The following is a 485,129-nucleotide window of genomic DNA, read 5'->3' as shown; positions in this document are numbered from 1 at the left end:
GCTTTCCTAGTCGTTTGCATAAGCACAGTCCTTCACCAGCAATTTTAACTCCATTACAGCAATTTTAACTCTGTTACAAAGTGATCAAAAGTCTCGTTTATACCCTATGTCTTCTCATTAAACTTGTATCTCGCGAATATCGTATTCGCCTTAGGCATGACAAACGCCAGAGGCAGCGTGTCTATGAACTTAATTTAAACTTAAGCTTTACACCATGCTTTCCTATTGATATGTCCACAAAGGCTTGTTCAGCTTCATAGGGTTGTTCCTCTCTTACTGCATCAATAAACAGCTCATCTTCCTCTTTATCTGAGACATCACACACTGTATGCACAGGTTTACCTTTCCCAGTCCTGCAAACTATAGCGAATTGGTTCAATTTACCACATTTTTTATACTGTCTTCTTCTAGCTGGACATTGACTTTTTCCACGGTGTGCTTTGTTTCCCCAGTTGCTGCACTTATGAATATGCTTGTATACATCACCGCTTCATATTCTTTTGCTGCCTTCTCAATCGTGTAATGCGTTTTTTGTTCAGCGCTGTTTGGAGCTCTTGCTTGTTCTCTGCGTACTGCGTTCACAGTCAGTTCACGTGAGCGCTCGGAGTATATGCATCTAAGGTTCTCAGCTGTGCTTGTGCTATCTCATGTGATCTTGTGATGTCCACGGCTTTATTTAATGTTAACTAAGACCCGGCACTTAAAAGTTTCTCTCGCACTTTCGCTGAGGTTGTGCCAAATGCTAGTCTATCCCTGACCATCTCATATTCGTTTGCATTAGCACAATCCTTCACCAGTGAATATTTAGCGGCAGTGTGTCTATTGGATTGCTGCTGACGGACGGCCTTATATGGGCAGGCACTCAATTACGTGGGAGGCGTGATGATGCGGGACGCAACTCCGCATCACATGGCGAACGAGCTGCAGGCTATGGCCGTATATATGTACGTAAGTAGGTTCCAGTTATGATCGTTACTCGCAGAATTTCAAAATGAAACCTGCCTAACTTTTGTAACTAAGCTGTAAGGAATGAGCGTGCCAAATTTCAGCCTTCTACCTACACGGGAAGTTGGAGAATTAGTGATGAGTCAGTCAGTCAGTGAGTCAGTCAGGCAGTCAGTGAGGGCTTTGCCTTTTATTAGTATAGATTACTGTGTAAAGATTTTCCACTTGAATATTTTATTCATCAGGATTCAACGTGTGATTTAAGCTTCACCTTAATTATTTTGAGCATTATATATACAGTATGATGGGCACTATATATATATATATATATATACAGTGGTGTGAAAAACTATTTGCCCCCTTCCTGATTTCTTATTCTTTTGCATGTTTGTCACACAAAATGTTACTGATCATCAAACACATTTAACCATTAGTCAAATATAACACAAGTAAACACAAAATGCAGTTTTTAAATGATGGTTTTTAATATTTAGGGAGAAAAAAAATCCAAACCTACATGGCCCTGTGTGAAAAAGTAATTGCCCCCTGAACCTAATAACTGGTTCGGCCACCCTAAGCAGCAATAACTGCAATCAAGCATTTGCGATAACTTGCAATGAGTCTTTTACAGCGCTCTGGAGGAATTTTAGCCCACTCATCTTTGTAGAATTGTTGTAATTCAGCTTTATTTGAGGGTTTTCTAGCATGAACCGCCTTTTTAAGGTCATGCCATAGCATCTCAATTGGATTCAGGTCAGGACTTTGACTAGGCCACTCCAAAGTCTTCATTTTGCTTTTCTTCAGCCATTCAGAGGAGGATTTGCTGGTGTGTTTTGGGTCATTGTCCTGTTGCAGCACCCAAGATCGCTTCAGCTTGAGTTGATGAACAGATGGCCAGACATTCTCCTTCAGGATTTTTTGGTAGACAGTAGAATTCATGGTTCCATCTATCACAGAAAGCCTTCCAGGTCCTGAAGCAGCAAAACAACCCCAGACCATCACACTACCACCACCATATTTTACTGTTGGTATGATGTTCTTTTTCTGAAATGCTGTATTCCTTTTACGCCAGATGTAACGGGACATTTGCCTTCCAAAAGTTCAACTTTTGTCTCATCAGTCCACAAGGTATTTTCCCAAAAGTCTTGGCAATCATTGAGATGTTTCTTAGCAAAACTGAGACGAGCCCTAATGTTCTTTTTGCTTAACAGTGGTTTGCGTCTTGGAAATCTGCCATGCAGGCCGTTTTGCCCAGTCTCTTTCTTATGGTGGAGTCATGAACACTGACCTTAATTGAGGCAAGTGAGGCCTGCAGTTCTTTAGACGTTGTCCTGGGGTCTTTTGTGACCTCTCGGATGAGTCGTCTCTGCGCTCTTGGGGTAATTTTGGTCGGCCGGCCACTCCTGGGAAGGTTCACCACGGTTCCATGTTTTTGCCATTTGTGGATAATCGCTCTCACTGTGGTTCGCTGGAGTCCCAAAGCTTTAGAAATGGCTTTATAACCTTTACCAGACTGATAGATCTCAATTACTTCTGTTCTCATTTGTTCCTGAATTTCTTTGGATCTTGGCATGATGTCTAGCTTTTGAGGTGCTTTTAGTCTACTTCTCTGTGTCAGGCAGCTCCTATTTAAGTGATTTCTTGATTGAAACAGGTGTGGCAGTAATCAGGCCTGGGGTGGCTACGGAAATTGAACTCAGGTGTGATACACCACAGTTAGGTTATTTTTTAACAAGGGGCCATTACTTTTTCACACAGGGCCATGTAGGTTTGGATTTTTTTCCCTAAATAATAAAAACCATCATTTAAAAACTGCATTTTGTGTTTACTTGTGTTATATTTGGCTAATGGTTAAATGTGTTTGATGATCAGAAACATTTTGTTTGACAAACATGCAAAAGAATAAGAAATCAGGAAGGGGGCAAATAGTTTTTCACACCACTGTATATATATATATATATATATATACAGTTGTGCTTGAAAGTTTGTTTTCTATATTTCTGCATAAATATGACCTAAAACATCATCAGATTTTCACTCAATTCCTAAAAGTAGATAAAGAGAAACCAGTTAAACAAATGAGACAAAAATATTGTACTTGGTCATTTATTTATTAAGGAAAATGATCGAATATTACATATTTGTGAGCGGCAAAAGTATGTGAACCTTTGCTTTCAGCATCTGGTGTGACCCCCCCATTTGCAACAATAACTGCAACTAAACGTTTCCAGGAAGCTTTTGATCATTCCGGCACACTGGCTTGGAGGAATTTTAGCCCATTCCTCTGTACAGAAAGGGGTCCACTCTGGGATGTTGGTGGGTTTCCTCCCATTAACTGCTCGCTTCAAGTCCTTCCACAACATTTCAATTGGATTAAGGTCAGGACTTTGACTTGGCCATTCCAAAACATTAACTTTATTCTTCTTTAATCATTCTTTGGTAGAACGAGTTGTGTGCTTAGGGTCTTTGTCTTCCTGCATGACCCACCTTCTCTTGAGATTCAGTTCATGGATATATGTCCTGACATTTTCCTTTCAAATTTTCTGATATAATTCAGAATTCATTGTTCCATCAATGAAGGCAAGTTGTCCTGGCCCAAATGCAACAAAACAGGCCCAAACCATGATACTATCACCACAATGTTTCATAGATTGGATAAGGTTCTTATGCTGGAATGCAGTGTTTTCATTTCTCCAAACATAACGCTTTTCATTTAAACCGAAAAGTATTATTTTGGTCTCATCCGCCCACAAAACATTCTTCCAGTAGCCTTCTGGTTTGTCCACGTGATCTTTAGAAAACTGCAGACGAGCAGCAATGTTTTTATTGGAGAGCAGTGGCTTTCTCCTTGCAACCCTGCCTTGCACACCATTGTTGTTCAGTGTTCTCCTGATGGTGGACTCATGAACATGAACATTAGCCAATGTGAGAGAGGCCTTGAGGTGCTTAGAAGTTACGCTGGGACCCTTTGTGACCTCGTCGACTGTTACACGCCTTGCTCTTGGAGTGATCTTTGTTGGTCGACCACTCCTGGGGAGGGTAATAATGGTCTTGAATTTCCTCCATTTGTACACAATCTGTCTGACTGTGGATTGGTGGAGTCCAAACTCTTTAGAGATGGTTTTGTTACATTTTCCAGCCTGATGAGCATCAACAACTCTAATTCAAGGCAAGTCGTAGCCCACCATCTGAGTGTCATATGAAAGCTTATTAGGGTACAGGGAAAAAAAAATGCACACAGTTGGGAAAAAGCACGAAATGTCAACTTTAATCTCAAACTTTCCACTTTAATCACGTAGTTTATTTCGTCATTAAAATAGAACATCATAAACTTAATCTTAAAATCATTTAATTTACTAGTTTCTCAAATCCCATCGTAACTAAAGTAGTATGTTAATGCTTTGTTTTGTATTTGATCTTCTATGTGTTCTATATGTGTGAATCACTACGTGCTTCTTAAACCGGCTTTGTCTTCCTCCGACAGGACACAGAATCCATTACATGCGTGATATTACAGCTCTCTGAATAACTAAAATACTGAGATGTATACGTGATATCACTTTCATGATGATAGGAGTTAAAACATGTTATTAAACATGGGAACATGGTGGCGTAGTGATTGTGCACGACCTTCGATGAAGTAATTTATTGTAGCAGTACTGTCTCTTTCAAACGTACTAACCTCCAATTCCTGTCCTTCCTTTTCTTTCTCCAAATACCCAATAGCTACACAATCAGCTCTGTAATAGACATTACGCCATCTGTAGTCTTAAAACGGCGATTCTTCAAAACTATTAAGGAACATTGAAATATCTTCGTAGTACATGTTTAATTATTCTGTCCTTCACGCCAGTCCCAGTGAAGCAGACAGTGCGAGGCAGGAACAATCTGTGAACGGAGCGCCAGATCCTTGCTAGCATAGCAACATCGTCTCCTATAATTATTAACAATATAGATATAACAATACAACTGGAGACACGTCACATGGCAGCAATTAATCAGCAGCAATAGAGAAATGAATAACGCTCTCGGATTGGCTACTTTCACCACCCCAAACCGCGTTTCCCTCAGCAGTGGTAAACCCACTCACCAGGAGATGCATCACATGGCATTAGTCATTAAGCAGCAAGGAGAAATGAATACTGCTCTCGGATTGGCTACTTTTACCATCCCAAACTGTGTTTCCCTCAGCGGTTGCTTCCTGCCATAAAAAATTGTGAAGGATATTTGCACTTTCCGCTAACAATTAATAGTTAGGTTCTAATAAAAAAATCCACGAACGACTGAGTCCGCGAACCCTGAACTGCGACTTTGCGGGGGTCTACTATATATACCTGTATACATATAGCGACCACCAGTTTGATCCATAGGCACAGTACACAACACTCTCTATCATAGCCTCTCCCTCTCGACTCTGTCTCCTCAAGTGAAGTGAGGCTGCTCTTTTTATACTGCACCTTGGAGTACTCCAGGTGGCTCATTAGGGAGGTCTGGAATCACTCCCAGGTGTGGTAAAAGCATAAAGTAGGGCTCTGCAGCTCTCCCTGGCAAATGCCACAGAACCCAGCAGGGCTTTGCCATACACCAGTACCCATGGAGCCCTGCAGAGATCCAAAGTATCACTACAATTCAGTGAGGCTGCCTAGTGCTCCAGGGGAGGCAGTGTCCTGTGTCCATCTGCTGCCCTGGTTTTAGCACTATGAAGGCCTCCTGTCCGGGCATGGGCACTGGCCATTCATAACAATAAATACTTACATATATATGTTTGAGGAATCACATAAATGTATGAAATTAATTGTGATTAATCATATCTAACACTAAAACATCCATCCATCCATTATTCAACCCGCTATATCCTAACTACAGGGTTACGGGGTTCTGCTGGAGCCAATACCAGCCAACACAGGGCGCAAGGCAGGAAACAAACCCCGGGCAGGGCACCAGCCTACCGCAGACACTAAAACATGTACTTATAAAATTAATACATAAATCAAGAAATGAATACAGAATAAATCATAATTTTAATGTAAAATGAACACAAAGGAATTGAAATGAAAATTAATGGCATAATTTAAACTTAAACATGAACTTTTAACAAAATACTACTTTTGCAAGTAGGCCTACAACCTGAATTTGAATGCCTTCAAAGAAGGCAACAAGAAAATTAGGCCAAGGTATTAATTCTTAGATTGGCATAGCACATGAGACAAAGACTTGTCAAAGTTAAAATTAAATGATCCAAGCAACTGTTGACTTTGAATGCACTGCTGAAGACTGATTTAATTGTCCTACCCCATTGGGCAGTTTAGCACATGTATAGATTTAATGCTTTAGTGATTGATAGAGTCGTAGTGTTCCTTTGGATTTTGTGAGGTTATAAAAAGTGTACCTCCACAGAAAAACGGTTGGAAAACACTGCTCTACCTACACCTTTCTTTAGGTACACACTTATTTGTACTATTGTTTCGTAATGTTAAAAAATAAAAATCAGGAAAATGCTGCCCTGACCAAAGCACTGCCAGAGGCATTAAATGCTTTAAACAGACCACATTAATTGCAAAAATTAATGTGTTAACTTTCGCAGGCCCTATATATATATATAGGTATTTACAGATACACAGTGTATGTGTATATTTTGTAATACATTTCTTACGCCTGATGTGTGGCCGGGGTCGAACTTCTACAACTCACTACCAACTGTTGCAAACAAGTACTTTCAGCGGATTTGGGCATCTTCAGGGCTAAACCACTGATGGATGATATACAGTCGCTTTTGTCCTCAGCACTCAAAGAACCCATTCCAGGCAACCAAAACTTGTTCTCATTTAGCTACACTGTAACATGATCACTGATGACAGGGCAGCCAACTACTCTCGATGATGCTACTACTGGACAATAGTTGAGCCCAACATCTGCAAACCTACCATATCTGCAGATAAGCAATGATACTGATTTTACTTAGGCCATGTACTTTGTTGTGTTTGTTGAGAAATAATTTTAATCTCATGCTTTCATGCAGAATGGAGAGAAAATAGATTGTATATAATAGAGGCCAGTAGTTCCCAGTTATCTTCAGTTATCCAGTCTCTAAAATCTTGATTAATGCACGAGGGGGAGATGTGGATCCTAAATTTAAAATGTCAGTTCTATAAGGCTTTAGCTTCCAGACTATGATGAGTAAGTTTTTATCCCAACCACATTCACAATTGGCGAGTCATTTTACCTGTAATTGATCTCATTGTTTAATTAGTTGGTCTTTTACCTTTTTTCTCTCATGAAAAAAAGAACTAGTGTAAGATTTACATTTAAAATAAATTTAGAAATATTTGTATTTTTGCCATCATGCTTAACTACGTCTTAACACCTTTTCTGCTCATTTAATTGTATTCTGATGACAATTAACAATAAACAGAGCTGAGATGAGGGTAAACAAAACTGAATGCTGGAAAGCTGCAGCATCTTCAGTTTTTTTCCTGCTAACATGCTCAATAGTAAATAACATCTTAAATAACCAGAACACCTGGAAAATTGGAATGAACATGATGATGATGATGATGATAACCATCTTCATGTATCCTGCTGACATGCTTGCTACATGCCAATACAATTTGAGAAAACTAAGTTTTATAAGTTATATATTGCCACCAAAACATAGAAACTGAAAAGCAGCAATTTGCCTAATTATAGTTGAAATCCATTTCAAAGCAGTAGTTGGATGAGGCAAAAAGCTGTAGCCACAGGGGTCCTAAAGGACATAGCAAGGTAAAATTAATATAATGCAGAACACTGCAGTATAGCAATATATGTATTAAGATCTCTTGTTAACAAACGTAAAATAGAAATAACAATACCCTTTTGCTTCCTAGGTGTTGTCAGCTTTTGAGTTTTACAGCAAAATCTTCCTTTTGGATCTCACATTGATAGATTGCAATGACTTCTTCTTTGTTAATAGTGCTTTCTTTCTCAGTTGACAGAAGCAAAATACAGTGGCACATTCTTGTTCACATAGGTTCCTGAATTTGGATAACCAAATTGAGCTTCGGAAAATGTTGATCTGCATTTGTTGTTGATATGGGCAATGTACCATAGATTTTCAGCAATTTAAACAGTGCTGATAACACTCTGTTAGCAGCAAGCTCTTAAAGTAGATGCATTACTTGGGCATTATTCTTTGGGCAAGTGTACGCAGAATGTAATAATTTCTGTCAGTAGATCTAATCTGAATGTGCTCAAATGGTACTGTCAAAGCTGAAACCCAAATCAAAATCAGTTCCTCTCTCTTCCTTATATAATGAGCACATACACACGCCTACAGTTTTACAATGCTTTGTTTGGTTGCGTTGCACTTGATAGGTAGAAAATGCTAGTGTTTTAAAAAACAGTTATTATATAAGTCTCTAATATTTTTTAAAAGAGAGCAGTGGCTGATAATTGTAACAAATTGACTAGAAAATCTGGCATTATAAAGAACGTGAATACTGCATGTGTGCCTAGCGAGCAGATGTTACAGCTACCTGCTGCATTACCATGTCAACAAACCAGCAAGACTAGCATATTTAGTATTCTTTTTTGTGTGGAATTAAAAGTAATTATTTTTATAGACACTATATTTCTTTATGGGATAGTTAAAAGTAGCCTGACAACTTTAACAACATATAGTGCTTATTGTGCATGCACTTGTGCTCGCTCTGAAGTAGTCAGGTAGGTTGTAACATTAGAAAACAGCACTAGGGCTAACAAAGGGAAAGGGTCAGGGGACTGAGCCACTGAAGCCACACCCCTTTTGTGCACTCCCTTGGTTCAGTGGTTAGTGTTGCCAACTCAGACCAACTACGAGACTAGATTCTTTCTCTGCCTAGAATTTGAATGTTCATGACAAGTATGTATAGGTTTTTTCTTGGTTACTTTTTTCATTGTAAATATGTGTAAGGTATACGCATTGTCAACCATAAGCTGACACAGTGTGTGTGTTTGTTGGTTTAATTGTGTTGTAGTATGTAATGGTGCTTAGTTCTGGTTTTGTTCCTACCCTTTCTTTGATTCTGCCAGGACAGCTTGCTGGTCACCATGATCCTGTATTGGAGAGATGATGAAATGTTTAAATGCAGATGGGAAAGTAAATATGTACTTACTATACGAAGAGACCACAAGTGATACAAGTTTAAGAGTTTTGTTAAGGAATCACGACTTTAAAAGTCACTTGAATAATTACACACAAATTGAATTAACATTTGGTAAAACTACCAATTATCATTTTGAAAAAACAGCCCCACTTTCTCCCATATTTAAAATACGACATATAAATAAAAAGAAATAGTCACCCACAAACAAGAAAAATATTTATTTGTACCATTGCAATTGAGTACTACTGCATCCTCTGGAAAACAAATGAATAGAAAACAGCAATCATTCTGTATAATAAAGCATGCAGATGTTAACATATTCCTCACACGACACCTATGTCACCACATACTCACATTATTGTTTTTTATCTGCAAGTTTGAAAGTTAATCTCATTAATATTTTCAAGTAAGACAACAGAAAAAGTCATTGAATGCATGAATAATTCTGGTCTTATTGTGCAGAGTAAATGAAGATTGGAAGTACTGTATATTCTTTGTAATATCCAGAAAGTAATGTTTATAATAAATAATTAAAATATTTATTAATAATAGAAAATATGTACCTACTATATGCACAAACAATTGGATAGCAGATATGGTTTACACTGCAATCTCAAAATTAAAACTTTAAAAAGCGTTCTGTGTACTCAGTTACTAATAAAATAATCGGTATTGAAAGAAATTAATGTGCAGATAGTGTAGTCAGGATTAGGTAGTTTAGATGACAGGGTGCTATATTTTTCATGAAAATGACAGAATTTTCCTGTATATGAAATGAAGCATAATGTGTTTTTTTTTTCCCTGTCAATCATGAGCCATGGAATTTTTATTAGTTTCTTGTACTAGCTGTATGATTGGGCCGGATAGAAAGTGTTTTTAATGATGCAGGGCCCATTAACACCACTTCACCATAGAGAGAGAAGGAAGTAAAGATTTTCTAGCCAATTGAGGTCTCACAATTTAAGAACAAAGACCAGAATGCCCCTTTTCAATAGAAATTGGCTTTTTTTCATGGCTCAAGGCCCAACAGAGGGAAGTGAGTTCCGGTTTTGTAAGAATTGATTGTGGGATGGAGTTTTAACTTTGCATTGTACTTGAAGGCTTCTCAAGTCTAAAGGTGGCCAAGGGTTCAATTGGTGAGATGAGATAAAGGTATTAGTACTGAATAAAGTTATTCCTTTTTTGCTTAAACCTCAACATCTAATTGAAAGATTGTATAACTATATAGTCACAATTTTAGATCATATTGGACTCCAGTTAAGTTTAGAGCCAATTTTAAAACCCTAATTTTATATATTGAATGCTAAGTCAATTACCGCTTTACTCGCATTCCTTACATTGCAGACATCAGCAATACCTTTACTACAGAATTCACACAATAATCACAAAAGACTTAAATTTTGCCCTTTAAATTTATCTAATTGAAGCAGTTATTTTGAAGGTCTTTCTTTCTTTCCAGTCTATACTGGAACACATTTTTGGAGTTACTATATTTGTTTTCCCCATTGATAGTTCGAGAAAAATAATTTGACATATTCTTCAGAAATTGTTGCTATTTGCATGCAGCTAAGTGTAGTGTGGGATGCCTCTTGTGAGACCTGCTGGCCTTGACTACTTTAAATCTGGGACAAGAATTCTTTGTGCCTAAAGGAAAAATATGTAGCTAAAAAACAGGCACAAACTGGCTTCTGAACTTGAAATAATATAATTAGTAACTGAATTATCATGCTATTACCTTCAACTCAATAAGTTCTCATCATACTCTGCCTGGCATAAACCTATATCAGATTATCAAAAGATCTAAAATTTGAGATGGTAAATCTTGAGATTTCTTTGAAAAAGTAAGACCTGAAATTTGGAAACCATTTCACAGAAAGCAAAGGAGAAAATAAATTAGTAGGTACACTGGCCAAAGTATATCCTGTAGTTAAAAACATTCAGTGACCAATGGCGTTGCTGTATTAAGAGCCAGCAGTTTGCAGCTCCCTCAGCTGTTGTGCAAAATAAGTAAGACTTCCCTCAGTAATTTAAATTCTTATTATTATGCTTAGAACAACCCTTAATTTTGTTTTGAAAGCAAAAGCTTCTTATTCTTGACTGAAGATATATGAAAAGCGCAGTACTGCTTGCTACCTTAAAGGTAGCCACTGTAATTAGAAAAAAAGAAATCGGAGTGATATAAGAAATGCATTGCGCTGAAGACATTACCCTGATCAGAATCAGTATCTTGATCTTCCCCTTGATGAGACAATCTGAAAAAGCAACCTATTGAGATTTCATCCACTGTGTGGAAAAGAAACTAGGAGTATAATTCCCCTGTAACAAATAATTTTTTTTCAGTTATTTGTAGGCCTCACACTGTCCACCAAATATATGACTGCATGTGTTTAAGTCATGCAGCCTGTATATGTCTTTTTTCATCTCTGAGTCATTTGATTCTAAACTTTGATGTAGTGCTGATTTAATTTAGGGAGTTAATAGCCAATACATTTTGCTGGGCTGTTGGTGGTTATGATGCCCTTAGTTTATTTAATGTTTCAATCTATTTTGCTGTACTGTATTTTGTCAGATTATAATGATGTGAAAGGGTATCACAATGATCTGATGCTGTTTGAGACAGACCAGGCACATAGTTTGATTTTTTTTTTGTGTGACGTAAAGAGTACATGCACTTGCTAGTCATAAGAAAAATATGCACAGATATTATTAGTCAGATAAGTTAATGTTAACACTAGAGGAGTCTGCACACTATGTTATGGCCCTTCTAGAATTTTTCAGTATCACCCCCTCCCTCCATTTACCAGCTCATTATAGTTTTTATCAAAGAACAATCTTGAGAGCAAGTTCTCCTAATGGCAGTGTTTGTACAACACATTTGCTTACTGGGGCACCTTTACCAAAGGAAAGTTATATATATATTTTTTGTGGAGGATTATGCTAAAGAAAATCAGATTAATAGTGTAACAAAGGCACTATATAGGCGCCTGACCCGACATAGATGGACACGGAGGCATGTATAAAAACACAAAGACTTTATTTTTCTTCACCCGTGGGCGCACATCTTCCCCGTGACCCACAGGCAATACACAGCCCAACACACAGCAACACCACGTTTCTTCCTTTACCACCACTCCTTCCCAACCTTCATCTCCTTCCTCTCAATTCTGGCTCCTTGAGTGGTGGTGGCTGGCCCTTTTTATAACCCACCTGGAAGTGTTCCAGGTGCTTGACCACGTGGTCCTAATTGCATCTCTGGGTGGGGCTGAAGACTCATCCAGCCAGGCTGCTGAGTCCATGCAGCTCCCCCTAGCGGCCATCCGAGCCCCCAGCCAGGCTGTGGAGGACTCCATCTCCCATGGAGCCCAGTGGGTGGTAGGGGAATCACCGTCAGCCATGGAGGCTGCCACCAAGCGTCCCGGGGGAGGTACTGGACTGCCCATGGTGGCTCCCCCGGAACATAAGCAGCAGGGGCGTTCCTGCTGGCCATGGGACCCCGGCTGTCCTTCACAATAGTTTCTGTTGCCCATCTGCTGTTCCATTGGAGTCAGATTTTGTATGTGTTCATTACTAAGATTTAAATACAATCATAATTAAAAATAATTATCCTCTATTTCTGCAGGGTATTCACTATATGAAAGTACTTAATCAATGCCATTGTAATACTTAGTGTTAATCAATGCTTTTTTATGTAATTTGTGGTTTAAAGGTCATAAGAACCTGAAGAGTCTGGTGGCAAAATGAAAGCTTATGCTGACTATCTTTATCTCTGTCATCCTAACTATCGGACCAGTCAAAGATTTTGCTTTTCATATATCTTCTGTATCATGGAAATCAGTCCCATGTTTTTTTAATTTACAAAATCAATATAAAACAATATAAAACCCATTACATATTCACTTGTTCTCAACATATTATTCTTGCATATATCCTACATTTCATGTTTCACAGTTGAAATCTGTTTACTATTATACTCTGATACTTCTTGTTGTAGATAGCTTCCCAAAATATGAACTCAGCTATATAGAGAAGACATAGAGGTTTGAATCTGAAGAATGATAAGAGATTTGTTTTATAAACCTTTATGCACCTGCTCTATTATGACAGGTTTCAATTAAAGCATCTTTTAAGGTGACTAGACACTCTTTTTCTTGCATATCTCTTCTTTTTAGGGCCTAAACTATTAGTCCGATCAAGAAAATTCCTAAATTAAAATTCCTACAATTGTTCAGAATTTTATTTTTACTCATTACTATGTGAACACACATAAGACAGACATATTTTCATATATTTCAAGCATGTAGTGTAGATATTTTGAACTAGCACCCAGCATAACTTGATACTGTGTATACTACACAGCAGACATTGCATTTTTATTAAAAATGTAATGAACATTCATTACTTTGTAAGCATGTGTGCTGCTATTATTTTATTTTACTAGTAAATTATTACTCTTTCCTGTAATTTGCACTCCAGTTAATGGACATTGTTGCCATGAACTACAATGTGGTTACTTCCCCTGAAAAGAATATAGAAAATGACATTGCTCTACATCAAAACAATACCATGATGACATTACAAAAATAACAAAAATGTACAACAGATAAACAGTAGTAATGCATTCAAAAGTTCAAGAAAATTAATCAGGACACTTTTGGCATTATTTGCCAAAAAATTTTACAAAAAAGGGAGGGAAGGTGTTTAAAATGAAAAAAAGAGCAAATTGTAATAATAAAGCAGGAAAAATCTGGAGCAAAAAAGTTTTAAAATTCAAAATCCAAAATAAAAGGATGCAAACCAAAATTAGAAAATCCGAAAATAAAGAAAAGGTTACAGTAATTAACAAACTAGGCCAAAAATCTTAATCCTAATTTTAATCCAAGCAAAGCCAAAATTCCAAAACATATGTCAAAAATTGCAAAATAAAGGCACAAAGGTGAGTAGAAGAACACAGGTAGAAACTAATGCCATTGCTAAGTTGCACGATGAAGGATGCTTAAATTGTCCTCAGGTGCTAAAAAGAGATTAATTAAAACCTGTTTCATAAATGTGGATCTTGCTTCTCCAACATCAAAAATAAAAATACAATTTAAAAGACACAGGGAAAAAAACTAATAAAAAGAGATAAAAGATGATCATTAGCAATTACAGAACAATTAACAGAGATGGATTTTAAACAGAAAAGCTTAGACAAAAAATTAAAAAAATAATAAAAAAGTGCAAGAAAAATACCGAAGACAAGACCGGCAACAAACCATCACAAGCACTACCTTGGTAGATCCTTACTTTTTTAATTCAACAAAACTTCAAGACAATCCTTTGTTTTGAAAGTGCACCAATTAGATAGATATGAACAGTTTTGCCTCTCTCAGCTTGGTTTTTTATGTAACCTCACCCCTCTCAAACATGTCATTAAAAAAATGTTCAGGAAAATTCTCTATCTTACATCCTTGAAAAGCCTGTTTCATTTTCCCTTATTTTAAACATCATTTTACCTTCAGCATCTGGCTTAATCTAATATGCTTTTATTTCCATATATAACTGTAGCAAACAATATAAAGTATTAAACAGATACAATAAATGTGTTGGTCCTCCAGGGCTAATGCACAACTCTTGCTCCTGTGGAAGACGAATGTTCTCTTCGTTCCCTTGTACTAATTCATGCCTGAGAAGTAAGCTTTACGAAACCATGTAAAAGCATGCTTTGTTTTAGCAAACAGAAAAATATTTGTGCAAAGGACTCAAGGTCTGAGCATTCCACACATGAGTCTGCCTTATCACATTTTCCCTTAGCTTACATCTGAACGCCATAACAAAAGGGGTCAAGAAATCAAGTTGCATAAGGGGTGTTGAAGGGGCTCAAGAATTGTGTATAATAAAGTGTTGACTGTTACATTTTATAATCATATTAAATCACGCATTCTAGGGGTATAAAAACTTGCCCCACCCAACAGACGGGGTTCAGAAGAGCCCTGACACTGTCATGTATATTTGATTGTCTGCTTTTCTGAAACTCTTCTCACTGTGACTCTGCAAAATAAAACTGCTTTATAACCACACCTGCTGTCTAGTCTAAAGTCTTCATCCACAGTCTTTGGCGCCCAACGTGGGGCAGGAGACGGGCAGACGACTCCTCGAGCAGGATCGTCCAGAGGACCGTAGTGGAGCCGATTCCGTCCGTATCGGGTCCAGCTCCGGTAAAAGTTAGGACTGGCCTGCCTTGGCCGTTTCATGCGTGGGGAGTCCCTGACCTCCTCCTAGCCGATACGAGGCACGACTTGACGGGCATTTCCAGGCATGTGGATGGAGTCACAGTGAGTAGATCGGGGGATTCCTGTTAGTTTGACTGGTGTGCTGGAAGTAATATGAATTTAGAAAGAAAAAGAATAAAAAGCATATGCAAAATAAAGAATAAGAGAGCATACTGTATGGGAAACCATGGGAGGGTTCTAGGGACTCGCAAAACGTGGCTTTGGGACCCTACGGAAAACAGCACAGTGTGAATGTTAGCTAGTCACCCTTGTCAACTGGTATAGAAAGGGGCGAGTGGCACGCTCCTATAATAATTAGAGGAATGGGGGTGAAAGGGCGTATTTAGAGAATGTGTGTCTAAATAAACGGGAGGTCGAGTTTTTCATCCGTTGTCTAGTCATACTCTTGTCTAAACTGGTTGCTAAGGTGACGGAGACAATACCCTGGCAGATTGGCGCATACAAACCGTCTGATGAAGGGATCGGGGTTAAAACCTCCATATCCCGGACTCCACGGGGCGTATTGATGTAGGATTCTGCTGATGCGAATAAATGGACTCAAAATCACCTGAAGCTGTAATCCGGGGATAGGAGCGGACGGCAGGTGGAACGGGGTTTATCGCGGGCTGAGTCACTTTCTCTGATATCCTGCCGCTCACTATGGAAAAAACAATCAGCAAGCCAGTCAAACAGTCCCCCCAGAGTCCTAAAAAACCTAATGTTAGAAGGATTATTTTCGGGGGATCACCGGGCTCCTAGTGCGCTGTCGGGATTGAAAGGCGGGTCCCATAGAAAGCTCATTGAAATGACGACAGGATTAGATTTTAATAAAGACATGTAGGAAGTGGAATAAGGACAGTGGAGGTAGATGGCATAGTGGAAGGAACCGGAGATATGAATGAGATACAGTACATTAGAAAAATACTGTGCAGAAATACACAGGGTTGTAATGGAGGTCTTTATCGGATGGATATGTATGACAGATGGGAATTGGTTATTAAAGACTGTACGTTGGAAGCAGCACAGAAACTGAATGAGCTTTTAGCTGCCGAAGTTAATACTAGAAAGAAAAAGGAAGAGCTGCTTATAGCTTTACAGAAAGTGCAGGCTGATACGGGACCCCAGTCTGAAGGAAGGAGGAAAAGGAGTGATAAAAAAGACCCTTTATATCCCGTGCTCTCTTCCCCAACACTTTACCCACAACTCCTTCCACCGCCTCTTTCACCCCTTGCCCCAACGGCTCCTGTGGTAACCGATGCCCCAGCTGCTGATGATTTCTTTGATGAACAATATCAGTGCGACCCCTCCTCACTTACAGATCCGGATGATGAGACTGACGGTCACTTGTTAGGGGCTATGGGAGGCTCTTCTAACTTACACAAAAAGCCCTCCATTTCACAAAGTACTAGAAGCAAGATCCTCAGAGATAAGTCCCCTGAATACCTTACCCCGTTTAAGTCCCCAAAACCTTTAGCACCCACATTTTCATACCCTTTAATTGAGGTCCCTAACCCCCAACACGATCCCACACTACCCCCAGGAAATGATAACCCCACTACTGTAATGATACATTGTAACTGGGATATTCAAGAGCTGAAAGACGTAGTGTCCAAATTACCTGATCCTAAGGTAATCGGTGGGTTGAAGTTTGTGGAACAGGTGCAGCAACTGACGACATATACAAACCCAGTGTGGACCCAGGTGCTACGCAGAAAGTTGGGCACCATTTGGGCTACTGTCAATCATGGGCAGAATAATGGAGTACAGTGGCAGTGGAATGAGGCATTGCCTTGTGGACAGAATAATGAGGGTCCTTTCCTTGCCCAATGGGAACCAGCGAAAACGGCAAAATATAAAAAGGGCACCAACTGGTCCCTTATTTCAGCTGCCAAACAAAAAAAAGATGAGACGGTAGATGAATGGGCACACCGCATTCAGGACTTGATGACAAACCATTCTGGCTTAGACAGCCCAGACGACCGTGCCAAGGCAGCAGTTCCTCCTTTTGTGTCAGGACTCAGAAGTGATATCCAAAATAAGGTACGCATGTCCTGTATTTGGATGGGAAAGTGCTACTTTTGATGAAGTTTAAAGCATGCTGAACGACAGACTAAACAAAAAGAGTCAGATACTCAGACCAAGTTAATCGCGGCACAAATGAATTATTATGCAGGTGGAGCCGCCTCAGGCAGGGGCCGAGGACGTGGATTTTTCCGAGAACAGGGGCGAAGCCGGGGGAGAGGTCGCGGATTTTTGGTTCCTAATCCAAATTCTTCATCTGCTCAGCCGCCTCTCCCCTCAGATCAAGCATCTACATCTTTTGCCTGTTACGGGTGCGGTGAGACGGTACACTTCTGCCGTAATTGCCCACCATCAGCTTCCTCTCCCACCTCCCTTACCTGAACCTGAGGATATTTCTTTCCACAGGGACCCCAGCCACTCTCTTCAGTTGCCTTTGCTCACTCGCCATGCGGACACAGATCCTTTATTGACTTTGCTGGTGAATGGCACTGAAACTGCTTTTCTAGTCTGCCTCGAACGATACAGTGACTGTACTTACTGCTTCTGGACAACCACATGTTTTGCTGGTGTCTAAACCTCTTCGGGTTCAGCTTCATTCCAGTGGTTCCACTTTGATGCACCGTTTTTTGTTAAATCAGCTCTGCCCTGTTAATCTGTTAGGAAGGGATCTGATGACTAAGCTCTCCCTCTCTATTTCTCTAACTGAACGAGGGTTTTACTGTTCTATTCCTAAATTCCTGTGCCAAACCTCCCCCACACTAAGCCCTCTTTTGCAGCCTGGACCCTGAACATCTCCTCACATACCATTCTCCTAAAGCCCTACACTCTTTTCCTTTATGTCTTTTTCCCCACTTGCAAGTCCCCAACACCCTCCACTGCACTGCCCAGTACTTCCCTGCTGAAGTGGACACACCTTGGTTAGAATCTTTTCTCTCTTCAGGTATTAGCCCAGAGACCCTTCATATCCCTTGCATTTTTTCTCATCCAACAACAGCTGCTGCTGTCAGTGCACCCCACATATTCACAAAGCGTTTTCTATTTAGGAGGTTCGGTTCCCCATGTTTCTTACCCAAATCTAGCACTGTTCACTGAGTCGAAATTGGGGAATGGGTGGAACAATGTCTCAATAGGACGGACTGGCTACATGTTGCTTCGGTATCTTTGATACCTCAGATCATTTGATAACTAAAGTTGTGCTTCAAAATGATTTTTTAGTACATCGTGCATTGTGCCGTCCTTTCCTTTCTGCTTTTTCATTGCAAAACACCTCTCCCTCTTGGCTTTCCTCACTTCCCGATGCACTTTGGTCCCAGGGGAAAAATGATTATGGAAGGATAGCGCACTGTGAGCCACTGGTGATTTACCCAAAATCCTCCTTCCGCCGCGCGCCCAGTATCCTCTGTCTCCAGAAGCAGAGGCTGGCATCTCCGCTGTACATTCCGATCTCGTGAAACGTGGAGCAGTCATTCAAATTAAATACTCTCCAGTCAACTCCTCCATTTTACCTGTTTAAAAGGCTGACGGTTCATGTCGTTTTGTTCAAGATCTTCGACAAGTTAATTCTGCAGTTTTTCCTAGGGCACCTATTGTTACTAATCCTTCCACTATTCTTTCTACGATACCCCGTCCACCCGTTATTTCTCTGTTATTGACCTTGCTAACGCTTACTTTTCTATTCCTGTGCACCCTGACTCTCAATTCTGGTTTGCCTTTACTTTCCAAAACCCGCCGTTGGACATGGACCGTTATGCCTCAGGGATATACTGAAGCCCTTGTGTATTGGACAAGCTCTTGCTCAAAATTTAAAAGGCTTTTGGCCAGAAAAGACAGTGTATTGATACAGTATGTGATGATATAATGTTGTGTAGTACTACGGAAGCAGATTGTGCACGGGATACTCAGCAATTGTTATTATTTAGCAGAAAATGGCCACAAAGTTTCTAAAACAAAACTGCAGTTAATTCAAACAACTGTGAAATATTCAGGTCATGACATTTCTTGTGAAACAAGAGCTCTCTCTCTCTAGCGACCGTATAAACACCATTCAAAATCTTCCTAGACCTGTTACAAAGCAACAGGTTGTGTCTGTATTAGGCATTATAGGATACTGCCGGCAATGGATTTTAAACTTCAATGAAAGAGCACAGCTTTTTAGCGAACACCCTGATCTCCCCCTTTCTGGTCAGGTGGCATGGAATGATCAAGCTGGGAAGGCTCTATGTGACTTAAAAAAAAAAAAAAAAGTGCCCTACTGTTTGCGCATGCGTTGGGACTGTTGACTATTTTCGCCCATTCACTCTGTTTGTGGACGAAAAGGGGGGATATATGAATGCATTTTTTACACAACTCCATGGAGAAAAAACAAAGGCTTAGCCTATTTTTTGAAAAAATTGGATCCAGTGGCTGCGGGACTTCCAACCTGTCTCAGAGCTGTAGCAGCCACAACAGAGGCCGTGCTAGCCAGTACAGATATAGTGCTCATGAGCCCCTAGTGGTAAAAGTGCCTCACGCGTACACTCCATTTTAGTACAGGCTAAAACCTCACATCTCACTACTGCTAGGGCAATACACTATCAAAATGTACTCTGTACATTGTCAAACGTTACCATAGAAAGGTGCTCCACCTTAAATCCAGCTACTCTTCTTCCAACTGAAAATCAAGGGGACCCACAACTGTCATGATAAAATAACTAAGGTTATAAAACCTAGACCAGACCTACAGGAAACACCCTTAGGAACAGGAGAGATAATTTTTGTGGATGGATGTTCTTTATGATTGGAAAATGGAACACCTTCAACCAGCTATGCAGTGGTCAAAGGTGACCACCTGCTGGAAGCAAACCGAATTTCTTCAAGTTTAAGCGCAGGCAGCTGAGTTGATAGCTCTCACCGAGCTTGTCAGTTGTCAGAGGGAAAAATTGTAACTATCTATACTGATTCTAGATATGCTTTTGGAGTCTGCCATGATCATGGGGCATTATGGAAACTCAGGGGATTCAAGACCAGTACTGGCAAGCCCATTCAGCATCAAAAACTAAAAGAATCCCTCTTAGAGGCCATAACGAAACCATCAAAGCTAGCGATCGTTAAATGTCAAGCTCACACAGGAAAACAGGATCCTGTCAGCAAAGGAAACAAATTAGCTGATCATTTTGCTAAACGGGCTGCGTATAATAACACACCAATCTCTTTATTCCAACAGAGAAATGACCAGGACACTGATAATCAAATTATTTCTTTACAGAATGCAGCCACGGACACAGAGAAGAGAAAATGGTCCAAAGAAGGGTCCCTCTCTGATGGAGTCTGGACCCATAAGCAAACTCAAAGGCTTTTTTGCCATACCTGGGAAAAAGTGGCCTGGATCATGCTGGAAAAGACGCCATGGTTCAAGATGTTGAAAAACATTGGGAAGCTGTAGGTTTCTCTACATATGCAGAGCAGTTCTGCAGGTGCTGTGCATTATGTCAAAAGTTTAATGTAGGAAAGGGAACCCAGGTAAGTCCGCCATTACACCTAACCTAATGGGTCCATTCGAACACCTTCAAATGGACTTCATTGAATTAACACCATCAAAGGGGTACCGATACTGTTTAGTAATTGTTGATGTGTTCTCCCGATGGGTGGAAGCTTTCCCTTCCAAACATGCAGATGCCAAAACTGTGGCAAAAGCTTTGATAAAGGAAATCATTCCTAGATGGGGAATACCACAGAAATTACAAACTGATAATGGCACACACTTTCTAAATTCCGTTATAAATGAATTAACCACCTGGCTCCAGATAAATGTGCATCATTATTGCAAATACTACCCCAGAGTGGAGGTATTGTGGAACGATGCAATGGTACCTTGCAATCTAAATTGGCTAAAATCTGTGAGCAAACAAATTTAACTTGGCCTGATGCTCTGCCTCTGGCCTTGATGGGATTAAGGGGAAGAACACATTGGCAGTTAGGGCTGTCGCCATTCGAAATTCTGACCGGATGGACCCATGCCAGTCGGCATGGTCATAGGTAATGTTACACTGCATACTGTGGACAATGATCTTCTTTCCAGTCTTACAGGTCTCCGAGCTTCTCTGAAGGAAGTCCACGAGCAGGTGAATCAGGCCCTGAGAACTAGTCCTCCATCAAAGGACTCCCCGATTCCGTTAGGAACCTGGATTCTGGTTAGAGATACTCGAAGGAAACATTGGCATCACCCTCGGTGGAGAGGACCGTTCAAGTTCTGCTGTAGACACCACATGCTGTTAAAGTTGAGGGACTGCCAGCTTGGATTCACATTTCACATTTTAAAAGATGGCACCCTTGATTGTGGTATCCTTGTTTGCTGCCAGATCCTGAAGATGTAAAAACTGGGTTAACTGGATAATTTACTTTTGCCTGGTGTTTCTTATGGACATGTGAACGAGTGTGCCCTGTGATAGGATGGCATCCAGTTCAAAGGTTTCAGTGCCCACAACTTTGATAGGTGCCAGATGACCATGACCCTGAACTGAAGTGGGCTAGAAAATGGATGGACTGATAAATGTATGAAAGACGCTATATATTGCACGGCTTGAAAGAAAGCTGGATTTTTGTTCTTCATACAGATTATTTTCTAGAACATAATAGTAAAAATTGTATGCACTTTCAGCTATAAGAACAGCAATATTTGGACATTTTAGGGTGATTTATTTTCAAGTCGCTGGGGACTTCTTGTGCTTTGTTCCTGTTTGCAGGTTTCTGGTGGCTCATTTAGCTTAGCTTTAGCCACTGTTGTGGATCCTGAATCAGAACACACCTCCACTCAACCTGGTTAAATGGCTTAAGTCAGTTTTCATCTCTCTTATGGTTGCTTTAATCGTTTTCCTGCTTGTAGCTTGCTGTATTGTTCCCTCGATAAGATACATAAGTCTAGAGATTCTGGCCGAGGAGGAGGCCTTGGAATAATTCATTGTAACAAAATGCAAATCACTCCTAAAAATTTAGGCAACTTTACATCCTTTGAGGCATTAATTTTAAATATTAAAACAGATTCCAACACAATTATAGTGCTAGTCTACAGACCACCAGGGCCATATTCATTGTTCATGACTGAAATTAGCAACCTTCTGTCTGATTTGGCTATAAATTATGATCACGTAGTTCTGATGGGGGATTTTAATGTACACATTGATGTGGAAACTGATACCTTTAGCAAATGTTTTACTTGTTTGTTAAATTCAGTAGGATTTTGTCAGATTGTCAAAGGTCCAACTCATAATCATAACCACATATTAGATTTAATTATAACTTACAAAGTTGAAATTCAAAATTTAAATATTACTCCATTAAATGTAGTTATTTCCGATCACTTCTTAATTACATTTGATTTAGTTCTGCCCATGCCAACGCACTCACAGATTAAAACAAAGACAGTGCGACATCTAGATTGTAATTCTGCTTCAAAATTTATAGATACCTTGAGTAAGTCGAGTGTAATTGTGGAAAACCATTTAGATCAGTTAACATCAGATGTAAACATGGAAAACAATTTAGATCAGCTAATATCACATTATAATGTGACCTTGAGAGATGCTCTGGACACAGTGGCTCCCCTTAAAACAAAAGTGATCAAAGCACATAGAAACTCTCCCTGGTTTAATGAAAATACTTGAGCTCTTAAATTAGAGTGTCGAAAACTGGAGCGCAGATGGAGAACAACAAAGCTACATGTCTTCAAATTGCATGGACAGAGAGTGTTAATAAATATAAAAAAGCCCTCTTTAAAGCTCGCTCAGAATACTATTCTACATTAATAGATAGCAATAATAAGAATCCTCGGGTACTGTTTAGAACAGTGGCTAAATTAACAAATGGCAATTCAGATCAACAGTGCAAAATACCATCAGATATTAGCAGTACAGACTTTATGAACTTCTTCAATGAGAAAATTAAAAATATAAGATCCCAGATCTCAGCATCACAGTACAAGCCAAATACTAGCTTAGCAGACCCTGCCGCACATTGCATTCAGCACTTTAGTAATTTTAATCCTGTAACTCACCAGGAAGTCTTAACTTTAATTACTAAAATGAAGCCCACTACTTGTTCCCTAGATCCAGTGCCAACAAAACTAGTAAAAAGTGCAATGGATGTTCTTGCAGCGCCTATTCTAACTGTTATCAATAGTTCATTACTGCATGGCACAGTACCTGATGCACTAAAAGTGTCAGTCATTAAACCTTTACTTAAAAAGTCAGACCTAGACCCACACATACTAAATAACCATAGGCCTATTTCAAATTTACCATTTCTCTCTAAAATACTAGAAAAAGTAGTCGCCAGTCAGCTTCAGTCACACCAAAGCATTACAATTTATTTGAGAAATTCCAGTCTGGCTTTCGTACTGGTCATAGTACAGAAACGGCACTAACACGGGTTGTAAATGACATTCTGATATCCTCTGATGAAGGAAACTCCACTGTAATTATGTTGTTGGACTTAAGTGCAGCATTTGACACCATTGACCATTCTATTTTACTGCACAGGCTAGAAAACGATGTTGGGCTTACAGGCCCCGTGCTCGCTTGGTTCAGTTCTTATTTATCAAATCGATTCCAGTATGTACAGAAATGTGCAGACAGTACTTCATCATTATACACAGAAGTTCAATATGGTGTCCCGCAGGGCTTAGTACTGGGACCTTTACTGTTTTCACTTTACATGCTTCCACTGGGATCTCTCATTAGGAAACATAATGTTAATTTTCAGTCATATGCAGATGACACCCAGTTATACCTTTCATTTAAATCAAACGAAGTTTCTCCGATGTTGTCTTTAATTAGTTGTGTTAGTGAATTAACACTAGAATTACCAGAGCCTACGAAAAAACTCGTAATTCCGTCCCACCTTAAATTGCTTCTTAAATCCCTTCACACCTCTCCGCCAGCATCCTTTGTCCTCTAAATGTGCTGATAAAGAGAAGCTAGGAGCAGCCGGCTATTCCATCCCCCCACCAATTTAGAACGTGCACGAACTTCAGCTCATGCCTTGATTGAGTATCTGGGAGTGAAGTGGAGTTTTAGAGTGGAAATAATAGATTTTTATTTGGAACACACACATTTCATGTCTGTTCCGTTTCTACAGTAATCTGTGTCAACACATTGTTAAAACAGAAACGTTTTTTATATTCTAGTAGTAGATGACAAAATGTAGGCATAAACTATATAATGTATGAAGCCTGAAGTCCAAATAACAGAAACATTTTCACAAAAGTTTTCAAATATAACACAATTGCACGTTTATTCAAAAATATAACTGCAGAAACAAAAAGCCGCCTTAACAAGCGACATTGACAGCTGTTTATTATAACTGCCTCTGTGGTGCAATAGAATCAGTTCTTGCCTTGGAATCAAAAGGTCGTGAGTTCGATCCTGCACTCTCCATTTTGAAGTAAACTGCTCTTAGTCGTATTATTTTAGAATAAAAGCATACATTTGATTTCAGTCTGTAACAGCCGGTGCAATTTATGATCCTTGTAAAGGTTAGCTTTTTTTAATTCACTTTTATTCTCTCAGTCACATTCAGAATCAATCCATACAACCCCATCTGACACGGCTGTTTTCACTAAAGACATGCTATAGCTCTGCAGTGTACCACGATGCATACCCTAACCCCAACCCCCCACCGCCCGCAACCACCCCTACCCAACCAGGTTCAGACACACAAACGTTGGCGAAGCTGCTTTCTTCGTATCTCACCGTCACTTGTATTTTCTTTTTATTCAGTTTTATTGAGTGTTCCTGCCAGTCCCCGCATGTTGCTGTATGCTGTTTCTTTTGTACTCCAGGACATGCAGAGGAAAGAATGGTAAAGAGCAGTAACTTCGGCGCTATATGCAATAATCAGACACTCCCCATCTGCCCGTGTCGCTCAGACACAGGAACATATATTGGTGTAAAAGTATAACAAAAGTGCACTTTTATTCAAGTGCACTTTTTCCATCGCCTTTTCCTGTAAGAAGCAATGTACACACTTCTCTCTATGCCGTGGTTTCTATTACACACCTGAAAGAAAGAGACAATATATGTGAAAATATCATTGCACTAATGCAATATTATTTGAAAATGAACAGCGTCAGATCGGGTGTGAATTTATGCAGGAACTGGAAATTCTCTGACGCGGGACCTTCCCCCAGGGAAGAAAATACAGTGTCAGGTGCTCATTCAGTGTAATAGGAACCATAGCACAGAGAGTTGTGTGCACGGCAACAAGTACACGTGTTGTAAATGTAGGAAGGACGGTCTTTGGGTGTGTGGGAACTGTTAATATTTGAATGTGATGATTTTATATAGCACGAAATGAAAATCAGTACTTCTTAGCATTGCACCATGCATGCTGTCGTATCAATCGCCCACTGTAACTTGCTTTCTTTTTTCTTCGGTTATACAGGTAGTCTTGAATAAAAGTGCACTTGTTTTGTTTGCGAAATGAAGTGTCTGCATGCACTTTTCGTGGCATTACATGTGTATTTTTTGAGCATGCCCGTTTGAGCATGCTCAAACACAGGAACATAAGTTGGTGTAAAAGTATAACAAAACAACGGGCAGATGGGGAGTGTCTGATGATTGCATATAGCGCCGAAGTTACTGCTCTTTACCATTCTCTCCTCTATTCAAAAGTTATATTTTTGAATAAACATGCAATTGTGTTATATTTAAAACCTTTTGTGAAAATGTTTCTTTGTTATTTGGACTTCAGGCTTCATACATTATATAGTTTATGCCTACATTTTGTCATCTACTACTAGAATATAAAAAACGTTTCTGTTTTAACAATGTCTTGACACAGATTACTGTAGAAACGGAACAGACATGAAATGCGTGTGTTCCAAATAACGATCTATTATTTCCACTCTAAAACTCCACTTCACTCCCAGATACTCAATCAAGACATGAGCTGAGAGAAGTTCGTGCACGTTCTAAATTGGTGGGGGGATGAAATAGCCGGCTGCTCCTAGCTTCTCTTTATCAGCACATTTAGAGGACAAAGGACGCTGGCGGAGAGGTGTGAAGGGATTTAAGAAGCAATTTAAGGTGGGACGGAATTACGAGTTTTTTTGTAGGCTCTGGTAATTCTAGTGTTAAAGGAATGGATGAATAAGAATTACTTGTCTTTAAATACAGATAAAACAGAGATGTTAATTGTTGGAGGGAATGACGCTGATCACAGCAATATTTTGTCGTCATTTAACTCAGTTGGAATCCCAATTAATTTTACTGAATCAGCCCGCAATCTAGGAGTTATCTTTGATTCTAGCATGTCATTTAAAGCACATATTACAAAGTCATCCAAAACATGTTTTTTCCATCTTAAAAATGTTAGGAAATTAAGGCGCTTTCTAAATAAACAGGATTGTGAGAAATTAATTCATGCATTTATCTCTAGTAGGATTGACTACTGCAATGCGGTGTTCACTGGCTGTTCAAACTGTTCTCTATACAGCCTCCAGTTAATCCAAAATGCGGCTGCAAGAATTATTACAAGAACAAGAAAATATGAACACATAACACCAGTTCTTAAATCTTAACACTGGCTCCCAGTTAAGTTTAGGGCAGATTTCAAAATCCTCCTTTTAACATATAAAGCATTAAATGGCCAAGGTCCGGCTTACTTGTCTGAACTTATCATGACTTACAAACCTGAGCGCACATTAAGATTTCAAGATGCCGGTCTGCTTAGGATTCCAAGGATTAATAAAGTAACAGTGGGAGGTCGAGCTTTTAGTTACAGGGCCCCTGAACTGTGGAATGGTCTTCCTGCTTCCATAAGAGATGCCCCTTCAGTCTCAGCCTTTAAATCCCGGCTGAAGACTCACTACTTCAGTTTAGCATATCCTGACTAGAGCTGCTGATTAACTGTACATACTGCATCTCTGTTGTCAGTCATTAGCACTAAAACATAAGTAACACGATAATTATAATTGAATACTAACCCTCACCTATTCTGTTTCTTTTCTCGGTACCCAAATGTGGCAATTGGTGCCACGGCCCACCTGCCAAGTTGTTTGCCTGCCTATGGTAAAGTCATCCCTGATGGAGGATCACAGGAATCATGGGAAAGAGGGTCCTTTCATCGGAGCAACGTTTCAGCCGTGGCATGGCCAAATGGGGAGGCAGCTAGATGGATGAGGTCTCCAGGACTCTAAAAATATCCAAACCTAATTATGTCATATCATCTACTGTTAAACCGTACTTCTAAAATTTTTATTATTATGCTGTATTAAGGAATTGTTCTGTTCTGTGTATTGTATTGTATTGACCCCCTACTTTTGACACCCACTGCACGCCCAACCTACCTGGAAAGGGGTCTCTTTGAACTGCCTTTCCCGAGGTTTCTTCCATTTTTCCCTACAAGGTTTTTTTTGGGAGTTTTTCCTTGTCTTCTCAGAGAGTCAAGGCTGGGGGGCTGTCAAAAGGCAGGGCCTGTTAAAGCCCATTGCAGCACTTCCTGTGTGATTTTGGGCTATACAAAAATAAACTGTATTGTATTGTATTGTATACATTGTATCCAAGTATTTTACTGCCTCTATGGCAAAGGCTTACTTTTTACACAAAGAAAAAATGCTTCAGATCAGCACAGCCACCCCACACTCCTCCGCCCGCTCCACTCCATCCCCCTCTCCTTTCCCACTCTCCTTTCCCACTCAACTCTCCCCATATCAAATATTTTTTGTTTGCTAAAAAAGAGGGGAATGTGGAAGACGAATGTTCTCTTCGTTCCCTTGTACTAATTCATGTCTGAGAAGTAAGCTTTACGAAACCATGTAAAAGCATGCTTTGTTTTAGCAAACAGAAAAATATTTGTGCAAAGGACTCAAGGTCTGAGCATTCCACACATGAGTTTGCCTTATCATGTTTTCCCTTAGCTTACATCTGAATGCCATAACAAAAGGGGCCAAGAAATCGAGTTGCATAAGGGGCGTTGAAGGGGCTCAAGGATTGTGTATAATAAAGTGTTGACTGCTACATTTTATAATGATATTAAATCACGCATTCTAGGGGTATAAAAACTTGCCCCACCCAACAGACGGGGTTCAGAAGAGCCCTGACGCTGTCATGTATATTTGATTGTCTGCTTTTCTGAAACTCCTCTCACTGTGACTCTGCAAAATAAAGCTGCTTTATAACCACACCTGCTGTCTAGTCTGAGGTCTTCGTCCACACTCCCTGTGTATCTGGGGGGTTGACTTTTTCTAAATACTACACTGAACCTTTTCCTTTTTCATCCCCTGTCTCTCCTTCTCTTTCTCTCCAGATCCTGGAGTCTCTTTCGTCTTTTGAGTATGGCTGCAAACCCATTTAGACATGGAGAAAACATTCAAACTATGTGCAGCTAAGGGCCCATTGGAGGACACCAAAAATATTACATTTAAAGTTTACAAAATGCAACTTGTGACAAAATGACAAAATATGAGATCCTGGAAGTCAATAGCAAACAGCAAGTATAAATGAACTTAAATATGCCCGTTTCATTGTATAAAGAAAGTAAAATAAGGAATCTGAGCGGTGCCAGTCATCTTAAGACTTCCTGATGTTTATGGAACAACTCCAAATGAAGACCCTCTAATCCAAAACCATTCAATGCCTATGTGTATTTTTCATATTCTCCAGTTATCTGCATGGGTTTTTCTTTTCAAAACCTTGGAAATTTAGGTTGACTGTTGACTCTCAAATGACATTGTATAAATGAATGTGAGTCTGTGCTTTAAGTGTGAAGTGTGAACTGCGAACTGGTGCTCTCCCCAGGATTTGCATCTAATGAGTACCCAGTAAGCTGAGATTAGTGCATTAACAGGTCAAAAGCTATACACTGATTTTGGAAACATGCTGGATAAATTCAGATATCGTCTTGTAGTTTAGGTTTTTTAAAAAAGTTTGTGAATCATTTTTCGCACATGGAAGCTGAAGGAGCAGATTTCTGACTTTGTGCAGGTGAAGATGGGGAAAGATGATTGTGAAACAAAAATCACTAACTGCCTCTGTGTTGTTTCCTTTAGAGTTGAGGAATAAAACAATGATGTCATTTATGCGTCATTGAGAGAAGACCCGTCCTTTTAACTCTGTACCCTATACAAACCACAAAGGCACCAGAAGGGTGTGTTCACTCTGGAATCTGATCCCGTAGGAGAGGATCTGCCAAATTTAAAGGCATCCCAACTGTATGGTTTAAGCACCACTGATCCGTCTATTTTTGTTGCATTTCATTCCCGTTCAAGAAACTTTCAGTTTATTAAACAGGACTTCTGTTTTGGCTCCCCAACACTTTGATGGTCCTTTTGATCTCTTCCATATACATTATATAATGTAATATAGTTCTCTTGAATTCTATGAGATGTAGAACAATAGCTGGTAAGCAATATTTACATGTACACATAGCTTACGTAATTCACATGGAAAATAGCCTACATGACCTAAATTACAAACATTAAAGATCATTAAAAACATTTTTTGTACATCAATCAAATTATGTCCAAACTTGTTCATTTGAGTTTGTATAGAGGCAGAACCAATGCCATATTCATTGATCAAAAGGCAAAAGCAAACCTCAACATGATGCAAACTATTTCAGATGTTGGTAATTACAGTACATGTACCTGTATACTGCATATCTGTATGTAAAAATGTATTTTGTTTTTGTTTTGTTGCACTGTGGTAATAATGTTACTTAAAAATGAAGTGAAATTGCATTTCTACAATGCCATTCGAAAGCCAAGCACTGGTGGTAACAGCAGCTTGGCATGTGGAAAAAGACAAGGGCCTTTTGGGAAAAGCTTTAAACAGAATAAAAAAAATCTTGCTTTTGGCTACTGATTATTGGATTTCAACTGGCCTGTACCCATTAATGACTTTTAGTTTTCTCAATAATTCAGAATCATCAGTGATTGGTTTTGACTTCAACCTTCCTCTGATAATGAGTTCAGCTTCTGGCTTCCATAAATGATCATCTGGTATTCTATAAGATACTAGTTATGTGTCAAGTAATTTATTTTATGGCCTATGGACTGCTCTACTACAGGTGGATAGTAACAGAGCTTTTATTGTACATTATCTGTGCTGAAAAAAGAAAACTGTTTCAAAGTAAACCTAATTTAAACCTATGAAGAGTAGGTACAAGTGATCCAAATATTTTTAGAGGTTTTTTAATCCATGTAAAGTCATTTTTGAATTACAGCCTGGTTGATTTGCTGATAACAAAGAAAAACAATATTACTGGGAAATCCACAGTGTTTTTTCAAGTTTGTTTCAATTGATACGAGTCTAGCATAGGTACTTGGTAATTTTTCTCAGCAGTTTACCTAGGAAAATATTTTTACCATTTTGTTAGTGGTAGTGTATTGTCCCATTCTGATGTTTGTAAGGTTAAATTATATGAATGTGGTCTTTGCCTGCTGAATCTCTTCATTTTATACTTGCATAGTCAGTGATGCATGCTACAAACGTTGCACACATAGCCATTTTAGCAGAAAGAAATTAATTAATATCAAAATAGATAACCACATAAAATAGGGTTCCTGGGAAAATAAGGCCAGGATCCTTAAGGATATACCCATTTTTATAGACATGCCATTTGAAGCTGATCATCTAATGTGTATTCTTCCTTACAAATAGGAGTGATGTAGAAGTCAAATCAACCATATATTGTTGAAGATTACTCCTGGTTTAAATTTACACAGTGTATGACTAGTGCCTTCAAGCAGCAATTGGATTATTGGATCAAATTTCAGAGGTGTCTTTTCAAATTAGAAAAAGAGTTCAGCCGAGCAAAAGCTTTATTGACTAGTAAAGTTTTCGTTAACTCGTAAAATACCAGTAAGTGACATAAAACTTAGTTCAAAAACAAATGAAAGATTGTTCTTTTTTTTTTTTTAAATCAAACATGAGAAAGCAGTCAGTCTTATTATAAATTTCCATGATTGTTGTTAACATGAACAGAACAAGCAATAAAATCAAGACTTAAAATCACTTTGGTTCCTACAGTTGATTAAATGTGCAAGGTCAACTAGATCAAGCTGTTTGGGTTACACTTGTCCTTACCTCTTTAAACTTTTTTACCCATGTATAAACTTTTTGTGAGTCATGCTGTTTTGACGTCCATACTGAGTGTACATCCTTTAGTGAATTTCAATAGGTTTCACTTCCTCTTCCCACAGAAATCTCATTCTAGCACATTTTTCAATAATGATGCAGTCCTGCAGCAGAGCATCCATGTTCATTTGACCTTGGCTTCAACTGGACTAATAGCAGAGAGCTGTGCAGTGCATGTATGAACTAGCCATAAGCCATCATAAACATGTTGTAATGTGTCAGCTTTTATTTTTTTTTATAAAGTGCCTTTATTTTTTATTTACCATTGTAATTCCAGGAAGAAAACAATATGACATTAAAAAAAGGAGCTTTTTCTAAGATTTTGATATGTTTGTATCTAACTTGTTTCAGCTAGCATTTTCCCCTTTTCTGTTGTTCACAGTTGTGTTTCATGTCTGTCTTGTTTAATTTTGTATTATTTAATTGTATTAATGTTTACTGTATTTATTATGTATATTTTTCTGCAATCATGTTAGAAAAGGGTAAGGGCCTTAGTTATGTCCCTTGTGCTTTACGGGCTGTCCCACAAGATGCAAAGCCATCTGTCCGTCACCACAAGGAACAGCCCTCCACCCTATTTAAGTGAGGGCCTCCCCATTATTCCTGACAGTTCTTTTAATGTGCTCGGAGCGGAGAATTATTGTGATTTTGTTGTGCTTTGTGATGGCTTTTTGATTTTCTGATATTTTGAACCCCTTCTCTGTTTTTGACTTTGTTTTTTGGATTTCGTATTGGGGCTGTGTTGATTGATATTTTTGAACCTCTGCTCTGCTTTCGACTTCGATATTTGGATTCTGTATTAGGACTTTGTTTACTGTGTTAAGCCTTGTCTTTTCAGGCTTCTCCTTGTGCTCTTCGGAGCTTTGGGGCTTCCATAGACTTTGTGAAAATAAACCTTTTTTATATAATGGTCTTTTCTCTGACCTGTTTTAGTTCTAGTCTGGGTATTTTGACAGTGTTTTCCCACTCTAGTGGGTATTTTTGAAAGTGTTTGTGGCAGCTGTGCTTTTGAGCCCAAGCAACATCATGACAGTATCTCATTTTAATGGAAGCCTGAGGAGAAGGAAGGAAAGGGGAGGTAATTGAGGAAAACTGATGTATCTGTGCCTTCTAACACATGGCTGGTTCTATATTCATATTTAACAATTTGTGTCAGTTTTTAGTCAGCAATATGAGACTATCAAGCATATCATTGCATTTCATTGAGTATGCAATTGAGGTTGAGTTATATTCATTTTAAACTACTATGTTTGTATGAAGAAAATGCAGCCTAATTACTTGCAAAGAAAGCTTACTTTATCTTAGTTTCTTATTTGCAATTGACTTGCTTGATCTGAAAATGTTAGATTGAAACAAAGACCCTGAGACAAAACAACTGTTCTCAAGTAACCAAATTAAATGCAAAATGAAATAACCTACAACAGCAAGTTGATGGATTCATGATAACTCTACAGCAATTATGTTACTACTAGACATTAAGCCCGTTACAATAACGGGCACTAGAACAGTAGTGCATAAACATTAGTAGGAACAGTCTATATTAAATGGCAAGGGACCCTGACCTCATTCTGTTTATTGTCTTAAATTTTTTTTTTGTCAAAAATATTTTTGCAAGAAGCCTAAAGTAAAATAATAATAAAAATAAAATAGAAATGTATATGACAATACAATAAGTATAATTAATATTGCCTTAGTGTAAAACTTTGTAACAATATCTGAAGAAGAAATTTAGGTAAAATTTTCTAATTTTTTACCTCATGAAATTTTTCTATACAATTTCATTATAGACAACATTTCTTGTAAATATTCTGTATGAGTTTGGCAACAGTTTGCCTTGTTCAAGACCATCTACAACCTTGACAACAACATCTGGAAAACTTCTTACTCTTGATAATGCAACATATAACTGACCGTGGCTGAATACTGGTTCTGGCACGTAAATGCCAACTTTTTCTAAGGTTTGCTCTTCTGAGTCTTTCTCTTTTAACGTTTTTCTGATGGTCATTTTCATTTTCTTCAACCGATCTATTTGCTCGTATTTTTCCTCGTCTTTCAGCCTTTCATTTGTTGATGTTTACTTGTTGAGCTGATCGTTCTTCCAGATGTTGTTTATATAGGATTTGATTGTCTGTGTCTTTTGTCCTACTTGACGTGTCCTTTTTTTTTGGGTGGCATGTTGTTAGTAGATACGTCCGTAATATTTTCTTTTACAGTAATACTGGCTTGTATGTGGCTGTAATATGCGTCACTGTATTGTGTGTCATTAATTTTCTCTCGCAGTAATACTGGTTTGTATTTACGTAAAATGCCTGTAATTTTCTCTGACAGTAATACTGGCTTTGATGTCCGTAATATTACTTTAATTTTCTGTTACAACAGTGGCCAATCAGCAGAGTGTCCCCAGCAACTGATGTAATGTGTGTGTAGCTGATAATCATTCCCGTGGCATCTCCCCAGCCAGTACTGTTTAGTTACCCACCAAGTATTTTAATCTGTGCTGGCGTGCAACTGATTATTGTATGTTTAGTGTCTCCCCAGCAACGGATTTTATGTGCGTGGCCACGCCACTGTCCCCAGCAATGGTGTTCTTTATTTCTTATCATGCGCAGCCGTGGCAAGGCCATTCAAGGTGTGTCCAGCTTCCAGTGTGTGAGCTTTATTTGCTTATCGTGCGCGGCAGCGGCTAGGCCATTCACTGTGTGTGCGTCCACGGTGCCGTGCGCATGGGTGGGGCACAGTGCGATGCGATGCGCGGCACAGCCCACGCATGCGCACTTCACCAGAAGACACACACACACGGACACCTGGACGCACACAGGGGTTTTATTAAAGAGGATGAGTGTGTTACCAAAGAAAAACAAGTTCAAGGGGCATTAGCAAAAGTATTTCAACTATCAAAATCCTTTGTTTTGAGTAATACATGAGGGATCCAAACATTTCTAGATATTTTTTAATCCATGCAAAATAATCTCTGAATTACTACCTGATTGAAATGCTGATAGCAAAAAAAAAATATTCCTTGTCAGGAACCTTTTAGAATGGGCATCTGTAATTTTTGACAGTGCCCATTTTAATTGTGATAATTTAGAGAAAGTTTTGAAAGAAATCATGTCCCTGTTTGAGGTATCTGAAACAAAGGCTAAAGTTACAAACAGACTTCTCTGTAAGATGTAGAGCAGTAGGTCTGTTAGATTTTACTGTATATTTCAAATCACTGTCATAATGATGAAGCAGTAGTTTCTACCTTTCATACCAGCTTGTCTAATAAATTGAAATATACAAAAGTGAGACATGATGTGTGAGATTTTTTAAATGGAGAAATTTAGGCAACAAACAGAAACACCTGGGGGAATGAGGAACTCTGAAATTAGGTTATCAGGACAAAGAAGACATATTAGGACAGAGTGTTTAAAAAACACAAAAAGATACAGATAAAGATACTAATAATAATACATGAAAACATAAACAAAAATGCCTAAATAGGCACACAAGTTCTTAAAAGACATTCGCTATTTCAAGGCTTATCTGCCATCAGCTAAACTTAAGTTTTTTTGAAATAGTTCTATATTTTCTTTCCATTTCAACACGACAATTATAAATGCATATTTTTTAAAGAAAAACTCTTAAATCACCTCCATTCTTACATTACAGTGCATCCAGAAAGTATTCATAGCGCATCACTTTTTCCACAATTTTTTATGTTACAGCCTTATTCCAAAATAGATTAAATTCATTTTTTTCCTCAGAATTCTACACACAACACCCCATAATGACAATGTGAAAAAAGTTTACTTGAGGTTTTTGCAAATTTATTAAAAAAAAAATTGAGACAGCACATGTACATAAGTATTCACAGCCTTTGCCATGAAGCTCAAAATTGAGTTCAGGTGCATCCTGTTTCCCCTGATCATGTTTCTGCACCTTAATTGGAGTCCACCTCTGGTAAATTCAGTTGATTGTACATGATTTGGAAAGGCACACACCTGTCTATATAAGGTCCCACAGTTGACAGTTCATGTCAGAGCACAAACCAAGCATGAAGTCAAAGGAATTGTCTGTAGACCTCTGAGACAGGATTGTCTTCAGGTACAAATCTGGGGAAGGTTACAGAAAAATTTCTGCTGTTTTGAAGGTCCCAATGAGCACAGTGGCCTCCATCATCCGTAAGTGGAAGAAGTTCGAAACCACCAGGACTCTTCCTAGAGCTGGCCGGCCATCTAAACTGAGCGATCGAGGGAGAAGGGCCTTAGTCTGGGAGGTGACCAAGAACCTGATGGTCACTCTGTCAGAGCTCCAGAGGTCCTCTATGGAGAGAAGAGAACCTTCCAGAAAGACAACCATCTCTGCAGAATGCCACCAATCAGGCCTGTATGGTAGAGTGGCCAGAAGGAAGCCTTAGTATGGCAGCATGCCCGGAGTTTGCCAAAAGGCACCTGAAGGACTCTCAGACCATGAGAAACAAAATTCTTTGGTCTGATGAGACAAAGATTGAACTTTTTGGTGTGAATGCCAGGCATCACGTTTGGAGGAAACCAGGCAACGCTCATCACCAAGCCAATACCATCCCTACAGTGAAGCATGGTGCTGGCAGCATCATGTGGTGGGGATGTTTTAAAGTGGCAGGAACTGGGAGACTAGTCAGGATAAAGGGAAAGATGACTACAGCAATGTACAGTGACATCCTGGATGAAAACCTGCTCCAGAGCGCTCTTGACCTCAGACATGTGCGACGGTTCATCTTTCAGCAGGACAACGACCCTAAGCACACAGCCAAGATATCAAAGGAGTGGCTTCAGGACAACTCTGTGAATGTCTTTGAGTTGCCCAGTCAGAGCCCAGACTTGAATCCGATTGAACATCTCTGGAGAGATCTTAAAATGGCTGTGTACCGATGCTTCCCATCCAACCTGATGGAGCTTGAGAGGTGCTGCGAAGAGGAATGGGTGAAACTGGACAAGGATAGGTGTGCCAAGCTAGTGGCATCGTATTCAAAAAAGACATAAGGCCGTAATTGCTGCCAAATGTGCATCGACAAAGTATTGAGCAAGGGCTGTGAATACTTATGTACATGTGATTTCTGAGTTTTTTTATTTTTAATAAATTTGCAAAAACCTCAAGTGAACTTTTTTCACGTTGATATTATGGGGTGTTGTGTGTAGAATTCTGAGGAAAAAAATTAATTTAATCCATTTTGCAATTAGGCTGTAACATAACAAAATGTGGAAAAAGTGATGCGCTGTGAATACTTTCCGGATGCACTGTATGTGCCAGAGATGTGGTTGCCAAAGGATCCTTTACCCAATGGACTCTTTACTTGATTGTATTAATTGAGTGAACTAAAATCTTTATAATATAATTATCCTGTAATTATCTATATATACATATATATATATGTGTCTGTGTGTGTGTGTGTGTATGTATGTATGTATGTATGTGTGTGTGTGTGTGTGTGTGTATATATATATATATATACACATACATACAAACATACACACAGGTATATATATATGTGTATATATATATGTATGTGTCTATATGTGTGTGTATAGCTTTGGTTACTGAGTGCAAGGGAAAAATAATAAAATGTAGTCTATAAGTTATTAAACAGTAAAACATTAACGTTTTAAGAAGTAAAGGTACATTGAGCACTACTGGAGTGGTTGCGGGTAAACTACATTTTAAAGACGGTGTAACAGAACAGGTACAGTAAGTAGTACTAACAGCAGCTAAAATGTATATGGATCATCTGTCGGTAGTAGATCCCTTTTGAAAGGCGCTACACAACGGCTGTGGTATAGAAATTACATTTTCTATGTGAACGTCCAAATTTCTGCCTCTGGTAATGTGCCTTACCGGCATTACCAGCAATTAAAGAAAATGAGTTTTGTGTCCTCTGCAGTGTTAAGAGAGAAAGGCTTTAGTTTGGGATAAAAGGAAAAAAGGTGTAAAGAAAGGAAAGTTGCCTTTTTCTTTTATATAGTGTAGAGAGATGTCCTCGCTGACGATATGAGCGCCGTTTGGGGACAGTCGTGGTGGGTCTTGTGTAGACTAGTGAGATGTCCCTGCCATTAATCGGCTGTGATGGCACTGTTGGTCCTCCACTCCTGTGCGTGTCTTCATAATCCGAGCTGACGACCTCATAATCGTATACGTGCAAAAGAAACTGCGAATCGCCTTAATATTAGTTTGCCGCGGTGTAGAAAAGGGGTCATGTGTTTGCACTTGTCTGGACTATAGCTCAGGGGGAGGATGAAAAAAATTTAAAGTGCTCACTTTGACATAATGCAGAAGCGCAGTCAGCGTCTCAAAGGCCGGCACAGCTATGCGCGCGCGCTGGCTGCTCGACTTTTGCAGGGCAGGAGACGCCACTTTTTGCAGACACATTCACGTGATCAAAAGTCTCCGCGCTCTTTGGAGGTCATTCATATATATATATATATATATATATATATATATATATATATATATATATAGCAAAATACCCACGCTTCACAGCGGAGAAGTAGTGTGTTAAAGAAGTAATGAAAAAGAAAAGAAAACATTTTAATAATAACGCAACATGATTGAAATTGTCATGAGTGTTGCTGTCATATACAGTATATATATATATAAATACATATATATACACACACACACATAAACATATATATATACATATACACACATATATACAGTATATATACATATACATCCACATATATATATACATAAATATATATGTGCACAAAACCACACTTTTATCAAGGCTTCCGTCTGGTAGTCTTTTGAAATGAAATTTTTCTCCAATCAGTTGTAGCAATGCGCTTTCTTCCGGCTGTTACATTTTTGTAGCTCTGATGTGTGCATCAATGTAATCGGTGTACCACGAAATCATGCATTGACAGAAGTTTCTCAGCTGTGCTTGTGCTAAAAAAAGGAAACATTTTAAAAATAACATAACACGATTGTCAATGTAACCATTTGTAAGTGGTGCCTGGAGGATTCAGAGTGTGGAGAAACTGTAGAGACAGCATGTGTATTAACTTGTGGATTTTTCTGTGAGTATTTGGTGGCAACGTCACAAAGTTAGTTCCATAAGATTGCGTTAGCTGCGGAGCTCAGCTCACAGCGAAATGAGGTGAATGGGAGGGGAGATGATGACGTGACTCTCCCACCCGCCTTAACTGTCAATCCCCCCACAAAGACAGTCTCTCGGAATTTGCATATATCCCGCATTAGCCGTGGGCATGACAAATGCCAGCAGCAGCCTGTCTATGAACTTAATTTAAACTTTAGGTTTACACCGTGCTTTGTTTCCGAAGTAGCTGCACTCATGAATATGGTTCTATATGTGACTCGCTCGCTTCTTATTGTTTCGCTGCCTTCTCAATTGTATAATGCATGTTTTCTTCAGCGTTTTTGGAGCTCTTCCTTGTTTTCTACGTATTGCGTTGACAGTCAGTTCACGTGATTACATGGGAGGTGTGATGAAACTCCGCCCCCCACTGCCATCGAGCTCAACTCCATTACATTATATGGAGAAAAATAGGTTCCAGTTATGACCATTACGCGTAGAATTTCGAAATGAAACCTGCCCAACTTTTGTAAGTAAGCTGTAAGGAATGAGCCTGCCAAATTTCAGCCTTCTACCTACACGGGAAGTTGGAGAATTTGTGATGAGTGAGTGAGTGAGTGAGTGAGTGAGGGCTTTGCCTTTTATTAGTATAGATATATACATACATATATATATATATATTTCTTAAATCAAGTTATTGAATTCACTTTATTTTTTGCTAAATGAGATCTATGAATATGTATAATTTAATTTATATCAGAGTTGTTATGCCTAAGGTGGAAATGTCAAGCCCAAAGGCAGGAATACATAGGACTAGTTGATGGAAGAAGAATGGATCAAGGTCAAAAAAACTGACTGAAGATAATTTCCAAAATAAGTCAAAAATAATCAAAAAATCTTCAGAGCCCAAAACATCATCCAAACATCGAAAAGTCACAAAAAAAGACAAATATTGTAAATATTTAAAGCTTGTATACCCTCACTTAGCAACCCAATTGATACATTTTACCTTTTTCTCCTCTCACTTGGATGCCTGTATTAGCACTCCATTATCCTAAAAATCTAACTGCCACTTGATGACAATGGAGAGCTGTTCAAACTAAAAAAACACAAAATTGCAGTTATCATGAGAAAAAACGTCAACAAAGTAGTGACATGATTATGTCACCAAAACAACATTAAAAAATCATACTGGAGGTAATAAAAAAAACAAAAAAACAATACAAATGTAAAATTCCAATGTCAGAAGATTCTGTGTAAATCACAACCTTAAAATCATAATAATAGTTATTAATGAATGGAAAACACATTACATTTGTTATTGTTTTGTTATGCAGTTACATATTATAACATCTTAAATGACCATTATAAAAATTTTTAATTCCAAACTGCTTTTCAATCATTTGTGAAGGACACTCTTGGCGGGAAGTATTCTGGTCTTAAAATATATTTATGTATATGTAATTCAGTGGCGATTGTTTTAAAAATGCACAAAGTAATGCACAGTAAAATAAGCTAAATATGTTATCTGCTGTCTTATATGTTAACCAAAACCATTTACACAACTTGTCATTCACCAAGTAGAATAAATAATGATTATTATCAGAAACCTTTAAGTGTGTATTTTTTTTAGAAACCATTATATGCTGGACTGAGGAAATTCCTAACAGACTGGTAGGTTGTAAATTTTGTGCCACCAAAGAACATCAAATTAAACCTATACAGCAGTTTGCTGGACCTGTATCACCAGCAAATTATCTGAAGCAATTATCTATACTAATAAAAGGCAAAGCCCTCACTGACTGACTGACTGATTGACTCACTCACTCACTCACTCATTCATCACTAATTCTCCAACTTCCCGTGTGGGTAGAAGGCTGACCCCATCTTCACGAAATTTGGTAGGTGGCTTCTCTGCGGTAACCGAAACCGATGTACGTACTTATTTTGGTTGTAAGACACCACTGTCGGGCGCCATATTGAACTTTCCAACGTCACTAATTCTCCAACTTCCCATATAAGTAGAAGGCTGAAATTTGGCAGGCTCATTCCTTACAGCTTACTTACAAAAATTAATCAGGTTTCATTTCGAAATTCTACGCGTAACGGTCATAACAGTCGACAATGTCCGCCATGTTGAACTTTCTTATTTATAGCCCCATCTTCACAAAATTTGGTAGGCGGTTTACCTGTGGTAACCGAAACCAATGTACGTACTTATTTCGGTGGTGAGATGCCACTGTCGGCCACCATATTGAACTTTTCAACAGTCTTTGTTACTTATGGGCCCATCTTCAAAAAATTTGGTATGCGGGTTCCCAACGATAACTGAATCCTACTTATGTACATATATACGTCCATAGCCTGCAGCTCGGTCACCGTGTGAGGCGACGTTTTGTCCTCCATCCCAATGCCTCCCACATTGTTGGCTGCCTGCCTATATAAGGCGATCCGTCGCTCCGGTCTCTACATTCCCTTCCTTGCTTCACCACGGGATTCATGTCTCCCTGCTGATACAGTAACTACAGCCTTTTTATTTAATCCACGGCTTCTCCGCTGTTTTATTGTTCGTTTATTACGATTATAGTTATTGTGTAGGTATTTTAGACTTACTTTACATTGTTCAGGTACCCATTTCCTTTATCATTCCAACCGTACCCCCATTGACATGTCTATTGAGGTGATTACCATCGATCAAAGAACTGTCACTTATCGAGTCGTTTCCATGCCCGGAGATGGCACCTGCCTTTTCCATTCTCTTTGTTACATATTGCAGGCTCACTCTTGATATCCGGAGGAACATTGTGTCTTATGTATTGAATTACTGGGACAGGTTCAAGGTCAGACTGATGACGGTACAGGAGATAATTATAATACACCGGAGCACTATGAAATGCTTAAGCCCTTCACCTATGGTTCTGCATGTGTCTTGATGGCTGCCGCTGAATTGTTTGGTTGCCACTTTCAAGTGTACCGAAATGGCCAAATATTTTACATCTTTCGACAACCGCCAATGCCTCTTAAACATCTTACATTCACAGGTGACGATTTCAGTAGTGGATACTTTGATGTTTATGAATGTTTAAACTCTCAAAAGCTATGAAAAGATGTGAAGTTATCGATGAAACCGGTTGTATGCTTACAACGCTTGACAGATGCCGAATGTCACTTCAACACAAGTCCTGCAAATACTGTCGTAATTGAAATAAACCATGAAACTCAAACCGATTATGACAGCAGCAATCCAAGCTGTGAGATTTCAGACAAGATTACTTTTCACATGGCCAACTGTACGTTGCATGCTCAAGAGTAAGCTCAGCGCACAGCTTGGTCATATTACAAACGGAGGGCCGAACTAACAATGTGGTATACAAAGAGATCCTTAACAAATAATTATTGGTATATTTTCCCTCAGTTTAAAAAGGTTTAATTTTGTTCTTGATAAAAATTTTAAGGCAGTACTTCGCCGCTGCAAAGCGCGGGTATTTTGCTAGTAGAAGATAAGATGGAAAAACATTTATCCAGGGCAGCTAGTGAATGTCTAAAATGCATTTTGGCAGTGACACCTTCTTTCACTAATATATTGTAGTTTTTGATTGATAGACACAGTAGGTGGTATTTTTTTAACCTCACGGAAGATTAAATGCACCAGCAACAAAACAGAGCATGAAGTACACACACAGGTAGTTATAATGCAAAACAGTAAGCAAAAAGTAAAACTCAATATTCATGTGTAAGACACAGTATAAAAAGTATTTATATAATGTACATAAGAGGGTTGATTGAAAAGTAATTAAACTAATTTTTTAATTAGAACTGAATGACTCCACAGGCTTGGAACAAATTTATTTTTCGAAGTAATATCCTTCATATTGATATACATTTTTTAAAACATTTCCAAAAACAATTCAAAGACAAGTACAGACTTTTGTTACACTTTTAGCAATGCAGCCATCCCATTTTTCACTTCATCAACAAAGGAGATGTGTAGTGTGTAGTTGGTCTTTCAGCGTTGGGAATACCCACAAATCACATGACACTAAATCTGGGCTTTATGGAGGGTGCTTTTCCATCAATTTCAATCAGTTCTGCCAACGCAACAGCAGCAACATGTGGCCTGATGTTGTCATGAAGCAAAAAAACACTGTTTCTTGAGCATGTTGACATCTTTAACCATGGTGGATGGCCTCCCTGAACACACTTCACCATTCACTTGTGTGTTGATGACCTTAAAGTACTTCCACCCCCTAAATATAGCAGCATGGCTAATTGTTTCATCACTGTATGGTTGCTGTAACATTACAAGAGTTTCATTTTTGCTCTTCCGAAGCTTAAAATAAAATTCAATTACATTCCTTTGCCATACTGTGAGTGCTTCCACTCGCTGTGACAGAACGCTGAAGAATATGGTGGGCCAACTGCAGGTTCATACACATCAATGTATACCATTCACAAACACATGTACAGTATTCCCATGTCAACCTTCATAAAAGACTAACAGAGACAGGCTCATTACTTTTCAATCAGCTCTTGCATTCATTAGTGCCTTAACTAATTACATCCGCAGTATAATGCTGTTATGGCAATGTGTCCTATATAAATAGCTAGGGTGAAAATGAGCATATGGGTGGAGGCATTATACAGTGTAATTGCTGCAGTTGAAACAAACTTCAAGTAGCACTTCTATGCACACCATTGTGAAATAAGCTGGTAGCTAAAAAATGCTTCAGGTCAACCCATCACAGAGAATATGGACAACATTAGTTATTATAGCCTGTAATGTGCATCATCCTCTTTCCTCATTCCAGTGAGTCTAGGGGTCAGTGTTGTTATACAGCGTCCGATATCTCTTGAGTTGGAGTTATCCATCCATCCATTATCCAACCCGCTATATCCTAACTACAGGGTCACGGGGGTCTGCTGGAGCCAATCCCAGCCAACACAGGGTGCAAGGCAGGAAACAAACCCTGGGCAGTGTGCCAGTCCACCGCAGGGCGCGCGCGGACACACACACACACACACCCAAACACCAAGCATGCACTAGGGACAATTTAGAATTGCCAATGCACCTAACCTGCATGTCTTTGGACTGTGGGAGGAAACCAGAGTACCTATAGGAAACCCACGCAGACACGGGAAGAACATGCAAACTCCACGTAGGGAGGACCCGGGAAGCGAACCCGGGTCTCCTAACTGCGAGGCAGAGTTGGAGTTATTCTCCCAGTAAATCAACGTATAGAACAGTACACTAGACATTATGTACTGGTGGAATATATACTGAGCAGGTTATCACACACGTTGAAAGATTGGCACCTCCACAAAAAGAAGAACTTGTTCCAGCCCTTACGGTACAGATGGTCTGTGTGATTATAGTTAGTTATACAATGTTACACAGCTCTGCTTTTCATAAAGTACTCAATGAGAGATCATAAACTAAACGCTAGACATTGGAGTTCAGTGAGTAGTTTATAAATAAGAGCAGAATTAAGTTAAGCACAGAAACAATTGTTTATGATAAGAACATTTTTCTAGAATTAGTTCTAGAATTCCATATTATCAATGGTATAACTGCTGTTTTTCTGTTGTAAATGATTTCAACATAATTTCAGCACTACCCATTCTTGATCCATGAGCCAGTGTTCACTAATAAGATGAATAAAAAGAAACTCATATTTAAGAACAACATCTACAACATTATTCATTCACTTCAACTGGACTAATTTAGAGATGTCAAATCAACAAATGCCGTTAAAAGAAAACTGGAGTAGCAATAGAAACAAAGACAAATTTGATATATTGTTTAGAGCAGGATTTAAATCCTATAGGGCATTGTGAGGCAAAGACTCTGTTGTATATGCATAATGTCTACTAGTATTATTACAACTAGCTGTGCAAGCCCGTACTGTAAAAAGCTTGGGTCTTAGAAACTACTGAAATCGTCAGGAAAAAAAAAGCAATGTAGAGATGTGAGGTAATTCAAAGGAACTACTCTGGGGGTCTCCTAGAAGGTTTCATTTTTCCAATATGCTCACCTCGCTTGTGCGTTAGTGGCTAACAATTTTGTCTTTCTTCGAAGGTTTCGTTTTGCTGACGTGCTGGCCTCGCTTGTGTTATTAGCGGCTAAGCGAGATTCTGTTTCCTTGGAGGTGGAGCCTTTACCCCGACTCCACCTCTCACTTCCAGGCCACACAGACAGATGCACACACATCCATGCGTAGACATTTATATATAAGAAAACTGAAATACCTTCAATACATATGTGTTTGTAACAACAGTACACATTTGAAATAAAAATCCTCTGTAGGACTAGTTAACAAATTGGTAGAATTTAATTTAAAAAGTTCTAAAGTTGTTAGAAGACTATGAAAATCAAAATGTTCACACACTTCAGGGTTGTGTGAAGAAGTGAGCCTTTAAATGATACCTTTAGGTCAGATCTGTGGAAACAATTTGGATGGTAAGTGGAAGCTTCTTTTAGAGTTTAGAATCAAAACTTCAATTATATTTATAGTACTTTCAGTAAAGAAACGGGCAGTAAACAAGGCAGAGCTGAATGGTGAAATCAAAGAGAACCTTACCTAAGGAAGTCAAAAATGGAGACATGGAGAGGCTGAAGTGCAGTTGCTGGTAGCTCCATCCGAGAAATGCTGACTGAGAGAGAATGAGACTGTGATGAAGAAGCTCAGTAGCATAAACAGTAAGCAACGGACTTAGTGTAAACTGGCAGGCAAATGGTACTTTAATGTTTTTCAAATTTAAGCAAAATAGGGAGAAAGTTGTAGAAAAAATTATGTGTGTGAATTGCCCTTGGTATATGGTGTGCAGCTGCTGCAGTTAGACAATTAACATAAACCACCCAGAAAGGTTAAAAAAGAAAAATACTTTTGACTGATTTAATAAATATTACATTTTGAACTGTAATATTTTAATAGGTTAATTTCAAAATTAACATTAGTTATATTTTAATTTGATATATAACATTTATTTTTATGTGCGAATAGGAGGCAGCCAATGGGCCCGACACTGCAGGAAAATAACAATCGAAGGGAATGGACAAGGAATGCTTGTGTCTCTCTCTCTTCTTCTCCAGGTGAAAGGAAGATGATTAAACATTTGGAACTCAAACACAGTTACACACATCCACAACACATAATCCACTTCCGACTTTCGAAGACACAACGCCACTGGATGACTTAATTTCCCATACACCCCCAATGAACTAATTTCCACCTCTCATCTGCATCCTCATCTCTGGTCCTCTACCTCTATTACGAATGTTATTTCCTGTCCATCTGCTATAAAAGTCCCCCTGGTTCACTCAATCATATCTACTGAAGTCTGTTATGTACTAATTTTGTGTTACAAAGAGATGAATCAAAGTGACTTACAGTATATGGGATGGCATCCCAAACATTTATACGAGTCTTTGTGCTTTTTATTTCGCAATAGATAGATATAGATTATTTGCATATTCTGTCAACCAGGATGGGTGATATTTTAATTTGAGATCGGTCAAGTTAAACAGAAATGCAGGGTTTCAAAACAAAGTGGGATTTCAGAGTATTTTGAATACCGTAGTTTAGGTTATAGATATTCCCACTGAAACAACCTTAAGCTGGGCATGGGAAGAATTTTATGCTTATGAGCCTAGTGATAATGATGGCTGTAACATTTTCTGTATTTTATTTTTGTGCATACTTTCACTATGCTTTGAGAAACTGTAAGGTATCAGTATGCTCTTCTAGCAGTGATCAGAACATTCTTTTAAGTAAGACATGGTGTCCTATTTTACATGCTCATTGGGCAAGAAGAAGAGGGAGCTACTGTCTTTTAAAGAAACAGATACTTTTGAGAGCCTTATCTCTCTCTCTCATTCTATTCTAAGGAAAGAAATTTTTATCTTAATTTTGTTTGGAAAGACATCTTCAACTAAGCAAAGGAGCCATTTATTATTGTTCACCAGTGTCTTGCTGTTGCAAATGGGACTGCATGAAGACTTAACCCACCCAGGTTGTTTAATTCTATATATTACTTGGCATTTAATGCTATTGCTTTTCATGCAGATAAACATACTTTGTCGGTGAAATCTTAAAACTGCTTCTAATAGGCCGTGGAGTTAGAGTATTCATTCCTTGTTTAAATTCTAAATGATGTCCCTTAAGAGCACAAGAAGAGCCTCTGTGAAGTCTTCTACTGATGGTAGACTGGCTTGAAATAAAGATTTAAAAAATACAAAAAGCAAGGAAAATTTTTAAGTAAGTAAGTTATGACATTTCTTCCTATTATTAATCTAAAAAAAGTAACAGGTTAGTAGGTACCTTTCTTGTTTAATGTATATCACAAGTGATCTGATAACACTGTAAAACACACGCCCTAACACTTTGGAGAAGATCATACCATGTCACAGATAGTAGGATCATTTTGAAGAAAGCAAGTGAAATCACTCAATCAAGAAATACCAAAGGAAACTAGTTTGTATTCCTACAAAAAGAACCTATCTTCTGCATACAGATGAGCTTGCAAGAACTTCACCTAATCAGCCCTACTTACCTTGAATATCTTGGTCCTGTGAGCAAAAGAAAGTAATAACACCTTTAGCAAATACTAAGTTAATTTGCCCTTGGGATTAATAACGTATCTATTAAGGCATGAACAAAAGTCCAAAACAATTACACCACCAACAAGGAGGATAAACAAAAGCATTTGACTAATAGAGCCAAATAAAAAAGTCCTACAGAACCTAAAAATGTGTTTTGTAAATCCATTTTGAAATAATATATGTATTTTCAAAAAAAATAAAATGAGAAATGTATTTTTGACAGGAATTCTAATAGACTGTTGCGGATCAGTTTCACTGCCAAGATCTGGATTTCAACTCTGGCATAAGCACGTTTGAGAATGTTGTGAATTTTTATTTTGGGAACAGTAAAGCATGCCAGTGTGTGAAGGCTTTTGGGAAATGGGAGCAGAAATACCTGTAAGGTACTCTTCCCCAAGTGGTGCCTAAGGGTATGTAAACATGTGCTGTGGGTGCGTGAGTCTATGCTTAGAATAAGAAAGTTGAAATGAAGGCTAACGAGAGATTTTCAGACCACCTATTTGCTAGATGCAGAAAAGGGGTTACTGTTTGCAAAAGGAGAAATCAAGTTGTCTCCTTAGAATAGAAAGGCCCTTGCCCATTGCATACCCTATGATGTCATGCCCAAAATAGTATAACACCCTCTGTTGGAAGATTAAATGGGAGGGAATTTACTTTGCACTGTGTTCTTGTGGTGGAGGTAGTCATCTTGCCTACTTCTAAGTAGTGTACCATTAAACGATATATTGATATTAATTTTGTGGCAACCCCTAAACTAGTATATACAAATTTTCAGTTGGAGAAAGTAGTATCACATCTTCATCTTTACTGTATGCTTAATTGTTATATTTTTCACTTTGGAAAGTAAATGCATCAGTGCAGACTGTGGCAGTGTCAGCCTATAGGAGTCAAACCTGACCAACAATCTATAGACCAGACCTGTTTAACTGGAAAGGAAGATTTTTTTAAGCAATGCAGGTTCAATTTTAAAGGAATATCCATATTGAACAGCAATAATTACAAATGCAAACTCACCCCACCAAACTGATAGCTCACAGTATTCAGCACAAGAGAAAGATAATAGTCTTCTGCCAGGAAGAGTTTTACAGTCACTATATTTATTATTGAGATCATCATAAGAACAGAAAGAAATGTTTCAAAGACACTGCTCAGCCTATTTTATTTAAAAAAGTAAACCCCACATTCCTCCAGTCACTGGTCACTGTGATCTACAGGTGAAAAGCAAATTGGAAGTGCATAAAAGAATATGACAAAGTAAAGCGTATGTTTGTAGCTGTTTGGCATAACATTGTCTTACAGAAAATGTTGTAGAAAAGAACCTACCTGGGTTATAGTTTTTATGAGATCCCATACAACAGTGTAAGATTGGATCTGAACATGTCATTTGAAGACATTTTGCAAGCTGAACTATCAATGTGCACCTGCACACAGTTACTTGGAGCTTTGCCTGTTTATTTCACCCAACTTCCTTAATTTTGGAATATCAAAAAATATCTTTCGAACTACATAATTCATGATAGCTAATACATCATCCTCAACCATAAAATAAACAACAACTAAACAGAATTAAGCAGGCTTATTCCCAGGCATGCCTTTGTTTTTCAGCAGCAGTAACAGTAAATTCTACACTAAAGCAAAATGATTTATGCCTAATAGCAATTTTGTACATTTAATTCACATATGCACCACTATTTGCCAGTTGTTCTGATCCTTGCCAATGGGTGTGCACTTACCTTCTGTCACGACAATCCTGCCTTTTTTTCTCTCAACTTTAATTAGAACACTAGAACAATTTTCACAAGAATGGGCCATTAAGCTCAATAACTGCATCAATCCAATTCACCTCATTTCTTCAAAATAACATTGAGTTGAGATTTGAAGGTCCCTAAAGTGCAACTATCTCCCACACTGCTTGGCAACTTATTCCTTGCATCTGTGGGTTTCTGTCTGAAGACAAACATTACAACATTTGTGTGAAATATGCCCTTAACAGATCTCATTCTGTGTCTCTGTATTCTTGTTGAAGAATACCTTTTAAAATAATTGCTGGGTTCCATTGTACTAATTCCTTTCATAATAATTTTATACTCTCGTCACCACTTAATCATAATTAATACATTTGCTTAAATTGAAAAGCATCAACTCTGTCACTGTTTCCAGAGCTCATACTTCTCTGTCCGATAATGAGCCTAGTTGTTCTCCTCTGTTCTTTCTCCAATACAGCAATAATATGGAGACCAACACTGCACACAGTACTCCAGGGGAAGCCTCACTAGTGATTTATATAACTTAAGTATAACCTCCTTTGACGCTCCTTATCAGTATACAGTGGTGTGAAAAACTATTTGCCCCCTTCCTGATTTCTTATTCTTTTGCATGTTTGTCACACAAAATGTTTCTGATCATCAAACACATTTAACCATTAGTCAAATATAACACAAGTAAACACAAAATGCAGTTTTTAAATGATGGTTTTTATTATTTAGGGAAAAAAAATCCAAACCTACATGGCCCTGTGTGAAAAAGTAATTGCCCCCTTGTTAAAAATAACCTAACTGTGGTGTATCACACCTGAGTTCAATTTCCGTAGCCATCCCCAGGCCTGATTACTGCCATACCTGTTTCAATCAAGAAATCACTTAAATAGGAGCTGCCTGACACAGAGAAGTAGACCAAAAGCACCTCAAAAGCTAGACATCATGCCAAGATCCAAAGAAATTCAGGAACAAATGAGAACAGAAGTAATTGAGATCTATCAGTCTGGTAAAGGTTATAAAGCCATTTCTAAAGCTTTGGGACTCCAGCGAATCACAGTGAGAGCCATTATCCACAAATGGCAAAAACACGGAACAGTGGTGAACCTTCCCAAGAGTGGCTGGCCGACCAAAATTACCCCAAGAGCGCAGAGACGACTCATCCGAGAGGTCACAAAAGACCCCAGGACAACGTCTAAAGAACTGCAGGCCTCACTTGCCTCAATTAAGGTAAATGTTCACGACTCCACCATAAGAAAGAGACTGGGCAAAAACGGCCTGCATGGCAGATTTCCAAGACACAAACCACTGTTAAGCAAAAAGAACATTAGGGCTCGTCTCAATTTTGCTAAGAAACATCTCAATGATTGCCAAGACTTTTGGGAAATACCTTGTGGACTGATGAGACAAAAGTCGAACTTTTTGGAAGGCAAATGTCCCGTTACATCTGGCGTAAAAGGAACTCAGCATTTCAGAAAATGAACATCATACCAACAGTAAAATATGGTGGTGGTAGTGTGATGGTCTGGGGTTGTTTTGCTGCTTCAGGACCTGGAAGGCTTGCTGTGATAGATGGAACCATGAATTCTACTGTCTACCAAAAAATCCTGAAGGAGAATGTGCGGCCATCTGTTCGTCAACTCAAGCTGAAGCGATCTTGGGTGCTGCAACAGGACAATGACCCAAAACACACCAGCAAATCCACCTCTGAATGGCTGAAGAAAAATGAAGTCTTTGGAGTGGCCTAGTCAAAGTCCTGACCAGAATCCAATTGAGATGCTATGGCATGACCTAAAAAAGGCGGTTCATGCTAGAAAACCCTCAAATAAAGCTGAATTACAACAATTCTGCAATGATAAGTGGGCCAAAATTCCTCCAGAGCGCTGTAAAAGACTCATTGCAAGTTATCGCAAACGCTTGATTGCAGTTATTGCTGCTAAGGGTGGCCCAACCAGTTATTAGGTTCAGGGGGCAATTACTTTTTCACACAGGGCCATGTAGGTTTTGATTTTTTTTCTCCCTAAATAATAAAAAACCATCATTTAAAAACTGCATTTTGTGTTTACTTGTGTTATATTTGACTAATGGTTAAATGTGTTTGATGATCAGAAACATTTTGTGTGACAAACATGCAAAAGAATAAGAAATCAGGAAGGGGGCAAATAGTTTTTCACACCACTGTATTATGGGCTCACACAGGTTAAGTTCAGCAGCAAGGCAAACATTGAGAATAACAATGGTGTGAGAGCTTGTTTATATAAATCCTTGGACAAATGTAAATTACAATTTGAAAAAATTCAGCCTGAGCGCTTGAATTACCATCAAAGTAGGACTGCAGTTGAAGAATTACCAAATAAAATGAAGTGAACAGGAGAACTATCCATCCATTTTCTAACCCGCTGAATCCGAATACAGGGTCACGGGGGTCTGCTGGAGCCAATCCCAGCCAACACGGGGCACAAGGCAGGAACCAATCCTGGGCAGGGTGCCAACCCACCGCAGGACACACACAAACACACCCACACACCAAGCACACACTAGGGCCAATTTAGAATCGCCAATCCACCTAACCTGCATGCCTTTGGATTGTGGGAGGAAACCCACGCAGACACGGGGAGAACATGCAAACTCCACGCAGGGAGGACCCGGGAAGCGAACCCAGGTCTCCCAACTGCGAGGCAGCAGCGCTACCACTGCACCACCGTGCCGCCCACAGGAGAACTAGACCTCTTTAAAAATCATAGTTTCTTAGAAATAACCGATCATTTTGTCATATACTTTTCCAATATGTTCAGCATCTCAAACCATGAATTATATTCAGGAACATTCACTGCTCCAAAGTAAACATATTTGATAGATTGCAAATCTTATTTTCATGTTTGTTATGGTGCCCCATATACCACCATTATAAGTCGCTGTGTCTACATGAGTTTGTCTTTGGATTTTCTGGTTTTCCTAAAGAAGCAGCTGTTAGACTAACTGGTTACTTTAAATTGGTCACACCTGAATGGAGTGTATGTGTGTAAGAGTGTCCTACAAGGCAGTAGCACCCTAGCTAGGACTGGTTTTTGGCTTGCACTAGTGCTGTTGGGATAGGCTCTGCTCCCAGATGCCTAGATTAAGTGTGCTCAATGAAACATAGATGAAAAATAAATGCTTACTTAGAATACAAAATATTAGGAAATAAAGAACATTAACATATGGAGACAGCAAGATTATCACACTGAATGAGTAAAGATCACATTGGTAGTTATTGGGTGCACTGTTTTTGTACAAAGCACACACAAACAACAATAGTAAGGTGAAAATGTTATTATTGGTAATAGTTTCACATTTTATTTGTACTATAATAATGCCAGTATAGGTAATTCCTGTCCTTTTTGTTTACATTGTGAAATGCTTTAGGTTTAAAATGATATTAATGTATTTATAAAATGGTACTTATTTATTTTATGTCAAACATCAAAGGTTTTTAATTATCAAGCCAGTGGTTTTCACATCTCAATCAAACAGTTTTTACTTATGTGATTTTTCTCCTCATTGATAATTACTACAGTAAATTAGAAAAAAAAACACTCACAGATTGGTTACCTGTGTATGTAAGAATTCATCGTATTTCAAATATGCACAATTTTCTCTACAAAGTGTGACATTTGCCAGTATGAAGGTTTGTGTGAACACTGACATTCACTAATTTCCTAGAGGTAGAATAATGTAACAGTTAGTAGGTACAAATGACAAGGATGTGTTTGAAGGACACAGTCAGCAACGGCACTACAGGTAGACAGCTCCAGGGTAATTGGCTCTGGTGCCTGAAATATGTCACTAGATGGCCCTGCAACATCTTTTTAGCAGAAACAAAAAGTAAAGATCGCAGAAATGGGGGCTCTATCATGCAGTTAAACATTTTATAATTTCAGGAAGTTAAAGTTACTAACATACCACTTTCACAAATAAGCCATTGGCTGTAAGAGCTGTCATGATGAATCCTCTTTCCTGATAACTCCACAAAGAAACATACTGCTTTCTTACTTTGTCTCCTGCCCTTACTCGCCTTTCTCATTCTGCTGAATAATACTTGTAGAGAGATCTGCAAGTGAAATCAGCACTATCATTTGTGTAGTATGGCAGTGACAAATAGATTGACCATTAGAAAAGAGGTTTTTTCATTTATTAACATATATTCTGTAAATGTAAAAAATAAACATCATCCTTTCATTTATACAGCATATTTCTGTAGTAAACACCATCCCAAGAACAACACTCTTTCAATACTTTGTCATGCATTTCTTTATGATTTTAGTTTCATAATAGTTTACCTTTTACACAAAAGTAATAAGTTGCAAAAGTTCATATAACAGTTGACCAAAAGACATTAAGAAGGTTTGGGGCAGCCACCCGTATAATTTTTCCCGGCTTCAAAATTGATGAAAGAGAACAGACATGTTCACATGGCAGAGTCCAAAACAGAACTGATTCACTAGAATCAAGATGGCGGCTTTAAAGGCCAGTATGGGAAGTGATGTCACCAGGACCTCAACCAGAAGTGACGTCGTTGGCTGCCCCAGAGCCAGGCAGGATTTCCCTAGAATGGTCTGCAAGGAATCGAGAGAGAGAATTAGTGCACTTCACCACCCCCGGTCCGGCGTGGAATTACATCTATCCAGGCCTTTTAGTTGTCCCCTAAAGACGCGTGTGTGACATAGGTTTACAGGGTCATTATTGTCATGTATATAGAGTTCTACTTGTATAACATGCACACATTTATTAACATGCAAATGCATAGAAAAAATACACAAAATAGTAATAGGCTGTGTGAAAATTCACAGTAACCATAGTAATAAAGGAAGTAAAATGCAGCTGTTTTGAGCCATATCCACAAAATACAGTTGTTTGTCCACTTGCCCATTGTTTAAATACTGTAGCACAAACAATATAACAATATCCCACTCACTGCCAAAGCTCTCCTACTCTCTTAAGATAACTCTTTTTAACACCTCCCTGCTAGATGAATTTTAGCTATCTGATATGAACAACAAGGAGAAATGGATATGGAATGGCTTCATACTGGACCTTATTTGGGGCTATTCATAGATTAATCTTGAAACATTTTCTAGGGTCAAGAATATCCCAAGAAGGGTCTAAGGCTATCTCCTCCAAGAGGTTCCTCTGCTGGCCCCAGATCTCATTGTACTCCTGTGCTCATATAACTGTATATATCTAAAAAACTGACAACCTTCATTTTCTTGGCATTGGCCTTTTTGCCATAACAGCAAATAGAACTCTATACGTACCACATGTCAGTAACTTCGCTGTCTACTCAGAGCTGTGGTGAATCTGTGTTTTGGCATTATTTGTGGTTTATCTAATTTGTGGAATTTCTGAACATGCTTATTTTTCTGTTTATATTTTTTTATTATTCATCATGGGTGTCAGTATTGCAGATCATATTACTGGGCACTGTCACAACACACTATCAAGACGCAGACATAATTAAAGATGGTGGCATGTGAAATTCAATATCTAATCATGTTTTACTTTAAAAAAAATCACAAAGATCACTATAGTGAAGAGCAAATGGAACAACCTATATGAAGAGCTTTGCAACATCTGTTTTGACTTTCATTTTGTTTTTGCAAGTTGGTTTTGGTTATTTAATTCAGGCAGATTCTTGGTTACTGATTTCTTGTTGTGCTTAGGTTATGTGACTGTCACCCTTATTTTTGTATCTTCTATCTCACATTCTGTTTCTGTGTACTGTAGTCAGATTCTCCTGGCCCTCTGTCAGGAGTTTATAACAAGCCCTCACGGTTATTACTTTTATCAACCCCTTTACATCTAATTGGAGCAAAGCCCCCTTGTCATTGATAGCCTGAAATGACATCAGCAAGTGCTGCCCTCTCAAAGAATGCACCTTGTAACCTTTCTGCTTGATTTTTTTGTCCCTAGTACTTTGTTGCAAGCCTGGCCACTTGTCACTTACCAAGGTCAGGATTTGTATCAGTAGTTGTTAGATAACATCCCAAAAGGGAGACAGGGACAATATCAAGACAGTCCCTTGAAATATTATGCCATGCATGTAAAGATAATGGGAGGATGGAGGGGAATACTCCATTAAAGTTTATACAGTACTTTCTCCAATCTTGTAACTGGTTACAGCAGGAGATTGCTATTGAGGCCATGTCAGTCGGGTGGCACTTTAGGTTAAAATGGGCCAACAGTCTGTCAGGGGTACCTGAAACCTATCTGGGAATATGACACAACAGGGCTATGTCTGGTTCAGTAGGGGCCTCAGAAGTACTCCGGGGATAAGACTTAAAAGAGGCCTCTAGCCATTGCTGCAGTGAGCAAAGAGTCAAGAGGAGTGGTGTTGGCAAGAGTTCACATGTAAATGGAGAGAATCACTAAAGAAAGAGGGGTGGGGGGCTGATAGAGGAAACAGGAGGTACAAAAAGGTAAGCAAGTGCTCCAGCCACCCTACCAGGCAGATGCAGAAAGGGCAACACCTGTGTAGTTGGGCCCATTACGCAGCAGATACAGTGTTTTTGCTTTTTCCTAATCATTTATGCTTTGTCACACCATAATCTTCTGTGTTTATTGTGAAAATCTTATATATATATATATATATATATATATATATATATATATATATATATATATATATATATATATATATATATATACACGTACTGTATATATATTTATTTTGATGGACACAGATGGACTGGTATTCCCAGTCAGAATGGAAGGCGTTGCTTTACCCAGCTGGGAAGCCACTGTTATAGATGGACAGCCAGGATGCATCAGCATTCTGATCAGGGTGGTTACCTCTACCTGCCTCATTTGGGAGACAGACAGATATAGGGGGACCACTTCTAGAGAGAGACTGTAATCCCAATGTACTATGTAGCAGTGCCTCTTTGGACTGCCACAGGGCTACATGGAAACTGTAGCTCTAAAAGGCAGCCCTGTTGGGTTCTTTGGGGACTGCCAAAGGGTTCTGTCGGAAGGGTACACCCTTGTTTAATGTCTGTTCCCCCTAATTTGAAAGTGCTTCCTGGATGCAATAATTTGGCAATAGAAGTACCCCCTGGCCCAGCATAAAAACAGCTGTTCTGCCTTAGTCAGGGAATTTAAGTCGGATGTGGAGGAATCACAAAACTCTCCTGGGATGATTGAAGGAAGAAATAAGAAATAATTGGTGTTGATTTGGATAAAGCTTGTATAACGGTGCTTTGTTAAATAAAAACAAAAATGTTTATATGAACTCTGTACTGGTGTGAAGTAATTGTGTCTGGGGCTTGGGCTCTGTGATGCAAGCTAATGGCCACTGAATAAAATATATATATATATACTAGTTGATTACCCAGTGGCTTTGCTCACTGACTGCAAGGGAAAAAAATAAAATGTAGTCTATAAGTTATTAAACAGTAAAACATTAACATTTAAGAAGTAAAGATACATTGAGCACTACTGGAGTGGTTTCGGGTAAACTACATTTTAAAGGTGCTATAACACAACAGGTAAGTAGTAGATCCCTTGTGAAAGGCGCTACACGACCGCTGTGGTATAGAAATTACATTTTCTATGTGATTGTGCAAATTTTTGCCTGACAACCTTGCACTACATGCCTGTGATTTACTTGTTAAAATAATTAATCACAAAAGCATCCTTGAATGTTGTGTACTTTTAGTGACCCGAACTTACCTTAAGGGACAGTAAGTAGTTGTGCAGGGCAATTTACAAACAGAGTCCTGCTTCAATGGCGCCGATTACACTCATTCGCAAAGATTTCCACTCTCCTAGGAGCCGACGGGGGACTTGAAGTGTCACAAACAGTGTCAGAAGAGAGGACGCTGCCCAAAACTGCGAAGCTCTCGACTCGGCGGAGCAGCCCAACATTCCGCACCTCCCAGCGTCCACTTTGTTCTCACGACCCCTCGCAGCTGAAGGCGGTCTCGTCTTCACATTGTTTACAGCTCAGTGCAGTTAAAAAGTAGAAAGACGCCAAGCTGTTTTCCTCATCTCTTCTACTATTAAGTACTGCCAACTAAAAAAAAAGTTACAATGTGGCATTTTCAGCGACAGTCACGTGGACAAATAAATAAAACTTCTCTGTCAGAACGTGCCTGGTGGCGGACGGCTCAGGACTGTAGTCCAGACAAGAGGGCTGGGAGAGGCCGACGCGGGGCACACTTCTATGGGATAGATCGGCGTGTTTGTGTTTACTTCTTTTCAATATCAGTAAAATAACTCTCACACAAATAATAACAATTCGTAAAGACTATAAAAATGGCGTCCACAAATGAAGTGATTAGTTCCTGTATTATAATATGTTCTATAAATAATTTCCATATCGTGTGGTCATACGTAATTTCTGTCTCAAATGCGAAAAGAATTTTATATATATAGATACTAGCAAAATAGCCGCGCTTCGCAGTGGAGAAGTAATGTGTTAAGTTATGAAAAAGAAAAGGAAACATTTTAAAAATAATGTAACATGATTGTCAATGTAGTTGTTTTGTCACTTTTATGAGTATTGCTGTCATCAAGGATTTGATTATCATTATTTCTTTCAATCAGTTTCGTATTTGGAGGACGTTTTGTGTTTCCGTGTTTGTCAACCGTTGCAAAGATAACAGGTTTCATTCATCGAAGTGTTCACCACCGAAATCGGTACTCGTGAATCTAAGATGTTTAACAGCCATTCCCGGTATTAAGTTGGGGATTTGCCTGCGAATCTTCAACGGCAGCGTGTCTATGAACTTGTGGATCTGCCTGCGAGTATTTAGCGACAGCGTGTCTATGAACTTGCGGATTTGCCTGTGAGTATTTAGCGGCAGCATGTCTATTAACTTGTGGATTTTTCTGTAAGTATTTGGCGGCAGCGTCACAAAGTTGTTTGCGTCTAGCTGCATCAGAAAATGTACCACGACGTCTGACACGCCTCCTTTTTACTGTTTTCTCACAGCTTGGATTGCTGCTGTCATAATCGGTTTGAGTTTCATGGTTTGTTTCAATTACGTTAGTATTTGCTGGACTTGTGTTGAAGTGACATTCGGCATCTGTCAAGTGTTGTAAGCATACAACCGGCTTCATCGATAACTTCACATCCAGCTTTTGAGAGTTGAAACATTCATAAACATCAAAGTGTCCACCACTCAAATCGTTACCTGTGAACCTAAGATGTTTAAGAGGCATTGGCGATTCTCCAAAGATGTAAAATATTTGGCCATTTTGGTACATTTGAAAGTGACAACTGAACAATTCAGCTGCAGCCATCAACTCACATGCAGAACCATAGGTGAAGGGCTTAAGCATTTTACTCTTATAGTGCTCCTGTGTAGTATAATTATCTCCTGTCCCATCATCAGTGCATACTTTGAACCTGTCCCAGTCATTCAATATATAAGACACAATGTTCCTTCGGATATCAAGAGTGAGCCTAATATGGCCGTGCAATATGCAAGACAGAGAATGTAAAAGGTAGGCGGCGTCTCCGGCATGGAAACCACTCGGTAAGTGACAGTTCTTTGATCGATGGTGATCACCTCGATAGACATGTTAATGGGGGTACGGTTGGAACGGTAAAAGAAATGGGTACCTGAACAATGTAAGGTAAGTCTAAAATATCTACACAATAATTATAAGCGTAATAAACTAACAATAAAACAGCGGAGAAGCCGTGGATTAAATAAAAAGGCTGCAGTTATCAGCAAGGAGACATGAATACCGCGGAGAAGCAAGGAAGGGAATGAAGAGACCAGAGCGACAGACGGCCTTATATGGGCAAGCAGCCAATTACGTTGGAGGCGTGGGGATGGGGACGCAATATTGGCAGGCAGCCACCTATGTGGGAGGTGTGGGGATGGGTGACGCAACTCAGCCTCACATAGCGACCAAGCTGTAGGCTATGGACGTATATACAGTGGTGTGAAAAACTATTTGCCCCCTTCCTGATTTCTTATTCTTTTGCATGTTTGTCACACAAAATGTTTCTGATCATCAAGTAAACACAAAATGCAGTTTTTAAATTATGGTTTTTATTATTTAGGGAGAAAAAAAATCCAAACCTACATGACCCTGTGTGAAAAAGTAATTGCCCCCTGAACCTAATAACTGGTTGGGCCACCCTTAGCAGCAAGGGTTGTCTTGAGCTTGGTCTCGGACATAAGTCTTGAAATACTACAAAACATTTTGTCTGAATCAATATGCAGATATACTTCTTTCCCTTCACTAAGCGGAAATTAATTTTCCTGCAATGTCCTTAGATGACACATATAAAACATAAGATGGGAAGACAGCAGCAAGGTAAGTAAAAGCAGGAACACAGAAATATGGCAGAATGTGGATAAAGGCAGGAAAGCAGACACATGGCAGTTAGGTAAAGTTAGCATGGCAGATAACAGCTGGAAAATGGGGAGCTGAAATGTTGGCTTTGTCTGTCATAATCCGATTTGGATATACAAATCATGAAGAATTTTCAAAACAGAACAAAAGAGAAACACAGGACTGTGTGCCAATTTGTAACAAGGAAATAACAGAAACTGTTAGAACAACATCAAGTTTCTACAGGCACTTCAAAAGGAACCACAAAAACAGGTAATATAAAGCTTTTACGAAATAATGCATATGCCATATTTCTTCTATTTATCAAGTCAGTGCTAGCTTGTTACTCTTGTTTCCAGCTTTGTAAAATAAGATTGGCTTCTAGAACATACTAAATAATTGCAGACCAGTTACATAACTCCCTTGTAGTATTTAATGAATGTTATGGCTGTGAATCTAGTTGGGTTTAACATTAACTTTAGCCACCCTTGCCTATTCACCCGAATTTAAAAATGTAATTGACAAGATAATCTAAAATTACATCTGTTTTTGTTAACAATATTGTCATTTCTTTCTGTTATATTTCATAGGTTCAGGGAGAAAAGAATGGAAAAATGGCAGTGTCTAATGATATTTCTGAGCTATCTGTCTCATCATATGTCCAGCCATAACTGCAAATGTACAGCCAAGGCTCATTAAGGCAGAAAGCAATCAGCAATACTATTGACTTGACTTGATTATTGGTTTCAGTCTTCCATTGTCTCTCTTAGAATATCACAGGTTTAGAAACTTTTTAAAAGTTATGGATGATCATTACACTGTATTACAACTGAACATCATATCACAAGTTTGTTAATGAAGTGAAAGATGAAACAAATGTTACAACTGATATTTGGTCAGACCATACCATTCATGCCTTTTTGGGAGGAAACACATTTTTGCAGCAATACTGATGGAAGATCCCAACTGAAGGGCTTTTGGCATGTAAGTGGTTTACTGGCTGACATTGTGCTGAACACAATGTTTCTGCCTTTGATGAAATTGCAGAAGATTTACAAATTAGGGAAAAGACACACTATATAATTACAGATAATGCATCTAATATGTGATGTGCATTTAAAGTAAAAATACCAAAAGATGTTCTAAATGATGAGAACAATGAAGATGAAGCTGAGGACTTCGATGATGAGGAGTTGTGGCAAGATTTGGACACAAATGTGGATCTCACAAAGACAACAAAGCAGTGCCTTTTCTGCATTGCCCATTCCTTGCAGCTTGTGATAGGGGATGGATTCAAGTAGAGTCAGTGCCTCTCAGGAGCTCTAGCCAAAGTCTCAAAATTTTCTTCACTTGTGCACAGCAACACAACCTTCAAGGTCAGATATGAAGTCACATTTGGCAATGGGAACTCAATTCTAGTGTCCACCCATACCTGCTGGAGTTCAAACTTCAAATATATTAAAGCTATCACAATTTTGCAACACAACAAGATCATAGTTTGTATGTGTTCTTGTTTTATTCTTCTTGTGAGTGGGCACAACTGAAAGATCTTTGTGCTAATTTTGAGCCATTTGCAGAGGTTACAGATGTTATACAAGGAGAAGGATGAGTTACAAGCACCCTTGTGGTCAACAATTCTGCTGGATCCTCAGTCACCTTGGGAGAATGGTAAAAGCAAAGAGTCTTTGCAGAAGAGTTTGTTTGGAGTATTTGTTCACACAAGAAGGGATCAGAGTAGACAGCATGTTGAACCATTTGAGGAGGATGTGTACTTCCTTTCTGCCATTTTTGACTCACAGTTTGGGCTAAACTGGGTGGACTTGGATGTTCTCCAACCCAAGTGTGATGCCTTCTTATGCTAGAGAAGAACTGAAAAGATCACTCACAGGTTAGTACAACATGCATGTGCATATGCATACAGAGTTATACTGTAAATGAAGAAAATATTTTTAAAAAATGTTTAACTGTGTTTCAGGGATGCTGATTACTGAAACTTAGACTATTGGACAGGGATTTTCAGAAGAAAAGCAATCTGTGCAACAGCTGTCAGAAGAGTCACCTCCACGCAAGTGCTGGCTAGATATCAAACCTATAAAAGGAAGTAAATGAACGAGCAAGAATCCTCAGTAGCATTGCAAGTGCAGAAATACTTTGAGAAAACTGAAACCATTGGGATGAAGATGCTCTCAACTTTTGGGCGTACGTAACATAATGCTTTTTAAAAACACATTACTACTTAGATGTAGGCTGAAAAGTTTTAAAAGCGTTCAACAGACTTTTTTTCTTTTAAATGCAAATGCACTTAAATGTTATTGATAAACTGAATAAACAATGATAAATGAAAAAATTATAATAAAAATTAATCAAGAAAGAAAACCATTTTCTTTTATATCATATACTTTAAATATGTGCATTATTGTTTAGAGTATGTGAACCTTAAAGGTTTTTAATAACAGGGTTTTTTGGAATTGCAGAAATGAAAATATAACCATAATATGGGTGCATTCTAAAAATATCTAAATTCTGATTGTAACTTTTCAAGTCATGGTCTTGTTTTGGTCTTGATTAAAACCCTTGGTCTTAGTTGGGATGAGTCTTGATCTTGTCTTGATCTCGAAACACATGGTCTTGAATGCATTACTGGTGCCTACCACTACATGGTCTCCAGTCCTCACTCTAACTTTCCTTCATTTTTGTACTGCACTTTTGCTTACTAGTTGATTTACTCTAAGTCAGAATCAACTGAACTAATTTAATCTGTACTTTTTTTCTTTTACACTATAACAAGACCCGTAAAGCCCAATTTTAATGCTCAAACTATTTAACAAATAACCTGAAGGCAACAACAGAAATAAAATTACATTGCTCATAAAGCAAGCCCCTCCTCCAAACAACACTAAGCCAATATGGTACATATGAGAAATGAACTATGGGTAGCATGTTGATGCAGTTATGGGGATTTCTATCTCCCAGCTCCAGGAGACAGGATTTTTGTTCCAGGTGTGTCACAGTCTGTATCGATCGTGTAAGCTCTTCCCATGACTGTATACATTTCCTTTCTAGCTATTCTGATTTTTGTCTCACCTCCCAAAGATGTGAGAGGTAGCTTTATAGGGTTGTTATTGTCACATGTACACAGTACAGTGAAATTCTTACTTGCATGTGCTAATCAACATGCAATACACTGCCATTTTTTAGCATCTTAATTAGTGAATATGACTATCTTGCCTCAATACCTTTGTCCTCCTTACCTGAAAAATATCCAAATACAGTTTATAAAACTATCTGCCATTTTTATGTAATAAAATTTTTGATTTCATTTACCTCTAAAAATAAACACAGAGGTCAGTGCACCACAAGTCATAGAATGAACCAATTTAAGTAGATGGATAAATGTATGAGACTCATAGATACAATGTTTTGCTGTCTTTTGTTATTTTTATTATGATTTAGAAATTATGTCAGTCAATATAATATGATTATGATTTGGTAGGTAAGTTAATTGGTTACTAGAAATTGGCTCTAAATGCATGGGTATGCCCTGTAATAGACAGGTGTCATCTCAATAAATAGAATTTAGTCTTCTAAGCCTAATATGCATGAATTTATGTCTATCTATCTACATTTATATATATATATATATATATATATATATATATATATATATATATATATATACACACTGTATACTGTATACTGTGTATATATATATAGTGGCAGATGGTCAGTGCTCTTGTCTGGCTTGGACACCTTCTTAATGGAATGGCTGGAGGAGAAAATGTGCTCAGGGCATAATCTCCCCTGGATCCCTAGAAGGCAGGCCCCTGGGTTGGTACAGTGCCATGGATTCCCACAGGGCACACTGGGAGTTGGAGTTTGGTGGCTCAGCTCAGTTGGGTTCCAGGGGTGCTGCCAAGGGAGTGTTGTAGGCACAGCTAAGCCCTACTTTGTCAGGCTTACTTCCCACCCAGAAGTGCTTTCATATCAGGTGTACGGGACACAGGTAATACTCCTGGGTCCAGCATAAAAGAAACCAGCTGCTGCAGCTCCAAGAGCCAAAGTCAGGAGGAAGAGGGACGAAGCTTGCTGGGAGGAGTGGAGGTTGAGAGAGAGAGAGGGGAAGATGAAGAGAAGACAGAGGGAGAAGACAAAATGCTGTGGGGTGTTTTCTCTTGTACTTGGTTGGTGTTGTGGGAAACTCTTTGCAAAAAGCTTTTAACAAATAAAGAGCCTTGTGTGTTACTGGACTTGTGCCTGTGTGTGTCTATGTCAGTGTGTTGGGGAACTGGAGTGCCCCCTGGTGTCCACTACATATATAAAAATGCAAAGTTCACTCACTCTCTTACTCACTCACTTACTCAATCATCAATAAAACTGCTATTTCTTGTTTAATTAAAAGGCTGAAATTTGGCAGGATAGTACATCTGGGCCAGTGTGTATTTGCTAAGAAAGGACATACTGTATTTCAATATACAAAGTATAAAACAGAAGAAAAACTAAATAACCCCAAAAACTCAGAAATACTGATTTGATTGAAATTTGGTGACATTATAGAAAAAGAAAATAAGACAATCCCTGGTTTATTTTTATTGTGGATCACTTTTTTATTTGTCAATATGTGTTATTATTCAAACTGTACCTTCTCAGTACAGCACAGAGCTTTATACAAATGAATCACAGACCAGAAGTGATTGTCAGCACCACTAACCAACAGGGTGGACAGATGACTGAAGAAGAGGTGGACTCCTGGGTAGGAAAAAAGACGTGATCACATGTGACATGTACAGTCAGAAGTGAAATGGAAGGAGAGAGTCTGATGAAGCTCAAAGAAGATATGAAAGGTAATGGTTAGCACTATAAACCTTGAGTGCCAGTTCTTATGTGCTGTGACTGTTTCATTGCTAGAATCCTGAAGGGAGAGAGGAAGAAGTAGAGACGGAAGTAGTGTTCAAGATTCAAGATTGTACAAATGGTGTCAGTCTAAACCTAATGGTTCCCCTAGAAGCTATTCCATTTTAATATACATTCACATGTGCAGACTTTGAAAGGGGATCAATACCCCACCCTGTGAATGAACATCAACAAAATCCAAGTTACTTGAAAAAGCAGGAATTGATCAAATGCAGGAATGTTTTACTCATGGATATGTATATAGCATGTTCAAGAATAAACAGCTCCAGTGACCTAATAATGCTGTTATTACTTATTATTTGACTGGTGCATTTATCCAAGGTGTCTTACAACATATGGCGGCATGGTGGTGCAGTGGTAGCGCTGCTGCCTCGCAGTTAGGAGACCCAGGTTCGCTTCCCAGGTCCTCCCTGCGTGGAGTTTGCATGTTCTCCCCGTGTCTGCGTGGGTTTCCTCCCACAATCCAAAGACATGCTGGTTAGGTGGATTGGCGATTCTAAATTGGCCCTAGTGTGTGCTTGGTGTGTGGGTGTGTTTGTGTGTGTCCTGCGGTGGGTTGGCACCCTACCCAGGATTGGTTCCTGCCTTGTGCCCTGTGTTGGCTGGGATTGGCTCCAGCAGACCCCTGTGACCCTGTATTCGGATTCAGCGAGTTAGAAAATGGATGGATGGATAGTCTTACAACATTTGAGAGACAATTGGTTACATTTCATTTGTTTTTGCAGTTGGAGTTCAAGCAGGTGAAGTGACTTTCTCATGGTCACATAGTATCAGTAGCTAGTAACACAGTATTTCTGATACATCCAGTTAAGCAATAACATTATAGCTGTCTTACAGTTTTTTTCTGGGCAAATCCAATTAACACAGCTAGTGACAGGATAATATATAAAATTACAAGAATCTGATTAACAATAAGGAATAGCAATACAGTATCCTCATGCATGGCATGACAATGATTAGCAACCATGAGAGAAAAGGATTGTGACATCAGAGCTGGCCCCTTTAGGAGCACTAACCAGTGCTCTGTTGCCCAAATCACTTTGCGAATGCATTTTCCACTCACAGATATGCCTCATGCTGTAATCTTATTTCATACAGCTAATATTGTATGTTGTGGTCTAGAATATGCTGGAGGCAGATGGCAAGATAAACCAAACAAAGTTGTATTTCATAAGAAAGCATTGAAAACTCTTCTTAAGTTCTGCTACTTTTGCAGACTCTCAGTATTTCAATAAATAAAAATAATTTTCATGCAAATGTTTCATTAGCCATCTAGTCCTGAAAGTACCTGTATACAGAAAAAAAGCACAAAGCAAAAAGTGCAGAATCTATAAATGAGTGCTTAAGCTGCTTTACAGTTTTTCCACTTTCTTTTATTCTGATTCTAAAGGCTTCTTCATTCCTAAATATTGTAAATTGACAGGAAATTGCAGAAAGCCAAATCCTTAAATGCTCAGTATTGTTGCTTAGTAAGAAGCCTGGGATGGATCAGTAAAGTTGAATGTATTTAAAAAAAATTGTGTGTACTGAATTTAGCAATGATAGCCTGGTATTTTTAGTTTTCAAATTAAACCTAAATATAAAATTAAACGGAAAAACGAAAAATAAAAATAAAAAACATATTAGTATCTGGCCCCTCACTGGGATACTTAGGCACAGAAAAGAAATGGATATGTTTAGAACATCAGTGGGCAAACTCTGTCCTAGAAGGCTGCAATGGTTCTAGGGTTTTATTGGAGCTCGACTGATTCATGAGTAACTTTAAATCTATAAAGGGGTCTCTGCTCTAGTATTACTACTTATTTACTTACAGAAATCTTCTATCCATCTATGAATTCATTAATTGTATTAACCCACTTGGTTTGACGCATGTTCAAAATAAATAAAAAACCTGACAGAAAGAATATGTGCTTTCTCCAAAATGTAATATTTTGGAAAATGCAAGACTAAATGTATTGGGCTTAGTTTTAGTTAGACTACTTATTTGTTAAAAGATGTCTCACATCATAAGCCTTTTCCACCATGAATGAAAGGTGCTAGAACTTGCTTCTTACAGTCCTGCTGCTTTACAGGGACCGTTTATAAAGTAGCTGCTCCACAATTCTTTATATATGTCATTTGTTTTTTTAAGTTTGGACAATGGTTGGTTGGTTGACCTGCTTAGTGTAACATTTTTTGATAAGGGTAATTCCAAAAATGATCTTGAAATTAACCTACAATGGCAAAACATTGTGGTATTAAAGAGACTAATCTAAAGAATGCTCAAAATGCAAGCAAAAGCCATTTCACAAAGAACAAGGGTATTAAACACAAACCTAAAATGGAAACTAAAATCTGAAGTAAGAGGTTTTTGGTTTACTATGATTCATGCATGTACATTTTTATATATAATTGAATTTTCTGCTATAGTGATTGAAAACTAAAGGCATTATAATACTTTCACTTTAAAACTGCTTGCATATACAATATGATGGCTCCAAAGAACTGGAAGGAAGTTCTGCATAGCCAATCAGTTCTTATGTGAAACATTATTAGAAGATATCAAATTAAATTAAAAAGAGACACACCACCTCACAGAATGGAAGTACTAACCACCAAATAAAGCTTTATATCAAAACCAGTGATCAATATTAAGACAAATGTTACCGCTAACTGCATGATAAATTAAAAAATAATAATAAGTTTTATTTTTAGGCATGCTTGCAGTTCTCTACTAGAGGACTGCATTTTCCACTTGAAGTCAACATTTACAAGGTGCATATATATGTTTATATCATATTAAAGCAAGCTATTTAAACAGTAAGCACACTGACAATCATGGAGCATCTGCTTAGTCAAATCTTGTCTATTTTGAATGACACTTGCGTGACGGGTGATTAAACACGCTAGAATTGATGATTAAACACAGATATACCTAGCAGGTGATGCGTGTGTCAATGCTGCACGTACATCCCTGATACCTCTTTAGACCTTAAAGATAATCTTCAAGCATATTAGACAAGCCACAGAAATTAATTTTATTATTATCTACTTTTATAAGTTTACCTGTTTTTAGGAGTATCAGATAACCACCTAGTAGCTGCCAATCAGGCACATCACCTTGCAATGGGGCTTATTTGCTGTGGTGGGCTGAAATTATAAACCAGGAATAAACTGTTATTGCTTTGTAAGGCGTTCCCACACCCCTATAAGGTGTGAGATGGCATTTCACGGGGTGCAACAAAAAGGAAGGTTGTGTTGCGATTCAACAATATTGAACGAGGTGCATTGTCCAACTTTATTGTGGTGCTACTGGTGTTTTGAAGCGTGAACCATCGTTTGCATCATTTGTAGGTCATTCATTAGTTAGTGCTCTTGTTCTATGATATGAATAGAATCAAGCATTGTGTGCACAATTGTCAACTGTGAATGAGCTGCAGAAATGCTTGTTATCTTGTGTTCCTTGTTGAGGTCAGAGCATTTGTAAAGGTGAATAAGTTTTTTAAAAGAATGGAATTTGGACCTTGCAATGGGTCATAGAGAGGGGCAATGTCTAGAATTGATTTCAGTGTAAGACCTGGTTATGACATGTCACTGATTTTGAGGTTTGGTTGACATTTTTACCAGAGGAGAAAAGGGATGCAACACCTACTGCTTAGTCTCAGTGAGTCTCTCTTGATGGCAGGCCTGGCAATAGTGCAGCAAGTTTAACTGTGCGGCATATCTATTTTTGAACTTCAATGCAGGTGATATCAGGGGACAAAGTTTGTTGGCTATGTTTCATTGCTTAGCAACGCGTCAGTACCTGTTGCTTCACTGAGGTCTCCAATCCTCCTAACCCCTTGATCGTTAATTGTGCATCATTTTGTGTGTATTCGCAGGCAACCTCAACCCCTAGATTGTGAAGCAAGTGTCTAAGCTTCAAGGAAGACACATAAAAGATTGTTGAGATTTATAAAAGGTAAATTACTCAACTTATATTCAAAATTTATGCACTGAATGAACAGCTTATTTTTTTAGTTCAATTTGTTCACACGTAGTACTGTATGTGGTTCAATTTGTGTTTCAAAAATTTGGAATTCGACTTCTTCATCTTCAAATGTGATATTACTTTTGTAGGGGGTGCAAATATAAATCAAACATCTTCTAGGACTGTGGGGCATCGAAAAAGGTTGGGTATCACAGCCTTGTTTACTTGCCAGTAAATAAAAAGAAACCTGTTTCTCCAAATCAAAGAATAAGGAAATGACACCTGTTGTGTGCTTTGCTTCTTCTTTGTAGCGATGTGTGGGTTATTTGAAATATTTGCTTACGAGAAGGAACAATAGAGAAGAATAAATATTAACAGATCCATTATGAAACTTTGAATCTGAACTTCTCCACAACACATGCATAGTGCAGTATTTACTGTATATATCTAAAACATAGACCAAATAAAGCTTTTTTCTCTTTGGTTAGAAAAACATCAGACATGTAAATCCCTGCTAATATGCAGCCAGTCCAAAGAAATAAGGGCACCTGTATACTTTAGCTATGTTTCTATTTTGTTTTCTTGTTCTGTTTTTGCTTTTTGTCGGCTGTTTTCAGCCTTTCACCTGATTCTACTAGGATATGCTTTGGCCTTCCCAACTATAAAATGGAAATTGGTGGATGGATGGAAGGATGTTATCTTGAACACTCAAGAGCATCTGCTCCTATTCTGTCAAGCCCTCTATTTTGATAATGTCCTTCTTAAATATATATGATGTCAATATTTAACTGAATTTAATCTAAAACAAACATATTTATCAGTTTTAGCATTTATGTAATGCAAAATAATTTCCTCGATCCTCACAGTTTCAAATCATATTGCTCAATGTGCAAACAAGGATCTTATAAAGTGGAGGAATATTTAAAGTTTATCTATCACTGTGGTTAGGGTAAAGTATGATATAGTAAAATCATTACTGAATTGTGCAAAATACCTTCATTTGAATTTTTTTTTTAATTTCAGGACTTTTTGCTGTGGTTTTAGCATATCATGGGATGACTTAACAAGCAGTGCAATATTTTGGTTGAATGTAAGAGTTGCACAAATGGTTAGAAACAGCTTTGTCTGGGCTTACAAAAACTATCCAACTGTCACTAATGAATTCTCCTTAATCGAGTCAACAGCAAGAACTCCTAAAAACGTGTTGTAAATACCACATTATTCAACATCAGAAGAATTGTTTGTAAATGGGGCTCCCTAACTGCAAAGTAATTTGCAGTGCTCAAAGTTGTGAATGATCATTGGTGAAAATATATCAAATTATTTATTTAAATGTGACAGTATGTTCTGTTGCTTAATGGCACCTGACATAAGTTCTGTTTAATTCACAGTCTAAGTAGGAATTGTAACTTATTCCCATATCTGTATGGATTTACTTTGTAATAATAATAACCAGCAGCAGTACATTGATAATGAGTGAATGTGGATGTGTATGTCACTTATTCTTGCAATAGCACTGGTGCTCTTTTTCACATTGACTGTGATACAGCTGGGGTAGGGTATAGCGCCCTTCAACCTCATAATAAAAAAATGGAATCAGTCAATGTTTAATTTAAATAAGGCACCCTTCACAGAGCAAACCCGCAAACCACATTTTACAAAGCTTAGGAAAGGTAAAATTTAGAAGACCAAACACTATTTTTGTCACTTTACAAATGTCCATAGATGAAGAAAGCAAAAGACAACAAGAAGTGTAACTATGGAAACTCGAAGGATGGATAGAAAAGCAAATTTCATTTTCATACTAGGCACTGAAACTATATTGTAGTTTCTAGAACTTTCTATTTTAGAATATGCAGTTACATCTTTTTCAGTGTACTCACTTCTCAACAGCCTGTGGTGCTTTGCAAAAGTCTATTCTTGGGTTTTAATTATATAGAACACATGCATCCAGCATGTTGACTTTTAATTTCTATTGATATACTAATGAAATTAATTTTAACAGGAAGATCTCTTAAATTAATTGGGTACAGCCTGAACATATAATCTTCTTCTTCTAAAGTTTTAACAGATTTTACTAAGATCACCGTCAGAGTCTCGGCAAAATACAAACATCTTATTTCCTTTCACCTAGATCAACTACTTTGCCTTTCCTCCCACTACAGTATTATCTTTAAAAGTGTAATACTAATTACAGTACAAATCTCCAAATTCCAGCACTCTTGATACCCTGTGCTACTTACCTTGTAAAATTCCTATTAGATGAAGGACTGCTGTCTCCAACTCTCGCTAGGACTATCAATGACTGTCTGTCATTCCTGATGTTCAGATTGTGGCAGTTTAATGATTGTTTAGTGTTATTCACTTATTATTAATATGAAAGTTGTTATCATAAAAGAACTATCTGAAAATTTGTCTACAAATATTCTGAAATACTTATAATGATCTGTCACCCAAGGAAGGAATTTTAAAGTACGTAATATAAATCTATTATACTTTATATATTATAAAGCACAGGATAATCATTTTGTGCAATTCCTAAGATTAAATGTACTTACATTACTTGCTAATATATAACCTGATTTTGCCCTGAATATGACTTTCTCGTCTTCATCATGCTTATAAACCTGAAATAGGCAATTGTAAAATGTTCATAAGTAAGTAAAATTGCTTGTAGTTTTCTTTCAGAATGGAAGAAACATATTTTAAAAGTCAAGTTTTAAAAATGCATTCCCTTTAATGGTTCTGCAGACAGTAGCTTGATTGTCAGGCTTGAGTGTGTACCTCTTACTCAGGGATTCCTCTTTGCTAGAGCTTTCATATTCTTTCTATGCTTGATTCACTTTGCCAGTCTAGTCGTTTCATTCTGCCACACTTAACTATGGCACTACTTTGAATTTGAGTGCTGTGAACTCTGAATACACTCTACAATGTTATGGCATCCCAAGAGACTCTCTGCCTTGTATTTCTTATTGCGGAAACAAGCTTTTGCTCCCAAGGTTTCCAACATGGTTTAAGCGTGAGACATAAATGGATGATTGTGTCTAGATATCTATCTGGCACTTGTGCTAATTGCTGGAGACTTTAACCATGTGACGCTGGACAAAACATTACCTGCCTTCTCCCAGTATGTGGATTGAAATGGGACTATTGACCTACCGTATGCAAATGTTAAAGACGCATACAGCGTCACCCCGCTGCCTGCGCTTGGGAAAGCAGATCATAACCTGGTTCTGCTTCAGTCTCACTACAAACCAAGAGTGAGGGAGCTACCTACAACCACACATTCATTCAGGAAGTGGTCCCCTGTGGCAGAGCAGGTTCTGAGAGACTGCTATGGAACTAGGGACTGGGATATCCTGCAGGGATCTTACAGTGAGAACATTGAGGAGGTTGTTGACTGCACTGCTGACTACATCAACTTCTGTATGGACATTGTAGTTCCAGTAAGAAAAGTATACAGCTATGCTAACAACAAGCCATGGATTACAAGTGACATCAAGGGCCTTTTGAACAAAAGGGCTTTTAAAGGCGGTGATCAACATGAGCTCAAGCGCATGCAGAAGGAACTCCGAGTCCAGCTCAGCGCGGCGAAAGAGCAGTACAGGAGAAAGCTGGAGCAGAAGTTGCAGAATAACAGCCTTCATGTTGGGAAGGCAGCATAAAGAACAGGGACACCTCACTCCTGGGCAAAATGGTGAGGAAGGCAGGCTCTTTTTGTAGGCACAGAGCTGGGCAGTTTGACCTCTGTGGTAGAGTGACGGGCGCTGAGCAGGCTCCTGTCACTCATGAAGAATCCAATGTATCCACTGAACAGTATCATCTCCAGACAGAGGAGGAGCTTCAGTGACAGACTACTGTCTCTGTCCTGCTCCAACTGACAGAGTGAGGAGATCGTTCCTCCCCCACACTATGCGACTCTTCAATTCCACCCGGTTGTATACATTAACATTATATAAAGTATTGTCTGTTATACCTGCATTTTTATCACTCTTTAATTTAATATTGTTCTTTATCAGTATGCTACTGCTGGAGTATGTGAATTTTCCCTTGGGATTAATAAAGTATCTATCTATCTATCTATCTATCTATCTATCTATCTATCTATCTATCTATCTATCTATCTACAGTGGGATGCAAAAGTTTGGGCAACCTTGTTAATAGTCATTATTTTCCTGTATAAATCGTTGGTTGTTACGATAAAAAATGACAGTTAAATATATCATATAGGAGACACACACAGTGATATTTGAGAAGTGAAATGAAGTTTATTGGATTTACAGAAAGTGTGCAATAATTATTCAAACAAAATCAGGCAGGTGCATAAATTTGGGCACCACAAAAAAGAAATGAAATCAATATTTAGTAGATCCGCCTTTTGCAGAAATTACAGCCTCTAAACGCTTCCTGTAGGTTCCAATGAGAGTCTGGATTGTGGTTGAAGGTATTTTGGACCATTCCTCTTTACAAAACATCTCTAGTTCATTCAGGTTTGATGGCTTCCGAGCATGGACAGCTCTCTTTAACTCACACCACAGATTTTCAATTATATTCAGGTCTGGGGACTGAGATGGCCATTCCAGAACGTTGTACTTGTTCCTCTGCATGAATGACAGTGGATTTTGAGCAGTGTTTCGGGTCGTTGTCTTGTTGAAAGATCCATCCCCAGCGCAGCTTCAGCTTTGTCACTGATTCCTGGACATTGGTCTCCAGAATCTGCTGATACTGAGTGGAATCCATGCGTCCCTCAACTTTGACAAGATTCCCAGTCCCTGCACTGGCCACACAGCCTCACAGCATGATGGAACCACCACCATATTTTACTGTAGGTAGCAGGTGTTTTTCTTGGAATGCTGTGTTCTTTTTCCTCCATGCATAACGCCCTTGTTATGCCCAAATAACTCAATTTTAGTTTCATCAGTCCACAGCACCTTATTCCAAAATGAAGCTGGCTTGTCCAAATGTGCTTGAGCATACCTCAAGCGGCTCTGTTTGTGCTGTGGGCAGAGAACAGGCTTCCTCTGCATCACTCTTGCATACAGCATCTCCTTGTGTAAAGTCGCGAATGGTTGAACGATGCACAGTGACTCCATCTGCTGCAAGATGATGTTGTAGGTCTTTGGTGCTGGTCTGTGGGTTGACTCTGACTGTTCTCACCATTCGTCGCTTCTGTCTATCCGAAATCTTTCTTGGTCTGCCACTTCGAGCCTTAACTTGAACTGAGCCTGTGGTCTTCCATTTCCTCACTATGTTCCTAACTGTGGAAACAGACAGCTTAAATCTCTGGGACAGCTTTCTGTATCCTTCCCCTAAACCATGATGGTGAACAATCTTTGTCTTCAGGTCATTTGAAAGTTGTTTTGTGACCCCCATGTTGCTACTCTTAAGAGAAAATTAAAGGAGGAGGGAAACCTACAATTGACCCCCTTAAATACTCTTTCTCATTATAGGATTCACTTGTGTATGTAGGTCAGGGGTCACTGAGCTTACCAAGCCAATTTGAGTTCCAATAATTAGTTCTAAAAGTTTTGGAATCAATAAAATGACAACGGTGCCCAAATTTATGCACCTGCCTGATTTTGTTTGAACAATTATTGCACACTTTCTGTAAATCCAATAAACTTCATTTCACTTCTCAAATATCACTGTGTGTGTCTCCTATATGATATATTTAACTGACATTTTTTATCGTAACAACCAACGATTTATACAGGAAAACAATGACTATTAACAAGGTTGCCCAAACTTTTGCATCCCACTCTATCTATCTATCTATCTATCTATCTATCTATCTATCTATCTGTCTAATTATTTTTTAGTTTTAAAATTCACCAAATGCTTTATTAACATGCATGACATAACATTCTCGATTCTATCTATTTTCTGTTTTCAAACTTGCAGAAGCAGTAGCCTATACCGGTAGAAACGGGTCCCAGAATATGAATCAACCATGGTTAAGGTGCCAGTCTATCATACTGTATGTCTCCGTCAGAAACACGCGCGCACACACGCACACACGCAAACACACACCAGAGCAATTTAGATAACCTAAGACACATGCCTTTGGAATGTGAGAGAAAGGCTGCAGAATTCAGAAAAAATACACACTAAAATACACACGCGAAAGGAGAATGTGTTTTATAGCATGCTTAAAATATTAATTATGCTACATTATAAGGAGAATATTTTAGAAAACCAAAAATGTACACCAGTTAGAAAGGGAATACACGATTTAACATAAAATTGTACAATTTGTAAAAAATTAATTATTTACACAAGCTTATACAAAAGCAAGATATATTAAAAAGGTCAGTCATGTAAATATTAAAAGTGAGTCAAATGCTGTTACTGCCAGGAAGGATCTCACTCCTTTGGGCCCTTGAGCAAGGCCCTTAATCTGAAATTTTCACTGTGGTGCTATACAATGGATGATCCCAAAAAGTATATTAAAAAAATCAAAATCTGAGTTTCAGTCCATAATTAAACCCTCACCCCTCCAACCATACCTCAAAATTGTATGTGTGGGTTTGGGCAGAAATAACATATAAAATGAGAGCTCTAAGCAAAGGAGATAAACATGTTGACTGAGCTTTATCTGTCATGAGTTCCTACTCTACCACCCTTTCCTTTTCTGGCATTTAACGCTTTTAGAGCTCCAATGATGTTGAAGAGGAAACAATGTGAAATTCCAAAACAATATTTTGTAATTTTACTGAACTAGAGAATCTAGACTACAGAAGATATGAGTACTCCAAAAATTTTGCTAGAACACATAGCTAAACTAAATGACAAAACAATGCTATAATTCTTCCTCTTGAGTCCTTAAGACCAAAAGTTTCATATGCCATTCCAATGGCGAACACAGGCTATGGCTCTGATGGTGGCCGCGGTGAGATCCTCCATGGTGCATGGTTCGTCCAGGAGTCAGTAGATCAGGAGGTGTTCCATGGTCTGACTTTCCCTGCAGTCGCACAGGTCACTGTCATCAGAGCATCCCCACTTGGTCATGTTAACTTTGGATCTGCCTGTTCTGGTACACAGGTGGTTAAGACTTTTCCATATTGGCCAGTCTAGGTCACCGCCAGCGGATAGATGTTCTCCTGTGCTAATGCAGTCCATTGTGTTAATGTTTCTGATGTGTTTGTGCCATAAGTCCAACCTTGTTGCTGTGGCCATTGTGTCTAGAGGTCTCTTGAGCATGAAGCTTTTATGAAATTTGAGGCATTTGGCAACATCAATATGGCCATACAGTGAGTGTCTGGGGTCCTCTAGTTGCTTTAGTCTACTACATTTTTTCTAATTTCTGGGGGAGCAATGCCGGCCAAGAAGTAGAGGACATTGACGGGTGTCGGTTTTAGGTATCCTGTGATGTAGCAACAGCTCTCATAGAGCAGAGGGTCGTGTTTTTTGGCATTTGATGGCCGCTCCCAAACTGGACATGCATATTCTGCTGTGGGGTAGCAGAATGCAAGTGCAGTGGAGTGCAGGGTTGTAGGGTTGGCACCCCATCTGATTTGGGCTAGTTTTCTGGGGATGATGTTATGAGTGGCAACTTTCGCTTTTGTTTTTTCCACATGAGCTCTATAGGTCAAGGTGCGGTCGAGGGTGACTCCGAGATACATAGGGTTCAAATGGTGTTCAATTGCCATATCATTCCAGATAATTTATAGTTTCTTGTTTGCTTCCCAGTAGTGCAGATGGAAAGCAGTTTTCTGTATTTTGGTTGGATTTGCTCTCAGATATTTCTTACTGTAGTAGAGTTGAGAGATTCGATAGAGCAGATATACTGACATTCTTGATGGTAGTGAAATCTTTCTCCTGTGCTGTTACACAAAGATCACCAGCATATAAGAAGCGCCTGCATTTGGGGTGAATGGGCTGATTGTTGGTGTAGATGTTGAATAGGGTCAGTGACAGCACACTACTCTGCGGGAGGCCATTCTGTTGGTACCTCCAGCAGCTCTTCTTCTTGCAGAGTTCTACATAGCATCACCTGTTTTCCATTAGCGATTGGATGACTTGCACTAGATGCATCTTATGATTCACAGTGTCGTATGCAGCTGAGAGGTCTAAAAATACTACCCCTGTGATTACTCCTTTTTTAGAACCATCTTCTACAGTATGTGGTTGAGTATCTGTCCCATGCAAGATTTACCCAGACAGAAGCTGGCTTGCTCTGGTATTAGTTGTTCTTCAATCAGAGGAGAAAGGTGATTGAGGATGAGGCGTTCATAGAGGTTTGTAGAGGTGGCAGTCGCCAAAGCTTTCGGATATTGTATGAAGTAGAGCATTTCTTGAACAAATCTAGTATCCACTCTCTTACCCTTAGTCTGAAGTGTTTTATTTGTTCTGAGTGGATATCGTCCATCCCAGCTGCTTTATCATTTTTCATGTTCTTAATACAGGTGTTGAGTTCTTCCATGGTGAAAGCAGTGTTGAAGCAGTTGTTTACTTTATCATATTGTCATGTGATCCACATATTGGGTTGTTTTGTTGGTGGCTTCCTGTTTCGGAGTAGTTGGCTTGCAATCTAGTTTGCTGTGACATGTGGTGTTGTTCTCTCATTTTGGGATCGTTGCTCAGCTTTTTGATGGTGAGCCAGGCTTTCCTACTGTTGTAGGTCATGTTCACGATTTTAATCATGTTTTTCCATGATTTCTGCCTTGCTTTCTGTATCTTTAGTGCTAATTCTGTTCCAGCTGCAATGATACTATCTGAGAATGGGTTTGCTTGGAACAGCTGTTGATACTTCTGATACTCGTCTACCATCTCATGGGAGAGACCTGGTACATAGCTGGTTCTGCATCCTCATGGTATGTTCTTCCTGGATGCAGTTCAAATGGCGACAATGAACAAGTTGTAGTTGGTCTGTAATGGTTCAAAGGTTGCCACTTTCACATCCAGATCCTCTGCAAAGCCTATCCAGTCTGCTTTCTTAAAGTTGAAACGGCGGTGAAATGGGACCATGTTTGGTGTAACTGCTGATGTTGCATTCTTGGATATCGGCCCATGCTCTATATGTGGTATAGGTTCTAGCATGGCTTTACTGCATAGATCAGAGATGTTATTGCTTACAAAGGCAAGGTCTGGTTGTAACCCCGTTTCCATTTAGAACTATTAAAGGATTTTGGGAGTTTAGGGTGATAAATTAGGTTGAGGTGGTTGACATCGCTCCATGTCTCAACCAGGTCACCATTTTCATCTGTCTTGTCATAGTCCCAGTTGACGTGGTAGCTGTTGAAATCACAAATGATGATGTGACTCTTATTCTGGTCAAAATGTAGCCATTCGATGAAATCAAACCGCTCCCCGGGTGGTTTATAGACCAATCTGATGGAGATGTTATCTATTTCTACAGTAAGGATTTCGAAGTTGTTAACTTGAGATATGTTAGCAGTCTTGACGATGAGGTCCTTTTGCATGATGATGGTCCTGCCGTATTTCTCATGCTGGTGCTCTAGTGTTAGCTTTATAACAGGGATCTGTGGGTGGTTCTTCTTTGAGCATCGGTGAATCTCTTGCAGACAGAGAACATGACAGTTGTAGTCTGCGCAGATTTTCATTTTAGAATTGATTTTCATTTACCTGGTTCATTACTAACTCCTATCTTAAGTTCAGGGGCAAATGGGCACAGAGTTAGGAACCAGCCTGTAATGAATGCTTTCTTATGAAACCAGATGCGTGATATTTAAGAGAAAACTTGTGTCCTGCATCTTCGTCTCTGGGTACATACAGTACATATAGATGTTTATTCATCACAGTGATCTCTGTATTCTGCAAGCAAATTAAATGTTTGTCTAACAAATTTACAAAAAACTTGATTCAGAGTTGTCTTAGTTAAAATGTACCTACCATAATATGATTGTATTCTTACAGGTGAACCTCTTAAAGCATGAGAACTATGCATTATCTAGACAATTGCCCATTCATATGCTTTCCAGCTTTTGCTTTTCCATTATAGTGTATAACAAGGAAGTCATCCCAGCACAACTACTTGCAAAGCTACGCTGGGCAAGCACAAGCCCACTTTTTCTCTGATTTCAACAATTTATAGTTGCCAATCACTTTAAGATGTATGTTTTTTTAGGATGTAAAAGAAAATGGTAATACATAAAGTCAACCTGCGTGAAAACCGGGAGAATGCAACTTTCATATCAACACTTACAAGAACTGGACTTGAAAACTTGTCCCTTGACTTATGGGTCAACTGCAACTAACACTTGACAGAAGTGTGGTGAATAACGTTTTTTTTTTTGTTTTTTTTTTTAATAGGAAATATAAATAAGATATTTCTCATTTTTTACAAAAATCTCTGCATTATTTCCTATACAGTAGATATTTTTTTCAATTATTCCAGTTAGGTGATGCTTACTTTACAGATTTACGGTGTAATGGCCATCCAGCCCATTAGGTTTGTCAGAAGTTAATGCAACCAACTGTTCATGCAGCTGGTCCTCTGTTTTCAAAATATATTATGTGCTTAAAAAGAAATTTCTTTCTTATCAGTAAAACAGGTCAGTTCTTTATTATCTTTATTCTTTATTATCTACTTTATTCTATATTTTGTTCATTCTTTAATATCTACCAAAACTCTGACGCTTCCCCACTTCTTCCACAATGTCCAGATAGAACATCACTTCAGGAATTGTGGGTGTTAACATAAAAGTAATTAAATTACCTAACAAACCTTGCTTCAAGATGATAAAGATTGTAGCTCATGTGGAACAGTGAAGTTATTATTTAGTATCTCTTTGTTCTTTACATCAATTTTGGTATTTTAAATTTGACAGTCTTGTGATTTCAGCCTGAAACAACAAACAACTGTTAAGCCATTGCTCCTAAAATATAAATGTTCTTAACTTTGTCCTTTTAAAATTGTAAGAAAATTATAAATTAATTGCATTGTCTTTCACTTTGATGCATTTGATTTAAACAAAATGGTGCTCTTAATTGATGCTACAGATATAAAAAAAAAAAATTCTGAGTACTTTGGTTTTTCTCTCACATTCTAATAACTGGGCAAATGGAAGTGACTGTGGGTGAAATGAGTAACGGGCTGGTTCCCTGGCCAATATCTGAAATAGACTGGATGGATGGAAACTTTTTTTTTTTTAAATCCCCTGTGAAATTAATAAAGTGTGCAATGAATCATTTATCGTAGGCTACAACACACCAAGGAAACCTTAAATTTCAATACAGTTATACCTGTTGGTACTGTATTAGTGATATCTTAAACATGAGATAAAATCGTTTTTAGGTTAGACAGACTTTACCATCTCAATCAAATAACTCGTATAAATGTATAATAATGACAGGTACTCCAGTTGGTCAACAAATTAAGATTTTTGACCAAAAGTTAATGATCAACAAATGGTCAGTCCTGATAACCGTTGTCAGTCCAGTTACAACACGCAAGGATTAACCTGGGGTATACTGGTGTCAAAATGACTTCGTAATTTTCGATTTGGAAATCAAAATGTTGTCTTTAACAACGAAAAAGTTTGTTGTTTAAATACATAACAGCGTTGAACTCTCTGTCAGAAGTTTAATTAGATCTATTTGTTTTAATGCAAATTGTCCCTTCTCATTATAAGAACTAAGACCTACGGGAAGAACACATTAAAAGGTGCGAGTGTCCCTGGCTGTGATGGGGTTAGCGCTTACGCTTCGTGTATATTCGATTGACCTTGGCTCTGGTAGGCAAATACTGCAAAGGACCGCTTTTTGTAAAATAACCGCCGCGCCTTCAAAGAATATCACAGGCTGAGTGCCTCTTATGCGGTGATTCTGCTTTATTAGGATAGACTGGATTTGAAAAATGACAGAACACTATTATTATTATTATTATTATTATTATTATTATTATTATTATTATTATTATTATTGTGGTTGTTGTTACTACTGTTATCTATTAAAAGATGCAATACAAGAGAAACTGAATAAGAACAGCAAATGCCTAATGTCACCTTCCGTATGTTGATCATTCAAGTAACACGATCATGTGGGAAAAAAGGTTATTTTTGGGTAATCGCCACCAGCAGAGTTACTGACTGGGGCAGACTTGTCTGGCGACAGCTAGGAAGAAAACTGTAAGTCGGGTCCTCCGCTAAGTCAAGAGCTCTGGCTCTCGCTCGTTTCTCTCTCTCTCTATCTCTATCTCTCTCACCCTCACCCTCTCTCTGTGTCGCCGTATCTCTCCTTTCCCCTCTCTCTCCATCTCCTTATCTTTTCTCCTTTCCAAATAGATTGCGGGAAAGAAGAAAAATGCGGGCATTCGGTTTGCACAGCGGCTTTCATTCATTTCGGGCAATAATCTTTCCTCGGGACATCGCATTTGGTGTAGGGAAATGTGAACAGGCTTAAAGTATGGAATGCAAAGATGGTTTCTGCCAAGAAGGAGATGGTGATTGCGATGTCCTCCAGTTACATTTCCATTCTGATTTACTTTCTCTGCGTGACAGCATGGTGAGTACGACACCTAAATGTCATATGTAATTCCGCCTTAAAAATAAAACTAAATAGTAGCGGATATGTTAGCTCGTTGTGAAAGAAGACCGCATCAGTGATGAACAAATGCGGTGTGAGGTGCGTGGTGAATGACATACTTTACGTCTGATTATTTTATGTGCTTTAACAATTCTCTAGCATAAGAAAATGTTCAGGACACATCAAAAAGGATGAAAAGCTATACCCCGAAAATTTCACGCGCATATTAGACCGACTTCTGGATGGCTATGACAACAGACTGCGACCTGGATTCGGAGGTACGTTCTATAAACCTGTAACACTTGTACAGCTCTTACCTGTAGACACGTTTCTTTTTCTGCTTAAAGTCACGCACGCGACTTTTTATGAATGTGATAAAGACAAAAAAGAGTGAAACCTAGCGAACGCTACGTTAAGATAGCAATCGGCATGGGTTTGCGCTGAAGTGGAGGGCAACTTCCAGCGGGTCTTGGGCTGATTTTAGACGGCGCCGGGGCGCTAGCTGCCACTCAGCATACCCATACATGTTGCATGTGAAATCCTAGCAGCAAAGCGTGACCCATACGTCAAGCAAGGCGCACCCGAGGTTTTGCCTTTAAAAATCTTTTTTTTTTTCTTTTTGTTTTCCGTTTTGCACTATATGATGATTTACATGCCGTTTCTTTGCTTATTTTAATCCACCCCCCACGAGGCAGTCGTAACAGTAAACAAACTACGGTTTAAGGGTAAATTGTTCAAATAGTATAAGGTGACAGGAAGACAGTGTGACATTTATTAAATAAATCGATGAAACAAAGAACAGAAGTTAACGATTTATAGTTAGATCTGAATGAAATACTTTCTCCGCTGTAATTCAGAAATGCGAAGACATTCGTATTTAGATCTTTCACAGTCAGTGTTCCAATATCCAGCACATAACTCGCAGTGTCCTGGCTTTGAAAGCGTCTTATAGTATTTTACTGTTTTAAGTCCGCAAATATCTTATTTAAAGAAAACCTTTTAAAAATAATTTGTGTTTTCACTTTCAGCTTAAGACCCCCAAGTACTGCATATAAACATTTGCTCCTTAGAAATGTGGTTGCATATTTTTTTTTTGACGAATTTATTATATTTCCAATACTTTACATTTGAAAAAAAACAACAAAGCAATTTCATTATTTTTCATTGTTTATTAAACTCTGTACCAACAATTATGTCATCTTGTGAGTAAGGCCCCATTAATTATGACAGATCCTCTAGTTACAGAAGAATGCCGTACTTTAAAAATTAATTAATAAATAAGGCGTTGTAACCAGAGAGCATACATTTATAATAATTTGATCAATGTAGAACTTTACGAAGAGTGATCTAGCATTTCCGTATTTTCATGGAACAGTCCTTATATTGTGATCTTACTTTCCTATATAAAAATAACTTTTTTCAATTTTCAATTGCATATAAAACATGTAAATTATCATAACATTAATCTAAACTACTGAAAATATGTACGAAGTCAGCTTGATATCTATTTTATTATCATGAATAACTCTTACAGGAATGATTAAATGACCTCAGTAAATTTCATTTACTGTAAGAGCATGTTTTTTAAAGAAAATGCATAATATATAACTAATAACAATACAATGTCCATAGTAGCTGTAGGAGAAGCATATTGACATCTTTATAAATGCATCCCCATTATGCTTCATTTAATTATGATGAACTGAGCAGTTGTATTTAAATAGTTAAAAATATGGTTTGGTCTTTTTAAAAGATAACCCTTTGTAGTATCAAGTCTCTCAATTCCCTAATTAAGAATGATCTTGTATTGCTTTAGTGATTCTATATTTCAGCTGGTTGACAGAATGTAAAAAATATGAAAAAAGTGACTTCTTTTCTAAAACTAAGGTTTTTTGAAATGCCGATGTCCAGGTCTCAGTGAAATGCATACATAACATGTCTGACTGAGAAGCATTAAAAATATACAATCCAAAACTGGTCTGTTTGCTTATAATATCAATACAGACACAAAACATTTAGTATATGTTTCCTTTGTGAAGCAGGATAATTAATTAGAAAAAAAAAACAAACCTCAAAACACTTTAAGTGTAAAAACAAGATTTTTAATGATCTTTCATATATTCATTATTAGTTTTAACTTTAATATCAAAGTATATATGCTAAATGTGGTTTTAGAACCATATGTCTCTAAGAAATACAGGATGAAATTATTTACAATTATTAAATTTACAATTCACAATATAATATTCCATATCTATTGGCATGCATATTGATCTTTAGTTTAAGCATTGGTGCTTGCATGCAGTTGCAAGATGAAAATAGTAAAATATTTAAAGCATTTATTGTACTTTTTTCATGGTGGGTATACAGAACTAAAAATGATGACAACTAGTGCATCTTTCCTAGTCAAATTTGCAACTTATTGATTTACAGGAAGAGATAACAACCAGCATTAATGTGTTACAGTAGTGCTATGGAAGAGTTATTTACTGCTGAATAATTAAATAAGTAAAAGTTAGGCAATTAAGCCTTTATGGTAATTTATACTCTAGTATCCATTAGTAGGAAGATAGTCTGTTTTATTTATTGGTGTGTCAAGATTCTAAATTAAAAAAAAAAAAAACATTTTCATGTCCTTTATTAACTTGCTTGTATGATAGTGACGTAATTTTAATTTAATTTTCATAGGTCCAGTTACAGAAGTCAAAACCGACATATATGTGACAAGCTTTGGGCCAGTATCTGATGTTGAAATGGTAGGGATTTTATTTACATTTGGCTTCTGTGAGTTAATCAGATTTGATGCAATCTGGGAGATTGTTCAAAGACTTTAGATTTTAAGAAGCCAAAGATCTTAAAATATTAAAAAGACATCTTGCAATTTCTCCCCTTACTGTATACTGACATCTCAGTGAATGACAGAAACACAACTTATTTTTCCTTCTTTTTATACTACTGATTTAGTAGGTCTACTAGGCAGTGATTTACCTTATTGTTGAATGAAATTACTCACTGTTAATCTTAAAATCAGACAAAAAGATTAGAAGATGAATAATGTTTTTTTCTTCTACAAATGAAGGATTATAGTAATAAATTTAAATTTCTCTACAATAACTGTTTTAAAGATGAATTCTGAAAATGTTATCATGTAACAGGATACATAGATTAAATTTATGGGCTATAACTTTAACAATGAACATTATTCAATAGCTTTCCCTGTTCATTGAATCAAATTAATTTCTTCTGTGCTGGTACTGTATAAAGTAAAATCTGAAATATAAATCATTATGGTTATTTTCATGATATAGGAATATACAATGGATGTTTTCTTTCGTCAAACATGGGTAGACAAGAGACTGAAATATGATGGCCCCATTGAAATCCTCCGGCTAAATAACCTCATGGTCACCAAAGTTTGGACACCTGACACTTTCTTTAGAAATGGAAAAAAATCAGTTTCACATAACATGACAGCTCCAAACAAGTTATTCAGGATAATGAGAAATGGTACTATTCTGTACACAATGAGGTAAGTATCTGGCTTCACAATCGATCATTGCTTGAGACTTGATTTTTGGCCACAAGCAGGGACTTTACTTTTTTATCTGGTTTCAGGCTTACAATAAGTGCAGAGTGTCCAATGAGACTTGTGGATTTCCCTATGGATGGACATGCTTGCCCTCTTAAGTTTGGAAGCTGTAAGTTGAAGAGCTGCTGCACATAAAGATGCATTAAAATGAAGTGGTTCCATACTAATGCAGTAAGAACAAATAATGTAACCAAAGAAGCTTTGGTTATATTTCTAATGACAAGCTAATGGTGGTTATCTTACTTTTGCTATACAGGAATTTCTTAGGTGATAAAATTTGCCAAATGTGATAGTTTAAAACAGATACAATTTAATTTCACAGTAATAAAACAGGAATCAGTTTACTTCTGTTATAATAGTCTACTTTTGAATGGGTTTATGCTTTGCTCTATTAAATAGTTAACCTGTTGCAGATTGAGATTTTTGCATATATTCACTTCAGTACATTTTCCAGTGTTCAGTTTTAGTTTTAAAATTGTAACTGCAGATGATAACTGCTGTGCCTAATCATTAGTGACAGGCTGAAGTGTAATAATTACAGTGGCTTTTTATTTCTAGTATAGTATCCTTAAATGTCACAAACTCATTCTAAGCTTAGGGTTAACTCCTAGAAATTTTTTTCTGAATAACTATGTATTGATAAGTAACTTATCATTCATATGGAAAAGGCTGTGAATTGTAGCTTGTGGTAATAATTGCTCATGTTGTGTGTGTACTTATTATGCTGTAATGTATGTGTGTGCATATATGCATATATGTATGTGTGTGTATATATTGTTTTGTATTGTATTGTAGTGACGTGCTTATGTATATTCAAGACATTAATTTATTGCTAAATCTAAATGCTAAATCTAAAAGGCTTATATTAGACCAATATAAAAGACTAAGTTATTCATATGTGGACATAAGCGGATGAGCGTATGCATAGATAGAGTGAGGCTGCTTTCCTTGTTAGTGCTGTGTAAGGTTATGCATGGTTCCCATGATGTTTCCAAGCAGTATATATGGCCTTAGAAAACTATCAATGTATTAATGAGTATATATGTAATTAGTAAAATCATTTTATTTTAAATTTTCACTAACTTTGGTTCTTACAGAAAATACATTTTAGCCAAGTTCCCTTACACTTTATTTATATTTTCTCTTTCCAATCTGACTGGCCAGTATATCCAGTCAATCCAGTCCATCACTGTTATATACTCACAAGCTTTCTAAAACCAGTTATTACAGTTTCCCATTTTGTTTTCACTATTTCTACATATCTAGTATTCATACATTTATACGTTTATTCTTTGCCCACTATATTGCTTCTTTGAAAGGATTTATCACCTTTTTTCCCTATTGTCTCAAAGCATTTTTGTTTTTCCATCCCATACTTTCTATGTTATGTTTTGATTCTCAAAAACATTCTTCATTTTTCCAGTCCCATTGACTATACCATTTGGTGTAACCCCACACTATCATAGTGCATGCAATGCGGATACAACATCCTTTGGATGTTTAGGATTATTAGATGGTTGGTTTCCTTGTGTACAATGTCAAATGTGGTGGCCATAATTCTTATATACTCCACCAAATTATATCTTTGAGTTTCTTTAAAAGCCTTTTTTACTTTTTTATGCAATTGTCTTGTGTAGTTCCCCTGATTCTTCCCCTAAAAAGATCTCTCTCTTTTTCTGTATGTTTTACTAAGTGTTTCTTTTTACTCTATAGCTCTTACTTGTTTATAGATTTTTTTAACCTTGTCATAATGATGTGGAATTTCAGAGTATAGGCTAATTCTCCCAACTCTGATTTTCATTCTCCATAAGAAGCATGTTTGCTGCTGTAACCTTATATTTTATTAACAAATTCTATTGCTTTGTTTTTCATTATTATGTTTCTTTTTTAATTTTTCTCACATTTTCACATTTATATCTCCAGAAAAACAGAAAATAAGTCTTCACAATTTGATTGATTACACTTCTGGGCAATAAGATTCCTGTAATGTAATATTAGCACAATTACTGTGCTTAACAGGAACATTTATCCTGGTGATGTTATTCTTGATAAATTCAAGTAAATATTATGCATACGATTAATTTTTGTATTTCATCTTAGCTTGCTTTCTCTACTTGTTTTTTTCTGTTTTTTTTTCCCAATAACTATATTTTATAGTCCCAGAATCTCTACATATATTTTAAAAACACAACTGATAGTGGAAGTTTCTGTCTCTCTCTTTGCCACTAATGAAGTCATATGTAGTTAGTACTCATTGCGGCCTGAGTGACACGATTCCTCAATAAAACTGTCATCTAACTAGTTTACATCATAACACTTTAAATATCGTGGAGCTTGTAGTTGTTTTTTATGTTTTTTTGTTTGTTTTTTTACTGCTTGATGGTTGGGGCAATAAGAAAAAGATTAGTATGAAAACAAAGTTATGAGCTACATAGGACAACATTAAACATAGGCTAATACAATGATTAAACATCATTCCTCTTTAAAATAAAAGGTTAATTTCACAGAAATTACTGCAAATTAACAGTAATTAACAGGTCTATCCATGTATGTTGATACTTAAATTAATATCTCTTAACAGCACATGAATAATCTTTTGGAAATTAAGGTGATCATATTATTATTAATATTAGCTATAAATACAGTGAAGCTGAAGGGAGCATGTGAGATCAGCAATAGGATAGTAATATGTATTTTCTTATACAGGTTAAAAGTTTACTCACTCACTCATCAAGTGAAACACTTTAGTTAAAAAACAAAAATTGGTCAGGATTGTACAGCTAAGTCAGTAGGTATCCACTAAGAAAGGATACTGTATTTCAGTATATCAATATTTAGGGGTAAACTCCCCTACAATAGAAAAAGTTAATACCCCAAAATCTCAAAGATGCCTAGGCAGAGTTTATTGCAATTTGGTGATGTTAGAGAAAAAAGAGAATTTGACAACACATTCTTTTTATTTGTCAATAAATTTTTTATTTGATATTTTTTATTATACTCATGGGCTCTGCTCAGTGAGCATGCTTTATGCAAATGAAGGACGAGGCAGAAGTAATTGACATGCTACGCGAATAGCACCACTAACCACTAGGGTGGATGGATGACTGAAGATGGAGTGGTGTCCTGTACAGAAAAAAAGAAACATGATCATATTGTGGATGGTAAGGGAAACGTTCAGCAAAGCTCAAAGGCAGCACAAAGCTCAGTGGTTAGCATCCATTGATTTTTGCTGTTGACTACTGGCACTTGTACTGGCTCTCATCTTGGTTATCCATTCCGCTCCATCCCACCCACCCCTCTTCGACTGCAGCACTTAAAACATTAAGGGAGAACCACAATAATCCCCTTCCTCACCCTTTGATTGTGGTGCTACAAAATCCAATGGACATTCTTGAATTTCAGATGGGGAAATGCTTTGTGCTGCTCACTCTTCAAGTAAACACATCAGTGTTACATATAGGGTACTGGCACTATGTATATATTCACTTCAAACACTGCTTTGCATAAACATTTACCTTTGTGGACTTTAAAGAGGGCATACAACTTATAAAAAAACATGATAAGAAATACTGTACTTGAGTGAATGGTGTAAACAAATGAAAATCGTAAACATGTAATAATGATAATAATATATACTCAGAATTCACATATTTCCTACTGATAACCAGTTTCAGTTCAATAGAATACACTTTCCTGTAAAACTGTGTTTTGCAATGACCATCAACAAAAGCAAAGTCATTAGGAAAAGCAGAAACTGATTTTATGCAGGAATATTTTCCTCATGGACAATTGTATATAGCATGTTGAAGAGTAAGCAGCTCCAGTGACCTAATAATATTATTACTTATTATTTGAACAATGCCCTTATTCAAGGCAACTTACAACATCTGATATATACAGTACTGTAATTGGTTAATTTTCTTTTATTTTTCTAATTGTAGCACAGGCAGGAAAAGTGACTTGCTCATGGCTTCACACTGTCAGTAGCAGGGTGCATAGCCTTAAACCACTACGCAACACTCTTGCCAATAATATTAGCCATTGGTTAAAAAAATACAAATATTGTATACAGGAAAGCACTTTGTTAGTTGCATAGATACACCCGATTAACCGATGGCACTATCACTGACACCTATTGCCTTACGAAATTTCCCAGGTGAAGCCAGGTAACACAGCTAGAGTATTTTTTTTCCTAGTTTCTTTGCCTAGTCAGAATGGCTCAAGTAGAATAAAGACTTCACTTGCTCTGCAGTTGATCTTTCAGTAAATAAATGTACAGTATATATACACTGAACCCTTTGCAGAGTGACTTTGGAACATTTATTTAAAAGAAATCCACAACAGTGCATATATAGACGTGTAATCCAAAATAGATAAAAGCTGACATGACTTGTACAGCGTAAAATAAGTCAATATATGGCCTTGTACCACAGAGGTACTGAAAGAGTTATATCAGAATTCTTATCAGTTTCCTGTCACAGATATATGAGGAAAATAATTGGAAAAATATTGGTTACTGGAGGCTTGTAAAAATGTCTGCAGAAATTAATTCCAATTCTTCTTGAATGAAGTAGGTGGGTGAACTTGTATATATTGGCAACAGTCACAAATCAGTCAATATATTCTGCTATATGGCAATAAGGTTTTTTTATGGAACATAGTGGGTTTCTTTATGTACTATGTAGAGCAACATTTGACTGCCAGAGACTGTAAGAACATCAGGGCTAATCCCTTGATCACGTAAGTGTAAGCATCTGTGAATTCCCTTTTTCAGGAAGATAGTGCATCATGACACAAGGCTTCATGAACATGATGTTACATTCAGTTTAATGCAAGGGCTAATCGCCCCAGCAGGTTTCAATCCAATTGAGTATCTGTTTGATGAGAAGAAGTGAGCTATTCTGTGTATAAAGCCATTACCAGGCAATATGCAACATGTTTTGGACATATTGAACCATTTAAATTATGTTCTTTTAAGACCCTTTGAATACAAATCGATGAGCAGGTTCATCTAAAAAGTTCATGCAAGGTAATTTTACAATAAATTTTGTGTGGCTATTCTCTGACAATCCCTTCATATTATTTCATCTTTAAAAAATTGTAAATTACAAGACAACATATATGCATAGTGTGAGTGTTTTCTCTATGTTTGCATTGGTTTATTATTTTCATTCTATATCTCAAAAGCGCAATTGGTAACTCCAAATTCTCATTAGGTCAGTGTGTGTCATGAGTGACAACTAGTCTCTTATGTAAACAGAACTCTTAAAAAGTTAATTAATGGATTGATGGCTAAAATAATGGGCATTCAACCAATCTACAAGCAAATCACCCTGATTAGACTTAGAAATGCTTACTACTTCCCTATACAATACTGGTGCAGCTTGATTAGGAAACGAATGACATAGTATGCAAGTTCATTTGCATCCTTAAAAAACTTTGATCAATAGAAGAAGCAATAAAGGCTATCATTGGAATCCTTTAGCTATGAGATGGTGCCATTAAGGAAAAGATCATTTTGTACAGCTAGATTAGGCAAACCACTATGTCTTGAAGCATCACAGTGGCAGAAAGTTTCTATTTCAGAAAATTTGCTTTATATGACATTATCTTATGTAAGGCATCCAATGAAAGTCTTTGCTGATTTGTTTTAGTGAAATAAGTATGGCCATACCCTACTTGTTTTCGATTTTGTAAAAATTTACTTTGGTTCAATTACAATCAAAAAGTTAACTTGAAAGAATTGCCTCATGTCTCCTTGACCTACTTGCAAAGAGTTTTCCTTTATACAACTGCAGTAAAAAAAATGTAGAGAATTCTGAAGAGCAAACAAAACAGCAATGAAGGACATGAGAAGTAGTTATGTGGCTAATTCATTATATTTTCACATTGCTTAAAATAATCAAAATATAATAGAAAAATAAGTTATAAAGTGAATGTGACACCATACCCTAAAACTGAAGCATATAATTTTCATCCAAAATGTCCATTTTAAAATTAATAGTGTAGAGCAGGGGTGCCCAAGACATCGATCACAATCGACCAGTAGATCTCAAAGGTAGTGCAAGTAGATCGTATTGCATTCAAAAAAATTTTTTAAACGTTAGTCTATATATCCTCCCTATGGCATTTGTCACTTGATTGACATACAGTCTGAAATCTCTTTTCTTCTGACACACTGGTCATCCTGCACGCACGATCAAACGCGCGAGCTACTGCAAAACACCGCCTGTGATCTAGTTAGAGAAGGGATTTTAAAAAAAAAATTGTTTGGGGAGGGTATGGGATGTATATGGAACTGGAAGAGGATTTTTTCTCTCATAATGTCACAATCGAAGTGCGTTTGTCTGATCTGTCAATCTATCATTGCTATTCCAAAGAAGGAAAATGTGCAAAGGCACTTTCGAACTGTTCATACAAACTACGAAACTGACTTCCTTCCGAAAAGCGATCTGAGAAAGAGAAAGGAGAGGGAACTAAAATAGCAGTTAATCGGACAGCCGTCATTTTTCACTCGGCTGAATTTAAAAGCAAAGGCAGACACACCAAAACATCGTTCTGGGTGAGCTACTCGATCATTAAGCATAAGAAGTCCTTCCAAGAGCCACCTTCTTGACTGCATTATTCGGCTCTACTTATTTATGTGAGTCAGCCTTTTCCCAGATGAAGATTATTAAATCCAAATACTGTAGTGACCAAAAATGTATTGAATTGTTATTGTGCCATAAAGGTTATTCAGTTATGCAAGGTACGACAACATATATTTTATGTATAAAGTATACTTTAAATTTTAAAGTAAGCATATCTAAATATATATCACAGATTTTTTGCTGGTTCGTGGATTTCTGCGGACAATGGGTCTTTTAATTCATGGTACATGCTTCTTCAGTTTGTTTGCCCTGTTGATTTCATACAAGGGACGCTACTGGTGGATGGCTGAGAAGCTACCCAATCAGAGCACGTATTATGTATTAAATAGAACTCCTCATGGGGTGCTTAGCACACTTAAAAGCTCTAACAGCCTGTATCGATTTTTGATTGTTTGCTTTTCTCTGTCTCTCTCACTCTCTCTGACATCCTCTGCTCCTGACGGAGAGGGTGTGAGCAGAGGGACTGTTTGCACAGTGGCTGTTTGTTTAGAAGATACGGATGCTCCTCTAAAAAATGCTGAAAGACTACCTTCACAGTGATCCCTCATAGGAAGTGACGGGCTTCCAGGTTGAAGAAAAGAACTTTTACCACAGTATTTAGAAGGTCGTAAAGACGTTTTCTATGCTCTAACTGCGAAAATATTAGATTTATAAATAAAGAATCCTACTTCGTGGAAATTCATTTATCTGTCTGGAGCGGATTAACTGCGATAAACGAGGGCTTACTGTATAACTATGCGGAGAATATTTATAAACAGTGTGGGAGAGTTTCTAAGAGCTTAAAATTTATAAAAATAACCATACAAACATATGGTTTCACCTATTTTCACCTATCGCGGGGGGTTCTGGAACGCAACCCGTGCGATCGAGGAGGGATTACTGTATATATATATATATATATATATATATATATACAGTGGAACCTCGGTTTACGAGTAACTTGGTTTACGAGTGTTTTGCAAGACGAGCAAAATTTTTTAATAAATTTTAACTTGATAAACGAGCGATGTCTTGCAATACGAGCAGTATGGATACTCTTTGTCTGCTGAGTGTCATGTGATCACAACTGAGCTGATGGTTCTTCACTCTCTCTCTCCTTATCTCTCTTGCTCGCACAGCGCGTCTCTCTCTCTCTCTCCTTATCTCGCTCGCTTGCTCGCACAGCGCGTCTCTCTCTCTCTCTCCGTATCTCTCTTGCTCGCACAGCGCATCTCTCTCTCTCTCTCCTTATCTCTCTTGCTCGCACAGCATGTCTCTCTCTCTCTCGCATCTCTTGAGGGCAATTGTCTCCTATTCTCCGTCTGAGTCTGTGTGCCTCACTCATATAGTCAACATCCGTCTGCAGTATACTGTTTACTACAGCATTGTGACTGTGTGTGTGTGTGTGCGCGCACACGTGTGTGCTGTGAAGTGCGAGTCCCCATCTTGTGCCCCAAAACACAAAGCTGAGTCTCAGTACTTTAACAACACCAGCCGCCTTTAGCTTGAAACAGCAACAGCGCTGTTATTTATTGTAGCGGGATCGTTATAATGTTCCTTGTATCACCCATTGACGGCAGGTGCTTATAGCATGTCTGTGATCTTTTTAAATGCGCTTATAGGGCGAACTGCTACAGCGCTGGGAGACTGCGATTGCTTTGGGGCGCTCTTCCGCGTGTCGTCCCGTTGGGTGGAATCCCACATGAGTTTTGAAACTCACTCACACCAGCCATGATTCTTTTTAAAGGTAAAGTGCAGGTTAATTTGTTTTATGTATTTTTACTTTATATTTTGTATTAATCATTTTTATATGAATAGTTTTGGGTTGTGGAACGAATCATCTGAGTTTCCATTATTTCTTATGGGGAAATTCGCTTTGATATATGAGTGCTTTGGATTGCGAGCACGTTTCCGGAACAAATTATGCTCGCAAACCGAGGTTCCACTGCCATTTTTAATGTAGGTAGATCATTTCGAACTGGTCATTTTAAAAGTAGCTCACAAGCCGAAAAAGTGTGGGCACCCCTGGTGTTGAACATGCTATGATTTTTTAATAACATACTGTATATATAGTATACTACTATATATATACAGTGGAACCTCGGTTTGCGAGTAACTTGGTTTACGAGTGGTTTGCAAGACAAGCTAAAATTTATACTAATAAAAGGCAAAGCCCTCACTGACTGACTGACTCACTGACTCACTGACTCATCACTAATTCTCCAAGTTCCCGTGTGCGTAGAAGGCTGAAATTTGGCAGGATCATTCCTTACAGTTTACTTACAAAAGTTGGGCAGGTTTCATTTCGAAATTCTACACGTAATGGTCATAACTGGAAGGTATTTTTCTCCATTTACTGTAATAGAGTTGAGCTCGAAAGCCGTGGGGGGCGGAGTTTCGTGTGACATCATCACGCCTCCCACGTAATCACGTGAACTGACTGTCAACGCAGTGCGTAGAAAACCAGGCAGACCTCCAAAAAGCGCTGAAGAAAACATGCATTATATAATTGAGAAGGCAGCGAAACAATAAGAAGCGAGCGAGTGACATATACTACCATATTCATAAGTGCAGCTACTTCGGAAAGAAAGCAAGGTGTAAACCTAAACTTTAAATTAAGTTCATAGACAGGCTGCCGCTGGTGTTTCTCATGCCCACGGGTAATGCGGGATACAAGTTTAATGAGAGGGCGAGGATATAAACGAGAGTTTTGATCACTTTGTAACTAAGTTAAAATTGCAGGTGAAGGGGTGTGCTTATGCAAATTCTGAGAGACTGTGTTTGTGGGGGATTGACAGTTAAGGCGGGTGGGGGAGTCACATCATCATCTGCCCTCCCATTTACTTCATTTCGCTCTGAGCTGAGCTCTGCAGCTAACGCCGTCTTCCGAAGCAACTTCGTCACACTGCCACCAAATACTCACAGAAAAATCCACAAGTTAATACACACGCTGTCTCTTAGAGTTTCTCCACACTGAATCCTCCAGACACTACTTACAAAAGGTTACATTGACAATTGTGTTACGTTATTTTTAAAATGTTTCCTTTTCTTAGCACAAGCACAGCTGAGAAGCTTCGATGCATGTGCTCCACAACGCGTTAAAAAATAATGCATTTAATCACACTTTGCATTACAAGCAAAGGGGAGCTTTTGTCAATGCATGATTTCCTGGTACACCGATTACATTGATCAGCGCATCCCGATTCATTTTACCCTCGCACCCTCTTGGTTTGAGAAGACGTATGAAAAAATATGAGGTTAACACAGAAAAACAGATCACCAATTCAAGCTTTATGAATAATCGATTCGCCATCAATAATTGTTTATGTTAAAGCCATACTCAGTGTAATCCTCCTTCTATTTTATAATTTTTCTGCCACTATCCATCATTAAATGAACGGTAAAAAAGTAAGAGCGAAGCGAGGGTGACTTATTTAGGCAGGCATATATATGACAGCAACACTAATGACAATGTCAATCATGTTACGTTATTATTAAAATGTTTCATTTTCTTTTTCATTACTTCTTTAACACACTATTTCTTCGCTGCGAGGCGCGGGTATTTTGCTATATATATATATACTAGCAAAATACCCTCGCTTCGCAGCGGTGAAGTACTGCATTCAAATTTTTATTAAGAAGAAAATTAAACCTTTTTAAACTGTGGGACAATATGCCAATAATTATTTATTAAGGATCTCTTTGTATACCATGTTGTCAGTTCGGCCCTCCGGTTGTAACATGACCAAGCTGTGTGCTGAGCTTACTCTTGAGCATGTAACTTACAGTTGGCCATGTGAACAGTAATCTTGTCTCAAATCTCACAGCTTGGATTGCTGCTGTCATAATCGGTTTGAGTTTCATGGTTTGTTTCAATTACGACAGTATTTGCAGGATTTGTTGTGTTGAAGTGACATTTGGCATCTGTCAAGCGTTGTAAGCACACAACCGGTTTCATCGATAAAATCACATCCAACTTTTGAGAGTTTAAACATTCATAAACATCAAAGTGTCCACTACTGAAATCGTCACCTGTGAATCTAAGATGTTTAAGAGGCATTGGCAGTTGTCCAAAGGTGTAAAATATTTTGCCATTTCAGTACACTTGAAAGCGACAACCGAACAATTCAGCGGCAGCCATCAACTTACATGCAGAACCATAGGTGAAGGGCTTAAGCATTTAACTCTTCTAGTGCTCCTGTGTAGTATAATTATCTCCTGTACCGTCATCAGTCCACACCTTGAACCTTTCCCAGTCATTCAATACATAAGACAGAATGTTCCTCCGGATATCAAGAGTGAGCCTGATATGGCCGTGCAATATGTAACAAAGAGATTGGAAAAGGTAGGTCGTATCTCCGGGCATGGAAACCACTCGGTAAGTGACAGTTCTTTGATCGATAGAATTTCTTGAAGATGGGCCCATAAGTAACAAAGACTGTTGAAAAGTTCAATATGGCGGCCGACAGTGGCATCATACTACCGAAATAGAAATAAGTACGTACATTAGTTTCAGTTAGTGGAGGGAAGCCGCCTACCAAATTTCGAGAAGATGGGGCCATAAATAAGAAAGTTCAACATGGCGGACGTTGTTGACTGTTATGACCATTACGCGTAGAATTTCCGATTTGTTGTGTTGAAGTGACATTTGGCATCTGTCAAGCGTTGTAAGCACACAACCGGTTTCATTGATAAAATCACATCCAGCTTTTGAAAGTTTAAACATTCATAAACATCAAAGTGTCCACTACTGAAATCGTCACCCATAAGTAACAAAGACTGTTGAAAAGTTCAATATGGCGGCCGATAGTGGCATCATACTACCGAAATAAGTATGTACATTGGTTTCAGTTAGTGGAGGCAAGCCGCCTACCAAATTTCGAGACCGTTGACCGTTATGACCATTACGCATAGAATTTCGAAATGAAACCTGCTTAACTTTTGTAAGTAAGCTGTAAGGAATGAGCCTTGCAAATTTCAGCCTTCTACCTATACGGGAAGTTGGAGAATTAGTGATGTTTGGAAAATTCAATATGGCGGCTGACAGTGGCGTCATACCACCAAAATAAGCACGTACATTGGTTTCGGTTAGCTAAGGGAAGCCACCTACCAAATTTCGTGAAGATGGGGCCGTAAATAAGAAAGTTCAACATGGCGGACGTTGTTGACCGTTATGACCGTTACGCGGACAATTTCGAAATGAAACCTGCTTAATTGTTTTAAGTAAGCTGTAAGGAATGAGCCTGCCAAATTTCAGCCTTCTACTTATATGGGAAGTTGGAGAATTAGTGATGTTTGGAAAGTTCAATATGGCGGCTGACAGTGGCGTCATACCACCGAAATAAGTATGTACATTGGTTTCAGTTAGCGCAGGGAAGCCGCCTACCAAATTTCGTGAAGATAGGGCCATGAATAAGAAAGTTCAATATGGCGGACGTTGTCGACCGTTATGACCGTTACACGTAGAATTTCGAAATGAAACCTGCTTAACTTTTTTAAGTAAGCTGTAAGGAATGGGCCTGCCAAATTTCAGCCTTCTACCTACACGGGAAGTTGGAGAATTAGTGATGTGTGGAAAATTCAATATGGCGGCCGACAATGGCGTCATACCACCGAAATAAGTATGTACATCGGTTTTGGCTAGCGCCGGGAAGCCACCTACCAAATTTCGTGAAGATGGGGCCATAAATAAGAAAGTTCAACATGGCGGACGTTGTCGACCGTTATGACCGTTACGTGTAGAATTTCGAAATGAAACCTGCTTAACTTTTGTAAGTAAGCTGTAAGGAATGAGCCTGCCAAATTTCAGCCTTCTACCTACACGTGAACTAGGAGAATTAGTGATAAGTGAGTCAGTGAGTGAGTGAGTCAGTCAGTCAGTGAGTCAGTGAGGGCTTTGCCTTTTACTACACCACGGCAAACTAATATTAAGGCGATTCGCACTTTCTTTTGCACGTATACGATTATGAGGTCGTCAGCTCGGATTACGCACACGAGTGGAGGACTGACAGTGCCATCACAGCCAATTAATGGCAGGGACGTCTCACCAGTCTACACAAAACCCACCGCGACTGTCCCCAAAAGGCGATCATATCATCAGCGAACAGATCTCTCTATACTATATAAAAGAAAAAGGCAACTTTCCTTTCTTTACACCTTTTTTCCTTTTATCCCAAACCAAAGCCTTTCTCTCTTAACACTGCAGAGGACACAAAACTAATTTTCTTTAATTGCTGGTAATGCCGGTAAGGCACATTACCAGAGGCAGAAATTTGAACGTTCACATAGAAAATGTAATTTCTATACCACAGACATCGCGTAGCGCCTTTCAAAAGGGATCTACTACCGAGAGATGATCCATATACATTTTAGCTGCTGTTAGTACTACTTACCTGTTGTGTTACACAGTCTTTAAAATGTAGTTTACCCGCAACCACTCCAGTAGTGATCAGTGTACCTGTACTTCTTAAAACGTTAATGTTTTACTGTTTAATAACTTATAGACTATATTTTATTATTTTTCCCTTGCACTCAGTGACCAAAGCTATACACACACATATAGACACATACATATATATACCTGTGTGTATGTTTGTATGTATGTGTATATATATATATATATATATACACACACACACACACCTATCTACATTATATATATATATACACACACACACACATTCATACATACATACATACATACACACACATATATATAATTTGTGTGTGTGTATGTATGTATGTGTGTGTATATATGATGTAGATAGGTATGTATATATATATATGTGTATATGTAGATATGTATATAGATATGAAGATATGCATGTGTATATATATGTATATATGTTTGTATGTATATATATATATCTATACTAATAAAAGGCAAAGCCCTCATTCACTCACTGACTCACTGACTCACTGACTCATCACTAATTCTCCAACTTCCCGTGTGGGTGAAAGGCTGAAATTTGGCAGGTCCATTCCTTACAGCTTCCTTATAAAAGTTGGGCAGGTTTTATATCGAAATTCTACGCGTAATGGTCATAACTGGAAGCTGTTTTTCTCCATTTACTGTAATGGAGATGAGCTTGAACGCCGTGGGGGAGGAGTTTCGTGTGACATCATCACGCCTCCCACGTAATCACGCAGTACATAGAAAACCAGGAAGACCTCCAAAAAGCGCTGAAGAAAACATGCATTATATAATTGAGAAGGCAGCGAAACAATAAGAAGCGGCGAGTGACATATACAACCATATTCATGAGTTCTGCTACTTGAAACAAAGCACGATGTAAACCTACACTTTAAATTAAGTTCATAGACAGGCTGCCGCTGGCGTTTGTAATTTAGTGCCTGCCCATATAAGGCCGTCCGTCAGCGGCAATCCAATAGCAAACTCCACTAAATATTCACGGGTGAAGGACTGTGCTTATGGAGAGGAAGATGAGATGGTCAGGGTGGTGTTTGACACAAACTCAGCGAAACTGCGAGAGAAAGTTTTAAGTGCCAGGACTAAGGTAACATTAAATACAGCCATGGACATAGCACGAGATGGCACCAGCACAGCTGGGAACCTTCGATGCATGTACACCGAGTGGCTCACGTGAACTGACGCAGTGCACAGATAAAAGCAACAGTTCCAAAAGCTGAACAAAACCGAATTACACAATTGAAAAGGCAGCAAAAATATGAAGCGTCTGATAAGCATATTCATAAATCCAGCTACTGCGGAAACAAAGCACACGTGGAAAAAGTCAATGTCCGCTAAAGGAAGACAGTGTAAAAAAACCCGTGCATGCAGTGTGTCAGGTCTCAGATAAAGAAGAAGACGAGCTGTTTATTGATGCAGTAAGAAACGAATCGATGAAAGAAACCTGTCATCTTTACAGCGATTGACAAACACGGAATGTAACTTGAACACAACACATCCTACAAATACGAACCTGATTGAAAGAAATAATGATAATCAAATCCTTGATGACAGCAACACTCAGTAACACTCACAAAACAAATACTGTATATTGACAGTCATGTTACGTTATTTTTAAAATGTTCCCTTTTCTTTTCTAGCTTTTTAACACACTACTTCTCGCTGCGATACGCGGGTATATATATATGTATATATATATATCCCGATCTACATACTCGAATAATGGATACTTTATTAGCCATCAATGATTGTTTTGGTAAAGCCATACTCAGTGTATTCATTAGATGAGCGGTAAAAAGTAAGAGCGAGGGAGGATGCAGGCTGTAGTGCGCGTCAACTCTATCTGAATTGCGATCACATTTGAAAAATATATCTTTTCAAGTTCTATTTAGTCCATATGTGTCAAACTCAAGGGCCACGGGCCACATCCGCCCGGCGTGTAATTATATCCGCCCGAGATCATTTTATATACTGTATTATTGTTATTAATGGCCCAGGTATATGAAGCGCTGGTAACACAATAAACTACAGATCCCATAATGCAGCGCTTCAGCTGCCTTGCGAACACTTACCGTTAATCAAGTCTAGCTTATGATGCTGCAAGTTATTGCGAAGCTAGCTCACACGATGCTGAGAGAAAAGTTGATTCTGAAAATAGAGCCTTTAAAACCGATGGGAGGCTGAGTATATGTTTACTGAACCCGTGTGTCTCATTTGTGGAGCTAATGTGGCTGTAATTACAGAATTTAATCTAAGACGGCACTATGAGACAAAACATCAGGGTAACCTGAATGCAATGCAGAAGATACAGAAAGCAGAATAATTAAATAAGAATCTGACACTTCAGCGGACGTTTTACCCGTGCACAATCACAAAGTGATTTCAAGTGAAGCTGCTTTTATGGGAGACACAAATGCACCTTGCCCCACTTTCCCTGTTGCCAAGTAATGTTAAACCAAGTCGTCACTACGGTGTTCCCAAATCGCACTTTGCTGATAAACTGGCGCACTGAGTTTGCACGGCGCTTTGGTGACTTTGAAGAACAAAAAGTCCGTCTACATGCGGCTCGAACCTTGTGCATGTTTGGTAGCACATATCTGTGTGAGAAGCTCTTCTCAGTGATAAAGACTAACAAAACAGCACACAGGAGTCGCCTCACTGATGAGCACCTGCAATCCATCCTGAGAATCTCCACAACACAGAACCTCACACCAAACAGAAACGAACCTGTGGCCAAAAAGATGCCAGGCGTCCAGCTCTAAAATGACATATGAGCAAAGACAACTGAATGATTTGATTTGTTATTGCTGAAAGGAACACATTTTATTTATATTTCCAGGTTTTGTTATGCAGCATGTTCATATTTGAATTTGTATAATTTTGACAGGATATATTTTTATGGAGAGCAAAATCTTTTGGGATATTTAAAATCTAAGTTTATTTTTTATATAAAATTACATAAGAGTAAAGAAATTTGAATGTTTGTTCTTTTAACGTTTACTTTATTTCTAACTTGTATAATTTAGACAGGATATATTTTTATGGAGAGCAAAATATTATAAGTTGTTTAAGGTTTGAGTTGATTTATTCAGGAATAATATTCCTGTCTGTTTTACCATTCCTACCAAAGATATTTCTGTCGACTAAATAAAAATTCCTTCTATTTAAAATTTAAATAGAACTTGAACAAATACGATAGTTCATAATATCCACGCAGACTTGCACGTAAGAGCGGGAGTCATCCGTTTTAACAAGCAGCGTATTGCACTGATACGAAATAGCTGTGTGTGTATATATGTAGATATGTATGTATATGTATATATATGTTTATATATGTGTGTGTGTATGTATGTGTGTATGTATTTATGTGTGTGTGTATATGTATGTGTATATATGTAGATATATATATGTATATATTATATGTATATATGTATATGTATATATGTTTATATGTGTGTGTATATATATATATATATATATATATATATATATATATATATATGACAACAACACTCATCACTCACAACAGTGACAAAACAATTACATTGACAATCATGTTACGTTATTTTCAAAATGTTTCCTTTTCCTTTTCATTGCTTCTTTAACACACTACTTCTCCGCTGCGAAGCGCGGTATTTTGCTAGTATACTAATAAAAGGCAAAGCCCTCACTGACTCACTCACTCACTGACTGACTCACTGACTCACTAATTCTCCAACTTCCCGTGTAGGTGGAAGGCTGAAATTTGGCAGGCTTATTCCTTACAGCTTACTTACAAAAGTTAAGCAGGTTTCATTTCGAAATTCTACACGTAACGGTCATAACGGTCGACAACATCCGCCATGTTGAACTTTCTTATTTATGGCCCCATCTTCACGAAATTTGGTAGGCGGCTTCCCTGCGCTAACCGAAACCGATTTACGTACTTATTTTGGTGATATGACGCCACTGTCAGCCGCCATATTGAACTTTCCAATGGTCTTTGTTACTTATGGGCCCATCTTCAAGAAATTTGGTACGTGGGTTCCCAACGCTAACTGAATCCTACTTGCGGCCGCCATATTGAACTTTCCAATGTCACTAATTTTCCAACTTCCTGTGTAGGTAGAAGGCTGACCCCATCTTCACGAAATTTGGTAGGTGGCTTCCCTGCGCTAACCAAAACCGATGTACGCACTTATTTCGGTGGTATCACGCCACTGTTGGCCGCCATATTGAATTTTCCAAACGTCACTAATTCTCCAACTTCCCGTGTAGATAGAAGGCTGAAATTTGGCAGGCTCATTCCTTACAACTTACTTACAAAAGTTAAGCGCGTTTCATTTCGAAATTCTACGTGTAATGATCATAACGGTTGACAACATTCCCCATGTTGAACTTTCTTATTTATGGCCCCATCTTCACAAAATTTGGTAGGCGGCTTACCTGCGCTAACCGAAACCAATGTACGTACTTATTTTGGTGATATGACGCCACTGTCGGACGCCATATTGAACTTTCCAACGGTCTTTGTTACTTATGGGCCCATCTTCAAGAAATTTGGTACGTGGGTTCCCAACGCTAACTGAATCCTACTTACGTACATATATACGTCCATAGCCTGCAGCTCGGTCACCATGTGAGGCGGCATTGGGTTCCCCATCCCAATGCCTCCCACGTTGTTGGCTGCCTGCCTATATAAGGCCATCCGTCTATCCGGTCTCTACATTCCCTTCCTTGCTTTGCCACGGAATTCACGTCTCCCTGTTGATAACTGCAGGCTTTTTATTAAATCCACAGCTTCTCCGCTGTTTTATTCTTCGTTTATTACGATTATAGTTATTGTGTAGGTATTTTAGACTTACTTTACATTATTCAGGTATCCATTTTCTTTACCGTTCCAAGCGTACCCCCATTAAAATGTCTATCGAGGTGATCACCATCGATCAAAGAACTGTCACTTACCGAGTGGTTTCCATGCCCGGAGATGGCACCTGCCTTTTCCATTCTCTTTGTTACATATCGCACGGCCATATCAGGCTCACTCTTGATATCTGGAGAAACATTGTGTCTTATGTATTGAATGACTGGGACAGGTTCAAGGTGTGGACTGATGATGGTACAGGAGATAATTATACTACACAGGAGCACTATAAGAATGAAATGCTTAAGCCCATCACCTATGGTTCTGCATGTGAGTTGATGGCTGGCGCTGAATTGTTCGGTTGTCACTTTCAAGTGTACCAAAATGGCCAAATATTTTACACCTTTCGACAACCGCCAATGCCTCTTAAACATCTTAGATTCACAGGTGACGATTTCAGTAGTGGACACTTTGATGTTTATGAATGTTTAAACTCTCAAAAGCTGGATGTGAAGTTATTGATGAAACCGGTTGTATGCTTACAACGCTTGACAGATGCCGAATGTCAGTTCAACACAACAAGTCCTGCAAATACTGTCGTAATTGAAACAAATCATGAAACTCAAACCAATTATGACAGCAGCAATCCAAGCTGTGAGATTTGAACCAAGATTACTGTTAACATGGCCAACTGTACGTTGCATGCTCAAGAGTAAGCTCGGCGCACAGCTTGGTCATATTACAACCGAAGGGCCGAACTGACAATGTGGTATACAAACAGATCCTTAACAAATAATTATTGGTATATTTTCCCTCAGTTTAAAAGGTTTAATTTTCTTCTTAATAAAATTTTAAGGCAGTACTTCGCGCTGCGAACGCGGGTATTTTACTAGTACTGTATATACTGTATATATATATATATATATATATATATATGTAGACTCAAACCCATTATGACAGCAGCAATCCAAGCTGTGAGAAAGGAGGAGGCGTGTCAGACGTCGTGGTACATTTTTTGATGCAGCTAGATGAAAACAACTTCGTGACGCTGCCGCCAAATACACAAAACAATTACTTTGACAATCATGTTACATTATTTTTAAAATGTTTCCTTTTTTTTTTCATAACCTCTTTAACACACGACATCGCTGCGAAGCGCGGGTATTTTGCTATATACTGTATATATATCACAGCGACACTCATAACAGTGACAGAACAGTTACATTGACAATCATGTTACGTTATTTTCAAAATGTTTCCTTTTGTTTCTCTTTCCTTCTTTAACACACTACTTCTCCGCTGCCAAGCGCGGGTATTTTGCTATATATATAGATATATAGATATATATATATAGATATATATATATAGATATGAGAACAACACTCATATCAATGACAAAACAATTACATTAACAATCATGTTACGTTATTTTTAAAATTTTTCCTTTTCTTTTTCATACCTTCTTTAACACACTACTTCTCCGCTGCGAAGCGCGGGTATTCTGCTTGTGTTTAATAAATTTTGACTTGATAAACCAACGTCTTGCAATACGAGTAGTATGTATATGCTTTGTCTGCTGAGCGTCATGTAATCACAACTGAGCTGATGGTTCTTCTCTCTCTCTCTCTCTCTTGCTCCGGGATTGTGGGCAATCGTCTCCTATTTTCTGTCTGAGTCGGCGTGCCTCACTCATATAGTCAACATTCGTACAAGCGTATACTGTTTACTACAGCACAGTGACTGTGTGTGTGTGTGCTGTGACGTGCGAGTCCCCATCTTGCACCACCAGCTTTATTCAGCTTGAAACAGCAACAGCGCGGTTATTTATTGTAGTGGGATATGCCACTCTCCTATACACAGACACTGCAGTCAGGCAGGGTCGTGGCCAAGCATTACTGTGCCCAGTGCATTTATAATGTTCCTTGTTCCTTGTATTACCCATCAACGGCAGGCGCTTATAGCATGTCCGCAATTTATTCGGATTCTCTTTTACAGCGAACTGCTACAGTGCTGGGAGACTGCGATTGCTTTGGGGCACTCTTCCATGTGTTGTCCTGTTGGGTGGAATTCCACAAGAGTTTAGAAACTCACTCACACCAGCCATGGTTCTTTTTAAATGTAAAGTGCAGGTTAATTTGTTTTATGTATTTTTACTTTATATTTTGTATTAATCATTTTTATATAAATAGTTTTGGGTTGTGGAACGAATTATCTGAGTTTCCATTATTTCTTATCGTTTCCAGAACGAATTATGCTCGCAAACCGAGGTTCCACTGTATGTATAAATACAACACCTACAACATATATAGTAAAAGAACGAGTCTCAAAACTCTTAAAAAGGTTTGGGGCAGCCACCCATATATTGTTCCTAGCTGCAAAAGGATTATATTTGATACAGCAATGTTGCTTGTTTGAGTTCCACACTGAACTGATTGAGTTAGCCAAGATGGAGGACTTTATATCTTGTAACCCGGAAGTGACGTCAGTGTGGGTGCCGGAACAGGAAGTGACGTCAGGTCAGGCAGATTTTCCCGTATTTGATCTGCAGAAATAACAGACAAAGGTTTAGAGCACCCCGCCACCCCCTGGCCTGGTGGGTAATCACCTCCACTTGGTCCCTTCAGCTTGCTCCTAGTCACACGTGTGTGACAATATATATATATATATATATATATATATATATATATATATACAGTTTATTCTTTTAAGTCTGAATCATAATATGATTATTAGGTGGTTACCTACCAGGTGACACTTGTGGTTGGTCAGCCAGTCGGCAAACAACCTCTACGACCTCAGCTCATAGGTATGTATCAAATAAACAAACCAGCTGAAGCAAAGCAAAGGTTTGTGATACCGTTTGCATATTTGTAGCTGGAAATCCACAAAAGAAAAAAAAATGAATCACATATCTTAAAAGAGTTTTTTATTCCTACGCTTTCGATTCCTACCAGGAATCATCATCAGAGGAACATGATTAGATTTACAGGAATCCAAGGCAATATATATTAAATAATGGGGGTTTGTGGTGGGGGTGGGGATTGATGAGGTGGAGTTCAAAAGGTGTTGGTAATAAAGTCTTATTTATTATTTGCATGATCTTCTTTTCAGCCCTGCATATGCTGGGTTTATGTCCAAATGTCTGTTAATGGCATTTTCGTTGGATAGCCATGTTTCAGCCAGTTCCTTGGCACTTTTAGTATTCGCATTGAATTTTACTTGCACTGAGTCCCATTTAAAGTTGTGTCTGGTTGAACTTGTATGTGTGTATATCAGAGACCATGGGTCCTTTCTTCTGATTGCATTGCAATGTCCCTGTATACATGTGGCGTACACCTGACATAGTGTATAGCTGGACATGAATCACGTGGTATGCTGTAAACTGTGTTCCATGTCTCTGCTGCCAATTTCATGCGTTAAGCATTAAAAATGAATGTGCACGTAGTGTTTGTAGGCTTGTGTGCTATTTTGATGCCTGATCTGGACAGGACATGTCTTTGGGTAGCTATTTCATGTGAAAAGTTGGAAAATATGGCACCTTTCTTTCAAGTCTCTTTAGTATTACAATGTTTGTTAACTCTTCTGAAAAGAGTCTTAACACAGCTCCAATTATGCGATGACAGGTGATTGCTAGGAAAGTGAAATATTTTGTCAGCATAACATTCCTAATGATAAACATTTGTAATCAGGGTGGTGTTGTTGCCTCTTTCAATAGATATGTCGAGGAAATTGATGTGTTTTTTTTTTCTTTTTCCATAGTAAATTGGATCTCAGGGAATATTGCATTGATGTGATTATGGAAAACAGCTAGTCACTTTTTAATATGACAACTGCATCATCAATGTAGCATATCCAAAGTTTCGGTGTGTACTGAATTGGAGCTATGCTTTCAAATCGCTGCATTAATAGTTCTGCTAAGAGTCTTGATAGTGGAGACCCCATTGGCATGACTTCTTTTTGTTTGTAGTATTTCCCATTAAAATGGAAGATAGTTTTCAGGCAAAGTGAAACTAGATGCATTATATTGTTTGTGTCGTTATGGTGGGGTCATTATTTAGCATTGTTTGTAGAGTTTCTGATGTCAAATGAATTGGAATTATGGCATACAGTGATACAATATCAAACAAGACCATGATCTCATCCTCAGTAATGGATACATTTTTCAAGCTCTGCAATGTCATTGTGGCACTTTTAACAGAATACTCTGAATCACATGTTAACTGTTAGCATATGAAAAACTCTTTTAGATAAATTTAGATGAATTTTTAAGGGGTTTTATGTATATTTTGGGAGGCCATAGAACTCAGGGCAGCACACATCATTGGATTTCATTCTAGAATATTTCTGTGAGTTATATGGTTGTTGTTCCAGAGATAATTCAGAGTGGTGTTGACTCTGTTAAAGGTGGTTTTAGTTGGGTCACTGGTTAGTTGTTCGTAAGTGGTAGTGTCAGAGAGCATTTCTTCTATTGCTGTGACATACTGTTCTTTGTCTAATACAGCCTCTGTACCTCCTTTGTCAACTGGTATGAAAGCAATGTATCATGTACACACTGTTATCTTGCATTAGGACTGATACATGGACTGTCTAGCACTGTAACTAACCATGAAACATTTTTTCCATTAAATGAAGAAATTAAAGTGCCAAAAAAAGAGCACAAGGACCCAGTCACACCTACAAGTACATTCACTCCAGGGTCACCTTATAGGGTTATTATTGGCATATGGTGCTGTGGCTCTGCAGTTGGATATTATTGCACACAAACGTGTCAAGTATAAACAAGGCTTTTAAGTGTGATGTGCAGCAGTAATAATTGCTAATGATGCCTGCAAAACACAGTGAGCTCACTGATCTGTAGTTATTTGGATAAAATAAAACTTTGCATCAATGATTTGTAGTAGTCGAGTTTCTCTAGGAATTGTTTTAGCCCTATACCTCTGTAAACTTTGGAAACAAAAGCTCTGCTTTGGTCATATCTGAGTTCAGAACCTTTTCCTATATTGCAATTGGAAAAGTCTTTGGTAAACTACAGATATGCTTTCTCTTGTGGCTACTTTTTTTACCACCCTCGCATACAAGCCAGTGTTTTGCAGTGCTCTTAATATAGTTGACTATAGAGAGAGAGATGTTGGGAGCTTGGACTGATATAGCACATTGCTGTACCTACCACACGAAAAAACCATCTCAGGACCTAATTGCAGCTGTGAAATTGGTGACACCTCAGCACCACACTAGTTTGAATGGAGTGGAACAATGTGAGGTTTTTTATAGTGGCTGGAGTTCCAATCCTGACAAAAATCCCCAAGTTTTCCCTGCAGGTTGGAGGACCTGCTTACAGGATGGGATGCAAGTTAATGTCATACTCAGGATGGAGCAATTATAGGTTGGAGCCTTGCTCAAGCTACTAAACTGTGTACTTATTTTTAAAGTGGGTGTTGACCTTTTCTCAACTTTTATAACAAATCTCCTTATTAAATAAGAGAGATTAGCATCTGTAGTTCCACAAACCAGTAACCACTGGGACATTCAAACATTTGGATATTGTTTTTTACTCTTTAACTAATGTAGACACTTATATTATTTACCTGTAACTTCTTTGAAATGTTCTTTAGTCTTCATTTCAGTGTTGCCTAGATTCACAACCTGAAAAATTAGATACTTAGCCAATGTTTTCATTCAGAAAATATGGCAGTTAATTTTATAATTCGCTGATGCAGGCCAGTTGTAAGGCAACTGTGTTCATGTTAGTCATTTTTTCCCTATCTGCGTAACCTTATGCCTTCCACAACATAGGGATTGAATATGTAATTATGTAAACAGCACAATTCCATTTTCTTTCTTAAGATTTTTTATATCACGTTTAAAAAGTAATTTTCGTCATCAGTGCTTTGTAGTAAAAATGTCACAGAAAACAAAATTTCATTGTACGATTTGCTATGGATGGTATTTTTTCACGTTTTCCTTCAGCTGAGTTCTAAGAATTTTGCTCACTGACTTTGGAAATTCAGTAAGAATGATGATCTTGAATATTAGTAATAATACAGCAATTGCTTCTCCAAGCATGGCATCTATTTCAGTTTGAAGTGAAGGCTCAGGGAATCAGATATATATTTTTGCACGGTCAAAACCCATAGTAAAGGACAAACTGCCAGGTAATTGGTGGCTGAAGTACGTGAAGAAGCAAAATATTTCTCCATTTTTCCTCACTTTACAGGCTACACTGAAATATGTTATCAACAAGTATTATTAATTATTTTTACTGTAGTGGTAATTAATGTTGATTATCTAACTACAACTGTCATTAAAAAAAATGATTGGAATATGTAATTAAACCTTTACTCTGGATTTGTAATTTTTTTTTTAATTTTCTTGAATTTATTAAAAGCATATAACATTCCATACAATCAAGTCAAAACTAACAAAACTAAATACAAACCAACCCTTACCCATGAGAAAAAGAGGAAGGCCAACAACCGGAGCAAAACTGTTGAGAGTAGTAAAGAGAGAAAGGAGTCTTTTGATTTTTTCCAATTTCAAATAGTATATAACATCATTTACCCACTGACTTAAAAGAGGTGGGTTAGGATTCTTCCAATTCAGCAAGACAAGTCTATGCGCCACTAGTGAAGTAGAGGCGCTTTCTAGACTCCAACTGGCTCAAAATGCGGCTGCAAGGCTTCTAACTGGAAGTAGCAGAATCCAACACATTTCACCGATTTTGAAAACCCTACACTGGCTGCCGGTTAGATTCAGAATCGATTTTAAGATTCTCCTCCTAACCTATAAGGCATTAAACGGTCCAGCCCCCGCCTATTTGAGTGTCTTGCTCCATTGTCATAATCCCCCTCGTGTTCTTAGATCCGCAGATCAGCTGCTCCTAACCGTTCCCAAGGCACGTTTTAAAGCTTGTGGTGAAAGGGCTTTCTCCGTCTGTGCACCCAGGCTCTGGAACTCCCTGCCCTTAGTGGTTAGGCAAGCCGCTTCAGTCGCCACATTTAAATCTCGCCTAAAAACGCGCTTCTTCACATTGGCTTTTAATTCTTAACCTGTTTCATTTTCCACTTGCCTTTTGCTATTTTCTCTATTTTATTTGGTCCCCTGACCTGTTTTTAGTGTCTGTGTTTTAATTTCTCTCTTAATGTTTGTTTTTAATATTTTGCTTTTAGTCCTGCTTGTTGTAACTGTACAGCGCTTTGGTCAGTTGTAATGCTGTGTTTTTAAGCGCTCAACAAATAAATATGGTATGGTATGGTATGGTAAAGTTTGTTTGTCCTTCTCCACTTAAGCCCATCTGGGAGTACACCAAACAAAGCTGTTCATGGATTAGGAGGGATTGTGACACCAAGGCTGTCTGATAGGCATTTAAAAATGTTTGTCAAGAATGATGTTAATTTGGTACATGCCTAAAACATGTGGCCCAGTGAAGCTGGGGCTTAATTGCAACGTCCACAGGTTGGATCTTGCACTGGAAACACTTTGGACAATTTCAAATGAGATGTGCTTGATAAAAGATTTTAAGTTGAATAATTGAATGTTTTGCACATATGGAGCTAGAGTGAATTCTGCGCATGACTGCCTCCCACTCCATTTCTGAAATGTTGAGTAAGAGATCCTTTTCCCACTGTGATCTGGGATCTTTAAAAGGAAGGGACTTTAAAATTTTTTCAGTCCCCAAGACTGATCTTCTTCTGGAATAAAAATATGTGAGAGGAAAACTGGGCAGATTGCATTTAGCAAAGTTTCTAATTTGGAGATAATGGAAAAATTGTATTTATGGGAGATTAAATTTAGAGTGTAATTGTTCATAGGACAAATGCAAAAACAATCATTATATAATCATTATAAAAATGATATAATCCTATACGTTTTCGAAACATTAAAAACTGTGTAAGTTCGAGAGGGTGGAAAAAAGTGGTACCACAGACAAAATATTCTCTAACTTAAAGTGCTTCCTACATTGGTTCCATATTCTGAGTGAATGAAGGACAATTGGGTTGTTAGTATATTGATGATACCTTGTATTTACTGGTGTACAAAGCAAGGAATATAAAGAACTGCTGCAGGATTTTATTTCTATTGCAGATCAAGCTAGTGTGTGTTCATTTATTTGTGTCAATATTGTGGTTTTTATAGTTTGTACAGTATATTTAACACCCAGTAATACAACTGAAAATTACGTAGAGCAATGCCGCCTTCTGATTTAGGTCATTGTAGGTTCGCCTTTTGAATGCGTGGATTTTTCGAATTCCAAATAAGTGACATTATGATTGAATCTAATTTTTTAAAAAAGATTTGTTAATATATATGGGTGATGTTTTGAAATAGCAACAAAAGCTTAGGGAGGATATTCATCTTCACAATGTTAATTCTTCCTGCTAGTAAGATGGAGGGTGGAACATCTATGCATGTATTGTTTAATTTTATTCATGCAAACAGCAAACTTTTGTTGAAAAAGAGCTTTATATTTACTTGCGATGCTGACCCCTAGGTATTTCATCTGCAATGATAAAAGGGACAGTGTTCAATCTAATGTTTTTTCCTAGAGAATTCACTAGAAAAAGCACACTTTTGTTCAAATTAATTTTAAGTCCAGATATGTTTTGAAATTCTGCTAGTGCTGTTAGGGCTTTAGGCACAGAATGTTGTGGGTCTGATATAGTGCTGGGGAGGTATACTGGTTCATACCAAAATACGAGCCATCAAAGAGCTTGTTGCCGCACATTCAGAGGAACTGACGACAGAGGAGTTGACAGAACTACAGACGCGACAACATACGAAGGTTCTGCAGGAGATCGGTATCACGGAGGAGGCAGAGGCGGAGGAGGTTACCTCATAAAGTGAGATAAAGGAAGTGCTTACAATGTGGGAAAAAGTTTCCACTTTAAAGAAAAGAAACACCCTGAAAAAGTTGCAACTGATAGTGCAGCGGCGCTATTTAATGACACTTGCCTTACACTTGACTTTACTGAAAAGAAACATCTTGAAAAAGTTGCAACTGATCGCGCAGCGGCTCTATTTAATGGCACTTGCGTAACGCTTGAGTTTATTTAAAAGATAACCCTGAAAAAAATTGCAACAGATAGTGCAGCCGTGCTATTTAATGACAGTTGCCTAACAATTGACTTTATTGAAAAGAAACATCCTGAAAAAGTTACAACTGATAATGCAGCGGAGCTATTTAATGACACTTGCCTAACGCTTGACTTTATTGAAAAGAACCATCCTGAAAAAGTTACAAATGATCGTGTAGCAGCTGTATTTAATGACACTTGCCTAACGCATTTTAGAAACATTCTGAAAGAGAGGATGAAACAGACCTAATTGGACAGGTTTTTATCAAAAACCCCTGCAGATGAAAGTGAGGAAGGTGCATCGAAAAGGGCAAAAATCAGTGAATAACATTCAGTTATTCAGTTCAGCCTTTCTCCACCACCTCCGTCAGCATCTTCAACTTGCGTAATCTCCAAGGTAAATGCTGTACATTATACTGTACTGTACTTAATAAAACCAGTTTATTGCAGTACATTCTATTGTACAGTGTTTTTATACAATATTCATTATTTATAAGTACATTTTTCTTATTTAAATACATGTAACAAAACAATTGCAGTGTTTTTTGGGGGTCTGGAATGGATTAATGGCATTTCAGTTCATTCAATGGGGAAAATTGATTTGAGATAAGAGCATTTTGACTTAAGAGCTCGGTCATGGAACGAATTAAATTCGTATCTCAAGGTATCACTGTAGTTCCATTTAGTACTGTGGAGAAAGGCAGATTCAGGGATATGATCAAGACACTGGATCCCAGACATGTGATCCCAAGTCGCAAGTACTTTAGCCAAACGACGATCCCCAACTTGTGCCAAGAACACAGAGGGAAGTTACAAGCAGAGGTGGCTGCAGTCCTACAACATATTCAACAACAGCAGATATGTGGTCAAGTCGCACTATGGAGCCCTATCTGAGCCTGATGATTCATTTTATAAATGATGACTGGCTATTGAAATGTTATTGCCTCCAAACAAACAATTTTCCAAATGACCACACTGACGAATTACTTGCTGCAGGCTTGCTGGAAGCACTTGATTCCTGGGGGCTTACAGAGCAGAGGCAAGTGGCCATCACAACGGACAGTGGGGCCAACATCAAGAAGGCTGTCAAGATTAACAATTGGACAAGACTCCAGTGCTTTGGACACAGGCTTCACACAGCCATAGGTATGTAATAGTTATTAAAATAATGAACTATTTTAAGTAATCGTAGTAAAAACATACCATAATAATAAGACGTGTACAATGAATGTGTGTATAATCAGTTTTCTGTTATCTCTATTATCAGTCAGTACAGGAAGTCCCCTACTTACGATGGTTCAGATTAGATTTGTGTGCACATTAAAATTTTTTTTGTACAATGTACAATTCTCACGACAGTGAAATAGGTTATTCTTAGCCATTCTACTGTAATTGCAGTGGAAAATGTGGTAAACATCCACTCATGCTTGGGAAAGAAATACCGTTTGAATACTGTGAAACCGGTATAATTTTGAGAAATACCATGATATAGAATTTTGGTCATACCACCCAGCACTAGTCTGATATATACATTACCATATCATCTGCATATAGTGATATTTTCTGTTCAAATCCTTCTCTGAAAATCCCCTTTATCTCTGATGCATTTCAAAAGTAAACAGCCAATGGCTTAATGGCAGTTACAAATAACAGTAATGACAAAGGGCATCCTTATCTAGTACCACATTCTAGTTTCAATTAGCCTGAAATAATGTTAATACAAACTAAAGCTTCTGGACTGATATACGGTAGTTTGATCCATGCACATATGTTACCAACCATATCAAATGCTTTGTCTGCATCCAAAGATATGATCTCCGGAGTGTTAGTGTTTATGAGTGAATATCTTACATTAAATAGGCATCGAAGACTGGAAGCCAAATGTCTACCTTTAATAAATCTGATTTGGGCTTGTGATATTATTGAAGGGAGCACTTTCTCAATCCTTCTAGTTAGTGCTTTGGAGAATATCTTAACATCATTATTCAAAAGTGAAATTGGTCTGTATGATGCACATTGTAATAAGTCCTTATTTGTTTTAGGAAAAACGGTAATTAATTCTTGGCGAAAAGCATTAATATATAAATGTTGCTAATAACAAGGGGAGCTAACTTAACTGAAAATGTTTTAGAAAATTCAGCATTGTAGCCATCAGGACCTGCTGCTTTCCACCTCTGAAATGAGTTTATAGCATCTTGTAATTCTGATAACGTCAGAGGTTTATCCAATTCCTCTACTCTTAAAGTATCTAGCTGTGGTATTCATAATGTGCCAACATGCAAATTAGATTGTGTCTTGTGTTCTTTAAACCGAGTAGAATATAAGGACTTATAGCAGTCTCTAAATGTATGCATTATATTTTCATGGCCAATGATTCTTTCTCTGTCTGTGTGGATTTGTTGTACTAAGATCTTGTTAGCCTTCTCTCTGTGTTCATAGTAATGATGTTGCGATTTAAAAATGAGTTATTCTGTTTCTTTTGTTGTCAAGAGATTGAGTTCTGATTGCAAAACCTGTCTTTTCCTAAACATTGCCTCATCAGACCTGGCATCTTCTTCATCTATTCTGGTAATTTCACTGATTAACTCTGATGCTATTATTTTGGTGGAAAAGACATGAGATAATCTGTCCTCTTAAAAAAAGCCGTAAGAGTTTCCAGAGTATTCCTGCAGAAACCTCAGACGATGCATTTTTCTCTAAAAAAATCAATGTGCTTGAATATAAATTCTGTACAGTTCTCATCAGCTCATGAAAGGGGGTTAAGATGCCAGCTGTGAGATGAGTATGTAGGGCATAGTTATGTGAGCTCCATGATCAGAGAGGCATGGTCAAAGATAACAATAAAATCATATTTGCAAGAATTGATCATGGGTAAGAAATTACTATCTATAAAGAAATAATCAATTCTTGAGTAACGATGATGTACTGGTTAGAAGAAGGAATATTTTCTTAAGTATGGATTTAGAAATCTCCATTGATCTGATACGTTATGATCAATTAAAAACTGATTTCTGAATTTTTATAAACTGGATGAATAAATTACACAAAAACATGAACATTGTGATGTAGGGTATAGTTTTGATTTAAAACACAGTTATGGAGAGCAAGTCAGTTTTTTCATGATTATTGTTAAAACTGGAAAACTGCTTTGCCTGAGGGTTTTCATTCTAACCATTTTCTTAATTAGTGACATGATTTTGCTGTTAATTAACTTTTTTTCTCTTCTTTTTAATTGACTTGACTTTTAAGATTCAGTCTTATGAATTGCTCGATTTTTTCCTTAAATGGCACCCAAACAGAAATGAGATGTGAAGTGAGTGAGCCAACAGATGGCCAGCTAAGTCCGGGTCTAGAACTCCAACCCGTTTCCTAATTACAATACAATAATACAATGCAATTTATTTTTGTATAGCCCAAAATAACACAAGGAGTGCAGCAATGGGCTTTAACAGGCCCTGCCTCTTGACAGCCCCCCAGCCTTGACTCTCTAAGAAAACAAGGAAAAACTCCCTAAAAACCCCAGTAGGGAAAAAAATGGAAGAAACTTCGGGAAAGGCAGTTCAAAGAGAGACCCCTTTCCAGGTAGGTTGGGCGTGCAGTGGGTGTCAAAAAGAAGGGGGTCAATACAATACAATACACAGAACAGAACAAAACCTCAATACAGTACAGTATTGAAATAAACATTTTAGAAGTACGTAGCAGAATTTAACAATGGATGACATCACATAATATGATTTGGATTTGTTTATAATCCTGGAGACCTCATCCATCAAGCTGCCGCCCCCATTTGGCCATTGCACAGCTGAAACAGTGCTGGGCCAGCCAATCCGATGAAAGGACCTCTCTTTCCCATGATTCCAGCAATCCTCCATCAGGGATGACTTTACCATAAGCGGGCACAACAACTTGGCAGGTGGGCCATGGCACCAAGTGCCACATTTGAGTACCAAGAAGAGAAACAGAATGGGTGAGGTTTAGTATCAAATTATAACTATCATGTTACTTATGTTTTAGTGCTAATGACTGACAACAGAAATGCAGTATGTACAGTAAATCAGCAGCTCTAGTCAGGATATGCTAAACTGAAGTAGTGAGTCTTCAGCTGGGATTTAAAGGCTGAGACCAAAGGGGAATCTCTTATAGAAGCAGGCAGACCATTTCACAGCTTAGGGGCCCTGTAACTAAAAGCTCGACCTCCCACTGTTATTTTATTAATCCTTGGAATCATAAGCAGACCGGCATCTTAATGTGCGCTCTGGTTTGCAAGTCATGATAAGTTCAGATAAGTAAGCCAGACCTTGGCCATTTAATGCTTTATATGTTAAAAGGAGGATTTTGAAATCTTCCCTAAACTTAACCAGGAGCCAGTGTAAGGATTTAAGAACTGGAGTTATGTGTTTGTATTTTCTTGTTCTTGTGATAATTCTTGTAGCAGCATTTTGGATTAACTGGAGGCTGTATAGAGAACAGTTTGAACAGCCAGTGAACACCGCATTGCAGTAGTCAATCCTACTAGAGATAAATGCATGAATTAATTTCTCAGAATGTTGTTTATTTAGAAAGCGCCTTAATTTCCTAACATTTTTAAGATGGAAAAAACATGTTTTGGACGACTTTGTAATATGTGCTTTAAATATCATGCTAGAGTAAAAGAGAAGTCCAAGATTTCGGGCTGATTCAGTAAAATTAATGGTGATTCCAACTGAGGTAAATGATGACAGAATAATTAGAAGCCAATTCTTGTTGTTAATTAAAAATTTTATATATTTCTGTGGCTTGTGGATTACCTCATTTTGCCACAGCAGACATTTCCAAAACTTTTTTTTTTCTTTTCTAAGAACACCATCAAAATATTTTGTGATCCTGAGCAGATCAAAATTACTGAGACCTTCCCATTTCTTTATTTTCAGATATTGCATGATGGACACAGGTTGTTGGACATGCATATGATCATTTTGTATCTCATTATTGTTTGGCATCTAATTAAGGAAAAAAAATAATTAGAAACAAAAACTGGTCACTAATAAAGAAAAGGATGAGAATGAAAACCTGTAGGACTCCATGACTTGAGTTGAAGATCCCTGGTTTATAGTATTATTAATATTTTATGACATTAAAATTATTTGCACACCAAAAAAGTTTATTTGAATTTGAATTGTATTTAATTATAAAAATCCAAGAAAATATGAGCTACTATGTTAGTATGTACTTAATAGTACATATAGAGAAATAGTACATGAGGTATATTATGCTATTAAGTTATATGATTAAAAGTTTATTTTACTCTAATTCTACATTTAAAATTTAAACTTAAATTTACATTTTAATTTACACATAGCCATTAGCCAGCAGGCCATCATCTTAAATAATGGCAACTTAGTGACGTCAAGTACAACACTACTAACAATCATGTGGTGCCAACTGAATGTTGTTTTTGCCACAGCCATGAAGAAACTAAGCAAAAATGTACACAAAATGTAAATCCCACATGAAAACAATTACATGCACAAATTACAAGATTATGACTGGGGCAGTCCAAAGCATTTTCAGAATTTGTCAAGAATTAATTGATGAATAAACAGAAAAAAAACTATAACAATCTAAAATAAACAAGCCACTGTATACCTCTGCTAAGCTTTTTAAAGTCTCTTTATATTGGTGAAACTACAGTATATAGTCTGTATAGAAGGAAGTACTGTATAGTGGGTTTTTTGTTCACATAGCTCTTTAAATTTGGTGGGGGATTTGTGCTGATTTTGACTTAATAGATTTGAATTATTGGGAAGTAGTAGTGATATAGTAATAGTAGGTGTAGAAGTAGTATATATATGAGGGTAAAACAAAAAGTCAAGAAAATTACACAGTACCTGCAAAAGATAGAAATTGATGCAGTACCACTTGTTTATGATGGCTCATGGATAATTCGAACCTGCAAAGTGAAACCTGCTGAAATTCACTGAAGGATATTGGCTTATGCATATCAGGATGTTGTTTGTATACCCATCTTGCAAAAATTTCATGGCACCCTAAGTTGTCATGTACTAGGGCATGTGCAGATCCATAGCTGATGTCCAAATGTTCAGTTACAGCGGACAATGTAATCCGCCAGTCTTCTCTGATGACATTTGCCATGTTATTGTGGGCTTGTGTATGAAATGTTGATGGATGACCAGATCAGTCTTTGTTGGTTACACTTGTTCTTACTACTTTAAACCTTTTTATCTATTTATAAACTTTTCATTGAGTCATAGTGATTCCGGTTCCATACACTGCACAAAGAATTTTCACTATGACACGTTGTTCAAAAATGGTGCAATCCCACTGCAGATTGTCCATGTTCATTTCACCTTGGCTTCAACTACACTAATGGCAGAGAACTGCTCTGTTTGTGTTAGAACAACTCATAATTCATTCAGAATGTGCTGCATTGCATCAGCTTCTACCTGTTACAGTTATTGCATAATTTTCAGATTGTCTTTACTCTTTCATTTACCCTTGTGTATATATTTGCAAATTAGAACCAAGGTTTCTGAAGTAGATATGTATTTCCATTTTAAATACCATTGGAAGTTTATTAAAACTTAAATTTAAAAATATGCTTTAACATTCAAACAATTTCCTGTGATTGCTGAACTAGAAGATGCTGGAACTCCAGAGCCAGACTAAACAGTTGGCAGTATTTTTCCCATTTGTGCATTTTTGAGCTCAGATTTCAAAAAAGTCGAAACTTCTTCTCTGTCGTAGTTCTCGTATTTATGTCAGACATATTGCAGTACATAGTATTTTTATGCTGGTGCAGCTAAATTGTTCCTTTAAAGTAACGCTGTAAAAAAGAAAAGTCTACCATCATGCAACAAAGTCAAACAATTGAACTCAGCTTTTAAATCCTTCTCTTTTCTGCTTGAGATTTACATAATCCATCCTTCAAATATCTGTAGTATTTCTCCTATTAGCATTCGGGGGGGTGGGGATAAGGGGTGGATTAGGAAGGTTTGCTGCAAACAACATTTTCCCCTTTACCTTTCGAAAAGATGTTTCCACTAATTAAACACATTCCATCACCCCATTTTGTGTTCTTTATTTTTATCATAAGAAAAATGAACATGCAAAAGTGTATCCTTTTGGTTCGTAAATTGGATGCAATACATTGTTGAAATTTTTCCTGTAAATTCATCATTTGTTAATATAACCACATCAATCATTAGGGCATATTCGATGTACTGTATATTGTAGTTTAATTAAAACATCATCCAGCAAATCTCTTAATTATAAAAGAAAATCTTGAGATGAAATGAAACTATTGCCAAGAGATTTTTTCAAGTTGGTAGAGGGGGTCCCAGCTTCTTCTCAACCATTTCTGGTTAACGTACCACGCCCACGGTCCTCCCACCTTTCATTTGTGTAAATGCTTTTCTCTGACACATTTCCTGCGCTCTCAACTCTTATACATTTTTACGTTTTCCTCATTTTAAGTTCCCAGTAAAAGAACACCTATTTCCAAAGAAGAATTTCATCCTGAAAAGTTATCAATAGAAGTACAGTGATCCCTCGCTATATCGCGCTTCAACTTTTGTGGCTTCACTCCATCGTGGATTTTAAATGTAAGGATATCTAAATATATATCACGGATTTTTCGCTGGTTCGTGGATTTCTGCGGACAATGGGTCTTTTAATTTATGCTACATGCTTCCTCAGTTGGTTTTCCCAGTTGATTTCATACAAGGGACGCTATTGGCAAATGGCTGAGAAGCTACCCAGTTAGAGCACGTATTAGATATTAAATAAAACTCCTCAATGATATACGATGTGCTTCCCGCGTGGTGCTTGATTGTTTGCTTTTCTTTGTCTCTCACTCTCACTGCCTGACGGAGGGGGTGTGAGCAGAGGGGCTGTTTGCCTAGGGGATACGGACTCTCCTCTAAAAAATGCCGCTTTATCGTGGTGCTTCGACATACTTAAAAGCATGTATTGATTTTTTGATTGTTTGCTTTTCTCTCGCTCTCTCTCTGACATTCTATGCTCATGACATGCATTCTTTGAAGAGGAAGATATGTTTGCATTCTTTTAATTGTGAGAAAGAACTGTCATCTCTGTCTTGTCATGGAGCACAGTTTAAACTTTTGACTAAAGGGTGTTATTTCATGTTTAGATGGCTCTAATAATGTTAACAGTGTGGGAGAGTTTATAAGGGCTTAAAATATATAAAAATAATCATACAAACATATGGTTTCTACTTTGCGGATTTTCATCTATCGTGCAGGGTTCTGGAACGCAACCCCCGCGATCGAGGAGGGATTACTGTAATGAGTACATGGACAATCCTAGCCCAGAGAAACGATGAAGTCAAGCGAATTAACAAGAAAATTGTTGATCGGTTACATGGCAGATTGGTTAAATGCGTATCAATAGACTATGCTGAAACAGTTGGTGGTGATGGTGCGGAAGATGAAAACATCAACTTACAATATCCCGTAGAATATCTACAACCATTAACACCTTCCAGTCTTCCACCTGCCAATTTACTGTTAAACGAAGGATGTATCATAATGTTATTGTGTAATTTATGTATGAGTGATGGGCTATGCAATTGGACAAGATTAGTTGTATTCGAAATTGGACGAACAATTCTTATTCTAACTAATTTTAACAGGCGACAAGAAAGGTAATGTAGTATATCTTCCGCGAGTAACATTAGACATTAAAGGAGATCTTGATACGCCATTCGTATTAAAACGTTTATAGTTTCCCGTTAGAATAACTTTTGCTATGACAATTAACAAATCACAGGGACAAACATTCGAAAAATTTGGTTTATTTATTAGAGAGAAAGAAACAATATTCACTCACAGGCAGTTATATGTTGTGTTGTCACAATGTAAGTCCAAACACGGAATCAAAATTCAATGCAATATTGATGAAAAGTTAATTACAAATATTGTTTTTACTGAAGATTTACAGTAAAAGAGTAAGTTTAAAAAGTATTTGTGTGTTAATTTCAAAGCCAAAAAGAACAAAAACATATAACGCAATGAATACCTCTAACACAACATAAAATATAATTTTCTTTCAATATACAGTGGAACCTCGGATCATGACCGTAATTCTTTCCAAAACTCTGGTCGCTTACCCGATTTGGTCGTGACCCAAAGTAATTTCCCCCATAGGATTGTATGTAAATACAATTAATCCGTTTCGGACCATACGAGCTGTATGTAAATAGATTTTTTTAAAGATTTTTAAGCACAAAAATAGTTAATTATACCACAGAATGTACAGTGTAATAGTAAACTAAATGTCAAAACACTAAATAACACTGAGAAAACCTTGAACAGAGAAAACTAACATTGCAAGAGTTCACGCTATAGCCTTACAAACCGCTCGCTATAAACACTTTTTTTAATGAGTTTTAAGCACAGGATTTGAAAAATCCGTAATTTATACAAAAACTAACCATAAACAACCAAGAAAACTAACCTTGCAGGAGTTCACACATAGCCTTGCGAACCAATCGCTGTAAACACTTTTTTTTTAATGAGTTTTAAGCAGAGGGAAAAAATGAACATTTGAAAAATCCGTAATTTATGCAAAAACTAATCATAAACAACCAAGAAAACTAACCTTGCATGAGTCAAGTTCTGGCATGAAGGAAGTGAGGAGGAACTGGGTGGAGAGTATATTACAGTTTTGAGGTAAAGTCTGTGACGATGCATATTCACTGCATGCTCCCATCTCGCTTCCGGGAGCCCTTTAAACCCCATCACCGCCGGTAATGTTACCGATGAGCACGACAGTGAGGCACTACAATGGAGCAATCGGATGGTGCAAAAAGTGCCAAGTGCTTTTATTAAAATCAACAAAACAACAATCAAAAACAAAATCCAAATTAAATAAAGTTCAGTGCTTTCAGAATCCTTCAATAAATAAATACAGTAATCCCATAATAACAGAAGTGGTGGAGGTTAGAATCCAATAGAAAAAAGTCTTCATTAAATACAACATAGTTAAAACTATGCTGAAAGCAGTCTCTTTAAAAACAAGCCCAGTGCATTCTTTAACTGCCTTCTCTGCCTTACGTGGCCAGCCGTCCTTCTTCTGGTCACTCCAGCTCCTTGATCGCTTAGCTGGAGCGACCGCTTCCTTCTGCTCCACTGAGTGTCAGCCAAACACGGCTTGGGCTCACTGTCCAGCTGCCTGCCTGCGAGCATGCGCTCTGTCGCTCTCTCTCTCTCGCTCACTCGCTCTCTCTCTTGCTTGCTCTCTCTCTCTCACTTGCTCACACCGGTTCTTTCCACATTGCTTCCTGCTTACTTCCTCACTCCGCAACCTCTGTCTTTCATTTTCCTCCCATTAGCCGCCTAGTGCTTCTAGTTATGAAGAGGACGTGGCAGCTGTAGCAATCGCCACCACGTACCCTCACTAAGCTGCAAGCACGGCAATTATTTTTTTAAAACTGGCCTCTTGATGTGAGCTTTGGACCCGCTATACCACAAAGTCCCTCTGTGCGATGCACGTCTGACCGAGAACAATGTACTGTACAGGGAGAGACTGAACACGTGCGTAAATCACCAGTGCGTATGAACCGGAAGAGGAAACGAAATAGAGCACAAAGAGTTCACAGCGAATGCACAGGGAGAGACTGAACATTTCCAGAAATCATCGGCGCGTACAAACCAGAAGGGAAACTGGCTTGTTCGTCACCCAAGTGTGTGGTCGTGAACAGATGCAAAAGTTTGGTGAACTTTTTGGTCATAACCCGATTTGTACGTGTTCAGAGACATTCGTGACCAGAGGTTCCACTGTATTACTTACTATTAACTATTAATTACTTTTAACTATGGTTAATTTTTTTACTATGGTTAATTAAGGTAAAATAGTTCTCTTATGTATATGTAACAATTCCTATGAAAATAACAATCTGCTTAAATTGTACATCCGCTTTCCCCATATGCGAGCGCCAGAGCCGCGAAGTGGCTAGTGTGTAGCACCCACCTGAGGGTTGGCGAGCGAGCAACTCATATTAAATTTACTAAACTTGAAATTTTCTTTTTTTTTATTACCAAATTAGTGTTTATGTATTTTTGAACCAAACATAAATTATCCAAGGAGTTTTCTCAGGAATTCACTTCACTCTTCAGTGTTTTTTCCAATGTGTTTTACCTTATTTTTGTTTTCATCAGAGAGTACCAGGATGCCATCTGCATATTTGCAAGCTGTAAACCCAGGCTGGATGGGGTGCCAGTCAATTTTATGGCGCAGTTACATAATCAACACTTAATATCAGGCCTCTTCAATGTTGGTAGTGTTCACATAAATGTACATCCCTAAAAATATAGAGAGATCTAATTGCTTCTATTATTAATGTAGTGTTCATTAAATATACTGCATGAACTGGATACAAAATAGATTAGTAACCAGAAATTAATATCTATTGAACTATTAATAGTTTAAGCCAAAGTCACTTTAGTTAATACAAGGTTGTGGAGAGATGACTCCAATCCTGGAAGTATTCTGCACAAAACAACAACCAACACTGGTCAGTTGATTACATTGCATACATGCAGCTATCTTTGATTTATCTGGGATCAATGAGGAATTCCAAACTAATTAACATACACATGCACATATTCAGCTATACTTGACCAATTAAGAATTGCAAATTTATATAATATGCAGAAATGATTGGGAAAAAAAGCAGTGGTAGTGCTGCCTTGCAATAAGGAGACCTGGGTTCACTTCACGGGTCCTCCCTGCGTGGAGTTTGCATGCTCTCCCTGTGTCTGCGTGGGTTTCTTCCGGGTGCTCCAGTTTCCTCCCACAGTCCAAAGACATGCAGGTTAGGTGCACTGGCAATCCGAAATTGTCCCTAGGGTGTGCTTGGTGTGTAGGTGTGTGTGCCCTCCCCGGGATTTGTTTTCTGCCTTGCGCCCTGTGATCCAGCAAACCCCGTGACCCTGTAGTTAGGATATAGCGGGTTGCATAATGGATGGATGGATATATATATGATTGGAAACTATTTTATGCAAAGCTTTGGACTACAAACCCTAAGGTTATGGGTTTCAAAACCCTCTAATGACACTGTGTGACCACAAGCAAGTTACTTCACCTGTCTGTGCTCCAATCAGAGAAAAAATTAACCAGTTGTATCTAAAATGTTGAAAATTACCTTGTATAAAGGTATCAGCCAAATAAGTAAATGTAATGTAATTTTTTATCCACATACACTAAAAAAAGATAAGCAAAATAGGAATACAAAGACCAAAAGAATAAGTGATGTGGACCTAATGGCTGTGATTTATAGATCAAAGGAATTCCAAATGATACACATGAGAGGTATCTACAGTACTGCAGGTTCTGATGGGCAGTATTTGCTGATGGATTTTGTTCCAGCTACCTTCTTAATTCAATGTCAATTTATGACGTTCAATTTCAAGTTCATGTTTGCGTTTATGTGTGCAAAGTAAAATTTAATCTTACCTGGGTGTCTCCCACAGATTAATGGCAGTAGTTTAATATCATCAGACTAAAAAAAATAATTCATATCACATCATACATTAAAAGCAACACTCACTATTTATACTAGTTGCCAGAGCTGTTTCCAATCTCATAAACAAGTTAATAATGCATTTTTGATTTCTAATCTGAAATTCAGAATGATGCTCATTAGTACAACTAGATAAGTGTGTATTCATAATCTAAATTTATTTTTTTCTTGTGGTTTGTTTGACTTCACTTGCTTCTTACAAAGTAATTAATTTAAAAAAAAAATCAAAACAGCAAGACAACCAGTGACATTAAGGTTTAGTATCATTTTCATCTGTTTGTGTTTCCATTAAAAAAAAAAAAAGTTTAAGAGAATATTTTGAAAAGTTAAGCAACTGAGGAATTCAGACCCCCATCAATACACCAAGTATTCTTTAAATGTGTACTGAGAGGGATTTTTGACACTGGAGACTACTAACAGAATCATGTCTAAATGTCAGGTCAGGTTGGGCAGCAGACACCGGTATAGCACGTTGCCGCACCCACCACACAACGAAACAGCTCAGAATCCTGGTTGGCATCCGCCCAAGGTAGATAAGCACTCCAGTCCCACTCCTCAGAAATAGCCATCTATTTGCCGTAGCCAGGTGTTACGTGGACATCCCCTTGGCCTGGTCCAGCCACTCGAGTCCTCAACAATGAGGATCCTGCGAGCCGGATCACCCAGGGGAATCGTGCCACATGGCCATAGTGCCGTAACTGACGCTCCCTCACAATTCAGGCAATATGCCTCATTCAGGACTCCGTGAGCAACTGCTCATTTGACACAAAGTCAAACTAGAGGTATCTAAGGATTCCCAGAAGAGACACAGTACTGAAGTAGTACAGTCTTTGTCTCAGGTCACTGGATAGTGTCTATGTCTCACAACCATACAGCAAGACACGAAGCACCAGCACTCTAAAGACTTGGTCCTTCGTCATTCTGTAAAGATATCGGGAGTGCTACACACCTCTTTCCAGTGACCTGAGCCCCCATGCTCTCCCAATGCGTCTTCTGACTTCATAGGAAGAGTCACTAGAGACATGAATGTTGCTGCCAAAGTAAGTAAACCTCTTGATAAGGTTAACACTCAGCTCTGCAGACAGACACACAGCTCTGATGGCTGTGCCCAAGAGATCATTAAAGGCCTAGATTTTGTTTTTTTATCTAGGACACTCGCAAGCCCAGGCACTCTGAGTGTCTAAATGTTCCATTGGCTGGTGGGCTGAATGAAAAGGACATCAGTAGTGCTGTTAAAATTCAAGAAGGTCATTTTAGTATAGCACAGAGAATAAAATTAAGTGAATTCAAGCATAATGCTAGTCATGGCCTCAGTGAACAGGTTTTACGTAATTTTTAACTATGTAAAAAAAATGAATTCTTTCTTTTTTTACAATGATATTTATGGTGATGAAAACCGTTAACTGTGGCTCCAGTAAACTTAATGCATTTGCTTAAAGGTAGCCAAGCTTTTCCAGTCTTCTTACTTTTAGGCAGTTTGTGCAGTTCATATTTATAAGTGCATTTTCCTGCTTACATGCACTTGTACACCATTTATACTAAATTGTTTCCCTCAGTGTTCCTGTATTCACATACTCTGTTTTTTAATACATTTAAAGCATTCTATGTACCATATTTCTTTATTTTTCTGTATTTCACTAGACTCTGCAAATTATTTTAATGGTTATGGCTTCATATGTATTCTCAGACATTTAAGAAAGGTGTGTACTGTTACTGATCATTCTTTATCCCTGCTTTCATTCTGGACTGGGTGGCAAAGGGTAGGAGTAGCCTCCTCAAACTCTAGTTCTATATTACTATCAGATATATAAAACACTGTCATCCTTGCCTTTAGTAAAGTCACCATGTCATTGGTAATAACCCTATGCTCAGAAAAACTGTATTGTGCCTTGATTTGGGGCTTTAAAGGCCGTGGAACTGAATAAAATGTGCCCCTTCAGAGTTCTCTGTCTTCCTGACTAAAATGGGGGTAATTCATATAACAGTGCACATGCAGTGGAGCTCGTAGAGTGAGGTGCTTAAACCACTACATTGTGTTGTGATTTACTGTATAAGGTCTGCACTGGCTTTAATGAAACCTGAACTCCAAATAGGTTTTTAAAAAATGGATGAATAAATTAGCACCTTTTTATGTCTGTTTCTTGGTCTTCTCATCTAAATTGCATTGATACTGTTAAAGAATTGACAAAATTATGTGATGGCATTCCGTTATATTCACATGGCTATGAATTTTTCAAATGTCTTTTGGCAGAATCTGCTGTCAATAATGCTTTATTTTATACAGCATGTGGCATCATATATAGCATCCCAAGGCACTTTATAAATATAGATTTATAATATTTCACAGTTATAGTGAAGAGGCAGGAATAGGAGCTTGCTCATGATCACATAGTGAACTTGAGGCAGGGACTGAACATGCAGTCGTCTGGTTTAAAGTTTACTCCTTGGCCACACTGTCTAAAATCGGTTTTTAATATTGAAACAGTAGATCATCAAGTACAACAAATCTTCAGCGTTATTGAGAAACAATCAGACAGTGACACTTAGATACCATGAAAGATACCCTGAGGCAACGGTATGCTAATGCTAAAACATAACAAATGTTTATGATTTGGGAAATTGCTATAGCTGCAGGCTTGTGTCTGTCTCTTTTAAATCTTTCAACCTTGAAATGTGCTTAGAGAGCAATCACTAAAAAGTCAGAATGAGACTCTTGAGTACAGCTGTAGGCAGAAATACCTGGTGCAAGGTCTTTGTGTAACTTCATGTACCATCACAGAGTTTGGAAAATCCTAAGAGACTACTGGTCACAAGTAAAGTAAGGTTAAATAAGGCTTTAATTGTCTGTGAAGAATCTATTTATAGGGAAATAAATTCCATTTTGCACTATATACACAGTAGCATATAAATATAATTGTTGCATAAGTTTCATTATTTATTTTTATTATCAGTACATTAACTTGAATGATGTGAAATAAAAAATGTAACTGCCTACTGTAATTTGTACTCCAGATGCATACCCAAAAACTGAGATGATTTACACATGGACTAAAGGACCCCAAAACTCAGTAGAAGTTCCAGAAGAATCTTCTAGTTTGGTTCAGTATGATCTGATTGGACAGACGGTGTCAAGTGAAACTGTTAAATCCATTACAGGCGAGTGATTACTTTCAGTTGGTTGCTTTATTACATGTATGCACTATTTCTTTCATTACCTCCTTTTAAGTGCAGGCTCTACCCATGTTAACAAGTATAATGTCTATTCTTATTGTTGTATTTTTTTAATTGTATAAATGGTGTGTTTACTAAATGGATTTTAGGTGATACCCATAAGCAGTTTCTATTTATAACTGGTAGTTTTTCATTTTCTTTTTCAATATTTTACAGGTGAATATATTGTGATGACAGTGTATTTCCATTTGAAACGAAAAATGGGCTACTTTATGATTCAGACATATATACCATGCATTATGACAGTGATCTTATCTCAAGTGTCATTTTGGATAAATAAAGAGTCTGTTCCTGCTAGAACAGTTTTTGGTATGTACTGGCTTTCCTCCTAAGTATATCAATCTATGTCAGTGTATATACAACTTCGTATATTTTTCTTCATTGAATATATTCATGTTTTTCAGTTTTTAATCATTAATACATATTCTGCACATAGAGTGTCTAAAATATTCACATTTTTGGAAATAAAATGTATTCATGCTGGCAGTAAAATGGCTTGAAGTTAATAACATTAGTTGTATTAAAACTAATGACACTCTAGAAATTTAAATATATAACTGGACAGAGCAGAGCTGTACAAGTGGATAGCATGATCAATGTTTCACTGTTTTGTTCAGCCTGTTTACCATTACCTAAAAGTTAATGATATTCATTTGCAAAAAATCACCATACTCTGTGTGTTATTCCTGTATATTATAATGCAGAAGTGAACTTTCCTAAATGATTTATTAATGATATTGTCTTGTTTAAAATCTCTATACATTTTATGGCACACTGCATAGAAAATGAATACCATGAAATAATTGCATTTTAGTATAAAAAAATTGAATATGCTGAACATTATTTTGGCTGATAGATTTTGCCTAATATTTTGCTCAAGCTAATAATAAATATTCAAAAAGTTGTTAAAAACTAATTCAATAAGAAATAAATTACTTACAAGAACAAAATGCATGAAAGTTTACTCACATGCTTTTTTATTGTATGTTATAAAAATCTAAGCACTGTTAAGTCCAATAGTGTAGCACAGAAACTTAAAAGCATTTTGTTAATTCTCTAGATTTTTTTCCCTATTTCCCCATCAAGGAAAGAAAATAGTAATAAAAAAATACCCAACAAGAAGGATTTCCTATAGTGGAATTATTTGTATATATCGTTCTGCTTCTGATTGCTGAAATGTTTTATTTTTGATAGAGTAGTCTTCAAATTTCCATATGACAAACTACTGAATGTGATAAAATCTAAAAAATATTATCAAGTTATTATTTATTATGTGAGAATTACATGCAAGTGGTTTAACTTTGTACATCTTGCTTTATTTTGTTAGCTAGCAGTCAGTCTAATTATTTTATCTGTACATGGACCAAAAGGCATAACATTTTTCAACAGCGGTAATGGGAAAGATATTACAAATTCCTACCACCCCTGTGTAATCTTATTTGTCTCTTTCTTTTAAATTCAATTCAAATCAATAAAAGTAGTGGTCTGACAACTCCCCAACACACCCTTCAAAACAAGCCTTTGGCTTATTTGTTCTCACATTCATTTCTGCTGTATATTGTTAAATGTACAGTATATAAATATTTATACAACTAACACATAGTGTATATGGGTTATCTAGTCATGATTATACCTGTACTGAATATTTATAAAGTGGTTTTTCAAGTAGACACAGTATATTAAAATGTAACCAACAGAGAAACATAACTTTCATCATTCATAACAGTTTAAGATGTATTATCTCTATAAATAAACTGTAAAAAACACTTCAATTTGTGGTTGATTTGAGTCTATTCTGTTTACATGGACTAAACATTCATAAAGACACTGTATGTTTAAATAATTAAAAGAAGAACAAGAGAGACTGATTAGTCTATGTATCTTCTTTGGTTAGTTAACAGCTAAGTTATCATTTTGTATAGTATATTCTTTAATAAATGTGCAGACACTGAGCAACAGGGACTTCTTGTCTCTTACTTCCTGTAATGCATCTGTAAGGTGGCTTTCACAATAATGTATTTTTATTCCATTTAAAGATACTGATTGGTATAATGAAAAACTGAACATGTCATTAAGTTTAAGTGACAAATATTTCTAAAAAACAAAAACCAATAAAATACCTAGACGGTAACTGATTAATATGTAAGAAACATACATTTTACATTATGTCAGAGTTTGCGAATTGCTAGCCTAAATAATACATAATAATCTAAATGAGTGATACATGACTAAATACTTTAAGTTCCTGAAAATACACAATTTATAACATGCTCAATATCAGATACTTTATTTGTAACAAATAAGATAAGTAAAACCTCTAATATATTATAAGGTATTTATGTTGTCCCTTTATGGCCTTGTAGTTTCTTGTTATATTAGCTGTTTTAAGTTTTGCTTTATATTTAAATTCATTTGTATCTTTAGTTAGAGGGATAGTTATTATTTTATTTGGATCAGCATTACAAACAATTTCTGTAAGACTTTGTTCATTATTAGGTCAAAAAAGTGATGCCCAGAGAAGCTTATTTTATGAGACATTTGATTTAGGAAAGTAAGCATACAACCTTGAGGATACAGGTCCTTCCTATGTTGCTGTAAGGTTGGTTGTAAATGATATCTTTATTGCTAAGTTTATTAAATTGATAAAATAATTTCTTCTTTGTTTTGCAAATTACATAATGGAGATTTGTTGGTTTTATTAATAACACGTTTCATGACTTCAGTTTTCAAACCCTTATAACAAATGAGGAGGATCAACAGTTCAAATAATTTTAGTAAATCTATAGTATTCTTAGGCAGTATGCTTGCTTTTGGTATATAACATACACAAATACTAATAATGCAAGATCTAAAAAACTTAGAAAGTAGGTTGAGACGTAGATAATGTCATTGTGGCCTGTGACTAATGGATAAAGGATTTATTCTATGCTGGTGTTGCCATGGGCAACTGCTTTGCTCAGTGACTGTCCGTTTCTAAAATGAAAGATTACATAAACACTGACAAATATAGTTAAATACATTATAACCAACCAAAATATACACCTTTGAGATATAAAGTGTTTAAGTCAAGTCATGTCAAGTTGCTTTATTGCTATACCATTCATACACAGTATTGCAGCATAAATTGGCATGAAACATTTCCCAGGACCACAGGACAACAAGACAGGTAAAGAACTATACTATAAATAAATGAATAAATAAATAGTGAGTAAATATTAATAATTTGAAAAACACAGTAATTAGTAAATTATAAGAACAAGTAACATTTAAAAAACAACATAAGTAATAGTGTAACAAATGAACTACATACAAATAAGCTACTAGGAGCAGATATGAGGGCAGGAGGGAAGCACAGAGTTCCGAGTCTGCATAGTCAAGGGGTACCTTCTTCCAGATGACAGTGGGACAAAGTGACTCTGGGAGGGGTGGGAGTGGCCCTTCTAAATGTTATAGCCTTTGTGAATGCATCACTTTATAAAGAAGTGTTTAATGGAGGGCAGAAAAGTCCCAATGATTTTTTTCTGCTGTATGTACTGTTTAGTACCTTACAGTCAGAGACACTGCAGTTCCCAAACCAAATAATGATATAGCTGGTCAGAACATTTTCAGTGGTGCCCCTGTTGGATGTGGTGAGAATATGGGTAGATATGCATGCCTTCTTAAACCATCAAATGAAGTGGAGATGCTGCTGTGCTTTCTGGGCTATAGAGGTGGTATTAACTGACCAGACAAGGGCAGTTACCAGGTGCACAGTAAGAACTTTGAAGCTCTTGACCAATTCCATTCCAGCACCCTTAATGTGCAGGGGTTATGGACAGCATGGACTTTCATAAAATCAACTATTATCTTTTTTGTCTTTTCCAAATTAAGAGACAAAAATTGCATTTCCCACACCGATTATCATAATTCCATTCTGCAAGCTGACATATCCCCATTGTTGATGAAACCCACCACCATTGTGTCACTCACAAACTTAATAATGGTATTAGAGCTGTACACAGCTATACAATCATGAGTTAGAAGAGGGAATAGAAGAGGACTTAGTACACAGCCCTGGAGGGGTACCAGCGCTCAGCAGGATGGCACTAGAGGTGGAGTTTGAGACATGGACTGTCTGGGGTCTCTCTGTCAGGAAGTTCATCATCGAGTTGCCTAGGGAAGTGTTGTACCCTAGCAGACCTAACTTCCTATTTAGCCTCTGAGGGATGATAATGTTGGAATGAACAAAAGATAATATTGCATCTTCAGTGAAATGGTTAGGGCGATAGGCAAACTGGAGAGTGTCATGTGATCTGCGAAGTCTGGATTTCAAGGGAGCCCAAGACTAGACTCTTAAAGCACTTCACAATGAGAAAAAAGTATTAAATTATTTATAGAGAAAAAAAATATTCTGTAGTAAGTATCAAAAAACGTAATTCATAATCAAAACCTTAACTTTCAAAGAATTATGTCTCGCAATAAGGTAATGATGGTTGTGGAGAATTAAAGTTTTGCTTTCGCTTTTCTTCGTCAGTCTTAGCCAAGTGTACATATGTAAAAATTAATTCAGCATGTCCAAAAATGTACTGTAAATACAAGATTACATGTGTTGCTGTTGCCCACAATACAAAGTTTGTAATAACTTTTTGTTATTATCAAACAGGAGACCAGGAATAAAATGCTTTAGGGCTTTTTACCTTGAATTTTTCTTAAGACTCTTGAATCTTAATTAATTGTAGGCAGAATTTATAAACCATGCCATTCAAACTCAATTCTTATGTAATGCTATGGGCATTTCTAAATACTCTTAAACAAAGATTGCTAGTTGAGAGACTGGCCTGCATTCTTTATGTCAAGCCAAGTCACCAAATCATGCATTGTTTCCAGGAAGTTATACTATATGAAATGATGTTGCTGAGCAGGGGATGTTGATCATTTTAAGATAAGCACAATTTGAAACATTTAGTGGAGGGGTTCTCAACCTGAAGAGTGCACCACTTGATCACACAAGCTCTTGTATGTTACCAACACATAACCACGCGTCATTTGGATTTGTCATTCCTTTCCTCATTTATAAGCATTTAACAGATTTTACCTCTTCATTATGTATATAAAGGCTAATAATACTTTCCTAATCTGTTCATCTGTCAAATCAATTTTCCTAGAAAATTTTAAGGCGAGAGCTTCTAATTGTATTAGTTCCCCTAGCAAACAGCAGACATTCAGGAGGTGGGATACACAAATGAGTGATAGAAATCAAGAGGCAGTATGTTCTAAATCTGAGAGTCAGAAAATTAAATAATTAAGTAAGTTGTGCATGTAACTGTTAGTGGTATGAAGATGGCATTTCAATTTGCTGTTACTGCATTTCCTGTTCCTGGTACACACAATCCTTGTTATATATTAGTGCAGTTTTTCTGCAATATTCCTAATTATGTCATGTTTTCAGGCACATCTCACATGCATTCAAAACTTTATTGTGCCGTCATTCACCTGTGTTCTGACTATAAAGAATTAATCTCCCAAAATCAGCATCAAAAAGCTCACTAATATAAGCATTTATTATTTATGAAAAGTAAATAAACAATTTTATTTAGAAAGCTGTTGCAGTAAGTGGTAGAGGGTATTTTTAATTATTAACTAAACAAATAGGGTTTGGGGTTTAGATTTACTTTTCTAACTTTGTTATAGTTTCTCTTTGTTGTGTTGTCTTTTTCATTTGTGTTTTTTATAAAGTTTTCTCTTAAAAATTATGAAACAAATATTAATGACATTGCAAGTTAGACATATGCATTCTGGTTTATGTGTAATCCTAAACTGTACTGTCTTTTCCGAGTAAAAATGTTAATTTCTGATTGTGTGGCCATCTTAGCTTGTCGGCCTTTCTGAATTACTGCAATGATGTGAAACCAACAGTTCCAGACCAACACAATACATAGAGTGCAAAGGCATTTCCCATTGTTATTTTTTAACAGGCAAGAAGATAGTGTGAAAGTTACACACTTAATGAATCATGCATGTTCAGGATAGCTACATATTTATAAAGACATGTATACCTCTTTACATTGTGCGTTTATTGAATACACAGATAAGAAAATAGATTATTTTGATACTTAGCATGTAATGTACTTTTTCTTATTTACAATGTGATTTGAGTTGTACATGTGGGATCAGGCTGTTGTGTCTGTTATACATTTAGCACTAGAATTACTAGATCCTATGAAAAAACTCATAGATCCGGCCCACCTTAAATCCCATCGCACCTCTCTGTCAGCATCTTTTGTCCTGTAAATGTGCCGATAAAGACAAGCAGCAAGCAGCCTGCTATTCCATCCCCCCACTGCCGCAGAACGTGCATAAGGTTCTCCCAGCTCATGCCTTGATTATCTGGGAGTGAAGCGCTGGAGTTTTAGAGTGGAAATAATAAATTGTTATTTGGAATACATGCATTTCATGTGTGTTCTGTTTCTACAATAATCTGTGTAAACACATTGTTAAAACAGAAACATTTTCATATTTTTGTAGTAAATGCCAAAATGTTGGCATAAACTATATAATGTGTGAAGCCTGAAGTCCAAAGATCAAATAAACACTTTCACAAAAGGTTCAAGGATGATACAACAGCTTCCATGGCGTAGCGGTAAGATTTTTTACGAGTTCTTTGGTAGGCTCTGTTAATTCTAGTGTTAAAAAGGTGATTGTTAAAATACAGTTTATGCATTATATTTGTATCTTACTTATCTGGGCTATATTTTTGTGTGGACTTTACATACATTGAGAACAATCTCTCTAAATAATAGTTTAGCATCTTTGATCATTGAGAATCATAGTGGCTACAGGTTTTTTTACAATTCAATCAATCAATCAATCAACATTTATTTATATAGCCCAGAAACATATACAAAAAACTATAGCTCAAAGTGCACATTATATTGCATTAACTTTTTTTAACTAAGTTACTTTTGGTTTTTGTAGCATTATAATTATAGATTTATCTGAATTATTTTCTGTAATATAGCTTGAATCAGTCAGTTCAATTTATAGATGATTTTTGGTTTTAAGTATTTACTGCTTAAAGCCGTAAGTGGGCAATTTTTAAAATAAAAGAAAGTGAGAATGTCAGTGCTGACGCATCTACTATTCTTTAAAGTAGTTTTGATCAAAATGTATATGAAACATATTTATAGTTGGCCTCTCCCCCTTTGTCAGAGTATGTGGACTTTGAATATGAAACAATAAGTGATTGAAAATTAAAATTAATATAACATTAGTTCCTTGTATTGTAAAAGAAGTAGTTACAGTATATGAAAGAGAAAATGTTCATTTCTCAGTTCAGCAATATTGTATTCTGCAAAGATAAGATGATTTCACCAGTAGTTCTGTCTTGTTGATACCACTACATGATTTTTTGATTATTGTTGTATAGATTCATGGTTCAATAGAGTAAAGGTGACCTAGAGCAGTAACGTTATTTAGGTTTGAAATGGTAATCCAAACAACTTAAAGCCATAATTAACTTTGTCTCATTGCTCCAATGAGGCGTCAGATTAGAGATGGTCATTAGTAAGCTGTGGCATGACTCTTAAAACATTATGTAAATGAGTTCAATGAGATTTGCAAACTAGTGAGTTGTGAAAAAATTTAAAACACAGAGCATACATTTAAAGGAGACCATGACTTGGTAATGAAAAAAACAGCTTTAAAAATGGCAACAACAAAATTAAATTAGAAATATTCCTTGTTTGTTAAATATGCAATCTAGTCCATTTCACATGATGTGACATATTTGTATTGTTTCTGCCCCAGTCAAAAAAGAAAAATAACTCATTTTGTGTTTGTATTACTAAATTAATTAAACTAGTATTGTACAGATAAGATATGATCAAGCTAAATAAAAAAATCAGCTGTTTTATTTTGCTCTTTTACAATATTACTCACACATGCCAGCATCTGCCAAGGGAAGAGGACAAATACCTAAGTGATTTATTATTGGGTACGGATGGTGTCTCAATTGGGGTTCTCAATTTGAGCAGAAAAGAAAATGAAAAACACATGAACGTTTCTCTTCTGGGCTATCTTCTGTGACTGCAGTGGTGATTTCAAAGAAGATCCTTGCAGAATTAAATGTTCAGGTTCCATTATTTCACTTGTTCCGAGAAAATAAGCAACTCTCCTTCACAAACTGTACCATATACAAAAGAACTTATTTTCTCATTTTTGATTTTCTGTATTATTACATGTTTTTCACAGATGTACTGCTTAGATATTTTTATGGATTGTGGTTAGACAAGTTGAAATTCTTAGATTAACACATGCAACCAAAGTTTTGCACTTGTTTCATCAGTTTAATGTGTAATGTAAAGAAATAGGTTTGGTTGTTTATTAAGCAGTAATGATCAGGCCACATATTGTTTTACTCAATAAATTTGACCCTTACGATCAGAGTTAGGTAGTCAACCTGCAGGTTGTAGATTATTTGTAAATAATATTCCTAAAAACCTATTTAAATACAGTTGTGGTTGTTTATTAGTTCAGGAGGAATTTAAAGGACAATTTCTAGGGGTATGAGACTCTGATAAAATGCAGTCAGAATGTTTAGAAAGACAGAGAGTCTTGCCAGAAGTGCCCACAATGTCTCAAAAAATCTTATAACAACATTTGGCAAAGTCACTATCAGAAAGGCACTGGGGTCAAAATACTGTAAAATCCATGAAAGAGAGTCAAGACAAAGCGTTCTGCTCATGAATAAGATAAATGACTTCTCTCCTCATGTTTCTTAAAATGCACCCTGGCCATTCTTACTAGTTTCAGGAACAGTACTGTACAGACAGGTGAGGAAACACTAGAACATTCTAGCCAACATTTGATCTGTTTTATGTGTAGCTCATAAGAGAGGGAAGGCACAAAAGTAATAGTGTCATCATATGGAGATATTAGAAATCAATGCTATCACTGATGAAATCATTAATTCTGCTATTGTGTATTGAAGAAATCTTGAAGAGAACATCAGGACATTGGTTTATGAGCAGCAGCTGAAACATAGCTGGTTTATACAGAAGCACATTGACCTAAAATACACAAGCAAGCCTATGTCAGAATAACTAAAGTAAAATCTTTTTTTATATTCAGTATGGTATAATCATAACCTAAACAACTTTGAGGTATTGTGGTTTGATAAGAAATGAGGTGCTTGTGTTTGCAATGTTCAAATTTCACTGAACATGAGGATGGTGTCAAAATTCCTCCAAGGCATACTTGACATAGACTTATATCTTCAGATGATCTCTGCATTTTTGCAAAAGGCAGCAAAATAATTTTTGAGTCCAAAGAGGCAAGCGTTGGATTTTGTTTAATGTTGATTTTTAAATTAAATAAGCACCAAAAGGTGTTATTTGTTTGATCTGCTTCCCTTTTAACTAGCATCAAATGTGATCAAAGATCAGATGGTGGGCAAATATTTTTTTCTTAGCTCTGTTGGGATAAAATAAAATCAGACATCTGCCATGGCTGTTTGAGAGTGTGTTAAAGTCTGTGGTGCATCAGAAAACCTGGCACATACTATAGTAGCTGCAATGTGACTTAATATGAGGTTGTCTGAAAGTTAATTCCTTTACTGGAACATCTGCAGGAGAAATGTGAAAACAGATCTGACAAGGGTAGAGATCTGGCCAAGAAAGAGACGAAATTATAGAGGGAAGTAAAATTTTAGGCAGGAGGTCTAAACCAAGAGTCAGAGTAAGGAAGTAAAAGTGACAAAGCTATGTTTATATAATAAGGCAGATGGAACATTAATGGAACATTCTTTTACCAAACCCTAACTAAATATTGCATTTTTATCATTTTTATAATTTACAAAGCAAAATGAATTACATCCTTAAAGGGAGCAACTTTAATTTAAATGAATGAAGGTTTTTTTTTAAGTAATTCTTTGCATTTATATTGTGCATGCAGTCACTTTTTGGGTTGTACATTTTCATTTTGGACATACTGTACCTTTAGCACAATGAAGTAACTCATTTCCTCAGTTCCACAGGAGGACTGCAAATTTCAAGATCAAGGCTTTGAGTCCACTAAGTGAACAACCTTTGTTGTAATAATGCTTCCGTATTCTTCTGTTTTTAGCAAATACCTTGGGTGTTTTTCATAGACCATATGGCATATTTTGATTCTATTAACCTCAATTTGATAGTAAAGCTATCTCCTTAATTACAGTGGTTATCATTGTGCAGTCAAAAAAACCATTAATCGTATTACTTTTTTAGTTAACCTTTTTAGTTCAGTCATTTTGATCTATTAACACATGAGAGCAGACAGTACGATTTTGTAATGGACAATGACAGGCAAAGGTTAAATGTGTGGCCTAGCCATGTCTGATTTGAGTTTTTCCTGTTACTCCAATTTCTTCCCACATGTAAAGTGCATGTGTACAAAGCTAATTAGGATTTCTATACTGGTCAGGAATGAATATATATTCATGATTATGTCTTCTGATGAAAAAGCTTCCCTTTCAAAGTTGATTCTGTGCTGACCAGTCAGGTTATGGCTCTTTATGACAATCTTTTGAAGGAATCAGATGGAAAAAATGTCTCACTGGATTGCGAGTGCACTGTTCAATTTTTATTCTGCTTCATAGAATTAAATTTGTATGAAGCAGCATAAAATGAATGGGAAAAGAGCCTTCCTTGAAGCATAACTGTTTATTAAAAAGTGTAGGTATAATTTCAAAATGGGTTTGCCAGGTACCTTGTAATGAGTTTTGAAATAATATTGTGTGCTAACATTCTTAAAATATCATTATATTTGAAGTCTTTATTTTACTAAAATATATTGATGCAATGTAATGTTGCAGGTAAAAGCTATAGTATATCATAATTTGATTTACGATTATTTCACATGGCAACAATTATTTGAGACAAAAAAAATATATATAATAATATCAAGAACACAACACAAATGCAAAGGTCCCTTACCTGCAGTTTGTTACCAGGGGTTGACTGGAAACCTAAACTATAGAAGGAAAAAAAGACTAGATTCTTCACAAACTCTTGTGTAATTGTTGGAGTGGTGAGCCAGCTAATAAACACCACTAAAAGTTAAGTTTCTGAAGCACATACTAGGTTTGGAAATGCTAACTAGTTGGTCTGCTGTCATACACTTCATACCAATTGACGATTCCAGTGTCAATCATGCAGGTGAGTGGCTGAAATGGATAAGTTGCTTTAATTTTTTCAGTACTGTGTTAGGACCTCATATAAAGACAGTCTAAGTATAGCCACTAAATTTGCTGCTTTATTGGATAGGAAACAATGCTGGTGATATATTGTGTGTCTTACTTTTCAAAGCAGAATAACAAAGACATTATGAGGCAGTAATAAAGGAGCATTGTGATCATAAATTGTGTCATCTATGCAACAGAACACTTCAATATCAGTTTGTCGGTGAGATAAGGGTGTGGAAGTGTTTATAACAGATGTCCATACGGCTGCCAAGTAGTTTAAGAAAAGTCAATTAAAAAAAGAATGTGATTGGATTAGAAACATTAAATTGCCAGAGCAGCTACATCAAGTTTGTAGTATCATTTTAACTAAGTCAGTTCCTAGAGCAAGATAGGGTTAAACAATGAGAAAACAGAAACTTCTTCCGCAAGTTGGCTCACATGGCTCTGTACCAACAGTGTTGATGCTGCTGGTTAAATTAGGTATACAAAATTAAAATAAGGAAAATAACAAAAGGTTGAAAATAGGGAAAAGGAAGAATGTCGCCATATGTCAAAATAATTACCAGGTGGTAACTCAAAACAGAAGAAAAAGCTGAATGTAGGTTATATGAAAAAAGGCGGGATCATCTGTCAATATGTCCTATCCTTCTGAAGCAATATGAGTGACACCAATAATGATGGTGACTTTAGATTCCTAGGTGGGTTTGTAGTGCATGGCTTAAATAAATGTTCAAAGATCATTATTCTGAATGGAGAAGACATGAATCTCTCTATATAGTATACACATGCAAAAGCAACACCCAACATGAATGAAAAGCCTAACACTAAAAAAGTTCTGTGTTTTGACAAGCTAATAATATACTAAATTATCTAAGGTATGTCAATGCAAGTTTGAAGAAGGACTATGGTTATCGGGTTTAGTGGTATTACAGATGATTCAGGCTATAAAGTTGTCAAGCCAGACATTATTTTGTTTGGAACAGTATCTTTCTCCAGTCAAGCACCTCAGGAAAGTTTAAAAAAAAATGATGTTCACATTTGGATACGCTGTCAAAGCCAATGTACAGTAGTTTTGTGTGGACTTGAAGCGGTATGTAGGTTAACTTGCAAACACAATCATATGTTAGAAGCCTTTAACCAAACCTGCAATTAAAGTATGAATGTGTGCAAATGAAATGATCTTGGAGTCAAGAAGAGAGCTGGGCAAATGTCTTACTGGAAAGAGGAAGAGAGAGAAGAGGGGTGAGAGAAAGGTAAGGTGTTAAAAAGACATCTGTGGGGTTAACAATTGTATTTTTTAATATTTTTATCCACCCCATCTAATAGACTGGAGAAGATACCCTGGCTAGAAGCAGTATATATTTGTACTTCCCTGGCCTTCTTGGCTTTATAGATGCAAACTAAGGAACAGTCAGTTATTTATTAAAAAAATTCACCTTACAAACTACAGGTTCACAAATACCCAATCTCCACTTCAACACATTTTTTTGTTTACTTTAGTACAAAGACTTCCAACATGCTAAATGTTTTTCAAAAAAGAAAGGTAGGTCAGGCAAATAATCCTTAATTACATGTTGTAAGTAATATAATCCATAAGGTCAATATACTAATAGTATCCAGGATTTAAACATCATATTTATTATATTTTATTTTATTACAATACAAAAAACATTCCATACATGCAAGTCAAGTTTAACAAAACTGGTTTGAAACATCTCCTAACGAATATCCACACCGTTCTCCTTCAGGCTGTTTTGGAACACTATTTCTTCAACAGGACCAGACAAACTAGAAACTAAAAATAAAAAAATTTTGCATCTCATTTAGATATTACACAATTCATATGAATTCATGAATACTGTTTTTCTTTCAAACAGATTAACTCTGAAATTTGTTGGCATCATGACAAATTTCACTTTAATGAATAAATAGTGGTCGAGTTGGAATGTAATGTGTCACTTTGGCTGACTACAAAGTGGTTGGTATTTGTGCTTAGAACACAAGTCATGCAGGTTTAAAGTCAACATTATCACTAGTGTTCTTCTCAAAGTCTGCGCACATTCACCTTCTTCAGATTTCTCATTGTCCCATATTTTTACACATTATATTCATTCAAGCATGTTTTCCTTAGATCAGTTGATAGCATTATCTTGCCAGCCTTCTTGTTTTTTCTTTGCTATTTATCTTTGATTGTCATTATTTTGGTTTATAATAGCAGTCCCACCCTTACCTTCTGTTTTCTTGACTTGCCATATTCATTCATATTATAAGGTTTTCACTTGATTCCCTAAATGCTTTGTCACATGCTTATCCAACAAAACGTTAAACTGCTTCCTGTCTTTTGTCCAGCATTAATGTCTGTTTTTCTCATATTACAGTCAGGCAGTAATAAAGGAGTTAATATTTTTTTTCATGATATACTTTAACATTTCAATTCTTCCAACTTACATTTATTGGGATAAATTAAATACAGCTGGTAACATTGCCTACTAAAAAGTTACTGGTCTCTGCTTCTATTTTATTTCATGTAGCGTCTACTTTGTGCCTTAGTAAGTCTCCCTTGTATTTTGTCAAATAAATTCCAAATTACTAATGGATGTTTTGCATGTCAAAGTTTCTATGCTGGTGAATTAGATAAACATATCAGAAAAGTGATGGATGGTTAATTTCAAAATTGAACATTAATGGTGTACCAATCTGTTGATTAGTAATTGGACAATCAGCTTATAAATAGCCAATCATTTTCCAATTTTCTGACATAAAAATGTGAACCCTATAAATGCTTTCATTTTCACTGTAGGGATATGATGGCTTGTATCTTTTTATGAGAGGAGTTTTTCAGAAAATACTAAAATTTAGTTTATATTATTTTGATACTCCAATTAATTGGATGAAATCTATTCAACTCAGTGATTTTGTATTATGGAGGGGTGCAGTTTCAGAGCTTTCCTTCAGAGAAATGATATGACACCAAAGTATATGGAGTAGATGGGTATTTACTTTACTGAGGCTGCAGCAGCTTTGAAAATTGCTTGCTTTGAGAAGTGGAGGGTCTTATTCGGCTTGCAAGCTACTTTTAAAATGACCAGGTCAAAATGATCTACCTACATTAAAAATGATATATATATATTGTCACACAAGTGTGAATAGGGGGATGTTGTGTGGACCAAGTAAAGGTAATTCCACGCCAGGCCAGGGGAGGGCGGGGTGCATTAAAATTTCTCCTGCTATCTCTACAGACCAGCCGCGGGAAAACCTGTCTGAATCAAGAACGTCACTTCCAGTTCCGGTGCCTAGAAGAACGTCACTTCCAGTACTGGCGCCTAGAAGAGCGTCACTTCCAGTTCCGGCACCCAGAAGATTTTCACTTCCTGTCCCGGCTCTCAGGCTGATGTCAGAGAAACACCACTTCCGGTCAACCTACATCACTTCCAGTTAACATACATCACTTCCTGTCTGACCATTTAAAACCGCCATCTTTTCCAACCTTCACCAGTTCTGTTTTGGACTCTCTGCAATCAACTACTCTATTGAATGGAAAACCAAACCTTTCCAGCTAGGAATAATATATGGGTGGCTGCCCCAAACCTTTTCACGTGTGTCGAGTCTCTTCCTTTTTACAATATATATATATATACTAGTAAAATACCAGCTTCAGCTGTAAGTACTGCATTAAAATTTTTATTAAGAAGAAAATTAAACCTTTTTAAACTGAGGGAAAATATACCAATAATTATTTGTTAAGGATCTGTTTGTATACCACATTGTCAGTTCGGCCCTTCGGTTGTAATATGACCAAGCTGTGCGCCGAGCTTACTCTTGAGCATGCAATGTACAGTTGGCCATGTGAACAGTAATCTTGGTTCAAATCTCACAGCTTGGATTGCTGCTGTCATAATTGGTTTGAGTTTCATGATTTGTTTCAATTACGACAGTATTTGCAGGACTTGTTGTGTTGAACTGACATTCGGCATCTGTCAAGTGTTGTAAGCATACAACTGGTTTCATCAATAACTTCACATCCAGCTTTTGAGAGTTTAAACATTCATAAACATCAAAGTGTCCACTACTGAAATCGTCACCTGTGAATCTAAGATGTTTAAGAGGCATTGGCGGTTGTCGAAAGGTGTAAAATATTTGGCCATTTTGGTACACTTGAAAGTGACAACCGAACAATTCAACTCACATGCAGAACCATAGGTGATGGGCTTAAGCATTTCATTCTTATAGTGCTCCTGTGTAGTTTAATTATCTCCTGTACCATCATCAGTCCACACCTTGAACCTGTCCCAGTCATTCAATACATAAGACACAATGTTCCTCCAGATATCAAGAGTGAGCCTGATATGGCCGTGCAATATGTAACAAAGAGAATGGAAAAGGCAGGTGCCATCTCCGGGCATGGAAACCACTCGGTAAGTGACAGTTCTTTGATCGATGGTGATCACCTCGATAGACATTTTAATGGGGGTACGGTTGGAACGGTAAAGAAAATGGATACCTGAATAATGTAAAGTAAGTCTAAAATACCTACACAATAACTATAATCATAATAAACGAAGAATAAAACAGCGGAGAAGCTGTGGATTTAATAAAAAGCCTGCAGTTATCAACAGGGAGACGTGAATTCCGTGGCAAAGCAAGGAAGGGAATGTAGAGACCGGATAGACGGATGGCCTTATATAGGCAGGCAGCCAACAACGTGGGAGGCATTGGGATGGGGAACCCAATGCCGCCTCACATGGTGACCGAGCTGCAGGCTATGGACATATATATGTACGTAAGTAGGATTCAGTTAGCGTTGGGAACCCACGTACCAAATTTCTTGAAGATGGGCCCATAAGTAACAAAGACCATTGGAAAGTTCAATATGGCGTCTGACAGTGGCGTCATATCACCAAAATAAGTACGTACATTGGTTTCGGTTAGCGCAGGTAAGCTGCCTACCAAATTTTGTGAAGATGGGGCCATAAATAAGAAAGTTCAACATGGGGAATGTTGTCAACCGTTATGATCATTACACGTAGAATTTCGAAATGAAACGCGCTTAACTTTTGTAAGTAAGCTGTAAGGAATGAGCCTGCCAAATTTCAGCCTTCTATCTACACGGGAAGTTGGAGAATTAGTGACGTTTGGAAAATTCAATATGGCGGCCAACAGTGGCGTGATACCACCGAAATAAGTGCGTACATCGGTTTTGGTTAGCGCAGGGAAGCCACCAACCAAATTTCGTGAAGATGGGGTCAGCCTTCTACCTACACAGGAAGTTGGAAAATTAGTGATGTTGGAAAGTTCAATATGGCGGCCGTAAGTAGGATTCAGTTAGCGTTGGGAACCCACGTACCAAATTTCTTGAAGATGGGCCCATAAGTAACAAAGACCGTTGGAAAGTTCAATATGGCGGCTGACAGTGGCGTCATATCACCAAAATAAGTACGTAAATCGGTTTCGGTTAGCGCAGGGAAGCCGCCTACCAAATTTCGTGAAGATGGGGCCATAAATAAGAAAGTTCAACATTGCGGACGTTGTCGACTGTTATGACCGTTACGTGTAGAATTTCGAAATGAAACCTGCTTAACTTTTGTAAGTAAGCTGTAAGGAATAAGCCTGCCAAATTTCAGCCTTCCACCTACACGGGAAGTTGGAGAATTAGTGAGTCAGTGAGTCAGTCAGTGAGTGAGTGAGTCAGTGAGGGCTTTGCCTTTTATTAGTATACTAGCAGAATACCCGCGCTTCGCAGCGGAGAAGTAGTGTGTTAAAGAAGTTATGAAAAGAAAAGCAAACATTTTAAAAATAATGTAAGATGATTGTTAATGTAATTGTTTTGTCATTGATATTAGTGTTGTTGTCATATCTATCTATTATACATATATATATATATATATATATATATATATATACACTGTGTGCACAATTATTAGGCAAGTGAGTATTTTGACCATATCATCATTTTTAATGCGTATATTCCAACTCCAAGCTGTATTAACTTGAATGCTTATTGGATTTAAGCACGTCAGGTGATGTGTATTTGTGTAATGAGGGAGGGTGTGGCCTAAGGAGATCAACACCCTATATCAAGGTGTGCAGAATTATTAGGCAGCTAGTTTTCCTCAGGCAAAACGGGCCAAAAAAGAGATTTAACTGACTCTGAAAAGTCAAAAATTGTAAAAGTCTTTCAGAGGGATGCAGCACTTTTGGAATTGCTAAAATATTGGTGTGTGATCACAGAACCATCAAACATTTTGTTGCAAATAGTCAACAGGGTCGTAAGAAACGTGTTGAGAACAAAAGATGCAAATTAGCTGCCAAAGATTTGAGAAGAATCAAACGTGAAGCTACCAGGAACCCATTATCCTCCAGTACTTTCATATTTCAGAGCTGCAACCTACCTGGAGTGCCCAGAAGTACAAGGTGTTCAGTGCTCAAAGACATGGCCAAGGTAAGGAGGGCTGAAACCCAACCACCACTGAACAAGAAACATAAGTTGAAACGTCAAAACTGGGCCAAGAAATATCTGAAGACAGATTTTTTCAAAGGTTTTATGGACCGATGAGATGAGAGTGACTCTTGATGGACCAGATGGATGGACCTGTGGATCAGTAATGGGCACAGAGCTCCACTCCAACGTGGAGGTGGGGTACTGGTATGAGCTGGTATTTTTAAAGATGAGCTAGTTGGACCTTTTTGCATTTAAGATGAACTCAAAATCAACTCCCAAACCTACTGCCAGTTTTTCGAAGACACTTTCTTCAAACAGTGATACAGGAAAAAGACCATGATTTTATGCAGGCCAATGCTCCATCACTTGCATCGAAGTTCTCCACTGCGTGGCCAGCCAGTAAAGGCCTTAAAGATGAAGGAATAATGACATGGCCCCCTTCCTCATCTGACCTAAACCCTATCGAGAACTTGTGGGCACTTCTTAAACGCTAGATTTACGGGGGAGAAAAACAATACACCTCTCTGAAGAGTGTCTGGGAGGCTGTAGTCACTGCTCGACAAAAAGCTGATCGTCAACAGATCAAGAAACTGACAGACTCCATGAATGGAAAGGCTTATGACTGTTATTGGAAAGAAGGGTGGCTATATTGGTCATTGATTGATTTATTTTTTTTGAAATGTCAGAGATGTTTATTTGCAAATTTTGAGGTGTTTGTTTATTATTCTCACTATAACAGATGAAAATAAACAAGTGAGATGGGAAAATTTTCATTTTCCTTTAGTTGCATAATAAATCTGCACACTAATAGTTGCCTAATAATTGTCACATATGTATTCCCCTGATGATGTTCACACTCACATTTCCGTTGTGAAACATTCAGGTTTCAGGTTTATTAACATTTTGGATTGACTGATAGCACTGTGTTTGTTCCATATTAAAATTAATCCTCAAAAATACAACTTGCCTAATAATTCTGCACTCCCTGTATATATATATATATATATATATATATATATATAGCGAAATACCTGCGCTTGGCAGCAGAGAAGTAAAAAGAAAAGGAAACATTTTAATAATAACATAACATGATTGACAATGTAATTGTTTTGTCATTGTCATGAGTGTTGCTGGCATATATATATATATATATATATATATATATATATATATATATATATATACACACAGACACATATATAAACATATATATACATATACATACATATATACATATACACATATACAAATATAGATATACAGTATATATATATACATTGTGGCACCGCCCGGCCCCACTTCCAGACCATCATCTGCCACATCCGCCAGGGAGGACGCCCGGAGGAGGGCCTGTTCCTCCACCAGACCACGAGGGGGTGTCCGTCCTGGTTATGTTGGTGGCCTCGGGTAGGGGCATGGAAGCCCAGCCCTGTAGGGGCCCGTGGCCACCCGCTGCCTGAACAGCCCTGGAGCCCAGCACTTCCGCCACACCAGGAAGTGCTGGGGGGAAGACAACAGGGGACACCCGGACTGCTTCCGGTGCGCAGCCAGCACTTCCGCCACACTGGGGTGTGGCTAGGACTGATTGCCGGGAAGCAGCTGGAGCCCATCCGGGTTCCTATATAAGGGACCGCCTCCCTCCAATCAGAGGAGAGGAAGAGGACGGAGCTGGAGTGAGGACTGGAGGCGGCCAGGAGAAAGAGAGGCACAGGACTGTGTGGCCTGGACTTGGGGGAATCGGTGCTGGAGGCACTGGGCTTTGTGAGTGCACGTAATTTGTGTAAATAACTTGTAAATAAACAGTGTGTTGGGTGGAACTATGTTGTCCGTCTGTGTGTGTCCGGGCCAGCGTCCACAACATCTATACACATATATATACACAGTTATATATATGTATATATATATATATATACACACACATATATATACATATATACATATATATATATATCTACATATATACTGTATATACACATATATATACAAATCTACATATATATATATTAGGGTGGGACTCGATTAAAAAATTAATCCAATTAATTAGAGGCTGTGTAAGAATTAATCTTGATTAATCGTATGTAATCGCACGTAAATTTGCCCCAAATCGCAAAATGTTTTTTAATTTAAAAGGGTTTTAGTGGGCGACAGAATCAAATAATAGACATGGACATGAATATTGTAAACTGAAGCTGTTTTAATTTCTGAAAAAAAAGCTTTTAAACTGCATTTGAATTCAAAACAGAAACAAAAATATCATCCCTGGTTAAAATTGGGCAGACTTAAAAATAAAGTGGTAGTTTAAGTACTTTAAGTACATTTTCAGAATAGTATTGTCTTTAAATAATAATAACCAAAATTTCAACATAAAGTGCAGTTTTTCTTCTTAAAAAATAAGTCAGAAACATAAAAGGTAATTTGACCAACTTAATCTTTAAACTCTGAGTAACATTAGCCAAAATTATTTTGTACATTAGGCTAAAACAGTGTGATCATTGAACATTTTGTAATTAGAATTACTAACGGTCACGGAAGTCCAATGATCCCCAGTAAGAGCCACAAAGTCCGCTTTCTGTAATGCATCTAATTTTGCTTGCTTTTCAGTGTGCACAAAACCATGCTTTTATCAAGGCTTCGCTTGGGTAGTCGAAATGATCAGTCGTAGGAACGGCTTTATTCCGACTCTAACATTTTTGTAGCTGTGATGTGTGCATCAGTGTAATGGATGTACCAGGAAATCATGCATTGACAAAAGTTCCCGTTTGCTTGGAATTGAAAGTGTGATTAAATGCGTTATTTTTAACAGCGTTATGGAGTACATGCATCGAAGCTTCTCAGCTGTGCTTGTGCTAAGAAAGGGAAACATTTTAAAAATAACGTAACATGATTCTGCGTTAACCTAATATTTTTTCATACGTCCCAAACCAAGGAGATGCGAAGGTAAAATGAATCGGTAGCGTGGACATACTCAGTGCATCCCCTCTCGGGAATCGAACCTCGAAGTTAGAGGCGAAGACTCTACAATTGCGCCACAGTGTGTGGCTTGTTTATGTGAGAGTATGTAGATCGGGGTATATATATACATATATATATATACCCGCGTATCGCAGTGGAGAAGTAGAAGTTATGAAAAAGAAAAGGGAACATTTTAAAAATAACGTAACATGATTGTCAATATACAGTAATTGTTTTGTGAGTGTTATTGAATGTTGCTGTCATCAAGGATTTGATTATCATTATTTGTTTCAATCAGGGTCATATTTGTACGATGTGTTGTGTTCAAGTTACATTCCGTGTTTGTCAATCGTTGTAAAGATAAGAGGTTTCATTCATCGATTAGTTTCTTACTGCATCAATAAACAGCTCGTCTTCCTCTTTATCTGAGATGTGACAAACTGCATGCACGGGTTTTTTTACACTGTCTTCCTTTAGCAGGACATTCACTTTTTCCACCGTGTGCTTTGTTTCCGCAGTAGCTGCACTTATGAATATGATTGTATGTATCACGCTTCATATTTTTTGCTGCCTTCTCAATTGTGTAATTTGGTTTTTGTTCAGCACTCTTTGGAACTGTTGCTTTTTGTCTGTGCACTGCGTCAGTTCACGTGAGCCGCTTGGTGTTCTTGCATCGAAGGTTCCCAGCTGTGCTGGTGCCATCTCGTGTAATGTCAGCTAAGACCCGGCACTTAAAACTTTCTCTCGCAGTTTCAATGAGTTTGTGCCAAACACCACCCTGACCATCTCATCTTCCTCTGCATAAGCACAGTCCTTCACCCGTGAATATTTACCGGCAGTGTTTGTATTGGATTGCCGCTGATGGACGGCCTTATATGGGCAGGCACTAAATTACAAACGCTAGTGGCAGCCTGTCTATGAACTTAATTTAATATAAACTTACGGTTCACGCCGTGCTTTGTTTCCGCAGTAGCTGTACTTATGAATATGCTTGTATGCATCATTTGCTTCATAATGTTTTTCTGCCTTCTCAATTGTGAAATGGCGTTTTGTGCTCATCGCTGTTTGGAGGTCTTCCTTGTTTTCTACATACTTACGTAGGAGGCGTGATGATGTCACACGAAACACCGCCCCACAGCCATCTCCAGCCCAACTCCATTACATTATATGGAGAAAAAATAGCTTCCAGTTATGACCATTACGCGTAGAATTTCGAAATGAAACCTGCCCAACTTTTGTAAGTAAGCTGTAAGGAATAAGCCTGCCAAATTTCAGCCTTCTACCTACACGGGAAGTTGGAGAATTAGTGATGAGTCAGTGAGTGAGTGAGTGAGTGAGTGAGTGAGTGAGGGGGCTTTTATTAGTATATATATATATATATTTATTATATATATATATATATATATATATATATATATATATATATATATATATATACTGAGTATCAGAGGTGGGTAGTAATGAGTTACATTTGAGGACAGATGTTGCATTTTTCATTTGAACGCATTAACTGAGCTAATCATATTGACCAGGGTTTTCTCTTTTCCTTGCAGCTGTAAATTAAGCTCATTCAACATGTTGGTCAGATCAGAAAAAAATGCCAAGTCTAGCGCCATAGATCATTATTAAGTTGCTTGTATTCTGCATGTTTAATGACAAGTAGAAACTCCTTTCTCTCCGGCCAGGGGTCTTAAAAATCTCAGCAGGAATTTCTCCCTAGCCATCTGCCTCAACGAAGCCATCTTTTATCATCTCTCCATCTTGGAATGACTTCTTATGCTTAATTATTGAGTGACTCGCCCGGAATGATGCTTCGGTGTGTCTGCCTTTGCTTTTGAATTCAGCCGAGTGAAAAATGAAGGCTGTCTGATTAACTGCGATTTTAGTCCCCTCTCCTTTCTCTTTCTCAGATTGCTTTTTGGAAGGAAGTCAGTTTCATAGTTTTTATGAACAGTTCGAATGTGTCTTTCCACACTTTCCTTCTTTGGAATAGCAATGATAGATTGACACATCAGACAAACGCACTTTGATTGTGACATTGTGAGAGAAAAAAAATCCTCTTCCAATTCCACATTCAGCCTATAACCAACAATTTTTTTTTAAATACCTTCTTTAGTCGATGTAAATTGGAAGGCTATCTAGATAACTTAGTTAACCAGAGTTTTGCAGTAGCTTGCGTGTTTGATCGTGCGTGCAGAATGACCAGTGTGTTAGAAGAAAAGAGATCTCAGACTGGCCGCCCTGTATGTCAATCAAGTGACAAATGCCATAGGGAGGATGTATGATAGACTAACATTTAAAAAATATTTTGTTTGAATGCAACGTGATCTACCTGCACTACCTTTCCGATCTACCAGATGATCGCGATCGACGTATTGGGTACCCCTGTTCTAGACACATAAATGTATATTTTTTCTAATCTATGTGTTGTTACTACAATAAGATTCTGTCAAATTAAAATGTGAAAGTCCATACCTGTTTTAATCTTCTTTTGTACACATCTGTTATTATTGTTGAACAATATTTCATGGTTATATTTCATTTCTTTATTTTTGTTTATTTTTATTGCTCTGACACTGAGTTCATCCAATGCCATTGTTTCCTTTTATGTAATAACAGTAATAGCAGCAGTCGTTTTGTTTATTGGCACCTTTGCTACCACATGATTATGTCATTATTACATGTGGCATCATCGCCTACCATAATAAGATGATGTTATAAAATCACTGTGTACTTCACATCTTTTGGTTGGGCCTGTTTTAATATGTTTGGCTAAGATCATTGAATTTTGTGATTAAAAAACCTTTCACCTCTTTTGATATGTGATTGTTTGTATTCCTGTGTAACACTCTTGCTTGTATAAAAAATGATGGTTTGCCTACCTCTATAATAAACCTCTGAATTTCCAGGTCCCATTTCACTCCCAATAAAGTGAAAAACCTCACTGTGTATTAATAGAATACTACAACACTTATCCATAATGATAATTGGCAAGTAGTATAGCACACTACAGAGCAAACTTTGAAGTAGAAATATTCCCCAAACATCTACAGACTAATAAAGGACAGTTTGCCCTTCATAACACTGAACTGAATAAATAAGGTGGCTTTAAGCTTGTAATGTTACAATATGTTCTTTATATTGCTATAGGCTGGCCCTAACCCCCCTTCTTATTGAATAAAGCTCACAAAAGCTCAAATCGAATATTTAACATAATTATCTTTGCTAGGCATCCTAAAACTTTCTGATCTAGATCTATGAATTTCTTAAATGCATTAGTTGTCCATTTAGAGAGAAATGGACTTTGGAAATTAAGAACTGAGAACCTGTCATGCCTTTTTAAAATGTTTCTGTGTACCCTGTACGAATGCTTTAGTTTGTGGGAGTTTTATATTTTAAAAGTATAAATTTCAAACTTTAATTTCTTGTATTAGTTTGACTCTTAAATGTTTGTTTGGAAGAGATTTTAATTTTATTTCTAACTAAATTACATCTTTCAAGAAGTTAATGAGTTTGCTATAGGACCTTACCTGGTTGCAAGGAGCAACCAGCCTCCTGATAGGAGCTGATAAATTACAAAACAGTAGAAATACAAATTCAGCCAGAGGAAACTAGTGTTTGTGGAAAATTTAATATTTGACATTCTGTTTTTGACTCTTGGTGTTTTGTCCCAAATTGTTTTTTGTCTTAATTGTTTGGCTACATTTGTTAAATGGGATTTTCTTGGTGAATGCGGTCACAGTTAAACACTCTGGTTAGAAAAACTACTTTTAGTACTCTGAAAAGTTTATATTTTGTTACAAAGTTTGTTTGTCAGTCTTCTAGAAAAATAAATATTTAAGTAAACATGCACTTTCTGGTCAGAGTCATAAAACACCGTGCCAGCAAATGGTTTGGGAAAGAAGATGGTTGGCAAGTGTGGAAAAGACGAGACTGTTTTGTGACTTTTGTGACTCGTATAAAAGGATCGACCCACTTAACTTTGTCCGCAGTGATCATTTCTAAAAGTAAGGCACAACAGAAACTTATAATGTACCTTTTTCAGAAAGAAAAAGGAAAAAAATTGGTAAATCTAAAAAATAGACATGAAAGGTAAAGAACATTTCATCTGTGAAGCATTTATCAGGTGTGTATTTTACATCATTCAGGCCTTTGCTGAGTAGTGATCTTCATGCTGTGAAAGAAGAAAGTCCTATTCTATTTTAACCACAAGATTGCCATTTGAAAAAAGTTGGGGATGCGACTATCTCTGACTTGTTTTTCATTAAGGAGCTAAGTTTGCTCCCCTTGTTTTGTTAAAGAAGTTATAAACCCTGAAATATAAAGGTCTGACAAAGTTAAAGGAAATGTGTTGTGCAGCAATGCAATGCCGAAGGCTTTCGGCTTCCTTGATGGCGTCATCCATTACAATAAGACGTTCTTTCAGAAAATGTATAGAGAACAGCATCAACCTTCGGGAAGACAAATAAACAAAAATATTAATGATATGTAGCTCCCACAGATGCTGTGTTAAAATGTGAAGAAGAATCCTTTGAGAAGTATCTTTTAACAGCAGCACCTATACAAAAAAACTAGATGATTTAAGAGGTTGAATTTTGAAATAAACAGCAGTAAAAAGATGGAATGCAGGTTTGATAAGGAAGGATGTCATAAGAGAGGAAGAAAGAAAGAAATAGAGTCTCGGAAAAGGTTTAAAAGAAGGTGTGGTGGTTTGCAGCAGGGTAAATCTGGTGAAGTCTGCATGACTCTACAAAAAGGAAACACATACTGTAGATAAGCGTAATTCTCATTAAAAAGATAGTAAAGAAAGTTAAGATACATAAATATATAATTTGAGCCTTTCTTAAAGACCTTTTCTACTCTGTGTTTATTGAGTCAGTCATTTTAAAATAACTTAGCAATGTTTGGCATTCTACAAAATGTAGAGACATATTTGAAATGAGTTTAAAAATAATGGGATTACATTTGCTCTATTTCAATTTCCATTAGGTTTGGAATTCACTAAAAAATGTCACTTCTGTTGAGCAGGCACTAGTATGAATGACAGGTACTAATGAACACTTAAGCATCTACACCGATTCCTGTTCAAAAAGAAAATTGTTATTTATGAACCTTTTTTGAATTTCAACTGAATAGGCTAAAAAGAGGCTAATGATTTTCACAACACAATATTTTCTTAGAAATCTCAAAATAAGATCAAACTCTTGCTTAACGGGAGGTCTTGATGAGTAAGGGTTTTGTTTATAAACATAATGCACTCTGTAAAAATTGCATTAGTTGAAATTAGAAACTTTAGATATGAGGATGAAGTGTTTTTGTATGTTTTGTTTTGGTATTCCTTTTGTGTTAGTGAAACAGTCACTTGTTTGGAAACTCATTAGTTGTTATCATATTGACTGTCTGCTGCTTCATGGCAATGGGACATTTTCCAAAATCTTCAGGTCAAAGAGAATCTATAATAATAAAAGGCAAAGCCCTCACTCACTCACTCACTCACTCACTCACTCACTCACTCACTCACTCACTCACTCACTCACTCACTCACTCACTCACTCACTCACTCACTCACTAATTCTCCAACTTCCCATGTAGGTAGAAAGCTGAAATTTGGCAGGCTCATTCCTTACAGCTTACTTACAAAAGTTGGGCAGGTTTCATTTCGAAATTCTACGCGTAACGGTCATAACGTTCGACAACGTCCGCCATGTTGAACTTTCTTATTTATGGCCCCATCTTCACGAAATTTGGTAGGCGTCTTCCCTGCGCTAACTGAAACCGATGTACTTACTTATTTCGATGGTATGATGCCACTGTCGGCCGCCATATTGAACTTTCCAAACGTCACTAATTCTCCAACTTCCCGTGTAGGTAGAAGGCTGAAATTTGGCAGGCCCATTCCTTACAGCTTACTTACAAAAGTTAAGCAGGTTTCATTTTGAAATTCTACGCGTAATGGTCATAATGGTCAACAACGTCCGCCATATTGAACTTTCTTATTCATGGCCCCATCTTCACGAAATTTGGTAGGCGGCTTCCTGCGCTAACCGAAACCAATGTACATACTTATTTCGGTGGTATGACGCCACTGTCAGCCACCATATTAAACTTTCCAACGTCACTAATTCTCCAACTTCCCGTGTAGGTAGAAGGCTGAAATTTGGTACTTATTTTGGTGGTATGATGCCACTGTCGGCCGCCATATTGAACTTTTAACGGAAACCGATGTCCGTACTTATTTCGTTAGTATAACACCACTGTCGGCCGCCATATTGAACTTTCCAACGTCACTAATTCTCCAACTTCCCATGTAGGTAGAAGGCTGAAATTTGGCAGGCTCATTCCTTACAGCTTACTTACAAAAGTTAAGCAGGTTTCATTTCGAAATTCTATGCATAATGGTCATAACGGTCAACAACATCTGCCATGTTGAACTTTCTTATTTACGGCCCCATCTTCACGAAATTTGGTAGGTGGCTTCCCTGAGCTAACCAAAACCAATGCACATACAGTACTTATTTCGGTGGTATGATGCCACTGTCAGCCGCCATATTGAACTTTCCAACATCACTAATTCTCCAACTTCCCATGTAGGTAGAAGGCTGAAATTTGGCAGGCTCATTCCTTACAGCTTACTTACAAAAGTTAAGCAGGTTTCATTTCGAAATTCTATGCATAATGGTCATAACGGTCAACAACATCTGCCATGTTGAACTTTCTTATTTATGGCCCCATCTTCTCGAAATTTGGTAGGCGGCTTCCCTGCACTAACCAAAACCAATGTATGTACTTATTTCGGTGGTATGATGCCACTGTCGGCCGCCATATTGAACTTTTCAACAGTCTTTGTTACTTATGGGCCCATCTTCAAGAAATTTGGTACACGGGTTCCCAACGCTAACTGAATCCTACTTACGTACATATATACGTCCATAGCCTGCACCTCGGTCACCGCGTGAGGTGGCGTTGTGTCCCCCATCTCAACGCCTCCCACGTTGTTGGCTGGCTGCCTGCCTATATAAGACTGTCCGTCGCTCCGGTCTCTACATTCCCTTCCTTGCTTCGCCACGGGATTCACGTCTCCCTACTGATAACTACAGCCCTAATTTGTTTAATCCACGGCTTCTCCGCTGTTTTATTGTTTGTTTATTACAATTATAGGTATTGTATAGGTATTTTACAATTACTTTACATTGCTCAGGTACCCATTTCCTTTATCATTCCAACCCCCATTACCATGTCTATCGAGATGATCACTATCGATCATAGAACTGTCACTTACCGAGTGGTTTCCTGCCGGAGATACCACCTACCTTTTCCATTCTCTTTGTTACATATTGCACGGCCATATCAGGCTCACTCTTGATATCCGGAGGAAGATTCTGTCTTATGTATTGAATGACTGGGACAGGTTCAAGGTGTGGACTGATTACGGTACAGGAGATAATTATACTACACAGGAGCACTATAAGAGTGAAATGCTTAAGCCCGTCACCTATGGTTCTGCATGTGAGTTGATGGCTGCCACTGAATTGTTCGGTTGTCGCTTTCAAGTGTACCGAAATGGCCAAATAGTGTACACCTTTCGACAATCGGCAATGCCTCTTAAACATCTTAGATTCACAGGTGACGATTTCAGTAGTGGACACTTTGATGTTTATGAATGTTTAAACTCTCAAAAGCTGGATGTGATTTTATCAATGAAACCGGTTGTATGCTTACAACGCTTGACAGATGCCAAATGTCACTTCAACACAACAAATCCTGCAAATACTGTCGTAATTGAAACAAACCATGAAACTCAAACCGATTATGACAGGAGCAATCCAAGCTGTGAGATTTGAGACAAGATTACTGTTCGCATGGCCAACTGTAAGTTACATGCTCAAGAGTAAGCTCAGCGCACAGCTTGGTCATGTTACAACCGGAGGGCCGAACTGACAACATGGTATACAAAGAGATCCTTAACAAATAATTATTGGCATATTTTCCCTCAGTTTAAAAAGGTTTAATTTTCTTCTTAATAAAAATTTTAAGGCAGTACTTCGCCGCTGCGAAGCGCGGGTATTTTGCTAGTTTTAGCATAAACTCAAAGGATATAAAAGGTACTGCTTCTGTTAATACAGAGTCAGTCAATCCTTTAGGGCAACATAGGTGGCTGCCCAGGGCACTGTCATCTGAGGGGAAGCATTTATGAAAGTTAAGGGGCGTTCACTGTAGATACAAAGGGGCTCCCCCATCTGTCTTCAAACTCTGATGATCCATCTGTCTCCCTGCCTAGGGCTCCAAATGGCCTTCAACCGGCACTGTGTCAGTATGTCTACAGTATGTTTGATTAAAAATGGTGGTAGCTGGAAGACACTCCCAGAGCTCAGCATAATAGTTAATGCTTGGAACTGAACTGACAGTCTTGTGAAATACATTATAATAATACCTTAATAGTTGAGCAAGCCTACTTTCCAGATAATGTGAAAAGGTCAAACTATGAATTTAATACACGGTAACATGGTGTGGTTCAAATCCTGTCCATTTATCTATTTTCTTAACTATCATACAGGCATCACGCATAAGGTAGCAACCTATGCTGCAAAAGATGCCCAGCTATTACAGGGCTGATACAAGCACAGAATAACAGTAATGGGCATGGAGCCTATTTCAAGTTGCCAGTTAAGTTTTATTGTGTGCTTAAGAATTACTTATAAATACTTTGAAATCACTTCAGTTTTATTTGTTCAGTGCCTCCTTTCTTACCAATACAAGAAATCCCAAACATATATATTATGTTCAACTCGTCTTGAGGTCTAGTTGTGCAAAATGTCAAGCTTTTTGAGGTTCACCGCTATTTTTGGCCCTCTAGAGCTAAAAAAAAACAACTTTATAGGCCGTTTTTGGACTATATTTTGTGCAGGAAAATACACCCTTATGAGAAAAAGTAAACCAATAATTGTCTAATTCTAATGATTACTAGAAGGACTTAAAAGTTGTGCATGCCATATCAACCAACCCCAAGGGTTCACCCACTAATAGGATATAAGGAGTTACATTTACTCCTTTTCACCAAAATTCAAAAAGTGAAGATCAGTAATATAGGTGTGTGGAGTATCATTTTATGCTGTTTTGATGTACTGGTCATGGGTATGTTAATATTTTTGATATTTGATTCTTTAGCAGTTGTCCTAGCCGCTCACATAAAGTTATAAAAATGACAAATTTCAAACATAACCCTGGGTGTATCATTTTTTGAAGGTTAGTGATTATGATTATGATGTTATTTTTGACTTTTGATCCTTTAACAGGGATCTAGCCCTCTAGGAGACAAATGACACATTTCTATTACAATCAAGAATATTAGATTTTAAACATTTAAATGAAGCACACATTTTAAAATTTCAATTATTTATATATTTAATATATTTGTTTATTATGTAATTCATTATTATGAAGTAAATCATTCAGACTTTCTAACATTTGCAGTACTATACTCGATATTTTATATAAAGGTTGTGTTAGATCGGGGTGCCCAAAATGTTGATTGCGATCAACTGGTAGATCGGAAAGGTAGTGCAGGTAGATAGCGTTGCATTCAAAAAAATGTTAGTCTATCCTATATCCTCCCTATGGCATTTGCCACTTGATTGACATACAGGGAGGCCAGTCTGAGATCTCTTTTCTTCTAACACACTGGTCATCCCGCACACATGATCAAATGCGCGAGCTATTACAAAACTCCGGCTATCTAAGTGATCTAGTTAGCCTTCCAATTTATATCGACTAAAGAAAGGATTTAAAAAAAAATTGTTGGCTATGGACTGGATGTAGAATTGGAAGAGGATTTTTTTCTCTCGCAATGTCACAATCGAAGTGCGTTTGTCTGATCTGTCAATCTATCATTGCTATTCCAAAGAAGGAAAATGTGGAAAGGCACTTTCGAACTGTTCATAAAAACTATGAAACTGACTTCCTTCCGAAAAGTGATCTAAGAAAGTGAAAGGAATCGAAGTTAATCAGACAGCCGTCATTTTTCACTCGGCTGAATTCAAAAGCAAAGGCAGACACACTGAAGCATCGTTCCGGGTGAGTCACTTGATCATTAAGCATAAGAAGTCCTTCCAAGATGGAGAGATGATAAAAGATGCCTTCTTTGAGGCAGATGGCTAGGGAGAAATTCCTGCTGAAATTTCAAGACCCCTGGCCGGAGAAAAAGGAGTTTCTCCTTGTCATTAAACATGCAGAATACAAGCAACTTAATAACGATTAATGGCCGCTAGACTTGGCATTTTTTTTCCGATCTGACCAACATGTTGAATGAGCTTAATTTACAGCTGCAAGGAAAAGAGAAAACCCTGGTCAATATGATTAGCTCAGTTAATGCTTTCAAATGAAAAATGCAACATCTGTCCTTAAAGCTGCAGCGCCTTGATTTGGGGAACATCCAAAACCTCGCGTCAGAGCTGGAGACGCAATGGAAGGCGTGTGTACAACTTGACAGCATCCGCTACACAGAGCAGATTGAAAATTGTCTGTCAGACTTTATCTAATTGAAAAAAAGTAATGATTCGAGTGTTGCCCAATGTAGTGGAGTAAGAGTAGTGTTTCTTCTTCACAAATGTACTCAAGTACTGTAAAAGTAAAAAGTATGGTGCACTAAAACTACTCTTAGAAGTAAAAATTTTGAAAAAAGTTACTCAAGTAAATATAATGGAGTAACTACTACTACTACTACCAACCTCTGATACTCAGTATATATATATTGCATTGGTAGTCTGAGTCCCGACCTGAATTGTGTGGGTGGTTACCTACCAGGTAACGCTTGTGGTTGGTCTGCCATTCGGCAAACATATGCCACGGTGCCCTCTTCAGTTGCAAGAAGCAGATCATGGAATGTTGCATAGTTTACTGTTAAATAATGCAAAGAGTACCTGACACGTGTTTCGCCCTCATTTGGGCTCATCAGGCGTACACACTCTACTGCTCCCCTCTCGGACCTCGGATGTCAGCGTCAGAGACGAAGCCCATCTATGCTGCACCACGGCCACGGTTTGCTGACGAACAAAAAAATGTGCAGCCAATGAGAAATACATCAAACTGACACCCCTTCAAAATCAGAAGAAGTGTAGCACTGCTATCATGTCCAAGTAGAAAGAAACCACAGGAAACAAAAACATCTCTGCTACTGTGTGTGACTGCTCTTTAATACATTGAGATCCCATCCAGGGTTTGTAGCTGCTTTGCACCATTGTAACCTCATAGGTCAGATGAAGGCCATCTGACCAGAAAACTAAATTAAGTGGGTGTAGTAATGGATGGACAAAACATGGGTAAAAGGACATTGATTTAAACTAGATAACATGAGTAAAATATTAAAAATAACACAAATTAAATTTTTAAAGAAATTATGGATGATTTTGTAAGGTTAAATATGAAAGCACATAATAAATATTAGGAATGGAGATTTCAACATTAAAAAGTAACCTGTGTTTTTATTAAAAAGTGTTTTGACTGTGCACTTTTTCAGACAATTCATAGCGTGTGATATTTAAAGATGTTCTTTATTAAATTTAGCTGTGGCATTACCTAAACTAATTTGCCTTTTTTCCCCATTATGACTCACATTTATATTCCCCTCTCAAGTTAATATCACCTAATGAGAATAAGCATTGTAATTTAGTTATTTAAAGAATGATGCATCTTGGCAAAGCACTTGCTTCTGCAATCAAGCTATTATTATTATTATTTTTAAATTTTGTTTTATGTATTAATCAAAATGCGCTTTATATGTTCAGGAACATTAGGAAATGGAATTGTCCGTAAATATTGTAATTATTATACATATTAATTTAGCCCTTTGAAGTTATACATTTATGTATGAATATTCTTAACTGCAGTTATATATTCATCTTTCTTCCTACATACATTTGATTCAGCTTTATCAAAAATGCTGATTAGAAAAAATAGTAGTAAATATAAACAGGACATAAATGTAATATAATATTTGTGAGTGAATTATTGAATATGTACTATTACCAGTACATAACTTTGCTTAGACATAAGTAAGGTGTGTAATCGATGGGATGGTGGCAACATTTCAAGGTACACTTGTTGGCTTGTTAATGCTGTAAATATTCCCCTGGTCACTAAGGGACAGTGTGGTTTAGACTTGCCAGTGTACTGGGAACAACAGCCAGTGTGATACCCCCGGTCTCATTCAAATTACTGCTAAGCCGTTTGAGCTAAGTAATCTTTATTAATACAAAATATCATAGATGCAGTTGCTTTACTATTCATATTATTATGTTTTGAAGTTTTATTTAACATACTTCCATCCATTTTGCAAACTAGCTTATCCTGATCAGGATTTTGGGGAAGCCAGAGCCTACCCTAAAATCAGTTGAGCAAATATTCACTTAATAAGAAAAGAAAGTAAAGTTTGCTATGCTTAAATTTCATCATTACAAGCATGTCTTATTTGCAGGTTAACGTATGAATATATATCATGTATAGTAGCACACACAAATTTGTGTATTATCAATTTATATCCCTCATTTGTAGCATATTTACTGTACATACAGAATGGCTTAGAGATTTGTTAATGTGCTTATATATCGTGTACTATGTCTCAGCATATAGTTAGTGTATACAATGGATTCAGAATGTATTCAGATCCCTTTAGTCAAATGGGTAAAATTGCCATTTTTGCCCATCAGTCCACACTCAATATCACATAATCACAATGTGATGTTTTTAAGAAGATCTGCAAAATTAACAAAAATCAAAAACTGAAATATACTTTAATATGTATACACTGTATTGTAAGTATTCAGACCCTTTGATCTCCAATTATCCTTGGGATGTTTTTATAAATTGATTGGAGTCCACATGTGACAAACTGAATTGATTGGACATTGTTTAGAAAGGCACACATCTGTGTATTTAAAGTCCCCCCCAATTCACATTGCCTGCCAGGGCAAATGCTGAGCCATGAAGGCCAATGAGCTCTGTAGACATCTGCAATAAAACTGAGGTGTGACATAGATCAGGGCAAGGATTTAGAACCATTCCTAAAGTTTTGACTTTTCCCAGGAACATAGTACCCTCAATAATTGCGAAATGGAAGAAGTTTGGAGCCACCAGGATTCTTACTAGAGTTAGCTATTTGGCCAAGCTGAGTAACCAGGTCAGAAAGGCCTTGGTCAGGTAAGTGACCAAGAACCTGGTGATCACTATAACAGAACTTCCTCTGCTGAGATGGGACACCCATCTCTGTAGTACTCCATCAATCCAATGTTTATGGTAGACTGCCTAACTCCTGCTTGGCCCAGACTTAAAACCCAAGAAATATTTGAGCGGAAAACTGAAGATGATAATTTACAGATGACTCCTGCCCAATCTAATCTAATTGAATTTGTGATGATCTGCCAGGAAGAATTGGATAAACTGCCTAAATTCAGGTACGCAAAGCCTGTAGATACTAAATGACTCAAAGCTATAATTACTATCAAAAGGGATTTTTTAAAGTACTGGATTCAGAGACTATTTATATGAAAGAGATTTCAGTTTTTGATTGTTATAAATTTACAAACCTGTCTGAAAACACTTTGTCATTAGTTATTGAGTGCAGATTGGTGGATAAAAATGGCCAATTTATCCATTTTAAATTAAATCTACATCACAATGAAGTGGTCATAATGTGAATGCATCTGAATGCTTTCTGAATCCAATATATAGAGCCTTATGTGCTGCAGAATTTTTCGAGGAGCTACTAAACTGATCCTGGTTGTCCTCAATTTTAAAGTCATCTTAATTTTAAATATTTTATTTTGTGCTGCTTGGCAATGGTATACAGTACTATTATATTTTATTTTTAATTAAAATTAAATTTTAATTAAATTATTTCTGACACTTTGTCTAGGTGGTGCAAGATGCCTATGAGACAAAAATCACTGTAAAAAATTCACTTTCTCCATTACAATGTCATGAAGAGCTGAAGCCTAACACCAGCATGCAAGACAAGATCCAGTTCTACAGTAGATAAGATTACAGCAGGGCACTCGCACTCTTACTACACCAATGTAGGTTTCTCAAAAATTGGAGCATAGTCATCTTTGGAATTAGGGAGGGAAATGGAGCACTGCAGTGTCCACACAGTCAATGTCCAGGGTGGGAAACAAACCAAGGTGTTATAATTTCATGAGGTTTTATTTTTTCCTTTTCCTTTAATTTTGCATCTAGATATAGTTTTTCCTGGTATTCTACACCTTTCTGATTTTAAATATTTATTTTTTTATAGTCAGTTTTTTTAACATTCTAATTTTGTTATTAAATTCTGTTATTTTGATTTTTGGTGCCACCATTTTGAAGTTTAGTGAAGCATATTGTTGTTAGTAGTGATTGTAGTTGCTACAAAATATTATTCAGAGGTTTTGAGCTGTGATGTCATTACAGTGGCGGTGTAAAGATCTATGTTACCGATTTCTGTTTAAAATTGTGGATGCTCTAATAAAAAACATTGAGTGTGTTTTTCAATATAGTCTTTAGAGTTAAAGGGGCCTTTGTAATAAAATATGACATTGGGTTTTGGCTAATGGTGGCTCTGTAGCTAAAGATCTGCACTGGCAATCGAAAGGTTGCCGATTTGAATCCCGTAAATGCCAATAGGAACTCTGCTCTGTTGGGCCCTTGAGCAAGGCCCTTAACCTGCAATTGCTGAGCGCTTTGAGTAGTGAGAAAAGCACTATATAAATGCAAAGAATTATTAATTATTATTATTATTAATATTTTGGGTTACATGCTACGCTTTCTAGGTTCCTGTTTTTACCCTAAACCTGAAATTTCACTTTCAATTTCTTCACTTTATTCTGTTACTCTTTGGCCTTCTGACAGAATATGAGGTAACAGGAGCTGTGATGTAATTGCACTAACCACTGCATCACTTCCCCATACTAATTACAAAACACTCATGGAAATTATACAGGATAATGAGATGAACAAAGATGTCAAAACCATTTCTATTTATCTGTTAGTTTAATTCCAGGTCAGAATTGTAGAGAGGCAAAGGATCAGGCATAAAGCAGGAATCGACTAAGTACTGAGTAATTTATAATTACCAGTTATCTCAAGTTGAGTGTGAAAGAGTATTAAGACTACATATACTGTAGATCGAGAGGGGGCCAGGGTTTAAGTACAGTTACATGTAGCAAAGCCTGTTTATACTCGGGCTCTGGCACAGAGGATACGTACCCTTGTCTTTTTATAAACTAGCTCCAAATATTCAGGGCACGGCCCTGTAACACTTTGTGGTTACAGAATCACCTGGCTTTTTCCAAAAGATTTTCTTTGCCTTTACATATCGATCTAGCAAATATTTCCATTTCTACCTGCATAAAATTTGATCTTTTCCCAGGGTTTGGCCGATTTCTTGGCGTGAATCTACAATATGGACATTTGGCCACTGCTGTGTGCTTTTAATGTTGGATTGTGTACAGGTGCATGTAGCAACAGAAAAGAAGTTAGCATAAATAGTAGGGGAAGGATGGAAATAAAGTCAGGTAGATGAGTAGGTGCAAAAAGTTCCCATTAGAAAAGATGAAGGGAGAGATTAAAAAGCTACAATGAGCGCATATTTACTTCTATAGTGAGACAACAGCTGTAAAAACCGTGGCATTGTGGTGCCCCAAAAATATCTTCTGTATAATTTCATATACAACAATTTCATGTAATACTTTGAGTTGCATTATATAAAAACACTGATATGTACTCACTGAGCTAATTATTAGGAACACTATACTATACTCTCAAAATAACCTTAGTTCTTTGTGAGATGGATTCCACAAGATATTGAGTTTTTTGAGATTTGGGTCCATGTTAACATGGCTTTTTAGAGAATCACTGCAGTATTCTGTTATGTCGTGGATCCCAAACAATTCAAAGAACGTCTTTGTTTTATTAGTAACGAAATAGCTCAGGTCTTTTCCTTCAAAAACTAGGTTTTTACCCTCTAATCATTTCATTTCCTTTTTCTTTGCAGGTTTGATTTCTACATTTTTAGTCATATTTTCCTTTTCAGCCTGAGTAATACGTTTGTCCAAAAAAGCCAATCCTACGTTTGTTTCCGACAGATACCAAAGGTGTCTCTTAGCAACTGTGAGAGCACTTTTTTTGACGTTTGCATCTGGGTAAGTGCTCAGAAGTTGTAGCATATCCAAATCATTCTTTGGAGCCCATCGACTTACAATTGCCTCATGCCAAAAGCGAACATATATGAGGCTGACAAAATGTGCAATACGTTTCATTCTTTTCAATTCTTGTTAAGGAATATTAAACTGTTTAGTGAAGAGGACAATTTTAAGTACATATACTGCCTTTGCCATCCACCTTGCTTGATGCAGAGCCCCTGGGATCCTGAAACTGAAGTCGTTTTTAGACCAGCCTCCTAGGTACACTGTAATAAAAGTGATCAATGTGTGCAACCCCTAAATATTATCCAATCTTCTTGAAATTTGGCATATATATCTTTTACATCACTGAGTCTCGGGGCATAAGCAAATTCATATGAAAATCACATCTTTGGAAAAATGAGACACCCTACAGAGCATGCTATTTCAGTCAAGATAAAATCAATATCGAATTGGAGTTTTGTGAATCAGAATCAAATTGAATCAGTGCATCATACCCAGCCCTATATACAGTGTATTATATACACTGTATATGCACATAAATATATACTTACACTGTACTGTAGATTTATATCCTTCGCACATGCTATAGATTGAGCTCATAGCCACCTGCTGTAAACAAACTAATTAAATGTGTAACTTTCTCATGTTATTTTATTTTTCCTCATATCACAGTGCTTACCATAGATGCCTATTAGCTATGACAGGATTGCAAAGTTAAGAAAGATCCTTTAAGGTTTTCTAGCATTTCTTTGGTTTTGGATTTTATTTTTTTGACCTCCCCTCCATCTTAGGGTTTTTATTTCTATTTAACTAAAAATGTTGTTGCTGTAATACAACAATATATTCCATTGCATTAGTATTACAGACATTTTTCTTTCATAATGTGTCATCCTGACTAAATCATCCTTTTTCAAAGATGTTCAGAATTTGTTCTGTACATTTTGAATCATCATGTTTTGTCTGATATTTAATAAAATACACATGAAATTGAAAATGACACTTACTGTAATTTTGAAATATCCTAGGTTTCACCAAGCTAAACTTAAGAAATACGCATATTTAAATTTTGTTGTTTATGTGGATTCTTATGGTTTATTTGCAAACTATTAAAAAATATATAATGCGTTGGAATAATAGTTAACATTCTAAATTCAGATTGTGGAGGTAGGTCATCATCCATTTGACATCTGCATATTCTCCAAAAATTTGTGTTTTCCTCCAAGTACTTAGGTTTTCCTCCAGCATTCTTTAAGTTTTATGAGTTAGGTTAATTATCAATTCCATGTGGCCCTATGTGACTATGAGTGGGTGTGTGCACATACAGTAACTGGACTTTATGGCGGACTGGTGAACTGTCCTGGGCTGTTTCCTGCCTTGTTCCCACAATTACTTGAATAGTCTCCAGCCCCTTGTGATCCTACAGTAAAATGAACTAAGCAAGTTTCACATAGTTTTTTTAAGTCTTAAACAGAATAATTATTAAAATGAGCGGAACGCAAACAAGGTTTCCCTACAGTTTAAAATATGTAGATAAGCATACAGCATTTGACAAAGGTAGGATAGTGTTTTTTCTGGTGCTTCTTGAATTCATTTCAGCTCACTGTTTCTGGCTTTTTTGGTCAAGTTGGTGGGTGGTTTATTGCTAACCTACAAGGATACACAACTTCAATAACTTAATGTGCACCAAGGTTTTAGTAGCTCTGTAATGAATGTGAAAAACATTAAAACAACAGCAGGAGGCAGTGTCTTGGATTCAAGTGAGGAACAGAGTCATGGGTTCAAATTCCTGTCCTTGTCAGTGTCTGAATGATTTTTAAGACATTTACCCCATTCTTCCTATCATTATGTCGGTTTCTGTCTATTCTCCATACTTACAACATACATGGTGACTGTGCAGCAGTTCTGTTTACAGTGGATCCTCGGTTCACAACCAAATTCGTTCCAAAACTCTGGTCGTAAACCGATTTGGTTGTGACCTGAAAACTAACACTGCAATAGTTCGCGCTATAGCGCTAAGAACCGCTTGCTAAAAACATTTTTTTTAATGAGTTTTATGCACAGGGAAAAATGAACATTTGAAAAGTCCGTAATTCAATAAACTACCAAGAAAAGTAACATTGCAATAATGCATGCTACGAACCGATCGCTGTAAACAGAAATGAAAACAAAAACAAGCCCAGTGCATTCTTTAACTGCATTCTGTACCTTATGCATCCAGCTCTCTCTCTTGTGTGTGCATGTCTCTCGCGTGCGCCTCTGTGTGTGTGTGTGTGTGAGTGTCTCTCTCTCGCGCGCCTCTGTGTGTGTGTGTCTCTCTCGTGCACCTGCGTGCCTGTGTGTGTGTGTGTGTCGCGCTCTCTCTCTCGCTGTCTCGCTCGCTCGCTGCACAGGAAATGCACAGGGAGAGACTGAACACGTACAAACCGAAAGGGAAACTGGCTTGTTTTATATACCAAGTGTGTGGTCGCGAATAGAGGCAAAAGTTTGGCAGACTTTTTGGTCATAAACCGATTTGTACATGAACCGAGATGTTCGTGAACCGAGGTTCCACTGTATTTGTGTGTGTGAATTTGTTCTGCGTTGTATTGGCTCCCTGCCCAGGGTTGATTTGTGTGACTTTATATTGGATAGGTGGGATCAGAAAAGCAATAAATTAGCTGTTAATTAAATAGCTATTAGCTAATTATTGTATTACCACGTGCAGTGCATATACTGTACCTTGATACAAAGCAGTTTACAGATTGCAAAATTAGCTTATAAATGAAAAAACGACTCTCACCCTGACAAGCAAAGTGTGACAGGTGGTTGCTGTGACATCAGAATAATGGGAATGAAGATGTGAATGTTGAAGGCATGCTTCATGAATGGAGTTTACAAAAGCCATATTTGAGGCCGAAATGCATGGGAGAAATGAGAATGTGTCAGAAAATAGCAATTATTGTAGGAAGATACCAGCATTAAACAAAATGTGCAATCTTGGAAGTGATTTCAAGGATATGAAATTGGAATGAAGCCAACACTACTCTCTCTTATCTTGTAGCTCATCTGGAGACCAAGACGGAAGACATCACAATCTGTAGCATGTTCATTTCAGTTATTGAATGTAATACTTTATTCTGGTCACTTGCTTTTCCACTTGAGCAATAGTAAAATCTTCCACATACTGTATGTGTTTGAAAAGGCTATATAAGTGATACAAGACAGTACTGTTACATCTCGGGGTTAAGACAATATTAATCACCAGTAGTGAGAGATTTTGGCCAGTTAGCAAGGAGAATATGTGACAGTAAAGAAAATACAGGAAAGAAGATTTCCACACTGAAAAGAAAACAAAGTAAAAATGTTTCTGCTGCAAAGCCTTTCTCAGGTGTGTAACTGTAAAGGAAATAGAAGTTAGCATAAATAGTAGGGGAAGGATGGAACAAAGTCAGGGTAGATGAGTAGGTGCAAAAAGCTCCTATTAGAGAAGATGAAGGGAGAGATTAAAAAGTTAGTCAGTCATTAGGACCTTGAAGATGTGATCCCAGGGTGAAAATGAGTTTAGCTTCTTATATGTTTCTTTGGAAACTGTTTTAGAAGCCCTGTGAAAGAACACAAACAGAATCTATGTGGCTATGACCAAGGGATGTGTAGTGTTCTACAATAGGCTTTGTAAGGTCTTTGATCTTAATGGCTCAAACCTGTTTTCTGAGATGGTCTCCTAGCCATCTTCCTGTTTCACCTATGTAGATGGGTGGACACTTCCTACAAGAAATGTAGTAAATAAGATTTTTACACTGGCATGAGACCTGTTATTTAAAACTGAATTTAAAACCGAGACCAGGTACAATGTTGTCTGGATGCTGTTCTACAAAAGTTTAGAGAAGTACACAAGAGATGGCGGCTATGGCTAGTCAATCGGCTCTATAAGCAAGTAGTCAGAATTCAAACTGATAAATGACCGACTCTAACCTGTGACGCGGTAGATAAACAGAGTGAAGAATGGCTGCCAAGGAACTTATCTTAGCCAGTTAAAATGTAATTTAAAATAATGATTTCTAACAATGTGAATTGTATGCATCAGGAACTTACAGGATGTGCAATATGTCTTGTTTAAAAGTGGAGACTTTGCATAAAATCTTTAGGAGAAAACAAAAATTGTGACAACAATAGGAGTGAAGGCAGAGTCTAACAGGGAAGAATAATTACTGAAGTTTTATACGAAAATTAAATTGGTGACAAAGACATATTTTCATTAAGAAAAGAGAAGAAACAAATTTGACAGAATCCCATTGTTAGCTAGGATACATTTTGGATTAGAAAACAAAATCATAAATAGTCTATAATTTTATGGATCTATCTAGGGACAATTTTCTGAGTATAATCTAGAAAAGAAAAAAGATTGGAGCAGTGGAACACATGTTTAAAAACATTAGAAGGAAATTTGGAAAATAATTAGAAAAACCCATGGAGCAGCTACACAGCTAGAAGCATTGCAGATGCAGAATGAATTATGTTTGGAGTTCATAATGTAAAACAGTGCTATGAATACAGAAACTTTGCAATGATAAAGTAAGAGAAATACTCAAGAACTTAACAAAGAAAGGAAAGATGAAAAAAGTTAAAATGAGTAGAATTCAAGAGGATATACTATACCATTTACTACTTGGGCAGAATATAATGGTAGAGGCATTTAATATTTTTTGGGAAGCAGATTACTTTAACACATAGCTTCTTAAACTAGGGATGACCCAAATTCAGTCACAGGCAGACACCGCTTTACTCAATTGGAAGGGGTTGCGTACATTTTGTGAAGTGTCTTGCGTTGGGTCATTTGGGCAGTTTAAGCAACCAACATTGCTGTGCTGTGATTGTCAGCGACAATTGTCCAATTTACTCTTCCCACACTATAACTGTCTGTGGCAATTCCCCCATCTGATGGTGATCATGGGTTTCGAAGACACTAAAAAGGGCAAAATTGGGTTATGAAAAAAAAGTTTAAGGAACACTGCTCCCAACATTAAGTTATCAGGGAAATGGTAACATACAATCATAATACGTGCTTGCATAAGAGAACATACACATAAATCAAAATCACTAATCAAAAATCATTTTTATCTAAAGGCTTAGATTACATGAGTAACGTACTGCCATGTTAAATGGTGTCTCCAAAGTGTTCTTGATCTCCAAATCTGTGACCTCAACAGCATGCTGTACCAACACCAAAACAGTCATTGGAAGAAACACAAAATGGAAGCAACTACAATCCAAAACAGAAAATAAAATGGAAACATAAAAACTTTATACACATTAGGATCAAATATTTTCACCACAATGATGTGTGTAGACCTTTTGCTGGAAAATGGCCCAAAAATGGAAAAGGACAGTTAATGGGGCAAGCATTGGCAAAAAATGTTTATGTATTATAGTTAATTATGTTAGATTATCAGAAAAAACACTATGCCACTTTATTTTCACATACAAAATGAAAGAGCAAATAAAAGGATTTATACTTAGTTTACATGAAATACCAAATGCAGTTTCTTCCCATATTAACCTTAAGACTTTACATCATAACACATCAAATAAAAGATTATAGACGCTGCACTGAAGGAAAAATAATCTTCTGGAAGCTAATAGAGCTGATCTGGTAGTATAGATCACCACTGTGTTCTGAGCAAGAAAAACAAAATCTTTTTTGATTTAGAACTATGAAGTATAATATAGCATCATTTTATATTATACAATAAGTATTAAGATTTCTTAGCAATGAAAAACATGATAAAAGTAATAATAAGTTTAACTGCTAAGGGTAACTTATCACCTATTGTCTCAATATGTGTTCCCACTGGTCCTTAATGCAGAAATGCCACAGTTTAATAGATAGTGAATATACCATATACTAATTTTCAGTGTGTAGGCAAAGATATGCAAAAATAACATTTAACAGCATAATAATTTTGACCATAAATATAATTTGTATTTAAAAAGTAGTTATTATTGTAATAAAGTATTATTTTAGAAAAGTTAAAATTATAAGAAATCCCCTTTTATATTAATAATAATATTATTTTGAATTGATTATGGATGTTAATTTATTTTACTGTTTATGCGTAGCATTTACTTAGTGGTGCTTTGCTTCCAAACTGCTTTTTAGGTTATTCTTTGTAAACATCCTATTTTTAAAGTTTGTATATGGTGGCATAATATATTGTTTCTCACACAGTATTTCAGTTATTATTGTTACATTACAATTTCCAAAGGATGACACAGTGTTACCGTATAGCTTTGCAATATTGCACCTAATGTTCCTGTATGTGTAATAATCATATATTAAATATAGCAAATAAAAAACATTAGTGTCAGAATTGCCATGTTCTTGAAAACTACTCATAACCTCTTGCTAAATTAGAATTATTCCCAGATAATAATAGACTTCAGAACTCATTTCGTTTGTTTTCATTTTTTGAGAATTTTCAGACAAACATTGAACATAATGATTCTGATTAGTTTGAATGAATAAGAGTTAAAAAATTTCTTAACAGTTAAATCATGGAATATTTATAAAAGGTGTAATGGTTTTCTGTTTAATGAACAAAAATTACATTTTAGTAGTACTTTAGCAATATGACTATAAACTGTTGGAATTTGTTTTGCTATATTATTAAGGACACAGAAATTCATGAAATTTATTAACAAACTTTATTTCTTCTTCTGTTGTATTGGCTATAAAATGTATAAATGTCCGACTTCCTACATTCTGCTATTGCTTTGAAACAGTTACCTGTGTTTTTCTTTCTTCCTTTCTTTCTTGTAAAACTGATCCTAATAGCACCACTTTTCACATTGTTGGAGATCTAACAATGTTCTGGTGGTGCCCTGGTGGCATTGCTGTGTTCTGCAATGGTATACAACATCCCACGTCAATTCTGCTCTCCTATTTATGCAAAATGAAGTAAATACGTATATGATAGTGTTACTTTGATTCAGAAATGATTTTAATAATTTCATTGTGTTTCTACCACTTGCTTTATTAAAAAGTATTAAATCAATAATATTTTAAAGTTTGTGAATGTGCCAGCCTTTCATAAAGATTTGTATTCTATCCTTTGATCCGCAAATATTTTGCATATTCCATCAGTTTTTCTGTATACTGATGCTGTTTTTATTTATAGTTTTTCTGACTGTGTTGAGTTTTTTTTTATGTAGGTATATTGTTTTTATTTTGAGGATATGACAATTTATCATTCTTAATTTTTATTATTTTGTCTTGCCTCACCATTTTGTGTATTTTCTTTGTGGCCACAGCCATATTATTTATGTGACCAGATGTCATCATAGCATGAGGTCACAGGTCTTTTCCTATTAAAGATGGTTCATTCCTAATGGTTTAACTCAGAAACGTTGTGGAGCATTTCACTAGATCAGAAACTAACTTTGCCAGTTATTTAGACTATGAATTCTGGCTTGGTTACTTTGCTTCACGATTTTTTATATAGCACATTTTCATACAAACAGTAGCTCAAAGTGCTTTACATAATAAAGAATAGAAAAAAAAAGACACAATAAGAAAAACAAAATAAATCAACAATAATTAACATCGAATAAGAGTAAGGTTCAATGGCCAGGGGGAGCAGAAAGAACAAAAAAAAACTCCAGACGGCTGGAGAAAAAAATAAAATCTGTAGGGATTCCAGACCATGAGACCTCCCAGTCCCCTCTGGGCATTCTACCTAACATAAATGAAACAGTCCTCTTTGGATTTAGGGTTCTCACGGAAGGACTTGAAAGGACTTGACTTAAAATGCATAGACTCTATTTCTTAATTTATTTTGTAAATACTTGTGTTCTTCAAGCAGTTTTATAAATTTATTATAAATGTATTATTTTTTTCACTGACATTACTACAATGGCATTTTGCATGTTGTTTTAAGTCATGGCCGTTCTTAGTTATGCAAATTACTATGACTGTTTTATTGTTGGTTGCTATTATGTGACTGTAGAACTTCTGACATGTGATGTCGCTGTCTTGCCCCCTATATAAGATGGTGATTTCATTGTTTAAGTTTGTGGATAATTCTCAAAGCACTACACATCTTTGCATCTGTAGTTATTTAGGGAAAACATTTTTTGGACATAGGACTTCTTGATTTGAGTTTCAACCACTTCTCAGGACAATCCCACATATCAGACATGAGGAATATCCATTTTGTACTGAACTGCATTGCATGGCAGCAGTTAATAAATGAAACTGTAGATAGATCATGGTTAGGATTAAACTATCCAAGCTCGTAATCAAAGACTTAAGAAGCAGATAAACAAAATAACAACAACAACATTTATTTATCTAGCACATTTTCATACAAAAAAATGTAGCTCAAAGTGCTTTACAAAATGAAGACAATAAATAAGGAGATCCACTAGAGTCCTGGGTCTCTAAAATCCCCAAAAGAATGGTTCAAAAATTGTAACCATGGAAAAACTGTAAAAAAAATCAAACTAGAGTCAGACCATGACAGGCATATTAACATTAAGTGATGAAAATATGGTGAATTTCTTATAAAAATTTGTCACATTAATTTTTTGATTCATGACATTACTGTAATGAACTGCATTATTTAACCATTACTGCTTTAAGACTTTAGGATTTGTTTTTGCAATTCCTAGAAGAACAATTTTCACTTTTCTCAAATTTTTATAATCAGAACGTTTGGTTACTGTTCAGGTTGTTAACAACTTGTAAGTAATGCAGAAAACTATAATAAGTTGTATTTTTTTACTTTTACAGGTATAACAACTGTCTTGACAATGACAACACTAAGCATCAGTGCTCGGCATTCCCTACCAAAGGTTTCATATGCTACAGCAATGGACTGGTTCATCGCTGTCTGCTTTGCTTTTGTATTCTCTGCTCTCATTGAATTTGCAGCTGTCAACTACTTTACAAATGCTCAAATAGAAAAGGCTAAAAAGAAGACAGTAAAAAATCCACCTGCATCTAAGCCTACACCCTCAAAGAAATCTAATGAAAATGAAGAAGTGCAACAGGTAATGATTTCCATGTCTATGTATTAACTGTTAAAATAAGGAAAACAGCTGACATTATCTATATGAGGTCTATGAACTCCCTGACTGGGATGTCTACAAATAAAGGGCACACTTATGTACTAAAAACAGCATCAGAAAAATGCAAGGACATATATTTGAAAAAGAAAGTAGCTGTAAACTGTGCCCATTTTAAGGTGACACCACAAGGTCCATTCCTCCATTTTAGATGTGAATGCTACTATTTTAAAGCACTGTGGTGTAAGCCACCCACATTTTGCTCTCAAATTTCCTGTAACAATACTGAGACACAGAAAAGAATGAATCAACAGCAGTATCTTATCAACCCCCGTAATGTGTACATGTGCCAAACTTTAATAGCGCTGCTATATAATGTAGTTACATTTCATTCTAAATTTTAAGGGCAGCACACTATTTTTGGTAAAACCCCAGGGACATAATGTTACTTTCAAACATGTTTGTTTATTCAAAGTTATTCAGCACTGTGGCAGTCCAGTTCTTTCAAATGAGACAGTGCTTGTTTTGTGTAGAGATGTATTTATCATGGCAATCAAACTGTTTTAAATGGCACTGTTATTATACTGTAGCAGAATCAGTATCATGTAAACTCACTCAGCTCTGTTCCAGGCCTGCTACTTTTCACATCCTGTTATTAGGTGCAGTGATCCATTTATCATTGTTAAATATATGATGCAGTATCCCCGCACCCAATTGGTACAATTTTACTTTTTAGAGAGATGCATTCTGGTTTTCTTACTGTAAATATATACAGCCAAAAATAGATTAATGTCAGGACTGGCTTTTCTTTTAATAAAAGCATATTGTACATACCTAGTAGACACCACTCAAAAAAGTAAATTAAAAATTACAAATTAATTTACAATGCTGTTGTAAAAGAAAAATGGAAAGAATTATCTAAAATAATGCTTGTTCATTATCATAAATATATTTTTTTTAATTTCTGATGTAGTCAGAAGCAATTGTATTTTCAAGTGTAATGTAGTTGTAATATGAGCAAAATTATTTACAGAGCATTTACTACGTATATTATTAGCCCCCTCACTGAGGCTAGGTAGGAATCACATGTATTGTATATACATAAAAAGACATTTTGCCTAAACAGAACCCTGGTCCCTTGTCAAATTTCCTCTTACCTGTAATATCAATTGAATAATTAGGTTTCATGTACTGCAAGTCCACATGTGAATCATCGGCTTCTGATCTTAAAGCTAGAGACGATAAGGAATGGCTCACTGTAAGCTGTGGGAGATAAGCAATTTCTTCCTGCTAGTTTCTTATCAAACTCTTTCATCTCTTTAGAATTCTTAAGAGAAGAGTATTAATTGGTTGGGAAACAAACAGTGGTGCTCTAAAATAATGTTATTTGTATTAACATGTAAATTAGTATTGCAATAAATGATACGTTATTTAACAAAGAGCAAATGTAAGAAATACAAAATCTTAAATCTAGACATATTCCACATGACAGAATAGATGCACAAAAAAAAGAAATTAACAAAAAATATAAACACTTGAAGAGTATGCTATTACTGCATTGGTGACAGAAAAGGAAAAAATTAACAATCCATTTGAAATCTAAGTTCATGCTTATTGTCATGTGACATTTGCTCAATATTCATGTTATATTTAACAATTTCAATTTCCATTAAATTCAGTTCATCCATTTTTAACATCAGTTTCTTCTGTTGAGTATTAGCTCCAGTTGAAATGCTACTGCAGCGTACTGCACGGCACAATTATGTAAACACCCACATCCATGGTGTTTTGGAGAGAAAAGTCATAAACAAATTTTGTGGTTTAGATTAATAAAGAAGATGGTCACCTTTTTAAATTGGACCTTGAACAGATTTCCTCTTTATTCTTTCTTCTTCTTTAATATATTTTGGATGTTTCTGACATTCCAGTTACTTCTAAACTTATTCTTTGTATGGAACTCAGACAATCACTGGTTTTTCATGATTTAAAAAAGGCGACACAGACTATTCACGAATAATTATCATTCAAGGAGATTGATGTTTTCAGACATTTACTCGCAGTTGCAACTTTTTGTAAAGTTGAAAAGTCTTAAAAAAGTGTTCATTAACAATTAAATAATAACATAAAATGATTTTAAAAAACAGAATTTGGTGTTGGTACAATACCATTTTCTCTTACACTTTAATTATTTATTTTACTGCAAATATGTTTAAGATGAGAAGCAAATTATTACGCACTCACCCATCCAGGAGATGGAGAATACTAATGATATATTGTTTGATTACTTGCTCAGTCTATGATGATTCACATCTGTCCTCAATGAGAGCCCTGACGGACCATGTACAGAAGGGCATTTTGCACTCTTCATAGACTAAAATTATATGAACTCTTTAAACTTGAGCAGAGAAGGTTGAGTGGGGAATTAATTCTGGCCTTCAGAACTACCAAAGGCATTATGGCGACCACAAGACAAGTGGTTGATGGATGCATACTAGGCTAGCTCTCTGGGGCCAGTCATTTTTTTCTGATACTTTCCTCCAATTCGTAGACTTTAATTGACATGCCTTTTCATCAGAGATTTCAGTTTTACTGACTTCACAGGGTGGCAGCAGTTCTGAAAAGAAATAGAATCAGGAGCAAATGAAAAGTATAAACAAGCCAAGGTCAACTACTGGGAGAGTGAGAATCTAGGAAACAAGCTCAGTGCGTTAAACCAAAATGATAGTGTGGGGCATAGCAAGACAGTTAAAAATCAGAATATACACAAAAACTGAGCCAAAACATAAAGCCGACAGACATAGTGAAAAAGACAGAAAGGAACTTGTAGCCAGGGATGAAATTAGGAGATTTTTTAGATTGAGTCCAAACAAACTTGCACAAACCGGCCTAGTCACGCATCACACACTCCTGGCCATCTGTGAATTGGATGGCATCACGATGTTTCCCTCGAAAGTTAAAGCATAGTGTACCGAAATCATTGTCTGCATGGCCAACAAAATGATTGATAATAAATACTACTGCTACAATCAATATTGTTGCACCCACAAAGATGTCCATTAAATGATGGAAATTTTAATTTACAAGCAATAGGAGGTTAAAGAAAACATAAAAAAAATATAGAATGAAAATTCAAATCATGTCACCACTTTAATGAAATACCTCTGGCCTAGCTATATTTCCCAGTCTGTGCAATTTCTCATTTGTAGTTAAAACATGTCATAAAATATACTCTTCCCAAACAGAAGTCTGTCCCTCATGAGGAGATTTCTAAACTATGCCAATCTGAGAAAGAATGAAGCCTGTAATTAAGAGCTGGTGAAGCCACTTTTTTGGACCTGGTTTCTCCCAGTCTTTCTCATGCATCTGGTTTGTGATTGAAGGCAAACCAAGATTATCCACTGAGGCCATTGATAATTTTCAAGCTACAGTCACATTCTTTTAATAGTGGCTCATTGGTCTTTATTTCCCAAAAAGGTTTTCCTCCTCTTTGTTTCCCACCTCTGTGTTGCAAGGTATTATTAAAGGTGTTTTTGGACTTGCCTGTTTATATTCACTATGCTGTAACTCCATTGCTGTTGAACTTTCTACTTCTTAAGCTTCTGAAGCTACTGTTGTTCCCGCACAATATCTTAGGCAGACTGGATATTACAGGTGACCTTTGTATTGGTGTTATGTGCAGTATAGCTACTATACTCCTCTGTGCTACTCACCTCTGTTTTTTTCTTTATTATTCTCTTTTTTTAATATTTTATTCAAGTCATCTGATTTGGAATCAATTTTCCATAGTTCATCTTAAGGTTGTTTTAGATCAGCATTTTTAAATTCCATACTATTTTTACGTCTTTCATTTTTAGTTTAGTTTCAGTTTTTTTTTTATGAACCTTTGATTGTCTCAATTTTAGTTTTTATTAATAAGTGACATACATTTATTAGTTTTAATTTTGACCAAATCATTCCAGTTTAGTTTTTGTTTTAGTTTAAGAGCTATATATTAAAAATTAAGAAATACATGGTTTGCCTCTCGCACAACCACTGAAGAAACATGTAGAAATGCTTATAAAAATTACAGTGTGGCTCATTTTGCTCCAGCCATCTTCCAAACATTTTGTAAAATGTGTCTTACTTGTGCTGTAGCAGTATTCATCTATTTAATGAGAAGGCTGTTTACTTTGTCAGCGTGGATCAAGTACTTCACAGTACATTATGAATACAATACAATACAATACAGTTTATTTTTGTATAGCCCAAAATCACACAGGATGTGCTGCAATGGGCTTTAACAGGCCCTGCCTCTTGACAGCCCTCCAGCCTTGACTCTCTGAGAAGACAAGGAAAAACTCCCAAAAAAAAACCTTGTAGGGAAAAATGGAAGAAACCTTGAGAAAGGCAGTTCAAAGACCCCTTTCCAGGTAGGTTGGATGTGCAGTGAGTGTCAAAAGAAGGGGGTCAATACAATCCAATACACAGAACAGAACAAATCCTCAATACAGCATAAAAATAAAAATTTTAGAAGTACGGAGCAGAATTTAACAGTAGATGATATCATATAATAAGATTTGGATATTTTTAGAGTCCTGGAGACCTCATCCATCAAGCTGCCGCCCCCATTTGGCCATTCCATAGCTGAAACATTGCTGGGCCGGCCAATCTGATGAAAGGACCCCTCTTTCCCATGATTCCTGTGATCCTCCATCAGGGATGACTTTACCACAGGCAGGCAAGCAACTTGGCAGCTGGACCGTGGCACCAATTGCCACATTTGAGTACCGAGAACAGATGAGGGTTAGTATTCAATTATAACTATCATGTTACTTATGTTAAAGTGCTAATGACTGACAACAGTGATGCAGTATGTACAGTAAATCAGCAGCTCTAGTCAGGATATGCTAAACTGAAGTAGTGAGTCTTCAGCTGGGATTTAAAGGCTGAAACCGAAGGGGCATCTCTTATAGAAGCAGGCAGACCATTCCACAGTTTAGGGGCCCTGTAACTAAAAGCTCGACCTCCCACTGTTATTTTATTAATCCTTGCAATCCTAACCAGACTGGCATCTTGAGATCTTAATGTGCGCTCAGGTTTGTAAGTCATGATAAGTTCAGACAAATAAGCCGGACCTTGGCCATTTAATGCTTTATATGTTAAAAGGAGGATTTGAAATCTGCCCTAAACTTAACCAGGAGCCAGTGTAAGGATTTAAGAACTGGAGTTATGTGTTCATATTTTCTTGTTCTTGTAATTATTCTTGCAGCCGCATTTTGGATTAACTAGAGGCTGTATAGAGAACAGTTTGAACAGCCAGTGAACACAGCATTGCAGTAGTCAATCCTACTAGAGATAAATGCCCGAATTAATTTCTTAGAATCCTGTTTATTTAGAAAGCACCTTAATTTCCTAACATTTTTAAGATGGAATAAACATGTTTTGGACAACTTTGTAATATGCTCTTTAAATGGGACTCCAACTGAGTTAAATGATGACAAAATATTGTTGTGATCAGCGTCATTCCCTCCAACAATAACCATCTCTGTTTTCATCTGTATTTAAAGACAAGTAGTTCTCATTCATCCACTTCTTTAATTCACTAACACAACTAATTAAAGACAACATCTGAGAAACTTTATTTGATTTAAATGAAAGGTATAACTGGGTGTCATCTGCATTCGAGTGAAAATTAACATTATGTTTCCTAATGAGAGATCCCAGTGGAAGCATATAAAGTGAAAACAGTAAAGGTCCCAATACTGAGCCCTGCGGGACACCATATTGAACTTCTGTGTATAATGTTGGAGTACTGTCAGCACATTTCTGTACATATTGTAATCGATTTGATAAATAAGAACTAAACCAAGCAAGCACGGGGCCTGTAAGCCCAACATCATTTTCTAGCCTGTGCAGTAAAATAGAATGGTCAATGGTGTCAAATGCTGCACTTAAGTCTAACAACATAATTACAGTGGAGTTTCCTTCATCAGAGGATATCAGAATGTCATTTACAACCCGTGTTAGTGCCGTTTCTGTACTATGACCAGTGCGAAAACCAGACTGGAATTTCTCAAATAAATTGTAATGCGTAAGGTGTGACTGAAGCTGACTGGCGACTACTTTTTCTAGTATTTTAGAGAGAAATGGTAAATTTGAAATAGGCCTGTAATTATTTAGTATGTGTGGGTCTAGGTCTGACTTTTTAAGTAATGGTTTAATGACTGACACTTTTAGTGCATCAGGTATTGTGCCATGCAATAATGAACTATTGATAATGTTTAGAATAGGCGCTGCAAGAACATCCATTGCACTTTTTACTAGTTTTGTTGGCACTGGATCTAGGGAACAAGTAGTGGGCTTCATTTTAGAAATTAAAGTTAAGACTTCCTGCTCAGTTACAGGATTAAAATTATTAAAGTGCTGAATGCAATGTGAGACAGGGTCTGCTAAGCTAGTATTTGGTTTGTACTGTGATGCTGAGATCTGGGATCTTATATTTTTAATTTTCTCATTGAAGAAGTTCATAAAGTCTGTACTGCTAATATCTGTTGGTATTTTGCACTGTTGATCTGAATTCCCATTTGTTAATTTAGCCACTGTTCTAAACAGTACCCGTGGATTTTTATTATTGCTATCTATTAATGTAGAATAGTATTCTGAGCAAGCTTTAAAGAGGGCTTTTTTATATTTATTTACACTCTCTGTCCATGCAATTTGAAAGACATGTAGCTTTGTTGTTCTCCATCTGTGCTCCAGTTTTCAACACTCTAATTTAAGAGCTCGAGTATTTTCATTAAACCAGGGAGAGTTTCTATGTGCTTTGATCACTTTTGTTTTAAGGGGAGCCACTGTGTCCAGAGCATCTCTCAAGGTCACATTATAATGTGATGTTAGCTGATCTAAATTGTTTTCCACGTTTACATTTGATGTTAACTGATCTAAATGGTTTTCCACAATTACACTCAACTTACTCAAGGTATCTATAAATTTTGAAGCAGAATTACAATCTAGATGTCGCACTGTCTTTGTTTTAATCTGTGAGTGCGTTGGCAAGGGCAGGACTAAATCAAATGTAATTAAGTAGTAATCGGAAATAACTTAATTTAATGGAGTAATATTTAAATTTTGAATTTCAACTTTGTAAGTTATAATTAAATCTAATATGTGGTTATGATTATGAGTTGGACCTTTGACAATCTGACAAAATCCTACTGAATTTAACAAATAAGTAAAACATTTGCTAAAAGTGTCAGTTTCCACATCAATGTGTACATTAAAATCCCCCATCAGTACTACGTGATCATAATTTATAGCCAAATCAGATAGAAGGTTGCTAAATTCAGTCATGAACAATGAATATGGCCCTGGTGGTCTGTAGACTAGCACTATAATTGTGTTGGAATCTGTTTTAATATTTAAAATGAATGCCTCAAAGGATGTAAAGTTGCCTACATTTTTAGAAGAGATTTGCATCCTGTTACAATGAATTAGTCCAAGGCCTCCTCCTCGACCAGAATCTCTAGACTTATGAAGGAACGAGTATCCATCTTGTGACGCCTCAGCTAGGGGAACAGTGTCATATTTATGAAGGAAGATAATTAGCAGAACCACCTAAATTCTTTTCCGAAACAATACATAGCTGTACCAGGGCGCTCTGTTTCTCACTGTACACAAACACCTGAGCGTACAGGTGCAGTTTTTCTCAGAAAATGGCGTTTATTTCCGAACCACCAATCCCGCCAGACACTCAACCTCTAACCCCAAACACTTTACGGCCAACAAGAACACACTGTCGTAAAATGTACATATTGCAGACATAACATTTCCCCCCTCCCCCACCAAGTACACTGACTCCCAGAAAAACATAACATAAGGCTCGAACTTTCAGAAGTAATTGAAATTGTACAGAAGTATTTTTTTTTCTTTTTGTGCGCTTCTTCCAAAACCCAAAGGTCATTCTAAAGTCTGCTTAACTGTGAAAACAGTAAGGAAATCTTTGAATCTGGCTGGCCGAGTTCTGAAGCGTTCAGGTCTGGAGATGGTTTCAGTCAGAGGTTGCAACACCTCAGGATACCCCTTCCTCCATAGGGACCAATGATCCTGCAGTTGAATCGAGCCACTCTGGTGTAAAACCTGAAGAGTCACAGCTTGGCACTGGTGGTGCAGGGATCTTGCGGAGGCGGCTTGCATGCCATCGGGAACCATCAGCCAGACAAAATGTGGCAGGTCCTAGTTGGCTTATTACTTGTAAAGGAGAAGACCAAAAAGATTTCAACTTATGTTCTCGATGTGGCCTCCACACCCTGACCCAATCTGATACAATTATGTCTGGCATTTTAACCCTGCGTGACCTGTCAAAATGTTGCTTCATTTTATTCTGGCTTTTGTACACCCTGTTGTGTGTATGCATCGCAGTGGGCAAAGCTGGTTGGGCACGCAGACGATCCAGTGGAAGCTGAAGTTCCTGACCAATCATAAGAGCTGCAGGTGAACTGCCTGTAGTTGAGTGCTGTGTAGCTCTGTATTAGGGATGGGTACCGGTGTCCGGTGCCATTGTGGAACCGGTGCTGACATGAACGGTAGTAACCAGACCGAAAAGCAGCGCACAATTCGGTGCTTCATTTCGGTGCTTTTTTCCCTGAGAAATCTAGCCAATCACTTCCTTTCCAAGGATAGTAGGCGGGCCCAGGTATGTACGGGTTTTTTTTTAGAGCAGAGCTAAAATGCCGAAGCTGAAGCGCTCGAGAGTGTGGCTGTACTTCACAGCAAAAGATATAAACTCAGCAGCCTGCAACAAATGCTTAAAGGTAATAATGTGCAAAGGAGGTAACACCTCAAATCTAATGAAACACATGGCGTTTTTTTAAAAGCCGAAAAATGCACCGCATTTGATAACTTGCAGCAAGACATCACACCGAGCACATCTACTGCGGGTGTGGTGCCTGTTCTCGGAGTTAGCAACATCCAAGAACCGAGGAGGAGAGTCCGGCCCCTAGCCCTGCCAGTGTAGCAGAAATGATAACTGATGATGATGATGGCAGCAGCACCCGTTCTTCTCTGCGTGAGTAGCTTAATGTTGTTTGTGCAATTTACATTGAGTAGACTAACCACGTTATTACATTAATGCATGTAAGGTGAACTAGCAAACACCGTCGTGGTTACATGCGGCTGTCTTCTTGTTTGATGGCAGATACTCCCTTCACCCTGGCCAAAAAGGCTAAAATGACGAAAGAAAAAGTGGACAAAATTCATAGGGCAGTGACAAAATTTATAGTCAAAGATCTCCATCCATTTTCAACGGTGGAGTCACCATCATTCAGGTGAAAAATGTTGTATTACTCTTACATAAAAAAAAAATAGACTGTATAATACTGTAAAGGTTAATATGTCCATAGCTGCTTAGCTTTGTAAGTCTTCTCTAAATATTATAAGTAAACTATATTTGAATAAAAGGTATATGAGCTATATGTTTTTATTTTTTATCTGGAAGAAAAAAATTAATGAAAATTCAAATGTATTTTCTGTTTATTCTGGGAACTGGTTTATATGTTTTATTTATGTGTCCCAGCGTCATCAACGCCTTCTGAAAGAGTTTTCTCTTGTGCTGGGCATGCCATCAGCCAAGAACGATGCCGTATAGCTCCAGAAAAGGCTAATATGATTATCTTCTTGCAAAAAAACTGCTAAACATCACAGGTTTCATGACAAAGTTTGTGTTTTCAATTGTTTAAGCACTGGTTCCAACCAAAGAAGTTATGTTTTATTGACAGAAAGGGCTAGGTTTGTTATAATTTTGTTTAAAAAAAATTACTGGGAAAAATAAAAACGCAAGAGGTTTTTGGACGAAGTTTGTGTTCTTTATTTTTAAGCACCGGTTCGAGCACCGTTTAAGCACCGGCACCGTTTCAAAAGTACCGTTTTGGCACCGGTATCGGATAAAAACTAAACGATACCCATCCCTACTCTGTAGTGAAGAAGTGTCTGGAGAAGTGCAGAGAGAAATGTGCATCCATCTGCCAAATGTGCTCTAATGCCATTTTTTAAAGTTTTATTTAGACGCTCTACCCCCCCATTGGCCTGAGGGTGGTAGAATGCTGTGCGGTGGTGGCGAATTCCTTTACTCATCAAAAAGCTTGTAAATTCAACAGAAGTGAATTTTGGACCATTATCTGTTGAAACAGCCACTGGCAACCCCCAGCGAGCAAAATGGACTCCAAAAACTCAATCACAGCTCTGGTTGTAACTGATCCAACTGAGGCTACTTCTGGCCACTTAGAGTGTAGGTCATATGCCACAATAAGAAAACGCTGATGATGTGGAACACCATGTAACTCACCGCAGATGTCTAGCTGTAGGTGTTCCCAAGGCTTAACAGGCCACTGAACTGGCTGCAATGGGGGTGTGGATGGAGGACCCATTTTACCGCTAAGAAGGCTAGCAGGGCATTCCTTGACCAGAGCTTCAATATCAGCATCAATCCCTGGCCACCACACAAGGTTGCGACATCGTTGCTTATCACGGACAATACCCAAATGGCCCTCATGTGCCATAGCCAGGACTCGTGCCTGGAGAGACCTTGGAACTACTGTGCAGAGACCACGAGCAACACAGCTTTCATTCCAGCAAGTGAGTTCATCCTTGACACGATGGAATGGCGTCACCTCAGCCAGTACTTGAGTAGGCCACCCCTGCCTGATAAAAGTACGAAGCTAAGTGAGCACAGGGTCTTGCTCTGAGGCCTGCTGCAGCTCCTGGAGTGACACCATGGCCTCTAGAGGTGTGTGAAGAAGCTGAACAAGTTCAGGCTCAGCAGAATTAGGGCAGGGAGTCATGACTGGAGGAGCTGAGAACCGAGACAGTAGGTCAGCCACCACATTGTGGCGCCCGGGAGTATACTGGAGTTTAAAATTGTACTGCTGGAGACGCTCTGACCAGCGGTGCAGTCTTAGTGGCCTGTGACCAGAACCAGATATAGAAAGCAGTGCAGTGAGAGCTTGGTGGTCAGTTCTGAGTGTAAATGCACGGCCATACAGATACATGTGCCACCGTTCACAAGCCCAGATACATGCCAGTGCTTCTCGCTCACTAACTGAGTATTTCTGTTCACCTGGGCTAAGAGCTCTAGAAGCAAATGCCACAGGTTTCTCAGTCCCCTAATGAATCTGAGACAGTACAGCCCCAAGAGCAGCTCCAGATGCATCACATGTGACTAAGGTGGGACTATTGAGGTCAAAGTGTGCCAGCACAGGCGGTGAAACAAGCTGAGCCTTTAGTAACTGAAAAGCCTCTGTGCAGGCTGGAGTCCATGCCCAGGGAGCATCTTTCTTCAAAAGTTGACGTAAGGGTACAGTAGTGGAGGAGTATTGCGGCAGAAAACGTAGATAGTATGCAGTCATACCCAAAAATGAAGCAACCTGTGCTACTGACGTGGGCTCTGGAATTCTCTGAATTGCCTCTGTGTTAGACTGGAGTGGGGTTAAACCATCTGCAGATAGTCGGAAACCCACAAATTCAATTGAAGGTGCAGAAAACACACATTTATCACCATTAAGAGTGAGATTATGCCTGGCCAGAGCTGAAAACACTCTTTTGAGACGCTCATCATGGGTAGAGGTTGTGGGACCATGCACAACTATATCATCAAGATAAATGACAACCCCTGGAATCCCAGCCAAGATGGTTGACATTATCTTCTGAAAGCAACTCGGGCCTGAACTGAGTCCAAATGGCATTCTAGTATATCGGAAAACCCCAATGTGAGTGACAAATGCAGTCAGGTCTCGACTGCTGGGGTGGAGTGGCACCTGCAGATATCCTTGACGGAGATCTAACTTTGTAAAGAAACAAGATCCATAAAATTGTGTAGTTAGCTCCTCTGAAGTTGGCAGAGGGTATTTGTCAGGAATGACTGCCTTGTTTACTGCTCTTAGATCGACACAGACTCGTAGTTCCCCTGACTTTTTTTTTGCAACAACCAAATTGGAAATCCATGGGGCAGCATTAACAGGTTCTATAATTCCAGCCTCTAGGAGGCGTTGCAGTTCAGCAGATACCCCGTCACGAAAAGCCAGTGGGATGTGGCATGGTGGCTGGATGACAGGAGGCACAGTGAGATCTAGCAAAGGCTGGTGATGAAAGGCAGAGAGACAACCAAGTCCATCAAAAAGTGATGGCCACTTCTGTTGCCAAGTGGAGCAGACATTAAGAATTACAGATCCACTAGTGTCAACAAGGGTAAAACCAAGGCTGTTAAAAAGATCCAGGCCTAAGAGGTTGGCACCATGGCGGGAGACATGAAATGTGAATTGCGGAAGAAACTTAGAACCATAGCGTACTGACAGCTCAACTGAACCCACAATGTCAATCTTAGAGCTGGCATAGCCACAAAGAGTGGTGACTGGAGCAGATAGCTGGAGATCTGGGAAAAACTTCTTCTTAGTCTTTAGATTTAACAGAGACATTGTTGCCCCAGTATCTAGCAAAAGCGGAAGACATACGTTGTCTAGTTCTACTGTGCAGGTTTTAAAAAATGTATGCCTAGATGCCACATTATGAATTGTCACAGGCTTTGACGATGCCGGAGCGGAACGGCAAACTTTCGCGAAGTGATTGGCCTTATTGCAGCGCTGGCATATCTGACCCCTGGCAGGGCAGCTCTGCGCTCTCGTGGAGTGTGATTTAGAGCCACAGTTTCCACAAAAACGCTGGGGTCTTGGAGGAAGCTGTCGCGTAAGCTGCACACCGGGATCCTCGTTGCAGTTGTCTGAGTCTTCTGTGCATTGCAGTGCTTGAGCTGCGTCTCCTGTCACTGCTGAGGAAGCAGGAGATGTGTCGAGTTTGGCGGCGAACTCCGCGGCAGACTCGATCTGAAATGCAATGTGGATTGCCCTTGATTGACTTAAATCATCTGATTCTAGCAAGAGCTTTTCCCGGACTTTTGGATTGTTTGTGTGCTCAGCCAACTGATCCCTAATAAATTCATCTTGCATGTCTCCGAACTTGCATAAACTGGCTAAACCCCTTAAGTTGGCCACGTATTGGTGAACCGATTCGCCTGCCTGCTGTCGTCGTTTACGAAAAAGGATTCGGCGGAGAATAACACTTTGCGAGCAGGAGAAGTGCGTCTCCAGGAGAGTCACAGCAGCTGAGTATGTGGCTGCGTTCCCCAAAGTCTTAAACACGCGCTGTCCCTCCGTTCCCAGACAGTGTAGGAGCAAAGCTCTTTTGCGCGCATCACTTACATTTTGCAAGTCAAGAGCCAGGAGGTACGTTTCGAAAGACTCCAGCCATCAGGACCAAGGCACTGAAGGCTCTCCAGGCAGGGAAAGAAAGGGAGATGGTGGTGGAAGTGAAAATTCAGCCATCCTTGTCGCCAAAATGTTGCATACGATACGAGAGCGTACAGGTGCAGTTTTTCTCAGAAAGGCGTTTATTTCCGAACCACCAATCCCGCCAGACACTCAACCTCTAACCCCAAACACTTTACGGCCAACAAGAACACACTGTTGTAAAATGTACATATTGCAGACATAACACAACCATCTGCAGGCATGAAGTTTTAAGTTTGTTGACCAACTTAGCCTGTCATTTTACCTTCTTTGGTAGGTTTCTGTTTTAATGATTGGGTGTGTGCTCTGTATTGATGGTTGACTTTGAAATTTTATATGGATCTATCAATCGTCTATCTCTGTTTTTCCTCTGTCCACCCTCATAGTCAACTTAATGGTCACTTCCTGAAACATTCTAGACCTCAGTTTAATTGTTAAAGGATCTTTTGAAAAATAAAACACACATTCCATTCCTCCAATGATATATGTCCTGATTTGGTGCAGCAACATTGTACTTTTCAAGCTCTCAAATGGTGTGGCCATTATAGTGTGCCATAAGTTCCAACTTAAGTTTGGACAATAATGGAAGGTCCTCTTATTTGTTATAAATAGAAGTGGTAGGAAGATTGCATTCTGTTCTACTTACTTTCCAACCCCATACCAGCCTTTATTGTGGTCATTCTTAGCTAGTCATATTTTACATTTCAAGGACTATGACATCATCCTTGGGGCAGATGCAAATACTTTCGATAAATTTCCCATTCCTATCTGCCATGTCAGCCCTCAAATCACATAAGTTCTTTGTAAGTTTACCTCTGATGTAGATTTGGCTTACTTCTTCCTTTCTGTTGCCCCACCATTCCTTTCCAGAGTCTAGTCTCAATTACACTGAAGTAATTGTCTTAATTTACAGTATCACTGTGCTTTGCGTTTCCTCCAATTTTTCCTGCCTCTCTGGTACCCATTTAGTTTGCAAACATCCTAATGTGTTTTGAGAATTTTTTTGTCCTCCAAGTTCTAATTTTAAATTTCTGCAATTTAACGAACACGATTGTGACCGCAACCATATTGATTGTGGCAGCAGCATTCATTATGAATCATTTCAAGCTGTGCCAATGCAGCCTGTGATGTCAGCACACTAATGCTTTTAATTTTGAGGGCAGCATCGTGCTGTTATCCGATTCACAGATCTTGCATGCACAACAAAAACAAAATAAATAAATTGATGAAAGAAAACAAAACAAGGCCAGAAAAGGAACAAAGGTGCAAGACATTTTAAAATCTTTGTAAAAGTTTTGAAAGTTCAGAAATAGAAAAAAACAAAGAATATTAAGGTATAAAGGGCTTTAGTACTCTTGATAGAATGATATGACCTTTAAAAAGTTAAAGGAAAGAATTCCCAACTTCAGATCTGCTTGTATATCAATTACTTCTGTGTTTGCCCCTCAAACAAGGTGTTTTATGTGTGTGTGTGCGCGCGCATGTGTTTTTTTATCTACACATTGTCACAACAAATTCTTCAATATTCAATACACAGACTGTCTGCTCTGACAAGAAATTTGCTTCCAAATTAAATAATATTAAGCAGTTCTTACTCCATAGATGATCCTGCATTTGTTTGATTTGCTATACAATATTCAATATTTGCAATTTCACAGTCTGTTTTGGCAGTGTTTTGGCATATTCTAAATGACAGAAAATAGCTGAGTTAGAATTGAGCCTGTCATTTTTAGTGCTTGCTGACCCCAGGCACAAATCCCTAATAAGCTATGCTAGACATGAACAAAAGTCTCTGCCTCTACAAAGGGCTGAATTTGAAGTCCATGATACACAGGATTTTATGCATACTGGGCCAAACCTAGTAAATTAATAGAACCTAGTCTTTCATTGAGGCCACCAAAAATAAATCTGGGTTTACTGCCAGCAATCTTGCTTATACCAGTAAATATTTACTTAAATTCTATTCAGAATTATTTTCAGTAAATTCAGACTGTTCCCCATCTAATATTAGGTCTCTTCTATAATGCCTGGTGTGCTGTAGGCTTGTTCCAGAGGAGATTTAACTTACAGACTCTCTTCTTTCAATGACAGAACAAACAAAAGCTCTGGACTCTGTGAGTAAAAGAAGATCACCAGACCATGCTAATCTTTTGCAAACAAAACTCAATTTTCCTGAAGTGAAATTTTGCCATGTCTGATAAAAAATTAATCCATCTACTCTTATAAAAAAGGTTAAGAAACCTCCTGATTGTTCAAATTGCACCCCAAAACCTTTGTTGAACTCCAGTGTCAAGCTGTTTCCAAAATGCCTTCCCCAATAGTTATAAACTGCTATCCACAAGTTAGTACACCTGAATCAGACAGCTTTTTATTTAGGCCCATCATGCTGCAAACATCTTTGGCCACCTTCTTTATGTAACTGATGCAGCTCATGTCTTTAACACCTCCAACTTCCCTTTTCTCTTTAAACACTAAAAAGGCATTTAAACCAATGTACTGAAATTTTTGTACTATAATTTATCAATAGGGTCAAGACCCTGTATTTCTTCATCTTAGCAGTCATTTTTACTAATTCGGACATCATCTAACCCATTTATATTATGCAGAAGTGCTAGACAAGGCTGTCGACCATCCTCTCTTCTTTTTTAATCTTTCTATTTACATTTCTCTGCCTAACTTGGCTCTGATCATTCGATCAGTATACATGGTCTCCTCAATGCCCCCTAATGCATCCTCAGTTCTCCCTCACATCCTTATTTGTTCAGTTCTTAAAAAGATGCATGAGTATAAAATTAATAATTTCCAAGTCCCCCCTGCTTTGCTTTCTGTGATCCTTTTTGGTGAAATTCCTCTCTCTCTCTCTTACACATTACTTCCCATTCATCTCTTTGGTCTCTCATTTAGTTCCATTCAGCAGAGGATTTTATTCTTCTTTGTTGTCAGGTTGGAACTGTCCTTTTGTTGGGGAATTTCTAATTCCTTTTTTGCTTATTTCTGGAAGTTTTCTTTTTAGAATTTGATAATTTTTCAGGCTGCGGTGGGCTGGCGCCCTGCCCAAGGTTTGTTTCTTGCTTTGTGCCCTGTGTTGGCTAGGATTGGCTCAAGCAGACCCCTGTGACCCTGTAGTTAGGATATAGCGGGTTGGATAATGGATGGATGGATAATTCTTCAGGCATCTTACGGAGTCTTGTGCTTCTAATATTAAAAAACTAAATGTCTTTTCAGCTAGTGAATAGCTTGACGGCTGGCAGTTGGTAACACAGAGGACTGATTTTTCTTGATGACTTTCTCTTGATAACACTTTGTACTCAGGTGGTGGGCAGCTGCTTTCTCTTGAATCTGTTCACAATTTTTATATATCTTTTTATCTCCTTTGACATCTTCCTTACTGAATGTGAGTGTGTGCAATGACTGCCTGGTGGCTTGCTGAAAAAAGTGATCACCAATAACTCTCAAACTTAAATTGACCCATAAGATTAGTTTCAGTTACATAGTAACCGTAATTGAGAAAGCAGAATACAGGACATACTTCATACTTCTTGACATAAAGGGGTTGGGAACCTGGAAAATCTGCCAAGACATATGGGTAAAGAGGAAATATTGACAACTTTTAAGAGCATCTGATTGAGATATATAGACTGCTTAGCTTTTAGATATCAAGGCAAGCTTGATGGACTAAGTGGTCTCTTGTCATTAATACATCTTCCAGTGTAAATCAGTTGACAACTACCATTACACATTCTTGTATTAAACATAATAATGCTGGCTTGAACAATCTCTTTATATGGTATAATACATATTTAAATGCTGTGTGCATGCTACCAAGATAAGATATTGACAAATCAGATACTATGTACATGTTAATCTATACTAATAAAAGGCAAAGCCCTCACTGACTCACTCACTCACTCACTCACTCACTCACTCACTCACTCACTCACTCACTCACTCATCACTAATTCTCCAACTTCCCGTGTAGGTAGAAGGCTGAAATTTGGCAGGCTCATTCCTTACAGCTTACTTACAAAAGTTGGGCAGGTTTCATTTCGAAATTCTGTGCGTAATGGTCATAACTGGAACCTATTTTTTTGTCCATATACTGTAATAGACTTCTGCTCGATGCCCATGGGAGGCAGAGTTACGCCTCCCACGTAATTTAGTGCCTGCCCATATAAGGCTGTGAGTCAGCAGCAATCCAATAGAAACACTGCCGCTAAATATTCACGGGTGAAGGACTGTGCTTATGCAGAGGAAGATGAGATGGTCAGGGTGGTGTTTGGCACAAACTCGGCGAAACTGCGAGAGAAACTTTTAAGTGCCGGGTCTTAGCTAACATTACATACAGCCGTGGACATCGCACGAGATGGCACCAGCACAGCTGGGAACCTTCCATGCATGTACACCGAGCGGCTCACGTGAAATGACGCAGTGCACAAACAAAAAGTAACAGTTCCAAAGAGTGCTGAACAAAAACCGAATTACACAATTGAGAAGGCAGCAAAAAAATATGAAGCGTGTGATACATACAAGCATATTCATATGTGCAGCTACTGCGGAAACAAAGCACACGATGGAAAAAGTCAATGTCCCGCTAAAGGAAGACAGTGTAAAAAAAAACCTGTGCATGCAGTGTGTCACGTCTCAGATAAAGAGGAAGACGAGCTGTTTATTGATGCAGTAAGAAACGAATCGATGAATGAAACCTCTTATCTTTACAGCGATTGACTAACACGGAATGTAACTTGAACACAACACATCCTACAAATACGAACCTGATTGAAAGAAATAATGGTAAACAAATCCTTGATGACAGCAACACTCATAACACTCACAAAACAATTACTGTATATTGACAATCATGTTACGTTATTTTTAAAATGTTCCCTTTTCTTTTTCATAACTTCTTTAACACACTACGTCTCCGCTGCGAAGCGCGGGTATATATTGTCACAAAACGAGACAAAGACAGAAAAAGGTTTGGGGCAGCCACCCATGTAATTCGGTATCCCGGCTGCAACTTCGTTTTTCTTTTAAATATCAGCACTGAAGTGCTTACAACAGAGTCCAAAACAAGACTGACACAGAAGGGAAAAGGGAAGGCTTTTAAAGGGGGAGACAGGAAGTGAGGTCATAAGGGTCGGGCACGTGTTCATCGTTCATTGGTTCAGTCCCGGATGTGACATCAGGGGGGCCGGAGCTGGCAAGGTCTGTCTCCATTGGCTCGGTCCCAGAAGTGACGTCCAGAGAGACAGGTGGAACCTCCCGGGTTAGGTCTACAGGGAAGTGAGAAAGAGAGTTAGTGCGCTCTGCCACATCCCGGCATGGCTCAGAACTGCCTTCACTCGAGCCCTTTAGCTGCCTCCCATGCGCGCGTGTGTGACAATATATATATGTATATATATACCCTGATCTACATAATCTCAAATAGACAAACCACACGCTGTGGCGCAATGGTAGAGGCTTCGCCTCTAGCGCTGACGTCCGTGGTTTGATTCCTGAGAGGGGGTGCACTGAGTATGTACGCGTGCTTCCCGATTTATTTTACCCTCGCATCCCCTTGGTTGGAGACGTATGAAAAAATATGCAGTTAACGCAGAAAGACAGATCACCAATTGAAGCTTTATGAATAATGGATACTTTATTCGCCATCAATGATTGTTTTGGTAAAGCCATACTCAGTGTATTCATTAGATGAACGGTAAAAAAGTAAGAGCGAGGGGAGGGAGACTTATTGAGGCACGCAGGCGAAACCACAATAGCACGCGGGCTCGATGCGTCGGTGTGCATCAACTTGATCTGAATAGCGCGATTACATTCGAAAAAATATATCTTTTCAAGTTCTATTTAGTCGACACAAATATCTTTGGTTGGAATGTAAGGCGAATTTACTCTTTACATTTGTATGGTGAAGAAAAATTTATGCAATGATGCCTACATTTAACTGACATTCCTACCAAAGCTATTTCTGTCGACTAAATAAAAATTCCTTCTATTTAAAATTTAAATAGAACTTGAACAGATACGATAGTTCATAATATCCACGCAGACTTGCACGTAAGAGTGGGAGTCATCTGTTTTAACAAACAGCGTATTGCACTGATATGAAATAGCCTGCCCATTTAATTATTTAGGAATGGATAAATAAATGAAGATTTTGTACAAATAATGTTTTTCATTTTCTTCCTTGATGAATTCTCGCACCCCCAGCAACAGTTGCTCACACCCCAAAGAGTGTATGTATATATATATATATATATATTGTATATGTGTGTGTGTATATGTATATATGTAGATATGTATGTATATGTATACATATGTTTATATATGTGTGTGTGTATGTATATATATATATGTATTTGTGTTTATATGTGTGTGTATGTATGTGTGTATGTATATGTATGTGTGTATATGTAGATATGTATATGTATATATGTGGATGTATGTGTATATGTGTATATGTTGTCACGCATGCGCGAGTAGGAGGCCGCAGACGGACCTTAAACCGCTTCGAAAGACGTTCGCCGGCAGGGAGTGGCGGGATACTAACCTTTCTCCTTTGTCTTCCAGGAAAAGAGACGCTCCGCCATCATAGCCTTTCTGCAGTACGTCCACTTCCACCCTTCCTCCACCATCTTTCCTGACGTCAGCAGTCCCATCCTCTCTCACGGTTCCTTCCCAGCATTCCTCCACTTCCGGCTCCTCCCTCATAAAATGGCCGCCGACGCCATGTTTTGGCATCGCGCTTATGAACCAATTTTGTGTTTATAATTTTGACAATTTATTTGCTTTTTATTGTGGATTGTCTACAATATACGGGGCCGGAAAACCCCAAACCTTTACGCTCTTTGCTTCTACTCTTTTACAATGTGTATATGTATATATGTATGGATATGTATATATACTCAGCAAAAAAAGAAATGTCCCTTTTTTAGGACTGTGTATTTCAACAATAATGTTTTAAAAATCCAAATAACTTTACAGATCTTCATTGTAAAGGGTTCAAACAATGTTTTCCATGCATGTTCAATTAACCATAATCAATTAATTAACATGCACCTGTGGAATGGTCGTTAAGACCTTAACAGCTTACAGAAAGTAGGCATTTAAGGTCACAGTTCTAAAAACGCAGGACACTAAAGAGACTTGTCTACCGACTGTGAAAAACACCCAAAGAAAGATGCCCAGGGTCCCTGCTCATCTGCGTGAACGTGCATTAGGCATGCTGCAGGGAGGCATGAGGACTGCTGATGTGGCTAGGGCAATAAATTGCCATGTCCAAGACTGTGAGACGCCTAAGACAGCTACAGGGAGACAGGAAGGACAGCTGATCATCCTCGCAGTGGAAGACCACGCGGTAACAACACCTGCACAGGATCGGTACATCCGAATATCACACCTGCGTGACAGGTACAGGATGGCCACAACAACTGCCCGAGTCACACCAGGAACACACAATCCCTCCATCAGTGCTCAGACTGTCCGCAATAGGCTGAGAGAGGCTGGACTGAGGGCTTGTAGGCCTGTTGTAAGGCAGGTCCTTACCAGACATCACCAGCATTAATGCCGCCTATGGGCACAAACCCACCTTCGCTGGACCAGACAGGAGTGGCAAAAAGTGCTCTTCACTGATGAGTCACGGTTTTGTCTCACCAGGGGTGATGGACGGATTCGTGTTTATCGTCGAAGGAATGAGATTTACACCGAGGCCTGTACCCTGGAGCGGGATCGATTTGGATCGATGGCTAAGGCCATTCCCCCCAGAAATGTCCAGAAACTTGCAGGTGCCTTGGTGGAAGAGTGGGGTAACATCTCACAGCAAGAACTGACAAATCTGGTCCAGTCCATGAGGAGGAGATGCACTGCGGTACTTCAAGCAGCTGGTGGCCACACCAGATACTGACTGGTACTTTTGATTTTGAGCCTCCCTTCATTCAGGGACACATTGTGAAACATTTTTAGTTTATGTCTTATGGTGTTGACTCTTTTAGTGGTTATACAAATATTTACACATTAAGTTTACTAAAAGTAAAAACAGTTGAAAGTCAGAGGACGTTTCTTTTTTTGCTGAGTATATATATATGTTTATATATGTGTGTGTATATCCATCCATCCAGTTTCTAACCCGCTGAATCCGAATACAGGGTCACGGGGTTCTGCTGGAGCCAATCCCAGCCAACACAGGGCACAAGGCAGGAACCAAACCTTGGCAGGGTGCCAACCCACGGCAGGACACACACAAACACACCCACACACCAAGCACACACTAGGGCCATGTTAGAATTGCCAATCCACCTAACCTGCATGTCTTTGGATTGTGGGAGGAAACCCACGCAAACACGGGGAGAACATGCAAACTCCACGCAGGGTCTCCTAACTGCGAGGCAGCAGCGCTACCACTGCGCCACCATGCCGCCCGTGTGTGTGTGTGTGTGTGTGTGTGTGTATACATATACAGTACAGGCCAAAAGTTTGGACACACCTCCTCATTCAATGTGTTTTCTTTATTTTCATGACCATTTACAGCACTCCATCACTCTCCTTCTTGGTCAAATAGCCCTTACACTGCCTGGAGGTGTGTTTGGGGTCATTGTCCTGTTGAAAAATAAATGATCGTCCAACTAACCTGACTTCTGCACAACACAACTGCTGGTTGTGGTATAGCGGGTCCACACACTGAGCAAAAGCCATTCATTTTAAATAAATGATCGCGGCTTAGCGAGGGGACGTTAGGCCATAGTGGGCCGCGGGGCGATCCGTAGGGTGGGCATTTCTCACCTAGTGCACAGGTGAGGAACTGCCCACATTCGTGATTGTCCCGTGGCTAATGCTGCAGCTGCTGTGGCCCTCATCATTTTAAAAGAAGCGAAGTGGTTGTGGGGGATTGAGAAAGGAACGAGAGAGAGGAGAGAGAAGGAAATGGAGGTTGGAAGCAGGAAGGAGAGAAAAGAGAAAGAGCGCTAGCAAATCGGTGCAGCAGAAAGGAGGCGAGCAAACGCTCGCAGGCAGCTGAAGGCTGCATGGGTGTTTGGCCAACACCTGGGAGAAGTGGTTGTGGTCATGCCCGCAGAAGTTTGTTGCAGGGCGGGAGTGACCGGGAAGGTGCAGGACTCTCCGCAGTCGGTAGCGGGAGTCGGGACTTGGGACGCAGTGTCCCGAATGTGAGAGCCTTGGCCATTATGGGATTCCCAAGTCACTGTCAGGTGGGAGCCGACCGGAGCCAAGGATCGGGAAGGCGACTGGCAGTAGCAGAGGCATAGAGAAGGTCAGCTGCAGAGTGAGCATCTCCCTTGTTGCGTGGCCCTGATGGGTGAAGCAAGAGGGACGCTAGTTTTAAAAGAAGGCACCGGGTTTGTTCTTGTTGTTTTTAAAGATTGCTTCCTTAAACATTTTACCTCTTGTTTTAAAGGATTGTTTTTTCTATTGGTTTTAACCTCCACATGTTTTATTGGATTATTTATTTATTGACTCTTTTTGAATGAACTGCACTTTATTTATGTGAACACCTGTTTTGATGGACAGTTTTTAAATAAATGCACTGTTGCACTTTCAACCATCCCCTTGCTTAGATGTTTATTGCCTTCACTGACTAGCTCACTCGGTTACGTTATCGACGGTGTAGGGTTCAAGTGCTTCCAAAAATCAGATGGGAGTGTGGAGCCAGAACCCACATCGTCACACTGGTCCCAACCCCATTGATAAAGCAAGAAATTCCACTAAATAACCCTGATAAGGCACACCTGTGAAGTGAAAACCATTTCAGGTGACTATCTGTTGAAGCTCATCGAGAGAATGCCAAGAGTGTGCAAAGCAGTAATCAGAGCAAAGGGTGGCTATTTTGAAGAAACTAGAATATAAAACATGTTTTCAGTTATTTCACCTTTTTTGTTAAGTACATAACTCCACATGTGTTCATTCATAGTTTTGATGCCTTCAGTGAGAATCTACCAATGTAAATGGTCATGAAAATAAAGAAAACACATTGAATGAGGAGGTGTGTCCAAACTTTTGGCCTGTGCTGTATGTATGTATATATATATATGACAGCAACACTCATCACTCACAACAGTGACAAAACAATTAGATTTACAATCATGTTACGTTATTTTCAAAATGTTTCCTTTTCTTTTTCATTACTTCTTTAACATACTACTTCTCCGCTGCGAAGCTCAGGTATTTTGCTAGTGTATATATATATATATATATATGTATATACAGTATGTGTATATGTAGATATGTATATATATGTTTATATGTGTGTGTGTATATATATATATATATATATATACACAGTAATCCCTCGCTATATCGCGCTTTGACTTTTTGGGTTTCGCTTCTATCGGATTTTATATGGAAAGCATAACTAAATATATAACGCGGATTTTTCGCTGCTTGCGGGTTCTGCGGACAATGTGTCTTTTTACTTCCTGTACATGCTTCCTCAGTTGGTTTACCCAGTTGATTTCATACAAGGGACGCTATTGGCGGATGACTGAGAAGCTAACCAATCAGAGCATGCAGTTAAGTTCCTGCGTGCTGAATGCAGTGTTAACCTGGAAATCTCGTCTCGCTTATTCAGCATCAGCGTGTTTCGCTGTGTAAAGAGTTGTGCTCTTTTGTGTTTATCTTTGTGCATAGTCAAGCCCTTCATTATGGCTCCAAAACGATCAGCTACTGCTTCAGGGGCCGTGCCCAAGCGCAAACGGAAGATGTTAACGATTGCCGAAAAGGTAAACGCTTTGGATTTGTTGAAGGCTACGATTCTTTTATTTAAAAGTAGGAAAGGAATATAAGATCTACGGCCGCAGTGTCCTTTTAACCAGGGTGCAAAACAAGTTGTAAGTGGATGTAATAAGGCAGTAGTCTGGATGGAATCTGCTTTAGGGATTTGGATTGAAGACTGCCAGAAGAAGAACAACGGCAGTGCTACACAATCGCCTGAAGTGACTCCTTTAAGGGCTGTAATGCTCTCCTTTGTTATGTAGTAAAATAAAACTCATTGTTATAGGACAAGTCATCGTGTCATTGTTGGTGAGTAACCATAATTAATTTTCTACTTACAGTACTTAGTACATGTAACGACGCTTAGTGTCACTGTACACACACATTTACTGTATACTATTTTTGTTGCATTGTACGTATTTATTGCTGGTGGCATGTCTATCATAATGGCTGTAACATGTGATATCGGAGACACTCAATATCTTTAAAATAATATTTAGGTTTTACTGTATATAAACAGTGTGTTTATGTACATAATTTCAATGAATCTTACCTAATATCTAAGAGAATACAAAGGGATTATGCTGTATAACTCTGGGGGAATATTTATAAACAGTGTGGGAGAGTTTATAAGGGCTTAAAATATATAAAAATAACCATACAAACATATGGTTTCTACTTCGTGGATTTTCACCTATCGCGGGGGGGTCTGGAACGCAACCCCCGCGATCGAGGAGGGATTACTGTATATATTGTAAAAGACTCAAGAGGAGACAGCACAAAGGTTTGAGGTTTTCCGGCCCCGTATATTGTAGACGATCCACAATAAAAAGCAAATAAATTGTCAAAATTATAAACACAAAATTGGTTCATAAGCGCGATGCCAAACATGGCGTCGGCGGCCATTTTATGAGGGAGGAGCCGGAAGTGGAGGAATGCTGGGAAGGAACCGTGAGGGATGCTGGGATCGATGACGTCAGGACAAGATGGCGGAGGAAGGGCGGAAGTAACGTAATGCGGGCAAAGCTGGCTTATGGCGGCGGAGCATCTTTTTTTCTGAAAGAAAGCACAGGGAGAAAGTTAGTACCCCGCCATTTCCTGCCGGCGAATGTCTTTCCCAGGTGTGTTAAAATCCGTCTGCGGTCTTCTATTCAAGTGCAGTGTTATCAGTCACCAGAGTGAATTCGCGACCCAGCAGGTAATAACGGAGATGGGTCACCACCCACTTTATGGCCAAGGCCTCCCTCTCCACTGCCGCGTACCGGGTCTCCCGGTCCATCAGTTTCCGGCTGAGGTACATCACGGGGTGTTCGACACCGTCGACGCTTTGGCTCAACACGGTGCCTAGGCCTGTGTCCGAAGCGTCGGTCTGGAGAACAAAAGGGAGCCCAAAATCAGGCTTCCTTAATACAGGTGTCGACGTAAGGGCCTTCTTTAGGTCACTGAATGCGTGTTCTGCCTTGTCATTCCACATCACGTATATGGGAGCACCCTTCTTTGTTAAATTGGTCAAGGGTGCGGCCCTTTCGGAGAAACGGGGCACGAACCGGCGGTAGTACCCCGCTAACCCCAAGAAAGCTTGCACCTGCCTCTTGGTATTCGGACGGGGCCATTCCAAGATGTCTTTAATTTTTGAACACTGGGGTCTCACCTGTCCTCGTCCCACAAGGTAGCCTAAATAACTGGCCTCCTTCAAGCCAAAAAAACACTTTTGAGGATTTATGCGGAGGCCGGCTTTAGCTAGTGTCGTGAGGACAGCAGAGACCTGCAATAGATGTTCTTCCCAGGTGTCATCCAGGTAGGCGGCACTATAGGACTGGTGGGGTTTCAGCACTCTATCCTCCAGACGTTGAAAGGTTGCGGGGGCCAAGTTCAGCCCAAATGGGAGGACCTTGTATTGCCAGTGTCCACTAGGGGTGCTAAAGGCCGTTTTTTCTTTGGCGGATGCCGTTAAGGGAATTTGCCAGTACCCTTTCGTCATATCAAGCGTAGTCAAGTATCGAGCCGTACCCAGCCGCTCTAGGAGGTCATCAATGCGGGGCATCGGGTAGGCATCGAATTTGGAGACCTGGTTCAGACGTCTAAAGTCGTTACAGAATCTCCAGGAGCCGTCTGACTTGGAAACGAGGACGATAGAGCTGGACCAAGGGCTATGGCTCTCCTCAATAATGCCCATATCTAACATTCGTTGCACCTCTAATTCCACTTCAGCGCGTTTTGCCTCCGGGAGTCTATAGGGCCTCTCCCGGACGATTATGCCGGGGTCTGTGACTATGTCGCGAGCAATCAGCGAGGTCCGACCAGGCGACTCGCTCACTACTTCGGGGATGGCTCGAATCACATACGTTAACTCCTGCCGTTGTTTGGGGTTTAGCTCATCACCGAGGTTAAGGGCAGTCGTGCATGAGAAAAGGGAGAGGGACCTAGGGGCGTCGGGAAGCTCCTTCCGATCTTTCCAGGGTTTCAACAAGTTTACATGGTAGATCCTCTCAGTTGGTCGACAATTGGGTTGTTTCACCAAATAGTCGACCAGTCCTTTTCGCTCCTTAACCTCGTATGGCCCTTGCCAGTGAGCGAGCAACTTGGAGTGGGAGGTAGGAACGAGCACCATAACTCGGTCCCCCGGGCGGAACTCCTGAAGGACGGAGTTGCGGTTGTAACACCGGGCCTGCGCTGCCTGCGCACGAGTCACGTGGTCTTTTAGGAGGGGTCTGATTTTTGTGAGCCTGTCACGCAGTTGCGCCACATACTCCAATATGTTAGAGGAGGGAAGGGCCTCGGCTTCATAGGGCTCTTTTAGTATATCCAAACTGCCTCTGGGTTGTCGTCCATACAACAACTCAAAAGGGGAGAAGCCCATAGAGGCCTGAGGTACCTCCCGGTAGGCAAAAAGCACCAGCGGGAGGAGCTGATCCCAGTTCCTATCGTCTGCGCTGACTACTTTGCGAAGCATCTGCTTAAGCATCTGGTTAAACCTCTCTACCAACCCGTCTGTCTGAGGGTGATAGACAGACACTTTCAGGTGCTTTATTCTGAGTAATCTGGCCACCTCCCTGAACGTATCCGAGGTAAAGGGTGTACCCTGGTCCGTGAGGACTTCTTTGGGTATACCCACTCTAGAAAACAAATTAACTAATTCCCGTGCAATGTTTTTTGTGTTAGCGGAGAGCAGGGGAACCGCCTCTGGGTATCGGGTGGCGTAATCCACCATAACCAATATGTATTTATAGCCACGGCTTGAGGGCTCCAAGGGTCCTAACTAAGTCGACCCCTATTCTGTCGAAGGGGATGTCGATCGGGGTATAGGGACGAGAGGAGCATGGTCCCTCCTGGGAATCTGGCTGGTCTGACACTCCGGATGGGACTGACAGAAGCGCCGGGCCTCCTCGTTAATCCCAGGCCAGTAAAAACGGAGCTTGATCCTCTCCAAGGTCTTTTCAACACCGAGATGGGCGCCAAGGAGGTGAGCATGAGCTAATTCGCGTACCTCCCACCGGAAGGTACGCGGAATTAGCAGCAACTTCCGCACCTCGCCCTCGTGGGTTGTCACCCGATACAGCAGATCATTTTCAAGCACAAAGAAGGGTTCGCGTGGTGTGGAACCGTTGGCTTGTGAGCTATTAGGCAGAACTACCGCATTCCAGGCAAACCGCAGGGAATCATCATTCCACTGCTCCCTCTTAAATGAGGCCGGCGTGAACTGAAATTGGTGATCCAAGCTACCCAGAGGGTCCTGTGGCCTGGACCCCGGAAGAGTTCCCTGGCTAGTCCCTTCCCCGGCGGAGTCTTCCGGGTCAGGGTCCGTCACCGCGGAAACGTCCCCTGAGGCACCAGCGCCACTAGGGCCTGCCCAAGAGCACGGCGTGGAGACCGCAGGAGGGGCGCCTTGCCCCCTCATAACCAGATCCAACGAGGCCCCGGGAGCGGTGTGTGTCTTAACCGCAATTTTTCTCTGACCAGTCATGTCCCAAAATCACCGGATAGGGGGGTTCGGGCAACACAGTGACCATCAATTTAGTTAACTCCCCCTTCCAGGTGATATAACATTGTGCAGAATGATATGACTTGGTCCCTCCATGCACACAAGTGACTTGTAGGTGTTGTTTCAGCCACTGTCGTGGTAACACATAACGGCGAGCCACAATGGTTATGTTGTTGCCGGAATCAAACAAAGCCACCACCGCGTGCCCATTCAATAACACCACTCCCGTGTTCGGACTCGCCAAGGGATGCGACGGGGTACAGTACCTCTCTGTAGATGCCCAGGTGCAGTCCATTGGCTCGGTCGTGATGTCCAGGGAACAGGTTGGCAGCAGATGACCGGTCTCGCCGCACTTGTAACAGCGCGGAGAGGCCGGCTTTTCTCTAGGCCTTGACAGCGCTTCCGCAGCGCGTCGAGGGGGCTCAGGGTTGGCCACCCGTCCCTGTCGGTTCCCACGAGCAGACATTTCTGACTCCCCGACTCGGAGAACCGCAAGCTGACGCTCCAGGACTTCCAGGAGACCCGGCATATCCTTGTATGGATGTCGCTGGAACTGCTGGGCGAGGGAACTGGGCATGGCGTTCACCAGGCCCTCACAGGCCACCTGCTCCACGACTCTCCGGGCCTGGGGTCCCTCTGGCCGTAGCCAGCGCCCCATCTTGCCCCAGAACTCGAAAGCCTGGGCACGGGCAGGTTTTCCAGGGTTGAACTGCCAGTTCCGCCACTCTGCCGCCTGCTGGCCCGGCATAATGCCGTAGCGGGCCAGGATCTCCGGTTTGAGGAGGTCGTAATTCGCCGCCTCCTCTTTGGGAAGGTCATAATAGGCCCGCTGCGCGGGTCCCTTCATGTAAGGCGCCAGAATGGACACCCACTCGGACCGCTGCCACTCGTTTCGGTGGCCGTCCATTCAAAAATGCCCAAATACGACTCTACGTCGTCTGCGTCGGTCATAGGTACCAGAGGGGGAGGCGTCGGTCTGGGCGGGTCTGGCCTTGCTCGTTGGGCCTCTGCCAGCCTGGCCTTCGTAGCCTCCAACTCCCGGGTGGTAGCGGCTTGCGCTTGCTGCAGGGCTTGGAGTTGGGCATTCATCCCTTGCAGCACGGTATTCAGGTCCTGTCCCTCGGTCATCCCTGGGGATCTTCTATCCTGCCGGCTAAGCCAATGTAAAAGACTCAAGAGGAGAGAGCACAAAGGTTTGGGGTTTTCCGGCCCCGTATATTGTAGACGATCCACAATAAAAAGCAAATAAATGGTCAAAATTATAAACACAAAATTGGTTTATAAGCGCAACGCCGAAACATGGCGTCGGTGGCCATTTTATGAGGGAGGAGCCGGAAGTGGAGGATTGCTGGGAAGGAACTGTGAGGGATGCTGGGATCGATGACGTCAGGACAAGATGGCGGAGGAAGGGCGGAAGTAATGTACTGCGGGCAAAGCTGGCTTATGGCGGCAGAGCGTCTTTTTTTCTGAAAGAAAGCACAGGGAGAAAGTTAGTACCCCGCCATTCCCTGCCGGCGAATGTCTTCCCAGGTGTGTTAAAATCCGTCTGTGGTCTCCTACTCGCGCGTGCGTGACAATAGAGCAAAAATTCCCACATGGAGGAGGAGGAGGACAACTATTAGCCCTTGACTTGTAAACAAAAGGGCAAGAACAGTGTTTTTAATTAGGAATTGTTTAACAAAATTTCAAAAATATAGCAAAATTTTGAGTAAAATGCAATTCTAAGTGAACAAGTACTAAAAAAAAAACACAAAAAATCCAAAAGCAACAAAGTCAGAAAAAAACAGTTAATCCACAAGAAATAACAATACTTCCAAATACAACTCAATACTCCACAACTGGATCTCTCCTGTTCTTAGCCATTTATAGTAAAAGGGTGGACCCAATAGCAGAGATGTCAAGGTGGAAACCCGCCAAGGATTCAAACCATCAGAACATTTAAGGGACAGTACATAATTACAAACAAAGAGCATGGAGTACCATGTATGGTAACTGAATATGTATATTTTTTTACATTTTTATAAATCCTTTTTAAAATCTGAAACTCCTACAGAGATCTATCAAAAAGAGTTATATCATTACAAAAAATTCATTAAAAGAGGAAGAGAGGAAGACTAGATTTAATAGTTTATTGGTAAGTGGACAAGCCATCAAATCCTGATTTTTGACTTCTGCTACAAGCAGGCCAAGGGGAACGCTGGAGTTTGTTTCATTCAATCATCGTTTGATTTTTGCTTAGCATTAAATATGTTTTGGTAATTTTTAACTTAGTGGTTATATTCTGGTTGTTTAGAGAATCCAAGGATTGTGCTCTCTTACTGTGCAATATGTTGTTTTAAAAAAAGCCTCTCATTCACCCATAAATCCAGATTTATATGACAGTACCCTTTCAAACGATATACCTTCAGCTACAAAGATGCTATAAATAAATACAATATAATTCAAAGAGTTATTGATCTTTGCATTGCGGAAGGTCATGTTCAGTGTTTAGCATTCTTATGGTCCAGTACATAGTTGCTTATTCTGTGCTTTATGTTTTCCATCCCCAGTTACCCTTTTAGCTTGGAGAATAATCATACTTTCATTCAATGCTGTTTTCTGTACCCTCTCTCTCTTACAGTATACAGTTTTGAATACAGTGTGCAAGTTTTTGTACTTTATTTCACTGTTACTTTTTTAGTAGAAGTATATCACCATTTGACTGTGAATAGGATGCTTACTTTTTAAAATGACCAGGTATGTCAAAAATGTTCTCTGGAAAAGCTGAATGCCAATTCTGTTTACTATGGTGAAAGCATTTTAAACCAAAGCAATATTTTCCCAAATATTATTTTTATTTCTCATTAATTTTTTTTCTAATTAGTTTATCTTCTATTATTTCTAATAAATAAGGTTTACTTTGTTCTTTCGTAGACCTAGATATTTCTTATTTCTTTTTTTTTACCAGATTAGACTTTATTCTTTTTTTCTAACCTTTAACTTTAGTTTTCCACAGACAGGGAAGGTTTCCCACTGCATGTACAGAGATATGACAAAATGCTGCACTCATCTGATTAATATTAAAAATGACTCCAGGGATGTGACATGTTGATGTGAGCATGCAATTATGGCACTCAAGGAATAATAGTGCAGTCTTTGCATGTGTCTAACATCATCACCATCGGAAGGATAAAAGCTGTCTTTATTTACTGAACTGTATTCTCTACTGCACTTTTTCTAATATGTAATTAGTTTCTGTCAACTTTTATTGTACTTAATGTCTTTCTATAGTCCTTTTCTAATGAAGCTCACTTTGAAATTAGTGTGTGAAATAAGTTCTCTTTTTCATTATTCTTTGGACAGAGGGAATATAGTTTTATGAAACTGAAATAGGATTCATTTAACATACAGTACATGTATAAAAAAGCAACATTAAACAGAATACATGTCAATCGGAAGTTATTAGCTTTTGATGATCTTCATGGGTAACCCCTTGAATAATCAGAAATTATAAATTGCAACATAATACTTAAATTCTACTAAATACAAAAGATTTTGGTCTGTTGATTGTGTTATACAAATGAGTGCAGAAATTGACTAATCGTTCTATATGAAGTAGTATTTTGTGGTAATGTAGACTTATATTTATTTGTCTGTTAGTTTTCTAAATGCCTTTTTTGCAATTTATATTTAGAGCAGTGCCTCAAGCATTTATTTTATTTGTTGTTAATACCTAGAGAATGTTTATAGTGTTTAAGTACTTGACAAAAACTGGGCCAAAAAATGTCATCATGTTCTACGACCTACTGTATTGCCACTAACTGAATTTTATAATAGCTAAAATAAATTTTCAGTGACAATTCCACAGCAGGGTTATTCAGGCTGTAAAATGGGAAGTGTGATTTATAGTTTTAAAGCTTATGCTAAATGCAGTATGGATTTCTCATAGTTTATTTCAGGCTAAATTGGATTTCATGATATCTGTATATTTTTATTGCACTTTTCAACATTTTTAAAGGATAGAGATGTTATTTACAAAGATAACAATAAATCTGCCTTATGACATTAATCAATTCTCTAAGAGAATGCACACACATTTTCTTTCACAAAGTCATACATTTAGAGGCTTGGTATTGATAGCGATGTTATGATTGCAATCCAGTAGGTAATTTCTACTGATATTACATTGTAGCAGAAGACTAAGCTCATCGTGTTTTGTTTTTCGTTTTTTTTAGTTTATTGTTTCTAATTGGAAAGGTTAGAAGACTTAATATGACACCATCACAGAAAAGTATGAAATCCTTTCATTTGAAAACTAACTGAAAGTGTGTTGTTGTGGCACAGTGTTTACTGCTTTTGCCTCACAGCTTCAGACGTTATTCTAGTCACTCCAAGTTTGGAGTTTGCATGTTCAACCTATACAAATCACACATATTTATGCCTGGTGCTCCAGAGAAATCTTAAAGAATATTCACATTAGATTACCTGGCCCATTGCAGATGAGTTTGTGTATATACGTATATGTAATGGACTGCATTGTCTATGATCGATTCCTGCATTGCACCGTGTGCTGTTGGGAATACACAACCCCAAACCTGACATTAGCAGGTTTAGAAATGGATGGATGTTCGAAAGACACTATTTTATCTTCTCAGGCATTTACTATCTAAAACAGATATTGATTAAATAACTATTGTGGCAGGGATAAGAGATAAATTTGTGCTTTCTGGAAAAGTGTAGCAAAAATGCATTTTATTATATAAGCACAGCATTTTTCAATGATTTTAGCATCATTTTTAAAATATACCTTGAGACAGTAAAATCAGAGGTGTCTCCTCACCATTGTCTACTATACACTCACTATAACCAGAATCAATATTTGACCAAAAAAAAAAAACAATAACACAAGACAGTGCATAGGATGAGCGGCAAAGTGCTCTTGTATGTCTATTCATTCACCCTATTTTGACTAAACTCAAATTTGTGCCAAATATTTTATATTTAACATAGTGTAATATCCTATAATAGTGTTTCCCGACCTTTTTTCTATCACAGCACAATTGTTGTAACCAAAAGCATCCCAAGGCACATCACTATTTTACTAACCTCAAACACATTATATGTCATATACATGCTCAATCGTCTAAAGTGGTGGGATTACAAAGGAATCCATTAAAAAACAGCTCCACAATCAGCATTCACAGTCACAGCACTTAGTGAGCACTTTACTGGCATCTCCCAGTTGCTTCATCCCTCTGCCTGCCCTTCTCTGCCTCAGAGGCAACTCGTACGCCCATTGTCCACCGGCTCTGTGAGGTTCACTGGCTAACTCACACCCAGGATGGACTCCAGCAACCAGGAGATATGTCTGTGTCTGCTCACTGGACAATTGTGGAACTGCTTTTATTCTACCTTCTCCAGGTAATCCTGTCCTCCTCACACTGGTCTCGATCACTTGTGGAGCTTGTCCCTCTAAGGTTCAGACCCTGGTGTGCTACACTATTGTTTCCACTGCACACCTGGGTAGCTCTCACAGTGTTCCACTGTACCGCGGCACACTAGTTTAAAAACACTGTCCTATAATTAATTGCAGTATAATAAATGGAGGGTGTCATAGTGGTACCATGGTTAGCCCTGCTGTCTCATGACAATAACTCCATGTGTTCCTCCACTAGCTGGTTGGAATTTGCATATTAGGTTAATTGTCGACTCATAATGTCCTGTTTGGATAAAAGTGTCCTATAGTTGGGGACTGAAATTGAAGGCGTCTTCTTTTTGGGTGCATACACTGTTAGCAAGGTGCTGTTGGATCTAAACACTTGCTTGGCAAATTGCTCGCATACTGAAGTGACTTTGGCTGCAGGTGGAATTACCATTTTACTTGCCAAGCAGAGTGTAGCAGTCCATTAGCCAGCGAAAGCACTGTGAAGAATCTGTCTGTTGCTACAGTCCTGCCTTTATCCAGTCTGGTAGCGGTCACAGGACATTGTATCTTTGATTGCCAGTACAACAAATAGTTCTGAGCAGGAATCAGCCACATTGCTGCTCTTGTGAAAAGAATGAAGATAAATGCCATCAACTCAGAGAGGGAGAGGCAAGTTCGTTGTACCATGTGAACATCACTGAGAGAATAAAACTGAATAATAAAAAAAAACAAGTGTTAACTTTTACAAGTTACAGACTCAAATCAAATGTATGTTTTTATTTTATTGCAGAAATAATAATAATAATAATAATAATAATAATAGCAGTTCACTACTCAAAATGCGGTGCACCCGGTCTCAAACCTGGGCCCTTTGGGTTATAAGGCTGCAGTTCTTACTTCAGCACCATTCAAGAACACATGCAAACTCCCTGTGCTATATAAATAAATATTGTTGCTGTTGTTGTCGATTGACATTTGAGCTTGAGTTTTTAACTCATTGACAGTCACATGTAAATCAAATGCTTTTTTTTTCTTTGGTTATATTCTTGAATAAAAGCGCACATGTTTATTTGATATTTGAACTAAACTTTTCTTCACACATTACTACACTTCTCGTCATCATTAGTATAACATGGAAAAAGTTTTTACTTTAGGTATGTGTTCAGCATTTCTTGCATTTCACCCATTTCCTTTCATCCTACACTTACCCAGATCTTTGTACACACGGAACACACATGAAATGCTTGTATTCCAAATAATGATATACTGTATTATTTGCCCTATACAACTCCAGGCACATCACACACAGATAAGGAGCTTTGGCTTAAGCTGGGAGAACTTTTTCACAGAGCTGAGCTCTGTCAAGGCAGGAGATGGGACAGTAGGCTGCTTGCTGCTTGTGCTGATCAACACATTTACAACACAAAAGTCGCTGATGGAAAGGTGCGAAAGGATTTAAGGTGGGCCGGGATTACAAGTTTTTTGTAGGCTTCAGGAATTCTAGTGTTAAGAGGGATAATAAAGGGATTATACAGACACTCTCAAACATGGATTCTGTTGGCAATCCATTTCACGTGTTTGGTTTGTGGGAGGAAACGTGGAGTAAAACACACACAAACATGGAGGAGATATGTAAAGTCCATAGAGATAACAACCAGCAGTTGGATTTGAAGCTGTTGCATTGGATTCAAGAGAGAGTAGTGTTGTGAAAAACTGCAAATTTTAGATGTGGTCAAAAAATGCCTATTTTTATAGTGTAAACCCTAAATATGCCCCCAAAACACTTTAATTTCATTTCAAACTCAGCTTAATACATTACCCTAAAAAAAAGAATGTAAAAGTAATCCCATATACTGTACAGTACTGAACTGCTATGTCTCCCACAGTGCTAAAATGTAAAATACTGCTGTTACCCCTATATGTACTGTAATTAATGCAAGTGTGTTTTCTTTGGTGTGCGCTGTCATTTTCTTTGGTATAAGTAGGGTAAATACGTAATAATTTCATAAAAATACAGTAAAATGCTGTGCAGTACGATGATGGTATGTAATGAAGATAATGACTGTACAGCAACACAGAGGATTTACAGCTCCTCGGGTGGCTACAGCGGCATAACTTTTTAGTTCCGGGAGCAAATCCAGTAGTTCAACCTTCTCCTGGACTGTCTTAAATTTTTTCTGGCGCTTAGGTTCTTTGCCAGAAGCCTTAGAAGGTGTAAGGCAATTGGGCGGCATCTTAGGGCTTTAAGAAGAACAAAACGAAAAACACAAGAATGCTAAGCGAAACACTCAAGATAGCTATACGCGGTAAACTGTTATGATATGGGAATGCTGGGCTGCATCTGCCAGAGATGCGTCACAGAGCAGCAGCCAATCAGCAGCAAGGAGAAATGAATAACGCTTGCAGATTGGCTACTTTCACCATCACAAGTCGCCTTTTCCTCAACGGTTGCTTTGTGTTCTCTCTACAATATAGTATTGCCATAAAAGCCATAAACAAATTGCAGAGGATCTTTGCAGTTTCCGCTAACAATTATTAGTTAGATTCTAAGAAAAAATCTGCGAAACGACTGAGGCCGCAAACTCTAAACCGTGACTTCACGGGGGTCTACTGTATACATAAATATGAGCCACCCTGTACTTCTGCGCTGTCTATCTTGGCCAGGGTGAAGTATTTGGATGAGATTACAAATTTTAACAAATTATTTTGAAAATATTGACAAACAAAAATGAAAATGACTTAATGATAACAGTATAAGAATGTCATTTGTTGTAAGTTTTTTATTATTCTTTTTTTTGACATTATACTGCTATTTTCTTGTGTTTTTTTTAACAGATGTCACGATTTTCTCCATTATTTTCTTTGTTAATGCTATTTTTATTGTTTGTAATGATGGTCATCACTATACTGTGATACTGTGGCAACTCTACGTTTGGCTCTGTCATGTCACTATTTTTATAACTCCACAGTGCACATGGTTCTATGTCTGAATTTTGGACACAATATTCAAATGAATATAAGCTGAAAACTAAAAATATCGAAAATATCTGAAAAAATAGTATTTAGAAAAAGAAGATTACTTGGTTTGTGTTTTGGTTTAGGTGGTTTGGTTAATTCATTTTTGTCCATGCTTAGATATCAGCCAGTGTTTTGATTTTTATGTTTTCCTCTTTAAAAGATTTTCACTTACCACCAAAAACCAGAACAAAAACTTCAAGAAGCGTCTGTTTGGATTCCTCTCCTTTCCATTTTGTTAAAATGCAATATATTCAAATCTGGTTTTGTGCTACCTACTCTTGCCCTGCCCCCAACCCCTCTCCTCCACCCCCCTCAGAATGTGAATGCAATTGTTAAGCATCATGGCTGTTGCCCAATAAATGGAATATATGACCGTGCTCCAGGAATTGTGAAGCAATCCTCAAGAACATACAGTAGCACACCTGCTGGGTGCAACTGTATCCCCTACATGGATGGCAAACTTCACGATTCCCTGCTTAACACCAACCCTAAGTCATCACCCATGTTGCAACAATTCTGTTCCTGAAATTGGTTTTCAAGACACAGTGAACTGACATGAACCTCACCTTTTTCCTTGGTTCATATTGGTTATGCTCTACTTCTTCCTGCAAAAAAGCCTTGTAAAGTCATTGACTCTTATAGATCTCAGTGCCTGAATGTGGTTTCCGTCTGCTTTGATTCATGTGTGTTAGTTCTGCCTTGGATTTTTGTCATGCATTACTAGTTCTCAATTGATTTTTTCACTAATATAAAGTACAGTTGAATGATTACATATTCTTGGATGTATGCTTCTTTATTATGCTGCAAAGGTCAAAACACTAGATCTTAATCAGTGTTTATTAAGGAATTTGTCCAATTTTCTTTTTTGTTATAGTTGATTTAATTTATAACACGGTGGGCTAAATCAACTAGAATTTTTTTTTAAATATTTTGCTGTCAATTTTTACAAGTTTCTTAACTACACTATTAATTACAAAATACTTTTTATTTGTAGATTTTATTTTATTCTCTCCACCCTTTGCCTAGTTAACTGCAGCTCTGACTTTCCTTCTATACAAACTGCTACATAAAAATTATGTCAGTGAAAAAAAATTAATCCTACAGCACAGCGCTTATGTGTCGGCTAAATTATATTCTGCCTACCAGTCCCAATAAATCCATTAAAGAGGACTTGTAAAAAATGTTGTTATATTCTCTAGACTGCTTAGAATAATATTAAAGATAACAACACCTTCTGGAAGAGCATTGCTTCAGTGCCATAAACATACACTCGGAATCCAAAATCCTACCATATCAGTGTGTTAGGCCTTTGTTTTAATATATCTGAACTGGCTAAAGAATTTACAATAGTAACAAATTGGTTTATTCCTGAACACATTTAGTTACTTAAGCATGGTTTTCTCTGCATGCTTCTTTACAATATGCAGTACTCTCACCTGTGTCTGCACCTGGGAAGTACAAAATGACACCAAGTAATAAGGAAATGAAGAAGCCTAAGGCCTCTGTGAGCCTATACATATACATATATATAGCATATACAGGTCAAATTCCGTTACAACAAAGTGCCAGGAGCCTAAAGATTATTTTGTTGTAATGAAAATTTAATTGTAATGAGATTCTGTATTTATTGCTTTAGTGCTTTCTTTAACTTGCATTCAGGCATTTGCAATTATTTCACAGCATTTCCTTTGAAATAATACATTTTCAGGGTGCGAATGATGCCCAAATCCAATTGCTGTGTGGGAGGAGCTCAAGTCAAACATTATCTAAATGTAGAAGCATGCTGTGAGCAGCACAGTTATCAATCAGAAGCAGAATTTTCCTTATCTCCTGATTATATATAATGAGGTTTCTGAACTCATTTGTGGTTGAAAGAGACCATGGGACAACTCGCATCAACATCCCAAAGCATGATTGCCGCATCTGTTGAAGATTGCTTGTCACAGTGCTTCAGCAGAGCGCCACAGAAGCAAATCTGTGGTCGCGGTATCATTGATGAGTGATGCAAGGAACATTATAAATGCAGGGAACAGTATTACTTGGCCACTAACCCGGCCACAACCCTGCATGACTGCTGTGTCTGTGTGTATAGAAGAATGGTAGATCCCGCTACAATAAATAACCGTGCTGTTCCTGTTTCAAGCTGAATAAAGCTAGTTTTGCTAAAATAACAAGACTCAGCCTCATGTTTTCGGGTGCAAGACAATGACTCACACATCACAATATCCTTGCTGTTGCAGCCATTTTCCCAAAATGTCTTGAGTCATCCAAGCTCGCTGGTTTACTTTATCCTCACAGGGAAGGAATGTAACACCAAGGACAGGTCAACTTGCCAATGATGAGAGGAATAACTGCTTTTCGACATCTTCAAATGCAGCAGTTCACATATGTTTGCGCTGAGGCCCAAGGTTTGCAACCTGAGATTTTTCTTCTATTTTTGCTCGGCCTTTCAAGACAGTTGATAATGTCGATGGCGAAATTCCAAATTCACTGGCAACGTTTTTTTTCATTTTGCCTGAATGGAGAGCCGCAAAAATGTCAAGTTTTTTTCTAATTTGAACTAATGTCGTTTTTTGTATCTGCCTTTTCTATATGAGGGTGACAATGAGTTATATTCCAACGGATGTTTTTCAAATGTTGATGAGCAATAATCAAAAGGTATCACTGAAAATCACAGAAAACAAACAGCAAAAAACAGTATGAGGAAAGTTCGAAGAAAGAGAAAAATTTACAGTGTTTCTGTCCGAGAATCGTTGGGAAAATTGAGTTGCAACCACAGAACTAACTGCTCTGTGGATGATTCATTCAGGCATTTCAAGGTCATTTGGGCACTTCTTTGTAATGAAAGTATCTGCTGGATGTATTTCTGTCTTATGGGCAACTGTTGGGACTGTAAAATATTTTGTTGTATTGAAAATTTTGTTTTAAAGATATTTATTATAACGGGATTTGACCTTTATTAGTAGGTCCTTTTCTTACCTATTGGGAGGCTGGTCTGTTTTTACATAATGAACAATCACATATCACTCCTTCATACCTCCTACCTTCTCTTTGACCACTTTGGTCTCTCTTCTTCCATTCAGGACTGCTTTAAAAGTAATTCTGGGGACTATTTCACTTCAAGTTTAAACCCTGAACTATTTCCGGTCCACCTTAAATCCCTTCGCACCTCTCCGTTAGCCTCTTTTGTCTTGTAAATGTGTTGATGAGCCCACACAGCAAGCTATACCATCCCCCCACCGCCTCAGAAGGGGCAAGAAGTTCTCCCAGTTCCTGCCTTGATTGATTATCTGGGAGTGAGCTACCCAGAATCTATCCATCCATTTTCTAACCCTAAACACTTTCACAAAATGCAAGTACAATACGGCAGTTTCTGTGGTGCAGCGGTTAGATCTGCCGACTTATAATCCAGAGGTTGTGAGTTTGAAACCATCTCTTTCGCAAATTTACCATTTTGAGTAGTGAGCTACTGATATTGTTAATATTATACAATAAAAACATAAATTTGATTTGTGTCTGTAACAGCCGGTGTAAACTTATAGCACTTGTAAAAGTTATCATTTTTTTTTTTCAGTTTTATTCTCTCAGCCATGATCACGATACAACACCCACCCCCCGCCACAACCACAGATCTGATGCGGTTAGTTTTTATCTGAATGGAACTGGAAATTCTCTGATCTGGAAGTTTAAAAGCTGACACACAAACGCTGGTGAATCTGCCTGCTTCGTATCTCACCGTCACTTGAAAATTTTTTTTATTCAGTTTGATTGAGTTTCCCTGCTCACGCTGAATTAATATGCACCTTATGGTCCATGATGTCAACGGCTCAATGACAAAAAAACAGAGACAATGGAATAACTCATTTTATGACATGTATAGTACTTTTCGGAGAACATTGTGGCACGGATGCAACATTATTCATATTATTCATATTCTTTCGCATGCTTTCTTGCACTTGTAATCAGTGACCGCATTTTTTTTTTTTAAACTGAATAAAAAAATTTCAAGTGACGGTGAGATACAAAGCAGGCAGATTCACCAGCGTTTGTGTGTCAGCTTTTATCCCTCCAAATCAGAGAATTTCCAGTTCCATTGTCTCAAAACAGCACTCACATCTACAGTTATTCCCAATTTCAGATAAAAAGTAACCGCATCAGATCTGAGGCAGGGGGTGGGTGTTGTATCGTGATCGTGACTGAGGGAATAAAAGTGAAAAGAAACGCTAACTTTTACAAGTACTATAACTTTACACCAGCTGTTACAGACACAAATCAAATGTATGTTTTTATTGTACAGTATAATATTAACAATAAGAGTAGTTCACTACTCAAAACAGTAAATTTGCAGTGGAGATGGTTTCGAACTCACGACCTCTGGATTATAAGTTGGCAGATCTAACCGCGGCACCACAGAAGCTGTCATATTGTACTTGTACCTTTTGTGAAACTGTTTATTTGATATACACACATTATACAGTTCATGTCTACATTTTGTCATTTATTACTAAAACATGAAAAAAGTTTTTGTTTTAATGATGTGTTTACATAGATTGTTGTAGACATAAAACACACATCAAATTATTTCCCCTTACAATTCTTGGTAGCTCACTCCCAGATGATCAATCAAGGCAGGAACTGGGAGAACTTCTCCCCCGTTCTGAGGCGGTTCGAGGACGGTATAGCAGGCTGCTTGGGCTTATCAACACATTTACAAGACAAAAGAGGCTGAAGGAGAGGTTCAAAGGGATTTAAGGTGGGCCGGATTTACGAGTTTTTTCATAGGCCCTGGTAATTCTAGTGTTTAGCAAACCCTTAGACAATCTGTGTAGGTGTCCGAGGAGTCATTAACCCCTAATTACCTGACAAGGATTAGAAAAGAGGTTAACATAAGCAGCAGGAGTGTAAGTTAGCATTCCTCCCTGCTGCTAACAGCATATTCATAAAGCCCCTCTTATAGCCTTACAGAGAATACAGAGAATAACAATTTACAAAGTTTTGACTTGTTATGTATTAAACTCTCATACATTCACTATTGCAAAAATGCAACTGAAGGCCTTATATTTGATAGAAAAAGCATGTTTGATTAAAACAGTAATGACTCAAAAGTTTAATGCAAATGAATCATAAAGTTTATTTTTGGGAGTGAAGTTCAGAACAAAACAAAAAAAAAAAAAACAGAAAACTGAGCCAGTAAGTATTCCCCTGGTGTACTATGAGCTTGAGTGCTTCATTTTACAATGAAAAGTACATAAATTATTTGATTTTAGTACTTTGTAAAATATATTCACTTTAACACAAAATTATGTATTTTGGTAATTGGGAGCATCACAATATCAATTCTGCTCTATCTGCTGACCATTTTACCACAACAGTTTGAGCAAAGAACAGAACTTCTATACTCCAACAACAGTCTTTAGCACTTTCCTGGAAAATCATAGGTTTGATTGTCTTTCCTGTAAGCTCTTAGTCTTTTTCAGGGTCTCCTCATAATTACCCATGATTAATATACCTCCCATGGACACTTCAAGGGAGTCACCTCACTAGATGCCCATAGTAGATCTCCTGGCTCCTGTCAGTATGGAACAGCATCAGTTCTCCTCCTAGTGTTCTTTAGTTTTGTCATCCTGGAGAATGAATGATAAAAGGCTACCATGCCCTCTAATGATAACAGCAAATTTATGGCAAAAATTACCATAATCAGCAAACATTTCAGGTAAAACACTTAAGTTGCCATACTGAATACTGTTCAAGCCTTGGCTCTCTCTAAACGTCTTTCCATGAAAAACTAAACAGGATAAGTAATAAATACCTATTTTAAACAGATTTGATGTAGCACCTAGAATAATGACACCGCTCTTACACCACAAATACAGGGACCTAATCATATAAAAAGGTGACACTAGAACACCATATTCTTGAAGTATTTTTACATAAAATACCAATGGTACCTAATCATAAGTAATTCTAGGTCCATCAAGCATCTGTAGGCACAATTGTCTAAGATAAAGAGTTGGTCATCTGCTCTGCAGCCAAGGTGGAATCCTCAATGTTAAGATGACTGAAAGATACCTTTTGGTGCTCATTGCTATAAAATGGATGACAACCACTCCCTTGTGAAATCTTTCTCTTGTCTTTTATACTGTACTATATATCAGTGAAGCAGTGGTATGCTTAAGATACTCCATGACATTTGTTGCCTTAGTTTGAAAGTCATTCTCCATGGCCTCGATAAACTCCTTGCCAAGTGTAACGCTAATGGCAGCACATGTCATTTTATAACATAGCTTTAAAGTTGTACTGTGTTTTCTGTCTGAGTTTCTAGAATATGAAGTTAGTAAACTGTTTCATCAGCAAAGCAAATGTCTAGTCATTTACCTTGAATTTCAGAAGGAGGTATATACTAGGTTGACAAATTAAATACTGTAGAATACATTTCAGTTTAATGTAAAACTGTATTTTTACTGTATTGTAATATTAATCAGAAATAACTTAGTTGTTTTGTGATTCAATAGAGAGGAATCAACTCCTCATGACTATTGAAATAGCCAAGAAACAATTTCAAATTCATGGTTAGCTTGTGGTATTTGTGTTTTGCTCATTGCCTTTAAAACAGGTTTGTAATTTTAATATTTGTTGTTCAGACCTCTATCCATATTAATCATATTTTTAATCAGCAAAAGAAATGAGCTTTTTGCCGAAGCCAGTCAGATGTCACTCTACACATTTTTCTGTTGAAAGAATATGGCAAACTCCATTTCATTTTTTACTGGGTTCAATAATTCTAAAATTACTTTCCATAATAATCTTATGTTGGATATTATTTGTGGTATGCACTCCACATACTACAAAGTTTGCTTGGTCTTTTACATGAAGATGGTTTGGCTCCATAAATGACTCCTTAGACGTAGCATTTTGATTGTTGCTATCTGTTAAAATGTGTTCTATTAAATCCATTTTATCTTTCTGAACCATTATCTAGATGTGCCTTTTTTACCATATTTTTCTCTTCGTTAGAATGCTGACACAAATGGCAATTTGAGGAAAAGAATGAACTACATGACTCAGACAGATCCCAGCAATGGACAAAGAGTTGACTCTGGAAGCAATAACAAAGATGGAATTATGAGACAGCCTTTGGTTGGCCAGGTACCTTCCCCTGGTGCTCCATTGTCTTTACTTCATTCTAGTCCCAATCCATTCAGCTATGTAAGTGCCACCTCACCAGCTTTACCAGCAAGGAGCACTCCTCCAGCTCCACCATCAACGCCTACTTTGCCCAGTCGTGTGCCATTAAATGCACTAGTTGGGCCTGCTTCAATTCAGAATCTTCTAGGTGCTAAGCTTGAACATATCCAGACCACAGCGAATAAAATGGAAATACATCTAAAGCAACCATCACCAAGTCCTGCTCCATCCAGTCCTTCGCCAGGTGCTGGAACAAGTAAAATTGACAAGTATGCACGCATACTGTTTCCAGTTACCTTTGGAGCTTTTAACATGGTGTACTGGGTGGTATACTTATCCAAGGACACAATGGAATCAAAAGAAGGCTGAAAGACTTATCTTATTAGAGAAACTTTTCTATACAGTTTAAGCAAAAAAATGGCCAAATTATGTAGGGGCTTCTTTCAATCTAATTTTTAAAGATGTCATACTTTTGTAACATTACTAACAAGGTATCCAACAATGATTAAATTACCTCACAGTAATCTGTATTAAATATGTACTCTGCATAAAGTCAGATTTTAAAATGCATTAATATGATGTCAGCTATACCTTTAAACAGCATGTACATGGAAATATATTCCGGTATATCAAAATTATAAACAATTTGTGTTTGTTTCCCAATTGATGTACCTGGATATTAGTGTCAAACTATGTAATCTAGCAATACCTGATATTTCCAGCTTGTTTGCTTTTGTTTAGAGAGAAAATGCCTAACATTTTAGGCCCAATTGTACTGTTATAATCCTAATTTTATTTTGAATTTGCACACCACTCATAATACATAAAAGGTGTAGTCTGCAGGAATGATATGTCTATGACAAATCATGTACAGTAGTATTAAGACTGGAATTATATTACACTTTTTGATATATTTTTTTCCTTTCTGTGGATGGGTTGGGCTCTGGATGGTTGAATGTTTTTAGTTGTTTTTCTAATATAAAATATTTTAGATTTGTTTGGTTTTAATACAGTTCTCTTTACCAATGTCTATTCCGAATACTCCAAGAATTTTACATAGTGCTAGTTGTATGGCTCAGCTAATTTTACACTAACGAACGTTTTTCAAATATAAAAGTGTTTAAAACATGTATACTTCTTGATAGTTGTTAAGGTTTAAAGCATCCAAGTCAAAGTTCATATTGCCTTTTAAAGCGCTTTGTGGTAGTGCTTAGTACAAACAAAAATGATGTACACAACAAAGAACAACCGATAGACTTAAATTTTAAAAGTCAGGTGTTAATTTAAATTGTTTGGAAATAATTCATATTGGAAATAAATGTGATTCAAAGAGTATAAAAAGCATACTCAGTACCTTCATTAGTACATTAGAATTGTAATGTCTTCTCATTTTGATCCAGTTGCTGGTAAATAATTTGTGTTTTTTTTTTACATTATTATTGGTACTGTAGCATAAAAACAGACATGAATACCATTTCCATTTCTGTATTGGAAAAAAAAATAACATATTTAAAAATTGCACCATTTATATATATATATATATATATATATATATATATATATATATATATATATATATATATATACACACACACATATACACACACAGGCCACTTTATTAGTTAAACCTGTTCAACTGCATGTTAACGCAACTATCTAATCAGCCAATTTACATGGCAGCAACTCAATGCATTTAGGCATGTACACATTGACAAGACGACCGGAGAAATTCAAACTGAGCATGAGAATGAGTAACAAAGGTGATTTAAGTGACTTTGAACGTGGCATGGTTGTTGGTGCCAGATGGGTATTTCAGAAACTGCTGATCTACTGGAATTCTCACACACAACATCTCTAGGTTTTACAGAGAATGGTCCAAAAAAGAGAATATTTGCAGTGAACGGCACAATGTCTTGTTGACGTCAAAAAACAGTGGAGAATGGCCAGACTGGTTTAAGCAGATATGAAGGCAATAGTAACTCATATAACTACTCGTTACAACCAAGGTATGCAAAAGAGTATCTCTGAAAGTACATTATGCCAAACCTTGACTCAGATAGGCTACAGCAGCAGAAGACCATACTGGGTGCCAGGCCTTTCAGCTAAGAACAGGTAACTGAGGCTACGATTCGCACGGGCTCACCAAAATTGGACAATAGAAGATTGGAAAAACATTGCCTAATCTGAACAGTCTCATTTTCTGCTGTGACACTCAGATGGTGGGGTCAGAATTAAGTGCCAACAACATGAAAGCATGGATTTATCCTGCCTTGTATCAAAGGTTCACAGGCTGGTGGTGGTAGTGTAATGGTGTGGGGAATGTTTTCTTGGCACACTTTGGACCCCTTAGTACCAATTGAGTATCATTTAAATGCCACAACCTACTTGAATATTGTTGCTGACCATGTCCACAACTTTATGACAGCAGTGTACCCATCATCTAATGACTACTTCCAACAGGATAACGCAGCATGTTACAAAGCTCAAATCATCTCAAACTGGTTTCTTGGACATGACAATAAGTTCACTGTACTCAAATAGCCTACACACTCACCACTTCTCAATCCAATAGGGCACCTTTGGGATGTGGTGGAACTGGATATTTGTATCATGGATGTGCAGCTGACAAATCTGCAGCAACTACATGTTGCTATTATGTCAATGGGGACCAAAATCCCTGAGGAGTGTTTCCAGCACCTTGTTGAATTTATGCCACAAAGAATTATGACAGTTCTGAAGGCAAAAGGGTGTCCAACCCGGTACTGGCAAGGTGTACGTGATAAAGTGGCCAGTGAGTGTATATATTACAAAAGACAAACAATTGTAGCATTATGAAGAGTAGGAAAAAAAATGCAATATGAGAAAATTTGATCATGCACTTAAAACAAATGATTTGGTGAAGTTTAAGGAATTGTCAAAATGATTTTATAGAATGATCAAAATGTCATTTTGTCATTTGGATTGTTCTTGACTTGCAGGCAGTTTGGGTTAATTCTCCATAAATAACCATCACCAAAATGACATTTTCACGATCCTTGCTCTTTAAAGGCCAATTCTCTCCTTCAAGCAACTGAAAAGAGCTTGTGCAAGAAAAAAAAAACCTTTTTTTCTAAATGCAGTCTTGATGCAATGTAATAAACCCATTAAAAAAACATCTTATTAAACTCATTATAGTGGGATGCTTTCCAGGTAACATTTTGCCAGAGGAAAGGGCACCACCTGAATGGAACAGCACAAGATAAAGTTTAGGATTGGTACAACCTGTTACGAATGATGCCCTGGAAATGAAAGGATCAGGGGTACCCAGCATAGAGACAGAAACCATCTGGTATTCCAGTTAGATTCTGAAGCACAGCGTAATGAAATGGGTGGAAGTGTGCAAGAGGTATCTGGTCCTATGGTTAGAGGACAGAAAGGGAGAGAGAGAGAAGGGAGGATTAAGGGCAGTTAGCATTTTCTCACCAAACCATTGAGGAGCAGCACACAGACTGTAACTGATGTGACTGGGTCCATATTAAAATGTGTAGCCTGCCACAGATATCAGACTCCAGACACTTCTGTGGGATTTGGGTGCAGAAAGACAGACTTTTGGAACAGGAAACCCTAGCTAAGTATTCCTAAATACCACAATTGGCTACCCCAACCTCAAAGTCACTCCAAGGAATCACACATACTTGAGTCTTCAGTGCTTTTGGCAGCATTCCTAAACCACTGGGTTAGTTCAGGAAATATCCTTTGGCCAGTATAATTCTCTCACTTGTATCTGGTTTATCTGTGGTACTTTATGCTGCCCTATCTGTCATCCTGGTGGTGACCCTGCCCATGGCAATCTTTTGCCTCATAGGCATGCTTCTACCCTATACTGTATTTCAGTCCTGGCTATTACCTCTCAACTTATTTGTTTAAATATTTTTTGTTTTCATAATTACACAATATGTAATAAATGTTTCTATTTTGTCTTGTACAGTATGTATTCTTTTATTAAAATTTATTATGCAATTTAAACTCCCCTTCTCTGACCCAAGTAAATCCTCAGGACCAACATTTAACGCAAGGAGAATTTTTATACTTAAAGTCAGCACTGGCATTTTTATTTATTACAGGTACCAGAGACACTTCACTGCACAAATACTGTGTCACTCTCACATGTTACAAGCTACCAAACTAGATTGATTTTTTGATTTATATAAAGTTTTAGTTGATGTGTTAACCATGAAAATGTAAAGGTTTGAATGGGAGGAAGACCTCAGCTCAACTTAAATTGGTGATTCTTAATGTGCCAAACATTAATTCATACTACACTGACTTAACTACTTTGAATTTTCCAAATATTTTTTGTAGCATTGTGTGAACTTCAAGGAAATGTGGTTTCTAAATGCATTCTTTAAAATATACTTTGGACTCTTAATTATTTGTCCTTGAAGTGTCTGTACCAAATCTGATTCCTTTCTAAATGAATGATATGTAATATTAGCAGAATATATATTTTGCAAATGCACTAGACTTTCATATTTAAACTCACTGCACTTTTCCTATTGACAGTTTAAATGTAGCATAAAGTCAAAATATGTATAATTAAATCAGGAAGACAGAAATATATATTCTTGGTTGTAAAGACCTACAGCACAATCGGGCAGTAGTGGTTAAAATGGCAGTTCATTGAGGGCCAAAGTGGCATTCGTTGGGCCAGTTACACTTCCACTATACTAGAGCATACTTGGAGAATATCCATGCAAATGTGTAAACTCTATATAGAAGGCAGGCAAGCAAGACTTTTTAACACTAAGCACACCAGTGATGAGCAAAACAATTCATGCCAAACTGAATTTGCACTGAAACAATTCACTAGAAAATGAATTTGCTGTGAACCTCCTGCTATTCACACAAGATTAAAGGTATTTAGCTCTTGTCTGGATGTGGTTTCATACATTAATTCTGCACAGCTCTCATTTCATATTTAAATAAAGTTCTCATGTGAAAAAGAAAATCACCAGAAGTGTGCAGATGACTGGGCAACTATCCAACAGGGATAAGGTGGCTGTTAGGCAATGGTGGAGGGTTTGACACTGAAGACTTTTTCTTTGGAGGAGACACAGTAATGTGCACACTGGTGTGTTTTAGTGTGTCTTCATGCAGGCAATTTGCAGTATATTACATTTTTTTAAAAAAAAAGCATTCCTCTGCAGTGATGTAAACAAGAGGCATAAAGAGAATTAATGGTACAGATTACATACATTCCACAAAAAGAAAAGATGTGTGAACGATATTCCTTTTTTCCAACTCCAAATAAATGAGGTGTGATCAAAATGACTATTAACACAAGCACCTGTAAAACCTAGCAACTTGAACATAAGAATATTTGACTGTGAAAGCTAATACACATAGTAAATTGTTCATAATGCTTTCCCATGATGCTCATTACCTTGCTTGTGTAATCACTCATCTGTAGCTGATCAGACGTCTTTATCTTTGCCAGTGAGCTTTCCATGGAAGTAGCCCTTCAGATTAGGAAATGTATAGGGCAAGTAAGGCATGTTTTTGAATTTACAATTATGCAAATGCAAATGCAATCCATTCAGAATGAGCAGGGTGTTATCATGGAGCTGTAGTGGAATGCCAGTCTTCCCTCACCACTTTCCTTAAGTTACTGGCAAACATCAAAGCAAATCAGCATAATATTGAGCACTCCTGTGGACCCTTTGAGGCACACAAACAACATGGACTATGCCCTAAAAATCCTAAAAAAGCGTATACTTAGTCTAACTGACAGTGGCATGCACCTTGAATTTTTACTGTTGTTTTGGTTGTTGTTGAAACTTTGGGTCATGGAGATGTATCCAAGGTTCATCCAAAGTTATGAAAAGTCTCATAAATATTTTCCCATCTCATTTTTTTCAGCTCAGAATTTTCCTTGGGACACTGGATGCACTGATGCTTCAGTCAACATTCAGAGCTGCCAACATGCACAGAACTTGCTCATGTTTGATTATTCATGAGAGACACAGCCAATTCAAAACTATTGTCTATACCATCTGCTATCTCACACAAGGTTACCTTTCGATTTCCCATTTTAATTAACTCCATCTTGCCAATATTTTCTCCTGTCATTGTTGCTCAAGGCTCACAAGACCTTGGGTCATCCTAAGAGATGTCCTGCTATAACAGAAATTCAGTTCATCTCTTAACTGAATGAATAATCTTCTCATGAAGAAGACTGCTCCTGATATGTTAATTGCAATCTATCTTTTCAATGTGGCATACACTTAAGAGAATATCCGGACTCAAACTCGTCAAGACCTAAGTAACACTTTATTTTAAATATCAAACAAAGTTGAATTCAATTTTTCTCTCGTTCACTAACTACATTAGGTTTGCTAGCTAGTTAAGAATCACACCCCATAGCTGGCGAGTGAGTGAGGAGAACACCATTCCACCACCGGTCTGTTGCGTGGATCTCGGATTCGCACAAATAAATCGGTAATGCAAGTGAACAATGATATATAGCAAAATGACAGAAGTTGCAAAATCAATAGTAATATTATTAAACCTTCAAAATAATGCACAGTTAAAGTCTCAACAGCATTCTACATACATCTGGGAGTCTGCCTTGTCTGACATGAATGTCATGAAATCAAAGTTCAGAACAAGATGACAGATGAACATTTAAATGACTCCATAAGAGTGAACCTAAGTGGCTACACTCCACCATACACCTCTCTTGTTGACTCCATGCAGTGCCAGTCATCTGACTAACTAAAAAGCACATCACACATGCAACTGGACATGTGAATACTCTTGTGAAGTGAAACAGTGACATGTAACAAAATGACAAATGAATAAGTCATATCTGTGTATCTGTAATTGCATTGTTTTGTTTTGACAGCATTCATATTTTAATTCAATAGTGTGAGATACACTAGAAAATGCATACAGATGTAAAAAATGCACTTGCAGGTGAACTAAATTTTTTTTGTGATGTTTTAATGCAAAATGTGAGTTGTGGACACCAACATTTTGTAAATGTTCAGGCAAAACAAGCTTATTCAAGCTTATTGGGTTGAACTAAACTATGAGAATAAATGTTAGAAAACAATAGTAGCTCTCGGCTATTTTCATTTTGTAAAAGTAGCTCTCAGGGGAAAAAAAGTTGGAGACACCTTTTCTTGAGTCATCATTACAAATGACTTTCAAAATGGATGTACTTTATTTACACCAGTGGTGGAGCACCTAGGGCAGGGGTACTCAAAGATTTTGAATGCCAGTCCACATTCAGTTCGCTACCAACCATCGGAGTCCGCTATAGCCAGTTTTACCGTGTAGATCTGTAGGACTGTAGGTGTAGGTCTGTAGGAGGCTAGAAATAGATTCAACGCAAATGATAAAATTTTTACAGAAGACCAAGACATACACAAAACATGGAAAACAATTCAAAAAAGTCACATGACTACTTGCAATTAACACACCAATTACAACAGTTGGTACGTAAATGATTGTCACTCAGTGTGAAGTGTGAAACTGTTGTTTCGATTTCATGGCAGCATAGTTCGGTGAGTAACCAGTCAGTGCAATTCTCATTGCATTCCTGAGGTTCTGGTCGGTAATTACACTTCGATGTTTCGTCTTGATAGTGTTCATAGTGGAGAACGCACACTCACAAGAATATGTTGAACCAAACATAGTGAGCACGGAAATCGCCAGTTTCTTTGCAGCAGGATACTGAGAATCTGGAGCAAATTTTGACCAAAAAATTGTTATGCCGACTTCATTCAATATTGCTTTCAAAACGTGAGAAGCTTGCAAATCAGCTGCTTCCATTTGCAACAGTGACGGGTTTGAGTTCGGAAAAATTGAGGCAGCCACAGATGTCCATTCACCGTCAGGCTGGACAATGAAAGGATCAACAACAAACAAAAACACAGGCTTCAGTTTTCTGAAATCCTCAAAACATTCATCAAACTCGAAATGATGTAGAAATGTGGAAATCAACTGAAAACATGCCTGTTGATCAGCTGTCATGCAGCTCTTCATGTTTGGGAAATGCAGCATCTTGCCACCTTACAAGTCATTGATGAAAATGCTCAGTTTTGTTTCAAAGGCACAACATTTTTCTTGCAATTTGAAAACGGTTTTGTCTGCACCCTGAAGTGACAGATTCAGTGTATTTATTTGTCCCATAATATCAACAAGAAATGCCAGCAGTGCGACTTTGTCACTGTCTTGAAAAAATGTAAAAAATTCGGCAGCTTTCTTTGTATTCAAGGACTGCAGGAAGTCAGCTACATCTTCACAGAGAATTCAGAACCTTTCCAACACACAGCCCTTGCTTAACCATCTGACGTCATTGTGAAGCAGCAAATCTCCAAATTCTACAGACATCTCTTCAAGAAAAGAACGAAACAGACGATGCTGCAGAGACGAATTACATCGTAAAAAAATCACTAATTTCACAAGAGTAGGCATCACTTCCGCCAGTTTGTCACAAAGTTTTGAACAGAGGGCCGACTGATGAATGATGTAGTGATAAGCAACAAGGTTGGGCTGAAGTGCCTTCATACGAGTGACAAGTCCTCTGTCTTTACCAGTCATTGTTGGTGCCCCATCTGTTGTAAGGGAAACCATTTTGTTACATCCAATCCAGCTGTGTGCATAAACCGCGATAATGCTGAAAACACATCCTCACCGTGAGTCTGTTTTGCTAGCGGTAGTAATGTCAGAAACTCTTCAACAAAATTATGGCCATCAAAAAATCTTGTTAACACACAGAGTTGAGACATATAAGTTTTATCAGTGGATTCATCGCACGCGAGAGCATACAATTCAGGCTGTTTAAGATCTGATATTAACAGACCACCGAAATTGTCAGAAAGGTCATCTGCATGACGACTAACAGTACTGTCTGATAATGGTATCTGCTGAATCAATTCAACACACTTTTTGTCGTTAAACAGAACCGAAGAAGCAGATATCATGCATTCTTTAACAACCTCTGCATCAGTAAATGCTTTCTTATGTCTGCCAAGAACCCAAACAATGCGTAGCGAAGCTTCTGTAACATTTGATTGTGTGGTGGTCGCTTTCGTCATCAGCGATGAACTCGCTACCAACGACGACTTAAGGGCGTTGATCTTATGCGAATGGAGCTCTGACTTTGGTGGATAATTCGCATTGTAGTACTCGCCGTGTTTCGTCTCAAAATGTTGTTTTACATTGCTACTTTTAATCACGTTTACCATTTCCTAGCAATTTTATAGACCAAACGGCTTGTAAAAAAGACCAAAAAATGCCAGTAGACCAAACGCAAATTTTATATGCCAAACAGCTTTCAAAAATGCCAGATTTCAGTTATTTGGCATAAAAAAATGCCAGTTGGCAACCCTGCTACAGAGTAAATAATAAAACAACAATAATTTTGGTGCTTTTATATTCGGACTTTTGACTTACGCAGAAGACAGTCGCGGTCCGCCAAAAACATCTTGGCGGTCCGGATTGTGGACTGCCGTCCGCCGTTTGACTACCTCTAAGCTAGGGCCTCTGTAGTAAGGCTGAAAGTTTTAAAAGAATTGCTTCCTTTTCATTTGCATATAATAGCTGGAAAACAGTTTTAATTACATAAATACTTATAATCCAAGTAAAGGCTCCAGAGTCAGGGAGAAGCACCAAGTTCCTGAGGGCACACATCACGGATGACTTGACATGGACTACAAACACCACCTCCCTCGTCAAGAAAGCACAGCAGCGCCATCACTTTGTGTGATGGATGAGGACAGTTAACCTCCCTCTACATGTCCTCACCATGTTCTACATCTTGACCAGCAGCCTTTCAGTCTGGTATGGCAGCTGCACTGTTCCGGATCAAAAGACCCTCCAGAGAGTGGTGAGGACAGCAGAGGAAATCACTGGAATCACCCTCCCATCTATACAAGTCATGCTGTCTTAGGAGAGCCACCAAAATAGTCAGAGACCCCAACCATCCAGCTCATGGACTCTTCAAAGCGTTGCCCTCTGGCCAACACTACTGCAGTATGCAATGCTAGTCTGCCAGACTCAGTAGGAGTTTCTTCCCACAGGCCATCAGACTACTCAACTCACTCTAACATCAAACAACATGCTGACCTACTGGGACTGTTAAATTCCTGAACACACACACCCACAGACTGCTTGAACACATACAGTATACTGTATATTCGGAATCTCATATCTCTGAAAATGCTGTTATGCCTGAGCATTATGTTAACATTTTTCATCACTTGAACACAACTATTCACCAATGTCATCTATTGGATTATACATATATTCTGACTGTTTATGCTGTCTGTTATGTTTATTTGTTGTTGTATATTATGCACTTGTTTTTATGTTTGTGTTTGTACATTGAGTCTGGAGAAGAACAATTTTGTTCAGCTGTGCAGTCCTTGCTGTCTGGTTTGAATGACAATAAAGTTGATCCATCCATCCATAAGTCAGCACACAGAGAAGCGGTATATTCTAGTAACTCCCCAATGCCATTAAGTATCATCCAAAGGTCCAAAATTAGTTAATCATTAAAAGTCTTGGGTAAATATCTTGTTCGTAGAATATGAAATCTTATATGTAGAGCGCAAAATAAAAAGTTGAACAGTCTTATGACCTCATCTCTAGTTTAAATGTGTGGGCACAAATGAAGTCAGTTTAACGTTACATTTGTAGTCTTTTCTTTCTTCTTTAATCTGGTACACAGTGGTGGTGCATTGCACCTCTTCTCCTGGCCTAAGTATGTCACAGACACCTGTGATGCTGGAAAGAAGCAGGCAGCTTCACAAGATTTTTCTGTTAATGGTGACACACGTATGGGGTGTAGAATGCCCAGAGGAGGTAGGTGGTCATTTGGCTTTGTTACCCCAAAAAGTTTCCATTCCACTAAATGGAGTTTTTATTTTCCTTTACTCGCTGGCCATTTGACCATAACCTTTACTTTTAAGCTGGATGTTATGATTCCTTGTTATTATAAATAACTGTTCTTTAGTTTTTGTATTTCTTTTGTAACTCTGTTCAGCCGTTATTCTTGTAAATATGTTACATAAACAAATTTTTAAAACATATTGCAAAAACAAGCACTGTAGTGTAAGATATCACAGTGGATTTTCAGCATATGAGATGTTTAGAAGAGTTTTTAAAGATGGCAGCAGTGCATGGCAAAGATTTACAGTACTATGAAAATCCCATTTTCTAAAGTACCTATTAAGGTCTCAGAAAGATTATCAGACTAACCTGAAAAAGTGTGTCAGGAGATGAAAGCATCTGAAGGAACCGGCTAAGGTCTTATACTGAGATATCTAACAGAAAATGAGTCGACCAAACCAGGTGCTCTAAATCAAAACCGTGTTCAAACAAAATGTTACCAAAAGTCCTTTCATCCATCCATTTTCTAACCCGCTGAATCCGAATACAGGGTCACGGGGGTCTGCTGGAGCCAATCCCAGCCAACACAGGGCATAAGGCAGGAACCAATCCTGGGCAGGGTGCCAACCCACCGCAGGACACACACAAACACACACCAAGCACACACTAGGGCCAATGTTAGAATCGCCAATCCACCTAACATGCATGTCTTTGGATTGTGGGAGGAAACTGAGCACCTGGATGAAACCCACGCGGACACGGGAGAACATGCAAACTCCACGCAGGGAGGACCCGGGAAGCGAACCCTGCGAGGCAGCAGCGCTACCATTGCGACACCGTGCTGCCCAAGTCCTTTCACTACTTTGTAAATTACTCTTATCTATGAAGACTTTATTTTGAAAGAGAAAAAAAAATACTTGGATGAATGCTGATGGGTGTCACCATCTAACAATATAGGTGCAGCATGACATCTAGTTGTGTAATGATCTCTTTGCAGGCCGTGGCCTATGGTGCACCTTACCAACCACATGACTTGGAACTGATCGGCATTGGGGCATCAAGTAGCCAGGATGAGTGGGGAAGACACAGGCAAGGTTTTACAAAAATATACTGTTTGTTATTAAAACAAGTGATATCAAAATATCAGTTTTATCCAAAGTCAAAGTTCTGTGAAACACGTGCCAATCAAAGTGCACAGCTCAAATATATGAATATATATTGAAAAAAAAGTAAACTCCATCACTATAATCCTGTTCCTCTCTGTTTTGTCCCGGCTGTTAGAAGGGACCACCTGTGGCAATGCACGACCTCGAGCTTTACCAAATGAGGTTAAATTAATGCTGTACTGAACACTGTAACTTGAAAATGTAAGATGGTGCCAGCTTCTAAGAAGGGCACTTACCGTTTTGTGTTGAAGGCGCTGCCGCGAGAACTTGGGCCCATCTATTGGGGTGTGCGCTGTGAGGCGCGGTAGATCTGACCACACGTGGACGGCCAGTACGGGCTCCTCCGCAGGCGTTCAGGTTCACACGCCGGTGTCCTCGCAGCCTGCCCGTGGCGGGTGCTTTAAGGTGCGCCGAGCCTGGCAAAGAAAGCTGGCATTTGTAGTTATAACTGAGGTTGAGTATAAAGATGGGAATCCCAATAAATAAGGCGTACTTACTGGAGCGTCTGCAGCAAGCACGCTTGAGCTCAGCATAGTCCGTGGGGCTTAAGCACGCGTGACAGGCAGGGGTTCGATTTTAAATACATAGTTGCCCGGGGCATGTCACGGCACGTGGTATGTCGCCTACCTGGATAAGTGCGTGGGGTTGATTGGCCGGACAGTCCTGCCGGTGATACAGAGTTGCCGGCCAACTGGGGCGTGAATGGACCTAAAGGCGAGGTAGGGTTAAGCACTGCTGAGCTATTGAGGGAGCAGCTGTTTTTCTTGATGGCGTTGTATATTTATATATATTGTAACGATCTGGGAAAGAAATTGCCACTAGGCAGTGTGTTCTAAAAAGTTTAAAAAAGAGGGGCGGGCCGAGACACAACTGCCACTCTTAATAAAACAGCTTCTGGGGTGCTGGGCATGAGGGACTTTTGGAAAAAAAGGAGGTTCAGGAAAAGGAAGAGTGTGTGTGTGGGATGGGTTTTTTTTAGTGTGGAGTGTTTTGTTGTTGTCCTGACTAAATCGTTTTTCGGCTTGTGAAGTCAGAAGAAAAATAAATAAAAACCATTGATTAGTTTTTTTGACAATTGCCACCACTTGCTTGTGAGGTTCATTTGCCCATCTGGGTGATAGTTTTGGTGAAGGTATATATACGCTGCTCACAAAAATTAAAGGAACACTTTAAAGAAACACATTAGATACATCAGATCTCAATATGAAGTTGGATATCTATACAAATAACGACAGGGCAATGTCTTAGGAACAAAAGGATGCCAAGTCTTTTAATGGAAATAAAAGTTTTCTGCCTACAGAGGGCTCAATTGTGTAGACACCCTAAAATCAGAGTGAAATGAAGATGTGGCAGGCTAGTCCATTTTTCAAAAACTTAATTTCTGCTACTCAAAATGCTTTTCAGTATCTTGTGTGGCCCCACGAGCTTGTATGCATGCTTGACAACGTCGGGCATGCTCCTAATGAGACGACGGATGGTGTCTTGTGGCATTTCCTCCCAGATCTGTATGAGGGCATCCCTGAGCTGTTGTACAGTCTGAGGAGCAACCTGGCGGCGCCTAATGGACCGAAACATAATGTCCCACAGATGTTCTATTGGGTTTAAGTCAGGGGATCGTGAAGGCCATTCAATTGTTTCAATTCCTTCATCCTCCAGGTACTGCCTGCATACTCTTGCCACATGAGGCCGGGCATTAGGAGGAAACCAGGACCTACTGCACCAGCGTAGGGTCTGACAATGGGTTCAAGGATTTCATCTGATACCTTATGGCAGTCAGAGCACCATTTCCTACGCAGTAGATGTCTGTGCGTCCCTCCATGGATATGCCTCCCCAGACCATCACTGACCCACCACCAAACCTGTCATGTTGAACGACGTTGCAGGCAGCATATCGTTCTCCTTGTCTTCTCCAGACTCTTTCACGTCTATCACAGCTGCTCAGGGTGAACCTGCTCTCGTCTGTAAAAAGTACAGGGCCAGTGGCGGACTTGCCAATTCTGGTGTTCTTGAGCAAATGCCAGTCGAGCTCCACGGTGCTGGGCAGTGAGCACAGGGCCCACTACAGGACCGGGCCCTCAGGCCATCTTCATGAAGTCTGTTCCTGATTGTTTGGGTAGAGACATTCACACCAGTGGCCCTCTGGAGGTCATTCTGTAGGGCACGAGCAGTGCTCAGCCTGTTCCGCCTTGCACAAAGGAGCAGGTATCGGTCCTGCTGATGGGTTGAGGACCTTCTACGGCCCTGTCCAGCTCTCCGAGAATAACAGCCAGTCTCCTGAAATCTCCTCCATGTTCTGGAGATTGTGCTGGGAGACACATTAAACCTTCTTGCTGCAGCACGTGTGGATGTGCCATCCTGGAGAAGTTGGACAACCTGTGCAACTTCTGTAGGGTTAAGGAATCGCCTCATACTGCCAGTAGAGATGATTACTCAAGCCAAAACTAGCACGAGTGGAAAACCAGCCAAAAAGATCAAGAGGGAGAAACTTGAAATGACCTCCACATGTAAAACCAGTCCTGTTTTGAGGGTTTTCTAATTGTTGCCACTTTAGTGCACCTGTCGTTAAGTCCATGAACACCAATACAGCTGAAAGTGATTAACAATGACCTCAGCTGCTTAACCAACCAGAAAATTATCAGACAGGTTTAATTGATTTCATGCCAGGCCCAATAAAAAAGTGTTCCTTTAATTTTTGTGAGCAGTATATATACATATTTGGTTTTGAAATAGATTTTCTTTTGGGATAGGTGAAATTGTTTTTCTTTTTGTATATAAACAAAATTGATTTTTCTTGTATACTGTATATTTTTCCTCTATTTTTTTCCCTTTTGAGGAGCTTCCTGAGCCAGGGATAAAGGAAAACTGCCTTTATTTTTGGTGTGTGTGTGTATGTGTGTAGTATGGAGAACTATAGACATGCACTGTACTTACTGTAAATACACCGATTTTTTTTCCTTTTCGTTTCTATTTGCTTTTTGATGAAGTGTCAGCACTGAAGTACTGTGAAACAAAGCCTGCCTGACACTGTTGTATTTTTGTTGTACAGCTGTCTTCTAAATAAACGTGCACCTTTCACCCATCAATTTTGGTCTGTGTCTCTTCTCTCTTCTGATCCCATTCGGCTCATGAATCACTGCACAACAAAGCTTTTACTTCTTGAACACTGTTGGGTGTTTCTTATAGATTTTTGGGTGTTGATCACGAATATCACATCAAAATTTACCCATCACATACCGTCATTATTTTTTATTATATTTGTATCCAAACATTTTCGCTTCCATAAGTGACTTATCAACAACGGTTTGTGCAGCCTGTGCATGTCCATGCATGGAGTCAGGACAGGCTGGAAGCTGTTCTGTGGAGGTTGACATCCTGGGCATGCTTGAGCAGGTCTGAATGACCTTGACGCTGTCTCAGCATGCTATAAAGGTGACTTGCATACACCGATCCTGCTCATTTGGTTTATAGTCAGTGTGTACGTATAGTATCAGTATAGTAAAGTAATAATAATAATTCATTTTATTTATATTGCACTTTATATTTAACAATCTCAAAGTGCTACAAAATAAGAATAAATTCACAAACAAGATAATCTATAGAAATAATTTAACAAAATGCCTTTCTAAAAAGATAAGTTTTTAGGTTTCGGTATAAAAGTATAAAAGTATAGTATCTATAGCAATATAACAGTAAGTAAGCTTGATGCTATAGACGTTTTAGTGTCTCGTCAATGTCGTAACAGCCGCGATACACTCTGCTATATCTGTGGCGAATATACACTTGTGCCTCAGAGACGTTGGATGACTGCTTTTGTGAAGAAAGCTTATCATCTGTATTTCGGATGCAAAATTGGTGATCAAGACAAGGAATGGGTGCCTCACATTTGCTGTGCAACAAGTGCTGTCAGTCTGAGAGGTTGGCTCGGAGGCACTCGAAAGACGATGCCGTTTGCTGTTCCAATGATATGGCGAGAACAGAAAGACCATGTGATGGACTGTTACTTCTGTTTGACTAATGTGTCTGGTTTCTCTGCCAAAAACAAGAAGTCAATTGAATATCCTAATCTGCCTTCAGCAATGAGACCCATGCCACATGACAACAGTCTTCCAATTCCAAAACCAGCAGAGGACTGGACCTTAGACAAACCAGATGAAGAAACTTCAATATAGGGTACTGACAGTGACATTGACCCGGATTTTGAACCGTGCTCATCAGGCGATCCACATCTGATAACACAGTCTGAATTGAACGATTTGGTCAGAGATTTGGGTCTGTCAAAAGCAAAAGCCGAGCTGCTGGGTTTGAGACTGCAGGAATGGTGTTTGCTGTCACCAGGTATGAAAATTTCTGGACATTATGATATAACCAAATTTTTTGCACAAGTTGACAGTCTCTGTTTCTGTTGTGACATTGAAGGATTGTTCTAGGCCTTGGGTTATGATCACAGACCGGAAGACTGGCGTCTCTTCATTGATTTGTCAATATTAAGCCTGAAAGCTGTTCTGCTACACAATGGCAACGTTTATCCTTCAGTATGTGTTGTCTATGCACCACATATGAAAGAAACGTATGAGAATATGGAACTGTTGCTGAAGCACGTGCAGTATAGTAGGAACAACTGGAATATCTGTGGAGATCTTAAAGTTGTTGCTCTGTTACAAGGACTGCAGCTTGGCTATACAAAGTACTGTTGTTTCATCTGTGAATGGGATAGCCGTGCCAAAGAGTCACACTATTCTCGGCAGAACTGGCCACTCCGTAAAAAGTTAGTTACAGGACAGAAAAATGTGGCACATGAATCACTTGTCGACCCGGCAAAGATATTTCTGCCTCCTCTTCACATAAGACTGGGACTCATGAAGAATTTCGTGAAAGCACTGAACAAGGAAGGTGAAGATTTTCATTATTTAAGACAGATGTTCCCAAGAATAACTGACGCCAAGATCAAAGAGGGCATTTTTGTTGGCTTCCAGATCAGACATGTTATGAATGACAAGTGGTTTGAAAATCTGTTATTTGGGCCGGAAAAAATTGCCTGGAAAGCCTTCAAAGACGTTGTTGACAATTTTCTGGGCAATTACAGAACCCCAAACCACATTCAGCTGATGGAAAAACTTCTCAAAGCATACAAGACAATGAAGTGCAACATGTCACTCAAGATTAATTTCCTTCACTCACACTTGGACTTCTTCCCCGCAAATCTCGGTACTGTCAGTGACGATTATTAGATAATTGATAATTATCAGATGTCCAGAGTATGGGTTGGGACCACTTTCCCACTACACGGGATAGAATGACCTTCCAACTTATAAACAAAACACCAATCCCAGTGATGACTCTAGTTTTGCTCCCTTCATCCTTTTGCAGACTACTCAAAGGAACCACCAAGGACTTTGGCGCCTTAAACATAAACATACCAAGCATCCCTGTCCTGTTCTTCCAGGTTGCTCCAGGGACCAAGAAAGACTTCTTTAAAAAGAAAAAAAACTCAAAGGAAAAGCTAATATCCAACTCATCACATTTAATCCCATTCCTCTCATTGCTCTAGCTGCTCAGAAATTCCTTCCAACAATCCTAGGCAGACACCTTGCCCTGCTTCCCCAACCCCATAACCCCAGAAAGAAGCCTAAAAATCTGTAACTTGTGCTGCGCAAACTGCTACAGATGCTCCACCTTCTGATTACTCTCTGGAAAGTAATCATTTTCTTGACATCTCTCTCTCAAGCCCTTTTCTCACAATGAAATGACTTAGCTGACTTTTACTCATTAATTCTCAGCTCAGTATTTCACACCCAGATGCTTTTGCACATCCCAACCTGGATGGAGTAAGGTAGCGTCATTTATTTCCATAAATGGAGTGGATAATCTCATGAATGATCACAGTGCCTATCCAGTACAGTGTCCAGATTGCCAAGTGGATGCACTGTTGAGTGGACTTTGTGTTGTCAGTGGTAACTAACTAGGATCTGACGTCATTACTCCCTATCTGTTAAACCAAATGTGTCCTTCTTGAACAAGTTTGTATGACATTTTCATGTTACCCCAGAAAAGTTTTTGCCATGAGCTGGGCTTCATATATGCTCTGGGAATTCACTTTGGTATTTGTCTTCTGGCTGTTTATAGCTGCCTTTCTGTCCTTCATTTTATTTGTTAAAATGATTTTTTCTTATAAATTATTCTTCTACTGGATTTTCCTGTCTCTGTCTTTCTTTTCTTGCAACTAAGAAAGTCTTAACCTTCTGTTGGAGGTCTGTTGTCTCTCTCTCCTTTCCTATCCGTAAATCTGCTTTGTCCAGTCTTCTCCTTCTTAAAATATTGGTGTTTTCTACATTCAGAAATGGAACTACTACATGGAGGATCCTACTCATACTTCACTTCTTTAACCCATTCAAGTATATTGGCTGTGGAAGCTGTGGTTCCTGACCCTGCTCCATCTATGTATCTGTAGCCTTCTGCATACAATTAGGGAAAGCTATTTTTGTGGATGAAGAGGTGTCATTCAAGTACAAGTGTTAGGTGATCGATGATTACGATTAGAAATGTAATTATCTTACCCAGTTGGAATAATCCTAAAGCACCCTCTATATGAAGTCTGTTTGATAACATCATCAATGCAAGACAACAAAAAGAAAAAAGACCAGGAAATGAGGTTCTTTTTTTTAGGGGAAAATCAGGAGAAAAAACAGAGGCCAGGCAGCAGTGCTGGTTAAAGCCCATATGGAGTTATAGGTGGGAATAGGGCCCTGCTCGGCGTATAGACCATGTGACTCTTGAATTACCAAAACAGGGGTCCTTGGTGTCCAGAGTGCAAACTGTGGAAGAAATGTAATCGATACAAATAATTACTCCAAAGAATCAGGCAGGAGGAAGCTTGTTATCTGTTTTTATTTCTTTTTGTAAAAAGGAAGACCCGTGCAGTCAACAGATTAACAGGTGGGGATTCTCAATGAACAAAGGGCATAGCCCTTATTTATACACTTGACTTCACATAACATATTTGTATATCTCAGTTATAATATAAAAGAATACATCTTATTGGGTACAAAGATAAGGCGACTTGATAATAATTCATTGGTTTGTTAAACCACAAAATCTCATGCTGTACACTTTATCTCCTTAATTCTAATTGGTTAAAGTCCATGTCCCATACAGGGCCCTCGTAGCACCTCACTTGGGCAGGCACCTTCAGAGATTCCACAACTCAGGACTGGACTAGGAAGCTTATTCAGGCCAGGAATCCCAAGTCTAAACTAGGCCACTCAATTTACATAAAAAACCCCCGACAAACTCCATTTTGTCTTGGAATTTTTTTTAAAAAATGAGGAGACAGTAGACTCAGCTTTTACACATTCATCTCACTCTTAAATATTAGTCTCAAGACAACCTCTAATAAAGTATGGAACGACACTTCATAATTGAATAAAAAGCCATGTAGTTCTATATCAAAACAAATGTACAAAAAGGACTGAACCAGAAAAAGTAGTTGTCAGTGGAATCCACAGTGCACAGTTATGTTTGCAATTTCAACTGTGAGTCTGGAACCTAAACAGCCGAGCTGCTGTTAGTGTCTGGATGGTAATGCTGAATACTGTTCCACAAAGTTTAAAGTGTTGGTCAAAAAAGACCACTTTGAATTTCTTCAATAGACAAAAAACTCAAAAAATGTCTTAATGCCACAGAATTCTGTCAAGCATTTTTTAAAGAATGCACTTAGTAAATAAAAAACTATGAAACATTTCATGTAACCTATTCAGTCACTCTATCAGCATAGCACTAAGATTTAACTGTCAGGGAGACACTTTAAAATATTTTATTCATTCCAATCACATATGTGTTTTTATTAATAAAAAAAAAAAAAATAAAACATTTTGTGTAGCTTATTCAGTTACTCTGTGGGAAAAAGGAAAAAAAAAAAAACATAAAAGTGTGATCATACGCTACACTTCATTAAAATTTGAAACAAAATAAAACAAAATACCAAAACCCATGCTACATCCAAATATAATTCAAAGTTTATTGTAAGGTTTCTAAACTATTTTGGGACTTCCCCCAAAGGGATGACATGCCAAAGAGTGTCCCAAAGCTCAATCGCCGCATCTGTGGAAAAGAGCATATCGGTTGCCAGGGCAACTGCAGGCTCAGAGCATTGTACAACTTGCTGTAAAAATGAGTCCGAAAAGATCATGGTCAGGCTATGAGCACCTGCCATTGATGGGTGATGCAAGAAACGTAACTGCAGGGAACAGTATTACTTGGCCATTAACCTGGCCACAACTGCCTGGTTGCCGTGTCTGTGTATAGGAGAGTGGTAGAGCTGGTAAAAATAAAGAAAGAAAAACTAAAGCAAACATTAAAGACCTGGGGCCTCATGTATGAACGGTGTGTACGCACAGAAATGTTGCGTAAGAACTTTTCCACGTTCAAATCGTGATGTATAAAACCTACACTTGCCGTAAAGCCACGCACTTTTCCACTGTACCTCATACCCTGTCGTACGCAAATTCTCCACTCGGTTTTGCAGACTGGCGGCACCCAGCGTCAAAGCAGTGCTACTGTTCCTGTGTGGTTACTCTTTATTTCTTAGATCCATTTTCCTGCCAAGGCTTTATAAATACACGGAAACTAACTGCATATTGTTTATTAGTGCAATGCATCTGATTGTAATTAACTTGTAACAATATAATGGTCCAGGGAATAGCCATAGTATTCCAAATACCGTAACTGCTTTAGCGTTGTTACTCTCACTGCACCACTCGGAGTATTTATATCACTGCATCTTAGTGGGGAATCACAGCAGCAGCTGATCGGAAAGAGAATTATCGGTATATAGCATCAAGTATACGCTGCCTCAGCCACGGCAAAACGTTTCAAAGCCTTTCCTGTACGGACCTCGCAGTTCAGAAACAGTTTCATCCCAAGAACTTTAAACGCACTCAATCAATTGCTCCTTGTAGAACTGTTTGTACTTATAAGTACAATCACCTCACTGTAATCTTGCGCTACAGTTATAATATTGCACAACCTGCGCCACTTTATAAAGCGCGTATTTACATATGATGATGATATCATTTTTAAGATCAAATGCAGCAAAATATGTTAATTATATTATATAGATAAAACTTTAACTTCATTTATCTAATCTGTATTGTTAATGATTAAACATGTGAGGACACAGTTCTGCAGCGCTAGCTAGTTCACAGATTGATCCTACCTTGTGCTGTATTCTTACTGGGGCTGACGCGACACTGGAAGGATAGATGGATTGAATAATTAAACATGTACTACAAAGATATTTAAATGTTCCTTAAAAGTTTTCAAGAATCATCGTTGTAAGCTTACAAATGGCTTAACGTCTATTACAGAGCTGATTGTCTGGCAATTGGGTATTTGGAGAAAGAAAAGTAAGCGCAGGAATTGGAGATTAGTACGTTTGAAAGAGACAGTACTGCTACAATAATTTCATCAAAGGTCGCGCACAATCACGCACTGTGTTCCCCTGTTTAATAACATGCTTTAACTCCTATCATCGTGAAAAAGATATCACGTATGCATCTCAGTATTTTAATTATTCAGAGAGCTGTAATATCATGAATGTATTGGATTCTGTGTACTGTCGGAGAAAGAGAAAGCGGAAGCACGTGGTGATTCACACACATAGAGCACAAGATCAAATACAAAACAAAGCATTTAACGTGCTTCTTTAATTACGATGTGATTTGACAAACTGGTTAATTAAACGATTTTAAGAGGAAGTTTGTGATGTTCTACTTTAATGACAAAATAAACTACGCAATTAAAGTGGAAATTTCGAGATTGAAGTTGACATTTCGTGCTTTTTTCCTATCGTGTGCCTTTTTTTTCTCTGTACCCTTATAAGCTTTAATATGAAACTCAGATGGTGGGCTACGACTCGCCTTTTCATAGCGACTTTTATATGTGACAACTTCTTTTTTATTCTGGGCACTGTGCGAATTTGTGAACTTGAGCTTTTGAGTTTCTCCAACAAGTTATGTCAGTCGATCGGCTTCCTTTTGTTGTTTATACCACTGTTTAAATCAACAAATAGTATGTTTATCTTTGCCTCCACTTCAAATTCTTATATTTTCCCCCGTGCTTTTCCCATTGTCTTTTCACAGAACGCTGAGCTTAAGGGCTATTTATATTGATTTACATATTCAAAGAGGCATATCTCTGGGAATTGGGGTGGGACAGCAGGCGCGTGCACGTGCGTTAGTTTTAACGCTGACCGGGATTCATGGAGTGGAAGAACTTGGAAGTTGGAGTACGCACAGATTCCTGCATCTGGATTTTTATGTGCGTAAGCACATTTCGGCTTTTGTGCTTACGTCATGTTATAGTGCAAATTCTACACACGCCGTTACACATGAGGCCCCTGGTCTAAAAATAATTTTTTTAATTAAACTGCAATTTTTTTTTTTATTAGAGTTGATTGCAATGCTTAGATAGTCTAAAAAGATGAGGCAGTAGGCATAAGAAGGTTTAGATATGGCCATCCCATATACTGAGAAAACTGCAGAGCAAAAAGAAACACGTCTTTACAGAATGGATTTCAAAACAGGACTTAACTAACATGGTGAGTCTGGTCTATTTAAATCAATCAATCAATGAATCAATCAATCAATCAACATTTATTTATATAGCACATTTTCATACAAAAAAATGTAGCTCAAAGTGCTTTACAAGATGAAGAATAGAAAAATAGAAGACACAATAAAAAATAAACATAAGTCAACATTAATTAACATAGAATAAGTAAGGTCCGATGGCCAGGGTGGACAGAAAAAACAAAAAAAAACTCCAAAAGCTGGAGAAAAAAAATAAAATCTGTAGGGATTCCAGACCAAGAGACAGCCCAGTCCCCTCTGGGCAATCTACCTAACATAAATCAAACAGTCCTCTTTGTATTTAGGGTTTTCATGGAAGGACCTGATGATGATGGTCACGTAGACTTCTGGCTTTCAGTCCATCAATGTTGGTGCATCATGATGCTTTGAGTAGGTGGTGGTGGCGCAGGCCGCCACCACAAAGAAACCGGAAAAAGAAACAGAAGAGAGAGTAGGGGTCAGTATGGATTTTGGAGCCACTGTGAATAGTTATTATGAAGAATTGAACATACAGAGTATCAGTATTAAGTTAAAGTGAAGTTATAAAAAGGCCATGTTAAAGTAATGTGTTTTCAGCAGTGTTTTAAAGTGCTCTACTGTATTTGCCTGGCAAATTCCTATTGGCAGGCTATTCCAGATTTTAGGTGCATAACAGCAGAAGGCCGCCTCACCACTTCTTTTAAGTTTAGCTTTTGGAATTATAAGGAGACACTCATTTGAAGATCTAAGGTTACGATTTGGAATATAAAGTGTCAGGCATTCCGATATATAAGATGGAGCGAGATTATTTAAGGCTTTATAAACCATAAGCAGTATTTTAAAGTCAATCCTGAATGACACAGGCAACCAGTGTAGTGACATCAAAACTGGAGAAATGTGTTGATTTTCTTTTCCTAGTTAGGATTCTAGCAGCTGCATTCTGCACTCGTTGCAAGTGATTTATGTCTTTTTGGGTAGTCCTGAGAGGGTGCGTTACAGTAATCTAGTCGACTGAAAACAAAAGCGTGAATTAATTTCTCAGCATCTTTCAATGATATAAGAGGTCTAACTTTTGCTATGTTTCTTAAGTGAAAAATGCTGTCCTAGTGGTCTGATGAATATGCGATTTAAAATTCAGATTACAGTCAACAGTTACCCCTAAGTTTTTTACTTCCGTCTTAACTTTTAATCCTAATGCATCAAGTTTATTTCTGATAACCTCATTGAATCCATTATTGCCAATTACTAAAATTTCAGTTTTCTCTTTATTTAGTTTGAGAAAATTACTATTCATCCATTCAGAAATACCAGTAAGACATTGTGTTAGTGTATCGAAGAGTCGGAGTCATCAGGTGCTATTGATAAGTACAGCTGTGTGTCATCAGCATAGCTGTGGTAGCTCACGTTGTGCCCTGAGATAATCTGACCTAACGGAAGCATATAGATTGAGAAAAGCAGCGGACCCAGGATAGAGCCTTGTGGAACACCATATAGATATCATGTGTCTTTGAGATGTGATTACCACAACTAACAAAGAATTTTCTACCTGCCAGGTAGGATTCAAACCAATTTAAGACACTGCCAGAGAGGCCCACCCATTGACTAAGGCGATTTCTAAGAATATTGTGATCAATGGTGTCAAATGCAGCACTCAGATCTAAGAGGATGAGAACAGATAAATGGCCTCTGTCTGCATTTACCCGCAAGTCATTTACTACTTTAACGAGTGCAGTTTCTGTGCTGTGATTTGTTCTGAAGCCTGACTGAAATTTATCAAGAATAGCATGTTTATTGAGGTGGTCATTTAATTGCAAAATGACTGCCTTCTCTAGAATTTTACTTAAGAAGGGCAGGTTAGAGATGGGTCTAAAATTTTCAGGCAGATGGGTCAAGATTATTTTTCTTGAGCAGGGGTTTAACTACAGCAGTCTTAAGACAGTCTGGAAAGACCCCCGTATCTAATGACGAATTAACTATGTCCAGAATATTATCAATTAGCACGCCTGATATTTCTTTGAAAAACCTGGTTGGTATTGAGTCAAGGACGCAGGTGGAGGGTTTCAGTTGAGAATAAAAGAGCAGACGTGTCAGAGAATGGTGTCTCGTATCAGACTCGAACTGTAAACACCACGGAGCTCCCCAAGATGTCCCACTGATTCGCATTAATGAAATATAGAAGACTCCTCTTTAGTTTATTTTTAGATCTCTGTACAGGCCATTGAGCATTCCTTTGTTTGAATGTATTTACATTTGGATACAAAGGGGTGACCTGGCCTGCACCCCGACACTTCCTCGACATTTTGAGTGTCCTTCTAATCATCCACAGTAATGTATATATTATAACATATGAGTACACTGCAATGTAAAGTAAATTAGGAGCGAAGGATGAATTTTAATGTAAGTTAAATATATCCTTTCTTTTGTACCATATTTTTCTTGTTTTAATATCTCTTCTGTGGGAATGTATTGGTTCAGGTTTGAGCTCCACCAGGAACATGTTCCCAAAGTGCATTCGGGATACAACTGAGCTCATCTGTGACAGTACGTTGTTCCAGTATGAATATAAGCATGGATGTGGATGTAAGTGTGCCCTGTGACATACTATTCAGAATTCATGTCAGCCTTTCATTCACTTAGGCCAGAATGGGGTCAGGCATCCCATAACCCTAAAATAATTGTGTTGAGAGTGGATGGATAGATGAACAATTTTATGGATGGAAGTGCAGTGTACTCTCCATAGGAGTTATCATCCTTATTGTATGCAGATTTTATAAATAATATTTAAAAATGAGACTTATATGCCGTATATAAAACATTACCTGTGTTAATGACAATAAAAACATAATATTTTACATTCTTGTAAAAGCATTCATTTTTGGTATTCAGTTAGATACAGTGAATTGTAATTGTTATAACCTTCTACAAAAATAAAAAAAATAATGTATTTAATATTATTTATCTTAACTACTGAGCTTTAAATTTTCTCACCTTTATATTGAAAGTCTGGTTTTCATAATCCTTTTTCAAAAATGTAAAAATATGTTGTATATTGAATATGGATTTCATTCTTCAGTTCTGAGAATGAATATCAAATTACAAATTAAAAATATGACTGAATTGTTTTTGGTATATTCTGTTTCTGTCAGTTGGGCTAACTGTGCACATTGTGTGATTTAGAAACACTGACCTGCATGTTAATTCAATGTGCCTTCATTTTAAATCTTAAAAGGTGTTATCAGTTACATTAAGTAAAATGAAGTTAAGTGAAGAAAAATACACAGCAGGAAAACATTCACATGTGCAATGGAAGAGCTTAGTTACTGTCAGCAGATGGCAGAGACACACTTTTTAGTAAATTCTCTTTAATGTTCTGCATATTTGGTGTATGCTAAATATATACATGATGCATTAGGGAAAATATTCTATCTTGTCATAATAAACAAAGGTTAAATGTGAATCCTGCAGGATTTTAAGGATCAATGTTTAGTTCTTTTACAAAAATTTGGATAACCTTCATGCTGTGACATATTACATAGAAACAAATATACACTTCAATTTTTTTTAGACGTTCTAATTTACTGTACCCATATTGCACATACATAATCACTTATAAGGGACTGGGGCTCCAGGAGTCTTAGATTTTACTTCAGGCTTGGGCAGCTAAACTGTTTTTTCTTCCAAAGGTTACTTATATATATATGGCCCAAAATCCAAGTGCTTCAAGTAATGATTAACAGTTTCAACATCATATTAATTAAATTAGCATATACTGTAGCTTCATGAATAACCAGTCATGATATAGTAAGCAACACTATTTGATTGAACCATTGTCTGTAAGCATTGGGTTGTTAATGGCATTCTCTAGATACAATAATAACTTTTGGTGCTGGTAAAAAAATGGTTAGTGTATCATCACATAATATTATAACTTTGTATGTTCTCATTCACTGGGTTGTTGAAAGCTGTACAGCTTTATATGAAGTTACTGATGTTTTCTGGATGCTTGTGTGTGATTCACGGATCAGTTATTTATTTACTTGGCCCCATTTTATTTATTTTAAAGGATTAGAAATACACATGTACAGCGATTACAGCAGTCAGAAAACTTTGCAGCATGTTGGCATTTGAAGACTGTTGTTGCTAGGTAACAGTTTTACGCAGCTTGGCAACTCGGTACACACCAGACGTCAATTGCTAATTGAGCTCAGTATTTAAGATAGCAGATTCATTTACTTACCACTTCATTTTGTAATACTCAACCCCAAACTTTATCCCTTGAAGAATTCTTTTCAGTTATCCTTCCTCCCACACATTTAATATATTGAGTGCTCCCTGATGTTTTTGTTAATTCTCATTCTGTGTACAGATCCTGTGCAAATACATTTCTGTTCTCTCTGGCTGGCTGCCTTTTAAAAACTGTAGTAATGATCAATTCATGCACACATTAGCAAATGTGATCCCTGCCTCAGTATACTTTTTCATTCAAAATAAATCTCATATTATATTTTTGTACAAACTTCTACATCATATATTTATGCAAAGGTATTGATTTTATAATACACTTTACAATGAATAAGGCACAAAGCAGTCAAGGATGGAATCAATGTTACTTTCCACACATTTGTGTTCCATATGAAATCAAATCAAATGAATTTCAGCACCCCACCTCGTGCTTTGTACAAATTCATGAACAGTGCCTCTTGTCAATGAATAACTTTGATAAGAACAGGCCACACAGCCAGCACAGCTCATCAATCCTGATTCATCTAATGTTTGGAAACTATCATTGAGTTCAATTTTGAAAGTTCCTAAAGTACTTCTCTCTACTATACAACTTGGAAAATAATTCTATATATCTATATTTTTTAGCATGAAGAAAAACGTTTTTCAACATTTTTCCACAATTTATGATTAACTACCTTCCATCTTTCCTCCCCATGCTTTTGTTGAAGAACTCATTTAAAAATATCTGCTGGGAGTCATTGTACCAATTCTATTTGTAATGTTGAGGTCTCCTCCTAACCCGTTTGCTTAAACTGAAAGGATTATACTCTTTCGCACTTTCCTACAGATGATGCTTGTTATTATATATATATATAACAAGTATCATATATGCTGCTTATATATATATATACACTGTATATATACCTGTATATATATATATATATATATATATATATATATACCTGTATATATATATATATATATATATATATATACTGTGGCATCCTGGGACGCCCAGGAGGACCGGAGGAGGGCTTGTGCCTCCTCCAGACCACGAGGGGGCATCCGCCCTGGTTATGTTGGGGGCCTAGGGTAAAGGGCTTAGAAGCCCAGCCCTGTAGGGACCCATGGCCACCGCCAGACGGCGCCCTGGTGCCTGTAGAAGTCTGGAGCCCAGCACTTCTGCCACACCAGGAAGTACTGGGGGGAAGAAGACAGGGGACACCCGGAGGGCTTCCGGGTGCGCAGCCGGCATTTCCGCCACACTGGGGCGTGTCTTCTGAGGAGTGCCGGGAAGCAGCTGGAGCCCATCCGGGTTCCTATTTAAGGGGCCACCTCCCTCCAGTCATTGGCGGAAGTCGGGTGGAAGAGAGACGGAGCTGGAGAGAGGACTGGAGGCAGCCAGGAGAGAGAGGCATTTTGACTGTGAGGCCTGGACATTGGGTGAACAGTGCAAGAGGCACTGGGGAGTGCACTGTAAATAATTGAAAATTATGTTGGGTGAACTTACGATGTCCGCCTGTCTGTGTCCAGGTTCAAGTCCACAATGGCGCCCAACGTGGGGCCAACCGTCTGGTGAAGACGGGGACCCCCAAACAATAAATATTTTGTGGACGGCCCGGAGCAGCAGCAGACCCCACACACTCGCCGCGGGAACGGCCTGTGCACAACCCCGCGGGAGCAGTTTACCCCAGGGACCGCCACCATACCATAGAATGGCCATTCCCGGGTGCGGAGGAAGGAGAACGGGCATCGCCTGAGTGCAGCAGGCTCCGAGAGTCGCGCTGTCGCAAAGGACGGCCCAGCCGGCGTGGCGACACAGAAGGCCACACCGAGGCAGGGGCCTCGGAGTGATGGGATCCGGGAGGTGAGTGCCCTGCCCTGCAGTAACTGGCCCTTCGGGGTCGCACTTACCTTGTTTCCTACAGGGAGGGACGATCCGGATCCGCGTCCGTGGCAGGAGCCCGCCGGGCCACAGGCTGTCGACAGCACAAGGGTGGCAGCGGAGGAGGCTGCGAAGTTGGAGCCGCTGCAGCTCGAGGAATTGCCGCAGCTGCGAGGCTGTGAGGAGGCACGCCACCGCACCCAGAGCAGGGGAGACAAGTTGGACGCGGGCCGGATGTCCCGCCCGCTGACAGGCACGGGATTGGCCGGTGTGTCTTGTGTGCCCGCCAATGACGGTACAGAGGTGAGACCAAGGAACGCCAGTCTCGTGCCGAAGAGAGATCCGATTGGGCCAGAGGGAGTGGCCCACAGGAGGCAGACAACGAGTGGGTCTGATCGACAGGTAAGCCCACCGACGTCTGTCTCTCTGTTTTCGCCAGCGGCTTCGGCGTGAGCCGGAGGAGTCCCTTCGGCCCGCCGAGTCGCCTTTGTTGCAGATGCTGAGTGCTCTCGCCATCCAGCTGGAGAAGCTGAAGGGGAAGGCGGTCGCGTCAGGAGAGACGCCGTGTGACACGGAGGATCGGCGCAACACTGGACCCTTTGGCCAGCAGAGTACCGCGGGGAAGGTAGGTGACGCCGTCCCCATAAAACATTAGGGGGGGATTCGCTGAAAACAGCCGTGACTTTAATAAGGAGGACCAGCAACAATTAGGCAATTCCCCAACAGCGGACGCGGTGGTGCAGACTGCTGGTGGAGCGAGGAGAGCGAGCATGCAGGCGCTGGGTCCTAGCACCCAGCGCTCCAAGCCCGCGGCAGTCTCCTGTCGCTTTGCAGGGACGCAGACGGGTCTGAATTTGAGCTGTCGCCATGCTCAGACCCAGACCGTCAAGGCGTCCAAGAGGAGAAGGAGGAACCGAGGGATGAATGCCGGTTCCTCCGACAGGAAAGGACGTGTCGCTGGGTGCGCGCGTCTGGTGAAGGGCCGTCCTCTGCGGAGGCAGAGGGAAACCCCTGGGCGGCTGGACGAGCCACCTGCAAGAGCGGTCCCACTGACTCCAAGAGGACGGGCATAGAACCAGCGGCGAAGGAGCCAACCAGGCAAGTCGCGGGCTGTCGATAGGGGGGGTGAGCACTGCCGGTTTAGAGACCGACAGGACGTTCGGGGTGAGTGTCCTGGCAGTGCTTCTGGCCCTCCCTTTTCTCTTTTTACAGGCTCAAAGCCCCGACGAGTGCTGGAGCCGACATCGTTTGGGACCTGCCCTTCTGGAACGGGCCGCTCTGCGGGAGGGCTCCCCGCCGGGAGAGAGCGGCGCAGACAAAGGTAGCGCGTTGGCGTCGGAGGGGGTGCCGAAATAAGATGTCCCAGGGTGCCGTGTTGGACCCTGGGGACATAGTAGGACCCTCTCTGGGAACGTGCTGCCCTTTCGGGTAGTGCCGCTTGGACCCACGTGTCTTCGCTAGCAGTGGGGCACTGTGGCATCCGCCCTGGTGCCTGTAGAAGTCTGGAGCGCAGCACTTCCGCCACACCAGGAAGTGCTGGGGCGAAGAAGACAGGGGACACCCGGAGGGCTTCCGGGTGCGCAGCCGGCATTTCCGCCACACTGGGACGTGTCTTCTGAGGAGTGCCGGGAAGCTGCTGGAGCCCATCCGGGTTCCTATTTAAGGGGCCGCCTCCCTCCAGTCATTGGCAGAAGTCGGGTGGAAGAGAGACGGAGCTGGAGAGAGGACTGGAGGCGGCCAGGAGAGAGAGGCATTTTGACTGTGAGGCCTGGACATTGGGTGAACGAGGCACTGGGGAGTGCACTGTAAATAATTGAAAATAAACGTGTGTTGGGTGAACTTACGATGTCCGCCTGTCTGTGTCCGGGTTCAAGCCCACAATATATTATAATAATATAAAATTATATATAGTGAGAATAGACGCTGTATAGCGCCCGACCTGGCACAGACTCAGGCATGTGTAAAAACCCAACAAGATTTTATTTTTCTTCAGCTGGAGGGCACGTCTTCCTCGTATACCCCCCATCCACAACACAGTCCCAAAGCACTTAAAGCAAATCACAACAACACTCCCGTTTGGCACCACCACTCCTCCCTGGCAACCTCGTCCTCTTCCTCCCGATTCTGGCTCCCCGAATGGAGTTAGGCGGCCCGTTTATCATGCCCCGGATGTGCTCCAGTTGCTTGGTGACTGTCTTCCTGCAGCAGTTCCTGGTGTGGTGGAAGTGCTGCCCTTGCACTCAGAAGCACTCCGGGTGTAGACAACTCCTGGAGTGGCAGCACTTCCTGGTGTGGTGGAAATGCTGTCCTCCAGGGCTCAGGAACCATCCAGGCAGCCCCTTGGTTGGGCCCTTGATGTAAATCAGGGAGGCTGCCCTCTTGCGTCCAGGGAAGATATTTCCCCTTTCCCGGTCCTTCCCTGATCCAGGCATCCTGATGGGGCAAGGTCCCTGACCATCTGCTACACTATATATACAGTATATCATTTTTTCTCTAACAAGGGTAGCAGAAGTGCACACAATATTCCAGATGGGGCCTTAATACTATATTGCATAGTTTAATAATAAACTACACTTATTTATACTCAGCACTCATCATACCATGTAGATCAATATCCTATTACTCTTCCTAACCACTTCTGTACATTGTCTAGATGTGGACAGTGAAAAGTTCACTATAACTCCTAAATCCTTCTTATAAGGTGCATTTTCAAGTTTTTTACCAAATTATTTATAGATAGATTCTAGAGTTCTGTAAATACTACACATTCATTTTACGCAAATTGTGTCCAAATGCAATGGAGAACATAATGCTGTTTTTTTCATTAATACTAAAACATTCCATTTTATTGTTACTTATTATTTGACTGATGTCTTTATCCAAGGCGACTTCCAATATTGAGCTAAATTTGGTTACATTGCTTTTGTTTTTCCATTTGCGTCAATAAAGGGATTTAAATCCACAACCACAGGGTCCTAGGTCCAAATATTTAACCACTCTGCCATTTTTTTGAATAATATGTTATTTTTAATATTTTTTTTAACAAAATGCTATTTACATAAGCAAACAGCACAGATTTAAAGACACAATATGCTAAAATAAGTGTAATAATAAAGAGTCTAAGAAGGATATATTTCAGGCAAAAATATAGCCCAATGGAAAGCAAAGGCAAGCAGGAGCAGGAGCCACAAGCTGGAGTAGAAATATTTTCAGAAATGCACAGCAAAGAACATCTCAAAACTGACATCAAGCAGCTCCCCAAAAAGATGAAGGAAAAGCTCACTGGGCACACACAATTCATTTTTACTCAAGCAGCAGCCACATAAAAAGGTTTGGGGTTCCTCTGTGACCCTGTATTATGAAAATAAATAAAAATGATAAATAATCTTTTTTTACAAAGATAAGGCGGACAGCTTTTCTGGTGTGTGGGGGTCTGATACTCCATTTTGCAACGGGAGGAAGAAGGAAGGTATTAGCACGCAGCACCAACCACTGGTACGGCAGGTAACTACAGTCAGCAGAGCCCAGCTGCATGCATATGACAAGGTACATAACACTCTGTAAGATGCTGCTGTGTATATTTAGCTGTTTGCACCAAAGAGTGAAAGTGTGTATCTTAACATGCTGGACTGGATCATATGTTGTGTTTTGTAAAATAAAATTTCAGTACAGTATATTACTCTCCATTGACATTCTTTCCATTGACATTGTGAGATAAAGGTCCTTTTTGTTTAAATTGTTTAATCTTCCATATATTTGCCTGTCTGAAGTCTGAATCCTGCCCATGTCCGTCTGTTACGATTATGAAGATTCTAGGATATCTACCATTCCACCTAGTTTACTGGTATCTGCAAGCTTAACTAATTTATTACTTACATTTTGATAATTTAAAAATAGTAGTAGCACCAGAACATGATGGACACTGCCTTTAACATTTCCCAATTCAGAAACGTTCTTTCAAACATAATCCTCTGTTTCCTTTTTGTGAGTCTAGTGTTGTTCGTCACCTACCCACCTGGATCTCTCATTTCTTAAAGTTTGATCACTTGCCTATTTTGAGATACTTTATCAGGATGTTTCTGAAAAACAACATTAATATAATATATAACAATTCCGATTAAATTCTTTTGATGCATGCTCATGGAATTCCACTAATGAAACACAAACTCCCAAATCCAAACTTACACTGACTGTTTAATTATACACCCATACTTGACACATGTTGCTCAATCTTTGCTTTGTTAGCCGGTTAAATCATATTACATCTGGTAGACATTAAATTTACTGTCCCACAGCTTCTAGGATTGGCCAATCATCGTTTTTGTAGAGAAGAGCAACATTTGCTAACTTCCTATCTTTCAGAATTTTCTCAGCATTTAGTGATTTGCATGAAATTCAGGTCAATGATAATACCATTTAGGATAAATGTTATTATGGTATGATGACTTATTCAATTTTCTTATTTTTAATCTTATGATCACTTCTCTCTCTGCTATCTCCAAATTATGCCTTTTATCTATTGGGAGGTTATGAATTTCTTTACATGTGAAAATGTCAAAAAACAATTTCAGTTGCAGTATAATTATTTTCACCTTTCTTATTCTTAATACATTTCACCTCCTCCTTGACTCTACTTTTACCATTAAAATACTAAAAGAACGTTATGTTCAGTTTTTGAATTTTCTGCAACATTTCTCTCTACCTGCCTTCTAGCATTCGTAAGATCCTTTTAAACGCAAGCCCATTTAGATCATCAGAAGCCCACAGGTAATGCAGGAGTTATTTTCTAGTATATGAGCTGATTCTTCTTATGTATTGTGTCCCTCGGGTTATTACTCAATCACTCTTTATTTCTATTGAATTTGCTAATGTTTCTAAATTTCTGGATGAACCTGTCCTGCATTGTAGGTCATATATCTTTATTCTTCTGCACAGCTCCTCAATCATCTCTATACTTAAAAGTTTATTTCATTTTTTAGACTTTGAGTCAATTCCTCATAATTTGCAGTCAGCTAACCCTCCACCAACCCTAATCTTAACTATAGTGTAACCAGATGTTATCACTAATGTATAATATAAAGCGACAACCTGCTCAATGGAGTGAAGCTCTGGAGGTCCACAGCTGTAGTCTATTGCTTGAATTACCTAAGCTACTGTCCTCTTGGTTGCCCTCCGCTGACTACACTGGTTATTGCACATACTATAAATATAAAATCCCTTCAGCCCCTCTCAATGACATGCTGTGTTGCTCCTATGTATTCTTCCATTGCTGGAGAGAAGGCATTTTATATTAAAAGGAACCATTAGATGAAATGTAATCATATTTTGAGCAAGTTCAGCACCAGAAATCAAACTTACCTTTCATCAAAGCCAATCAATATGCAAACATGTAGCCATTAATTTTCAAAATATTCAGTTTAAAGAAAACAGACTCGCAATACAATAAGGCACCTTTTTTCTTCCAATCTCAGATAAACAGCAAATGTATGGTGTCAACTTTTATACCAATAGCAATGGTGCCATCATGCACCGCACACAAACATCCACTTCTGTTAAGCGATTTTATAACAACCATACACAGAAATGGTAGTTCACGATTAAGGGCACTAAAAGTGTCATGATCAAATAGGAAATAAATTTAACTTTACAAAAAAAAAATTCCAGAGGTTGAAGTAAATAATGGAATTGACTTCTGTACCTAAAAAAGTAAATGGATGCCACAAATAGTGCAGGGAATGACAGAAAATTGATAAAATGTAATTAGATCAAAACGTTGTGCTGCTGAAAAGCTGAAAAAACAAACAAAAAAAAAACAACTTATTATTCCAATTAAATGGTCCCATTTTCATAATTGTTATTGATGTTCTGGAGGTCCACTGTTTGAGAGATGCCATAGGAAGATCTGTCTACTACCTTCTATATCGTGGGGCAGTCAGAATTTAAGCTGCTTTTACAAACAAAGGCTTCTGGGCTTCAGTACAATGATTTAATCAATGTCTACATATATGCAAACCTAAATCCACCTTGACCAGTGAACAGATATCACCATTTGTCTCAAAACCTTTTTTTCGGCATCCAAAAACATCAGGATGTCCAGAAGCTTGGCCCTGCAGGAGCACATATCACACTAAAAATCATCAAGGGTTTGATAGTAAGTGTCTGATTTTAACAGTTTAAGTTTGATCTTGTGATACTGTACTTTAAAAAGAAGCACTTTTTTAAAATTCCTGCTCCTAAAACATTTGCCAGGATCTTGACATTGTTATTAATATAAGGAGATTTCTCTGTAGAAAGCACTCTCTAAGATGTTTATATTCTTCTTCAAAAACAAACAGTAATTGATCTCTGGTTTAGTTAATAGCTTCTCCCACTTCCTTAAACATGGCAGGCGTTAACAGAGCTAATTAATCAGATAGTTCTTTAATAAAATTCCACTGGATAGCAATTCTGATCCTACTGTGTAGCTTTCCCATTTTGTTACTGTTACGATTACCCAAAAGAGAAGGTCAAAACTGATAAAGCCTTTCCAACCTTCAAACAAAACAGCCTTCAAAGCTTTAAGTTAATTGATTCATTAATGTTTAAATCCAATTATTCTAGGTTACATTCATAATGAAATATAAAAAATATTGGAACAAGTATCTATCTATCTATCTATACCAAAATAAAAAAAAAATCTGAGGATAACAGAAAATTTGACTACCCAGAAATACAAGTCAAACCTGACCAAAAATATATAGTTAATCAAAAAAGGTGAAAAAGACAGAATGCAGTTTGCTGATGACACAACAACAAGGCTGTAACAACAGCAGAAACCTGGAAATAGGAGTTCCAAAGGCAGCCGCTTCCCTGTAAAATCAGAACATCCATCCATCCATTATCCAACCAGCTATATCAGAACAAGGTCAGGAAAAATAACAACCATAAAGTCTTACATAAGAGCACAGAGCTCTCATGATTCTGAGATGCTCTCCGTAATGTTTCAACATTTTTGAATACAGATAATCATTTATCCTATTATTTTTTTTATCATTATGACAATATTGTAATCTCAATGCCTTTTTGATTTGTTTTCCTTGTGACCATCTCCATTTTATATTTTTTTTCATGATCACTATATTGTGTATGTGTGATGATAAACATTGTTTTTTTGGTTGATTTGTGAGTTTAGTTTTCAATAGTAAAATAATAATAATATCTATTGGGATTTCAAGCAACTTTTAAATTTTTTTACAAAGTTATTTTTAAATTTATCTTTTGTTTACATGGCTGCATTTGTCACTTTTGTGACGTCACCGTGTGTATAATGTATAAATATGGTGGTGGTTCCAGACTGCTCTATCCCTCAGTTTGATTCAATAAGCAAAATATTAGTGTTGTAAATTTTTTTTTTTAAGTAGATCAACTATTAGGTGCTGTTTTGGATTCAAACTCCTCTGTCTTTGACTTCTTTGACTTGATGGTCGGTTTTCCCTCGTGTTTTGTTTGCCATTTTCGAAATGCTACTCAGGTTTTGACCCGGCTTCTCCCTGACTAAGAATTCATCTATTACTGTTATTTCCAGGTCAATGTCCTCTTTTCCTCACAAAAATTCCTGAAGACTCAGTCTCATCAAATTATGGCAATGATTTCCGTTTTTACTTATGTTGACATGTGACATCATCACGTGACCACTGTGATAACTGAGATATCCATGCTTTTGGATAAATAATAAAAAACAAAACACATTACTAGTGGTTATTCTTCATATATTTTGTTTGTGACCTTTCTCTTGTTAGTTTTTGCGTTGTCCAAACTTCTCCCTGTTTTTTGACCTCTGGGTTTAGAACTTCATTAGGATTTGAATACTTGGTTTGTCCTTGTTACTCTCTGGCCATTTCCCCTTTCTCTGCCCATTGCAAGTGACTTCTGCCTGTTCACTAAAACCCATTTTCATCTTCTGATTATTTCTCGAAAATTTTTTCACCAAGAGTACATTTATTTTTCTCTGGGTATTAACTATAGCAGAAGGGGAAAACAAAAAATGTAAAACAGGCCAGCAGTGCTGTGACCCTAACAGCTGTGAATTTATAGCACTTTGGATTTCAGACCAGGCTTTATTCCACTGCTCTGTTCACAATGTTTTGAGGTGTGGCATTTCTGTTTTTGAAAGAATCTTTGGCATAAGCTTAACTTTATTTACAGTCTGGTCAGTATAAAAACTTAAAGCATCACCTAACTTATTAATGAAAGACTATTTTAAATAATCCATTTACAACCAGACGTAGTCACACTGAATGAATTGTCGTCCTTTCTACAAAAGGGTGAGCAACCTCTTTGCTGTCAATGTTCAAACACTGTACCTTATTTTCCTTATTTGCACAGATTACACAAAATAAGACTCAAGTTTTTATTATTATTATTATTATTATTTCAATTTAAATTCTGCAACGTGTGAAATAGAAATAGAAATGAATTCATGCCCTTGACTGCTTTGTTATGAGACACTCATTACTAAACATAAGAAAACAAAGAGAATGAGTCAAATCTGACGTAAGGGATCGCAATATCAAAATGAGAATTTCACAACATTATCGGTATTATGCTAATCATGGCAGCACGATTGCAAAAATTATTATACTCTTTTTATTAGTGTATATTAATCTACCCAAACAGAATTCAAAATAAGTAACTGCTGCTTGATGTGAGGTGATTTGTGAGTCTCCTGTTATAAAAAGACCATAAAATTTTTAAAATTTTGCTTCACTGCCTTCTCTTTACTCAAATGGCCTTTTTCCATTTGGTCCGCTTCTATATATAACTAATCCTCAAAAACTGAAAATGAATAGAGTAACCCAGAGCCTTATCATCAGCTGGCTGTGCTGCTATTAGACGGTTAGTGAACTGTTACAGCACATGAGATGTTTCCAAATAACATTTGCCAGTCTGCAAAATTTAGAATTTAAAGCCATATTTTTGCAACTCTTTATTATTGTAAGGTGAATTCTGCATTAGCATCATTTGAGTATGCAGCGAGAACAAGTGTGGTGTGCATACTATGTTACAATATGTAATTTCTTATATATTATATTTACAACAAATCCATTGTAACATATCAGTTAAACAGAATTCCTGGTTCCCTCACTTTGAAACCATGTATGTGCAATTCCATGAAGTATGTATTTCAAGCATCTATAAACATTATAATAACAAATTCAAAATTAGTTCATAGACCCTAAAGGTTTTGCATTTAAGAGATGCAGAAAGATTAAACTTTGTTTTCTTCGGATAAACTGGTCCAAGTCACAGGCCACTAATAAACCACTAGTTCCAAAATTTAAAATTGCTCAAAGAAGCTCTGATTGGTTCAGAATTGTATTGTAAAAATTGTTTTTTACTTTGATGCATTAGCCAAAGTTCAGGTCAGAGGTCAATAAATAGTACAATACAGACCATTCTTTTTTTTATTGATGTGTTGTTATTGTTTTCCATTGCTCAGCATTGGTTCCCAGTGACGACTGTTATATCAGGGATTTTATCTCCGTTCTCCATAGAACAAAAACAACAAGAACAATTTATTTCTTGTATAGCCCAAAATCACACAAGGAATGCCTCAATAGGCTCTAACGGTGCACGTTTTTTGAATTGACCCCATAAGAAGACAACAATCCTCCCCGCCAAAAAAAAAAACTGTTGTAGGTGAAAAATATGGAAGAAATCTTGGAAAAGGCAATTCAGAGAGATAGACCCTCTTCCAGGCAGGTTGGTCATGCAGTGGGTGTCAAAAAAACAGGGTAAATAAAAAGCAGAACACAAGTCAATTTGTCATTGCAACCTCAGAAATACAATATGATAGTACAAAGTACAAGGCAAAATGCAAGAACATACAAACGTGAGATTAACAAGTTTTCTTATTAATCATTACAGACCACACCAAGTTTTTAAAAAAAAAAAAAAATTATTTAGGGTGAATTTCTTTATTTGAAGGTTATCTTACCATGAAGTGTAACCCAGTATTATTCACGTTGCAATTGGATATAATGTTTTACCTCATGTCTCTGTGTGGCATTAACTACCTTGTGGAATGAATTTGGTTTTTCAAACATTAAGGTTGTAGGTTCAAATCCTGCTACCGACACTGTGTGACCCTGAACAAGTCACTTCATCTACTTGTGCTTCAATTGGGAAAACTGAAAAAAATGAAATATAACCAGTTTTATTTCAAATTTTATAAGTCACCTTGGATAAAGGTGTCAGTCAGATAATAAGTAAGTAAGCAATAACACAAGGCTTGGTGGAAATTAGGCTGACATGATGTTAGTCCAAGACCATTACCCAATGTCTACTCTTAATTCAGTTAAGCAGGTTTTAGAAGGTGGATTTAAGTTAATCCCTATGCATGATTTAATTAATTAAGGGCCTTCTGTACAATCAACCTATTTGTTTTTTTTTGTTTGTTTGTTTTTGGTTTTTTTTGTACAATATACTTGCTCTAAGTGTGGTGGACATCTTTCCAAAGTTTATAGATTCTGTGAATATACACTCACCTAAAGGATTATTAGGAACACCTGTTCAATTTCTCATCAATGCAATTATCTAATCAACCAATCACATGGCAGTTGCTTCAATGCATTTAGGGGTGTGGTCCTGGTCAAGACAATCTCCTGAACTCCAAACTGAATGTTAGAATGGGAAAGAAAGGTGATTTAAGCAATTTTGAGCGTGGCATGGTTGTTGGTGCCAGACGGGCCGGTCTGAGTATTTCACAATCTGCTCAGTTACTGGGATTTTCACGCATAACCATTTCTAGGGTTTACAAAGAATGGTGTGAAAAGGGAAAAACATCCAGTATGCGGCAGTCCTGTGGGCGAAAATGCCTTGTTGATGCTAGAGGTCAGAGGAGAATGGGTTGACTGATTTAAGCTGATAGAAGAGCAACTTTGACTGAAATAACCACTCGTTACAACCGAGGTATGCAGCATAGCATTTGTGAAGCCACAACACGCACAACCTTGAGGCGGATGGGCTACAACAGCAGAAGACCCCACCGGGTACCACTCATCTCCACTACAAATTAGGAAAAAGAGGCTACAATTTGCACGAGCTCACCAAAATTAGACAGTTGAAGACTGGAAAAATGTTGCCTGGTCTGATGAGTCTCGATTTCTATTGAGACATTCAAATGGTAGAGCCAGAATTTGGCGTAAACAGAATGAGAACATGGATCCATCATGCCTTGTTACGACTGTGCAGGCTAGTGGTGGTGGTGTAATGGTGTGGGGGATGTTTTCTTGGCACACTTTAGGCCCCTTAGTGCCAATTGGGCATTGTTTAAATGCCACGGGCTACCTGAGCATTGTTTCTGACCATGTCCATCCCTTCATGACCACCATGTACCCATCCTCTGATGGCTACTTCCAGCAGGATAATGCACCATGTCACAAAGCTCGAATCATTTCAAATTGGTTTCCTGAACATGACAATGAGTTCACTGTACTAAAATGGCCCCCACAGTCACCAGATCTCAACCCAGTAGAGCATCTTTGGGATGTGGTGGAACGAGAGCTTCGTGCCCTGGATGTGCATCCCACAAATCTCCATCAACTGCAAGATGCTATCCTATCAATATGGGCCAACATTTCTAAAGAATGCTTTCAGCACCTTGTTGAATCAATGCCACGTAGAATTAAGGCAGTTCTGAAGGCGAAAGGGGGTCAAACACCGTATTAGTATGGTGTTCCTTATAATCCTTTAGGTGAGTGTACATAAAGCTTAGACTTTGGTAGATGTTGTGATAATTAAAGAAGAATTACTTGGGCACCAAATATGTCTTTGTAGTCCTTACAATCTATTCATTTCTAAACCTGCATAACCAAGTTCCAGATCGCGGCACCACTAGATACAAGGCAGGAAGCAACCGTAGACAGGAAATCAGTTAGCAATAGGGGACAAATCCCTCTAAATTTTATAAACCAAAGTAAACCTGTAATACAGGATATAAAACAGTTTAAGATGTGGAGTTCTGGTAAAAGTGAAGTGGAATTCTCACCCGAGAGAGAGAAAGAGAGTAAGACATCAGTCAGGACAAAAGAGATTCCTTAAAGAAGCCATAGTAGTAGAGCAGTATCAGATCTCAGGCCAGGAAAAGAGGAGTCTTTCCGAATATATCACAAGACAGAGCACTTACCAGGGAGTGGGTATTCCTTACCTAATTGTATATTGGATTCCTTTGAAAAGACAAAGATATTAAAAGTGTCTGCCCAGAACTGTTTGCCTAATAGCAAAGACAGACAACCCAGGAGCAGTTTTGAATACATGGGTACTTAATTCTTTAGGTGCAGGAATTTTAGGATGCCAGGTGCCATCATGGGGTGCATCAACATGGTAGCACTCTAGCTTTTAAAGATCAGTTCTTACCCAGGTATAATTCCTTACAAAAGCCCTGAACCACAACTTCCACTGTATTTGTTAATGTTTCCAGCACAAGTTAAGGGAGGCACTTTCATGGGTATTCATTTGGAGTTATAGTATTTTTCCCGGTTTCCTCAATGTTAACCACAGTTTAACTTGTTGTATCTGTGTGTTCAAGCCAGATATGAGTAGTAGGTCTAGGTAAGCTTCCATTACATTATACTGTTAGGAGATACACTATCTGATTTTATTTGTACGCTTATGATGACTTTCCTTCAGGTCAAATTAAGTTTCTCCTGCCATGTCCTTTATTGGAATTTGCTTTGCTTCCCTAAAGTGGTGCCTATGAAAGCAAACCAATATTTCCAACAAGACCAAAATTCGACTCTTCAGAACTCTGATTCTGCCAATTCTCCTCTATGGATCCGAGACGTGGACACTGCTCAAGCAAAATCTCAACAAACTTGAGGTCTTCCAAATGTGATGCCTGCGACAAATCCTACGAATCTCCCTCCGAGACCGCATACGAAATGATGAAATCCGTCGCCAGTGTGATCAACAGCCAACAATCGAGGAGCAAATCCAACAACGACGACTACAGTGGTTTGGCCACGTCTGCAGAATGGAAGGCAGCCGGTTACCACACAAACTCCTCTGGTGCGATCGACCCACCCACTGGAGAATCCAAAGAACGGCACCAAAGAAAACGTGGCACAAGCAGGTCGAAGACGACATCAGAAACCGTCGACTCAACCTCGACAAGGCCAGAATAGCCGCCATGGATCGCCTTGCATGGAAACGCCTGCAAAATGAAATCCGACAACCATTGGCACCCACAGCAGCGTACGGGCTTAGGACCAGGTCCAGACCAAACGCCAGCTAGGGACCAAAGAAAGAAAGAAAAGATGTCCTTTATTAATTGTGTTAACATGCTAAAAGAATTGAATTGTGATAAAATTGTGGCTTTGAATTGAGAAAAAAAATCTTACTAATTGTTTAGAAGGTACTATCATTTTATGACTCAGCAGGTGTAAATATTAACCTGCCTCTTCCAGCTAAAAAAACAGACAAACTAGGACATTTTCTTAGTATCCAGTATACAAAGAACATAATTCATGCACTCATTTCTAGATGAATTGATATCTGCAATGTGATATTCATGGGCTGCTGAAATTATTCTGTTTGAGGCTTTCAGTTAATTCTAATGCTTTGGTGAGGATTATTACTAGAGCTGAGACATATAACCATATTACTCCTCCTCTTAAGACTTTAAACTGTCTTACAGTTAACTTTAGTGATGATTTCAAAATACTGCTTTGATTTGTGACATATAACATTTGAAATGGCTTGGTCCTATTTATCTAACCAAACATATCATTACACAAATACAGGAGATTATGTTATGATCTCAGGTTGTTGGTCTTTTTAAAGGTCGAGACTTTAGCTACCAGGTCTCAAAGATTAAAAATAACATGCTTGTATTTATAAGGAATGCCACATCAGTAACAGCATTCTAAGCAAGTCTAAGTTGAAGGCTCACCACTTTAGCACACTGTTTTAGGTGCTGCTGGTTCAGCTGTCCATTTTACAGCTCTGCTTGGTAGTCACCTTCACATAAATAAAATCTTAGACCATTATGAAGTGTTCTCTGATCCTCCTTTATTCAGCTTCTCTTCTTTGCATCCTGCTGTGCCACTTGGTGACAATGCTAGCATTGCCAAGATACTGCTTCTGCCATAGAAAGTGCCAACAGGGATGTTGATAATCTCGTGACTTGATAAAAACAGGATATAGTCTATATCTTATTACACTTTGTAGCGTGCATCACAGAATGCCCAATAACTGATGATCACTACATGACAAATGTCACCAGAAATGTGACTTTATCTGCTTTAACTGACATTGAAGATTTTACTTTACACCATTGGTCTGGTGGGAGTGCAAGAAGATGGAGCGGAGTTCAGCTAGTGTCACTGGTCTTCCCCCGGGTTAGGAATATCTGGACAGCAATGGAAACAAATGGAAACATGGTGTTTCTGGCTTCACCACCTGCCCCTTTCTAAGTTCTCTTTGATGTAGTCCCTGCTACAGTCAATGACGCACACAAATGGCACAACAACACAGCTAAATGATCATATGCCTGGCGGTGTATTTAAATATTATATGGTTTTGTAATTTAATAGTAATGTGTTATGATTGTATATATGTACAAAGGCTCTAAGTGAGGATTTTCCAGGATATGTATGAGGGAGTGAGCACTTGGGTTAAACCCAGTGTTGGGGTAACAGACAAGATACTAGTACCAGAGTAGGTCTACATTAGGGATCTTCTTTAAGTTCTTACCTCTTTGATCTGGTCATGTCTGTGTCAAGTCATGGGATAAAAAAACAGTCCCCCTGGTGAATGGTTTGTGCTGATGACATTGTGTTTCGTAGCACCAGAAAAAAAGAAGAGGAGAGGAAGTTGGAAGAATGGAGAAGGGCCTTGGAAAATAGGGGGTTGAAGATAAATAAGAAGAAGACAGAATATATGAGGTTTAAGGATGATCAGGATTCAGAAGTTAGTCTCAAAGGAGAGCTATTAAAAAGAGTGAACAGACTTACATTTTCTAGGATCAGTGGTAGCTCAAGAAGGAAAATTAGATGCAGAGATAACCCATAGAGTGGAGTGTGGATGGAACAAATGGAAGAAGGTCTCAGGAGTTTTGGGTGAACAAAGAATTAAGGCAAAGGTTAAAGGTAAAGTTTTTAAGGGAGTCATAAGATCAGCAATAATGTATGGAGCTGAGACATGGTAGGTAAAGGGAGCACAGGGGAAGATGTTAGATGTAGCAGAAATGAGAATGTTGAAAAAGATGTATGGAGATGCAAATACAAAATATATAGATACAGGATAAGAAATGAGACAATCAGAGGTACAACGAAAGTAGGAGAAACATCTAAGAAAGCATAGGAAAGTAGGTTCATGTGGCATGGACATGTGATGAGGACAGACAATGAGTATCTGGGCAAAAAATACAAGAGTAGAGAAAGCAAAAGAGACAAAAGAGGAGGTGAATGGATACAGTAAAAAGATCTTTTGAAAGAAAAGGGCTTGACTGGCAAGGAGGTGCAGGACCAAGCTGTTTGGAGAAGGTTGATCAAGCACATCGATCCCACACAGAAGTGAGACAAGATGAAAAGGAAGAAGATATGTACAAAGGCTCTAAGTCTAAAGTCAGTACAGTGTATGCAAAAATAAAAAGAACTGAATTGAATTCAGTATATATATATCATCATATGTGAATTTCCCCTTGGGATTTATAAAGTATCTATTTATATATATATATATATTGTCACACACATGCGAGTAGGGGGACGTTGTGTGGACCAAGTAAAGGTAATTCCATGCCAGGCCAGGGGAGGGCGGGGTGCACTAAACCATCTCCAGTTATCTCTACAGACCAGCCGCGGGAAAACCTATCTGAACCAAGAATGTCACTTCTGCTTCTGGTGCCCAGAAGAACGTCAGTTCCTGTTCCGGCGCCCAGGGTGATGCCAGAAATACATCACGTCCGGTGACCCTACATCACTTCCTGTCTGACCACTTGAAACCGCCATCTTTTCCAACCTTCATCAGTTCTGTCTTGGACTCTGTACTATCAACAACTCTATTGAAAATTTAAAGAAACCTTCGTAGCTAGGAATATTATATGGGCGGCTGCCCCAAACCTTTTTTTACGTGTTGAGTCTGTTCCTTTTACTATATATATATATATATATATATATATATATATATATATATATATATATATATATATATATATATATATATAGTAAATGTTTTCTCCTCTTTGCCCCTACATATGCCTGTATTTTGAAAAACTAAAGTTAAAATGAATTCTCGTACAGTTCTTGTACTTATACATTCTATTAAAAATGTCTAGCATGGGTGTATTGCAGAGCAGTATTGACTAAGTAAAAATGGCAATGCTTATGAATTATGGTTAGAAAAATCTTTTCAGCTGCAACTGGAATCCTCCAGGTTGTCTCAAGAGTTGAAGTCTTTTTGGCCTATCTCTGTATGGGATTTACTTGATTATTTCTAAAAGGCTTTTCACTGCTCAGACACCTATGAATTATTTATAAACAAGTGATGTGCAGGTATACATAATGCATTTGGGATATGTGTGGCCCAAAAATACCTTTGGATAGTGCAAATAGGAAATGGAATTTGAGCGAAGAAACAACAAAACATTTCATAAAAGTTATACAGTTTTAATTTATTATTGAACACAAGTCCATGAGTCAGTTTTAATATTATGCATTGAATTAAAACTAAAAAAGCATATACAAAATGCTGTAGTGTTAGCATTCTATCCTATTAGAGCACAACATCATGTGAACTTTATGGACAATACTTGCACTGCACCATTTTCATTGCTGAAATATCTTCCAGCTACTTGAAGTATTCATATACAGTACCTTGAAGCACTTAGATAAGTTACACAGGGGACATGCTGTATGTGTACAAAAAATAATTAGGAAAGCTGCTTAGGGCAAGTGGCAAACAGGTCAATCAATATAGCAGTTAGCTGATAGGGCTAATTGAGTCTAGGATGTATTGTACAGGGCTTCTATGCTCAGTGGGTCACCACCTAGCATTTGGGATTTGGAGATGCGCCAAAGGAGATGATCACAGGTATAGAATAATGAGAAACTGCTCTATGCGTTTTAGTAAGAGGAAAGTCTGTCACTCAGTGTTTCGTTCAATGTGCCTAAGAGTAGGTTCATGGCACTCATTAAGTGAATTTAAAATAATACTTAATACATAAAAATGAAATATTTTTTCTCTGACAATCTGTATTCAAATATACAGCAATTTTATTTTGTGACAGTGTAATTCATAAAAAATACCTTATTGAAGACAAAATGCTTTATGGAGAATAAACCTTTTTACTTGATAAATGTACTGCATATACTAAGTGCACCTCTGACCTCATTTATACAATTGTAATACAAAAGAAAGTTGCTTATTGTCTTACTGAAGACTTTCTGCAATTGACAATGTCTGTTTCATATTTCTTGCAAAAATGATACATTATGAACTTTCACGGAGAAACATCAATCATATCAGTTTATTCATGGTGGTGTCCCATGTGGAGGACAGTCGGGGCCTTTGCCTGCCCAGGACGCCTCCATGCTGGAAGAACCAGGAGAGCAGGCATGGCCAGAACGTTACCTCCCTCGAAACGCTAGATGGTAGCCCCCCTGGGTTGCAGCGGTGCCTCGGACTCCTGCAGGGCTTCATGGGAGTGGGAGTTTGGATCTGCCCTGGTTGGATTCGTGGGTGCCGCCAGGGAGAGCTGCAGCTGAGATAGGAAGTGCTGAGCCTTGGAGAGCAGCTCTTCCACCACACCCAGAAGAACAGCCAGAAGTAGTTCAACAGGCACCTGGAGCACTTCTGGTTGACCTATATAAGGGGCCAGCAAGCAGTATTCCAAGAGCCAGAGTTGGGAGAAGAAGGAAGAGGAAGAGGACGAGAAGGAGAAAGAAGAAGACGCTTTCTGAGGAGGATTGGTGGAGAGAAAGAAAAGGACTGAGAGACAAAGAAAAAGTAAAGAAAGGAAAGTGTGTGATTGGGCTGTTGGGGACACTGTATATATAAAAAAATTCGCGTGTGTTTTTGGACTTGTGCCTCTAGCGTATGTCTGTGTTGGGCTAGCGCGTTATAGCGCCATCAATCTTCCATACCCGATTAACTGTGATAGTTACTTATTGGTAAAAAGATCCAATGATCATTTTACATTACAGTAATGACATTTCAAAATGCATTTTAAGATGACAATCAAGGGAGAGGTGGATCGGCAGCTCAAGGCTATTATAGTTAGTAATGCCTCAGTAAAGTTTGGCCACAATCCTACATAATGAATCATTAGGCCAACAAAACACCACTAAAATACTCCAGTTGAAAGAACTTTGAAGTCTGAGACAACAGCACAAGATAGCCAGCAAAGAGGAAAAGGAAATCCTTGCTGAACTCTGCAACATTCTAAAGAAAGAAGCTCATGAATTTGCACAGGGCAGAGTGGCATCAGAGACGGGAGAGAGAGTCAGCGAATAAGCATGCTTCTTTTATTTCAAACCCTTTCACTTTCACTAAAACACTACTGGGAGACAAGCATACAGGAAGCCAAAGGTGCTCAGTACAGGAGATGAACACCTTGCTGTACAATACCCAGGGAGAGACTAGGAATTTGAGCCGAATGTGACCCTGATAAGCCCACAATTGTAAATGGAGTCATTTGTTATAAGGGAGCCCAGTTTGAAGGAAGTTCAGGAGGTGGTCAGAGGAGCCAGATCAGCCTCTACCCCATATCCAAGTGGAGTCCCATACACAGTGTACAAGCAGTGCCTGCAACTCTTACGGCACCTTTGGAAAATTTACAGATGATTTGGTGTAGGGGAAGGGAGGCCAACCAGTGAAGGTGCACTGAGGCAGTCTGGATTCCCAGAGAACTCAATGGCTATTAGTCAGTTCAGATCCATCTCGCTGTTGAGTGTGGAAGGCAAGATATTTTTCAGCGTCTTGTCATAATGACTAACCGAGTTTCTTCTGAAGAACAACTATATTGACACTATTGTTTAGAAGGCTGGGATTCCTGGAATGCCCAGCTGCTTGGAGCACACTAGTGTTATAATCACTCAACTCATAAAGGAAAAGGAGACCTAACTTTAGTGTGACTGGATCTGGCAAACTCATATGGATCATTACTGCACAAACTCATTCAACTAGCCCTGTATCGATACCATTGTTCCCAGCAAAATCAAGGACCTTATCCTGGACTATTACAAAATTAGACTGGCATATAACAGGCTGAACCATCTCAGTCATCCTTTTTGCCCTTGATACAAACACCATTGTCAAGTCAGTGGAGTATGAATGTTGAGGCCCCTTGACCAAGTCTGGAGTCCGGCAGCCCCCTATAAGAGCCTTCATGGATGACCCAACCCTTATGGCAACATCAGTTCCAGGCAGCAGGTGAATCCTTCAAGGCTTAGAGAAGCTCATTACATGGACAAGGATGAGGATTAAGCCAACAAAATCAAGGTCTCTAGTGCTGAAGTGGGGGAAAGTAGAGGACAAATTCCAGTTCTCAATTGCCAGAGTTACAATTTCATCCATCACAGAGAAGCCAGTTAAGAGAATCGGGAAAATCTTTGACTGCAGCCTTAAAGACACTGCTTCTATCAAGAAAACCAATACTCAATAAGGTGGACAAGACGGTCCTGCCAAGGAAGTTTAAGGCTTGGATTTAACAACACTCAATACTACCCTGAATCCTGTGGCCTTTGCTGGTATACACAGTACGTGATCACCACATTTCAGTCTCTGGAATGAAAGATCAGCAGCTACTTACAAAGGTGGTTAGGATTACCACATAGCCTGAGCAGTACTGCATTGTATGGCACCAGCAACATTTTACAGCTCCCAATCAGTGTCCTTACGGAAGAGTTCATGGTGTCACTGACATGGGAAGATTTGCAGTATAGAGAATCCAAAGACCCAAAACTGGCAACTGCAGGCGTCCAGGTTTGAACAGACAGGAAGTGGACTGCAAGTAAATCTCTGGAAGAGGTGGAGACATGAATGAGGCAGAAGGCTCTGGTGGGCCCATTGCAGTAGGGTGAGTGGGCATCAGCTACTTCATGGTGACCATGGTCGATAGAGCCATGGGCAAGGACGACAAAACCACATTCACGATTGTGGAGATGGCAAGGAGCATGGACGAGTTGTGAAGGAGCACTGCAGCAAAAGATCACATGGGTTAATATCTGGCAAGCAGACTACCATCGGATAAGGTTCCTGGTATAAGCTGTCTACAGCACCCTACCCAGTGCAGAAAACCTCCATGTCTGGGGTAAGAGTGAATCACATTCCTGTTCTTAGTGCCCCGGAAAAGGGTCCTTGGAGCACCTACTCAGCAGTTGCCCAAAGGCCCTTGGAGATGGGCACTATCGCTAGCACCAGATCAGATCCTAAAAGCAATCGCTGACAAAATAGCCACGGCCAAAAAAAACTCCAAGGGCCACCATCAGCCAAAGAAAATCACCTTTCTGAGAGCTGGAAAGAAGCCCTGCTCAAGAAACTGGATTAAAAGTTGATCTCCTCAAAACTTCCAATGACTGGCATATTGAAGTGGACTTGGACAGGATGCTAAAGTTCCCAGCCTCAACAACATCATCACAGCTGTAGCAAGACCTGCATGTCATTTCAGAATCCTCCAAACAACTGATTATGCTAGAGTTGACAGTGCCATGGGAAGAGCATTTAGACGATGCAAATGAAAGAAATCGTGCCAAGTATCAGGTGCTTGTAGGTGTGTGCCAAAGGAGTTCCTGGCATATGTGGTGTGAACCTGTGGAGATTGGCTGCCAGGGTTTTGCAAAACACTCACTCTGCAAAGCATTTAAAATTCTGGATATAACTGGGAAGGCGAAGAAAAGAGCCATTAGACTCACAACTGAAGCCACTTGGATGAAGAAGGCAGATCTGTGGGTGAATGCTGCTGGGACCCAAGCTGGGATCTGATCAGCCTTGGTGGGGTCACCTGGGAAAGGTGTCTGATGTTGAAAGAACTGAAGGTTACATCATTACTGATGTGTTTTAGTGCATCCAAGAGATGTATCTTTTATCTTATCTTATCATAAAAGTTGACTTGTCATATTTGTTTATTCGTAGTCTCATACTCTTTCATTTTCAAGCCAGTAATGCAAAAAGATGGAGAAACTTCACTTCTCGTCACAGTACCATAGATGTGCTTCACAGCAATATCTTGAGAAGATCATTATCATAATTACTGTAGATTAGCACAAACCACTCTGTACTGAATGAGAAAAGCCTGGCAAGAAGTGTCCACCTTGAAAGCCCAGAAGAAGTGGTGAACCAAAATACGAGGGTGTATCTCTTAGGGTTTTAATTCATTGTGAGAGTTTGGAGGTCCAGATATTTCTGGTGGCCTGCAATGTAGTTACCAATCATAACAGAGTTAATCATTCTGGCAGCTTATATTTGGCATGGGAGCAGGAATTGTGAGATGAGGTCAGCACAAGCTGAAGCTGTAATAACAGAAAATGAATTATCTTAGGTGCATGGCAGCATGCTAAAGAGCAGTGCTTACCTTTAGCAGTTAAAGTGTTTGCTGTTGTAGTCACAACACATGCAAAATCTATTTTCTTATGACAGGTGGAAACTAAAACATAAAGAAATGTTACCGCTCTGATGCTGATCTTTTTTGATCATAAAGTATCTCCTTATGATAGCAATTGAAGAGAAGAATTCATAGTTAATTGCAGAATTATGGTATTTGAGGGTTTCTCTACAGTGCCTTTTTTTTCTTGCACAATTTGGCTGAAGAGCAAATCAGCACATCGTCATCTCAAAACAGGCTTAAGCTTCGAGTTTGGTATTTTTTTTGCCCAGTTGTTTTAGCTGTAGTGCATCCTCAAAAAACTGTGACACACAGACACACACATCAGTCCAACCCACTACATCCTAACACAGGGTCACAGAGGTCTGCTGGAGCCAATCCCAGCCAGCACAGGGCACAAGGCAGGAAACAAACCCTGGGCAGGGCGCCAGCCCACTGCAGGGCACACACACACCAAGCACACACTAGGGACAATTTAGGATCGCCAATGCACCTAACCTGCATGTCTTTGTACTGTGGGAGGAAACCAATGCAGACACGGGGAGAAAATGCAAACTCCACGCAGGGAGAACCTGGGAAGCGGACCCGGGTCACCTAACTGTGAGGCAGCAGTGCTACCTCTGTGCCACCGTGCCGCCCACACACCCATCATCGAGATATAAATGCTTTCTGTATCGGGGAGAACGCAGAGATCAATTGAAAACTGGAGATCGAAATTATGACGAACCTAAAGCTATTGCTCCTCCCCTATAGATGATGGTGGGGGAAGACACAAAGCAAAAATGGAAAACTTTAGATTAAATTCCATTTAAGGAAAGAAGCAAGGAAGACAAAAATGCCTTACTCAGACTATATATTGCTTATTATATTAAATACTACAAAGTAATAATGAGAAATATCAACTATGAGAATAATTATATAATTTTTAAAAGTATCTGCAATAAAAAGTACATTCTAAAGACAAAACTGCTAGAGATTTATGGCAAACATGCAAAAGAATGGCTTACTGTTTAACATAATGTTAGCTGACCAAAAGAAAAACTGCAAGCTATAAAATAAAAACACAAATCCTTAAATTCACGAAGCCCAGTTGGTCTCGCGATGATTGATTAAAAGTCCAGATGGCTTCACATTGCATATACAGTAACTGACAAACTGCCTGTCATTGCAAAAGCTGACACACTATGCCTAAGGATCATCCACAAACTAGAGATTTTTTTCCTTTTAGATTTATTATTGTTATTTTATTTTACAAAGATGTATGAGCAATTCATGGGTTAAACTGAAAATAACAAACCACCAGTTTTACACCTTAGACTTTATAGATACTCTTTAAGAAGCTATAACAAAGTCCCCTGGGGAGAGACATTCAGGAAGCAATTTACAGTGATTAGTAATCAAGCAGCAGACACACGCTCTTCACAAACTGACAACTTTTTTGGACATTTTTTCCACAGAAAATAACAGACAGATTCAAACTTGACAAACTGAATTTGTTCATTCAATTGTAAACATTTTACAGTGCTGGAAAGAATGTACTAAGGCTGCTACTTTTTCTGTGAAGTCCATTTTGACTACATTTTAACCATAAAGACATCTTTGTAATTAACTGACCTGATTTTATTTAATTTAATCTGATTTAATTAGACACCGTATTTATCCTTGGAGTGTGTTAGCTTAGAAAGTAACAAATGTATAGGATCAAAACAGCTGCAGTTTATTTAATTTATTCTAACGTTTAGGTTACAACGATTTATTTTACTTTGTAGACCTCACTTATAATACCCCAAAGCTTGAAGCAATCACCACGTGCAAAACGTCCAGTCTTCATAACTAGTGAAACACAAGCAGTTACCAAAATACAACAAGGGACTAAAGTGCCATGGGTTAAAGTCTTGGTGGTTATACAGATGTGAAAATCAAAAATTCCAGATGTTTTAACAGTTTTAACAATATAATCCGATATAATTTTATTGCCTTTACTTCTCAGCATGAGACTCCTGCCCCTGTAGCCAAGCCTTCATCATTGGAGTACCAGGAGGTCCTTTCCCTACCAGAGTGCTTGGATATTCCTGTCCTGCTTTTGTAAAACATGAATATGAAGCCGAAAAAGGGCACCTTTTAGCCATTGTTATACTCACCAGAGATCTTTCTGTGCAGTTGTTCCAGCTGAGTTGGAGTGGGTGGGGTGAGGTGGGGTAAGGGGGGTTCTTGCCCCCTAGTTGTCTTATTTAGGAAGTGGTCTGGAAGTGGTACAATTTGGTTGAGGATAAAAACACATTATAAAAGAGAAATCATCCCTCTTTTCTGCAGTTGGGCTTCTTTCAACTGATCTTACTGGAGAGTGTAAGAGACTTAACATTAAAAAGTATCAAGCTACATTTTCACTCTTGATGAGAGTTGACATTTGCTAGCTAGCAACTACATGCTATACTTTCAAAGACTGAGGTAGCTAGCACCTCCTGTTGGATACAAGTGCGAAAATGGATACATTGCAGGGAGAATTACTATCCCATCTACAGCAAGGGCTTCGTAAACTTTTTAATTCAAGGACCCAAATATAACAATCAGTATTATACTGGGAAACAGGAAGAAGATTATTACCATAATGATAGAACAGTCACATAGACCAATATCAATGGCTATGTAATAAATAACTTTTCTTTCCATTCATTTATAATTTGCATGAATATTACTAAAAGAGAAAAGTGTGTAAAGCAAACATATTATTAGTAAAACAATAATTACCATACAAAATGTGAATAGACTCCTGAGATATATCACTGCCATTGTAAAGGGTATGATGATTTTTCTATGGATTCTACAAATGGCTACAAAACGATTTCTTGTAGATTTTGTGCAACACAAAATAACACTATCCCTAGCCAGTGTCCAGTTGGTAGAGATGGTAGAGAACGTGAAGCTCCTGGGCCCCACACTTTGTAACAATTTAACATAGTGGGTCAACACAACTGTTATGGCCATAAAAGCTTTGTAAAGATTAGTATTTGTATGACAGGTAAGAACATTTTGAAGTTACAGGTAGCAAATGACCTTTTGTACAGGAATGTAATTGAACTTGCATTGAAATTCTGCAGCACTGTGTTCATATAATCAAGCTGTATGTGTAGAGGTGCCAAAAAGAGGCTACACAGAGTCATGCACACCAATGCACTGTGGCTCTGCTCAACTCTTTTAGATTCGAATGCAACCTGCCATCTTTTAAGCAGTTTAGGTCAATGGAGAACTGGATTTCCAGAACATAACCATAAGCTATGAGCTGCATTAACTAAGTGTCAAGACCTTAGAGAGATCTGCAACACTCAAAACACTCTGCAATCCCTATAAAATATGGCCTTGAAGGGATGCTCTCGAGCAGACCCAAAATCCAGAATGATACAACTGAAGCTCAGGTAATGAAAAAAGGATTTTTTTATTAAAGGAAAAAATATTCAAAGAGGTAGCTAGTACAGTCAAGGTTAAAAGAAATAGTAATAATCAAAGATGGCCTGTGCCTTTTTGGGACTACCTAATACAGATAAGAATATGGGAGCATATATAGTTAGATTTTGTACACTCATAAGTACAATCAAAGCACTTATTCCTATCTCTCACACCTTTCGCTCAAAGCACACTGACCCAGGAAAAGTTTTTAGGGTGGATCTGTGCAAAAAATGGGTGTTTTAGTTTTTAATGGGGTATATAAGGGTACTTTTCTAAAAAATACATCTAATGATACTGTGGTACATTCACATAACTTAATTATTAGGACCATGCAAAAGTTGAGCATAAATTGTCAATGCAGTCAAAAGTTGTTATGTCATGGCAGACATATACACACAAAATCAGTTCCTACCTGTCCTGTAAATTTTTATACCAGTTACAGGCGTCAGGGCTTCAGATTTGACCGGTCGATTATCACGATTTTCACCAAGATCATATTATAATGATAAGATAGTCAAGTGGTTGATATGATGACACTGATGATATCAAACGTGCCTTGATCCAATTTATGTAGGAAAAAACTCTGTAAACAAGGCTTTTTGAAAAACCTTGATATTTCCATTTGCTTTCCCATGTCAGAAATAATTCCTCAAAATATAATCTCTTAGTTTTCTTTGAAAATATTTAATTAAGCAATGTAAGGTTCTGTTAACTGTCTATTGACTACTATCACATACACCGTAACACTCCTGCATTTATTTATTTATTGAATATTCAGTAAACCAATTAGATTTAACATACCACTTGAAAATGAAGGAAAAATAAAATAACAAATACCCAATCAATTTCAAAATTTAACGGAAAATTTAATTTACAGCGAACTGATTGGCTGAGCCTATGGCCCAGGCGCACCCTTCCCTATGCCACTGCACTGACCTCTCATCCTCCCTGCTAGGCCAGCCCTTTCCAACACTTCACATATAACTTCGAGCTCCTCTGCCAGGAGGCCTTTTTATACTCATAAACATTGCTGGAGCTACTTATGGTTCACCCAGAACCACTTGCGACTGAGCAATTCTTCCTTTATGTGCATGCCTTGTTATTATTCAGTGCACAAGATTTTCACAGTAGTTCTTAAAGAATGCGAGTCAAGAAATACTGTACACCACACCCCAGTCCCTGCTGTAGATTTATTTACAAAGAATGGATGGCACAATGGCAATGGAATAGGTGAATTCTTTGAAAATCGCCATTAATGTGATCCAATCAGTTTATGTTATACCCACTTCTCAAGAACATTATTCATACAGAGTGAAAAGAAATAAGCAGGTGACAGTTTGCAGGGGGGAGCAGAGCCACTTGTGCTGAAGTTACATGAAAATATTTGTACTAAACAGTGAGGCATTTTGGATTGGAAAAGAAAAAGAAGATGCCTGGTGTAGACAACTTATGAAGACAGTGATTCCCCTGAAGATGCTCCAGACTTTATCAGGCACTTCGTGAGGCTGAAAGTGACAATAACCCTAGAAAGACAAGAGAGCTTCTTGAAGCCATCTACAGAAGTTAGTCAGACATAATAAATGGTCCTTCATAGTGTTACTGTTTGTGTGTCAGTCCTTTTTCCTTCAAACCTCTGGAGAATAAACAAAAATTAAAACGCAGCCTGTGGACAATAAATAGGGCATGCAGGAGACAACATTGTACATTTGCAGCATGGGCTGACAGCTGAGTACATAGAGAGGAGCAGGCTGTAAATAATAACATATGGGAATAAACTGCAATCAGTTTCTCTTTAACTGTGCTTTTAGACTCTGATGCCAATACAGAGCTGACATTTCCAGCAATTTTAAATCATCTTTTTAATAACATAGTTAAATTTAATGCACTATTTAAACAAATTAGAAAATGAATGCATGGTGTAATTTTCAGATGCATTAATGGACTTAACTGATTTAAATTAAAGCATTTACAATTTTTTTATTTCCTACATCAGAGAATTACTTATATCATTTTTGTGTATTAAATATTTTGTAAAAATGAGTCATACTCAAAACTCGCAGCATAACAGAATGCAGTTCCTTGCGTTAGCATTTTAACTGTATAGTATCATGTAGTTAAAAACGTAGGTGGCTCAGCAGCTTTTAATATACAAGTGACGTAAAAATTGCATTGATTGATGTCCATTAGGTTATGCAGGGTCTGTGACAAACTGGAGTTCAAAAGTCTGTCAAACACGTGCACTTTGGAGACAACTTGATGGCTTATCTAATTGTAATTCCATTCCGAGTCGAGGGTTGGCGCTGTTGCCTAATTCTTCCCTTGCTTGCAGTGATGTCACTTCCTTGGGCCCACTCCCTCTGGTCCCGCTTTTGTCTTGAGCCAGTGAATATAGATGACTCACATCTAAAAAGATGTCTTGCCTATTTTAGTGATTTCTCTTTTGTTTCTGTCAAAAATGTACAGGTTTTGCCTTCAACCTGGACAAATTCTTAATATTTTTTCTGTGTTTTATCTTATATGTCTTAAACATAACATCTTTGAAAGAAATACCCAATGGAGAGTTAAGATCTCAGTTGAAGTCTCAACTTAAAATTATTGTCTGCCTTGGGCAATGATGGAGAGCAGGTCTGAGGCCTTGCCAATAAATGACAGCTTTAGAGAAATATTAAATCAATAATGTGCAGATAATGCAGCTGTGAGGTAGTTTTTAATGTAATATAAATATTGAGTATATACTTGTTCACTCTATGCTTACACAGTGATGCTTACATAAATCCTTTTCCCCTTACATTTATTTTTTGATATATGACTTTTTTAATTTGTATTTTTTTACTTTTATGGTTAACTTACCTCAAACAGCAGGAGACATGAGCTGGTTCATAAGTGATGTGCATATGTCTCTGCCAGCATTTCACTCAGTTGTATTGACAGTCTGTTTTGCTGTCAGATGAGTGAATGAGAAGTTCAAGTAACCTCCCTCAGGTAAATAAGTCAAAATTGAAGTCACACAGAATGTTTCTCCATTTTAAGATAGATGAGTGCACAAGTTTGCCAATGTCTTTCAATGGGAAATTTAGAAATTTCAAAAAAAATTATATAGCATGCTGTATTTGAGATACCTCAATAAAACTTTAACTCTCCCGTGACTAATTTCCATGAAGAATAAGTCAGTCAAAATCAGTCCACTCAGATTCAAGCTGTTTTATAAGGATAAATAGACAGACAGAGAGACTTAGCAATCGCACTAGCTTCTTATCACATTATATGCAAGTGGACCTAAAATGAAAATCAATACTTTCAATACTAAGCATTGGGCTTATAACTAAAAAGAGACCTACTCATAAAGAGAAGGAACAAAATACCATAGCAAAGAATGTTGTCCAAAGCCAGTGAATAAATATTGCTCAGGTGTCTTTAATCGTAATTGTTGCAGCACCAGAAGGAGATTGGCTAACCAAAAGCTCTGTCCTCCTTTTATAAACATTAAATAAGAAAATAAGACACAGGTACACCATTAATTGCAAATGAAAGAGACAACAACAAGACAAGGGGAAACAGGATGGATTGGAGAAGGATACAACAGTAAACCATGATATCTAGTGGCTTCAGGGGATCCCTGCAACCTCAACAGCCCACTTATCACAAAATGGCTATGCAACCGTGTAGGGGCCTTAAAAACAAAGACAGCTGCATATTGCTGCTGTAATTTTGGGAAATGAATAACATCCTGTCCTGTATTATTAATTGTCCTTTTTGATTCCTTTATACCTGGTACAATGACTGCCAGGGATTCTTACCTCCTGCTTTAATTTAGCATTTATAGTCAGGATTGGTGAGTATTGGCCTTACTTCCAAAATCCTAACTGACATATTACAACTCAGGGCTGTTACTGTTAAACTGTTACAAACAAATAGTTTAGCAAAACCTTAACTTACAGAACATATTAACATCTATACTGAAGATAATCACATTGCAAACTCATTAAAATGAAGGTAAGAGGCACAGTCACATCCATGTTCTGGAATGACCTACCTACCAATACTAAGATGCTCAGTCAATTGAAGCTATTAAATCAATGCTCAGGTTTCATTATTTTAGCACAGTAGACTTTTGTTGATCATCATAATTGTTCATATTGAACAATATTAAGACTTTACCCTTTTTAAGTCTCTCTCTGGTGTATGTGATGGACGGCATGCATGGACAGGTATCCCGGCCAAGTTTGGGCAGGGTTCTTTACCTGGACAAAGGGCCAGCCTCTAAACAGCACAAGAAACAGACTAAAGTTCTTTCTGCCTTTGCCAGAAGACATGCAGAAGATGCCAGTGTGACAATGACTACACTGGTATACCAGCAGTGTTGGACTAATGAACAATACATGGTCTTGGAGGTCAGTACAGTGGAAGGTCAGGGGGTGATAACCTGGCAGGATTACATGCTTCCTGCAAGGACACACACAAGACACCCTGGGAACTGTAGGTCAGGAGGGCAGCCTTGTTGGATTCCATTGATGTCACAAGGGTTTGCTGCAGAGATTCATCATCCCTACATTATGGTGCTTCCAACTGACCTGGAAGTGCTTCCATTTGGCTGTGCCCTAGCACCAGAAGTATTCCCAGATCCAACATCAAAGAAGCTGCTTGACTTCATCCATGCAAGTTGGAGTCAGGTGAAAGAAGGTCAAAGCTTGCCTGGAGTTGAAGGAGTGAGAGGAAAAGAGAAAGAGAAAAATTGTATGGTAAATTTTTTATCAAAGAAGCCTTTTTACTTTCTCGTATACAAAGTATTGTAATCATCCAAAGATTCGATGTTGAGATTTTGATGAATCTCAACATTTTAGACCTCCCAGAGTCCAGAAATACCATTTTTGGAATTATGTCTGTGTGTCTGTCTCTGTTTGTGTGTGTGTATTTAAACATGAAAACTTCAGTACGCTTTCACTTACGTCATCCAAATTTTGTATACAAATATTAGGTAGAAAACGTAGATTTCTATCAACTTTTGGGCTATTTCCGTTAACTGGAAGTGATATTTTACCTTTTATTCACGCAGCTGCCGAGTTTGATTTATTCGGCCTTACTTTATAATAATCGTTCAATATATTATTAATTTGATTTGATTTGTTGTTGATGGTTCTTTAATGTACATAATATAAAAATATATTGTATATATTATATATAATATTGTCTTGCGGTTTACTCCTCAAATATCCATCCCCATATCTGAATATACAATAAAATCTAGGAGAGACCATCCACAATTTTTTGTAAGGTTTTTGTCAAAATAACCCTTTCTTGTTGTAACACTTCTGTGCGTCTGTGAGGTTGTGTTTGGGATTTCGGGTGCTGCAGTGCCCCCTAGTGGTCACACCAGCCCTAATGTGAATATGTCATTATAACTTATGAATGTTTTCAGTTGTCTTGTGTGCTTTTAAGTGAAAGAGAACATAAGAATTGAACTGCAGGAAAATCTAGATATGGCTGCATGAAAAATTTAACAAGTAAAATTAAAATAAAAAGGAAGATGTGCCCAAACTGACTTTTAAAGCAGCCCAAAATTTATTAATTTGTTAAATGAAAAGAAACCCATAAATCTAGCTATCATGGGGGTAAACCATCAAAATGTGGTGCCAGTCCCAAGCTCAGATAAATAAAGAAGATGAGTGTCAGGAAGGGCATCCAGCTGTAACATCAAGCAAAATCCTTAATGATGGAATGAAGCCAGTCAGCTTCAGAAATAGCGAGAGAATAGCGATGAGCAAACTTTACTGAGTTCACTACACTGTGAGTTCCCTGAAATCACAGAAATATTTGTGATATTCCCTGAACTTGGCAAACTGCATTAAAGTCAATGGGGAAGGACTGAATTAACTAGATTTTACTGGATTATAATGATGCAGTTATCTTTAAACCATTCCTGAGTGCTAGGGAATCATCCGCCAACTATGCTGGACCGATTATTGCTACCAAAAAGGTGACCTGAGTTGCATGGTAGCAGTGCCAACCACTAAACCATGATGCCTCCGTGATATAAGAAAACATACAGTTAGAGACACACAATCATAGATTTTGTGAAAACAAAGTGGAAATGCCAAAATCATAGTCAAAAGTCACAAAAAATATGGAAGTCTTTTAATAGCAGAAAAGTGGCATGTCATGATTGAAAACCTCTGGCTAGTTCTATTTTTTGATGTCATGGTGAAGGCTCTCTAAACTCACTGTCCTGATGCTTTGCACTTTACTCTATCAAAAAGATATAAATATCTTGTAAATAGTAATACATTTTTTTTTATATTATTATTTCATATAATCTTCTCTGGTTTTTTCAGGCTCCTTCAAAGTTTGTTTTCACTCACACTGCACCACGCTGCTAATTATTATGCAAGCATAGGGCACGTGCCTCCTTCTCTAATGTTGACGTGGAAATCCAAGATTGTCCTGCACATTTGGCTACAAGCACAGGTAACTTGTCCCACAGAGTCTTCAATGCAAATGATCAGCATTATATATCTTGGGAGTGGTTCCAGCAGTGTTTGGTGTTACAGCGCCGGAGGATATCGCACTGGCCTCGCAAAGCATTATGGGGTACTGATATTAAAAAAAAATATTTGTCCTAAACTGGCCAAATTCTCAGTAAATAATTCGATGAACAAGGGCAACCGCAAACGCGGGAAACTTGCTGCGAGTAACGGTTTGGCGAAATTTGCTGATCAACACTAGAAGAGAGTTAACAGATTTGATAGAAGGAAAGTGTGGGTGTTGCATGTGTATGAAATTAGATGGAAGAGGAATAAAGCAGGAGAATTGGGAGGGGACTTTAAGTTGTCATATAGTAAAACAAGTTGTGTGTAGGTATAGTAGACCCAAAGAACTGAAAGATAGTTGTGTCAGTGTGAATAGGAGGAGTGATTGGGCAATAAATGTCAAGCTGCACCTTCATAAGACCATAATTAAAATTACTTGTGCATATACAGTACTAGTCAAGTGTGCTGTGGGCACAAATGGATGAAGAGTTTAGAGCAGTACAAGAGGGAGAAAAATTTACAGTTGGTGGTGATCTAAATGGGCATGTGGAAAACAGTAGAGAGATCATAGAATGGGTACCTGTAAGGTGGACAATAGAGGAGAGAAATGAGGAAGGAGAGAGGATAGTGAATTTTGCCCCAGCATCTGATTTGGTCATTTTTAACATATTTTTTGAAAAGAAAGAATATCAACTTGTAATTTACAGTGATGGAGGAAGGGAAAGCCAAATAGACTTTCTAATGTGTTTCTCATTTGAAAGAGATGAAGAACTGTAAAGTAATAAAAGTGTCACAGTGCAGCATAAACTGGAGGTGATAGACTGGGAGATCAGAATCAGCAGTAAAATTAAACCAGATCAAGCAGCACCAACGTTAAAGTGTTGAGATTAAAAGAGGAAGGGCTTAGGAACAGGTTTAAGGAGAAAGATTTAAATAAAGTGCAGTCATTTGAGAGTGTGGAGGAAGGGCAGGAGAAGAATAGCAAAGTTGTATTAAGAGCAGGTGTTGGGCAGGATGACAAGAAGGAACCAACCTAGAGACAAAGAAACATGGTGGAACAGAGAAGTGCAAGATGTTATAAAGACTAAGAAGCAGGCAAAGGAGAAATGGTGACTATCAGGGATAGAGGAATATAGAGAAATGTATGGGCAGATAAACAAGGAGGCAAAGAGGGCAGTTGCAAGAGTTAAGGCACAGGCCTTTGAGAAGGTGTATGAAAAACTGGAGATTAAAGAGGGTGAGTGAATGATTTTTAAATTTGGGATGACTAGAAACAAGGCTGGAAAGGATTTTAGTCAGATAAAGCAGATGAAAGATGAGCAAAGTGACTGAGTGTGACTTGACTGAGCATGATAAGATCCAGAATAGATAGAAGATGTACTTTGAAAAGCAGTTGAATGAAGAAAACCCAAAGGTTGTATTTGTAATAAAGGACTAGTACCAAGAATAAGGAGGGAGGATGTAAAGGAGGGACTGAAAAGAATGAAAAGTGGAAAGGGTGAAATACCAGCAGCAGAAGAAGAGGGAGTAGATGTGTTAAGGGATTCAATGCAGAAGATCTATGAACAGGATAAAATACCAGAGGAGTGGAGGAACAATTTATAAGGAGAAGGGTGACATTCATGATCAAGGAAACTATAGAGAGATAAAGCGAATGTCACACACACAATGAAAATCTGGGAGAGGATAATTGAGAGAAGGCTTACGGAAGAGACCAACATAGGGAAGGAGCATTGAGAAAAACAGAAAGGATTGCATATGGTGCTTATTGATCTCGAGAAGAGGTAAGATGAATGTCATGTCAAGAGATCTGGAGCTGAATGAGAGAGAAAAGAGAACCGGAGTAGCATGTGTGGATTGTTAGGATGTGTTTGAAGCAGTGAGGGCTGAAGTTAAAAGCAGTGTTGGGGTAACAGATGAGATACCAGTTATCTTCTTTAATTTCTTACTTCTTTGATCTGGTTATGGATGTGTTGAGCCATGCAATAAAAAACCAGTCCCCTTGGTGCATGCTTTGTGCTGATGACATTGTGTTATGTAGCAATAGAAAGGAGCAAGAGGAGATGAAGCTGGAAGAATGGAGAAGGGCTTTGGAAGATAGAGTATTGAAGATAAATAGGAAGAAGACAGGATATATGAGGTTTAATAATGATCAGGATTCATAAGTTAGTCTGCAGGGAAAGCTATTCAAAAGTGTGAATAAATTTAAATATCTAGTATCAGTAGTAGCCCAAGATGGAAAATTCGATGCAGAGAAAAGTCGTAGAATGCAGTGTGGAGGGAACAATTGGACAAAGGTATCAGGAGTATTGAATGATCAAAGAATTAAGGTTAAGGTTAAAGGTAAGGTTTTTAAGTCAGTCGTAAGACCAGCAATGATGTATGGAGCTGAGACATGGGCAGTAAAGGAAACGCAGGAGAAGAAATTAGATGTGGCAGAAGTGAAAATTTTGAAATGGATGTGTGGAGTTTAAAAAATGAACAGAATAAGAAATGAAACAATCAGAGGTACAACAAAAATGGGAGAGATATCTAAGAAAGTACGGGAAAGTAGTTTGAAGTGGTATGGACAAGTGATTAGAAGAGACAATGAATACGTGGGCAAAAGAGTGATGGGAATTGAAGTATAGGGGAAAAGTAAGTGAGGGAGGCCAAAGTGGAAGTGGATGGATAAAGTAAAAGAAGATTTTGAGGGGATAGTGCTTGACTGGCAAGGATGTGTGGGACCGTGCTTTTGGAGATGGTTGATCAAGCACATCAAACCCACATAGAAATGGGAAAAGATGAAGAGGAAGAAGAGAAACAAGAAAAGAAGACGCCTATAACACCTGATATTTAGAGAAAAGTTTTATTACTGGAAGTTGTAAAAAATTAAATTTGCTTGAAGGTGATCAGGCCAGAAATTTTACAAAGTATGGCAGATTTGCATAAATAGAGCTATTCATTTATAACAGTCAGAGAAACCTTTGATATTCTGTGTTGATCGTACTGAGTAAAAACTTAACTGGTTGTCACTTACACCCACCTGGTCTGTCTTCTTCTAATATTTTAAATTCATTGCTGTGTATACAGTATACTCCTGATACTTCTAGTTAAAATATTCTTCATTAATATACACTCCTTGCCTCACTGTGTCTAGTCTCTCGTTTCTGACTTTATTTTTATGGAGGTGGGTATAACAGGTTTGGAAAACAGTCTAAAAGGAATGAAGGATAATATTCAATATGTAAAATAATTGTAATAGTTTCATAAAAATGCAGGCCTTTTGACCATTGTTCCTTTTCATTTTTGTAGTTAAGGTGCAATGTGTGATCGATAAAAATATTTCCTCACACCCACACAGAAATCTTTAACACTATTTTTTTTTTTTTTGTACAGTGAACCTCTTGGCTTTTATATCAAATATACCTGAACAAAGTATGTGTTTGTACAATATTATATAATCCAACAATCTGCAGAAAAAAAAAAATCTGTGCAATAGCAGTCCCAAATGTGTGGGTTAAATATTTAATAAATAAGTTTTTTTTTGACATTGAATTAAAAAGACATATGCTTTTTTATTTCAGTGAATATTTCCACACAATTAATCTTAACTGGAAAAAATGTAAAATATAGGAAATTTACAAACTTCCAAAGCCTGAAAGTGACCTTCATCCAACGACTCCAATATCCTCATACAGTTCAAAGTGAATACATTTCTGTGTTAAAATTACCTGGCATTATGGGATAGGAGGTAAAGTTATCTAGAACAAAACTTTTTTTTCTCTGTAATATGTCATATTGTGCATCTCTGATACCATATTATAGTATAGTAAAATATTATCTCTACTCCGTACATGTAACAGATAACAAATATTGCATAAGCATGAATAAAAATATGTAAAATAAAAATTTCGGATGTGAGCATCAGTATGCTTTGCACCCTAGAAACCAAGTTACCCAAAATATTCCATAACATTTGAGTAATTATTTATAGCTTTGATGCTGATCTTTCTGATCATAAAATAGGTAATTACGATAGCAATTGACAAGAAGAATTCATAATTAATTGCAGAATTGCGGTAGGGTTCCTCTTCGGTGCCTCTTTCTCTTGCACAATTTGGCTCAAAATCTAATCAGCACATCATCATTTCAAAACAGGCTTACATTTTGAGTTTGGTATTATTCTGTCCAGCTGTTTTAGCTCCAGATCGTCCTCAAGTAACTGTGATACATAAACAGACACACACCCATCAATGTTTTCGGTATCAGGAGACCCTAAAGCATTGAGATTGATTGAAAACCAGAGATCGAATTTTTTGACAAATGTAAAGCTTTCGCTCCTTCCCCGTAGATGATAGTTTATGGTGGGGGAGAGCGCAAACCAAATATGGGTGACTCAAAGGCATAGTGCTTAGTGTGGTTACCTCATTGCTACAGAGGTCTTTACTAATGATTCGAGTGGAGTCTGTTCATTCTTCACATATCCATGAGCATTTCCTTCATGGATAGATGCTTTCATCTTCTTGAGTTTTGATTGTGACTGGGTAACCTCATGTAATAGTTACTTTCCAAATCATAACCCCACAAATACCTAACACATAATATTCAGAAGAGCTTAGTTTGTGAATGAATTCGCCTATTAATACAACCATAACCAATCCTAACTTTGAAATGGAATAACCAGGTTTAGATTGTTGATGGATGGAAGCATAATTATCTTTCTTATATGGTGTACTTATTGGTTAGATTACTGGCGTGTTCATCATGTGAAGTAATTTCTCCATTTGTCCATATGAGTTGCTTCAAAGACTTGCATGTGATTTGGTATAAATAGATCCAATTTGAGAAACTGTAGATTTAATTCCAGGTCTCTTGTTATGGACTGGCATCCTTCTTTCTTACTTTTGAGCAAATAGGTAATCTCTCTGTGGCTCTTAACTTGAAACATTAGATGACTGCCAAGAACAAATGACAGTACATGTTTCAGAATTGCCATTAGCATTAATTATAAAAGGTGGCAGAGGTTCTCTACTGGCACAAGCATGCTCAGTTTAACGGCTTTGGTGAAAGTAATTTTCTACCACAACAGGGGTTGTGATAACAGCTTCTCTTTTTCTCTCTCTGCAGGCTGGAAGACTGACAGCTTTTCCAACACCAACGTCACTTCTGGTGTCCATTCACCTGGACCCGTCTCTTCCTGACAGAAGTTAACATAACCAGACACTCCATCATTTTTGATCATTTAGACTCCTGTCTGAAAAAATGTTTTTCTCAAAGCTAATACTCGTGTTTTGCTTTCTTTTGAAACCAATTACACCCATGAGTGCTCATCTAATATTCAAAATACTAAGAACTGGAAACAAAGGTCAAAAGAGGAACATTCCTAATAGGACAGCAAGATTTACAAAGGACTTTCAGTGATTCTGTAGTGTTCCATGTTTAATTCTGCCATACTTGGACTTATTTTCTTGTTAGCAATAATTTTTTATAGTTATTCAGGTTATACTACTTTGTTTCTTATTCAGCCATGGTTGACATGGCCATATTGTTTACAGGTTCCTATGTTTGTTGCTGCAAATATTATATTACACATCAGGTCATCTCATTCAGCTTATAAAAGATGGTGGCTCACAACTACAGACGTATGTGACTAATATATCCAATTCTAAAAATTCTACAAGGTTGTTTTTACAGTAGAAGAAGCAAAAAGGCATTTCCAAGAAAAAATTATTATTACAACCATTTCTTCATTTTGTTTGACTACATTGTCTTACTTTTATATTTGGCCCATGTGGCCATTCCCTAGCAGTGATCTTTCATTTTCCTTTCAGTACCTTTTTAGCTGGTTGCGTTATTTTTTCATCTTTTCTCTTTGCATTCTTGCATTCACAACATCATTAAAGCAAAGAAGAGCCAAAGAATAAAAATACAAAATGAATGCCACAGCAAACAACGATAACTTGTATGTCTTTAGGATGTGTGAGGAAATGTTGTTACATATTCTTTACATATACAGTGGAATACAATATTCAAAAACTAATTCAAAATAAGTTTTAATGATTGCATACAAATATAGTACTTTGCTACTGTTAAAAGGTTTAATAATATCATGATTCTAGAGTGTCCATCACTTCTACCAGAACTTTAAATTAATGTGCAGTCCTAATGGATTTGTATAGGGTGGTCCAGATCTAATTATGCAATTTTCATTATGCTATAACTTATTAAGTTTATTACCTAGAAAATCACCCGAAAAATCCCGGACCATCGAGAAGTGTGTGAATTGATGACATGAAGAATCGTCTTTGCGCCAAACTGGAATCATCCCCACATAAATGAAAGTCATCCAGACGATCTGGATCTGCAGAATTAGATCTGGACCACCCTGTATAAATCTGTTTCCAGGCCCACATTGTGTTCTGTAAAACATGTTAGATCACATAATTCATCACTGCATGGAAACAATACAACACTGTAATACAACCGTTTCATCAGTAAGAGTGTCTATGCACTGTAGATAATCTTCAGTCATTCACAAAGGTAAACTTGATCTTCTCTTAAGGGTATAGAAAGGAATTAAATCATGTTTTATGCATTCCTCATTTTTTTCTGATCTATCTCATACTAGCAGGAGTCCTTTTTAACATCATTTTTATCCCATATTTTCCACTCCACACATGTCTAGCTCTTCTTCTGGGTCACTGCAGTTGAAGCAGCTGTTGCAAAGACAACACAATTGGCAAAGGCTGACCTTCTTGCCCCATCTGGTCATATGGTTTTAGGATATTTCAATGTCTGCTTTTTCACCCTGTGTATTTTCTGAGGTATAAATAATTGCTCAAGCCTAGCATAAAAGGTCATACACTACATTGACAGAAATGTTATTTAAAAATTTGTTATTCCTCTTGGCAAGCAATGGGAATTGGGGAATAGCACAATGAAGTCTGATAGACACGGCTCAAAATTTCACATCCAGCTTATATCTGCCCTTAATGCTTGCATTATGCTGATGCTTCTTGGGATTTGCTTTCTGAAAGAAATGTCCAAATTATCCAGTGAACCACAAATCTTCTCTAAACCGAAAATTCTGCTTTTCTGCCTTGAGGGGTAATCAATAAGTTTCAAGAAGATGGATAAATATTTATCTGCAGCCCCTTAGCACATCAGAATTGTACCTTTGTGTATGTTGGAAGACACAGGCCAACAATAAAAAAAAAAAAACTAAAATGTGGGCTGTTTTAAATTCAGCCTTGTCCTTCTGGCAGTTTTAATACAGCATATTTACCAGTTTCTTAATTAGAGCATGGCATCACAGTGGCACAGTGCTAAGCAATGCAGCCTCACAGATTCAGCATACTGATTTGAATCCTCTGCTCAGTTGTTGACTGTGTGGAGTTTGCACATTCTGTCTACTGCAGAATATGTGTGTGTGTGTTTTAAGTTTGAGTTCAAGTTTAAATTTACTCTATGCTTATAAAGTATTTTAAAATTCTTGGTTGCATGTTTAGCACAGACCAGCAATAATAGTGGAAAATCAAAAGTATCAAAACAACAAACAATACAAACACAAAGATATTGAATGCAACCTCATCTGATATAATATTATATAAATAAGAAACACTCCTGCAGCTATCGGTAAGAGTTGCTGTTGAGAAGTCCTGAGCTGAAAAGGTACCATACCAGGATATAATGTGGCCAGTCAGTTTGGAATGTACCGTACACCTGTAGATATTGATATGCATATATTGAAGACATCTGGGGTTTCCTTAGATATCTGAGGATGTAAATGCATTGTGGAACCTTTTTTGACAATAGCCTATTTCAGCTCATTGATTGTTGTGATTTCAAGAAAATTATAATTATAGGTTATATAAATTAAAACCATCTTCACAGCAATTGAGATGGTAGTGTAATCTGTCTCCTGACTAATGAAGTTTATAACCAGCTCATTGGTTTTACTAACATTATGGGTCACCACCACCAATACGTAAATCATTTTTCTCTAAGTCTTCTTATCATTGTTGGTAATCAGGCTTATAATTGTGGCATCAACAGCAACTTCTTGACAGAGTTGGGCTTGTGTCTGGCAATGTGGTCATAGGTGAATAATCAGGAGTGAGTTTGACATTTCTCATACTACTCTGTGGAGTGCCTATGTTTAAAATCACTGTGGAGGTAGTGATGATGCCAGGCTGCCAGTTAAGAGGCTCAAAATCAATTTGCTGAGGATGGCATTGAGTCCTAAATCAATCAGTCAATGAGCAATGTTGATAGTGCAGCAGTGTTAAATGCTGAACTGTATTCTATAAGAAGAACTCTAGTATTACAGTTTTATTATCCAGGAGGTGGTATGAATTCCAATGCATCCTCAGTAGGCTCGATTTGGTGATATGCAAATTGAAAATGGTCTAAACTATCTAGAATATTTAATTTAATGTTCTGAGCAACAGATTTTCATCACCAATCTATAGTCATTTATCAAGTCCCCTTTTATTCCTTTAACACAATGATAATTGTTGCTTTTTTGAAGCAGAAAGTGTTGCAGTCCTGCTACTTACAAAGCTTAAAAAACCATTGATCTGGCCTCACTACTGGCAGCCTTTCCCCGAACTCAAAAGGCACCACAGGTCCTAAATGGAGCACAAAAAGAAGTAGAAGAAAACCAATGAGCCTCTGGTTCAAGGCAAAACAAACAAAGTTGCTTTAAATTTAAATATCTATCTGAAAGACTACAGAAAGACAGGAGCAAAATAGGTTTTGACATAAAGAGAAAACCTAAAAGCAAACAAAGAATGTAAAGATTTTTTAAGTAAAACATTAAATAGGTCAGTGAAAAATGTCAAGTAATTGCTAAATAAATATTTTAAAATGAGTCCTAAAATTCCTCCTACACTAGAGGCTTTATCGACACTTAAAAATCCTCCTTTCATTATCCACTGAAAGACAGAAGGCTCAGTCATGTGGCTGTGAAGGCAACTGCTTGGATGACAGCTTGTTATTGCAACCCAAGTGTACAAAGCATTAAGTTCTTCTAGAAGATTAAATATTTATTACATTCGGTTAGACCTTTGATTGACTTTTGTTTGTTTTCTAGCTCTCTTTATTTGTCGGTCATGCTTGTTGAGTTTTTTTATAAACTGTATAACTGGTGACAGCAGTCAAATCCTGAATACATGTATTGATGTTGAAACGAGAATAGTAATTATCTGTGCTGGTAGCTGGAAGGTTGCTGGTTCAAATCCTGTTACTACCAGAAGGAATGCTGCTCTGTTGGGCCTTTCAGCAAGGCCCTTAACCTGAGAATTGCTCCAGTGGCTCTGTACAATGGCTGACCCTGCACTCTAACCTTCAAAGGTCATGCGAAAAGAGAATTCCTCTTCGGGCATTAATAATGCATATCAAAAATATATATATACTAGCAAAATACCCGCAGCGGAGAAGTAGTGTGTTAAAGAAGCAATGAAAAAGAAAAGGAAACATTTTGAAAATAACCTAACATGATTGTCAATATAATTGTTTTGTCACTGTTGTGAGTGATGAGTGTTGTTGTCATATATATATATATATATATACATATTTACACACACACACATAAACATATATATACATATCTATACATATACACATATATACATACATATATATATCTACACATATACACATACATATACATACACACATACATACATACACACACATATATACAGTACACACAAATACATATATATATATACATACATACACACACACATATATAAACATATATATACATATACATACATATCTACATATATACACACACAGCTATTTCGTATCAGTGCAATACGCTGCTTGTTAAAACTGATAACTCCCGCTCTTACGTGCAAGTCGGCGTGGATATTATGAACTATCGTATTTGTTCAAGTTCTATTTAAATTTTAAATAGAAGGAATTTTTATTTAGTCGACAGAAATATCTTTGGTAGGAATGGTAAAAACAGACAGGAATATTATTCCTGAATAAATCAACTCAAACCTTAAACAACTTATAATATTTTGCTCTCCATAAAAATATATCCTGTCTAAATTATACAAGTTAGAAATAAAGTAAACATTAAAAGAACAAACATTCAAATTTCTTTACTCTTATGTAATTTTATATAAAAAATAAACTTTTAAATATCCCAAAAGATTTTGCTCTCCATAAAAATATATCCTGTCAAAATTATACAAATTCAAATATGAACATGCTGCATAACAAAACCTGGAAATATAAATAAAATGTGTTCCTTTCAGCAATAACAAATCAAATCATTCAGTTGTCTTTGCTCATATGTCATTTTAGAGCTGGACGCCTGGCATCTTTTTTTGGCAACACATTCGTTTATGTTTGGTGTGAGGTTCTGTGTTGTGGAGATTCTCAGGATGGATTGCAGGTGCTCATCAGTGAGGCGACTCCTGTGTGCTGTTTTGTTAGTCTTTATCACTGAGAAGAGCTTCTCACACAGATATGTGCTACCAAACATGCACAAGGTTCGAGCCGCATGTAGACGGACTTTTTGTTCTTCAAAGTCACCAAAGCGTGCAAACTCAGTGCGCTCAGTTTATCAGCAAAGTGCGTATTTGGGAACACCGTAGTGACGACTTGGTTTAACATTACTTGGCAACAGGGAAAGTTGCACTGGTGCATTTGTGTCTCCCATAAAAGCAGCTTCACTTGAAATCACTTTGTGATTGTGCACGGTAAAAACGTCCGCTGAAGTGTCAGATTCTTATTTAATTATTCTGCTTTCTGTATCTTCTGCATTGCATTCAGGTTACCCTGATGTTTTGTCTCATAGTGCCGTCTTAGATTAAATTCTGTAATTACAGCCACATTAGCTCCACAAATGAGACACACGGGTTCAGTAAACATATACTCAGCCTCCCATCGCTTTTAAAGGCTCTATTTTCAGAATGAACTTTTCTCTCAGCATCGTGTGAGCTAGCTTCGCAATAACTTGCAGCATCATAAGCTAGACTTGATTAACGCGGTAAGTGTTCGGCAAGGCAGCTGAAGCGCTGCATTATGGGATCTGTAGTTTATTGTGTTACCAGCGCTTCATATACCTGGGCCATTAATAACAATAATACAGTATATAAAATGATCTCGCGGGCGGATATAATTACGCCGGGCGGATGTGGCCCGTGGCCCTTGAGTTTGACAAATATGGACTAAATAGAACTTGAAAAGATATATTTTTGAAATGTGATCGCAATTCAGATAGAGTTGACGCGCACTACAGCCTGCATCCTCCCCTCACTCTTACTTTTTACCGTTCATCTAATGAATACACTGAGTATGGCTTTACCAAAACAATCATTGATGGCGAATAAAGTATCCATTATTCGAGTATGTAGATCGGGATATATATATACATATATAGTGTGTTAAAAAAGCTAGAAAAAGAAAAGGGAACATTTTAAAAATAACGTAACATGACTGTCAATATACAGTATTTGTTTTGTGAGTGTTACTGAGTGTTGCTGTCATCAAGGATTTGATTATCATTATTTCTTTCAATCAGGCTCGTATTTGTAGGATGTGTTGTGTTCAAGTTACATTCCGTGTTTGTCAATCGTTGTAAAGATGACAGGTTTCTTTCATCGATTCGTTTCTTACTGCATCAATAAACAGCTCATCTTCTTCTTTATCTGAGACCTGACACACTGCATGCACGGGTTTTTTTTACACTGTCTTCCTTTAGCGGGACATTGACTTTTTCCACCGTGTGCTTTGTTTCCACAGTAGCTGGATTTATGAATACAGTAATCCCTCGCTATATCGCGCTTCGACTTTCGCGGTTTCACTCCATCGCGGATTTTAAATGTAAGCACATCTAAATATATATCACAGATTTTTCACTGGTTCGCCGCTTTCTGCGGACAATTGGTCTTTTAATTTAGGTTACCTGCTTCCTCAGTTTGATTGCCCAGTTGATTTCATACAAGGGACGCTATTGGCGGATGGCTTAGAAGCTACCCAATCAGAGCATGTATTACATATTAACTAAAACTCCTCAATGCTATAAGATATGCTTCCCGCTGTGCTTGTTTGCTTCTCTCTATCTTTCTCGCTCTCTCTGCCTGACGGAGGGGTGTGAGCAGAGGGCTGTTTGCACAGAGGACACGGACGCTCCTCTACAAAATGCCGCTTTATCGCGGTGCTTCTGTATACTTAAAAGCATGTATTGATTTTTTGATTGTTTGCTTTTCTTTGGGAGCGCTCTCTCTGACATTCTCTGCTCCTGGCGCTCCTTTATGGCGGCGCTCCTTTGAAGATAAGATATGTTTGCTTTCTTTTAATTGTGAGAAAGAACTGTCATCTCTGTCTTGTCATGGAGCACAGTTTAAACGTTTGACTAAAGGGTGTTATTTCATGTCTAGAGGGCTCTAATAATGTTAACAGGGTGGGAGAGTTTATAAGGGCTTAAAATATATAAAAATAACCACACAAACATATGGTTTCTACTTGCGGATTTTCACGTATCGCGGGGGGGTCTGGAACGCAACCCGCGATCGAGGAGGGATTACTGTATGCTTATCAGACGCTTCATATTTTTTGCTGCCTTTTCAATTGTGTAATTCGGTTTTTGTTCAGCGCTCTTTGGAACTGTTGCTTTTTATCTGTGCACTGCGTCAGTTCACGTGAGCCGCTCGGTGTACATGCATCGAAGGTTCCCAGCTGCGCTGGTGCCATCTCGTGCTATGTCCGTGGCTGTATTTAATGTTACCTTAGTCCTGGCACTTAAAAGTTTCTCTCGCAGTTTCGCTGAGTTTGTGTCAAACACCACCCTGACCATCTCATCTTCCTCTCCATAAACACAGTCCTTCACCCGTGAATATTTAGTGGGAGTTTGCTATTGGATTGCCGCTGACGGACGGCCTTATATGGGCAGGCACTAAATTACAAACGCCAGCGGCAGCCTGTCTATGAACTTAATTTAAAGTGTAAGTTTACATCGTGCTTTGTTTCCGAAGTAGCAGAACTCATGAATATGGTTGTATATGTCACTCGCTCGCTTCTTATTGTTTCACTGCCTTCTCAATTATATAATGCATGTTTTCTTCAGCGCTTTTTGGAGGTCTTCCTGGTTTTCTATGTACTACGTGATTACGTGGGAGGCGTGATGATGTCACACGAAACTCCACCCCCACGGCGTTCAAGCTCATCTCCATTACAGTAAATGGAGAAAACAGCTTCCAGTTATGACCATTACGCGTAGAATTTCGATATAAAACCTGCCCAACTTTTGTAAGGAAGCTGTAAGGAATGAACCTGCCAAATTTCAGCCTTCCACCCACACGGGAAGTTGGAGAATTAGTGATGAGTGAGTGAGTGAGTGAGGGCTTTGCCTTTTATTAGTATATATATATATATATATATATATAAGTAGTAGCCATAGAAACAGACTGAATATATAACAAAAATAACAGGTTTAAATCCAGATCATATACAATCTATAGTAAGCCAGAATGCAACACCATGATTACAATTTCCTGACTTTTCCTTCCACAGTTCATAGAAGTGTATGTGAAAGTGTATGTGAATTTTTATTGAGTATGCCCTGAAATTAGCTTGCAATCCATTCAGAGTTGCTTCCACCTTGTGCCCAATGTTGATGGGTTTGAATTTCAGCCTTAAGTCTATTAAGAGAGGTTGATAATGTTAAGTTAATAGGTGTGCTGCATGTGTTAACTAATAAACTGTGACATTCAAGATGTCATTTTATTTAATATACAGTATCGCCAAGGACACAGCATTTTACTAATACTTTATGTTGCAAAGAAGCACAAAAATTAAAGAAATAGAAATAAATGGTAATAATTTAACAAAATGATGATTGCAAACAGATCTGCATGACATACTTACCCTTCTAGATGTGGAAGTAGTCTTTTATAGTTCAATGGTGAGGTAAGTAATACCTTGGTGGTGAAAAGCTGGAGTGCTTGTAAAGAAGATATATGAGGATTTTCGTCAATAAAAAGACTTAGGCATCCGCAGATGGACAGTTTTTCTGTGTCCTTTGTGTAAATTGTGTTAGTATTTCTTTTCTGCTGCTGAATTGATGTTATCATTAATGTTGTTGTGGTTATTGCTGTTATTACTGTATTCTTTTACGAGAGACCTTGAGAGAAAGTGTTTCGATAAAGTTGAGGCAATAAAGATGAATTTAAACTTAAATTTAGAGCAATAAGTTTCCCTTTGCTTTGTTTGCTTTTCTCCTTTTCTTTTTAAAATTTGTGTGATAACACCTCTAACAGCTCACTTTATTTTTTCTCCTTTTAGTATTGTAATTGAGTAAATCTAATGAGACAGAAAGCATTGATGTATTTGTAGGGCACAACAGAATGCATTTTTATAAGCCAATAGTATGGAGACATGACATAGCAGAAAGTGTTAGAATGTCCATCGGTTTCAATACACAGCGAGGAGATTCATCAGCACTCATGGCATAGTCAATTGTTATGCCTGTTCCAGTCTGACATGGCTACTAAACCGACTAGCTTTATAATATTTCAAACTGCTTAGAGCACTACTTATTCAATCAAAACCTATTCAAAATCAAACTATGTCCAGTATTTGTAAGGATTGATTGGTTAGCAACTATACATGCTAATTGTGAACAAACGACAATCAAAGGAGCAGCTCTAAATCTGAATAACATATGTAGAATTGTTAAGCCTCGGTAATGCACAGGCAGCTCAGTGTTCTGAATGCTGCTGCTACAATAGTATAATCAGAATTGCATGGAAGTCAGTTTCTGAGTGTTTGACAAACCAAGGATTTTCTGTAGTCAAGTTATTGCAAATGGGTGGCGCAGTGGGTAGCGCTGCTGCCTCGCAGTTAGGAGACCTGGGTTTGCTTCCTGGGTCCTCCCTGCGTGAAGTTTGCATGTTCTCACCGTGTCTGCGTGGGTTTCCTCCGGGTGCTCCAGTTTCCTCCCACTGTCCAAAGACATGCAGGTTAGGTGGATTGGCGATTCTAAATTGGCCTTGGTGTGTTTGTGTGTGTCTTACGGTAGGTTGGCACCCTGCCTGGGATTGGTTCCTGCCTTGTGCCCTGTGTTGGCTGGGATTTGCTCCCGTGACCCTGTGTTTGGATTCAGCGGGTTGGAAAATGGATGGATAGATGGAAGTTATTGCAACTTAATGAAAAAAGTTCTGCACAATACTAGATATGAAAATGAGATTTAAAAACAGTATAGCAATACAAAGGTACAATGTATCTGCTGTAGGTTAAACTGCTTTCCAATAAATTTAAAGACATCCTTTCTTACTTTTAATGTAGCTTATTTTCAAATGCCTTTGTTAATTATTTTTTACATATATAATTAATGTTCATTACTGTGGACACCACCTTAGGCTATGTTAAATATTCTAGATTTAGAAAAGAAATTGAGAGTATTAATACAAGTTTTTAAGAACACAAAATGTCATGCAGAATAATACAAAGTGGTAAGAGGGAATTATTTTGTTATCTAAGCATCAATTTAAATATTAATGAAAAACATTAAAACACATGTAAATGAATATTGGGGACACTTTAAAGAAGAGACCAGAAAAGTGAAAAGATTGAGGGCTCCAATATGGAAAAATATCCCTGTTTACTGAAGTAATGTCAAGTTGAAGGGATTTGAGACATCCCGGCATCTTAAATAAAAGCTGGACTAGTAAGTTCAATAGGGGTTAAAATTAATTTCCCATTTCTACAACTTCTATACTGTGTAGGGTTCAACAGAAATATTTCTGTTCAGGGCCTAGCCACAACTCCTTTCTGTGTCACAGATAAATTTGTTCTTTTACATTTGTCTGATTGATCACCTTCATGTCAACACATGAACCCTTTTGACATATACAATGTAATAAGAAGACCAAAGAGATTATAAAGAGTTGGGTACCAGTGGTGATCCCTGTATAATTTGGTAACAAAATAACAAAGCAAATTAATGTTCAACATGAGAATGTCTTTTCAGACACAAGTCTAAGTCTAGACTGAAGAAAGATGGTGATGAGGACAGTTATAAAATCAGTGAGACAGAGGGGACTCAGAAGCAGAAGTGATATCATGTGCCCACTTGATGTTGGTTTCCTGATCTGCAGAGAGAAGGAGATTAGAGACATTATAAGGCAGCACCAACCCTTGCTTCAAGGTGGAACAAGTCCTGAGATTGTCTCACGGGCATGTGTGTGTGACAACAAACTAATTTATAGATTAACTGGGGATAATTTGACCGAAAAACGGGTGAGGTATCCTAGGAAATCTCAACAATTTTCTAATTCTAAAATTAGTAGCAATGATATATAAAGCAATATGACTAGCTTATTTTTTTGAGTAACTTATTTTGTTTCTATGGTCAGTTATTTGTAGAAGTGACTGGAAGTTTTTATGAGTAAGAGACCTATTCTTCATCCCAATGAAAGTGGAGATTGTTGACCCAGGTTAGCACTGAACACAGTTACACATTATTTGATTTTCATCTGCTACGATTTACTCAGGCAGCAATGAAGCAGAACAAAAACTAAGGCCATGTTTTTCATGGCTATTGGAAGTGGATTCAGTACAAGTATGAGAAAAAGTAAACATGTAGGAAACTTATATCTTCATTACAGTTCTGATTCAAATATGGCTCTACTGTTTTTCACATTCTTATTTATGGTATTGTTTTTTTTTCTGAAAGCAATGTTGAGAGTTGAGGTAAATGGTCCCTAAAGTCCTACTCTCCACCAGGCAACTTGGTAATTTATTCCATGAATCTATAGAATCATTTCAATGTATAATATTCTACATTCCAGCATTGGTGTAAGCTTCTGCTCCAATCCTGTGTTATTCTTTACCTCTTCTAGTGATTGTGAGCAATACCCATAAGCAATGAAACAATTCAATAACACATCTTTACAATTTGCATAGTGGAAGACTAGCCTAGACATGTTTTGGTCTAATTTCAGACTCTTTGAAAGGTTTCAAATGTTGCTGGATTAGAACTAACTCCATATTAGAGCTAAGAGTTCATATGTGAATGAAAAGCTGGAGTGGAAACCACAGCAACCCTGGCAAGTAAACACTTTGGAAATAGTAAGCTAAGGAATTAGAAATTCAGTGAAGATGCAGTGAAGGCCAAAGGTCACTTGTGCATGGGCCAGTTCTAACATTTCTAACCATTTGTCAATGTAGAGGCATGAAGTTTCATTGATCTTCACGTTCAAGTAATCCAACAAGTGTGTATGACTTGCATAGGGTGATAAATTAACAATGAACAAACTAGAATTGATTCAGTTAGTAATTTGGGTTTTTGGACACCATAGAGCTACTTTTAAAAACTAAATTCTATGAAATAAAGGAAATAAACAGGATAAACCACTGCCACATTTTTTTTATTTGGCAATGGCCAAAAAATTGCCTTCATATACCAATATGTATAAAATCGACTGCAGTTTTCATGATGGGACAGATTAAGTGAGATTTTAGACAACAATGGGACTGGAGCTCCACTTGCTTTTAAAAAAGATAAAAAGAAATATCAGAAAAAAGAAATACTGGAAACTGGAATGTCTAAAGGTCAGAATCATGTAATACAAAGTTGTACAGATCCTTGAGAGCTACAGTGGTTACAGGTTTTCATTCCAACCATTTTCTTAATTAATGGACAATTCTTTCTTCTTAATTTTAATTGATTTGATTTTTAAGACTCAAACCTATTAATCATTTGTTTGTTGAACCAACAAATGACCAGTGTCATGAAGTAAATAGTTCCATGCTAAACACTCAAAATGAGGGGGCAAACAGTCAAACCTCTGATTGTCAAGAAAGAGGTAAATATAGATTTTTATGAAATAAAAAGATTTCTTCTAACAAAAGTCTCTGTTAACCAAAAATAAGCTCTGTGAACACAAAAGCACAGGAGGCAATGCCAAAAGTGAACAATGTCTCAATAACAAACCCAAAGAGTGGTCAAAAAGAAAGAGAAAAGATCACAAAAATCCAAGAATGCACCACTACTACAAACACATTCAGTGAATCGCAATGGACTGTGGGTTTTCCTCAGCCTTTATAGGACTCAGGGCAGCCCCTTTCATTGATGGGCAGGTATGCCCACCTCTGGGGAACCACCTACAAGGTACATAGAACATATCAAATAAACAAAAATGAAAAAAACCCTAACGGAAACATCATACAATATCAGAAAATAAAGAAAAGTGAAGATCTGAGAAATATCAGTCTACTCTGGCCCACAAAACATTTTAAATGTCTGATGTAGCAGAATAAGAGCACTAACAAGACGTGGAAATAAAAATCAGGTTTAATTAACAACAAATGAATCTGAGCAAAATAAGGTGGAGTCTGAGGCCTAAAATTAGTTCTGTTAGGTCTGTTGGCTCGCAATGCATGTCATTTCTGTTTGATTCCCAGTTAAGGAAAATGAAACAAGGTGTCTGAGTCTTAAACAGCAAATCAATTAAAATGAAGAGAAAAGATGCCAGTTAACAGCAGAAATTGGGCACTAATTACGAAAATGGCCTTCCAGGAGTTGGATATCCCTGATCCAGTGTATGGATACCTCTGCAATCTCAGGGCTAGAATGTAGGAGGATTGTTTTCAATGCATAAGGCTGGTTTGTGGAAAACAGGAGAGTAGGATTATTGGTAAACCATTATTTAATAAAGTGATTGACCTTGTCAGTACTATCAAAGACTGCTTCACAAATCATCAAATCAATATTTCATTGTTCATGCATGTGAACAGAAAATTAGTGGATCATTTCTAGTCAAGAAAAACTCTTCTCTATAAATGTTATTTTTATCAAATAGCAGCATTACCAGTACAGTGTGAACCAGAGGTAGGCTGCGTGATCACCTCGAACAACAAAATTCTTTCAAACAAAATTTGAAAGAAAATAGTCAGCACTTTAGTTTCCGTAATAAATTATTGTGGTTGTAGACCTCCAGTGAGGTAAGACAGAAGTGCGTCAGTCATTCGAATAAAACTTGTGGGAACTGACCACAGCAACCAGACTGTGATAATTTAAGTAATTACACTGTTTCTGTCTTTTAAAGTTCGAAACATTACATTTACAAAAATTGTATCTCTCTTTAAATTCTCACATACCATTCTGATGATCTTGACAACAAGCATTTATACCTGCATCAGATCTCTACTACTGCGTCTCTTGGAAGGCCTTGGAAATGCAACAACAACTACAGAAAGTCAAAAGACATAATAATTATTTGGATTTAATAGTTTAGTAATATCTTTCATTAACTGAGGAATTTAAAGGTGCTATCTGAAATTGACTGGAAGGAAATAGTAGAATGAAGTAAAAAAGACTATGAAGACAAAATCATATATCAGCAAAAAGAAAAAATAAAGAAGAGTAAATTCCATGTTGAAATATGGAAAGAATAGTTATTACATTTTGATCTCGAAGTAGAGTTTTGTCTGACTTGGTGGCCTATGGTGACTGTGGTACTATTAGTGGACCAATGGGGAAGACAATTTAGGAAACAAACAAGATTGAAAACCAAAACACGAATAAGTAAAGAAAGTATGCTAATTTAATGAACATTCATTGAAAAATGAATACATCAAGTAAACAGTTAACAGTGCTTTTATATCTATACCCTTTGACGGATTCTTAAAAAGGGATCTTTACTTTGATTAACACATGCCATTTCAGCAACACCTTGATATCTTCTATTAAAAATATATTTATTTTCAGCTAATAAATATTGGTGCAATTTTTATGAATATTACAGACAGTAAATTGCTTTAGATGTCTGACAAAGGTAACTGAAAACAAATATACAGAACATGTGTTACATCTTGTAATGCTTCAGGCAGTAGCTGTCAAAAAGGGCCAGTATTAAAATTGAAATATCTGTTGGTACTTGTTAAAATGTTAAATTAAACACAAAATATAGAAGTGCTGATTTTGAAATTTCATGTGTTCTGACTCTGTTTAACATAATTAAATAAACTGTGATAAACAACTAAAGCAAGCTGAGCACTAAACATTTTTTATGTACAGTTTAATCCTATGTACTAAATTAATATTTTCAATGCTATATACAAGTAGATAGTGGTGTATTATTATTATTATTATTATTTTTACTACTGCATCATTTGGTATTGCTACTGTGAGTCACCTCTTCAGCTGCCTGATATATAGCCTAGAAACTGTGATGGCTTCATGGGTTATTGTTGTTTGGCATTTTTGGGGGTGTGTATAAGTGTGTCCTACAATGGACCAGGTCAGACTCTCATCTAGGCCTAGTTCTTCAACTGAAAGGTCTTCAGTTGAGAATTATCTTGAAATCTAAGGACTAGAACGTTTCAGGCAAATCGGGGCTATCCATTCTAATTGATCCATTACCCTGTATTTTACAGTGGACCATATACAGAATACACAACCTGGGGCATTTTACACAGCAAATAAGGATACATTTCAAAATAAATAGTAAATGCATAAACTTTTAATTGCCTGAAACATAAATCTCTTGTCTCAAAGTGCAGACTTTGTTCCATAGACCACAGTTGTATGTCTTCTTCTTACCCTCTATATTCTGTAAAGAGACATATCCCACAGCCGCAGTGCACAGTTCTACCCAGATGTACAGTGTGATCTCAAGCAGCTACTGTGACTGTTCTCTTTTTAAGAGGCATCCCTCCTTTTATTTTCCTATCCCTGAACAAGTGGGGTGCAGGTTTAGAAACTTTATTTCAGTCAGTGTCACATTCAATTGGACTGAGATGAAGAGAGAGCCGATTGGAGACTGAGACATGTAGACATCATCCTTATAAGCCGAATTAGAAGAAGTGCTGAATGTGTTGTGCTACTGCTGTGTGAGAGTTAATTAAAGCACAAACTTTGCTCCAAAAAAACATTTTTTGGTTGCCACAGAGAAGCCGTAAGGGAATTTTTAAAGCTTTGATCCTTTCCAAAGGTTTTTTTTTTTGCTTTTTTTTTCTCCTGCACAGGAGCAAAAGTAGCTGAGCCTTACGAGAAGCATATCTTGTAACCTTTACTCGTTTTTGTTACTTGTATTTAAAACTAGCATCGGTGAGGTGAAGTGGGGTGAGACGGTCAGAAAGTGGTAGCTGGAACTGGCAAGTCTGTAAGTAAATAACTGGTATGACAGAGTTGAATAGTTTAAAGTAACAGAGATTGCTTAGTGAGAAGAAGTTAAGGCATATAAAGAATAATTGGATACAGCACCATTTAGCACTCAAAAAGTAACACATTAGAATTATTAGAAAGCAAGGTCATATGAATTAATTCCTTTTGAAGAAACCATTTATTTTAAGTACATTTAGGTGGCTGACATCAAAGCAGTTAAGAGAGGTGTTCTGCAGAACATAAACAGGTAACTTGTGTAAGAGCACTGATCAGGCACAAGCGGCAGTAGAAACAGACAAAAGATTAAGAAAATAACTAGTGGCTGATGTCAGTAAGCGTATAAGAGAAGCAACATTAATGGTGTAAAAAATTTTACTTGATAGAACAATACTTAACGGTCAGGAAATCTAGCCAAATTTAAAGTCCATCAGTGTAAGTTTTCATTAATACATGAAGGTAATAAGCGACGAAAAGTTCAGAAAACAGAGAGGGAAAAGTAAAGTTATTAACTTCAAACAAGACATACAGCACACAGTCGAGGGGGAGTGTATTATATGTCCTTAAGGGGCTAGAAGGTATTAAATATCTGCAGTAGTTCTTTATTCTGTTTCTTCATTAATTGTAATCATTCAATTAAATTATTCAAGTTTAATGAAAAGAGTTGAGCAGTTTAGTAATCCAAAACCAAATTTCAAAAATAAGGCTAGTGCAATGCAAGCCTTTGGAGGTTGGACTTTTTGGAGAATGTCTTAGAGGAGCCAGTCTTCTATGAAGATTAGATCTGTAGAAGGAGTTGGCTGGCCTACGTTGTAGTAGAGAATTGGCAGACCTGGACCAAGTGTCCTTTAGAGAGACAATGTACATTCCAAAGATGGCAAGGGAGGAGACTGCACAATATCCAGGGGCTTCAACTCAGGAATTGTAAGTTTCAAAGTGTTTTTAGATCCTTGCAGAGCTGGAAGTTATCTCTTAAGACTCTGAGGTGGTAGGCAGGCATGAGGAGCCTCAGTGTGCAACCTCAAAACAAGTCCTCAGAAACAGCGAGGTTGTGATATTGGGGGACTAAATCATTAGGGGGGATTAAAGTGCAGGTTTATTCCAGAGATAGAGTGTTTCTCACAGTGTGTTGCCTTCTGGGTGTAGAGTTGAGCGACTTTCCTGTAAGGTAAAACAGTTTCTTTGCCAGAGCAGTGAAGATCCAGTTGTCATTGTCTATATTGGAACAAATGACATACATAAGGGCTGGCTGTCAGTTCTGCAATCCAAATTTAAAGAGTTGGGTACCAGGCTGAGCAGCAGAACTAACAACGTATTCTTCTCCAGTATTTCAGCTGGGCCATGCACCAGTACAGATAAGACTGTGGAGATTAGAAGGCTTGATAAGTGGCTGAAATCTTGGGTTAGGGTAGAAGGGTATATGTTTATGGGGTATTTTAACTCTTTTTGGAAAAAAGGGACCTGTTTCACTGTGACGGACTGCATTGGAACAGAAGAGGATAGAATGTGTTAGGGAGGTGTAGGAGTAATTTACTTTAGGGAAAGAGGAGCAGGCAGCTTAGGGCAGGACAGGGTTAGATAAGATAAGATAAACAATGGTGTAAAAACAAATATAAATACCAACATAAATTCTAACCCAAAATTAAAGTGCATTAGTAAAATAAGTAACACATTAAAAATAGCTTCCCTTAATGCTAGAAGTATCAAAAACTAAACAAGTGAATTGGAGGTAATTATGATATTATAGAATTAACAGAAACCTGGCTAAATAAAAAGAATGGGATGAGTATAACATAGATCGGTGCACATTATTTAGCAAGGATAGACAGAACAGGAAAGGAGTGGGGAGGGGTTGCTGTTTATGTAAACCACAATTTACATGCAAGACTTCTTCAGTTGTGTGATGAACCACATCTTAGTGAGGACATCTAGATTTTTCTTGAAAGCATTATGGAAAGAGGCCTTACTTTAGGAGTTATAGGGCACTCAATACAAGCAGTGATTTTAACATACATAATATAATATAATATTATAATATAATGTTAGGTTATATCATAAAATATTTTGAACATAAATCAAGGGACATTTTACTCAAACTATATAATGCACTCATAAGATCATGTCTAGAGTACTGTGTGCAGTTCTTGATCACCACAGTACAATAAAGACATAGCAGCACTTGGAGCAGTGCAGAGGAGAGCAACCAAGTGCATCCCAGGATTTAAGGACATGTCGTACACTGACAGACTGAAAGAATTAAACCTTTTTAGTCTTGAGCAGAGGAGACTGCATAGGGAGCAATTCCGGGTCCTCAAAGGCATTGATAAAGCAAACACATCAACATTCTTTAAGGTTATTTAATCTTAAAGGAGAATCACTTACTCAAGGACATCAGTGGAAATTAAGGGGAAGTGCATTAAAAACCGAAGCCAGGAAGCAATTCTTTATGCGAAAGTTGTGGGACTCTATATCAATCTACCAAGACATGTTGTTGAAGCTGAAACTTTAAAGACCTTTAAAAAGTATCTGGAGGAGAAATTGGGACAGCTTAACTATTAGCTAAGCAAACAGGCTTGGTGGACTGATTGGTCTCATCTCATTTGTCAAATTTATGTTTCTTATTTAAATTTAGAGGGGGATACTACAGTCATCGGGGACATTAATTACCTGAATATTAACTGGGCTAACGTTGCAAACAGTGGGACACAAGAGCAGGGGTTTTTAGATATAATAACTCACTAACTAATAACTAACACAGCATTTTAAAGCACTAATGTGGAGGGAAAAATTATAGAAGGAGAAGTGCTGCTTAGGATAGAGGGAAATCAAATAAACCACCCCAGAGTTCTTACAGAGGTTAGCAAGTACATATATAAACTCCTGACACATATTTTTGTGCACTGTGCACTGGGGAAATTCCAAAAGACAGGAAAAAGGCAAATATTATTGTATTGTATTAAAAAGGTGATCAGGCAAATCCAAGCAACTGTAGGCCAGTAAGCTTAACATGCATCACAGTTATGTGATTAATGGAAGGAATTATTAAGGATAAGATTGAGCAACACATGGCAAGTACAGGAGTTTTACTGAACAGTCAGCAAGGGTTCAGAAGAGGGATGCCATGTTTTACTAACATGCTCGAATTCTATGAGGAAAGAACAAAAGGATATGATCAAAGTGGTGCATATGATATTATTTATCTTGACTTTCATAAAGCATTTTATAAGGCGCCACATAAGAGGTTGGGTATCAAACTAAAAGAAGCTGGAGTTCAGGGTGATGTTTGTAGAGAGGTGCAGAATTAGCTAAAACACAGGAAGCAGAGGGTGATGATGTGATGAACCCTATAAGAATTGGGTGAAGTTAAGAGCAAGGGTTTATACATGAGGCTTCAGGAGATAATAATGTGAAATGAAAATCATACTTAGGGTCAGGCCTGGTCAAAACCATAAGATTAAAAAGACGCATGAGTAAACACAGAACAGGAGCAAACCAAAAATCATAGTCAAAGCCAGGAAAGAGACCTGAAAACTGAAACAAAACATAGCACTTTGACTATCTGAATTCTGAACTAACTACTGCTAAAGATGTATGAATTTTACACAACTGAGGGTTAGAAAAACACAGAACTGCATTTATAGCGTGTTTACCCCTTATGTCAGAAATAAACTAATAGTGGTCACAATAACATGGCTCCCGTGTCGCTTTAACAAAAAGACAGAATGAAATTAAATAAAACAAATAAAAATGGTTAGAAACCTCTACAACTCAATTTTACATGATTAAAAAGCTGGAAAAGACAATACCTACGCAGAGAAACATGCAATCACCACTCAGGCCATCACTCTGATGTTTAATTCTGGCAGTGATGTCCTTTTGATTGGCATATTCATGCATATGTTCTGAGCAGTTGTACTTATTCAGCTGGTTCAAACTAATTCTTATCTTTAACAAACAAATCAAAGTTCTCACCTTAATATCACTACCTCAAAATAATTGCATATTCCCTAAGAATGAGCACACACTGTTGTGCTGCTGAATTGGAATTTAACTTCAGAACAAACATATAAATTCAAATGCACACATAACTGAAACAAAAAACAACTTTAAAACTGCTCACACACACAAAAAATATCACAATTTTGGATGTTGAAGTTCTGCAGCAGTGCTTTTTCAACTCTTAGCATTTGTATTCAAGATGCGTTTATTGCGTATTACTACATTTATCTACATTTATCATTTGCATGCTAACCTTAGGTTACAAAAGAAAAAAAATGGAATAATATAATGGAAAAGATGAGCCACCTAAGAAGACAATATAATAGTATTAGGATAGTTGAGTTGTTACCAAAGAATAGAATAAGAATATACAGTCATGTTGACTAAAATGTAAGAGAGAAGAGCTTCATCTGAATGGGAAAATCAAAAAAAAAACTCTAATGTAGCTTTGCAGAGACAGAGAGAGTAGTAACCAAAAAGTTGAATGAGTGCTCAACTAGAATTATAAAACGAGTTTATAGAATCACAACAGGGAATTGTGAGACAAGAGGATGTCAGTTGTTTGACAGGTGATCTGGGCTGCTGAAATGAATGGTTCTGAAAGTCAAAATGAGATTTGTTTAACATAATTTTATATGTTACAAGTAGTCAGTTTAGTTGAACCAAATGATGGGAGATGAACTCATTGCACCTGTTGTGTGTCGGAACTCTGCTGATAAATTAAGCAGGAAGGCCATTTCAAAAGGGGCCTGCAATAATGAGAACTGATGAAGGTAGCACTGCATCAAACAAAGAAATGAAAGATCTGACTCTGAAAAAAATGATGGGATGTGTTATTTGAAGTTCAGAACACTGTTAATTATAACTCCAGGACAGGTTAAGAGAAAAGCATGGGAGCCAAGATCTAGTGACAAAGAATCAAATTTTATGAGTATAGTTGACAATGTCTATCATTTGTGTATGTAAAATAACCTAAGTTAGCACTTTTTATAGAATTACTAGCTGAAATACTCAAAATAGGAAAATAAAGTTTTTTTTTTAATTGTTTGAGAAAAACATCCATCCATTTTCTAACCTACTGAATCTGAATACAGGGTCACGGGGGTCTGCCAGAGCCAATCCCAGCCAACACAGGGCACAAGGCAGGAACCAATCCTGGGCAGGGTGCTAACCCACCACAGGACACACACAAACGGGCCAATTTAGTAACGCCAATCCACCTAACCTGCATGTCTTTGGATTGTTGGAGGAAACCGGAGTGCCCAGAGGAAACCCACGCAGACACGGGGAGAACATGCAAACTCCACGCAGGGAGGACCCGAGAAGCGAACCCAGGTCTCCTAACTGCGAGGCAGCAGCGCTACCACTGCGCCACTGTGCCACCCTTGAGAAAAACATATTTAAAAAAAAACTAAACTTTAAAAATAAAAATAAATTAACAAACAATAAACCCGGGTTCGCTTCCTGGGTCCTCCCTGCATGGAGTTTGCATGTTCTCCTCGTGCCTGTGTGGGTTTTCTGCAGTGGGCTGGCGCCCTGTCCGGGGTTTGTTTCCTGCCTTGCATCCCGTGTTGGCTGAGATTGGCTCCAGCAGACCCCCGCAACCCTGTAGTTGGAATATAGTGGGTTGGATGATGGATGGAAGGATAAAGACTCACTAATGTGCTTGTCTTGCGGTGTTGTATGTATGTTATCACCCAGTTGACACTCAGAACCGGCCAACTGTATTTAATTTGAAAAGCAACAGGGGCACGGTGGTGCTCAAACATAAAGAATGCTGGCAGTCACCTCCAGTTCGCCTTTGTGTTTTTTTTAATTGTTTGAGAAAAACATAATTAAAAAACACAACGTTAAAAATAAAAATAAATTAAGAAACAAAGACTAACTAATGTCCTTGTCTTGTGGTCTTGTATGTATGTTATAATCTAGTTGAGGCTCGGAACTGGCCAACTCTGTTTAATTTGAAAAGCAACAGGGGGGCGGAGCTACTCAAAAATAAAGAATGCTGGCAGTCACCTTGTATATACTAACTGTGCAAGCCTGTGGTGTTAAAAGCAGGGTATCCTAGAAAGTATTTAAATCATCAGAACGACTCTTCCACGCGTAGAACTCTATTTAATTTCAAAAGCAACAGGGGCATTGTGGCACTCAATCATAAAGAATGCTGGCAGTTGCCTCCAGTTCGCCCTCTGGTGGTTGATCCGAGTGTCAACTGGATGATAACATGCATACAAGAGCGCAAGATCACCCCCCACCCTATCCAGAAGGAGGTGGGTAATGACTGATTTCATCCTACAATATTTTTAGTCGACCAAAAAGGAACATGTGTACCAAGTTTCATGAAAATAGATCCAGACGTTCGGACGTGATGCTGTAACATAGGCTAACTCTATTTAATTTGAAAAGCAACAGGAGCGAAGTGCTGCTCAAAAATAAAGAATGCTGGCAGTCACCTGGTATATACTAACTGTGTAAGCCCGTGCTGTTAAAAGCAGGGGATCCAAGAAAGTATTTAAATCTAGAACTACTCTGGACATCTCTCTGCTAGAAGGATTCATGTTGCTGTTTTGCTCTCATCATTTGTGCATTAGCAGCTAAGGGACTGTCTTTCTTAGGAAGTTTCCTTTTGCCAGTGTACTGGCCTCGCTTGCTTATCCTCGGAGATGGAGCCCTCACCCCGACTCTATGTCTCACTTCCGGGCTGGACAGACACACACACGTCCATGCATAGAACTCTATTTAATTTCAAAAGCAACAGGGGCGCGGTACTGCTCAAACATAAAGAATGCTGGCAGTCACCTCCAGTTTGCCCTCTGGTGGTCCGAGTTCCGAGTGTCAGCTGGATGATAACATGCATACAAATCCGCGAGATCATCCCCCACCCTACCCAGAAGGAGGTGGGTTATGGCTGATTTCACCCTACAGTATTTTTAGTCGACCAATGAGGAACATGTGTACCAAGTTTCATGAAAATCGCTCCAGCCGTTCGGATGTGATGCTGGAATATACATCCAGTTGTGCTTGAAAGTTTGTGAACCCTTTAGAATTTTCTGTATTTCTGCATGCATATGACCTAAAACATCATCAGATTTTCACTCAAGTCGTAAAAGTAGATAAAGAGAAACCAGTTAAACAAATGAGACAAAAATATTATACTTGGTCATTTATTTATTGATGAAAATGATTAAATATTACATATTTGTGAGTGGCAAAAGTATGTGAACCTCTAGGATTAGTAGTTAGTTTGAAGGTGAAATTCAAGTCAGGTGTCTTCAATCAATGGGATGACAATCAGGTGTGAGTGGGCACCCTGAGCTATTTAAAGAACAGGGATCTATCAAAGTCTGCTCTTCACAATACATGTTTGTGGAAGTGTATCATGGCACGAACAAAGGAGATTTCTGAGGACCTCAGAAAAAGAGTTGTTGATGCTCATCAGGCTAGAAAAGGTTACAAAACCATCTCTAAAGAGTTTGGACTCCACCAATCCACAGTCAGACAGATTGTGTACAAATGGAGAAAATTCAAGACCATTGTTACCCTCCCCAGGAGTGGTCGACCAACAAAGATCACTCCAAGAGCAAGGCGTGTAATAGTCGGCGAGGTCACAAAGGACCCCAGGGTAACTTCTAAGCAACTGATGGCCTCTCTCACATTGGCTAATGTTCATGTTCATGAGTCCACCATCAGGAGAACACCGAACAACAATGGTGTGCATGGCAGGGTTGCAAGGAGAAAGCCACTGCTCTCCAAAAAAAAACATTGCTGCTCGTCTGCAGTTTGCTAAAGATCACGTGAACAAATGAAAAGGCTATTGGAAAAATGTTTTGTGGATGGATGAGACCAAAATAGAACTTATGTTTGGAGAAAGGAAAACACTGCATTCTAGCATAAGAACCTTATCCCATCTGTGAAACATGGTGGTGGTAGTATCATGGTTTGGGCCTGTTTTTCTGCATCTGGGCCAGGACAGCTTGCCTTCATTGATGGAACAATGAATTCTGAATTATATCAGAGAATTCTAAAGAAAAATGTCAGGACATCTGTCCATGAACTGAATCTGAAGAGAAGATGGGTCATGCAGCAAGACAACAACACTAAGCCCACAAGTTGTTCGACCAAAGAATGGTTAAAGAAGAATAAAGTTAAAGTTTTGGAATGGCCAAGTCAAAGTCCTGACCTTAATCCAATCAAAACGTTATGGAAGGACCTGAAGCGAACAGTCAATGTGAGGAAACCCACCAACATCCCAGAGGTGAAGCTGTTCTGTACGGAGGAATGGGCTAAAATTCCTCCAAACCGGTGTGCAGGAATGATCAAAAGTTACCGGAAATGTAGTAAGGTTATATTTATGCAGAAATATAGAAAATTCTAAAGGGTTCACAAACTTTCAAGCACAACTGTACACACATTGACTTTTATATATAGAGATTTTTAGAAGAACAGCATGTGGATTTAATAAGCCCTGTAAATTTCAAAGTAATATTTTGGTTTATTGATTCTTTTGATCAGACACTTTTAATATTGATTTAAAAGAGTAGTTGTGTATAAAAATTTGACACCTTATCTTAAATAACAGGACTAATTCCAGAAGAGGTCAATATAGAAATATGGCAATTTTCTTGCAACAGTGTTCTAGCATAGGATCTGTTAACATTGCTGTTTAACCAAAATTAAAATGAAGAATTGATAGCATTCATAATATATAAACGTAAAAAATGGCATATATAGCTGTTTACATTACCAATGTTTGGAGCTGGGGCAATGTGGCACAGTGCAGGGTTTGCACACATTTTTACAAAAACTTTCCATGACTTTTCAGTTATTCTAAGGCAAATTTCCATATGTTCTCTGACATTTCTGTGTAAATTTGAAAATCAATAATAAAAATTCATGTCAAATTTACGAAAATATTGTTAAACTAAAATAATGACAAGATATGCAGTTTGATAAAAAAATAAAGATTTATTTAAATATTGCTGACACTCCAGCACAATGTAAACCCTGAAAAACATTAAATAGGCCTAATTAACATAAATGACTGGAAAGCAACAATAAGTTAAAAAATATATATATACTAATAAGTAAATGTGTTCAGTAACACTGACATTAATTTCAGAAGGCAGTAGCATCAGGATGGAAACTGTCCATTTGAATAAGATATTGTTGTTTAATGTGCTAACATATTAAATCACTAACTTAACGTTAACAAATGACAGCCTCCTTTCTTTGAAACCCATAAAAACAATCCATACAAAGTTCATTGATTCATTTCTGCAAGCTTTTCATCAATCTTCTTCTCAATATCAGTACAGATGCTTTCTTTTCTTTTGCAGTTCACTGCAAACTGTTGGATTTAGAGAAGAAGGTCAGATTGCTTGTAGCTTCTGCTTTCTCAGCATATTCATCAGCTGATTTCTCGAGGGCACAAATGTCAGTCTCCACCCTAACCCTCTTCATTTTCAATTCATGCATCTCATCTGTGAGGGTCTTCTGCTTCAACTGAACACCTTGGTGTTCTTTCTTTCTCTTCTCCTCACCCAGGTAGGCATAGTACTTCTGTCTGGCTCCTGCAGCTGAAAGGAGTAGCTCTTTTGTGATCTCTACCAGGGTTATACCCCCAACAGGCCTGACATGGTCAACAATGAGCCTTTGAGTCATCACAGACTTCTCCTTCTGATTCACCACAATCAGTTCTTTTTTAATGGAAAACCCTCTTTCCACGCTGGCCTGTCCATGTGACAAGATCAGTAGTATCTTGACCACATTCCACACTCTGGAAAATGATTGTTTTTATCCCCATTCTCTCATACAGCAGTGTGTTGACTCCTCTCGATCTGTTTTGGGGTCAAATTCCCTAAATTTTGCCAGAAGAGCTTCCAAATCACAGAACTTTGTAAACTCTCTAAGCACATCATCACATATTGCCTCATCTATGTGTTTAACTTCAACAAGTATGTGCAGCATTCTTTTCAACTGACTGGCACATAGCTCCTTAGATTCAGCCATGAATCTTGGGTCAAGGCACTTCATGTTTCTCACTAATGTGTGATGCACTGGAACCTCTTTCTGCAACTTCTCAAGGAGTGTAATCAAAAGCATCTTGCAGTCTATCTTCATTTATAGTATCTGCCTTTCTGAAATGTTTTGAAAGACCTCACTTGTTTCAGTGTGGCTTCTGCTGCAAATCCAATGTCAATCTTAGAACTGTCCTTGTGCAAAAAGGAACATGAAGGAGCTTCAGTGTGGTTCAAGCCTCTTCCAGGTGCTTTTCCTTTATAAATCGTCTCATAAGCCCTGTAAACAATTAAAACGAAAAGATTTTATTTTCCAGTTTTATCACTCATAATTTGGAAATGTACAAGCAGAGGTGGGTAGAGTAGCCAAAAATTGTACTTAAGTAAGAGTAGCATTACTTCAAAATAATATTACTCAAGTAGAAGTAAAAAGTAGTCATCCAAAAAAATACTCAAGTAAGAGTAAAAAAGTATTTGGTGAAAAGACTACTCAAGTACTGAGTAACTGTTTGAACATTATAAATGATTTATTTTTATAGAAATGTTGTAATAAGACAGACAAAAATATAAAATAATGTGCAAATTCTGCTATTTCCAAATATTAAAATAAAAAATGAGTAAAAATAAATAACATCTTTACAAAATAAAGATGCACAAATAACACAAAGTTCTAAATCTCAGTTTTTCACAACAAAGTTTTTGAAGCCATTACCTACAGTAAGTAACATGTATGTTTGAACAGTGCAAACTACTTATAGTGACAAGATATACTGTACACCAGGGATGCCCAATACATTGATTGCGATCGACCGGTAGATCGGAAAGGTAGTGCAGGTTGATCGCGTTGCATTCAAAAAGAATTTTTTTTACATGTTAGTCTATCATATATCCTCCCTATGGCATTTGCCACTTGATTGACATACAGGGCGGGCAGTCTGAGATCTCTTTTCTTCTAACACACTGGCCATCCCGCATGCACGATCAAACGCGTGAGCTACTGCAAAACTCCAGCTATCTAAGTGATCTAGTTAGCTTTCCAATTTATATCGACTAAAGATGGGATTTAAAAAAAAATTGTTGTTTAAGGGCTGAATGTGGAATTGGATGAGGATTTTCAATCCGATCTCACAATGTCACAATCGAAGTGCGTTTGTCTGATCTGTCAATCTATTGCTATTCCAAAGAAGGAAAATGTGGAAAGGCATTTTCAAACTGTTCATAAAAACTACGAAACTGACTTCCTTCCAAAAAGCGATCTAAGAAAGAGAAAGGAGAGGGAACTAAAATCGCAGTTAATCGGACAGCCGTAATTTTTCACTCGGCTGAATTCAAAAGCAAAGGCAGACACACCGAAGCATCATTCCGGGTGAGTCACTTGATCATTAAGCATAAGAAGTCCTTCCAAGATGGAGAGATGATAAAAGATGCCTTCGTTGAGACAGATGGCTAGGGAGAAATTCCTGCTGAGATTTTAAGAGCTCTAGCCGGAGAAAAAGGAGTTTATATTTGTCATTAAACATGCAGAATACAAGCAACTTAATATCGATCAATGGCCGCTAGACTTGGCATTTTCTTCCGTTCTGACAAACATGTTGAATGAGCTTAATTTATAGCTGCAAGGAAAAGAGAAAACCCTGGTCAATATGATTAGCTCAGTTAATGCTTTCAAACAAAAAATGCAACATCTGTCCTCAAAGCTGCAGTGCCTTGATTTGGGGAACATCCAAAACCTCGCTTTACAGCTGGAGATGCAATGGAAGGCGTGTGTGCAACTTGACAGCATACGCTAGACACAGCAGATTGAAAATTGTCTGTCAGACTTCGTCAGATGGTTTCAAGACTCAGCTTTACTTGAGCCAATTGCTACATTTAAGTGCTATCCATTTAGGGAAGATGTTGAGGATGATTCACTCGCATCAGAAATTGCAACACTGTTTCACCTAAAACTCCTCTACAGTGGAGGATGAGATTTTGACACTACACGATGACATTCAGCTGAAATATGGGACTCATGGACAGTTTTGGAACTTACAGAGGAAAAGTACCCAGACATGAGGAAATGTGCTACCTCCGTGACTACATTATTTGGCTCTGCTTATTTATGTGAGTCAGCCTTTTCCCACATGAAGATTATTAAATTCAAATACTGTAGTGACCATAAATGTATTGAATTGTTTTTGTGCCATAAGGGTTATTCAGTTATGCAAGGTATAACAACATATATTTTATGTATAAAATATACTCAGTATATATATATATATATATATATATATACACACACACACACACACACACACACATATATATATATATATATATATATATATATATATATATATATATATATATATACATATATATATATACATATATTTATTGCATTTTTAATGTAGGCAGATCATTTCGACTTGGTCATTTTAAAAGTAACCTGCAAGCCTAAAACAGTGTGGGCATGCCTGCTGTACATTGACAGTATAATACTGCATATTCACTTGCCCTCCAAATAGCACAGCTGATAGAAAATAACATTAGAGTAAATCGGCTTCTGCACGTACAAGAAGTCTCACTTTACCTTGACTGTCTGTGTCTGTGCATGTTTGGTTAAAATGTGCTTGTTCTTCACTCAGTGAAGTGATAATTAAGCTTCAGCTGGAGTTGGCTCTAATTTTTCATGTACAGTATTCTTTCTTTCCCTGTCTGCTGTCCGTGAGGAATTTGTGCCGCTAGGACGCGACAGTTTGTGTGTGGTCATGTGACTGCATGGCTACGTCTGATTTCTGAAACTGACCCATGTGATTATTGTTGCTATGTCTGATTGGTGAAACAATCATGCAGTAGATCCACTGGCGGATTCTCTCTGGTAAAAATATAGCATACTGTATCTAATGGAAAAAAGTAACGATTCAAGTGTTGCCCAATGTAGCAGAGTAAGAGTTGCATTTCTTCTTCACAAATGTACTCAAGTAAAAGTAAAAAGTATGATGCAGTAAAACTACTCTTAGAAGTACAATTTTTTTTTAAATTTACTCAAGTAAATGTAACAGAGCAAATGTAACTTGTTACTACCCACCTCTGTTTACAAGTCATATTTCCATGTTTCATTTAAACAGAGCAAATAAGTGATTACACATTCTTAGCTTAGATGATACAAGTACACCAATGGTTCTTCTCACAATGAGTACCACCTCAGAAAATATTACACTGTCCAAGTACCACCATTGCGACTAGCAGTAAAGTACAGTAGTGCAGGCATATTTACAGGTAAAATTCCGTTACAATGAACTGCCAGGGACCTAAAAAATATTTCGTTGTAATGAAAATTTTGTTGTAATAAGATTCTGTATTTGTCACTATAGTGCTTTCTTTAACTTGCGGCCAGGCGTTTGCAATCATTTCAATAACTTCTTTCACGTTAATTTTAATCTCATCCTGTCTACAAGTTATGCTGACGAGAATTTTTCTCAGCATTTCCTTGCTGTAATACACTTTCAAGGTGCTAATGATGCCCAAAGCACTAAGGCACTGTTGTGCAATTGGGTGGGAGGAATTCAACCCGAACATTATTTAAATGCAGAAGCATGCTGTGAGCAGCACAGTTATCAATCAGAAGCTGAATCATCCTTTTCTTCTTCTTCATATTGTGAGGTTTCTGAACTCTTTTGGGATCCCCCCCACTCCCCACCCAACATGAATGACAAGTGCGTCCCAAAGTGTGATTGCCGTGTCTGTGTAGGATTCTTTGTCCGTTGCCAGGGCAGGACAACAGCAGACACACAGAGCTGCAGTGAGACGCCACAGAAGCGAATACTAAAAGATCGTGGTTGCGTTATAAGTCCCTGTCTTACACCCCAAAACACGAGGCTGAGTCTCAGTACTTTAGCAACACCAGCTTTATTCAGCTTGAAACAAGAAGAGCACGATTATTTATTGTAGTGTGATCTGCCACTCTGCTATACACAGACACAGCAGTCAGGCAGGGTTGTGATCAGGTTAGTGGCCAAGTAATCCTGTACTAATTTAGTACGAGGAAAGTCCGAAGAAATAATTTTTTTTTTACAATGTTTCTATTTGGGGATCGTTGTGCACAACTGAGCTGCGGCCACAGAACTAACTGTTCTGTGGATGATTCATTCAAGCATTTCAAGGTCTTTTGGGCAGTTCTTAGTAATGAAAGTATCTGCTGAATGTACTTTGTAGTAACGCAATTTTTATAGACTTGTGTCATATGGGAAAGCTGTCGGGACCCTAAAAATACTTCGATGTAATGAAAATTTAGTTCTAAAGATATTCTTTGTAACCGAATTTTACCTGTATATATACAGTTTACACAGGAGGTTATTTTATTCCTAATATGTACTGTACTATTTTATATATTCTAATGATTATTTCATGTTTATGACAAAAAAGTCTGAATCCTGGTATACCAATACGCTTTATTAGCACATTACATTTTGTTCTAGGTTAACTGACATGAAATGGAAAGCAATTAATTAAAACACTGGCAAGTACACCATCAATATGTTAGTATATAATATTATTAGTATACAGATAAATGCTTACCTTTAATCAGTTTGTGCATGTCCTGAGAGAGGAAGGGTAACATGGGTTTTTTTCTGTTTGATATATGGAGAGGAAGATGGTGATTTCTCTTGCAATACTGTTAAATTATCCCCATTCTCACTGTAAAGAGAGATTCAGCACAGGGGTTCTGCACCTCTTCATAGGACTTCACTTTTGGATTGGGTAGTTCACCTCGCTCTACCATCTCAATATAGTGCTTGACATGAGGCCAGAGCAGCATTCCTCTTTCTGATATGCTGACATTCTCTATCCACCAGTGTCTGCAAAATTTAAGCATGGGCATCCTACATCCGGTCGTTGTCATAAAATCTTTGTGACGAGCGAAGGGGCAATCATGGAACCACCAATACAAGCTTAACAGTCTGTGTTCAACTTCCCAGTCAGTGGATTTACATCCATCTCTGAACGCATTATGCAATATGTGCAACCCACACGAACTGATGTTAATTAGTGACTTCCCCACATTATTCTGCACTTGCTTCTGGAACATTTTGAACACTTTCCAATTCACGTTCAGCCCGTCCATTGAGATTTGGACGAATATTCTCGATTCCAATCTCTGAAAGCAAAATTAAACTACCAGGTAATAGTAGCAAGTGACAGGGCAGTTCAATGGTCAGGTAGAGAAGGCGTATAGGGAGGAAAGAGGGAGTCAGGGACAAGGAAAGGGACGGACAAAAGAAAACAAGTTACTAGATGGGTAGTGTATGCATATTGAAATTACTAGCAGAATGGTTAAATTGTCAACCAGAAAACTAAAGTTAAGATACAGGAAAGGTAATTTAGCAACTGAATATTTATGGATGATTTAATTCTGCTTGAATTCTGTTTTGACAAGAAACAATATGAATTGTTTTTCATTTCAAATGCAGCATCTATATTTTTGTTCATATGAAGACATCAGGCAAAAGGTCAGTGTGGGCTAATTTAATTATGAATTCTGTTTGATTTTAAAAATGGAAAGACCATGCTCTTTTACATGTGTACTATATCTTTTGTCTAAAGATGATGTTCATTTTCTTGTTTGGCAACCACAACTGTTGACTTTTAACTACAATACATTATTTGGAGAGATATGTCGCAAAGAGTTTTGTCTGTATGCTGGTATGAAAAGGAAGCTAAAAAGGAGAAACATTTAACTACAGGAATTCTAAATGAACAAATATATTTTTCTGTTGTGCCAGGTTTTATATACTTCATATTATTATAGTGAGCTCAATAGTTTACAGACTGATTAACAAATGGAGCAGGCAAAATTCAATTTAAAAGGGCAGAATTTGTTGTTTCTGTTCTTTTTTTTACTTGGGCAGCACATGATCCAGCATCCTCGTTTTAAATTCTGCACCCAGTCACTGCTTACAGATTCCAAATTGACCGGTGTGAGTGAGTGTGTATTTGTTAAAAGGGCCCTGCATTGCACTAACATCTCCCCAATGGCTGGTGCATATCTTGTGCTCTAAACAGCAAAGATAGGAGCCCACTTCTCATCTTGAATTGGGTTAAGTGGCTTTGGGAATATAATGATATATTTTACACTTCTTTTCTTTTTGTTTTCTAAACTTCACTTAAATGTCAAAGGCAACTTTTCTGCTCTGTACAGACCACACATCATTAAATAAAGCCAATTCAGACTAACAAGTCAGCATTTCCATTATATCTTTAGGATGTAGGAAGAAATTGTATTATGGATGAAATGCAAAATGGCAACAAAGAGAACATGTAAGTGCCTCATAAACAGCCCCTATTTGGAGATGTTAACCCAGGATCAATTAAAATGAACATGCAATTACAAATACGAGAAAATGACAAACTAATTCAAAGAGAAAAAAACAAGGAAAATCAACACATTTTGGGATTAATTGTCGATGCTAGCAGTCCACGATAATATTCAGCAGTGTCCAGTAGGCCTGGGTAAAAATGATTTTCCGATTCATTTTTATTTTACATTTAAACAATTCAACATTAATTCTTAAAGTCTCAAGATTTATCTAGTGAATTTCTATCCTCCTCAATTACTATATGTAGACTTTTGCTTATCTTTGTTTTTGGCATCTGATCAAGCAGATTTCGCTAATGCACCTGTTAAGGCTTTCTACAGAAAAAGCAAAATACTACATTGCATAAAATTGTGTGTCCTCCTCAAATTATTTTAGCGCCTACACTTAAACCAGATGTGTGGACTTACTAAGGATTCAAACAGTGCATCAGTAAAGAACAAGTAGACTCAAAAGTTAAGTATTGTTGTAACACAACATATCAGAAATCAATTACCCTGATGTCACCCATAAACATAATCTCAATCGACAACCAAATAAGCAGAGCCTGAAAAATCATCACTGGAGATGGTGTTTAGCACCATGCTCCCATTTAAATCATCTCATGCCCCAAAAAAATATCAGAATCTATAGCAGTTTTTATCTGTAAAGATAAGAGACCCTGTACCGTTGTTGAAAACGACGGCTTTCAGCAAATGAAAACCATTTTTAGAACTGCATTGTACTTTGCCAATCAGAAAGCAAAAAAGAAAAAATTATAGTACCTAGGCTTTATGAAGATCTTAATTAAAGCATCATCAGAATTCTAATGTCACTACATTAAAAATGACTAGGCACCTGTGGTGGATATGTTGCAGACAAGAGTGCTGAATGCCACTAACATCATGAGCAACCTTGCTGTTGTGGTGGCTGGCTATTCAAAAAACTTTCTAGTATTTCCAATGTACTCTCCCATCACGGGACTGCATCATTCTCAAGTTTGTGTGTTGGCAAGTCCAATAAACATTGCTTCTTTTTAAGCATGTGGCTAGCTGTATTGCTACAGTGGAAAAAGTTTGCAAGGTGCCTTATCTGGCCAAGCAAGCAGGCAATTGTTGGAACTTTTAGAGCAGCCTGCGATACCAAAGTTAGATTGTGAGCAAAGCAGCCAATGTGAAGTAGCTCCATAACCTACACCACATGGATCATATTAGCGGCATTGTCAGTCACAATGGCTGGTTCTTTGTCTTTTATGTTCCATTCATTCAACACCGTTGCCAACATCCTCATTTTGAAATGCTTCCCTAATGTCTGAGAAGGAACTGTGAGGACACATTTTCATGACTGATTAGCGTTACTGCTACACGTGAGCAAATGAAGATATGTGTAACCTGTAGAAATATAGAAAGACATGAGTCTTCACGTTGTACATTAATTTCAAATTTAATTCAAGATTATTTTAAATGTCCAATAGAGAAATACACTTGGCTAACAGTTAAGTTAAAGGATGTCAACAACAACAACAACAAAAACAACATTTATTTATATAGCACATTTTCAAATAAAAGATGTACCGTATATACTCGCAGATAAGTCGTGAATTGATTTTATCTTATAATTTCTGGTATTTTATAATGTCGCTTGTATAAGTCCATCCCTTTATCCAACCCGCTATATCCTAACACAGGGTCACAGGGGTCTACTGGAGCCAATCCCAGTCAACACAGGGTGCAAGGCAGGAACAAACCCCAGGCAGGGTGCCAGCCCACCTCAGGGCACACACACACACCAAGGACAATTTAGGATTGCCAATGCACCTAACCTACATGTCTTTGGACTGTAGGAGGAAACTGGAGCACCCAGAGGAAACCCACACAGACACGGGGAGAACATGAAAAGTCCACGCAGGTAGGACTCAGGAAGCGAACCCAGGTCTCCTTACTGCGAGGCAGCAGTGCTACCACTGTGCCACCCCTCATATAAGTTGAATGTGGAAAACTCATGCTATTTGTACAAGGGATTAAGATATGCTAATGCCCACCTGAAAGAGTAACCACGGAGCGCACTGCCTTTTTTTTCTATGTGGGTGTATCAGCACGTGCTTCTAACCTCTGTCTCTCTCTATTATGCCTACATGACCACACGGTAATATCTAAACTATCCGAAGCAACGTTTGTACTGATTTGTGTTTTTTGCATCTCACACCCTCATACACCTTTATCGTAAGAGCATCCCTTATCTACAATGGAGCATTCAATCAGAAGAAAATATGAAGCTGGTTTTAAATTAAACGTCGTTGAAGTAGCGAAAGAAATTGGTAACTGTGCTGCTGCAACAAAATTTGATGCGTCTGAGAAACTGATGCGAGATTGGAGGAGACAAGAAGCTGTTAAAAAAAAAAATTAAGTGTTGCATTTTCGAATGGGCGTATAAGTCGGAGTCTGATTTTATGATCGATTTTTCAGGTTTTAAGACCCGACTTATACATGAGTATATACAGTAGTTCAAAGTGCTTTACAGGATGAAAGAAGAGAAAAAAAGAAAAAAAAAAAAAACTAAATATAAAAATAAAATTAGGCAATACTAATTAACATAGAATAAAATGAAGGTACGATGGCCAGGGAGGATAGAAAAAACAAAAAAAAGGATGAGAACAGAAACATGGAGATTCATAACACATGAATAGGTTATTGAAAAACAAATATTTATTATTTAAGAAGCAATATTTGATTAATTCAGAATAATATTCACAAGATGATAAAGATATCTAATAAAGTATATGTCATTGCATTGCATTAAAACAAGGAGCCCCCCCCATAATATTTGTGGTGATACAGTACATATGTTTAGTTAAATTATGGTGAATTTTGAATGAGTGCTATGCAAACTTTTTTGTTTTAAAATGAGAAATACTATTTTGTTAGTAACTGTTCATTACTAGTCAACTATTGCTTCTTAAATATAATTCCATGCTTATGCATGTATTAGGAAGATACTATGTAGACACCCTTCAAATAAAGTGTTACTAAAATTTGTCACATTATATTAATTTTCTCAATGCATGGTTAAGTAATCTAAAAAAAAAAAACTCAGAAAAACACTTCAAATAAATATATCAGTGTTCACTAATTAAATCAAAATAAAATCAATATTGAATCAAAATTGGGACATTGTGAATTGAAATCAAATCGAATTCGAGCATCAGTGTTAGTGCTATCAACATTTTGGTTCTGTAGAAAAATTTTCCTTTTGGATCCAATGCTTTGACAGACTGCAATGACTTCATCTTTGGGCAGTCCTCTCTGCTTGCCCTTTTCATAACGAACTTAGTAATTACTCTCCTATTGCATGGAAAGGGTGTCAATGATATGTACAATCAGAGAGCTTAAAGGTATCTGCTAAAAGAAAAAAACACACACTTTCAAATTAATATAAAAAATTAAATGCACCCAAAATTCCAGGCCATCCACCTTCTCATGTCAAACTACTTTATCAATAAACAAGCAAAATAAAAAAAAAAACCAAACTTGTCATGAATTATTTGGTAGGTATTCCATTCTTTGATCCAAACCCAAACAGCAATGTACTGAATTTTAATATAACTCTTTAATTAAGTAGGAAGATAGATAGAAGGTATATGTCACAGTGAGGCATTATGCAGAAGTATTGCTTTTGGTATAAATGACTCCCAGTAGCGTTTATTGACACAGTTCTACTGAATAATTCGTTGGAGTGAGGATGTGCAGCATTGTTCACTTTGCTGCTACCTCAAGGAGGACCAGACTGTGTCTCATAACTGAGCCTGCCCTTTTAATTAGCTTATTAATTCGGTGGGCCTATCTCAAAATGAGGTTACCAGCCCAATACACCACACCACACCACAGAAAACTGCACTGGACATCAGAGTTGTAAAAGATGTGAAGGATGTTACTTCCACACATTAAAGGATCATAGTCACTTATGGAAAAAGAGCCTGCTCTGCACTTTCTTATATACTGTAGTTCATCTCTGTTCTGAGACTATCATTGATGTTGAAAGCTGATGTTAAGTAGCAAAAATTTCTTTCTGCACCATGAAACAAACTTCTCCTCGTGACTCCAATATTCCATCTCATCCCCCTTCTCAGTACACCCCATTAGTGCAGAACTGTCAGAGAATTTCTGCAATTGACATGACCCAGTGTCGTATGTATCATCTGAGTGGTACAGAGTAAAGGGAAAAGGAAACAGGACTGTTCCTTGTGGTGCTCCAGTGTTGCTCACATCCACATCAGAGGCAAAGAAACTACAGTCAGAAAGACAGATAGTCCATTATCCAGGACACCATAGGCTAATCCACCAGCATATCTCTGAGTTCACCCCTTAACAAGAATGGCTGGATGGTATTGAAGGCACTGAAGAAATCAAAAAACAAAATCCTCATAGTGCTGCCAGCCTTGCCTATATGAGAATACGTTCTAAGGAGCAGATAGATAATTGCATCCTCCACTCCAACCTTTATCCAACAGGCAAAATGCAGTGGGTCCAGGTGGTCTACCACAAGAGAATTCATATAATCCAGGTCCAGCCTCTTAGAGGTCTTTATGATATGAGATGTAAGTGCCAGTGGTCTGTAGTCATCAGGTATATAGGCACCTGCCTTCATTGAAACAGAAGCAATGCAAAATGTTTTCCACAGCAATTGCACTTTCTGGAGCCTTACAGACAGACTGAACAAATGACAGAGGACATCATAAAGTTGATCAGCACAGGCTTTAAGAACTTGAGGACAGGATCCATCTGGTGCTGCAGCTTTTACTGTGTGTCACCTCATCAGTTGTCTTCTTACTTTGTCTTTAATTATGGACAGACCATACTGATGGCTAGCTCCATACTAATCTGAGATTTGTTGTTTGCAAAGCAACACATTGTCTTTGAGGGTACCACAGTGTCAATGCAAATGTTAATATAATCTGTGATGCAGTGACTGAGTCCCTCAATATCAATACCATAATTTTCCAGGCTGTCATTTGGAAGCAGTCATTCACAAACATTTCAGCCTCCAGGCTCCACTTTGTCACTATTCTGGTGGGAAGAGGTTGCCATCTAATAACAGGCTTGTAGCTGAGAATAAGCTAAATCAGATTTGCCTAAAGGAGCCAGTAGTTTATACTTAAAGGCACTTAACATTTGAATAGAGCAGGTCCAGCTTGTTATTTCCCCAGGTGGAACATGGCACAAACTAATGGATGTTTGTCATTATTCCTTCCAAAGTCCCCTAGTTAAAGGCACCACATGATGTAACTGCAGGGTGAGAATGGGTCATCATTAAAGTGTTGGTGACAGGGTGAATCATTTCTATAGCTCTCTAACTAGGAGTTGTGATAGGTAATTAATTTAAAGACGAAAAGTCTGTTGGGCATTTATTGTCTATACAAATTTTGTAGCACTCTTTTTGGCAAGTTAAGTAATTGGGGCAATAACAGAACTAAAGGTTTTTCGATGAATCAACAATAGTAGTTGGCAAATGCCATGAAAGCATTAAATGAAATTAGGTGTCTTCCATTCTTGAATGACTAATACCATAGCTTGAACCATATTGAGCCCAGAATCAGTAATTTTATAGCCTAAGAAAATGACAGTCAATTACAGTCCTGGGGCCTCATGTATAAACGGATAAAAATGTTGCATAAGAACATTTTCACATTCAAATCGCGATGTATAAAAACTAAACTAGGTGTAAAGCCACACACATTTCCACGGTAGCTCATACCCTGGCGTACGCAAGTTCTCTGCTCGGTTTTTGCTGACTGGCGACACCCAGCGTTAAAGCAGTGCTACTGTTCCTGTGTGGTTATCCTTTCTTTTTTAGATCCACAGCCCTGACGTGGCTTTATAAATACACTGAAATTAACCACATTTTGTTTGTTAGTTTAATGCATCTGATTGTAATTAACCTGAAACAATATAATGGTCCACAGAATGGTCAAACTATTCCCAAATACCATAACTGCTTTAGCGTTTTTACTCTCACATTGGGTCATCTTGTTCCATATTGCTCTCACTGCACCACTCAGAGTATTTATATCACTGTATCTGAGTGTGAATCACAGCTGTATAGCAGCTGATCGGAAAGAGAATTATCGGTATACGCTGCCTCAGCTATGCTGTCTACTGAACTACTCTTAAACAGCAAACGCTTCACAGCCTTTCCTCGCGGTTCTGAAACAGTTTCATCCCAAGAACTATAAACGCACTCAATCAGTCCATCAAGAGCTCCTTGTCGAACGCTTTGTACTTATAAGTACAATCACCTAACGGTAAGCTTGCATTACAGTTATAATCTTGCACAACCTGAGCGACTTTATAAAGTGCGTATTTATATATGATGACGATAACATTTTTAAGATGAAATGCAGAAAAATATGTTTATTATATTATACAGATAAAACTTTAACTTTAACTACATGGTGCCGCAGCGCTAGCGAGCCACTGGCGCTCCATTCATGGATTGTTCCTGCCGCGCGCTCTGTTCTTGCTGGTGCTGACGCGACACTGAAGGATAGATGGATAGAATAATTAAACAAGTACTATGAACATATTTCGATGTTCCTTAAAAGTTTTAAAGAATCGGCGCTCTAAGCTTACAGATGGCTTAACGACTATTACAGAGCTGATTGTGTGGAAAATGGGTATTTGAAGAAAGAAAAGTAAGGACAGGAATTGGAGGTTAGTATTTTTGAAAGAGACAGTACTGCTACAATAAAGTATTTCATCGAAGGTAGCACACAGCGCAGCAAGAATCTTGCATGAGACATGAACAATCACTGCGCCACCGTGTTTCCATGTTTAATAGCATGCTTTTACTCCTATCATCATGAAAATAATATCACATATACATTTCAGTATTTTAATTATTCAGAGAGCTGTAATATCACAAATGTAATGGATTCTGTGTCCTGTCAGAGGAAGAGAAAGCCTGGAAGCACATAGTGATTCACACACATAGAGCACATAGAAGATCAAATACAAAACAAAGCATTTAACGTGCTACTTTTGTTACGATGGGATTGAGAAACTAGTAAATTAAACGATTTTAAGATTAAGTTTATATGTTCTACTTTAATGACAAAATAAAGTACCTGATTAAAGTGGAAATTTAGAGATTAAAGTTGACATTTCATGCTTTTTCCCCACTGTGTGCCTTTTCTTTTCTCTGTACCCTAATAAGTTTTCACATGACACTCAGACGGTGGGCTACGACTCGCTTTTTCACGGCGACTGAAATTCTTCTATTTTCCCTCTTGTTTTTTAATCATTGCCTTTTTACAGAAGGCTGAGCTTAAAGGCTATTTATATTGATTTGCATATTCAAAGGGGTGTAATTCTGGGAGGAGTTTGGGCGGGACAGTAGGTGCGTGCACATGCGTTACTTTTCATGCTGATTGGGATTTATGTAGAAGAACGTGGAAGTTGGCAAATGGACAAATTTATGCATCTGGATTTTTTTGTGCGTAAACACATTTCCGCATTTGTCTGTACGCCGTGTGAGTACATGAGGCCCCTGGAGAGACCCAGTGGCTGCAGGTTTTCACTTCACTTAATTGGAGCCCATTTATTCGCTACTAAAACAAATTTTTGGTATTAATTTTTAGTCAGTTTATTTGTTATGATTCAGAACACAAAATAGTTAATTTTAGCTTTAAATAGCTGCATTTCGGTTTTGTTTCCCATTTTCCTGACCAACCACCAGTTACCACTAGAATCCCTGAAGCTTACAAGTTTTTAAAATTTCTCTGACCTTCTAAAATTTTCCTGATATACGCAAAGAAGCTCCTAGCTCACTGTGAGGTTAGCCCACTTTTGTTTTGGAAATGTGTTGTTTAGCAGAGCTCTTCCTGCTATACCCTCCACTCCCCACTCAGTCAGAAGAAGGCATCACTCTGTTGCACAACGTAAGTTTGTGTTAAAGTTGTGACAACTGTAAGAGGCGAGCCAGCCACCCAACCCGACACAGACATACACAGGAGGCACACTTATACAAGCACAAGTGTTTTTTTATTTTGTTTCTTCACTTGTGGGCAACGTCTTCACTGTTCCCACAAGTACAACACACAGTCCCAAGCACAGCACACAATAAATCAATTCCTTTCCTTCTTCTCTTTCTTATTCTCCTCCACTCTTCCTCAGCAAGCTTTGTCTCCCTTCTCACTGAGTACTGTCTGCTGGCCCCTTTTATAAGACACCCGGAAGTGCTTCAGGTAATCGTTGCCCCACTTCCGGCAGCACTTCCAGGTGTGGAGGAAAAACGTCCCACATGGGCTGAGGAACAGCTGCAGCGCCCCTGGATCACAACAGGGCTATATCCAACTCCATCTCCCATGAAGCCCTGCGGGAGTCCGAGGCACCGCTGCCATCTAGCATTCCGGGGGAGGTAATGCTCTGTCCATACTTGTTCCCCCAGTCCGGCCAAGCCATCCATGACAAAGTGTTTATCTGGCAATGCATTTGTAAGGAAAAATAATGAAAAGTAATGAAATGCCGCGATTTGAAATGCATACATTTCATATGTGTTCCAATCTGTGTAAATATAACATGACAGAGGAAATACGAGGCAAGAAATGCTAAACACACAGCTAAAACAGAAATGTTTTCATATGTTATAGTGATAACAACATAATGTTGACGTGAAGTGTAGGATGTGTGAAGACTGAAGCCCAAATATCCAATAAACATTTTCACAAAAGTATGGTTTTATTGAAGAACAAAACTGAAGAAAAAGAAATTTCTCAAATGACTTTTTGCTGAAGCCCATCTATCGGTCGGTACAAAGTAAAAGACGTTGGCATTTAGTGCTTTGAGTAGTGAGCTACTACTATTATTATTGTTATCATATAATGAAAACATTAATGTGAAAAAATACTGATTGAGAGCAAAAAACGTAAATCAAATACTTGATTTTTACTTGATTTTGCATTGCTGACACCTCAACTGATGTTAAGAACAAAGAAAACTGACCTTTTTAGCTCAAAATATACTTTAAATAATATTCTGAGCATGAACAACACTTATACCACAAAGCAAACTTATTTGTTTTTAAATCAACAATTATTTTCAAAATGGTGAATCCGATATCTCACGGGAATGGTTTGTGTTAGAGAAATTCCAGCATACTTAAATCTGTAAAGTATACAGAGATTTCTGTCCAGTAAGATTTTAGTACAGACCTATGGAATCATTTCAAATTCAAATTTAAAAAAAAATCTGAAAATGTATGTGTTTTGTCATGGAAAGTGTTTGTGGTGACCTCTCCTAAACCATAAACCTCTTGTTTCAACGTGTAGACTTTTCTCATGTAGGCCTACAATTAGGTGTCGTCTTGTCACCCTCAATACTGTTTTCCTTTACTTACTCATTCAAAATGAGACACAGCCACTTGCTTCAACAATATGCAAGGCCAAAATACAAACAAATGCAAAACAGAGACCAGTTCTACAACTTATATGAAAAACTAACCAAAAACATGGTGAAAATCCCCAAAATAATAACATAAAGTACAGAAACACACATATGTATGACTGTCTAAAACCCCATTTTTGAAATATTCCCAGTATGATGTGGCATCACAGCGTGACTTTAATGATACCATTAGTACTGCATTATTAAGGTTTTACAGTGTGGGGAATATGATATTCTTACTTAGCAGCATTATTAAAAGTCTATTTTTTCAGCAATAGGATGTTAAATGCATTTCAGATGATTAGTTTGCATTGTTTAGGTCATATGGATATTAGATTTCTCAGCTCACATATGTTTACATTTTGTAAGGTGTGCACTGATCACTTGAGTATTTTGATAAGAACTGGTCTGAACCAGCTGATTAAACAGAATTGCTAGATCTGCTTAGCTTGTATGCCTACTGAATTACACACTCTCTCCAAATGTGGTGATCAGATGGTGACTTCTATCTGACTTTATACACCAAAAGCATGGTTTAGAACAGAAAAGCTTATAAATCTACTCTACTCTCTATATATAAAATCCTAAGCCTAAAAGTGCAACGATTATGTGGAATCATTTTATGCGACTTTTTATGTCACGTTTTTTGTCACGTTTTAAATCTGACTTATTTTAAAACCCACATATATTTGTTTGGTATCATTCTTTTCAGAATTTATCGAAGTTTAATATGATGCTGTTAGATTTTCAAATTCTTATTCTATTTTTAAATTCTAAACTAATAAATATCAAGAACTCATGTCCTGCGAGCCGAAACTTAACGAAGAGTGCCAAGAGATTTAACCATGCCAAGGGCCAGAAATAAATGACGAAGAGTAGATCAGCTGCTGTACAGGCATTTAAATGTATGAAGCGCCACGCAAGATGCAGATCACCCAGCACGGCAGAAGCAGCAGCAGCAAGCCAGCAGCTGATCGAGCAAAGAGGAAGTAAAAAAAAAACTGTATTTGTTTCCCATTGTATCACCGTTTAAGAGGGGGTTTCGGAGGAGCCACTGCATCTCCTTGGGGTGTGTTCAGCCCCCCTCTTCATAAGGCAGAAAGGCTGCAACTGGGGGTTGGGTGCAGAAGGCGCCGGGGGGCTTGCCCCCCTAGTAATACCAAAAAAGGAAACCAGTAAACTGTCTCAAGGATAGATCAGCCTTATAGGGTTAGACACAGAGCTGAAGAAGCTGGAAGAACCAAGACACCTCCATGACATGGGTCATCTGAGCTGCAACAGCATTACTATAAAAGCTAGGAACCACTTGAACACCATAGAACTCAGAAGTTGTTTTACAGCCAGGTTGTATGGTATGATTATCACACTCACTCACTTTGCTTTTTGGCATGTCAAAAGACTACTGTATAATAACTGTATAAAGGATCTAAAACCACTCCTTTGCTTGCCTTGTTGGTCTATTCTGTTAAATCAGAGGTAGACATAAAGGGGTGAGCCGATTAGCAATTCAGCATTGGTATGTATTGCTATACCACCAGAATCATTCCCATATACATCCTTAGATTTAATGTTTGCACACATCTAACATAACATAAATAACATTCTCAAAAGTGGAATTGTGCTGCTAGGAGGACTGGTGAACGCAACATGCTTATAGTTTCCTGATGTGTTGCTCTTTTGTCCAAGGCATTTTTTTTACAAGTTTGATTTCAGGTCAGTCCACCTCAATAAGCATTATCTGTTCAGCTTTCCTGATGCTGCTGCCGTCTTAACGTAGAAGTGCCCAAGTTTCCAGTGACTGTTTTCATCGTTTTGTTCATTTACCTCCCTGTTAAGGCAACAGCAAACATTTGTTTTGTGCTCATCCTGATGTGTTTCTCTCTCAAACACATCACACCAACATCTGCCTTCTCTTCATATTGTCTGCAGTCTGACAGCTCACAGAAAGTCGCTGTCTTTTTTTTGTTGTTAATTCAGCCACTAAAGAAACATTCTGAATGTCTGTTCTAGTTTTTTCTGTGGAGTCGGCTCATTCTTATTTACCAACAGAACTGCACTGTTCCTATTTGCCTCCACATTTGCTTATCATCTGTGTCTTTCCATCTGTTCACTTGTTTGCGAAATGACAGCAAGTGAATTGAACAGTCCACTGATTTATCTTGCAGTAAACATTTATAAGCATTGCTGGTTCTAACCTTGGCATTTCTTATATTCTATTCTTAGCCTTCACCTTTCTGAAGATGTTGTGGTCTTGGTTAATGGTCCTGCTTTTGACCTGCACTTGCCCATAGTATGACGCTCTGTCTATCCTTTTTAAGTGAGATGTTAGTTTTGGTAACAAACCCTGCTTTCTTTTTTAACTAAAACTTTGTTCAACTCTTAGGTACTTCACCTCTGCTACCTGCATATAACCTTAAATACAGAAGTCATTGCTTTTGTTTCCTTTTATTTGTCCAGTTGGATTATGCCACATGCAAAGGGGTTGGACATAAAGTCACGGTGTGCTTTACTTTATGTGAAGGCACCCTTTTTTCTCACTCATTATATTTATATTTTGATTTTTTTGTGTCAGTAAAATCTTAACTGTATTCCCTTGTGTTTACTATCTTTGAAATGATTTGTTAAACACAAGTTTAATGAGCATAAAAATGTTGCACAAAAGGTAATCATTAATCCAGAAAGTCAATTTTTTTTCTTTTATTATGTATACATCTGTATTATTTCCAAACAAATATCCTTGGCATCCATTTTTTAAGCTTAGCTAAATACGCATGCAATATTTTGACTTACATGGAAGTTTCTTAATGAGTGAAGCATTGAAATAATTAATATATCTTTCAAGGACTGAATAACTTGTTAGAATGAAGGCTTTGCTGCTTTCAAATTAGCATTGCTGGAGAATAGATTCATTATACCACCACAAAGGAGTCAGGAACCTTAAATAATTGTTTCATTTAGAGGAAATACCGTTATCTATGCCTTTTATGTAACACGGAACATGCCATAGCTGATGCAATCACAATAGAGCACTTTTGTTGATTTCACCACAATGTAAAGAAATAACAAACAAGAAAGTCTAAAGCTTAATTATTAATAATCATCAAAAAATGTTCTCAAACATTGAAATATATTTTTGCAGGAGACTACTCGTCTCCTTTTCAAATGTTTGCTAAATATTTTTCAAGTGAAATCGTCTTGGATTCAGACATACAGGATTTAATGCAAGACAATTTCTGGTCATAATAATCTCTCTATCTGAGTGGTGGAACCAATCCTACCAGCACCGGGCACATGGCAGTAGCCAATCCTGAAGGGCACCATTCAATCCCAGGGTTCAGTCACATACACCGTCATATTGACCATTAACTGGATTCTGTTTCAGGTCAGATGTGCATCTGTTTGAAATCTGAGAGGAAACTAAACATTCTGCATGGCATCCAAGTGGACTTCGGGTCATAATGAGAACTATAGGCAGGTGCCAAGAGTGGTAAAAGGAAAGTGGTACATCTTGTACCAACATACCCCAAAGTAAATTTTAGAAAAAAATGAAATAAATTTCATTTGTATATGCAACATCTTAAAATATGTTTTAGAAAATGTTTTGTCTTTGTTGTCCACTGCTACCTTTTTCGATAAATATAATTTATAGTCCTTTGTCATTGAAGAACTTTCTGTACCTGTACATTTGCAATATTGTCATTTGCATGAATGTCTTTATTTAAAAATATAAATAAAACATTAGAACAACTGTAAACCAAAGGAAGATATGGTCTTTCTTAAAATGCTGTATGTCTGACATTGTTTCACATAAACAACCACGACAGATTTTTTTGCTGTTTTGTTGCTAGTGACCCACTTGAAAAATTATAATTTATGATGTTATTTTTTTAATTGTTATAGATGCCAATGACCTTTGAGAATAGCATGCATTAATTAAATATAAACCGAAACAGAAAATGGATCAATAATTATATATGCATTCTTCCAAGGATTTTCTTACTGACACACAGCAAGAATGATGTACAGTATTTCTTAGGCAGGCTCTTAATGAGAAAAAATTATGTAAAGCTAATTAGAGCAGCTTTTTGAAATATCATTGTATTGTATGTAAGGAAAACATTACTACATGATAAAATATTGCTGTAATGTGGTATAAAGGACAGGCTGCTAAGTCCATATGCAGTATGCTTGTTTTTTCCCAATAATATAAAAAATACAAACTGACAAAAATAGCTGGCCTTCACCACTCTTATCTGGATTAAGTAGGTTTGATAATGGATTAATGTAAAGCGTTAGTGTATGGTATGTATGTTCGTATAGAAGGTATGTTTACAGGGGTCAACTTATTAAAAATATATTGCAAAATACCCTTTATAATTAATAATGAAATACTTGACTAATAGCCAAAAGTCACTATTTTAAAAAGCCTTTTTAAAAATACTGTTTGGCTCAGATCTATTAGATTGTAGGTGATTTATTCATTTCATATAAAGGAAAATACAATGATGTTAAGACCAAAATAATAATAAGCAAAGTGATTTCAAAAAAATGTTATTGGGGGCACTGTTCATAATGATAAATGCATTAAAGTAAAAAAGAAATTGAAAGACAGTCTTTATGAAATCTCTGTGCACCTGAAAACTCTCTGCACCCGGAAACATCAAATATATCAAAAATTGTGCACTTATTAACAGTGATAAACAAATCATGAACTCAGACTTTAAATTAAACAAAGGCTTGCACCTTACAGAACACCTGCCTACCTGGTTACATTTTTTAAGTTCTTCCAGAAGCAATTAAAATGCCAATCGGCAGCTTTAAGCTCATTCCTGGAGTCATTTACACCAATGTGCAGAATCACTTCAATAGTCATGGATGACCAATTTTTTCTGCAGTAACACCAGGCTAAAAGTCCTTTAGTGCTCCAAGGTATTTCTACAATACAAAACTTCAGAAGGCTTTAAGGAGACACCTTTCAATTGTGGATCCCTTACAAGGGCAACATGATCTCCTACACCTTCCAGTTGTGCTGGAAAATTATATCTAGCCTCATGCCAGTTTTCCCATGACTAACAGAAACTAGTTCCTGACCTTTAGAACATTAGTACATTAGAACAATCTAGACAAGGACAGGCCATTCAGCCCACCACCAGTCCTCACCAGTCCTATCCACTTAATTCTTTTAAAAGACATCAAGTCTAATTTTGAAAGTCCCTAAAGTCCTACTGTCTATCACACACAATTTACCCTTAACAAGTTTCCACCTGTGTCACCTTGTTCTTGATGAACTCATTTTAAAATAACAGTCTCGATCCACTGTATTAATTCTTTTCATAATTTTAAACATTTTAATCATGTCTCCTCCTATTTTTGCTTAAACTGAAAAGGATCAGCTGTTGTAATCTTTCCTCATCGTTCTTTTCCTGCAGTCCTGGAATGAGCCTAGCCACTCTTCTCTGGACCTTTGCTAGTGTTGCTATGTCCTTCTTGTAGTATGGAGAACAAAATACATTACAGTATTCCAGATGAGGACTCACCAGTGTGTTATAAAGCTTCACCATAACATCATTGGACTTGTCCTCTACACGTTGTGCTATATAACCTAATGTTCTGTTAGCCTTCTTAATGGCTTTTGAACACTGTCTGGTAGTTGATAGTGTCGAGTCCACTAAGAATCCTAAATCCTTCTCATAAGATGTACTTTCGATTTTCAAACCTCTCACTGTGATTTTAAACCTAACATTTTTACTTCCTACATGTAATACTTTACATTTATTTACATTAAACTTCAACTGCCACAAATCTGCCCAAGCCTGTATGCTGTCCAAATCCATCTATAAAGATTCAAAGGATTAAAACATGTGCCAAGCCTTACCCAACCATACATCCATCCATTTTCTAACCCGCTGAATCCAATTACAGGGTCATGGGGGTCTGCTGGAGCCAATCCCAGCCAACACAGGGCACAAGGCAGGAACCAATTCTGGGCAGGGTGCCAACCCACCTCAAGACACACACAAACACACACTAGGGCCAATTTAGAATCGCCAATCCACCTAACCTGCATGTCTTTGGATTGTGGGAGGAAACCGGAGCACCCGGAGGAAACGCAGACACGGGGAGAACATGCAAACTCCACGCAGGGAGGACCCGGGAAGTGAACCCGGGTCTCCTAACTGCGAGGCAGCAGCGCTACCACTGCGCCACCGTGCCGCCCTTACCCAACCAGTAAACAGTCAATCTCCCTCACAACCTTTGGGATTTTTGAGATTTTGGGGTATTTAGGTTTTTTTTTGTGTGTTTTTTTTTATTCTATAAATATTGATATTCCAAAATGTCCTTTCTTTGTGGATAACTACCTGGGTGTACAATCCTGACAAATTTCTGTTCTTTAGCAAAAATGTTAAATAGTGTTTTTGTTGATGAGTGAATAAGAGAGTGAGTAAGTGAGTGAGTGAGTGAGTGAGTCAGTCAGCTTTACATTCTATATATATTTATCATGAATACAAAATAGCAACATTTTTAGAATAACAAATACTTTTTGTGGGCCCATGTTCATACAACATGATATTTAACAGATTTTTTTTAATGAAATGTAATTTTCAGTATAAAAAACATTTTTTGACCAACAAAATGGCCACCAGAGATAATAATGTGATCCAAAAAATACTTAATGCCATGTCTAAACTTTTGTTGAGTCGGGAACCCTGCAACAGGCTGTCTCTATCTTGTTAGCCCTAAAGGACGTTTTGCAATTTCATAAGAGGTATAACTAAATTCATTGCTCCACTGAGCATCCACATGAGTAGTTGTGTTGTGTGTGGATACTGTACTGTTCGAGTTTCATTGCACTTATTAAGGTTTTCTATGCAATGAATGAATAAAGTGAGAAATGGTGTCAGTTTACGCTGAAAAAAGTTACATCTAACATCTCATTTTCATTCTACTGTATATCCATACCTGTGTTTTTATACAGGTATTGTCAACCTTGTGTCACAGAGTTGCATGAGAGTCAGGAAGTTCAGTCTAGGTTTCGAAGGAAAATACAGGTACTTTATCACCTCATAGAGAAGGCAGCTACAGTCTCAAGACTTCATTCAAAATAAGAGCTTTGTTAGGAGCTGCAACATGGTAATCGTCCTGATTTAGCTCCCATCTTCATATTAGAAGAACAACAGTGGCTTGCAATCACCACTGTGGCAGACTAGGAGAGTGTGAGAAGGAGCAGGTCAAAACCCAGTGTTGAATGTTCTAAACATTGTGCGACAAGCATGTTACATGGTAATCCTGATCCTGCAGAGGACCACCAATTACTTTGTCTTAGGCTTAATGTTTCCAGACGTAGCAGATCAGCTACAGAGCTGTCCTTGTGCCACTGCTGTTAGAGATGACAAATCAGTGGTGACCCCGGTCACAATAGCATACGTATTTTCCTCATATTCATTATAACAAAATTTCTGTTATAACGAAATATTTTTATGGTCCCATGAATTTTGTTATGGGATTCCACCTGTATATATCACATCTCTGGTGGCGGATCATAGGAATCGTCGAGTGGAGGGGTCCTTTCAATGGATTGGCTGGCCCAGCAATAACTCAGCTGTGGAATGGCCAATAGGGGGAGGCAGCGTGATGGCTGAGGTCTCCAGGACTCTAAACAAATCCAAATCATATTATGTGATATCATCTACTGTTAAATTCTTCTCTGTACTTGTAATATTTTTATTTTACTATTATATTGTATTGAGGATGACTTGTGTTTTGAGGATTACTTGTGTTTTGTTCTGTGTATTGTATTGTATTGACCCCCTTCTTTTTGACACTCACTGCACACCCAGCCTACTTGGAAAGGGGTCTCTCTTTGAACTGCCTTTCACAAGGTTTCTTCCATTTTTTCCCTACACGGATTTTTTTGGGAGTTTTTCCTTGTCTTCTTAGAGAGTCAAGTCTGTTAAAGCCCATTGTGGCGGAACCCCACAGAGCTTCACAGAACTCCAACCCCCATGAAGACTTGGGGGAGGCTGAGATACTGCTGCAACCCAGGGAGGCTGCCATCTAACGTTCAGGGGGAGATACTGGGTTTCCCCACCCTTGTCCCCCTGGCGGATGTGATGAAGGGGCGTCCCGGCCAGGCATGGGCCCTGGCCATCCATCACAATATATATATATGTATATATATAAATGGGAACATTGTAATTTCTTCCGATAAATCTTCAATTCTCTCTCTAAAATACGTAATATCTTCGGCAGAATCCATTTCATCGGCAGTAGCAAGCATTTTTCTAATTAATTCTTATGCTATCGATTCACCAATCAGTAACTAGAGGGCGTGTTGGAGCCCACCCTCTCAACTTTGACGAGTGAAAGTGACAGTTTTATTTCAAGCCGTATTTCATGACGGTTTGCAGGAATGTTACGGACAAAATGAAATAAATAAATAAGCAACGAAAAACATATTTCGTGACACATTTATTTATGCTCTCATTTCATGACATATTTATTTATTAAGGCTCTCATTTCATGACACATTTATTTATTTATGCTCACATTTGACAGTTCTTTTATTTATTTATGCATTTATTTCATTTTGTCCGAAATATTCTTCCATATCCTCCTGGACGGGTTAGGATGCTTGTTCCATCCTGGCTGGGATGCCAATCCATGTGTGCTGTCCATTATGATATACATTGCATGATACATAATGTAGTTGCCCCAACTGTGCAGGAAAAACAGATAATTAGTTTCTTGAGTAAACTGGGAGAAGCAAGCAAAAGGCAAAACAAAGAACAATAAAAATAAAATGAAGCGACTGAAACCCAGACGAGAGGCAAAATTCACAGCCAAATAACAGGCAATAAGTTGAAAGCCAGACAAGACATTAAAATTAATCATAAATGTTGACAATGTTAATAAGGTTTTATCCACAGTTTAGATAAGTCTCAGACCAAAAGGCTGACCTTATATCCCATTTTCTGATTAATTCAAGGTCATGACCCTGAGACCTGCCCCCTAGAAATGCAGGCCATGACCCTGACCACAGTACACAAAATGTCTTCTCTAACAGGAAAAGCTACAAAACCTCAGTCTTTAGCCTAAATCATAACAGTAGTATTTTTGTCCTGAAACAGTGGTGTGAATGCCTACATTTTTTTCTTTTTCTTTAAACAAAGGCTACACATGTAAACATTTTTTATTAGGCTTCAATACCTTCTGCTTTTGGTTTGGATATTTCTGTTTGAGAAATAGTTTTCATTTGAACTGCTTGATACTTCTCCAGTGACACTAAATAAAATGCATTCACACCTTCATGTCATTAACCAGGTAGTTGATTTTTCTATTAAACAGAAATCACTCTGTAAACTCTGTCAGGCAGTTCTTTATTACAAGGGAAGTATGACTCCCATATTTGTGTGGGATGCCACGGAAGGGGAATACACATGGACACTAACAACAATGAGCTGCAGCCTGGGTATAAATGTGCAATTCTCCTACAGGATTGTAGACTAAAGGCAACACATAGTACTGGAAATATTCATTCTACTGACCAGGGAAAGTGCAGGGCCAAGTAGGGGACATCAGAGATAGGTACGCAATACTAAGAAAGAATGCATGGGACTATGCTATTGCTGCAAGAAAGGTGGCAGGTGGTGAGCTACCCTTGAGACTCAGCCATTTAATTACATACTTGGCTTGGGGGTGAATGCATCTTGGGCTGATCTTACTTGTATTCTTTCTTTTGAAAACAATGACAGAATCCTTATGTTCTAAGCAATTTTGCTTAAATAACTTTCTTCGAAATACTAATTTATATAAATATGAATATTTTATATGTACTGTATGTCATATGAAATGCTGCCTAGATATGTTTGTACATTGCTTAGAGTTTTAATGAATTATAGATTTTTTATTTTCATATAATTTAAAATCAGAGCACTGTTTATATACTATAGGCTGACCCGCCTTTTAAGGTGACCAACTTTTAAGTTGACCACTTCTTAAGGCAATTCAATATGTAGATCAATTTGATATTTTATACAAACACATTCATTGGGTTATATTGCATTTGAGCGGTATTACTTTAATACTCGTAGTTTCTGTTATTTTTGTGATGAAATTTAAACTTTTTTTCTATATTGAGGTCGCCCTTTTGAACCACTCTGATATTTACTACGCGGTGAGGCATTTGTACTCCATCAACATTAATTATTTCCAGAGACATAATTTTGTCTATTTTTCCAGCGCATCGCGTACAAAAGCAAGGGAACGATGGGAGCACCAGAACTCTGCTCACATCATGTCGCTTCGTACCACAAGCTGCAAGTAGTAAGTCTGTGATAAGCGGAATACCGCTACACTTTCCACTCACGGGACGGAAGGACAATCCCGACCGCTTTTATATAGTAAGAAAGAAGAAGAAGATATAGCACAGTCTGGAGTAGAAAATCATCTTTTACCTGGAAAAACGAAACTACAAATCCCATTGTGCATTGCAAAATGCTCAGGGCGTGTGTGAAACTCCGCGCCTGCGTAGCACTCACGGGACGGAAGGACACCCGACCGTTTTTATATAGAAGGATATGGACCACTGACTGTTCCATTTTCATACTTAAAAAAATGTACGTTTTTAGGGTTATAAAAATATACAGTAAATATTTTATCCTCACAATTTGCCCTATTACTTCAATTACTTTAAGAAGGAACATTATTTTTCAATTTTCATTTATGAATGAAAAGCCTTGTGAATTAAAGAACAATGCTGATTACCGTTTGTTGTATCATATTATTAGATCACCTGTAACATCTAACATGAAAGGTACCAACTAACTCCTTAGATTCTTTTCTAGATGGGGAATACAAAGAAATGTCAAAATCATCTATGTAGCAGCTACCTGTAAAATCTTAATTTTTTCACCATCTGTGCTGCATCCTGGTGTTTCACCCTCTGGACCTCTATTATGGTAGGCTGCTCACTTAATGAAGTGCCTTTACTTTGAAACCTTTATTTTAACTCAGAGACACTGGCTTTACACTTTCACTCACAAACTATATTTATTTACATCAAAGCCAATAACAGCAAGTAGCAAATACAATGTGCAATTCTCCTACAGGATAGTAGACTAAAGACAACACATAGTGCTGGAAATATTCATTCTACTGACCAGGGAAAGTGCAGGGCCAAGTAGGGGACATCAGAGATAGAATCATGCAACCTGGGTGAGTTAAGTCTGCATGCACTACCTTTAGCAACAGCAAGACACTAATGAACATTCTCAGGTGGCTCATTTTTTTAGTTGCTGTTTATATCTTCTCTATCAAAAGTGAAGACAAACATTTCTTTCTAAGGAAGAGACAAGACTCCATAAAAGTGAGACAGTAATTTAAAAAAAAACTGCAGTGTCCCTCTCCCTTCTTACCCAATGAGCATGTAAAACAAAACATTGTGGCTTACTTAGCAACACATTCACATCATTGCAAGAAGGACGGTCTGACATTTTATTTCTTATTTTGTTTCTCAAAATATGGATATGAATTATGGACAAAAACAAAATGAAGCAGAATGTTATAAGCAACAACCTCAACCCAAACCGTGCTCAAGGTTTGTTCCCTGGGTCTCAAAGCTCATCACAGCAACATTTATTTACATAGCACCTTCCAATGCAAAATATAATCCAAGGTGCTTTACAAATGGTATTAAGTGGAAACAAAGAAAAACAAGAATCAAATTTATTATACTAAGGGTCAGATGGTCAGTGGGGAAAGGAAAAAACTTCAATCATAAAAAATCTTCTGGAACTCTGCAACCAGAAATCCATCCAGGCACTGCTGGGGATTTAATTTATTGTACCTCTAAGATACAAAAAGAGTACGAAAGAGTCAACTTGTGCAAACATCATAAAAAAACAGGACCTTAGTGTTCTTCTTCATCTTTCCACCAGCTTCAGGGAATTTCATCCAGAAGATGGTGACACAGGGCCGCCACCGGATAACAAGAAGAGAAAACAAAAGACAAACAATGTAGTTAGTTACAAGATTAATAAAAGAACAGATGAAAGTAAGTAACTTTTAAGACATGATTTAAACAACTCCGCCATTTTGGCCTGATGTAGGTAGTGTCACACACGCGTGCATAGGAAGCCGCGGAAAGACCCGACGAGCCGCGTATCACTTTGGGCCAAGGGATCAGAGCGAGGCACTAACCTTTCTTTCTTTTGTTCCCGCAGAAAGACAGATTCAACGCCACCATAAAGTCCCGGACGCCTGGAAAACACCACGTAGCCACTTCCGCATTCCATCCCTTCCTGGTCCCACTGTGATGACGTCAGTCCTCCCACACACCACTTCGGTTCCCTTCCAGCATGCCATTCAATTTCCGTTCCCTCCTTATTTAAGTTCCCCCCTGCAACTGAGACTGGGACATGCAATGACCTGTAGTCAAAGCAAAGCGCATGTGAATACTAATACAGTGTATTGGATTTTTTTGTTCTTTACAGTATACGGGGCCGGAAACCCCAAAACTTGATCTGTCTTTGTCTCATTATTACAGTAGATTATTCTATATTATTGGAGCACAGAAACTAAAAGCAGTCTCACAAATTCTTTTGTTTTACTCTTGAAATAGCAAGAATAGCAGAATTTCAACCTGAAAGGTTGTGATTGGGGATATATGGGGACAAACATTCCAAGGTATATGAAGGTGGAAGCCTATTCAAAACCTTATTAACAATTCAAGGAAAAGAGGTCCCCAATGGACAGAACACAGAGCATGTCTAGTACATCATGCATAATTCACAATATTAATTCTTTACACTGTTTTTTTCTATCTGAACAATGCTTAAAATATTGAGTTCATTTCATGACACTCAAAAATGTACAGCTTGTAAATGTAATTGCCATGTGTTATAAGCTAAAGTAAACATCAATTCACTATATATAGCTTTTGATCTAAATCCTCCAAAAGTTTTGCAATGATATAAGATTTCATTTCAGATCAAAATGTTAAATTCAGATGTGATTGAAGCTACCATTTTTACAGAATGTGCTACGGAGGAAAATTATATTTATACTCAAAAATCCCATTATTCCTACTAATTACCTGTTTGAGTTGAAAAGATTTCAGTTTCCTCTAAAAATGTGTTTTGCAATGACCACCAACAAAAGCCAAGTCACTACGAAAAGAAAGGATTGAACTATGGCAGAAATGTTTTACTTATGGCCAATTGTATGTGGCATATTCAAGAGAGAGGAGCTCCAGTGAACTAATAATATTAGCCCCTAGTTAAAAAATACAAATATCATATACAGAAAAGTATATACATCTGAATAGCTCACAGCACTATAACCAAAGCCCATTTTCTTGGGAAATTTCTGGGGCGAAGCTTGGTAGCACAGCTAATTAAATATAATTTCAGTAATATGACACAATGTATAATACAAAACAAGATGTTAATAGATTGTCCTCTCCCCATACTTTAGCTTGGAGAATTAATATTGTCAAAACAAATATTGTCTTAAAGTTCATATATCTTATTCACAGCATCTCTCTATAAATATTAATAAATCCTTTACAAAGCTAGACCTCATTTATCTGGAACTGAAAATGGTCACATAATAAAAAGGCGACTCCACAGAGATTTAAAGCTGAAAGTGGCATGGCACTAATTAATTTTCAGTACTATAACTGGGCTGCAAATGTTTGTATGCTAAATCATTAGAAATCTGGAGAAGTATGCAAAACCACACTTGCTTGGTTAGTCACGCAAAGGACATCTTGTTCAAAATACAATCTGTATGTTTTACTCTGTGCCCCAGTCAACACTAGCTACTGTCAATTTACCAGCAACCCAATGGTTTGCCATTTATTAAAGATACAGAACGAATATAGGACACATTTTAGGCAGAACAAGTCTTACTCGCCTCCTCTATATACAAATCAATATAATTCAGTTTATTTTTGTGTTGCTGTCGTCACCGAGTGCAGGCTCAGAGAACAGTTCACAGGTGAAATTCAATTGCAGAGTTTACATATTACTGATTACATAAATGGACACACATAAAGATACATACTGTATTTGTCTACACAGGTAGATAAAGCAGTTCCATACTGATTAACATAAACAGAATCTAAAAATATTTGTCCATTAACATAATAACTGCACAATGGCCAGTGGACAGCAAAGGAAAACATGAAAATCTTTTATGTCAGCCTTTTTTAACAGTACTGAAGCTCTCTAAGTCAATAGAAACCTTAAATTTTAGTAATGTCTATACTGATGATGAATTTGCTTATTCTGAACTATTAAGTTTTCTAATTTAATCTTCCATTGAAAAACAATTTTTCCATACATAGATTCAACATTTTATATAAAGCAACCTTCAATATTATACTGGGTAGTCCTGATGAAGGTCTAGACAGCAAATTCATAAACAATTTCAAGTAATTTACCCCTTAATGATCTTAGGGAACTGTGAGACAGGAATTTGTAATCTTATACTACAAAGACTTAATTTGTTCAACTGAAAGAATCCTCTCTAGGTCAGTAGTTAAAGTGATATTCTATATCATCTGAAGTTTATTTGGAATGAATTTTTCTGTCAAAAATAATATATGTTGTGGAAGAATAATTTTAGGGTATCAGAGTATTCACCTTAAAGAATTAGCATAAAGGGTTAGTAAATGTTGGAAACCAGATAAAGGTCAAGTGAACAACAAAATGTACTGAAAGAAGACTAAGAAGTCAGCAGATGTCCTGTAAACAACCAGAATGGACAGTTGTTATACTGTATGCACAGAAATTTCAAGGGTGGTGGCTCAACTCAAGGGTATAAAGAAGAACCAGAATATAATATAATAGACTTTTATTTTATGTAAATCATTTGGGTGTAAACAGAGCCAACAGAGTAAAATGTATGCATCGATTGACACTGTATGTAAATTCAATAGTTTGTAAAATGAACCTCTATTCTTTGTTTCTCAGATCATTCTGACCATGCTATAACACGCTTCTTTTGAAGAATGCTCCCTCCAAGGCATTTTGCTAAGGAGTCATTAAAAGATACAATGCAATGAACAGCTTTTCTCCTGCCTGATTACTGAATTGTCCTGTTAGAGGATGTTTCTTTCTTTAATAAGATATTAAATTTCTATCACAATGTAGAAAAAACTTGCTTTTCAAGCACACCTGTGAGATTATGTGAACTTAACGATTTGATCTAGACTCTTACCTTAACATTTGTCATTAAGCGAAATAATGACCAGTGTCTTTTAAATCTATATGGGAATTTTTAAAAATACAATTTGGTTAAAAAATATGAGCACAACTCTGTTTTACAGACTGCATTTAATCTGTAGTCATATATGGTTGGAATTTGAAACCCCCATCCTATACTGTCCATTAAAGCACAGGCAACAGTGATTAAAAGAGAAATAGCATTGGCACAATTTTTGAAATAGATTGTTTTATCCTGTTTAATACAAAATTGACTGACTCACTCACTCATAAACAAAAACACCATTTCTCATTTAGCTAAAATGTTGAAATTTAGCAAGATTGTACATCTAAGTCAGTAGGTGTCTGTTAAGAAATGACATTTTCATATATCGATATTTAAGGGTAACACACCAACAACAGAAAAAATAAATCCCCCAAAATCTCAAAAAATTGTGAGTGAAAAATATTACATTATAGAATAAAGAAAATTAGGCGATGCTTTTTTATTTTTGCTATTTGTTGTTATTTGTTAATATTATTCAAACTTACATGCTCCGTGCTGAGCTGACAGAGGGCTTTATGCAAATGAAATACACAGCGGCTGAGATTGACAGTAGAACTAAACAAGAGTGGACAGAAGACTGACGAAGATGTGATTTCCTGGACAGGAAAAGTAAGATGTTATCATGTTTTCCATCTACAGTCATATGTGAAAAGGAAAAGAGAAAGTTTAATGAAGATCAGTGGTAAACAAATGTGTTATAAAGCTGCAGGGAAGGTACCAGCTGCTGTAGTTGTGAGCGTTGAGAGTTACTTTCTTAGGAGGAAAAACGAGGGAGAGAGTGTGGCTACCAAATCTGTGTTAGGAGTAAAGATGGAAGTGGCATCTTCAGATCCATGCGGAATCGTAACTTTTACTCCATGAGCTGCTCCATTGATACATTCCCATCTATGGACATTGAAAGGGGACGCCCCCAGCCCACAAATAAAGTCGTTCACATTTACATGTCCATCTGCTTACTTTAGGAATGCCCCACCCACCCCCGCCACTCTTGAAAATTCTGACTGAAAGATCTGTGGGGCTGAATCAGACACAGAGAAAGCACACTTTTAAATAGCTTTATAGTTTAGCCATACAGAATCAGCTGCTCTCAATAGCACCTAAATTCTATATGGCTTTAATGACAAGCCCCATACCCAGTATTTTGTTCTTTGTACCCAGCAGGCCTCTTACAGCTCTGCTCCTGCCGCAGCTGAACACTTCCAATACAGTCACCTTTGAGTTCTTTTAATCTGAAGGAACTGATTTGAGCAAAATAACTAAAAAGTTGTCATGTTGCTGTGTGTTTAAATAACGCTCCAATACTCTTTCTTCAAATGCTAGAATAAAAGTCTCTTTGACCAGTTCGCTCCTGACTGTTTTTATGTGCAACCCCAAAGCCCAAATGCAATATACATTCATACCTGTGGACTTTAAAGGAACACCCCGATCATTTAAGAAGCCTCCAAACCAAAGTACTGACAATTATTTTTTTCCACATCAAGCACTAGAAAAAAGCAACCATAAAACAGTAAATTCTATTGGCAGCCTAAATGTGAATCCTGTGAACATCATTGCTGTTTGTAATAAGTTAAAGTAAAAACACAATTCAGCGTTAGCAGTTTATTGTATGCCTGAATGCAAGTTTGTACTTACAATTGTGAAAAGTGTTTTTCTCATGGGCAATTGTAAATAGCATGTCGAATCAGACCTAATATGTTATTATTATTTATTTGGCTGGTGTATTTATCTAAGGTCACTTTCAACATTTGAGATACAACTGGTTACATGTCTTTTGCTTTTTCAGTGGGATACAGGCAGGTCCAAAGTCCATCCCACTGCACCACACTCTCTGCCAATAAAGTTAGCCTTTGGTAGAAACACTACAAATATTGTACAGTATATATAAAATTACATAGTTACATATTCTAATTTGTCTGATTAACTGATGGCACCATAACTAATGAAGTGACACTAGGTAACCCAGTTAGCACTTCAATAATAAAACAGACCATTTTCAAACATAATCCAATTCAGGGTTTTGGGGTATCAGAGGCTGTTCTCCCCATACAAGGTTTAAGGTCCTAGACCAATCCTGGATATGGTTCTGGTGCCAATGTGGAATCACCAGTTATCCTTCTTTGGGGAAGTGGGAGGAAAACTAAAGTGTCAGAAGAAAACACACACAGACACAGGGAAAACATCCAGTAGCAGGGCTTGAACCCAGGACGGTGGATCTATGTGACTATCTAAGCATTGTGCCACTCCACTTCAATGAGTAAATAAAAATACTAGCAGTGTAAAGGTCTTTGAAAATTGTTTGCTAATATCAATATGATCTGAACTGTAAATGGACCCACTGGTGGTGAGGACAAATGAAACCATAAGAAAACCAGTGGTCCATCCATATACTACAGATCTTTATCCTAGTGCTAATAGGGAGTGTGTGTTCTATCTATCTATCTGTCTAACATAATTTAAAATACAAAATGGAAGATCAGATTATTGGGGACTTGTTTATAAGACTTTGTGGATTAGAGAAAATGAGTTGTGGACCGCTATAGTCCTACTGTAAGTGGATACATTATAGAATAGCATTTAATTAAAATAGAGTGCATCAGCATACTGTTAAAGCATAATAAAGGAGATTCTAAATAGTTTTTAACAGCAAATTATCTACATTAAAATAAGAAAAAGAAGATAAATCAATGATGAGAACAAATTTGCATTGCACACCAAAAGCTAATTGCACTCATTTCTAATCTATTTAGGCTGATGTCTTTCATTAATAGTAGAAATTGATTGATGCGAGAGATGGACGTCTGAAGTGGAGCTCCACTAGCAGCGGTGTTATTTTTCATATTATTTGCTTATTATCCTGAGATATCCTGTATTTATTCAACCGAGGGGACTGATACAGTATATGTAAGCATATATAAACATGGCCAACAAGAAAGGGGGTCCGAAAGAATCGAAAACTAAAGCTGCACCCAAGCTAAGATCAGCAAGCCCTAGTTCAAGATACGGCCTTTCAGAGACAGACTTGGTACAGACTCCTCGGGATCATGGTCCACTACATCGTTGCCGGCTGAGAAAACGAAAAGGGGAGCGAATGTATGATCGAGAGTGCAGATCTCGATAGCTCGCCGATCGGAGAAGATAACCTGAAACTGGAAAAGGCCTTGCAGTCCGCAGCTTCAATTACTCCACGTGAACCGGGAACAGCGGGGACACCGGCTACAGTAGAGCCTGCCGCTTCAACTACGGTACAAGAAAGCACAATTGAAACATCTAAACTGCAGGTGATGTTCGCTGTGCTCATGCAAGATATAAAGAAAAACGAGAAGGCAAATGAGAAAGCAAGGTTAAAGGCAAATGAGAAACTGAGACAGGAGTTGCAACAGGCAAATGAATGGCTGCGACAGAAGATGCAACTGGAGAGGCGACAGGTGCGACAGGTGCTGGGTAAAATTGAAGAGCACATTCAGGAAAACTCGGTTAAACTGAGCACGCTTACTGATCGATTGGAGAATCTCAAGGAGACATTCACGACTCGGATTGAAATAGCCGACAATTTAGCTGCCAGTGCCGAGGAAAAAGCAGTAAATGTCAGCTCCGAATGCAAAAAACTCGGAGACAGACTGGCTGCTTTGGAAGATGGAAACAGAAGGGATAATGTCAGAATTGAAGGTCTGCCTGAGAATCGAGAAAGTCCAAACCCTGTGAAATTCACAGCTGAACTTTTCTCTAAAATAATCGGGGAGGACTTTAAAGCAGAATCTGAGATAGCAGCGGCTTACCGCGTACACTGATCAAATACAGTTAGACCCACATCTTTTATTATTCGCTTGGAAAGATTATCATTTAAGCTAGAGGTGATCGCACTCCTCAGAAACAAGCAAGATTTTATATATATAAATAACCACATTCGTATCTTCCCTGACTTCTCTCCAGCAACAGCTACTAAACACGCAGCCTTCTACAACATTAAACAGCGGTTACAGCAAGCCAACGTCAAATACAGCCTCTTGTATCCAGCCAAACTAAAAGTGGAATTGCAGGGTCAATTCTATGTCTTTGCTAGCAAGGAAGAAGCAGAAAAGGAATTATGAAAGCTGATTCAGGGACTATTCTGATACATAATAGTGAGTCATGGCCGTTAATGATATAGTAAGGACTAATAATCTACTGTCTGATCTATATATTCTTATTATTATTTACTATTACTAGGGTGCTATCAGTTTATGTTTTATTGTGCTTAATTACTTTTTCTTTTTTCTTTTTTTTAATTTTTTATTAGCTAATTATTTTATCTCTACCCTAAACGAGACTGTTCAACATCATACCCTTGGTTTATTTTTATTGCACTAATACTTATTATGCTTATTCTGGACAAATTTCTAACACCATCCCCCGGGTTTATTATCTGGGTGTTGTGAAGGATGGCCAGCCATTTATCTCGGCCAATACCCCCAAGCCGCCAGGTGGAGCCCTCCTTGCAGCATGGAGGTCCCCAGAAGACCAGCAGGGCATCATGGACAATGGAGTTTTTATGCAAAGCCCTGCTGGATGCCGTGGGGGCCACAGGAGGGAGCTGCAGGGAGGACCGAGGGCTTCTTCGTGCCCTGTGACCCGGAGGTTCGTCATAGGAAGAGCGACGGACTTCTGGGTTGAAGAAAAGGACTATTTACCCTGACCCGGAAGGAATAAGGACTTGTGGACTGTTAGGCAGAAACACCTCCGGGTCAGGGAGTATAAAAGGACTATGGGAACTCCCAGACAATGAGCTGAGCAGGGTGGAAGGGTGGCAACGCATCTGGGAGCTGGAGGATTGTGTATTATTGATTTATTGGTGATTTATATGAGTATTGTGGTGGAGAGTGTGCTTTGTGCACTGTGGTGACAAAATAAAGTCAACTTGAGGACTTTTACCTGGTGTCTGGAGTCGTGGACAGGGGTTCAAGGTAGCGAGAGCGCCCCATATCGTTCACAGTGTATTATCTTAATGCACTAAGATTGCTGAAGACAATATATATTTTAAGTGCACAATTTTTTATTTTTTTTTAGACTATATTGGTAATAAATATCTCTATCTTTTAACCCTAAAACGCCGCTGCGTAGGGGCTTGTTTTGCTTTGGACGTGCTCTGTCTCTGGGTATGTCAGAGGACTGGGACTGTGTGAAGTGGGTTCTAGCCTCACTTGGGTAGGCAAACTGGGAGGGTGGGGGGTTAAGGGGGGGAGAGAAAGAGAGCAGGCTTGATCTATACCTAATCTATGCTTTTAATCTTTATAATTATAACTACCAACGTAATAATAGGCTGCATGGCAATAACTCTAGAGGAAATAGGAAATTAAGGCCGAAGCTGTCTCACTTCCAGTTAAGACTATAAAATGACATCAAAAACTCAATCAGTCTCCATGATGGGAGAGTTAACTTCATGAGCTGGAATGTTAAAGGCTTGAATCACGAATTAAAGAGAAAGAAAGTACTCTCTCATCTAACAGGTCTATACACTAAAATAGTATTTTTACAGGAGACCCACTTACTAAGCAAAGATCAGTTACGGCTGCAAAAAGACTGGACTGGCCAAATGTTCCATTCTAGTTTTACAAAGAAAACTAGAGGCGTGGGAATTCTCATACATAGAACAGTCCCATTTGTAGCATCAGATGTAGTATTGGATCCTGAAGGGAGATATGTAATGGTCATGGGAGACGTATCTAACTGTAAAATGATCTTGATAAATGTTTATGTACCTAATGTCAATGATAAGGAATTTATACAAAATTTATTTGCATCCATTCCCAATCTGAACACTCATAAAGTTATAATGGCTGGGGACTTTAATTGTGTTCTAAATCCACTTTTAGATAGGACTTCTTCAACAGGGGGAACGGCATCTAACTCCACAAGGATAATTACAAAGTTTATAACTGATCACAACTTATCAGACCCCTGGAAGTTTTTAAAGCCAAATTCAAGAACATATTCTTTCTACTCACCAGTACATCATTGCTACTCAAGGATTGATTACTTCTTTATAGACAATAACTTCTTGCCAATGATTAAATCGTGCAAATACGATGCTATTGTTATTTCTGACCATGCACCCATGATCTTGGAGCTAAAATTACTAAGCCCCATACACTCACCCCGCAGATGGCGTCTCAACCCGCTTCTATTAGCAGATGAGAATTGTACGGAATTTATATCCAAACAAATCAAATTCTTTCTAGAGACAAATACATCCTCCGAGATCTCTGCAGGAATACTCTGGGAAACTCTTAAGGCCTTCTTAAGAGGACAGATTAACTCATATCTTTCCCACAGAAATAAATTCGAAGCCAAGAAAGTAGCAGAGATAAAAAGCGAAATTACTAGAATAGATGAAGAACATGCCAGTCTACCAAGCGAGACTCTACATAGGAAAAGGCAGGCTCTACATTCAGAACTAAACCTCTTGACAACTAAAGAAACCGAACAACTAATTTATAAATCCAGACATCATTACTATGAACATGGAGAGAAAGCAAATAACTTTTAGCTCAACAAATTCTATCCTTTTAATCTTTATAATTATAACTACCAACGTAATAATAGGCTGCATGGCAATAACTCTGGGAGAAATAGGAAATTAAGGCCGAAGCTGTCTCACTTCCAGTTAAGACTATAAAATGACATCAAAAACTCAGAATCAGTCTCCATGATGGGAGAGTTAACTTCATGAGCTGGAATGTTAAAGGCTTGAATCACGAATTAAAGAGAAAGAAAGTACTCTCTCACCTAACAGGTCTATACACTAAAATAGTATTTTTACAGGAGACCCACTTACTAAGCAAAGATCAGTTACGACTGCAAAAAGACTGGACTGGCCAAATGTTCCATTCTAGTTTTACAAAGAAAACTAGAGGCGTGGGAATTCTCATACATAGAACAGTCCCATTTGTAGCATCAGATGTAGTATTGGATCCTGAAGGGAGATATGTAATGGTCATGGGAGACTTATCTAACTGTAAAATGATCTTGATAAATGTTTATGTACCTAATGTCGATGATAAGGAATTTATACAAAATTTACTTGAATCCATTCCCAATCTGAACACTCATAAAGTTATAATGGCTGGGGACTATTTCAGATTATTTCTGACCATGCACCTATGATTTTGGAGCTAAAATTACTAAGCCCCATACACTCACCCCACAGATGGCGTCTCAACCCGCTTCTATTAGCAGATGAGAATTGTACGGAATTTATATCCAAACAAATCAAATTCTTTCTAGAGACAAATACATCCTCCGAGATCTCTGCAGGAATACTCTGGGAAACTCTTAAGGCCTTCTTAAGAGGACAGATTATCTCATATCTTTCCCACAGAAATAAATCGAAGCCAAGAAAGTAGCAGAGATAAAAAGTGAAATTACTAGAATAGATGAAGAACATGCCAGACTACCAAGCGAGACTCTACATAGGAAAAGGCAGGCTCTACATTCAGAACTAAACCTCTTGACAACTAAAGAAACTGAACAACTAATTTATAAATCCAGACATCATTACTATGAACATGGAGAGAAAGCTAATAAGCTTTTAGCTCAACAAATTCACAAGCAAGAAGTGCGCAACGCAATCTCAGTAATCACCAACGTGAACGGAGATAAAATCATCGAACACAAAAATATAATGCACACTTTCAGAGATTACTATAAATCCCTATATACTACTGAGTTTAAAAAAGACAATACACAATCTAATGCATTTCTGGATACATTACAGATACCACAAATAGACACTTTTAGTGTGGAGGAACTTGATAAACCTCTGGCATTATCAGAATTACTAGATGCTATAAAGTCACTCCAAGGCAGGAAAGCAGCAGGCCCTGATGGCTACCCTGCAGAATTTTACAAGAAATTCTCCGCTCAGCTAGCTCCCCTCCTATTAGCAACATTTACAGAAGCCAGAGATAACCAATCTCTTCCTCAAACCTTTCGCCAAGCACTAATCACCGTTTTTCCAAAACAAAATAAGGACTTATTACAATGTGCATCATACAGACCAATTTCACTTCTGAATAACAACGTTAAAATACTCTCTAAAATCATAGCTAGAAGGATGGAGAAAGTGCTCCCCTCGGTAATATCACAAGACCAAACTGGATTTATTAGGGGCCACACTTATCTTCAAATCTTCGACGCCTGTTTAATGTAATATACTCACCAACTAAATCAAACACCCCAGAAATATTATTATCATTGGATGCAGAAAAAGCATTCGACATGATTGAATGGAAATACCTTTTTACTACATTGGAGAAGTTTGGGTTTGGCCCAAACATTTGTGCATGGATTAAATTACTGTATACTAAACGAGAAGCTTCAGTTTGCATCAACAACATTTGCTCAGACTACTTTAAACTAGAACGTGCTACTAGACAAGGATGCCCTTGTCACGCTGCTGTTTGCAATTGCCATTGAACCACTGGCAATACATTGTCGAAATACTGATCAGATAAAGGGGATTAGCAGAGAAGGACTGGAACAGAAAATTTCATTATATGCAGATGATATGGTACTGTATATATCGGACCCAGAAAATTCTGTGCCTGCAGTCTTAACAGCACTCACAGAATTTCAAAAGATCTCTGGTCTCAGAATTAATCTGAATAAAAGTGTACTCTTTCCAGTGAATTCTCAAGCATATAATATTAGATTAGATACCCTACCTTTTATCATTGCAGAACAGTTTAAATACCTAGGGGTAAACATCACAAGTAAACATAAAGCTCTTTATCAACAAAATTTCGCCGTCTGCATGGAAAAAATTAAGCAAGACTTGCGTAGATGGTCAACCCTTCATCTCACACTAGCTGGAAGAATTAACACTGTTAAGATGAATATTCTTCCTAAGCTCCTTTTTTTATTTCAAAACATTCCAATATACATTAATAAATCATTCTTTAAGCAATTAGATTCAACAATAACCTAATTTATTTGGAATTCAAAACAATAGCAATGAAGAGAATTCACTCGAGCACCATATGCGCAAAGCATACAATTATACAATTCAAAATTATATATCGAGCACATCTGTCTCGACTAAAACTCTCCAAAATGTTTCCAGGGCATGATCTAACCTGCGAACGCTGCAAACTAGTTCCAGCCTCACTGGGTCACATGTTTTGGGCCTGCACCAAATTAACATTATTCTGGACAAAAATTTTTAATTACCTTTCAGACAGCCTTGGTCTAACAATCACTCCAAACCCATTAACAGCTGTGGTTGGGGTTCTTTCAGATGGGTTTAAGTGGAGAAAGACAAACAAATTGTGATTGCATTCACTACACTTTTGGCACACAGACTTATTCTGATAAACTGAAAGAACCCAAACTCTCCTCTTTTAAGTCAGTGGGAAACTGATGTGTTATACTATTTGAAATTGGAAAAAATCAAATACTCAGTTAGAGGATCCGTACAGATTTCTTTCAAAACATGGCAGAATCTAATCAGTAATATTTTAAAATAAGCTCATAAAGCACAGAGAATTTATTAATTTAGGTATGTATACAAGCCTTAAATTTCACGCCGTTTGGCTTGCTCTCTCTCTCAGGGGTGGGGATCGATTTGTCCTTAACTCAATTTTTCTTTTTGTAAAAACTTGATTGATTTGTATGGATTGCAATAAAATTAATAATAATAAAAAAAAAAAATTGATTTCCAATGTAGAAGTTGGTTAGAACATAAACCTGCTGCCCCTGCAACTGACCACTATCAGAGTATGAGTTTACTCACTGGCAATTACCAATTCTCCAGAGTTTTCTGGGTTATTTTCTTGAAAGTACAATAAAACTCATATTGATGAATGAGTCAGTAAATATACAGTTTATACCACAATATGGATATATTATCACTTTGTAAATGATGGCCAATCTGTAAAAAATATACAGCTTCTGACACAATTAAGAGCGTACAGCGTTACATAACTTAGGGTATAGTAGGTTTTTTTTTAAATATTCCCTAAAGAAACTTTTTTCCAGTAGACTCCTAAAGAAAAATTACTGCAGGTACAGTTCATATGTATATATATATATATATTATTGGTTTTGGTTCATTTATTTTTGCCATCTCCCCAGTAGTAGTCTACAAGGAAACAGCCGTGCAAACATTCTTCATTCAGAAGACAAAACAAAATGATGCATCAAGGAGCTCACGAGGAAAAAATCTGTCAACAAGCATGTTCTCCAGAGACAAATAAGAGTGCTGGCAGTTGGCCTAAGCTTTGCTCAGGTGAGGCTCTTAAGATGTTGACCTCGCCTCATTCAAAGAAACTGGACAGTATTTGTCCAGGGAGTCATTTAAGGTTTCACATACTATCAGAGTTCTAACAAAAGTGCATGTAAAATTCATTTTATTTAATCTGTTAACCCATCCATAAATTTAGGATAACAGTGCAATTTAAATGTAATGTTTATGTCAAATCCACAAATAATTTTTAAATGAAAGTTAAATTTTTTCATCATAATTATAATTTATTTGTTGTTCTGTGATTTTTTTATGTATATAAAAATCTCCTGATTAAGCAAGCCTTTCTTATCATTTAGAGTATTTTCCTATTTTCAAATAAATAGGTTGCTTCTAGTTGTTTAAAATTTGTAAAAATAACTAAAAGCATCAACATAAAAGAAATCAGAGTTTTAAGATTGCCATCCAAATTAATTAAACAGTAATAAGATTTCTAAAATCTTTTTTTGCTGAAGAATCTCTTTAGGCTACAAGTCAGGTACATTTAAGGTTCAATCAGTGAACCTTCGGGGAAAAAAAGGTTTATTGGAACTTACAAGAACCTTATCTTTTTGAGAGAATATGATTTTTATGCTTCAAAATGTTTGAGATCATTGTGTCTGCATTTGATGTAATGCCACTATGTCCAGGGATTTTCAAGTTCGGTACGGGGTGACTTATGGATTATAGTTGTAGGTTATCATTATAGGCACTTTCACAATCAATTAGTAGGCCTTAATTTTAATTGAACATAATTTTTAATTTAAACAATTTTAACCATTTTTCTTCCCTTATTACATATTCAGAAAAGTTTGGCAGATTGGAATTTATATTTACTGATAAAATTAGATAGGTAAGTATTTTTAGTCATAGCTTTATATACTGAAAAATCTCTTTTTCACTTTCATCTCTGTTTAGAGGGAGGCTTGATGCTGTGATGGCTAATGCTTTTGCTTCACTGTTCCAACATCCTGGGTTCGAATCCTGTGCCTAGTTGTTGTCCATGTGGAGTATGCATGAGTTTTTCCTTCGATTATTCTGATTTGCCTTCCATACTGACAATAACATGCAGGTTAATTTGACCAGTTGTTCTGAATTGGCCTCTGTGTTTGTATACCTAATTGGACAAAGCAATAGACTGGATCCCAAGAATAGAAAGCACTAACCAAATAACTAAAATCCAAAGGAAATCATGTTGCCTGACTACACCTCCTTCACAGGTCATAACTCTGGTTGACTCACGGAGTGGCTTCCTTGTACTCACTTCACTACTGCTGTGCAGTACTCTCTGTTACTCTGCACTTTCACTTTGAGTTTCAATAGATATTTCATTAGAAACTTTTGCCCAATTACATACATTTCAAAAAATTAGGACAATTTTAATGAGAACAGGCCTGACAAGCTTGCCAATCCTAATGGCATGATTTCTCTACATTATGAATGAAATGTGAAGGTCCCAAAATCTTACTGTCTTCCACAAGTACTTGGTAACTTATTTCATGTACATTATCTATGGTTCTTTATGTTTGAATAATTCTAGGATTTGGGCATCCTGTTATAGTTACAGGACCATCAGAACCTCAGTGTCCATTGCAAGGGACTTTCATACGTACCCTTGCTCACACTAGGCCTTTCCAAACTACCTACTAACTTGTGCACAACTGGACAGTGAAAGGAAACCATAGTACACTAAATGTGCACATTTGACATGTAGTAGCCATTTGGAATGAAGTTCACTGTGAAATGTACTCTTTAATGTTGCTCTGCTAGCTTATTAATGCAATGTTTATTTCAATGGGCAGATAGCATTTTTGATTCAACTTATTTAATATACCATGCAATAATAGTGTGTAAAATAGTTTGTGATTGTATTAACAAAAATTATTAGATCTGAGAAAAAAATGAAATGCCTCACATATATTCTGGGCTATTTGATATGCCCTTCTACAAACATAGTACTGTACATGTCACTTCACTGTAGTTATAAGGTGTGACCCTGCAGCAAATAAAGTGGTAATAAATAAATAAGCAAAAATCATAAACAAATAATTATATACTCTTTTACACTAATAATATTTTTAGTATTTTGCAGGCAGCATTGCGCAAAAGCTATACTTTACTCTTCTAGTAGATTAACGTATCCTGAGGGTTCTTTCAATTCTGTTAAGTCTTTAGTTTGCATTGAGCATTACCTCTAAGCAGGATTTGGCCTATAGACATTTGTCACACATATGCATTTGGGAGTTAACTTCAGAATTCATTTAATGGTAATTCCACCCAAGTTGAGGGCTGGCACTGTTATATAATGCCCCTCCTTTCCTTTCTCCCACAGACCCAATAATGAGCAATGGAAAAACACCTGACTTCACTTCCATGTTCCAGTCCCCGTGTTTCTGCCTCTTCCACCCTGAATGCTTCTTAACTGGCTTCTCTGCCATCTTGACTTCACTTCAGCGTAGTTGTAGACTTGTGTCTGTGAAAACATTTCCAAAATACATGTTACACATTGTGATTGTTATTTTGATTCAATTCTATAGCGTTTGCCTAAGGATACTCCAACACCTTATCTTATATTATATTGATAATGAGTATATGCTGTGGGTGACATGGTGGCCCAATAGTAAAGTCCTAGTGACCTCCTTGTGTCTGTATGAGAATTCCACGGGTAGTCTGTTTTCCCTAACACATCACCAAAATGTATCTATTTGGTTATTTGTTGATTCCAAACTGGAAAGTGTACGGGTGAGTGGATCTTGGACACTGCCTTGTCCAGGACTGGCTTCTGCCATTGATTTAATACTATTGGAATGGGCTGAAGCCCCTGAGACCCTGAATCGTATTTAATAGGACTAAGAATACTGTGTGTTTCATTTTACTTGTATTGTATCACTGTAACTAATTGAAGGAGTGCATGCAAGTGATTTAAATATGGACACCATGACAATAAACGTAAACCTGAACTTAACTGAAATTAATAATTTTAAATTCTATCATTTTAGTTATCATCTAGTTGCTTCAGGAAATACAAGATCTCTAATTTTTAGGTAATATGCTTCAGTTTTTTTTAACTACTGAGCATGACATACAATACAATAAGTGAGCAAGTAAGTAAAGTTTATTTATAAAGCATCTTTCGCTAATAAGAAGTCACAAAGTGCTATAAAATAAAAGAAAAAGAAAAAATATGAAGCTAGGCAAGACACTGACAGATTAGGATACACAGTAGAATAAAATCTAACAAATAGATTAAGTAAATTAAAATACATTGAAATAAAATAAAAATAAAATGAATAACAACAAGAATCTAACCAAATCCTGGCTAAACAAGAAAGTTTTTAACTGTTTTTTAAAAGAGTTAACAGGGTGATCCATAGGAAGGTGAAAAGGGAGATTGCTTGAAAAGCTGCATCCCTCCTTGTTTTTAATCCTGTATGTGGAACAATTAACAGATTTTGAACCTGAGATCTAAATGTGTGAGTAAGTTTCAAAAGAATAAACAAGTATCATTTATATAAGTACTGGATTTTAAAATGAATCCTAAAATCCATAGGAAGCCATTGCAAAGAGTATAAAAACCGTGTAATATAATCTTTCTTTCTAGAATGTGTTAGCAATCTGGCCACTGCAATTTGTATAGCTTGAAGACGTGAAAGGAATGATTGATTCAAGCCAGTAAACAATACATTACAATAATCTAAGCACTGGGAAACAAAGGCATGAACAATTTTGTCCAGCTCTGGGGCCTCATGCATAACGTCGTGCGTAGAATTCGCGCTATAACATGATGTAAGCACAAAAGCCAAAATGTTCTTATGCACAGAAAAATCCAGATGCATAAATCTGTACGCTTGGCCACTTCCGAGTTCTTTCACTACGTAAATCCCGATCAGCGTGAAAAGTAACGTTCATGCACGTGCCTGCTGTCCCAACCCGTCTCCTCACAGAATTACGCCTCTTTGAATATGCAAATCAATATAAATAGCCCTTAAGCTCAGCGTTCTGTGAAAAGGCAATGGCAAAAGCACGGGGGAAAATATAAGAATTTCAGCGAATACCAAGTGGAGGCAAGGAAAAACGTACTATTTGTTGGTTTAAACAGTGGTATAAACAACAAAAGAAAGTTGATCGAATGACATAGAGTGTCGGAGAAACTCAAAAGCTCAAGTTCACAAAGTCGCACAGTGCCCGGAATAAAAAGGAAGTTGTTAGATATCAAAGTTGCAGTGAAAAGGCGAGTCGTAGCCCACCCTCTGAGTGTCACATGAAAGCTTAGGGTACAGAGAAAAAAAAAGGCGCACAGTGTGAAAAAAGCACGAAATGTCAACTTTAATCTCGAAATTTCCTCTTTAATCATGTAGTTTATTTTGTCACTAAAGTAGAACATCATAAACTTCATCTTAAAATTGTTTAATTTACTAGTTTCTCAAATCCCAACATAACTAAAGAAGCATGTTTAATGCTTTGTTTTGTATTTGATCTTCTAAGTGCTCTACGTGTGTGAATCACTACATGATTCTTAAACAGGCTCTTCCTCCGACAGGACACAGAATCCATTACATTCGTGAAATTATAACTCTCTGAATAATTAAAATACTGAGAAGTATACGTGATATAATTTTCATGATGACAGGAGTTAAAGCAGGTTATTAAACATGGGAACATGGTGGCGCAGTGATTGTTCGTGTCTCAACGGAAGATGCCTGCTGTGACATGTGTGACCTGTGATGAAAGAAGTACTGTCTTTTTCAAACATACTAACCTCCAATTCCTGTCCTTCCTTTTCTTCTTCCAGTTACCCAATTGCCACACAATCAGCTCTGTAATGGACGTTAAGCCATCTGTAAGCTTAGAACGCAGATTCTTCAAAACTTTTAAGGAACATTGAAATATCTTCGTAGTGCATGTTTAATTATTCTATCTATCTATCCTTACAGTGTCACGCCAGTCCCAGTAGGAATACAGCGCGAGGCAGGAACAATCTGTAAACAGAGTGCCAGCTCCGCACTAGCACTGCGGCACCGTGTCCTCATATGTTTAATTATTAACAATATAGATTATTTAAATTAAGTTAAAGTTTTATCTGTATAATATAATAAACATTTTGCTGCATTTCATCTTAAAAATGATATCATCATTATATTTAAATACGCGCTTTATAAAGTGGCTCAGGTTGTGCAATATTATAACTGTATCGCAAGTTTACAGTGAGGTAATTGTACTTATAAGTACAAAGCGTTCTACAAGGAGCACTTGATGGACTGATTGAGTGCGTGTAGAGTTCTTGGGATGAAACTGTTTGTGAACCGCGAGGTCCGAACAGGAAAGGCTCTGAAGCGTTGGTTGGATGAGACCAGTTCAAATAGCGAATGGCTGAGGCAGTGTGTGCTTGATGCTGTATACCAATAATACTCTTTCTGATCAGCTGCTGCTGTGATTCACACTCAGATACAGTGATATAAATACTCCGAGTGGTGCAGTGAAGTTAATATGGAAAAAGATGATCCGATGTGGCAACCCCTAACAGGAGCAACTGAAAGAAGAAGAAGAAGGTGCAGTGAAAGTAACAACACTAAAGCAGCTATTGTATTTAGAATAGTTTGACCATTCTGTGAACCATTATATTGTTACAGGTTAACTACAATCAGATGCCTTAAAACAATATGCGGTTAATTTCATTGTATTTATAAAGCTGCGTCAGGGATGTGAATCTGAAAAAAAAAGGGTAACCACACAGGAACAGTAGCACTGCTTTGATGCTGGGTCCTGCCAGTCTGCAAAACCGAGCGGAGAATTTGCATACGAAAGTGTATGAGGTATCGTGGAAATGTGTGTGGTTTTACACCAAGTTTAGGTTTTATACATCGTGATCTGAATGTGGAAACGTTCTTACACAACATTTCTGTGCTTACGCACCATTTATACATGAGGCCCCTGATGATGAAACTATAGAACATAACAGGAACGAGAAATAGATTTAACATGCAAATTAAAACTCGGAAAGGAATCAAATATAACTTCAAGGTTTAAACACTGGACTTAGCAGTCTTGCAGAAAGATACAAGCACCTGATTAGTCTTAGAATAAGTGTCAGGGGAAGCCATAATCATGGTTTTCATTTTGCTGGAATTTAAATATACACTCACCTAAAGGATTATTAGGAACACCCTTTCGCCTTCAGAACTGCCTTAATTCTACGTGGCATTGATTCAACAAGGTGCTGAAAGCATTCTTTAGAAATGTTGGCCCATATTGATAGGATAGCATCTTGCAGATGGAGATTTGTGGGATGCACATCCAGGGCACAAAGCTCCCGTTCCACCACATCCCAAAGATGCTCTATTGGGTTGAGGTCTGGTGACTGTGGGGGCCATTTTAGTACAGTGAACTCATTGTCATGTTCAAAAAACCAATTTGAAATGATTCGAGCTTTGTGACATGGTGCATTATCCTGCTGGAAGTAGCCATCAGAGGATGGGTACATGGTGGTCATGAAGGGATGGACATGGTCAGAAACAACGCTCAGATAGCCCGTGGCATTTAAACGATGCCCAATTGGCACTAAGGGGCCTAAAGTGTGCCAAGAAAACATCCCCCACACCATTACACCACCACCACCAGCCTGCACAGTGGTAACAAGGCATGATGGATCCATGTTCTCATTCTGTTTACGCCAAATTCTGACTCTACCATTTGAATGTCTCAACAGATATCGAGACTCATCAGACCAGGCAACATTTTTCCAGTCTTCAACTGTCCAATTTTGGTGAGCTCGTGCAAATTGTAGCCCCTTTTTCTATTTGTAGTGGAGATGAGTGGTACCCGGTGGGGTCTTCTGCTATTGTAGCCCATCTGCCTCAAGGTTGTGCGTGTTGTGGCTTCACAAATGCTTTGCTGCATACCTCGGTTGTAACGAGTGGTTATTTCAGTCAAAGTTGCTCTTCTATCAGCTTGAATCAGTCAGCCCATTCTCCTCTGACCTCTAGCATTAACAAGGCATTTTCGCCCACAGGACTGCCGCATACTGGATGTTTTTCCCTTTTCACACCATTCTTTGTAAACCCTAGAAATGGTTGTGCGTGAAAATCCCAGTAACTGAGCAGATTGTGAAATACTCAGACTGGCCCATCTGGCACCAACAACCATGCTACGCTCAAAATTGCTTAAATCACCTTTCTTTCCCATTCTGACATTCAGTTTGGAGTTCAGGAGATTGTCTTGACCAGGACCACACCCCTGAATGCATTGAAGCAACTGCCATGTGATTGGTTGATTAGATAATTGCATTAATGAGAAATTGAACAGGTGTTCCTAATAATCCTTTAGGTGAGTGTAAATAATTGTTAGATAGCTACTCTTTTATTCATGAAACACAATCAACTAGGGTGGACGACTTATTGAGCTAGTGTGGTTAAAAGAAATATACAGCTAAATATCATCAACATAACGGTGATAAGAGATGTCTTTAAAAGACTGAATGATCCCTGCTAAAGGAAGGATGTAAAATGAAAATAACAATGGACCAAGGATTGAGCCTTGGGGAACCCCACAGATTAGAGAAGCCATGGCAAAAGAAAATGAAAAGAACTTGTACTAACAGAAAAGCTCCTGTTCGATAAGTACGATGAAAACCAGTCTAAGGAAGAGCCAGAAATACCAGCCAACTCTCTAAGCCAATTAAATGAGATGTTATGATTCACAGTATCAAAGGCTGCACTAAGGTCGAGTATGGAACAATTCCCTGCATCAGAGCCCATTAGGAAATCATTATAGACGTTTAAAAGAGCAGTCTCAGTGGAGTGCTGCTTTCGAAAACCAGAATATAAAGGATCAAAAATCCGTACATTTTGTAATAGAGATTTAAATTGGATTTCAACAACCTTTTCTAGTATTTTACTAATAAATGGTAATTTTGAAATTGGAAATTGCACACAGAGCTAAAATCGAGGTTAGTTTTTTTAGTAAATGAATTACAGTGGTGTGTGTAAAATAGGAAGGAATATACCCTTGCTTCAGCAAGCTATTGATTATAGACAGCAAAGATGGATTGATGCTTGTAAAGGCCCCAAGTAAAACAGAAGGGAGATAATATCTCCAAAGAGGATGATGCAAGTCAACATCTTGCCAAATATTGTAAATAAATCTTAAAGTGAAATCTGAGAGAACAAATTAAAAGACTCTGAGTGACAACATCAGATGGATGAACTCATTCACAAAATGGTTAAGATGTGTATTGCAGTCATCATCTGAGAGAAGCAAAATATTCTGGGGAGAAGGTATAACAATGTTGTTATTGGTATTGAATAATACCTTGGGATTATTTTTACTATGAATTATGAGAGTAGCATCATAGTACATAAATTCTCAATGACTCATAAGACCATTTATCAATACAAAAAGGCATTGCAAAACTGGATCCACTGCATCTGACCCAGTCAGTCTTTGTTTTCTTTTGGACCTCCTAATTAATAAGAACAAATCTCTGTCTCTCTCTCTCTCTATGCTTCCCAGTGTCTTCCCAAAAAAATTGTATCTGTAAACATTACACTAATAAGACCATTAATATGAAGAGAGGAAGGAGTATATTAAAATCAGCTCTTGTCTTAATTGGAAAACAATAAGGGTGATTTACGAATTATAGTTAATTCTTAGCTCTAGTTATGAGCAGTGGTGTTGTGATTTGAATCAACAGTAGCGTAGTAAGGAAATGATTCAAACAGCTTAACCACGAAGCATGACAGTCAATTCTATTTGAGACAGATGAATCAAGCAGTCCTTCAGTGTCCAATAAACTAGAAAAAGGCTTGTAGAAGCATTGGAAGACTGGTTTTAGAGCATCTACTGTACATCTATAAAACTATACAGGTATACATTTTGATTACTGAGAGTTAAATCTTTGTCAAGACTGCCTAAATTCTAATGGTTTAAGCTAAACTTTAACACAAAATGCAATGTATTTGAGTTAAGGATATTCAATGATGCCTTAATAATCATCTATTTTTTGTGAATTTGTATACAATAATTATCATTCATTCACTGTTTTAAAAATAAAAAGCAATTAATTAATGATGAAATTGAAGAAGGATTATTGAGCTTAAAGGATAACTGCTGATGACACATTAAAGTTACTATTGTGCTCCCAAATTACATCTTCTAATGGTAAAATATGTGTTGTAGAATAAATTCCAAACCAATAATATCCAAAGCCAAGAAATCACACAGTCCAAAAACATTCTGGTTTCAATTTAGACTTTTATTAAAAGATAATAAAAAGCCATGTTCTGTCTGTGAAAAAAACTGCTATTCCTGAGCACGAAGATATTTTTATACATAGCTTAATATAGATAAGAAATTTTGATATGTCTGCTATATCAATGAGCAACAGCTAATGGCATTTTGCCATCTTTGTGCGATCGTCCTTTGGTCATGCCCACTTTATTAGGTTATGCCCCATCATTATTCATTATGTCAATAGCCAACACCTGTTTGGTATTTGCTGTCTTTTCCAGTATGCTTTTTTACCACGTCTCCTTATTGCTAATGCTGTACCCTGTCTTTGGCATTGGCTTTCAGGGTATCATTTTTACATTGGTGAAGTGGTTATATGTCAGATTCCGTGCATATCTGTGCATTCCAGTGTTATAACTATCTAAGGCTCAGTGGAAATCAGTGCTTAATTAGTGTTTAAACTATATTGGTGGTGAGATTACACTATACTTTAAAAATAATGTCTTCTAAGGTATAGAATAATATAGTAAAACAAGTACTTAATTAAAATAAGTGCTTAATCACATTATACATTCCAATATATTGTATTCTAATTATCCAGTGAGTGATGCTATAAAAATAAACAGGAAATAGTCATGTAGATATATTTCCATACATACAGTATAAAGACGGAAAAAGACACCATGACTAGTGTGGACAGAATGAGGTACAATCTTCACATCTCTGTACATACTGATAATGACTTGATAAATATTGTATGAAGTAAACCAACTAAGTAAGACCAGATAACTTCTTTGTGTAGCAGAATTCTGTAATCAGTATCATGATAACTATGATGTTTCCTGCAACTGATAACACAAAAATATCATTTACAATATGAAGCCGAGGAGTTTTTCAAGATAAGATTACAAATGTATGGTTACAGTTTTCTCTAAAACATTAGAAAAGAAAAGTAAAATGGAAGGTGTTCTGTGATTCTTCAAAAAACCTTCCAAAAAATCAGATCTGATTATGACTGTTTTAGTAAAGGTCTAATGTAAATTAATTTACAGAATAATAATATAATTCATTATGTCCTATTTTTAGAGTATTTGGAATTATGACTCAAGAATATACAGAAGGTTTCATTTTGGAAATTGGACGCATGATGCCCTGCTCTGTCATCAGTTTAAATTTACTATTGTGCTTTTTGCCACGAGGCCGACCCAGGACAAGCTGGAGGGATTATATCTCCCTGCTGGCCTGAGAACGTCTTGGGGTCCTCCCAGAGGAGCTGGAGGAGGTGGCAGGGGAGAGGGAGGTCTGGGCTTCCATGCTTAGGCTGCTGCCCCTGTGACCCAACATTGGATAAGCGGTGGATAATGGATGGATGGATGAAAAAATGAATTATTAAGGTGGTATTAATCGAAAATTGCATCTTGAAGGGTACTTTGGCTAAATAAATGAACTGGTGTCATAAATATAAAATAAAAAGTTAAAAGAGTACCAGAAATTGACAATATGATTTGAAATAATTCAATCAGTTATTCAGAAAAGGGTTAGTCGCTCATTGATTTTTTATTAGGAAAATACATATTTTTCCAGTGTGCCAGAGAAGCACCTACTGTGTTAAATAAATAGTAACCTGTCGCTTACTATAAATTTGGAAGTCTGTCAGGCTTCATGCCACTTACTGCTGACTTAAATAGTAATTAAGATTTTATTTTTACCTTTAGTTAGACAAATTGAAAAGGAAGCAGGTAATTATATAATAATCAAAAATCACTCATATTTAAATCTTAGTTCCTGCTGCAGGAAGCCTGTTTTAAATAATGTGTTTTCAAAACACCCTTAAAACTCTGATTATAGAAACATCTGATAGAAACAAATTTAACAATCACAAGACATGACATTTAAAACTGACTTCAAATGTACAAAATAAATATCATAAAATGTTATATATATATATATATATATATATATATATATATATATATATATATATATATATATATATATATATTAAATCAGGGTGACAATGTAATGTAAAGAATTTATAAGAACAGAAAGCAAGCTTTTTCATTTAGTTATTTTGATAGCAAAATGAGCAAGTATAAAATAATGCTTTTTCCATAGGATTTTAGGGAAAGTAGCAGAGCAGTAATTGTCCATGCAAGTAACAGAAGTCAGAATTACTCTGTAGCTAGAAAACATGTATCCATCTGTCATAGTGCAATCATCAAATACTTAAAAACTAGCAAAAATCTAACAGAAACATTGTCTGTTAACCACCATGATTGTATGGTAACATCAAAGTAAACAAAATCTAACACCAGGGTATTCGTGGGACGGCTTTCAGACTACACTAAGTGTTTTGGTCTTTCCGCTCAAGATAACTGACAATTACAGTTATATACCAGAAGCTATTAAAATAACCTTAAAAATAGATTTTCATTGCTCTGATGAAAACCTACATCCATTTTAGAATATAATAAATGATAGTTACTCGTGTATGTCAGTTCCTATACATAAAAATGCTTTAATGGTTAAAATGGAACAGATGTATTTATGTTTATATTATTCAGACCAATTAGGTTAGTCTATACATGTAGTATCTCACCAATTCACTTTCTACTAATTAAAAAAAAAAGTTATATTATAATTTCAGTCTTGTGAAAAATAACTCATATATTCTTGGAATGTTGACATTTAAAAATATTAAACTAAGCCTAACAGCAACAAGCAGAAATATTGATTATTTCATGTATTGTGTTGATCTCACAAGTAACGTCAACTGAAATTATAATCATATAACTAAACTGTGCTAAGCTATTGAAAAACTTTATGTAACTGTCACTTAAATATACTGACTGTATTGATCACTACAGAAATTGCTGTTAACTCAGGAAAATTAAGAAATATTTCTAATTAAAAAATAAAATTTGCTACACAACTTGTCTCGTCCTGTTTTTCTTCAATTTTGACCTTCGTCAGTGTTGTTTTTGAGTTTTATATGTTGTTTCCTTTTTTCTTTTAGACTAGTTAATTAACACCTAGATAGATAGATACTGTAGATAGAATAGAACTTAATTTGTCTGTAGGGGAAAATTTGGCTTTTTACAGATGCTATTTAAATAAAAAATAAATACATAAATAGATAAAGTAATATACAGGGTGGGCCATTTATATGGATACACCTTAATAAAATGGGAATGGTTGGTGATATTAACTTCCTGTTTGTGGCACATTAGTATATGTGAGGGGGGAAACTTTTCAAGATGGGTGGTGACCATGGTGGCCATTTTGAAGTCGGCCATTTTGGATCCAACTTTTGTTTTTTCAATAGGAAGAGGGTCATTTGACACATCAAACTTATTGGAAATTTCACAAGAAAAACAATGGTGTGCTTGGTTTTAACGTAACTTTATTCCTTCATGAGTTATTTACAAGTTTCTGACCACTTATAAAATGTGTTCAATGTGCTGCCCATTGTGTTGGATTGTCAATGCAACCCTCTTCTCCCACTCTTCACACACTGATAGCAACACTGCAGGAGAAATGCTAGCACAGGCTTCCAGTATCCGTAGTTTCAGGTGCTGCACATCTCGTATCTTCACAGCATAGACAATTGCCTTCAGATGACCCCAAAGATAAAAGTCTAAGGGGGTCAGATCGGGAGACCTTGGGGCCATTCAACTGGCCCACGACCAATCCACTTTCCAGGAAACTGTTCATCTAGGAATGCTCGGACCTGACACCCATAATGTGGTGGTGCACCATCTTGCTGGAAAAACTCAGGGAACGTGCCAGCTTCAGTGCATAAAGAGGGAAACACATCATCATGTAGCAATTTCGCATATCCAGTGGCCTTGAGGTTTCCATTGATGAAGAATGGCCCCACTATCTTTGTACCCCATATACCACACCATACCATCAATTTTTTTGTTCCAACAGTCTTGGAGGGATCTATCCAATGTGGGTTAGTGTCAGACCAATAGCGGTGGTTTTGTTTGTTAACTTCACCATTCACATAAAAGTTTGCCTCATCACTGAACAAAATCTTCTGTGTAAACTGAGGGTCCTGTTCCAATTTTTTTTTGCCCATTCTGCAAATTCAGTGCGCCGATCTGGGTCATCCTCGTTGAGATGCTGCAGTAGCTGGAGTTTGTAAGGGTGCCATTTGTGAGTAGCTAATATCCGCTGAAGGGATGTTGACTAATGCCACTCTCCAGTGACATGCGGCGAGTGCTACGCTGTGGGCTCTTGCTGAATGAAGCTAGGACAGCCACTGATGTTTCTTCATTAGTGACAGTTTTCATGCGTCCACATTTTGGCAAATCCAACACTGAACCAGTTTCACGAAACTTAGCAAGCAGTTTGCTAACTGTAGCATGGGAGATGGGTGGTCTCGTAGGGTGTCTTGCATTGAAATCTGCTGCAATGACCCGGTTACTGCGTTCACCAGACATCAACACAATTTCTATCCGCTCCTCACGTGTTAACCTCTGCGACATGTCAATGGCTGTAAACAAAGAGAAACTTGTAAATAACTCATGAAAGAATAAAGTTACGTTAAAACCAAGCACACCATTGTTTTTCTTGTGAAATTCCCAGTAAGTTTGATGTGTCAAATGACCCTCTTCCTATTGAAAAAACAAAAGTTGGATCCAAAATGGCCGACTTCAAAATGGCCACCATAGTCACCACCCATCTTGAAAAGTTTCCCCCCCTCACATATACTAATGTGCCACAAACAGGAAGTTAATATCACCAACCATTCCCATTTTATTAAGGTGTATCCATATAAATGGCCCACCCTGTACATTCACATGGTATATATAGTCTGAACACACACACCACAAAATCAAAAAAAAATTAAGAAAAATCAAAAAAGAAGGAAAACATATGACTTGGTAGTCACCGTCACAGTGAGGCATTATGCAGACGTACAGTATTACTGTTGGTATAAAGGAGCCCCAGTAGCGATTCTTGACACACTTCTGCTGAATTAATTAATTGGCTGAAAGTCCTTAATGTTAGTCTGTCAGAGAGGAGTTGTGCAGCATTGTTCATTGTAGTTGCCGGTGCGTAAGGCAGGATCAAGCACGGGTAAAACACATGCCGAAAGATATCTCTCAGTCCAAAAGTTTGTTTTAAAAGATTTAATGAAAATTCAAAACAAATAGTCCACACAAGAATAAAGAAAAAAGGTTGTTACACACGTAGAATAAAGGGCAAAAAATTAGAAAAAAGTATCTTCTCTAAACTTAGCTTTTCTTGTCAAACTTTCGTTTTTTCTTTACTTAAAAATTCTTTACTTCTTCTTCAGAATGATTTAAATGTATAGCACTGTACATTCAATAGAGCACATTGTCTTTCATGTTACTGGGCACATAAGGCATGGTTTAAAACCATGTGCCCTCTACACATTACACACGGCAAGGCAGGTCACTAAGTAAGTATGATGAATAGTCAGAGAGGCTAGAAATAGTTAGAATATACCAATGCAATTCAACTTATGGGAATTGTAAGAAGCTGTTACTTCTAAATTCATTTTGGCAGAGTTAAAAATTATTTGTGTCTTTATTTTATTGTACCATCTTTTTGTTTCCCATGGGAACCATTTGGGGAAACTGTTTGTAGTTGCTAATCTCATTGCTAGTATATAACAACGGCAAGTGCGTAGCAGATGACTTTGCCACTGAAACAGTGTAAAGGGTGGCATCATGCACTCCTAGGTTGTAGAAGGATTCTGAGAGAGTGCATTTGTAATAGAATTTAGGGCTAAAGCTTACTTGTACCAACAGATTTTGAGTTTTGGTAAGCGTAAAGGCTAATCGTTTGTGTAGTAAAGTGATGCAGTACTTACATAATACCCGTATATTTTAGTTGGGGAACCAGAAAGGAAAAAGGGTTCTTTGGGGTTTCATGGTAGCATGTTGGTAGTGTGTTACTGTACTGTTCAGCTTGCTAAGAAAGACAGTTATTGCTTCCACACCTGTTTCAGCGTCATTATTTGGAATTAACTGGCAATAAAACAGTTTGGCTTTTTGATCTTTTACTTTGTTTTAACTTTTGTGATTTTTGTCTCTCTCATCTCTTGGTCCTTTCCCATTAAAGAAAAAGTGCCTTGTCAATTGTGGCAAAACATTGTGGAATGATCCCAATAAATGACCAAATACACTTTTCTGAACAACATAGATAGTGTTACAGGTGTGAGTGAGTGCCAGGTAACAGGGCAGCTGTTCGGGAAGTGGGTGAAAGTGGTTGGAGTCCTAAGGATTTGTGTAAAAATAATTCCCATTTCATCAAAATTAATTGGCAGACATAAATACCTAGAAAATCAGAAGCACATCAATTTCCTCTTCAAACTCTCTCCATCCTGAAAGAAGGTTGTTGTGCTCCCGTTGAATTATCAGAAAAAAAAAATTCTCTGTTTCATTGCTTTTGTTGTTTGTAATAATCGTCGTGGAAAGTTTTTCTCGTGTTTTTATCAACGTTTATGATACAACAGGCCTCTATGGGGATCAATGCTAAACAAACAGCAAACAATATAAAAATGTAAAATATTTACTTGTATCCAGCAAGGTGTGCTCTTTCTCCCCGGGATATGTTTTTTTTGATGCAGAATTGACTATAACCAATACCATCCCTTTTGTACCCATGGTGGAAGATAATTACAAGAGAGAAATATAGTACAAAAAGGGATATATACTCAGAAAAAAAAAAAAAAAAATCTGACTTTCAACTGTTTTTACTTTCAGTAAACTTAATGTGTAAATATTTGTATGAACACTAAAAGAGTCAACACCATAAGACATAAACTAAAAATGTTTCACAATGTGTCCCTGAATGAAGGGAGGCTCAAATTCAAAAGTACCAGTCAGTATCTGGTGTGGCCACCAGCTGCTTGAAGTACTGCAGTGCATCTCCTCCTCATGGACTGGACCAGATTTGTCAGTTCTTGCTGTGAGATGTTACCCCACTCTTCCACCAAGGCACCTGCAAGTTCCTGGACATTTCTGGGGGGAATGGCCCTAGCTCTCACCCTGCGATCCAACAGGTCCCAGACATGCTCAATGGGATTGAGATCCGGGCTCTTCCACTGCGTGGATGATCAGCTGTCCTTCCTGTCTCCCTGTAGCGCTGTCTTAGGCGTCTCACAGTGCGGACATGACAATTTATTGCCCTAGCCACATCAGCAGTCCTCATGCCTCCCTGCAGCATGCCTAATGCACGTTCACGCAGATGAGCAGGGACCCTGGGCATCTTTCTTTGGGTGTTTTTCACAGTCGGTAGACAAGCCTCTTTAGTGTCCTGCGTTTTTAGAACTGTGACCTTAAATGCCTACTTTCTGTAAGCTGTTAAGGTCTTAACGACCATTCCACAGGTGCATGTTAATTAATTGATTATGATTAATTGAACATGCATGGAAAACATTGTTTAAACCCTTTACAATGAAGATCTGTAAAGTTATTTGGATTTTTAAAACATTATTGTTGAAATACACAGTCCTGAAAAAGGGACGTTTCTTTTTTTGCTGAGTATATGTATTTAACTTGCTTTAAAAGATAACATTCATTACCAGAATATAATGCATAATCCTGTATATATACGTATTCAGGCTGGAGAGAAGTAAAGGTACATCACAGCCAAGTGGGAGAATGCTGACACACAGATATCCCATCCAGCAAGGAATGTCGGCAGCATAGTGGGACGCTTCTGATGCTGTGCTGGATCCTTGTCATTAAAAACTCTCACATAATTACATATTCATAGAATTCATGGGCAACTAATAGAAGAACTATCCATTCATCCATTATCCAACCCGCTATAACTATAGGGTCACGGGGGTCTGCTGAAGAACTGGCTGGTTATTAATACCTTCACAGACTCTGGGTTTTTAACCATATTGGTCAAGCAGACATCAGTACCTTTTAAAATAACCTGCTTGTGTCCTTCACATGTTTTCACATGTCATCTCCCTATACTGACTTACTGCTGTCATTTGTCAGTCTCCCTGGCAGTCTATTTCTCTCAGATGAATTGAATGACATAAACTCTACAGATTACATTTGGCACAAATGACCTTCTTGCTACACTTCTGTAGCATATAATCCATCAGTCCAATATCCAGTCCTGTGCTCATAACATACCAAGCACATTTATTTTGACTGAAACCACTTTGTGAAGCTATGTTCCAGTAAATAGCCTGTGTAAGGCTCACTGTTCTATTTCATTCAGTATTTATATAGTTGTCAAAAGAGATTGTGATACTCCCTGTAAATACTTTTTCTATACAGCATTGTGTAAAAAAAAAAAAAAATAGAAAATACTTGCATAGGCATACCAAACAGTGCCAGGGAAGGCACTCAAGGGCCCATTTAGTTACAGCAGTTACAGTGGCATGAAAAAGTTTGAGCACCCTTGCTTAAAATATCTGTTACTATGAACAGTTAAGTGAAGAGGAACTGATCACCAAAAGGCAAAACATTAAAGATGACACATTTCTTTTCAGCATTTTATATAAGATTAGTGTATTGTTTTTGTTTTGTACAATTATACAGTGAAAAAAGGAAAATAGCACTATGCAAAAGTTTGGGCTCCCCAAAATATCTGAGGTCTCAGATAACTTTTACGAGGTCCCAGACTTTAATTAGCTCATTTGGGCAGATGATGTGAATTGCAAAGCTGTATACATTCTCTTACTCCTCAGGACTTATCCCCACACTCAGCAAACATGGGCTTCTCTAAGCAACTCCCTAGCACTCTAAAAAAATAAAATAATTTATGTTCACAAAGCAGGAGACGATTATAAGAATATAGCAAAGCTTTTTTAGGTAGCTGTTTCTTCAGTTTGTAATGTTACAAAGAAATAGCAGTTAACAAGAATGATGGAGGTGAGGTTGAGGTCTGGAAGACCAAGAAAGGTTTCTGAAGGAACTGCTCATTGGACCGTTAGAAAAACAAATAAAAAAACCCTGCATGGCTGCAAAAGACCTCCAGTAAGATTTAGCAGACTCTGGAGTGGTGGTACACTGTTCTACTGTGCAGCAACACATGAACAAATATGACCTTCATGGCAGTGTCAGCAGAAGAAATCTTTTGTTGTGTCCTAGCCACAAAATTCAGTACCTGAAGTTTGAAAATGAACATTTAAACAAGCCTGATGCATTTTGGAAACAAGTCTTGTGGACTGACGAAGTCAAAATATAACTTTTTGATCGCAATGTGTGAAGATATGTTTATAGAAAAAAGGGTGCTGAATTCCAGGAAAACAACACCCCTCCAATAATTAAGCTGGGGGGGTGAATCAGTCATGCTTTCGGCTTATGTTGCAGCCAGTGGCACAGGGAACATTCCCTCACTGCTAGTGGGAAGAATGGATTCAAATGAATACCAGTAAATTCTAGAAGTAAACATCACACCATCTGTAAAAAAGCTGAAGTAAAAAAGAGGATGGATCCTACAACAAGATTGATCTAAAATACATCTTAAAATCTACAATAGAATACATCAATTGAGGCGCAAACCGATGGTTTTGCCATGGCCCTCACAGTTCCCCGACCTAAACATAATTGAAAAGTAATTGATATGGAAACATAAGTTATTAGCATAATCCCTGCTGACCCAGCATTCACTATTGTTCATTTCTTATAACACTGCCAGCAAACGTGAAGTTGAAATTTGAAATTGTGTCAAGCGTCCATAGTAAACAGTGAGTGAGGTATGAACAACCTTTTACAGGTTATTATACTAGTAAATACTGCAATATTGACTATAAATAAAAACTCTTGAAAAGGTATTTTAGAGATGTGTAGTAAAAAATGAATGTTAGACATGGGTGAATCTAAGATTGCTGCTAATAACCCGTTATTTTAACATGGCTTTCTCATAGCTTCATTTTAGTTTAATCCTGATACTCTGTATATGCATTTAGTTATCAATATCATTCCTGGTGGCTCCATAATCCATACTAACCCCCTTCTTTCTCTTCTGTTCTTTTTCTGGTTTTCTGTGGTGAGGTCACCTGATCAATACACTGTGATGTCCCTACATTGATGGATTAAAGGCCAGAAGTCCACATCACCGTCTTCATCAAGTTCTTCCAGGTGAACCCTGAATACAATGAGGACTGATGATTGTGAGGTCTTTTATGTTAGGCAGAATGCCCAGAGGGGGCCTAGCAAGATTTTTTTTTTTTCAGGAGCCGTCTGGAGTTTTTTTTTTTTTTCTGTCCTCCCTGGCCATCGGACGTTACTTTTACTCTATGTTAATTAGTGTTCCCTAATTCTATTTTCTTATTTACTTTGTCATTTTTCTCTTCATCATGTAAAGCACTTTGAGCTACATCGTTTGTATGAAAATGTCCTATATAAATAAATGTTGTTTTTGTTATAAGATGTCTAGGAAGATGAAGTAAGTGGTGCAAGGTGATAGATATGAAGACAAAACAATTTAATTTACTTTTTAGTTGTAATAATTTTGTCTTTCTTAAAGCACGAAGAAACAACATTTATTTCTATAGCACATTTTCATACAAATGATGTAGCTCAAAGTGTTTTACAACTTGTCAAAGAAGTAATTAAAATTAGATCAGAATAATAATACATAAATAGTATATAAAAATAAATATTGCACACTTACATAAATTATATAATTATGAGTAAAAAAGTCCTAAAATATAGAATTGTTTTTTAAGTTTCTAAGTGACATTTCGATGATAAGGTCAGATGGCCAGGGTGTACTGAAAAAAAAAATTAATAATTAAGCTGGAATAAAAAACAAAATCTGCAGGGGATCCTGGTCAAAAGAACGCCCAGCCCCCACTGAACATTTTGCCTAACATAAATATTTCTAAGTAGTTCTTTATTGCTATTTTTAGGCTTTGTCTTAACGCAGTGATAACTCAGGGTACCTGCTTTCATTCAGACACTGTGTGCGGCTGCACAGGACTCTGATCAGGTCTGCGCCGCCACAGAAGAAACAGAAATAGACTGGAGATTAAAAAAAGGTTAAAGATTTAAGACACCAGTTAACTAGCATGTACAGATTTTAGGAGCAAAGCATCAGTCTCCATCCTCACACCCTTGTTCATTGATTATTTATCTGCTTGCGCTTATACTCACATCACCTCAAAGGGCATTTTAATGTATGTCGAACAGTGCTGGTAATTCACTTCATATTAGACTTAGAATTTTCTATGTAGCCTGTCACATTCCATGTGCTCAAAGGTTCTAAGTTTGGATTACTTTATATTGAGGCATTTTTAATTTTAAAAATTATGTGTGCTTTTTTATTAACCCATGTCATCAAAATGAAACTGCTTTGGCTTCACAATTTTCATAATTTTAAAAGCCGGATTCAAGTTTCTTATTAAAACCAGTAACACGTTTTAGATTTAATCAGGTCTTTTGATAAATGTTTGAACTGTTTCTTGGCCTCGAAAAATTATTCGGACTTGTTTTTGGGGTTCCTGAGACCAACAAATCTAATGGTTACATTAATCTTTTGTTTCCTTGTGTTTTGTTAAAAATAATTCATGCTCTCCCATGGCATCTTGTTTTTTTTTTTTGTTGTAGACTTTTCGAATACAAGGCCCGAATGCTGGGAGGCAGTTCATGGAAGTTTCATGACATTTTAAACAGCAAACACCACATGCACCTAATCATCCATGATTTGGATTCATTAAAGAAATATCTTTGCAAACCTTTGAATTTATTTGTTACATTTCTTTTCTGTTTTCTGATTACAATGTATGTCTTGTGGTTACGTGTTGCCATTTTGGGCTTATACCTTACTGCTCTGTTCTCTGACCACGATTCTGGCTACACAGCCTGATCTTTATTATTTATTATCTTCCTGATTGTGACCGGTGCATGAATTCTGAGTTCTCCATGTCCTCCCCTGACTCCATATTCTCTCAACACTGCTGTTGCGTAATGGTGTTGTGATTAATTAGACCAATGTTGTATCATTTTTGTTTTCTCATGCATCATCTTCTTTTAATAAATAGGAGGACTGACAGATACATGTAATAAAACTCGTAATTCATGGCATACAAAAAATGGCGCTCCTGCCAGGCAGGACTCCTCTCCCTTATCTGGCTGGAAGGCCCAGGTAACAAATGGGCAGAGAGAGTGGCAGGATGATCCCTGCCTTAGCCAGAAAGATGGCAGAAGATTCCAGGACATTAGTGCTGGCATCCCAGCAGGGTTGGCCCAAAGAACAGTACTCAGGAAAGAGGACAGTGTGAGAGAAGGATGGAGTGGGGAAAAAACATGTCAGGACTACTGCCTCCCCCAATATGCTAGATGGCAACATCCCTGGGTCAGAATTCCCATACAGACAGCTGCAGAGCATGCTAGGACCTGTAGTTCTGATGGGCAGGATTCATGGGTCCACCACTGGGAGGTGCTGGGAGTAATCATTCATACTTTATAGGGTTTGACCCGTAAGTGTTTCGATCAGGCTCTATCCTAAAAGTACTCCTGAGTCAAATATAAATGGATCTGCTTGACCTCATCCAGGCATGTTGAAGTCAGGAGGAAAAGAACAAAGGTTAAATGGGAGGTGTGGAGAAAATGAGAAAAAGAGAATTATATTATGCTATATTATGTTGAAGCCATTTTAAGGTACAGTGGAACCTTGGTTTGCGAGTAACTTGGTTTAAGAGTGTTTTGCAAGACGAGCTAAATTTTGTAATAAATTTTGACTTGATAAACGAGCGATGTCTTACAATACGAGTAGTATGGATACACTTTGTCTGCTGAGCGTCATGTGATTACAACTGAGCTGATGGTTCTTCTCTCTCACGAGTGTCTCTCTCTCCTTATCTCTCTCGCTCCTGCGTGCATTTCTCTCTCTCCTTATCTCGCTCGCACACGCACATGTCTCTCTCTCTCACGTCTCTCTCTCTCTCTCTCTCTTCTCTTGAGGGCAATCATCTCCTATTCTCCGTCTGAGTCTGTGTGCCTCACTCATATAGTCAACATCCGTACGAGCGTATACTGTTTACTACAGCATTGTGACTGTGTGTGTGTGTGTGCGCAGCACGTGTGTGCTGTGAAGTGCGAGTCCCCATCTTGCGCCCCAAAACACGAAGCTTTATTCACAACACAACACCAGCTTTATTCAGCTTGAAACAGCAACAGCGCAGTTATTTATTGTAGCGGGATCTTTATAATGTTCCTTGTATCACCCATCGACGGCAGGCGCTTATAGCATGTCTGTGATCTTTTTAAATGCGCTTATATGGCGAACTGCTACAGCGCTGGGAGACTGCGATTGCTTTGGGACGCTCTTCCGCGTGTCGTCCTGTTGGGTGGAATCCCACAAGAGTTTAGAAACTCACTCACACCAGCCATGATTCTTTTCAAAGGTAAAGTGCAGGTTCATTTCATTTATGTATTTTTACTTTATATTTTGCATTAATCATTTTTATATGAATAGTTTTGGGTTGTGGAACGAATCATCCGAATTTCCATTATTCCTTATGGGCAAATTCACTTTGATATACGAGTGCTTTGGACTGCAAGCATGTTTCCGGAACGAATTATGCTCGCAAACCGAGATTCCACTGTATTACTGTATAATAAATAGGCATGTTTCCACCTGGGATTTGTGTCTGTGCAGTTGTGCTTGGGTTTGGGATACTGCAACGCTTCATACTGATCACAAGCTGTAAGCATCTTTAATACTTAGAGCGGCTGTCAAACTGAATGTCTCTGCTAGGCCAGGAGACATCCATTCATCCATAACTTTCATAACTTACCTAACTCAATTGTTTTTTTTTTGTGGGGAGGCTATCTTGTTTGCATGCAATGAATTATATTATTTGCTCCTGTGCTCATGTCCTGCCTTGTCTGCACTCTCTAATGAATCTATTTGAGTCATATCTTTCCAAAGTTGATCTTCAGAGCCAGAGGCAATGCAAGCAAGCAATTGCAAAGCAGCAGTGCTTCACCAGTCCTGGTTCATCAGTATTCTTTTCCAGTGGTCTGAATATTCACCTTTACCTTTCATGTTTGTTGTAAGAATTGCTCATTTGACCTTGCCACATAGACCAGAAAAATATTATCAGTCACCTGGAACTCACAGCACTAAGTCTGAAGAAGTATATGAAGAATTTTACTTCCTGTACACTGTCTGTATTTTCAGTTGTGGAATATCTGAAGTTATTATTATTTATTTCAAGATTACTAAACAAATTTTGACCACACCAACTGTTACTTTGCACCAATCATCAAACTCAGAATTCCAAAGTATTGGAAGATAGGCTCAATTATTAAGCATTAGTAAAAGGGTAGATAAAACATTTTAGGGCATTTGCATATGTACAATTTAAATTCTCCTAGTATATGTCTTAGAATATTTGGAATTTTCTGTTCCCCAAAATTCATTCGAGACAGAAGGAAGAGCTGTAAGGGTTTTAAGGAAAAAATACACTTTTCTGTCAATAATGTATAGTAAAACTGTACGTTTAATATATTTATTATACAATATGAATGCTCAGACATTATCAAATCTTTTATAAGGTAGAAAAATACATACCAATGCATACAGAAAAGCATCATACTGATTTAAAAGTTTTAAAAAAATAAGACTACCATGAGAGGAATAATTGCAAGAAAAACATGACCATATCACTGTTACAACAATATTTTTTGATGAGAAAGGTACATAACAATGTTTTTGGCCATTTTTGCTAGACTGGATCTGTGTGGGCAGCTTTCTCCTGTGAGTGCGGAATAAAATAAAAAAATCTCTTTTTGCAGCCCCATAGCCCACCTCATCCCAACACAGCATTGTAGAACATGTATTGTTACTTGTGAGGTGTATTGTACTCAATACAAAGGCAATAAGCCTTTGTTCAATGTTTTTCATGGACTTTGTCCTTTTTTTTGGCATTAGCAAAATATCAGCAACAAAAAGCTCCCCTTTAAAAATGAAGCCAGTCCTAAACTTTCAACTGGCAATTATTTTAGCTTAAAATGCATCTGAGCAGCCTGCACTTCCCAAAAGGCTCGGAAAACAGACAGGCAACCTGAAAGAATTCTGTTTTGAAAGGAGAGCTTCTTCTAGAGCAGTCTCATGGCCCGCAGACAAGCAGTGAAGCAGAGCAGTGCGCTCTTTATCTTTAGATCCAACTTTAGTCCTCAAGAGCATGTAGAACAAAGACAATTAAACACAGAAGAGCAGATGGATCTCTGTATGGTTAGAATACTTTTGAAGACTTACCGCTTATTATAGAAAATTAGTTTTTCTTTATTCTTAAACTTTACTTGTGGTGTCAAAGCCCTCATTTTTTGCATTGTGCATTTAGGCATATCACAGCCTGATAGGCTCTTGTCTTCTCTCTTACATTGCATAAATGTAGAATGTAAGTAGCAGTTCAGTTTACTTTATTTCATTTTATTCTTATTTAAACCACATTTCTTCCTAGTTATACTTACTAGTGTATCAGCATGCCCACAATGTAGATCTGTGCTTTTTAATATTTGTATTGTTAATCTCCAAAAGAAAATGTTGTTGCTGCATGAAGTGTGGCTTTCCAAAAAAGTGCTAACTAACTGCATGTTTGACACTCTTGTGTAATATCTGATATTCAGGTTGAGGAAAGGTTTCACCATTATATGACATCCCTGCGTGACAGAGCAACCAACATCCATCCATCCATCCACTATCCAACCCTATATCCTAACTACAGGATCACGGGGGTCTGCTGGAGCCAATCCCAGCCAACACTGGCTCAAGGCAGGAAACAAACCCCGGGCAGGGCGCAAGCCCACCGCAGGACACACACACACCAAGCACACACTAGGGACAATTTAGAATCGTCAGTGCACCTAACCTGCATGTGTTTGGACTGTGGGAGGAAACCGGAGCACCCAGAAGAAACCTACACAGACACGGGGAGAACATGCAAACTCCACGCAGGGAGGACCCGGGAAGCGAACCTGGGTTTCCTAACTGCGAAGCGGCAGCGCTACCCACTGCGCCACCGTGCCGCCCACAACCAACATCTGTCAACTAAATGTGGCACTGAAAAGTCTGGTATCTTTCTTTTTACCAGCTCCATTATTGAAAATAATCCAAAGCAAATGGAGACATAGGCCCTTTGTTAGGAATATATAGCCAGCATAGAAATTAAAACTATGAGTAATGAAAGCCTTAATTAAATTGTATCATATATTGCATTAAAAGAGTGTAATCAATACTCTCAGGCAGTGTAAGAGTTCAGTATTAAAGGCTAATGCCCATACCTTTTGTCTAAAGTAATCTGGAAGACCACTAAAATTTACAACAGCTAGGTTTAAGAATGAGCCAAGTAAATAAGAGATGGACACTCCTGTGACCAGATGGCCAAATATTTCTTAGATCATAAAATAAGGGTGGAAAGGTAATCAAGTCCTTTAGGAGGTTAATTATGCTGATTAACTCCAAGAAAACACTGACAGAATTTATAAGCCAGAGGATAGGAATGCATCAAGTTAATAGACGATGGGATCGCTCCATTGGCCAGGTGGCTGATATATCTTTTGGATCAAGGTAATGGTGGCTAATAATGGGGTAATTAAATCCATTAGAAACTTAGCAATGTTTATTAGGGATTAGAAAATATTGGTGACTAAGCAGAAACACAGTAATGTAGGAGTCACATAATGATGAGATAAGTATACAAAGTGAGGTAATCTCATGAAAAGAAATAAAACAAGGTACTACCAAAGTATCTGCACTCACTTCATTGAACTGAGTCAGCTTCGTACTCTGTGCAATAAAGTCTAAATTCTGATTGTTCATCCAGAAACTCTGTGTGTTTTATTTCAAGAGGGAACGAGTCTTTGTCCACAACACCAGTCAGCTTTGCAATATGTATGATTGCCTTTTGACTAATGGGTAGGCAGAACAGAGACTTCCACTCTGGAGGAAGAAGTATTGCTGGAATTAACACACATGAAAGTGAAAAGCAGCTTCTGGACTATGTTGCCACTTTTATTTAACTAGCACAATATTTGGGGGGAAATTAAGCCATGAATGCTACGTCTTCATTTTCTTTAGTTTGTAATTGGCTTATACTAATATGCACACAAAGCATACAGCACTGTATACTAGGTGCAAAAAAACAGAACTGTTCATATCGTCTGTCTTCAACAGTTGAGCTTTTACCATATGCCAAATAATTTATATCTAACATAAGACTACAGCCACAAAACACTTCCTATAATGAGATCATAGATGAAGAGCACAGACATCTTCCTCACTTCCTCAGGAAAACAGAACAAATATACAAAGATATTCATTAATGCTGGTGTTATAAAAAATATATCAGAATAAAAGGATTGGTTGTTTACTTCTATGATCCATTTTATTCAGCTCCTATGTGGTAGCCATTTGCTGAGTCACCACACTGCTCTTCAGTTGGCTAGCTCTGCTCACACGAAGCAACCCTGCTCTACTCTGTAGATCAGTAAACCCTGCTTTCTGGCCTATCACCTCCTTTTTAAAAAGAACGCTCTTTCTCACTCACCTACCCTACCTTAGATTCTGAACGGTACCAATCGTCAAAGTGGGAAACAGTTTTCATTTTTACATTTCCTGCAGTAATGTAGCTCTTAAAACAAAACACAAAAGACGTATTTAAGAAAATATAGATACTCAAACAATGAAGACTAAACAATCACTAACCAAAAAGTTAAATTGGAATTGGACTTCCTAAAACTGTTGCCCTCCCCAAGTCAATCAAAGTGAGTCTGTCCATCAGCCCACAGGCCAGGGGCCTCATGCATAAACGGTGCGTACGCACAAAAATGTTGCGTATGAACGTTTCCACGTTCAAATCGTGATGTATAAAACCTAAACTTGGAGTAAAGCCACGCACATTTTCATAGTAGCTCCAACCCTGGAGTACGCAAGTTCTCCTCTCGGTTTTGCAAACTGGCGGCATCCAGCGTCAACTACTGTTCCTGTGTGGTTACCCTTTCTTTTTTAGATCCACATCCCTGACGCGGCTTTATCATATACACTGAAACTAACTGCATATTGTTTATTAGTTTAAGGCATCTGATTGTAATTAACCTGTAACGATATAAGGGTCCAGGGAATAGCCAAACTATTCCAATTGTTACTCTCACTACACCTTCTTTTTCTTCTTTCAGCAGCTCCCGTTAGGGGTTGCCACAGTGGATCATCTTTTTCCATATTACTGTCACTGCACCACTCGGAGTATTTATATCACTGTATCTGAGTGAAAAATCACAGCTCAGCAGCTAATTGGAAAGAGAATTATCGGTATACAGTATCAAGCACACGCTGCCTCAGCCATGCTGCCTATTGAACTGCTCTCATATGGCAAACACTTCAGAGCCTTCTCTTGCGGTTCAGAAACAGTTTCATCCCAAGAACTATAAACGCAATCAATCAGTCCATCAATTGCTCCTTGTAGAATGCTTTGTACTTATAAGTACAATTACCTCACTGTAAACTTGCGATACAGTTATAATATTGCACAACCTGAGCCACTTTATAAAGCACGTATTTACATATGATGACAATATCATTTTTAAGATGAAATGCAGCAAAATATGTTTATTATATTATACAGATAAAACTGTAAAACGGATTGTTCCTGCCTCACGCTGTATTCTTTCTTGTGCTGGTGCGACACTGGAAGGATAGATGGATAGAACAATTAAACACGTGCTACGAAGATATTTCAATGTTCTTTAAAAGTTTTGAAGAATCGGCGTTCTAAGCTTACAGATGGCTTAATGTCTATTACAAAGCTGATTGTGTGGCAATTGGGTATTTGGAGAAAGAAAAGGAAGGACAGGAATTGGAGGTTAGTACATTTGAAAGAGACAGTACTGCTGCAATAAATGATTTCATCGAAGGTCACACACAACAAAGCAAGCATCTTGCGTGAGGCAGGAAAAATCACTGCGCCACTAAGTTCCCATGTTTAATAACATGCTTTATTTAACACCTGTCATCAGGAAAATGACATCACATATATACTCAGCAAAAAAAAGAACCGTCCCTTTTTCAGGACTGTGTATTTCAACAATAATGTTTTAAAAATCCAAATAACTTTACAGATCTTCATTGTAAAGGGTTTAAACAATGTTTTCCATGCATGTTCAATTAACCATAATCAATTAATTAACATGCACCTGTGGAATGGTCGTTAAGACCTTAACAGCTTACAGAAAGTAGGCATTTAAGGTCACAGTTCTAAAAACGCAGGACACTAAAGAGACTTGTCTACCGACTGTGAAAAACACCCAAAGAAAGATGCCCAGGGTCCCTGCTCATCTGCGTGAACGTGCATTAGGCATGCTGCAGGGAGGCATGAGGACTGCTGATGTGGCTAGGGCAATAAATTGCCATGTCCGCACTGTGAGACGCCTAAGACAGCGCTACAGGGAGACAGGAAGGACAGCTGATCATCCTCGCAGTGGAAGACCACGTGTAACAACACCTGCACAGGATCGGTACATCCGAATATCACACCTGCGTGACAGGTACAGGATGGCCACAACAACTGCCCGAGTCACACCAGGAACACACAATCCCTCCATCAGTGCTCAGACTGTCCGCAATAGGCTGAGAGAGGCTGGACTGAGGGCTTGTAGGCCTGTTGTAAGGCAGGTCCTTACCAGACATCACCAGCAACAACGCCGCCTATGGGCACAAACCCACCTTCGCTGGACCAGACAGGAGTGGCAAAAAGTGCTCTTCACTGATGAGTCACGGTTTTGTCTCACCAGGGGTGATGGACGGATTCGTGTTTATCGTCGAAGAAATTGAGCACGTCTGGGACCTGTTGGATCGCAGGGTGAGGGCTAGGGCCATTCCCCCCAGAAATGTCCAGGAACTTGCAGGTGCCTTGGTGGAAGAGTGGGGTAACATCTCACAGCAAGAACTGACAAATCTGGTCCAGTCCATGAGGAGGAGATGCACTGCAGTACTTCAAGCAGCTGGTGGCCACCCCAGATACTGACTGGTACTTTTGATTTTGAGCCTCCCTTCATTCAGGGACACATTGTGAAACATTTTTAGTTTATGTCTTATGGTGTTGACTCTTTTAGTGTTCATACAAATATTTACACATTAAGTTTACTGAAAGTAAAAACAGTTGAAAGTCAGAGGACGTTTCTTTTTTTGCTGAGTATACATCTCAGTATTTTAATTATTCAGAGAGCTGGATTCTGTGTCCTGTCGGAGGAAGAGAAAGCCCGGAAGCACGTAGTGATTTACACACATAGAGCACAGAGAAGTTCAAATGCAAAGCAAAGCATTTAATGTGCTACTTTAGTTACGATGGGATTTGAGAAACTAGTAAATTAAATGATTTTAAGATGAAGTTTATGATCTTTTTTAATGACAAAATAAACTGCGTGGTTAAAGTGGAAATTTTGAGATTAAAGTTGACATTTCATGCTTTTTTCCCACTGTGCGCCTTTTTCTCTGTACCCTAATAAGCTTTCATATGACACTCAGACGGTGGGCTATGACTTGCCCAACAAATAGTACATTTTTCCTTGCCTCCACTTGGTATTCGCTGAAATTCTTCTATTTTCCCCCGTGCTTTTGCCATTGTCTTTTCACAGAAGGCTGAACTTAAGGGCTATTTATATTGATTTGCATATTCAAAGAGGCATAATTCTAGGAGAAGTTGGGGCGGGACAGCAGGCGCGTGTGTTATTTTTCATGCTGGCTGGGATTTATGTAGCGGAAGAACGTAGAAGTTGGCATTCATACAGATTTATGCATCTGGATTTTTTTGTGCATACAAACATTTGCACTTTTGTGCTTGCACCATGTTATAGTGTGAATTCTACGCACGGCATCATGCATGAGGCCCAAGGGCACTGGCATTAAACTTAGATAAGAAATTCTATATGCATGTGTATGCAAAAAGCTGTACAGACTAGAATTGGCTTTGACACACATAGAAGATGGTAGGTAATCAGCACAATGTAAATTAACTCTTTCAGGGCTGATGTCAACTTTTGTCAAAATTCAGGGGTAGAGGATGTTAATCAGCTGTAAACTGCAACAAAACTTGCCCTTACGTTTTAGTTCAACTCTCTTTGCTAGAAGGAAAGTTACATAGCTTTGTTTATCTAACCTCGAATAACTACACGTGCGTGAGTAGTAAAGAGCAAACAACCTCTAAAATGGCATCGACATCTGGCAAGATACCAAAGCAAATGTGCAAAGCAAAATACTCCATGGATGTTTCACATAATTTTGTTGAATAGGACTCTGACTTGTTGGACTCCGACCTTGAGATGGATATCGAAAATGACAGAGAGGTACCAGCATCATCTGATCAGTCCCCAGCTGATCGTGGTGCTGAACACTTTCATGTAGCTGATGCGCCTACAGCAGCATTCGCCTGGGAGGACCACCACTTATGATGACAAGAGGTACAAACCATATTGTGTCACACTGCAGCCGCCACCAACCTACTGTGCGAAGACAGCCAGGCAGCCGGCCCACCATGCATTCCTGCTAACCATCGAGGTGCCCCTGCACAGCGACTGCCTCCAGAGATGCCAAACATGCACCAACAGCAGCCACAGCACGTACCAACAGACATTTTATGTTTATTTATGTGTGAAATCATTGCTTTGTGTGCTTTTCAGAAAACTGACATTTTTTGGAAAAAATATTCAGTCCTCAAAGAGTTTAAGTTTCAACCGACAAAACCATTATTATTGACAGACATCGGCAAGCTCTGTCCCATGTTTCTTTAAACAAAAGCAATTCAGTTGACAATTCAGAGTGTCAGGCACTGTGAAGCCCTTGGCATCACATTGTATGCACCCTTTGTTTCTGTGAGCCGTTGTTTTCTTCTGCCATAGTAATAATAACAGCTCAATGCAGAAATGTCTCTGAATGACTGCTAACGAAGGTCTGACTGGGAAATGATGTAAGAGTCACATGGGGGGCAATAATGAGGGATTCAGCCACTGAATCACAGACTATATGAACTTGAGTGCCGACCCTACTGTACCCTCAAAAACAGTGTGTAGTTTTCCAAACAAAAACCCGTAAATTAATATGGAGCTAAAAAATCTTCTGAATTAGAAGAAGAGAGCATTCAAATCAAGTGACAAAGATGCTCTAAAATGTGTACTAAGAATTCCGTAGGAAAAACTGAATGAAGGAAAAAGATTACTGAGCTAAAATAGAAAACAAATATTCAGAATAACATGAAAGATGAAATGGACTGTGCATAGTTATTGGACTCAAGCAATCCAGGACTCGGGGGCTAGAAGAGAATGTGGACAAAGCTAACACCATGAACCATTTTTTTTGTTACCTGGTCAGTCTGTCCATAAGGCCCCAAAAAAGTGGTACTGCTGTACTGATCAACCAGAACTGTTCTGAATCCAAAGAAGACAGGTGCCTCTTCAACCAATGATTACAGACTAGTAGCCCTGTTGTCTCGCATCTTGAAGACCTTCAAGAGGTTGATTTTGGACTATACAAGTCTTCTTGTGAAAGATCAGTTTAACAAACAAAAAGCTTATTAAAAAGGCAGGCACAGTTATGGGATGCACTCTGGATTCTCAAGAGATAGTAGCAAAGAAGAGAATGAAAACAAAACTGAGTGCCATTATGAACAATGTTGCATATCCTTTATCTAACATACAAACACTGCCTACCTTCGGCCAACAAATCATTCAGCAAACATGTGCCATACCAACAGCAATACACCTGTGTAATGCCTTACTATGACTGGGACTGCCAAGCCAGATTTTTTTTTTGTCTTTTTTGTAATTATGTTGAGAATTTGTGGGGGATGGTTGACGTCTATTATAAAAAAAAAATTATGGTAGGGAGACCAGACGTGATCTTCTCGGAAGATAATTTGACGTCCCATGAGAGACACTTTAACGTCCCGCGAGACAAGACAGTGAGACAACATTTAAAACAAGTTGACGGACATCTAACCAAGCAGTTGTTGGAATGCTTTTGGCAGACAGATATCATGTGCTCCCAGCTCTTAAAACAACGGCAAGCGACAAGCAAAACACGCAGCTTGCCAGCAGCAGGAAGCCAGCAGATGATCCAACCGCTTCTATTAGTGTGCATTCAATCCCAACCCCCACCCTTCCACAACGTGAGTGGCAGAGACACGAAGAGGCAAAAGGACAGCCGCCATACAGGCTTTGAAATGATCGACACAAAGTGTGACAAGCAGAAAATGAAGCTCGCCAGCAGCAATAAGCCAGCAGATGATCCGACTGCAACTTCCTTAGCTTGTGTTAAGCCCCACCTTCACAACGTGAGCAGCAGAGACACGAAGTGGCAAAAGGACAGCTGGGAACCATGAATGCCAACATGTACTTCGGAAACTGGGCCGCAGGGCAGTATTCCAACATGATAACGACCCCAAACACACGTCCAAGACGACCACTGCCTTGCTAAAGAAACTGAGGGTAAAGGTGCTGGACTGGCCAAGCATGTCTCCAGACCTAAACCCTATTGAGCATCTGTGGGGCATCCTCAAATGGAAGATGGAGGAGCGCAAGGTCTCTAACATCCTCCAGCTCCGTGATGTCATCAAGGAGGAGTGGAAAAGGATTCCAGTGGCAACCTGTGAAACTCTAGTGAACTCCATGCACAAGAGAGTTAAGGCAGTGCTGGAAAATAATGGTTGCCACACAAAATATTGACACTTTGGGCACAATTTGGACATTTTTATTATTTTGAGGCTGTGAAACTGTACACTGACTACTTTACATTGTATCAAAGTGTCATATCTTCAGTGTTGTCCCATGAAAAGATATAATAAAATATTTACAAAAATGTGAGGGGTGTACTCACTTTTGTGAGATTATCTATCTATCTATCTATCTATCTATCTATCTATCTATCTATCTATCTATCTATCTATCTATCTATCTATCTATCAAGTTTGATTGATTCTTTTGCTGTCATTATTCTCATTAATGTATGTTCACTTCATTGTTTTGCATTTAGACTTGAAAGGAATTTTTGTGTCAAATTGTCCCAGTGAATTATTTTGTATTTTATTTTTTCTGCAGCCTATCTGGTTACTTCATGTTATTCTGTACTACTGATGACTTTCTTTCTCAAAATGATATATAATGTTCTTCATTTCAAAAGCTGTTATATAAAGTAAAGACTTACCAATTGAGATTGAAGTTTATTTGAATAGTAAGCTAGTGCTTTAAAACAATAACCTGTAACCCACTCCCCCCCCACACGCACACACACATATATTATTCTCAGTTACAGCTCTCTTAAAAAGATCAGATGTTGCATGTAGAACTCAAAGAAAAATACTACTTCTTTCAGGTTTTTCATCAGACAAGAAGTAAACAGATTTATACCAGTAAATGAACATCAGATATTCTTTTCACATCTTAATAAAAGGAAAAGCTTTTAAATCATTGAGATGTATGTAAAAATGTGGATGAGCCATCTAGCCTTTAAAAAGGTAGCACCAAACAGATATTCAGTAGAGGTTTTTAATACTGCAGATATTTGTTCTATACTAGGATGAATAAAGCTAATGGAGTAGCCAATAGAATACTTCAGTCACAGTATGAGGGCTCTGTTTCCATAGAAACCAGTTTCATACTGCTCTTTTAATCCATGAGTCATCCTGGTATTTAGTGATTTGAAAAGTGTTTTACCAAATTTGCACATTGAGATCTAAAAGTGTGCTTGAAAAGGTCCTTGGCAGGGTCATAATTTAATTATTTATTTATGAGCAAGCACAACAACTAAATAAAATAATAACTAATCATTTTATACATTTAAGAAAATACAATCAGTGAATGGACAATGAGCTCGACAAGCTATGGCACAAAATAAAACACAACTTATTTAGCACCATTGTTTGCATATGCTGTAGCTGATGTTTCAAAATGCTTTTGTACATTTTAGTCAATTTTATTCCCTAATGAGTAAAGCTAGAGGAACAAAAGAAGATGATGAGGTGAAAGGGAGCAAATTATATAAGCCACAGGAGAATCAACAGTGCACAATTTTTATTTAAAGTGACTAATGAAAACAAGCCTGTATATTTACATAATTCAACAATATGGTTACAGATTTTACAACTAATGAAAATTGGGAGATAATATCAAGCAGTGTATGGACCGTAACTACTGTATATTTTTAAGCCATTATGACATGGAAGGCTTAAACATCCATCCATCCATCTATTACCTAACCCGCTATATCACAATTACAGGGTCACGGGGGTCTGCTGGAGCCAATCCCAGCCAACACAGGGCACAAGGCAGGAAACAAACCCCAGGCAGGGCACAAGCCCACCGCAGGGAAGGCTTAAACAAATTACCTAAAACGTATAAAACATGTATATGTCTTTTCAGATGTTACTTTGAAAATTAAACCAAAGAGACACAGTGTATAAATGCAGGATGACTATAGCAGACACTATTCCAGTTGATTTTAACATACTATTCCTTTAACTTCCTTACATTTAGCCAGTCATCATTACTCATTACACAGACCAAACTATTATAAATTCATAAAAGTGACCTATCAGATGTGTTGTCAGCTTAGGTTATTAGGTTACATAAACACAGCCAATAGAATGCTGTAAATCATTCAAAAATTAAATTATAATAGTGCACCTTCCACTGCTCATCTGGTAGGTCATTCCCATGTTTCCTTCTCACTGCCGAGTCATCGAAACTGAATGTACACTTTCCCTATGGTCGTATTTGAAAACAGCACCTAAACTACTCTCTGCTTCTAAGAATTTGCCTTCAAATTTAAACAGGCATGTTAAAGCATTGTCTTCCTCTCCTTAAGCTGTGTTGTATGTCACAAAAAAGCAGTGTCTTTATAATCATGTGCAAACGATATTACATGAGCACAAGTAATATCTTCAAGCTACATGTGTGCGAACAGTATGTGTATACTGTATGCACAAAATATTGTAATGAATACTTATGAGCCCAATTGCTGAGATGCGAGATAGAATGAGTCTGGCCATAAAAGACAGATTCAGGGTTCAAGCGATATCTTGTGGCCTGCAAAAAGTAAACGAAGTGTTGCAAGGTCTTGCTGTTCCTTGTTATGTGAGCGTGAATAAAAGGGGTTTCAGCTTTCCTTCAAGCTGAGATAAGTATTCTTGTCACTACCTTATAGACTTTGAGCTCAGTGAAAGCTAACAGAATACAGTGCAGCACTTTTAGCCACAATGACAAAGGAAAATATAAGTGGTTTATTATTTGGTATACTGTATTAATCCCATATTAAGTTTTGTGTGCAAAGTTGAACTTTGACTCACAATAAATATTTTTGCCATGGTGAACTATTGCATAATTACTGCACAGCTGTCATTGTGTCTTTCAAAGAATTTCAAAGTGGGTGACTTTGATTTTCTCTGAGATGTCCTTTTATTTGTCCTTTACACAATTCAGATGAAAGCATTTAAATTTAACGAAACTGACTCATGTCCAGAGAATTCTTCAGTACGACATTGACTCTTTGATTCGTAATTGCCATGACTAACTTTATTATGTTGAACTGAAGTTAATTTACTGTAGTGTAATATTAATAATCAGTAATGGCTCACTGAACGATAACGTGCTGTGAATACACTTGACTTATTGTTTTCATACTCTTTCTCTGTACATTTAGCATTTGTTTGCTCAGAGGTTGATTTCACTTGCTGCTTCCTGAGCAGCTCTTCTTTTCTCCACCCTAGCGGCCCGCTTCTTCTCTTCTTTCGTTGGCATCTTTTTGCATTAAAACTGATTAAGTCAGTGTTTGTGTTCCAATTACTTAGTACGTTTTCTTTAATTTTTCACTTAAGTTGTCACTTAAGTCTTCAATCTTCCTCAAGAATGATTTAAGATATGAAGAGGTACGGGAAGTGACTCTGAAGGTGGTAGGGATGAGAACGGCCCCCATATGCATGTGCCGCATGGCCATCCTGCTGGCCGCTGTTGAGAGTTGATTCTACAATAAAATAAAATAAAAATAAAAAGAGGAATAACCTTGGAGGTCAAATATCACCCCGAAAGCGGATAGTAGACTTCACATAGTATATGTGTACCAAATTTCAGGTCAATAGGTCAAACGGTTTGCGAGCTACAAGTGATTTAAAATCCTGGACAGACAAACGGAAATGGACAGCCACGGTAGCGTATTATATAAGAAGATATTAAGTTAATTTAATGTTTATATATCTGGGAACAAGTTATTCTTTAAAATATAAAATGTTGGTAGGAGTGCATTAAAAATATGAATATATAAGACAACCAACTGGTATTCATCTGGTTATGCTATAGAGTTAATTATTTAGTTAGTTATTATTATCAGTATCAGTTTAAATAACAAGGCTGTGAGCTGTTCACTTAACTTTTTTCTTATTGTCATATTTTATTTAATTGTTCTTCTTTCTAATTGCTGCTAGGTATTCCAATAAGGGAGGCACAGTACTACATGTGGCCAGCAGGGAGCGCACCATTTCCCCAAACCTGACACAGACAGATTCTAGGCACAAGACTTTGCAACACTTACACTTTCCTATTGGTTCCCACCTCCACAGCACAGTCTCAGTTCCAAGCGCAGTCAATAATAAAAGTACACAGCAATATCTTAGCTTCCTATTCATCCTTTGCCTTCACTCATCCTCATGCAAGCTTTGCCTCTCTCCCTCCTGACTCTGGCTCTCAGGATGAAGGCAAGCGGCTCATTTTGAGTGATGCTTAGAAGTACTTCCAGTGTCCTGAAGGCTTAGCCTGGGAGCTCTTCCGGGTAAGGCTGGAGCCCCACTAATTAGGGCACGCCAGTCTCTGCAGCACCCCCTGGTGGAACCCACGGCACCCAACGGGGCTGAGTCACAGAACTCCAATTCCCATGAAGCCCTGTGGGAAACTGTGACACTGTCACAACCCAGTGGGACTGCCATCTAGCAGCCAGAGGGAGGTACTGGCCTGTATATATTCTTCCCCTCAGTCCTTCCTCAGCCGAGGAAGTGCTATGGTCATCTGCCGCACACACTTCATGACACTGACTGCAGTTATGCACTCACCAAAGGCAGGACTGCATTTGCATGATACATTATTCTGTAGTGCATTTCTGTACCGAAAATATTGTGTGAGTGTTGTTTAATAATAAAAAATATATATTGTGATCTGTAAACAAAGCCTTACACCTTGTCCTCATAAAATGTATTTTTACTTTTGTTACTTAAGTAAGAGTAAAAAAGTATCTGCTTTCAAAAATACTCAAATATTTTTTAACTGAAATACTTCTTACTTCAGTGAAAGTAAAAATTTGACAAAGTACTTTGACTTTTACTAAAATATTTTTCTGAGTACTTTTTTACAACTCTGTATGATAAATCCTCATTAATGCTTAAATCCAATGAAAGAAAAACGTGAATTGCCCCTTTCCCAGATACACCTCTTGCCATTGCCCTCAGCACTTCTGCTTTAAATTTCTCTTCCAGTTTTGGTGATTACAAAAGTCAATGTTTTCTGGACTGCTATCACATTAATCACTCATTTACATTAAAAAAGAAAAATGAATCACAACAACACAAACACAGACAAACATATAGACTTACAAAACACCCATTTTAATGTATATACACACTGCTCAATGGAGTTTTTGTTACAACCTTTCATTTTGTTTAATATCATACTTCAGTGTGTGTATAATTTCGACCCCCCTTATTGTGTATTTTTGCAGTGTTGAATAATGGGAGAGGAAAGTCTGGGCATCTCTGCTCAAGCTGCTGCCCCCGTGATGGATGAATGGATGAATAATGTCTTATTTTATTGTGTTAATGGATTGGATTGGAGCACTAAATTCTATGCCAAGCTGCCTGTGCCTAAAGAGATCTGATTGGTCTATGTGCCATAGGCTACACAAAATGTCCATACTGATAGCAAGCTCAAAATAACAATAATAAATACTCATGCATACAGTGGAATGTAAATTCACACACTCAGTAACCCAGTTTCAACACAATTATTAAAACACAACAGTGCAAAAAGTCAAAATAAAGTTAACCTGCTATGGCAGGCATGACGACAATTTACCGCACTTGTAATAGCTACCACAGTGTACTTATTTACACAATATTGAGCACTACATGTCTCAACAGAGCAAGCCTAATGGCACAGTGCAACTCCAAACCAAATCCAATATGTAATAAGGGCACAAATAGATAGATAACACCATTTCTATGAAATCACACTGCAACTAAATTAATCACACAAGAGTGGCATAGTAGTTAAGGCTTTGCCCTTCAAACACTGAGGTTGTGGGTTGAAATCCTGCCACTGATACTGTGTGACAATGAGCAAGTCACTTCATCTGCATGTGTTCCAATTTTAAAAACAAATTGTGTCTCTTATGTTGTAAGTTGCCTTTGATAAACGCATCAGCCAAATAAATAAATAATTAATAATACTAAATCATTTTAATTCTTTGGTTCATCTCTCGGGGCGGCACGGTGGCGCAGTGGTAGTGCTGCCGCCTTGCAGTTAGGAGACCCGGGTTCACTTCCCAGGTCCTCCCTGCGTGGAGTTTGCATGTTCTCCCCGTGTCTGCGTGGGTTTCCTCCAGGTGCTCCAGTTTCCTCCCACAGTCCAAAGACATGCAGGTTAGGTGGGCTGGAGATTCTAAATTGGCCCGTTTGTGTGTGTCCTGCGGTGGGTTGGTACCCTGCCCGGGATTGGTTTCTGCCTTGTGCCCTGGGATTGGCTCCGGCAGACCCCCGTGATCCTGTGTTTGGATTCAGTGGGTTGAAAAATGAATGGATGGTTCATCTCTCACTATTTGGTCTGACTGTTCAAATTCATTTTGCAAGCAATTTAAATCTGCTAGTGTGTATGTGTTGAGGTATCAGAATGTGCCTTGCATGACAAGTCAGTGATCTTCCACAATATGTATTTATGAATATAATTGTCTGCCCTAGGAGAGATAGAAAATGAAAAATAAAATATCATAGACGTTGCTTTGCTCACAATTATCATCATATGTGTATGTATGTTGAAAGCAACAGACGTGATTCAGAAACCTGGGTTAGTGAGAGCAAATTATGGCGGCTTTGGAGTGGTTTGCCAATTTAAGAATGCCAAAGGGAGAAATCAATTCCTTTTGTTAATCTATACCAATGATACATTTGTCAATAAATGGTAGAAATGTTTATTAAGTCTGAAACCTTGTTTGTTTTCCTCTGCATGCTCAATCGGTGCTATGACCCATCTTGAATTTCAACACAGAGATGTGACGTTGGTCATATAAACAAATTAGTTACATACCTATAATTCTAATTCAAGCATTTAAATGAAGGTCATATTCAAGTTCAAAAAGCAACAGTTTTCCTAACTTATTGGGCGTTTCAGTTATGGTTTATATTGATGACATTGTAAACAATTTGATAATAATATTTTAAACAATCGTACAATATGTCAAGAAGATTTGATCACATACAAAAAAAATGGTTCTCTAAACTCTAAAAGTCTGATATTTTTAGGCTACAAAGTTTCCCACAAGGGTTTAATTACGGATAATTCCAAGTTCGCATTGGTGTTAAACTGTAAATCTCCAGAGAGCCTCAAATAGGGGCAAAGATTTGTTGCTTTTTGCTAACTACTACTCTCATTTTGTCTACTGAAGACTGCACAACAGTAACAGTAGGAAACAAAATAGATTTACCATACAATCAAACCTTAAAGCAAAGAAAGGCAATACTGTAATTGAAGAACCAGAAACAATACCTTGAACTGGAAAGTGAGTCAAAAACTAGGAAATCCAAATCACTAAAATGTACAATTTAAAAGCTGGAAACAACATAAATACTGAAGTAGCCATTGTATTAGCTGCTTCTTCTTAAATAGACCTGGTGATAGTTCTCCAGTTGCCTTTCATGGGAAAACGTTTATGATTTATATACTCTTGAATAACTATGGTTTTTTCATTCGTACTTGCCTGGGAAAACAGACAAGCATGTTTGGAGGCTGCACATTAAGAATGAGGTTATATTATTATTCAAATGTATTTTTTTTTTTTATACAATACATTTTTGTGTTACGAATATTTGACATTTGTGAAAGTTCTGAACTTCAGAGTGTCACCCTACATGTTTCATTTTGCAAGTTATTGTCTAAAGACATTGGTTTTTGTCATTATATTTTTGCCCTGCCGTGGTGCCATTTTGTTCTTTGTGGGCACCACAGTTTTCTGGCCCCATTACCATAATGCTATGTATAGTTGCTAGGATTTCACCATCAGTGTGACTGTTTAAAAGCTGAATGCTTCATGGCATTCTTGGTTAAAGATTACTAAAAAAAAGAGTGTTGTTCTAAATTTATGAAGTTAAGAATCTAGTATAAATTCATAATCATCAGTTTGCTTAGTGTTTTGGTTTTGGTATTGATTTTTGATATGCCTAACTTACATGGTCCCTTCTATGTATCTGTCTAGAATCTTTGTTTGGTTACTGACTTGTTTATATACCAGTACTGACTCGCACTAAGCCTTAGGTTCTTGATCCATCTTCTGATCCCTTTAATAAAAAAATTGACCTCACTCTGGTACAGGCATAACATCTACCAAATAATTACAGTATATTAAGATCCTGGCAAAAGTCTTAGCTAACTTGTTTAGAAAATGTTTTCCCTTCTATAATATCACAAAATTAAACTTTATCAAAGGTACACGCGAGTCAAACTTTCAGTTGTTTAATATATACCCATACAGTATCCGAGCTTCCAGAGATGCTGCTATTGGAAATAGCCAGAGGTAAAAAGAATTTTAAATGAAAGAATTAAACAAAAAGTCTTTTTCTGTGCTGATGATATCACGTTGTATATCACAGATACACATCATAAATAATGTCTGATAAAGTAGGCTTTTGAATAGTGACATACGAATAGATGGAATGATAAAGAATATTCTTTGAGGATTTGTCTTTTGGTAAACCTTTGATCTTGGATGATATTTATTGAGTATATAGGTTAAAAATTAACTTGAATAATACCATACGTTTTCAAATTAATTGTTCTGCATGTCATATGGAACACTTTTTATGTGTATTCATATAAAAAGCAAGAAGCACCTTTTGCTTAGTTACGTCTCTCTGTCTATCCAAAAAAAAAATGTGGCTCCCCCGTGGACCGATTTTATGAAATGTGGCAAACTAATTCTTAAAGGCAATTTGTAGAGACTGTTCAATTTATGTTTAGATATCTTGAGCAGATCGCACTGCAAATAGCTTTAAAATCTTCCTTTGAAAATCACTGGTAAATTTGAAAATTCATCAGTCTCAAAATGAAGAAACATTCTATTCAACTTCATCTGCAGATGACTTTACTATTTCAATTATACCTTGACAGAGGTTACACCAACTTGTATATGTTGTATGTTTTCTTGTTTTTTCCCCTCTGATAGCCGCTACTGACAGCAAACAGATTCTCAGTACAAGTTAATGAAATACCAGCAGACTGTGTGCGGGGTAGTATGGCTACCCTCTTTCTGCAAATACAGCTGGAAGCTCTGCCTTACCAAGTTGTTTCTGTTTTATAAAGTCTTCTCAACAGCTTGGCCAAAGAAGAGAAGCAGTGTATCAACATTTCACACTTCCCGATGCTTTGTCTTAACAAGTAAGTTAAATGATCTTCCTAACCATAAAACTAATAAATGAAAGTAAGTAAAACAAAAGGTTATCTAGATATGAATGAAGTGTCCTGTGGCATGCAAACTGTTTTGGCGCAGAGCAAATAAACATTTACTCTTTACCTTACAGTAAAGCAACCTCATACAGTAGCTCCATTATCTGCAGATTAAAATGATTTACTATTTCACTGACACTATAGTTTATTAGGGTGGTCAGACATCCCAGTAACTGGGATAGTCCCGAAAAATAACTGAAGAAAATCAAAATGTCTATCTAATAAAACATTGCTACACTTGGAAACAAATATCCAACCGGGACCCCTATACCATCCCCTCTTTCTCCCCTAAGTTGTTACATACTGTATGTATAATAGCGCAATCAGAACTATGAAGACAAAAGGTTGATTAAGAACTTGTGTTTGCCTTGAATAACATCATGACTAAGAAACAGACAAAAGTGGACAGTACTGCCATTTATTTCAAAAATCAGACATGTTCATTTGTAAAAGTGTTTTTTTTTTCTGTGACAAGTTCTGTCTCAGATGATGATGAGACAAAGCAAGCATTAACATTAGAATTACCAGAGCCTACGAAAAAACTTGTAGATCTGGCCCACCTTAAATCCGTTTGCACCTCTCCGCCAGCGTCTTTTGTCCTCTTGTGGGTTTTTCTTGGCAGCTTGGCAAATCATCCTGGCACTTATGGCTGAAATCTTGGCTGATCTACCTGACTGTGGCTTGGAAACAACAGAAACCCTAACTTTCCACTTTTTTTATCAGAGTCTGAACAGGAGGCATTTTCAGAACTTGGGATATCTTTGTATATCCTCTTCCTGATTTATACAATTCAACAACCTTTTCTCACAGGTCCATGGACAGTTTTTTTTCTTCCCCCATGGCTCAGTATCCAGCAAAGTCAGTGCAGCTCTGCATGAAGTTAAATTGATTATTTATACACATTCACTGTGTGGACACTCTCCCTTAATTACCCTTAATTTGAACCTGTGTGTGTATCACCAGTCCCAAAATTCAAGGGTATGTAAACTTTTAATCAGGCCCATTTGGGTGATTTCAGTTATTATTATAATTTAAAAAGGGCACACACAAGTATGTGATAATAAATTGCTTCTCCTGAGCACACCCTAATTCAAAAGAAAGTTTTCTGCATGATTACTTGTATTTTCCAAATAATGACCAATATTTCACAGATCCTGTTAGGGTATGTAAACCTATGAGCAAAACTGTATTTATGTTGATGAGGTGAATAACTTGTGATTTTTTTCATTTAATTATTTGCATTCTGCATGTCACAGATTATATCCCATGTGAGATTTCCCAGTCTGACAATATGCATTATTAATTAGATATGAAAGATTAAAGACTTTGTACAGTAATTGTACAGTATTAGATTAGATTAGATAAACTTCATTAATCCCAAGAGAAAATTTAGATGCATACAGCAGCAGAAACATTAAGAACAAGGATACAGACAGATAGGACAAAGAATACAATCAATTAATAGATAAATAATGTATATTGTGCAGAATCTGCGAAATGAACTTGGAGAATCAGCGTTTAGTTTGGGGTTTTGGTAGGAAGCACTGAACTGCTTAAAACCAGTGGGCAAAAAAGACCCCCAGAGGCACTTCACAGCACATCATAGTGGAATGAGCCTGTGGCTAAAATTGCTAAAAGAGAGCACCTCCTGAAGGTAATAGAGGGAAGTTTTCATAATGGCATCCAATTTTACCATCCTTCTCTTTTCCACAACAGCTTCCAGTGTGTCAAGGGTCTGCCCTGTGATAGAGCAGCTTTCTTGATAAGTTTGTTCAGGCATTACACTTCTTTTAAGCTCAAGTTGCTTCCCCAGGAGACCACAAGTTAGAACACGACACTTGCTACTATTAACTACTAGAGCATTTCCAGCAACTTGAACCATACGTCAAAAGACCTAAGTCTCCTTAGCAGGTACAGTATATTCTGACCCTTCTTGTACAGCACCACTGTGTTGTCAGACGAGTCCAGTTTGTTTTTTATATGAAGCCTGAGGTACCTGCAGCTCCGCACGTCTTCTACATCCTCTCACTGGATGATGACTGGTCTCTGAGGCTCCTTGGCATGCTTGAAGTCCACCACCAGCTCTTTTGTCTTGAGGGTTTTTGTCCCTGTACCACAAGGCAAAGTCATCCATAACTTTCCTGTACTCTAACTTGTCTCCTTTATTAATGCAGTCTATGACGGAGGAGTCATCTAAAAAGTTCTACAGATGGCAACTGCTAGTATTGTGCTGGAAGTCTGCTGAGTAGACGATAAACAGGACGGTGGAAAAGGCAGTTCCCTAAGGTGCTCCAGTATTACCCATCACCACTTCTGACACACAGTCCCTGAGCCTTATAAACTGCTGTCTGTTGGTCAGGTAGTCCATGATACAGGAGACTGAGGAGGCATCAAGATGCAATGCCTTCAGCCTTTTGCCTAGTCGATGAGGCAGAATGATGTTAAAGACGCTGGAAAAAATCAAAGAACATTATCATAACTGTGATGTGGGCTTTGTCCAGGTGGGAATAGGCACTATGGAGCCTGAAGATGACAGCATCCTCCATAGCTTTTTATGTCTGATAGGCAAACTGCAGAGGGTCAAGATGTTCAGAAACCAGGGGTTGGAGCCGTTTCAGGTCTTCATGATGTAGGAAGTAAGAGCAGCTGGTCAGAAGTGCTTGGGATCCCTGGAATGCCTTTCTTTATCATTGGGACTACACAGGAGGAACATTCTGAAAACTAAGGGAAAGGGACAACAGGTGCTGAAGGGCCCCACAGAGATGGTTGGCACATGTTTTCAGCATATGATCCTTCCTGAAAAACTTGCTTTATTACAAAATAGTAATTGATTCTGTAGTGCTTATGTTATGAAACGTACATTGTTGGAGACAGAAAAAAAGCCCAAAAAACATCCACCTAATGCAATGCTGAGATTAAAAAATAATAAACTGTTGTCTGTATACTCAAATGTAGACATAAAAGGAAGTGTGTGAGCAGTGCCAACTACTCTAGCACTTCCAAGTTACAATTTTATTTTTTGTTGTGATGACATTCACTACACTAGAAGGCAGCCAACTGTTCTGTTAGACACAATGGTTTGTAGCAGCATCCAAAGCTAGGAAAGAACCAATCTTAGAGAAGCTGCCAACTAACATGTCCTCCTGCACGAACACTTTGCATACTCAGAGCTGGCAGTCCACCTAACCTATGTGACTTTAAAATGTGAGAAAAGACAACATATAAACACCACACAGGCTGTGCCCTGGCTACGATCTGAGCAACAGCACCTAGCACTGCTTCCAAATTGAAAGATGTCTTTTTGAAATTAAAACATCATACAGAAAGAGATATTTCACAGTAAATTAGGCAGAAGTGAGATACACGTAATCAAATGTCACAATTTCTAATCAGTATGCTCACGTGACCTAAGCACAATGGTCTCTGATGAATACAGGGTTATTCAAAAAGAATGAACCGATTTCATTACGCAATATTTTATTAAGTAAAAGTAATACAAAACTCCAGCAAAGTCACAAGTATTCTACTCACAAACAAGTTTTATTTCCTGTCTTACAATTGTTCAATGTGGCCACCACCTGCAGCACGGGCAACATCAATGCGATAAGAGCATTCCTCCCAGGCGCATATCAGCATATCACGTTCCACTGAAAGTGATGAGGCAGTTTTGGACCTTATCGATTTTTTTTAAGCATCGTCCTTTTGTCATCATTGGTAAGTGCCTGAACGAGCTGCAGTTTGTATGGTTTCAAATGTAGTCGTCTTCTTAGCACACGCCACACAGTGGATTGAGGGATTGCAAGCTCACGGCTAGCACGATTTGAGGAGTTCTGCAGGCTCCTCCCAAATGCAGCACAGATTCCCGCCACATGTTCCTCCGAAACTCGTGGTCGTCCTGGCCTTTTTCCTTTACACAGACACCCACTCTCTTGAAACTGTCGAAACCACCATCGAATGTTCTTAGGAGAGGGCGGATTAAAGTCAAATTGCCTTCGAAAAGCACGCTGCACCATGACAACCGAATTTGTTCTCACGAACTCGAGAACGCAGAACGCCTTTTGCCGAGGACTCGCCATTCCTAGGGCCGGTAAACAAACAACTGAACGTTGCCGGAAGAATGACGCGACTAATCATTCTATATGACTTATTCCATGACGATACTTAAAAAAAAATCGATAAGCTTCAAAACTGCCTCATCACTTTCAGTGGAATGTGATATGCTGATACGCGCCTGGGAGGAATTCTCTTATCGCATTGATGTTGCCCATGCTGCAGGTGGTGGCCACTCTAAACAATTGTAAGACAGGAAATAAAACTTGTTTGTGAGTAGAATACTAGTGACTTTGCTGGAGTTTTGTTTTACTTTTACTTAAGAAAATATTGCGTAATGAAATCGGTTCATTCTTTTTGAATAACCCTGTATGATGTCAAGAAGCAAAGCCATTTTACACTTTATGAAAGCCGTCTAAGTAGCAAGAACCTTCTTGACATTTATTTCTTCATCTTACTAAGAATGAGCTAATAATACAAGAGTTGGCAGTGGTATTTCAGGCAGCAAAAAGGATAAATGGTACTTCACTCTAGGTAGATAGAACAAGTGTAGCTAGTAGCTTGATGTATTAAAATTCAAATAAAGATCATTTAATTACTTGCTGAATTGATTTTATGTTGTCTATTAATAATACAACTGTAAACATACTTTAAATCAGATATTTTTGTTTTCTGCATTTTTTACACAAATATGCAGTTTTATAGTTTAACCTTCACACTTTATTGCTGGCATTTTATTTAATGAGTATAATCCATCATAATGCAAAAAATCATTATACTCCGTAAGTATTTAAATCTCTTTATACTATGACCACCCAAGACCCTGCATAGATTAATTATTAAAATTAACAGCAATTGAAATGCATCATTTTTCAACATTTTCCCACTGCTTTTCAATGCCCTGCCTTCAGTGTCACACATGCTCCATCCATTCATTCATCTTCTTAACCTGATTTCCAGGGTAGAACATTTACCAGCAATCATTCGGCACAAAGCAAGATCAACAACTGGACAGGGTGCCAGCCTATTACTAATATAAAAAAATATTTTCATCTAGGTAACAAGGCTAGTATAAACATGACAACTTAGGCCAAACTTCAACCAGCTTACAACTGTTACTTCATTTTTAATTACTGTTTCCTAGTAATGAAAATTAGCACAAATCCTCCATCATTGGGTAAATGGTATCCTAATCATACTGTACTTGCTCTTCTTAGTAACACTTAGAGATCACTCACTTCATTCTTTCTACAGTATATATGGTGTGCTGCAACAGAGCACACTGGCTGATAGCTTTTGACAAATTCCAGGATTTCCTGAAAGACTGTATTTAGTCCACACTGCTCTTTAAGGTGCCCCAATAAGGAAGTCAGCAAGTGGCCCTGCAAATTTGTATTCCTGAAATGCACAAGGACTACAAATTACAGCAGAGAGTTTAGTTTTGTACCATACAATACAATGCATTAGTCGCAGCAAGCATTTCTTTGATAAATAGGAAAGAAAATCTTTTAGGAATGGAAATTCCACTCACAGATGTGCTTGCACTCTTATGTTGCTATCATTATAAATTTTCAGAGCTACATAGTAGTACAGTTCACTTATAGTTATTGCACACCTTTCCTGTCACTGCACTAATACTTAATGTTCAGATCCTATGCTGTGGACAATTAAAAAACTGTAACTTATCAAATGTACAGTTGTGCTCATATGTTTATATACCCTGGCAGAATTTGTGATATATTGGCCATTGTTTGGAAAATGTAAGTAATCATGCAGAAAACTTTCCTTTTAATTTTTTATTTTCACATAGTCGTGTTTGCCCTCTTTTAATCACAATGATAACTGAAATCACTCAAATAGGTCTGATTAAAACTTTACATACCATTGAGTGTTGGGGCTGATTAATATACACACAAGTTGTCACACACAGATTCAAATTATTAATTAAGGGAGGGTGCCCACACCTGTAACCTCTTCGATTGTAATCAGTGTCTGTGTATAAGTCAATTTACATTCATACAGAGCTGCACTGACTTTGCTGGATACAGAGCCATGTGGGAAGCACAAAAAACTGTCAAAGGACCTATGAGAAAAGGTTGTTGAATTGTATAAATCAGGAAGAGGATATACAAAGATATCCAGAGATCTGAAAATGCCTCTCAATAGTGTTCAAACTCTGATAAAAAAGTGGAAAATTAGGGTTTCTGTTGTTACCAAGCCACGGTCAGGTAGACCAACCAAGATCTCAGCCACGAATGCCAGGATGGTTTGTCTAGCTGCCAAGAAAAACCCACAAGCCACTTCAGCTGAGATACAGGTTTCTCCTCAAACAAGTGGCTACAAAATAGCCTACATAGAATGTGCCAAACAGCATCTAAACAAGCCTCAAAACTTCTGGAAAAAGTCCTTTGGAGTGATGAGACCAAAATTGAACTTTATGGTCACAACAATAAATGCTACGTTTAAAGAGAAATCAACAAGGCCCAAGACAAAAAGTACACCATCCCTACTATGAAGCATGAAGGTGGATCTCTGACATTCTGGGGGTGTATGTGCTACAGCGGCACAGGTGACTTAGTGAAAATTGATGGCAAGATGAATGCAGCATGTTACTAGAAAATGTTGGAGGACAACTTGCATTCTTCAGTCCAGAAACTACGCATGGGATGCACTTGTATCTTTCAACATGACAATGACCCGAAACCCAAGGCCAAGTTGACCCTTCGGTGGTTACAGCAGAAAAAAGTGAAGGTGCTGGAGTGGCATCACAGTCTCCTGACCTCAATTTCATCGAGCCACTTTGGGGAGATCTCAAACATGCCTTCATGCCTGACAATCAAAAAATTTACAGAACCTGGAGGCTTTTTGCCAAGAAGAATAGGCAGCTCTACCATATTAGAAAATTAAGGCCCTCATGCACAACTATCACAAAAGACTGCATGCTATCACTGATGCTAAAGGGGGTAATAAACAACCACACAGGAACAGTAGCACTGCTTTGACGCTGGGTGCCGCCAGTCTGCAAAACCAAGCAGAGAAGTTGTGTACGACAGGATTGGAGCTACCGTGAAAATGTGTGTGGCTTTACACCAGGTATAGGTTATATACATCGTTCATATAAAACATTTTTGTGCGTACGTGCCATTTATACATGAGGCTCCAGGTTATGCTTAAAGATAGCTGAAAAAAATTAAGTATCAAAGGGTATTGAGAAAGCTGCTGGAAGTTCTTTTTAACAGATTCATTGCTCCTAAAAGCTAAGTATGGCTTTGATTCCTTAGTCTTTCTTCGTAATAAGAAAGCTTGCTATGTGCCCCTTTTTTGCTGTTAATGAATAACATTTCACAAGTAAAATATTATTTTAAATGGCTTGCTGAATATGATTGCAAAGAAAATGCTGTCAATTATAGTTCTTATCTGTCTGCTTGATACATCCTTTTAATATATTATGGTTTTGCTGATTACTTTCCTTCTAGTGTTAGACAAGAAATGGAACAAAAATGTCATAAGTATGGCACTAAGATCTTTTTTTAGTTCTCTCAATATACAAAGTAACATTAAGTAAAATAATAATAAAATAACTAATTATCTTGTGGTGACAGTTTAAGACAGCCCAAAGGATATATTGAACAGAACAGAAGTGTTGTTCATGCATGAATGAGTTGTAGGCAGAATTCCCTGTGCATCTCATTCATTTGCTCAGCCAACATGCAGAAGCACTCAAAGAAACATTTGATATTTTCAGAAGCATGTTTCTTTTATCGCATTGATGTTACTAAATACAACCATTGCTGTAACCTCAGTACTCTAACCATAAACTCATTTCCCTATGAAAAAGTTAAACCCTTTTTCCAGATACATTTATATGGAGAAACAGAATATTGTCATTTTTATACCTAACCCTTATTAAACACAATTTCATAATCTACAGAATCAAATTTTGTCTAATTATTGGCACACACAAGTGGTTCACCAAACAGCATACACTTTACAGCAGGGGTCCCAGTGGCTGCAGGTTTTCATTCTATCCCTTTTGTTAATTAGTGCACTATTTTTGCAGCTAATTAACTTCTGTTGAATTAATTTTAATTAACTTGGTTTTTTTTTTAAATATTTTCCCCCTGAATTTCTTCATTGTTCCCTTGAATTGCTTCATTTCTTTCCTTAAATTGCATCCAAACAGAAATGAAATGTGAAATAAGTGACCAACAGAAGACCAACTAAGTCATTGCCGGAAACTCTAATCAATTTCACTCCAACCAGTTGGAGGCACTGATTGTTGTTGTTAATAATACCCCTTCTTTCATTTCATTGCTTGTTGTTGCTCTCATTATGCAATACTACACGTTTCCAAAATTGACTTTCTCTTACCTAAGAGCACAGTTAAAATGTTTTGAGGACCTCAGCAGATCAGCATTCCTGAGACCTTCATCTTTCTTTATTTTCAGATATTGTATGATGGACACAGTTTGCTGGTCATGTTTTGGCTCATTTAGTATCTCATTATTGTCTGTTTGCTAAATAAGGAAAAAGAAACAATTAAGGTGTCTGAGTTTCAAGGGCAAGTCAATTAAAATTAATTCAAAAGAAGTTCATTAGCAGGAAAAACAGGTTACTAATTAAGGAAATGGTTAGAACGAAAACCTGTAGCCACTGGTGCCCTCCAGGACCGAAGTTTGGACCCCTGCTTTCTCTGTTCAACTTTGCTCTATATGTCCTGATTTTAGACATTCCTGACTACACATTTTTATTGTATTCCATCAGAATATGAATGCCATGATGAGCATTTTTATTTTACCTTATGTTGAGTTTTTTACTCCACAATGTAACATCTTACTCTGGAATGAGTGGAATTGATTGAATTTTTGGCGGCTGACATAGAGAAAAGCAAAAACATAATAATCATGTAACCATAAACTTTGAAGTATATGTCGGGAAAAGCATGAAAAATAAGAATAAGGAACTTCTACCTTGATAACACGTCTCATGCTCTCATAATGACATCTTTGCTGACTTATGGGAATACCCGTTGAAACTGTCACCAAGTGTGATATAATCTATGGCAAACTCCTGTCTTCCAGCTAAACTCCCCTCTTCAGTATAAGTCTTGTACTGCCATTTTTTTTCTGTCAGCTATGGCTGTCACAGTTGATCATGCCTTAAGCCATGTGCACTGTCAATTTTAATTATTGCTGCTTTGTAAATGCAATTACTTTGCAGTCACCTCAGGCCCACTTTAAGTAATTGCTAGAGTATTTAAGCAGGCATATTGCACTGTTTCAGTGCTCAAACAAACATTTTGTTTTTATACTTTCATACTATTGGTCCTTTTTTCTACCTCTTGTATATTGTTTTTGCCTCTTTTGATTTTTTTTTTTTGGTCTTTTCTATTCACCTTGCCACATCCTTGCCTTTTCGTTTGGTTCCTACTTTTGAGAGGAATGTTGACTCTTTTCTTCTAACCATGTCTCTTTCTGTACAGTCATTTTCCTCTGTTTCACTTGTTTGGATTTCCATCTCAAACAATGTCACCATGGTTCTGTGCTGGTCATCTAATTGCCTTTCACTGTAAGTATTCAGGCAGTACCACCAACCACAGTGGAAGGAAGCTGTCAGAATATTATAGTCTCGGAGAAGGTCAGTTCTGTTCTCAAAAAATACTTGAGTTACAAAGAAATCTTGCATCATCTTATTTAGCATTATTTTGTTTATTACATACAAAACCAATAGATTATACACTGCAGCTAATACACCCACATGCATATATTTTCAAATCCTATAAATCGAATTACAGGTGACAGTGGTATAGAGGCCTATCCCAACAAGACTGGAATCAGCTTTGGAGAGGACACTAGACCATTGAAGCACATGCACAAACACACCACACTCTGTCACCCTGGGATCAGCTTGGACTTTTTTTATTAATCTATCCTGCAAATATTTGGGTATATGGACATTAGAAAGGAGTACATGAAAGAAAACCTATATACACTGTCACACACATGCAATTGGAGGCAGCTAAAGGGCCTGAATAATAATAGTACCACTCCAAACCAGGGGGTGGTGAGCTGCAATGACTTTCTCTCAGTTCCCTGCAGACCATCCATGGGAAATCCCACTAGGTTTCAGCACCATTGATGACAGCACTTCCAATAATGGCACCATTGATGATGTCACTTCTGGAATCCACGCCAATGATGACCTCAATTCCTGTACTGGTGCTAATGATGACTTCACTTCCGCACCCACAAAGACGTCACTTCTGGCTCTGGCACTATTGAGGACATCATTTCTGGTCCCGATGACATCACTTCTGGTCCGATTACCTCACTTCCTGTACCAGCCTTTAAAGCTGCCATATTTTCACCATCAAATCAGTTCTGTTTTGGACTCAAACCTGTAAATATCTCAGTAAAATTACCTGTTTGCAGCCAGGGCATATTAAACGGGTGGCTGGTCCAAAACTTTTGTGATGTCTGGTAAACAGAATGAGAACATGGATCCATCATGTCTTGTTACCACTGTGCAGGCTGGTGGTGGTGGTGTAATGGTGTGGGGGATGTTTTCTTGGCACACTTTAGGCCCCTTAGTGCCAATTGGGCATCGTTTAAATGCCATGGGCTACCTGAGCATTGTTTCTGACCATGTCCATCCCTTCATGACCACCATGTACCCATCCTCTGATGGCTACTTCCAGCTGGATAATGCACCATGTCACAAAGCTTGAATCATTTCAAATTGGTTTCTTGAACATGACAATGAGTTCACTGTACTAAAATGGCCCCCACAGTCACCAGATCTCAACCCAATAGAGCATCTTTGGAATGTGGTGGAACAGGAGCTTCGTGGCCTGGATGTGCATCCCACAAATCTCCATCAACTGCAAGATGCTATCCTATCAATATGGGCCAGCATTTCTAAAGAATGCTTTCAGCACCTTGTTGAATCAATGCCACGTAGAATTAAGGCAGTTCTGAAGGCGAAAGCGGGTCAAACACTGTATTAGTATGGTGTTCCTAATAATCCTTTAGGTGAGTGTATATATATATATATATATGGGGACACTTGTAATGTTCTACCTGTATACTCCTTTTGGACCACCTAGGTCTGCTGAAAAATGGTGATGGCACATGGTGTGGTATTAGATCTCAGTCATATTTCTCTTTTCTCTTTCATATTTAGCTCCTGCCTAGTAGAACAAGCTGCCCACCACCAATTGGAATTCTGACTACCTCAATGTGTTTAAGAAATGTTTGTAGACTTTCTTGCTTGGCAATTTCTGTTTAGCTAATGTTAGCTGTTAGATTTTAATTGGATTTGTTACTAGCGCAGGTTTTTTGTTCACCTGTAGTGATAAATTTTATACCATTGCTCTGTCCCCAAACTGGTGCTTACTCAATTATTTTGTAAGTTTTCTAAGACTTTTGCAAGTCACTTTGGATGAAAGTATCTTCTAAGCAAAAAACATTAATGTAGTTAGTAGTTAGTAGTGCAATTCTCTGCAGTTTCCAGACGCTTTTATACCAAAATGCACATACAATTACCTATGAATAAAAACAATTGTATGCACAAGAACAAAAATACAGTATTTACAGTTATTAGGAGAACCTTTGAATGGCTATAGACATAAAAAAACACAGTTTTGATGAGAACAGGCCATTCAACTCAGCATTGCTCATCAACGCATATTCACCTAGGTTTTTGCAAAATAATATCCAGTTGAGTTCTGAAAATCATGAAAGTATACTATCCACCCTACTACCTGGTAATTTATTCCACATAATTATGGTGCTTTGGATGATGGAAAACTGAATAACTTTTCTGAAAAATGAATTCCTAAAATCCTTCCATCAGTGTCCTCATGTTCTTATTGAAGACCTCATTTTAAAATAATAGCTGTAGCAATTCTCCACATAATTTTTGAACACCACTTCTAAAATTGAAACAGTTCATGTCAAACTTTTTTTTATAGTTCATACCCTGTAGTCCAGGAATTGACATAGTTGATCTTCTCTGGACTGTCTCTAGAGTTGTTTTGTCTATATTGTAATACTCAGACCTGAACTGCACACAGTATTCCAGAAGAAGCCTTACTGTGGTATAATATAGCTTAAGAATAGCATACCTTGATTTGTACTTGGCACATGCTGCTATGTAATCGAATATCCTATTTAGCCTTTGTTCAAGATTCAGATCCAAAGCGCTGCAGCCCCCCTACTGCCAACCCAGTTGTGTCACACTGTTATCCCAGTTTGAATTCAGTCCCAATCTATCTGTAACGCTTCTGATCACACTACGGCATCTTGTTATTCCACCATAGTTTAGTGTCATTACCTAGTATAAACTTGTTACAGTTATATTTTAACAAGACCATTTATATAGAATAAGATGGACAGAAAAGTGATAAATCCTGAGAGACATCATTTGTAACCTTTTCTAATTTAAGAAACACTCTTTTCATCACAACCATTTAATTTCATGTTGTGAGCCAATTTTGCACCCATGTACACAATGTGCCTTGAACTTAGCTTATCACCAACTTCTTATGTGATAGCTTATCAGTAGATTTTGGGAGAACAAGATAAATAATATCCTACAGGCCCCTTTTATCAAATGATTTTATTGCTTCCTCTCAGAATTGTAGCGTACCACTGAGAAATGATCTCCTCCACCTAAATACATGGTGACTGTGAAAAAATACATATATACTTGATCTGTTTCTGATTCTTTCCTTTTACAATTGCTTCTAGGAAATTTACCCATGATACACATTAAGTTAACTATAACTGTTTGGGTCAGCCAGGTCACCCCTTTTATATAGTGGGACAGCTTTTTATAGAATCCAAACATTCCACACATGTGAATTTCTTCAGCTTGTGGTAATTTTTGGAAAATGTACATTCAGGGTTTATATATGAAATCAATAAAACACAAATGCTATCTGATCCTAATCCTGTTGTCCCTACCGTATAAATTTTATCCTGATTATTAAAGATCAATGAATCTGAACATACTTCTCTTGTCCTTAGTGTGTTAACATTCCGAATATAAAAAATGTGCCCTGATTACATTTATGAAGTTCTGGTCACGTTCTTTGTTATTTGTATGTATTTTTTAGTTAATATTAGTATAGTATCCCCTTTTAACTACTTTTGGAGGTCTATCAAATGCCATCAATGCCAGTTGTCTATATTTGCTCCTTTTATGCAAATCCACATATCCTTTTGTAAGATATGGTAAACTTAAATTTATATTGTCGCCTATGTACATGGCCTCTCTACTCCTTCATCAAAAACATTGCTTCGAACTTGGCCTGTTAAGCGGTGTCTATTATTATTATTTTGATTTTCTAGATTTAGCCAGGATAATTTTACTCATGTAGCATCACAATTCACTGCAGTATATTTATTTTATTTTTATTACATCTACATTATAATCAAGGCAAATTATATACCTTCCCAATTCATTAAGGCCATTTTCATTCACATTCAATTCATCCCTAATATTTCAGCTCCAGTCTGTTTCAAAAGATGTACCAATGTCTCATAAGCCTATAGTCCTCTATCCTTCATCCAAATTTAAACCTCCTGAACTCCATAATCTTATATGGGTGGTGTTCAGCACACACAGACATGGTTGTTAGTTCTACTCCCCTCTTATCTATGTAATTTGTTTTGATGTGGACTATGACAAGTGGATTCATGCCAGTTCTCTCCAGGAGCATATCCATATTGCCAGGAAGATCTCTAAGAGGTACACCAGAAATGCAATATGCCATATGAGATTCCTTATTGCTAGGGCATACTTGTGTATCAGTCCTTCTGATAACTGAATTTCCTACTAATACTCATTTCCTCTGTGATCTTTGGCTGGCTTGTCATCCCAGCCAATACCCCCAGGCCGCCAGATGGAGCCCTCCCTGCAGTATGGAGGTGCCCCGAACACCAGCAGAGAATCAAGGACTTTGTAGTTTTTATCCTAAGCCCTGCTGGATACCACAGGGGCCGTAAGAGGGAGCTGAAGGGAGGACTGAAGATTCCTTTGTGCCCTATAACCCGGGAGTGCGTCAGAGGAAAAGCGACATGCTTCTGGGGTGAGAAGAAAAGGACTTGTACCTGACCCGGAAGTGAATGAGAGTCACATGGACTTGGGATTGGAACACTTCCGGGTCAGAATATATAAAAGGACTGTGAGAGCTCCCAGACAGCGAGCTGAGCTGGGTGGAAGGGTGGCAACGCATCTGGGAGTGGAGGATTGATTTATTGTATTTGTTAATTGTGATTTATATGAGTATAGTGGAGGAGAGGGTGCTTTATGCACTGTGGCAAGTTAATAAAGTCAACTGTTGGACTTTTACCTGGTGTCTGGAGTCGTGGACAGGGGTTCAAGGGAGTGGTAGCGCCCCAATCTGTCACACCTCCCACTGGGATTGTGGGGTTTAGAGGAGTCCTTTTGATGCTCCTCAACCCTTCCCAACACCTCAAGATTTGTCGTAATTTCTATTCAGGTATGTGAGGTCCTGAAAAAACTTTGAAACACCTAACTTAAGGGTTGATGTCTGTGGACAGTGTGCTTTTTTACTTTGCACCTAAGTCAGATTTTAACAGACTGTGGACTCTCATTCTCTGCAACTCTAGGTGTGAAATTTATCTCTCTAAAACAAAAATAGGTGTGTTCCTCCAATTGTCTGTTCCAGTGCAGGCTATATAATTTCTCCGCTTCGAGTTCAGTGACAATAAGTTTATCAAGTCACTGGCCCAAAAAAACTACCTTTAAACAAGTCATCCTTTTTATTCTCCATTTCATATTTAAAGAAATATGAATTTCTTTCAGGTGTGTAATAGAAACCACAGCATAGAGAGAAGTGTGTACATTGCTTCTTACAGGAAAAGGCGATGGAAAAAGTGCACTTGAATAAAAGTGTACTTTTGTTATTCTTTTACACTAATATATGTTCCTGTGTTTGAACGACACGGGCAGATGGGGAGTGTCTGATTATTGCATATAGCGCCGAAGTTACTGCTCTTTACCATTCTTTCCTCTGCATGTCCTGGAGTACAAAAGAAACAGCATACAGCAACATGCGGGGACTGGCAGGAACACTCAATAAAACTGAATAAAAAGAAAAGCAAGTGACGGTGAGATACGAAGAGGGCAGCTTCGCCAGCCTTTGTGTGTCAGAACCCGGGGATGGGGTGGGGAGGGGTTGGCGTTAGTATGCATCGTGGTACTCTGCAGAGCTATAGCACGTCTTTAGTGAAAACAGCCGTGTCAGATGGGGTTGTATGGATTGATTCTGAACGCGACTGAGAGAATGAAAAGTGAATTTAAAAAAAAAAAAAAGCTAACCTTTACAAGAATCATAAATTGCATCGGCTGTTACAGACTGAAATCAAATGTATGCTTTTATTCTAAAACAGTAAGACTAAGAGCAGTTTACTTCTCAAAACAGAGGGGCGCAGAATCGAACTCGTGACCCCTCGCTTCCCAAGCGGGGGCTGAATCTATTGAACCACAGAGGCAGTTACGATAAAGTGCTGTCAATGTCGCATGTTAAGGCGGCTTTTTGTTTCTGCAGTTATATTTTTGAATAAAAGCGCAATTGTGTTATTCTTGTGAAAATGTTTCTTTGCTATTTGGACTTCAGGCTTCATACATTATATAGTTTATGCCTACATTTTGTCATCATCTACTAGAATATAAAAAACGTTTCTGTTTTAACAATGTGTTGACACAGATTACTGTAGAAACGGAACAGACATGAAATGCGTGTGTTCCAAATAACGATCTATTATTTCCACTCTAAAACTCCACTTCAATTCCAGATACTCAATCAAGCTGAAGTTCGTGCACGATCTAAATTGGTGGGGGGATGGAATAGCCGGCTGCTCCAAGCTTCTCTTTATCAGCACATTTAGAAGACAAAGGACGCTGGCGGAGAGGTGTGAAGGGATTTAAGAAGCAGTTTAAGGTGGGACGGAATTACGAGGTTTTTCGTAGGCTCTGGTAATTCTAGTGTTAAAAAAGTTTCTTTTTTCTTTTCAAATTAAAGGCTACTTGAAAATAAATCTATTAATTATACCACTATTTCTGATCAATGTTTTACATTATTTGAGAAATATTTCATTCATAAGTGTAAATGGATCAGATGTAGTCTCTTATTTAACTATTTCTTTACTAAATGTTTGGTATATGTGATGTCTCTTGAGGAAGTTAAGAGCATCAAAGCTTTTAGGTGAGATAAAGTCTTACAATCCAATACTGGTTAATTTTTACCCTTATCTTATTATATAAACATCTATGTGTGGAAGTGTGTGTGTGTCTGTCCCGGCCCGGAAGTGCAAGGCTACAGCAGTGAAACTCAAAGCAAGGTGGCCTCAAGTTAATAAGTCGGAGACAAACTCGCTTACCCTTTGATAGACAAGAGGGGCTGCACGTCCGCAAGACAAAACCACAGACTCTGCATTACAATTTTTTTTCTGATGATTTCAATAGTTTGTAGGTGCCCGGGCTTTTTACAGCATAGGCTTACACAGCAAGTTGGAGTATAATTATGTATATATATACTGTATATATATATTTATATATATGTATGTTATTTTTAAAAATGTTTTGTATAATATGTAAAAATAAATTACTTAAAGAATAAAAAATACAGAATTTAAGTTGCTTTGAAAACATCTGCTAAAGAAAATGTATAATGAGGACTAACCATGCACAGATCATTAAAATACAACATTTAGTATATTCAATTCAGTATATTCAGTTACATCATTTGGGAGGCACAAACACAGACATCATCTTCTTCAATTGAATCACAATGCCTCAATTTAAATTAAAAACATTGTCTTCTGGACTCGAGGAGCAACAAGCCACATAGCTGGGTGGAAAATAAAATAATGATGACAGTTAGCTTGCTTAAACAGTCTTGGGAGATTTCGTCATAGCTTCATATGTGGAATACAGTCAGGACAGCCAACTGCCCAATCAGATCATTATTAAATAACAAAAAAAATTTTTTAAAGCTTACTGTAAATACATGTTTATTTTGAGTATACTCAATCCTAGGGTGCGTACTAGTGCAAAGGCAATATACCCAAAAATATTTCTGTGAGTGGTGCTGTTATTTTAAATTAAATAATTCTGTTGACATTTTTTCAACATCCTGTATATTTTATTTCTTTATGTGACACCCAATAAATTTAACTCAGTTGTATTAGAAATCAATACATTAAACCTCTAAACATGCTCATGTTATGTAAACTCAGTTTGAATGATCTGTTTAATAGTAATTTTCCCAAGAATCTTTTTATGTTTTTTTTTAGAGAAGGCATGTCCAAGTGTGGCTTATAACTGTGAAAAGTAACTTTTTAAGTATATAAATAAATATGTTGAAAGTACAGTACAAGCTAGTTAATATTCAGAAATATTGCCTCACTCTGAGTCCAAAGCCTTCTGGTTCCAGTTAGACTTTAGTTAAAGATTATAAAGCCATGCTCAGTCCGTGGAGAAAACCACTATTCCTGTGCATGGCAACATCTTTATAAAAAACCTAACATAGACATTCCTTCTTATGCTAATGGACATCTAGAGGCATTTTGCCACTATTGTCTGATCAGCCCACTTTACATTTTAGTCATGCCTGTTTTCCATTTGCTATTGCTTATTTTCCCACCCACCGTCTGGCACTGTCTTTCAGGATGTCATTTTACATTGGTGGAGTGGTTACATGTCAGACTCAGAGCATATCAGTTCATTACAGTGTCTTAATTATGTATGGCTCAGTGCAATTCAGTGCTTAAAAGTGCTTAAACTATGGTGGTGGGATTACAATATATTTTAAAAATAATTTTTAAAAGGTGCAGAACCACATATTAAAATAAGTGCTTAATTAAAATGAGTCCTTAAGTAGATGTTATATAACTTCTGCGCATACTCCATTCAAATATCTGCACTAAATTATATATAAAAAATATCCAGTTAATATGTATATAAATTTACTTCCACAGTATTATTTTTCAAGATGTTAACATTAGTGTGCTTGATTGTAAATAAATATAATACTAGTACAGTAATCCTTCCTCGATCGCGGGGGTTGCGTTCCAGACCCCCCCGCGATAGGTGAAAATCCGCGAAGTAGAAACCATATGTTTGTATGGTTATTTGTATATATTTTAAGCCCTTATAAACTCTCCCACACTGTTTATGAATATTCTCTGCACAGTTATACAGCATAAACCCTTTGTATTCTCTTAGATATTAGGTAAGATTAATTGAAATTATGTATGTAAACACACTGTTTATATACAGTAAAACCTAAATATTATTTTAAAGATATTGAGTGTCTCCGATATCACATGTTACAGCCATTACGATAGACACCAGCAATAAATACGTACAATGCAAGAAAAACTGTATACAGTAAATGTGTGTACGATAACAATGAGTTTAATTTTACTACACAACAAAGGAGAGTGTTACAGCCCTTCTAAAGGAGCCTCTTCAGGCGATCGTGTAGCACTGCCGTTGTTCTTCTTCTGACAGTCTTCAATCCAAATCCCTAAAGCAGATTCCATCCAGACTACTATCTTATTACATCCACTTACAACTCGTTTTGCACCCTGGTTAAAAGGACACTGCGGCCATAGATCTTATATTCCTTTCCTACTTTTTAAATAAAAAGAATCGTAGCCTCATTGATGCTGTAATGGCGTCCTACAGCGGTGTAGCTTTTCCCTTCCTTCAACAAATCCAAAACGTTTACCTTTTGGGCAATCGTCAACATCTTCCGTTGGCACTTGGGCATGGCCCCTGAAGCAGTAGCAGGAGCAGATCGTTTTGGAGCCATAATGAAGGGCTTGACTATGCACAAAGATAAACACAAAAGAGCACAAAAGTTAACTACACAGCGAAACACGTTGATGCTGAATGAGCGAGACGAGACTTCCTGGTTAACACAGCATTCAGCACACAGGAATTTAACTGCGTGCTCTGATTGGTTAGCTTCTCAGTCATCCGCCAATAGCATCCCTTGTATGAAATCAACTGGGCAAACCAACTGAGGAAGCATGTACAGGAAGTAAAAAGACCCATTGTCCGCAGAACCCGCGAAGAAGCAAAAAATCTGCGTTATATATTTAGTTATGCTTACATACTGTATAAAAGCCATGAAAGTCGAAGCGTGATATAGCGAGGGATTACTGTATCTGGAATAATTTACCAATAGAAGTTTGTAAGGCTAATATGGTGAAGCATTTTATAAAACTGCTAAAAACCAATTATTTTAACATGGCTTGCTCATAGCTAAATTTTAATGTGACCCTGATAAACTATATATGCCTTGATCCATCCATCCATTATCCAGCCTGCTATATCCTAACACAAGGTCACGGGGGTCTGCTGGAGCCAATCCCAGCTAACACAGGGCGCAAGGCAGATTCCTGGGCAAGGCGCCAGCCCATCGCATATATGCATTGAAGTAATCATTTTCTTCATAGCTCTGCAATCTGTAGTAATCCCTACTTTTCTCTAATGTTTTCTTACTGTTTTTCTATGGTGGCGTTTTGCGCCACCACCACCTGATCCAAGTCACCATGAAGTCCATACATTGATGGATTGAAGGCCAGATGTCCACATGACCACCATTATCAAATTCTTTCATGTGAAGCCTGAAAACCATGAGAACTGATTGAGATCATTTATGTTAGGTAGAATGCCGAGTGGAGGCTAAATGGTCTCATGGCCTTGGAGCCCCTGCAGATTTTGGGTTTTTTTTTCTTTGTTTTTTTCTGTCCTCCTGGCCATTGGACCTTACTTTATTCTTTGTTATTTATTATTGTCTAATCTTATTTTTTTTATAAATTGTTATTTTTTCATTTTGTAAAGCACTTTGAGCTACACCATTTGTATGAACATGTGATATATAAATAAATGTTGTTGTATTTAGTTTAATTGAACCTAAATGTAAATGCAGTTGATATTTTACTCATGTCAAACAGAAACAAATATCTATAGAACTGTTATTTTAGTGCTAAAATATATAAGACATTTATTTGTCTTATGGTAGCACAGTGGGTGGTGCTGATGCCTCCTGAATTCAGTGTTCAAACTTTGCAGCTGCAAGTTGTCCATTAGTCATTTGAATGTTCTCCCATCCTTAAAAACACAAAGGTTAGAGTTACAGTTCTATGTGTGTGTGTGTGTGTGAATGGGCCTTGCACCCAGTGCTATTGGCATAGGCTGCAGCCTCTGAAGTGAATCAGGTGGCTTTGAGATGATGTATTTGTCATATTGTTATCCAGCATACTTATTATTTTAACAGTGCTGTGATATAATTGATTAAAATGTCTTGGGATCATCTTTTATTTTAAGCAGACTTTTGTGTGATAAAAGCTGATTTGTTGGATTCTGTGTTGGGCAAACCACAAGACATTCTTTCTTTTCTGACACTAATTAGCTCTTTTAGCTGTTTTCATTACACACTAAAAGATTTTCTTTACTTTTCATATGCCTGCCCTTTTCTATCTTGAAGAGTGACCCCAATTATTAATTAGCCAATAAGAGTCTTGACAGTGGTATTCCCCAGAGTCGTTCTCCTGGAACACATCATCCAAAGTATACTGTGTTGCAATTGACACAAAAAAAATCTCCTTTTCAATGCAACAGTGGATTAAAGTTAGCATTCCCTTATCTTTACAGGAAGAAAATCAATATCAGAAAGAGTGAACTGCCATGAGGTAATACAAACATGGTTAACTGGATTCATTTTGAAAAACGTACAGCATTTAAGTGCTAGTGTTATTTATCCATTAAGTGAACCTACTGTAAATTTACCAGTAAATTAAATTAAAATGTTTATATTAATTGCACATTTCTTTTTGTTATCTCCTCTATCATTTCTGTGGTGTTTTATAGGTTTGCTTTTTCATATTGTTTTAACCTCAAAGCCCTTGTTTACTTTCAAAATCATAATTCTAACCTGACTGCAATAAAATCTCTTTTCTTGATATTTTTAGCACTGAACTTGGGCAGAAGGGCGTTATTGGTACTTCTTAGTCATGTAAACCAATAGACTTATGAATAGATCTGTAGAAACTGACCATCATTCATCTGAACTCCAATGCTTCTGTCGAGACTGACATCAGAGAGTGCTTTGTGACTGACATGGGCATGTTGTGATGTTGTGGCCATTATGTGACTGATGTCATAGGTATTGCAGGCTGCATTTAGACCTGTCTCAGTCACTGGTAAATCATCCCTAATGAAACTGCAATTTCTAATCATGCATGAATGGTGTACTTAATAGCCAAGCCTAAAAGCCATACACATTTCGCAAAAGCCTTGTTTGTTTAACCACAGTCACCATAAGTAAAGTCATGCACTGTCATAATGTTGCTTGCCGAAAAAAAAAACCTGTGCATTCTGTGACATGGCTGCATGACACATTGATGACCTGGCACAAGACACTAAAGATCAATTGATTGAACGAGCCTGGCAAAGTGAAAAATCTGTACACCAGTGAGATGAATCAACTGTCATTAACAGGCCTGCTCAGTTTCTTGTATTTGCAAACTACTGCTTTAGTAAGTTTCAATTCACATAGTTCTAAAAAAAATATGACATGTAAATGGAAAGAGGTTTGGGGATACCACTTATGAGCTTCATATTAAAAAGAAGTATGGGATAAAAATGTCTGAGAACAGCTGATATAACTAACCAAATAAAATCATGTGTATGCACCTTGCAAAGAGGAATGTTTTTCTTTATATTTGGGCTCGATGATTTCTGTGCTTCAACAGTAGAGGGGCATAGAGATGTCATAGCCCAGGGGTACCCAACTGGGTTAATCCAGCCTTGCCATTGACAGTTTTCACAATACAGACATGTTACTTTTTTTAGTTATGTTCACAAACAGGCCTGTTTGTGAAAAAAGTTCTTCCAACTACTCTCTTTTAAACATAAACAAAAATATTTTAATCAGCTTTATGTGTTAAAGAATTTTGCTTAAGTTAATCAGTTAGTAGGTTGACTATGCTCCCATTTACTCCAAAATTTACTATAAAATATTTTATTAATGAGAATATACAGTAGTGCAGCTTCTTGGCCATTCGCATATACAGAAGTCCTATGCTTATAGGTTTATCTTTCTCCTGCTTTTCCCTGAAGCAGCAAATACAGTACCTTCCCTGCCATGCATATGAAACATGAATCCAGAAACAGAGGTTTCACATACTCTCTTCAGAAGAGGAATATGTATAATTTATCGTATATGTGACAATTGCCTCTTCACCACTGTACCCCACTGAATCAGTAAAAGAAACAAATGTAGACACCTGAGATATACAATGTACTTCATCAGAAAGTAGTCTGTCAATTATAAAGACACCATATTCATATCTCTTCCACAGGTTGATTAATAATTATTTCACAACACCAATTGCTTTTCATTTATTGTATAAATTCATCATTGTAAATATTTATGCAGCAGCATCTTGGAACTACCTTATGATCAATTAACATGAAGCCTCCATGAAAAAATAAAAGATAAACTGGGACAAAAAAATGTTTCATAGCCTATCAGTCTTGTAAATCAAAAATAAAATTTGATGGAGTTAACTTTTAAAAATTACAGTTAAACAATAAATAAAAAGAAGTAAAATGTATCAATAAATAAAAGTACTACAAAAGCAAAAGGTGCACCCTAAATTTACAATATCTGTATATCCATAACTAGTCACCCGCTGTGGCTCCACCTGTGTAGTAGTGAAACAAGACAGTGAGGAGAGCCCTGTCTGGCTCTGCACTCCTGACGTCACACTTCCTCCTCCCCTTGGTTCGCAGCATCTGTTTCAGATTAGCACGAATATATCACTCCTGCAAATAAACTATGATACATAATGCAATGAGAGAAGTCGCAAAATCAACCAGAACGTTCAAGCAAATTATCGAAAAAAATCCAATTTAAATCCATTAAGCAGTTCTCTCGGGAAAAGCAGACAGACAGACAGACAAACGTTGGATTTTGTATAGAGAGAGATATTAGGGGCAGATAGAGAAAATAAGGACCAGAAGATAAAGAGCATTTAGGGTTTAATCGAATGAAGTCATTTAACAGTGCTGAAAACAGATAGATCGATCAATCTACAAATACACATAAGATTTTCCCTCAAAAATAAAGAAAACTTCACACTTGGCTAAATATAAGAAAGCACTCACAGTGGTTGCCTAGACTTGAACACTCATTTACCTGATTATACTGTTTCATAATATTTTGGTGAATAAAAGTCTGAATAAAATGTGTCTTTAGCAATGCAAGATAGCGGCAATTATTGGCGAAACGTCAATGAGCGGAGTAATCCCCGATGGTGACACTGAAAGTGCAATCCCATCAACTTCAGGAGAGGTCGAGCCATCCGAAAATGGTTAGAAGGTTTTCAAATGTTTGTGTTGCGATATATTATTTATAGATAAATAACACTCACATTGCAAATGATTTGGATTCTTCATTTAACATTTATTTTATAGATCTGCCAGTTTTGCCAGGTCCTGCTCTGCCTGCCACTTCAGCACGTCCGATACGTTTCGAGGCACGAGTCCTGACGGTTCTGAAAACACAGGAGGAATTAGTGAGAGGCATTGCAAGCATAAAAGAGGAACTGCACCAAATCAATGTGAACTTGAGGAACATTAGTGATTCACTAAATGCATCATGCAAGTTCAATAAAAGCTCCAATTGATCTCACCATTTTCTCACAATTACTCCTTATTGTGAAACGGATTTAGGACTATGAAGTATAAGGGCCCTGGGTTTATATGTGATTACAATTCTCTACCACTAGGGGATTCTGCTTACGCACAGTCAGGAGTTCTTCTAAATGTGCACATTTTCATGCACACGTACAAATTAATGAATTGCATTCTATTAGTGGAATTGTGCGTACGCATGATTTACACATAAAACCGTGCATACGCATGCTTGATAAATGAGACCCCAGGTCTTGAATGCATTGCTAAAGACACATTTTATTCAGACTATAATCATCGCCCAAAATGGCCTTACATTAATGTTTAAATTAAAAAAGGGCAAATAATATTCTCTGTTGTTCACCACTATCTATTACTTTTGTTCTTGCCACCCTAAAAACGTTCTCCACAGTCTGTTTGCCACAGGAAAAACTCTCTGAGGTTATACATTTATTAGATATATTGCATTATTTGCATACATTAACAAGGATATGGTAAATAGGAGTATTATTAAATGTTTAAAGTTAATAACTATAATTCAATTTCTTTGAATTTTGTGATTATATTAAACATGTCAATTTATATGAGTAGCCTAAATGAAATGTATATGTTTATAGAGCTGTATTGGTAAGATTATAACTACACAATGACAATCATTGTAGCCTACCTGACAGGTTAGGTGGTAATGTGATACAAATGTTTTTTGAAAATTTTTTTCATGTAAATAAGTAATTAAATAAATAAAGCCTGCTAACACAGCCCAAATATTCCTACATGGCACCACTCAAGAGCGTATGTTTCTGGAAGAGCTTTGTTGGCAGGGTGGCAGGGCACAATTTACATCGTTGGCTAAGGCAATAAAAATGCTAGAGTCAACTCTGCTCTGTAACATTTCTTGCCACAGCTCTGTTGAATAATTTGTTGGCTAAAAGTTCATAATGCCAGTGTATGTGTCATGATGTTTATAGGATGTAAAGACAATATATATATATATATATATATATATAAATCTATAAATGATTTAATCCCATACGTTTTCCAGTATATTTATTTATTATGTTTACCCCTAGGTATTTAAACTGATCTGCAATGATAAAAGGGAAGGTGTCCAATCTAATGTTGTGTGCTAGGGAGTTCATTGGATAAAGCACATTTTTATTCAAATTAATTTTGAACCCAGATATCTTTTGAAATTCTGCTAGTGCCGTCAGGACTGCAGGTCAAAGACGTTTGTGAGTCTGATATATATAGTACCATGTCATCTGTATATAGTGATATTTTCTGTTTAAGTGTTTCACTGATAATCCCTTTTATTTTAATGCATTTTGAAAGTGAACAGCCAATGGTTCAATGGAAATTGCAAGTGCAGTGGTGACAGGGGCATCCTTGTCTAGTACCTTGTTCTAGTTTGAAGTAGTCTGAAGTTGCTAGTACAAACTGAAGCTTCTGGACTGGTATATAATAGTTTTACCCATGCACATATGTTCAGTCCAAACTCAAATCTGTGCAGTGCAGTGAATAGGTAGTCCCTTTCAAACATTTTGAATGCTTTTTATGCACTGAAAGATAATACGATTTCTGGGGTGTTAGAGTTTATGGGTGAATATATACCATTAACACTAGAATCCCTGATACTTACAGAAATATATGTAATGTTGGGCGACCTTAAATTCCTTCACACCTCCTCATCAGCGTCTTTGTTTTGCAAATGTGTCAATCAGCACTAGCAGCAGGCAGCCTGCACACTCATCCTCCACCAAGGCAGCTGAAGTCAGACACAAAATTCTCAGAACTGAAATCACTTTATTTTGGAGTGATGTGTATGGAATTGTAAAGGGTAAGTAATGTATCATTATTTAGAATACATACATTTCATGTGTGTTTCGTGTCTACAGCGATCTGTGTAAATGTAGGATAACAGGAAATGCAAGGCAAGAAATGTTGAACACATAACTAAAAAAGACAAGTTAGGGATGTCAGCTTGGCTGGTGCAGAGATAAGATCTGCTGTCTCATAATCAAGAAGTTCTGGGATCGATCCTGGGTCCTCCTTCCATTTACCATTTTGAGTAGTAAGCTGCTATTATTATTATTATTATATGATAAAAACATACATTTCACATGAGTCTGTAACATAATGTGTATGTTTATGGTACTTGTAAAAGTTAGCACTGAAGGGATAAAAGCAGACACACAAACCCAGCTCAATTAATTTCTTCTTGGTGTCTTGTTGAGCAAACTTACACTGCAGTGTCTGTGGTGGATGTTACTTTTCCCCAAACATGGACATTCACACCAACATGTCACTTAAACAATTTTTTTTATTCAAGAATCCAAGAATAAAACTGAATAAAGAATCATTCAAATTAAGTTTTATCCAAGGATAAAACTAAAAAAAATGTTCAAATTCAGTTTTATTCTTGAATAAAAAAAATAAAACTGAAAAAAAATTGTTCAAATGACATATTGATATGAATGTCTGTGTGAGGAAAAGTTACATCTTTTACAATTACCATAAATGCACACAGGATGTTACAAACTCACATCAAATGTATGTTTTTATTATGTAATAATAATAGCAGCTTGCTATTCAAAGCACTAAATGCGGTGATGACACGGGATTTGAGCCTATTACTTCGAGATTGCTAAGTGGTAATTTATCCACGTGCCTTCTGCGCAGGTCCATGACAGAGTAGCATTGTCACTGTAACAACTGGTTGAAAATAAAACACGCAAACATACACATGTATGCAAGTCTTTTACTTTGTACCGACTAATAGTACCGCTGAGCAATTTCTTTTTTCTTGGTTTTGTTCTTGAATAAAAGCATACTTGTTTTGTTACACCTTTTGTGAAATTGTTTCTTAGATATTTGGCCTTCAGTCTTAACACATCCTACACTTCATGTCAAAATTATGTCATTATTGCTATAACATATGAATGCATTTTCTGTTTTAGCCATGTTTTCAGCATTTCTTGCCTCACTTTTCCTCTGTCATTCTATATTTACACAGGTAATTATTGACACGGAACACACATGAATGTCTATGTATGTATATATTTCAAATCACGGTATTTCATTACCTCTATAATTCCTTACAAACACATTGCAAAATAAACATTTCAACACAGACTTGAACTGTGAGGATTGTAGCAGGGTGATGCCTTCATCTGACTGGATGGGGGTTGTAACAGGCTGCATTCTGCTAACCCACACATTTGCAAAACAAAAGCAGGCTATTAGCACAGTGATAAGGAGCTACAAGTTTCTTGCTGTATGTCAGGAAAATTTAAGGAAGTCAGGGACAACGAAAAAAATTGCAAGCTTCAGGGATTCTGGTGTTAAACAGCCATCAAAGATTGGAGTGATATTGGTCTGTATGATGCACATTTGTAATAAGTCCTTATTTTTCTTAAGAAAGACAGTCATTAATGCTTAGTGAAAAGTGTGAGGTTGAATTTTATTGTCTCTGGCTTCTATAAATGTTGCTAATAAAAGGGGAGCTAATTTAATTGAAAATGTTTTATAAAATTCAGCATGATAGCCATCAGGGCCTGCTGCTTTCCCGCTCTGAAGTGAGTTTATAGCATCTAGTAATTCTGAGAATGTCAGAGGTTTAACCAATTCCTCTGCACTGGGAGTATCTAGCTGTGATATCTGTAATGCATCAAAACACGTTAAATTGTATTTTGTATTCTTTAAATTGAGTAGAATATAAGGTCTTATAGTACTCTCTAAATGTGTGCATTATATTTTTATGGTCAATAATTTGATCTCTGTCTATGTTTGCAATTACTGGTATTATATTAAGAACTTCCTGCTTGTGGATCTGTTGAGCTAAGATCTTATTATCTTTCTCTCCGTGTTCATAGTAATGATGTCGTGATTTTAAGCTGTTCTGTTTCATTTGTTGTCAAGAGGTTGAGTTCTGATTCAAAGCTTGTCTTTTCCTATGAAGTGCCTCATTTGGAGACATGGCACGTTCTTGATTTATTCTGTTAATTTCACTGATTAACTCTGATGCCTTCTTGGTTTCCAATGTATTTTTGTGGGAGAGATATGAAATAATCTGTCCTCTTAAAAATGCCTTCAGAGTTTCCCAGAGTATTCCTGCAGAGGCCTTTGAGGATGCATTTGTCTCTATGAAATAATCAATTTGCTTGGATATGAATTCTGTCCAGTACAGTTCTTGTCAGTTAATAACAGGGGGTTAAGATGCCAGCTGCAAAATGAGTATGTGGGGCATAGTTATTTGAGCTCTATGGACAGAGGGACATGGTTGGGGATAACAATAATAAAATTGCTATCTATAAAGAAATAATCAGTTCAGGAGTAACAATGATATACTGGTGAGAAGAAGGAATATGCTCTTACATTTGGATTTAGAAATCTCCATGGGTCTGATAAGTTAAGATCAATTACAAGCTGTAATTGTTTTGCAGTGTTATATGTTATTGCCCTTGTAAGATGTTATTCCCATGTGTTTTGTAGGTGGTCCCCAAGAGGCGGGGCTATCTGTCCATCCTTGTGGTACTGGCAGGAGCCCTTTAAAGACAGGGACAACCCACAGGTCCTGGCAGTTCATCCATATGCAGTAGGGAGATGGTGAGTTCTTGTGCTGGGTGGTTTACTTGTGCTTTATGTGTTACTGGATTTTTGACCTCTTTTTTCTATTTTTTGACTTTGCCATTGGATTATTGGGACTTGTTCACCTTGGATTACTTAGGCCTTTTTGGGCAATTCCTTTTTGCCTCTTTGTACTCCACAGAGCTTCTTGTTTATTATTAAATATTTTATTTATAAAAAATTCTCTGTGGCCCTTTGTGCTACAAGTTGGGTTTTTTGATGGATTCTCCCTATCTAGTGAGCAATTTTAGGACTGTGTATGACTTACTTTGGGACTCTCTAGCACATAGGAGATCTGGCCATGATCCATGCCAGTATTTGAATATGGAGCTGTTAGGCAGCAGCACTAACCATTACACACACACACACACACATTTTATATATTTATATATATGCAATGTGGATAGTCTAATTTTGTTTCTTCTATTGTTACTGTTTCATTTCTATACAGTGAAATTTTCTTCATGTGTGACTCTTCTGGTGTTGACTAAATGATTACAGAAAGAAAATTATAGGTCAACTTATCTGTAAATCAGGCTGATAATGTTGTGCTACAGTATATTTAAGACCTTTTTGACCATTGAACTACATAAGTGACATAATATTTGGTGTGGAAGAAATTAAATTGGAAATATATATATAAAAAAAGAAATTTGTCCTTGCTAGGAGCTCTTTGAGCCAGAAACCAGGTGGGAGGAAACTTGTTCAATGCGTCTGTAATTTCTCTTCATGAACAGGCAGCATCCTTGTACAGCTGTCTACTAAGGGACAGAACCCCAAGAAGAGGTGTCAGCAAAAGGTCACAGAACAGAGTGTCATTCTGATACATAACTGAATTTGCATAACAGTACTGAATTAATGCTTACTCTGATTGGTTCACTAGCTTGCATACATTCTGATTGGTTCATTGGTTTACATACCCAAATAAGTCTAATTTCTACTACATTCTTGTTCTTCAATATCTTTTAAGTTCAGCTCTTATTCTTTTATGAAAAACTGTGTAAGTGACAACTGGCAAGGCCTCCTGGGTACATGAAAAAACATGGTATCAGCCAGTTTGTTGTACCATCTCCTGGAACATTCTGTTTGTTTACCTAGCCATTTCAGCAGTCTCTTCATGCTATTTCTGAGAAAAATGTATATTTATTTTAAATGTATACTGCATACAAAGCACATCATTTACAAAAAGGTATGATATCCCTTGAAGGTTCCCTTTATTGTCTCATATTGGCTGTTTCAGATGAAATTAAAATCACTTCAGTGTTCCTCTACAACCTAGTTAAAAGCCATGTAATTTTTGTTTTTGCAGATGGCACACTGTAAATGCTTCAAAATCCTATTGAGAAATGTGATTTTATATAAAAATAAAACCATACTTTGAAACACATACTGTAGGTGTAATTTGTGCTCAAAGTGCATATTGTTTGTAACATTTCAGTTAAGCACACTTGAACCATACTATGTATAATGAAGAAACCAAATGGTGCCATTGTTGTGGCTCGATATGTTGGCAGTGCGTCCTGCTTGTGTCCATTTAATGTTTTAAATTCATGAAGTCATTGAATGCTCAATTCAAGATGTATTTAAAGCCAGGAACAATGTATACCATTTTATTTTGTTAATATCTGAGCAACTCTCATAATAAAAGTTCAAAGGAGGCCTTTGTTTAAAAAAAAAAGGTTAAAAGATTTGAAACAAGCAAACTGGAGTTCAGTAAATGAATAGCAACATGGGAGAACCAAAAGAAACAGTAAAGAAAAAAGTCCAATGCACATTTAAGTGATGTAATTTTATACCAACAGCAATGTTAATGATTGTTGTTTTTTTCTTATAATTGATCTACTTTCATGCAATATATTTTTTGGGGTTGTATTTGGAAAGGGTAAATACTTCATCTACAGTTCTGTTGAACTTCTCTGGTTTACATGTGTAATCTCTGTATTTATTTGTTAATGGTTGAGTTTCAGGGACTATTTTGGTTAACAAAACAAGAAAACAAAATATGCAGAATATAACTGTAAAAAATTGTTGTACTGATGTTGCACAAATGCAAAATACTGCTGACCAGTCCACATGCAAATCAATAATGAAGGCAGGCTGTGCAAACGCAAACAAAAATGGAACTCATCTAAAAAAGCAATATGTACACATATACACCAATATATTAAACACATAAATCAATAGAACACGTAGAAATGCATAAATTATAGCCTGTTTCGCCCATCAAATTATTGACCAACGAAGACAGTCCTTGAAGAGTAATCCTTGACAGGTCATCTAGCACAATATCCCCGCTTAGAATGCTTCTTTGATTTAAGGGTTTTGCCAGCTGTGACCTAAAAGTTAATTGACTCCATGTTTTTGAATCTTTACTAAATGGCCATATTATTTGTTACTCCATAGTATAATAGTAAGATTGCAACCCGCAATCATTTCGTGGCTTATCCTCTTCCCAATGATTCACCAATAGATTGAATGTAGTGAAAAGTTAAGCAAAATGACATCTTTTATTGGCTAACTAAAAAGATTACAATATGCAAGCTTTCGAGGCAACTCAGGCCCCTTCTTCAGGCAAGATGTAATCATTAGATTGAGATATTTTGACTGTGGAGGCCACTGCATTAAGGAGAGCTCTCAACACTGTTCCTGTTAACATTTTCAAGATCGTCGTCCCAGACTGTTGCACCGAAAGAGTGGTGCACTTGATCAGCAAAAATAGTCAGATAAACCATGGCATTCAGATAGGGCTCTGCTCACATCAGAAAATGTGTGATGCACTAGTATATTCTTTACTTAGCATAGTATCACCAGGACCAGATCTGGTAAGGCTACCCAACGTTCACTCATAATGACAACTGACCAAGAGCTTCTTGTATACATTGGCCGATGTTGCATTGATGTTGTTGCAATATTGTACTTTTATCATTTGTCTGTGGGAGATATGCAAGTAACAGTTTCACTGTATTGTTTGCCTATAACAATATACCTCAATGTGAACTGGGATTTTCACCATATCCATGAGTTCACAACAATGTAAACAGTAAGGACTAGGATTCATTAGAACAGGAAGTGTTTTTACAATTCCTTGGGGCCCTGTGCTTGTATTCTTTAGCTCACTGCAGCTGGAAATTCTTATTTGTTACTTCAGGAGCCAAAGGTGGCCATAGCCCATCTATCAGTGAAATGGTGCAATGAGATGTGCGTTTTTACTGCCTCTTTTGGCATCATTTTATTATACTCAGCTCTTAGTTGATTGAATGTACAGTAGCTTGACAGTTACACAAGATAACTTGAGTCAGCTTTTTTGACGCCATTTCTCAAAGTCTCTTTCCAACCACAGGACTGCTATTGACTTGATTATTTAGATGATGGGCCATTTTTGGAACCACCTTGACACACTTGTTGTGTGTCCATTACAGAAAGGCAACTTATGCCAGTAACAATATAAATGTCAGTAGACTAAAAATTCATGAAAGAGTTAATGAATCATAGTGTCTATTGCTCTTTTAATCACATTAAATTCAGTTATGTCATTACAGTATATGTGATATAAATGTCAGTATATAATATTTAGTGAAACCTGAAGGAGAAATTATGAGTTTGAAGTGAAATATAAATAGTGAAATCACTTTATTGCAAAGGAGAAAAATGTATCTTCAGGTGCTAATGTTTCTGTTTTAATTAATTAATTACAAAGAATAGATAGATAGATAAATAAAACATCTTGAGCCAAAGTTTTTCCCTGACTTGGGTGACTAAATATGCAATAAATATTCAGATAAATAAGCAGCAACAGAGGAGGAAATGCAATACTCAATCCTTCAGAACTTGGCGAGCAGAGAAAAGCTTAGTGTACTTATAAATCAATATATCATACTGCAGATTATCACTGAAATGTTTATGTTGTATGTTTGTTTTGCCTGTGTCTGCAAAACCCACAGAGTAAGTGAACAGTAAAACAGAAAGTATCATTGATTAAACTTTTTTTGAAGTTAGGGGTAACATAACATCTGTAAATCTCTACAATTACTAAATAAATTTCACTGGAGAAGGCAGTAAAGTAGTAGTAACTATTGTATCTAATCTAATAATGCATAAACCTGCCAGATAAATATCCAATTAATCACCCATCAGGAAAATATTTTAGACTGTACTGAGGAACAAAATTTGGTTTGGCAACCAGCTAACATATGGGAGCTCAGAAAAATGCTAATAAATAGTGGTGATGATAATGAGGAGGAAAAATGCAGCAGAATCTGTGGTTATGTGCTGCTCAATCTGATGTTAAAAATGTAACAAAATTTCAACTGGTCTCTTTTTCTCAATCTGAAGCATCTGCTTGGTAAGCAGCATACATTCTGTTTTGACTTTGCTAATCCAATCATGTGCTGGCAATACACATAGTGGAGGAGGATCTATACAAGCCTTGTAATGGATGAACGTGTAACATAAAGAAAAAGGGATCTTTGTACATCACGTTATGGCAACCATCTCACACCTTTCAACTGCCTGACCCAAGAAGTAAGAGCATCTGTGTTATGTTTACCCACTCTTAGAGCTAGTAGTCTCAGCACCTCTTAATTGTCTGGAGATTGTTTGACAATCTGTCAACTGCTTCATTCAATTTCCTGGTTAAGGCTTCCATTTTTTCATTTATCTCAGGCTATTGCACCCTGGTCTATACCTTTCCACGCTCTTCTTTCTACAGAGGCAGCTCTTTTCTTTGATACAACGTGAACAATAACTCCACAGTTAGTGGCTTTCTGGTGTTCATTTCTAGTAACCAGAGCTTACCGTTTCTTATACGCCAAACATCTCTCATGCCATACAGCCCACCTCTTCGCCAGTGAGTTTGTATTCTTTCACCCTTGTCTCTGTCATTCCTGGAACACTGTACCACTGTATTATGAATTATACTCTACTGAAAGGACCATTCTGCTTTCCACTATATTCAGGGAATCACAGAAAACAAGTGTATCTCTTTCCACTAATGGTCCTGCACTTCACTTTTTTATTTGAGTCCTTTATTATATCCCTCCTTGCAGAGGAATTCAGCATTTCTCTCTCCATGCTTTTATTGTCCTGGCATGACCTTCCTAGGGATTTTCACTTCAAGTCCTGATCTCTGCTAATGTTCACTATACATTTTGATATTTTAGAGTTTCGCCTTCTTCCAAGATGGTACAAGGCCTCTTTAGGAAGATTCACAAGATGCACACATCCTTGGCACAAATCACATACAGGCAAACATCACTGAAATCATCACCAGTATAAAGTATTCAAGTCAGTTGACATTAAACCTATATTACACTACTTTTATATCTTGTGAATGATTTTGCAAGAACATTTGTAAAATTACTCTAGAAATTTAAATCACCATCTTGTTATATCTCAGTACTCATCATGGTACTCTTTTGTACCGTGTGGTCTAATATTTGCTATTATTTACATGGTAGTGTTGTTAGATTAACTTCAGGCATGCAGACATCTTTGAGTTTGTTGTTTTATTAATTGGTTTCATGTTAAAAATGCTCAAGATAATTCTGCACCTCTCTTAGTGAAGGATCCTGTGTCAGTTTGAAATGATTTACTGTAGAGAAGGACAGGAATCATACAGTGCCTCTAAAAAGTATTCACACCCTTGGAAGTTTTCACATTTAATTATTATACAACCAGTAATGGCACAATGCACGATAAGGTGCAGTGACTACACTTCAATTGAGCATTCATAGTTTTCATACTTTTTCTTTGTACATTTATCATTCGTTTGCTCAGAGGTTGATGTACTTGCTGCTTCCTGAGCAGCTCTTCTTTTCTCCACCCTAGCGGCCCACTTCTTCTTTTCTTTCGTCGGCATCTTTCTGCGCTAAAACTGATTAAGTCAGTGTTTGTGTTGCAATTACTTAGTACGTTTTCTTTAATTTTTCACTTAAGCTGGCATTTAAGTCTTCAATCTCCCTCAAGAATGATTTATGATATGAAGAGGTAGAGGAAGTGACAGAGAAGGTTGAGAACATGCACATACACCGCACGGAATCCCTGCCGGCCGCTGCTGAGAGTTGATTCTACAATAAAATAAAATTTAAAAAGAGGAATAACCTTGGAGGTCAATCATCACCTCAAAAGCAGATAGTAGACATCACGTAGTATATGTGTGCCAAATTTCAGGTCAATAGGTTAAACGGTTTGCAAGCTACAGGTGATTTAAAATCCTGGACAGACAAACGGACAGCCACGGTAGTGTATTATATATAAATACATTGAATCACAGTGAGTTTAAATTTGGCTTTTTTTGACTCTAACAGAGAATGACTCATTAATGTTAAAGTGAAAACAGATCTTTGCAAAGTGGTCTGAGTACAAAACACAAAGTTTGCTGAGTACTAACAATAGTATTAATAATAGTATTGTCACATGTACCCGTTATGAATTAAGAGATAGAAGGGTAAGTGTAGCTTCTGCTTGCCTTTCACTGTAGTACTACTACTATTCTGCGTTCACATGATTGTGTTATTGGCATTAAATGTTCTGTATAGAAAAGTCACCCAAAATATCAATCTATTGAGAAAGTGTTTAACATACACATTAACACAAAAGATAGAATTTTAAAGCCAATTTAAATGTTCATATATAGGAGTTATGAATAATTTGTTATATAAACATCTCACATTTGAGGCATTGGAGTGTTCCCGTTGTCACATATGCACAACAGATGGCTCCCCAACAAGCTCAACTGAGGTAAACAGCAGTACTCCTGGGTAAAAAGGGGCGCTGTCCCTAACGGTCTGCTCTCCTTTTTCTCCACGACTCAGAAAACATACCCAGTAAGGTCAGATTTAAGGGACATAAAAAATAGAAGCCTGGGAATGTGGCATCATTCTTGAGTAGACTACCGCCGAAAGAGGAGCTCAAATGAACATTACTTGATTTTGCTTAGTATAATTTGTTTCCATTCTGGTACTTTGATCCCGCGTTGTTTAATCTCCGGGACAGGAATAACAGAGTGGTACCCCAAATTTTTGCAATGTTTCGCCTGCCCCCTCGCCACACCATTTATCAGTTAACCGCTGAATTCTATATTGTTTTTAATTTTTTTTATTCAGCTGATTCCTGAAAAAGGCAAACATTCGGCTTTCAAACAAATTGTTAAACATAATCAAAATATTTGGGATTTACCACCACAGTAAGGATATCATTTAACCAGAGATCTTTCAAATATATTAGTCTAAAATGACACTGAGCATTAGAATGAAGGCTGGCAAATGTACTGAATATTTGGTTATGAGTAATTTTATTAGAAATTCACGGAACTGAGCATTTTATTTCAGTTTCATTTTATACAAGAAGCATTTAAGGCACTTGTCATGTACACTGGCATAATGAGTGTCTTACAAGGACTGATTTATTGGGACACCAAGGTTAACCATTTACAATACTATAACTTCCATTCTCATTCTCATGAAAGAGGAAGTTCTGCCCAAAGAAGAACAATGCCATCTCTGGTCCTTCCAGACTCCTCTTCTACTCTGTTCAAAAATAGTACTTATTGGGAATAGGCTGCATAGTTTATAAACAGCTAAAAGCATGTGCCCCAAGTGTTTTCTTTTAGTAATATGGAAAAGACATGGGGTTCTCAGTTCGGTACACAAGCATTGATCAAAGCTGATAAAAAAAAATGTAGCAACTTACTTTTTAATTTTGAATCGCATTTGCTAAATCATGTGCATCAGAGGGTGGGAAGCAGAATTTCCTACCATGCAAAATTTATAATAAAACAGTTTTTGAAGACTGCAATAATCCAGACAAGAAATAAGTTAAAATGTTCAGCAAAATTCTACATCAGATTCAATGTGGAAAATGTTGCTAAGAAGAAAATAAGAAGACTGACCAATGGCTTTTACTTGTAATTAGAACACAGTTCAGAATTAAATGCAATGCTTCAATTATGCAAAGTACAATTAATAGTAATAGATACATTTGGGATTGTTCACGTTAAAATTAATTATTTTTCATACTCATGGAATACATTAATTTATCATACAAAACTGTGTCCTTAAGTGAAGTATTTTTTAAAAAAATACTGTGCTAGTTTGTGTGGTTTAAAATGGGGTCTAAAGGGCATCAGTATAGAAGTGAAGAAAAGCCTTATAACTTACTGAATGCTTCCATTTTGAAGTGTAAAGGGTTTCAGTTTAAGAAAATATACCATGTATACATCTAAGGTATGTTTCTGACAAAAGGAAATTGGAAGTAATACATTTTATCACAAATTCTTGGCACTATTTTTTCTAGGTCAAAGATACATTTGTGTTCAGCTGTTTGCTTACAGCCAGCATTGTGGGTGAAGTTTGATATCAAGATAGTATAACTAGGAGTGTGGATGAGTGACTGAATATAAAATGACAGCTTATTTGTTTAAATTTTGAGCAGCAAGCAGAGACTGCTTCTATCAAACATACAGTATGTAAGGTGGTATCCATAAGTGCACAAGCTCACACAAACAGAAAACCCAACACACAGTAAATACAAAATTAAAAATAAACATGGAATTATAAATAACTTTATTGTTATGATGTTGATCTGTGAACCTGAAGGCTAATGGTAAGTTAAATTACACATGCAGGAACCAGTAATAGCATTTAAAGGACTAGGTAAAAAATGGTTGTTTATGTTTAAGACAGTTCAAGTGAAGTGTTACTCCTTTCAAAATGATGTGTTACTTGTACCAGCAATAATAATAATAATAATCTTTTTCTCCCCAACAAGAAGTGTAAGTTGTGCATCTTCATTGATGTGACAGCCCCAGGTGACAACAAAATCCTGAGAAAGGAGACAGAGAAGATCATCAACTACAAAGACCTTGAGACTGAAGTCAGGCACATGTGGAACATGCGCGCAAGAGTAGCTCCAGTAGTCATAAGTACACTAGGAAACATGAAGACTGGTTTCCAAGAATAGCTGGACAAACTCCCTTGTAGAGTCAGTGCAAAAGAGATCCAGAAAGAAAGCTCATATTCTTAGATGAGTCCTCAGCTCAACAACAAGTTGAGTTTAAAGCCTGGCAAGTCTGGTGACCTGTGGTGAAAGCTCATGCATATTTTAGTGCACTGAGAAGATGGTGGTGATAATATTAATATACAAGCGACAATGATTGCCCAAAGTACTCCCGAGCCTATATGGCTATGTCTGTGATGATAGCATGATGATTTCTAATGCAATTCCGCCTAAGGGCTCGAATGTCACGCACATTCTGCAGTAGTTTCCATCCTTGGCCGTTATGCACAGAGATTCCTCCCCACTCCCTGAATCTTTTCACAGTGTTCTTAACTATAGATGGTGTCAGACTGAAAATGTTTGCTATCATGCGCTGAGAAGCATTGTTTTTAAATTGACAGATAACTCTTTCATGAAGAGCACTAAGTGGTGAGCCTATGACCCATCTTTGCTTGCTTGCAAGCCTTTGGTCGATGCTCCTTTTATACCCAGTCTTGATACTCACACCTGTTACCAGTTAACCTGCTAATTGAGGAACCTTCCAGAATGTTACTTTTATAACCTTTACAGTCTTACTTTGCCTCTGTCCCAACTTTTTTGGAGTGTGTTGCAGGCATCAATTTATAAATTTGTTTATGTTTATCAAATGGAATTAAGTTTGTCGGCAAAAACACCGAAAATCTTTTCTTTGTCCCTTTGCCTGTTAAATAAAGGTTCAAATGAATTACCAAATTACAGATTTTAGTTTTTATTGCATTTTTAGAAAGTGTCCCAACTTTTTTTGGAAATGGGGTTTGTTAATTCAAGGATGACTCGTTTATAGCATGTAGTTGACAAGACTAATAAAATAAGGCTGTTGATACTTTGTCAGAACAGTAAAACTGCACCAAAGTCTGATGTTAAGGTTCTGAACATACAGTACCAATAGAAGACTTGATGAGTCTATGCAAAATCACAGTACACTGCTGCCCAGGAAAAATGTAACACAAAGTAATTTGTATTTCTTTTTATCATATCAATTATTATGATAAAAAAGTATTGGAAAGTGTTTACAAGTGTTGTGAGATATGTTTCTGTTTGTACACATGTAGGTAGAAGAGTCTGGGACTTGTGGCAATGTCTCTAACAGTAGGAACATCTGGTTTGTAAGACATTCACATTTTGTTGTTGTCACAAAACACTTTATCTGGAGCAGGAAATTAAAAAGTCAAATTGGGCAAGAGAAAGGGGAGAAGAGAAAGGAAGAAGTTACCTGCAGCAATTATCTTGCACCAACAGTAAACTTTTAATTCATGATCTGAGAGAAACACCAGCTGAGGAGGTGGCTACCTTAAAGAACATTTTTCTTGTGCCCACCTTGTGGAAAGGACAGAAGCAGCAGTCTGGGTTTATTTTATTTACTTATATATTTAAATGTAAATCTTAATTGACTTTATCGTAGCTTACTTATATTGGTTTGGCAGGTTTATTGGTGGATTTATATTCCTTAATTGTGCATTGTTATATCCATTTCTGCTTGGATGTTTTTCCCTGTAAGCTAGCGTAATAGCTTTTTTTTTTTTTTACTTTTATTTTTTGAAGGGGTGAAGGATAAATGAGGTGAGTCAATCTTATGAAACAACTCTATTTTCAAAAGGATGGAGAAGTGTAAAGAATTCCAGCCAACTGTTACAAGGTGTCTTGTTTCCCCAGCACTCTTGAATATAACCAGTATTTAAAAGGCAATGTCAACACTGGAGCACCTTAAGGAATAGTCCGGTCTGCTTTTCGCTTTACTCTGTACACCTCTGACATATTTAAATACCCAGTCATGTCACTTGCAGAAATTCTCAGATGATTCTGCACTTATGGGGTGTTTTGATAAGGGGATGAGACAGAGACAGGAGTCAGGTGGAGAATTGTGTCTTGTTGCAAAGAGAATTGCCTGCAACTTAACATCAGCAAAACCAAGGAACTGTTTATTGTCTTTTGTTGCACAAAAGAGCCTCTGGTTACTATTTAAGCATTTATTTATTTAGAGAGGTTCTGTAAAAAGCCAAAATTCCCCATGGGGGACAAATAAATTTCTGTCTATCCATCTATCTAAAAGATAGCTTCCAGACTTCCTGATTTATTTATATTTTTAACAGAAGTGTCTTATCTGTTCCAGGTAGAATATTTCTACTGCCACATTGCGTTGAAACTTTACTTGCCATCTAAAGGTCTCTTTCTTTTTATTGTGCATTATAATCATCACTGGCTTTATGGCCATTCTCTGGCTTTATCGAGGTTAGCCACATCCTTTTCTCCACTCTCCATTGTCCTGGGCCTGCTTTTCGAAGAGATGCATACTTTAATTGGTAATCTCATTGAATTCGCTCCCAAAGCACAAAGTCAAAGGGTTTTCCACCCTATGGTGGCCTTTTCTGTTCTGGTGTACAGGGAAGACTTTTCTTCTCTGTTTTCTTCTTTCCAGGTTGGAAGTGTCCTTTGCCCTGTATTGTTACAGTGGCATGCTTACCATAGCAATACAATGCCCTTGCTTCCTCAATGGTATGCAATACAGTGATCTTTCGCTATATCACGCTTTGACTTTCGCGGCTTCACTCTATCGCGATTTTTTTCTCATACACGCCTACGTCACTACGCATGCGCTTTCTGAGAACTTTTATCTAAGCCCTACGATGGCTCCTAAACGTGCTGCTTTTTCTAAGCCTTCTGACAATAAAACTAAGCACCGGAGGAAGATGCTTACTATCCAGGAGAAGGTGAAACTCTTGGATATGATTAAAGATGGCAATACCCTACAAAAGCCTTCTCACGCATATGAAAAGACAGCGTCAGCAACTGCCTATCAAGATGTTCTTCAGCCGCGCACCCAGACACCCACTGCCTACTCCTAGTACTTCTTCAATGAAGACAACAACGCACCTGCTGAAGATACTGCACCACCTCTGAAGACTCTCCTACTGAGGTTGTTCCTTCATATGTTAGTGGTTGTGTGCAATTAAATGTACAGTACAATAATCTACTATAAAAAAGCATTCGGGATTGTCCTTACGTCCCGTGAGTGCAAAGCGTAGCGGTATTCCGCTTATTACAGACTTACTATTTGCTTGAGGAGTGCGAGCCGCGATGTGATCAGAGTTCTGGTGCTGTCACTGTTCCCTTGCTTTTGTGCGCGATGCGCAGGAAAAATAGACAAAATTATGTCTCTAGAAATAATTAATGTTGATGGAGTACAAATGCCTCACCGTGTAGTAAATATCAGGGGAGATGGTGCTTGCTTATTCTCATCTAAAGCTTATTTAGTGCATGAAACTCCGTCTTTAGCGGTACAGATTCGGGCTGACATTGTACAACTTTGGACAGGCACTTGAGAGGATAAAAAAAACTTAGGTTTTCGGGAGATGTTATGAATGGGCACTTTGATGTTCTCATTCTCTACACTTACAGTATAAAAGTCGGTCATTTTAAAAGGCGAGTGCGCCTAGTAATATGATATTTGTAACGTCTAATATGTCTTATTTTCTCTTATTTTGTCTAATATATTGGGTAATACGAGTGTAATGGTGACTAAAGGGTGTTATTTCATGTCTAGAGGGCTCTAATAATGTTAAAAAACGTATTTAGAAGGTCGGAAACAGGTTGTATACCATTTATAGTTTGTAATTTGCTAAAAAATAGATTTTTAAAATTGTTTAATATAGCTTTGGTGGGGTTCAGCTACTACAAAAAAAAAAGAAATCCTTATGAACGTGCTTTTTATTACAGATATTCCAATTGAATATTACTTAAAACTCAAAAAATAAATGTGTTTACATGACATTCTAATCTTCCAGGCAATGTGCAGAAACAATTAAAGGCACATTGTAAAGCCTATCAAATATAAATAAACAAAAAAAGCTTTTAGTAACTCTAGAAGCATTGATGTAAGAGCAATGAAATACAACCAGGGATTGTGGGGTATGTACTGTTATCATCAGTTCTGGGAATTATATCTCTTTAGTCTTCAGCAAAGATGGCTAGGTGGAGAGCTACGTAATTCAGGTGTTAAAGTCTTAGGGGATTCAAGGTGATCCAGCACAATTGTTTCAGTTAAATAGTGAATTATATTCGTGAAGCCACAAGGAAATGAAGGGGAAGTGTACTAAAGACCAAGTCTGAGGACCACTTTTTCACACAAAGGTCATGGGAATCCTGAACCATTTAGTGAGTCCTGCTTTTATAATGAAAACCTTTACATCCTGTAAAAGCTATTTGGGTGTGGTATTGGGATAACTTGTGAATTACCTAATTGAACAGCCCTAATTGTCTGAATTGTTTCCTCTGGTTTATTATATTTGTATGTACTTATGTTCATTGTAATCATGTACTGCACCTGCGATATCCAAGCGCTGGACCTGACTAATAGTGGAAATAAATAAATATGAACAACTGAGATTGTTTAAGTAGTTGAAACTGATACCTAAATATAAATAGGCTTTGAAAACATCATAATAGAGCTAAACTGGATGTCCTATTAAAAGAAATCATTTCACATAATTTCATTTCAAGGTCAACATGCACTGTGATTGTTCTTTTTTTTTTTTTATTAATTTTATTACAATCCATACATAGCAATCAAGTTTTACAAAAAGAATTATGTTAAGAACAGATCGATCCCACCCTGAGAGAGCAAGCCAAACAGTGTAAAATGTAAGGCTTGTAAACATACCTAAATTAATAAATTCTCTGTGCTTTATAAACTTATTTTAAAATATTACTGATACTAATATTACTGAAAACATGGCAGGATCTAATCAGTAATATTTTGAAATGATTTTATAAAGTACAGAGAATTTGTTGATTTAGGTATTTTTAAAAGCCTTAAATTTTACACCGTTTTTTGCTCTCTCTCAAGGGTGGGATCGATCTGTTCTTAGCATAATTTTTTTGTAAAACTTGATTGCTATGTATTGATTGTAATAAAATTAATAAATAATTTAAAAAAAAAAAAATATTACTGATTAGATCCTGCCATGTTTTGAAAAAGTCTGTACAGATCCTCTAACTGAGTATTTGATTTTTTCCAATTTCAAATAATATAACACATCGGTTTCCCACTGACTTAAAAGAGGAGAGTTTGGGTTCTTCCAGTTTATCAGAATAAGTCTGCGTGCCAACAGTGTAGTGAATGCAATCACAGTTTGTTTGTCCTTCTCCACTTTAAGCCCCTCTGGAAGAACCCCAAACACAGTTGTTAATGGGTTAGGAGGGATTGTGAGTCCAAGGCTGTCTGAGAGGTAATTAAAAATTTTTGTCCAGAATAATGTTAATTTGGAGCAGGCCCAGAACATGTGACCCAGTGAGGCTGGGGCTTGGTTGCAACATTCGCAGGTTGGATCATGCCCTGGAAACATTTTGGAGAGTTTTAGTCGAGACAGATGTGCTCGATATATAATTTTGAGTTGTATAATTGTATGCTTTGCGCATATAGAGCTCGAGTGAATTCTCTGCATTGCTACTTTCCACTCCTTTTCTGATATATTAATTGAGAGATCTTTTTCCCAGTGTCCTCTTGGATCTTTGAAAGGAAGGGATTGTAAAATGATTTTATATATTGTAGAGATGGAGTCTAATTCCTTAAAATTGAGCAATATTTTTTCCGGCGTGGATGAGGGTGCAAGATGAGGAAAATCTGGAAGGTTCTGTTTAACAAAGTTCCTGATTTGAAGATAGTGAAAGAAATGTGTAGCTGGAACGTTAAATTTGGAATGTAATTATTCATAGGATGCAAAGACGTTGTCTATATAAAGATCTCTAAGCAAGTTAATTCCAATTTTTTCCAGATATTAAAAACTGTATATGTTTGTGAAGGTTGAAAGAGGTGGTTCTCTTGCAGAGGTGCCACAGATAGAAGCTTCTCCGTCTTAAAATGCTTTCTACATTGGTTCCAGATTCTAAGTGAGTGGAGCACAATTGGGTTATTAGTGTATTGCCGATAACGTGTGTTTATTGGAGCGCAGAGCAAGGAATACAAAGAAGTACTGCAGGATTTTACTTCTATTGCTGTCTGAAGTTATTATCTATAAAGAAGTAATCAATCCTTGAGTAGCAATGATGTACTGGTGAGTAGAAAGAATATGTTCTTGAATTTGGGTTTAAAAACCTCCAGGGATCTGATAAGTTGTGATCAGTTATAAACTTTGTAATTATCTTTGCAGTGTTAGTTGCCGTTCCCCCTGTGGAGGAAGTCTTATCTAAAAGTGGATTTAAAACACAATTAAAGTCCCCAGCCATTATAACTTTATGAGTGTTCAAATTGGGAATGGATGCAAATAAATTTTGTATAAATTCCTTATCATCAACATTAGGTGCATAAACATTTATCAAAATCATTTTACAGTTAGATAAGTCTCCCATCACCATTACATATCTCCCTTCAGGATCCAGTACTACATCTGATGCTACAAATGGTACTGTTCTATGTATGAGAATTCCCACCCCTCTAGTTTTCTTTGTAAAACTAGAATGGAACATTTGGCCAGTCCAGTCTTTTTGCAGCCGGAACTGATCCTTGCTTAGTAAGTGGGTTTCCTGTAAAAATACTATTTTAGCATTTAGACCTGTTAGGTGAGAAAGTACTTTCTTTCTCTTTAATTCGTGATTCAGGCCTTTAACATTCCAGCTTACGAAGTTAACTGTCCCATCATGGAGACACTGATTCTGAGTTTTTGATGTCATTTTATAGACTTAACTGGAAGTGAAATACTTTAGATCTTAATTTCCTATTTCCCCAAGAGTTGTTGCCATGCAGCTTATTATTACGTTGATAGTTATAATTATAAAGATTGAGATGATAGATTAGGTATAGATCAAGCCTGCTCTCTTTCTCTTCCCCCCTTAATCCCCCACCCTCCCATACCTGAAACTGAAAAATGCTTAGGAAATAGGTGTAATACAGCAACACAGCAGTGGTGCTACTCCACAAAAGTGCTCTTACACCGGCAGGCAGGGCTCAGTAGAATTTAGTAAAAATTTTTTGGAGTCAGTACCAGGTACCTCTAGGAACTGGTTTCCAGAGTCAACTGCTGGATGATGGAAGAGGGAGAAAAGCCTCATCCCACAAAGCAAACGAAATGAAGAATGAACAACTGATTAAAAAATATGTAAGCTGAATGTAAGCCACAGATTATGATAAAGCAGCTTTAATACTATGAATTAGTGCAGCACGCAATTCTAATGAATATCTCGCCTGGTATCCCAGTACTTCTGCTATAACAATTTCTACTAAACCAGTTGCACCTTATGCTAACATAGCCAGAATGGACAAATGACATCAATAAACATTAACACTGTTAAAAGTTATGACTGGAAACAAAATTGTAGACTGGCATGCATTTCTGGATCCCCAGCCTCTCAGAGTAAATAAAACCTTTATTATATTTTGCACTGCCCTTTTGGTTCTTTGTGGGATGAGGTTTTTCTCCCTCTTCCATCATCCAGCAGTTGACTCTGGAAACCAGCTGCCAGAGGTACCTGGTACTGACTCCAAAAAAATTTTACTAAATTCTACTGAGCCCTGCCTGCCGGTGTAAGAGCACTTTTGTGGAGTAGCACCACTGTTGTGTTGCTGTATTACACCTATTTCCTAAGCATTTTTCAGTTTCAGGTATTTTCCAACTGGCTGTTGAGTAGCAATAGCAGATGCTTTCAGAATTGCTCCCCTTTTAAGCCAGACAAACAACAATACAGTATACAAAGTATAGAGTACACCAGGAGGCCATGCTCAGACTTTATAACACACTGGTTAGAACTCATCTGGTGTACTGTGTGCAGTTTTGGCTCCCAGATTATAAAAAGGACATAACTGCACTGGAAAAAGTTTAGAGAAGAGCAAATAACCTGATTTTCAAAGGATGAATTATGAGGAAAATAAAAAGAGCTGAGGCCTTTTCAGTTTAAGCAAAAGAAGATTAAAAGGAGATGTGACTGAAATGTTTAAAATTATGTAGGAAACTAGTGCAGTGGATCAAGACTATTACTTTAAAATAAGTTCATCAAGAATACGGGGGACACACAAACATTAGGAAGTTTTTCTTCACACAGAAAACTATTGACATAAGAAGGTTATCAAAGAGTGTAGTAGACAGTAGGACTTTTTCTATTTTGGAGAAATTAAATGGATAGGACTGGCAAGTTTATTTGGGCCGAACGGCCTGTCCTCATTTAGATGGTTCTAATGTTCTGTTGGCACAAGTACCTTAGCAAGCTATACAGGCACTTCTTAGGTCACATAACAGTTTTATTCTTGGGTGATCAATGAAAAGAGATTAAGAGTATACTTCTGCCAATATATTTAACAGTTTGCATGTATTAATCAACAGTTGTGCAACTATTTAAATGCAGATATTGAAAATATATATTGATTGAAACATTATAATATATATCAGATAAATAGGTCCTTCCTTTTCTATTAATGTTTTTAGTATTTGCTAAAAGTCAGTTTTGTATCAAATATGAGTATTCACTGAAATGTTCCTCATGTTATATTATTTGCTAGATATTTTTACATTTTTATATTTTATAATTTACATGATCAAAGGTCTTCTTTCCCTGATTTGATCCTACTTGTCAAATCTATTCCTTCATGCAGTTTCATACCTACAAAACTAATCATAAAAATTCATGTTATAAACACATTAGTTATTATTTTTTTATAAATTAGCTAAAATGTAGAAAAAGGTCATAACTATGTTTCAAATGTTATTTCATTTTTTTTTCTAACTGGTCAGCTTTCAGAACGTGTACGCAATGCATAAATCTAGTGAACTGCAGTCTCAACACAATCTCCCTGTGCCTCTTGGACTTCTTAAGATTTCTCATAAGCCTGCGTCTCAGTTGCTTCAGATTCAATTTATTTTAAGAAGGATTTTTAGATGATGCATTAGCTTCTTCAGGGCAATGTATCTAGATTGCTTAGCTGCTTAACTTTAAATAGTTTTCTCTTTTTTATCAGAGTAAAGATGAATTTTATTTGATGAAGCATACAGTAAATAAAAAAATGAAATTTAGAAAAAAATATATTTTATTAAAGATAAATGTTTTGGTATTAATCACATAACACAAAAATCTGACTTTTTTTTTTTTTAGAATGCTGGTACAGTGGTTAATGCAAGAGTCTCACACTACCAGGGTTCTGCTTTCGATCACCACTGTCTGAGTGGAATTAGCATGCTTTCCTTGTGCCCCTTTCGTTTTTCTCAGGGTATCCTGATATTCTTCCTCCTGTACATACCTTTAATATGCCAGTAAGATTTATAGGTAGCACTAAATGTAAGGGTGAGAATATTTATGCTTCATCGTCATGCTTTTGCAGTCTATTATGGAAGTGTGCCATAGTGCCTATGGACAAAATCGATCCATAAGGGTTGGCTTGAACCAATTTATATATGCAGTTTGTCTACTTGACTCAGTGTGTTTAGTTACAGATGAAACTGAAGTTGTTCACTTATTTCAAATTCTTGTTCATTTTACTCTACATTTGTGTGTATAATACATATTACGTAAGTTAATGTATGTGTTTATATATTATTGTACAGTAGAGCTAGTTACATCATAAAATCTTTTGTTGAGTGATTTCCTGTTATATCACTAATATGTAAATTACATGGAAGTAGTGTATGGACCATTCCATACTGATTTTTCTTTTGTCTTTAGTCTAGTTTGTCAGAGTCCTTATTCATTTACTGCATTCTGAAAATAATTATATTTAGTTCAGAGTTTTCTGAACATGTGTATATATACTTTTTATTTTGACCTTTTGCTTTGATCAATATAATATAACATTCTCAATCTACCTTAATTCAATTCAAGGATGCCAGGGCCTAAAGCCAATTTAGGCGTTATAAGTTGCAGGACAGAGACCAGATCTGGGGCCTCATTACTTGAGTACACACAAAAACGTCAGGATTTGTAACAGAAAACTTGACAGGAGAACATGCATTTATTTTTTGCAATTCTGACTCATGCATATGCAAAATTTCAGAGAAACCTGAAAATGAGGACACTCTTGATCAAGCTGGGAAATTCAACCAAGTCAGCTAAATGGCGAATCATATGTATAATAATTCATATAACTAATCCATCTAACACGTTAGATCTCAAAAAATGATGAATGTGATGCACATATATTTTCACTCTGTGAACCCACACAAAGTTTTAAAAATGAGGCCTCTGGACTTTTATAATTGTAAAGCCAGACTCATATTGCCTGCAAAAAACCTACTACCCATTGTGACATTTCCTCCAGCTTGATACATTTTCGCAGAAGTACAGTTCTGATCAAGATGGCTTGATACATTTAGTAGGGGAATACAGAAATGTGCAGGTGTTATGAAAGTTTCATTTCATTCATGAAATCAATGTTGGATGATATGTATGTTAAGCGCAATTTATTAGATAAATGAAATCATGTATTGTTTTCACAGTCAACTTATAAAATATTCATTACCCTCCAATATCCCCCATTTAATTGTGTGTCATTGCCTAGTTACATTAATTTGAATAATTAGTGATTAGTAATAACAAATTGTATACCTATTTAGGAAAATTTAGTCAGGCCCCAATTAGGTAATCTTAAATAAGGTAGCAGCCGCCAATAATGTTCAAATGAAAGTGTACACTCCAAAACGATTGACAAAATCCACTTACAGAATGAAACTTAAAAAACAATGAGGAATGAATTAAAAACATTTATGTTAGGTATAATCCCTAGTGGGGGCTAAGTTGGTCTTTTTTTTTTTGGAACGCCTGCAGATTTTGTTTTTTTTCTTCTCTCTCTCTCTAGCATCACACCCCTGGAATTTAAAACATTTTTTCCTGTCTTCCCTGCCATTTGGCTAAATCATCAGAATTATCATTAGAGACTTGAAAATGAATCTATGTATAAGGGCTTTACTTTATCTATGACTAGTTTATTTATGGTATGTAAGTCTGTATTTACATATTCTTATTAACTAATTTGTTTTTCTTTTCTTGAAACATTTTTTCTTTGATATCTTATAAAGCACTTTGAGCTACATTCTTTTTATGAAAATCTGCTATCGAAATATACTGTGTTGTTGCTGTAACCCTACAGAATTTGTATGATTGGTATTTTAATCTGCTTGTGAACTGGTCACAGCTGAAATGATACAGTGGGTTTGTTTTTGTATTTAAATGCAATTTATTATTAATATTCAGCCAATGTTTTCATTCATAAAATTAAGAATGCGATTGGGCAAATATTAGATTTGATAATCAATAATGTGTCTCCTGCAAGCAATTAAAAGTGAATATGAAAGCTTGTGTAATGATCTAACTAAAATCTGTAGTGCAGAGTTCTATTTATTGACTGATAAGCAATTATTATTTAGGTTAATAATATAATGCACATTATGCCCAGCATATAGAAAGCACTGTGTAATCCACTTTGTCTGAAAAAGAGTTGGTATGGTACTCTGTGAGCCTCCCTTCTTCAGAAGTAAAGTATTCTGATGGTGTATTTTGAGGATTCCGTTATCTGTCTCACAGCAGGGCTTAGAAAACTTGGACCCCCTTTCACCAGAGCTTAATAGCTGACAACTTGACTTTCATTAGAATATAGACAAGTTTTAATGAGAATAGACCATTTACCACCTGTAGCCTGTCAGGCCCAATGTCTTATCAGTATGTGTTTTGAAGTTTTGAAAATACAACTTTCAACTGCATTAATCAGTAACAAAATCAATGCATGTGTGGTTTTCTGTGCAAAGAACTATTTTTCCCTACCCAGATTCCATCTTCCCATATGTTCAAGATGAAGAAGTCATGATAACTGCAAAACATCAGTCATACCATCTCATGATCACCTTTTGATTAAGCTAAAGAGCTGCTGCTCCTTTAGTCTTTCATGATTGTTTATAAATTACAGTCCTTATAATAAGTGCAGTAGTTTAACACTTGACTTTCTTTAGTTCTGTTATACCTTTTTTTGACAGAGCTAAAAAACATTTTCTCAGATTTGTACTGGACACAGAGTGCTGTGTAACCCCACATCCTGTTAGCATTCATAATAACATCTATTCATTGTCTTATTAGCATACATTGAAGTCTCCATTAATACTCACAAAAATTTCTAAGGTATAGGTTAATGGTTCAGACTTTGTGCATTTATATCTGACTAGCCATGTGCACCCAACTACGTTGCGTGTGTTAAAGTTGTCTGTGAAGGGCTCCCTGTTTAAACGCGGCTGCCAGTCGTGAACTGGGCCCTTCGTCGCACAGCATTATGATTTTTAATAAGGGAAACAAAATTACAAAAAAAATCCTTGGATACTGATTCGATAGGAACGGCCTACTCGGAATCACTGCCCGAATAGTAATTATGTGGTGGAGCATTTCTGCTTCTGTCCATTCACAGTCCATTTCGTTTTCACAACGCTGTTGTTTCCTCTCATGATCTCTTCTCAACCTTTCTCCAATCTTGCAGGATGCTTTGTGGCAATCCAAAAAGTAAGGCAATATACACGGAGCAATGGTTATAAAAGGGGGACACATAGGAGTCCAGGCTCTTTAAAGCATAAATAGGGATCACTTCACTGACATGTGAGCAAGCCACGTTACAACTGTGAGACGTGCAGCACTTGCCGGCTACAACATAACAATAATAATTTCCGGAACGTGCTGTTACGTTGTCATTTATTTTACCCACTGTCTTTCTTTCATTCATATGTTACGTAGGCACGTACCTTTTATCTTCGGCAATCTCATTCTCTAACCAGGCCTCAGGAGCTAACCAGTGTAACACTGTTCATCACCCCTTTCGTTATTCCGGCACATTGTTGACATCTGTGAGAAACAACAACGTACTAAACTGGAAGGTGGCCTACGCATGAGTGGAATTCGCGGACAAACAAAGATCAAGATCTAAATGAAGATCTCTTTAGTTAATTTAAAGCACAACAATTTGTTTAATTTGAATATCTGTGTTTTGAGGTGTGACTGGAGTACTACAGTCAAAGCACTTTGAGCTACTGTTTGTATGAATATGTGCTATATAAATAAATGTTGTTGTTGTTGTTGTTGTTCAGTAGTATAAGCCTGGAGGAGATTCTTAATGCAATGCCTATGTTTTAGCTGTCTCTCTACTGCCATCTAGTGCTTCTTCTTCTAATTCATTTGCGGACAAACAAAGATCAAGTTTCAAATGAAGATTATATATAGAGATATTTCTACTTCAATTGTTTAAAATTTTATATTTCTTTATTTTAAATCATATTGCACAGAGACGGTTAACAGATACAGTTAAGATGATTTAAGAGAACTAATAAAGAAAATGACAGAAAACTAAACAAAATAGAAAATACAAAACTAAAACAACAACAAAGGGAGGAAGAAGAACAATGTATGGAACAAATGTTACAACAATAGGAACAAGAATTAAACCTAAATAAAGATGAAGAAGAAGAAACCTAAGGAGAAAAGGATGAAATAGTAATTATACCTGAAATTAACACACGAAAAATGAAAGAAATTCAAACACAAACGATACAAGCTCAAATAGCAGAACTAAACAAATACAAAACATGGGCACAAATAACTGAAGAAGCCCCAAAGAAAAAAGAAATACAAACTCAAATAACTATAATATCACAAAATCAAAAAGAAATAATACTTCCCAAACCATTACTCAAAAGAGTACTTAAGGGGAGAAAAGCTGAAACAATACAAAAAGAAAAACAAAAGATAATAGGAAAACAGATGAATACAGTTAATGATATACTCTGTACAGGGAAAAGCCAACTATATACCTCTCTCAGGCAAATCATTCCTCAACACCAATCAAGTAAAAAATATAAGTCAAACAATACATACAATAAACTATACAGGAAGAAATAAAAGAAATAGAAATATAAGTGGAGTTTGAGGATGAGGAGGAAGAAGAAACAGACAGGAATCTGATTTCCATAATTTCAATAGATGATGATGAACTAGAAGAACAAGAAATGGAAAATGAACAAGTAGTTAAACAAAAGAAACCCCAAGAATACTATAAACTATTCTCAAAGACAGACAAACGACCAGAAAAAGAAAAAGAAGATACTAACAAGAATAAAGGAACAGAAAAACAATTAACAGAGAAAACTACAAATATAATTGAAGTTATAAAACAAGACCAAAAAACAAAGGTAGGAGATATATTAATACATAATCAAGCTGAACAAGAGGATGAAAATAACTTAAACTTAATACAAGAAGAAGAAGAGGAACTGTTAGAATTTAATGAAGAACAGTTGCAATTAGACAAATTTGAGATATCAGTAGAAATACATGTTATCACAACTACTTCACTAAGTCAAAATAAAGAAGATAAAAATAAAACAGATAATCCCCATGGACAATCCCCTACAAAATACCCAAAGGAAGACCCACAGTTTTGGATTGTGGGAGTGAAACACGTAACATATCTGAATTTCTAGATTATTACTCTAACCCAGTATCTCAGCCATACTCAAGCTACGTAAAAAAGATACAAAGGATTTTATTGAAAAGATTAAGAATATTGAATAAATTAAAATGATTTACGATTCAAAATATATGTCAAAAACCTGTACACTAACATAACTATTAACCATGACATTCAAATCATTCAAGAAACATTACAACAGAAATTCCAACCTAAAAGTATGATTAAATACATTATTACATTATTAACAATATGTCTAAAAAGGAATGACTTTGAATTGGGGACTACTATCTACAAGTAAAGGGAACAGCAATGGGGAAAACGTTTGCCCCAGCATATGCAAACCTATACATGGCCCAGTTGGAAAATGAAATTGAACAAAAAGTATAATTAAAACCAAAAATATTCCTCAGATACCTTGACGACATATTTGGCATATGGGAATACAGTAGAGAGCAATTCTAGGAATATCTGAGAATATTGAATGAACATTGGCCCAACATACAACTTACAGCTACTTTGGACAAATAAGAAGTGAACTACTTAGACACAACTATTTATAAACAACAGAATAAATTAAGCACTAAAGTATACTTTGAAAAAACTGATACACATTCACTTTTACACAGAAGAAGGTATCATCCACACATAATTTGTACTGAAAAAGAGGACTTCATGACAGCAACTAAAACATTCTTTAAGGTCCAATGAAGCAGATTATACTTATACTAAGTTCCTTTCTTAAACAAAATCAGGAATCAAAACTAATACTTATAATAGTAACATATAATTCATATAATATAAAAGTAAATCAGACTATTAGTTCAAACTTTGAACAAAACACAACTACAGCACAACATGTTACAAGGCCATAAACTAGTTACAGCCTACTGCAGAAACAGAAACTTAAAGAAAAAGAAAAGTTAAGAGAGAGAACAATAATAACACCATAAACAAATTTACATAACATTGGGATCAAGCAATAATTGTCAGGAATGGTAAACACATTTATAAGAAAGAAGGCTTCTTATATCACCATCTAAATACAAGCAACTGTGTTTACTATATTAAATGTCAGCATTGCAGAAAGTTATACATAGGAGAAACTAAAAACAGATTACAGAACAGATTGGTCCAGCACTTGGCGAACATAAGATACAACAGACTAAATACACCCTTGGTAAGACATCTGAATGAAGAGGGACATGGACAATTGAAAATAGGAATACTATAAGTAAATAAAAACTGGAATACTAAACAAAAAAGAGCAAAAGAAAATCGGTGGATCAAGTAATTAAATAAAGAACAAATATAAACCCTGAACACCTTAAGGTAGTCCTGTTGAAATCCAAATACTAGAATATAACAAACTAACACCAGAGGCCTATACTTTAAACAACTGCAGCCTGAGGCCTACACTCCAATCAATACAGATTGAAAGATAAATACAATATATCAAATACAGTGACCTACACATTGAACTGAACAAACATAAGGAACAAACTGATGTTAATTACACTTTAAACAACCTAAGGTCTGAAGCCTACATTCCAAATACACTAGAGGCCTATACTTTAAGCAACTAAGGCGTAAGGCCTACACTCCAAATAATACAGATTGAAATACAAATTAAAAAATAAGTCAAAAACATAGACTCACATAAAAGAACAAGTAAATAAAAGGAATAAACTGATGTTACAATACACTGTAAACAAACTAAGGCCTGAGGCCTACACTCCAAATAATAGTGATTGTAATACAAAGCAAACATAGGGATTTCAATAAGGCCTATTCACTAACTGCATTTGAAAATAAAGGCAAAACAAGGCTCTAAAATTAAAATAGCCTTAATAATTTATAGAAACTGGCTGGACATATACTGTAGACATAAAGATTTACACACATACTTGTCCTATTATTAGGGTAGATTATTACCTCAATTTAGGATACTTGGATACATAATATGTGGTTCTTGAATTTTGGTTGATTTCAGCCTTTTTGTTCCTAAGCAGTGAGCCTTTCATTTTCTCCCTCTCTCTCTCTCTCTCTCTCTGTTGCCTCCAAATTCTTTAGTATATAATTTTATCTGTAGCTCCTGGAAAGTGCCTGACTACTTCATCAGTGAAATATTAATTGAGTGCATATGCTGTTTTCAGTTTTGCATATTATATTTCCCCATCAATTTTAACACATGTTGCTGTCTCATTGACCTTTCACTTACTACTAAAATAACATTTTAGATTTGACTTGTGCATTTCTAGTGATACTTTTAACCTTTCTATCTGCTGCTGTCTACTCAAAAGTTCTACAAATTAGAGTTATGTTTTTCATGTTACATTTCTTTCTTTTTTTTTCTTTCTTTCTTTACTAATACTGCACTGAGAATTTTACAACCCTATGGGCGCTGCCATGTAGCACTCCAGTGGAGGTAACGCTCTGGCCATGCTCGCTCCCCTGGTCCTTCCAGCGTGGAGGCATCCCGGCCGGAGAAGGGCCTCAGCTGTTTTCCACAGTATAAGTATATATATATATTTTAGGGAGAAAATAAATCATGTATCTTAAAATAGTTTTTTATTCCTAAGCTTTCAGCTCCTCCCATGTATCCTGTCCAGAGCAGGCATCAAAGTACCACACAAGCCTATAAACATGAAGTTTATGCATGCAGTCCTTTTTAATACTAAAAGCAAGAAATTAGCAGCAGAGACAAGGAATGTGGTTTACAGCATACCATGTAATGCATGTACAGCAATATATGTGGGACAAACATCAGAAACACTTGCAACACATTTACCAAACATCGCAATGCAGTCCTCCTTTTTTGCTACATATTGCCTTGGGTTTCCGCAAGTCTAATCATTTTCCTCTGATGATGATTTCTGGTAGGAATTGAAAGCTTAGGAATGGAAAACTGATTTAAGATATGTGATTCATTTGCTGTCTTTGTCGATTGTCAGCTGCAAATATGCAAACTGTATCACAGACCTTTGCCTCCATATATATAAGTATATGTACAGTATATACTATATATAGTAAAAAAAAGTTTTATTTGAGCTCAGTTTATGAGTATGTGTATTTTTAAAACCCAAATTAGCAGTCCAGTGGAATATAGCAGACTTTATAAAAACTCTATTTGGAAATTAAAGCTGCATATTTATGACAAGTATTTTTCATAAAATTACATCATTTTTGAATTATTAAATATTTTAAGGCATTTTTCTATCTATCTCACAGTTCACAAAAATGTCATTACTGTTCACATTGACAGACAATGAAGACCTACCTCTTAATTATAACACAGTAAATACAGTAGCACTTCCATATGATCACCCAGAAGCCTACTTCCCAAAATCCTGTTCAACAATTACAAGATCAATAACATAGCATAACATTTTTCAAACCTACCCAATCAATTTACAGATGTGGGGGAAGGCCAGTCAATCACAAAGTCCACTCAGGTAGACACACCTGCATAAGGAAAGTTTGAAATCAGCAGTCTTCTAGACAAATGCAGCCTTGGGTATATGGGAGGAAAAGCAATACAGACACGGAGAGTATGCAAACTCCACACAGACAACAGCCTGTGTGAGATGTGAACCCAGAATGCAAGGTTAGTGAGGCAACAATACTAACCACTATACCTCCAATCTACTAATTAGTTCGACAAGTGTGAGGCACATTTCTGTTCATATCACATATTAAGTACAAGACCTGTGAATCCTTCATATTAACAAGTCATTTTACCATCATGTCAATATGTTACACTGCACACAGATGAATAACTCATGTACTGATGTGTTATAAGTGTTATGAAGACAAAAAGAAGCCATTACCCTTATTAAAAATAATAATTCATGACTTTCTCATCTTTTCTTATTTTAACTTTCTAATCTTTTCCCCTTGATTAAAACAGGTTAAAGGCAAATCGTACTCACATGAGGTAAATTTGGAATCACCAGTTAACCTAACATGCACGTCTTTGGGGGATTTGAATACACTGGAAGAACATGAAAGCACAGACAATAAACAGGCATAAAATTTAAACACAGGATGATGGATTCATGAAACAGTAAAGCTAACCACGGCAACACCATGACACCCCAAAACATAAAAGACAGAAAAAATGTACATATCACAACCATGTCTGCTTTTTTAATAATTTGTCCTTACTTGTTTATTTGTTATTAACATGTTTATTAATATTGTTTTTGTATTTTTAAGCAAAATGTTTGCTGTATATACGCTTCTTTATTGATGCCTATTTCAGTAAATTAGCAGACATTTGAAACAAAATCGGCAAGTAAAAGTCACTAATAACAGAATCAGATATTAGTGAATATCTGACAGACATGTATTCAGAGTCTGCCTAAGAAAATGTGAGCATGGCACATTTCATTTAATGTATTCAAATATCCAGGGAACAAGAGCCTGTCCTTTTAGAACTGTGTTCAAGGCGGCAAGTGATGCTAGTCCAGTTCAGGCAGGCACTCCCTCACACATCCACCCTCTCTCACAGGGACAATTTAAGTTACACTGGGATGTGAGAGGAAATCAGTGTCACTTGTGGGGAGCAATGCTACCTATTGTTCTACCATGTCACTCAAAATAAAATATGACTTAAAGCAAAAAAAAAAAAAACTGTGGCTACCAAGTCAAAATAATTTGTTTTCTGAATTAGGTTTCATTCTTTAATTTAATTTTCCCAAATAAAAGAGACAAATTAACATGCTTACATTTAAAAATGCTGATGAGAAAGAATGCTTGTGTGGCATTTCCTCGCATTTTAATTGCAGACTTGCAATTCTTATTTATAAGTCTGTCATACCTGGAAGTGTATAATTAGCAGAAAAATACAAATCAAACAGTGCTACAGAGTAATTCAGTGCTGCAGGGGTTCTGAGGGTTTATTGCCATCTGCTGCACTGTAATTGAATCTCCTATCAATGAAGTGTACACTGCATTTTTAAATAGTGTCAGCAATATATAATGAACTTATAGCTATTGCCTAAAGTAAAATTTTTTAACCAGCTCTCATTTGTTACATTGTTTCTATCATTTACCTGCAGACTGGCATTCGTACGGTAAATTAAGCGATGCATTTCATGAATAAAACAAACTATACCATTACCATATTAAATACATAAGCAATAAAAGGTTTTGTATTTGTTACTATCTGCTCATAGTTTTGTATTTTTTACTATCTGCTCATAAACAACCATTTTTATGTTGTTTGATGTAATGTAAAAAAGTAGACAAAGCATTGTAGTATATTGAACAAGAAGCTGAAAGATGGAATTATCACTGAAAAGAAGTATTTTACTTGTAGTTGACAAAATATACCATGTTGTGATAGTAGTAGTAATGAAATAGATGCAGTGGAATCACAAGGCATGTCCTTTCCTAGTGTACTAAAAGTTGAATGTTAAAAAATGTAGTTGTTTAAAACAGCCGTTTCAATGAATTTACACCTTTTCCTAATTCATGACAATGAGAAACATGAAATTAAGGATTATATTCTAATCCATTATAATAGCCTCTCACCATTTTCTAACAAGATCCATAGAGTGACTGTCACTTTCCTCTGACTACTCTGCTCCTCGAAGAGTTGTGTTATTAGGGGACATGCTACACATATAATTTTTGATCACAAACATGCAGATCAAAATATTGTATTCATCTAGTAATGCCTTTGGAATGAATATCTGGTGGCTTTTCTTACTATGCAAAGCCAGTCACAGGAGATTTTCACTAGTGGAAAGACTACATGAGTTGTGCTGGCTTTTATTAAGTGAATCTACAGATACAGATTTGTCATTTTACTGAGACACCAGGCAGAGCAAGACAGTAGAAGAATAACAATCCAAAATATGCTTGAAACAATGAATGAGGAATAGTGTGATGATTGTTAAGGAATGACCTTTGTCCTATATGCACATACATAAACAATGTTTTGTCTACTGAAATAGATTACAGGTTAATATCTGACTTTTTATGAGCGGACCTTTTGAAACTCTTGACTGATACACTGCCAATGACTTCTTTGTAGCTATCAAACAGCAATACAGTAATATGCCACCAAAAAAAGAGACAGAAAAAAAACTATTTCTTTCTAAGAAAAAAAAATCATTGCACTACTATGTGGGCAGGCTAAAATGTTAGCTAATTGTTTTTAAAAAGAAAAATGAAGGCTTGAATAGTTCTTCCTTAGCACACAGTGTCCCAAATACACCTCAAAATGCCCACGGTTTAGGGGGGACTGCCAAACCCTGGCTAGTAACACAAAGCAAAAGTAGAATCTTTATAAATAAAAATATTTATTATCAGCAAAAATGCTATATAACAGTGAAGCTCTGAGAAAAACAAAAGGCAAAGTAGGAGTTGCCTAAAATAGGAAATCTTGAAGCAAGTCCCAATAAAAAAAAAATCAAGAAGGCGAAGTCAAAAAATTGAGCAAGGATTCAAAATCCAATATTTAAATCAAAGCAAAACACACTAGAAATCGCCAACACCACAAGTACATTCCATGAACTGCAAGGATCTGTGGGATTTCTTCAGCTTTTATAGTGCAGTGGGCAGTCTCATGACGATGAAGGGCAGGTGACCCCAACTCTTGGGGAACCACCCAAAAAACACCCAGAATGTAACAGAACAAGCATAGACACATAATAATTAAATACTAGCACCTCAGCTTGCCTAGTTTTAAAATTTTGATTCAAAACATGAAAGTCGAGGCAGTGCTTATTAAACATAGAGCTGTATGTTCACACTGCCACTAGTGTAACATTTTTGTTGAGAAAATGAAATGACTACTTAATAGATAGGTATTTAAATTGGCATCTCTTTCAACACTTTTGTCTTCCTCAGAAAACATTTTCTGCAATCTTAATTTTTGCTTTTGTTTTTTAATATCTAATTCAGTCATCTATAGTAATGGTATTCCTAATTTTTCTTTATTCATTTAAAGTTCTACAGCTTCACACAGATGTTCAATCATCTTCTTCCTCTTCATCTTTTCCCACTTCTATGTGAGATTGATGTGATTGATCAGCTTTCTTGAAACAGCTCAGTCCTGCACCTCCTCAGTCAAGCCCTTTTCCTTCAGAACTTCTTTTACAGTACTTTATCCATCCACCTCTGCTTTGGTGTCCCTCACTATCTCTTTCCACTGTACTTTCATTCCCATCACTTTTTTGCCCACATATCCAGTGTATCGCCTCATCACATGTCGATACCACTTCAGCCTACTTTCCTGTTCTTTCATAGATATCTCTCCCACTTTTAATGTACCTCTGATTGTCTCATTTCTTATTTTGAACTTTTTTGTAACACCATACATCTCAACATTCTCATTTTTGCCACATCTAACTTCTTCTCCAAGACATTTGCTGTCCATGTCTCAGCTCCATACATCATTGCTGCTCTTATGACTGTCTTAAAAACCTTACCTTTAACCTTCGCCTTAATTCTTTAATCACACAATGCTCCTGATACCTTCTTCCAATTGTTCCATCCACACTACACTTTATGGGTTATCTCTGCCTCTAATTTTCCATCTTGGGCTATTACTGATCCTAGATTACACATGTTCTATGATAAATATTTATATTAAAATTGGAACATTACAACGTATGATTTTTAAATAAGAGGAAAATATAAAGATGAAGTACATAGAGTTGTTTTAATCCTGCCTCTTCAAACAACAGTGAAGTGTGCTTAGTCTGTTACACTGGAAGACTACTGAGGAACAGAAAAATGTACATGGAATGGAATTAAATCAATTCATTAGCCAAGTACATTTACATGTGTAAGGAATTTGCCTTGGTGGTTGTTCAAACTAACATGAAATACATTTATTTATTTAGAGTTTGAATGTTTTTGGGTTTGAGGATGGGTTTCTCTTTTGATCTCCTTATGTTTTGATATTAGTTTCCAGATTATTGTCTACTCGATATTATTATTTATCTCCTGGTAATCATATTTAAACAGACCCTTCCAGTATTTCTTCGCCCTTTAACTGCCATGATCTGGCCGGTGACTTTAATTCTTTTTTCTGACTGTTTGGTGTTTTACATTTTTTCTAACATCATTTTTAGTGGTTTGAAGACAAAGAAATCTCCTGGTTAATTATTGTTTTGTTATGAGCGTTGCCATTTCTCTTAATTGTTCCTATGCTTTGCAAGACGACCCAGAGGGTGTGATGCATGACGCCACCAATTTTATTGGAAAAATATAAGCATTGTGCATTTCCCGATCATCCAATGTTTCAGATTCATTGGTATGAAAATAGGGCGGCACAGTGGCGCAATGGTAGCACTGCTGCCTCGCAGTAAGGAGGCCTGGGTTCGCTTGCCGGGTCCTTCCTTCATGGAGTTTGCATGTTCTCCCTTTGTCTGCATGGGTTTCCTCAAATGAGGGGTTCAAGTGAAATGATACGCTCTTTCACCCACAATCTTTTTTTTTTTTACTTTAAAAAGCAAACATATTTTACATGAGAACTACATGAAGAAGTTAGTAGTATCTGTAAACATTTGGAATGGTAGTAAAAAAAGAGCTCCATATTTTAGAATTTTTAAACATGTCATTTCTGCATCAGTCAATAGGTGCATTGTCTTAAAACCTGAAACGAATTTTATTAATATACAGAATTTAACAAACTACATTACTGCATTAGAAGAGGATACTAAATTAGATGGAGTGGCAGAAGGCCTTGATTTATCAAAATTTGTACAATTACAGATTTGTATGAATAAATGGAAAATGACTTTTAATGTAAATGAATTCAATCATATACAGTGCATATAAAAAGTAAAAGTATTCAGTAAAACAATGGTGGCATTTAGGAGCTGGAAAATGCAATTTATAAAAACAAACTTGATAACCTTAGTGGACTCATTCATCACTGTCTAATATTAGATATTAAATTAGCTGTTATTAAAAAGACTAATAGGATCTAGATTACTGTACATAGTTTGCTATGTGGAGTACAAATGCTTTTGTCTACATACAAGTTGAACATAACAGCACTACAGAATGTAGACAGAAAAGCAACTATTTTTATTCTAAAACTGGAGGGTATAAGCCACACTATGAGGACAAACTATTAAGATATTAGGAGACTTAATTGAAGAATTCTATTTTTTTTTTTTGCAGATAACGAGAATTTGATGACTGCTGTTACATTAAAATAAGCTTATAACATAGACATATTGTGAGCCGGAGGGCTGATCGCACCCCAAATAGAGACAAACGCCCCTGGGAAAACCACAAACCCTGAAACACTGACTACCCTCACATTGCTTCTTATCCTTGAACTATAACGCGTAATACAAGCCTCGCGCGGTACTCCGCCGACTTATAAGCCTTGCACAGTGCCTGTCAGTTTTGGGAATTGATTGTTTGCTTTTATCTCTCTCTGCTCCTAGCAGAACTGTCATCTCTGACTTGTCATGGAGCACGTTTAAGCTCATGTGTTTGCGGTGTTTGAAGAAAAATCCTTCTTGTTTCTACGACCTCCTGTGTCTCTGTGCAAATCTGTGACCCAAGCGTGACAATATAAATACAGGATAAAGCTAGTTAAGAGTACTTTTTATATTTTTTTTAATTGTGCATTCAGAGAGCAGTAAACATCTGGAAGATTACCTGTCATGAAGTTGAAAATAGTACATTAGGGGGTTTCAAATCTCACTTGTAATGTTTTTAGTACCCCATAGATGTATAAACATTAGAAAGATATGCTTGGGTAAATGGCCTGTTCTCATTAAAATTTGTATTTTTCTTAACTCTAATCAAACAAGCAAGATTGCAGGGCTGAGTGGATTTTTACCAGTATTAAATAAATAAATAGTCTTTATTAGTAGAAAAAAAACTGGTATTTTAATCACACCTATCCACAAGAAAGGAAAATTGATTTTAGTAATTACAGACAATTAGCCAATCCCTGTACATTATGGTGGCACAGTGGTTACCATTACCACATCACAACAACAAGAGACTTGGTTCACATCAGAGCCTGTCCACTGTTTATGTGGAGTTCATATGAACACATCAGATTTCTCCAAGTGCCGTCTCTTTCCCCAAAACATGCATGTTAAATGGTTCCCTTATAAATTATGGAGTTTAGAGAGAGTGTGCCACAAAATGCAAGATAAATTCCTGAATTATACTTAATGCTGTCAAAATAGCATCTGGATTTGTTCAACACTAAAATGGGTTAAGAGGTTGTATGAATAATCCTTTATTGACGGACTGCTATTTAGAAACTTTAAACAAAAAAATTCTGTATTTTAAGGATTCAGTTTCTCTTTTATCATGTATCTTATGTAAGTGCATATAACTGCTTCTTTGACACACTGTAAAGCACTTTCAGCGATATCCTTTGAATAAAAATGGCCTATAGAAATAAATGTTGTACACAAAAATGCAAAATATTTAAAATAAACTAGGATACTGCTTGTACAAAAATATCACAACTCTGAAAGTAAACTTTTAACTCATTAGCTTGGGTCTTATAATCTCTGATCCCCTTGGGAAATGGCAGTACTTTGAAATACACTGACCAACTATCTGAATTAGCACCAGTATGAAGTAACACAGTCTTCGACAATGAGGCTTTTAAAATAGGTGGATGTACCGTCTTCTTTTCAACCTGGTCTTGTTTGGATATTAGCATGCTTTGAAAAACTTTTAACAACTCCAGGCTTTAGACCAGGGATGAGCAAAGTCATTCCTGGAGGGCCACAGTGGCTGCAGGTTTTTGCAACAACCCAGTTGCTTAATTTGAAAACAATCCTTGCCAATAATTCAATTTCATGGCTCTTTAGTGTTTTAACTCTTCCATGTCAGGCCATTCTAGATTTTTATTTCATTCTAATGATATCATCTAAATGATATGAAGTCTAAAATGTATGAATGATACTCAATCTTTCACTTTTTTCTCTTCACTTTCCTCCCAAGTATTTAATTAAACCAAATAGTGCACAATACACACAGGTGTAAATTGAAACAAGCAAAATGGAGAAATGCTGCTTTCTTTTGTCATTTGAATCTTAGCTAATAAAAAGCCATTAAAAACCAAGAGAACAGCTGTTTAAGACTAAAATAAGCAATAAGGGTTCAAAATCATAATGAGGGAGGCAACTAAAATGAAGCAGAAAAGTTACTTGAGCAATAAATGCTTCTTAACAAGCAACTGGGTTGGAACACAAACCTGCAGCCACTGCGGCCCTCCAGGAATGACTTTGCCCACCCCTGCTTTAGACATTTCATTTATTTTGACACAACATTCAGTTCATGTAATGTGTAGAGCAATTAAAGGCTACTTATCATGTCAAAAAAAAATTGACTATAAATCAACATTATTGTCATACTTTACGCTGTGCTAATGAGACCACATTTTGAGCACTGAGTGCAGTGGTGATCACTCTGCTGCAAAAATGTGACTGTAACACCAGATTGTTTTTGAAGAAGAGGAAAAAGTGCATCTCTGGCTTAAATGTCATGTCCTTCTCTGACAGTCTGAAACAACTAAACCTTTCCATTGTTGAACAGAGAAGACTGTATGCTAAGGCACTTATTCAAATATGCACAATTCTCAAAGGCAACAGGAACATTAATACAGCAGACTTTTTCAACTTTTTTCTTTTTTGTATTATTTTTAATTAAAAGCAAAAAACATTGTAAACAATCAAGTCAAACATAACAAACTAAAATTCAATCCTCACCCAAGAGAAAGACAGAAGGATCAACAGCCAAAGAAAAACTTTTAAAGCTGCAAGGAAGGCAGAGTATCCTTTTTCCCAATACAGAAGCTTATTGTAAAATGTTATTGATTAGTTCCTGCCATATTTAAAACATTTTTGAACAGATTCTACAAATAAAAATTAGATTTTTGTGGCACCAAGGCTGTCTGATAGGCACTCAAAGTTTTTTTTTCAAAATTATGTTAATTTGGTGCACATCCAAAACATGTGGCCCAGTGAGCCTGGAGCTAATTTGCAATGTTCACAGGTTGAATCTTGCCCTGGATACATTTTGGACAATTTTAAACAAGATAAATGTGCTCAATAAAAGATTTTAAGTTGAATGACTGAGTGCTTTCCGAATTTTGAGATACAGTGTACTCTGTGCAAGTTTCTTCAATGTTTCTTCTGAAATAGAAATGGGTGGGAGTTGAGGAAATTTGGACAGGTTCTGCTTGGCAAAGTTTGTAATTTGAAAGTAGTGAAAAAGTTGTATTGATGAGAAGTTAAACTTGAAACATACAGTAATTGTTTGTAGGATGCAAAAGATTATCTGTGTACAAATCACTAAGTGTTTTAATCCCAGACATTTTCCAAATATTAAAATATGTTTGAGAGGGTGGAAAAAAGTGGCTGTCATGTAGAGGTACAAAAGATAAGAGCTTTTCTGTCTTAAAGTGCTTCCTATATTGGTTCCGTATTCTGAATGAATGAAGGGTGTTTTTTTCTTGGTAGAGTCCTATATTACTCTACTTTCCTCTTTTTGTGTTATTGATATGTACAATGCCTCAGATCTTACAGACTTACCACTGTTTATAAGGTATTGTAGTATGTAACTTATCCCCACATTCCTTTTTACATTTGTAAGCTCAGGCAACTGGGTGTAGTAAAAGACAAGCATGATTTAAGTTACACTTTAAATAATGTATTAGTGATAATATTCAGGGGTGGCACGGTGGTGCAGTGGGTAGCGCTGCTGCCTCGCAGTTAGGAGACCTGGGTTCGCTTCCTGGGTCCATGCTCCTCATGACAATAGTGTGACAGAGAGATGCCTCTTCATGGAAATGGTATAAGAGAGGGAGGGAGAGGTAAAGCAAGAAAATTTATTGACTCTGTCAAAACCCTACAGCCAATAGGGTGTTGTGGTACTCAATGGCTTCTGATTTAATATCAAACAGGCAACTTTACACCAATAGAATTCTGGTATGACACAATGGTTTCACACTTGCCCCCAATACCTTTTGTTAAGCTGAAGTTTGCCAGTTATATAGCTGGCCTCCATGCAGGGGTTGATTGACAGAGTCCTGCAGAGTTCACTTGCCAAACTTGTTTTTGGCACTGACCCCAACCCTTTCATAAAATTGCAAAGACTCAGTCCTAAAAGGAGGGGAGGGTTCATAAAAATCAAACCATTGTTGTTCTTATCAATGATATAACACTAATGTCTAAGTTACAAATAAAGAAATACAAAATTGTTATCAATTTATATACAAAATTTCACACTACAACAAAAGGCTACTGGATTATTAATTTATAGATGATAATTTGCTGGGGCACAGGGGACAGATTGTAAAGAAGTACTGCAGGATTTTAATTCTATTGCAGACCAAGCTTGTGTGTATTCATCAGTTTGTGCTGATGTCCAGGTTTTTATGGCCTGTATATTTACCATCCAGTAATAAAATTCAAAGTTAGGTAGAGTCATGCCCCCTTCTACTTTAGCGGTTGTAGAGTCGCAGTTTGGATGCGTGGATGTTTTGAATTCCAAATAAATTAGGTCATGACTAAGTCTAATTTCTTAAGAAATGATTTGTTAATGTATATGGGGATGCTTTAAAATAGAAAAAGAAGCTTGGGAAGTACCTTGACAGTGTTGATTCTCCCTGCTAATGTGAGATAGAGGGTAGACCATCTGTTCAGATCTTGTTTAATTTTTTCCATGCGGACAGCAAGAGTTTGTTGAAAAAGAGCTTTATATTTAGTTATAATATTTACCCCTAGATATTTAAACTGACCTGCTAAGCTAAATGGGAAGGTGTCTAATCTAATATCATGTGCTAGAGTGTTCGCTGCAAAAAAGCATACTTTTATTGAAATTGATTCTAAGTCTAGATATGTTGTGAAAACCTGCTATTTTATGACTGCTGCCATGAATTTTTTTGGGTTAGATACAGCATATACAGTACCATATCATCTGCATTTACTGATATTTTCTGTTCAAGTCCTTCTCTGAAAATCCCCTTTATCTCTGATGCACATTGAAAGTAAACAGCCAATGGCTAAGTGGTGATTGCAATGAGCAATAGTGGTAGGGGGCATCCTATTTTTCAACCACCTACTTGAGTATACTCAAGTATACTAGTGGAAATTGGAAGAAATGCATTTTGTTGCTGTGTCAAAAATAACCTGAACATAACTAGTCAAACTAGCTGAATGGAACCTGTGTGACATGTTTAAAATTTCTGATGTAACCTATTAATTTTTTATAAACAGTCATAACAATATATCAGTCCTTTTCATATCCCTATCTTCTTTTAAAATGGATTAAAAGAAAAGGGCATTAAGCTTAGAGCTGAAGAGTTAAATATGCCCTTAGTGTAAGTTGTGTTAGTTGATGATAGTGTTGATAAAGGGCTGTTAAACATCACAAAACTTTATAGTAGCTGCCTACTCAATGAATTTTTACTTTAAAAGGTACAATACTTCTTGTTCCTATTGTAAAATAGTAGGTGGATTAGAATTCATGCACTTATTTAAGATAAGATGACAGGCTGTTAGAGTGACTAAAGTTATCATGATCATTTGTTGACAGCAAAATGATGTTCCGTCTGACATTATAGTGAAGAGTGTTATTATAGAGTGAGGTTCTATGGTGCCTCCAAAGAGGTTTGATAAATAGTACAATAGGGCAGCTCATCTAAAGTGAGAGTGCATGCCAGAGAAGTGTGCGTCATGAACAGCTCTCAGACTGAGAAGAATGTATTACATCTAAGTTAGATTTCAATTCATTATCTAAAAATCTGATTGTGAGACACTGTCGCTGACACTGCTGTAAGTTACCTTGACGTGCGTTGCTATGGAAACACTGGTAAAATTTGACATAGTTGCTTTATCAGTGGTGCAGCAATACAGTATCTCAGTATTAGTTAGAGGAAGAAGATTTCCAGCAGTTTAGAACACTTTGGCTCTTTTGATCAGCTATTCTAGAGTTAAAAAAAACATTTTTAAAGTTTTGACATTTTTGCATAGGTAAGTAGTACTATTTGTCATTACATATCTGTACACAGTGTAAGCAATAATTATCAAATGAATGATTGTTCTCTGGCACTTTACAGTTTTACAAAGGCTGAATATTAAATTATTGTTGGTAAATAAGACAAGAATAAAACTCTAGAAGGTTGAATGTCAAAAACTAATAAACTTTCTTTCATGACTGCTGCAAAACATAAAGATTCAAAGACATTGGTAAAAATATAAGACTGGTAAAACGTGAAAAGTTGCTATCAACTGTAGGAAGATCCTGCATAATAACTATAGTGTGTTTTGTGGTTCTTTTCAACATAGAGAAATGTATCCGATCTTTTTACATAGTGTGCTTGTTAAATGCTATTCTGTTAATTCAGTTTAAATACTCTAGTTCTTTATAAAGCAGCCAATTTCCGACACAGAGGCACAGATGCACATGACAAGGGATCATAATTAGCAGAATCTAACATGGAATCATGTGCACCTGCCTCTGCTGTTTATGAACTGGCTGCCAAAAATATATATTCTAGCACTATTATAAAGGCTATGTCTAATCAACAAGCCAGAGGAAGCCGAGTAAATGAATCATAGGGAAATGTAACAGAAATGGAAAATGGTAGGTATTTCTGCACCCATTAATATTAAGAAGTATGGAGGAAGAGGCAAAACGCTGCATTTAGGTTCATACAGTACCATGTTGACACAAACACTGTGTCATTCAAAGGTGCTTTTCTAGTAAGAGATGTATAAAATATACAGTTGATTTAGAATGTATTTCAACCCCTTCAGTCTTTTTCTCATTTTGCTATGTTGCAGTCTTGTGCTAAAATCATTTAAATTAAAATTTTCCCCACATCATATACCACTCAATACCCCAGAATGACAAAACAAAAATGTGACTTCAGAAATTTTTCAAGTTTATTAAAAATCATTATTATTAACAATATTTCATTGACACAAGTATTTAGACCCTTGACTCAGGTGCATCCCATTCTACTAATCATCATTGAGATGTTTCTGCTACTTGTTTGGAGTCCACCTGTGGCCAATTCAATTGATTAGACATAATTAGAAAAGGCATGCACACCTGTCTGTAGAAGGTCACATTGTTGACGATGTGTATCAGAGCAAAAACCAAGCCATGATTTTGAAGGAATTACTTGAAAAGTTTAGAGACAGGACGTATCCACGCAAGTCCTGCAGCATTGGAGGTGTCCAAGAGCACAGTTGTTTTCATGATTCTTAAAAGGATGAAGTTTTAAACAAGCCAGAGTCTTCCAAGAGCTGGACACCCGACCAAACTGAGCAATCGTGGGATAATGCCCATGATAAGAAAGGTGACCAAAATACAGTGGTTACTCTGGCTGAGCTCTAGAGAGCCTGTATGGAGATTGGAGAAACTTCTAGGATGACAACCATCACTGCAACACTCCACAGATCTGGGCTTTATGATAATGTGGCCAGACAGTATTTTCTGTACAGTAATGATCCATGGAAGCCCACTTGGAGTTTGCAAAGAGGCACATAAACAACTCTCAGGTTTTGTGAAACAAGATTCTCTGGTCCGATGAAAACAGGATTAATATTATGGAGGCAGGATCGTGCTCAGGGGTTATTTTTCAGCAGCAGAACTGGGAGACAAGATGGGGTTGTGGGAAAGCTGAATGGAACAAAAACAGAGATATTCTTAATGAAAACCTGGTCCAGAGTGCTCTGGACCACAGACTCAGGCAAACGTTCACCATCCAGCAGGACAATGACCTTAAGCATAAAGCACAGACACCACAGGAGTGGCTTAGAGACAACTCTGGGAATATCCAGCCAAAGCTTTGACTTGACCCCAATCGAACATCTCTGGAGAGCCCTTAATATAGCTGTCCAATGACGGTCTTCATCTCCTGAATCTTTTTGGCATACCTCCATGTAAATGCAAATAGACTGTGGCTCAAGAAAGCCAATGAAGTGACTAAACCTTGGATACAGCCAATAAGTTTAGTATTTAATTAGCCAAACATTACAATGGGCAAAACATGCAAATCCGACTTTGTCTTTGTCTTTGGTATTAGCGTTGGTGTCAGACATGGTGGTTTCAGCTGTATTCCATGAATTTTCAAACACAACCATTTACAGTTTACAGTGATTAGTGTGACACACAGAATAGAAAATGAGTAGAGAAGAAATTTGTTTTAGCTATCAGAGGCAATACATACTTGAGTGATAGCTCTCTACTGTACAATAATGGTGTGCACAATGCCATTTATAAACATACAGTGCATCAAACTTTGAAGTGGATGGGCTTCATCATGAAAATCACATGCTGTGTTTCAGTGCTGTCAGCTAAGAACAGGAAGAGGAATATACAGTGGGCATATGATCACAAAAACTCAATAACTGAAGATTAAAACATTGGTTTTGCTGCAACCTCCAATTGGCCGGGTTTGTTTTATACTTCATGAATACACCCTGTCTTTTGCCAGTAGTACAGGCAGGTGGTGATAGTGAAGTGGTGTTGGGAGTGTTTTCTCAACACACATTAGAGCTTTAAATACCAATTCAGTATCAAATGAATACCACACTATACTATAGTATTGTTGCTGAATGTGCACATCCCTTAAAAGTCACATCATCAAATTGTTACTTCTAGCAGGATAATACTCCATTTCACAAAGCACATACCATCACAGGTTGTTCCCATGACCATGGCTGTCACTTTAATCCACACCAAAGGCTTGCACAATCCCCAGATCTCAATCCAATATCGCACTTTGGAGATAAATTGGAAAGAAACATTTGTCCGATGGCCAGGGAGGACAGTTAAAAACAAAAAAAAAAACTCAATTTTTTTGGAGAAAAAAATTAAATCTGCAGGGATTCCAGGCCACGAGACCACCCAGCCCCCTCTAGGCATTCTACCTAACATAAATGACCTCAATCAGTCTTCATTGTATTCAGGGTTCTCATGGAAGAATTTGATGATGACCATCATGGAGACTTCTGGCCTTTAATCCATCAATGTAGGGACATCACGGTGCTTTGATCAGTTGATGGTGGGGCAGATTGCCACCACAGAAAACTGGAAAAAGAACAGAAGAGGAAGTAGGGGTTAGTATGGATTTTGGAGCCACCATGGATAGTAATGATTATTAATTGAATATACAGAGCATCAGGATTAAACTAAAATTAAGCTATGAGAAAGCCTTGTTAAAGTAATGTGTTTTTAGCAGTGTTTTAAAGTGCTCCACTGTATTAGCCTGGCAAATTGCTATTGGTAAGATATTCCAGATTTTAGGTGCATAACAGCAGAAGGCCAACTCACCACTTCTTTTAAGTTTAGCCCTGGGAATTCTAAGTAGACACTCATTTGAAGATCTAAGGTTACGAATTGCAGTGTAAGGTGTAAGACATTTCCCGAAATATAAGATGGAGCAAGATTATTTAAGGCTTTGTAAGCCATAAGCACTATTTTAAACCCTAATTTCTCAGCATCTTTCAATGATATAACTTTTGCTATATTTCTTAAGTGAAAAAATGCTGTCCTAGTGATCTGATTAATATGTGATTTAAAATTCTGGTCAGAGTCAATAATTACCCCTAAATTCTTTACCTCTGTCTTGACTTTTAATCCTAATGGATAAATAATCCTAATTAAAAGTTTATTTCTAATTACCTCATTATATCCATTTTTGCCAATCACTAAAATTTCTGTTTTCTCCTTATTTAGTTTGAGAAAATTATTACTAATCCATTCAGAAACACAAGTAAGACATTGTATCAGTGAATCAAGAGAGGTGGGGTCATCAGGTGCTATTGATAAATACAGCTGTGTGTCATTGGCATAGCTGTAGTAGGTCACGTTTTGCCCTGATATAATCATGTAAATCGAAAAGAGCAGCGGACCTAGTATAGAGCCTTGTGGAACACCATATAGAATATCATGTGTCTTTGATGTATAATTACCACAACTAACAAAGAATGTTCTACCTGCCAATTTAAGACACTGCTAGAGAGGCCTACTCATTGACTAAGGTGATTTCTAAGAATATTGTGATCAATGGTGTCAAATGTGGCACTCAGATCTAAGATGATGAGAACAGATAAAAAGCCTCTGTCTGCATTTACCCGCAAAATGTTTTTGAATCCAGGCATTGAAAAATTCACACTGTTCTGGAGGGAAACGTGGGTCCCAGTACTAGATCATTGACTGTATATAGAACATACTGTATATTGGATATACAGTATAACATGCTATATGTACAGTATATGAAAGAAAAGGGAATGCCTCTCATTTAGAGATTGACTGTACTAAAACCAACAGATAATGTTGTCTTCTGGAATGGAATTAAGTAAATTTGGACTAAACAGTGAAGAATAAAATTGCAAAACTAAAAATAAAAAGTTGAGTTCTCTTTACAAAAATAAAATAAATTATTGCAGCTCTTGATCTGTTTAAACATTAAGTACAAATGTATTTCAGACATTCAGCACTAATTAGAAACTTTTACTTAATTTTCCATGACTACTTTGTATTTTTTGTGCGATACTGTATGTTTTATTAGTCTGTCATCAAAAATGATAGCTCACAAAGCATGTAGAATCATTAGAAACATGCACCCTTTTAGAACACAATATAGCATTCTCAAACCTGCTTAATCCTATTCAGGGTCAAGGAGGCCTTGTGCCTATTCTGACAGCACTGGATGCAAGGCAGAAATCAACCACGGGAAGGGGTGCCAGTGCATCCCAGTTCTCATTCATGCACACTCCACACTCAGAGAGGGTCAATTTGGAATCACCAAGTAATCTAGCACACACATCTTTGGGATAAGGGACCAAAATCAGATTATTCAATGAAAACTTACACAGACAGAGGGAGAACAAGCATACTAAATGACATACTTAATCTGTGTCTCTGCAGAGCTTACCACCACACCAATGTAATGCTCACAAACTGAATATTTTATTGGTTTTCTTTTAAAAGTGCTAAAAAACATACTAATTCTCTATGTAGTAGCTAGTTTGTATTTCTAATTGAAATATATTAACAAAAACATGGAGATCCTGGGTAATTTTTTGTCTGTTCATTGAGTGATAGTCAAATGTAGGACAAATATGTAAACAAATGTGGCATTTTAGTTTTTCAGACTGGAATTAATATCACATTTTGGCACTGAAACCACTGCACTGACTGAATGCTAGTGTAATTAGTTTATAAGATCATCTTACACAAATATCATAATTTGTTGTCTTTTATTTTATGTGAAAATTGTTCTTCATTAATACAACCATATCTTGTTCATAACAACGACACACACAATTTTCTCTCATATACACAGGACTTGCACTAAAGCACTTTAAGCTATACCCTGTGAATGGAAATGTGGTATAGAAATACATTTTTCTGTAGTTAAACCATTTCACACATAATGCTATAAAGAAATTAACTTAGATTTGTGTAATTAAATAGCTTTAGCCCAAATTAAAACACCTTTAATATTAAATAAACATTTTCCATCCATCTTCCAACCTGCTGAATCTGAACACAGGGGTCTGCTGGAGCCAATCCCAGGGCAGGAACCAATTCCAGGCAGTGTGCCAACCCAACGCAGGACACACACCAAGCACACACTAGGACCAATTTAGAATCGCCAATCCACCTAACCTGCATGTCTTTGGACTGTGGGAGGAAACTCATGCAGATACGGGGAGAACATGCAAACTCCACGCAGGGAGGACCCGGGAAGTGAACCTGGGTCTCCTAACTGCGAGGCAGCAGCGCTACCACTGCACCACCGTGCCGCCCACTAAATAAACATTTTAATTACCCAAAACAAAATTATTTATTATCTGCGTTAGTCAGTTTATTTAATGTGTTAATGGTACACATATGTACTGGTGCATATATAATGGTGCAAATATGTTTTATCGAGCAGAAGGCAAGAATGACACTGACACATTTTACACAGTTAGTGGATATGGCGATTGCAGCCTTTGGGACATAATGACACTTTCCAGATTTCATCCATTGGTGAATACTGATAAAAGGGTTACAGTACAAGTCATTGTACACTAGAAAAAGTTCTAAACTAGATGAACTACTAAGAGGTCTCATGGAACAAAGTGTGTAATGGGAATTATACAAGAATGACATAACCCATTAAACCACTGAAAAAAATGAGAGAGGTATAAATAAACAACTAAAATTATGAAGAAATTAACAAAAAATAGTTTAGAAAACTACTGAAGCTTGACATTTGCCTGTTGAACAAAGAGTATTAATAGGTGTCAGAATAGGAAAATAAATACATGTTAAATTTGAAGTCTAGTGGAATCCAGTAACCCTTAACCCAGTAGCAGCACATGGTCTCTGAATAAAAGGGAATGAAGTCATGTTGCTTTTTTAAAGAAGGTAGCCCAGACACCGCTTAATGGCCTTTGTCCTTTAAAGTTATGGAAAGTTTTAGGGGTACTGTGATGCCAGACACCTTAGCCTAGGGTCCTTATTAGAAAAGAAAATCCATATCATTTGCACTTTAGAACAGGTAATCCAACTGAAGCTAAGCATGTTTTGGCCCAGCCTGTTTTTAGATGGGTGACTATCTTGGAAAAGCTTGGTATACTGCTGGAAGAGGTGTTGATGAGGTTATTAGGTGGCATTCACCCTGTGGTGTGCATGTGGATCCCAATACCACAGTGAAATGACAGAGGCAGTGTGTTGTAAAAAAAAAAAAAATAGGTACCATCCTTTTGGACGTGACATAAAATCGAAGTCCTGACTCTCTGGGGTCATAAAACAAAACTGGGCGTCTTTTGAGAAGAACAGGGTGTTTCCCAATGTCCTGGCTAAACTGCCTAACATAGCCAGGTCTTTCTGGCCCTCTAATCATTCCCTGTCCTTTATTGGCTAACTTCCTCTCTCATTCCTTTACCACCTTAGCTAATGGTGGTGAATGTACTGGCTCAAGAACGGCTGGCATTGCATTATCCAAATGGATGCTACCCATTGTTGGTCATTTGATAGGTTCCCCACTATATAAATGTATTATTATTATTATTATTATCCTTGACCCCATATGTAATTTGGAGACTTGTTCAGCAGTGACCAAGGCAGGAATGTAAAGCCACCTCCAAACAGAGGCAACACTGAACTCAGATTCAGGAAATAAACTGATGCAAAAGATTACTGGTGGATAGGAAAAAGCCGGTGACTGTGAGAATGTAAGACAGGGAGAAAGGAAAGGGTAAAGAGAGGAAGGGGTTTGAAGGCATTTTAAAGATAGGTATTTCAGTAAGCTACCATGTCTGGTACAAAGAAACTGAGTTGTATGGGAGCGCATATCGTTCTTTTGTTTATCTTTACCTTGGATGTTTCAGTCAATAAATTCATATTTTTTGCTATGTTTGTCCTCTTGGGTATTATTCAGGATATGATGAGCTGCCACAAGAGCTTTCTGTGCTGTTAAACATAAATTATTTAGTATGGTGTTATTTGTCTCTGTCATCCATCTTTAGTTTTTTTTTATTCTTTTCATTTCTTTCACTTTTCTTTGGTGATGCCTTTCTCATGATCAATATGCCACATGAAAGTTCCTTTATATTTAATCTTGATCAAAAATTTCATTCCAACTATCACCTCACTTATTAGACCATATTTCTTGAATTTAAACTAAACTTTGCACATAAATCAGGTTGTTATACTTTTACAACTTTTTGGCAGACACTTGAAAATTAGCTTTAGTGCATTGGAAGGTGATTCTTCACTAATCCAAGCATTCCATTACATTTGTTTACTTTTCAAATGACAGAGATATTGAGCTGGTGAAAATGTATCTCAGTTTCCTTTTTTAATTACTAGTCGGCCCTGCCCCCCGCTCGCTTATCTCACCATTCCCCGTGCAGGCCCTATGCGCTAGTCATTTCCTGGATCTGCCGCTTGCAATGAATCGTGCTGTGCATGAACATCAACTCTGTCTTTGTATCTCCGTCTTTCAAAAATATTACTGCTGGCAATTCGTCACATGTTGGTTTATTATATATCGCTTCTCCGTGATCATAAATATAAAGCTGACTGAATTGGGGTTTCTTTGAAATTAAACTTGTAGTAGCTTAAATTGTTCAGGACAATTGTGCAGGACAATTGATTCTCATAGTGTATGGTCCTGAATCGTGTAAATCTACAATTTGAGCATTGAATGATGTGAACGCGAACAGATTATTGTAGATTCGGATATTTTGCCTGTAGTGTTTATGGATTTTACTTTCACCAAACAACAAATCTTTTAATTCTCACTGATATGCCTCTTCATTGGGAAGGAACACTACATTTCCCAGATGGCAACATGAATTAAACAATCTACACGTCTCCTCCTTAAACTTTAAAGCCAAAAAATCTACATACTTCTGTCATATCACCTATGTCTATATATTCGATCTCTTTTTGCTCTTCCATTATTTCACCGAGTAATAATTTCTATTTGTTAGCGCTAACGCAATCTTTACTATCTTTTTTTTTGAGACTTTCAACTTTTAGTACCTTCATAATCTCTAACCTGCTCTGCATGTGTATCGCACCAACATTTTTGAACCTCTTTATGACATTCTACTTTGTCTTCTACTCTTTGAATTTTTTTTTTACTGTTTGTCTTTTATTTCCACCCCCACTTGGACCTGTTAGGTTTTCAATTCATCTCTTGTCACAAAGTCTCATCTCATGGGACATGAAATTATCTCTCTGAAAAAGTCTCGTCTCGTCCCGAGTTTTTTTTTATATAATAGAGAGATATCTAACTTTTTCTTTGTAAATTACTTCTGTCAGAAAAAAAAAAACATTTACTGGACTTCTTCTGTCTGGCTCATTTTTACAATTTTTAATTGCTGTTTCCAAATTAATGTAAAGTAATTAATATGTGCTTAAACTAGGTGGTTGTGAAAGTTTTGTTTTTCAGTTTGGATCTGCACATAATGTAGACTCCGCCAGCATGTTTGTTTTTATTCTACAGAGACAGTTTGCTTCTTTAATTACATGTATTTTGTTCTGTTTGCCACACTTTTTCAAATACTTCCCCGTTGATCTTCTCAGATTTTTCAGTTAATTCCAGCTCCTTTTGAGATGAGCAAAATCTTTGTCTATTTACCTTTTATCATCTATTTTTCAATTTATTTCCAAAGCTCATTTTTAGATTATAAAATTATTTTATGATATTTTCTCTACCTCTTTTCTCCTTTGGCCTACATAGTTTTACCGTGTTTTTTTTTTAATTTTGTGGAATAACTTTCAAGTGTACAATTTTGTAATTTCCTTCATTTTTTCCCATCTTTAGCATGATTCAAAGACAAATGCTTGTCTATAGTAATCTCTATGGCATGATTTTTTAAATTTAATTTATGCCAACAGGCTGGCATCACTCTGCCATTGTCTCTAGGACATTTTCCATTTTTATTCTTGAAAGGCATAGAGGTAACAAATATGTTTCCAACAAGAAAAAGAACAACATTCCTTAAATTCATGCCAGGTAACCATGTAGTTTGTTTGTACTCTATGTATGTGTATGCATAATGTATAAAAGGTAATTTTAGCCTGTCATGCCTCCTGTATCCAAAATTATCATTTTTGGTTAAGTAACAACTCTGCAGTCACCTAGTGTGAGTGAACATTAGTGTATTTGTCATTATGATGGATTCGTTCCTGATTCCACCAAATGCTGTTGGGGTAGGCTTCAGGCTACTGTAATCCAATATTTGATAAGCTAGTGTATGAAGACAGTAGCTAGATGGGTTGAGACTGAGACATATACTGACTATCGTGTCAATTTGCCATTCATAAACAAAAAACACACATGCTACTAGAGAGAACTTGTTACATACCTTTTAAGAAAAGGCAGAATTTAAAATTTTTCATTCTTGAGCTTGCAACAAAAACAATGCTACCAATGATTTTTTTATATACTTGTAACAGGGCCTTCATGGAATCTCTATACACCCAGAACTCTGGAAACAAGGCCAGAAATAAACAAAATGTGCACCTATTCCCATCCTTTTCAGATATGGGCTTCTTTTACACAATCATAAATAGTTGTGGACAGGTATTTCTATTCTGTGCCATCGTAGTGGTGACCTTGCTTTGGGCAACAACTTGAGTTTTTCCCAGACTCTGTATTCTTGTGTTTGCCTTCATGAACATTTTGGATAAAAAAATGGTAAATAAATACATGGACATGATGGAAATACTGCATAACTAAACCAGAAAACTGCTGAGGAGAAAACTGTTGACAAAATATCAAAATATTAAATATTCATAAATATGTACAGATGCAAGACTTAGTGGAATAAATTATTAAAAAATGAAGGCACCACTACCCCTTTGTATCATGTTATGTATGTGTCTGTAGTTGTTGATAGATAAATCATAAAAATATTGTTAAAGATTGTTTGTACAGGCACAGTACACACCACAAAATGATTATAAACGTAAGGTCAACTAACATGTCACAGAACCATGAAAACTGTCAGTAAGAAATTAAACACATTTATGAATACACTAGCAAAATACCCGCGCTTTACAGCGGCGAAGTACTGCCTTAAAATTTTTATTAAGAAGAAAATTAAACCTTTTTAAACTGAGGGAAAATATACCAATAATTATTTGTTAAAGATCTCTTTGTATACCACATTGTGAGTTCGGCCCTCCGGTTGTAATATAACCAAGCTGTGCGCTGAGCTTACTCTTGAGCATGCAACGTACAGTTGGCCATGTGAACAGTAATCTTGTTTCAAATCTCACAGTTTAGATTGCTGCTGTCATAATCGGTTTGAGTTTCATGGTTTGTTTCAATTACGACAGTATTTGTAGGACTTGTGTTGAAGATACATTCGGCATCTGTCAAGCGTTGTAAGTATGCAACCGGTTTCATCGATAACTTCACATCCAGCTTTTGAGAGTTTAACCATTTCTAAACATCAAAGTGCCCACTACTGAAATCGTCACCTGTCAATCCAAGATGTTTAAGAGGCATTGGCGGTTGTCGAAAGGTGTAAAATATTTGGCCATTTCGATACACTTGAAAACGACAACCGAACAATTCAGCAGCAGCCATCAACTCACATGCAGATGCATAGGTGAAGGGCTTAAGCATTTCACTCTTCTAGTGCTCCTGTGTAGTATAATTATCTCCTGTACCGTCATCAGTCCACACCTTGAACCTGTCCCAGTCATTCAATACATAAGACACAATGTTCCTCCGGATATCAAGAGTGAGCCTGATATGGCCGTGCAATATGTAACAAAGAGAATGGAAAAGGCAGGTGCCATCACTGGGCATGGAAACCACTCAGTAAGTGATAGTTCTTTGATCGATGGTGATCACCTCGATAGACATGTTAATGGGGGTACGGTTGGAATTATAAAGGAAATGGGTACCTGATTAATGTAAAGTAAGTCTAAAATACCTACACAATAACTATAATCGTAATAAATGAACAATAAAACAGCGGAGAAGCCGTGGATTAAATAAAAAGGCTGTAGTTATCAGCAGGGAGACATGAATCCCGTGGCGAAGCAAGGAAGGGAATGTAGAGACTGGAGCGATGGACGGCCTTATATAGGCAGGCAGCCAACAACATGGGAGGCGTTGGGATGGGAGACCCAACGCCGCCTCACATGGTGACCGAGCTGCAAACTATGGACGTATATATGTACGTAAGTAGGATTCAGTTAGCGTTGGGAACCCGCGTACCAAATTTCTTGAAGATGGGCCCATAAGTAACAAAGACCGTTGAAAAGTTCAATATGGCAGCCGACAGTGGCATCATACCACCGAAATAAGTACCAAATTTCAGCCTTCTACCTACACGGGAAGTTGGAGAATTAGTGACGTTAGAAAGTTCAATATGTTGGCCAACAGTGGCATCATACCACCGAAATAAGTATGTACATTGGTTTCAGTTAGCGCAGGAAAGCCGCCTACCAAATTTCGTGAAGATGGGGCCATGAATACGAAAGTTCAACATGGCGGACGTTGTTGACCGTTATGATCGTTATGCGTAGAATTTCGAAATGAATCCTGCTTAACTTTTGTAAGTAAGCTGTAAGGAATGAGCCTGCCAAATTTCAGCCTTTTACCTACACGGGAAATTGGAGAATTAGTGACGTTGGAAAGTTCAATATGGTGGCCGACAGTGGCATCATACCACCGAAATAAGTATGTACATTGGTTTCAGTTAGTGCAGAGACGCCTACTAAATTTCGTGAAGATGGGGCCATAAATAAGAAGGTTCAACATGGCGGATGTTGTCGACCGTTATGTGTAGAATTTCAAAATGAAACCTGCTTAACTTTTGTAAGTAAGCTGTAAGGAATAAACCTGCCAAATTTCAGCCTTCTACCTACATGGGAAGTTGGAGAATTAGTGATGAGTCAGTGAGTGAGTGAGTCAGTGAGGGCTTTGCCTTTTATTAGTATAGATTTTAGATTTGAAAGTATGTTTTTATCTATCACTTCAGTCTTCCAGAAACTTTTCCAATTATGTTATTTTTTGTTTTTATAAATCGGAAAATGATTCTTAAAGTGACAAGATTATTACATTGTTTTCATAATTCAGCATACAGTACAGCAGGATATTTCCAAGGAGGTCTTCCATTATGTTTCACACTTGTGAATACTCAGACTGAAATGCCAAAAAAAAATTATCCAATTTTAATGTGTTATGTATGCTTTTCAAGCTTGTTCAAAAACAATTAATCTTTTGACCTACAGTAATTTTCCAACATTCTTTTGCTTGAGATTGGAACATAGTTTGTATAGATTTCTCCAGTACTATTTATCACTTGAAAAACATTTAAGAGTTATTTAATGATGTGATACATTGTTTATGGCTCCAGTGTACTGACACCAAGCAGAAGGACTGTTTTATGCATAAAACCATGAAAATACACACATAAATACCCTTGGGTTGAGAATGAACTAAGAAAAGAATCATTATGTTAAAAAATTCTACTGAATACCCTAAATCTATTCTTTATCATTTTTACATTGAATTTCAAAATGAGAACAACATAATTCGAGGCAAACTGCCAGCTTATACATAATTTATGTCAATATTCAATAGTACTTTTTTCCTTTTCTTCTAAGTAATATTTAATTGTATAAACTTGTGTTTAAACTTCCTTAAAGTGGTTCATAGCTAAACCAAAATGTATTAGCAATTTGCTGTTGTTTTTAAATTAATCAATATTCTTAACTAAACAGTATCAGTTTCATGCTTAGCAGATACGGGCAATTGATTTCTATAGTATATACCTACTATTACATGGTCTATTACTTCATGTATGAAGAAAATGACATAAAACACCTCTTGAAACCTTTGTACCTTAATTTTGTACAGATTTAGTCATCCAGCTCAAATTTGATGAATGACACACAGGCAATTGATTTCTTTTGCCTTTACTCAAATACAGAAATGGATTTCTTTCCACTATAATACAGTCAGGATGTCATGTTATGAAGAAAGTCATGCAGAACACTCCTAGAAACACTTTTTAATAAATGCTACATATTTATTTAGCCAGTATTTATTTTATGTGATGAAAACATATGGAACCCATTTGCAGCTATCAAAATTGCAGCCACCTTCAGCACAAAATTTCCCAAAATGCCATTCTGAGGTCACAGTTTATGATACTGTGCTCTCTTAATATGGTATATGTATCTCTGTTACAAGATATTCCCAAAGGATTTAATTTCCTTCCAAGTGCTAAGTGAGTAGAAGTAATATAAAATACCTTCTGATATATTGCTGAAGTAGCTTATCAATATAAAGAATTAAGAGATTGAGAGAGAGAGATATTAAAAGTGGCAGGGTTACATTCTTGTTTTAGATCATTATTCTTTAGATGGCTTCAATAACTTGCTAAAATTATTAAAATAAGAAAGAGATTTTACTAATAATATAGCATCAAACTTTTGCAATATAGTTAACAATGAACTAGACCAGATTACAGATTTTTGTGTCACATTTATAATGATATAAACCATTACAAACCATACAGATATCTTTTTCAACAGGCAGAAATATCTAATCTATTTTTATTAATAAAGTAAAAGAGCAACAAAATTGAACATGAAAAGGGCAGATTTATAAAGTCTGCTGCCCATTTAAGGAATTTTGTTTTAAATCAATTGAATTGGAAATTTGTCGTTATTACCGTTATTATAAAGATATATTGAAAAGGTAATTGTGTTAGACCTCTTGCACATTTGTATGTGGCCATATCTATTACAATCTCTCACTACAACTTCTTTAATTCATATTGTAATATTTTTTTCTGTCCAGAAGATGCAGCTCACTGGTACAGTTTTATAACAATTACGATTGAGTAAACATTTTGTTTGGTTTGCACTCCAGAAAATCCATGGATTAGATTCAGTGGCTATTTTTACTGACCAAAATTCTTTCTATAATGTATAGTATTTGACCTCTCCCAGTCAAAAGAACAACACCAAAGATCAAAAACAACACCAAAATGATTACTTTTGCTCCATCTTTTGTGAACCTGATGGAGCCGGGACACACAGTTTTTATTCCAGTTCACATGGTCTTGTTGCTTAAGAGAAATGGAGGATATTAGTACTTAAATTAACTTCCAAAACAAATAGAATGAAGAGAGCCTAACTGGCCAGGAAGACATGAAGCTCCTCGGTTACAGTATTTAGTGTAGTTGTTGGTAAGAAAATCCTGTTCTAGAAAACGCCTAACAACAAATGTCACAAGCTGCTTGAGTATTGATTTATTCACTGCACCTTTCACTTTACTTATTAGTAAGTATGCAAGTGCCAATGAAATACTCTTCTTAAAAATAAAAAGTTACTCTGATTAGCATCTGTTACATGTTTGGGACCATACCAAAGCAAACTGTCGTTTTATACTTAATGTTGCATTCTACTTTTGTTAGCTGCCATGCAGCATGTCACACATATGCTGACAATATGTTACACTATCTAGATATCCTTAATCCACACACCCATATTCTCTCCCCAACATGATTTTCTTTTTATCATGTGCATTCATGTCATTTGAACTTCAACATACCTTCTGCTTTTAGTTGAAAAACATTCAAAAGAGCTTAGAATAGCTTGTTTGAAGTAGAATTTCTTTGTTGTGAAATACTACAAATTATCAGGCAGAAAGGATATTTTCAATGTTTTAGAATTTTTTTGATGATTGTTTATAATTGCTTCCTTAACATCACTCTTACTTAAATGTGTAAATAAACTTGGCAATAAAACACGTATCTACAGTTATATCAGTTGCAGAATGGCACAATGAAAAAAACATCTTTGTCATTAATTTTTAATTCAAGTGTAGGGTTTAAGATTGTGACATTCTGACCTTAAATTTATCATTTTAATAATTCAATATGAATGAGGTACACAACTAAATTAAAAAAACAACAAAAATGGACATATAATTTAAGTGTAATATAAGTGTTTGAAAGTGACCAGGTAGGATGTTAGTAAAAAAGAACACACAAACAAGTTTAGTTGGAACTGTTTCTTACATAAACAGGGCCTATAAAAACTATTCATCCCCTTGGAAGTTTTCACATTTTATTTTTAGATAGATAGATAGATAGATAGATGGGCAGCACGGTGGCGCAGTGGTAGCGCTGCTGCCTCGCAGTTAGGAGACCCGGGTTCGCTTCCCGGGTCCTCCCTGCGTGGAGTTTGCATGTTCTTCCCGTGTCTGCGGGTTTCCTCCGGCGGGTTTCCTCCCACAATCCAAAGACATGCAGGTTAGGTGGATTGGCGATTCTAAATTGGCCCGTGGGTGTGTTTGTGTGTGTCCTGCGGTGGGTTGGCATCCTGCCCAGGATTGGTTCCTGCCTTGTGCCCTGTGTTGGCTGGGATTGGCTCCAGCAGACCCCTGTATTCGGATTCAACGGGTTAGGAAATGGATGGATAGATAGATAGATACTTTATTAATCCCAAGGGGAAATTCACATATGTTATACAACATTATTATTATTTATAGTCAATGCACGTTTGGCAGCCATAACAGTTTTGAGCATGCAGTTGTCTCTAACAGCTTTGTACATCTGGATACCGTCATTTTCTCCCATTCTTCTCTGCAAAACTGTATAAGCTCTGTCATGTACAGTAGCATAGGGGTCATAAGTGACCAGCCTTTTTCAAGTCCAGCACAAATTTTCAATTACTTTGAGATCTAGACTCTGACTTGGCCTCTCCAGGACATTAACATTGTTTATTTTCAACCATGTCCAAGTAGCTTTGGCTTTATACTTGGGGTCGTTGTCTTGACGGAAAACATACTGTATCTCCTCCCAAGGTGCAGAGTTTGTATAGAGAGCATCAAGTTTTCCTCCATGCTTTATTCATCCATTCTCTACACTCTAAAATCTTCTAGAGCTTGCTGTAAAGAAGCATTCCCCCAAGTATGATGCTGTCACCATCATGCTTAATGGTGGGGATGGGGTTTCTTTAGTAATGTGTAGTGTTCAAATATGGCGCTAAGTCTGATGGCCAAAATACTATATTTTGGTCTCATCAGACCATAGAACCTTCTTTCAGCTGACATCAGAGTTTCCAATGTGCCCTCTGGCAAACTCCAGCTGAAATATCGTATTTGTGTGTATGTTTTTCTGCTTTTTATTTTTAGCAGTGCCTTTCTCTTTGCCACTCTCCCATAAAGCTGTGACTGATGAAGCATCCTAGCAACAGCTGTTATACAGACAGCCTGCTCTAGGCAGATTTACAGCTGTGCCATACTCTTTCCATTTCTTAATGACTGATTTAACTGGACACCAAAGGATATTCTGTAACTTGCAGATGTTCTTGTCTCCATCCCCTGACTTGTACTTTTCAGTTACCTTTTTACAGAATGTTCTTTTGTCTTCATTGTGTAGCTGAAGCCAAGATATTGACTCACCACAAGCTGGACCTCCATCAAACAGGGTTGCCAGTGGTGGATTTTAAAACTCAGATCTGGGATATTGCATGTATATTGACATTAACTGAGGCTTCTGCAGACTGTGAATGCGTTCAGTACATGTATTGTACTTTTACATAGTCTGTAGAGTCCAGAATCTTGACAGCAAGAACAACACTAGAGTGGCAGTCATCTCGTTGGCTAGCAGCAGCATTTTTAATGGCTGGTTCATGTTCTTTTTTCTTAAGAGTTGCTTGCACTTGACTCTCTCAATCTCTAACATCACCAAGTGATTAGCTCCTGTGAAGTGGGAAAGGAAATCTCAGCCACCTGATTGGCAGGCTAACACACTTTCCTTCTGCTAAAACTTCCGACACCATCATGTTTTAAGCAACAGAGCATCTTATTCCCTGGTGGCACAGTAGATTGTCTTTGCCTGCAGTGTATGCGTGAGCTCCCAAGTTCCAGTTTAGTAGCACATTTGCAATATGCAGTCTACATCCCTTATTAACAAAGATGAGTGAAGAGTTGCAGAAGAAAAAAAGAAAAATGTGATATGTCTTGATGAACCAAAATATCAATTACTATCAGATTTATCACAAACTGGACAGTTCTGTCCCTCTCACTTGTGTAGAGAGATTATTTTCTCGATGTACAGTGTTAAAACAAAGAACACAACATAAAAGCAGAAACTACTAAAGAAAAACTCCTCACTAAACAAGGATTGAGAAAATATAGTACTTATACATCTTGGGATCAAAAAAATTATTAAGAGACCTTCAGGATGGAGCAGTATACCAGCGATATCCTGAAATACTCAAAAATTCAAAGATTTCTAATGAAATGGTAACAATCTGTGAAGATTCAAGGGAGGAGGAATTAAATCAAAAGTAAGTAACTTTTATTTGTAACACTATATATATCTATATCTCTATATATAGTGCTACTCAACTTCATGTACTTCAGGGGCTGGGAACTGGGAATTAGCCTGACTAAAGGGCCGCAATGCGAAATAAGTTTAACATTTTCTCACATTTGTGGCGTTAAATATTTCCTAAAGATTTAAGTTAGAATGTTTTAAAACTACCAAATTTGTTTATCAAATTTTCTTTGCATTTGAGGTTATGTTTAATAAACAATCCATAAAAAGAATAATAAATGTAGAAATTAGCACTTTATTTAAAGTATAGCTAACATAAGACTTCTCTTGTTGTAATCATATCGCTAGACAAAAACAATTTTAACAAATAACATTTATCTGAAAATGGGAGTAAAGTAAAAATGCATCTAAAAATAATTATGAAAGTTATTTGAAACTTTAATGCAATTTAGATCAATTAACATTTTATTGCCCCATCTAATTTGCTTTTTAAATGCCAGCATATAAGCATAATACGTAAGTAACATATAAATACTGCTATGCTCCACCATAAATACAAACGGTAATACAATCAGGATGCTTATTAACTTTCTCTCTTGTCAACAAATATCCTCTCCTCTTGTTCAGCCTTTAAGTGGAAGAAGTGTGAGCATTTTCTCAGCAAGATCCACGGCATTAAAAAAGCGCATCCACACTGTGATCTGGGCCATATCTGATATATCGGTTGACTTGTCAATGGCCAGACTAAAATGTTCTGCGTTATTTAGGTCAGTTAAAAGATTTTCAAAAAAATTATCAGAAATTGTTTAAATTCTTCGGGCTAGTGTAGAATCTGATAGTTGCAATTTGGATATCTGACCAATGATATCGTCTTTATTTTTAAAATCAGCGAAAGAGATTCAATGCACTCCACAAAACATTTTTTAATAGGCTCACCTTCAGTAAAAGGTCTGTGGCTCTTTACAACGTTCCATGCTATTTTATATGAGGCTTCTGTAATGAAATCACACTCTTTTACTTTGCATCGTAGTAAATTTTGCTGGCCACGTAGGCCGTCTACAAGTCAGCAGATTTTATCCTTTTTTAAATTGGTGTGAGGGGGATATAATTTTCTGAAGTCAGCATGACAGCTTTCGTGGTGAAAAAGCATACATAGAGGTTTATTGTTTATTCACAGTGAACGTGAATTCTTCTTCCCATGCTTTGTTAAATGTTCTATGCTCATTTAAATTCTGCATTTTGCCATTTTCTTGTTGTTTTCACCAGTAGCTCTCTAAACGTTTTGTCTACTTCGCATTGTGATACAGAAAGAAACTTTGCATAAGCTGAAAAAATGTATAAAACAGTAGTGCGTCCCTTTTTGAGAGAAAATGGAATGTTGTTGTTTTGAGCAGGAGTTTAAATTCTGAAAATGATTAATAGATTTTAATACATTTCTTACTTCCTGGGGGCCACAGAAAATGCTTTAGGGGGATCACATGTGGCCTGCGTGTTGAGTAGCCCAGCTATATACTATAGTACCTGTAAATAAATGGTTAAAAATAATAAAACTACTTTTTTATGTTATCTGGGGGTTTCTGTACAGATTCTGGGTTTATTTCAATGTGAGATCTTGGTTTTGTTTAGAAAATCCTCCTGGCAACCCTGTCCACCATACAGGTGCTTTAAGACAACAATAAGTTGAAAGCCTTTGACTGCTTATCTTCATTGAACTAATTTTTTGACTTCTAATACCAATTGGTTGCACCAGTGAGAACTTTGATATGTCATATGAGAAGGGGTGGACACTTAGGCGATCCATTGGATGGATGGATGGATGGATAGATAGATAGATAGATAGATAGATAGATAGATAGATAGATAGATAGATAGATAGATAGATAGATAGATACTTTATTTGTCCCCAAAGGGTTTTCTTTCATGTATTATATTTGTAATTAATTTAGACAACTTTGCAGAAATCTGTTTTCACTTTGACATTAAATCCACTGTGATTTATTTTTGTATAACTATAAAATGTGAAACCCTTCAAGAGGTGAATGCATTTTAGATTCATTTTAACTTAGAATCTGTAAAATGTGGTTTTATTAGCTCAAAATACAGAAAATAAGCGTAACTTATTGTGATCTAAAGCAAAGATGAAAGTTAAAAAGATTCCCACCACCTTCTACATATAAACTGATGCAATATACCTGAAACAACCATTAAAATATTGAGGTGTAATGAGAAGATGCATTTCTAAACTACCCTGAATGGCTCATCACTTTTGTTGCACCTCAAATATCCATCCATCCTCTTCCACTTATCCGAGGTCGGGTCGCGGGAGCAGCAGCTTGAGCAGAGATGCCCAGACTTCCCTCTCCCTGGCCACTTCTTAAGAAGGACTGGTCTTAAGAACACTTGCAAAATATCAGTAAAATAGTTATATATCTCTGCACAATGTCAGTCAGTCAGTCATTGTCCAACCCGCTATATCCTAACACAGGGTCATGGGGGTCTGCTGGAGCCAATCCCAGCGAGCACAGGGTGCAAGGCAGGAACAAATACCAGGCAGGGCGCCAGCCTACCGCAGGGCACACACACACACACACACACACACACCCACACACTAAGGGATCGCCAATGCACCTAACTTGCATGTCTTTGGACTGTGGGAGGAACCCCATGAAGACACGGGGAGAACAAACAAAAACTCCATGCAGGGAGGACCTGGAAAGCAAACCCATGTTTCCTTATTGTGAGGCAGCTGCGCTACCACTGCGCCATCATCAGCACAATGTGGTCTGCTAAAATAACTTCACTTTCTTTGGAATGTTCTTGGGGTTAAATGAGGTATATTTCTCTTGATAGTGAATACTTCAGTATAGGATCTGTGAATCCCTAATTAATGCTGTATAAGTCCAAAACAAAAACCCTTTTCCACAAGTAATTGCACTATCAAAGACACTTAATGTGCCACAATGCACATGAGACAAATAAGCATTTTTCTAATGCTTTTTAAATTAAGGTTGTTGAGTTCTTGTTATATAACAGTCAATGACTAAGAGATACATTTTTGCAGTACCCTAAAGTAAAGTGTCACAGGACTTTTAGCAGCTTTACTTTTAAGAACTTGAATAGACAGCACTTACTGCATTACTACAGTAATGGCAATTTTGAATGGAACAGCTCAAAAAGGCTTAAATGCAGTTTATATAGTGGTAGAACAGAGGTCATATTCCCCTGAAAACATAGAATCTTTATAAAAATCATGTTAATGGCAAACCATGATCTTTGTGCAGTAAATAAACTTTTAAAAATATTTGGACAGTGTGCCCATTATTATGGAGATAGATTTAGAAAACATGATGTGATAGCTCAAATATCATTTCTCCCCTATTTTAGGTAATGCAGGTCTTTTTATGTGTCCAAACCACAAGTTTTTTCAATGGAATATTTATTATGTACACTGCACAAGGCAGGAGCCATTTGTTAAATGGTACCAGACACACTTTCAAACAGTCATACTTAATTGTGTGAGGAAATTTAAAATAGGAAATTTTATAACCACTGAGCTCTTAGCAGTATAACAATAAGTAACAATTTTAGGTCTTCAATTTATGTGTGCATAACCCTGACTTACACTGTTTGCATCAATTCTGAATTGGTCGAGCACGGTCCTGACCTAGACTTAAACACTATGCTATCAGAGCATGTTATTATGACAGAATTCATGCCATGTAATTATTTCTTCATGACCACCAAATTCCAGCTTAACTTTTTTCATATGTCCTTTAATAGTAATCTTTGTAAAATAAAGCTGATTTTTATAGTGAGTCTACCCCATAATATAAGACATACAAGTAACAGTACTTAAGCAGGAATACAATTACTTTGCTAGTGATCTGTTATTACCATTTCCTTGCATTACTGGTTACAACAAATTTATAACAGTGTGGCTGCATTTTCCCAAAATTACCAAAGTTCAGCATCTCTAACATAAAAATGGGATTCAACAAAAGCCTGACTCGCTGAAATGATTCCACAGACAAAATATCTTTGTTTTTTAAAGTTTTAGTTAAAATTCAAAGTAAAACAGCTCACACAAAAAGAAAATTGAAATAGCAAAAAAAAGGAAAAGTTGTTGTTAAGAAAAATTCTTTTCAAAGCTTGTTACATTTCAAATTGTTACAAATCACTTTAAAACATTTCTGAACCATTACAAAACAGTCAGAAAACTATATGCCTATCCCATTTCTAAGCTGAAAATGGGTCTTTTAAGTCCCTGTGTATTGGGACCTATTCTGAACAACAACTGACACAATTAACACACTGTATCTTAGTTATAGCAAGAAAGTCTATCTCTTACTAACTCTTATAGGGGGAAAAGACTATACCATTGTCTATGATTAGGAAAGAAATGTATATTCTATTCAAATTAAGCAAACACTAATTTGAGTTTAACTCAAAGCTTTAACTTTCTAAGATTGGCTCTTACAAACAGTAACTACCTTTTAATATAATATATATTTTGCAATTATTTTTTCTGTAAGTTTGGCAAGTCACTTAGAGAAAAGCCAAGCAAAATGACACCTTTTATTGGCTAACTAAAAATCATCTTGCCTAAAGAAGTGGCCTGAGTTGCCTCGAAAGCTTGCATATTGTAATCTTTTTAGTTAGCCAATAAAAGGTGTCATTTTGCTTGGCTTTTCTCTACATTCATAATGGCTAACACAGTACTACACCCTAGTACGCAAGTCATTTAAAAATTTAACTAATGTGATCAATGGCATTCTCTTTGAAAGGTGCTAAATAAAATCATGACATGCTACATGAGAAAGATTTAACTATTAGTATTTCTAAATCCTACACACAGTTCCAAAATCTGCTATTATATTATAGGGCAGCAGTAGCTCAGTCGGTAGAGCGGGTGGTCCAGAAATCGGAGGGTCGCAGGTGAGAATGCAGCTGTTGTGTCCTTGGGCAAGACACTTAACCTACCTTGCCTGCTGGTGGTGGTCGGAAGGATTGGTTGCGCCTGTGTTCGGCAGCCTCACTTCTGTCAGTGTGCCCCAGGGCAGCTGTGGCTACATAGTAGCTTATCATCACCAGCGTATGAATGTGTGTGTGAATGGGTGAATGACTGTTGTGTTGTAAAGTGCCTAGGGGGGTTCTTGAACTCTAGTTAGGCGCTATATCAAATACAGGCCATTTACCATTTATTTAATGCTAAATCTAATCATGTAAATTCACACATATTAAAATTGTTTTAACCATTGGACTAAATAAATTCAACTAATTGTACTTTTTAATAATTGCCACATATTTCTGTTCACCCCAAGGATAGGCAAAAAGTAAAGCAAAACTTTTCCCAAAGATACAATATGTAAATTACAGATACTTGATATTACTGACTTCTAGTGCTAGATTTGTTACACTTATTTGTGCATTGAAATATAGAGGGTTTGAACTGGACTTATTTTTCAGCAGAGATTAGTTTATCTCAGAAAATAATGAAACATGCCGTGGCTGCGATTAGACTTTGCCTTGATCACATATCTCTCACAAGGGTGCTTAAGTCAGCCGAGTCTGGAGAAATTTGTTGCATAGGGAGCCAATATTTACATGAAGAATTGACTTAAGTGCCCTTATACACAAGTCATTTTGTACATAGTGAATGAAAGCCAGTAGGATTAGAATGGATAGGAGACAGAATGAAAGGAATTGCAGCAGAAATGACTGACATTTAAATAAAAGATAGACTTTCCTTTGGTAAGCAGTTTGAAATTGTTAGATATGCACAGGATACAATTACAGTTGCCTTACAGGGGGGCTTTACTAGCAATTATTAATACATCATACTAGCACCACACAAATGAATAAAAGAGAGCATGTCTTCTCAGTGGTGAAGTTATAATTTTAAATTGTAAATGTGCACATTTAACATGACAAAGACCTCCTGACATTATTCTCCCAATTTTGTTTTAGTGTTTAACTAATTAAACACTGGGTTGGAAAATTTGCCATGTTTCATTAGTACCACAGTTCTCTGAGTCATTTTTTACTTTTTATTTTGTTAAAATTTCAATGACTAATGTGGTATTCTTTTGTCTTGTTTGTTGGTGGTATACCAGTACTGTCAATAGTCTATGGGAGAGATGGAGATTGCATTGCACTGCAGTATGCAGATGACAGTTAAGTTTAAACTCCATAATTATTGTAAACAGGAGCTGCAATCAATTTACATGCGCTTATGTTTTAAATATACACTATTTTTTATAAAATTACAAAAATATAAACCTCCCAAGCGATTTCGTAACTCCAGACACAGCTTTGTTAGAGCCACCACAAATATTTAATGTTATTACCAATGTAGCCCAGCCTAATAGATACAATATATTGCACAGATGCGAGCGCCTATACAAAAAATTTCACTGAAGCAGAAAGTGCATTCATGCCCAAAATAAAATATTTTTTCATTTTAAAGCTGTAAAGAAAAAATCTCACCTTAAGGCTACACATAAATGAATAACCTTTGTGTATTAACGGAGGACAGATTGATATATCTACTGCATTTTCACAGCACAGTTCCTTCCAGATTCAAGAGAAAGTAATACAAGCTGGACACAAGGTAATTCTTTAGCTTAAGACATCCAAATTACATTAAAGGCTATATCCCAGTCCTTTTGTAATTCATGTGTGAACCATGATGCATGAAGAGAATCTTTGAAAACTATGAATAAATATGTCTTAAGATATAACGGTTGGAATGTCATGGAGACTCGAATCTCCCGAGTATTCATTTATATGTTTAGCTCCTCTGAAACCAGGAACTAATATAAGCAGATATACTGCAGCACACTATATTGATTTTACAGAAAGTTTTTAATATGTAATGTTATTCAAATTGACAGCATGTTCTCATTATTTTTTTCATGCTCTCTAATGGCTGCACTTGGGTCCCAATTAAGGTGGTAGTGTATGCTCCCAACCTGTAACATATATATAGGGTGGTCCAGATTTAATTATGCAATTTTCATTATGCTATAACTTATTAAGTTTATTACATAGAAAATCACCCGAGAAATCCCGGAGCATCGAGAATTGTGTGAACTGATGACATGAAGAATCACCTTCGCACCGAACTGGAATCGTCCCCGCATAAATCAAAGTCATCCAGACGATCTGGATCTGTATAATTAGATCTGGACTACCCCCTGTATATAGTATATATAATGACCACTGGGGGGCGCTACAGCACCTCAAACACAACCCCACAGACACAGTCCCTGTTTCAAAAATGAATATTTATTGATCAAAATACCCTTCAACAGGATCTGGTGTAAATATTTCTCTTCTCTCGTCCACTTCCCCACAGCAGGTACTGCCCAGCTTACCTCCTGACTCTGACTCAATCTGAATGAGGCTGAGCTACTCCACTTATACATGACCCAAAAATACTGTACCAGGCCATTGTCCAAGTTAGGTGAAAGCGTCACAAAAGTGGGGGGCACAAGTCCATGCAGAACCACCTTGTGGCACCCAAAAGTGCAATCCATCGGACCACAGTTCCCAGAATGCCCTGCAGGTGTCTGTGTCAGTTTAGTGATACTTTTTATACAGTTGTGCGCAACACAATTAATGACTATCACAATAGAACAATACCATCCAAAGATAACGAGAACAGACATAATGAAGGGCTTTTCTTGTGATTTTTTCTTACCTTTTTTCATGCAATTTCAAAAGTATTAATCTAGAGAAAAGCCAAGCAAAATGACACCTTTTATTGGCTAACTAAAAAGATTACAATATGCAAGCTTTCGAGGCAACTCAGGCCCCTTCTTCAGGCAAGATGTAATACAGAAACTGGAGTTCCCTGAGTTTATATCCACACACTAGGACAAGAAACAACAATGGTAAATTTTTTTATGCCAGTAGAGGAGGTTCAGGAAATAAATTTTTTAGTGTTTGGTCGTTGTTTAGTATTGGCTGAAGTTCCTTTATAGTTTTTCGAAGTGTTTCAAGATGTGGGTTGAAACACTTCGAAAAACTATAAAGGAACTTCAGCCAATACTAAACAACGACCAAACACTAAAAAATGTATTTCCTGAAACTCCTCTCCTGGCATACAGACAACCACCAAACCTTCAGCAACTAATTGTCCGAAGCTCCCTAAATGAACCAACAGAAAATGGCACATCTCCCTGCCTACAGAAAAGATGTAAAACGTGTGCCCACATCTACAATACAGACCGTCTAATTATACCAAACTCCCGACTTGAACATCACATAAAGGGATCATTTTCCTGCAGATCATCGAATGTTGTCTACCTAATTCTCTGCATGAAATGTCCTGACACTACACTCTATGTGGGAGAAACTGGACAAACACTCCGCCAGAGAATGAATTTACACAGATTCCACATTAAACATGGCAACACAGATGTTCCTGTAGCGGCCCACTTCAACAGCCATGGACACTGTGAGAGGGACTTTAAAGTCACAGTGCTTATGGGCAAACTTCAAAACGCAGCAAGAGAGAAAAGAATGGGAAGTTAAGCTCATGTTAAAATTTAATACATTACAGCATGGCTTGAACAGAGACAAGAGTTTTATAGCCAGATATGAAGACTGTTTGCATCTCTCAGACTGACACAGACAACCTGACTACAGATCTGCATTGTTTTGAAAAACTCATCACAAACTTCAAAGGACTTTATTGGACAGTTATCTTATCTAAAGATCTTGACCATACATTGTTCTTCTATCTCCTGTTAAATTAATCTTAGCCTGAATGAACCTATTAATTTTTTACATTTAAGAGTTTTCATTCAAAAATTTACCATTGTTGTTTCTTGTCCTAGTGTGTGGATATAAACTCAGGGAACTTCAGTTTCTGTATTACATCTTGCCTGAAGAAGGGGCCTGAGTTGCCTCGAAAGCTTGCATATTGTAATCTTTTAGTTAGCCAATAAAAGGTGTAATTTTGCTTGGCTTTTCTCTACATTCATAATGGCTAACACGGTACAACAACCTAGTACTACAAAAGTATTAATCAAAATTTAAACTACTGTACATGTAGTATGATGTAGATCTCTAAGAAAAAAAAAATCACTCTTAAATTCTGACAATTAATTTCCTGGCTTTGCCATATGTAGATGTTGACGGTTTAGACTGTGTTGGCTTTCTGGCTTTAGTGTACATTCAACATGACATTAGTGCAGTTGATCTTTTAACCAACAAGATGGTGTGTCATTATTCATAATTCTTATCAGCTATGTAGAAGCTAAAACTTTACAGTAGTCACATTTTATGCAAGAAAAACCACTACAATGCCTTAAAGTGAATGCAGGAAGTGGGATAGCATTGATTCAGCAGAAAGTAAAATATATGCAAGGAGGAATGAAAAGACAAAGCTTGCAATAACAAAGGTCTAGGCTGAAAAACAAATATCAGAAGAAGAGTCAAAGTAATGGCTATTCCAACAAACATAGGTCAGCAAACAATAAAGGTTTTTCTAAATTAAGGGAACTCAGGTGTGACAGCAGTGA

The 485,129-nt window shown here is 37.6% G+C and overlaps 1 protein-coding gene across 5 annotated transcripts; it reads left to right on the top strand.

The window, feature by feature from the left end:
- Positions 1-79,722: 79,722 nt before the first annotated feature.
- LOC120527687 (gamma-aminobutyric acid receptor subunit alpha-4-like) lies at positions 79,723-335,898 on the top strand. Of its 5 annotated transcripts, none has more exons than XM_039751387.1 (10): positions 79,723-79,741; positions 80,291-80,510; positions 80,691-80,809; positions 83,220-83,287; positions 83,840-84,060; positions 84,147-84,229; positions 126,647-126,790; positions 127,022-127,174; positions 172,393-172,652; positions 216,115-217,620. In XM_039751387.1, the coding sequence occupies exons 2-10, from the start codon at positions 80,425-80,427 to the stop codon at positions 216,652-216,654; spliced, it is 1,674 nt and encodes a 557-aa protein (XP_039607321.1). In that variant the 5' UTR covers positions 79,723-79,741; positions 80,291-80,424; the 3' UTR covers positions 216,655-217,620. The 5 variants fall into 5 exon arrangements, with proteins under 5 accessions (XP_039607321.1, XP_039607319.1, XP_039607323.1 ...); XM_039751385.1 differs by lacking the exon at positions 79,723-79,741 and adding an exon at positions 80,048-80,134; XM_039751389.1 differs by lacking the exons at positions 79,723-79,741; positions 216,115-217,620 and adding an exon at positions 335,712-335,898 and having other exon boundaries at positions 80,185-80,510.
- Positions 335,899-485,129: the final 149,231 nt, after the last annotated feature.

Source organism: Polypterus senegalus, chromosome 4 (assembly GCF_016835505.1).
Source record: "Polypterus senegalus isolate Bchr_013 chromosome 4, ASM1683550v1, whole genome shotgun sequence".
Classification (NCBI taxonomy): domain Eukaryota; kingdom Metazoa; phylum Chordata; class Cladistia; order Polypteriformes; family Polypteridae; genus Polypterus; species Polypterus senegalus.
This window is presented reverse-complemented; position numbering and strand designations above follow the sequence as displayed.

Coding starts and splice junctions, on each gene's coding strand:
- LOC120527687 (XM_039751387.1), top strand. CDS start 80,425: ATGGTTTCTGCCAAGAAGGAGATGGTGATTGCGATGTCCTCCAGTTAC. Junction 83,288..83,839: donor CAGTATCTGATGTTGAAATG/GTAGGGATTTTA, acceptor TTCATGATATAG/GAATATACAATGGATGTTTT. Junction 84,230..126,646: donor CCCTCTTAAGTTTGGAAGCT/GTAAGTTGAAGA, acceptor TTTGTACTCCAG/ATGCATACCCAAAAACTGAG.